This window comes from Thermobia domestica, chromosome 15 (genome assembly GCF_964235325.1).
Source record: "Thermobia domestica chromosome 15, izTheDome1.hap1.1, whole genome shotgun sequence".
NCBI lineage: Eukaryota > Metazoa > Arthropoda > Insecta > Zygentoma > Lepismatidae > Thermobia > Thermobia domestica.
The window spans coordinates 175,962,619-176,539,334 of record NC_137468.1 but is presented as its reverse complement, the minus strand read 5'-3'; the positions used below and the strand labels follow the sequence as shown (position 1 = coordinate 176,539,334).

The window sequence follows — 576,716 nt, the reverse complement described above, 5'->3', positions numbered from 1 at the left end:
AAACGACGGAATAAGCTCAGAATTTCTATACCTTTTTGTGTTATTCAAATAAACGAAGGAATAAATTTGTTTGACCTATTCACTTTTATACCAACCATGAAGGTCCATTATAACAAGCTCGGTATTTTTATACCATTTTGTATTACTCTATTTCATTTTTGTAACAATCAGAAGAAAACAGCTCAGAATTTTATACCTTTGTGATGCTACATTTTGTATTATTCTTGTGTCATCCAGAGAACAATTTAAATTGCTTCTCCCTGACAATTCAGTTGCCAGAGTTCAATGTTAGTTATCTATTAAATTCTTAATATTACAGTACTACAAATTAATCCAGTTCAAGTTCAAGTTCTTCTATTCTTACACAATCAAATGCATATGCTACAGTGGGCTCAGTGGTCATTTACAGAATTAAATAATTGTTTATCTTTCTCTAAAGACATTTCTACTATTTGGTTGATATAATAATCACACTGTGTAATGTATTCATATACCAGATTAAATTTTTTCTCCAAAGTATAAGTGTTCTTAATATTACAACCTTTAAAATGCTTCTTTATATAAAGTTTATAGATTTTCTCTCTCATTTCACTTTTAATTAAGATCGTCCACACCTTTTGCAATAATTCGTAATCATACTGCAGCAAATAGATGTGATCTTTTTCATCTTCATTATGTTTAGAACATGCTTCACATAATACTGAATTTGGTGTATACTCATTAAATAATTGTATAACACATGTATGACTAATACTTTCACTAGTACACTCGCACTCATTAGCTTCCAGTTCAAAACAGTTAATATTTGAAACACTGTCATCATCACTTTCCGGGAGTATTTCATCATTATATCTATTATAGCGTCTATAATAATACACTTCTTCTATTTCTTGTGTTGAATATATGATTCTCACTTTATCACGTAATTCATCTGACAAATCGGGGTCAGACGGCTGGATTAACAGTATAGGTTTCTCGTTTTCACGCTGAATTTCTTTTTCTCTAGGTGAAACATAAACATTCTCCTTGCTAGTCATTTTTCTACTCTTCAGCAAAAACAAATCAAATAAATAATTTTATATATCTACAATAAAAACATTCTATGCATTCTCCGTGTTTAATAATATGTTTCAAAACTATACAACATCATGATCTATGTTCTATTATTTCCAAATATACTCCATAAACGTATATTCCATTATAATAAAATACATAAATGCAAAAATATATATTTGTCTTTTTGGACTTAGACGAGGAAAGAAAATTTAAAAAAATAATTGAATCGTTGAGCAATAGGCAATACACCTGTTAGGTAACGCATTCGTAACCTTGTTTAAATATCTGCAGCAACATGGAACTTTGAAAATTTCTCTTACTTTGATATAATCTCTTCTTCTGCTGTGATTCAAACTGGCAAAATATGCTGTTACGCAAATTGCTATGTAGTCTGTTCTACACAATTATGACGCAATTCTGGTTTGTTAAATCTTACGTTGAAATATTTTATAAGCCTTACTTAGTAACGGGAGAGGCAATTTAAATTGTTCTCTTGATCACACAAGAATAATACAAAATGTAGCATCACAAAGGTATAAAATTCTGAGCTGTTTTCTTCTGATTGTTACAAAAATGAAATAGAGTAATACTAAATGGTATAAAAATACCGAGCTGGTTATAATGGACCTTCATGGTTGGTACAAAAGTGAATAGGTCACACAAATTTATTCCTTCGTTTATTTGAATAACACAAAAAGGTATAGAAATTCTGAGCTTATTCCGTCGTTTGTTTCAGTAGCAGAATATGGTATTTCTTTGTTTATTTGAGTAGTACAAAATGTACATAAAATTTACCTTCTCCGTTTTTTTTAATTGCAAACAAAATTTTTTCTACTTGGTATAAAATTGAATAGTTCACTAAGTTTTAATAGCACAAAAGGTACAAATTGACCTTCTTTGCTTAAGCCACTCAAAATTTATTCTCTCGTTTCTTTGAGTTAGTTGATATGGTTATTTAAATTAGTACAAAATGTTTTGTTTTCAAAACTGAATAGGTCACAAAAATTTATTTCTTCGTTTATTTGATTAGTACAAAATGGTATAAAATTCTGAGTTAGCTAAATTGGACCTCCTTCGCTTTCTTCGTTTATTTAAAATGGTATTTCTTATTGATATCAAGTTGAATAGGTCACTCAAATTTATTCATTTGTTGATTTGTGTATCACAAAACTACTCAGCTAGTTATAATGGCCCTTCTTTGCTTTTCTTCTGATTGGTATAAAATTGAATAGATCACTCAAATTTATTCCTTCGTTTATTTAAATCCTTCTTCGCCTCTCCTTTTTCTGCTCGGCACAAAAAATAATACTCCATCCAAATTTAGTTTTTTCATTTGTTTGAATGGCACAAAAGTACAGAAATTCTGAGCTAGTTAAAATGATCCTTCGTTTTTTTAATTATTTGAATACTACTGAGCTGGTTAAAATGGCATTTCACGCTGGTACAAAAAGTAGGACACCTAAACAAAAAGTATATAAATTCTGAGCTAGTTAAATTGGTCTTTTTTCGCTTTTTCTTTAGTTTATTTGAGTAGTACAAAATGGTTCTTCCTTGTTTGGTATAAAAAAGTAGAGCACCCAAATTTGCTCTTTCGTTCATTGAGCTAGTACAAACGAACCTTCTTCGATTTTTCTGGTTAGTACAAAAAACAGGTCACTCAAATTTATCCCATCGTTTGTTTAACAGAAATTCTCAGTTAGTTAAAATGGGCCTTCTTCGGTTTTTTCTGATTAGTACAATTTTGTTCTTTCGTGAAAATCCTTTGGTTGCTACAAAATTAAATAGCTCACTCATATTTATGCCTTCGTTTATTAGATTAGTTTAAAATGATATAATATAATCCTTTTCTTGCTTATTCCTTTGTTTGTTGAAATAATTCAAAATGGTATAAATACTCAACTTCGGTTTTTCAAATTAAATAGCTCACTCAAATGCATTACTTCGTTTAATTGATTTTAGAGTTGACACAAATTATAAGTTCTTTGTTTATTTGAATACTCCAAAATGGTGCAAAACTAAATACTCCATTGTTTATTTGAGTAGTAAAATTATATAAAATAGTCCTTCTTCGCCTTTTGCTGAGCCATTTCTCATTGGTACAAAATTGAATAGGTCACTTAAATTTGTTCTTTCGTATATTTAAATATTCAGCTAGTTTATTTTTTTCTCGTTGGTATAAAAAGTAGAACATCGAAATTATTCTTACATAAATTCTGAGCTAGTTAAATAGTCAATTTTCGTTTCTTTAAATAGTACATAATGAGCTAGTTAAAGTAGCTCTTCTTCTCTTTCCCAGTTCGTACAAGAGAAAATAGTCCACCTAAATTTTATTCATACTTCACTTCTTTTTTTCTAGTTGGTATTCCTTCGTTTATTTGAATAATGGCCCTTCACTTTTTCCAGGTGGTACCTAAGGAAATAATCCAATCAAATTTTTCTGGTTCGTACAAAACTAAACACTTCATCCAAATTTGAGTATTACAAAAATTAAATTAAATTCTGAGTTAGTTTAAAAAAATGGTCCTTCTTGCTACAAAATTGGAAAGCTCACTCAAGAGTACAAAATACTGTTGAACTTCTGAGCCGATTAAATTTATCCGATTGTTTGTTTAAAATACACAATTATTTCTCGTTGGTGCAAAATTGAATAGGTCACTCAAATTCACCCCTTCGTTTGTTTAAATATTAGAACATGGTCTAGAAAAAATGACATTTCTCATTGGTACAATATTCCTTCGTTTATTTAATTAGTACAAGAAGACATATAATTCTCAGCTAGTTAAAATGGCGAGTTATTTGGTTTTAAGTATGTTGACCTTTGACCTCGATGGACATTATTTTGGAACTTGTGGTACCTGATGACCAATTACTAAATGTGGAAACAGCACCTCAATACGTTGCTTCTTTTTCGAGTTATTAGGTTTTAAGTATGTTGACCTTTGACCTCGATGATGATTATTTTGGAACTTGTAGTAGTTGATGACCAGTTACTAGATTTGGAAACAGCACCTCAATATGTGGATCCATTTAAGAGTTATTTGGTTTTAAGTATGTTGACCTTTGACCTCGATGGTCATTATTTTGGAACTTGTGGTATCTGATGACCTATTACTCAATGTGGAAACAGCATCTGAGTATCTGGCTCCGTTTTCGAGATATTAGGTTTTAAGTATTTTGACCTTTGACCTCGATGGTGACTAATTTTGGAACTTGTAGTAGTTGATGACCAATTACTAAATGTGGAAACAGCACCTCAATATGTGGCGCAGTTTACGAGTTATCTGGTTTTAAGTATTTTGACCTTTGACCTCGATGACCACTAATTTTGGAACTTGTAGTACCTGATGACCTATTGCTAAATGTGGAAACACCACTTCGATGTTTGGCTCCGTTTTCGAGTTATTAGGTTTTAAGTGTCATACAAAGGGCGTATCCCACATAAACTATATGACCCAATTAAAAATAGATATGATCTTCGTAACCAGCATGTCCGAAAACCCTCATATACCGAGTTTCATCCAAATCGGTTAAAATTGTCACACAAAGGGCGTATACCACATAAAGTATAAGACCCAGATAAAAATAAGTATGATATTTGCAATCAGCATGTCCGAAAACCCCCATATACCGAGTTTCACCCAAATTGGTTAAAATTGTCATAGAAAGGGCGTATGCCACATAAACTATAGGACCCAGGTAAAAATAAGTATGATATTCGTACTCAGCATGCTCGAAAACCCCCATATACCGAGTTCCATCCAAATCGGTTCAAAGAGCGTATCCAATCGCTATGTTACATAGGTATTCATTGTCTTAAAATAGGGGTTGAAAAAAAATCTTATGTAATTTCTGCTATGTTAAAATAGGGGTTGAAAAATATGCTCATAAAAGAGAACGAATACACCCCTTAAACTGGAGGTTTTTGTGTGTTACGTACTCTCAGTGTAATTTCTGCTATGTTCAATTAGGGGTGGAGAAAATGAATACACCCCCTGTGCTATGTCCGCCATGTTTCGTAGTCTCTGTCATGTTGAAATAGGGGTTGGAAAATATGCTCATAAAAGGGAATGAATACATCCCTAAAATGGAGGTGGTTGTGTTTATTATCTGCTCTGCTATGTGTTCGTAACTGCTATGTTGCATAGTCTTATGCTAAGGGGTTGAAAACGAATAGACCTCTGCTATGTGTTCGTAGGGGTTGAAAAACAAGTCCACTCCTAAAATGGAGGTTGTTGTGTGTTACGTAGTCTTATGCTCTGCTATGTGTTCATAGTCTCAGTGTAATTTCTACTATGTTAAAATAAGGGTTGGAAAATAAGCCGTGCTCTTTTATTAGCTGTGCTATGTATTATCTGTTCTGCTGTGTGTTCATAGTCTCAGTGTAATTTCTGCTATGTTAAAATAGGGGTTGAAAAAGGGAACGAGTTCACCTCTTAAAATGTGCTCATAAAAGAGAATGAGTTCACCCCTGAAAGAGTGTTCATAAATGGGAACGAATCTGTTCTGTTGTATGTTCATATTCTGCTATGTTCGAATAGGGGTTGGAAAATATGCTCATAAAAGGGAACGAGTACACCCCCTAAAAAGTGCTCATAAAAGGGAACAAATTCACCCCTAAAATGGAGGTCGTAAAAGACCGTGGGTTGACGGTTCACGATGCTCGATTTCTCGTATCCTCCCTGTGTCTTCCGGCATAGTGTGTCAGGCGGCACTGGGAAACTCGTTGTCTGCTTCAGGCGGGACCTGGAAAGTGGGTAGAAGGTCAGTGGCCCAGAAGCCTTATTTTTACACTACTATCATAACAATACAGAATAACGCCCTTTCTTTGGGTATAATACTTTTGATTATGTATGCGTTATATTGATATTTTAACAAAATATACATACAAAGACAAAAAACAATAGTTTCTATTTACCAATTTCGGTTGAACGTCTATATGGAACATGTTGGAAAATGGCGAACGAGAACAGTGTTATTATTTCTAGTAAGAGTGGAAGAACTTAGAAACAATTCCACAATGAAACAATAACGTTTCAGACACACTTAGGATTCATACTAGGAATTAAGGATGACTTTTTTGTAGTCATGAGCTGTTTCCGAAACACGCTAAGTTTTCAGACAGTACGTATGGAGATTGTAGACTGTGACGTCATGTTGTTAGTATTTCCCTTGTGAAGGAAGTCGGTTCAACTTTAACATGTAAAGAGGAGAGAAATTATCTATTTTTCATGTTATTATTCATCAGAAATATAAACATTGTAAATGATACAATTTTTCTTTATTTCGTCAGAGGGAATTAACCGCGGACCCCTAAATAACGAAAGAATGCGCAAAGCAATACCCCAAGACTGCTCTTTTAAGTAAGGGTCAACAAACACTCGTGTATGTAGCAAATTGCACATGTTTAATATTCCAAAATTTTACTAACGATGAAAAACAGAATCCCGTCCCGTCATGATTATATAGTATCGTCTAGAGAATTTAAATTTAAATTTTAAAACAAAAAGTCACACAGATACGCAAGAACATGCAGGAGAAAATCGTCTTAAGAGTAGTTCGAACCCTTAACTGGAACATGGTGCGGCAGACCACTTTTTTCTGATTCGCCGAAAGTGTCTCCGTAACTTGTTTCTCTTACACTCAGTTATTCTCGTTTTATACTTATTTCCACTAACATTGAAAGACAAGGACATGAAAACAGATATATCGAGGAAATTTAATATTTCAAAGGCTCTCCCACCGGGAATCGAAACCGACACCCGGCCTACTGAACTATCTGATGAGTGGGGTTCTTAGTTTGTTCCCAACGCCAGTAAGCTTGAGTTGGACAACACCGCGCTAGTTGGTTTTCTCGGAACACTCCCGTAAATGTGTCCATCCCATAATTTTGGAGCTATGGACCTTTCGAAGTTAATTTTTTCATGTTTTCGGCAGCCTTTAACTCCGAAAGGAAGCATTTGTGCACACAGGTTGGACTATACTTTTTGTCTCACATTGATGTAACGAATCACCTCCCAAATGTTGTCGGTGTTGTTTTGAAACACCCCATATCTATCTATCTATCTATCTGTCTGTCTATATATATATATATATATATATATATATATATATATATATATATATATATATATATATATATATATACAGTGTGGCCCATTTTAATCTCTCCACGTTAATATCTCAAAATTCTTTCAATATAAATGAATCAAACAAAAATAAATAGGAAATGTCATGTGGCACATCTAAATGTGATATCGTGGTGCTCCCGAAAGAGCCACCTTTCATGAGGGTCCAGGGCCCAACTTCAAAATTTTAAATGGAAACATGGGGCGAGTGATAAGTCGTTCGATAAATCTTTAAAAACTACAAAGCGTTGGACAAAAATGTTCATACCGTATTCAAAATGGCGGATAAGATATGGTGTCTATATAAAATAAAACGTCCAGTAGCATTAGTAAGAAACGGTTGAAGATAAATGAACAGAATAAAAAGCGAAACAGGAAAATGATATTTTGTACGTGGAATGATGATGTTGTGGTGACCGCTGGGCCGCCTTTCATGAGGACACAGGGCCCAAATTTTAAATTTAAGTGGAAACATGGAACGAGTGATATTTCTTTAAACACTAAACAGCGTTGTGGCAATACATTTTTCATATGGATCTCCGTTTTAAAATTGGCCGCCAAAACATGGTCAATGTATCAAATAAAATGTCCAGTACCACTAATATGAAAACGATTGGAGATAAATGAACACAATATTACTCTATAGCAAGTTACATAGGGTATTTACGAGGGCTATCCAGAAAGTAGATTACGTTTTGGAATAAAAATCAACAAAGTATAGGAAACAAATTTTATTATATACAGATAAAAGCCACACACAAATACTACTTTTCGACATAGTCACCATTCAAATTAAGGCATTTATCGTAGCGATGTACGAGCTTGGAAATTCCTTCGTCGAAAAATTCGGCCGCCTGCGACTTCAACCACTTCGTTACCTCTTCTTGCAGCTGTTCGTCGTCATCAAAACGCTGCATAGCCAGCCACTTCTTCATTGCTGGGAATAGGTGGAAGTCGCTCGGTGCCAGGTCGGGACTGTACGGCGGATGAGGAAACAACTCCCACTGAAAAGATTCAAGAACTTCACGCGTGACATTTGCCGTGTGGGGCCGGGCGTTGTCGTGAATCAACAAGATCTTAGAGCTCAACATTCCTCTGCGCTTGTTTTGAATTGCTCTTCTGAGGTTTTGCAGAGTTTGGCAATACCTTTGAGCGTTTATTGTAGTGCCTCTTTCCAGGAAGTCCACCAAAATCACACCTTTTCTGTCCCAAAAAACAGTCGCCATCATCTTCCTTGCCGACATTGTTTGCATGCATTTCTTGGGTTTTTGGGGAGAACCTGTGTGCCCCCACTGCATTGATTGCAATTTCGTTTCACAGTTCACGTGTTTCACCCATGTTTCGTCACCAGTAACGATGCGATCGAGTAAAGAGTCACCATCCTTATTGTAGGCGTCCAAAAAGTGCAACGCTGCAGCCATTCGCTGATTTTTGTGGTCCTCTGTCAAGATTTTTGGAATCCATCTTGCACAAAACTTGTGGTAACCAAGCTTTTCGCTGATGATTTCGTGCAACAAACTTCGCGAAATTTGTGGAAAACTCAAAGAAAGTTCCGTTATTGTGAACTTTCGATTTTCACGGACTTTAACATCGACTTTTTCGACAAGTTCGGCAGTCACTTTGCTGGGTCTCCCACTTCGATCTTCGTCGTGAACATTGGTTCGGCCATTTTTAAATCTTATGACCCACTGTCGCACTCCACCTTCAGTGATAATGTTGTCCCCATACACTTCACACAGCTGCCGATAGATTTCTATCGGTTTACAGTTTTTTGCTGTCAGAAACCTTATTACTGCACGCACCTCGCAGCTCGCGGGATTTTCAATTAACGCAGACATTTCAAACCGTCACAGTATCTTAACGGAGCACAGCACGAACCTCTCACTAGCACGGCTAGATGCCGACTGAGCTGCGCAACGCTCTGACAACAAGATTGCCGCGCTAGCCCCGCCCCTAGCGGACACAGACGAAAACGTAATCTACTTTCTGGATAGCCCTCGTATTATTCCACGGCTCGAGAACGATGCAGCAGGAAAAGGATTATTAAACTAAAAGTGACTTAATGCAAAGGAGGAAATCTAATTACTAGAAAATTATCGCTGACACCTCCCTCCCTCCTTTTAAGTGGGAAAGAATTGTGAAATTGCTAATGACAACCTTAGTTTTCTAAAATTGAATCTACGCAGCAAAATTATCTAAAATGTTTTTCTTATAAGAGATAGATGTCTCTGTAATGAGAAAATGTAGGTAAAATTCGTCTGAAATGGTACCTTCCATTTTTATTGCATGCAATGATTTCATGCAAAAATCAATCAACTGAAATGCAAAAAAAAAAAAAATCGAACATTGTAGTTTTTGCAAAGCGAGCGAGGTATCACTCGACCAATGTTTCCATCTAAAATTGTGAATTTGGCTCTGGGCCCCCTTTTGGGTAGTGCTATAATTCCATTCGATGTGTCCTATGAACTTTCCAATTTGAGTTTTTGTTTGGTTCATTTATCATATTAATAGTACTGGACGTTTTATCTGATAGAGGAATCATGTCCTGGCGGCCATTTTGAATACTCTGACCGATGTGAAAACTCTTTTACCGCAGAGCTTTCTAGTTTTTAAAGATATATCGAACGAGGTATTATTCGACCCATGTTTCCATTTAAAATTTTAATATTGAGCCTTGGGCTCCCATGAATGACGGCCTTAGAGGACACTGCGACAATACCATTCGTTGTGCTATATGGTCTTCCCTATTTCAGTTTGTTTTTGGTTCATTTATGTTCAACCGTTTCGATGCTATACTGGACGTTTTAACTCATACAGATGCCATGTCTTGACGATAATTTTGAATACGGTGACCGATTTGGCACTACTTCTTTAGTTTTTAAAGATCCATTGAACAAGGTATTACTGGTCCCATGTTTCCATTTAAAATTTTAAAGTTGGACCCTGGTCCCCCTCTGAAGTGCGGCCCTGGGAGACACCGCGACAACACCATTCGATGTGCCCTATAGTATTTCTTTTTTTAGTTTTTGTTTGGTTCATTTATGTTGAATCGTTTTCGAGATATTTCCGTGGAAAAATTAAGATTAAAATGGGTCACCCTATATATAGTGGGGTGAGGGGACTCTGAACGACGAGCGACTCTGAATATATTAACGTTTGTCATTTGTTTCCAAAAGCCGCCACCTTAAGTTTGGTAGAAAGTGGTGGAATTGGAAGACGTTTGTGTGGTGAGCTAAATATTCGTGCGACGTGAGGAACTCACGTTTATTTTGGAGAGGAAATCGAAAGAGACAAACACAAATGTGAGGATCAAGTAATAAAATAGCCATACTGTAGTTTGAGATCTTGTGTATATAGTGCGTAATTTCTATGAGAGACAGCACAGAACCACGTTGTTGATGCACGGAAGTTTGGCGGGGATTTAGTCATGCCTGACTGCTACATGCTGACTGGTGCTGCCATCTGTGAAAAATTACGAACACTTAACCGACAACCTGCGTTGTGGGGCTACTTTGAACAGATTTGAAGGGGTGACACTGAACACAGCTTTGTATTGCTGTTATGATGTTTTTACTGTACAATTTGTATACAGTGCCTTAGCAGGGTTTCATGTTTCATTACAGCTGCCCAGAGACTATAAGAGAGTAAAGAATGGCACAAAATACGAATGATGGAATTAGCAAACAATGAAGCAAGCCTTCGAGGAAATTAAAAAAACTATCCCTCTGCCAGGCTGCCGAGAAATACGAGATACCCAAAGGCACGTTACACTTGCAGTTGAAATCTGTCAGTAGGAGGTCACAAGGAGGTCAGCCCGTGTTTGAGAAAGAAGAGGAACACGAAATGGCAAACTTGTTGATCAAGGTGGCACGAAAAGCTTTCCCTATAACACTGCAAAATATAAGAAAAGCCGCATTTGACTACGCTGAAAAGAAAGCACTGAAACATCATTTCAACAGGGAGACGCGATAGGCGCGAAAAGATTGGCTTCGATTGTTTCTCAAACGAAACCCTGAATTATTATTACGAACCCTGAAACAGCTATCTGTTACAAGAGCAAAAGGTTTCAACAAAGAAGTTGTCACAGAATATTTTGATCTCCTGCATCAAACCGTAGAAGGCACTGGCTTGATCAACTCTCCGAAACACATCTACAATGTGGAAGAGACTGACCTTTCTTTCAACAATAAACCAAAGCGTGTTGTGGCAGACAAAGGTTGTTGAAATGCAGTGTTCGTGACATGAACCGAGAAAGGAGAAAATGTTTCGTTAATTACGTGATGTAATGCTGCAAGTGCTTTCATTTCTCTGTCCTGGGTTATTTGCAATAGGTAGCTGGATCCAATGTTCAAGATGCAGCCGTTGGTACCGCATAGTCTGTTGGTACCGCATAGTGACAGTGTACTTTTCATCTGTGGACGTTGCAGAACCAGTACGTGAGTACATGTCAGCATTGCTTACTTCTACGGGGTCTATGTTTCCCAAGGAGTTTTAATACACAGTAGATATATTATTAATTTTGTTTTGACTTTAGTAAATCTCTTCCTTTGTTCTTATTGGAAAGATCATAGATGCAGATTATTCTTCCCTAAAATGTATAAGTTTAGTATTTCTGCATATGTTCAGCGTCACCCCTTCCTTGTTCAGCTTCACCTCTCGATCGTGGGTGACTCTGAACAGAACACACGTGTTCATTTCCACGCACGTAGCATCCATTTTATACCAGATATTGCGCAGTGCTGGAACCGAGTGTTGAACAACATATTGGGGTTTCGATTCCATGTAAAGTTTCTTCCATTCGTTGCGAACCGTTTGCTTATAAGGTAAATTACCATGAAATTGTTCAGTGTCCCTTCACACCACTATATATATATATATATATATATATATATATATATATATATATATATATATATATATATATATATATATATATATGGGCGGAAAGAGCTGAATATAGGGGTTTTATCTCTAAATTTGAACTATATAATGGCAGTTGATTTCACGAGACACTGATAACATCAACCACAATCTAGGTACTAGCTCTTCAGGGATCGCGTCAGGGTCTTAAAGACCGTGCTGAAGAATTATCTTTGATAGGTTACAAGTCACAGCGGCTAGCTACCTTTCCCTCTCTTTACCTTCATGTGAACTCGTTCCCTACATTCATAAATTTATTGCTTTCAATTGCTTGTAGTAAATTCTTTGTAACAAAGCTTTTGTTCAGCAACTTGTCTTTTCGACCGTGCGCGAACGCGCATTACGTAAAATAATACTGTTTTGTAACAATCTTTTGTAACTTTATACGTTATTTTAGTGTGTTTCTGCCTTCTGTTTGAATTGAGTGGTATTTCTGAATGGTGAATGAACATAATACATGGGTGGCCAAGAAAGAAAGAGAACAGAAGAAAGCTAGATAGCTTTGACCAATAAATTTCATGCAGTAATTATGCGGCTTGAAGTGAATAAAATTCTGATTTCTCTGTAAGTTATAGAAAAGTGGGGATTATTTCAAGGATATTATTATTATTCAGAAATTAACACTGCTCCACCACCCAGGAACGGCGGAAATGCTCCAGGAAAGTGGTACCGTCGTGACAGCAAGAAGAACGAGAAATCAAAGACAAATCGTCATCAGAGTAAGAACTATATCTGTAGATTGCGAACAACTTCCACGTGCAATTGTAATTTCAAAATATTTACTCAGGTAGTAACTTTGCATAAACTAGGGGGTGAAAGTAGCATTACAAAAATACTGAAAACCCACTGTCAATCCGATCGTAAACATGTCTCGGGTACATTTCGCTGCTCCTCGAGATTTATATCTGACGTGTCAACGCCTGAAGTAACCATTGTCAACGTGTATAAGTTCTAAAAATCTTGATTCTAAAGTTGAAACTGACCACTAGTAAAATAAAACCAAACTCAAGATGTTAAGTTGTGATCAAAATGTAGTATATATATTCACTACTACTAACTTTTTTTCCTACTTACTATCAGTTTCTATAATTTATTTATTTATATTTCTGACTTTAACATGTTACAATTATGAACCGAGAATTAGGAAGGTGGTAAAGATGAGATAAATGATAATGGTGGAATGATGGAAGTGGGAGGAAACGTGAAAACTCTGAAAAACCGTGCACACGGTAGTTTCCCACCCCTTTCCCACCACAAAGCCCTTTAGCCAGGAGCTGGGATAGTACCAGGGACTCCACTTGACAGAGCTAAATACTATACCACCGAGGCACCGCGACTTGTCATTTCCTTTTCGTTGTTGTTTGGGTATTGAGGTAATAGTAATAAGTAATCATTATAGTATTGATTTTTTTTTTCAAATAACCTAATCAATTTTAAGTGTGTATATTTTGAAATTTATACTAATTAATAAGGATAATATAGGTGATTCCCGTGTTCAGCATGATAACGAAATTTAATACATTACTTGCATACAAACGTTACATAAGTACTGAATTTCATTTCTGTACTCCATACTACAAATCATAGAAAATACGTGTGGCTTTCTTCACATGTTATTGGAACCTGTAATTACTGTGCTTCTTTCTCATATGAAGCAAAATAAAGCTTTTAATATACTTGCTTTTAATGATCATTGCATGCATAGAGGCAAAACTTGGTACCAACCACAGTACGTTTGCTCTTGTGTCGAATGATGTTTATGCTAAGTCTTGCCTTTCTGCATGCAACCTTTCGAGAAAACCTATTTTAAAATGATTGGAAAACTGACAATATGCATGCCTGGGCGTTCACAACAACATACTAGATAACTAGTATGGGTCACAGTCTAATTATGCTCGCCACCACGGTAGACTTCATGCGAAAATCTGGAATGTTCGCGTTGGTTGGCAACAACGTCAAACTGGTGTGCTTGGGATACAGGGGCACTCACAATATGTTTTCCATTCTCCAGTGCTGCTTCTGTCACATTTGTTATATATTCGTTCAATGGCACGCACGCCATTCACAACATTCTGATGTTTAAAATTGGTTGGCAACACTGACAACCTAGACTGCTTCGGAGACGGTCACACTCAACATCTTTCTGCTATAGTATCGTCTGATGTTTCTGCCAAGCTTGGTGTATAAACGTCTTATCGTACGGAACCTGTTTGACAACTTCTCATTTTAAAAATTGGTTGGCAACACTGAGAAACTGGGATCTTTGGGAGAGGAATACGCCCATAGTATAATTTCTTTAGTTACGAATGATGTTTATGCCACGTTTCATGGATATACATCCAGTGGTACAGAAACCATCTGCCACATTGTATTTACAATTCGTTGGTAACGCTGATCAAATGGGTACGTCTAGGTGCAAAGTAATATTATCAAACCCTTGCTTGATTCACCTTTTAGGAATGAGCCAAAAAGAAACGTAATGGGCTCTGGCGTTTATGCGTGATGCATCGTAATATTCATTTTTACTGCTGTCGTGTATGCCATACATAGGGTCACAATCACCAACAAACATGCCCCTTATAGGGTCAGTTTGCGGGTTTGCCCGTGATTTGAGAACGGTTTCGTACTTCTCATGGCAAGGGCTTTTAGATGGTATATAAGTTTTCTCCAGGTACTTGGTCCCGATATGGAATCATCCCTAGTAAGAGTTAGGCCTATATGTTTTACTGATACTGACAAATAAAGAATTGTTTTCTTACCTGTTGTCTGATGTATGGGGTAGAGTATCATTAAAATAAATTGATGAAATCTGTTTATTTGGAATTTTAGTTCTTAGATTTCGAATTTTATATTTTAAGATAGATTGATGCTTATCCATATTTTGTGGCAATGTTTCATATCTTCTATTTAACCTTGTTCGATTATTTCTCCAAGCTCTTGTTTCTCTCATTATCTTACACCTTAGACCTTCAGGAATTTTCCCGCAAGTGGGATGGCGACTGCGCAATGGGTCAACACTTTCAAACGATTCTAACGTTTGGATTTTAATTTAAATGTTACTGTTGTGATATTATAACACGAGAAAATTCCAAATAACAACAAAACGCATCTATGTGAAAGAAAATACTGCAGTAATAATTACTTAATAAATTACTCAGAGTTTACACACGCTCTGTACGCAGTACCTACACGTTGATTAGAGTTGCTACCAAGACGGAGACCGTCTTTTATATATCGAGACGAGACTGAGACGGACTTCAATATACCGAGACGAGACTGAGACGGACTTCTATATACCGAGACGAGACGGAGACGAGACTTATGTCAGTCTCGAAAGTCTCGGTCTCGTCTCAATTCTTGATAATAACAGCTATTGAAATTCCCTTTAATCGTTTCGTTGCTGTGTTACACAACATGGCAACGGTTCACTAATGTATAGTGGCGTATTTAGGGGGTGTTATCGGGCTCAAGCCTCTCTTGAATAAATTTGTAATTTTTTTTATTTTTATTTATTTATTTATTTATTGTATTTTATTTTTTGCATTGCACGTACAACACAAATGTTTCTTGCTCGTACGTCAAGCCTCTCTCGAAACAAAATCCACTGCTGATGTATATAACCTTCTCTCTCTCTGTGTGTGTGTGTGTGTGTGTGCATAGCCGCGGACCCAGAATATGGTCAAGTGAGGAGCTAAACCATAGTTTGCCGCTTTATCCAGTATAAAGAAAACAGGATTGAAGCAAATTTTATCTAGTATATACCTGAGCATGGGGCTATGGGGGGCGACAACTTGTTATGTATTTTCAGCATTTTAATACATATATATTAAAAATGCTAAAGTTTTGTGACAAGTTGTGTGAAATATTGAAGGGGAAAATCTTCTAGATACTCTGCAATACCACTAGATAAACAAGCATTCTTGCTAACGCAACATAAAGTTGTATTTTCTGAAATTGTACTAGGTAATTTATTACATATTTCTAATTTAGATATAGACTTCTAAATGAATTTAGATATAGACTAGAAGACTTAGCCTAAATAATCATAATGCCATTTACAACAACTGTTCTTTCAAACCGTTTCAGAGATACCAAACACATGGGTAGTGATTATTATACTGCTTAAAATGACGTATTTGTGTGTGTGTTTTTTTTTTTTTAATAATGATTGTTGCTTTCCTTTGCTTCTATAACAATACAACTGTAGTTTTTTGGTGGTTTTAATTAGAACAATTCGCAATTACATTTTTTAAATCAGTGTTGCCCACTTAAATAAATTGCTAAATATTATTCTAAATATAGGGCAAATAACCTAGTTAACTGCAAAATATTTTAAAATTACACGTAACTTGTTTTATAATGCAAGATTGTTTTCGAAAGATGACATTTTTCATAGCCATTGGGCTACTTATAATGTTAATATCAAAGTTTTCGTTCCAGCAATACATCTAAATTCAAATTGTAACTGAAATTAAATGTAACTGATAAATTTTGCAGTAACACTAACTGTTCCTCCTAAGCCTTAGGCCTGATGTACACGTTAGATTAAAACCGCGATTAATTAAAAGTTCTAATTACACCATAATTACATTTCACTTGGTTTAGATTGACCACCGACCACCTCAAACTCGATTCATATCATATAGCTATATGCAATTATTCAAGGACTTACAGTTAATAATATATATATTGTGTTCATTTTTTGTTTAGTTTGTTTTAGTTTAACGTCCCATGGTTATGCTAGGGCGGCTAAAGGAAACCTGGAGCTACTGATGATAGTGGAATCCGAACCACTTCGGTTGTTCAAATTTATCCCCACCGGAAATCGACCGCGGGGCCACGCGAACCGAAGTCAAGCGTGCTATCCGCTAGACTAAATGGGGGATCCTCACATTGTGTTGATTTAAATCATTCAGTCAGTGTAGCAAGATCCGAAGATCAAAAAGTAGGGTTTCTGTGCTCCGAAAGCAGCGGATTTGAACTATTTTTAGCCCAAATATATAGAAATGAATTATTTGGCAACTAATGACTGGTACTAATGAAATAACTTTAACTGAGTTGGAAAATGTGCTGAACGTATTGCAAGGAGAAATTATGATCGATGGGCTAAGTCAACTATAAACTAAATACCACGAGACAAAAACAGCCTAGGAAACGTCCGCAAACAAGAAGGTGTGACGAAACCAAGAATCACTGGGGAATAACCTGGAAAAGGATTGCTCAAGATAGATAGTTGTGGAGAAGACTTGGTAAAACCTTCATCCAGCAGTGGATTGATTATGGTTGTTTATGGTGATGATTTTATTATATCTGGAGCACAGAGGTAAACTAAACCAAGTCATTATTTCGTAATTTTATCTGAGAAGCGAAAACCAGTTCCTTAACTAAGACCTATAGTATTGTTTTTCACACAGTAGAAAGAAATACTTAAACGAATACAGTTTTTCGCAAAATTTCAACCTGCAAACCACGTGATGTGTTCTCAACTGTTTTACATAATGTTTCTGAAGAAATATGTCAACAGCGATAAACAACACCGTATTACTGTATCACTTTTACACTGCACTAGAGCTCACCAGTGAACATCGGGATTTTTTTTCAAAAATGGCGGAAAACTAGTACAAACATGATTAAGAGGCAAACATACGTTTACCTTAAGGACATAGGTAAGAGTTTCCTGTCATTGATAAACAAGTTGTTGGTGAAATTTGTTTTGAACCATCAAGAAATACTTCACAATAAGTGTTGGGGAGGACGACAAAAAAGTTTATGATTATCTAAGTGAAGTGTTCTGTAGTTTACTATTCTTATTTTAAAATTAGAATCTTCGGTAATCGTTAGCATGCACATCAAAAGCTTTTCTAACACAGAAAAATGGTCCCATCAACACCGTACACGGAGTTATTTCAACACCGAAATAGGTGTCGTAGTAACACAGAACAGGAGTCAAACTAACACCACAAACGGTGTTAATCTGGTGCTCTGACTTTGAATTTTAATACATTAAGTGTTGAATTAACACCAAAACGGTGTTACTTAAACGGTTTTGACCTTAAATTATGACAGATTGTATGTTGAAACAATAAGAAAATGATGTTAAAATAACACGGGGACTGTGTTATAATAATACTTGCCATGGTGTAATATTAACACACAATATTTAACACATTACACACTATGTTACTTTCTTTGTATTGGTGCAACCCACCACAAGTAACACTCAACACTTTTCCCCACACTACCGACCCTGATATGGTGTCGAATCAATACCCAAAATACTAACACAGGTCCGAATTTAACACCGTTCAGCACCGGTTGTGTGTTAAAAAAGTAACACACCGCCTATGTTAAACGCTATCACCGCGGAGTCTGTGTTGAATTAACACCACATAGCAGTAGTCACGCTGGAACCACTGCTCCGTGTTAAATGTGAGTTAAGTTAACACAACCATTTTTTACTCTGTACGAAAATTAATACAAATAAAATTAGAAAGTTAGCAATCACTTGTTTTGGCTAGAGAGAGAAAATAGATAAAAATAGTTGAAATTACCTATATACTTATATAATATGTATGTCTATGTTTAGCAAGTAATTTTCAATCAATATAAAATTTCAACGTAATCAACACACGATTAGTTTTCTCTAATAAAGATCGCATACACCGCTGAGAGCTCAGGAATAAGCTTAAGCTATGTCACGTCACTTCATATATGCTTAGTTATGCTTTACAACCTCATAAACATATAGGTTATAAGAAACAGAATGTACTTAAAGTGAAACGCCAACTATGAAAACATCGGACTTTGAATCTAACTTGTTTGGTGATCCAACCCGAGATCACACATAGCAAAGATAAGTGTCGTAGCTCCCTCCACATGGTTAAGGAAGTTCGTGTTATACATTTACCCCGCCAATTAAAAACGGATAAGTGAAACGGTAATAAAACATTTGATTAATTTGAAACAAAATATATTGTAGTAATAATTTACCCTTTTTGTTAAGATAATGAAAATTATCTTCTGTTTTAAAAATGGCATTGAAAGTAGCAGTGGCGGATCCAGGATATGATCAAGGGAGGGCCTAAACCATAATTTGCCGTTTTATCCAGTATAAAGCAGAATTTAAGCCCATTTTATCCAGTGTAAACCTGAGCGTCAAGGGGGGGCTATAGCCCCGTAGCCCCCCTTTGGATCCGCCCTTGGAAAGTAGAATGTATTGTTTAATAAATGAGAAATTGTAAAATTTCAATATCGGTACGATTAAATACATTCGTGCTGCTATGCCTTACGTTATCCGTTAGGAGGTATTGAACAATTCTGATTCAAATGAAGGAAATAAACTACTCTATAGTACTGGAGTTAACTTAATCGAGTTTAATTGTATAGGCAGTACTGAGGCTATATGAGACAAAAATCTATTGCTGAAAGTGAAATATGAGTTACTATTAGGGTTTTATCCCACGTATGATGTACCCACAGGAACACACGCATGGAAATAATTATCGCTAGCAAATTAGCTATGAAGAAGAACATCATACCATAATTCTAAGTCAAAAATGAAGGCAAAAAGTAAGAAGCAGAAACGACAGACTGTCTAATAATACTTTCACAATTTTAATTTCACACTATTTTTTCAAGACTTGCGAGACGAGAACGAGACGAGACCGAGACTTGGTCCTCGAGACCGAGACCACTATTTATCAACCGAGACGAGACCGAGACAGTTCAAAGTCTCGTCTCGTCTCGATACCATCCCTAATCGTTGATGGACTACAGTAAAATGGCAACTACAGCCGAAGCCTCCAAAAGTGCGTACAACGACTTATATTAAGTCAGGTTTGAGAACGACGTTAAACTCCTATACAAGTAACAGATCACGATATATGAGTATTCCATGTAAACGTAATATCAAGCTGATATGTAAAATATTTTGTGCTGTGGCTGGCACAGAATTGCATCCAGGATGTTATCAAATACCAAAATTCATATATATATTTTAAATAAAACAGAACGTAAACGTATGTTGCTCAACAATGGATAGATCTTACTCAACGACCTCGCAAGTCAATATTTTTACATAATAGGTAATAAAGCTCGATGGGCACAATTGTTACCATATGTTGTTCCTAATTTAACTCTATTATATTTCCTCGCCAACTAAATCTCGTTCCGCGCAAATATTTATCAATAATTTAAGACGTACTTATTATGCCTCATAAGACATATCAGTTTAATAAAAAAAATGCCAATGCAGTTGTTCGGCAACCGAATAAAAACAACTCAAATGGTGTTACTAAAATTACTCCTCATAATGTCAAATTATTGATTAGACGACCAATACTTTAACAATTTACCCCAAATGCGATGCAGTTGAAGTTGCACCAAGTACAAATCAAAATGTTGATACTACTAGCGTAACACAGAGTCAGTACTGTGTATGTATGCAGGTATGATGAGTCATTAATACTTCCACAGTCTAGAAGATGTAAATACGGCCCCCGAGAACAATTTACTGTCCAAACACTTGTAGTACATGACACTGTTTAGCTATGATAGAACAATTAAAAAAATAAATGAAATGAAATCTTTAAGTTATATGTCACGTGGTTATGCTGGCTAGGCTAAAGGAGACGGTGACGATGAGAAATGAAGTAGCAAATGGTGGAAGGAAGAAACTGGGAGGAAACGGGAGAACCACGAAAAAACCCACGTTCATGATGATTGTCCACCATAAAGTTCGTTTGGTGCGAGCGGGATCGAACCAAGTACCTCATGCATAAGAGTTGAACCAGTTAGCCACCGCGGCCCCTAGAAGAATTGAAGAGTGCATCGACAACTACAATAATATACTATCTTCAAAATTTTTTAATTTTCAACCAGAAGGGAATCTAGAAGGTAAAACCAGAATCCAGATATATCACAGGTTTACTAAACACTTTCTAAAATATGTAAGTAATAGGTTCAACTATTTTTGTCTCTCAAGAAACTGAGTGGCCTAAACCCCCAGGCCATGAGCTAGGTACACCTTTGTTTTCAGCTCTCTTAGACTTCTCACAATGCAATTAGTATGCTCCCAAATACTCCCAGCACCACTAACTAAGTGCTACAACCTTTCGAGTTTTTTGCAGTAGGTAGGTGTGTATATATATTTCCATCAGTCTCTGTGGATGATATTTTCCTTCTACAGAGGTATTTTCTTGAACTCCTATACAATATTGACTCTCATCTTCTGATGTATATTCAGTGTCACTTCAGAAATTATAAAACAAAATCTATGGGCACCTCATTCTTAAAATTATATAAAGGGCATTGTTTACTTTTTACGTGAGAATAGAAGAAATGTCAACTCACAAGTATTTCAGATTTATTTGTTAAACATTATTTATCTCTTAGCTCCAGAGTAGAAGATTGGGAACTGTACTGATTTCGAGAAACAACTAAAATTCAAAATATGACGTAGCATCTTATATGAATAATTTTTTTTTTCTTCGAAACGTATTGCAGAATTATTAGGAAAGAAGTATCTAATATGTCTATGATCTTTAAGCATTAGCTCAAGAATTAACATGCAACAAGTTTAATTTACGAGATATAATTATGTTTCTTATTAACATAGATTTTTCTGTAAATTGTTTCTAAGGAATACTATATAAAGAAATGAAATATGGTTCATAAAATATTAAATCTGAATATATGACATTAGGGCGAACCCTCTGAACATAATTCAGGAGAACAATAATTGGAAAATGCTGTTGAGTGTATATTGATCTTACTTGCAAATGAATGAAAATGTTGTGGGAAGAGAGCAATACTGTTTGCATTCGATTCATAGGGCTTCCAAATTATGCTGTACATAAGTGCGAAAAGTGTTAAAAAAACGAACATATTTGTCCGCCTGTCTGTCAACTTGTCAATGACTCTTCTGAAGTTTCGTTTCTTCAATGTTTATCTATGCTAATATTATAGCTAATGCACTTAGACTATTTTGAGCTACGGCACTCCTTTAAATGCTTCCAGACTCACCACCAATTTCACGACAATTCACTAAACAGAGTCTCCATTAGACTGCAAACGCCTGCTATGCTATCTTGTATACATTAATGCTGTACTCTTAGCGGTATACACGAAATATACAATATATCAAAATAGTTGCAGAGGAACCTCTAATTACGAATGATTTGTCCAAGTACTTTTGCATTGTTGTCTTGTAACCGCTTTGTGGATCCCCCCCCCCCTGCTCTCCCACCAACGAGTACTTTCAGGAGACCTGAACTTACCTGGTTAAGACATTAAAGAACATTTGCAAAAAGGGATTATAGATCTTTTCCCGGATCGCCCTCCGGTCTCAACAATGAGATGAGCATCAAGCACCGACAGGTTCGGATGTCTCGTCTCGAAATCCTCACGGATATCCAGATTATCGCTTAGACCACGACACACAAGAATATCATTCACACATGCAACGAAAACACAAATAAAATAATACTATGCTTATTTATTAAATTCACTAGGTGTCAAAAATATGTAGAAGAGAAGAAATCACAACACTAAACACTGATATGGGTATAGACACTTGACTATTTCCACAAACAAAATTACACTTCACATTTCACGACGTTGATAGCACTTTGTATTACGGATATAGATAAATGGAATACTATATTTGGGGGATCACCACAAATAATTTTCTCACACCATTCACTAATGCACGTTTTGGTTCACACTGTACGGTAACACTAAAGTAAGCCCACGACGTAAGTTCCTAGCTGCTGCGAGAAGAATCTGTATCCAGCAGATAAATGTACGCAATCACACTATGTAGAATTAGGGCATTGGAGGATACGTACTACTTATACGAACAGGGTCTGTGGACCCGGGACTTCACTAAATGGGTCCTAGCCGCGATTCAAGTCTGGACTGGTATTATATGTATGCCCCATTACTGAATTCTGTTGTGTTTTTCCACGAACGTGTTGGTTATCTTCACACGCGGAGTAAACTCCTGGAGTCGAGAGGTTTTAGGTAAAAGCTGGGTTGACCGAATGGTCCATGTTGGCAGCTCATTTTAAAATGTCAACAGGTTAAGCCACCTGTATAGATATGCAAATTAAATGTTAAAGTGATTTGCGTTAATTCACAATTCACTGGCAACGATGTAGATTACGAGCTGGGTAGTTCGAGCGTGAGAACATGGAGATAAAGACGGACTGAGCGATATGGTTCTAGCTGCTGAGGCGTTCGAACATCTGCTCTGCTCTGGCCTGCAGTATTTCCTGCAGTAAATGATTGAATAAAACACTTAATTTAGTTCCAAAGCACTCATATAACGTAGTATTTGCATATCAATGAGTAAGGAAGAAACACTAAGGATCCAAGTAAGAGAAAATACAATTACATTATATGTAGTTAAGATAATGAATGTGGTCACTTCTCAGGACAAAACAACTTTTGATATATATGTGTGTGAGTGAACGATGAGAGACTCTTTTGTTCTATTGCGTGTGAGAGAAATTGAATTGTTCGTAGTTCCCACCCAGTGCAGAAATTATTTGCGTCGCACAAATAAAGTATAAATTGAAGAATGATATCTGTCTTTTCAAAATATACAGAGCGATCACAAAAAATATTCTAGAACCTGGTGATACTTATAGAATTAGGTTTCTGACAGGACCAATCCGCCAAGTGCACACGATGTACAGATGAGAACACTGGGCAGATTGAAGAAATTGGAATAAAGTTAGGTTCTGAGCAAAAATTATGATGAGTTACTTGGCAACTCTGATATGGTGTGAGAATAGATTACATGTACAAAGGTTCAGTGGTTTTTCACCAAATGTCTAGTTAAAAATAATTAGATTAACTCGTTAATCACCTACTGCAACAAAACATGTTTAAATTCTAGCGTGAAAAATATCCAATCCAGTTGTTCCATGGAGTAATAATGTCCTTTCCCAAATTTGCTATGGTTGGATTCCAGTATCTTCCATTTCTTTGTATGAAGAAATCCTTGTTGTCTTCCCATGTGGAACGTCCGTTAGTCTTCAACGTTGAGTTAATATAAGGGAGAGAATTTTTTTACTATACAAAGGTGTGAGAAAGACGAGACATTTTTAAACACCTGTGTGATAACTTTTGTTTTCCAGATTTTCATCACTGACACTGCACAGCAAGCGTTCATAAGACTATTTAAATTCTTACTTATTTTATTTTTAAATGTTTTTCGTAATTCGTAAAATGTTTTTAAATCTTCCGGTTCGATCATTTTATGTCCTGTAATGTGAATTATATATACACGTACAATAACTAGTCATAAAAATATTAACTTCAAGAATTATCATAAAAATTATCAACAAGAATCAGAAAAATATATTTTTAGAATATACTTTTATAGTTATTTAAAACGTTAAAACATAAATGAAAATGCAAAATAAAAAATGTGAATGTATTACGATATCGAAATTGTTGCCATAAATTCAATATTACGGTTATATACTCGAGAAGCGTAGAAATTATTGAAAAAGTAAAATGAATAAACATATAAACACATTATCGGTTGGCAATATATAAACGAAAATAGGTTTCTACCCTTATGTCTCTTTTTATTATTAGCGCTTTGTGTTTCCTAGAAAAAATAATGAAAAATTGTTTTTCCAAAAAGAAAATAAACTTAAATGTTAAAGCTGACATCCATAGTGATTCTAACAAACAAGCATGAAACCCTATACCAAGGAAAGAGATTGTGATTTCGTTGACATTGTCTCAGGAAAATTTGATATGCCATAAGGTGAAGGCAATCTCTGTTTACCATGTGAAAAATCGAGAGTTGACTCAATAATGCTTGGGACAAAAGTGATTTCACTCTGAACCAAAGTTATTGTTATTAGGGTAAGCCTAGAATAAGATCTGTTATTCGCTTCTAGAAACATAAATATTGTAGGGTTGGCAGAATATGTGGATATTATCTGTAAAAGATTCATTAATAAAACATTGAAAACTTTGCAATGTGGATCAAAGGTCTGAATCATGGAAGTTGACTTACTTACACCAGACTTTCCCGAAAATAAACGGTCACTACGTCATGTACTAACCAAACCATAGGTTGTGAAATGTGTAGTCCACATACACATGAAATGCGATCGTCCCAAAACTAGAAACGTGAAAAGACTCCTGCAGCCATAAGCACTTAGAAAAATATTTCTATATATAACTGACTCTTTAATAAACACTTTAATATTCAGTAATATACGCATATGCTCCCTGGAACATACAGTGGCTCAATAAAGAAGTCGGACACATACCTACTTACACATTCTAAGAGATAATAAATATTTCAAGAGTATTCTTCAGAGAAAAATAAATACGTTTTAGTTACTCTATAGTATTTACTTATAGAAAATAGAAACAGCAACAACAAAACTCACTTTCAAGACTAAAAAAAATACAAAAAAGTGAAAATATAGCTAAAATCCATGTCAAAAAAAACCTCGGACAGGTAGCAGCATTATTTTTCTTTCTGGGCTTAATAGAGGAATTTCTAAGAGTTTGTCTACTTGACAGTTTTAGCTGTCCAAGAATCGAGTGGAAGCCGTAGTGTGTGTATGTAGGTGAAACTGTGGGTTTAAAAGTTAAAATGGTAAGGCAACGTGGGCAAACTTCTTTAGAAGTAGGAGAACTTATTTTAAAGTATTATAAAGAGGGAAAATTAGTTCGTGATATTGGGGAAATAGTAAATAGGTCACATTCCACGGTTCATGACATCATTAGACGTTTTAAATCAACAAAAGCTGTGGAAAACAAACCAAAAAGTGGTAGACCTAGTGTGTTTTCAAAATCAGACGAGCGATGGATTGTACTACAGGTTAGTAAAAACCCCAAGATAAGTGCTCCTAAACTTGCCAAAGAGTATCAGTACATCTCAATAAAAGTGTCCATCTCGAAACGATAAGATTGGTTTTAAAAAGAAACAATTTACATGGAAGAGTAGAACGTAAAAAACCCTTCGTGAACAAGTGCAATAGAAAAAAGAGACTCAGTTTTGCAAAAATTTACAAAAATAAAGATTTTTCGTTTTGGAGCACTGTGTTATTCGCGGACGAAAGCAAATTTAATTTGTTCCGCTCAGATGGTCAATGTTATATCTGGCGGAAACCTAATCAAGAACTCCAAGAGCGTAATCTACGGTCCACTGTGAAACACGGAGGTGGCTCGGCAATGGTTTGGGGTTGTATGTCCGCTGCTGGTCCAGGTAAACTTTGTGTAATCGATGGAATTATGGATCACACAAAGTATTTAAACATTCTGAAGCAAAATTTGGTTCAAAGTGCTGAATTATTGGGAATAAAACAGAATTTCCAGTACTACCAGGATAACGATCCAAAGCACAAAGCAATCAATGTGCGTTTGTGGCTCCTGTACAATTGTCCGCATGTGCTCGAAACACCTCCGCAATCTACTGATATTAATGTTATTGAGCACTTATGGGCTCCTTTGGAAAACCAGTTAAAAAGCACACTATTAGGACAAAAGAAGACTTGGAATCACCACTTCAGACTGAATGGGCAAAAATTGATCCTTCTTTCTGCAAAAAACTTGTAAAATCCATGCCCGAAAGATTGAAAGCCATCGTGAAAAATAAGGGATTGCCAACAAAATATTAAATATATGTAATAACTTCCTAAAATTTTGCTACAAATTAAGTGTTCGAGTTCTTTTTTGAAATGGATTTAAGCTATGTTTTTACTTTTTGTATTTTTTTAGTCATGGAATTGAGTTTTGTTATTGCTGTTTCTATCCTCCATAAGTAAATACTATATAATAATTAAAATATATTTATTTTCCTCTGAAGCATACTCTTGAAATGTTTATTCTCTCTTAGAATGTGTAAGTATTTATGTGTCCGACTTCTTTATTAAGCCACTGTAACTACTTACCGACTTCGGTCTTCCACCTAGGAGGAACGCGTGTAAACACACAAGATTCAAATGCTGTCGTAGCATAGTAAAAATATGTTTTTATAAGACAAAATACATAAAAGAAAAACATGAGATGCAAACACATAAGTATATTTAACGACATTACAACTTTCTGGTTGTGCCTGAAACATCAAAATTAAATTGCCTACAAAACAGTTATGATAAACTTTTCTGCATCTTCTATACGAACAATATTCAAAACATTCTTTTTAAGATATTAAAATTCATTATTTAAGATATTAAATAATTAACCATGTTAGAGAATTGGCATAAAGGACTATTCATAAAATGTTATGGCTTCATACTGCTGGAAAGAAACAGAATAAGTTTACTTTTATGTAATTTATTTCAATATTCGAAAAGTTTCTGGAACATACTATAACTAAAAAAAAACTTTTCGCAAAATGTGTATGAAAAAATATTACATGTTTGCGTACAAGTATACACAGTATAATTACGATCCCTAAATACTAAAATATTCACTTTAATATTATTGAACAACGAAATGTACTGAAAATATTTAACATAAAGATACACATGCTTAGTTACGGATTACTCTGAAGGAAGATAAAACTATATTTTACCAATGATGATAAAAAATAGTTAGCTACGGAATATCCAAAGGATTAGCCAAGTCCATTTGTTAATAGAATTGCAATTCCATGAAACATCACCTCCCTGTAAAAAGTATATTCTCACAAAATATCCTACCAAAGAAATTCTCTACGGGCGCCAAGATGTCTGAAGAAGACAAAAAGAAAGTTAATCGGAAATTATAAGAAAATAAAAAATGAATAAATATTTCCACATACACATAAACATGGGAGAAAGACGACCGTTCACCATCACAGTACCTGTTCATATAGTTCCTTCCAAATTAAAGAGATTATTACTTTACTTCAACATTTCTACACATTCTCATATCCAACAAGGGATTGCCTGTTATCACTCGTTAAACCTAAGTCTAACCCATTTCCAAACTTTTTCTCTTCAAGAAAAAAATTATCGTGTCATATACTGGGAATTTAGAAAGTGAGAGAAGGTTCGAAAAAGAATTTTAAAGATTAAAGCACTTAATGAAAGATATATTATAAAAGCAAAATCAAATCGCTATTAGTTTCAAATCACTTTTAAAAATGCGATTCCTTTACACATGTAATGTGGGTTATTATTTACTAAAACTCTTAGAGGCTAACCTCTGAAATTAAAGATTAATGACAGTAAAGTAAGGTAAATTATTAGTACGGTTTGCAACACTAGTACTCAGGTAAATGAGGTACGAAACGGAGAGAAGAAAAGAATCAATCAGTTATATTGTAGGTTCTTCATAGACGTAAACACAGATGGTAGGAAATTCAAGTTGTTGCCTTATCAAAGCAAAAGAAAGAAAAACGTAATACATGTTCTCCACTCCACAGTTAAAAGCTAAAAGCTAAAACAAATATTAAAAGAAACGCGTAGTTCTTTTTTCGTTAGTAGCTGAAAATAAAACGAAATTTACTTATCTATTTTCTTCTTTCATAATAACCTCTTCGCAGATGTAGTCCATCTGTAAGGTTAAGTGTGATCAATGGGACACAAGTACGCTCTCAGTATAGTGAATTAAAGTAATAAGGTAACCAAGGATCTCCTAAATAAAGATACAACATACGGGTGGTGGATAAGTTTTTAAGCTGTAAAGGATTCGAATTATCCTCGTCACACTTGTTGTTTCCTGGTTTAGACAGTTGATTACTCCGCTAGGGGAAAAAGATTGGTACTTGAGTTTCGTTATCCGGTAATAGATTAAAATCATGTAAAAGATCTTCTGCTAGTTGGCGACGTGCCAAGACCAAACAGATTTCTAGCATAGGTTCCCATAGTTTTGTCCTGTCTATGGAATGAAGTGTTAAATATTCACCTCTTGAGGAGTTGACAAGTTCTATAACACGATCATTAATAACTTTGATACATAAAAGGGGTCCTCTGTACAGATCAAAAAACTTTGAAATTTCATCTTCTAAAAGATTACTATTGCTACGCTGTTTTAGAAAAATTAACGTCCTTGTTCTATACGTCATCGCAGTTGTTGAGTGTCGTTCCATCGTCTGTTCCTAATATCAATTATGGCTTTTCGACGGTGAAACGCCATAAGTAGTTTATTTGACCAACTAATCTCATCATCCTTATCGAAATCTTCAGATACCTGTAAACCAAACTGCTTAGAAATGGGGCGAGAAAAATGAATGTTGAGATACAAGCTCGCCGTTGAAACTCCAAGGCTTTCAACGATAGAATATTTATGTAAATAACTGTGTGCATTAGGTTTTCGGTCCGTTGGTTATGCCATTGGTGACATAACAACCTGAGAGTAGATAAAAGAATTTTATTAGAATGTTCTCTGATGTTACTCATGAGATGGTAGGTTTTATGATGAACGTTAATATTGTATTCGTGCATTTTAGGTAGAAACTTTATACTGTGAAACACGACAGCGTTGTCTGTGAGTATCGCTTCCGCAATACCTAAATGTAATATATATATATATATATATATATATATATATATATATATATATATATATATAAGTATTTGATAACTGTAGTAGTGGGGTGAGATGTAAAGTGTTGTGTAAACTCATCAACGGTAACCTGCCTTAGGGGATGTAACCCTCTGGATGTACTTACTAACAGTTCCTACCCTGCCGCTCTCTTGGTCAACCCGACCACCCGATGGCAATCATTAGTTACAAACACACCAGTTGTTTTAGGGACTCCTTATCACGAGGACGGCGAGACACTTGTAATTAACACAGTCCGGAAAATATATGAACCATCCATTAAGGATGTTGAACAGATTGTTAGTCAGAGGTTAACTTAAATCAAACATTTGAATGATAGTCAAAAGTTTAACATTAATAGCCATTTTTCACCGCCTTCGCGACATACTAACCAAAAACGCTTTTTCTTTTAATTGGAGTCCTACAGAGTTTTCGAAAATCCGTACTTTTGAAGCTTCTCTTAATCTCCGAGATAGAAAACCATTTGTTTCACGCCAGTTTTCTATTCCATACCGTCTGCGGCCTCAGGTGAAAAAGAACTCTTGAAACTCATGCAACAAAAAGTTATCGAGCCGTCGGAATCAAGTTACAGGAACAATATTTTAGCGGTTCCCAAACCGCATTCCGAGGTCCCAAGATTGGTATATGATTTGCGCCAGCTCCATTAACACTCTGATCCTATTTCTGAGACAATTCAGCCCTTATTCGACGTTTACAGGCATTAGGAGGTTCCAAATACTACATATCGCTGGAATTGCTCTCGAGCTTCCACCATTTCTCTTTGGTTAAGGAGGATACAGAAGCAACGCCATTTGCCGTTCGGGATTTAGACTTACCAGCCACACAGTTTTAACTAACATCTCTGACCATGGGGTTGATTACTAGCTCAATTTCCTTGCAGAGGGTGCTTGGAGAGATTTTTAAATATATACCATCATCACGTCTCATAACTTACATCGACGATTGCTATATTCACGCTCCTACTTTTGATGAACTGCTTGATACGCTCCAAAATGTGCTTCACACGGCAAAGAAACATGGCCTTTTATTTAATTTTAAGAAATCTCATTTTGGCTTAACTGTAGTCAAATGTCTCGGTTTCATTGTTTATGATGGCACAGTCAGGCTAGATCCCGAAAAAAACTGACGCCATAACTAAATTACCGTGGCCGACTACTTTGCGTGAACTAAAATCATTGCTGAGCAGTGTCAATTTTTACTGCAACTTCTTCCTTAACATTTCTCTCCACTTAGCACCTTTGTATAAAACTCTGGCTGGAAAACCCAAGAAAGCTAATACTGAGCATATCCTGATGATTGATGGCTTCAATCAAGGCGTGGGCGCATCCCTTACAGCGCAAAGGTGGTTCAGACTCTCTCCATCCTGTAGTTTACTTATCCACTAGGCTTCCTAAACGCATTAAACCCATGCCAGTGTACGCAATTGAATTGTTTAGTCTATATTTTAATCTTAAGAAAATGTCCAAGTATTTAATTGGATCACAATTTACAGTTATAACCGATTTTAAGGCATTAGTTTCCATCTCCAGTACCGCTAAGTTTACAGTAAAACTCGCGCGATGGATTTCATATATCAATTCTTTTACATTTACAATTAAGCACATACGGAGCGTCAATAACTGTATAGCTGACCCATTGTCACTCTACCCTCAGCATATTACCCAGGAGACTCTACAAATGTTAGAGGACAACGATTATCAATTTCAGCTCTTAACTTTGGATGCCACCATCGACATTCCGCGGCTGCAACGACAGGACCTTCTTTTTTAGAAATTAACGCTCCAAACACCAGACCCAACCACCCTCGACATCACCTGTAGGAAAAGTATTATATGTTTATTAATGGAGTCTTCTATCTCCCCGTTCATCACCGCGCTATTCCCATCTCACTAAGAAATTCAATGTTTCACGAGTTGCACACACAATACTTGACACATCCAGGCTATACAAAATTATTTTGTTTCATCCGGCAGCGCTATTACATTCCATGGCTATCCAAGTGGTTATTCAATCGTATACAGTGATGTGTTGAATGCGCCATGTTCAAACGCGCATACTCTCGTAATAATGTCCCAGTACAGCGCCATCTTCCGGCTACGCTCTTTTCCCATATTTCTATTGACATGTGGAAAATTGATGCTGTTAAAAGGGGATGAATTTTGTTGGTTTTATGTCGCAACAGACTACTTGAGCAATTACGTCATAGCCCACCCCGTCAAAACTCCCACTTCCGAAGAATGTATATCATTCTTCATGGATCAAGTTGTTCTTCGCCTTGGTACTACTACTAAAGTATTTCTAGACGCCCAACGTTCTCATACACCACAAAAAAATTTGAAGCTTTTTTTACAGAGTCTGGGAATTCAGCTATCTTACGCTTTGCCACAACATTACAAAACTTTAGGCCATGTTGAACCAAAGATTGTGAATTTACAGGCCGCCCTTAAGTTTTTACCACGCGATAATCATAGTGACTGGCCTTGTTTTTTGCAAGAAGCGGTTGCTTCTCTAAATTTCACTCCTCTCTTTCATGGTTTTTCACCGCACCAAATTTTATACTGCGAGTCACCACGGTTACATCTTGATAAGATATTGCGTACCAATAGGGATCACCATGTCATACATACACCGATCGCCGTTGTAATATAAATGCGCCAGCTTGTGGAACTTAAACGACAGGAAGTATTTTTCAATCTCAAACGGAAACAAGAGTCGAAAAATCCTCCCACCTTCTTTCTGCCAGGCGCTGGCGTCAAGGTATCCAATCTGTACGCTAAGTCTGGCCAGTGCTGTCCATTGATGCTAGCCTATAATGGACCACTTAAAGTCATTCGACGACTCGATGACAACACGTACATTGTAGACATCCAAAACAAGCCGAAACCAATAGCACAATCGAGTCTCATGTTATATATACCTGACACTCGGCCTGACGTGATGTTTCGTACCAAATGCAAACGGTACTTACAGAATCACAAACCATAATGTAACTCTGTTCCAAGGAGTAAGGTGGTTCCCCCATTCCCTCTTATTTCTTTGATACCATCACTATTTTCCCCTTCAATTTTCCCCCTTTCCCTTATAGGCTGCCTTACAGACAAAAAAAGCAAGTCTAATTTCCATCCCATTCACATATTGTTTTACATGTTCTTTCGACGTTGTCTTTGGAACATGCTTGCACATTTTATTACATATGTTTATGCTTCAGTTGCAGAAACCTACTACCACAAATAATAATAATAATAATAATAATAATAATAATAATAATAATAATAATAATAATAATAACAGGAAACTTGCTTCTTTCTCTTTTCTGGGCAACTTTCGTATTAAGTTCATATTTTCGAGTGTTCTTTGTGATTTTGTTTTAAAAATTAATTTCGAACAACCACACCATTCGATGACTCGAATTGATTGTTTTGTGTTGTAGATTGTCTGATTGTGAGTCAATATTTTCACTTTAAAATATACAATATATGCGTAGCATGGACCTTTTTCCTTCGGTAACACTTTCTTCATTTTCTTTTACTCCGTTTATTTATTTTTATTTTTCAGCAGGTACACCGTTTCTCTCCTGTTTACAAATATCCCACTTGCTAGTCCTCATGACCCTATGGCCTCTGTGATAACTGTGGGAATCGAATTCCAAGAACTGGATATACAATTCAATACACGGAAATTGCTTTTCTCTCTTATTCCCATGAACTTCCCATGATTGTCTCAACCGACATTGCTCTCGAATGTGACGAACCTAATAATACTATTTTGTATTTACAATTTGAAACCTTAATGCTCGATACTAATAATTTAACATCTGATATTTTTTCTGCATCCATTGTCGCCAAATTAGGTAAACAAAATGCCCCACTTCTATGGCTCGTACTACTAGAGCGCTTTTTGCAACTTTAGGTAGTCTTCTTCGCTACATTTCAGGTGTAGGTACAGAAGATCAAATTAAACATTTAATACTCAACACTGCCTAGTTAAAGGAACATGTACAGTTCCTTGAAAAAGATCAGATTTTAGTCCATACTGCCCATTCAAACATTTCTCGTTCTGTTAATAGATTAGCTTCTGAATCTCGTAGCGCCTTGCAAGACATCCAAACCGCCATGACTTCCATTCTCTCCGAATAAACCTATCTACGAAATTCTCTGTTGTCGTAATCAAAATCCCTTATCCGGTTCATTAACCTGTTACTACATTTGGACAATGTTATAGTCGACGCAGAACATCAGGCCCTTCATTCTTAACTTTTCTCTGACATTTACGATAAGTGTCAATTCAATTTATTATCATAGACTTAAGTTCCATTCGATATGTTAGCTGAAGATCGCATATCGTATGCAACCTGCGCATGCGTCTTGCGAGCAAGAATCTAATTATTTCTCCACAGGTAACTTTACCTTTGTTGTTTTCTCTTCCCCTCACATCATGCCATTTATCTGGCACTCACACCATTCTCCACACTCAAATACCAGTAATCCCTTCTGGAAATAGTTTTTCCTTGCACCGCATTATCCCTTTCCCGTTCCCTTTCCTGCTGAAACTTGCATCATGTCGCTACCAACCACGCTCGTTTTATTCAATTATTCGGCTGCAATTCCACTTCTAGACGAACACCTCTCAAATTGTGCTGTCCACCGAAAACCCTTTTTGTGCAAAGTTCCGTTTTTCTTACCCAATAATATTTCTTCCTGCCTTCAGAAAGCGCATTTTGCTTCGGTCAGCGGGATCTTGCAGAACGCTTGTGATTACACCTGTTCCAGTAGAAACAACTTGGCCATTACGCAGCTATCATCTACCGATTTCGTTCTCACAAATTACCCGCGACCTTTATACCTGGCCAGCAACGGCCGCCGTTCAGTGATACCAACAGATAACACTCTTACCGTCCTTCTGACTATTCCGTGTGAGTTTTCAGTCACCTCAAACACTGGAGTTTTAATTCGCCATCCCACCATCTGCATATCAAACCAGACTATATTTCATCATACATTGTTACACCATGCTGCCCTTCTTACCCACACCCTGCTCGAACTCCTTCACTACCGACGGTTTTCATATCAGTAGAATTTTTCTAACGTACCACTTAATTTTAGCGCACGTATCTCCGACACCCCTGTTCTCGCTACTAATTTTACCACGCTTACCTGGTCTGATTTAATTCCTGATTATTATATGCTCCCAGTGCAGGGCATGTTTTACAGCCTTCAACTTTTTCTGTTCATTGCTAATTCCGTATGCATTTACTATCTTTACAGAAAGTTTAACACTTCGCCATTATCTAACTTTCCCAATTCACCTGAATCTATCCCATTAACTAATCTCCGATCTTAATTTCTCTTTACAGCCCTTGTGCTTTATCACTTTTCTTCCTTTTCTCCCACCAGTTTCAGCCTTAAATCTAACCAGCATATTCAGTATTGCTTTGATACACTTGACAGCTCTCATTTTCATAATTACATTAATTTTCCTTTGTAAACTGTATATTCTACGAAAAACCATTTCTCGCCGGACACACACTACATATCACTCTCCGCAGCTTATTGCACCTTCCATTACTCATACATATGCTTTACCTTCTCCGACCTTACTTCTGCCACTTCTTCTTCAGGTACAATACGCAAACTTGTAGGTCCACCCTTTCCGGTTACAATTTTATGTATATTATGTATATATTCCATATTTTTATATCGGTGGCGGTTATATTTTTTATTTAAAAACCCAACCATGTTTATTGAGTCCACCATTTATGTTATTTTTCTTTTTATCTCACACCTCTAGCGAATTATATATATATACCTTTGAGAGTCACATAAATTGTTGAACGAATTTTTTCATTACTGAAGCGCTGGAGATGCCTAATCGGAGCAAGGCTGAACATCCTCTTGTCTTTCCCAATCCGTCCTATACCTTTTATCAACCTTATTTTTCCGCGGCAGCATGGCACCTCGACGACATCTACAGCACCATTCCCAACGTCACGACGCTCATCATCGCAGTTTCTCGACTCCAGAGAGGATGGTTCCATTAGCAGGTTCCTGGATTCCCGAACTCAGTTCGTCGGGTATGGAAAGAAGATGCCCAGCTCCTTTTCTTAAGACTTCAAACGATTTTCCTGCTTCTAGTGTTTCGGCGAGATAATTTACATTGTATCTTGCAAGGAACCAAGTGAACTCTCTCTTACGCAGCTTCTCAGTTACCAATCCCACGGTTCGTCATGGCAATCAGATAGTATGCTATGTTAATTTTTATAGACCAACCGCACTGTAGGACAACCAATAGTACTTCATGTTCCATTATAGTGGGGTTATGTTTCTATGTTAAATGCAATAGCTCGTTTTCCTTTTCTCCGAACTACAGATTATTTGGAATTAGTCATTCCGCCTTGTTTTGTACCAATCTTGCGATTTTGTGTTGTTTCTATTTAAAAAGCACGATGGAACATACACACACTCAAAGAAAAAAACCTCATGCGCATTTTCTATACAAGTGAATCTACCATTTCTCGTCTCTTTAGATATTTAAGGAGACACGCCGATAAAGAATAAAAGAGACACAAACGAAGGAGGAGAAACCATTTCTCGTCTCTTTGGACACTTAAGGAGACACATTCATACAAACACAGGAGGAGAAACCATTTGGTGTTCTTACACTTAAAAAAAAACTCACACAGACATACAGGTGACAAAACCCTTTATCTCCTTTGACATTTAGAGAGACATGTGTTGTTTTGTTTTTGTTTTATCATACAGGTGAAAAAACATTCTCTCGTCTCATTCAAGAGAGTAAGATGCACGTCTTGTTAAGTTGTATGTCACGTAAAGTTTTAAAGTTCCGCACTGTTTTAAAGTTCCACACGTCTACGGGTAAACACCTGTACACTTGAGAGTACTGTAGTTGGTTCTTTTTTCGCATTTTTCCTCTTGTTTCCTCTTTTACTTTGCTTTGTCACAGGATACTTATACCCACAATGCCTGTTACAATAACGTTCCACTGCGGACATTTTCATTTGCCGCTCAATAATTCCCAGAGGGGGATTGTCATATAATAAATTGGCACATAATAATGCATATGGTTTTTTATATATATAAAACTGAAATGATTGCAATCATATTTTTAGTGCACACATTGTACACAGAAGGTAAGTAATAGTAAATAGAAAGCGACAACATACGGTCAAAGTTGGTTTGTGAATAGGAAAACAAACTTTCCCATCGAAAGCAACAAGAGCCACTTTACCTCTACGTAAGCTTCTCGGCCCGTTGCTTTTACCAAAATAAACACATCTGGTAACGTGATATAGAAAACGAATACATGGGTATCCCAGAAAAAAAAACAGCACTAGCAGATATACTTATTGAAAACATTTTTTTATTTTTCTGCGTGATACGTCAGTAATTTGAATAATATAAAAAGCACGGGCAACAGGAATGCACCATCACAATTCACTATTCGCTTCTCCGTCGAATTATACGTTCTGAGTCAAATCTTCAGTGACTGGCATGGAGTCTGGACGCTTGCTTTGTAAGTATATTTTCTTCTACCCATGATATCTCTTCTCCACTTTGTGGAGGAGTTTCAGTAAAACTCTGCCATCTGGCATCTGTGAATACAAAAGTCATTCATCATTGTGCGTACAACTGTCCTGGTGACCCGTAACCCACTGTACAATGCAGTTTCAAAGATTTTTTCATTTTTGTACAATTCAGTCATAATAAATTGTATTTTAAATCGGGCATCCAGTTCTCATTTCAAGCCCTGATATTTAACCACACTCATAAAGTTAAGGAGCTTTAAATTGCACTCCATAGCCTGACTTTAAAGAATTCAGTCTACCTATATACTTATTACAATGTATTACCTCTACATTTTTTAAATATTTTAATTCCTACTCACAAGATCTAAAGAGCTGAGATAAGGTTTACAGTTTATAGTGCAGGGCCATATGTAAATATAACAAAGTCTGTGCGATTTTGAATGAAGCGTTTATATGAGTGCTGTCGATGGATAGGTAATGAGCTCTGGAATCACGTACTACCGAGTGTTTTGTCTCAAAGTGTGGCTGAGCCAGTGCATGACGTCATACTTCTAAGATGGACGCTAACGCCGACATTGATGTCTTTTTAGCGCTACATAGGCTAAAGTTCTCAACCGATTTTCATGGAAAGTGGCTCATTTTATTCCTCTTGGTTGTTGCATTTGCCTTTACATAGATATTTGCCAAATAAATAGTTTCACTACTTCAAAAATTAAGAAAACTCTCAAAACTGTGGTAAAATTAAATTGCTTTTTCTAACTTCAATGGGCATATCCACTAAACTAGCGAATGAGTTTTAATAAGTGTCTCATTCTTCTCCATGGCTATTATTTATACATATTAAATAAATATTTGACAAATAGATAATTGTATTTATTTACAACGTTAATAAAAAGTCGACAAAATTATATAAAATTGAATCTTTTTCAAAGGTATGCAGTCAAATATCGACAATTAAATTAGTGTGAGGTAAAAATGGCAAAAAATCATTATGCCGATAAATATCTTTAAATTAAAAAAAGTTTTCGATTATAGGGTAATTTATTCTCGTATTATAGTGGACCACTTACTGTTAAAAAAGATACGCATCCAATTAAACAAAAATAACAATTAGTAAACATGCTCGGTTGTAAAAGCAAAACAAATAGTAAAATACTTCAAATACACAAATAAACCCATTTTATTATTACAGAATTGTTTAGAAAGAAACTAATAATAGAAATTCGACTTATGAGTCATTATCTGAATCCGAAATTTGAATTTAGTCGTCATTTTCACAGTCGTCACAATGTTCTTCCTCGGCTCCACATTTGCTCAGTTCTGTACATCTAAATATTTAAACACGGTATTTGTAATTGACACAATTAAAAGCACACCGTCCTTTGAACAATCACAACGCACTAATTTTAAAATAGCTCCTAGAGAGCATGGTACATGACTCATGGTAGGAAAATACTCATTTCACTTCCTTTCCTATCTAAACGTAGATCGTCAGGAAGATCCGGTTGTCGAAGATTAGCCAATCGTCACTCCATCACTTACAAGGAGAAGGCATACTTTGGTAAGTGAACTTCGGGGCTATTTTTTGCGAGGTGGTAGTGCACATTTAAATGATCAATATTACTAACTGGGAGGGCGGAATGGGCAAAAATGACGGAGAAAATTCGTCTTAAAGTTTTCTACTCGACGCGTATATCGTACAACGCGCAAACTTATCAGGTGACGGCGTGGCAGAGTAAGAAGAATCAGTGACAAATTCAAAAGGTCCCGGGTTCGATTCTCGTTCGACACAAACTTTTTTCTTCTTTTTTGCGTTAACCAATAAAGTAGGCATTTGTAACTATAAGTAAAATATTAATTCACCATATCTTTATAATGAATAAAACAATAGAAATTTTCAATCACTTGTAAATTCTTTTGATGTTCCATGTTAACTAGGAACAAAATTTGGTTCCGTAAATATTATTGTTACTGCAGTCGTTGTGTATAAAATGTTCTTGAAGCTTCGTCTCCACATCTGTTGAGAGTGTGAGAATTACAAGGGGCATCAGGGGGAGATCTGCTTTGGCTATATAAATATCCAGTAATAGCAAAGCGGATTTCCCACTCAACTCCTTTGTAAATCACACACTGTCAACAGATGTAGACACGAAGCGTCAAGAACATTTATTACACAACGTCTGTCGTCAAGGGCGCCGATCATGGGGGGCCGGGAAGCCTGTCCCCCCAAGCTCATGTGGCCCCATTTATTTTTATGAATATGTATATTCATATGTACTTTTGATTTTTACATTTATTGTTGTATGTATTTTTTTATGAATGCCCCCCTCCCACATTTACAGAGAAATCGGCGCCGTTGACTGTCGTAACCATAATAAAATTCGAGATATCAGTATATTTACCGAATAGATTAAATTTTCTTGCTAGTTAACATGGAACAATGAAAGTTTTTAGAAGTGATTTTAAAATTTCCATTGTTTTATTCACTAGAAACATATGGTGAATTAATATTTTATTTATAGTTACAAATGGTTACTTTATTAGTTGAAGCAAAATACAAAACAAGGATTGACTCGAACGGAAATCGAACCCGGGACCCTCTGCATATGAGTTGCACTCTTTGCTCACTCTGTCACGCCGTCGCTTTGTAAACTTGGGCGTCGAACAGTATATCTCGCGAGTAGAAAACTTTTGAAGACGTTTCTTCTCCCTTACGTTTGCCCATTGCGCTCTTCCAGTTTGTAATAGTAACTCCTTAAATGTGCACTATTTTCTCGGCAAAATGGTCACGAAGTTCACTTACCTAAGTCTGCCTTCTCCTTGTTAGTAGTGAGTTCTTAAGATGTGTTGGTGTAACACTGGCCTTGTTGACGCCAACATTTCAGATTGGACGTGTTTCTCGGTATACAGCCACCACTGGGGCTTACGAATATCAGAAAATGGTTTGCTTGTAAATATGTGCAACAACTGAACCTTTGCCGTATCAATTTTACATCTTCACATCTAAAACTGTCTGGGCAGTTTAATCTATCAAATGCCTCTAGAACCTTCTGTGAAAGATTCACACACTTTCTAGAAAGATTGTTTTTCCCCATTCTTGAAGCAATCTGCTGTGTCACACCCAGATAGAGAATGAAGTCCTATTAATGCTTTAACTTGTTTGGGATTTAGGCAAGCGTAAATACGATAAGTTCTATTAAACTCCAATTCCGGTCACAAACACACTACCTAGTGGAAGCAACTGTAACTACCACAAAAACAGAATAAACACATCTGTATTTGTTAGATATGAAGAGTAGAAGCACGGGCGGACACATGCAAACAGTGTAAAATAATTTTTGTATCAGCTCCCTCCTGACTACTTGCAAGTTCGTAACATCATCTCTAACCGAATACTTTCCCTCGTTCCTTCAACTAGAAAATAAAGTTCGGTTTTAAACAAAACCAAATTCCATTTTGTTCTATATGAGCAGATGAAGCTCTCGAACAAGCAACAAGACCAATGAAATATTTGGATGTGTGGTAAACGAAAACCGACTCTAACGCGTTTTTTGTTACCTTCTCCTCACCTTTCTAGGATATAAACAGAAACTATGAAAACAGGTCAAAACACGATAATTTTATAGCATGCAAAGCGTCTCGTCAACAGAAAGATGCCCAAAAGATGTATTACTCTCTTTTGACAATGACAAAGCCCGTAAAGTTTGAGAGAAAATAACTAATTAATATCTCAACAAAGCTGCTTTTTCAAGAATTTATCCAGAACAACATAATAAGAATGTCTAAAAAAGTTATTCAGCTGTATAACGTTTCCTAACAAGAAAGGATTGAATCAGATAAATGTACTATGTGGGCATCAATGAAAAAGATATCTTGAATTATGTAGTAAAGCCCACAGAGTAGTATTGACGAAATTGTCGGATACTGTATTGCAGTTAAAGATAGATCGTTCTCCGTGTACTACCATACTAATTATTTGGAGGAGTCGACACTACATCGATCTGTAACAATGTCTCAGTGATTATGAGTTCTCAACTGTTCCCTGATTAATGTTTAATTTAGACGGATCAATGATTTTACCTTTCAACAAGAGCAATTTGATGAAAATTCTTGAACGCCTTATATCACCAATTTCTGACAATACAAATCAAAAAACTTCACCTACATACAATGGACCAGCAACTCACTCAAAACAAACCACTCCCATATAACACTCTGTGGCAGTTATGTGTGGCATGGCAGAGGTACGATAAATGCAAAAAGATTCAAGTGTAAAGACGTGTTGAGACCTTTCAATTGAGTTTATCAAGGAGATGAATAGGTATCTAACGAAATATGATGAACACTCTTAGTTTTCTTTTCACTTAAATCGAACATTCACTGAAGAACTCAATGAGAAAGATAAGGTCTATTCAAACAAGATCTGTTCAACATAAAATCACAGACTCCACAGAAACAAGAAAACTAACGTTGAGGTCATTACTGTCTCATCAGCTTACCTGGCTCATAAAATATTATTGCATGCACAGATTATAAAGCAAACTATCAAATATAGCAGTTAGTTGGAGGAACGATTCAAAGACTTCAGTTAGACATGATGTTACGAACTAGCAAGTAGTCAGGAGGGAGCTGATACAAAAATTATTTTACACTGTTTACATGTATCAGCCTGTGCTTCTACTCTTCATATCTATTCAACAGATACAGATGTGTTTATTCTGTTTTTGTGGTGGTTACAGTTGCTTCTACCAGGCAGTGTGTTTGTGACCAGAATTGAAGCTAATAGGAGGTTAATATAACTTATCGCATTTACTCTTAACTAAATCCCAAGCAAGTTAAGGCATTATTAAGACTGCATTCTCTATATGGATGTGACACATCAGATTGCTTCAAGTACAGCGGAAAACAATATTTCTTGATAGTTTTTGAATCTTCCACAGAAAAATCTCTAGAAGCCTTTGATAGATTAAACTGCCTAGAAAGTTTTACAATGTGAAGATGAAAAATTGATAGAAAGGCATATTTGTCACGCATATTTACAAGGTAAACATTTTCAGATATTGGTAAGGTCCGGTGGTGGTTGTATACCGAAAAACGTGCCCAACGTGAAATTTTGGCGTCAACAAAGCCAGTTTTACGCCAACACATCTTAAAATCTCTACTAAGTGATGGAGTGACGATGGGCTAATTTCGACTGCCGGATCTCCTGACCATCTACGTTTAAATAGGAAAGGAGAGGAAATGAGTATTTTCCTACCATGAGTCATGTACCATGCTCTCCAGAAGGTAAAATACGATAATAAACCTTGGAAACGTTTCTTTAATTTGTAATTATTTATCGGCATAATGACTTGTTAACATTTTATACCTCACATCATTTTTAAAGTCGATATTTGACTGCATATCTTTCAAAAAGACTCAATTTTGCATAATTTTGCCGACTTTTTTATTAACTTTGTAAATAAATACAATTATCTATTTGTCAAATATTTATTCAATATGTATAAATAATAGCCATGGAGAAGAATGAGACACTTATTAAAACACATTCGCTAGTTTAGTGGATATGCCCATTGAAGTTAGAAAAAGCAATTTAATTTTACCACAGTTTTGAGAGTTTTCTTAATTTTTGAAGCAGTGAAACTATTTATTTGGCAAACATCTATGCAAAAGGCAAATGCAACAACCAGAAGTAATAAAATGAGCCACTTCCCATGAAAATCGGTTGAGAACGTTAGCCTATGTAGCGCTAAAAAGACACCGATGTCTTCGTTAGCTGTCATCATAGAAGTATGACGTCATGTACCGACTCGGCCATACTTTGAGACAAAAAACCCAGTAGTACATGATTCCACAGCTCATTACCTATCCATCGCCACCACTTATATTTTGCTTCATTCAAAATCCCACGGAATTACGTATGCCCCTTATCTATTACTTTTCATAACAAATCTTGTATACCCTCGGACTTAGTTTGACTAACTTCCACATACCTGTTCGGTTAACGTAAATCGATACAAACCTTGGTTTAGCATTTTTTCCTTTGAAACCACAAGAATAGGATTGCTGTGAACAGAATTTGAATGACAAATTAATCCTAATTCTAATAACTTAGGTATCTCATTCCTTACATCTTTGAAATATTTTTGAGGAATTGCATATTGCTTACGTGCCAGGGGTTAGTCTGCTTTCAACTCCATCTCGTAAACAAAGTCTTTACAAAGAGCTGGGAATTTGTGAAAATATCCTTATTTTGAGACAAAAAAGGGTATAATTTCTTTGTCTGATGGTTCTTTAAATTACGAGGTTCACTACGAAAGTTTTGAACATTGTACACACTTTTGCATCCTCGAAAAATCACTTTTGGAAGCAGTGTTGCCAGTCCTTTTCTTCAAGTGTTGAAAGTTCATTCTCGTAAGCCACTATAGCTTCTTCAGGGCTGCAAAATCTCTTCCCACGCATGCAATCTTTGATCCTGGGGAACAAAAAGTCACACGGGGCAAGGTAAGGGCTATACGGCGGATGAGTCATATGTTTGACCTCCGTAGATTTTAAACACTGAATTGTGATGTTGGCCGTGTGTGCGGACGCGTTGTCATGATAAAGCAGGATCCCACGCAATCCAGTTCTTGGACGCCGTTCCCGAAGCTTCTGGGACACTTTTGTTAGGCAAACACTGGTGTACCACTGAGCAGTAAAAGTCCTTTTTTCTTCAAGTGGAACAGTTGCAACATGGCCAGATTTGGAGAAGAAAGTTGGAACCATTTTCTTCCCCACGAGGTCGCTTCACTTTTGTGGGTGGATTTTCGGCTCGAAAGATCCAAACTGTTGACTGGCGTTTATTTTCAGAGTCAAATTGATTGATCCAAGTCTCATCACCAGTAACAATGTCAGAGACTCGTCGAGAATTGCCTCCATCAAATCTTGCAAGCATTTCTTCACACCATTCCACACTCATGCGCTTCTGCTGTTCAGTCAAAGTGTGAGAACCCAACGAGATGAAACCTTCCTGAGCTGAAGATGATCATGAAGAATTTTTGTTACTGCTGGCGATCCAATGTTACTGAAGATTCAATGTCCTTGAAAGTTGCTCTAGGATTTTCTCGAAACATTTTTTCCACAGCGGCAATTTTTTCATCTGAGACAGCTGTTGCCGGACGTCCAGCTCTCTCTTCATCTTTAAGCGATGTCCGGCCTCTTCTGAATTCACCAAACCACCAAAAAATTGTAGCAGGGGAAAGAGCAAGATCACCAAATGCCCCCTGCAAACCGTCAAGGCTTTGTGTCTCGTTCAAACCACTTTTCAAATTGTAAAGAATGATTGCCCGAAAATGTTGCATATGGAGCTCCATTCTAGACAGCCGAATACTGCTCACATCAACAAACAAGTGAAGCCGATAAGCCCACGCGGATAAGCGAGGCGAGTTGAAACTTGCTTCGCTTCTTCGTTTTGGATACCACTACCGAACGCAATTGTTAGAATTCAAATACTGTGCCACAACAGTGCATATCTCAAAACTTTCGTAGTGACCCTCGTATAAGTGCGGTTGACAGCATCTCTAATATGTTCGTCTGTAGCACTTTTTTTCACAAAAGTGGCAGCTGAAGCAGATTTTTTTATCCATTCTGTCGCTTTTTTCGTCTTCGGAGATTTCCTGAAAATCAAAATTTTCTGGTAAGATCAATAATGATGTTCAAATTATTATATTCCACGGAAATCGTACCGTCCGAAAGATTAATTTGGCTTCTCAAGGCTGTGAGCGCATCAAGTCATAGAATGAGATCTTGATTAAGAGATTGTGCAACATAAACTTTTACACACAGAGAAATATTGTCAATTTGTGTAGCGACTAATGTGTAACCTCTTACTTTTCTTCTGGTTGACCCATTAAAATCCACTAGAAGTACGTCGCCAGTTGGTTTGAGTTTGGGTGACTCACGTCCTTACTAATGCGTTTCCAAAGTACTAAAGACATGAGGCAGGTATCAAAAGCGGTGTCCGCCAATCATTCTACTTCGGTATTACAAACTAAGACTTTAAGTTTAGCAGAGATAGGATTGGATTGCACATCAATATAATGGCCAAGGCAATCGGTATCCGACTCACAGTCACATTTAGCCGAATCGGGAATATTTACGCTGCTTATATGAGTATTAGATACAAAAAAATATTTAGTTGGACCCACTGTAGAGTAGTATGTGTTGGCTGATACCTGGTCCACACTACCGCCTGTTAATTGTTTTCCAGGGGGCGGAATTACGTATTACGTCGATTTGACCGGTTTGAATTATTTCTGTTACAGTGGTTTGCCCTGTTAATTTTATTTCTATTGTTTGTATTTTGTTTTTCTTATTACCACTATTATTTTGTCGATTCCTAGAATTATTATTCATTCGTTCAGATCTAGTGTTAAAATTGTCACGTGAGTTGCAATTACTGTTCCGTTCTTCATTGTTGCTATGATCGCGTGGTCACTACAATCCGTTAATATTGCAAGGATCCCCACATCACAACAGACGCACGCGCCAGCTCAACACGTGCTAATGATTACAAACAACCTAGCAGACAACAGGCCAACACGGAAGACACCGAAAGCAGACGGACCTCACGGAAGGACCCGAAGAGGATAAATGAAAGGAGGACCACCGAGGGACCCAGCATCAGTCGACCAACTGATCGCCTAACCTTTACCTTCCTACGTCGCTGTGGACTAGGAGCACCTCTTCCTTACCCTATGTCGCATTGGGCTAGGGATCCATCTTAAACTTATAGTCCAAGTCTAACCTACAACCTGCCAAAGTGTTCTGGAAACTGCCATGAGTAGAAGGGGCACCCGGCAAAACATTTAGTATTCCTTCACTATGTCATTGAGGAAGAGACATTGATTTCACTTGTATTTATTATTATATTATATTTTGTATTAAAACTTGGTGAAGGGGAAAAAGACACCCGGTTTACTCTACCAAATATTACAATATTATTTCCACTGTTATCTTGTCGCGTATGACCTTGGTTCTAATTCCTGTTACTCCTCATGTTGTTTATATGCTGATCTTGGTATCTTTGATTATTACCCTTATTATAGGAAAAGTTTCGTTGGTTACTTTACTCTGCTTGTATATTTCCTCCCTACGATTTTGTTGAACATATAAAGTTTCCAGCGTTCGAATTGCGGCCAAAACTTCGGTAATATTGTTACATGAATGAAGGAAAAGTTCAGTTTTGAATTTGTTGGGTAAAGTTTGTATCACGTCTGTGAGTACGAGAAAGTTAGGTAATTGCGCTGTCAGTTCACGAAGGTAATTCAATTGATCTAGCGCGAAATCATGTACAGAACTATGTACCTTGGTATCGAACCTAGTGCTCTTAGACGTTGATAGCCCTTTTTGTACTGGCTTTTCCAGCGAAAACTTCAGTGAGTGCTTGCTGTATTTGATCATAATTAGTAAATTCATCTTTCCGGATATTATACAGGCTTAATGAGACTCCTTGCAACACATGTGGAATGAGCTTAAACAAAGCTTTATCGGAAAAGAGAGTTAATTGATCTGTAAGCTCTAGCCTTTATAAATGATTATATATTGAATCGCAGGAAGGATTACCCTGAAGCTTAGGAAAACGCTGAATTTACTTAAGATGATGTCATCTTTTAGTTGCGTAGTTTTTCTCTGACGATTTGTGGTAGTAACATTTTTAGTACGCTTACGACTTCTGTTGTATACAACCTTGACTTCTGAGTCGTCACTACTACCACTACTACTACTGGTGTCCTTACATTCCGAATAAGCGGAATCGCTATATCGTCGATTTTTGAATTGTCTAGGAATATCTGTCCCTACTTGGGATTCAGATTCCTGCTCTCCATTTTCGGCACTTCGAATTCTCTGAGCAAGTTGCTAATTTCTTTCATTATTGCACATATGTCATATTTCATACTGCACGACATTCTGCATTAGATTGGGTTTTACATTCATATTATAATCAATGAGTTTCGCTTCTTTGTATACCATCTTCATAATTTTCTTTACTTTTCTATACGTTCAGAAATTTCTTCGATACGGCCGTGCATATCATGTAATTTATCGACTGTATCTATATGTAAATTAACACAGCGCTCTTTATTACCCTGACATACACTACATCTCGGGCTGATTCCAACTGACCTTGGAGGGATTGTGTGCGTTCATGTAAAACCTCCTGGCGGATTCTGAGTTTTGAAAACTTTTGTCTCTACATAATCTATACATTGACTTCTTTTTTCAATCTGATGGTTAACTTTAACGATGGCCAGTGTGGCGAGATCGATTGCCTGTTTAGTATCGATACTTTGACTGATGTTATCAATTTTGTTATCATAAATCTTAAGTTTTCTGCCATCGTATTTTTGTTCGAGCATTTCATTCCTACGTTTACTTTCAGCTTGTACAGTCCTAATACTTTGTTCTAACATTTGGTTGTTTTCAAGACATTCCATTTGTACGGCATTTAACTTGTGACCTAATTCAGTCTTTATCTCGACAAAATTATCTTTATTTTCGTCTACTTTTTGCTCTAACCTAGCAAAATTAACTTCATTTTTGTTCCCAAATTCTGCCAACTGAGTACGGGAATCTTTATTTTGCTTTTCTACTCTAGCAAAATTATCTTCAAAATGAGCACGGTTCTGCTGAAAAAGGAAATCTATCTTAGTAATCAAATCTGCATCCTGATGTGGTATCTTCAACAAAATAACTTATCGCTAAAGCATACGACTAAATTCACCTTAAAGAGAAAACCTTTTTTCTGATTCTAAGATGTAAAAGGAAAGGTGTATTAGTATTCATACTCTCAGGATTCGAGCATCAACGGTCTCGATTCATATCGCTGCTTTCAGGTGTAATTATCATGTAACCTTATTCTATTTCTGTTCGAACACCAAGGGCGCCATTTATTCTGTAACCACTTTCTGGATCTGCCCCCCCCCTGCCTCCCACCAACGAGTCCTTCCAGAAGACCTGAACTTAAATGGTTAAGACATTAAAGAACATTTGCAAAAAGGGATTATAGATCTTTTCCCAGATCGCCCTCCGGTCTCAGCAAATAATGATATGGGAATATACACTTGATTATTTCCACAAACAAAATTACACTTCACATTTGACGACGTTGATAGCACTTTGTATTACGTATATAGATGAATGGAATATTTTTAATTTGGACTTTCACCACAAAATATTTTCCTCACACCATTCACTAATGCACGTATTGGTTCACACTGTAGGGTAACACTAGAATAATCCAACGACGTTAGTTCCTAGCTGCTGCAAGAACAATTCATATCCAACACGATAAACGTAGGCAATCACACTATGTAGAATTAGGGCATTGGAGGATCTGGACCCGGGACTTCACTAAATAAGGGCTAACCGTCATTCAAGTCCTTGCCCGGCTATAATACGTGTGCCCCTTCACTGAATTCTGTAGCGAATTCCACGCACCTGTTGGTTATCTTCATACGCGGAGTAGACTCTTGAAGTCGAGAGATTTTAGATAAAAGCTGGGTTGACCGACTGGTCCATGTTGGCAGTTCATTTTAAAATGTCATCACCTTAAGCCACCTGTACAGATATGCAAATTAAATGTTAAAGTGATTTGCGTTGATTCACAGTTCATTGGCAGCGATTTAGATTACTAGCTGGGTAGTTGGAGCGTGAGAATATGGAGATAAAAACGTACTGAGCGATATGGTTCTAGCTGCTGAGGCGTTAGAACATCTGGTCTGCTCTGGCCTGCAGTATTTCCATAAATGATAGAAGAAAATACTTAATTTAGTTCCAACCGCTCATATAACGTAGTCTTTACATATCTTCTCACGACAATACAACGTTTGACATCATTACTTGTATTTATATGCAAAATGTACTTTTAAAATTTGCAAAAGCTGTACAAAACGGAAAAGGAAGAAGAAGAATATGAAGAGAGAAATAGTAGTAATTTATTTTCTATTATTACGCGATGATATTTTGTCATGATAGTGATTTGACGATATGAGTTTAGTTGTCATAGCAACAAAAATTAAATAATATTTATATGTATAACAAAACATCCATCTTGTGAAAACTAGATGTACAACATTTAAAGTATATGAATGTTTAACTTGTTACGCACTACAATAAAAGGTAATATCGTGATGCAATGTTTAAATGGATTTTGATAAGTCAGTAACCTTATGCATATAAATACACGGATTGTGGGCTATAACGACATATGAAATATTCGAAACAAGCGTTGAGCTTCTTATAAACTGGTGTATCCAGCATGATTACACATTTCGTACTCGTTATAGAGACATACAGCATATTGAAGCACCCCAAAATCTGATGCAATCAATTAAAAGTGAGCGAATGTAGCTGCTTTTTCTACATGATTATTATGAGTCTCAATAGAAATGACTATCCGACCGAATCTTGATAGAATATTTGACGTACTTTCCATAGGCGCGTGCCCAGAATGTTTTTTGTTTGATTCCTAAATTTGGGAGTGGGTTCCAATCAAGGATGTTATAAATAGAGGATCTGCCCATATGTATCTTCATCTTATTAAATCGGTGAAGCCAAAAAGCAACCGAGCATCGGCACGTCTGATTGGCTACTCTCGTTTCTACCATCGTCTGATTGGCTACTTTCGTTTCCGCCATGATTGTTGGCTCAAAATATTGCGATCCTATTGGGCGGATTGGGCAGAATATTGGTGGTGAAACTGTGACGAATAGCTTCAAGATTTTGTTGTAAGGGCAGATCCTCCGTTTTATAAGATCCTTGGGTCCAATACTATAACACACTACATCTATGTACAATTGATCCGATGTAATTCTACAGCCGAGAAACGATATCTAATTATTAAGTTCCGCCATCTATATTCTAAAAAACTATAGGATTAGATTTTTTTAAAGAAAAGAAACATTACAGATTAGGTGTAATATCAGATCTTTAGGATACATCACTCATTCCTCTATTAAACAATTATAGTTTTATTATGAAAGTGTATAAACGTATGTACAGTTAAGAAGTTTTGAGGGGAGATTTGAACCAGTTAGATTTCTCCGTGAAGGTGCGCCCCTGGTGCTCACACTAGTTAAATTCAGGATAGTTTTAATATGTTTATTCCAGTTCTCCTACTTCTTTACTTTTCCAATCAGATGTCCCAAATATATTACACAGTTCAGGTCTACTTCTAAGTCCCTTCTTAAAAGACGCGAGAAAAACTAAACAACGATATTTTCATTTCATAATCTATCAGCCATTTATTGTTTTAAATTAACTTTGAAATTTCGACAGAGTTTAGTTTTCACCTCTACATGATAGTTAACTTTGGTTGATTACGTTCCAAGTTCATTCTAACCTTTCACAATCCGTCAGTGCACTAAAAGATATACAGTTGTTTGCAATCACTCAACAGAATCCTCTAGAAAATAGGGTAATGATAAGATTTTTCTCTTACAAGACATCTTCCGAAAAATGCTTCCATATCAAGCAGGCCTTAGATTCACTAGTATTGAGAAAGTATTTTAGAGAAACCTAACACTACAAACCTATCGAGAAGGGTATACGAGAGTATACGCAATATATCCATCTAATTTACTTTATAATTCAGCATAGATGTATTTAATTGGGAGATGGAATTGAGGAATAAGGATAGATAGAAGCTGTATTTTTGAAATCGGTGAATCGCATACCTACCAAAAATTCTAGCAGTACATAGTTGATGGAAACTATGGGAAAGAAACAGTAAATACTAGCTAATATATTTATAAATCAAACAGTATACAGCTGAACACATTACTGAAAATACCTTCTCTATTTTGCATCTGTTCAAGATGAATGTTGAAATAGAAAAATCAGTTCCAAAATTTCCTTCGGTTTCCCACAATACAGAAGTTGAATTTTTAGAATTGTAGCAACGTTACCAAGTACAGTACGTTTTGATAAACTATTTAATTTTATTACAAACGTTTAGTTTATTTATTCAAGAGAACCATAGCCCAAAGAAAAATCAGAGAATATACGTATTTAAAAATAAGTCTTGAAAATCAATTAAAATTTAATTTGTCCTGCGATAACATAAGAATCTCTCGGGAAGAGTTCTGAACCTCTCATTACCCTGTGTACGGCCTTAGAAATCCGTAATATTGATCATTACATTAGTTTACTTTCATTACAAGAAATTCAGATAAAAAGAAAGATAGATAACTGATTGAAAGAATAAGTTATAAGTACTATATTCTTCTATTTTAAACTGCAGAAGGTCATTCTTTAATTCTGTTTAAAGTGCCACATTACTGGAAATTAGTCAACAATAGCTGTCAACGCTGCCCGTGTAAATCTTGATTTGAACGTCAGGAGACCGCAGTTCCTCCCCTCAGCTACCCGCGCTTCCCATCCGCACTACACACAGAACAGTCTACCACTCTCGCTGCTCTGTTGTGAACTTGGTTGATATTGGAATGCATATACGCAAGGGGTAAAGCAAGCTGAGAGTTGAAACTACACTACAATATAATAATAGTCTATTCTAAATATTATTAAATATCTGAAGAAGCAACAAACAGTGCACTATAATTGATGGTTCACTTGCTCTTGCGAACTGCACAAGGCGACGCCATTGCATTCAGCATTTTTTTAATATGCATTCAGCGTTCCAGAAATACCTATAGATTCGATCTGCGGTACTTCTTTTTCTCGATAGTGAAAATCATATATAGAAATAAATTTCTTTTTGTACGTTTTTCTGGTATAGAAATCCATACTTCATACTGTGTGTTGGTATACTTCTAAATAACTGTATTGGAGAGATAAAGTCCGAAGAGATTGTAGTCTACTTATATTTGTTGTGGGTATTCCAATGGGGAAGAAGAAGGATTTAAAGGGATACAAGTTGTTTATAAAATGTCCCAAAAATAGGGCATCTCACTATATCCTCAAGTTACAAAGACGAAACTCGGTATATGACCTGAATTTTAATACGTGTAAGAAGCTGGCATATACATATGGTTTACAATCCGGAAAACAATACTGTGTGTATAAAAGTTCCTTATGGGATGAGAACAGGTGTCATGTAAAAGAAAAAAAAAAGATTGAAAACTACAAATGTTAGTTTTGGAGGCTCTGACATGAATTATAAGACTCATAATACTATTTAAGAGCACGTTCATCCTCCATTGGCATTGAAAATTAAGAAGAGTTGAACACTAAAATGTCCAAAATTGGCAGAGATCAGTGTCCAATCCATAGTTTTCGGGCTGTGCCATTCTGATTAGTGACAATCCAAATGAAATTTAAGCCCAAATGTAGTCAAGAACGTGCATGCCGGCTGATTCGGGAATTGGCTGAGTCAGCGTTGTTTGTCGTTATATATTCTATGGTGCATGAACATTATTCTTCCCGTATAATGCCGAGCACTTCTTCTAGTTCTGCATAAAATGCGGTATCAAATTAATTTTCATAGAGTAGAAACAGCCAAAAAAGTGGTTTCCTGATTTGAATTCAGTATCGCTAAAATACCATCTTTATACTTATCCAGTGGCTTAGGGAAGGGGGGGCCCAGAGGGGCCGGTCCCCCCAAAGAGGTCCGACAATGTACTTTGGTACTTTGACGTTTGTAATTTTTTATATATTTTTATGTTTATATATTTCTTTGTTTGTAATATTTCTATATGTACTACCTATAACAACACTTCCCCCCCCCCAAACACACATCCTGGCTACGCTACTGCACTTATCCCTCTGCTCAAACCAGAAATCGTATAAATTGAGTGCAACATCCTGCTTAATTATTGATCTAAATACCACAGAAACGATAAGAGATATCGAGGAGCAATATTTTCGTATGGACTCAGCGAATTGGTAGATACACTGCTACCAGTTTCAATACGTATTAAACCCCATACCGTACTCTTGAAGTTTGGAATCCAGTAACGTCGTTTCGGATTTAGCCAGGAGTGAACGGACAAGATGCTCTACCGGCATAAGAGTTTCGTTTTTTTTTATTACTATATTAGTATACGTACAATCGATTAAAAAATATGGATTTTTCAAACTCACTGTTGACAGTTCCTCATGCCCTTCCCAAACGACCACACTTGCAATTACAGATTTACAATGTAAATTACAAATATTATTTATTTTCAATTTAAAGTAGAGATGACAGCCCACGGGATTTTATAATAGCTCTTATTCCTGACATTAGGGAGAAGAATCAGAATTCACACAATCTCGCATTTTTGCAAAAAATGCTTCAAACTTAAAAAAAACATTATAATTAACTGACAGATTTTTAAATTTATTAGAATTTCACGAAAGATGGACAAGATTGCAATACAATTTTTGTTATTCCTATATTTATTTATATCTGAAGTTCATTCTACATTTCACAAGAAATAAAAAACTCGAGTATGTCGAACTCACTCTTCTACAGTTACTAAGTTGACGATACAGAATACATTGTTGGTTCATTTTTTGCTCAGATGATAGCCTGGACACGGAGTGGTGTAGATTTTCGTAGTAGTCGGGGTCTCTGAGTTGAATAGTGACACTTCAGATTTTGTTTAAATCCAAATTCAGCCCCTCAACTTAACGGAGTTATAGGGAGGAAATACATAAGAATGATCAAAAATGACCTATATCAGTGTCGAATCCATAGTTTTCTGGGTCGCTGAGATAAACACTGACACTCCCAATGTCATGCCCCGGACCATATGGGAGGAGAAGGGAGATATATAAAATGATCGAAAATGATCGATATTAGTACGCCGAATCCATAGTTTTCGGTGACGCAGAGACGACCAGAGAACTTCTGACGCAATTTTCTCATTTTAACTGAGAGAAGCCTGTAATTGACACTAGTTATACCTAAATAACTATTTTCTCAGAACCAGTGACAACACCATTATTAATTCATCGGAGGGAAGGAGCAAGCAGAGAGTCAGGGGAATTTTTGGGGTTAGGTATTTTTATATACCGAAACTATTCTTTGTTTTTATATAGGTCTACTGTACTTTTCCTGCATTATAACACATCATATCTGGGAAAAGGCAGTCTCGGAGCGCCTCCCCCTTGTTCTTCCTCTAGCGTCGTTACTGTTAAGAACTTAATATATTTGAACAGACACCAGCATTTATTTTTTAAAGATATAGTACAAAGACTATATAGTAAAAACTATAGTACAATACTAAAGAGTATTTTATTGGGCAAATTTCAACACTGTATGCTAACTCAGTAAACCTTAACTTGAAAAGAATTTCGAAGAGCCTTATCTTTGTGGAGATCTTTACTTTAATAACCTCAACGTATCCGGAAAAGTATCATTAATTTGAGTTGCTTTTATTTATTTATTTATTTATTTTTGGGACGAGATGTGGAAGGAGGAAATTCTAGTTTTTACAATCATCTCGAAAATTATCAATGTCTCAAGAAAAAAAGTTGTATAGTTTATAAAATTCTACACAAAGTGTCCTTAGATCTTTTCGTCGAATGAATCCTCTCAAAAATATAGATCAAACTGTATTTCAACGGAAATATGGCACCACTATAAACGTATATATAAAATGTTCATTTTTTGGCCGTTATATAAATTCAAGGTGGTTGGTTGGCATATAGTTGAGGTGCTACGTGTATAAAAACTGCAAATTGTGATAAGAACATCCCCTTTGGTACAAATAATGTTTAAGGTTATACAATGAAATTAAGTCGGGGAGGCATCGTCTAAACGCAAAGAAATTCAAGATGGCGGCCATATTTCAAAATAGCTACGCGGTTACAGTTTTTCTGTTATACGTCGCAGGAATTGAGTGTTTGGTATCGATTTATTTGTTTTTGAGGTCAAGGATTGCATTTTTTGTGTTAAAAGCGTGTTAGGAATTATATATATATATATATATATATATATATATATATATATATATATATATATATATATATATATATATTGCTTTGCGCTAAGGAAATGTTCTGATCATAAGCACAGGATTTTATATTTCTGGTTCCTTTATAAAACAGTAAACTCGTTGGAAGAAATGCAATAGCCAACTAATCCCTGTTTTTATTTTATTTTATTTTTTTAAAATTATTTTTTTCAGATTTGAGTACGTGAAGGTGGCAATCGAAAATGGCAAAACGTCTCCGATTAGTTCCTGCATGTGAACTGGAAGATAAATAAAAGAACTAAAAGTCTTGATTGGACAAAGTGTATACTGTGTCAAAAGATAACTGATGAACATTTGGTATGTTCTGCAAGTAACCTAAATGCATGCCTAAGCTAAATGGCACAAAAAAGTGTATTAAATTATAACTCTACAATGTTTGAAAGAACAAAGAAACGGAAGCTTAATGAAGGTGACAAAGAGTCTACATCATTATCACATGATCGTAAACATCGATCATCTACTTCTAAAGAGATGTGCTTCTTTTGTAATAGTTCTGCAACCAGCAAGGATCAATTGTTTAATGTAACCACGTTACAAGTAGAACAAAAGGTGAGGAAGTGTGCCATTGAACAAGGAAATAGTGATCTACTAGCAAAACTTAGTGGTGGTGATATGATTGCTGTAGATGCAAAATACCATGCAAAGTGCCTATCAGGATTGTATAACAAGTCTCGAAGTAGTCAATTGACATCAACTTGCAATGTTCATGTATTTGAAGGGGTAGTTTTTGCAGAGTTAGTTAATTTCATGGAGGAAAGTATGAAGGGTTCAGATGAAACGCAACCAGTTTTCAAGATGAGTGTCTCTAATGTAGTTGACTAAAATGTAGAAGATGAGTCTAATGCAACTACTAGGAACGGATGAGAAAATGCCACACCTTAAGATTACGACAGAGGATTCTTGCACATTTCCCGTATATGACGGCACAAATGTCTGGCAGAGAGTATATATTAGCATATGATAAAACTGTTGGTGATACCATGTCGGAATCTTGTAAAAACGACCAAGATGAAGACGCCCTTGCTTTGTTGCGTGTTGCTAAAATAGTAAAGAAAAAGTGCTATAACAAAAGAACGCATTCAATGGTAATTTACATGCTAAAACCCAGCGTAAATCTGTTCCTCGCTCCCTACTTGCCAATGTGAATATGCTCTTGAAGACAATGAAGTTGTTACACAGAATTTTTAACAAAATCGCAATTGCTTTGTTTTAATATACAATCCCGAAAACCAACTGGAAACATATTGAGGCATTAAACTGATAGAGAACCCCCGCTGCCAGTTTACATGGGTCTTTTAATATTTGAAAAAGCACACACACAAAAGCTACATTCACTTGGTCTTTCTATCTCCTACACTCGCGTGCTGGAACTCTGAACAGCGATGTGTGAACTTGTAAATGTCAGGTGCCAAGAAGAAAAGGTATTGTGTCCATTAAAACTGCGTAAAGGTATATTCACAATTGGGGCGTACGATAACGTAGACCACAATCTTAATAGTTCAACTTCGGACAGTTCCTTTCATGGGACAAGTATATCAATATTTCAAAATCCGACACCTGAATGTTTAGGAACAGTAAGGCCTACACAAGATATACAGTATGTCATAAGTAACTTCGAAAAGCGAAGTGTGCCTAGTCTTCCGGACGAGTTTGCTTTGGTAGAGCCAGCAATCCTTAAGTCAAAAGAACCCACTATTCCAACTTGTTCTGATGTTACATTGAAACTCATGCTGACACCCACTGCTACGAATCAGAAGAAAGAAGAAATTGCAAGGCTAAAACGTGTCATTAGCGAGGATATCGACATTGGACTTGATATATCGTGGGCTGCCTACCATGCTCATAGACAAATTTGCTTCAACTGATTTTGTTCCAGGAATATAATCACTTTTACCATTATTCTATATAGATTCGTCATCAATAGCTATGATGAAGCATGCGATGAACGTAATAAAACGAGTTACACAATTTCTTAAGGGAAATCAAATTCCTGTCATGGTAGTGGATCAACCACTATTTGCGTTATCAAAAGTGATTCAGTGGAACTATCCAGACATGTATCGTGAGAAAAAGTTCATGGTGATGTTTGCTGCAGAAAGCTATCTCAAAGTAACCCACGTAAAGGAAGCCAGAAGAATTCATCAAGTGACTGCAGCAGCACTATACCATTTGTTGCAAGATGCTTACTACCAGTCTGGTTCCAAGCTTGAATTTGACATTTAATGTGAAGAGCGAGCTGCAGACAGTATCATGTACAAATATTGGCTGACTTCTCTTGATATGGAAATCCTATCGCTTCTCTTCGATCAATTAGAGAAGACAACTACTTTTTGTACCGTGACTGCTTAAGAGACATGGTTCCTTGGTTTTTTGTTCTGGATCATAATAACTATGCCCGTTGGTTACCGGTCCATCTGAAAGACCTTTTTGATACAGAGTCTCAGCTACCAGACATACATCGCTTATTTTCTTCTGGACAGTTTGTGATTTAAAAAAAAAAAAACAGAATCTTTTCAGCAATCAGCATAGACCAAGCATAGCATTATATCATATATTTTTAGATAAAAATAGTGTATAATGATTTCGCCTATGTTTCGATTTAAAAACTATATGGAATAGAAAAACACCTATAGTAATTCCTAATTTATTTTTAACATACAAATTGGAATCCTTGACCTCAAAAACCTATAAATCGATACCAAACACTCAATTCCTGCGACGAGTAACAGAAAAACTGTAACCGCGTAGCTATTTTGAAATATGGCCGCCATCTTGGATTTCTTTGATTTTAGACGATGCCTCCCCGACTTAATTTCATTGTATACCCTTAAACATTATTTATACCAACGGGAATGTTCTTATCACAATTTGCAGTTTTTCGTTGATTTCTGCGATGTAGCACCTCAACTAATAGTCCAAAGTAACATTAACGAAGGGACTATACTGTGGAAGAGACAGTAAGCTATTTAATTTAATTTTTTATATGTACGCTAATGTGTGAGGAGAGACGGACTTAAAGAGGAAGTAGTGGTTAATATTATACCTATAAAAATGTTTCTTTGCTTGTTTGCTTATTTGTTGGATATACAAACCCACGCCATTTGCTTGGTGTACTTCAAAGTAACTATGTCGAAGAGACCAATGTTTAAAAGAGACTGTGCGTAGGTTAATTAGATTTTTCTTATCCATATCCCAAGGCAGGAGAAGGAGGTTCAGAGAGGAAGAGGAGGTTTCAGATTTATTCCAAAAGTAGAGTTTCTCATTAGGTCCTCGTATTAGCAAGATTAACCTCGGTAGTAAACTCACTTTTAAAATCATGTGGGCATGTACATATGATATGACTTACTATTTCAAAAAATTAAATACTGTGTAAGAAGATAACGCGCTGAGGTAAGTCGAAGAGTATTACGTTAGACAACAACGCTTCCGGTGCCGTTTAAGTCCAACTTCAGGCCCAACTGCGTGGAGGATGAGAGAAGATTAGAAACGGATGGTCTAAAATGACCATTGTTATTAGTACCTAATCCATAGTTTTCGAAATCACTAAGCTCACTAGTAAAGTCCCAGTAACGTAGCTAGGGGGATAAACGGGGTTTGTGCTCCAGGCGTCGAATTGGGTTGGCGTAAAATTGGGCAAATATTTCGGGGTGCGTTTTGACTTGGTTGATCTGGGGGCGCTAAGGCGAGTTCTTGTGGCTGGCGAGAATTAGCTTAGTTGCGTCTCTGTAAAGTCCCAATATTTTTATAGTAAAATACGTGAATTTCAGCTGTTTCGGGAGTTCACAATGAATGCTTTGTCGTTATTTATAGTACTCAGTTATTTATAACAAGGGACAGGAGATTTTTGTTCGAAGGAGAACTGTTGACAACGGATTTCTTTTCGAAAATTTTGCTTTCTTTGTAAATTTCTTCAGCGAGGAGATTCCGAAGTAAAGGGACCTCAATAAGGCTAACTTTTACTGATTACATCGTCATCAATGACAAATCGATAAAAATGTTAAGAATAAAATTTCTTTATTTTTTCTTGTAGAATCCGAATCTGCAATAAAGAAAAATAAGCTTCTCCATTTTATTTTAGAAAGTTGACCGCATCCTACTTCCAGGGGTAAGATAGAAACAGGCTAACACAGATGACTTTCCTCTTCCAATCGTCTTCACGTGCTGCGCAAAATAGCAACACATATTAGACGTCTTTCTGTGTACAACGTGTATTGCAAAAGTTTGATTATAGCTAGTTAGTTAATTTTCCCTCTTTTCCTTCTCAAGACCGAAATAGGTACTTTTCATACTATGTTAAGGACATCAAAGTAAAGTTCTTCATAAAGGTTCAGCTTCCTCGGAACTTTTTCGAAGATTTGCAATTTGGTTATCTAATTTTCACGGACTTTTGTGTTATAAACTAGATAGTGTCACGAAATATATAAAAAGCGTGGTAACGAAGATTGTGCACAAGATGGGACGCTGGCATAGTAGCAAATATTTATTTAAAATTTTAGAGACAAAACTTAAAGTTAAAGCAACTGTAGAGGAAGTGCCTTAAATTAAAATTTAGGATGTGCATATTTAATTAAATCAGAAACTTTTTAAGAAAACTAAATTTAGTTATGACGATCCTTTGAAAACAGAAATATAATCTGAGAAATGAACTTTTATCTTTGTAACTAAGAATTGCACATTCATTCATGTAGTAATACTATCTTGCCAATTACGTCTTATCGCGTTACAAAATATGAAAATGACATGCATTAAGCTAATAAGTATTGTGTGTTTCTTATATATCATGCTTTCTGTAGTATTACTTCCGTGCTTACAACGGAAAATATTTTTATTTTATTGTTTTTACTTTTTTATTTTATTAGACGAATGTTCTTATCCAAGAGGTATACCAGGACAGGAGCGGATCAACACAAATCAAAGAGAATTGGTACAGATTTTGAAAGGGCGCACAGCTTGATGGAGGAGAAACATCGTGAAAATTTACTTGCATTTTTAGGATAATGCAGGGTAACTATTGCTGTTTGTACATTTTATGTCCTTCGGTCTGTCTGTTACTTCATACGACAAATCTAGAAACAAAAGTGAATATTTAAGCTATGTTCTTGCAACAGATTGCAAGAGCAATTATCTTGGTCGAGTTAGTTCAAGGGGACAATCCATAAACTTCTTCACGGATATTACTGAATACCCATATAGATATAAAATCTTCCCTTAAATTCCTCACCGCTGATAGTGTCAATCCGTATCGGTATAAAATCGTCCCTTAAATTCTTCAAGTGTGATGGTGCCTATCCATATCGGCATAAAATCTTCCCTAACTTCTTCACGAGTAATAATGCCTATCGATATTGGTATAAAATCTTACCTTACCTTCCTCAAGGGAGATAGTGCCTATCAATATCGGCATAAAATCTTCCCTTAACCTTTTCACGGGTGGTAGTGTCTATCCATACTGTTATAAAACCTTCCCTTAACTTCTTCACGTGTAATCGTGCCTATCCATATCTTTATAAAATATTCCCTTAACTTCTTCACGGGTAATACTGCCTATCAACTTCGGTATAAAATCGTCCCCTAATTTCTTCACCGCTAATAGTGCCTACCCATATTCGGTATAAAATCTTCCCTTTACTTCTTCACAGGTGATAGTGCATACCCATGTCGGTATAAAATTATCCCTTAATTTCTTAACGGTTGGTAGTCCCTATCCATATCATTATAAATTCTTCCCTTAATTTCTTCACGGGTAATAGTGTCTATCTATATCGGTATAAAATCTTCATTGAAATTCTTCACGGGTAATAGTGCTTACCAATATCGGTTTACAATCTAACCATAAATTCTTCACGCATAATAGTGCTTATCCATATAGGTATGAAATCTTCCCTTAACTTCTTCACGGGTAATATTGCCTATCAATATCGGTATAAAATCTTCCGGTAACATCTTCACGGGTTGTAGTGCCTATCAATATCGGTATAAGACATTCTCTTAACTTCTTCATTTGTAATAATACCTATCCATATCGGATTAAAATTTACCGTTAAGTTTAACATGGGTAATAGTGCCTACTTATGTCGATATAAAATCATCCCTTAATTTCCTAATGGGTGGTAGTGCCTATCCATATCATTATAAAATCTTCCCTTAGTTTCTTCACGGGTATTAGTGCCTACCCATATCGGTATGAAATCTACCCTTAACTTCTGGGGTAATAGTACCTCTCAATATCGGTATAAAAGCTTCAATTAACTTTCTCACGGGTGATAGTGCCTATCCATATCGGTATAAAATCGTCCCTTAACTTCTTCACGGATAATAGTGCCTATCCATATCGGTGTAAGATCTGCTCTTAACTTCTTCACGGGTAATAGTGCCTATCAATATCGTTATAAAATCTTCCTTTGACTTGTTCACGTGTAATAGTTCCTTTCTATATCGGTATAAAATCTTCCCTTAACTCCTTCACGGGTAATAGTGCCTATCAATATCGGTATAAAATTTTACGTTAAATTATTCACGGGTTATAATGCCTATCTAAGTCTGTATAAAATCTTCCCTTAACTTCTTCACTTGTAATAGTGCCTATACATATCGGTATAATTTTTTCCGTTAACTTTTTCACGGGTAATAGTGCCTACCCATATCGGTATAAAATTTCCCCTTAAATTCCTCACTGGTGATAGTACCTATCTATATAGGTATAAAAACTTCCCATAACTTCTTCACGGGCAATAGTCCCTAAATACACCGGTATAAAATCTTCCCTTAACGTATTCACGGGTAATAGGCCTATCGATATCGGTATAAAACCTTTCCTTAACTTCTTCACAGGTGATAGTGCATGTCCATATCAGTATATATTCTTCCCTTAACTTCTTCACGGGTAATGGTTCCAATCTATATCGGTGTAAATTCTTCTCTTAACTTCTTCACAGGAAATAGTGATTATCCATATCGGTATAAAATGTTACGTTGACTTCTCATATACAGTATAATAGTGTCTATCCATATCGGTATAAAATCTTCCCTTAACTTCTTCACGGGTAATGGTTCCAATCTATATCGGTGTAAATTCTTCTCTTAACTTCTTCACAGGAAATAGTGATTATCCATATCGGTATAAAATGTTACTTGACTTCTCATATACAGTATAATAGTGTCTATCCATATCGGTATAAAATATTCCCTTAACTTCTTCACGGGTAATGGTTCCAATCTATATCGGTGTAAATTCTTCTCTTAACTTCTTCACAGGAAATAGTGATTATCCATATCGGTATAAAATGTTACGTTGACTTCTCATATACTGTATAATAGTGTCTATCCATATCGGTATAAAATGTTACGTTGACTTCTCATATACAGTATAATAGTGTCTATCCGTATCGGTATAAAATCTTCCCTTAACTTCTTCATGGGTAATGGTTCCAATCTATATCGGTGTAAATTCTTCTCTTAACTTCTTCACAGGAAATAGTGATTATCCATATCGGTATAAAATGTTACGTTGACTTCTCATATACAGTATAATAGTGTCTATCCATATCGGTATAAAATCTTCCCTTAACTTCTTCACGGGTAATGGTTCCAATCTATATCGGTGTAAATTCTTCTCTTAACTTCTTCACAGGAAATAGTGATTATCCATATCGGTATAAAATGTTACGTTGACTTCTCATATACAGTATAATAGTGTCTATCCATATCGGTATAAAATCTTCCCTTAACTTCTTCACGGGTAATGGTTCCAATCTATATCGGTGTAAATTCTTCTCTTAACATCTTCACAGGAAATAGTGATTATCCATATCGGTATAAAATGTTACGTTGACTTCTCATATACAGTATAATAGTGTCTATCCATATCGGTATAAAATCTTCCCTTAACTTCTTCACGGGTAATGGTTCCAATCTATATCGGTGTAAATTCTTCTCTTAACATCTTCACAGGAAATAGTGATTATCCATATCGGTATAAAATGTTACGTTGACTTCTCATATACAGTATAATAGTGTCTATCCATATCGGTATAAAATCTTCCCTTAACTTCTTCACGGGTAATGGTTCCAATCTATATCGGTGTAAATTCTTCTCTTAACTTCTTCACAGGAAATAGTGATTATCCATATCGGTATAAAATGTTACGTTGACTTCTCATATACAGTATAATAGTGTCTATCCATATCGGTATAAAATCTTCCCTTAACTTCTTCACGGGTAATGGTTCCAATCTATATCGGTGTAAATTCTTCTCTTAACTTCTTCACAGAAAATAGTGATTATCCATATCGGTATAAAATGTTACGTTGACTTCTCATATACAGTATAATAGTGTCTATCCATATCGGTATAAAATCTTCCCTTAACTTCTTCACGGGTAATGGTTCCAATCTATATCGGTGTAAATTCTTCTCTTAACTTCTTCACAGGAAATAGTGATTATCCATATCGGTATAAAATGTTACGTTGACTTCTCATATACAGTATAATAGTGTCTATCCATATCGGTATAAAATCTTCCCTTAACTTCTTCACGGGTAATGGTTCCAATCTATATCGGTGTAAATTCTTCTCTTAACTTCTTCACAGGAAATAGTGATTATCCATATCGGTATAAAATGTTACGTTGACTTCTCATATACTGTATAATAGTGTCTATCCATATCGGTATAAAATCTTCCCTTAACTTATTCATGGGTAATGGTTCCAATCTATATCGGTGTAAATTCTTCTCTTAACTTCTTCACAGGAAATAGTGATTATCCATATCGGTATAAAATGTTACGTTGACTTCTCATATACAGTATAATAGTGTCTATATATATCGGTATAAAATCTTCCCTTAACTTCTTCACGGGTAATGGTTCCAATCTATATCGGTGTAAATTCTTCTCTTAACTTCTTCACAGGAAATAGTGATTATCCATATCGGTATAAAATGTTACGTTGACTTCTCATATACAGTATAATAGTGTCTATCCATTTCGGTATAAAATCTTCCCTTAACTTATTCATGGGTAATGGTTCCAATCTATATCGGTGTAAATTCTTCTCTTAACTTCTTCACAGGAAATAGTGATTATCCATATCGGTATAAAATGTTACGTTGACTTTTCATATACAGTATAATAGTGCCTATCCTTATCGGTATAAAATCTTCCCTTAACTTCTTCACGGGTGATAATGCCTATGTGTATCTGTATAAAATCTAAGACAATGCCTACCGACTAAGCAATCTGAAGTGTAGCCAAAAAGTGTTAATTCCTTTAATAGAAGAACATGTTTTCGCGTGATTCCTTTTACGATTTTTAGCGTAATTTATTTATTTATGTTTCTGGTTGGAGATAACAAAGTCATTCCTTCACATTTGACTGATTTCAACCTCAGGAAGTATGAATTGCTTGCCATATTGTATCAAAATCGGATAATGTTTACGTACAATATCAGCGATGTTTTTTTTTTTTTAGAATATACTTGAGGAATATATCCGGTTCCATTGAAGTTGGCCTATATAATTTACTATTTTGGTTTAAGGGGATCAGGAAGTTTTAAAGAAAATGCACTATATTGTATTTTCATGAAACAATTTTTGCTGAAGAGAGTGTAGCAAGCTTCTACCGGCATTTCGGTCTGTCTTCTGTTCAATGATAACTCAAGTTGTACTAACCGAATTTTAATGAAATTTGGCACATATATCTTCTTCAATATTTCAAAATAAACTTTTGTTTCTGGTTGCAGTCCATGAAAAATACAGGGGTAAAAGATGCCAAAACCACCTAATGTTGCAAATTTGCTGCAAAATCCCATACAAGACTATGTTGCAGTATAAAATATTGGTTTCCAACCTGCAAGGGTTCTTTAGCAGTAAATTAAGGGGCGGAAGCTACTGATAGAAATAAAATATAAATATTGCGAATGTAATCAAGGGCGGCGCTAAACTGAATACTATAGAAACATACAGTAAGTATTGGGTAAGAACAGGTATTTCATTAAAATAACGATTTTAAATTTAATATGTTACTGCAAGGTAACGCAGAAATGTTGCGGGATGTAGAAATTGGAGAGTAGATTATTATTATTATTATTATTATTATTATTATTATTATTATTATTATTATTATTATTATTATTATTATTATTATTATTATTATTATTATTATTATACGCAGACTTACGACTAACATGCCATTTAAACATGATTGAGAGCCATTCCTTTAAGCTATGTAAAAACTACTTTAAAAAACGTGGAGTTTACTTTAAACGTTTCCACAGTTTTGGGTTAACGTTGGCCATTTTTATTAAATTTAAGCTGCATTTAGTAATAGCACATGTTACACGATAACTTTTCTAAAAGGAAACACAGAGCCGGCTAATTCAAATAGACGAACTTAGCAGCTGCCTAAGGCGTCAAATTTAAGGCGCAGAGCGGCGGGCGATTTTTTCTTCTTTTCTTTGAGGAGGATGAAGAAAGTACTACAAGCATGTAAAAGCATTAAAGCAAGCTATCATATATTGTAGCATACTTCACCGTGTACCTGATTGATATCGAAATTACATTAACTCATACCAAGGTCAGGAGATTAATTAGAGGTATTTTTGTTTAGAAAAAAGAGGGCTAGAGGGAGACAGGAGGCGCTGATATATTTCTCGCCTAGAGTGTCAAAATACCAAATTTTCTGGACTGTGTAATCAAGGGCGCTCATGTTGTGGGTTCCAGGGGGGGGGCAAGTATAAGCGACGTTTCAAATATAGTTTCAAATTTTGCTGTAACTAATGTAAAAATTCAATTGGGTTTTCAATATTCCCAACTACAATTTCCTCTTACAGGGGCAAACGCCCCACCTGCCCCATGTGTGTAATGTCTGTAAACAACTTGATAATGTTTGTGAAAAGTCCATAAGAATGATTTTTTGTTTCCTGCACGTGGGGACCGAGGACACACAGATGTCCGTGTATTTGCGGCTGTGCAGATTAGTCCTAGCTAAGCAACCAACCAGTATGCAGCCTAACAGAAAATCCTGTGTGTGGTACAGAAGTCTGCTAATTTTCGAACTGCTGGATTTTCTATACTACAAAAAAGTTTCTTTTGTCTCAGTATAGTTTCGTACTTCTGAATTCCTTTACTTTTAATTCATAACAACCTTAAAGAAAAGAATATTTTTCTTGTCTGATTACAGTACAAACCCTCAAATCCGAACTATTTGGGGCTGAAGCCTGTTCGGATTTCGGGGGATTCGGATTACCCGGGAAATAATATTACGTTCTTATTTTCTAATCTTCGACAGTTAAAGATAACTGAATTCAAGTGAAAAATCAGTGATTGTTTAATCTTGTGTTGTAAATTTTCGTGTGAATCGTAATCCAGTTAACCTAAAATGGTTTCACTGTTTTGGATTTTTTGAAATACGTAAGTAGACGTAAATTATTTCCTATTTTATCTAAACTTAACTGTATTTTATAACGTTTTGAATAAGCATTAAGTCTAAAAATTTTAAAACATTAAAAAAAAAACTAACTTTGTGTAATTAAATCTATTTTTTCATTTTCCAGCTGTAGTTTTTTTTTCCTGAGAACGTATTCAGATTTGCCGGATTTTCCGATTTCCGGGGTTCGGATTTGAGGGGTTGTACTGTAGTACAAATTTTAAGCATTTTTTTATCACTATACTTTAAGTTACCTTTTTTAATGATTTCGTTTTACACCTCTGACTCTTATAGCGGAATCCTACCTGAATGTTAATAAAATGGTTATTAATATTAACAAAAAATTAAGAAAATTTCAGGAAAGGTTACAAAGAACATGGCATGGTGATAAATAATAAAAAGGGCAAAAGTAATGGTAAATGAAACAAAATGAATTATGATAGTGGTAATAGTTAAAGGTAGGAAGCTAAAACAGTTAATGGGAAATTAACGGGAAATAAAAACAATTAAATGGACGTTGAAATTAGCTTTTATTAAAAGGAAAACAGTATTTTCTTGGCGCTGAATAAAGTGTTCGAAGAAAGATCGTCCAACATTTCGTGTAGAATATTGTACTAAACGGATCAGAAATTTCCAGATATAGGGCGCAAAAGAAAGTCTTTTATCTTCGATCAGAGGCCACAACATTTTTGAACGGCCCCTAAATCGAGATTTTGTATTTTCTACTGAATAAGCACATCGTACTGAGTTAAGTGACAGTTTGGATTTGGCTACACTTTATGTAGTTCTCCAGATATGAGGCGTACAAGAGAATGTTTGATTAAAATATATTGGATCTTTTGATCCAACTGTTTTCGCTATTTATTACCGGTTTTGTTCTGTGGTGGTGAACGCTGAAACTGAAAATACTTGTTTGTAAAGTCCGCAGCAAAAAAAAAAAAAGCAACATGAGCATGTAAGTTTATTGTGATACTACCGTACCTCTAACAGCCCAGGGAATCAACATAACGTCGAAGTGGCATGAATCACGACAGGACAAACCTCGGCGTCCCCTCCTGCACATTTATTTTGGAGCAAAAGACTTCGTCGTTTCACAATAAATTTACATGCTCATGTTGCAGGTTTTTTGCCGCGGACTGTAAAACTTTCAGTTTGAATGAAACTTTAATATACAAGATCTAACTCTTCTTCACATGAGCATCGATTCATTATAGATATTAAAAAAGATTTTCGTTATTTCTTAATATTTTGTTCTGCTACCTGTCGTATGTTTATCAAAAGGAGCATGGTAGCGCTTACCTTTGCTGTGTGGGGTCTTTGGTTCGATCCCTGTCCAAGTTAGTTTGTGGTGTACAATATCGCGTCCGTGGATTATCTCGACGGACATTTCCTTCCACATTTTCATTCTACCAGTTCTTCCACAATAATTAACTTGCCTAGATCATCTATCTCCCTTAGCTTAAGGAGTACAATCATAGGACGTTAAACTTAAAGATTTCATTTCATTTTCCATTTTATATCAAAATTTTAGAAGTCTGGAGTACAAAACGAAAAGAAAATGGAATTGAAGTGATTCCTAGCTTCTTTTAGTTTAATTTCTAATTAATTTTTATTTAAAAAGAGAATGACAATGTAGCTTCTGAATATCACAAATCTCTCTTTTGAATTTTGCTTCAAGCAGAACAGTAAAGCTCCGACATCAAAATTTAAGATTCCATCCACAGTTCTCAATGAAGCATTTATTTCTCTTATATCTTCCACTTCCTTATTGTGGTAGCGGAAACGAGATAAAGAAGAAGAAGAAAGAAAGAAAGAAAGAAAGAAAGTCCTCGTATTGTGCATTGGAAGGACTTCCTTGCCGCTTTAGAACTTCTCTTTACTGCCAACGCAGTCCACAGAATTTATAACGAATACAGGGATTTTTAGTCGAATACAGAAGTAACTTAAAATAACTTACTGGTAACTAATTTCTAATATATTTTTGTACGTTATCTTATGTTACTTTCATTTTCTTACTTTCGACTGACGATAGGAGAGAAGATATAACAGGCGTACCCAAGGTGGACACTGCATTGTATCCAGTGTCCACAAAACTTCGTAATTTTTTGTAATACTTGTATTTTGTCTTCACCAGGGGAGCATTCACGGGAGTCTACACGTTCAATCTTAGCAATTCGACACACTTAAGTATATCCTCATAATAAATCTATATACTTCCTGTACCAGTGAAATTAATGATTTTGCTTAAAGATTTCATCTTATATTACAATACTTTGTACTTTCTTAAAAAACAATTTATTTCTATTTCTTTCTCAGAATAGAGTTAGCAGTACTTAAAAATTACTTATCGTCTACTCGAGTGTAAAATAACACGATTTCAATACTACAAAGCAGTATTGGTCTTTCCAGAGACTTACTCACGTGGAGAGCCACCGGATCGGAACTCTCGCCCTAAATTTCGCAAGTAGACATATACAGGGTGTTTCAAAACAAAACCGATGGTATTTGGAAGGTGATTCCTGACACCAAGATAAGACGAAATGTATAGACCAACCTGGATGCAGAAATGCTTCCTTTCGGAGTTATAGGCTGCCGAAAACACGAACAAATGTACTTTAGCTACAAAACTATGAGACCTTCCGTAGACACGTCAAGATTTCACTTAGGAACTAGTATATGCCCTATCCAAATATCCAAGATTCAGAGTCCTGCGGTACTTCCGCAAAAGTTTTTATAGAGATAGTTGGCGAGCACTTCCAATTAAATGCCCGCAGCCAAACTCCCTCTATGAAAATTGTTGCGTGAATACTTTAGGATTCTGAAACATTTATTTTTGGATAGGGTACACGTTAGTTCCTAAGTGAAGTTTTGACCGGACTACGGTAGGTCTCATAGTTTTGGAGCTATGGACCTTTTAAAGTTCATGTTTTCGGCAACCTATAACTTCGAAAGGAAGCGTTAGTGCACCCAAGTTGGAATCTAGTTTTTGTCTTAAGTTGGTGTCAGGAAACACCTCCCGAACGTTGTCGGTGTTGTTTTGAAACACCCTGTATATATATACACTTTCTTAATAAAACATATACTTTCTTAGCATAAAAATTAATATATCAACAACCATTTGATGTTATAGTCCATTTGTACTCTTTTCTCCCTACAAAAACGAACTAGTTTCATTTTTTTTCTGAGAACTTAACAATTTGTTATCGTCTGTCCGAGTGTAGAGTAAGACCGGTCCAAATAAATGTAGTGTCTTGTACTATTGACCCCCCTGACAATTGTAGTGTTGGACCCCTTAAGATAAAAAAAACTCTGGGTGCACGCCTGGGTCTTCCCCTCCCCCCACCTTTGAACACATTCTAACAATTTCTAACTGGGCACGCGAAGTATGCTAATGGTCATTGTAAAAAAAAAATATATCGAGATTACAACATATTAACACGTTTCTTACGCTTTTCATGGCGAAAAAATGACCGCTTCAATATCTGTTCGTCCTTTTGATTGTACACTCGCCTAGAGGCCATACTGTCCAATGGAACTGAACCAAATTTTAATTTTACGTTTTTCATAATATCCCTCATCTTTTTTGTTCATAAACTAAAAATAAGGATAGCTAAATAGAAAATGGAAATAAAAAGGCATGAAATTCTCAGAAAGAAATCTAACGATTTTACATATATTGCATTAACCAATATTACTAAAATATTCTATGACATGTTCTAGAAAAAAAGAAGAGAAACAATAGTTTGCTTTTTGTTAGTTAGCTCTTTCCGAACAACTTTCTCAAAAATGGTTTGGCCGATTTTGTTCATGCATCGCAAATAAATATTTCATTAGCAATCTTACTATTATGGCATGAATGATTTCTCCTTTAAAATTCATAGAGAGTTGCTTACTGTTGAAGTGGAAACATTTTCTCAGAAGTGATTTAGCGGGTTTGTTCGAGTCTCATAAGAAAATGTTCCAGTAATAACAGCAGGATGGCAAGAAAAAGGAGAAAAAAACTTCAGCGGGGTGACTCGTATATTTTTTTTTTAATTAAAATTAAAACTTCGCTAACTCGTAAGAAAGTTCTATATAGAATGATTGAAACATTGAGGGAATCCATATAAGTTTATTTACGTTGTGTTTGTTGCCATTACTCAACTTATATGCATCTGCCCGGTTGGCCATATTGATTGCAATACGAGTAATGTGCTCACTGTTAATAGGTCAAAGTAGTGGTTCCCAACCGGTATATCAAACGACTTTTATAATTTAAACGTATTGAAGCATTTGAAAATTATTTAAAATTAATTTTGAGAAATATCTTAGTGATCAACGTTTCTACAGACAGCAACAATGTTCAATGTTACATAACCACTACTTTAAAGAAGGTTTACATTATTACAACATAAATTAATGCTAATAAAATAAATCGAAGAGGTATTCTGCAATCGGTAGAAGTTCAGAAAAGTATGTCATTAGGAATAACAGCTTAGAAACCAATGGCTTAAAAAAATTCTTCATCATATATAGAGTTACTAAACTAACCATTAGAGGTACAATTGCGTTGCAAACGAGTTTTCATTTCACCCACACTATTTGTGTGGCATTGTATTTTAATTGAATTAATTTGATTTCCAGTTTAGCTTCCCTTTTAGCAGTGAGGCTATATGACATGTAGACCTGCAGATCAACGTGAGACTCAAATCACACGAGTTCTCTCCGGGAATCGAATTCTGGTGTCTCACGACAAAAGAGCATGCGCTAATCGCTTAGCCATGAGAGAGCACGCATTGTGTGCTGTAAAGAACATTTGTTTGCAGAGAAAAAATTTCTTTTGCAGATTAACGCAGTACAGAGAGATTTAAAAGACAAAATGATACATAGTTTCACGCTTAAGTTATACATATATCTTTAAATGTCGAAAAATTATTTATCTGAAAAAAATACTTTAATATATAAAAGTAAGGCTATTGTCATGAACCATTTCCTGGTTCCTTCACTGCAGTAACTTTACTCAATTACCTCAAAAGCAAAAGTTCGTATTATTTTAATTATATATGAAGGGAGGTTTATAATTCTCATGAAAATTTCAAAGTAGACCTAATTCATCTACAAAATACTAGTGGCAGTAGCCAGATTAAGCTCAGATATTACAACAAGTGTAGGAAAGGACATAAGTTGAATGTATGGCTGCAGAAGGGAATAAATATGTTTAATCATATTTTCTACTTCACTCTAATTGATCTAGATGAAACGAAAAATTACACAATATTTTATATGAATAAAACATAACTATCCATTAATCATGTTGCATAAAATAATGTGCACTAATAAATATCCATTAAACTTCTTCTTTGATAAATGTATTTTCAATTTATTGAGTAATTTATTAGACTTCATTTTCTTCTGCTCGGATACTACATGAGATGGGCTCAGTTGCTGCAGTGAAATCCGCTACTCGGGTTTCTACTGTAGGCGAGCACTGATCATGAATCAACCAAACGCAGAGCTCCCTTGTGGCTATATGGTTAGCAGACGTGTTACTGGAGGCCTAACGTAAACTTGCCACCCCCACTTTAAGCACTAACGGAAACATTAGTGTCATTCGTTAGTACATCGTTAGTGCTTCTAGAATATACTAATAGTTTCGTTAGTGCTTCACTAATAGTGTAGTTATGGCCAATTACATGTCATGAAACTCTCATAAAAAATACATGGGAACTTGTTCGTTGCCTCTAATTCCCGCCAAATTCAATAGCACTAATTATATCTTCTAGCGCAATCGTTAGTGCATCATTAGTTCTTCTTAGTGCATTAATCCCTAACGTTAGTGCTTCATTAGTGTAGGTATTAGAAGTAGAAAACGTTTGGCCTAGCGTGAACTTGCCCTCCCCCCATTTCAAGCGTTAAGAAAAAATAGTGGAATTTGTTAGTGCACCTTTAGAGCTTCTAGAAAACACGGACAGTTTCGTTAGTACTTCACTATTAGTGTAGTTATGGCCAATTACCGGTACATGTCACGAAACTCCTTTAAAAAATACGTGGGAACTTGATTTTTGCGTCTAATTCCCGCAAAGCTCGAAAGCACTAATGATCTCTTCTAGTGCAATCGTTAGTACATCGTTAGTGCTCATTAGTGCACCTCTACCTAATTAGTACTTCATTAATGTAGGTGCTACAAGTACAAACGTTTGGGATCCAACGTGAACATGGCCCCTACTTTAATCACTAACGAAAAAATTAGTGCCAATCGTTAATGCATTCTTAGTGTTTCTTAGTACATCGACCCCTAACGTTAATGCTTCATGAGTGTATGCTCTAGAGCCAAGAGAATGATGCACGCTGGTCCCTCACTTTAAGCACTCACGAAAGAATTAGCGCTTGTAGAAAACTCTAATAGTTCATTAGTGCTTCACTATTAGTGTAGTTATGGCAAATTATATCACAAAACTACTGTAAGAAACATATGGGGAATTTTTAATTGCGTCAAATTTCTGCCAAATTCAAAAACACTAATGAACTCTTCTAGTGCAATTGTTAGTGCTTCTTATAGCACTAACTCCCAACATTAGTGTTTCTATAGGTTGAACAATAAAAGCAAAAATCTTAGCCTCCCAAGAAACGCTTACGATAAATCGTTAGTGCATCATTAGTGCTTCTAGAAAATACTAATAGTTAAGTTAGTGCTTCAATATTAGTTTAGATAAACCCAATTATATGTCACGAAAGTCCTATAAGAAAAACATGGGGAATTTTTCATTTGGTGAAATTCTCACGAAATTCAAAAGCAGTAGCGATCTCCTCTAGTGCTATCCTTAATGTTTCGTTATTGCTTGCTAGTGCATCAAGACCATAGACTAGTGCTTCTCATCCTGAATGCTTTTGTGTGGAGGGGCTAGGGTATAAATAGCTTCCTTTAAGTTTCATTTCCTACGGTCCATACAGTTGAAGTACTAATGTTATGAGTTCTGCAATATGATCTACTAACACTATACTATACTATAACCATTACACTGTATGTAGTTATTAGTTGTTTTTTTTAAATTTGGGGAATTTTACAAAATGAAACATGCTTTGTGTCTCAATTTAGCCCCGCACGCTTCTCAAGTGCTACTAAAACTTTTTACATGTTTAGTGCTTTGTTATTGCCCATTAGTGCACTAAACACTAACGTTAGTACTATCATACTTTAGAAGTTATTAATGAATAACTCGGGCGGGGCTAACTTTAAATGTTTCAACTTTTACACAATTTTATAGTAATTGGGCCACAAAAGTGGGATTAACACCAGTTTTTAGTGCATTAATAGAGCTCTATAAAATACTGAGCCCTAAGGTGAGTGCTGTGAATAACTATAAGTTATAAGTGAATGTGAGTTGTAAGTGAATAATACACTCGGGGCTAAATTTAAGTTAATCGAAGTTTACAATAATTGTCTCACAAAGGCGAAATAAACGTCAAAGGTTAGTACGGCATCAATACTCCAAAAAGCTTTAACGTTAATGCTACCTTAGCTCTAACGTTAGTTAAATCGTAATTTGGGAATTATTAATGAATAACTCGGACGAGACTGAATTTAAAATTATCGAATTTACATTAATTTTCTCACAAACGTAGGAGAAACGCTATAGGTTAGTGCATCCTTTACGCTCCAAAAAATAATAAGTACTAACGTTAGTACTATCATATTTTAGGAGTTATTAATGAATAGCTCAAGCCGGACTAACTTTAGATTTTTCAACTTAAATAATTTCACACGAATTGTCCCACAAATGTAGGATAACCACCAAAGATTAGTGCACTGTTAGTACTCCATTAAACACTAACCACTTAACGTCAGTGCCATCACAGTTTAGGGCTTTTAATAAATAACTCTAGCGGGGCTAGCTTCAGGCTTTTCAACTTTTACACAATTAGTGTAAAATTCAATAAATTTTGAGTTCCGCCCAAGTTATTCACTAATAATTCCTAAACTAAGATAGCACTATCTTCAGTGCTTAGCTTTTTTTAGGACTAATAAAGCACCAACCTTTTATCTTACCTTTTGATGGACAATTATTGTAAAATTCGATAAATTTAAATTTAGCCTCGTGCGTGTTATTCATTAATAACAATAATATTAAGTGCATAGTCAGCGGAGCACTAACCGCTTTTTTTCTAATATCTGTCACACAATTAGTGTAAAATTGTATTAAAATTTATAAGATTTAAAGTTGGTCCTGCCCGAGTTATTCATTTTTAACTTCTAAACTACGATAGCAGTAACGTTAATGCTTATATCTGAGCATTAACAATGCACTAATCTTTGACGTTTATTCCACCTTTGTGGGACAGTTATTGCAAAATTCGCTAAAATTAAATTTAGCACCGAGTGAGTTATTCACTTATAACTCTTAAACTATAATAGCACTACCATTAATGTTTGGTGTTTCAAGAAGTAATAACGAGGTACTAACTTACGACGTCTATCTCACATTTGTAGGACAATAGTTGTAGAATTCGAAAACAAATCAATTTAGTCCCGCAATGATATTCACTAATAATTCCTAAACTATCATAGCACTAACGTTAGAATTTAGTGTATTAATATGCACTAACGAAGCACTAACCATGTGAAACGTTTTGGTAGTATTTGAGATGCGTGCGTTGCTAAATTTAGACACGTAGCATTTTCCAATTTGTAAAATTCTTCTTCCAAATTTAAGAGCACTAATAACAATATATTAGTGTAATGGTTACTATTACTTTAGTGGGTCTTATTGGCGAACTCTCAACGTTAGTGCTTCAATTGTATAGACGCTAGAAGATGAAAAATAGGGGAAGCTACTTACATGCTAGTCCTTCCCAACAAAAGCGTTCACGGCAAGAAGCACTAATGATCCACTAATGATTGCACTAAAAGAGATTATTACTGCTTTTGAAATTGGTATTAATATTGACGATGGGGCGATGAAAAATTCCCCATGTATTTCTTATGGGAGTTTCGTGACACGTAATTGGCTATATATTTACTAATAGTGAAGCACTAACGAAATTATCAGTTTTCTAGAAACACTAACGATGCACTATAGAGTGGTACTAATTTTTCGTTAGTTCTTATAGTGGGAGGGGGGCAATTCACGCGATAGCGGCAAAAGGTTTTTCTTACTTGTAGTATCTACACTAATGAAGCACTAACGTTAACTAATGATGCACTAACGATTGCACTAAAAGAGTTCATTAGTGCTTTTAAATTTGGAGGAAATTTGACGCAATGAAAAATTCCCAATGGATTTCTTATGGGAGTTCCGTGACATGTAATTGGCTATATCTACACTAATACTGAAGCACTAACGAAACTATTAGTATTTTCTAGAAGCAGTAACGATGCATTGACAAATGGCACTATTTTTATCGTTATTGCTTGAAGTGGGGGGCAGTGTTTACCTTTGTTTTGGTTCTATAGCCTACACTAATGAAGCACTAACGTTAGGGCTTGGTGCACTAGGTAGCACTAACGATGCACTAACGAATGGCACTAGCTATTTCGTTAGTGCTTGAAGTAGGGGTAGCGTGAACTTGGCCCCACGAAGGTTTTTTACTTGTAGCTCCTACACTAATGAAGCACTAACGTTAGTGGTTGGTGCACTAAGAAGCACTAACGATGCACTAACGATTGACAGCAATTTTATAGTTAGTGCGTCAAGTGGGTTCCAAGTTCACATACGTTAGCGACTCTTCAACGGAATGCATTTTGTATTTTACAGTTTGCAAGTTGTAAATCAATTATTACAGTTCAACACGCATTTCCTAGGTAGTTTAATGGTGATCCCTCAATTGCCAACAATGTTCGTTGATGTCATAACCAGTTTGAAACTGCCAATTGTTTGTATAAAGAAAATATAGGGAACGACCAAGAGTATCTGATGAAAATGTTGAGTGTGTTATAGAGTCTTTCTTACTAAGTTCAAAAAATATCTGTTAGAAGGCAAACCGAGAATTTGCAATGCCTGTGGTAGCAGTGTGGAAGGTGTTAAGAAAATGCTTATATTTGAGCACCTACAACTTATAAACCTTAAAGGCTTTAAATCCTACTGACTATGCTATGCGCTCCAACTTCACAATTAAAACGTTGCACCAGGGAACATTGACTTTCTTGATCACAATCTGTCTAGTGATGAATACCTTATTTTATCTTAAATCCACAATGTCAGAACCTGGAGATATGAGAACTCTTACAATGCAGATGTGACTCCTCAAAAGTTAATGAATTCTGTACTGTTTCTGGATGAAAAGTTTAGAACCGTCTGCTTTTTTGCTGAAGATACCGTAACTGGAATTACGTATTTGGATATACTCCGATAGTGACTTTTTTCCCAACTGCAAGATGAACCAAATAACTTCAGTTCGCAACAAGATAGTGGATCTGCACATATTCATCTATTTTCTGTACTTTTACGTTAGCATTCTAAGTTCAAATATTGAAACCATTATGGACCGTTTCGGCATGAAACCTAATTAGTTTTTTTTTTTTTTTTTTTGTAATTTCAGACTCTTCCCTCAATCTTGCTTCTATAACTCTCTTCCAGAGCTTTATTGCATGACTCGTAAGTTTCATTCCACTGTAGTTGCCGCATTGTTTTACATTGCCGTTGTTTTTTCAGCCTGACACAAGGTAGCTTCTTCTCCATTGTTTTGGCATATTTCTTGTTCCCATTAATTTTCTTTAAAGTGGAATAAACCTCTATAGGTGCTTCCTTTCCCATATTTCTTCTTGTCCGATGTTTTGATAGGAATATTTTCCCTTTCAGAGGCTTTACCACTTTTCATTTTTCATTGCAATTTTCACCTCTACCATAATCATGGGTCGAACAAATCCCTTATTTATGAGCAGATTTTCGCAAAATTCCCTCCAATTTTCTTCTTTGAAAATTTCTAAAAATTCTTTTCTCACTGCTTTTTCTATCTTCACCTCACTCATCACAACCTCGTTATTTTCATATTCGATGCAGTGTAAATGTGAGGTTTTCTTTACCTCCCTCATACCTTTGCTAGCGTATAAATTATCGTTTCACATTCTGTTGTTTCGAGGGTGTTTTAAAACTTATCAAAAGGCTTGGCTTTTGTTACACTAACTGCCTCCTTGAAGTTCTTTTTCATTTTGTCGTGATCCTTTAGGTCTTATTAATTGCGAAAACACTGTCATTCCGTATGCTTCCTTTTACTACTTCACAGCTATATCAACTTATTTATTATCCACCATGTTTCTTTATCAATGAGACTGTACAGTTCCCGTCGTCACCAAGGAACCGACCAACAGAATCTCAAACGTACGCCTGGAAATAGATAGAGTGATTTCAATATCGCTATCTTACTTACATTAGTTTCGGCACAGCAATACTCTTCTCAACAGAAGGTAACATTAGACAACTGAGTCGATCAGAGAGAGGGTTATCAACATCAACAGAATAAAACACATGCAGTTAGCAATATGTCAGAGATCTGGGTTGACAACGTCAGGGGCTGATGGCATTTGATGTTGTGTGAGAGTAAATTTCATACTACGTGAAATGAACTGAATAGATGATGATAGCATAGAACGTGTGATCACTCCGATTACCAAGTGGACAAACTCCATTCGATTATGTGGTGCGAGCGTCATGAAAGTGGTAAGTATGTTGGTTGTGTCGCAAGAGTCAATGTTCAAAGTTATGACAGTCTATGAAACCAACGTTAGGCCGCAGTGTTTCAATGATAAACTCTCATCTTTGGCGCATGGATCTTTGGTTTGATACCAGTTCTCCTCAAATGTTTGTTGTGGTAGATAAATACTGTCAGTGTGTGTTTCCTAGGGGTTTCTCCCAGTTTCGTAATTCCAAAATTGCCATCCATCTTATCATTACCGTTTACCCTAACATCGGTATCTGATCGTTGGAAGTTAACATACAAAAACTCACGTCAAAACTAGATGGACAAAATGCAAAGGCTGTAGAAAGAAATATTTCAGTGAACGTTTTGCTCAAAATTAAAGCATATTGTCACTCACACTCAGAAGTATTGTGAGAGTGCAGTGCAAGTGACGGAGGAACTCAACAAACATATCCCACAGCCTGTCTCAAATGTCACAGTCCACCGTGACTTATATGATTTTCGGATTGCATGGATGAAACCATTGATAATGGACCATCATACTTTTGCGTGTCACCCATGATTCTACAAATATGTAACATGGATCATTGAGGACTGGAAACATTTGATGTGATCGAACGAGTCATTGGTAGCATTATTTCAAAATTGGGGTAGTTGTTGCCTATAGCGTTTGTTTCCCGATATTTCCGCCCAACTGTTTAACGTTGCTGCAGTTCTCTGGTGCTGTGTCGCAATACCCTGCTTAATAGTAAGTTTGCACTGACGCTTACCTGTCAAGTCACTGCCAGTAATTATACCTCGATTCTGGGAAGCATGTGTATGCTATGCTTCCGATGTTGTTCCAGGGAAATTACACCATATTCCAAGATGGTAATGTACCCGTTGACACAAATGTCTCCGTTCTGGAAAGCATGCTATCCAATGTTTCAGATGTTCTACGAAAATAATACCATATTCCAAGGTGATAATGTGTCCATTCACACAGCTGTAGCTGTTACGGCATGGTTTGAAGAACATAAGGATGGAGTTGAACACCTCACCTAGCCCTAGATTTTAATTGAAACTGTGTGGTCCATTTTTTGACACAAATCTGGTACAAATTTCAGTCTCCATCCTTAATCTCTTTAAAACAGTAAATTAGATTACACTAAAGAAATCGAGAAATAAATAACCACTTTGAAGGCGATAATACGGAACCCCCCGATTGGTACGCTGGCAAAGGATTATTTTGGATGAACTATGCCACGAAATCTTTTTAGTATTACTGTGTCAAGCAAATGACACGAAGAACACATAATGCTTAGCTAAAAAGAATATACCAGTGTCTTCATAACACTTCAAAATATGCCTGAAGCACAAGCAATTTCAAAGACATCAAAGTGAAGATTGAACCGTTGAAACTAAAAATGTTTTTGCTATGTTACTAATATCGGAGGTTCTGTCACTTTCAACTCAGCTGCCAAGCAAAGCCAAGGCGCGTAAAAAGTCCAGATTCACACTGTACTTATTAATGGCCAATGAAAACAAGGGACATACTAGATTATTGTATCAAGTGCAAGGAGGATCACTCAATCAATCATCAAAGATACCCGATTACAGAAAGAAGTCTAGATCAAAGGCCACAGGCTACATATTACTCAAGACAAGTTACTTACATTCCAGCTAGTAATCAACGAACTTATATAATAACAACGAAATCATCTTACGCTGAGAAACTCACTCCAGAATGTAACAAACTATTAAACAAACACACATAGGGACAACAGAAAAATACGGACACTAGCACCACTCTTACGGAAATTATGTGAATTTGAAAGAACTTCATTTTGACTTAAGTTTTTTAAAGAAAATGAATAATTATCTCCATAAGTTTAAAGAAGCCAAAAACACATTTTCCATATTAATCATTTTATTCACAGTTGTCACTGAAATCATGGAAAATTAATTACAATAGTCATTTACTTGGAAGCCAATCAATTCCTCCTTGGAGGGTTACATTATTCTGATCCACTTCTTTCACAATATAGGACATCGTTTTACTGAAGTCATATTTTGTATTCGCGCAACCAATACACTGTTAGTTATCCCGAATAATTAAAGGCAGATAAGAATGCAGTCCTACAAGTATTTGGGAAACAGTAACGAATGATAAGAGAAAAGCAATGGAGTTCTTTGACGACTCCTGTATGATTGGGATAAACAGATAATGTTTATATAATAAAATTTACCAATGTATATTCCATACAATAACCTGAAAATAAATTGATTAAACAATTGTATTATCGCCATATTAACGAGAAGAATAACAATAACATTTACTCTGAGACATCAGGTAACAATTTTCTTTCATTTCTTCTACATGCGGCTTGAATTCATTAACTTAGGCAATTTCAACCAACACCAAAACATTAAAACTAACTTAACGTAAAACAAACAAAATCATAAAACAATAAAAAAGGTTTCATTACTAACAAAATAAACTCTACTATTCTCTATTTGAGGAATTTGACATAAATAAAAAAAATCATCTCTCTCTAAATCTGTTGTTACTAGTGCGCTCCTGAGTGCGTAATGGCACACTGCCAAGACCAAGCCGATTCTTGAAAGGTTTCGCTGTGGGAGTTCCAAGTCGGTTCCGAGGAGTTCTAGCGAATCCTGCTGTTTCCAAAGTGCTTTCTTGATATTCTGAAACTTTCATCGATAGGAGTGAGTTGAAAACTGCAACTGAACTGTACCGTATATGACGATTTTCCTGTTGATGAGTTCCGGGCTCCTCGATAAGCACCCGTCTCACATGTGTAGTCGTTGGTATGTGAATAGATGGCATATGTTATTGGTGAGTGAGACACGACTATCGCAGCCTCTTTATAGAAGGCGAAATAATCAGTCCATTATACAGTATTTGAAGGTTGTAAGTATTCTGCGGAGAAACGCCGTTGTCCACTGAAGCGAGGATGGTTGAACTTGACTGCTGCTCTAAGTTATTAACGAGAATTGTCCACGTGGCCCTAAAGAGGGTATTGTCCTGAATGTAGTAGTCAAAGTAGTTCGTGCTGGTCTGAGATTATTTCTTTTAGAGTTTTACACAAGATGGATAATTTGGTAAAACTGTCAGATTCTTTAAGACTAGGAAGTCAGTCTAACTACTTGAAGAAGTTTCGTGAGTTGCAAATAGCGATAGATGTTGAGAAGTTCTCGTAAACTTCCGCTGGTGGCTTCAGAACTCTATTAAAAGCGGTTTACTGTAGCTGGTCTAGTAAAAGGATTTTCAGCATAAGAATCTTGAATATGTGACTGAGTCAACATGTCGAAGGTTCGTGGAATTTGTAATAGCAATTTCTTCCCAGAGATGGCGCATTACTTCATAACGAGAGCCACGTCTCGACATTCTCACGATGACAAGCTGATATTGGTAAACCACAAATTAGGATACTAATAATATAAAAAAATGAGCTGCTCAAAACCTACTAAAATTTTCAGTGTTCATTCTGCAAACTACAACTGAAGACATGCATATCTCTCCCGCAGAATCTCACTTTGCATTTCTGGTTCTTCTAAGGTGCTTACTACTTCACCAAGAGTTGCCTGCTATTACAAATTGTATATGTTTCACCACCAAAAAGTCACAAATCTTCGCAGGCATGAAATACAAAATGCATTAATAACCGTCTCTTCCTATTGTGGAGGAAACCTATATTCATCACCACTGCCTGCCTCAGTTCAGCAGCCGCAACCATCAAGCCTAAATGTTCTGGCCTACACAGAAGAAGATAGATCAGAGATACCCTCAGGTAGCAATGACAGTGGTGTTTCCAAATGAACCACAGGTAACTATCACTTCATATGCTTCTGTCTTCAAAAGCGAGGCAAGGGTTTCCAAGCGAAACATGGAAATCATATAATCAAAACTGACAAATAGTAGTTCGGTTCAGTTTCGGAACCTGAGTGACACACTGCAAAAGGAATGGAGTAATATTCTACTTGTTCTGCTGCCATTTACGAATTCTGTCTACATTCCACTTCGCATCAGAGTTGTTTTGAGGTCGAAAAGTTGTGCAAGACAGTATTAACATGATAAGTTGAATATGTTGTTATGTGTTTCTATATGCCCATCAAGTAAGTTGCCACCCTGTGTACATTCGAAACGACTGCTAATATGAAAAAACGCAAAAAACACGTCAGTCATTATTGTGAGAGGCTTGAATTTTGAGCTATAAAAGGTCCATCCCGGACACCCCCATATAGGTGTATGAAGGATTTCAAAGGGCAAAAGGGGTCGAGTAAGATATGGTTTTAAAGCTCTTGAGAAGAAAAATATTTTGTGAAATGTTTTAAGTCGTTATGATAACGCTATATAAAATGGCGGGGGTTCACATTTCGTTTCCAAAAAGTCCGTTGCCACCTCGCGAATCTCCAAATGACTGTGAATATAAGAAAACGCAAGAACACGTCCCTTATTTTTTTAAGTGGTTGCAATTGTGTGTTGTAAAAGTTCGACCCTCAACTAAATAGGGGTACGGGGGTAAACTTGAACACTTCAAATGGCAAAGGGAGTCGAGTAATAGGTTCGACAAAACAGGTTCGACAAAAGATCTTTTGCTATGTCTAAATGTGCTAGATTGCGGCCATCTAAATTGGCAGTGAAATCAGATTTCGGAGTGGACCTTTGATGACTTAGATATCTATGGCTTGGGAATGTGGTTAAGATTTTGTGATTTGTAGGCAGGGTGTACGTATCGTAAATACGTTCGTAAAACGAGAAAATTATAAGTTTTTGGTTGAAGACTGTTTCTGTGCATGTTGCCCATAGTTTGAGAAGCGGGAGCCCATTTTGCCATGAGAGTAAGATTTCACGAAACGGTTATGTTAAAGGTGGGAATAAAGAGTTGCGTAAATATCAACATTAGAAAAAGGGATCAGTACTACCGGAATATAGATAAGTTTATGCTTATACCCCTATTTCGGAGGGCTGGGATCAGACTTTTGTAGCACACAATTGCAACCCCTTAAAATAATGACGGACGTGTTTCTGCGTTTTCTCATATTGGCAGTTGTTTAGCACAAACACAGGGAGACAACAGGCTTTATGAAAACGAAATTTGAACCCCTCCATTTTGTATGGGGTCAACATAGCCACTTGAAACTTTGGGCAAAATATTTCTCTTTTCGAGACCCTTCGGATGATATATTACTCGACGTACAACTATGTGGGGTGGGGGGTCTAGAATGAACCTTTTATAGTTCAAAATTCAAGCCACTCACGATAATGACGAATGTGTTTTTGCGTGTTTTATTTTCATATTCGCCGTCGTTTCGGAGATACACGAGGTGGCAACAGACTTTAAGGACATCCTGTATATACCGGCATATTTGTCTGTTCCATAAAAATGTCTTAGACAGAGGAGAAAAGAAGCTAGCTGAGTGACTAGAGGATATAATGTTCGAGAATCAAAGATGTAAGAAGCATTGCATTACTCACAATCATAATGTATCTAGGAGCATGTAAAATAACATCAGTGAAACATGTTTATCGACTATACGCTGGCGCAAAGATTATAACGGTTAACTGCCCCTTACGTAAACATAATTAACCAATCTTAAAAATTTTGCCAGATTATTGATTTGGGAAGAACAGTAGAGCAGTGGGCTCCACTAAGTTTAAGAAGCACCTAATTTATAATAAAAAGTATGCTATTATGCTAGTGAACAACAAGTAAATATTATGTCGGGCACACTCTTACACTCTCTTCGCAAAATAAAATAAGAATACTACTGTACTTAGCTACAAATATTAACTCATTACACTCAAATCCAACTTAACTTAATGCTAAGGGCATGATTCGTTCGTAAAGTAGTGGTACTGAATTTGGTGACCAACAAGAGTGTCAAATTGGTGACACTGAATGGGCTTTCTGAGAGCAGACTACTTACGTTGAGAGCTACAATTAATTTGCGAAATATCTCTGCATATCCTTCCCACTTAAAGGAAAAGTACAAATTATACAATAACAGAATGTGTAACAAAACTAAGGGGAAAATTGTAGAGCCATCTCTGAAAGGCCGTTGAAAATGTCAAACAATGTTTCGCGCAGTATCTCAATTTCTGTAACAACGCTTGCAGCGAACTCTTTAATAGAAATGGTGGTGTGGATTGAGACATTTAACGTCATGGCAAAACCTTAAAATAAATTTACAAGTGTAGCAATATTGTTTTTACGTATATAAGTTATAAAGAAAATTTTGGTCCAATAGAATGAAAACTGGATATTATTACATATCCGTGAACATGGCCCTACTGACACTGGCATTAATTTTAAAACATATTTCAAAAGTTAGTGCCCAATTAGCGCTGCTTAGCTATAATACTGGTAAAATTCTGTTATACATGTGTCAAGAAACAAAAGTGATTGTAGATGGAACTTGGCTCAGGTTCACTCTTCAACCGATTGAGATAAAATTGAAAGAAAGATACGTACTCGTAGTACTGACGATACTGTGACAAATGGCTTGCCATGATGTTGTTTGTCACAATTTGTGATATTAGCCACGGTATTTCTATTGCAGATTTATCAAACCTCCTTGCCCTGAAGATTGACACATATCCCGCGCAAAAGCTAACCGTTGCCAGGAATCTCCATGTTTGATTAACTAACTAACTCTATGGCCTACAGAACCCGGAGGTTCAATGCCGCGTTCACAAAAGCTCTCCACTGACTTCTGTCCTTAGCTAACTACATCCAGGTTTTACTTTGTATTCCAATCTCTGCGAGATCCATCTTAATATTGTCTTCCCATTTGTGCCAAGGTCTTCCTAATGGTCGCTTTTCGATTGGTCTTCCAGTCAAGACTTTGAAAGCGTTTCTACTTTCTTCCATTCTAGCTACATGACCCGCCCACCTAAGCCTCCTAGACTTGACGACCGTAACAATGTTGGGTAAACCATATAAATGCTATCGACCATCGAAGCAAGAAAAATTAATGCGCACATTTTATTAAATTCATAATCGACTTTGGGTAATGAACCTAGCAGTTGGCAACTATGATCACATTCTTCCAGTACATGACATCTTTTCGACGCCACAAACTAACTTTCCTTGTGCATGTGTGTGTGTGCAGAGCAACAGTTCTTTGTCTCGAAGACATTGGAACTTCCGGTTGTGTAGCTTCGAGAACATTCCAGAAACTACTATATCATTTCGTACTTCCGACGACTTTCTAAAGTTGGTGATGATTGGACAACTTTTTAATTACTGACCAATCAGAAACTGTGTTACGTCCCAAGTATACTCTACTCACATGCTTTGTGCAATCAAGAAGTGCGCCAAGTAATCGGGATCTGGGACTCGAGGAAGACTACACGCATCCCGAGCCGCGAGACATGTTGTTGGCAAAAGTGTAATTTTAACAGGACATCGATGCCTAGTTGGTGTAGATAAGTACATTTAATATGTGTGAGTGACGCCCGAATGCAACAGTTGCAATATTAATCAAGGAAAATTCAAAAGTAAGAAAGTTTACCGAGTTGAAACTCAGCACACCAGAGAAGACGACGAAAACCAGCATACCCTCTCTAGGAATACCAAACTGTAAGTAACGTAGATTGATGTGGTAGGAGCAATCATCGAGTGATTCGTGCGAGCATTATCCGAAATTTGCCTGACCCAGGAATATATCAACAGTTTAACGTGAGAGTGATCGTGTCTTCCGAATTGTGATTTATGCACTAGCTACATCGCCTTCCGCTAATAGCGAACGCCGGCTCAGAAAAAAAAGAGAAAGAATAACAATAAATGTAGACATACGATTAGTAGGCCACCACAAAGCAAAATCGTATGCGTACAATTACTTCCTGTATATAATTTCATATTCTTAAGCAGTGTTTAGTTAGTTAGGAAATTTCATAAAGAAAAGTTGTCATTTAAAATACGAACTCTAATGTTGTGTGTGTGTTTAATACGAATCATGAGAATGTTGTCTTACGATGTTCATGTTTAATGCTTGTTGTTCATTTCAGCTCATGTGTACATTGATACCAAAATTTCCCATGTAGAGACCAGTGCATGTAAGATTATCAATTTTGCTTTTTGTTAAATATGAACAGTTAATAACTAAGTCCCGGCATTTCAATCTTGTTGCTTCCTCTATATTTTTGTTGTTGTCTTTAGTTTTAAACATTGACGCGAGAATAAGTTGCGGAACGTACCCAGCCTGAATTGTGCTTGTGTAGTGAACTATCCCTCGCGACAAACTTTTCATTCAGGCGAGAAAAGTAAAATCAACATTTTTTTTGCTAATCTTTATTTATTTATTTATTTATTTTGGATAGTTCGGACGCGACCAAACACGTTGTTACCAACCCTTCTACTTGAGTCATTCCCAAGCTCAAGCAGAGGCTGGCAGAGCATGTATATACTTCCAGGTGAGGGGGATGATTGGGAAAACTTCTAATTCAAAATTAATGTGAACAAACGACGTAAATAAGCTTGTGTGACCTCCTTCACCAAAGCGATAGTATATTTAATTGGTGCCGAAACGAACCCGGGACAGATTTACAATACGGTGACCTTGTTTATTTTTATTTTGCACTGGTATTAATAAGTAAAACAAAAAGTAACATCCGCGACAAATTTGTCCATTAGTTAAGTGTGTCTTATCTTTAATAATTGTTGTTGATTGTGTGTTTTGTCATGTTTATGTTCATTTAGAGAAATTATTAGTCAACCATAGAGTCAATTTTTAGCTTGAATTAGAGAAATTATTAGCTTTCTTTAATTATTGACCATTGAATTTTGTACAAAATGTCAGAGTCCGAGGAATTAAAGAATATGCTTACAGCTTTATTCGAAAAACAGTCTGCACAGCTCAATGACACAATCGCGAGTTAAAAGAGAATGTTGAAAGTTTAAAAGAAGAGCAGGTAGAAAGCGTTGCTAGTTTGAAGGAGGATATTGTTAGTTTAAAGCAAGAGCAGGCAGAAAACATTGCTAGTTTGAAGGAAAATTTAGAAAGTAAATTAGAACAAGTTGGTAAGGATGTTTTGCAAACTAATAACGTCATTGTCCAAATCACTACGCGTATTCAGGCCATGGAGGAGAAAATAGAGGAATATAAAAATGAGTGTAGATCAAATTACGAGTCCGTGCAGGTACAGGTTGACAATTGTAGGGCCGAGATAGCACAAGATCGCGTAAGCAACCACGAGAAGTTTCAGGAAGCAAAAGATAGGCAGGTATTATTAGAGCTCAATACAAACCGATATCATGCTCAGGTAGAGGACCGCATTTCCGAATTTCGAGCAACCATTGACACCCACGGTACATTCGTGCGGGAAGTGATGTTTGGTTTAAGAGAACAGCGTGGTGAAATAAACGAAATACGGGATGACATGCTAGAAATTAAGAAAGTAGCTACCGAAAATAAAGAGGAAATTAACGCGTCGCGTAAAATGCTTGAAGAAAAGTTGACAACAAATGCACGTGAAGAAAAACAAGAGAAAGTAGGCAATACAGAGACAGTAATTGATCACGATTCAATGCGAGTATTTGTAGACAAGCAGGTTTTAAATGTAGTTGCAGTGCCGGCGAGAGATGCCGATGATTTGTACGAAACGAATGGTAGCGTAGTGGAAACGCGTACCCACCCTCTCGGAGAAGCCAGGGAAGGCTTGAGAGTCAAGTTGTTATTTTTCTGCGATGTTGAGAATTTAATGTTGTACTTGCGTTGCGAGCGAATTGTTCTGCGTGATCCCACAACTACATATGCGTCTGTAGTACCATATACGTCTTTCAGTGTGAGTTACTTCTTTATATTGCAATTCGATTCTGTCCTTATCGACTTTGAGTTTCGTGGTATAAGTCAACAACTTCAAGTGAAGAGTTTGAAATGTAAGCCCGCAAAGAGAATTGTGTTTTGCGTAGTCAGTGGTTCTTGTGTAATCAATTCGCCAGTACTATTACCCGTAACCAGACAAGAAAATAACATTGTCCATAAAAGTAGATTGAAAAATAAACGTACACTAGCGAAAAGGGTAAAATGTAAGAATACAACACGAAGGGAAGGCAAGGTAGTACGGAGTGGTCAACCAATTTCCCATAGTATGTCAACTCGAAATAAAAGGATGTCTCGACGTATAACCAGTAAGATCAGGGTTCATAGGCGTAAAAGTAGTAACAGACAAGTGGGCCATGAGTGTAGTAAGGTTAATTTCTTCGCGCGTGCAAATTTTAAAATTAGCGTCCCACCACCGCGAACGGACGAAAAGGAAAAACTCGATTGTGCAAGTAGACATAAAGCAAAACAGCTGATCATTTTTGGTAACAATGATAATACTCGTCGGCCTAACCCCAGAATGTGTGCGCAATGTAAGCAAACAAATGTCAAACGTGTGCTAGATGGTAAGTTCAGAACAAATGAAAAACGCGTTAGTAGTCGTAATCCGAAACGAGTTAAACCTAATCGCATACGTACTAGATACCAATCAAACTCGAACTATAAGCGAGTTCCTCCCGAACTAAACATCCAAATTGTAAAAACATTGACTCAGAGGAATTTTAAGAAACTATTCGTGCAAGGTACCATTAGGCATGGCAGATCTAACCGTCGTAAACGTAGGCGTATCCGCGCGTGGAACTTCAGTAAGCTTGTTGTAAGAAGGAAAAAAGGTCCGAGAATTCGAAAGAACAATTGGAGAAGTGTTCGTAAGCGTATAAAAGTACAGACATACAAGTGTAATCGGCATCGATGGAAAATGAAAGGGTTAGTGTGACTAAAGCGTAAATTTGCCCCGAATTTGAATTGAATCCCGAAAGAGACAAGAAACGAAACACCGAATATGACTTTTAAGCCCTTATAGAAAAAGAAAATGAAAATTGTTGTACATTTGTTTGATTATTCCCCATTAAATTTCGAAAGTCAGGAATGTATTTCTCAATCTTAAGTGTGTACTCACCGCCATCGACGCGCTTGAACGAAGGCACCCCACCAATCCGTATGTTTAGGGATTTCTCTTACAGCTTACCAAAGAAGACCATCTATCCATCCAACCACATTTATAACCATTACAACAGGTACGTGAGATAATAAACATGTTTAATTAAATTTTATTTCAGGATTAATTCAAGTTGAGGATGACTAGGAGAAGGAAAGGATCCAGGAAGGATGATTAAGGGAAAAGAAAGGTAAAGATAAATTGAAATTAGTTCGCGAATGTACTTTGATTCAAAATTTTATAACCACAACCCATTTTCAACCATTACTATTTTTGTGTGGACGTTACCACAGCCGCGAAATTTTCATGATTTGTTTGTGTATTTGTGTTTATTTCAGAATAAAGGAGAGGACATCTGAATAAAGTTACGCCTATAGCATTTTGTGTTGTTTTATTATCATAATATTTAAGAAATGTGGATTTTGAAACCTGTTAAGCCTATTTGAAGTTCTTAATAGCAATTTTAGAGATTGGTTAGGCGCCCTTAGAGATTTTGATAGGATTTTTAGAGAACGTACATTATGAGTGTGAATACATGCATACTTAAAATTATCTGCCAATATCTTTGTTTAGTTTGTTGGCGGAAACATGTAAACACAATTATATGTTAGAATGTCTTGAAAGAAAAAAAATATGTGTGTTTCTTGGTTAATATTCTTTTCCATTTAACATCTTTGTCATTGAACATACGTAAGAGCACGGTAAATCCATGAAATTAGATTGGTTATACATTGGAATGTCAAAATTCCAAAATATTATTAAATGTGATTAGAAAAAAAAGTAAGGGAAAAGAAGGTTTAAAATAAAAAATCTGGTTATAAATTTATTCATCCGTATAGGTATTATGTAAAATTAATAAGTATTCATCATCACATTAATAGAGCTTGAAATTTAGTATAATTTAAAAATAATAACGTTACAAGTTAAGAAGAATGAAGAGGTTAAAATGCAATTTAACCCTTAGAGGCGTCACTACTATTCTCTTTCAAAATTAAAGTGACGAAATCGGGACGGCGTCCGATTCGGCCTCAGCTGGTGTGTGATTTGGCAGATATACACACACACTTCAAAATCCCCTTTCGGCTTGTGACGTTTAATATATATATATATATATATATATATATATATATATATATATATATATATATATATATATATATATATATATATATTTAAAAGGGAAAGACATTTAATTGACGCTTAAAAATTCATATTTTTATTAGACATTCATCCTTAATTGACTTAAAAGAGATAATAAATTGCATTTATTTGGGATTTTAGTAAATAATTTTGCTCTCTTCTTTCCTTCACGTAGTCCTGTTTTCGCGAAATAAAATAATAAGAAATGCATGGAGCATCGTTAGAAAATATAATATATTGTAAGCTTTGTTATAATATTTCACGGAAACTGAACTACTAATAACAACTGATACAATTTGGTATCGATATGTAAAGTGTCTGTTTTAATCAGGTAGCAATTACCTAGGATAAAATTGGTTCATAAAATGGGCAACATATATAATACAAATTGGTTGTAAAACATTATGAAAATTGGATAATCAAAATTATCATCAGCCTTGAATTCACTAATGTCGGCGATCTTGAGTAAAAATTTGATAAATATTTGTTTTAAAATAAATTTATTCTCGGAAATGAAAAATTTAAATAATAATTGTTTAAAGTAAAATCAAGTAAACCACGGATATGCCATTCTAATTTTTAAATGATGTTTATCGGATGTAACGATTAATTTAGGATGTGAAAATTTTCCAATTTCAGTTCTTTTCAATCTTTCTTGTATGAGAAGAGTCTGCTGGTTCTTAATTGAACATTGTATAATTTTCAACCCACTGATTATCATGGTCAGACTCGTATTGGACTCATTTCCTTGTTTCGTTGAGGTGATTACCATTTCATTATTCATTCCTTATCACTAAAAAATATGGAAAAACTAAGCATGACACGTTTGTGCTGGAAACCGATTAACGTTCTCTTACGCATTTGTAATTCTATCAGTCTACTGGAAAATTGTCATTTCAGGTTGTGGATAATTGTGGCGTTGGATTGGTGGATGATTTACTCGATAGTGACTTTAATCTCAAATGTGACTGTACTCCCGGATTTGATAAGTGCACTTTGCCAGTAAGGCCGCACACTTCTTCGTATTGGCTGGCGCTCTTTAAGGAAATACTTTGTAAACCTACTAATTTTGTAGGTATGAGCGAGCCGAAAATAATTAATAATTAATAAGCGATTAATAGTATTGAGATGCAGGACTGTAGTATCGAACTTTCCCCCCCCCCAGGGTATCCTTATTGTCCTTTTCATATGTTTATTTTCTCGAAATACCTCCTGTAGGTCTAGATACTGATAGTCTAATTGGGGTTGGAATAATTTATCCGATTATGACATAGCTGTAATGCTTGAAGCATTCAGCTGGGAGGGATTAGGACTTAGTGCAGGAACGAATTATTCAAATCGTCGGGGAATTAAGCGACCCCGCACACTCTAGCTATGTGAAATAGTAAGTCAGCGCTTATTGATCTTCGGGATCAAATCATTAACCTATATTTTTGTTTAATTAATGACTTACGACCTGTTTTGTCAACCAATGACACACAGGGTAGCGCTATGTAAGGCTTAACCGCCGTTTAACTCACACTTGTACATATGCATCTAAATGTTTAGTAGTTTATCAGTTAAGTTACGCAAAGCAAGCGTATGTACGAATAGTTTAATTATCCGATATATAAAGATAATATGTAGGAAGATCAAAACGCCATATACTGCACACGCAGATTACCATGAAGATCAAACTTTATAAATTTTATGGATATATTTGCTTTACATATTTAGTGAATAAATATAAAACTTGAATTTAATCATATATCGTTTCGTGTTTACATGTTAGGTTTTTATGTAATGTTTCATAAATCTCGTAGCTATAATCCAAAAGTCATTGTATTTTGTTGTATTGAAACGCATATGCATACTACAGTAGATTTTGTTTAACTTCAATATAATATACTAGTTTTCCAATATATCAATATAACTTACCTTACGTGTAACTTAGTCGCAATGACACATAAGATAGTTTAATTAATTAGATTAATATTTTTGATAAAACATTCACTCATTAAGTAATGAATTGTTGAGTTATCTAGGGAATTAGTATTGATATACGTTCTTCATATTTTTATTTTAGTTTATGATAATTAAAGCAGAAAACATAAGCGATGTACGCACCATATAGACCATATATATCTTGTTCATTTTAGCGGCTAATAACTTTGTAAAAATATTTTAATAATTTTATAAAACATATTACCGTAGCTTAAGTAATTTGTGTCATATTATGTGTTGATTCATATGTTTTTATATTGTTAGATAAACGTGATGTTTATTAGCGAATATATTGAAGAAATATATGTAAGTAAACCACATGAGGCATAAGGCAAATGCATAACAATGCTTGTAAATGGGTTTCAGGAACGTATATATATATATATATATATATATATATATATATATATATATATATATATATGTGTGTGTGTGTGTGTGTGTACCCCGTTGACGAGGTATGTCCGGGATAGAGGTGTTACAAGGCGTTTAATGAAAATAGGCTATGCTCCGAAAGCAGTAGCAAGGCTATACTCTGATAGTAGTAGCGACGAAATGTTTTTATGAAAATGTTGTTTGCCAAGGTTGACGTTGTGCCCTTGATGTAATTAAACGTGAATGCGATAAGAATATATTAATAGGAGAAGCGTTAGAAATGATATTTCTCAAATACCCATTGGAGAAAATATGAATAGTTAGATAGCCTTAATGTATGCCGTCAGATTGTTACAGAATAATTGAGCATTGTTAAGAACGAATCTTTGTTTTAAAATCCTCTCAAATGTTGAACCACAGGATAGAGAATATGAGAATAAGATGTATTGCGAAAGATAATTTTAGGATTGTTGAGTTTTGTTCAAACGAATTGATAAGTAAATGATTTTTAAGGTTTAATGTTATTAAATTGTAATGATGAAGATCACTACATTGATAATATTTTTCATTTTGCATTGTATTGATTTTTTGGGGAAATGTTTGAAAAAGATATCCATACCTTTTATGAAAAAAAAGAGTTCTTCCAAGATCTGTTCATAGCTAATAAGTACTGAAGTTGCTACATTGTAAAATAATGCACAAATTCGACAATTCCGTCGTTAACTCTACCTTAATTTTTGAATTCCGAGTTCGTCTCCGATACGTTTCCGGTTAAAAAAATCGTTTTGTCACGTATAATGTCATTAGGTCGAAAGAATATTCTTTTTCATATAATCTTAAATCTTTACCCAAGTGGGATTCGTATACTTGTTAAGTGATATTTTTGTAATGTTGTAGTAAATATATTTTGTTGCTAGTGAATAATCATAAAACATGAGCACACGGTGAGAAACCATAGTCAAGAGTACTAAGTGAAAATTAATAAATAACAGAAGATTACATATTTTAATGAAAAGACATTAAAAGACAGAAAATATTTAGTAATTATATAAAAGTGGCCGAAAAAAAAAGGGTTGCCGAACATACAGGTGTAAAGACCTATTACTCAAAGTAATAGCAAGGCGTATAAAATAGTGCAAAGTAGCGTTACTAGTGCTTCGTAAAAATGCTCCACCAATAGTGCTCCCTCAACCGTGCCAAAAAGAAATAGTTTCTCTAAGTTATACTGCTAATGTTTCATACTTATCCCAAGCTGCTCCCGAGCCGCGAGACATGTTGTTGGCAAAAGTGTAATTTTAACAGGACATCGATGCCTAGTTGGTGTAGATAAGTACATTTAATATGTGTGAGTGACGCCCGAATGCAACAGTTGCAATATTAATCAAGGAAAATTCAAAAGTAAGAAAGTTTACCGAGTTGAAACTCAGCACACCAGAGAAGACGACGAAAACCAGCATACCCTCTCTAGGAATACCAAACTGTAAGTAACATAGATTGATGTGGTAGGAGCAATCATCGAGTGATTCGTGCGAGCATTATCCGAAATTTGCCTGACCCACTAATATATCAACAGTTTAACGTGAGAGTGATCGTGTCTTCCGAATTGTGATTTATGCACTAGCTACATCGCCTTCCGCTAATAGCGAACGCCGGCTCAGAAAAAAAAAGAGAAAGAATAACAATAAATGTAGACATGCGATTAGTAGGCCACCACAAAGCAAAATCGCATGCGTACAATTACTTCCTGTATATAATTTCATATTCTTAAGCAGTGTTTAGTTAGTTAGGAAATTTCATAAAGAAAAGTTGTCATTTAAAATACGAACTCTAATGTTGTGTGTGTGTTTAATACGAATCATGAGAATGTTGTCTTACGATGTTCATGTTTAATGCTTGTTGTTCATTTCAGCTCATGTGTACATTGATACCAAAATTTCCCATGTAGAGACCAGTGCATGTAAGATTATCAATTTTGCTTTTTGTTAAATATGAACAGTTAATAACTAAGTCCCGGCATTTCAATCTTGTTGCTTCCCCTATATTTTTCTTGTTGTTGTCTTTAGTTTTTGCAATTACATAAGGCAATCTTTGTTTATTTCTACAACCACGTCCGTCTCTAGACAGAGACAACGCTTACATCACTTGTTTACTGAATTCTACGCGCTAAAATTTTAACATTTGCCGAGAAGCACAGAATAATAAAAACAAAACAAAAGACAAGCCAATTCTGCAATTTCGAAAATTTCGAATCAATTGACGATAGATGCCAGCTAAGTCGCAGGTAGTATAAGTTGTTTAAGTGACAATCTTGATAAAGGTAAACCTATGATTGCGTGTCAGACAAAAAACTATATATACATTAATGTTGCTTTTGAGTATCATCAGTGATACTGATGGCAACGGGGGTGTTAATTTTCTGTTGACTTGATCATATTTGGAGAAGAAACTCATACTTTCCGAGAGCTCTGCTCTGACGCGTCGCTGGTTATACAGTGACGATTTTTGGAAAGCTTCCTTTTCCTTTTCCTGGGCCTCACCTTCTGTCTCTTTCTCACGAACCGTCTGTCAGACTTATCTAGCCAAGAGCAGCCGGATCCACAGATCGAGCCAGGGGAGTTGCCCCATCTGGATAACTATCCAAACGGGATGTCATCCCTTACTGATCTTATTCATATCTCACTTCATACATCACTGCTTCATTGTTTAGGCTCACCGCTCTCCATCATGGCTGATTCTCCTGGTACAACCGGATCCTGGGTGGATGGACGCCATCCTGGCCTCCTTCCTGTGTTTGCCATTCCCTCTGCTTCGACGTGAAGTTGTTCAAGCGGAAGGATTTGGGCAACAGACAGTGTACGCAGTCAGGTAGTTCTTCCGCTTCCACAAATTCTAACTTATCCACGAAATCCAGATCTCCACGCAGTCAACACCTATATGTTGACTCTGTTAAGCAGCCGGCGAAGAAACAACATCGAGAAAATGTTTCAGATACTTCAAACATGCAAGCCCAGTCGACAGACATCAATCATACATCTCCTCTTCCATCTTCTCCGCCAACTCATCCGATACTTCACTCGTTTGTGCTACAAAATTTTGATACTGAGTACTCCAACGATAAATTCGTGACTATTGAACTTCGCAAGTACTTACCTAGTGCTCCTCTGTTCCAAGTCGTCAAATCACATAATGGCATTTACAACGACTCACCAAAGGTAGTCATCAACCTGGTTCGGCTAATAATATAAGTAGATTTCGAGTGGTAGTAATTGTTTACACATTAAAATATCTTCCGTGATTACATTTACTAGTATTCTCACCTTTTATATTGAAATCACAAAACGATGATACGTATTAAACAATTTTATTCGTTGATTTTCTTTGAACGAATATGCACATAGACTGTATTGCAATCGTACATGTTTGTTAGGTATCTATCAACAACTACATAGCAACTAATTATACTATAATGTATGTTTCTTACATATATTAAAAACATTCTTCTTTTGTTATTATTAAATTAACATTATATCTGGTATAGTGCTTATGTAGAAGCACTTTCTGCCCAAAAATACAAGTAATTATCAATTTATACAAAGTATCTCGTTGTATAAAAATGTCGCCCGACGATGGGACTGAATATAAAAGTTACAAGGGAGCTTGGTTTTTATATTTAAGAACCACTGGTCCGTTTATAAGAACAATATTCCATAATTACGTCCTATACATTTTGATCGACCCTCGCATATATATAACATTATTTATTTTCATTCATATAAATATATTTATAATAAATCTTTCATTTTATTATCATTTATCTTTAATTATATTAATATATATTTTATTATTAAAACGTCGTCGCTTATTTATATAATTGATGAAGGGTACGAATTCAAAATAGCAAGAAGCAATTACATTTTAAAACATGAGTCACCATGATCAAGGGCGCATTATATAGTAGTTACTTTAGATGATATTCTACAGTATGCATTGTATCAATTAGGCGTCAGAATATAGAAGAATCTTATTCAAGTAACATATAAGATGATGCATGAAGACAGTCGTCGAATAATTAGCTTAATAGAATGAATCATATACTTAACATAATCTTTGACAATTAAGTTTCAACACAAATCAAATATATTATAAATAACCTTTGCCTTTGATCTATTATAAATCGAATTATAATTCTTCACAATAACAAGGCAGAATTAAAATCATTTGAAAATTATAATTGGTTAATGAGAATTAAAGAAAATTAAATTAAGTAAAAATCAAAAATTAAACGTAACCTACGTTCAGAAGAACAAAAGGAAGAAAATAAATCTATTTTTACACAAACATATTCATAAGAATCAGTAGCTGATGTGGGTTTAACTCTTACTTCATCAACTGCAGTCAGTTTACATTCGTACTTGCATATGATTCTAATAAAGTACATTGTACTGCACTATCATGATTAGGTTCCGCAATATTTTGTACATGTATTGCGTCGTGATTCTGATTTTGATACGAAGTGCCATCTCTTGAACAACGATTATGTCTATACATAGAATTTGTAGCATTTCTAGAATTTCGCCATGTATTTCGATTGTTTTTATGTCTACTTCGGTTGAGTGATCTGACATAATTATTGTCACGATTGGTTAGGTTAGGTTGATTCCCAACATAGCTTTGCCTATTTTGATCGTTCTGATTGCTTGAACTTATTCGGTTTAGGTTGTGTTCCGTATCGTTCACACTACGTATATCTAGATTTCGAACAGGTACAAAATGATCTGAATTGTTTTTAATTTGACCTACTCCCGCTTGATGATTCAGAGCATGGTATTGGGTTTCATAACATTGGACAAGCATTAATAAATGGTTAAAACTCATACACTGGGTAGAAAACAGGATCTGTTGTAACTTAAACGGTAGCAAATTTCGAATTGATGCTATGATTCTAGATTCCGATTGCAATGGATTTACGACTTTTAATTCGTTGTATGTATTTACAACAAACTCGACAACAGATTTGTGCAAACGAGGATTGAAATGTTGGTTTCTAATCGTGGCATCTCTATTTGCAAGCAAGAAGTCATTTTCGTAATTTGCGATCAGTGCTGCCTTGAATTCCTCATACGTACTAACGTGATCTCGTACTGCTTTAAACCATAAAGAACATGGTGGGAGTAATAAATGAGGGATTAGTTTCATATATTGTGATCTATCTATACACATTATATTGCACTCGTCCTGAAATTTTTCTAGGAAAGAAGTAGCATTCTCATTACACTTACCACTGAACTTACTCATAGCACGTATTTCACTCATCTTAACACTTAACTTTACCTTCCTTTTATCATTCCATGTTCTTGTTGAGTGACAATTCCTACCTATGGCGTGATGTGTAGTTGCACCATCTCTTTTCCGCCCATCTGTACTCCTCGGATGAATTTCTTCCAAAATAATGTCCTCATCAGATACGGGTGAAGGCGAAGTCATCTCTTGTGAACAAGGGAATTCTACACGATCATTAACCATGTTGTTGTGGTATGTGTTATCCTTGATCTGTAGTGTCCTGATTTTCTCTTGTAAGGTAGCTATCAACTGAGTATTCACACGTATCTGGTTGGAGTTATCCGTGACCTGAATCTTTTGTTGCTGTACAGAAGATTCTATTACTTCCAAATCTCTTTTTACACCACTGACTTCTTGGATTAGATGGTTTTGATTATCCTGGCAATCCTCAGATATTCTTTTTAACTTTTCATCAAACTGCGAAGTGATGTCATTCATTGCCTGGATAATAAATTGCTTCGTCTCTTCTGACTTCTGCTCCATTCGTCTACTTAATTCCTCATATTGTTTGTTGGATTCCTCGGACTTCTGCTCTATCGTCAGCTTTAATTCCTGCTTCATGGCTTCCATATCGTCTTTTCGGCTTTGTTCTTGCCGCTGTAAGACTAGTAAGATTCGGTCTTCTAATGTCATTCCTGGTGCTGCACTTTGTACACCGTTATCACTATCACTGGTTTCTTTCTCCATTGCCTCACCGTTCATTTTTCTTGTGATTATTCTACCACTTCTAAGTCTTGTCAAGTTCGTAGTCATTAACCTTATTACAGAAGTAAATTCACCCTTACTTTACTTCGGGATATGAATTTACAAGAATCCCGGGTGAGGTAAACCAAAATTTTTACAACGACTCACCAAAGGTAGTCATCAACCTGGTTCGGCTAATAATATAAGTAGATTTCGAGTGGTAGTAATTGTTTACACATTAAAATATCTTCCGTGATTACATTTACTAGTATTCTCACCTTTTATATTGAAATCACAAAACGATGATAGGTATTAAACAATTTTATTCGTTGATTTTCTTTGAACGAATATGCACATAGACTGTATTGCAATCGTACATGTTTGTTAGGTATCTATCAACAACTACATAGCAACTAACTATACAATAAGGTATATTTCTTACATATATTAAAAACATTCTTCTTGTTATTTTTAAATTAACATTATATCTGGTATAGTGCTTATGTAGAAGCACTTTCTGCCCAAAAATACAAGTAATTATCAATTTATACAAAGTATCTCGTTGTACATTATACTAAAATCGTCAGATCCTAATTTCGCCATATTAATTCGGAATAAATCATCATTTGAAATCTTTGGCAATAGGCTACGATTACACTCCTCCAAACGTAAACAATCGAATCCACCGAAAGGACCTCCACTTCTTTCTGTTGTTATCCGTGGAGTCGACCTCTCTTACACCGATGAGGAGGCTCAAAAAGAGCTCCAGTCCGAAGGGCATACTATTCAAAAGGCTGTTCGAATCAGAAACAATGCTGGTCCCACTTATATGGTGCGTATTCTTATATCCTCCAAGGACACAATTGACAATTTACTCATCCATGGAGTATATATTTATAAAAGGAAAATCGCATTGAGACCTCCAGGTTTTCTGCACCTTTGCCTCTACACTGTGAAAAATGTCAGCATTATAATTCACATCACACATCAGCCTGTCCAAATCCGATCGTTTGTGGCTTTGCTCTGGACCTCATCAGACTCGAGTTTGTCCTAACATGACATAGACTCCGAAATGTCCAACTTCCACCCAACAATACCCAGCTTATAGCTATAAATGCAAAGGCAAATCTCCCGCTCAGGAACCCCGCCCTGAACTCGTTGTTCCTCTGATAACTGTCGAATCCTCTACTTCCACTGACAACACCGTTTACTATCACTGACAACACCGTTCACGGTTAACCAACTTCTCGCATTCCTAGCTCTAAATCTACAAACTATTCAAAGTTTGCAATGCCAACACGTCCTTCAACAAATTATAGCAGCTGCGAAATCTTTAATGTATCATTATACTCCACTTATTCAAATAGCTACGTGCACTTTCACACAACTCGACTCGAAACATCTGTATAATCGTATTCATCATGGATATCGTTATTCTGTTTCTCGACATTCGCTCTCTTCTTAAGCGCAAAGTGGTATTCAAAACACTACTTACTAGAAGAACACGTCACAGTTTTCCTTCTTAACGAAACCTTTGTAAAACCCACTTCGTCTTGTTCTATTTCTCGCTACACTTTATTCCGCCATAATAGTCATATACCTGCCTTCAGAGTCAACGGTGGAGATGCAATAGGTTTTCGAGACACAATCCCGTTTCGATCACACAAATGTCTTATCTTGCATTTTCCAGAATATGTAATCAACACATTGTATTTCCGTAATATCGCTCTCAATTTTCCTACCATCTATGTGCGCCCTGGCCTCGCTATACCTTACGCCTTCTTCTCACACATTTAAAATACTTATAAACACTTCATTATTCTGGCCGATGTCAACGTTCATAGTCGTTCAAACAGCGACCAAACCTCCTTTACTGACTTTACCACAGACACTATTCTGAATTTTCCTCGCTATACTCGCCCTATCAGCAATACAACAATTGTTTCAAATACCATCATTAATCGTTGCACTATAGATGTTCTGGACTTAATCGGCAGTGATCATTTACCCATCAAACCCATACATCATTCAGGTCTGGCTCCTGCACAATCCTTACCTTCATCACGTCTATCATTCTGTCTATCATTATGACAAAGCCGACTGGCCTCAATATCGTTCCAATTTGAAAATGCCTTGGTCGATTCCGAACCTCCTACCACACCAGACGAACTTGAACAACAGGTTGCTCTCATAACCACTTCCATTCAACAGACATCTGCACTGTATATCCCAAAATCTGAATCAATCCCTTATCGTCCAAAACTACCACCACAATATCTAGCCTTAGTCTGTCGATCACGTCAATCTTACCTCAAATTTCTTCGCACCAAAAATCCAGAACCTCTAAGGCTTCATCACTAACTTCAACGCATGGTACACAACTATGTTTCTGCTTACAAATTGTGCTAGTGGGTTAAAACTTGTAATCACCTATCATCCCACTTGCTATTAGAAACGGTTCGTTGTCCTTTGTGGCAAACACTCCAAGACTCCATATTCGATTCTTTTACACACTACGCCATTGCATTCCGACACCGACAAAGCCAATGCTTTCGAGGAATATCTCCAAACTATATTCACACCCTCAGAATCAGATACCATAGGCAACAATCATCCAGTAGATCAAATTGATCTTAACTGTCCTTCACTTCAACCTCACGTCTTCTATACACTTCCCAATCATGTTCTTACCACTCCCATCACTTTATCAGAAATCACCTCTGCCATCCAGAACAAAGGCAATACCTCACCAAGCTTCGACTCCATCACCTATCGACATAGTAAAGAAAGCCCCGCCATCCTACTCACTCTTCTGGCACCCATTTATACGTTCATATTACGCACAGCTTTTTTCCCTAGGGGCTGGAAAGTATCCAAGACACTTATGTTTCCCAAACCGGATAAAACAAAGTCCGATGTTTCTTCTTGCCGACCTATTCAGTTAACTTCTACCTTCAGCAAAATTTTCGAGCGCCATCTTGTGAAACTCCTACACCCATATTTCCTAGACTGTCAACTACTACCGACTCATCAACCTGGTTTCCGTCCCTCCTTCTCTGTTTACGATCAGCTACTTTGTATACAACCCTCATAACAAATCATTACAACTTCATTCAACCATAATATTTTGTCCTTTTCAATCTTGAAAAAGCTTTTAACATGGTTTGGCATGTAGCGTTAATTTATAATCTCATTAAATTTCAAATTCCGATGGCATACATTCGCATAATTTATCATTTTCTCGTCTATCGCATCCCTTACATTGCCATAACCTTTACTTTACCGCCGGCCAGCAGGGTGTACGCTTCTCCGTACCGCGGGAAATTTAAATGATTTTTAACAGTTTGTAGTGTATGAAAGAAAAGCTTCTAAAATAACTACTATTGCGTATAGAGACATAAAGTAAAAAGCATTTTGTTGCCAAAGGTCTCTGCTATAATTTTGGGGGTCATTTGAGATACTTGGTACAAACCGAGCAGCGCCACGGGGCGCCAAAGATCAAAAAATCTAGAAAAAATGCTAAATTTGGGGTGAAAACACCCCCAACTCCCTTCGTTTCAATTTTGTTTGTAAAGAATTGTATTGAAAATGTACGTACATCCTTCCGAATGCGAAATCTTTTTGGTTGAGGTCTTAGAATGAAATAGTAATGTTTCTATAAATTATTTTCTGACACCTTGCAAATGCGAAAAAAATGTGTAAAATTTATGTCATTGCAGTGTACCAGAAATCATTTTTTTCTGACGTTACGAAATGCGACTAAGTTATGAAATTACTTTTGTATTCATAAGGAAGGTCCCTGGTATAATGTTTGAGTCCTTTGACATACTTGGTAGAGACTCAGGGGGCGCCACGGGGCGCCAAAGATAAAAAAATCTAGAAAAAATGCTAAATTTGGGGGTGAAAACACCCCCAACCCCCTTCTTTTCAATTTTGTTTGTAACGAATTGCATTGAAAATGTACGTACATCCTTCCGAATGCGAAATCTTTTTGGTTGAGGTCTTAGAATGAAATAGTAATGTTTCTATAAATTATTTTCTGACACCTTGCAAATGCGAAAAAAATGTGTAAAATTTATGTCATTGCAGTGTACCAGAAAACATTTTTTTCTGACGTTACGAAATGCGACTAAGTTATGAAATCACTTTTGTATTCTTAAGGAAGGTCCCTGGTATAATGTTTGAGTCCTTTGACATACTTGGTAGAAACTCAGGGGGCGCCACGGGGCGCCAAAGATAAAAAAATCTAAAAAAAATGCTAAATTTGGGGGTGAAAACACCCCCAACCCCCTTCTTTTCAATTTTGTTTGTAAAGAATTGCATTGAAAATGTACGTACATCCTTCCGAATGCGAAATCTTTTTGGTTGAGGTCTTAGAATGAAATAGTAATGTTTCTATAAATTATTTTCTGACACCTTGCAAATGCGAAAAAAATGTGTAAAATTTATGTCATTGCAGTGTACCAGAAAACATTTTTTTCTGACGTTACGAAATGTGACTAAGTTATGAAATCACTTTTGTATTCTTAAGGAAGGTCCCTGGTATAATGTTTGAGTCCTTTGACATACTTGGTAGAAACTCAGGGGGCGCCACGGGGCGCCAAAGATAAAAAAATCTTAAAAAAATGCTAAATTTGGGGGTGAAAACACCCCCAACCCCCTTCTTTTCAATTTTGTTTGTAAAGAATTGCATTGAAAATGTACGTACATCCTTCCGAATGCGAAATCTTTTTGGTTGAGGTCTTAGAATGAAATAGTAATGTTTCTATAAATTATTTTCTGACACCTTGCAAATGCGAAAAAAATGTGTAAAATTTATGTCATTGCAGTGTACCAGAAAACATTTTTTTCTGACGTTACGAAATGCGACTAAGTTATGAAATCACTTTTGTATTCTTAAGGAAGGTCCCTGGTATAATGTTTGAGTCCTTTGACATACTTGGTAGAAACTCAGGGGGCGCCACGGGGCGCCAAAGATAAAAAAATCTAAAAAAAATGCTAAATTTGGGGGTGAAAACACCCCCAACCCCCTTCTTTTCAATATTGTTTGTAAAGAATTGTATTGAAAATGTACGTACATCCTTCCGAATGCGAAATCTTTTTGGTTTAGGTCTTAAAATCAAATAGTATTTTCACTATAAATATTTCTTCTGAAACATTGCACATATCTCCAGTAACAATCCAATGCCTTTTTTTTATTATAGACATTGACAAAGAAGTAAAATTATGCAATATAAATGAAAGTTAGTACTTGTACTTACCAACAGCCTGGTCACAGCTTGTGTACAATGCACTCAGGTCCCTTAGGGTCACGTGGGTCACTGTCGCGTGTGGTACACCCCGAAGCATGGATCAACGCACAGGTGAACCTTACACTCCGAGCACACATAATTTGATCTCTTCCTTTTTTTACTATTGGAGCACACCACACAGTCCTTGCATTCGTGAACTTTCTTGGGCCAATGTTTAGAATTGGCAGCTTCCAACCTTTGTATTTTTAGAGGTGGAGGTCGACTTATTATGTGCGACGGTCCTGGAACTGGTGGTGTCCCCAGAGCCACCAGTTCGTAAATCAGTTGTAGTCTATAGTCTCGTAAGGCAGGGGAAGGTCGAAAGAAACGTAACAGAATGAAAGAGTTTAAAATAGTTTGGTCAAGAAGGTAGAAGAAAACCTTCTTTGTCCATTTCATTGTCCGTCTTCGCACGTTATACGTGTTCGTCATCTTGTCAGCATTGTCAACGTAACCCATGTGTTTATTGTATTCCAGAACAATGTGCGGCTTGATCGCGTTTTTATGTTCGTCAAGGAAGTTACCGTCGACAGGAAAGTTGTGAAAGTTTGTCAGAAGAAAAACGTCTCGTTTATCTCTCCAACAAACCGCACATAAGTCATCCCTGGTCCGTACATGTATGTCCCCTCGTGTTGTTTTGAAAAAGCGGTCTTTGAAGTCGTCAGGCATCGAACGTCTGTTCTTGTTGACGGTCCCGCAACATTGCGTACGCTTTGTTGCAAGATCGTCAAAAAGATCAGGAGAGGAAAAGAAGTTGTCCATAAAAATTTTATGGCCAACTCCTTGAACTTTCTGTGTCAGTTCAATGACCAATGCGTGTGTTGAAGTCATTTCTGTTGTCTGTCTGGTCTTATCTTTGCCAAGGTAAACGATCTGATCGACAACATACCCCTTAGAATCACAAAGCATGTAGAGTTTCACCCCAAATCGTTTGCGTTTCTTCGGGATATATTGCTTGAAAATCACTTTACCTTTGTACAGAATCATGGCTTCGTCAAGCGATAAGTTTTCTGTCGGTTGGTACAGTTTATCATATTTGTCACGTAGATATTCGAAAACGTCCCTCAGTTTCCAGAAGCGGTCATAGGACTGGTCGTTCACGTTAGGTGGTCTGCTATTGTCAGAGAAGTGAAGAAAGCGTAAAATGTGAAAGAAACGATTTCTGGAAAGATTTTCGCCGTACCAAGGAGAGAACATGATGCCGGACCGATTCCAATAGTCTGAGTACCTGTCTCGTCTGTTGTGTCCCATACTAAGGTGGATAGCAAAAAAACGATACAGTTCCTCCAGCGTAATGGGTGGCTCTATTTTGGATGGCTTGTGTCTTGCAACATGTTGTTGATAATACCTATTCGATTCTGTCAACAACATGTTGAAGAAATCACCATCACAAAATAGACAAAAAGCGTCAATGGGGTTTGAGGATGCAGTCAGTCTGTCGGTCTTTGGTCCAGCTTGCAAAGTGAAAGGGAAAGGTGTAGGGGAAGGTTTAGATCTGTCCCGTCGAATCCACTGCCTGTAGTCTGGACGTGTTTCGTCGTCGCTGTCGGAATCGTCTTCACTCAATGTCTCGGGTTCGATGTCTGGTTCGTCATTGTCACTAACGTCCAAATCATCTACATCTTCTGTGTCGGTCTCCTCCCAGAGGGCTTCTTGAATTTCTTCTTTGGAAAGGCTTGTTGCTGCCATCTCGAAATGTAAGCGAACCTACTACTCTTGATTCTACTCTCTTCTGCGTAAAAGAATTCCATCCACACACACACACCGGAAAATGAACCACATGGATTTGTACACGAGGAACAAACAGCGCAGTTTGAGCTCGTGGGTGTGAGGGGTGGGGGGTTAGAGGGCAAATTGTGTATATAGCCCACTTGTTAAAACGAATTGGAGATAACATAGCTTCCTGCTCGTGGCTCATAAATTATTTCCGTCGAGATATGTTTAGTCTACACAGGGAGGAAAACACGATTTCTCAATTTCACTCTTCCCCCCCGCACTCCTAGCTGTGGTAAAAAAAAAAGAAGAGTTTTCTTCGCCTTCTTCCAATGCGGACTGTACTATACGTTGAATCACCATGACATTCCCTGCGAAACATTTATAAAATCCTGTGAAACGTAGAGTTTTTAAAATTTAAAAGCCATTCTTTTTAAAAATCACAAACCTAAATTTTTATTGCTGTTAAAAGCTAGAAAAAAGTAGGAACAGCACACTTATTTTTTAAAATGATGTGCCTTATTGTATGAAGAGATAGTCCATACTGAAAGAAACCAAAAAGGTTGGTTCTCAACCGGTGTGTCGCTGGTAAAAGTAGACCTTTCGCCTCTGTCAGTACAGTGGCAGCGGGACGAACGGATGTACACTTTTGACAGTGTACTGTCAATGGTAAACTAAAGGTACGAACAGCTATCTCATCCAATTTTCCTCATGTGCGGTGTTCATCAAGGTTTTGCTCTTTCCCCATTATTGCACATCCTTTTTGTTGCCGACCTTCCACATCTTCCTACTGACGTCCACCTGTTTCAATATGCAAATGATACAGCCTTTCTTGCTCTTAGCAAATTTATTCAGGATATCACCCTCTCATTACAAATAGCCATCGATCGTTTCACCCACTGGTGTTCTAAATGAAAACTCAAGATTAACGCGACAAAAAGTCAAGCTATTTTATTCATACCACCCCGTAAACGCACTAAAGTCCACCCGGATCTATCTCTTTTGTCACTATCATGTCCATAATACGCCTATCATTCCCATACGCCATTACATACTTAGGCATAATTTTCGACCATCATTTAACTTGAAAGCCTCTTCTTAATCATGTTAAAGCTAAAGCCTATAACTGCCTAAACCTCCTGAAACGTCCAACCAACACAACCTGGGGACTCAAAGCACCCGTTCTTCTCAACACATACAAGGCTTTTCTTCGACCCATTCTCACATATGGTTTTCCGGCATGGATCTTCGCTCCTTCCTCATACTACCAGAAACTAGCCATTTTAGAAAGACACGCTTACCGCTTTTCTCTCCCAGACCAACCCGTGATTTATATTCCTTTATATTATTTCCCCTACTCAGCTACCATCTCGAAAGTCTCCGCTTAAAATACATCACTAAACGCTACACACATCACCAACCTCTACTATTTGAAACTATACAATATCTTGCACTTCTCTCATCGTCTGCACGCTACCATAATACTCCACTTCATCTTCTCTTTACATTATATTACTACACAGTCCCTCCAGATCATCTCGTTCTGCAGATCTTGGAAGACTATCGTTATCATGTCCATCTTCCCCATATTTTTCCATCCTATGCACAGTGATTCCATTTCACTAACAAAGTTCACGACGTCTCCATTAGCCCAGAGCTACCCCTATTGAGAAAATAACCTCATTCGTCATTCTAACAAACTTATGTTGCGTTGTGGGGTAAGTGCACTTCACCTCATCATTCTTTTTGAACATGCCTTATGATTTCTCTTTCTTTGCTCTTTGCCATCTTGTATTAAATTCATCACCCTTGTTATATTGTTTTCTACTCTTACTGAATGTGGATGTGTTTTCTATCCTGTAAATGTGTATGCGAATGTGAATATATATGAATGTGTTTCTACCCTTATTTCTGTATTATATACTCTGTTGCATTTATGCTCATGTCAGTACCTTGTTTATGTTCCAGCATAACCGCAAATATGTTTATGATCGCAATCATCATAAAGACCATTCCAGCAGAATGATGGTGAGAATAATAAAGTTTAATAAATAAATAATACTGCCCATAGCCCAACAACCAATCCGTCACTATCATAGTGATCCTCTCAACTCCCTTCCCTAAAAGAGGGTGTATCCCTCTTCGAGGTTGCTAGCCCATGGTTAACCTTTTAAAAAAATTAAAAAATAAAGAGAAGAAACTGTATACACTTGCCTATACGGTTTGCTTTGTCAAGGTTATCAATCGAGATCGTTACTCTGATCATCAGGAAGAAATATAATTAGTTTATGTATACCATTACTGCGTAACATTGTGATTACTTTGAGAATATCTCGAAAATTTCCATTAACATTTATAATTTCAATATATCCAAAAAACCATCCAAGATAGATCTTGTGTACAATTACAGCAAAAGCTAATATTTCAAATTATTCTAGTTATGTTTCTTCTGAAAGTGTTCAGGTGGCCCACTACTACTATAATCAATTAATCGAAGAAAAACTTACTTTTCCTTACTTTTCTTACTATATATTTTAAGAAAAAGTCTTAGTAACAGTATTAAAAGATTTCTTCTTGTGTTTAGATCATATAACTCTTATATGATATATAGCCATATAGCTCTATCTATCGGCAATCCTCATTTCAGTATTGAAGAAGTTATCATTTGAGTGTGGAATCCGCCATCTGACATTTACAGGGTTATTATAAATGATGGACTCATTTTTAAAGATGTGTATTTATTAAAGTACAAATCCAAAATGGACAATCTTTATACCAATGGAAAGTAGAAGTTTCAAAGTTGTTTTGCAATACATTATAAATGTTCAATGTGTCCACAGTTTGCTGCACGGCAAACGTCTATGCGGTAGCTGAACTTGTCCCACACACGAGCAAGTGTATCTACTGTCACTGAGTGCACGGCAGCTGTGATACGGTTCCACAGATCGTCCAGAGTTATTGGTAGAGGTGGGACGTAGACAGCTTCCTTAACATAACCCCACAACATTGTAGTGCCCGCTGCACTACAATTTGTGACTCACTTCTTGCGAATTCAAGAACGAAGAAAAACCTTGTGCTCTACGGTACCGATCTAACTCACAACTGAGAGGGAAACGAATGGCTGCGAACTCTACCGGCCTCTTTGGGAACGATCATTGTCTACCGAAACTTTCAACCTTCCTCTTTCGATTGGTATAAAGATTGTTCATTTTGGATTTGTACTTTAATTACTACGAATTTTTAAAAATGGGTCCATCATTTATAATACCCCTGTATTACGGTCTAAAATTTTTCTGCAAACATTCAACAAAATCAATGATTCAAACTTGAAAAAAAATAATCATTCCGATCACTTATGCTATCTCATCATAAGACAACTGACATTGATTTTGCGTATTTTGTAAAGCTATAATTAATTCTGGTAGTTTCTGTGCTATAGGATTAACTGTTTTAACCCGTGCATATTCCCTCTAACTCCAGGAAGGCTATGAAAAATAACACATCAGTATTTTAATAATTTCTGTCTACTTGAATTGTCATGCAACAATAAAAACGTCACTAAATTCTTGTACGGGGATAAGTCAAAAATTATAAGCAGTGTAGCTATAAACAAGGTCGACCATGTAGTTGTTTCCAAGGGGGTGTAAGTATAAGCAACGTTTCAAATATAGGTTCAAATTTTGCTGTAACTAATGTAAAAATTCTATTGGGTTTTCGATATTCCCAAGTACAATTTCCTCTTAGGGTGGGCAAGCGCCCCACCTTGCCCTCCCCCTGATGGGCGCCCTTGGCTATAAATTTTCTTATATTGTTCATACTGACCTCCGTCCCCGTTTATTTTATTGTTATGCTGTTGGTGAGCATGCTATGAAAGTTTGATTTTAATTCCTGCATTTGTCTTCGTTTTATTGCAGATAGATCATGACCGCTTCATTAGAAGTTTGCACCAATGAGAAACAACGAACCGTGAACGTGGCATGGAACTGTTAGAAAATGAAATGAAATCTTTGAGTTTTACGTTCCACGGTTATGCCGGTTAGGCTAAAGGAGACGGTGATGATGAGTAGTGAATGAAATGGTGGAATGAAGAAAGTGGGAGGAAACGAAAGAACCCCGAGGAAACCCATGCGCAAGGTTCACTTGGCAGGGGCTGGGATCGAACCCGGGACCCCAAACACCAGAGATGAACGCTCTACCACTGAGCCATCGCGGCCCCCAGGAACTGTTAGACAGACGAGTGACTATTGATGAATTGGCATAATTGGAAATTAGTAACGTTCTGCATACGAAATCATCCAAAATAAACTTAGGTTTCATAATGTCACTCGTCTGGCTCCTTTTTCGTTCGTAACACTTGCGCGATTTGTATGATTTTTTTCAATCCATTTGCAAACACTCTGTTGCGGCAAGACACTGTTCCCATATTGTGCAGAACGTCTTTGAAGGATTGAGGCAACTGATACACCTTCTGACCACAAAACCGGATCACTACATATTGTTCCTCTCTGATGCAAACTACTAATGGAGCGGCCATGATCTATCTGCAACGAAAGAAAGACAAATCGAGGAATTAAGATACAACTTTCATAGGATGACCACAACAGCATAACAATATAATAGACGGGGTCATAAATAATGTAAGAAAAGTTACATCTACATTTCGGATAAGTTTTGACTTGCCCTTGTATTACGAGATGGACTAAACTTCGTTTTTAATACCAAAGGATGTTTAAAAGATCCATATACGTAAATCTAATTTAGTTTCATTTAATTTCTAAAAAGGTTACGATTTTTTTTTTAAAAAAAAAAGAGAGAATTCTAATCACAGCTCCTTCCGAAAGGTTTGGGTCTCGGATATATGACGAAATGTCTCCTACAGTTTATAGATGTTACTGATGACAAGCTTACATCCAACATTTGCTATACATTCGAGGAAAGACTTCACAAAGTGTTCGTCATATTAATTTGGAAACGCATTTGACAGTATTTTAGGCACACAAATGCTAGTGATTAAATTCAATTCAATAAACTTAACTGTGCCGTTACCTCAGTAATTCGTCAAAGTGATTAGTGTGAGTACGTTGTTTATAAATAAAGTGAATGTAGTTGTTGCAATAGTTATCTGGTAATTTTTAGCTCTGGTCGATTTTGTAGTACTTGGGTCTTTGCAACCACTTTCATCCTAACCACAACTTTTAAACATTATATCTCTCTATCGATATATATATATATATATATATATATATATATATATATATATATATATATATATATATATATATATATACATATCGGGTGTTGCGAAATAAGTGTTACAACACTTGGGAGGTGACTCCTGCCACTGAGACTAGAAAAAAAGTTCTCTTGGACTTTCGCCTATCGGACATAGTTTCGGATCTACAAGGTGCCGAAAGCGTGGAAAAATGACTTTCGGACGCCAATGGTTCGGAAACTATCCAACGTAAAGAGGGCGGGTAAAAAATTTACTGAAGAAGTCATACCTGCTGTATTGAAGTTTGCATGTTTCACAATCCTACAATGCACGCGCAAGGGATTCCCCAAAGGAACGGAGGGAGTCGCGGATAATCTGCCAAATGAAAATTGGTCTAAATGGATATGAATTGATAGGGTTTCTACCAGGTAACAATAATTCGTTTGAATTAAGTCGATATCTGGAACAAATACAAAATGGTGGACACCTTCTTTTCTGTTGTGTGTAGTTGCATAACCGCCAGGTACGGATGCTAGCCAACAGTGACGTTCTGAGTACTAAGTGTAGCGAATTTCTACTCAACTGCTCTAGAAATACATCTGAAGTTTCGGTAGAGCACAAAAGATGAAGCAGGGTGATTCATTTGTGTGGAAACACTTAACGAAAAATGCCTAGAAATGCACTCATACTCAGTAAACATGAGTTCAAAGCGTCGGAAATGTAAGGAATAGCGTCAAGAACATGAAAGCCATTGTCAACTCACCAATAATATTCCATCAATCCGATGCAATATGATCTGCACAGTTGCTTACCAATTAGTATGCAACAACTGAGGCCAAGTTGAAATTGTGCAAGGGGACTCACTAAGAAACTGGGCAAACTAAATGAATGTCACTAGTGGGATCGCATGATCGAAATTGAAATGTGGCCAATTTGTGTGTTGATATCGACATGTAGCTAATGGACAAATGTTAACATGTCCCACTACTGATGGACACGTCCCACGTGCGAAAAATTGGAAGATAACTACTCGGGACTACTCGGGTCTTGAATCTCCTAGTAGAATTGGAAACTGCTACTATGCGAGCAAAAGCGAGCACTCTTGCCCTGTGGCTTCGAGGGAGCCTCACTTTCTCTGTATTCATTTCTTTGAGGGGCACCCACTTTGTTTGGCAAAAGCTCTTGTACAGCCTCCCGACATGCTTTTGTGTTTCATTTTGTTACTTCTACTGCACAGTTGTAAACAACCAGAGCTTTAGGACGTTCCTATTTCTCATATCGTTTTATTTTCCATATGAATGGTGTTCCAGCAGTGGTGCTACATGTGCCAAATTGGTTCATTTTCGTCTTTGTCTTGGCAAGTGCACTGTGTGTAACATAAGATACGAATTTCTGGAGGAATTTTCCTATATTTCGAGAACGTCATATGTCCCAGAAGACGTGGGACATGATACAAGTGTGTTATTTTCACGCTCTATCAGAATTTAAACCATGGATTAAGATATTTCTTTTCATATTTGTCGACTGTGGGACAATATCAATAAACAAAGAGGAACATTGATACAATCGTGTTCTAGTTACGTTCTACCAAAAAGTGCACCAGATGTAATAACAGAATATACAACGTTATTTTCCTAGTTTCCGCACGTGGGACGGTGTCCCAGCAGTAATGGGACATGTTGACATTGTCCATTAGCTACATGTTGATATCAAGACACACATTGGTTATTTCTCAATATCAATCATGCGATCCCACTAGTGACATTCATTTAGTTTGCCCAGTTTCTTAGTGAATCCCCTTGCACAATTTCAACTTGGCCTCAGTTGTTGCATACTTATTGGTATGCAACTGTGCAGATCATATTGCATCGGATTGATAGAATATTATTGGTGAATTAGCAATGGCTTTCATGTTCTCGATGCTATTCCTTACATTTCCGACGCTTTGAACTCATGTTTACTGAGTATGAGTGCATTTCTGGGCATTTCTCGTTACGTGTTTCCACACATGTGAATTACCCTGCTTCATCTGTTGTTCTCTACCAACACTCCAGATGTATTTCTAGAGCAGTTGAGTACAAATTCGCTACACTTAATACTCAGAACGTCACTGTTGGCTAGCATCCGTACCTGGCGATTATGCAACCACACACAACGGGAAAGAAGGTGTCCACCATTTTGTATTTGTACCAGATATCGACTTAATTCAAACGAATTATTGTTACCTGGTAGAAACCCTATCAATTCATATCCATTTAGACCAATTTTCATTTGGCAGATTATCCGGGACTCCCTACGTTCCTTTGGGGAATCCCTTGCGCGTGCATGGTAGGATTGTGAAACATGCAAAATTCAATACAGCAGGTATGACTTCTTCAGTAAATTTTTACCCGCCCACTTTACGTTGGATAGTTTCCGAACCATTGGCGTCCGAAAGTCATTTTCCCACGCTTTCGGCACCTTGTAGATCCGAAATTATGTCCGATAGCCGAAAGTCCAAGAGAACTTTTTTTCTTGACTCAGTGGCAGGAGTCACCTCCCAAGAGTTGTAAACACTTATTTTGGAACACCCGATATATATATATATATATATATATATAGATGGTAAAAACACATTTTACAGTTTCTGTACGGATCATTTGTTGCTCCATAATTTATATGCGTTTTATATATAAGATTACGTAGACAAATTTTAAGCCATCTATGGATGCCAATCGTCTTGAACCAGAATTTTACATAGAAACCCAATTATCTAAAACCACCCTTACGGAAAACATTCAGGAAAAGAACATAATCACATAAAAACATATAGGTACACTATAACAACTGCGTAATTATTTGAAGACGAAATAAAAAAAAGTTTAAATTACAGTATAATAAACTGAGTACTCTGGACCACTTGTACTATTATTAAACGCAAAACAAATGTTGGAACATGCCTTATTGATATAATGTAGCCTTTCGTTAGAGATAAAAATGTACCATTATTGCATTAGGACAAGGTACGTTGTCTAAATCTAAGTTTGCAGATTCGACATATAAATTCATAAGATGTAAAAGAATGCCAAATACACGTTTTTCGTTGTTAAAATTGTAATGCCCATTGGTTTCTCACCATTCCTACACAAAATAAAAGAAACTACATCTTATTACAAACTAAGGAATGAAGAGGGTATTATTAAATTATGTATTTTATGTGGGATATCTACGTGTTATAAAGTCAAGTTTTGTTCTGTATCTCATTTAAAATTTTACGGTAGTTTACAAGATAAGTTATTAGCTAAAATATAAACAACAATTATATTTTAATGTACCACATGTTTCTGTGTACAAATAATGTCATGTGTTCCTGCTTGTAAACATCTTCACATGTATTTACAACGGAGTACAACACACCACGAGGGATTACTACAAGAAGCAGACGACAGACCATTAGTACCTCCTACAAGTCACATGACAACAGAACAGCACCAGCTCCACCGCTGCTTTGGAACGTCTATATATTGGACAGCAACCAGTGGACTGGCACCAGTTTTCTGGTCTCCCTTCTCTTGCTTGCCTGGAGCACTAGGAGTAACCTACCCTCAAAGCCTCTAATCTGCTTCAGAACTCTCGCCTATTCCTTTCTCCCTGGTTTAGCCTACTTCAGGCCTCTGTCGGGATCCCAACCTTAGTTGTTGAGCATGCTGCGGGGCTCTGTGACCTTTATCCCGCCCCTCTCACTTCTTGCTTCGACGTTTTGAGATTTCCTACGTCACTCTGCTTAGCCTGCTTCAGATCTCTGTAGAAATCCTGTCCGCGACCGCATGGCCAAGGACTACCTAAATTATACCTTACAAATTAGTGAAAGTATTTTTAATATTTTCTGTAATTAATGTTGTTATAGTTGATTTTCTAAATTAACCGGTTGTGGGAGTATATTCCGGAATCTGATTTTCTGAAACCTAGCTCTAAGTATAAAGACGTTTTACAATATAATATCACTAATTATTAGTCATCTACTAGATGTTTAATGTAATTGTTTAGTATATAGTTTTTACGGCTTTTATAAGCATAAAACATCTAAATTTTAAATAAAAATTGCATGATAAATACAAGTGAGTATGTTGATCCGGAATCTTCTACTAACACCATGCTCACAATTGGAAATAACGGTTTTTCAGTAGGTTTGGTCATAGTTTAATGCAAGGAAAACATCCACTCCAATGGTGCATACGGCATCCATTCGAAAGGTCTTTTAATTATTTACAACTCTTATGGAAAATATACATAACACTCAGTATATAACACATTACGATTTATTCAAAATTCTTCAATCACTTATTTATTTTTTAAATTGCATGTAAAGTTCTTCTGACCGATTAAAATCGCGTAACAAATTGTATCAGCTTCGGCTTTTACAAAATCTACAACAGTTTCTATATTAGTTCTTTCATTAAAGATGCGCTATTTCTTCTGTTACAATTAATTACTACAACGGTTTATTTTTAATGGATTCAGCAGAATTATAATACATTTGTATTTCTACATGTACTTCTCTTACTGCAAATACAGAACAATCTTCATACACCTTAAAATAACCACTATGGTCTAAATTTGAATTTTCTTTAGGCAACATTTCATTTAGACCCTCTTTCAAATAAATGTTTTCTTTTACATTACAATGATCAAATATACTAGCATTTTTAGTTTGATTTTGACTTCTGTAAGTATGGAAAACAAAAATTACAAAATCAGGGATATTGAATTGTCTTGAGTTAAATTATGCAGTTACATAAAACTCAAAGAATGGACCCCTGTTGCTGCTTGAATACTTTAATATATATTAAATGAACATATAGTTTTCGGTTCATTTAGTTATTCTGAATTTAACTTACTCTAATTAAACTATTGACATTCTTATTTCTATATTGCTTAGTTTTTGTTGTGATGTATAGAGCATCACTTTATGTTTAACTAAAATAAAGTTAGATTATAAAATGTGTACAATATTTTTCTTCTTAGAGTTCTTATTTCGTATTACATTACATTATATACCATTATATAGCAATATTGCGTATTACATTATATAGCAAACATTTATGAAGTATGTACTACTGTGTAGTACGAGGTAGAATATATGAATAACAGCGGATTCTAGTATACAAAAATGTAGTTTTAATGATATAGATGTCGGCAAGTTAATAATTATTACGAAACTCCGGTCTAGCCGTAGTTTTCACTATCCGGCCTCTCCATAACCCATATTAGCACGGAATATCTGTACTCTATTGTACACTCTTAACAATCGGATTATATCCACTGTTATCTGTCACTTTTTAACAGTTGCAAACTTACTCTTTACGCTCATGCTAATTGTAATATGTGGGTTTTATTTCCTATTATGAAGCTATGATGATCTTAGAAAACAATAAGCATCCAATATTCTAGCCAGAAGTGATAGACAGACCCCTCGTGGCTATATAGTTAGCACATGTGCATTTGGTGCGAAAAATCAAGGTTCGATTCCCGGTGGTAGCTTATGTCGGTCGGATTTCTCAGTTACCGTTTCCTGCTCAATTGATCTGAATATTTAAACCGGAAAAGGTTGATATACACTCTGTAAAATTGGAATCGGGAGAAAATGATGTAGTCAAACTAGAAAATTTCAATGAGGATGTTCGTGATTCTAATTCAAGATTTCCTTAATTGCAGGATGTAATATTAAGTGAGATACGACCACGCCAATTGTCATGTTCTTATTTTTGTTAGAAGCGTTCAAACCACAAATGGTACGCAATATTTGGAATGAGCCCCTCACAGACACCTCTTCAAAATATCGCTGTTATGCTATTATTCACTATTATTATTATCATACCAAATAGTTTATATATAGCTTTTTACCATTCACACTACAGTTAAGTTGAATAAACTAAAACGTATACTCCACGTCGTAAACCCCACCTCTTGACACGCAGATTAAAATGCTTAAAGAAAGAACACCGTATAGATGACCAAATAGACATCAAAGTGAAACGGGTTGCATACAAGGTAAGGGATTTTCAATATTGTATCTGTAATTTCTGTGAAGGATATGACTGCTTGAAATTACAATGTCTGTGTTGTCGTCGTCTTCCCCCTAACACAAGCACCACGACCAAACAAAATTTATTCTAACTTGTTCTACGGTGTCAGTATTTCTTCTTTAACCGTCTCAGAAAAAGAAAAGTAACTCTTAGGTAGCTAGAATGATGTCCCAATTGTCCCATCCCTATAACGTTCAAATCTTAAAGCACAAAAGTATATTTGATTTTGTACTTTATTTGTTGTAATTTGTTCTGCTGTTTAGGAGTTTCATCTTTAAGTGTCTCAAGCAAAGACAATTAACTGTGGGGTCTAGGGGACATTGTCCTCTCCAACCTCACAACCTTTAAATCATAAATCTAAGTACTAAAATAACTGAAACCGTTTGTGCTCAATTTGTTCTAATTTGGTCCACAGCAACAGAGTACATTATGTTGTAGTTTCCAAGAAAATTGGCAATTAAATTTCAAGCGCTCGCTATAATAGATGTGAATCAGTAATTTTAGAAGCTATGTAAGTCATGTTTCTTTTAAAACTGAAATTTTCATACGAGTTGGTTCAATGAGACTATTAGCACAATTCTATGTAGATTTTATAGCCCTTTTCTACAGCAATACAAACTCTAACGATACGTGTTAATTTTAGAACGTGTGGCAGTTCAGGTCTATTATTGTTTCTTTTGTGAATGTAGCTGTGTTGCTCTAATCCACTACAGAATTTTACTAACATTAATAGTTGACAGTTAGCCTAACGCAAAGCAAGACAAAGTCATAGTGTTATTGTGTGCAAATAACAAGTGCTCTCTGATGGTGGATGTTGCAAACGAGAAAAATCAGCAGAACTTCGTTAAAAACAAACGTTTGTATTAAAATAAAGTTAAAAACGTATTTTTATGGAAGGAATAGAATGTAAGAACTACAGTGGTGAAGCAATTATTACACGAAAACCTAGTTCTACATGTAACTGTAAAGTCTGCTGCATATTTACCAGAGGAAGACTAGCTAAGCCGAGACAGAGATAGAGAGAGGCAGGAGACAATGCCTAGAGAGAGAAAACTCAGTGCCCTTAATGTATTGACTGAGTCTCCCAGTTACAATATTGGAGATGATTTTGTCTCTAACGTGTTAGAGTGAAAATACAAAAAAGTTTTTTTTTTTTTTAATTCCTTACAATACTAAACCTTGACTTAGCTGTCCTGTGTATTGGTCAATATAAGGCCGCACTAAGGAAAGTTGTTTTAGTGGTATGATAAAGTTGAACAAACACTAATATTGAATAGGCTCAATAGCCTAAAATCGAACCAGATATCTATTTGTAAGGTGCAATAGTCTGGAATAGTCAACTCTGTTCAGGAGACGTTCTAGAAAAGGGAACAAAGTGTGGTAGTGAAGCATAGTGGCAACTTCAAGATTACATTGTAATCCATGAATCAGCAAAGGAAATGTATCAAAAGGATATCAGTCTTCATGGTCTTTAAGGTGATGGAAGAATTCACTGTATAAGGACATCACTACTCTATGGAAAATTTCCAACTGGCCAAAATAATTAAAGTGCTGCGGCAAATGCTAACTAACTTAAGTCTGTTGAGGTAAAGAGTCAGTTCTGCTTATGAAGATTTAGTACTTTTGTGTTGTGAAGTTTTCACCATTCCCCAATCCAGTTCTTCTTGGGTCTGAATATTCGTCCCAGGATCTTGTTCTCAAATACTTTCAGTCTGTGTTCTTCCCTCAGAGTGAGCGACCATGTTTCCTAATCATACAGAACAACAGGCATAATTATCGTTTTTATATATTTTAAGCTTCAAATTCCTCGATAGAATTCGCGACGACAGGAGATATTGAACCGAATAATACCACGAATTCCCTACTTTTAGTCGACACCTAATTTCTTCGTGAATGTAGTTTTTCTCTGTTAATATTGATCCTAGATATTTGAATATATCCACTTTATCAAAAGTATTATTCGATATTTTAACACATTCATAATTTGTCGTATTACAGTCCCGACGAACTTCCATGTATTTAGTTTTCTCTGCATTTACTTCTAAACCAATGTCCCTCCAAGCGTTTAATAAGGCCTCTGCACTTCTTTCTATTACCGTCCTATCATCCCCTATTAAGATTACATAATCCGCATACGGCATAACCTGGTGAATACCATTCAACTCTAGCCCTGGTTGCAGTCTATTGGTTTACTTATAGCGTATTCCAGTACAAAGTTGAATAATAATGGCGACAATGAATCTCCTTGTTTCAGGCCATTCTCGACGTGAAAGCTCGAGGACAATTATGTTCCTATCCAGTTTTCACTTTGGGATTCATTTAAACATGTCTTGATTAATCTAATTAGCTTTTTGATATTCCAAATTCTGTTAGTATGTTGCACAGTTTCTCTCCTAACCGAATCGTAAACATTAACCTAAAATCAGAAAATAGTTGATGTACCGTTTTATAGTATTCCCACTTCTTTTCGAGTGTTTGCCGAATTGTAAGTATTTGGTCGATAATTGGTTGATTTCGTCTAAGTCCACACTGATAATCTCCAATCATTTCATCTGCGTATGGGGTCACTCTTACTAATAGAATGTTTGAAAGGATTTTATATCATGTTGACAGAATCGAAATTCCTCGATAATTATTATTCAGTTTTGTCGTCTTTCTCTTGTGAATTGAAACAATGATTGGTCCTTTCCATTCTTGGGGCAATCCTTCTTTATTACAGATATGGATAATGAGTCTGTGTATCTTGTTCCATAATTTTTCGCCTCCAGCTAAAATTAACTCTGCTGGAATTTTGCCTACACCCGGAGATTTGTGTTTCCTTAATTTCTTTATAGCGATTTCTACTTCTTTTCGGTTAGGTTCTTGAATATACGGTATTGCGATGTGTATTTCCCTTTCTCTACGCATATTAGTTTTTGGCTGCGTGTTAAGCAAATCGTTAAAAATATCCTCCCATGTATTTAAAATGTTATCCGTACCAGTGTAAACTGTTCTATCCGCTTTCTTTAATATATAAGAACGAGGTTGATACCTTTCTTAAATTTCTTGATCCCTTTATACATGTCCCGAATGTTTTCGTTTTCACTCTTACCTTCAAAGTTCCTAATTTTAGCTTTCAAAATTAGCATTTCTGTGTTCTAAAAGTTTTGAAAATTCCCCGCCTGATGTCTTCGAAATTTTATGTAGTTATTTCACCGGGATTTTGTAGCCAACATAATTTTGCCTGTTTTCTCTTCTCTGCAAGTTTAATGCATTTCTGATCGAACCTGGTTTGTTCCTATGTATTTCCGCGTATCCCAATTTTTCTTTTGCTGAAATTTTAATGCTATCTCTAATTTCAATCCAAGTATCCTCAACACTAGTGTACTCCGAATCTTGTAAAACCGAGAATCTATTTGAAAATTCAATTCGGTAATCCTTTCTTACCTGACTCTCTTCTAATTTCTTTAAATTAAATCTCTCCGTTTTCAGACATTATTATTTCCTTTATTCAACGATAATTTCTCTCTTATTATCGCTTCTACCATGTAGTGATCAGTGTCACAATCAGCCCTTGTAAACAACCTAACATCAATTATGCTAAATGTCTTCTTCTATCTACTAAAACGTAATCAATTTGGTTATGTGGTTTCCCATCTGGTAAGGCCCAAGTAGCCTATATTTACAAACGACGTGATGTAAAAAGTTTGTACTCTTTACGATAAGGTTTTTGGTTACTTTCCTTATACAGAATTTCGTTCCTTAGAATTGGTTTGAAGATACACTCTCGTCCTACCTTCGCATTGAAATCCCTATCAGTAAAAGAAAGTCTATCAGTAAAAAATTCAACCCGCTTACTTGCTGATATTATTCGTTTATGAACGAAAAACGCTGTTTCTAATCGGTGATTTTTATTTCCTTCCCCGTAAAAGAACGTAAAATTCCTGGCCTTTACAGTACCATTTCCTTCCCCCTAACTACCTGAACTCCTATTAGGCCCATCCTGTATTTCTCTAACTCATTCGTTACGGATTGTAACTCCCTGCGCTATAAAGATTTAATATTCCATGTTCCAAATCTCATGTCCATTTTCTTTTGGTGATGTCGTACCAAGTTATCAGTGCTGGTCCGGTGTTTCTGTGAATGTTTCTGAACAAGTGCCTTTTTTATCAGGATAAGATTGTTAGCCTCACTCAAACCCCAAGCTGAAGGACCACTCTTTGTTGTGTGTCCACGACAGCTTATTTAGTATATTCGCAGCTAACCTCTATATCTAGAGGCCTTCTCGATCCATAGCCTGGGGACGTGCCATGCGATGTTGACAAGAACCCACATTACACGGTCAATTGAAGGAATACGTGAATTAAACCATATGTGTGAATATATGAAGTTTCATGGAAACATTAAGTATAAGTAACAGTTAGTGAATAAGTTGGGTGATCTCGAAAGGGAATTGAAATATGGAACAACTGTCAACTGCCTCCTACGTTAAAATTCAAAAGAAACAAGAATGCTATTTTCAGGGAGACTATTGAACATTATTCAGTTTATAAATACACATAATATATCATTCGGATGTAATGGATTAACTTTGAACGTCCTTTCTAGCCGTAACCGTTTTTAGCAACTAAATTTTATCAACTAAATTGCTATATAATATGGAACTATTTGCTAAATTAAGAAAAGTAGATTAACGATCAGTATGTCGGAAAAATATCTAAAAATGCATTTGTAAAACACATGAGAAGCAAAAGAGAGAATGATAAAATTGGTTTGAACAAACAGGTACTACTACACTTCATTATTCTTGACTGTACACGATATATTGATTGTACTGAGCAGCTCTTGGTATAGTATACTCTCATCCGTTCTTGTAGATCGATGTTTTAAAATTAAAATCAGTAGTTTGGTTATTTAGAACTGACAAGCCTATCCTGGGATTTTGTAAACGAACATCTTTAGGGCATAGGTGACCTGGGTTGCTTAAAAGAATAAAACCTAATACTTTTGAATAGGAAAACAAATGTGGTGTATAAGTTTGAAAAGAATATAAAAGAGAAAGGTTGAACGTTGGATAGATACAACTCTGTCCAATACTGTTATTCCATTCTCTGAAACTGTCAAAAATTTAGGAGTCATACTAAATCAAAATCTCTCCTGGTCAGATCAAATAAATAGAGTTTGTAAGAGAGCATTTGGTGCCCTACATACGTTAAATCGACCAAGAAATTTCTTACCAATATCTCTGAAGATGAAACTTGTCGAGGTACTGGTGTTTCCACAATCTTGACTATTGCGACTCATTCTATTCTGACCTAACCGAAAACCAATCAAAGCGCTTGCAAAGAGTGCAAAATGCTTGCATTAGATTTATTTTTAATTTAACTTACAGGGAACATCTCATATCATATTATAAAATACTGGCATGGCTGACGTTAGTTGAAAGAAGAAATGTACATAACCATACCCTTTTGTACAAAATACTTACTACTTCAGAACCATCGTACCTAGCGCAGTAGATTTTTATACTTATCAGACTTTCATACTAGAAGCACAAGATCACAATATAATTTTTTGCTCTGAATACCCAGTCACAATTCTGATTCATACTAAAAATCCTTCATAGTATGAACTACACGCCTCTGAAACAGTTTACCTCAATTAATACACAACGGTTCCACAGTTCCCAAATTTAAAAAAAATCTGTAAATTCCCTTCTCTTAAGTAAAGATAACGATACTGGTAGCACATGAGGCATCTTTGTTTTACCAGATTATTAATTATCCACATATGAACACACAACCAATAGGTAACCTATGTTAATTTGTACAGCTTTTATATTCATACTTCTAGCACCGCTGTATGCAATATGTAATTTAGGTTTCTTCATGTTATTTTATGTCAGATTGTATTCTTACTTAGACTTGTTTTTGTTTCCTCTCTTCTATATTATTTTCAATTTTTGTTTTGAAGTGTTTAACTACTGTTTTACTTAAGAAGTATATTCTTTTTTATGTGGTTCAATACTTTTCTTTTGTAATTGTTAACATTTTCTATGTACTGGTGCTTTTTTTAAAAAAAAAAAGAATGTGATGTACACTGTAACCAATAACCATGAAAATAAATGCCTCCTACCATGAAAAATATACGGTTTACCGTGTTTATAAAATAATTGTAGGAGACCGTTTTCCTGTCAGATGCTTGTGTCGGGCATGCGCATTGGAGAGATAAAGCACATGTTCGAAGCGAGGATTGATGGCGCGTAGGTTCGGATGTTTTGTGCTTTGTTTTGTTTTGTTTCTTTCTTTTGTTTGTTTGTGTACTTAGTGTGTGGTTTTCTTGTGTGATATATACAGTAGGCCTACTACTGTTGAAGATAACCTGGAAATTCAACATTAAGCAAGGTAATGTATGGGAAAACACCATGTTAATATTTGAACTTTGTTCGGTGACAAACAAAACTTTAGTTGGCTATCGTGGCAAGCAGATCGCTCCAAACTGCAACGATTCGAAACCAAGAAGCTGCTGAATGTAGAAACTAAAGTCTTATGATAATGTAGCCAACTACGAGTGGTGGTGAAGCTATAATTAGAATCACAATGTTGAAATACTTAAAAGAAAGAAAGAAAAGAAAAGACTTTTAGGAAAAGTGCTTCGTAGTTTACCTATTTAGTACAGCATTACATAAATTGTGATGCATCAACTGGAATTTTTTGTTACAGAAATAAAAGTATACTGTCACTCATGTGTGCTCGAAGGTGGGGCAGGGGGTCGCTCCCTAACAAATGAAAACGTATTAAATTTCTTAATACAAATAAAAAATATCAAATGTAATAAGGTATATAGTAACCAGGGAGATGAGTCCCCTCGAAAATGCTGTCATTATTTTTTCTGGATAAATGAATTGTTAGATTTGAAAAATATTTCTGTAAATGTTTTTATCATTAATTTTGTTCTGAGTACCTATAATCTGTTCTGGTGTCTTGTTAATACATTTGAGCGTTTAATAAATATGCAAAAGTTTGATACTCTGGAAGTTTGGTGACTTTTTTTAGCATTGATACCACTGTTACATAATTATGCAAACACGTATTTATTAATTTGGGATAGCGGATACTGGATACTGTAGGCAGTGTTGTGACAAGTCATATGGTTTTACACTTTTTTAGTCGTACTTCTGGAGATTCTAAGCTATGTTGTCGGATGCCTGCTTGGTTATCTGAAACCGTAATAATGCGACTAATCGAATGAATCGCTGATTAGAATATTTGAGGTCTATTAGTCTACTGGTACTCATAGCGAAAATACATGCAATAAAGCTAGTCTTAACACTGCAACAGAATATCGATTTATGAATATCTTAAAAGGACATGGATGCTTCTTCCAACTACATCTTCAAAGCGTGCGAAAACTCAGCTATAAAATTCAAGTAGTTTTCTTTTGTATGTAATATCGAATCCTCTTCTGGTGTTTTGTTCAATACTTGACAAAATTGGTAATTTTGAAAAGAAAAAACAATGTATGTTCAAGATGATATCAGAACAAGGGTTCGATATTACAAACTAAGAATTAATTTCAACTTTTATTCTTATGGATAGTATGCACGTCGTTTAGTTCACTTTTGTGTTTTCTTTAGTTAAGTAGTCTTTAACACCAGTGGACCAGTGTGCACTCTAGTTGCATCCATCCAGCAAAAATTATTGCTAGTCAGTGTGTCTACTGATACAGTTTCCCGCAATTCGATGAAAATTTCGTCAATATATATTGCCCAGCCAGAAGTATTGCTGGATCTAGCAAGAGGGCACGCTGGACCGGCAAGGACCTCTAGATAGGGAATCGGTGTGATAATTTCCGTAAATCTTGTACGGTAATATCACACCTATGTTTTTTTTAAAAAAAAACGACCCCTAAATATTACGGTAAATTACCGTAAAATATACGGTACCAAATTTGTTTCTAAACACGGTCAATATTGTTTTGCTTCTAAATATAAGGTCTGCCGTTTTTATGAAAAAACGGAGGTCCGTAAAATTTAGGGGAATCGGATGGCATCGAAAGTTGACGGTAATCGGTCAATAAATTTAAGGTGAAATTTTTTACAGTGTACGCCCGTGGTTAAGTGCTCGGAGAAGGCTACAGAGCCTTAACTTCGCCACGCAAAAGAAGTCATAAATAAATAAATAAATAAACTCTTCACAGCACTTGCCTGGAACAGTCGGCGATCCTCAATTGATGATCGTCCTGGTGTATTGTCATGGAGGATCAACTTTTCGAAAATGGAGTTTATACTATGGACAACCAAACAGTTTCGTACATACCTCAGCCTTAAGCCAACGGAACAAGCTCAACTTATAGTGTGAAAAGCTTCAACTTATAGTGAACTCGCTTCCAAACTACAAAATGAACGTTACCGTTTGTAAAAGAATACGGAACTTATATTCGTTAGCCCTATTAACATGGGTAATATCCAGGCGCCGAAAATGAAGTGTCGCGAAGAATTCCGATATACATCATCGCCGCTGCTCAACTATGTCTGACAACGTGTCCCTTGTAGTTTTGTTGCAAGACATCGGTCACTGAATACTTAGCATAATCAATAGGACGTCAGATAAGGTAATCCATAAGATTACGTACAAAGGAACAATCTGTTTTTATTCATTAAAAAATACATAAAAGCAAAGAGTCAAAACAAAATAGAATTTTTTTCATGTCTAGACGTGTAAATAAACTGTAAGTTGTTCTGAAAGAAATGGAAATTTAAAACATTTTTAACTCGATCTGATAAAGAATCCATAATTTCAAATGAATAATATTGGTCGTTTTCATAAAATTTCGGTCGAGTTTATCAAGAATATCACATGTCCTAAACCTATTATTATTATTATTATTATTATTATTATTATTATTATTATTATTATTATTATTATTATTATTATTATTATTATTATTGAAATCATATCATCACTTTATATAGTTCAAAAACACATTTCTTTTCCAAAAAATAAATGTAACTAAATCTTGTAAATTGTAAGAAAAGTATATACTTGTAGTTCAAAAGCGTCGAGCACTGCAGAATACAAACACAAAAAGCAGTCAGTGGTAAATGACGTAAACATTATCTTTTCTATATTGAAAGTAGGTCAGTAAATCTCAAACACAGTGAACTTGCAAAGCAAGAGAAAAACAGCATACATTATCCATACAGGAAATGATTAAAATCAAAATATTGAGTGGATTAACTAATGGTGGTTAAAAGGTATAAGTATCAAGAAATATGCAAACACGACTATTAAATGTAAAAATAAAATCAATATCCTAATGGGACAACAAATACGAGGGGAACAAGAGGGAAATCAAAAAACAAAATTTCAAAAACAATACAATCAAACCACAATCCGCATATATGTAACGAGAATAAAATTTTAATAACCTCTAAATAAAAAAAAACTTAAGAAAATGCTGCTTCTAGGAATCAAGTATAATCTCTACGCGATGGAACAATAATTAATCTATCTACTCATAATGACGAAAGATAGGACAAACAAAAAATAATTACTGATTTCAGGTACTAAGTAAGAAATTGTAAGATATTTGGTCTCATAATGTCCGACGTAATGGAAACGTTAACTTCTCTTCTACTGGAGAGAAAAGACCTTAACAAAGTCAATATGATAGACTACTATTTATATTACCCTAAAGCCATAACTAAAATATACAGGATAATAAATAATTACGTGGCCCCGCATAGCGAAGTCACTAACTCCCTCACCTTCGGTGCGAGCGGTCCGTGTTTGATTACCGGTGGGGGCACTCGGTTGAAAAAGTTTAAAATGTTTTTTTTTTTTTTTTTCAGGCCAGCCATCCTGAATGAAATTTACCTGGGTTTTACTCATTCACACCAGGCAAATGCTGTGGTGGTACCTATCTTATACGTCCCAGGCCACTTTTTTCCTTCCCCAGTCCTTTCTTACTTCCCTTTCCCTGGATAATGTGCTCGCCAAGGAATGTCATACCTCATACATGACTGGCTAAATAGCCATAGGTGCCGAACGCCTACAAATCTAAATCCTAAATCCCTAAATGTAATTTCTTCTTATCTTCAGTTTCTTCATCCTCTGAAGCATCGAGACGTCAATCCACAATATGAAACTGAATCCGTTCTAAAACACAGGGAAATCCATGTCTTGCTATAAACAATCCTCTTCTTATCAAAATTTTCACTCATCCTCAAACTTAAACGCAGAACTTGCTATATACACTGCACGCAATTGAAAAATTCTCCGGGCCGCGGCAGCTCAGTTGTAGAATGTTCACTTCTAGTGCATTAGGGTCCCTGGATCGATCCCAGTTCGCGCCAAGTGCACTTTGTTGTAGATAAGCAGCGTGCGCATGAGTTTCCTCGGGGTTGTCCCATTTCCTTCCACTTTCTTCATTGCACCATTTCATACATTTCTTGCCATCACCGTCTCCTTTAGGCTCACGGCATAACTGGTGAACGCAAAACTCAAATATTTTATTTTAATTTAATTTTTGAAAACTTGGCAGTGATTCTATTATATGTAACTGCAAAAAATATATTTCTTTTTAAAAATATATCACAATGCCACTGTGATTGTGTTAACAATCGTATAAAAGTCTTGTAAAAAATGTGAGAAAACATTCAATAATAACTCCATTCTTCTTCACTGTCATATTTGTTTCGTAAGACACATATTGAAATCCATAAATTGTGAAGGAAATAAATTGCAAATCGCACGTATGTCTTCTCACTTCCTAGTTATCACATATGAATATTTTTGGCATTCACAGTTACTTCCCTCTTTCGTTTTATCAGGTTTTTTTTCGAGTGAGTACCGAAGAATAAAAGTGTCAAAAATGAAATTCATACATGATCGAAAAATAAAATAAGCGAAAGAAACGATGTTTCTTCAAAGTTAACCATCAGTTCTAACCAGTAGAAACAGTTCAGAAGAAAAACATTGAATGATGATAACACGAGCAAATTCATTTTCTTTTTCTTCTTTTCTTGTCAGCGGCAAAGAAAACTTATAAACACTTTGAATGCCTTGTCCCCCTTCTCCAGTAATGATATGACCAGCTCCAGTATGCAATTCTTCTTCAACTGCGTAGATTCTCCTAAGCCATCAATCTTCGTTGAAGAAACGTAATTTATTTGCATTTCATTATATTTAAATTGTTTTCACTTGTTCATCCTGAGGAAAGTAAATGTTAAACAATCGCTAATATATTTTCCAGTTTTACTTATCATAAATAGAAAAAACAATACGTTGGGCGTTGTCTAAATGGTCCACCAAACATTCCCTCGTGTCTACCGTACAATGATGCTGCACTTTCTTGGGGAAAATGAAGAGCAAAATATGCAGCATTATTGTACAGAAATACAGGGAAAAACAACTGATGAAATTTGATTTTTCAACACGAAGTCAAAGCAATTATTATTATTACAGTTCTCCAAACTCTTCTCGTTTCCATCTCTGGAACAACAAGTGAATAGAGTGAAATCTACGGGACGCTAATAACCAAATGAAATTTTGACTTCTACAGGCTTGAAAGAATGTAAATTTTCACAATCATTCCGGAATGCTCATCAGCTGCTTTTTGACTGCTATAGTCTGCACCACCTAACGGAATAGGTAACTTATTCGAGGAATTTACTATGGCACCCGCCTTTATTTTGCAATGTCCTCGCGGAAAATGTCAGTTTTGTCATTTAGGGCAGTATTAACACCAAACGTCGGTCTCAATTTGATTCTTTTAACCTTTGCCCAGGTAGGTAATTTGTCAGGACCAATCTAACGAAACCTCAGATATGAAACTTCGTCGTTTCCTACTCAACTATAGCATGGTTATATTTAATCTCACCATATGTTTCGTCTTTACGTTCTTTGGTTTTCCTATCTTCAGAATACAAATTTATCGACATGCCATTCACTATTACATCTTTACTGTGATTGTATTCTTCTACTTCATAATTTTCCTTCTGCGTCGTGAAGTTCTTCGTCAAACATTAAAGGGCGAGAATCAATTTTGTAACGTGTTACGTGTGATTAATTTATCACACTATATATACATATAAAAAAAGTTAACATGATCATTATTATCCTAGAAGGTTATGCTATCAGTTCCTGAACCTTTGGGTACTTCAGCGCCTCTAGTAGAAGTTTCTGAACCACATACGTTCGAATGAGCTGCTGGTAGCCTGAGCAGCCATTCGAAACGATATGTCGAACTGGGCAAGGTTAATCTCTTCTTGATTTGTGAATTTATAACGGCCTTCGTGAAAGTTGTATAGTTCTAAAAAGATAGCGTTCTATATCGAGAATAATGTGACTTTGATAATAGTTATTAAATTATTTACTTGTTTGTTTGTGTGTGGTATCGAAGTTTCTATATTTGGTGTGAATTTATATACGGCTAATTAGAGGCGTACCGCAACATTCCTTCCAAAGGTAGTCTAAGGATGATCATAATATAATAAATTGGGTGAGTGTAATTTTTTGATTATAATATATTCTCTATAAATATTTATATTTCCTAAGGAACAAATATAGATTTCTAATTGGATTGAATAAATTCAGGAAGTTTACTATATATTGGATCAATTATTGAAAGTTGTTTTAAAGGTGTAGGCTACTTCTTGTTGTTAAGAATCATAGTACCATTCAACCTAGCTTTTAATAGCAAGTTAATTTCTGATAAATATTCTAAATTGCAATATGGCTCTTTGAAAATATATTTCTGTATTTTATATTTATTTTTCTATGAATTTTGTTATAAAATTTCCAAGTTAAGATCAGATATTTCAATTATCCATACTATCTAGTTTTCTCACAATTTTATTTGAAGGATATAGGATTAATACTTTTTTAGAAGTAATTGCGCTAGAAATAGTGAAAATAGTCCATAATTTAGAACGAAACTTGATAAGGATCTCACAGAAATATTTAAATACTAACTTACAATTATATCCATTATTCTTTGAAATTACAAATCCCGTTAACCCTTATTTGTCCTGGTTTTTATAACCAGCGGCCCAGGACGAAGCACTTAGTTACAAACATTGACGGGCAGTCCTGAACTTAAAATACGAATTCAGATTGCCAATGTCTTGTATTATCCCTGTACAAAAATATACCGCTAAACACTTCTAGTAGCATCTTTCTTTGCCGTGCTACCTACAATCCAAGCCTTATCTACTATATTAAAATCTCGGTTCAAATTAAGTTAATCGAAAGATTTGGTGGCTGTCCTATGTATGTCAAACCGTTTCTTGTCCGCTTTATTTCGAAATGTTTGAAGCTGCTGTAACCGTTCAGCGTTATCTTGAAAATATGTATCCAAAATGGCTTCGCGGAGCTTCCTATCTTGGATTTCGTGCTGAAGTTCATAAGGTCCGAAGTCGGACGATAAATTAACGTTGATGTTCTGAACTAACACAACAAATGTGCGCAGTTCAACCCATATTAATTGATCTATATTGCACAGAGAAAATTCAATAGTTGTTCTATATTCTTTATTGCTATTACTGAGCTCTCATTAGTGAGATCACATTTGTTTAAGTATCGCCAATCACTTAAACATAAAAAAATCTCCTGCAGAGACGATGCAGGTTACACGTCTGGTGCAATTCTCTAGTTTATAAATCTTGCATCTAAGATAAAACGGTATGGTCTTGAGCTCTTCTTCACAATAACAATAGGGCATTTTTACGTTGATACACATTTCCTAATTACCTCCTGTTTCAGCAAAGTCTCAATCTATTTTTTGATCTCAACTCTTAAGTTAAACGGAATTGGATACTGCCTTTTGATATGTGCCATTTTAACCTCATATTCGTAGCCTTTCAATACAATAAATTACTTTAGACCATGACAAACAATCTCTAATTATTCTATAACAGAACACGAAAGTTCATTTTGAGTATCGAGAAGCTGTGGGTTAGTGTCAACAAGCTTCTTGTCAACACCAGGAAGAAAATGACCAATTTCCCAATTATTAGCTACACTACCATTTTAACAACTATTTGTATCATATGAACAATCTACACCCAGCCTAAGGTCAATAGAAAAGTCAAGCTAAAAATTTATTTCCAGAAATAACTTTTTGGCAGTAGGATTAACAATTCTAATTGCTGGATTTGCGAGATCAATTTTAGACTTAAAATCAAACTTTTCACATTGCAAAAGTTATTTTCACTCTACACTACTTTGTAACACACACAGCTAATAATTTTAAAATTTACCACATAAAAGCAAATTGTCAGTGAAAATAGTAAGTGATTTGCCTTGATTTTTTAAATAATTTTGCAGAAGGGCGATTCAAGTGTCTAGTTTAACCTTATGCTGTATTATTGATTTCAAGACACGTCATTTCGGAAAGTCAATTTCTCCATCAATATAAGGAATTCCGTTATGCAGATTTTAACGTTAGATACAGTTAATAAGGATAGAAGTGGATAATGTGTTTCCATGTTATACCACTTCGACCCTCTAAGGACGAAATAGGTTTCTGATTATCTACAATTTCTTAAGTATTCTTCCTAGAAAGAATTTTTGTTTTTAGTTTAGAGTGATGATTAAATAGAAAAAAAATATTGATCTTTAAAAAAATGAATTTTGTATTTCAGCAGATTTACACATGCAAAAAGAAAAAAGAAAAGAGAGAAGGGTATGTGTGAAACATAAAAACATACATTTAAATTTTTCACATGTTACTATACGGTAAAAAATCAAGTATTGAGGTAAACATGAAAATTAAAACCCACCTACACTTTTGATTTTTATTTCATGTTTATATAATCAATAATGTTATACTAATGGTGTTATGTGGTACTGAAGATGCTAAAGAGAAATGGATTTTTTGCACATGCTCTCAGAAAGGAATTATTCTTATGCTTTCTGAAATAATGTAATTGATTTTATACTAAAGTAGCTTCAGTAAGAACATGTCTATAAGTGGAGAAAATCGATAAATATTCAGGTCTTGCAGAAAGGGATCCATCTTCTGGGGTGACCGGCCATTTGAGAAGTTCTAAAATAATAAACAGGTAGGTAGTCATGTACGTTGAAGTGACACAGATTATATATAAATAAATAAAGACAAAACATATGAAAAAGTGCTTATCTGGCCACGGAGAATAAATTAAAATAGCTGAAACTCAACAGGAAGTGTTAGAGTCATTACAAGTTCTCGAAATATCGTCATGGACAAGAATTTAAAATAGCTGACATGCAACAAAACGTGTTGGAGATATTACAGATTCTCGAAGTGTGTTCATGGAGATGAATTTAAAATAGCTGGAATCCAACAGGGTGTGTTAGAGACATTAAAAATTCTCGAAATGTGGTCACGAAAAATAACTTAAAATAGCTGAGATTCAACAGAAAGTGTTAGACACTATAGGTTCACGGAATATGGTCATGGAGAAGAATTTAAAATAGCTGGGATCCAACAGGGTGTGTTAGAGACATTAGAAATTCTCGAAATGTGGGCATGAAAAGGAACTTAAAATAACTGGGATCAAACAGGAAGTGTTAGAAACATTACCAATTCTCGAAATGTGGCCAGGAAAAGAACTTAAAATAGCTGAGATTCAACAGAAAGTGTTAGACACTATAGGTTCACGGAATATGGTCATGGAGAAGAATTTAAAATAGCTGGGATCCAACAGGGTGTGTTAGAGACATTAGAAATTCTCGAAATGTGGGCATGAAAAGGAACTTAAAATAGCTGGGATCAAACAGGAAGTGTTAGAAACATTACCAATTCTCAAAATGTGGCCAGGAAAAGAACTTAAAATAGCTGGAACCAACATTAAGTGTTACAGACATTACAGGTTCTCGAAATGTGGTAACGAAAAAGAACTTAAAATAGCTGAGATTCAACAGAAAGTGTTAGACAATATAGGTTCACGGAATATAGTCACGGAGATGAATTTAAAATAGCTGGGATCCAACAGAAAGCGTTAGAGATATTATAGGTTCTCGAAGTGTGGTCATGGATAAGAATTTAAAATAGCTGGGATCCAACAGAAAGTGTTAGAGATATTACAGGTTCTCGAAGTGTGGTTATGGATATGAATTTGAAATAGCTGGAATCAAACAGGGTGTGTTAGAGACATTAGAAATTCTCGAAATGTGGGCATGAAAAGAAACATAAAATAGCTGGGATCAAACTGGACGTGTTAGAAACATTACAAATTCTCGAAATGTGGTCTAGAAAAGAACTTAAAATACTTGGAACCAACACTAAGTGTTTGAGACATTATAGATCCTTGAAATGTGGTCATGGAGAATAATTTAAAATACCTGATATCCAACAGAAAGTGTTATAGATATTACATGTTCTCGAAGTGTGGTCATGGATATGGATTTAAAATAGCTGGAATCCAACAGAAAGTGTTAGAGACATTATAGATCCTCGAAATGATGTCATGGAGAAGAATTTAAAATATCTAAGATCCAATAGGAAGTGTTAATAGATATTACACGTAAAAATCTTTATATTTCGTATGATTAAAGAGTTAATGAACCTGTACGACCATCACATTAAGTGTTCTCCCTCTCATACTAAATTATGTCGTTATTCAGTTACAACATAATCGTTCGTTTATGAAGTATGAACAAAACTATAATAAGCGTTTTAGGAATAAACCTATTTTCCAAGAAATCTTACTCCGACGACTAAAGCACCTCTTGCAGAATACGAACCATCATTCAAAGATAACTCATCTTAAGATTAAACTATTCCTTGTTAGTGTTTCAATGTTTAATGAATTTCATAATATTATAGAGTTCTTAATGAAATATTTATTTCTGAAATTGTGTATTTTTTTTTTCTTAGAAAATCGTCCGAAAGAAACGCAGCCCTAAGAATAAATTAATCTTTGAGGATTTTTTATGGTCAGAGAAACATATTTACTGTGGGGTTGATGAATTGATTTCAAGAAAATCACATTAATTTATTTTCACCGTCTAATAAACTATCCTTTCTTTAGAAGCAGGAACAAAGTTCGAGAAAAGAAACTGAAGAAACTACTTTTTAAAATGCTAGGTTTTTATCTTTGTCTCTGAAGAAAAGTTTATATGTTTGTCTCCAATCCTTTCGACAATGAGATCTCGAAAACCACAAGTGCTAGAATCATGCCGTTTTCGCTAGTCGATTCCAAATTTTGTGTAGATGACCCAGTTCTAATTAAATAGTAAAAAACATCGCCATTATGTCTTTAGTACATTTTTAGAGGTACACTGCAAATGATGAAACTGTTAAAAAAAGTATATCTTACAAGTTATACATCCCAGCATCACGAAGTTTTATACATAGGTTTTATATATTTCAGGCGTTTGTTGACGGATAAATGAAAATAAAGAACGAAGATAACCATTTCTCCGTCTAAGATGAATATCTATTATTTGGAGTATTTTGTCCAAGGAACACCATATATCACTGACGTTATAATAATTTGTGTAATAGGGTACCCCTTGCCGATTTTTACCAAGACATCTTTCATCTGTGTATGTAAAGAAACATGTACAAACGTTACACGAAGATTCATGCTCATATGCGCTGTGAAGAGACCGCAGGCTCAGCTAGTTTTATTTTTTCTAAAAAAAAAAGAAAAGCTTAAGTTTAACCCTTTTCCGGGATGTGGGAAGATATCTTCCCAAAATCATAGTGTCAAAAGTGCATTATTTAGGTTGGTGGGAATAGCATTTCCCACTTGGTTATCCTGCAGTAAGGCAGGTCGACAATGACTATTTTGGAGAACAAATCCCTGCTTCTGATGACGTGGTTAGCACGCACGTTAATGCACACCATCTGGCGTGTAAATAGTAAGCACTTTTTATTGAATTCTGTTTCCATACAATTCGATCCGTAACCATTAGCATCGGGAGGGGAGGGCAGGAGGGGGCATTTGTTCTCCCCTGGAAATTGAAATACCCCTAATGTTATGCAATTTAAGGCACTTTCGAGACAAAATTGCCAATTTTCAGGAATTTTGCCTCCCTGGAAAATGTTGCCCTCCCCTGTAAAAATTCCTGCCGGCGCCCAGGTCCATACCATTCGCTTCCCATGTGCGTTCTTGTTTTCTGAAAAGAAATTTACCTAAAATACCGAAAATAGTTATTTTGGTGATGTATCCAGGGAAGCCAAGGGATTCAGGGGGCAAGAGGCCCCATATCTTTCCTTGTCCTCCCTTGTGTCCCTACAAAGTTTTATTATTTTAATTATTATTGCACATATTGTATTAATATTGACCATTTTTTATATGTTTTGTTTGATTTACCCCCATTCCAAGCTTGTCTTTCCCCAGGGCCATCGCAACTCTGACAACCTAGCGGCGAACCTGTTTGTTTCTGGCAATTCGTGGATGGATAGCATGCAGATTTCATGCAATGCAGCCAGCATTGCAATGCAGCCAGCATGCAATGCAGCCAACATGCAATGCAGCCAGCATGCAATGCAGCCAGCATAGAATATAAAAAATATTCATTTTTCAATTGTGGGAAAAAACCTGCTTTAAATTAGGCTCGTGGGAAGGATACTTCCCACCCCATAAACTATGGGAAATACATAGAATAAATGGAATCCACCAACATAATTATTCATATTCGCCTGGTGGAGATCTTATTTTAATATGCATAACACAGCATCATATCTACAAAAAAAACGGCCCGGAAAAGGGTTAAAACTTTTCCTGGGTACGTTGAACAGATGATCTGTAGTCAAATATATATACATAAATTCAGACGAAGGTGGAACGTCAGATCAGGAGACTGAAAAATATCAAAAAGTAATCTTGTCTGTACGTAATGTCTATTATATTTCTTGAAATCTCGAAATTGATGTTTATTGAGCTCCCTTATGATTATATTATCTTTAGTGTATGTATTCGGTGCCAAAATGCCAAAAGATTGGAAGAATTGTCAAAAGACTGGAAAGGAACAAGGAAGTGAACAAGGAAGAATTGCCAAAAGAGTGGAAAGAATCAATCATTGTTCCAATTCACAAAAAAAGGCGACAAAATTGACCGTAATAATTATCGAGGCATTTCTCTTCTGCCAACATCCTATAAAATCCTTTCAAATATTCTATTAGCAACATTGACCCCATACGCAGATGAAATTATTGGAGATTATCAGTGCGGATTTAGACGAAATCGTTCAGCTATCGACCAAATATTTACCATTCGCCAAATACTCCTTAAAACAAGTGGGAATACAATACCCCGGTACAGCAACTATTTATTGATTTTAGAAAAGCGTACGACTCGGTTAGGAGAGAAACATGATACAACGTTCTTACAGAACTTGGAATACCGAAAAAGCTAATTAGATTAATTGACATAAGTTTAAATGAATTCCAAAATAAAGCCCGGGTAGGCACATTTTTGTCCACGAGCTTTCACGTCGTAAATGCTCTGAAACAAGGAGATGCTTTGTCGCCATTATTATTTAACGCCATTGTTCTGGAATACGCTATAAGGAAAATCAAAGTTAGCAACCAGGGCCTAGAGTTGAACGGTATTCACCAGGTCATGGCATATGCTGATGATGTAAATTTAATAGGGGATGATAGGAGAACAATAGAGATAAATGCAGAGATCTTATTAAACGCTTGCAGGGACATGGGTTTAGAAGTAAATGCAGAGAAAACTAAATACATGGAAGTGCGTCGTGACCGTAATACAGCAAATTATGGGTGCGTTAAAATATTAAATAATACTTTTAATAAAGTGGATAGTTTCAAATATCTAGAATCAGTGATAAGAGATGAAAATCATATTCACAAAGAAATTAAATGTCGACTAAAATCAGAGAATTCGTGTTACTATTCGGTTCAAAATCTCTTGTCGTCGCGAATTCTGTCGAGGGGTTTCAAGCTTAAAACGATAATCATGCCTGTTGTTTTGTATGATTGAGAAACATGGTCACTTACTCTGAGGGAAGAACAGACTGAAAGTATTTGAGAAGCATTGACTGAGACGAATACTCGGACGCAAGAGGAACAGGAATGGGGTATGGCGGAAACTTAATAACGAGGAACTACATAATTTATACGGTTTACCCAACATTGTTAGGGTCGTCAAGTCTAGGAGGTTTAAGTGGGCAGGTCATGTAGCTAGAATGGAAGAAAGTAGAAACGCTCTCAAAGTCTTGGCTGGAACACGAATCGGAAAACGACCATTTGGAAAACCTAGGTGCAGATGGGAGAACAATATTAAGATGGATATCGCAGAGATTGGAATACAAAGTAGAAACTGGATCCAGTTAGATAAGGATAGAAGTCAGTGGAGAGCTCTTGTGAACGCAGCATTCAACCTCCGGGTTCCATAGGCCATAGAGTTATTTAGTTATGTATTCGGCACGGGAGATCCGAATTCCATTTCCAACGGGCTCATATTCATGCCACCCACCATAGCTCAGATTTCACGATAAACTGTGAGTTCCCATCTCATATGACCTCGGAGTTGAAAAGGGCGCTAAATTATAATACAATAAATCCACTATAGACTGTTTTTCTTACAATCAACAAACTTTCATCTCTCCTATCGTCGTTTGGTAGTAAAATAAAATGGTTAGAATAGTGTTCAAGGAGAATATATATTATCCTAACGAATTTAATAGAATTAATGATGGAAGGAAAAAGAAGAGTGTAAGATAATTTGTAACTTATGGACAATTTTTGCCCTTTATGGACAGCTGCGAGATGTAAAAGGAGACGAGATGGGAGTATACATGAAAATAATCTGTTTCAATTCAAGACGATACAAGAAACATGATATTTCTAGTCTCATTTTTGAGATAAGGGAAGTAATGAGACGAAAAATTTATCTAGTCTACAATCTAGAAATTTCTAGTCTCATTTTTGAGATAAGGGAGGTAATGAGACGAAAAATTTATCTAGTCTACAATCTAGAAATTTCTAGTCTCATTTTTGAGATAAGGGAGGTAATGAGACGAAAAATTTATTTAGTCTACAATCTAAAACTTTCTAGTCTCATTTTTGAGATAAGGGAGGTAATGAGACGAAAAATGTATCTAGTCTACAATCTAGAAATTTCTTGTCTCATTTTTGAGATAAGGGAGGTAATGAGACGAAAAATGTATCTAGTCTACAATCTAGAAATTTCTAGTCTCATTTTTGAGATAAGGGAGGTAATGAGACGAAAAATTTATCTAGTCTACAATCTAAAACTTTCTAGTCTCATTTTTGAGATAAGGGAGGTAATGAGACGAAAAATTTATCTAGTCTACAATCTAGAAATTTCTAGTCTCATTTTTGAGATAAGGGAGGTAATGAGACGAAAAATTTATCTAGTCTACAATCTAAAACTTTCTAGTCTCATTTTTGAGATAAGGGAGGTAATGAGACGAAAAATGTATCTACTACAATCTAGAAATTTCTAGTCTCATTTTTGAGATAAGGGAGGTAATGAGACGAAAAATGTATCTAGTCTACAATCTAGAAATTTCTAGTCTCATTTTTGAGATAAGGGAGGTAATGAGACGAAAAATGTATCTAGTCTACAATCTAGAAATTTCTCGTCTCATTTTCTTAGATAAGAGTCGAGATGACATGATAAATTTATCTAGTTTACTGTCTAGTAAACTCTTGTCTCATTTTTTAGATAAGAGTCTAGATTAGACTACAAATTTTCCTAGTATAAAGTCTGGAAATTTCTGGGCAACAGTAGTTCAAAATAATTTTAGATGTCAAACACCCTTATTGTTGCATGATTCATAGTTCAAAAACTATAAACTGACAAAGTGATCGTAAGAACACAATGTAGCATGTAGCACGTATCAATACAACGTAGCGTGTATCAACGTTTCAAGACACGCAAGCCATTATACAATAACTACGCCGATATTAAATATAGTTTTATGCTATTAATCCTTTCGTGGACTTTTAGTAACGTGGATGGATGCTCATCACTTCTAAACGAAATTATGAGAGAAAAGACAAGGACAAATTATATACATTAATTTAGAGAAAGAACGAGATGTGGAAAGATTCGAGACGGGACGAGAACAGTGGCGGATCTAGCCCGGAGACGGTGGGGCCTAGCCCTCCATATCTTGAGTAACCAAAATAATTGCACCAAAATATTCATGTATATCATTGAACGTTTACCGTAAACTCATAACACACTTATCATAGTTTGGATTCTGGTTCCTCTCCTCCCAGATTTTACCTCTAATATTAATCTCTGGACAAGAAGAGAAAATCTTTTCGGGAATCGAACCGAGAAGAGAAACAATTCTTCGACTGCCGAGACGAAACGAGATCTTGTTTCTCTTCTCGTGAGCACCGCTACCTGCCAGTAATTACATAATATTTACCAAGATGTTGCTAATGATATCAAAGGAGTTAGAACTTTATCACAGGCTTTATTCATCACATTGAAATTTTACCTTCTCTTTTATAAAATAAGATATATGTTTTTAGTTTTACGTTCTACGTTTATGCCGTTTAGCCTAAAAAAGACTGGAGTTTCAAGAAAGGAAATCATTATAAGAAAGGATTGGTAGAATGCTAAGATGGGAGGAAGCGCGATAACCTAAAAAAAAATACACAATTTCAATATTGCCTATCATTAACACACATACTCTGAGATAGAATCAAGGTAGAATCAATAGAATCGAATTTTATTCTTAAGATTTACAAACTATTAAACCTTTACCTAACATAAAGTAAATTCATAAATCTTCTGCGGCACAATTCATTAAACTCCCTCGAACCAAGTAAGATCCTATTTTCTCATATTTTCTACATAAGTTTACGAATAATTACATAGGGTATTTGAAACTACATACACTAGAAAATCTATAAGCTTAACTCAAGGAAGAAAACCTTTGTGGATTTAGAAACTTTTCGTTCAATAAAGGAATGCATAAACGCATTTAATATGTTTATTACATTTTTAAAAAATCATATTATTACTAAATAAAGTGAAGGTGATAAGCACAGAATTATAATAATACGCTGTAATATTATAAAAACAGCAAAATATGTAAGTTACTTACCTAATTAGTTACTTAGTTAATTACTATCCTATTAGTTATTTAGTAAGTTACTAATTCATAGTTTACTTAATCAGTTACTTAGCTAACTAGTTAATTTGTTACTTAGTTAATCTATACTTAGTGATTTAATTAGCTATTTAGTTAATTCCTAACTTTGTTAGTTACTTGATTAATTTAATTACTAACTAGTTAATTTCATAGTTTCGTACTAAATGATATACTTAATTATTTATTTAGTTACTTTATTACTTGATTACATAGTTACTTAGCTGTTTATTTGCTAAATTATTTAGCTAGTTGCTTAGTATATATAATCAATTTCAGATCCATAGCTTGTTTTATGTAATCTGTGTCCGTCATGTTGGATCCGCCATTTTGATTTGAAAATATTTAATGTCAGCCTTGTGTTCAGATACCTTTTAAACTTATATATGTATATATATACCGACTCTCAAAACAATTACACCTCAGATTCCTGTATTGTCCACGTTTTCTGGTGTTTCGGAGCGTGGGTTGTTCTAATTTTCATATAGTCACAATGCCCCTTACAGGCAGCATTCAAGCGAGATATTTCACATGTAGATGTGTACTCGGTATGACCTTTCCAACGATATATAAGACATGCCCCGTGTACCAATTGAAGTACTTTCCTAGTTAGGCTCTGACACTTGAATCTACAGCTTAACGTTGGATCCTAGACCGTCGGAAATGCAACTTGGTTCTCTTGTGGCAAAGACTAGTACGCTAACTATGCAGCCGCGAGGGAGTTCACCATGAACAAAAATGAAATACTTGTGTGTTTATTTATTCTATCATCTGGTCGGTAATAACAAGACATCATGAGGGACTTGACACTGGTAAAACTGTCTGGTATTTTCGTTGTATTAATTATTATATACAACAATTAGTACATTTAAAAAATTCTTTTAGTATCAAGCGAAAGTAAAAACTAATTCTTAGAGGTGTAAGCTTCCTCTCTATTTATACGTATTGAGCCTCTATTAATAACACAAACCAAATCAATAGCAGATCAATTGCAATTATGTTTTCAATGATGGGAAGAAAACTATGGCATTTTACGTCAAGTGATATTGAATTAAAATAAATAGACTTGATATGAAATTATTAATTTAAAATGAGGTCGGTAAGCAAATAGGAAGGGAGAAAATAGAACAGATGGCTAGTGCTCAATGCGTAGGTAGTATCATTAGTGCTGATAGAAAGTGTGAACGTAAAATAAAAGCAAGGATAGGAATGGCGGAAGAAGCATCTATTTTGTAGGGCCTTGAATAAAGAATTGAGGAAAATACATAGAGTAACTTGGGTAAAGATGCCCCACTTTTTCATTATTAGCCATTTTCCACTCCTGCAATTAAGGTGAGGTTGTTGAATTTATGGTCAATTAGAATAATGATGTCTTGTTTGTAATATCTCAAAAGACAATTATATTTTAGTAAACTTAAGAACTTAAAATAAACCATTTACAAAATCCTTCAAGTGGTGCATCTTCTGGATGCATATGGGGGAAAGATGCCCCAATTTCACAATTTTTAATAATGTGTTTATAAACATCATCGAAACTGGCAACTATGCTTTTGTACCACAAATAATACTAACTTTAATTGCTACTAATTATATATCTAATAATAATGAAAATTTTCAATAAAATGACAAGAATTCTCCACGTATATTTTCTAAATCCGTTTGAAAACCACGGATAAAAATAAAAGAGAAAAAAGAACCTACATATTATTATCATTTGTTCAGTTTTTCAAACTTGCACTCTTGCGATCACAATTAATGCAGTGACATGCAGTGAACCTACAGTTTAAATCCCAACCACCATAATCGTTCAAATTTTCTACGGTGTTCACACCGATATTCGAACCCGTGCACCAAAGGGTCACGTACTACCAACTAGACCAGAGAGGAAAAAAGGAAATGAAATCTTTGAGTTTTACGTCCGACGGTTATGCCGGTTAGGCTAAAGGAGACGGTGATGATGGGTAATGAATGGATCGGTGGAATGGAGAAAGTGGGAGGAAACGGGAGAACCCCGAGAAAACCCACGCACACGGTGTTTGTCCACCCAAAGTTCACTTGGCGGGGGCTGGGATCGAACCTGCGAACCCAAGTACCAGATAGACCAGAGAGGAGGACGGCTTTCTTTTAATATGTAAAAACCTGCTGCCTGAAAATGTAATGCCTACCCTTATAACAACTTGCTAGCTACAACACTGGTACACCTATGATATCTGATGAATTAGTGCTAATGCTCTTCATTTTGCAATGAAAGGATATTTGATTCACCCAGAAATTTACCTTTTCAAAATAATTCAACCAGATAAAGGAAGTTCTGACAAACCAAGTATGTCGCAGAACCTCTCTCCGAAGGATATTTTTTTTTAGTATTTTGAACACCCCTCATACCTATTCAGCTCTCACAAATGGCTTAAAACGCAATCCATGCACATTCTTTTGATTCAGCTTGCTAGCCATCTAGTGTCATATACATATGAAGTCCATTCAGCCAAATGTTGATCACGAAAGGAGCGAAAAGAAAAAGAGAGTTTATAAATAGAATATTGCATCATTGAAAGCAGCAACCCAGCCAAAAAACGAAGCCACTACTCAAAATGGGAATTTTCCGTTTGCTTTTGAGTGAACAATTAGTTACAGGTTATTACAGAACAATTAGTGTTCCTTACTCAAACCAAACATTGTTTAAAACATAATGAACATACAAATCGGTTGCAACACATCATAAACCGGTTGTCGCGAACAGAAATCTTACGCCTTTAATGTTATAAAGTGGGGCATCTTTGCTTCGATTTCACTGGGGCAACTTTCCCAATTTTCAAGCAAAGACGCCCCAGTCAATCACGTGACATATTCATGGACGCAGAAACACAAAAAAGCACATTAGCATTTGTAAAAGTTCTTAAGCAATTATGTTTTATTTGTATACTTTTATTTAACTACCGTCAAGAGCATTACTACGTTTCACTCTCTAAAATTATGGACAATGAAATAAGAGTAATTTAGCTTTGTGAACAGGCCTGAACAAAAGCAGCTTCTTTCTCCGGTGCAACTTCCACATATATTTACTCGAAACGGTGTACCCTTTCACGCGCATGGCAAGTCCTTGAACCACGAGCAACAGGCCTTGAGCAATTCGAGCAGGGGCGTCTTCACTGAGTTGGGTAGCTTTACCCAAGATACTATATAAAATGCTTCGTGTGGAGTACTGTGCTGTATAGGTCAGAAACATAGACATTACGCCAAAAAGGATGAGAAACGACTGAGTTTTCAAAATGTGGGTGTGAAGGAGAATGAAAAGAATTAGGTAGGTCGAGTGGAAAACGAATGAGAGGGTGCTATAAATGGTGAAGGAAACAAGAACATTGTTAGATATTATTAAGAAGAGGAAGAGAAACTAATTGGGACATTGGTTAAGAATGAACTGTAACATGAGGGACGTGATAAAGGGTATAGCGTCAGAAAAGAGAGGGAGAGGGCAAAGAAGACTACAATTAATAAACGATATCAAAACATAGAAATCATATTTGAAGACGAAAAGGTTAGCTAAAGGTCGTGGAGTATGGTAGCTTCTTAGTTGCAGTAAGTGACCTGCCAATAATGGAAGAATACCTGTGATGGTGATGATGATGATGGGTAAACAAGTTGTTCTTTGTAACTGGTTGTATGTAACAGATTTAATTCCATTCTTGTAATTAGTGTAATTTAATTCAAGCCTTTCCTTTACGCAAATATACATTTGTAATAACGGAACAAATATTGAACTTCATCTATGTGAATATATTTCCCCACAAAGTGCATAGATAATGGTCACTTTTGCTACATGTAACGTTCTCGTTGATTCACACTATGGGTAGCAGAATAAAATCCAGTTGAGAATACTTCAAGAGCATTGCTAGAACGAACTTAAAGCGGGAAGGATAACTGTGATTGTTCCTACATGTAAATCTTTTTTTCCACACAATCTTCTGTTTCTCGAAAAAAATCGCAAAACATCATCTCTCTATGACTTACAGTTCCCGCGATATGGATCCTTAAATCTCCCGAAATTCGAACTTTTTTGGCCAATATCTGGGGAACGGTTGCCAGTTGGCCAGTGGCCACTAATTACTATTTGCTACCAAAATGTTCACCACCCTCTTAGGTATTGATCAACACCAATATGATCTCTCTATGACTTACGTTCCCGAGATATGACTATAAATCTCCTTAAATTGGAACTATTTTGTGAAAAATATCTCAGGAACGGTAAGTCATACAGAAATGGTATTGGTCAATATCTAAGAGATTTTGATATTGATATTAGCTGATGGACACTGGACAAACCAGTGGTCATCGGTAATTTGATAATTAAGTGTTAACCATCCTCTTAGATATTGATCAACATCAATATCAACTCTGTATCACTTATGGTTTTCGAAATATGGCTCCTTAAATCTCCAGAAATCGAACAATTTTTGACCAATATCTCTGGAACGGTAAGAGTGATGCGAAAATTCCATAACTTTCTCACATATTTTTTGCTGCTTCATCGAATGGAAAACTCAACATTGAAAAAATCGCAAATAACAGAGAAGCAGAAAGACAGACATCCATCTCGAGCCGTGTGGACTTTGTGGTGGACAAACACCGTGCTCGTGGGTTTTCTCGGGGTTCTCCCGTTTCCTCCCACTTTCTTCATCCCACCATTTCATTCATTTCTCATCATCACTGTCTCCTTTAGCCTAACCGACATAAACGTGGGATGTAAAACGTACAGATTTCATTTTTTTCATAGAAACATAGAGAATTCAGTAACGAACTTTTTTAAGTTTGTTGATAAAGCTTGAATTTTAATCATGCTTCTTGTCCCATTGTATTGCATTTGATCACAAAGCCAATTAAACATATAAAACCTGCCTTTTTTCTAGATTATATTTATTTTCTAAGAAACAGACCTTTATACAAATTTAATTCTCAATTGCGTCATCCTAAGCTCAGAAAATCCTAAATTAGTATATTCCACGTTTTTACAAGAAAATAACTCAATAGAAAATGACAATTAAAGAAAAGAATGGAATAAAGCATGAACTCGGGAAAGAATAGGAAGAAAAAAAATAAAATAATAATAATAATAATAAAAAGATATGATCATCCCTGAAACAGGTGTCAATTGTAATCGCGCAAAATCCGTTCTCCAGTACTTTGAGAAAAGAACGCGTCTCTTGTGATTGGTTCACGGGATCTGTGACGTCGTTGAAACGATTTCGCGCGGGTGGCTTTCTCTAGCTACTAGCGTAATATAAATCTACGTTTTGCAGTCGAGAAATCCTCAGTCGGCAAAGGCAGACACGAGCGTTCAAACAGCAGACAGCATTCGGGCAGCCCTTCACAACAAGTAACCACACACCGAAAACAGGTAAGCGAAATAAAACTTACGAACAAAATAAAATAAAAAAGGACATTTTTTATCCACGAAATATGATTTATAGGACAATATTTATGTCGGATTTAATGTGTGTTTCATCAATTAAATAATATTTATTTGATACCTTAAATTCTTACGCATAAATTAAAGAAAATTTATTAGTTTTCAAAAGTGAAATTCTGATTTTAAAAAAAGAAAATCGTTCGGTTAATATCTTACGACGCCTTACTACTTTTCTTTTTTCTCTGAAGCGACCTATATTAAATGTTTACAGTCGCGATGCCTTAGTTTATAAGTTTCTACCTAGCAATTCCGTTCCCCAAGTTCGATCCCGGGCGGTTAGAAATTTATTTTGATCTCGTCCTAGTTCGGCAGAGAGATTCATCCAACATCTGCGAAACGAAAACGTGAGATAAACCTGGGAATAATGTGATCAAAGTTGAAAGTGAATGAGAAGGTAAAAAATATAGAGGAAAGATATTTTAAAAATAATCTTTGAATATTGTTTTTCGAACTTACATAAATCTGGATAGAATTGGAGATCCTTCGCGTCAGATGTGATTGTTAACTACCATTGCTCTTACGCGATTTTAGGACTAAATCATTCTGTCACTTGGTTGATAAATTTCCTTGAATGAAAAAGGCCGTTAAAGTACTATAACAGTATTTGCATCGTGCAACTAAGTAAACTATTACTCTTTAATGTATACAAAAAGTACGAAAGAGTAATAGTATTCAATATTCATCTGATAAAACAAGTAATGCTTTGCGAGAAGGTACCGACGAAAAGTATCAAACATACTTTCTCTTTAAGTTTAAAGCGTTATGTTTTTGCCATTTCGGCTCAGGAGACGGACATGATTAATAAAAGAAAATGATTGAGAAATTAATTTATTTATGCTCATCCGCCGGGAATCAAACACAGGACAACGTTTCAAAGGCACTCACACACATACTAGACGCTAGACCAACTCTGAGTTTTATCAAACAGTCTCTTGACATTCATCAGTTCTTCTGATATAAATAACTAAAATGTAAGGATATTTCAACTACATTGGCCAACACAGTATACCTCATAACTACACGATGAATGAACAACGATGGTATTATATCAGATTTGTCTTCAGTTGTTACACATACTTGTGGAAGATTTAAGTGAATTTAATTCGCTAGGTCGAACTCAAAATCTTTTACTTACACAGACAAGGAACAATTTCGTTCATTTACACGAGTACGGAACCTCACTAATAGAGCCCTCACCTCTTGTGCAAGGGATCCCAGGTTCGAATCAAGTTCAAGAGAGTTCGTTCAGGGTTCTCCCGTTTCCTTCCACATTCGCACTCCACCAATTCAGTCACAGTCATTTTCGTTAGTAATCAGTTTCCGTGAGCTAAAATGGCATAATTAAGGAATGTAAGACGAAAGATTTCATTTTCAGTTTTCAAGTCATTAATTTGTATTATTCTCTTGGGCATACAGCCATACATGCTATTTATAATGCTATTAAAGCTTTGCTGTACTTTCCTTTTCGTTAATTTGATTCATGTTCTAATCACTAAAGTAAAATTTATTGATTGATTTTTGAAAATTAGTTGATCAGAGCTTAACTTCCCTTTCAGTTCCCTCAGTTGAATTAAGAGGCATTACATTGGTAACTCCTAATGAAGTCGATATTTTAATCTATCCTCCATTCAAAAATCTTATTTATTGAAGTGGGTTCCGAACTGGCCCTAGAGTTTGTACCCGAGAAATGCTTCTCTTCCGCGAATAGAACCCGACACTTCTTGCTAAAGTTAGTATCTACTTAAAAAAAAAAAAAAAAAAAAAATCAATATCTTCGAAATTTGTAAGTCAATTTATTTAGAGTATGCTGTAGCATCTACAAAACGTAGGTACTCAAATACCTATCTTCAATTTCGAGTGTCTTAAAAAGAGAAAAAATAAGATTAATATTAATTTTGCTTGGATAATGTTTATCTATTCACTCAAGAAAAAGTGAAAAATTTGCCAAAGAAAAGTAAATAAATTTTATCGTGAAGAATTTAAGGACAGGCCCGTATCCACGGGAGGCCGAGATCTTTCTAAATTTTTACTGCCCCCTAAAAGTTTCACAGTCGGCTTGCAAGTGAGCTATAATATGGTGATGAAATATAATATGATTCGATCGGGCCTCCTAACTTCTACCGCCCTCTACATTTTTGGGCTGATTACGGGACTGTGTTAACGATCATGCCACCAGTAAAAATTAACCAATTTTGGATAAATTTCTCATTACATTTCGTATGCTACTTTCAATACCCTGAATACAGCGGAACTAATTTTAAATATATCCGTTTATTAGGTCACCAGAAAAATTTCCTGAGATTTGGGAAACTTAAATTTATTTGTACTCAGGTAGGCACCCAAATAATTTGGTTGAGACAGGGTCCTAGCTTTGGAAGGGAATACTATAGAGCACTACGTCTATGTAGTATTGAAAGGGGTTTTATTCTACACCCGAAAAGACGATAAGTAATTGTAAAATACTTCCACCTATATTTTCAAAACAAAAAAGGTAGAACTAGAATACTTTTAAAAGAGAAAAACTACATATGAAGTGTAAAACCAAAATATCATTCTACATTAATGTTTTTCCTGTGAAACAAGTATAGTTTTATTAAGAAAGTGTACAAACATATGTTAAGAAGTTTTGAGAGGGGGTCCGGACCCGGTGGACCTCCCGTGAGTACGCCTCTGTTTGTATCCCCTATTTGAGACGACTTTTCGAGAAACCCCATGGACATGTTTCTAAAAATAGCAGCATTGGGTTCAACGTCCTCAATCTACTATAAAAATTTAACTTAGAAATGTATCGAAGCGTACTTTTAACATTGGCATAAGCAGTACTTTAAAGATCCTAACTTTGAGCTCGTTTTTCTCGTTATCTCACGGATATGTTTCTTTTAAAAAATCAATGCATTTAGCGTACTCAAATAAGTATAGAACAGCACAATTAGAAATTTGTCCCAGCGTGGGCACATTTTACTATCAATATGGTTGTTAGGGCCTTGCTTGAAATCTGCGGATGTTATTATTTGGTATACCCATAAGTATTATATATCCAAGTCCGTACTTTAAACTATTTTCTGTTCAAAATCATTCTAAATCCATTGAGAATGCTATAAGAGCTTGACAGAACGAACTTAAAAAGAATTAATTTTTCTTACTAACTTCTACAGGCTTTATACCAATTGTTCTATGTGCTTTATTATTATACTCATTAAGCAATTCTTGTAATATATCTCCCCATTTATAATTTCCTTGAGTACTAATTTTTCCTATATGTTTTGTTTGATAGTTCTGTTAAAACTTTCTACGATATGTTGTTTTACGAAGACACATGCTCAAAATCGAGGGTTCGAAATTGAAAAATTCGTAAAATATCATTTTTCTATAAGTTACGGTTCCCAAGGTATGACTCCTTAAGTCTCCCGGAATCCCATCTTTATTGGCCAGTGTCTGGGAAAAGGTGGCAAGTTGACCAGTTGGTCAGTGGTCACCGGTTACTATTTGGCACCAAAATCTTCACCTTCCCCTTTAGGTATAGACCAACACCAATATGATCTCTCTACAAGTTACGGTTGGCGAGATACGGTTCCTTAAATCTCCCGAAATCAGGACTTTTTTAAGGCCAATATCTCGGGAATGGTAAGAGTGACGCGAAAGATTTCATCACTTCTTTTAGGTAGTTTTTGATGCTCTATCGAATGGAAGCCTCAAAGTTGAAAACAACGTAAATAACACACACACACACACACACACACACAAAGAAAATTCAGTAACGACTTGTTTAATTTCGTTGAAAATAGAGGTAAGAATTCTCAGCGCTATTTTACCATACTATTAATTGAAGGAATAAGTATAACTGAATACTTTCTCATTTCCCGCAAATAAGATTTTAACGTCATGATTGAAGTGTGTGTTCTCTGTGCGTGTGATCCTGTGATCGATTCCGAGTTAGAATATTTTGTCAACAATTTGACGAATTAATTGATCAATAATTCCACATAATTATTATCTGAAATAGGTGACGAATTATTACACATTCAACTGCTTTCCTCTCTACGTAATTATTATTTCTTTCTTCATGTCTAAAAAAGTGAGATTTTGAGATACGACCCTTCATCAAATTGTTGACGATTTGTCTTGGATCCAGACTTGAAAAATGGGTTGGGTTCCCCTTTAACCAACAGGTGTCGCCCTATATAGCCTCGGTGTCTAAAATGAACGTTAAACTTTAATAAACATAATAAATACATAAATAAATAAATGGATACTGGAAATTTATTCTTTTCAAAATTTTCAGAGAGCAACCTAAGAAGCTTCATTAGTTTTTTTTATAATAGTTAGATAGCTTTATTTTCTTTGCGGTCATATATTTATTTATTTATTTATTCTCGTTCAGTGAGAACGACATTGAATTTCAATTTAAATATTAAAATGCTAGGTTTATATGTTTGTCTCCAAAGAAAAAGTTTAGATGTGTGTCTCCAATCCTTTTGACAATGAGAACTCCAAAACTACAAGTGCTAGAAACGTGCCGTTCTCACAGGTTGATTCCAAATTTTGTGTTGATTGTCCAGTTTTAATTGAATATTTAGAAAAAAAAACGTGACCGTTATTTCGTTATTACACTTTTAGAGGTACGCTGGAAATGTTGAAATTTTAAAAAAGTAAAGCATCTTATCCTATGAGTTATAGATTCCAACACCATATAGTTGTATATAGGGTTGTATATGTCCCAGGCGTTTGTTTCATGGACAAATGATAATTAAAAACGAAGGATAACCATTTCTCTAATCTAAGATGATTCTTTATTGTTTTGAGTGTTTTGCCCAATAAACAACATATATCACTGGCATTATAATTAATTGTATATATAATGTATTTGGTTTTTACATACTACATACAAGAAGAAAACACTGATCATAAATGAATTAAAACGGGCTCAAATCTTGCAAACAAAGCTCGATATAGAACAATAATTGAAAAATCTTCCCTTTATGATTCCCCTTGCCGATTTTTAGCAAGACCGTCTTTCGCTTGTGTCTGTAAAGGGACATGTACAAATGTTGTGAGGAATGACAAGAAGATTCATGCTCATTAACATCTAAACCCATATCATTGCCGGAGTTTAATAAAGCCTCTGAATTTTTTATATTGCACTCGTAATATGATCTGTCATATTAACATCATCAGCATAAAACACAACTTGGTGAATGGCATTCATCTGCAAAATCTTTCGTATTCTCGATTTCTTTCGATACAAAACAATAATTATCCCTGTTATTCTGTGTGAATACAAAATATAGTCGCTTATTTTGGAAGAAGAACGCAAACAAAGTACTTGCAAATACAACCCTAAGGCGTATATTCAGATCCAAGAGGGACGGGGACAGAGAATGGTGGAAACTTCATAACGAGCAACTGCATAGTTTATACTGTTTACCTAACATTGTTAGGGTTATTAGGTGTAGGAGGCTTAGGTGGGCAGGTCGTGTAGGCAACATGGAAGACAGTAGGATCTCTTTCAAAATGTTTATTGGAAACCCAATAGGAGAAAGACCATTAGGAAGACTACACATAGAGGGAGGTCAATATTAAGACGTATTTCGCAGAAATGGAAGTACAAAGTAGAAACTCCATCCTTTAGCTAAGAAGAAAGGTCAGTGGAAAACGTTTGTGAATGGGTAGTGTAACATTCGGATTCCATGAAGCATAAATTTAGTTATTATTGTACTACTGGTAAGTTACTTGATACTATGTCAAATATTACTACGTATGAGCGACCTTAATTAATATTTTCGTGTTGGTGTGTAGTGGTTGTTCGTATTTAAATATCTATCAATTGTAGTTTTTTCTTCACCTTCATCTTTTATCTTCCACAATAACTGTTATTGATTTTTCTTATAATACAATTTATATTGAAGAAATATTTAATTATTTTCTCTTCATTTTTTTAATTAAGTCCACTATTGTCCTTTCCTCCCCCTTTAGTTTTATAACTGAACAGCTATAGCATAGTTGGTGGACGTTTACCAGTCAACTTGGTGGCCTGGGTTCACACCCAGTCGCGAAGAGAAATCTTTCTTATTTACCCCTGTTACACTGCAGCTCTGATGTTTAATCCTGTTTCTTTAAGCTGGCCACCTGAATCAACCTGGAAGGTTATCTTTATGAGTGCCAAAGCCAAAAACGATAACGAAAAGAGGGACAAATTTCACTTTTACTACCGTACTTTTATATGACTGTCTCGTCAGATCTTGCTAATTTTCTGCTAAAAAGTTAAATAAAACTTATTTCCGCTTTACCTCTTCCGCGGTTATGCCTTATGTTCTAAAGGAAACGGTGATGATGAAAATGAATGTTATGGTGAAATGAAGAAAGTGGGAGCTAACGAAAGAACTCCGTGGAAGCACACACACATACAAGGAGTTTGTCCACTTGGCGAGAGACGGGATCGAACGAAGGACCTCATGCACCAAAGAAGAGCTATCTATCACTGAGCTATTGCGGCCAACAAAGTTAAATAAAAAACATTTGTAATATAGTTTACTTGTAATACTTGTAATATTGGTTAAACAAGTAGATGTCATGTGTATGCCACGTGGAGGAGTTTGGTTTGTGTGTTTCGTATGATGTGTTCTCAACTAATATTAAAACCAAAAGTAGTAATTGATTTCTACCACTTCTAGTTTTAATAAAGAGCTCAGAGTGGGCATGCAATATATACTCGTACTTTGGACGATTAATTGACAGCAGAAAACACTCTTCTCACTAACCGTTTTGCTGTGTAGTGTTTAACGTTAAACCTGGAAATATTTCATTTCTGCTACTCGCTAAGAATGAATCACGAAAAGAATAATCAAGAAAATGGATTCCTAAGTTTTGACCCTTCAATGTCCTGGTCAAAATTTCTTGTGATGCATCAAGTATCTCTTGAGACTTATTTTGTCTCCTGGATGCAGTAAACATATAAAGGAGATTTTCTTATACCATTCTCCTTAAGAACTACTAATATAGCTACTGCAGTGGTGTAGTTAATAATAGCTAAACTTAGAAACCGTAAGAACAAGATTTGCTCCCGTGAGGATGAAGTTTATACCTCATTCTATTCTCGTTCCACTGCCTCGCAGTAGTTTGCAAATACTGTAAAATGGTGCCGTTACCGTCATGGTGTTGAAAGCCGACTAGCTGTGGAGCCTCTACCAACACCGGATGTAGGGTTAACTTATTGGTCTCTCCTGATTTGGGGCTTAACTTCACCTGCGTTTAATAGGTTATTTAACATCTTGTTGGGTTAACGAATCTTACGTTTTTTTTTTTCTGAAATATTATACGTTAAACGCTTTTACTTTTCCCGTAAGACAATTTTTTTTTCTGTTTTTAACACATAAATGGAAAAATAGTTTTGCACACTTTTGAAATGTGTTCACAAGTGAGTACGAACGAAAAATAATTAGTGGGACTAGTTTCTAACCTGTTAACAACGCAATCCACTGATATATCTTAGCAAAAGGAAAAATGCTACTGGTTGTGTTACTACCTCCTATCTAACCAGTACCCAGACTATGTTAAAGAACAATTTGGGTTTAGCATGTTACCCTTCGTCTGTCAGCACTGCCTCGATCATACGGCACTTCCAATCGATCTTGACACACTCTTGTGAGGAACGGATGCTGCTATAAATTAACAAAGGCAGAATTTCAAGTGATTCTTCGGTATGTCCTGCTAGGATTTCTATTTAGAGTTAAAGGCCAAAAAAGATTTGTGTAACATCAGCACCGTAACTTAGATACTTTTCTGAAGGGGGCAAGCATTAATATTTGGGCCCTCTAGAAAAAGTTGTTTTGGGCCCTCCCGTAAAATTCGAAAATAACCTTTTTTCCATATTTTTCTTACTCGTCATGGGCCCCCTGAGCCTGTGGGCCCTCCGTAGAACCTGGGCATGTACAATACATGACAAATTAATTAAGGGGACACTATTCACAAACACCAAAGCCATACGAATAAATACTATCTCTAGGGCCCCTAATAGTAGATATTTTATACTGAAATGGTCCTACGAGCTCATTTTTGCTTTATTTACCTTTTGTGTGCTGTTTTGTTTATGTAATGTAGTGAACCTGTTTGATGCTTCATTTATAATTTCATCCTCGTATTGTATATGGATCAAGAAAATTTTGTCTTAAGTGGACCCCTGGAGAGGTAGTTGCCCTCCCTGTCCCCCACAAGTTACGGCCCTGTGTAACGTACTAGGTTGAATGGATTTGAGCTTAAAACTCCTTTCAGCACAGAGTCATACGTGTAACGTAGCCTGAGTGAAGTTAAGTTTCGCCACAAAGACTAACGCCATTGGACATGTACTGTTTAAGTACATACACATAATTTATTTGAAATATGATGAATAAAACATTTAATTCTGAGTCTCTATACTCCAAATATGAAATAATGTAATTTCAAAATTAGTAATGAAAATCAAGGACTTTTAATTGACTGAACTTTTAATCAAGAATATAACAAAATATTAGGTTTTACATCAAAAACAACTAATTTATGGAATAATCATGAGACTAAGTATTTTTTTGAAGAAAAATTTCAACACTTACCAACATTGTCTGGCTCTAGAAACTATTACTTCCATAGCGAATTTTATTTCTTTTGCAATGCATTTAACGTTATCATTCCAAGAAACTAAACATGGAACACTAGACCCACTTCAAAAACTATTAATTGGGTGTTATACACACTCGTATATGTAAAGGGAGTCGTTCCCATAACGTAGATAAATTAAATATTTGAATAAAGTAGCCAAAATGTTTTTCTTTATAATCTTTGTTCTAATTCGGCAACCAGACACTTGAACTTATCGATCGAAAAACTATTTCTTTCCAAGTTTCAGAATACATTAGTTACAGCTTATAACAATTCACATTGTCACTCTAAACTGCATATATATTTTAAGAACTTTACACTAAGTTCCATTTCTGTACCACTTGAATTTACGAGTATTTGACTGTGTCCAGTTCTCGATCGTTGTCGTAATTATGAGCCTACTCTATGCCCGCGAACAACTTTCAGGTTCTAGTACTCGTTATTCCCGTTATAAATTCAATGGCGCTGTTTACCAATTTTAACCGACTATCATTTTTTTCCTTTTTTTTTATTTAATGAATCTGTTACACACACTCACCAGTATAGCAAAAAAAATTTCATACATTTTTTTTTTCCTAATTATGAATGTATATTTTCAAGTCCAATGTCGAAAACAAAATTTAATAATATAATTATCTATACCCACACACCGACTACAAAATAATAAAATCAAAAATAAAGCCCAATAAATCAACTAAATACCAACTACAAGTCCCACGTCTAAATGTCGAAAATAGTCTACAGTCAAAGTTCCAAGTACTAAATACATTCATAAATAAACATCTAATGGAAATTTAAAAAAAATAATGATTAAATTTATATCGAACATACAAATAATTTAAATATAACATACTAACCAAATATTATAGTAATATAATATACATAGCAAAATAGCAAATTCTAAACACTTACTTCTCTGCTTTACAAAATTCAAATAATCATGGATACAATCGTAATGGAACAATATGAATTACCACTGTAAATGACAATGTGAAAAGAACATCCAATCTTCCAATTCATGCCATTCCTTTCAATCAGATTCATCCACAATAAAAACCATTTGACTTGAGCGATGTCTAACCAGTAGACTTACAATAGCTCTTTCTGGAAGGGATCAACACCCCTTTTACAAAAGTATTTTCCAGGCCTGGAATTATAAAATCGTATTAGAACAACTTAAAACAACAATCATACTATACACTATCATACCATGAGTAACAAAATCAAAAATGAAATATGCAATGATTAATGGAAATTCACTATGCTCCATCTCAAGTGAAAGACAAAACTGTTATACTATAAACTTCTATCCGATCAAAATGCCTTAATTTAACCTTGGCTCCCTAAACTTTTTTGTCATAGAAACGTACACTTTCCTAATATCATTATCATCTTCGACTGCTTTGACCTGAACACAATTTGAATTTAAGAACTTGACTATGACGTACGGTCCCAGCCACCTATAGCATAAGCTTTTTGTAACTTTATCAGCTAGCGAGGACTGAAATTGTGACTTAATAAGAATCTTATCCCCAACGCTATAAGAAGTTCCAACTCTATTCTTATCATAAAGTCTCTTTCTACGCTGCCAAGCTAACTCCATGTTATGTAATGCGTTTTTCCAAATGTCAGGATTCCTCTTTCTAATATCTGTACAATCAATATTCCAACGTATATCTAATGGATCACACACGTTGTAAGTATACACTATGTCCATTGGACTATGTTTAAGTTCCGTATGAATAGCAGAATTTAATGAGAATTCAATCTCATGTATCCCTTTATCCCACAACTGTTGCTTTGTAGCAAAATATGATTTCAAACTGTCTTTCACCGATCTTATATATCTTTCACTTAAATTGCTAGCACTGTGGTAAGGGGAGATTCGAATATCTCTGATCCCGTTACTAAATAGAAAATCCTGAAATCTAGCTGAGACAAAAACACTATGGTTATCATGACTTAAAGCGTGGGGAAATCCGTGTCTGCACATTAATTTATATAATTTATTTATAAGTACCTGGCTAGATAAGGTCCGAAACGGTTCTAGATACATAAATTTAGAAAAAGAATCCACCACTATCAAACAATAGCGTCCAGAACTTGAATTCACCATTGGTCCTATTACATCACAAGCCCAATTACTATTTACAAATGTTTCATACGTTGAACTTAATTGACCCATAACCTTTTCATTATTACTTTTACTTTTCTGACATTGCACGCAAGAGGTTACGTAATCTTTAATTTCGGAAACCATCCCATCCCATGAATAACGGGCTGCAATTTTAGCTATAGTCCGAGAAGCCCCTAAATGCGATCCCGGCAAAATATATGAATGATAGAATTCTATAATATTTTTTGATAGACTCTTAGGGAGACAAATTTTATAAGGATTATGGATTGCTCGAGTCTTCTTACATAAAATCCCTTTTACTATTTTATACCCGGGAATATCTTCTTTATTATTTAATCTTTCAATAATACTCTTTAATTCAGGATCTATTTTCTGATGTTCCGCTATAGATAATTGAGCATAAGGCATATTCCAAATGTTAACTAAAAATAAATTTATCACCTCTTCATCCAAAGAAGGATCTTCAATAAATTCTTCAAAATCATTCGTATTATGCAAACGTGACAGAAAATCAGCAGGAACATTCAAATTTGATGGAACAGATTTTACTGTAAAATTAAATTCAAATAACCTGTACAATAAACTTCCATACCGCTTAATGCGTCTCAAATTACGTAAAGCATATGCTAATCCCAAGTGATCAACTTGTAATTCAAAAGGAGCGTGTAAATAAACACGAAACCGTTCCATGCATTCAACAACTGCTAACAATTCCAAAAGAAAAATCGGCTTATTCATATCATATTTACGCAATTTTCGACTAAAGAACGATATTGGTACTAGGTTGCCTTCCTTATCATACTGTGACAATGTTCCTCCTAGAGAACGCATTGAGGAATCTGAGGTAACTACAAACTTACTATTTAAATCTGGCAATTTAAGCACAATATAACTCTCAAACATTTCTTTTAATTTATTTAAAGACTCTTGTTGTTCGCTACCCCAACAAAAAGGAACCTTTGGAGACCTTAGCCGAGAAATAGGTTCTATTATTTCTTGAAAATTAGGTATATACTTACTGTAGTACTGGGCAAAAGAACATAGAGAAATAACTCCACGTCTACTTTTTGGAGCTGGTAGTTTACGGATAACCTCTAATCTAGATGGATCCATATAAATGTTTCCATCCTCTATGATATGTCCTAAGAACGAGATTTTCTTTTGAAAAAGGAACATTTATTCAAGGACAAAGTCAAACCATTTTCAGCTAATTTCTTTAACACAATTTCTAAAGTTTCTTTATGTGTTTCTATATCAGGAGATTTTATCACAAGATCGTCAAAATACCACGTGACACCCTGTTCTTTCATTGAATAAAATATGTCTGTCAATACCTTACTCAACACAAAAGATCCTGAAGCTAATCCAAATGGAATATATCGAAATTCAAAAAGACCTCTATGAGTTAGAAAGGCTGTATATTTGTAAGAATCTGGATTCAATTTAAGGGTATAATATGCTTTCTTTATATCTAACCTCGACATCACTACACCATCTGAGAGTTCTGCAAGAACATCCTCAATTCTAGGCGTATAGTGAGGATTTAATATTAAATTACGATTGAGATCAATATAATTAATTACAAGCCGTTTGGAACCATCCTTGTTTCCCACCTGGAAACAAGGAGAGGAATAATCACTAGTACTAGGCTGAATTATATTATTTGCTAATAACTCATCTAGAATAACATCAAGTTGTTTTTGAGCAACCCTTGACATAGGATAAGCTTTATGCTTAATAGGAGTAAAATCTTTTAACAAAATAGTATGCTCGAAATTTTTAACTTCACCAACAACATTATTAAATACAACATTATAAGTTTTAACTAAACCATCTACATACCGTTGTAATGAAGGATCCAGTTCTAAAAGTTGAGGATCTATATGGACTGAAGGTTCCCTCGAATCCTTGTTAATGGTCTGGTACAATAAAGATGATGATGACACCTTAGCAGAATGGCTGGCAACACTGCTATTTTCGAAACGCCGTCCCACTTCAGTAACATCACTTCCAACAAACGCTCTTGAATGTAAGTCTCTATGGTCACAATTTGGATTTCCATTAAACGGATTGGCTACGACATCTCGTAGAAACATTTTAGTCGAGTTATACGGTGTATCATTGCTATATGCTAAATTATTAATGTCCTCATTATCCATATTATTGAGGTTCATTTCACTAGAAAAAGGCAATGACGTATTATAACGTAAAGGCACCACACTATGTTCCAAATCCAATTTTAAAATATTATTGTTTAAATCAATAGTGGCTTTAATAGCTTTTAGTTCGTTAACTCCGATAATGAAAACAGGTTGCAAGTTAGAAACCAAATAAAACTTGAGTTTATAAACCTGATTTCGGAAGCGTAATGGAACATAAACAGCACTGTCTAGTTTTATTTTCTTTTGATCCACTCCCACACCACTGAAATAATCAGTTAAGATTCGCACAGGAAATTTCTGTTTCGAGTTCCATTGCAGGAATCGTTCCTTATTTATTAAAGACACTGTACTACAAGAGTCCAAACCACCAATAAGATTTTCTCCCAAAATATACGCAGACACAAAGGTAGCAACCAAATTATTACGATCACTTGAACAAATTTTTACTGATGTCTGATTGTTAATTTTATTTCCCATCATCTTATTATCTTCACCATTCCGAGAACGAACCAAGGTCCTCTGCGCACTATCACCAGAAGGTGAGCCCTGTTCACCCACTGTCATTCCTTTACTCACTGATTGTTTATCATTTTTAACAAAGTTTTTCTGTGCTGACTTTTCCGTAGTATATTGAGTAAATTGCTTACTATGCCGTTGAGATAAAAGTTTCTTATTTAATAACTGTTGTTTACGAATCTCACATTTTGCAACTGGATGAGGGCCACTACACTCATAACACTTTAGAATAGTTTTATAAGGTTTACTCTTTAAACATTTACTAGCAGTCTCACTTTGCACTAATGCCGAATAAATACGTACATTCTTTTGATGGAGTTCAAATTGCTTGACCATGTCTATTAATTCCGCAAGAGAGTTCGGGTAGGAATAACCAAAAACCTTATAAACAACTTCGGGATTTAGTACGGCCATTAAAATGTCTTTTACTGCACTGTCATTTAAATGTCCATAACAAATTGTATAACTATCAACGACCTTGTTGACGAATTCCACTGCATTCTCATATGGCCTTTGCAAGCAATTCACAAATGAATCGAGAATGAATTTACGGCCTATAGGGGTCACTATCTTATTAAATAAGAACGAAGCAATTTTTAACCAATCATGTGAGAAAGTAAAAACATTCAACAATTCGCTATGGAAATTACCTACGGCCTTCCCTATAGCTGCCATAAGAATACTTTCTTTAGGAAAGATGTTTAATTTAGCTATTTTATAAACTGACAACAAAAACTGAAATAATATACTGTCATCCTGACCATCACAAACAGGTATTTGTTTACATAAATTAGTAAAGCTGTCCGCAGCAATGTCTACAGTTACTTTATCAAAATTTGTATTAAAAGGCATAAATGAATGTACTACTCGTGAATCACCAGGCACAATTCTTTCTGTTTTAAAAGCAAAAGAACGAACACTTTCTTTTTCTTCTTCTTTCGCCTTCAAAACAGCTGATTCACACGCGACTCTGAATGGGTTGTTATCAGCAAGGCAATCTAAAGAACTTCCGTGAACAGCCTTGGGGTCTGTTTTCACACACACACTATCAACAAACACCTGCCTCGTATCGCTATCGCTGCTAAGTAAACAACTGGTATCATCACGTTCTGTTTGTAAGAGAGGACTAAACATATCGCCAAAAGACGATAGAGACTGTTCGTCTACCTGAGTATTAGTAGTATCCATATTCCTCTGCACAAAAATTCCATGCGAACCATTAGAAAAACCATTCAATATTAACTGACCTGGATAAGATAATTCTGAATGCTCGGACTCCATTATAAACAACAGTTGCACAAAAGCCAAGCAACTATAAACTCTAAAACCGGTCTACGACGAACGGCTATGGCTTTCGTTAATGTACTATCTCGACTTTCATACGACAACTTAGCCTCATGAATTTTGTGCTTATTAAATAAGAATTTATACAGAAGGTAAGAACGATCGAAATATATTATGATAATATACAGCGTGCACTACTAAAGATCGTAACAACTTGTACGGTGCACACGCCTAATCAATAATTACGACAACGATTTTGTGTAACGTAGCCTGAGTGAAGTTAAGTTTCGCCACAAAGACTAACGCCATTGGACATGTACTGTTTAAGTACATACACATAATTTATTTGAAATATGATGAATAAAACATTTAATTCTGAGTCTCTATACTCCAAATATGAAATAATGTAATTTCAAAATTAGTAATGAAAATCAAGGACTTTTAATTGACTGAACTTTTAATCAAGAATATAACAAAATATTAGGTTTTACATCAAAAACAACTAATTTATGGAATAATCATGAGACTAAGTATTTTTTTGAAGAAAAATTTCAACACTTACCAACATTGTCTGGCTCTAGAAACTATTACTTCCATAGCGAATTTTATTTCTTTTGCAATGCATTTAACGTTATCATTCCAAGAAACTAAACATGGAACACTAGACCCACTTCAAAAACTATTAATTGGGTGTTATACACACTCGTATATGTAAAGGGAGTCGTTCCCATAACGTAGATAAATTAAATATTTGAATAAAGTAGCCAAAATGTTTTTCTTTATAATCTTTGTTCTAATTCGGCAACCAGACACTTGAACTTATCGATCGAAAAACTATTTCTTTCCAAGTTTCAGAATACATTAGTTACAGCTTATAACAATTCACATTGTCACTCTAAACTGCATATATATTTTAAGAACTTTACACTAAGTTCCATTTCTGTACCACTTGAATTTACGAGTATTTGACTGTGTCCAGTTCTCGATCGTTGTCGTAATTATGAGCCTACTCTATGCCCGCGAACAACTTTCAGGTTCTAGTACTCGTTATTCCCGTTATAAATTCAATGGCGCTGTTTACCAATTTTAACCGACTATCATTTTTTTCCTTTTTTTTTTATTTAATGAATCTGTTACATACGAGACGAGAAAGCTTAACGTGGGATCCGAATCCCATGAGATCCCACAGGACTCATACCCATTATAATATACAGGAGTCATTATAGTATACCTCCTTTGGATTTTATATGCTGCAATTATTTTTATTGAAAGTGATTATTCCACGCTACTTGAAACCAATTATTTGTTTGATATATGTAAATTCTGAGTATATCATACATCTTCCTTCGTTTTCTCAAAAATCGTTAAATGTTCCCTTTTTCTCTGAAATATTTGGCAACCAAATCCTTAAAATTACAAAACATCCCGCTATTATATGAAGTATTTTGAAGAAACGAATTAAGTTAGGATGGTTACTCTATATGTTTCCCAACTTCAATCTTTAAACATCATTTTATCTTACTTTAAGACTATACAAATACATTTTTCCCTAATGCTTATCAACTAAATTTATGTCCATATCACAATTATGTCTTATGTGGGCAACGTGATAATCATTTCTGTTATCTTGTATGGTTGTGAAACATGATCGCTTACTCTGAAGGAAGAAAGCAAACTGAAAGTATTTGAGAATAAAATCCTGAGGCGAATATTTGGATCCAAGCAGAAGGGAAATGGGGAATGAATGGCCGAAATTTCTAACGAGCAACTACATAATTTTAAAGTTTACCAAACATTGTTAGGGTCATCAAGTCGAGGAAGCTCAGGTGGGCACGTCATGTAGACAGGATGGGAGAAAGTAGAAACGCTTTCAAAGTCTTACCTGGAAGACCAATCGGAAAACTACCATTAGGAAGACCTAGGCGCAGGTAGGAGGGCAATATTAAGACGGATTTCGCAGAAATAGCAATACAAAGTAAAAACTGGTTCCAGTTGGCTAAGGATAAAAGTCAATAGAGGGCTTTTGTGAACACGGCATTGAACCTACGGGTTTCATAGGATATAGAGTTAGTTAGTGACCAACGTGACCAGCTCAGGTTAGTCAACTTTGTTCTTTTTCTTGAAAATTTGATGGTGACCAACATTTGTGGTAGCAGCTTAAATGAAAATTACAGATCTTTCAATTTTCCTAACGTTAAGTCAAGTGTCCCTAACCTTATAACTTCAAATCAGGACTACATTTTAAATACTATTTTTTTTCTCACATGCCTAGAGCTTGCTTTATCTGTTAGATTTATATCGTGATCAACTAAAATTTCATGTTGTTTATCATTATTTAGACTGCCCAATTAACTTCTGGTTACATAAAATATTAATGCGCATGTCTAAATATGGTTACGTCATATCAGGCGTGCCCCCAGAAATTTTTATTAGGGGTACCAATACTAAAAGCTACTATGTCTATATAGGATTGAAGAAATGTTATTCTGTACCCAATAAGTAATTGTAAAATACTTGCAGCTTTATTTTCAGAAATAGATTGTTTTATAAGAGAAAGATTATGGATGAAGTGTAAGATCAAATTTTCATGTTACACCAATAATTTCCCTGTTAAACAATAAGAAAGTGTAGAAATGTATGTTGAGTTAGGAAGTTTTCCGGGCATCCGGACCCAGTAGAACCCCTGTGGGTGCACCTCTCCCTCATGTAAATGGTAGTATGTTAATTATAGGTTGTCGGTAAAGCTTGCTAAACACACGGTAACAAGTGTCTGTAATTTATGGTATGTATACTACGTTTATATTGCCAGAAACGTGTGCAAGGAATGGCTCCTGGGAATCCGGATCTCCTGTCATATCAAAGATACCTCGTGGCTATGTGATTAGAGTAAGCGTCTTTGGAACAGCAGACCCGAGTTCGATTTCCAATGGAAGTTCACGTGTTTCGGATTCTGCGTTAAGCTGTAGGTTCACGTCTCATATAGCCTTAACACTGAAACAGATGCTAAACTCTATTCCAATCAAGAAAATTCTTATCATATTTGTTCATTGGACTAAAAACGTACAAAGAAATCAATACTATATTTCATTAGATTGATTTAAATTTCGTTATTAAGAGTCTGACTTACAAAAAATAATACGAAATTTACTATTTTTATTTTGCTTCTTTTTCATAAGTGAAAGGAGATAATGAAATGCAGCATACCACAATCAGAGATAATGTTATCCTACGACAGAAAATATGAAACTGAAACATTTTCAGTGTTACCAGAATAAAATGAAATAAAATCTTTGAGTTTTACGTCCCACGGAAATGCCGGATAGGCTAAAGGAGACGGTGATGATGACAAACGAATGAAGTGGTGTGATGAATAAAGTGAAAGGAAACGGAAGAACCAGGGAAAATCCACACACATAGTGTTTGTCCACCACAAAGTGCACTTGGCGCGAGCTGGGGTAGAACTGGGGACCACATACACCAGAGGTGAACGCTCTACCACTGAGCCACCGCGGTCCCATCAGTGTTGTCATAATAACATTTCCCCCAAGATCTAAGTTACGGCAGCTACTAGAGGAACGAACTCAGTTCCATTTGATTATGTATCATATTGTTTTGAAATCCTGTGACCTATTTTTTTAAATAACATTGTTATTTAATTTTAATAACTATATGTTAAAACTATTTTGTTTCTTACAAACAGAATACAACTATTACTTTTTTATATAAAAAAGGTAGCTCACTGAATTCGAAAATAACATGACACGTAATCAAATGCTATTGAGTTCGTTTCTCCAGTCGCTGTCTTAACTTTGATTTTGAAGGAAATGTTATGCTGGCAACATTGTAATTTACATGGATGGCAACACTGAAATTCTTTACGTGCATATTTTCTGTTATAAAATGGCATTATCTATGATTGTGATAAGTTGCATTTCATTATCTTCTTTCACTTCTGAAAAACAAGCAAAAGAAAAATGGTAAATCTTGTATTAGCTTATTTTTAATATATCAGGCTGTTAAGTGTACAAAACGCTATTGATATTTTTTTTTAATTTTTAGTTTAAAAACTGGAAATGAATAAATGGCTCAGGTCCAACGCACTAAACTTTCTCACTCTTACTTCTTAAGTTCAATTATGTTATTCTGCAGTTATTACGGAAATTTTATTTACGAAATATGAACATTTTTTTTAGTAGGCGCTATGGGAAAGCTGTATCGAAGAAAATACCTTCAGCTTCAAAGTATCCTTGGGTAACTTTCTATGAGAAATTATTCATTTTATGTTGTAGGGTTGTTATGAAAAGGCTTTCTTACAAAATATGAATAAAATTGAGTTAGTCGTTCTAATAGTTCGTAAAGAATATCCCCCAAGAGTAAACTACCACTCACAGACTTCTTTATTCGTAATAAATAATAATAAATTAAGTATTTATTAATAGAAACAACACAAAATGAACGGAACAGCTAATTAGTAAACCTTTTGGAAAGTAAATTCATCCCCAACGTAAATTATTTATACCATATTATAGATTTCTTAATGCAACATTTATTTTTTAAATATTAACAAAGTTGCCTGCCTATGGTGTTTGTGAGAAATTATAAAAATAATTACAAAATTTGTTGGTAACTATAAAATTTTTGATACTTAAACAACATATTAACTGAAATACTTGTGTAACCAGCGATGCTCATTTCTGTATAACATTTAAGGGCTTGTTCAGGTATATATCGTGAGGTTGTATGATATCTGAGCAAAGTTATCCAGAATATGTGGGCTAAGGCGAACTTTGAGGTTGCTCGGGTTCTCTTCCCTTTACCTTCGCCTCAGGATCAGCAACATATGTGTTACGTGTGATCAGTAGATACAAGTGAGGTGTAATGATTACCTCAGTTTTATCTGTCTCACGGATAGAGGAAGGTTACCAAAGAGCACGCACTTAATATTCATCTTGAAAAAGCTCCAAAAATAATGAAGCAAAAATTATATAAATTGAATATAATTTTAACTGAAGGTTAAGCTACATTGTAAGAAATGGAAAACTTTACTACTAAATGTAAATATGGAGATATACGTTAAAAAGTGAAAAAACCCAAATGCGTACTCTTAAGAACCACTGTCCCAAAGAGTGCGTTTCGTGGTCCCTAAGAGGGCGTACTCAACACCTATCATACTTGAAACCCAAATCCCCTTCGTAAGACGAATACTGATCATGTCACCATCGTTCACAACTATTACACTGAATTCAGTCCTCATCAATTGGTTCTTCATACAATTCGTGACACATTGGGCTTGAAATTTGGTTGATCTCAGCTGCAGTTTTCTCTGTTGAAGTGGATGGTTCATTGAGATGATGAAAAAGTTTTCTCTTTGACTTAACTTTCCTTTAATTCGTTTGCTCTGAAGGACCTTGTGAAATGGAGCACTAGTAAAAATTTCAGATCGAACTTTGGTACGTGCAGTTTGTCGTATTTCTTTTATTTCGGAAAAGGAATGATGTATCTCGGATGAACAGACGTGTTTGAAGTTGTGGCTTCTGTAAGTGTATGACGTTTCCCTTTCTGTATGCTATTACCATTCCATGAAAGGCAATAGCAAACTACCATGGATTCACCATGCCTGGGGATCTTCGGGCAGAATATATCATCATCATCATTATCATTCTAATTTAATAAATTCTGTAAATTGAAAATAATTCTTATAGAAGTTGGTGCTTGAATCGAAGACAAACAATTGCAAATAATTCTACAATCCATTCAAATATTCTGTTATACTCCGCTTTTTTAAACTAACTAACTACAAAGAATAACCATATAGTCTGTATGACGAATGCCGCTACCTACACACACTCTTAATGGAATTATCTCAAGGAGTACGCGCGCGGTCTTTGGTAACTCACTAACGCGCACTCTTTGGGAAACAACAGTCAATTCGAGTGAAATTCATCCAGATGGCTGCATATGCAAGAACCCCGAAACTAAGACATGGAAAACAATTCTATCTACATTCATGTTTTCTACCATGCAACAAAGGTACTGTAGTTAGCTATTATATCAGAAAAATTTCTTAACTAAGAGTACTAAAATATTACATCAAGAGTTCAAAAAAGTTATTTTAATCTGTATTTTTTATGTTTGGAGCTATACGTTAACCTCTGTTTTCTTCGTATCAACACTCACACAAAGACGCATCAAACAGCGTAGCAATAATAATTCTATGTGTTACCACTTCAGCGTAATTGGCGCTGCGCGCTCTTAGGGCGTGCGTACTCTTTGGTAACCCTCCTCTATGCTCTGTAGGATAAATAAGAATGGTAGTTGATGAATGGGAATGATTATTAAACAATTCATGGAACGAAATTATGGGGCAAAGGGAGGAAAACTACTAAAAGGTTGTCAATCACAATCTCACACGGACTGGGGTCGACCCACTGAGAGAAAAGAAATGCTTAGTTTTAGTCTAGGAAATCCGAACAGGCAAAATTTATCAGTACTTTGTATCACACACAAGATTTCTCTCTACCAGGCTACGTACAGGTTTCTTACTTAACCAGGACCAATCTCTACAGTCGCCAATAGACGACAATCATGTTGAGCCTCCTTCGGCACGTGCAAGATGCACAAAATCATGGCTATGTACTTTGATAAACATTATTAGGTTATGTAGGGACACTACACAGTATAGTAAATCTGCGCCACAACGGAAATTGCAGTTCTTCTGCCGATACAGGGGCAGTGACAGGAGATCTGCCTGGGGTCGGAATCTACGGGTTTTCTCTCTAAATGCGTTTGATTTTTCTCTCCGTATGGAGACTTTTACCATCAGAGGTGAGTACTCTACTGCTTATCTACCGAAGTACAAGGGCGCCGATCCTGGGGACCGGGCCCACCAATGCTCATGTGGGCCCCATGTATTTTTTTGAATATGTATTTTTAGTTTTGTTTGTAGTGTTACATGTATTTCTTATGAGTATACAATATTTGGCATAATTTGAATTCAATTTGTCTTAAAATCCTCATATATGTCTTCTTATACCTTTGTCTGCAACCAAACACTCATCTCAATTGTCCCCTCCAAAGTTGCAGAGAAATCGGCGTGATAGCCGAAGTCCCCTATTAAAGATATGTCCCTACATATTAGCGCAGATTTTTCATCAAGAGCAAAAACTCTTCTCTGATGAAAATAATATTTTTTTTTATGTTATGTTAACTGGAACTTAAATTAATAGAAATATCTTAATTTGCTACATATCTGTGGAGAAAACACTTAAGCCTGCTGGCCTTGTCTGAAGGAACTTAAGTGTTAAGCTGGAAATATCAGTCATGAGTTCGAACCTCGTTTATTCTGCTAGAATATTAAACTATTGAATACAATTCTCATAACTAGTTCATCTTGCGGCCCCGCCTTTCATAATCTTCATGCAAACGGAGAGCACATAAAACATTGTCATTTAAACAAACCAATCCATATGACTTGAGAATAATTTCTGTATTTTTTTTCCATAATTCATTTGGTAACTCGTCTGTCGTTTTCCCCTAATCGTACTCTTACTCTCACTCTTTAGCTTAAAGGATGAATGAAAGCACTTGACTGTCAAGGTTAATAGAGTAGTCGCTGATAATCATTATCACTTAACTGTCGCTCATGCTCATAATCCCGAAAACATGGTTTTAATAATTTGATTCAGAAATTAGCTAAATAGTCCGTTGCACTTCATTACCTTCTGCTTGTAACAAGGAAAATGTGATAATTTATTTTATAACAGAGAAATAAACCGTACTATTTCTGAGCAAAGGGAGACTTAACCAATTTGTTGCTTCTTCTTCTGACACTCAATTTATATCCAATTATAAAAATTAATAATCATTGAATTTAGAACACATAAAACGTACTTCAGAGTAATCTAATGCGCTTTCTTGTTACTTGAAGGTTACATAATCGTTCAGAAATAAATAATAATAATTTATTTTTTTACATTAGGTTAACGACTCATGTTATGTACGGATGTTAAGGGACACTATCATGATGAGATGGATAATAATGATGGAATGACAAAAAGTGGGGAAAAACGGGAAAACCTTGAAGAATTCCAATCACATTTTGTCCAACAGAAACACAGTTGAGAGGAGCTGGGATTGAAGAAGGCAATCTACTCGTCATAGGTTAATCTAATCCTCTTAGCAATTAGATGTGATGACCACTTTCTTTCTTTCTGTGTGACAGGCACATACATATTATTAAAGGATTAAGAATTGTATTTCTGGTCTTTCGGTCTATGTGGGCATGTTAGCCCGTCACACAGGCCCGTAGTCAGCCCAAAAACTAAAGGGGGCCCGGCTGAAGTTAGGGGAGGGCCCGATCCAACCATATGATAGTTCATCACAGTATTATAGTTCTTTTGCAAGGCTACTGTAAAACTTTTAGGGGGTCAGCAAAAATTTAGGAGGGCCCGGCCCCCTAGACCCCCCTGGATACGGGCCTGCCGTCACACATTAGAGATGACGTCCTTCGGCGATCACACTACCCTGGTATTTGCAGGGGAAGGATTGATTGATTGATTTTGAGTTTTACGTCCCGTTCAGCAGCGAGGCTATATGAGACGTGGACCTACTGATTAACGTGGAATCCGAACCACATGAGCTCCCGCCGGGAACGGAACCCGGGACTCCCGCGCCATTGCAGGGGAAGGAACGAAGTATCTTGGGACCATACCTCGCTCATAATGCCTGCCCTGAAAATGCTTTTACACTTTCTTGACCGAGTGTCTCCACCAGCAATCGGCATTATTATTATTATTATTATTATTATTATTATTATTATTATTATTATTATTATTATTATTATTATTATTATGAAAGATGGATTCAGCATACCAAGAGTAGGTTACGTCCCCTCCCTTTTCCTTATATAGGAACCAGAGTTTATAAATACATATTTCATTTGTATTTAGAATATACTAACAGAATGCCCGTTCTTTGCACGGGGAGAATACGTTTCATTTTGGACATAAAGGACTAAATTTGTATTTAAACGGCATCGCAAATACCACTGTTTATCTCAGCGACACCGAAAACTATGAATTCGACACTAATATCGGTCATTTATGATCATTTTTATATATTTATCTCCCTCCCCTAAGCTGCACCGTTAAAGTAAAAGATTAAAAAAAATCCAGGCTCGATCCTCATCCATGTCGCAAATTTGATCGAGTTCGGGCGGGTGGTTCAAGAGTTACAAAATCACAAACATAACGACTTTAATTTTTTTATTTTTTTATTTTATTTATTTATTTTTTTTAAAGATATATTTATAGAATCTGTATAGTCTGGACATCTACGTCCACTTCTAAATAGAAGTGGTTGAAATTAATAATTTCCAGTTTCAACATTGAACGTTCAGAACGAAAATGATAACAGATACTGAGAAGGATATATATATATATATATATATATATATATATATATATATATATATATATATATATATATATATATATATATATATATATATTTGGTCTAGGAATTAATTCGTGCGGTTGGTACGCACACATTGAAGCTGTAGTACAAACACAAAATACATAAATACCTTAAGAAAAATATTGTCCATCGCTAGCCACCACTTTCGCCCATCTGTCAGGCGAAAGAAGTCCTCATCCTTGGAAGCGATCCAGTCAGAAACCCATGTTTCGATATCTTCTGAAGAAGTAAACCGCTGTCCAATCAAATCGTTGTTCATGCAATCGAACAAGTAGTAGTCCGAAGGAGCAACGTCTGGTGAATACGGCGGGTGGGGTGAAACTTCCCATCCGACATTTTCTAAATAGGTTTTGACCGGTTTTGCGACATGTGGGCGAGCGTTATCGTGTTGAATAATAAGTTTATCATGTCTGTTCTCCCATTCTGGTCGTGTTCTGGCCAGAGCTTGCTTCAAACGCATTAATTGTCGTCGATAACGTTCTCCATTCATAGTTTCACTCGGTTGCAGCAGCTCATAGTACACCACACCTTTCATATCCCATCATACGCACAGCATAACCTTTGCACAGTGAATATCTCCTTTTGGTTGTGATGGACCTGGTTCACCTGGTTTCACCCAGGCCTTTTTTCGTTTAGGGTTCTCGTAATGGATCCACTTCTCATCACCCGTAATAATTCGATGCAGAAACCCCTTTCTGCTCTGTCGTTGAAGCAGCAATTCGCAAATGGTTTTTCGTCTTTCAACGTCTCTGTCTTTCAATTCATGTGGAACCCAATGTGACATCTTTTGAATCATTCCCATGGCTTTCAAGCTTTTGGAGACTGTTGTTTGATCAACGCCTAATGCTGCTGCAAGTTGTTCCTGCGTTTGACACGAATCCTGCTCGAGCAATGCTGTCAATTCTTCGTCTTGAAATTTTTTTGGCTGTCCAGCTCGCTCTTGGTCTGCCAGGCCGAAATCACCACTTCTAAACCGTGCAAACCACTTCTGACACGTTCACTCAGCTAGAGCATGGTCACCATACACTTCCACCAAAATACGATGACTTTCAGTCGCACTTTTCTGCATGTTAAAGTAATGCAGCAGGACACCCCGCAAAAACACTTTATCAGGCACAAATTGCGCCATGTTCACTTAACTACAAACTGGTGTTGTTGACGCTTTAATCCACTGCCCTATACTACGAACGATACGCGATGACAGGGGTTTGCAACACATATGTGGATACACGGAACTGTGGGACGCTCCGTTCGTTGCGCCATCTCTTGTCCACCCGCACGAATTAATTCCTAGACCAAATATATTAGATAGATAGATATGTATGTATGTATCAAAAGAAATACGATTTTTATAGCATCTCTACTAAAACTCGAAGTAGTGAAAATACCCTTTTACTTCGGGTTTTAACACTTTCTTCATGTAAACCTGTTATCCAAAGTTAGTTTTGGACGTCTTTTCCAAGTCTCATATCCATTGTGATTCCACACTGCGCCATAGGCCCGTTCTTAATACAATCTTTCCAATTCTTGTTTGATAGGTCTCGCGCTCGTTTTCCATTCAGCTCTGTAGCATCCACTCAGTGGTCTACCTGTTCCAAAGGACTCTTCTTCTTCCATCTCCAAACCATCGAATCTGCTTTCTTGGAGCTTTTCAAGTACAGGTCTCACCTTTACTTTTGCTCGGATTACTTCATTCTTAACTTTCTCCTTCCCTGTCCCTTCACACATCCACCGAAGCATATTCAACTTTGCAACATGCAGCTTCTGTTCCTCTTGCTTCTTCGTCATCCAACATCCCGTTCCGTATAATATGGTAGGTTTCATTGCTATTTTGCAAACTTTCCCTTTAAGAGCCTGACTTACTAAAAATAATGCAAAATTTACAAGTTTTCTTTTGCTTGTATATTCAAAAGTGAAAGGATATAATGATATGCAACTTACCACATAGATAATGTTGTTCTACAACAGAAAATATGAACTTGAAGAATTTTCAGTGTTGCCATCCATAGAAATTATAGTGTTGCCAGAATAACAATTTCCCTAAAATCTAAGTTAAGACAGCGACTAGAGGAACGATCGCAACTGCACTTGGTTACGTATTTTGTTGTTTTGGTTTGCTGTGAACTACTTTTTAAATAGCATTATTATTTAGTTTTAATAATTGTATGTTAAAACTTTTTTTATTACAAACTAAATACAACTATTATTTAAAAAATAGTTAGCAGGAAACCAAAGCAATATGATACGTAATCAAATGCAGTTGAGTTCGTTCCCCTAGTCGCTGCCTTAACTTAGATTTTAGGAAAATTGTTTTTCTGGCAACACTGTAATTTCTATGGATGGCAACACTGAAAATTCTTCAGGTTCATATTTTCTGTTGTAGTACAATATTATCTATGATTGTGGTAAGTTGCATTTTATTATCTCCTTTCACTTATGCAAAATAAGCGAAAGAAAAATTGTAAATTTGGTTTTATTTTTAGTAAGGCAGGCTTGCGTATTGATACCTTATGATCATACAATACTCCTACCGATTCTCTCCATTTTGTCCAATTGCCGCTAATTTTGCTGTTTGCATCTTCTCCAATTCCTGCAGTATTGATGTATTCTTGAATTTTCGATTATATTTTAACTTAAAGTGCACGGTAGATACGTTCTTTTTCGTTTTACTAATTCTAAACCTTTTTGCTCTTTAATCTCCTCTCCATATCTGCCTCAGTCTCAATCCCCAGCACAATGTCACCCCACAAATAGCATATTTCAAAGTGCTAACGCTTGGATATCCTTTGTACATTTCTCCATCACAACCGCAAACAGTTTTGAGCTAAAACTACACTGAAAAAAATATATTGTAATTAAATTGCCAAACATCAATGTAAAATCAATTACTCTTCATTTTGTAAGTTGATATACATTTTCTTAAATTAAATTACAAAATTTGCTGATTGTTTCCACAAATTTACAATAAATTTATAAGAAAATATGATATTTTTATTGATAAAAATGTAATTTTACACCATTTCATATTAGTAATTTTACTTTATAGGTGTAAATTGATTTACATAGAGGCTTGGCAAACATATTGTCATCGTTTTTTTGTAAATTTACCTTTGAAATTTTTTACGGTGTAGACCCTGATGAAGTCCCACTATCATTGTGATCTCTTCTGTTATTCCACACGCCCTTTTCACTCCTGTCCTACATCCATCACACATATCTTAAACTATACAGATATGAGTCTTTTGAACACATATTTTGTTCAGTGTCCACCAAATAAAATCTTGTGGTACTCTATCATACGCCTTCTGTAGGTCCGTTGTCGACTTTTTTGGCATGAAACCGAGTGAATCTACGTTATTTCGAAGTCTTCCCTCAATCTTGGTTTCATCACTTTCACCCAGAGGCTCATTGCGTGGTTAATAAATGTTATTCCGTTGTAGTTACCACATTTTTGCACATCTTTGTTTCTAAATACCGTCACAATGTGGCGGTTTCTCCATTCTTTTGTCACGCTGCCAAATTGTCTTGAGCCGTGGCAAAAATGCGAACTAAAGATCACACCCCGACACACCCACGCGTTGAGCCAATAAGGGTTCAGCAGCTGCTAGGCGAGGGAGAATTAGCGAAAGAGAGTGGAATTCCTTCAGCCGATAGCAGCGCCTGAAACGGAAGACTAGGTGTCAAGTCAATGTGGTATATTTATAGCATCCTATTAAAGTCGAGTAAACTGCTGTATGCCATCTTTACCTAAACTTTTTCGTTATTCGACAGAAGCATTATTTCCTACTGAAGATTTACCATTTTTTTTTCTTTTTTTAATCTTTTTCATTGCATTTTCTATCTCTACCATAGTCACACGTGTAACAAGTCTCTGATTTATGGGTAGAATTTTGCAAGCATTCCATAGAGAAAAACGATAGTGGTAAAAATTACGTTCCTGGAGTCTAGTTAGCTTCTCATCAATAGGTCCGATCTATTTCATTACCATTCTACTCAATAGCATTGATCACCATGCAGCAAAATGGTAATAAACAGGGGAAAGCAGTTTTGTTTGGGTCCGATTAAGTGTTTCAACAATATACCAAATCTCCACCCAATTCTATCTACTAAAACCGGAAATAGAAGAAATTTACTACTATAGTTCCGATTTCAACATTAAATTTCGGAGCAAAGTCGTTCATAAATAGCGACAAGTGATTTTTGGGGGTTTTGTTAATTTTTGGCCAACTTTCACCTTTATTTATACACAATTCTCGTTTACTAGTATAATATTTTTCATTCTAAATCGTAATCTACGTATGTATTTTCAATGGTGAAAAGACGTATTTTTTATAATTATAAACCTTTAATAAAAATGACTAAATATTATTTTATATAACTCCTAGATGACACTCCAGTTATATAAGTAAAAGACATTAAAAAGTTGGAAATCTCACACAAAATAAATCCCAACCGTCTCAAATTGTATTTCCCTTAAAAAGGGTATTTTCCAAATATATGCTAATTTTAGTTGCTCTCATGTTACGCACAGCATGTAGAAAATAACTTAAAATGCTACATTACAAAGTAAAACCCATGAGAACAAATATATGTATACTAAAACGAAAAGTAAATTCATTTTTCTCTGGTCTGATGCAGCGATGCAATAAAAGGAGAATAAATAGAGGAATTAATGATCACAACAGTGTAAGAATACAATAAACGAGGACAGACAGTGACCAAATTCAGCCCTTTTGTCATTCATCGGCCCGTTGGTACCACGATGGTATTTTCAGCCCCTTTTGTGGAAAAGTTGGTACAATTCTACCCAATTCAGCACCATAGATACCATTGGGACTTAAAATTATTAATAATATGTTATGATGTTTTTCAGGGAAAGTTCTAGAACTCTGGACTAGTTTTACTTTTTTTTTACAAATGTCAGTTTACTTACCTTATATTCCTGTTACAGTCTATTATCCTCGTTTGGTCGTGAAATAAGCGATAATAAGGTGCAATAATTTATATTTTAAAATTTTATTATAACGTACTGTTTACCACGAACTCAGAGATGATTGATTTGTACCTCGCTCTACCGGTATATATTTTTTCATATATGGTTATAATACAATTTTGTTTTATTGGTCACTTTGAAATAGAGGCGTGTTTGGTTTCCTTACAATACATACCGAAGATGCTAACTAGTTTCCCTTTTAATTTTCGGCCTGTGTTATACTTCCTATCAGCGAGGAAAGTTTCATCTACTTTCACTGTTGTTCAGGGTCCTCTTATTTCGATGTTTTAATAAAGTAATTTTTAAAAAGAACACTTCCTTGATTTGGACTCTTCGGGGGGGGGGAGTGCTCTAGAACTTTACCATGCATTAATGCATTAACTATACTTGTATAAAATAATGAATTCAGCCCTTTTTGTTTCAATTTGGTACTATTTTTCAGCCCACTCCAGAGCTAGGACTGTGGCAACACTGAGGACAGACGTCAATATGAACAATGTAAAATGAGTTACAGTTATATTGCGGATAATTTCTGACTTACTCTCGTATTTTTACTGTGAATCATGTAAGACTAAAACATTATTTGAGATCAATTACTTGGGTGAAATTATGCTGCACTGATTACCCTAACGAACCATTTCCTATATAACTTATTTAAATTAATTTTTTCCCACAGTGCGACGAAAGTGATTCTGCGACACTACCGGTTGTAACTAACTGCATCGTCTGCATCGTCTGCTACTGGCAGTAGCTAAATGTATCATTGGCTAATTCTATCAGCCTCAGAAACTCTGATTGATTTCATTCGTTCTTGCTTTTAGTAGTTCGTGGTACCCAACTTCCTTGAGTGGTGACGCCACTGCAATGTTGCCACACTTGGTACAATTGTACCAAATTCAGCCCTTTTTGTCATTCTTCGGCCCGTTGGTACCACGCTGGCATTTTCAGCCCCTTTTGTGAAAAAGTTGGTACAATTCTACCCAATTCAGCACCATTTAATAAATAGCTACTTGTCATATTTTCAAAAGTGTCAGTAAGACTTTTCCTACATCTCACGTTACTCATACTGTGTGTTGGATTCTTAAAAAATGCTGTTGAACATTCATTCTGTGACGCTGTACCACATAATACTACGAACTTTGTGTGGAAAATTTGTAATTCGAAGTCTATCGGCAAAACAAGTGAAGCTAGATGGGTGCATGAAGCGGACGAGAAAGAAGCAGTGTAGTGGACATTTTAGCTTGAAAAAAAAAAAAAAACGTTGATTTAAGTGTTCCATATTCTGGATTCTGGTTACTTTGAAATTGAGGCGCGTTTGGTTTCCTTACGAAACATACCGGTACTAAAGATGATGACTGTTTTCCGTTTTAATTTGCGGCCTTTGTTAGAAAATTTTGATCTACTTCCACGATTGTTCAGGGTCCTCCTATAAGACGGTATAAAAAACATGATTGATTGCCATAGGACAGAAGCTATAAAGCGAAAATAGAGGAGCTTTTGGAAAGCGTTGTATGTTGGGGTTGTTGGGCAAATAATTGCGTTTGAAAATTGCACACTGTCTGCAAGATTTGAGTTTACTCGCTAGCCAAGGTTTCAAACGTGGAACGTAATATTTAATAGCTTGTTATCTAATAGAGTTTGTTAAAGCCTATATGAGTACATTTACCGTGATACTCTTGAAATAAAGCAGGTTTTAGTGCGCCCGGAATACAGACAAGCAAACGAGTTTGTGAGTCACGATACATTTTCCTATATAAGATGTTGTTCTTAAGAACGTACTGTTTTGTTAGACGTTGAAAGGCCGGATCTGATTCATTTTTAGTGTTTAAAGTCGTAATAATTTTGCTTAAAAAACGGTCCTGAAGTTGAAGATTTTAGAGGTTAGTGTTGTTATCTATTGTAGTAAAAACAGTAGAAGGGGTGCAGGTAGTATAGTGCTTGGAAGGAGACAAATTCTTAAAAGAATAATATAAAACATGGGTTTATTGCATATACGTACATAATATATGACCGTCACCAATATAATAAGAGAGAAATGAATAACATTTAAAGTACATGAGGATAGGGAGAAGATAATAGATAATAAATAATTACATGGGGTTACATATTCTCGTTCTTATTTCAGACTGCCATATGCATATTTTATTATAATAACGGACAGAGTTCATGGTAGCGTACTTACACTTGGCTGAAGTCCATGATCAAGCACAGTCAATTGACAGCTGAGTTTGCACACCACTAACGCTAAGATTGTAGAACACCACTGTAAACGATGTTGTGCGAAGGCGTTGAGGTTGAGTTGTGATGATTTTTGAAAGATTTTTAGAGTATATATATTTATTTCTTATACTTTTATTTTCTATTTTGGATTTGAGAAAATAGGATTGTTTATTTTCTCCTGTGAAAGTCTTCGTGTTTACAATATTTGCTTTTAACTTTCATTATTTTTACCAGGATTTTTTTCGATACTTTATTTAAAATATTTCACCTTTACTAGTTTATTGTTTGGTTTCCCCGAGAGATTAAGAAAATACTTTAATTTTTAATATCACAAAATAAAAGAATGTCTCACCTATTTGAATGCTTTAAAAAAATATTTAAAAAAAAATTGTACTTTCTTGATTGGAACTCTTGGAAGAGGAGGGGGGACTTTTTAGTATCGTATTTTAGAATTATGTATTACACTGGTATAAAATAATGAATTCAGCCCTTTTTGTTTCAATTTGGTACTATTTTTCAGCCCACTTTAGAGCTAGGACTGTGGCAACACTGCGCCACTGTCTCCACAGTTTCAGCGGGTAGAGCAGATGAAACCTGTTCTGCTGACTACGATATTCAAGAAATTTCTCATTTCGTCTCAAAATTGAGAAGAGAATTACAATCTTTCTCGCCCCGTCTCGAAATTGAAAATGCACTTCTCGTGTTGAATTCGAGACGAAAACGAGAACTTCTTATCTCGTAAGCAATACTATTCATAACAAAGAAATAGTCGAATTACGGAAAATCTAAGAGAGACGAAACATCCGACTCACAATTATTATGCTCGTAATATAAAAGAGTAAGATTCTTTTGAGAGAATGAAACTGCGGTAGACTTCCAAACTTCACGAATCCAATACTAAAACGGGAGGTAATAAAGCTACAACTTCTGTTTTCAACAGAGAAATAGGGGCTAAGAGGAATAGAATCTTACAATTACAACCATACAGGAATCAATATTGAAAACAGAAAAAGAAAGGAATATTTTAACGTTCCATTATTTTGCACCGAGGTTAAAAAATACGGTGTTGATGAGCTTGAATGAAATAATGGAATGAAGAAAGTAGAAGGAAAGGCCCACGAGAAAAGTGACACACACACGATGTCCCAAGTAACATTTTTGTTGTCAAACGGTGCGCCAACCGTTGTCTATTTGTAGGCATCGTTAGCAAAGCCACTATCAAAATGGCAACAGCAAATTCGACAATCCATCAACCACCGATGGCAACAAGCGAACGTAGGTGCATCGTTGTTTCGGCAACGCATTGAAATATGATGTTCTATTTTGTTGTCACAATGTTGGCGTTCCGTAGAATAACGATCGTTGGCCAACTGTTTTTTTTTTTTTCACCTTGATGTTTTGTTGGCATTCCATTTAGGGATGTGCACGAGACAAGATTTGTGGCTGTCTCGTCTCGAAAATGTGCTGTAAAAATGATGTCTCGACTCGAAAAATGTATATTTTTCTATTGGAAGAGCCGTGTCTCGACTCGAATTTTGTCAGGAAAATCCTGTCTCGACTCATCTCGTGCGTCCATTCCATTAGTCCAACCACACCATAGTTGGTAGATTCTAGGGTAACGATCGTTGGCCAACTGTGATCTTCTCGTTGGCATTTTGTTGGAATTTCGTTGGCCCAAATCCTTCATGGTTGGCACACTGTCGTCCATTCGTTGGTTGGCCAACTGTACACAATCTTCTGTTGGAGCAACGTTGCAAATAATTGTTGACATAACGATTTGCAGTACCGCAAAAAAATCACCGTTGGCCAACCAACTATGGTCGATTGGCCCAACTATTTGCCAACCCAAAATGCTATTTAGGGTGTGTCCATTATAATGTTCAGTTGGTGCGAGATCGGAACGAACCAGGGATTTCATGCATCAGAAGTGAGCGCTTAACCATTGAGACACCACCCCCTCCTTAAAACGACAAGTTAGATTAGTTTCTTAAATTTCTGAGTTCAGTGAAAGATTAAGGAATAAGACGAAAATTATCCTCTAAACTCTAGAGTCTATATCAACATTTTTTGTCGCCTCCTATTAATATTACTATTTTCGCTCTATAAGAACCAATATTTAAAGGAATTTGAAGCTTAAAGTATGTACAACGATAATCATGCATGTTGTACCATATGGTTTCGAAAAATGGTCGCTTACTCTGAAGGAAGAACGTAGGCAGAAAGTATTTGAGAACAAGAACCTGAGACGAATATTCAAATCCAAGAGAAACAGGAATGTGATATAGCGGAAACATCACAACAAGGAACTGTATAACTTATACCGTTTACCAAACACTGTCAGAATCACCAAGTCTAGGAAGCTCAGAAAGCGAGGTCGTGTAGACAGAATGGCAGAAGATAGAAACTCTTCCAAAGTTTTAACTGGAAATACAACCAGGAAATGACCACTAGGAAGACCTAACCGCATATGGGAGGACAATATTAAAATGGATGTCGCACAAATAGGAATACAAAGTAGGAACTGGACTCATTTGGCTAAGGGCAGAACATAATGATAGCCCTTGTGAACACGGTATTGAATTTTCTTGTTCCATAGGCTATACAGAGAGAAGAAAAACGTATGTAGTTTACGTAGAAACTAGGTTATATGCGTAAATCCTGTAGTTTTTGGACTTAACGTACGTCAATATGTAACATCCAGCAGAAAACGTGTAACTGCAAACTTATATTTTATAATATAGTAGGAAGTCGAAAATCCGAACTAATTGGGACGACAGGTAGTTCGGATTTTCAAATTGTTCGAGTTTTTGAAAATGACCAATAAAATGCCATTTAGGCTTAATATACTCTACAGCATGTTCTTTTATCGATACAGTGGTTATACAGTACATACAGTAATTATAATACCGTACGTAAGGCTACTTACATTTAATGTTTCTTTAGAACCTGGTCGTACACTAAATTACATGGTTCTTGTAACTCACACTTGAAACTTAACTTTAATAGGCCTAAAGGAAAACAAAAATAAAAAAAGAAAACAAACAACTATATATGAATTAACTGACTTAACACAACGCCGACGGACAACCCTATTATTTGTTTATCGCTAACGCTAAGACAAAATGTAGAAAGCTTCTAGGGACTGCGTTCGGATTTTTGACGTTCGGATCATCGACGTGCTACTGTACTTTCCGTATAAGTGTTCCGTCTATAAACACTTGCCATATAAAAGAAAAAAACTGTATAGGTGGTATGGATCTCACATATAGATAGACGTATATAATACGTGTATATAGGTGACATATGTAACATACATATATGAAAGTAATTTACGGAAGATTGTTAGATGTCAGGCAACCTGCAGTGGCATGATGTAACATTTAAGCGGGAAAAGGATCAGTAGGCTACGTATGTAGCATATAAATAATGTATGCTCTATACAGATTTCCGTAGGAAACATGTTTATTCCGTATATTTGTACAATATACCGCTGTCCGGGTAATTGATTTTTCTCAGTGTAGAGTTAGTTACTTAGTTAGAAATCAGTATTGGAGCAGGAAATGGCCTGGTTGTAATAAAAATAATACCATAGGAGAAGAAAACTATTTTGGCGGTACTTTATCCCCACCAAAACACTGCTTTGCTCTATCAATTACTGTTCGAACTTATGGTCATCAGTATTAATAAGAAAAATTGCAGATCCTGCTACTTTTGATTACAGCAGGGAGGTAAAAGTGTATATGATACTTATTGTTGAGAAGCTGAGTTCATATTAAGACACCATTTTTCGCTATATCTTAAACAATTTTCCTCTATAGATGTTCAATTTTATAACCCAAAGTGGTATTTGATTTTTTAGTACTCCTGGTTTTCAATAGACAAGTATTGTCGGAGTCAGAATCTATTTATGTGCAAAAATTGCCTGTCGCTATCTATTACAGTTTGATACTTTGACGATCAGAGTTGAAATGGAAAATCATAATTTTCGTCTTTTCCGGTTTGAGAAGAAAGATATACAAAAACACAGATTCTTGGGACATGAAATCCATATTTAAAAAGGCGTTTCACGGTATTTCTTATTGTTTTCGCTTTGTAGGAAACGGAAGTGGAAAATAAACCATACATGAAGCCTGTTTAGTTCAACATTGATCCACATCGCGTGACTGTTTATCACATCTATAACCGTTTCTTTACCGTTTTGAAATTAGACATTTTAGCTTTCCATAAATTTTAGTTTGAATACAGGGATAAAAGTTCAGATAAATCATATTACTGGAACCCTGGATCCATATAACATACCGATTACCGGCTATCTAACAATGTTTTTGTCCTTTGAAAATATTATTGCCACTGGGAATGGTAATAGATGTCTTTCACTTCCAGTTGAAATATACGAATAAATTAAGAGATGGAACATGTTTTCGAGGCACTGAATCCACATAAAGGTTGAGACACACTATTAAACTCGGAGATGAAACATGTTTCTGCGGCACTTGATCCTTATAAAGATTGAGATGGACGTATAAAGTCGGAGTTGGAACATCTTTTTGGTGCACTGAGTCTATACAAAGGTTGAGATAGATTAATAAAGTCGGAGTTGGAACATGTTTTCGAGGCACTGAATCCACATAAAGGTAGAGATAGACGAATAAAATCGGAGATGGAACACGTTTCTGCGACACTGAATCCAAATAAAGGTTGAAATATCTTATTAAACTCGGAAATGAAACATATGTTTGCGGCACTGGATCCATATAAAGATTGAGATGGACGTACAAAGTCGGAGTTGGAACATCTTTTTGGTGCACTGAGTCTATACAAAGGTTGAGATAGATTAATAAAGTCGGAGTTGGAACATGTTTTCGAGGCACTGAATCCACATAAAGGTAGAGATAGACGAATAAAATCGGAGATGGAACACGTTTCTGCGACACTGAATCCAAATAAAGGTTGAAATATCTTATTAAACTCGGAAATGAAACATATGTTTGCGGCACTGGATCCATATAAAGATTGAGATGGACGTACAAAGTCGGAGTTGGAACATCTTTTTGGTGCACTGAGTCTATATAAAGGTTGAGATAGTTGAATCAAGTCGGAGTCGGAACATGTTTCCGAAGCACTGAATCCATATAAAGGTTGAGATAGACGAATAAAATCGGAGATGGAACATGATTTTACGGCACTGAATCCATATAAAAATGATATCTGTTACTTTTTTCACTGTTCCGAACAGCGTTGAAATCCATCACTGCTGATTTGTTCAGAGTGATACAGGTGGTAACGAATCTTTACTGTTCACACGTTGAATTTATACGACAGATTCACTAGTCGCTATGTCTTCTCGTTTTTCCCTATACCTAGGTATAGAGATTAACATTAAAATCGAAAGTGGCAGTAGATTTCAACCATTTCTGGTTGTAATACATGAATACATTTAGATATCAAACATATTCTTCCGATACTCAAGCTAAATAAAAAAAAATTAAAAAATAACTCCTCGTTATATAGTACCAGCTTGTTGTATTGTGATTAACCGGAAGTCTTGCAATTCTGCCATTACCGGCTGAAATGTGAAATATACCCGGAATCTACACTGAAAAAAACGTTATTCGGACAGCGATATATTGTACAAATCCACGGTATCTGTATGTTTACTACGAAAATCTTTACGGAGCATACTTTATTCATATACAGATTGGCCCAAAAGTTGGTATAGAGACCTGCATTGATCAAGTGTGACATTTTAATTTATTAAGATAATGAATGTATTTGCTTCGTTCTATTCTGAGTTTAAGGCATAAGTGAAAAGGAAATTAGAGCAAATAATGAAGAAACTAAGTCAATGCCTGTGTGGATCTCAATAAGTTAATGATATAAAATCCCATGAGCTGATCAGTACAGGACTGTATCCCTACTTTTGGGCCACCCTATATTACATACATATTGCCTTTTTCGTGCTTAGATATTACATTATGCTGCTGCAAGATGACTGACATCTAACAGTCTTCCGTATATCATATACGTATGTTACATACGTCACCTATATGTTATATACGTCCATCTGTATGAGAGATTCTTACCTCCTATATATAGGTTCTTTCTTTCATACGAAAAGTACGTATAGATGGAACACTTATACGGAAAGTATTATAAGTTCTTTCTTTCATACGGAAAGTACATATAGATGGAACACTTATACGGAAAGTATTATAAAACATACGTTTACAGTTACCGGTGTACTTTTGGTGCAGGATGTTACGTAGGGTCGTACGTTAAGTAGAAAAACTATAGGATTTGCACATGCAATCTATGTTTATATGTACGCCACATACGTTTGTTAATTTGTGTATTCTTCGCGCAGACTGTATACTTGTTTGACTTTCTTGTTGCATCGAATTTAAATAACTAGTGCTGTTATCCTACAGCATCAATTCTTAGATTTAAAACAAAACCGTGTTTTAATTTTCTCGAAAATTACGCATGACGATTTTATTCTCCTGCATGAAATCCGTAAATTGGCGTATGTTGCTCATATTCGGAGAAAATGATTTTTCCTAAACACTAGGTAAAGTTGTAGAACTTAAGAGTAACAGCATAGAGGAGTGGTTCTCAAAGTGGGGTACGCGGACTCCTGGGGGGCCCCGACGCCTAAAAATTGAAATATGTTATATTAAAATGGAACGCACAGCTGTTATGCAAGAAGTGTTCTTTTTAGTTACTAAAACCAAAGCAATTAAAAATTACACTTACGTTTGTAAATTAAAATTTATCCTGCTTTACTAAATTTCTGTCCTGTCAGTATGAACGTTTGTCTAAAAAGGCATTGCAACGTTTGATGCCTTTCCTTACCAGTTATTTATATGAACAGACCTTTTCTGTTCTTTGCGGCACTAAAGCCTGAAACCGAAATCGTCTTAATGTGGAATTGGACCTGAGATTAATGGTGACAAAACTTATTCCGGATGTTAGTGCAATTATGGAAAAACAGAATTTCATTCCTCATATTAGTGACCGCACATTTGAGAATATTGTTTATCAAGTAAATTCCCTTCTTAAAAAAAGAAGAACAAGAATTACACTGATTTTCAGCCTTGAAACTTACTGTATTTTCAATTGAAATTTCGTTCCCTAGGAAACAATCATGTATCTTTAGATTAAATTACTTATTGCAATATATTTCTTATCGATGGTAATTCTAATCAATATAGTTTTTAATATTATGTGAAATTTCAGATAGCATTGCAAAGGGGTCCGCGTATCATTTTCCTAATGCACAAGGGGTCCGCATTATCGGAAAGTTTGAGAACCACTTGCATAGAGGATTGTCTATGGTAACAAATACATACAGAGAGAAGGTATAACAACCAATCTGACTGAGTGAATGAAACTAAGGGAGAGAATAAATAGGAACTTATCCCATATTGTCTTTAGCAATTGTGATAACAAATTTCAGAGAGTGTTTCAGGTTTGATAAACGGAGAATGCAAACTAGAGATAAAAACATGAGTTCATAAGAGCAAATTCTCTTAGCGTTTCTCAAACTTAGTTTTTGTTATCTGCTTTCGCTGTTTCTTGTACAATTATTCCTTTGCTTAAGAGTAAAAAGGACAAACCTTGTGCTGGAATTACTCAACCTTGATTAGTTGAAATCAGTGGCGTAGGCATAAGTATTTCCTGGGACATTTTGTATTTTAATCTTTTTTTACGAAAACTTGCTTCTTGTTCATAGCTTAAGAATGTCGAAATCTTGATAGGAGTTGTTGTTATCTGAACCTTAAGAAAGCTCTCTCCTTGTAATTGGAATCAGTAGAGTGCGAATCAAGATGGATCCCAGAATGTCAGCACATAGTGCACTGGTAAACAAGTTTGTATCAAAGTGCTTCATGTAGAACACACAATAACGAGTATTTTTTTTTTCCTTACAATTTCAAACTAGACTATCCTGCACAACCAAGTTTCGAAAAATCACTAGCAATGCCTTTAAACAAGAAATGACCTTGGACGCATCATTGGCCTTTGGTTTGTCACATTTCGTTTCTGTGATATAGCATTGCAAACTGAACCCCGTGGGCACTGACCAACACCATGTAGGGGTGAACTCTTCAGAACACTTGAAGAGAACTCTAAGAAATGTGTTCATGCCATTGCTGACAAGTTAGTTAGTTATACATATATAAGTGTAGTTCAGCGAGATCGTGTATGTGATTGGTAAGGTTAAAACGTTACCCCACGCGACTCGCTACCGGACAACATGAATCGGTCAAGAAAGGGGGCGTACCCACGCAATGGGTCCACCAGGTCCGGGTCCACGCAAAACTTCATAACTCGACATACATGAGTACATTTTCTTTATAAATTTATACCTGTTTAGCAGAGAAGTAATTGATGTAGCATAAAGATTCTATTAAATACTTCAACTGTACGCTTTCTTTTCTTATAAAAACAACATAATTCTATCATTTTTTTCTGAAGATGTAGGTGACAGTGCTTAGCAATTACTTATAGTCTTTTCGGGTGCAGAGTAACAAGAGCTCAATAGTACATAAACGTAGTGTCTTGTAGTATTGGACCCTCTGCAAAAGAGTTGGACCTCACCCAACAATTGTAGTGTTGAACCCTTATACAATTTTGGACCCCTACTAACAAAACAATTTTGGGTGCGTACTTAGTATAGAGTAGGGATGGCCACAAAGTTCCGGTTCCGGCGGAACCGGTTCTCGGAGATCCGGTTTTCAGGACCGGTTCTGGAACCGGTTCCAGACCCGGATCCGAAAACCCGGTTCCAGAACCGGATCTTAGGAACCGGTTCCAGATCTGGATCTGAAAACTCGGTTCCACAACCGGATCTTAGAAACCGGTTCCAGATCTGGATCTGAAAACCCGGTTCCAGAACCGGATCTTAGGAACCGGTTCCAGACCTGGATCCGAAAGCCCCCAAAGACCCGTAAAGGAGGCACAAAGTTCACCTTCAAAAGAAATGCAAAGAGAACCATGCGCTTGTGCCTTCCCCGCCCATACCCGCTTGTGTCCCCAGAAAAATTTTTTGGTCCAACAGTGGGTGTTGAGCCAAATGAGACTGCTTGTTTAGGCAATGAGTTTGCCAGTTACCCAGTTTATTTAGCCAAATGAGACAAGCTGCCGCCGCCTGGGCACCTGCCTGTCGCTTCCACTATTTCATCTAGCATACGGTTCACAGCCTGCCAGCAGCTCGGATTTAGAGTAGGGATGGTCACAAAATTTCGGTTCCAGCGGAACCGGTTCTTGGAGATCCGGTTTTCAGAACCGGTTCCGGATCCGGTTTTAGACCTGGATCCGAAGAATCGGTTCTAGACCTGGATCCGAAGAACCGGTTCTAGACCTGGATCCGAAGAACCGGTTCTAGACCTGGATCCGAAGAAACGGTTCCAGACCTGGATCCGATAAACCGGTTCCGGAACCGGATATTCTAGAACCGGATCCGTTCAGACCCGAAAACTGGTTCCACCAGAAACCGGTTCTGGCCATCCCTAGTATAGAGTATGCAGATCACTTAGCATAAGGAATAGGTATAACCGGGAAAGTTGCTGAATCAAATGCACTTCTGGAGGACAGCTTCAACAGTTTGGCTTCCATCACACATTATTTATTTATTTATTTATTTTTACTCATTGTACATGAAGCGGTGAGCAACTGTTTTGTCGTCGGTTTGCTGGCTGCCATTTGCTTCCATGCCTTTTGAGCTGTTGCGTAACTGTTTCGTCGTCGAGCTGTTTCCTTGCTTGGAGACACCTAGGGCACTTTTTAGTCTCTGTCACCGCACTTTGCGCGCTCCTTGAAGACAACACATTTTGCCAGAGCGGCAAAACAGCTGCGCGACAAGATGCTTCCAATATAATTATCAGTGGCGTATTTATGGGGGGCTTCCGGGCTCCCCCCCCCCCGAAATTGTATTTACTGTATTAAAGTAAATGAAATATCTTGCAGGATTTTCACATTTCTAGAAACAAAGTTAAACAACCTTCCACCAAAACAAAATCGTAAATATGCTAGTTTTTCTCCTCTATTATTTATATATGAACCTGATTAACTTGGCGTCTACATTTACATACAGTCTTTCTATTTAGTTTAGTGTAGTTTGTTTGGAATCTTTAAAATGTCAATACATTTGCTACCTGCCCTGTCCCCCTGGTTCACGAAAATGTATACGTAATATAGCAAACCACGTATATTAAATATTAGAAATACCAGACGTATTGCCAGACCATGGATTCTCCATGCCCCTAGAAAATTTTCTTCGGGTGCCCCTGTATACATATATATGATACATAATACAGTATATAATAATAGAAAAAAAAGCAAGACGGGCCAGTGTATCGATCACGTGCCCAATACTTCACATTTCAGCTAATAATTGTCGCTAGCTGCACTCCCTCCAACTTAACACCAGAAGATGTCACTAAGGAGTAGCAAATTTGAAGACAAGATGAAGGTTTGGAAAAAAAAAGCGTGTAAGAAAAATTCATTTTGAAGAAGGGTCAAAAGCTTTCCAGTGAGTTCAAATTCAATTTAAGGATAAATTATATTAAAATTTGTATATTAAGGTATATTAAAGATTAAGATAAGGTATATTAAAATTTGTAAAGTCACTCTTAAAATTAGACTAGATTTACAGAAAAGTCGAGATATCGAGAGGGTTCGGCTCATCAGTATCCATACCCTGCGTACTCCTCTGGGAACAACTATCCGATTTAATAGATTTATTTTCGTTATTTTTTTAAACATTGATGTTAATGAGACTCATATGTAGCCAATTTAATTTATTTGGATCTTTTCCTATTTCTAATTGAAGCAGAATTTCCAACCTCAGAGAACAAAATTATCATTTGTTTCCTTTTAAATTATCGCATATTACAAAAAAAATTATCATTTATTCGTTATGTATGTGATACTTGTAGAAAACGTATAATACAATTAATAATAGCAATAATATAGTAAATAATAAACTTATCTAGTAATCAGGGCCGGATCCAGGATTGTCTGAGGGGGAGTGCACCAATAACTGCCAAAATAATCACTCATACTGAAACTCTTTAAAGTGACATGTGACAATATTCTTTACCCCTGACAACACTGATGCGTAGAACGGATAAAAGTGTTTTAAGAAGGGTCGCAAGTGGAATGCAGGACAAAAATGCATTCTGCCTTCTGTTTTCGTCCCTAGTTGAGAAATGTTATATTATTTTGCTTGGTGAATCCTTCAACCTTCGAAAAATCAACTTAAAGTATTGCTTTTGCAACACGCTGCCTCCTTTTAAGCTTCAAATGGAAATATGATGGGAGAAAGTTTCGGAATGTGTTGCTATTTTCACTGCTAGCTTCTCATTTTTGATAGTGTATATTTGGTCTAGGAATTAATTCGTGCGGTTGGTACGCACACATTGAAGCTGTAGTACAAACACAAAATACATAAATACCTTAAGAAAAATATTGTCCATCGCTAGCCACCACTTTCGCCCATCTGTCAGGCAATGTACGGATTCCGTGGCGAAAGAAGTCCTCATCCTTGGAAGCGATCCAGTCAGAGACCCATGTTTCGATATCTTCTGAAGAAGTAAACCGCTGTCCAATCAAATCGTTGTTCATGCAATCGAACAAGTAGTAGTCCGAAGGAGCAACGTCTGATGAATACGGCGGGTGGGGTAAAACTTCCCATCCGACATTTTCTAAATAGGTTTTGACCGGTTTTGCGACATGTGGGCGAGAATTATCATGTTAAACAATAAGTTTATCATGTCTGTTCTCCCATTCTGGTCGTGTTCTGGCCAGAGCTTGCTTCAAACGCATTAATTATCGTCGATAACGTTCTCCATTCATAGTTTCACCCGGTTGCAGCAGCTCATAGTACACCACACCTTTCATATCCCACCATATGCACAGCATAACCTTTGCACAGTGAATATCTCGTTTTGGTTGTGATGGACCTGGTTCACCTGGTTTCACCCAGGCCTTTTTTCGTTTAGGGTTCTCGTAATGGATCCACTTCTCATCACCCGTAATAATTCGATGCAGAAACCCCTTTCTGCTCTGTCGTTGAAGCAGCAATTCGCAAATGGTTTTTCGTCTTTCAACGTCTCTGTCTTTCAATTCATGTGGAACCCAATGTGACATCTTTTGAATCATTCCCATGGCTTTCAAGCGTTTGGAGACTGTTGTTTGATCAACGCCTAATGCTGCTGCAAGTTGTTCCTGCGTTTGACATGAAACCTGCTCGAGCAATGCTGTCAATTCTTCGTCTTGAATTTTTTTGGCTGTCCAGCTCGCTCTTGGTCTGCCAAGCCGAAATCACCACTTCTAAACCGTGCAAACCACTTCTGACACGTTCGCTCAGCTAGAGCATGGTCACCATACACTTCCACCAAAATACGATGACTTTCAGTCGCACTTTTCTGCATGTTAAAGTAATGCAGCAGGACACCCCGCAAAAACACTTTATCAGGCACAAATTGCGCCATGTTCACTTAACTACAAACTGGTGTTGTTGACGCTTTAATCCACTGCCCTATACTACGAACGATACGCGATGACAGGGGTTTGCAACACATGTGTGGATACACGGAACTGTGGGACGCTCCGTTCGTTGCGCCATCTCTTGTCCACCCGCACGAATTAATTCCTAGACCAAATATTTAGAACGAAGGCGGGGGGTGCACGAGCACCTTTGCACCCCCCCTAAATCCGGCCCTGATAGTAATCTTCAGTTTCGACCTCCAACTGTCCTCACCTATTTAATCATTTATTTGGCACTCTTGCTCCCAAACAACATCGCATTCTATTGCGTTATCCACACGAATTATGCAACGACATCTTGTATTTTCAGTGTAATTTTAAATATCTTTTCGTATATTTCCGGGCAATGTATGATTTTAAAATATGCACTAATCAGTTTGAAGAAGAAAAGGAAAATACGAAAAGGAAAGTTAATCAAAATTGATTCTAATATAATGATTTGTGATGAGTTTTTGTCTTTACGTTGTTATAACAACGTTATAAAATAAACGATATAATTCAGGAACCATCATAAAAAGGGATGTACGCATAATCATAAAGGTGTGTATTTATTTCAATAAGTGTGTGCCATGATAAAAGCCAGGAAAGCTAAACGCAACATAAACTGTTTTAAGTGATTTTAGTAATATAATCTAGCTATAATTATCACTGAGGACCTGTGTATAACGAGTTACGTTATAATTATAACTTCAATTGGCGTTATTGCTCTCATACAATATTCATATACATAATTTGCGGGTCGCTTGTTTAGATATTTCTATTCTTCGTCAAAGGTGATAGATAAACTTGGTATTGTAGAAGCTTTATCTCCTACGTTCCGCTGAAGTTTATTTATTTATTTATTTATTTTTTAATTTGTGGTTTCTTGCTCTGTAGGAAAATATTTCAATGGAACTGATGCTAATTACTGAAAATATTCTTATGATATTTGACCATAATAGGGCAATGCTGCTCAGTAGCAACACAAAAGAGCTATTTTATGGCAATGTCGCTTTGAAATAAATACCCTGTATTTTGTAACAAATTACAAAAATACTTTAAAATTTACGAAATTATGATCAGGAAGACATGCTTCAACCATAAAAGCAAACTAAATATTTTAATGGTAATGCTATCAATGCTTGGCAATTAAAGGGGTTAAAATTGTTATTAACACTACTTTGAACAATAATAATATTTCCACCCTCCTGTAAACGTAATTGAATTTAAAGAATGGACGGAAGGTTGTCATTTACCAATTCTCAAATTGTTATTGCTTTAATAGGAGACGCTGGCTCAGTTATTGCTTTAATAGAAGATGGTGGCTCAGTTATTGCTTTAATAGGAGACGCTGGCTCAGTTATTGCTTTAATAGGAGACGCTGGCTCAGTTATTGCTTTAATAGAAGACTGTGGCTCAGTTATTGCTTTAATAGAAGACTGTGGCTCAGTTATTGCTTTTAATAGAAGATGGTGGCTCAGTTATTGCTTTAATAGGAGACGCTGGCTCAGTTCTTGCTTTAATAAGAGACGGTGGCTCAGTTATTGCTTTAATAAGAGACGGTGGCTCAGTTATTGTTTTAATAGAAGACTGTGGCTCAGTTATTGCTTTAATAGGAGACGCTGGCTCAGTTATTGCTTTAATAGGAGACGCTGGCTCAGTTATTGCTTTAATAGGAGACGCTGGCTTAGTTATTGCTTTAATAGAAGACTGTGGCTCAGTTATTGCTTTTAATAGAAGATGGTGGCTCAGTTATTGCTTTAATAGGAGACGCTGGCTCAGTTCTTGCTTTAATAGAAGACGGTGGCTCAGTTATTGCTTTAATAGGAGACGCTGGCTCAGTTATTGCTTTAATAAGAGACGGTGGCTCAGTTATTGCTTTAATAGAAGACTGTGGCTCAGTTATTGCTTTAATAGGAGACGCTGGCTCAGTTATTGCTTTAATAGGAGACGCTGGCTCAGTTATTGCTTTAATAGGAGACGCTGGCTCAGTTATTGCTTTAATAGGAGACGCTGGCTCAGTTATTGCTTTAATAAGAGACGGTGGCTCAGTTATTGCTTTAATAGAAGACTGTGGCTCAGTTATTGCTTTAATAGGAGACGCTGGCTCAGTTATTGCTTTAATAGAAGACGGTGGCTCAGTTATTGCTTTAATAGGAGACGCTGGCTCAGTTATTGCTTTAATAGGAAACGGTGGCTCAGTTATTGCTTTAATAGAATACGGTGGTTCAGTTATTGCTTTTAATAGGAGACGGTGACTCAGTTATTGCTTTAATAGAAGACGATGGCTCAGTCATTGCTTTAATAGGAGACGGTGGCTCAGTTATTGTTTTAATAGGAGGCGGTGTCTCAGTTATTGCTTTAATAGGAGACGGTGGCTCAGTTATAGAGCGCTTAACTCTGATGCGTGGAGTTCGATTCCCGGTCAAGCAAGTTTGAGGTGGACAACATCGCATTCGTGTTTTTTCTCGTAATACTCCCTTTCCTCCCACTTTCTTCTACCACCAATTCTTCCATCATCATTCACTTGCTTTAATCATCGTCTGCCTTAGCCTAAAGCATATAATTGTGGGACATTAATCTGAAAGATTGTATTTCATTTCTTCGTTATTGATTTATTTTACTGAGAATGTCTGTTAAAAAACACAGTATGTGTGTTTTGTAACTATTTAATGCACATCCATAATGTATATGCATATTCAAAAACTGCACAAAAAATGTACGTTCTAAAGTTGTATATTTATCTATTATCGGAAAGACATAATCATATATAGCGTTATAACGTATAACTTCGTGTTCTGTATTATTTTCGATAATTGGCTAGTGTTTACAGAAAAAATATTATAATCACAGATCGTAGATCATCAAAAAATACAATTTCACTACCAAACTGAAACGATTAAATTTCAGTAACGGAGCGCGTAATCTTAACGCCAAGCTCCTATATTTTATTTAAATTCTCACGGCGATTCATTTCCTTTCATACCTGAAGTAAAACGTCTTAGTGACATTTTACTTCTGCATTTTAGTGATATATAATTTAGAGCCCATCATTTGATGCCATGTGACCAGTTTTTAATTCTTAGGTTATAAAGGTTTTGCGTGTCACCTTTCAATCATAAAATTCTAAGGCTTTGTTACGTTATACATAACGTTGGTATTTGCCTTTAAGTTAAAATTATATAGTTTTAGACCAGACGTCCCGTCAACCGGATTGTCAGTTCTACAATTGTATTTGAAAGTAGTTCGATAGCCCGAGAAAGATGCAAAAAGGTTGCAAAATATCCATTTAAAAAAGTGCCGCATACCTAGTATATTTTTTTACATGTTAAACAGCATAGTTGAGTCTTCGTGCTTTAAAGAAAATGATTTAAAATGACTGTATTATTTTTGAGCTGATACCTCTAACCCAGGGTTTCTCAACTGGGGTTGCGACCCCTAGGGGAGTCGGGAGGTGACTTCATGTGGTAGCGAAGAGTAAATAATATGAATCAACTGAGCAAATTTGGTTTTAATCCATTCGCTTTTAGGAAAGTTACTCTATCCACTATATACAACAAAGGTATTCTACTATTTTAGGTATAGATGAATATCGTGAGATCTCCGCAATAGGTATATTAAAAATCGCAAGCTTATTACAAACCGGAAATTATAAGGGGGTTGCTAGCAAGAGGATGTGATAAAATAGAAGTTTTAATAGGAATTAAGTTGAGAACCACTGTTCTAATCAACGTCTCTGATTCTGGGTTTTGTTAAATTTAAAGTAGTGATGTAATGTCCTGTTTAGTTAGGTATTTTTTTTACATCTGATCACCCTAAACTAATGCTACCGTGCAGTGTAATGAATAAGCGAAATGTTTCACATAATGTTGAGGTTTGTAACTATTTACACTTGAAAGTTTTTCACAAGAGTAATTCTTAAGCCTAGGAAATATTCTATTTTCCTCAACACCAGTCTTACTTTTATTTATTTATTTTTTTAAATATTACCTTGAAACATCCTCATTAACAATTTGCCGCCATCGATGGCGGACTGCCTCCTACTTCAGCGGCTAGGCCGCCAACACAGCTCGTGTCAAGGCGGGATGTTGACGCCCGCATACGCCGTTTTGCAGTTCTTTCCCGCTGACTATAACAGCTGTTCCGCTAAAGTGTCCACAAATGCGGTTTTAGAGCTTTTTCTCATGGCGGCCCGCCAGCGATGATAACAGCTTTGCTGCTAAAGAGCCTGATTTTAGAAATCGTCGACTAGTCGCTCTGCCTGTATGTTCGATTCGCGTTCTTCATTTGTTACATGGTGATGCAGTGTGGATGGACTCCTTCAAACGTTTGCAAAGAGAGTTCACACATGTACAAGTGGAAGAAGACGTTTAGTGTGATAAAAATGTGCATACATTATACCGTAGTGCCTTTTCAAATGAACAATATAGTCTGGCAAGTGTACCAAGTTGCTGGTTAAGCGAAAATGACAAGAATATGATGTGTAAGTAGCCCCTGGTGGGGAAGACGACCAATAAAGTAAATGTTATACTGTGTCCCTTCACTGGTTTCCTCCCAATGACTATAATTAGCGTAACACATGTGTTGTTGTGTGTTAAGGGGCCTCATAAACCAAATTAAAGTACAGTTAATTTCACCCTTTTTCTGTAATCAAACTGAAAACAAATAATCGAAAAATTGCTTTGCAGGAACACTAGTGTGCATGAGATACAGTTATCATGAGTCGGAGAACTGTCTCATGTACACTAATGTTAGTACAAAGCAATTTTTCGATTATTATTTCAATTTAATTACAGAAAAACGGCAATATTTAGAGGTACTTTAATTTGCTTCCTCCGAAACCTGGTCCTTGAGACCTAGGCATTTATTCATCTGGCTGCCCGCGTACGGATTTGTAGTCGTAAAAAGCACAAATCGTTGACCAACCCGCGTGCAACATTTTGGCGGCAGCCGGTCCCTTACCGCTAAGTGGGCCGCTGTCGATACTGGTCCGAGGCCCGCTGTTTGGCCCCTCTAGGCCGCTGCCGGCCCGCTTTCGGCCCACCAGCGGATTGTCAATGGCGATGTTGTTAAAGTTGGTGTGTATTCAACCTTCTCTCCACTGATACCAACGTCAGGTAATCTATTACACACCGAATTCACAAGGAGAGCTCACAACCTTTCTCTTCCTAAATCGTATTTTCTAGAAAATATGAAGTTAATTTTTGAAAAACAGGGTGAAATCCTCCTTTTTCCTATCACATATTTCAACACAAAACAATAGGGTTCAATTTAGTGTTACCAGTGACGTAACTAAAGGGGACAAACAGGACTTTTGCCCTGGGCGCCGGATTGGGGGCCGCAAAACTGGGCAAATATTTATTGCACTATAAGGCAAGGAAAGGAGTTCTAACAAGTAAAGATCATAAAAAGTTACCTCAGAAACTTAACAGGACAATGATGACTCACCAACCTTAGGATCATATCCATAGAGCTAAAGTTAGCTTCAAAGCTATCTTTTGAGGACATTGTAAAAGCCTTTGCAGCCAAATGAGCCCGTAAAACTAAATTTTAGTTCCAAGCTTTTCGTGTTTTCATTTAGCTCGCATCGATTCAAGAGATTCGCAAATTATCTGATTATAATAGTTGAAAAAACAGCTTGACTGTTTGTCATAATTTAATATTGTATTCTAAAGCAAAAGATTGTTCATTAATTCTACACACATGCACATCCCGATGTAATTCCAAACTTTTCACCATTTGTGACGCAATAACTTCTTAAGCAATAAGGGTAGGTAAAAACGAATTGCATCACTATTTCCCTGAAATCGAGCTCGTGTAAAATGATACTGTACATGTTTCCCTTCCCGTTTAAAAATCCAAAGTTGGATCCAAGATGGCGGCTTCCAAGATGGCCGCCATGGCAAGCATGTAATGCAATATGGTCCATTACCCACCCAAACAACATATACTATGAATCAAGTGTGAACGCCAAGCCGTTTGTATGCTACAGGGGTGTTAACCGACTTATGCCTCACCCTATAGGCTCATTTAGGGACACTTCGACACGTTAAGCAACAACTCGACACTACTCTGAAAGTTACGATAATTTTATAATGTAAAAGCGATAATATTTCACAATAATCCTTGCCCTAGCTATAAAACCTAAAATCTTGCCCGTGAATGCAGTATTTGCAAATGCAAAAACACATAAACAGAATGGTGCGGAACAGTAGATTTTGGAAGTCTTGCGGGAGAACTCGACACTTACTTTGGGAAATTTCAATACTATATTAACAATGAAATCCTTCATATCTTTGAAAACAGAGTCCTTTACGACAAACATAAAATGCAGTGAAATACTACATGTAAGGTTTCTACTATCTACATATGAGTTATTTGCAAACTTTGCTGCAATTCATTACAACTAAGTTGAAATACAATAACACTGAAACAATGTACACTCGTTAATAACAAACTCTGTTTTGCAACATATTGTATTTCAATATTTCACTACGCATAATAACCAATAATCGAAACTCACAATTTAACACAATCATTTTCGGAATTCATATGCAAAGAATCTAACAGAGGCTGATATCTTGCAACTGAAACTGACTTTCTCATAGTCTTCTTTCACAACATTTTGCCCGGGGTTCCTACGAACAAAGTTACCTTAAGATAAGATGAAATTGTTTTTCAAACTGAGGAAGAAAGATACATTAAAGATTGACAATTTTGAGTACTGTATAGTGGTAGCACTAGAGGCTTTCTTTAATATATCAGGATCTTTGACATATGTACTGTGCTAATCTGAAAGCAAAGGTACTTTACCATTAGGCTTATTCCGAACTAAATGATCCAGAAACTGAGAAAGCGTGTTTGCTATGTAACATAAACCTCAGAGGTAGTCCTTTTGTCTGATGACTTTCCTTATAACAAAGGAACTATGTGTCAAAATCTTCGTACAATGACGGTCGATTTACTCCCTAAATGCATTGATCAACAAAAGCTGGTACAACTTATTGTAACAAGCAATGTGTGTCATCCTGACACACATGCATACAGAGGGTATACTCTATCATAATACCAATTCTTTGCCTCCCTTCAACATATTTTACCGCTATACCTTATTTTAGACTTACTAAAACATACGACATAGATATGTTTCTTAAATAAAACTTTATGTACCTATTTTAGAGATTTCTGTTTCCTTTGCAACAAACAAAATTAAGTTCTCTGCATATGCAACTTGTCACTGAGAATCGATTCTAACCTTCCACGTACTGAATGTTTGTTCTCGCGTGCGTTTATGATCACTGGCTATACCAGATCTTAAAAAATGTCGAGATCTCCTAAATGACTACATATATATATATTCAATTTGCTATAAATGTGGTTCGGATTACACGTTAATTAGTAGGTCCACGTCTCATATAGCCTCGCTGCTGAACGGGACGTTAAACTCAAAATCATCTCATCAACCTTTAGTACTCTAATGGAACTTTGTAAATACACCACTATTATTCTTTCGATTTTGTTGTTATTGTTGTTGTAGTACTGTGCTTTTTTGCGAAATAAAGGACTGACGAATCACATAATGTATACACATGTTGCACAAACTACCTGATCAGATGATGTTAGTTCTTTAATTAATAGCGAGATATGAAAGGCAGCAGAAACACTTTCCTGTGGTTAACAAAAATTAGTGAATAGTACTCTAATGTGAAAAGTTTGTCAGTATCATTAAATCTTGTAGATTGGAAATTACAACTCTAATATTTTATAAAAGTAACAATGAGTTACTCGTTGCCTAATATGGATATAAGTGCCATCTTAGGGTGTTTTGTATTTAAATTGAGTTATTTCGGAAGCTAGTAAATTGAAATCGCAAATTTTATGTATAATTTAGAAATGATTTTTGTATCTCTAAATGGAAGATTTAATAGTGTGGATTGAGACACATTCTGCCTTTCCGAAACAATCGACCCTTAGTATTTTCAACAATTTTATTCTGTGGTGTGTAAGGGATCCCAGAGGCCCGGTTTAGCCGGGACAGTCCTGGAATTACATCATTTGTCCCGGAGAAAATTGTTCAAAGCTCCAAATATTCGGGTTTTACTTTAAAATGTGATTTCTAATCATTGCTGTGATACTTAAGAAATACCTCATTCATTAGGCATCGACAGTGGCGTATTTACGATTTTGTTTCGGGGGGAGAGGAACTTTACTAACTTTATTCCTGGAAATGTGAAAATTCTGCAAGATATTTCATTTACTTTAATGTAGTAAATAAAATTTCTGGTGGGGGGCTTAAGCCCAGAAACCCTCTTAAATACGCCGCTGGGCAGAACATTCGTCTAAATGTACTCTCTGCCACCCATTTTTGAATTTCAACGAAACAAGAAAGTACATAACTATATGACTATGTTAGTGTCCCGGTTTCTTAATCTGAAAATCTTGAGCCCTAATTCAGGAAATAAGCGTTATGACTATGAGCATTGGCGTAAATAGAAGATTTTGTTAAAGGTGAATGTCACCTACCTTCTGAGAATTGAAAGCACCTTTCAGAATACCTGGTTACAATAACGTTTTTTTCTCGATTTCAGGTACATCCTCAATAGTGTTTTCCTCTTGCGAGATTTAAAAATTTCTTGTCTGGAAGAGGGATTTACGAAAGTACTTACTGTATTGTTTTGAAATATATAACTATTTCTATTGAAAGCAATCTATTTTGCTTTGTATTTTGTTACGAAAAAATGTCACTCATCTCGTCTCCTATTCGACCCTGATTCTAAACACTCACCCCTATTGCCCTTGCACTATTTTCGGGAATTCAGATAAAAGCAGTAATTTTTTCGACTATTTTTAGGTTGCATCTATGGGTTTCAAAGCTACAATATGAGACCCGAAAATTGCTAGTACAATTCAGCAATGACTTCGTGACATGGGCGCCCAAAGGGAGGCCCGCTCCCCTCCTGGCTCACGAAAATGTATACGTAAAATACCAAACCACGTATAATAAATACCAGATACACCGGACGTAATATAACAACCATGGAGATAGTCCCCCTAGAAAATTTTATTCGGGCGCCACTGCTTCATGACATTGAGATTTCTAAGTATGTAGGGGGCAAAATGTGGATGGACAAAATAGTCAGTATTAAATATACATAAATGCAAATGCAATACAAAATCACTTTGCTCAAACTGCCATAAATTTAATATACAGGGTGTTTCAAAACAACATCGACAACGTTTGGGAGGTGATTCCTGACACCGAGACAAGACAAAAACTATAGACCAACCTAGGTGCACAAATCGTTCCTTTCACAGTTATAGATAGCCGAAAACTTGAAAAACTGAACTTTAAAGACTCATAGCTCCAAAACTACGCTACTTACTATAGTCGGGTCGGGATTTCACTTAGGAACTACTATGTGTGCTATCCAAAAATACATGTTTCAGAATCTAAAGTACTCAAGCAACAATTTTTATATAAGTAGTTTGGCTGCTAGTTTTTAATGTGAAGTACTCACCAACTACCTCTATAAAAATCGCTGCAGAAGTGCCGCAGGATTCTGAAACTTGAAAATTTGAATAGGACACATACTAGCTCCTAAGTGAAGTCTTGACCCGACTATAGTAAGTAGCATAGTTTTGGAGCTATGGGTCTTTACAGTTCAATTTTTCATGTTTTCGGCAGCCTATAACTCTGAAAAAAGGGTTTGTACACCAGTGACGCCGCCAGCTGTAAGTTCCTAGGGGGCAAAGGAGGGGCAGATACATTTTCGGGGGGGCGGCTATTTTCCACACCAAAAATGACATTTATTATGTTTGACTTACTTTACATTGTGTATTTCGTTGTTGTTTTTATATTAGGCCTATATGATAAACTTATTTCAAGTAAAATTTGTAACTAACAAATAAGTAACGTCTGCACATGAAATATTTTTCAATGCAACTTTTGAAACCTAAATTGAATTACTTTCGCGTTTGCTACAAGTAACAAATTCGTCTAGTACTATATGCTACGAGGAGCTGCTGAAAATCTCGTAATCCAACCCAGAAGGAGTGTAGGTACTAGGTAGAAAGATGAAACTGTAGTTTTGAAAAACATGTTTTCAACAAATTTTCATATTAATAATGAAAACAAATTTTCATATTAATAATGAAATTCTTATTACTTTCTCAGGCCTCTGAAGTGATTATGTGTGCCCAAACAGCGAATTTCACGAACATCCAGATCACAACTATTATAACATTTTTGTTCCACCAAGGATAGTCACCAAAGTAAATTAATGAGAAAATCAGTGAAAAACTACGGGACTCTCCTCCATTATATACAGTGGTGAAGAAGTGATGGCTTAGTTCAAACGTTGTGGTTTCTCAACAAATTATGCTTTACATCCAGGATGACTTCACATTCAGTGACTGTTCCCGAAATCATGCATGCAATTTGTGACATTATTCTTGAAAATTGCAGCATTTCAGCCAGTGGTAGACATAACTTGGGGCCGGGGTTCCTACGCCACCCTAGTTTTTGACTGACAAAAAGAATTTAAGCTATTATTTATACACTTTTTAAAGTGTATAGTAAACTCACGATATACTTATTATAGTCTGAGGTCTGGCTGCAACCCCCTTCCCCAGTTTATACCGTCTCAGTAAAACTTGTGTCAGAGATTGTGGGCATTTCTTTGGAACGCGTCTCTAGTATAATTCAGAATGGCTTGGGTATGTGCAAGTTCTTGACACAATGGGTTCCCAAAAAATCTGTCAGGAGAATAAAAGAGTGACGGCATTAAGAGAAGTCTTCTTCCAATTTGAATGTAATGCTGATCATTTCGCTCACGAATAGTAACCATGAACGAAATATGGTTGTTCCACTATGATCCTGAAAATAAGCAACAGTCAATGTAGTAGTAGCACTCATTTCTCCCTCGCAAGAAGTTCAAGACACAGAAGTAGGTTGAAAAACTGTTTGCAACATTCTTCTGGGATAAGTATAGAGTCGTACAGGGATGCGCACGAGACAAGATTTATGGCTGTCTCGTCTCGAAAATGTGCTGTAAAAGTGATGTCTCGACTCGAAAAATGTATATTTTTCTATTGGAAGAGCCATGTCTTGACTTGAATTTTGTCAGGAAAATCCCGGCTCGACTCGCCTCGTGCGCATCTCTAGCCGTACTCATAGACTACCTCCGCAACGGCCAGATATTTAATTCAGAATCTCTACATTACTCACAAAACTGAAAGAAAAATTCAAAGTTCAACACCGCGGAAAATGAAAAGAAAGGAATTGTGTTCCTTTAAGAGAATACACCTGTCCATCGAACCCCTGCGAACACAATTAGCATTGCATAATCTAGGATTCCAATGTCTAGATCATCATCCTTATTCCCCAGATTTAGTTCCGTCTAACTATTGCCTTATTTATTTCCTAAACTTAGATATGATTGAACTTTAGATCTGATAAGGGTAGTGTTACGAACAGTGGTGCGAGGAAGTCTCCAGATTTTTTAAACTTCTGCAGAACTGGAGCACTGTACAAGGTAGTATATTGACTCTCGGGGGAAGTGTAGAAGTAAAACTTCACCATTCCACATGCACTGGGTTGGGCTACGAATTTTTCAGCAGCTCTACGTACATTTCTAGTCAATATGATAGACGTCATGTCAGTACTTTGAAACAAAATAAATAAGCGAGCACTAGTGCATACCATTACTAGCTAAAGATCAACAACACTCTGAAAATACGTTTTATTGGAAGCTAAATAAATAATCGATTTAATTCCATACATTTATTATTATTATCATTTGGAGGAAGGGACAACACAACTTTTTTTTTCTTCAAAAAATTAAGCCCTGGTAGTCGCAAATTAAGCTGTTATAAGCCCATCCTCCGAATATTGAAAGCCGAGAATAATGTTCCAGGAAATAGAAGTATAAAACCTTTAAATAAAACAAAATATGAAACTGAAAACTTCAAAACTGGATAAATGCAAACATGTTATGTAATTGGTTTTACCTTTCTTTTGTTTCTAATCGAAGTTGATCCAATGAGAAGAAAAGAAGTCGACCAAATCTACTATTGATCGCTAGGCACAGTAATTAAAATTCATAAGAAAGAACTGTAACTAAAATTTACCGGAAAAGGCGCTAAATTAGAAAACAGAAATATGCGTTCATACCCAGACGCTCTAAAAAGAAAGCTTGAGGACTAATCTGCCACATAGTAAATGCATAGAAAGTAGACTACAATTTGACAATGAGATTGGTTATGATACTGATATAAAATACTATATGTAGAATGATTTATGATTGTAAGAGTCTGGGGGGGCAGTCTAGATGGCAGTCAGGGGGGCAGAAGTAGTCACCAGGGGGGCGCTCGCCCCCCTTGCCCCCCCTCTGGCGTCGTCACTGTTGTACACCCAGGTTGGCCTAAACTTTTTGTCTTACCTTGGTGTCAAGAATCACCTTCCAAACGTTGTCTGTGTTGTTTTGCAACAAGCTGTATATCATTGTCATATAATACAATCTTTTAGATAGTAACGTTGCTTTAGGTGGACTACGACTCCCTCTCGCTCTAGTTATGTCTATGCCTATAAATACAGCGTTGTCTGGGCAAAGTTTGACACAAACATCCTAAAAACCTTTTATCCCTTTTATTGGAATTCGTGTACGATATGAGATTTGTTTCGTGATCCAAAATGGCCGTAGAAACATCAGAAGTGACAACGAGAGAAGGTAGGTGAGTACCTTGGAGTGATTAAGGTGCCAAAACCACTTGGATGAGATCTCTTTAGAGTAAAATTTACTTAAAATAAGCGAGGCGTTCTCCATGCACCTCATATTTTATACCAAAGCGCCACGGAAACGGGTCAATTTTGTCGTTTTCCTTACTAGTTACGTAGTATATAGTAAAAGCATTTATTATATTTCACGCCCTAGGCTCTGACTTTCGGTTTTTTTTCAATGAATTCTCACGCCTTGATGCTTATAAGATAAATCACGTCTCTAATCCTAAGTGTGTGTGTGTGTGTGTGTGTTTGTGTGTTTTTTCAATAGATCCAACAAATTAGTGATGCTCAAACTAGAGGGCTCTCATGAGTGTCATGAAAAACAACCAACGGAGCACAGGCTATTGAAACACAATGGAATGTCATATTATACTTTTAACTACCAGACGTCAAACGTGTTTACCGAACTTTGTTTTACATAAATAAACGGCGATATTTTGTTCTTCCATTTCAAATCTTTAATAGTAGTAACGAAAGGAAAAGTTAGACTGAAACCTCTAAAACATTTTCGAATAATTATATTGAAAACCATAAATCACTCCTTCCTCTTGTAGTCAGGTTCACTATGTAATTTCGCCGGAAATTGTTGGAGAGTATGAAAAGTGTACATTTTCTGAAAGCTTATAGTATAACCAACAAGGAAAACAATGTTTCCATTTCCTACGACTCCTACGTGGGCGCCATCTTGGATTTTACAAAATGGCTGACGTAAAAACATTTTTTGTTAATATCTGAGCTTCTAAACAACATAAAAATATAATTTGGACAGATAAACATGCATTTTCCGGACTAGGGAATCCAATGGTATCGAAATAAATGATCTAGATTAAGCGACAAACTATGTTGATTTATATCAAATGGCTTTTCATAGAAATTTCCTGACACCAACAACATAGGGTTTAATATTTTTAATTTTATAGCAACTACAGAGTCTTTACAATTCATCGTCGTCATTGTCATCATCAGTTTCATACTGTGTTTGTGTGTCCTCATCATTTGTACACTCACTGCCGCACTGGCAAAGATCTATGCATGATAACGTAGGCTTATTTGCTCTGCAAGGACACCTTGCAGAAGAACAGTCTTTTTTGCATTGACAATTAATCATCTCAATTATTGCCTTTGGAGCTGGAAGAATATATGTCATGGTTGGTTTCAGCTGGCCATCCAAATCTTTGTGATAGCCATTCTTCGTGGGATCCAGCTGATGATCTTGCATAGCGATGTTAGCCTGTCCCCAAAGCTTGGCTTGGATGTGGACTCTAAGGACATGCTGTTTGAGAGCTCCTAGTGTGGGAGGTAGCTTGTCACTTTCTGCCATATGCTTGCAAAATAGGTGCCTTCGCAGTTCGATGATATTGTCGATATAGATGCCTTTGGGGCAATAAGCTACACAGACGAGGCTAGCAAGACTTGACAACATGGTATCGGACACTTCTGCTTCTGTTGAAAGCATCTGCAGTGAACTGATCACATCTGGGTTTGCTTTTATGAAAGCTTGCAGCCAGGTTGCTTTACCTATACGAGAGAACCGTCCAGTGTTGTCGGCTCCAATGAATGCAGGGAAAGCTGGCAAAGCCTTTGCTCTTTCCGGCCCTAGGGCTCTCCTTATTTTCTCTATGTCGATTACTCCAGAGACCATTGAAATCGACGTATTCTTCAGCATGAGGTCATAGTTAGCTATAACTAACACCAGGACATCCGTATCTGGGGAAAAGAAAACCATCTTTGCATCCGGCGAGTTTCGTTGTGTTGCCAGGACAGCTTGGTAGATCAACAGTGTGTCTGCTTGTTCATGATTGTTTTCGTCGAAAACTAAATCTTTGTTGCTCCTGGTGCACCCTAAAAAAAGAAGTAATGAGTTTTTGTGAGGAACTATTGTACTCTAGAATCTTAGCAACAAGATAGTTTGTCAGGTCTGCCTTTATCTTTTCATGTGAAAGAAACCTGTTCATTGGGATGTGTTTAATGTTTGTGTCATCTCTGATCTGATACTGAATTGGTGCTTTTCCTTGCCTTCTTCTATCCCTAGTAGCACCTTTGAGAGAATCTTCTCTGTATATATCAAACGAAAGGATGATTTCATCATAATTTCGCACGAGAGACACAAGCCTGCTATAGAAGGAAGCACCGAGATCTTTGACCGTCGCCATCGTTGCTGGTTTTTTGGCCATCTTCTGAAGAAGAACCATCCCATCTACCTTGGCGATCCTACGACTTGGAGCATCTGAAGTTGTGTCCATCCAATCCTCTTAGTGCACATCTTCCTTTAATGTTTCTGCTGTTGCCAAATTGTTGAGGAGACTGATCAGTTTCGACTTGTCAAGGCATGGCTAATTGTACCATCTGGAGCAAAAAGAGCTCTTGACGTCACAGTGAATTCGTAGTTCCCAATTGCCTCTTTCTGATTAATGTCTCTGGTGGACCTTGACAAGACCATCATTCTGCCATATGAGTTCCTGGTCTCCTGTAGATCCACAGTCTTGTCTCGGAGTTGTGCTTTGGTTTTCTTATTTGCCGACATAAACATCTTGTTCTCCTTCTTTACTGGTGCCCATAGACTAACATCCCCATTGATTCGCTCCGACACGTATTCTTCGTACAGCTTTTGTCCATTCTTATCTGCATTCACGATCATTTTTACATACTCATCAGGGATGAAGGTATGAGTGATAATATTGTACAACTTGTCACCTACAGCAGCAAATGTGTTTCCGTGTTTCAAAATTGCTTCCTTTATCTTGTCTATAACATGATGATGCTTCTTGACTGTACTTGGCTCAAGTTCATGATGTTCTCTGGTTTTGTCACCGTCTACATCAAACTGACTCGTAAACTCATTGACAACACGGGAGAGTTCAGATGTAACCATGAAGAATCTCTGTCGAGCATTGGCATTGTTCGAGATGCCGACAATTCCAGGATGAATTTTCATGAGCTTGTTCAGATGCTCGCATGCATGGTCCGCCCCGATGGGTACAAAGGGGATATCATTTTTCGACACTGAAATGTTACCTGCTTTCAGTTCTGCCCATGTTTGAGGGTGATTGCTTCTAAGGTCATGCATGTCCGTGATGTATCTTGGCCAGAGTCGTTTGTATTTGATTCGGTCAAATGCAAAGAAGAGCTTGCTGAGCTGCTCTCCAGCTTCAAGATGAAGCTCAAGATCTGCATTCCGAGTTGCAGCGACTAACATAAAAATTGTTTCTACTCGCATTCATCATTGACTTGAACATTGCATTTTGGATCTCTGTTTCACCCATGTATGGAACTGTGTGCTTAAATCACTAGTAAAGATGGCCTCATGTAATGTGTTGTTTGCTTGTTTCATGGACTCACTTTTTGTGTTCTTTTTCCTCTCAGAACAGGCAGCTTCAACTCTCTCTGTTGCCATCAAACACGCCTGCTTTAGCTTCGGATTATCAATGAAGAATTCATCTAGCAACATTTCATACAGAGCAATATATGTACACGTATGGGCACGAAGAGCACGCTTGTAATGAGTACATTTCAAGATTTGCCTTGTTGTTGCAGACCCATACACATCAGCTTCTATCCACGCATCATCAATACCTGAGCTCTCTATAGAGCTGCCCAGAGCAGGTAGGGCAGCCATAACAGCATGTAGCTCTCCCAGTCGCGGGACAACTGTGCGTTTCAGGTCAGGTCTGGCATCTAGCAGTTGGACCACCTTCTCATACAGAGCCATGTCAAATGAAATGACAGTAGGATGATCTTCACCAACAATCAACTTCCTCAGTTCACTCGCTTGCATGATGACAGTCAGCAGCGTTGACCACTCGTGTGCCAGCTCTGGTAGCAGTGGTAGGGCTCCGACGTGGGAAAGTTGCTTGCTTTCGTTCAACATTGAGTTGTATTCTGCCCACCCGGGAATAATACTGGATGCTTTCTCTTGCTTCAATCTGGACATAGCAGTAGCAACAATCCATCCAAGTTGTGATTATTGGTAGGAACCTGATATATTCTGGCTTATGACAAAGTGTTCTGTTCTCGGGGTGTGACGTGCTTTTGGCTTGTCACAGTGCATTATAGGTACATGGTATGGAATGACAGATAAAGTGTAGGCATCAGTTATCTTCAAGGGTGGTGCAACAGGTTCTCCAAGAACATCTGCTTTCTGATATACAGCAGTTATAGTTTCATGTGTTGTTCCTTTCCCATCAGGAGTGTCCTCTGCAAAATCTGTGTTATCGGCTGCAAAGAACACAAAGGCACCCTTGTTTAAGAATGGTGGTACATACATACCTTCTAACTATCGCGTGTTTTCTACAACAGCATTGGCCAAAGCAGTTTCCAAAAGTAGGATACGGCCATAAGGAACACAGTACCCATGTAAACTGAGAAGATTCATCAACTTCTTATCGCGGGTGTTCTGATAAACTGATAATATAATATAATATAATTTAAAATCTAAAAAAAGCTTATTAAAATAAACAAGATTGATTGAACGGTCGTTTTTAGTTTGCGTGATACAACTAAGTATTGCATGTTTTAGATCGGATTTACAAATGTTAATCTCCACAGGGGACTCTAGACTGGAAAATGCATGTTTATCTGTCAAAATTATATTTTTATATTGTTTAGAAGTTCAGATATTAACAAAAATTGTTTTTACGTCAGCCATTTTGTAAAATCCAAGATGGCGTCCACGTAGGACTCGTAGGAAATGGAAACATTGTTTTTTCTTATTGCTTATACTATAAGCTTTCAAGAACAGTACACTTTTCAGACTCTCCACAAAGTTCCCGCGAAGTTATATATCATGACACAGTGAACCTGACTATTGGTTTAAGCACTTTTTTGTGTTTTTAAAATAACAAAATAATGACATCAACCTTCGGGTCATGTAAAGAAATAATTATTCAAAGTTAGTTTAGCTTATGAATAGAGATTAACTATTTTCATAAAATGTTAGCTCACATTAGATCATCTTCATACCATGAAATTAAAATTTCGAACTTAATTTCAACGTAAAAGTCCAATGGGTGCTGAGCACCCGTTAAATATCTCTAGCTGGCAGTTGCGTGTAGTGAAAGTTTACTTTGAGTAATAATCATATGAACTTTGTTAGTCGGTTTTCTGTAAACTTTACAAATTTTAGTTTAACATTTGAGTTAAAGCGACTTCTACAAAAAAAAATAACCATGACTATGGCTACTGCTGTTACACCATTCGTAATACTACTCTACTACAAGCACGTACACTCATGTCCAAAATGATTGTCGCGTATCTATAACTATCTTCTTGTAAGAATATAATTTGATAATGATTTTGCAGGGTACTTTTAATGCTGATACTATGTGTATAATCGGGAAGTGTATATTTGTGGTAAATTTCATTGAAAATAATTATAAATTCGAATATTTGAATGACTAAAACAAAATGTCGCTAAATGGACAATAAAGATTTATTTTCGTTTTATTGTTCTTATTTACTGCTCTTTGAACATGAAATTTGTCACATACATGTCTTTGCCGATTATACACATAATAACATTGTAAGAAATACCGGGCAAATCATCAAATTATCAAATTATATTCCTACAACAACATATTTATAGACATGCGACAATAATTTTGGACATGAGTGTACGTTAAAAAAAATAAGTTGCTTGAAACTACAACTACTTGAAGTGAGCCTCAATCCTCCTGACTTTATTGGCAAATTCATTGATGACCTGGTCAAAAAATTTTGATTCTTTCTGTGGTTCCGAAATTAGATTCTTTTCAATGCCATCATCATCATCATCATCATTATAGGTATTCTGCCACTATTGCACTTGCCACAACTGAGAAACTTCCACGTTCCACAGTCTTCCGCTAACCTCTTCGTCTTCACGCACGATTTTTCTGTTCTGATATTGTCTATCAACTGTAGCCTTCTTTGCTCCCTCCCTCTCATTCCTGGGACCATATCCTCTAGCAGGTCCCTCATGATACAGTTCCTTCTTAGCCCATGTCCCAACCACTTTTTTTCTTCCTATTCTCAATAACATTTAAAACTGTTCTTCTCTTCCCAACCATTTCTAACACCTCATTCGTTTTCCGCTCGAACTAACTAATTTTCTCCATTCCTCTCAACACTCACATTTTCGAAAGCTTCCAGTTGTTTTCCATCATTTTTGCATAATGTTTTCAGTATATGTTAATATGTCTTGGCCTTGCGGATTGCAAGCATAGTATTTTTTATTAGACTATTTTTAATTCGGAGAAACTTCTTTCCAGTGATAGGCGTGAAGCAGCGTTGCCAACAAGTACGATAATTATCGAATCATACAATAATTTTGACTCCTGTACGATGTAGATAGCTGTTGTACGATAATAGGAAAATATACGATAATTTTACAATTCCTAGTCAAAAGCAAAGATAATTCTGAAGGTATTTGAAATTGGAAAGAAATTCATTTATTGGATAAAAAATACATGAATTTTGGAACATACGAGTATGTTACAAAATTACTTAAAACATTACACAAAGCTGACCAAACCTCGAGAAGGTAAACAACGCAGGCAAATTGAAGTTAATCGGGTAGTAATTGAAAACGTTTATGTTACACTGTGAGCTATATTTCACGTTTATCGTGGTTTAAAATCATAAATTCAATTCACCTTCTTACAAAGTTTTGTTGTTACTAGGTGACTGGTTAATCGGATTACTGCAGTTTAACATAGCCTACATTTTGTACACCAATAGTTGTTAAGAAGGAAGATACTGTAAGATTGGTCCAAACCATTACTAATATTTGTACTGCAGACACGCAATCCCACCTGTAATCAAACCACGGACTACGCCCACGCACACAGGAAACCGATTAAGAAGGGGTAATTACTAGCTACTTAATGTAGGTAAGATTTCACAAGGAAACATAAATTGTAGAAGGACACACAGATTTTTTTTCGATAGAGTGGTAAAGAAAGCTTCAATCTTGTTTCTTATGCAGCTTCTTAAATAAAGTTTTAGCTGTAAACGTTCGTGTTACTTTCGTTTCAATAATAATAATAATATAGCTTGATATTGAGACTGAAAACAAAAGGTACGATAATTTTAGACCAAAAACGATAATTTTAAGTGCTACTTACGATAATATCTTCTGATTTGGTTGGCAACGCTGGCGTGAAGCAGAAATTGATAAAATAATGTTTCATTACCTCTCCGTATGATTCCTACAGAAGATTTGATTTAAGATGTAGTCCACTAACATTTACATATGTCATCAAAAACATATATCGCTATTAACTGCTAAGTCAGACACATTAAAATGTGACTGTTTAAGGGATTCCAGAATGATTTCAAAGAACATTCTTTTCTTTCATCTGAATTAACTGGATTTATGAGTTCTAAGAACTGTAGAAAAAATATAGCAAATTTATTTTTGAGTTGTTGAACGAATGTATCAATAACTTCACAAAAGCTGTGTTTATGAGCTTCAACTTCCACACATTTTGCTTCCTGTACTGTGTTCTCCCGATGGCCTCAAACTGTTCACGTTTTTCTTCAACTTAGCTTTCAGTTCTTTTATTTTACTTATATGATAACCAGTGTCATAGGATTTGTTTTACTAGATGAAAAACAATATAGAATCGAGAAGCGAGATGTGTGACCAATAGTTGGCACCCCTGTGTTCCCATGTCTAGCAGTATCGAAGCGTTCAAGGTCATATGAGTGAATACTTCCTTTGGAAGTGTGTGTGTGGTGGCGTCTGTCCATAGAGAACCGAAAAAAAAAAGTTTTGGCATCAATTGTTAGAACAAAAGTTAATTCCGAAAGAACAGTAGAAGAGAAACGTAATGTTCTGCGGTAACTATTTTTAGCTCAAATTTAACCATATTTTTGTTGTTTATTAAGATAACCATTGTGCAACAATTGATGAAATTCAGTGATGCCTCGTCTTTCTCATTAGCTGCACAGAGTTGAATGTTATGCGAAAGTTTTTGTCTTGTAAACCGGATCTTGAATTGTCTTGTAAACAGGATCATTGATAGAAAGGTCCCATAAAGTGGATCAGTAGAAAGCATTTCTTTCTCTTGTGAAACACAAATATTTTCATTTAAAAATAAAATAATTTGTTTGTTACAATTTTGATCAATTGTATGATCAGAGGGATTTGTAATTAAATACATCAGGGCGTAGTGATATCTTTTAGTACAAAAAACATATTTTTCTTCCTAATAAAACATGGATCAATTTACTACACATAAAAACATTTTCGCACTACATGCTAAATAACAAATGGATAACGTGTTTAATTTTATATTCCCTCCTTCCGCCAATTGCTACCTCTGGGTAGGGCTAGAGAGGTCAGTGGTCAGAAGTTCATTATGCCCGAGAAAGACTGTGTTGATGCCCGAGGAAAAAAGACATTCCTTTGTGGAAAGTGCTTTGCTTTAGAAAACTTGAAAATGGTCCAATGCAGCTTGTGTAACACGTGGTTCCATAAAGACTATATGATGTCAGAGAAAAAATAAAGACATTCCCTTGTGGACATTGCTTTGTTTCAGGAACGCTTGAGAAAAAAAATTGTAGATACTAAAATGTGGTGTTATTATAGATTGCGCTACTTATTACCAAGGGCTCCGATCCAGGGGGCAGAGGGGGCCAGGGTCCCCCAAAGCTGATGTGGGTCCCCTATTGCATTTATGAATATACAATATTTGTCATAATTTGAATGTAATTTGGCTTTAAATTCTCATATGTATACCTTCTGCATCTGAATCCCCCCCCCCCAATTTACAGAGAAATCGGCGCCCTTGCACCTTGCTATCCATTTATTATTCATTTAGATTTTTTCGTGTACTTGTGCTGTTAGAAATGGGTTATGATCAACTTAACAGGACATATGATCCACTTTAGAAGACAAATTGCTTAATGTCTAGTTTTCGTACATGTTCCATATTTTTTTTATTATACATTTATTTTTCATTAAAACAAACAAAGCTTTTATTTTCAACAAATAATGTACACTCATGTCCAAAATTATTGTCACATGTCTATAAATATGTTGTTGTAGGAATATAATTTGATAACGAATTCGCCCAGTATTTCTTATAATGTTAGTATGTGTATAATCGGCAAAGACATGTATGTGGAAAATTCCATGTCAAAAGAGCAGTAAATAAGAATAATAAAATGAAAATAAAACTTTCTTGTCCATTTAGCAACATTTCTTTTTTTACTCATTCCAATTTTCGTATTTATAATTCTTTTCCTGTGAAATTTACCAAAAACACACATTTCCGGATTATAGACATAGTTTCAGTATTAAAAGTATTCTGCAAAGTCATTATCAAATTATATTCTTACAAGAAGACAGTTATAGATATGCGACAATCATTTTGGACATGAGTGTACATGTCTTTCATATGAATATGAAATTGCCTTATTTGTATTGCTTCCTTCCGAGTTGTAGCTTTTTTTCCTTGAAAGTGATCTGGTTTTGAGGACTTGATTATACTATTTAAAAATGCTCAAAAATATCTTCAATATAAAATTAAGCCCGAAGGCTTTCAGTAAAATTAAAAACCCAGAGCAGCAATTAATGCTAAGTAATCCCATTTTTCATCTCTATCTGCCATCTTTTTTCAAATAATGAAATGAAGTCCTCACGATATTCTGATACAGTAAATGAGAATTATAGTTCCAGCATGTAGCAGACACTTTGGGCAGTCGCCTCCTAATTTCAGTATCCAATACATAACTCCTCTTTGAGAACTTAGGGGAAAAGTGCTTCCATTCCAATTCATTTAATCTTAGGAAGAACAATTTGTAGTCTTTGATGATAGAAATTGCTTGAGGCAATAGGAGATTAATTGAGAACGAAAATGACAGCACGACACGATGTTCTAACTTCTGCCTGAAGTCCATTCAAATTACTCAGAAAATCCTCTCCGCCGTCAGAATTTCGTGCTATTAACTTTTGAGCACAATTGTGCCCATCAACCACCAGACAGACAATAATGTGAAGGCCTCCAGCTGACCATTTTCAGAAACGTTAATAAGATTCATAAACACATTTCCTCAGTTGTGGCATCGGACACTGCGTAATGAAATTCACAAACGTGAGCTGAGAAAAAATGCATCGGCTGCTTGATCCAGGATTATCGAAGGATTATCGAAACGAAACGAACTATATATATATATATATATATATATATATATATATATATATATATATATATATATATATATATATATATATATATATATATATATATATATATATATATGGGGAGTTTCAAAACAACACCGACAACGTTTGGGAGGCGATTCCTGACACCGAAATAAGACGAAGAATATATACCAATCTGGGTGCACAAATGGTTCCTTTCGGAGTTATAGGCTGCCGAAAACATGAAAATATGAACTTTAAAGGTCCATAGCTCTAGTACTATGGGACCTACTGTAGTCGTTTCAAGAATATTTAGGAACTAGTATGTGGTCTACTCAAATATTCATGTTTCAGAATCCTGCGGTACTTCTGCAGCAATTTTTAATGTGGTAGTTGGTTAGTACTTCAAATTGTATGCTCTTAGCCAAACTCTCTCTATAAAAATTGTTGCGTGAATACCGTAGGATTCTGAAACATGTATTTTTGGATAGCGCACATATTAGTTCCTCAGTGAAGTCTTGACCCGACTAAGGTAGGTCTCATAATTTTGGAGCTATGAATCATTAAATTTCATTTTTTTCATGTTTTCGGCAGCCTATAACTCCGGAAAGAAGCATTTGTGTACCCAGGTTGGTCTATAGTTTTCGTCTTATCTTGGTGTCAGGAATCACCTCCCAAACATTGTCGGTATTGTTTTGAAACGCCCTGTATATATAAACCACACATGACAAACATATTCTATTAGATCATTTTGAATTACATTGTGATGAGAACCACTAAACACATTAGAATTTTCTAATTGGCTGTTTAATAATGGATCATATTTGCTAATTAGAGTCGGTAGTTCTACGTAATTTCCTCTATTTAAAGAATCTGTACTCTCATTTTGAAAACTGGAAAGCTGTTATTGTCTGACCGAAAAGCAAACATCAACGGAACATATCATAATGCTTCTTTTGTTAGCACTGTCATTGTGTTACTGATCCCTTATTTTGTTTTGTTCATCAAGCATATGGTCAATCCTGGATTTTCCAAAAGTATTCTTTTCATAATTACTGCTTGCAGATTAAAAAATACATGCTTTTTTTCTTTATAACTTTGTATACATATTGGATTTTATTATATCCTCCATTGTTCCAAATATTCTTATTAGTTGAAAAAGCAGACAGGGTCAACAATGTAACTTGTTTGTAGAGCAACTACATCAAAATGAATTGCTGTAATATTAAACTACCGAAAAGACGTTTTCACTTCAATGGAAATATTAAGGTGAGGATTTAGACAACCTTTCTATTCAATTGCCTTTTTATCTTCCTACGCTCACGAAGCAAAATTAGATCGCAGATCATAAATTGTGCAGTCACAGTTACCTCTAGGCGCCACTTCTGACTCTATTTTAAAGGTTTATTGTTTCCACTGCAATAATCAGATGTTGCTAGTGTTTTATCTTCGTCCCATACATTGCACAACATTCAAATAGGCCTATATCCAAGGGCGCCGATGCTGGGGAAGCCGAAGGGCCCCCCCTCCCAAAGCTCACGTGGGTCCCCCTTATTGTATTTAAGAATATACAATACTAGGCATAATTTGAATGCAATTTGTCTTTAAATCCTCATATATTCCTTCTGCATCTGAATGCCCCACCCCCAAATTTACAGAGAAACCGCCGTCCTTGTCTATATCCGTACACTATTAAACAACTAAATACCGCAGTAAAACACACACGTGAAAACAATTTATAAATAATTATTTTCTTGACTAGTTTTAGTGGAATGTTTCTCCAACGATAACACACAAGGATGTCAATTTTCACAGTTTCTCTGTTTTAACATTCGGCGATGGCAATCAACGTTACTTCCGTATCTGCAAGCAATACCAAAGAACAACGCTAAAGGACACGCTTATAGCTAATTCTATTACGTTGCTACTAATGACCAGTGTACGTAGTTTGAGAGAAATTTCCCTAATCTAGGGAAATTTCATAGGTAAATTTAGCAAAAAGGGAAAAGGGGAATTTTCCGATGAAACGTCAAAAATCCAGCGAAATTCTCACGCCTACAGATTAACCAATATGAATGCTTAAATTTTTCTTTGTTCTTCAGAAATAAAGGAAAACAATAGCAATAGTTCGTGTATGTTTCGTGTGTGTGTGTGTGTGTGTGTGTGTGTGTGTGTGTGTTCAGAGTATCATAATTTGCACTAATTATTGGTAGGGTGTATTTGTGTGTATTTTGGGGCAGACTAAGATTATTCCTTGTGATGCAGGGAAAGGCTTTCGAATGAACACACCCAGCTTTGTGGTTGGGGGTTCACCTCTGGTGCATGGTATCCCTGGTTCGATTCTAGCTCGCGCCAAGTGAACTTTGTGGGGGACAAACCACATGTGGGGGGGGGGGTTCTCGCGGTTGTCCCGTTTTCTCCCATTTTCTTCATTCCAGCATTTCGTTCATTTCTCGTCATCACCGTCTTCTTTAGAGTAGCCGGCATAACCCTGGGACGTAAAACTGAAAGATTTCATTTTCTTTTTTGTGTGTATTTTTGTTAAGAAAAAATGATGGAAAAGTATAAAAAAAACAAACAAAAAGCAATAAATAATACATATGTGGTCGGCATTTCCCTTAATATAGCTAAATTAATGTTATCACAATGTAGGTGACGTACTTAAAAAGATAGGTTACATTTGTAAATCCTGTAGATTTTGGACAACGTACAGCAGACGCATAACTGAAAACGCATGTTTTATAATACTTTCTGTATAAGTGTTCCATCTGTACGTATTTTCCGTATGAAACAATATAGGCTGTCAGGATCTCACGTACAAATGGAATAACATACAAATGGAATAAATACAATAACATACAGCTGAGGAATGTAACATCAGTATATACATGTGATATACGGAAAACTGTTAGATGTCAGACATTCTGCAACGGCATGATGTAACACCTAAGGGCAGTGCCTATGTAGCATACGGATAATGTATGCTGCGTACTCATTTCTGTAGTAAGCAAGAGGATTACGTATATTTGTACAATATACCGCTGTCCGGAGAACGGATTTTTCTCAGTGTAATTTCTGCCATAAGAATTGGACACTCAACACACTAGGGAAAATTAGGTACGAAAAGGAAAAATTTTGTGTCAGTCGAGGGAAATTTTCTTAAGAAAACCTACGAATACAGCTGGCAGTATGAGGAACTCGTACCGGTACTCAGTTTCAGTGTCAAGGTAGGAAAGCCAAACAACGATCTTGAAAATCTGTTGCCTTAGAATAAATTAAAGAAATGCTGTAATAATATTACATGAGGGTTTTTCTTTGAGAATTCACTACTTACCTTAACTGCCACTGCTATTTGGTGATTGAGCTTTGGAGTACCCACATACGTAATTGACTCATGTTTCACTCCGTCTTTTAGTACTGATTAAAATTATGCCAAGTCAAAGATAAATATTTCGGAATAGAAGGAAGTAAATTGTATTTCATACAGTACAATTACTTTTGTTAGTGGAATTCATTAACTTACTCGACGTTAACTTTTATAAATTATTTTTTTCTGTTACTTACCTTACAGACATGTCGTACACAGAAATTGCATAATTCAGTGCCTCATTTCGTAATGGTTAGAATCAACGCATTGAATTTTTTGAGTTGTGATTTGCAAATGTTGCAAAGACAGATACGGAATGAATCTCTTGGAACAGGAACAGAACGAGGCCATTTAAAAGTGAAGAAATACTCTCTTTGTGTTCGTACCAGGGGCGGATCCAGAACGGACTTCTGGGGGCGCGGTGGGTTGTAATACTGCTACTTATAGCTACTTCTAAGAGCTCCAATTTCTGGAATGGGTTTTATTTATATATAAAAATAAGAAAGTTTCCTCTTCTGGGCGGGGTGCGATTGCCTCCTGGAGCCGCTCCTGGTTCGTACAATCACTTTATCAATTTTAATAGTTTTCTCTATGAATCATGTATAGGTAGACTATTTTCGGAACAGTTGTGAGCATTCGTTTATGCACCTCTGAGTCGAGTCTCACAGCATGACGTTTTTACAACAGCGAGAAAACAATTGGTCAACAGCTCACACATACTGACTACAGCGCTTTCACTGTGCGCAACTCATCACGAGACAGAACTTCCTCTCTCATGTTCCGGCTCGCTGACTAGCTTCGCGCCAGAAGGTCATAGCTGCTCCGAAAATAATCTACCTATAACAGTATAACGGTGAAATGCAATCTTTGAATTTTACGTCCCACGATTATCCCCGCTAGACTAAATCAGACGGTGAAGATGAGAAACGAATGCAATGCTGGAATGAATAAAGTGGGAGGAAACGTGAGAACTCCCAGAAAAACCATAAACACAGTGTTTCTCCACCACAAAGTCCACTTGAGCTAGCTGGGATCGAACCAACGACTCGATCTCGCCTCGAAAATTGTCATGTTTTGGCCTCGTCTCGAAACGAAAATCGAGGTAAGACGAGAAATTATTTGGTGCCCAACACTGCTCACGAGGGAACAGTGACCATCTAACACGTCTCTTCAAACATATAACTAAACAATACTTTTGCCTTTTTGATTTAAGTCGTTTCACCTGTGAATTTTTTTTTTAATATATCTATTCTCAGCCGTTATTGAGTGTACTTTGCAAAAGAACTCGTCAATTTCCCATAAATACATAAACATCATTTGAATAGCTTTCTGGATATTTCATAACTCGCACACTGCTTAAACATGCGAAGAGGTGTTTCGACAGAAATTAAAATTATTGCGATTAAAGAGAATAATAAAAAGAAATGAATTATAGATGTAGAGAGGGAAATATTTTATTTTGTATTACAGAAAGTGCTGTCAACAACCATTATTATCCTATTTCTACCCCACCCCACCGCACCCACCCCCAAAAAACGTAACGCATAACAACTGTACTCTTCGGTTTCAAATCACTTTCACTTAACATTGCCACGTACTAAAAGCTAGCTTTAACTGATGTGATAGCCTCATGCTCAGAGAGTGTAAATAACCAATGGGAATAACTGAATGTGGCAGTTATAGTACCATGACTACGTTTGACTGAAAGTTAATTTAAGTTCGTTTACCATCGCTCGAAAAGACCTGATACTAGTGTAAAAGTATTGATTACTAATGTTAGATTTTTTTCTTTATTTATATTTGTATCCAGTGGTGGCTTTTGAGGGCAATCACATTGGTACAAATTAAATTTTTATCTTTACAAATTCAAGCACACAATGTTTGGAACATTAAGCAAACATTTCGTTTCTTAGTACGCAGTAATAAAATTTTAATTCTTACCAATATGACTTCATTATAGCACTGATGGGATGGATCACCGAGTAACTTGGGTCAAACCCTTTGTCTGGGTCATCCGGGTATGTCTTCACTTGTCAGACCTGGTCTGACCCTGAGGCACAATTCTCACCGATATGACTTCACTGTAGTATTGATGGGTTAAATCAACAGGTAACTTGAGTCAAGATTTTTGTCCGGGTCATCCGGGTATAAGTCTTCGCTTGTCAGACCTGCTCTGACACTGCAGCACAATTCTCACTGACATGACTTCACTGTAGTAATGATGGGACGAATCAACAGGTAACTTGGGTCAAGTTTTTTGTCCCGGTCATCCAGGTGTAACCGAGTGCCATAGACCTGACAACCAAGAAGCAACTGGAATGTGAAACATCACTACAGCGTTTTATACTGAATTAATCATGTTTACTACTCGAGCTCGGATATTCACTTGTTTTGTTCTCGGTGACCTTTTCTAATTGGACCACCATGTCTTAACTATTTCAAGTACATTTTTTCGTCTCTCAATACCAAAGAGTAATGCAGTGATTTAGAACACAAATACACAAAAGTATCTAACATACACTATATGGTTTCAGTGGTATCTCTTATTTTCTACACAAGTTTTACAGACTTGCTCAATTGAATGAAAAAAAAATCATGTAGTTTCTCATTTGTGTGATTCTCACACTTTTATAGTCTGATGGATCTTGCAGTTTTCCTTCAGTGCAATGTTTTGACGCACAAAAGAGGAACAAATTTATCGATTTAGTGGGAAGAGAGAGAGAGAGAGAGAGACGAGAAAGTCGATAGATCTTCATTTTTAAGTGTGACGTCCGTGTCAACAGCAAGACTATATGAGACGTGGACCTAGAACTTAATCAGTCATTCGAAGCACATGAGCTCCCGCCAGGAATTGAACCCGGATCTCTCATGCCAAGGACAGAATCGTGTTTGTTAGAATTACATTAGTAGTCTCGTATATACTACATTCCGTGCACTTTAAGTTATTTCGTTGGATCCGCGTCACACCAGGTCATGGTGCTGTCGAGGTCAACGGTTGATATCGGATTGGTATGGTGGGTATCGGGTCTGACTACTTCGGTGTAAAGGTCACGCAAGTCATGAACCATTCCATCACCACCCTCTAGAGCCGCCACTGCTTCCAATTATGCTATGCTTCTGTATGTTAAGCCTTATTTTAGGAGGAATATCACTATATGTCCGTCCGTTGGCCCACAGATATCAGAGCAGAAATGGTACAGACAGTGAAAAAGGGTTTCTGACATGGCCGCCAGCCGGGGAGGGGCACTAGTTTCTCCTGGAATTTCGAAGGATGTTTAGTTTTTCGATTTGATTTGATTTGAGTTTAGGATCCCTTTGAGCAGCGAACTTGTATGAAACATAGACGTACAGATTAACGCGGTATCTGAACCACATACACTCCCGTCCAGACTCGAACCCGGGCCTTCCGCGCCAAAGCGCGTCCAGTAATCACTTATCCACAAGGAAGCTTCTTTAGTTCAAAGTAAGAAAAATGAATCTAATATGAACATCCTATAAAGTATGCCGTTTCTTTTATACTAATTCGTGGAGGATCCAGAATTCAGTGAAGCTATATCTAGACAGTTGCGTTCATGGGTCATGACAAAAATGACATGAAAGTTGGGAGTTTTGAAGCGCCGCTTATAACAATAAAATACCGACAATTCAATTCATTTCTCATAGTGCTTTTTATACAAACTTGAGGATCCTTAATCCAATGGAATTCATTTTCAAACATACATGGCAAGACGTGAAAAAATGACCTCAAAATTGAGCTCTTTGTTTATACCACCGTTATGCCAATGGTCAGTGCTCACGCTTGGATACATTGTTCTTTTTAGATTAATTGGAAGACACTGAATGTAGTAAAGCTATTTATAAGTGTATCCGTCTATTGAGAGGCGGGAAAAATGATCTCAAGTTGGAATACTTTCAACTACCACTTATGCCAGTGGTATAAGTGCCCATACCAGAATGCATTTCTAATTGCACTTTTTCTACTAATTTAGGGGTGCTGAATCCAATAGAACCATTTCTAAACATAGGCCTATCCGGACATGAAGTCAAGAACAATTGAAATCACATTTCGCATATAAATATCTTAATTTTGAGGTCCTTTTCTCGTGACCCCATGAACGGATATATTTAAAAATACCTTCATTGTATAAAGCATACCCAAATTAGTATTAAAAATTGGACTCTTTTTTTTTTTGGGCAAATGTGGGCACTTTTTATCTGTGGCGTAACTGTTATTTCTTTACGATGTGACTAATATGAAATATTTTCTAGTATGTAACTATGCTTTAAAAGATATTGTGATTGTATGCTGTACGACAGCCATGTGCAACAACCGGCCCCCGGGCCAGTTCCATCCCACTGAACTCTTTCATCCGGTCCGCCTGATTTCTTATTGAAAATATACTTCTCACTTAATCTTAAAGTGAATTGAAAATATTTCCTGGATGACTGATTTCCTCATTTGGAAAATATCATAGTCGTTGGAACATAAAGTGTAGCATGGAACATTGAGAGATTAGTTCACAAAATGAAGAATCAAATTCCCCACTAAAATGATAAATACATATATTTTTCCTGCTTTTCTTTTGTGAATAAATATTTTAGTTGCCGTTATAACAGTTTTTGTGTTCCTGTGATGTTAGTGAACGATGAACGAGTTTCTTCATTACATATGGCTATTTGATTGTTATGAATATATTTTACATTGTCTCATAGGTCCTCGATGTCAGTAAATCCTCTGTAATTGGCCCACCGCCTGTTGCAACTTGCACACACTTGCTCTGGGATATTTAAATTACAGTGAGAATGTAAGAGCTACTTACGAGTAACATTGTAATATGTCCACACTGTTGCATTGATAGTCATCGTTTCTCTAATTCATGCAATTAAGTGCAATTTAATGTTCTATAGCTCCCAAAGTTCTATAAACTTAAGGAAATGGGATATTAATGAAAGGGAATTGATGAAGTGGGAATTAGATTTGGTTTTAAGTTTAGTGTCGCATTCAGCCGCTAGGCTATATGAGACGTGGACCTACAGTTTAATGTGGGATGCAAACCACGTGAACTCCCACTGGGAATTGAACCCGGGCCTCCCATGCCAATGGCTAATCGCTAATTGCTTAGCCACGAGGATCATTGAAATGAGAATGTGAACGAATAAGGGGGAAACCTAACCAAAATGTACAGACACAATATTATTCATCACATTCTCTCGTGGGAGGGAATCGAATCAGAGACCCTTCGAACAAGAGATGAGCACTGCATAACGGGTTACCTGTGCCCCCTTTTCTTCTCATTTGTGCTAGTGCACAATTCAAACTTAAAAGATGAAAAAAAAATCACAGCTTAAGGAAAATGTGCATCACAATTACACGACGATGACACAGTAATAAATAGATCGGGGCCACATGAACCATTCAAATGTGAAATCAGACAAACAGTTACACTATACTTGTTGGTTAATTATGAAATTATGGCACATTTGCATGGTATATTAAACCAATTGAATTATTCACATAACACAAACAACGTGCTGAAATATTCATAAGCATTTCATTTGATGGAGTAATTAGATTTTTGATATCCTTTATGACTGAAATAATTCGCAAAAAATTCTGATCTAGTTATGTGGTGCAGCTTAATATAAAACCAAAATTTCATCTAGTATATACGTAAATCACATTGTACATAACATTACACACCTTATTTTCTATAATTCATTACTTTTGGCAATATAAAATCAGATTCGCGTGTTTTACACTAAAACTTTAGGATTTCATCGTATTAATATTTTAATACGAGTGATTCATACGATTATAACGTTCTTATTTGTGTGTGTGTGTAGATTTCTCACAAATATAAAAATATAAACCAAAATTAATGGCTCAATCATCTAAATGGTTTATTGGAAAAACTCAACTTGCATATTAGCTAGTGGTATTTCCAAACCAAGGATTTGTATATACAATATATTAAATGATTGCGGTTATTTCATACTCTAATTGATTTCAAAAGCGATTAATACGCTTTTATCCTAAACATTAAAAAAAAAAAAAAAAAACTTTGCTCTCTAAATGCGAACACCTGCATTTATTTATAAAGCTTTGAGTTTACTTTTCTGCTCATATTGAATCATCAATGTTGCCATCGCTAGTGCGATTTCACTGAATCTGGAAATGAAAATAGTTTGTCCCAGTTTCCAGAAAGAAAATACTCATGTTGTGTCATTTGTTATTTTGTTTGGTATGTGTGTGAATTTTGAATTTTCATTACCATATGTATAACTGGTCTGCTTGCGTTGAATCATTTTTCGTTTAGAACTAAAGATATTGGTAAGGAATGTCTATATTTCTTACATATCTTTGGATATAGCGGCGAGAGACAGCAACAAGTTTTGATCTAACACCTACCTGGTAGCGGAAAGAAAACAGAAAGTACATAGAAAACTGCTGCATGTGTGTGTGTGTATGTGCTAACTCGTAACAATTAAAAAAAAAAAAGAATTTGACGATAGGAAACATGCAAGCTATTATGAATGTTTTAATGTGTACTTGAAAATACTCTCGACGAAAATATTGTAAACGTTGATAATGCGTCTATCTGTAACTGAGCACCTCGTGTTCGCTGTATAATAAGGACAGAATTATTTTCTCGTTCAACCCTCATTTCAATGCGGTTCTGAGTTTCAGTCCTGATATCTTTAAAGTATGTATCTGGAGCAATCTGCGGAAGTAAAAACCGGAGCGTGGTATATTACTATATCATCTACGAGAGTTGCGAAGGGCGAATCATGGGGCACACCCACTGGAGGTTCACCGGGTCCTGACTAGTGATGGGTAAATTCCCGGGAAGATTCCCAAAAATGGGAATTTTCCGGGAATTTATGTACAATCAGAAAGAAAATTTCATTCTATTACTATATTATAATTTCAAAGTTAAACTCTTTTCTTATCACAGTATATTATTGCTGTTGTCTCCACAGGATTCTTTACAATGTATATTCGGAACGGTATAATGGTATTTTATTATATTTAGAAAGTACGCATAAATGCATATATACTTACCATATGTTCTATGCAAGTAAATATGTGGAAAAAATGGTATACTAAGTCCACATACTTTTACATTTCTAAACAGTTTAAATTTATATGTAAGTGGATTATCTAAACTTGACTCTACTACTGATATTATAAACGTATTAAATTCTTAAATGTTATAAACAAATTAGGTTGGTTAACTGCCAGAAGAGACATGTCTCACGTCACCATTTTATCAACATTTGCGCATACATATTTATGTTCACAATATTTGCAAGATACAGACTTATCTTCAGAATTTTGCACGTAACATTGCCACACACGATCTTTCTTCCTACTTATTTCTCGAAATTTCATGCGTTAATTAACATGTAAAAGAAGTTCAATAACCTCTTTAGAAATTCGAATCGGAGACAGACCGACGTCTATTACTAACGGTGGTTCGAGGTGTATTAATTCATCTCTATTTCTACATAATTTCCACATTACTTTTCAAACTGGTTTCTTTTCATCTTTTTTAAATTAGTACTTTGCAACTTTTTAATGCAAATGGAAATGAAACTTGTAAAAATCATACTATTAGTTAATGAATTTTAATTTCTTTAACCTCTAAATTATTTAAAACCTAGAGGTAAATCATAGCAAATGAAAATAAAGTAATTACTCATATGGGTCTTATAATTTAGAACATAAAGTAAAGAAATGGAAATAAATTTCTTCCCGGGAATCAATATGCCAGGGGAAAAATGGGAATATTCCCATTTTTTATTTTCCTTCCCACCGGAAATATTCCCACTGCCCATCACTAGTCCTGACACCCTTTACAAAACTTAGTAACTCTTTTTAGATCATATACTTATGTTTTGTCTTCACCAAGGACGCACTCATGGAAGACGCGTTATGTCCGGAACCTCTCCAATCTTTCGAATTTAGACACCTCTCGACAACAACAAATTCTGGGTACGCGCCTGGGGGATTCTCTACCTCCGGAGATAGCCCTAAGACCTTCGTGCCCTGCCCCAAAAGAGAAATGACCTCTGCCTTTTAATTTACAACAACAACAACAACAAAACAAAAAACTAGTTAAGTAACTAAGATATCAAAGACTGTCTTATGAAAATTGAGAACAATAGTATTGTAGTTTACTGTAAAGTAACTTACTTTTTTTTTAAAAAAAAGAAAAAAAGTTATAGTAAGTGTTCTAGAGTAAGGGCGTAACCGTTTACAGCTAGTGATTTGGTAATATATAATAAGTAAAATCAAATTAGGTAATGGCTGAATACGAAAATACTAATCAAGCTCAATGCTCTTTATCTAACTAAAATTAATTTATTACTTTTAATAAAGCAAATTATTATTATTATTATTATTATTATTATTATTATTATTATTATTATTATTATTATTATTATTATTATTATTATTATTATTATTATTATTAATAATAATTCGAAAGATTTTCGTCTCCGTTATGTCTTACGGATCTGAGTGATGCACTGCTTGATGAATAGTGTAAGATTACAGATGTTATTACTCACGACCTATATGAGTTCATTCCACGTCGGAAACTCGGAAGAGAGTTGTTTTGAGGATGAAAGCAGGTATAATTCCATATTAATATAGTAAATTGCACTTTTTTTCAAGAGTTTCTATTAAATTGGTAACTAGTTGTATATATGAAATTACGATATACTACAATATAATTACAGCACTAGATTCAGTGTCTGTTCCTCGCACGGGGGAAATGATCTATGACTGGTTTTGATTTTCGTTTTTGCAACCTCTTCAGCAGAGAGCCTATGTCAGACGTGAACTTACAACTTAATGTGGGATAAAAACTACGTGAGCTCACACCGGAAAATCGAATCCGGGTCTCCCAAGCGAAGGGCGCGTATTAACCCCATTAGCCACAAGTGATCTGAGCAACATTTTTGAAAGTAAAAAAATCACGACTAACAATGCCTGGATTATCGATTCTCGTATCAGCTAGTAAGCATTTTCTTTGCAGAGGAACAATGAGGTTAATACAAAATGAGCAGAATACCTGTATGTTATACAGCCTGGACGACAGAGAAAGTTGATGGGTTGCCTACCTCGCAGGCATTATGCTTCACTGTAAATATAAGTACTTTCAGTATTGACCCTCATCACCCCCATCAAGGCATTAAAAAGAAAAAAAGAACGTTACCTCTCGTGGAGTGGGTTCTCTCCTTCGATCCCCGGCCAAGTGAGTTTATGGTGCACAACAGTGTTTCCGTGTTTTCTCTCAGGTACTCCTGTTTCCTCCCTCATCCTTATTCAACCAATTATTCCATCATTATTCACTTGCCTTAATGATCATCTCCCTTAGCGTAAAGGACATTATTGTGGGACGTTAAACTGAAAGGTTTCCTACTGGAGAGGGCTTTTCTTTATTTATATATTTTACACGTAGAAAAAAAAGATACACAGTTTGATAGATTTTATTTTCAGTTTAGCAACCTTTCCTGCAGCAAGGCTGTATGAGACGTAGACCTACAGCTTAACGTGGGATCCAAACCACATGAACTCCCGCCAGGAATCGAACCTGGGTCTCGCACGCCAAGATACGCTATTAAGTAGAAGATTGTCTATTTCCTTTTCCCTTGTCTTAACCGTACCACATATTATTCCAATCGTGACGCCATATTACTAACCGTAATACACACCGTTTGTAATCAAAACAAACTACTATTGGGTACTTGGAAATTAAAAAAAAAAAAAAAACAGCAAAGGACAGTCACTAAAAATCTGTTATTTAAATTATTTACTTTAGTTGTCGACTGAAAAAGATGACGTTTCATTGTACGTTATTTTTTCTAATAGTGACCCAGTGTTCTATATAATACTCACAACAGATGTCATGTTATATTCAGTTGTCAGAAGCTACGTTTGAAGACAAAACCTCATTCACAGATGTCACTAGCGTCCTCCTGTCTACATTTGCAATGTATATTAGCTCTGGAATAAATGTTCACAAAATTTACAACTTGCACATTGCCTTCCACTTTCCACAGTCCAATTTCCACATTGCATTTTCTTTTTTTGTTCCTCGTTTTGAGGGAATTCGTAAAAAAGCATAAGTCAACTTGTACTGTAGAGCAGAATACTGACAAATGTTTCACAAGTTGGTTGTCGCAATTGTGTTATATTCTTGCAGAATGTACTCATGCAAAATCTTGAGGGAACAATGTAACATAGTACATTCCGAGCATTAGAACAAGCAGAATTCGTTGAGATAATGAACTGAACAGAGAATGCCATGGTTTTAATACAGAGTTGATATATTTCTACCTATTTCTATTTCTGCTGAAAAAGCCATCTTCATACGTATTCTGCTGTTCCTAGCGAATCACTTGCAACAAACTGAGAAACAGCGTTGCTCACAAAAGAGCTTTAGGAGGCCGTTTGATCATTTGAGGAGATTATTTTTTTGTTATTAAAATGGTAGAATGAAAGTTCAGAATGGTAAATTTGGGGGACGAGAGGTAAATTTGGGGAGCGAATAGTAAATTTGGGAAAAGAAAAGTGTATTTCAGGGTAGAATGGTACATTTAAAGGGAGAGAGATAAATTTGGGGGAGAAAAGTACATTTTAGGGGTAAAGATGGTAAATGTTTGGGGAAGAAGCGTAAATCTGAGTGCAGAATACTACATTTATGGAACATAATAGTAAATTTGGAGAGAAAGGTAAATTTGGGGGCCGAATACTAAATTTGGGAACAGAAAAGTGAATTTCGGTCGAAAATGATGCATTTGGGAGAAAGTTGTAAATCTGAGGAGAGAAAAGTGAATTTCGGGATAAAGGTTATAATATAAATTCGGAGGCATAATAGCAAATTAGGGGATAAGGATGTTAAATGTCTGCAAAAAATAGTAAGTTTAGTAGAGAATAATAAATTTGGGAACAGAATAGCAAATTTTGGGGTAAGTATTGTATATTTGGGGAAGATTAATAAATTTGTGACAGAAGTGTAAATTTGGAAGCAGAATGGTAAATTAGGTAACAGAATAATACATTAAAGGGAAGAAAGGTAAATTTGGAGCCCGAATAGTAAATTTGAAACGAAAAGTGAATTTCGGAGGAAAATGATACATTTGGGGGAAGAGTGGTAAATTTGGAGGAGAAAAGTAAGTTTCGGGATAACGATGGTAAATTTGGGGTCAAAATACCAAGTGGGTAAGGATGATACATTTGGGAGGTGAGTAGCAAATTTAGGGATCATAATAGTAAATTTGATGGAAAAAGACAAATATGGGGGCAGAATAGTAAATTTTGAAAATATCATAGTAGATTTGGAAGAGATAGCTAAATTGGGAAGAAAATTGATAAATTTAGGACTAAGGGTGGTAAGTTTGGGGGAAGGATAGTACATTTCGAGGAGAATGATAACTTTGGGTTACAATACTAAATTTAAGGAACAGAATAGTAAATTTGGAGACTGAATGGCAAATTTGAGAAGTATGCAACAAAGAACTCGGGGGATGGACACCCCTACTGAGAAATGTCCATGTTTTCAGAAGATTTTCCCCTAGGGACCTTTAATACACAAGGGTGATAGTAGTACTACTAAAATACGGAAATCTCACGTTGTTTACGAATAGAAATACGCCTGGGAGGAAAGTTCCTCCCGGGGAAACCCCTTGAAATCATCACTGCGCATATGCACCACACTCTCAGTTAACTTGTGAATTTTGACTTAACAATCTTCTGTTTTTCAATTACTCTATCAAATGTAGTTTCCATTACCTTTCTCTATATCTCTTTCGACGGTCCCTTCTGCTACGTCCCTCAAGATAAGGTGTATTTTTAACAATGTGTCATGTGGACCGTTTGGAAGTCAAGTGGCATAACTCCGAAAAGTGGAAAATTATTCTTACTGCTTTGATTCACTTCTATGCAGGCAGGTACAGAGGAATTTATTTCGGGGCGGTCCAAAGCTTTTCGGAATTCCAAATTCAATACCAAGATACAATATATTAAAATTTGATTAAATTTACAGAAAATTTGACGAAATTAAACCAAATTTACAGAAAAGTCGTCTAAAGTTCTGGGGCTGTAGACCCTCAGAGTCCATCCCCTGTGTATATCTCTGCATCTATGGATAGATACTATTATAAAATAAATTTTGTAAATGGTAAATTATAAAACCATAAACTACTTTATATATTGGTTTTGGATACGAACGTAACAAAAATATGAATTTCTCACGAGATATTGATATTCAAGTTTCACTCTTGGAAAATTTCAATTTTGAAGTTAAGCAGTTGGCACCCAAGCAGTCCGTATACTGGTGTGCGAGCAATAGGAAAGATGAGGTGATGTTGAATTTAACGTCCCGTTCAGCAGCGAGGCTATATGAAACGGAGACCTACTGATTAATGTAGAATCAAAACCACATGAGCTCTCGCCGGGAATTGAACCCGGACCTCTCACGCCAAATGGCACGTACGCTGACCGGTTAGTCACAAAGAAGCTCTTTAGGAGCAATAGGGTTGAATCTGATAGGACGTAGTATTATCATGATAACCATCTAGAACTTCGCCAACTTGCAATCAGGTCAGAACTTATGAATAGAAACCGTGCCTTGTAACATGTCGTTTTGGGGAAACTTCTTTCAATTTAAACTCAAAATAAAAAGTGTTATTTCAGAACGATATATTACATTTATGACACCTTTTTCAATTTAAATTTTCGACCTGGCTACAGCAATGGTAGTAATAATTGTGCATAGCAATTACATTGAAGAAAAAAGTACGCTTTGTCTACTAAAAATGTAACCTTAATCAGTTAGGCGTAATAATACTCTTTTAAGACACAGCGGCTCAATAGTAGATCGTTTGCTTCTGTTGCGAAGAATCCTTAGTTCATTCCCAGGCCAAATTACTTTATTGTGGACAACACCGTTTCCGTTGATTTTCTGGGAATCTAGCCGTTTCCTCCCACTTGCTAATTCCACTAATTATTTTATAAACGGTCAATTTCATAAATTACATCTCCTCTTTACCCTATACAACATAACAGTGTAATGTAAGTTTCATTTCTTAATGATACATGTTTCTTCAGCTATTTTTTATTAATTTAATCATCATACTTGATGAATAAACTTACATAGTGGTAGTCACACCGGAGCAAATGGTGGACTGTCCTCTCCCTCCAAATGGAGTTTGTCTATTATGTACTTACAGAAAACAAAGAATGTTTATAATGAAATAAGAAAGAAAAATATATTTAATAAACTGTTTGAAATCATGTCAAAAGACTAAAATAATAAAAATAACTGGAACTAATCACCTAATTTCTTACTCGCTAATTTGCTAATCACTAAATCACCTAATTTGCTTAACTAGAATAACAGAACTGCGAATTCGTTGCTTTACTATTGCATAACAGTGACTGACATGTCAGGTCAGGAAGTAACAAATATGAACGTGTCAAAGTTAAAAGAAATATGATCTGCTCTGCGAGGGTCAGCTTATTGTTTATTGGTTCGATTGAAGTTTTGTGTCCCTTTCAGCACTGAGGCATTATGAGAACCCAGTCCTGTAGTTAGGGAGTAGCCAGTAGTTATGTGAGACCCTCTCTGGTCACATTAAGCCGGAATAAAATTTCCAGTTCTTTGTTAATATGTATATATAAATGAAGATGAATTAGAAGTAATGACTCGCGATACCAAGCAATGACTCGCTCCTATCTAACTGTTCTGGCTACAGGCCGCATGTATTTTAATCACGCTCGACTTTAGTCATAGTTGCTAAATACACGGTTCTGATTGGTTGAAGTTATACGTTTCTTGGCACGTAGCATACATATAGCACAAACAAAAATATAGCACCAAGGAATTCTTATTGTTTTTCATATTTTCATCAGATTTTTGTGATTAAAAAAAGGTAAAATTGATACTCATATGCCCTCGTACGTAATATATATAAATCATAAAAAGTAATTTACTTACGTTACAAAACATAGCTGAGCAAGCGAAGGGTCTAGAAGCCGTGCAGGGCTTGTTTTCTCCCACCTTGACCTCCATAATAATACCACGTGATATTACGTGACACTCGGATGGTGTAACTTCGATGTAAATCTACCCTCACCCGCTTCCTTGTGGCCAACTTAAAATCCTTGGCTAGGATAAGGCATGAAAAAAAAAATGCCTACGGGCCATATGGGCCTACAAATTACGGTAGAGTCCAAACGACTGGAATGCGTTCAAAGATTTCGAGGATCTCCAAGTTGGACTCAAGCCTGGCACACGCTAGCCACTAGACCAGGGGCATCATTTAGGGGGGGGGCAGGGGCAACTGCCCCTCCTGAGTTTGAGATTTATATAGATTTTATCAACAGAATAGTAGTAATTCAGTGAAAAACGCGCATATCAAGGGGTCTTGCCCCACCCCCAAGCCAAATCTGCAATGACACTACTGCACTAGACCAACGGAGAGTGCTACCTTATCGCTCATGTCACGCGATTATGCTATCTATCGCTTTCATAGTTACTATTGCAATAACCACTGATAATAGACAGCTCTAATAAGACATTCATGTACGAATTATGGTTATTATACACTCTTCTCACACTGTTTTGGATCAAAATATTTCTGGTCACGCTAATGAAGGAACATAAGAGTTTCCACTGTTTTGGGAATTCTGTTGATTCTGATTAACTGATGCCGAAGGTGTTTCAAGTGTGTGAGTAGAGTTCTCCACCCGCAACGGCGGGTTTCGGCCTGATCTTCAACACGAGAAGAGATCTTAACAGAAATAATGACCTTCTTGAATTTAGTGCTTGACAATAGCATAAGCAATACGAGCTTGATATTCTTCCGGGAGACCAACCTTGACTCATCACTTAGTTGCGTCCTTGGACACTAGATGGAAATTCGAGATATAGTTATGAGAAACGAGTTGTTAGAGGTTGCAATTTTAGTAATTTAACTTGCAAGGTTAAAGCGTTAATACTATATTATATATTTTCCTAATATATTGTACTCTCTGCGGATCTATCTGGTTTCTTTCAATCTTTAAGGAGAAATAGACCAAATGCTTCAGATTTTTATAAAGTCAAATATTGCTATTTTAAATAATACACTTAAATATAAGGTATGTTTGAAATAAATTCATGCGGAGACCCGCTAATATTTACATGAAAGAAATCAGTGCCGTCATAATCTTAAAATTCCGTCTCGTGAGGGGCAAAAATAGTTTTCTATATAAAATCAATGGGTAAAATATTGAAGATGGCGGCGTTATTTAATGCCCTTATATACGAGGGGGGACCCAAAAGAAACCGGACTTTCGTTCTTAAAAAAATATTACATTTTTTACAAAATTCTTTGTCTCCTTCAAAGTACTCTCCATTAAATGCCATTCATTTCTCCCATCTTTCCCACTGTTTGAAGCACCTCTGGAACTCTGGAACTTTTATATCGTCCAATGCGCTCTGCGAAGTTCCTTTTACAGCCTCTACACCATCAAAACATTTTCCTTTTAGATTTTGTTTAATTCTCGGAAAATGTCAGCATGTTGGTCAAAAAGTTTGGATCATTTTCAATCTGATTTTTCAAGTCCTGGCTCAAATTCAGACGAATGATTTGATCCTGTGTGACAAGCGAGTAACAAACTTAGCGGCAACATGTCTCATTTGCAAAACGTCACGCTGGCACGAGCTCCAACTCACTCCTCCCTGTTTTGAAATACCATCGATCATGAAACGACGATCCTCGCTAATTTTGAGGAAGATTTTTTCGATATTTTCGTCGTTTCGAAATGATGAAGAGCACCCAGAACGAGCACGATCTTCAACACTCATCTCACCACACTTAAAGTGCCCAAACCACTCAAAAAATTGTGTGCGGTTCATAGTATCCTTCTTGAAAGCCTGATGAAGCATTTGGTAGGTTTTCGTTTCCGATTTTCCAAGTAGGAAGCAAACACACCCCTTGTTCCTTTGAATCTGCCATAACGATTTCCTAGGCGGCAGACGAGAACAGTTGAGAAAAACAATAATACGATCAAACGTTAACTTCCTACGCAGATGCCGCTTGACCAACTGATATGGGAAGGTCTCTACTAGACCCACCTAGCAGGGGAACTCTCTACTACGCCCAGGAACGGCAGCAATCTTTCAATCCGATATCTTTTGGGTACCCTCTCGTACATGATTTACCCTGTCACAAATGATACTCAATATGATTTCCATTCTGTTCAACACACCTCCAGAAGCGGCGAGATAGGAATGAATGTATATCATGTAGCATCTCTAAGGTGATTGATGCACACGTACGTTGAATACACGCCTTCATATCATCAACGAATGCGGACATTACAGAATCTTTAATGCAACCTTAGATGGAAATGTCAAGTGCGTTTAGTTCAGAGGTTCGTGGAGGCCAGTGATTTGGATCTGCACGCCCAAACGATGTATCAGGCATTCGTCGGTTCAACAGGACTGTGACCGTATGTGCAGAAACACCGTAATATAGATACCACATAGGCATACGTTCGCCTTCGAGAGGTATGCCTTCTAAAAACTGTGATAACATATCACTAGAAAACGTGGCAAATGCATTACCACTAATACCATGTGGCCAAATAATGTGGCCATCATTGAGAGACCACCGATACTGACCCTAACAGCACAAGATGGCATATTCCATTTAGGTGTCCCAGCTACTTTTAGGTACCCGACACTTGGCAGATATGATATTCATGTGCTAAGTATGTACTTCAGCTACCTACAATTTTAGGTACATGTTACACCTAATTGATGTTTGCAACTATGTAGCACAAATATAGCATTTATATACTTGACTCAGTTTCGCACTCTAAAAGTCATTTCTTTTTATGTCTTCACTTGGGACATATATCTGTCATGTTCTTGGTACGTCCTTTAGGTACATACTGTTTCAGATACCCTAGCAGCACAAGATTGCAGGCATGCGCCATTTAGCTTGTCTAAACTCATCTCCTACATTTGAAGCATTTGTTGCTTCTTTTTGTAAGCGATTGTGTACTAGAAGCAATAAACGCATAACTTTATTAGATGGCAACTGTCGCCGATCATTTGAAAGTGAATATGAAAGAACCATGAAATAAAGTAAATAGACACTCGTCATTTTGTTACAAAATTACATGGCGAGCAGATTTTATCTAATCCCAAAACGGTTATCGTCGAACATACGCGATTAAAGAGGAGCACTCTGATTAGCCAATTTCAAAAGACCTTAACAATTTATCCGTCTATAAGCAATGTTCTCTCCATCGCCTCCGCGGCCAAGTCGGTAGAGCACGCAGCCAGTAATCCTAAGCTTGGTGTTTCGCGCCCACCCTAAAGTAGCCCTACATTTTTTATTTGTTTAAAGTGTTTTTGTGTTCATATCATGGCATAACACAATGTTCTCAAAGTTTGATAAGGGGTTACATGTCCACTAAAAGTGACTCCTTTTTACAATTTAGAGGGAGATTCAAATTAATATTCTGCGCTCTTTCTGACGGTAATCTTGTTGACAAGTGAACCAAGCGACTTTTACTATGTCTGTATAGTATGATAGTAGTTTGTATAGTATGTTTCTATAGTATGATGTATAGTATGTTTGTATAGTATTTTCTTAGTACGGTGCACTCAAGTCTATCTGAAACAGGACCCATCTTTAGCGCCCATTTTAGAAACAGTTCTCCTTATCGACAAATTTCCTACTAGAGTTACTTCCTTTCCCAAGAGGTATCGAACGAGGTATCAGTAGACCCATATTGCCATTTGAAATTTTGAAGTTAGCCTCAGAGAGACTTTAACAGAGTCCCTGTGGTAGTTCATTTTCACAGGCTCTCTGCGCTCATTAATTTTGAACCTTGACGCGTTGCTTTGCATACTTGACAGGAATTTGGCTTCAAACACTCAATTTAATGTCCTTTAAACAAGAAAAGTTTATAGTGCCCATGTTTTAATGTTCGTGTCTTTTATAGAGTGTATTCGAAACGTTGCTCTGCAGTGATAGATACATGCGATCAGATCCACAACTAGCCACAGAGGTTTGGGGGACCCATGAATATATTTGGAGGGCCAAGTCGCCAAAAATTATCTTACAAATATCTAAAGTGTGTTTTTTGAATTAATAATAGATTAATTCTATTAATTTGTATTGAGTCCTGGGGGAGCACGAAAAGTTTAGGGGGCTGGCTCCCCTAACCCCTTCTAGTTGCGGGCTGTTTGCGATTGTGAGAAAAAGATTGAAACATTCACTTTTCTCTCTGTGTATGTGTAAATGTCCGACATAGACAGAAACGTAGCTAGACTTTAACATCCAACTCAATAGATATACAGTATATACAGTGCTGGATTTACGTAAAAGCTAAACAAGCTATAGCTTAGGGCCTCAGTCACTTGGGGACCCCCAAAATTAAAGAAAACACTGGCGGTAATGTAATTTCAAAATAATAATAATAAAAAATGCAAATACGATCGAGCGCATACACAACAACGGTGTTTTGTCTTACGTAGTAGTTTGTAATGAATGGAGTCCCTGTTTCTCCAGTTCGTCTTGTAATTTGAGCCTGTTTCCCAGTCCCGCTTTTGATGGGAGGGGGACCCCGGTAACCCAGCCCCGCATATAATAATCGAGCCGTTTCTCAACCCCGCTTGTAGTGGGGCTCCGTTAAACCGGTCCAGCTTATAATAGGGGCTCCATCTTCACTAGCCTAATCAAACCGATTTAGGCCCGATCAAACCTAAATCCGTCACTGTATAACTGCATAAGGACAGTTCACGTTACATTGCAAGCAATTGTGCTCAAGTGTCAATCAGAGTTCTGTAGAGTATCGGGTATTACTAGTATGTATTACAATGCAGCAACAAATGATCTTTTTTCCTTGGTTGATCACATGTTTCGAGCGGGTGACAGGTACAAAAGCACTAGGAAATATTATTCACTGAGATATTGGGATCTGTGTCACATCTCCGAAGCTATTATAGTACTGAGGAATGCTATCCATATAAGATCATACAATTTATCAACCATCAACCAATCTTTACTTTAAAATGTGTAGGAGGATTGACTTGTGCCTTCAAGGTAAGATACACCTTTTTCTGCTTTTAGTGTAGTAAAATGCTTCTTTGTATCTTTCCCTCGTAAGTTAGTAAACATATGGATGGTTCAATGTTTGATATCATGTTAAATAATTTTACACATTCAACGTAAAATAACTTAAAGTAGTCACCGAATGCTTTCACCTAAATTTAATTACGTTCGATTGAGCCCTTTTGCCTTCTTGAAGAAATCTTATACAACAAAATTCATGTACCTAGGTAAAAGCAGTATCTCTGGCAACTCTATAACATGTCGGACTTACTTGCAAACTACGAAATTCGTTCGCAAATTTGCCGTCTACCCAAATGTATCAAACGCGTAATACAGAATTCCCAAGGAAATGTGGTTACATCTTTCCGTTTGCAGTACCAGTGGCATCATTTGGGAAAGGTAAGGGAAACAAATGCCCAAGTTGTGTTTGGGAAATACGTTTCTTAATGAATTATATACTACTATACTAATAAAGAAATTAGTTTCGTTTCACACTGTGAAACTATTATGACTATACGAGCTAAGTTGATTTTGAGTTTAACCCTTTCAGCAGCGAGACTATATGAGACGGGACCTACTGGTTGACGTGGAATCCGAACCACATGAGCTCCCGCCGGGATTCGAATCCGGGTTTCCCACGCCGAATGCACCTACACTAACAGATTAGCCACGAAGGAGCTCTATGACTATGCGAAGTGGACTAGTAGAACTATAGCTTACAGTTGTAGTAAGAGGTTGAGATCCGAAATGAAACTTACTCTTGGGACGTTGAAGTCATATCAAAAGCTTTTATTTCCTACGTGCAGATTAGTATATAAACCGAAATTATGGAATAATTCTTGAGGTACTGAATTCATTTTAAATATTGCTTGTGTTTATCTGTTACTGTTCTGGAATCAAAAGATCCAATATATTCCAATCAAAATTTTCATATCGGCCTTATATCTGAAGAACTACATATAGTGTAGCCAAACCAAAACTCAGCATGATGTGCTTATTCCATGGAAAATACGAAAACTCGATTTAGAGGCCGTTCAAAAATTTTGTGGCCCCTGATCCAAAAACTAACTATTGGCCAAGATCGCAATATTTTGATCCATTTTTTTTTGTTTTCCTTATATTCTAATTCCTCTATAGCGATCAATATTGAAACAGGAAATGGTTAATTTCTACTATTTCCGGTTTGAATAGAAACTTAAAGAGTTTACAGGACCTACCCTTGAGAGAACGAATCTCCCCCCCTAAAAACAATTGTCGTTAACTCTTACCGTTTTTGCTGTATGAATATTTATTTATTTATTTATTATTTATTTAACAATCACCAGATAGAGCTCAAAGGCCATTGTACACTCGATATTTAACAACAACAATAACAATGGAAATGATTTGGGAAGGTATCGGACAGGGCCTGTTTTGTAGGTACCATCCCGTCATTTGCCTGGTAGGACTGAGTAAAACCCTGGGAAACCTCAGCCAGGATGATCGACAGCGGAAATCGAACCCGAAACCTTCCTAATGCGAAGCCGACGCTCTACCACTTGAGCTACTTCGCTCGGTTTAAACCGGATTGAAACGGGAGGTAATAGTAAACTTAAACTACTTCCGATTTTAATATATCAAATAGGATAATGATATAATATATTGTTATATTACTTAATTGGAAACTCTCTGTCTCTATCTCTTTACCGTTTTAGTTCTGTGGAGATGAACTTTAAAATTGGAAATGGTTCATTTCTACTACTTCTTATTTGAATAGAATAAGCTTAACGGAGTAGATGAAACCTGTTACTGAAACACTGAATCGATTTCAGTAAACTATTTGTTGGTCTCTGTTAGCTGTCTCTGGAAATGTATATTGAAACAGGAAGTAGTAGTAAGTTTATACCACTTCCGGTTTTAGTAGAGAGATAAGGATGAAAAGCCTTTTCATTATATGTTAAATCGATTCCTTAAAACTAGTTGTCACTATCTGTTTCCGTTTTCGTTCTTTGGAACATCGCTGGAAATGGTTTAATTTCAACCTCTTTTGATTCCAATTGAGAATTGATCTACGAGATGGAACCTATTCTTGGATAACTGAATCGACAAAAAAAAAAAAAAAAAAAAAAACTCTTCCCAATATGTTGTGTCTTAAAGTTGTTGCTCTGATATCCGTCGACAGACGGTCAGTGCAGAATCTTCCCCCTTGTCTCCCCCACTGAAACACAGTCTGAAGTAACACTGCTGGAAGACCCCTATGTTCTTCTCTATACAAGAAATTAAACCAAAGGAAGGTATATGCGATCCTGGCGACTATTGAATACCACTTTCCTATGTAGGCTACAGTTGGGAAAATATGACCTTTAAAAGAGAGACGAATAGTTTGTTCCTCTCTCAACGAGACTACATGTAGGGTAGCACACGGATAAAAGGGGATTTTTGTGGCTCCGTATTTTTCAACTTTTTTGGATATAGATAAAGAGTAGATTTCGATGAGTTGTGTCCTATGGCACCACTTTTCATTTCTGGAACCGATCGCTTCAAGGTCATAATAAGGGTCAAAAATAAAAAGCGGGACCACTTGGACAATGCGGATCAGTGACCCACTGGGACGAAATGGGTATCATTCAATTCGCATTCACACGTACATGAATAATTCATATGCCAGTTTCCCGAAAATCCTACTTTGGCACCGAAAATGAACGAAAATTCGAGATCGAAAATTCCAGATTTTCGTTAATTTTCGGGGTCAAAATATAATTTTGAGGAAAATGGAATATCAGTTATTCATGTACTTGTGGATACAAATCGAATGACATCCATTTCGTCCCAGTCGGTCACTGGTCCGCATTACCCAAAATCCCGGATTTTCTTTAATTTTCGGAGTCAAAATGGAATTTTCGGGAAAATGGCATATTAATTATTCATGCACGTGTGAATATGAATCGAATGACACCAATTTTGTCCCGGCAAGGCACTGGTCCGCGTTGTCCAAATGGTCCCACTTTTTATTTTTGACCCCTAGTTTAACCTTAAAGCGATCGGTTCCAGACATGAAAAGTGGTGCCATTGGACACAGCTCATCGAAATCCACACTTTAAAGCCAAAAAAAGAAGTTTTAAAAAATGCGGGTAACTCCCTTTTAACCGTAGCACACATTAGAAGCTCGAAATGTTATTGCCATTTTTTTCTGTATTGAAAACTTGAAAAAGTAAATAAAATAAATATACTAGTATTCCTCTCAATGAACAATGCCACTTGGTTTAAATGTGAAAATGCATATCAAACTGACAGTTTTAAACAAAATCTAAACCTTAATCCTACTGCCGGTAAATTTTCACCCAGCTTGGCTAACCGCTGGCTGTATAGTGTAGTTTCTTTTTTTTTTTTTTTTTTTAATTTCCAAGTAAATTTCCGCCCGTGCGAATGTCAAATACACTCGAGTTTACAAACATGAAAATGTTAGAATTTAGTTTTCAGTTGCTCACCAGATGTTACTTTAACATGAGAAATAAATTAGTGTAAAAATTAATAATAAATAGTTGCAGCTTGTTTAAAATTAAGAACAAACATGAATTGTTTTTATCTAAAAGCAACAGAATGAACGTTTTCTTCTCAAATTTATGTTATATGTGTGAGAAATTAACAAGTACTTATAGGACTGCACTAATATATAGTTTCGGAGCAATATATAACATTATAGTATTGGTGCCAATTGTCACTGATAATCAATATATAAATGACGTTGATTTCAATAACATTTATCGAGAGACCATTATTCTATTTGATGTTACCTTTCAGAAGAAACGAAACTCTCCTGTAACTGTTAAAGTTCAAGCTATCCATCTCAAGAAAACATTGGGGTTACTTTTCACGAAAGTAGCTGCCTTTTACACTGTCAGTTTAAACACTGGATATCTTTTCAGTGCTTAGAAGCGTTATTATGCGATTCTGATACCCAAACCATCCAAACATGCAACTGACTCTGGAAACTATAGACCAATCACTTTTACATCCTACTCTCAAAAACCATGGGAAAAAATTCTGGTTTGACGCCTGCACGATTACTTCGAAACCAGTCATAAATTCAATAACAATCAGGTTGGATTTCGTCCTCACTATAGTACTATATACGAAACTTTATGTACTGTATATAGGAAGATACCTACAAGTTCAAAAGCATCAATAAACTAAGATCCATATTCTTTGATTTGACTAGTACCTTTGACAAAATAGGATTGATGGCCTAGTACACAATTTGACATAGTTGTACCTCCCAACTCTCATCATACGTTGGATTTTTTACTTCCTAAAAAATCTAACTACTTAAGTCAGAATGGACGATTTCCATCAATGTATCTCCATCAATCAACGCCACTTCTTTACATTCTCTACGTTAACGATGCACCAGTACTACATCCAAACACCACTTATTTAGGACTAGTCGCTGATGATATGGCCTATTGGACGTCAACCGACAGGATTCAAACAGTGCTTTAACAGTTGGAACCACAAACTATTACAAAATATTTGTAAAGTTGTGCAAGACTTGTCAATTTACTATTAATGTAGATAAAACACAACTGCTGATGTTATTTTCATGAGGGAAGGTACACGTCGAATACGTTTACTTTCTCTCCAGGTGAGCGAAATACCTTGGGATTATTTTCGACAATCGACATAATTTCAAATAACATATAAAATATCTCAGATGTAAATTACTTAATAGCATAAATGATATTAAAATTTTTATCAAGCATCATAATATATTTCCTTCATTCATCAACAGACTCTGCAAAAGTGTTATCCGACCTAATTTAGAAAAATAAACACACTGCTGAACAAGACCACACTTATTTAATATAAAAAACACATTTACACGAGACGTTTCGATCTTCTAGCCAAGATCCTCATCAGAGTGTACGTCTGATGAGGATCTTGGCTAGAAGATCGAAACGTCTCGTGTAAATGTGTTTTTTATATTAAATAAGTGTGGTCTTGTTCAGCAGTGTGTTTATTTTTCTGATTTGATTTGCAAGACGTAGGGATGCGCACGAGTCGAGTCGAGACAGGGTTTTCCTGACAAAATTCGAGTCGAGACACAGCTCTTCCAATAGTGAAATATACATTTTTCGAGTCGAGACATCACTTTTAAAGCACATTTTCGAGACGAGACAGCCACAAATCATGTCTCGTGCGCATCCCTAGCAAGACGTAGTTTAATATATGGAGCTCCTTTATTCACTCGGAGTAATATTGACTGACTTACCAAAACTGAGAGATTCTGGCTTAGAATTGCAAACACTGAATATCACTATGATCTACCAACACTCTATTACGACTACTCTCTAACTCTATTTCCAGAGTATATCGAACAACTGAATCTTAAATTCTCTACTCGTCTCATTAATTCTTCATTTACCAGAAGCACTTCAGGAATTATGCACTTATCCGATCCCCTGGAATTCACCAAACAATCCTTCAAATATTAAAATAAGCATAAAAATTGTAATAAAAACCAAAAAAAAAAATATAAATAAAATAAAATAAAATAAAAACCAAACAATATATAAACAAAAGATTATAATAATAAATTTAACTAGTTTCTGATAGTAATCTTGAGATTTTGGGCTAGTGTGGGCCCTATGTAGGTTACCGAGTGACCTAGATCTTTTGGACTGAACCACACACTTCGTCTCCGGTCCGTCCTTGTCTGTTTGGACAAAGTATCCTCGGCTTGGCGTCCATACCCCTCCCCCATTCTTCGGGGGCAAAAATTGACTTTCAAGATGGAGAGTGCATACTTCTTATACATGTGTGCTACCCAAAATATATCTTAGGAAGGCTTCTCTAAATATACTTAGGGCCTATAACTCTAATCACGTCAAAGAAACAAAATAACGTGTAAGCGGTTTAATAAATGTTAAAACAAGTTGTTTTTCTTATTTGAATAACAGGAGTAATTTCAACTGTTTATTTTAATAATATGTGTTTTATTTTTACTTTTATTTAAAAAGTGTTTTATTTTTATTTTTTACTAGAATAATATGTGTTTTATTTCTACTTTTAAATCAAAATAACGGGTAACACATGCATCATGTACGTGAATAAAAATGAAGGTGGTATATTTTTAATTGTATTACTGCAAAATGGCTAAACAGTCAAAGCTAGAGTACCTTACGAACCCTCAAGTTAGGAAAATTAAAATAGCAATATAAATTCCTTATTAAATAGTAGCTGTAAATACTAGCTGTAATCGGTTCTAAATTCAAAACTTGGATAAGTAAAAGAAACAAGAATGTTTCGACAATCATGCTATTAACTGGGTGTTTATCCTTTGATATTATGTACGCCCGCAATACCATAACATAGTGTCGGTTGCTTATAAGCCAGTCGCTCTTAGAAAACAGTAAAAAGTTAGATGCATTTTCACACAAACACCGGAGAATCACTCTAACCCAAAAATCGAAAAAAAAAAAAAACTGCTTTATAGAATAATGGATACAGTTATGTGTATACAGAATTGTGTGGATATAGGTAATCCATTTCCATGCGAAAAGCTGACGACAGACAGGCAAACACAAGCACAAACACACACACACACACACACACACACACTATTGTTTCGATTAATAGATTGTTTATTCATTTGAAAGATTGATTATGTGATTTCAGTCTAATTGGTAGTGTAGTGGTTACATGGTTAATGCTAATAGAGGTTAAGAATGTCTATAAACGAAATTCCAATTAATATACATTTATTGGATCATAAAATGATTACTTAACAAAACAATTTAATACAACTGTTGCAGACATATTTAATATAAACATTGATTAAGTAAGTAAGCAAGTAATTAAGTAATTAAGTAAATAAGTAATTAGTTAAGTGCACTTAAAATGTCTGCTGTCTCAGAAGACATTAATAGGAATATTAAAAAAAATAAGCAACTTCATGAAATTACAATTATTTGAATGATCTAATCTTTCGTAGGCCTGTTAGGAGACCTCCATGAGAATATGAGAATATACCTCCATGAGAATATACATTCTCAAAACAAGACAAATTCAATTATAGAAAAAAAGGTTAACTTACATAGAAAATTTCGAGCTGAGTAGATTCTCATTTCTCGAGGGATATTGAAAATCGACTTAAGCCAGTAGTCCTTCCCGTCTTCTTTCATACTGACTGATGATTTTGGGAAGTATTTATATATATTTATACAATACTTTCACTGGCTTGAAATACATAAACAACTCGGACGTCACACATCCTTATGGACTATTTTGAAGTTGCTTATGCATTTGAAAGTTTCTATATTTTAACAATAAATCATGTTTGTAGGTCTTTCAGTTCCTATACACTCATACACAAAAGTTTTTGATACTTAAACGATACAATAAAAAATTTTAATATTTCATAGATATCATACACATACTTTTTAAAGTTAGTCAACACACTATTTTTTTGTTATCAAAGATAAGGGGACATATGTCACATTTTCAAGAATTTTGCTTCTTGAAAGGAGGGAAGGTTATTTGTATATTTTAATTTCCCACTATGTATATTCATAAGATGGGGATATGAGAAACAAACGCTACGTTCCTGAAGGGTCCAAGGTGGCTCAGGTTCCCTAGAATCTGGATATTTTTGCTTTGATATATATGATAATAAAATATGCATATCAAAAAACGTCCTCCTTTGCAAAGGTATAAAGAAAATCGGCGCCATTGATGAGAAAACGGTCGAATCGTTTATAAAGGAATAATAAAACACAAGATTTGAGCTGGCATGTGATTTTATCATTACATTTTAATTGAAATTATTCTCCTAAGAGGGAAATAAGATTTAAATATACAATTAAGATCTTTTCCATAAACTAATTCTTTCCGTGAGATAAACAAACATTTCAGCTACTTATATATTATATATACCGTGAAATAAATATAAATGGTTTCATAAATCGTTTCATCACTATTCAACGATTATCAACTTGTGTCCAGGTAAGTAATGGCTTCACAGTCAAGGTTATCAAATTTTGAAGAACAACATTTCAAAAAATCATTTCATAATACAACTCCTCATATAGCTAGAACTTTCCCAACTTCAAGCAAAATATGAAATGATGCTGTTGTGGAAATAACATTTCACTAATTTGTGTCTTTATTCGGGTTTACAAGTTTCACCAACAGCACTATATGTGAAACTATAAGAAAAGGTAACCCAATAGAAGCGCAAAGGAAAAGATTGGAGTTTAGGGTGCATTTCAGTACTTAGGCTGTACAGGGTGTTTCAAAACAACGTATCGAGAACGTTTGGGAGGTGATTCATGACAACGAGCTAGGACAAAAAGTATAGACCAACCTTGGTGCAGAAATAAGTCATTTCGGAGCTGTAGGCTACGGAAACATGAAAAAATAAACTCTAAAGGTTCATTGCTCTCATACTAGGGGACTTACCGTAGTCGGGTCAAGATTTCACTTAGGAACTACTATGTGCCTTATCCAACTAACCATGTTTCAGAATAATGCGATACTTCCGCAACAATTTTTATAGAGGTAGTTGCTGTGAACTTCAAATTATATGCCCTTAACCAACCTCCATCTATAAAAATTGTTGTCTGAGTACTGCAGGATTCTGAAATATATATTTTTGGGTAGGGATATACTAGTTTCTAAGTGATGTCTTGACCCAACTACGCTAGGTTCCATACTTTTGGAGCTATATACCTTTAAACCTCATTCTTTTATGTTTTCAGCAATCTAAAACTCTATAATTCCGAAATGATGCATTTCTGCACTCAGGTTAGAGTATACTTTTTGTCACATCTTGGTGTCAGGAATCACCTCCCAAAGGTTATCGGTGTTTTTTTGAAACACCCGGTGTAAGACGTAGACTTACAGTTTAGGGTAGAATTCGAACCACTGCAATGCATTCAAATTTCAAGGTTCCCTCACTGAGAATCGAAGCGCGGAGACTTTGTACACCAAGAAGATGCACGCTAGTTATTATGTCAGTGGAAAGGACTATAAAAGTAAAGAGATAACATTTAAAGGAACATGAAGAAGTTCAGAAGAACTTTCAAGTACAAGAAAAAGTTAAGATGATCTATAATTGTGGTCCCAAACTTATAAAGCTTCTGAGCTATCATACCTTTCAAAATCCTACTGTGAGGTACCAATCAAAAGAACTACCAACTTAAAAAAAGTCTTATATTTGTTTACTGGCTATAAACTGACATTTCTAGTAAATATGAAATCAAACTATCCAAGTTAGCAAATGTCTAATATACACACGAAAAACATAACGTTTAGCAAATGTCTAATATACACACGAAAAACATAACGTTTTGCAAATGTCTAATATATACACGAAAAACATAACGTTTAGCAAATGTCTAATATATACACGAAAAACATAACGTTTAGCAAATGTCTAATATATACACGAAAAACATAACGTGCACAACCCCACGCGTATACAATCAACTGTGACACGAGGCTGACAATAGCAATTGCGAGAGAGAAACAATCAGTTTTCGTCAGCGTCCCCTGTCGTTAACGTAAACTCAGTGGAAGAATCAAGGTTAACCAAGCGGAGAGTTGACGCGATCTACCGAAAATGCTCACCAGAGCTACTGGTAGCTCGCGATCAAACGTTTGGCAATCATTGATCTATAAATGAAATGAAATGAAATCCTTCTTTAAGTTTTACGTCCCACGATTATGCCGGCTAGGCTAAAGGAGACGGTGATGATGAGAGATGATTGAAATGGTGGAATGAAAAAAGTTCGATGAAACGGGAGAACCGCGAGAAAATCCATGTACACGGTGTTTCTCAATCACAAATCTCACTTATCATGAGCTGGGATCGAACGAAGGACCTCAATCACCAGAGGTGAACGCTCTACCACTGATCCATGCACGATCCTCTCATTGATCTATAAGAATATAAAATAAAGTTAAGGTTATTTAATTTTAAAAAAATAGTAAAACAGAAGCGTTGAGTCTGTATGCAAAATTTGTTGTATTTAAAACCAACATATATTTTAAAACCTCATTTTCTGCTTCATGAAACATGGTAAACCAACTTACATCCAGAAATTAAGATAAATATCCCAGAACTGTTCCTTCCACTGTATTGAATTGCTTCGACTTTGATGTTTCCTCTTCAGTGACTGAGATAATTAAACGCGGCCACTGATTCTCGCTAGTGTAAGGTCAGCGGACAACCTTTCCTGTTCAAACGGTTCGTTATGTCAATAATATTCTGTGCTACGCTTGATATTTCCCTGTTTGGTTATAATGATTTGTGTTACTTTGATCTGGGAAACTGGACACTTGAATTTATATTATAGTTACAAGTTACAAAACTGAAGAAGCGAAACATCTTGTTTGACAATGTAGGAAATGCCAAATGTAATAGCCAAAGTTGTTTTGACGAAACAGTAGTACTTCGCACATGCACAATGAAAACTGAAGAACGTACAAATTAAGAATACGTGTAAAATTGTTAGAACCTTTAAACTGAAATTGCGTCTGATAATACAGGTTTACGAATCCTTCGATTAGTGAACAATTCGGTTTATAAACCATTTTTATGAAGACTTTTTTCCCCTCGGCTTACGAAAAGTATTTCGGAATACCAACGCACTCATATCTACACCGATTGTGTCGACACGTAGTGGAGTGTTTTGCAGTAAACATTGTCTATCAGAAGTCTATGTTGAAAAATTACTTTTTGTTCTTTTTCGAATATTTTGAGTTTTCTAGCCCTTATACTGTTTTGTATGGAGTATTGTGCTGTATGGGTCAGAAACATGGACACTATCCAAAAGTGATGAAAAACGACTTGAAGCTTTCGAAATGTGAGTGTGAAGAAGAATGGAAAGAGTTAGCTGGGTGGAACTGTATGATGACGTATGCACAGTTCGCAGCAAAAAACCTGCAACATGAGCAGTTAAGTTTATTGTAAAATGATGAAGTCTTTTGCTCCAAAATAAGTGTGCAGGGGAGGAGGCCGAGGTTTCATCCTGGCGTGATTCGTTCCACGTAGATGTTATGTTGATTCCCTGGGCGTAGTTTCACAATAAATTTACATGCTCATGTTGCAGATTTTTTGCTGCGGACTGTACAAGAGAGTATGGTGGGAAGAAAGAGATGGAGAGGGCGAAAGATATTACAATTAATGGACCACATCAAAGCAGAGGAACCGTACATGAAGACAAAGGGGTTAATGGAAGATGGTGGAGCATGGAAGCTTCTTAGTTGCGGCAAGTAGCCTACCAACAATGGCAGAATAACTATGATGATGATGATGATGATGATGATACTGTTTTGTTAATTCAGTGTTATGTATTTGTCTTTGAAACAAATGTTATTGTAATTCTATATATTGTTCATTACAGAAAAACACTTTGTACATCCATGTATTTATCTATAGATACGAGGAGGGACCAAAAATAACCGCAATTTCTGATTTAAAAACACAGATTTTACTCTTTTTATTTAATACGACGTTTTTCACCCTCAATGTATTCTCCACTAGTACTAATGCACTTGTTGGAAGCACTTTGTTAATTCGGCCCCTTTGATATCAGCTAGCGCCGTCGTCATATTTCCTTTCACTTCGTCGAGTCGGCAAAACTTTTGCCTTTAAGTCGTTTTTCATCTGCTGCAACAGGAAGAAGTCTACGGATGCCAAATCTGGCGATTAGGATGCGTGTGTCAAGGTTGACGTCTGCGTTGAGGCCAAAAACCGGTGAACCCTTAGCAGCCAATAATAGTCGCGTTCCCAAATCATCGTGTAAAATGCGCAGAATAGGCTCCAGGACAAACCGAATTAGTTTTCGAGTTGGCAGAATGTTCTCTGTCGATCTTGAGTTTTGAAGTTGTGCTCAGTTCGTGCACTTGAAGGACACCGGAGCGGGACTGATCTTCAATGGTGATCCTCCTTCCCCTTTTAAACCGAGCAAACCGTTCATACACTTTACTGAAAGCATGTTGTTTGTAAATTGTTTACATCATCACAACAGTTTCTGCTGCGTACTTGCCGAATAAGAAACAAAACTTTACAGTCGCATATTGCTCGTGAGTTTCTACCACTTCTTTGTGTCAGGAGTGCACTACAGACACACGCACACAGAACTACCGGAGAAACCACACGAGTAGTTGTCGGTTTTCGACACTTGACATTCCTCCCACAACTCCCTAGCGGCGCAATCTCGTACTACAAGTACACGATGCACATTAGTACGATTCCCTTTAGTTTTGGGTTCCCTCATATATATATAGGGTCCACTTTATAATCCTAATGCCTTCTATTCGTCGCACCAGTATTGTAGTAGTTAGCGAGTGCAACTTTATGGCACGGCAACCAGGTTCGACTTTCAGTAGGAGAGCTTTGAAATTTTAACATCTTAGATGATTTAGACTTCATCTTAAACAGTATATCAAAGTGTCATGTAGGATTGGTGTTAATAAGGGACTAGAAACTTCAACAAACAACAAGAACCTAATACCTTCTGCACAATTTTTTCTTGTTGTTGAGCATGCTCACATACTCCACTTCGTCAAATAAAGTTTAAGCGTGTCACCATTATAATTGGTCAAATCTTAAAATTCTTTAAGTACACGTAATTGTCTCTAAATGCCTTTTATGCTCTTATTTTGCCTGCGCATGTAAGCACGTGCGTGCTACTATATACTTATATTCTGCTTGCTAACTTATATGGCATAAAAGGTATAAATTCAAGCAACACACGTTAGCCTCTATGACTACAAACTAGCTTTGAACCTATTCTGGACAGAGCGAAGCTATAGCGCTCGAGCGGCAGCATGGAGATGCGTCTGCAGTAGCAGACCCGTTAGCTATGATAGTGTGTGTGTATAAAGAAGTGTGAAAAACATCTCCCAACCTGTGCTTAGTGGTCACTACAAGCTAGCACTGAATTACAATTTCGTAGTAGCGAAGCACATTTTTTAACGCTACTTTTATTCTTACAATATCTTTACATATTCTATTCCTAAATAAACAAGTTCCCATTCCTTAAACATTACTTGTGTGTTACGAATTAACAGATTTTTATCTGTAAATTTTCAATAAAGAAAAAATTCTTAATCTGCACTCTAAAGTAAAAACTTAGATTGTAAAGAATATTTCATCTAAAATAACCATACTATTTACCAGTATTTCTTGGTTTCATGATTCAGTTTGTTTTTTGATCTTAACTGATTCTTTATTATCATTATCACTCAGTACTAAAATTATCATCAAGGCATTACCATTTTTCTCCAGAGTTATTACGTCAACAGCTTGACCTCCGTGTATTCTATCCTCTCCGTAAAGTACTCCTGCCTGTTTGTGGTTTTCTCCTTTCCAGGATATTATTCCTTTTCATCTACCACGGAGTTGTAAAGAAAAAAAAAAGCTTTCTCATTTCCACAGAGCCAATTAAAAGCGCCTACATACAAGGAAAGAAAAACATTAAAGCGATATTCATTAGGTGGTGCTCATTCGGTTGTAGCATGGCATTTTGAGGAAGTAGAAGAGGCAAAAAGATGAATCGATAACTAAAGAAAGCAATATTTTGAATCTGCTCTGCACTGTTGCTATTTCTGCTGTACGAAAGCGATCCAATTTTTGAACATATTCACACAAGCAACGTAAGTTAAATCTTGTACGGCAACCGACACATGCTACCAATGTTTGGATGAAGTCACACATCTGTGCCTTACCATATTTTCAAATATAAAAATTTGGAGAATTTTGAATCAATGCTTTTAGTGACATATCCCCCCTCCCATTTTAAGTTTTTTTTTTTTGTCTTATACACAATACTACCATAGTAATCTCTATATGCTATGTATTTCAAGTTACACAAACATACTTATATCAATTTTACAATGTTATTTATTTAAGTTACTTCTCTCGTTTGCCCACTGAACATTTAACCCAACTCTATAAATATCTTTGAACCTGCGTTTACAATTCAGGTAAAGCTTTAAAAATGTTTGAAACAGATTTCTTTATGATCTAAGCGCCAGTTCTGAGAACCAAGTGTCATAATAATACAAATTGAGTTTGACACGTTGACCTAGATGTTTCGGCCTAAATTAGCAAGTTTCCCGACTTGTATTTCCGGTTTCCATGGCGACCTGACTCTAGCGAGTTTTTGAGCCTTACTTATGACCTTAATATTGCAACACAAACCCTGTTACTATACAAGCGACGAAATGTTATTCTAAAGCTACCAAAAACTACTCACGTTGTATCCATTTCATCTAGTAAGCCCGGTACAGTCTGTGTCGAGTTTGAACAAGTTGTGACTTGTTACTTGGCTTCCAGATGCAGAAGACTGAGAATACAGTGTTCGTAGTTTGAAGGGAATTTTCCTAATCTTTGGAAATTTCATAGATAAAGGGTCTTTCCTAGTACCATAGTGAAATCGGCCCTTGATCCAAATTGGGTCGCTATTGACCAAAAAGGTTACTCTTGACCTAAAACTACCTAAACAAATTGTCCATAAATTTCTTTCTTATGGTTTAAATCCTTTCCGAAGTGTGCCTAGGCTGACGATGAAAACGATGTTCTTCGAAAGTACATCCTATTGTGCTGCCAAAATGTCTTGAGCCGTGGCAAAAATGCTAACTAACGCTCACACCCCCTCACACACCCACGCGTTGAGCCAATAAGGGTTCAGCTGTTGCTAAGCGAGAGAAAAGCGAGTGGAATTCCTTCAGCCGATAGCAGCGCTTGCAACGGAAGACTAGGGATCAAGTCAATGTAGCATATCTATAGTGATGTGTTTTTTTTCTTGCGGTGACTATTAGCCTTTTACTTACATTATTTCTAGTTAATATTACAGTTGTACTATCAAAACTCTTGTTTCTATTAATCTTTAAAATTGTAAATCTTTTAGGTTCATTCTGAATAGTATCTATTAAATTGATAGTTGTAATACATAAATACAGTTAAAAATTAAGTAATTTTATAAAAGTTAAACAAATACTTTCATAAAAGCGAAAAACTGCATATTATTGCTATGTTCTCACGTTTTCTGCAGTTAGTCATACTATAAAGTTCAGTAAAGACTTTTGTTATATTCTAAGTAATAGATATTTTTGTTATACAACAATTTATTAATTACAACACCGAGGAAGAGGAATTATATTATGTATTTTTATGATATACTGCAATTCAAATACTTGCTTATATTAAAGGTTTTATCAAAAATACAGACGAGAGGATACTAATATTATGATTTGTAAAAGGCCTAAAAGAATATTTCGACAGATTTACCTAGGTATAAGAAGCAGGAAGGGTAATATAAAAATGTATTTAAAGAAATCTGCAATAACAATTCTGACGTGACACCTGGTAGTTTCAGTGGCACACTATTATTATTTTGAAGGGAGATATCTAACTGTAAGAAAGGTCAAAGAGTCCTAGTACATTTCTAAGATTGAATTAAAAATATACACTTCAGAAAGTGATGAATACCATCACTTTATGCAATACAGTATTGACATGAAAATAAACTGCACATTTTATCCAAATTGCAATTCCTATGAAAAGCTAAACTGTGGGTGAAATTTGCACTTTTATAAAAATTAGCTATTATATTTCGTTGTTTGCAAAATAATGCATTTTAAAAAAAAGGAAAATAGGAAAAAGGAAAAAAAAAAGAAATTATTTATCTAAATCAATAGGATAAAATAAACAGCGATGGGATATAATCAGAGATTTTATTTGTTTCCAGATTCGATACTTTTTTTACCGCTCTTTATCCTTTTCCCATGATAGGTGTTGAAGCTGTTTGACATAAAAAATTAAAAAAGAAATGAATAAAATATTGGACTAAATTAATAATTTGCGCAATCTATTTTTGTTTCCTGTTTCACGCTCATGAAATGCTAGACGCTGAACAATTAATGATTTGTTTTCGTGCAATCCATTCAATTACGTCTAACGTAAGTAATTACCCATTCGTCGTTCCCTGCTGACTGGCTCCAGCTGTCAACGCAGATAGCCGTTTGCGGTCGAATTAATAGACTCTGTGGTCGCTATCAGTGCCTTCAATTCTATGTCGTTCTTTCTACCCGTTTGTAATTTTTATATTTGCAATCTTAAGGGCACTTAAAACGTTTATTTCAATCAAAATAGAGTACTGTTCCACTATTTGGAGTATGCCTAGCGTATCAAATCTCTCTCGTATTGACTCAGTTCTAAATTTCTTTCTTGCCATTGTCAGGAAAAGAATACCTTCTGTAAGCTGTTTAAGTAAACCTGAATTGTTGACTGTTCTTGGCATCCGTACACCTTCATCTCGTCGCATGCTATTTGATATGATGTTTCTTCATAGAATTCTACATGGGAAACTTAGAACTGAAGAACCAATCTCTAAATTTAATATTCGGGTACCTGCAAGAAGAACTGGAAATAGTGAACTACTTCATTGCAACACGCCTCGATTATCAATTATTCAGCGTTCTTTGTTCTAGAGACTGGCTTCTGAATTTAACTCCATTGCTTCCGACGTGGATATTTTTAAGTCTGAGAATGTATTCCGACGGGAAATTATTGCTACACTTATGGAACCTTAGTTTTATTTCAATTTGTTATTGCTATACTTATGGACCTTTATATAGCTTTTTGTTTATACTTGTTATTGTTAATTTTATATTTTATGTTATATGGTTTCAGTGTAAAATGGCTGCCTTGCTGTATCTGGAACTTTGCCAAATAAATAAATAAACGATTTCCAAAGTGATTCAGGCAAAACGAACTAAAATTACTTCTATTTACATTCTTACATTTGTGTCTTAAAATATTTCAAGAATCTCTGTATCCTTTAAACGTTCCACACAATCTTTCGTGCAAATTAAAACTAGCTAATTAGAGTTAGGATTAGAAATTAATTTTCAATGTTTTCAGCACCTATGCTATGATGACGTCCCTCCGCGATTACACTATCCGAGGAAGGGGAAGGAAGAAAGAATTGAGCAACGAATGGAAGCAGTTGCCATTTGCCTGGTATGAATGAGGAAAACCGCATTCAAGATGGCTATCCTGAAAAAGCTTTCTACATTTTTTCCACAGAATGTCTCAACCAGCTGCTCACACCAGTCCCCACCGGCTGCTCAAATCGAACCCAGGACTGCTCACACCAAAGGAAAAAGTGTTAGCGACTACGCTACGCGGGACCACAACATAGCTAATGGAATTATATACAGGGTGGCCCAAAAGTAGTTAAAAACTCCTACATTGACAAAGTATAACATTCTAGTTTATCAATTTATTTGCTTCGGCTGTTCCGAGCTTAAGTTATAAGTCAAAAGACATTAAGAATAAATAATAAAGAAAGTAAGTCTACCTGATGGATAACAACAAAAAATATTATAAAATACTGATCAGTATGGGACTCTGTAGCTACTTTTGGGACATCCTGTATAAGATCTTCTAAATTCTTGCTTACACCCTTAAAGCTAAAGATGTATGGTTCTTAAAATGAATGATCCTGAAATTATTTTGAAATGCGAATTTGTGAGAAAACAGAAGAACGTCGAGAAAAGCCAAGGGCAAGATATTGTCTACCGCAAACTCACATGAATTTTAATTCAAGCAGTGACCATTTGCATTCGTATCAGAGATAAAAGCTTTATTACTTAACTCCCACTTGACGTTCGAAGTAGTTCGCATATCAAAATTATATGTCTGTGATGGTTTGGTCGGAGTATGACTCAGTAGCGCATCCACGGGTAGATTCACCGGGTCTGAACCCCCTCAAAAAACTTCTTAACTCAACATAATTTGTACTTTTTCTCAATAAAACTATTAGTTTAACAGGGAAATGATTGCTGTAGCATGAAAATTTGATCTTACTCTTCACTTGTACCCTTTCTCTTATAAAAGTACATAATCTAGTTATATCATTTCTTTCTGAAAATATAGGACTGCGTGGAAGTATTTTACAATTACTTATCGTATTTTCAGGCATACAATAGTACCCGTACAATACTACATGGACGTAGTGGTTTCTAGTATTGGACCATCCGTTCAAAGTTGAGACCCTTCTCAATAAAACTTTCTGGGTGCGTGTGTGGTGACTAATACCAGTTATGAGTTTCTCCATGTGGTTGTATTACTCGCCATTATTAAAATGTGTGGGGCGTCTGGATTCCAAATGATCTGAGACCGAAATTGAAATATTCCAGGAGAGAAATTTGAAGTTTAATACGCCATGAACAACCAACCCGAGCGGCGCAGCTAAGTTCCGACCGCGCTGCAAGCTAGCTTTACACGAACGACTATAGACTCAAATGTTCATTTTCAAGATGTCATTACTGAATAACTAATAAGGCCAGCTACGCCAAATTACTCAAAGTTACTAGTAATGACATGTGGCACAAAACTACTAAATGTGACGTGTGGTGAACGATCGGGAGTTGAGATATGACTCCCCATAAAACTACGTTCTTTGTGATTTTTAGCCTGACTCACTCACTGACATAAATGTTTGGTAAGTTCCCGACTAGCTAGAAATACGACATTTTGAGCATTGATAGGGGATAACATGTACATCTTTTAGGAAATTCCAATAGTTGGATTAGGGGAAGGGAGCGGCAATCAGCGTCGTCAACTTTCAGATAGACCGAGATGGTCATTTTCAAGATGTCACTGCTGAGTAGCTAATAACGTCAGCGACGCCAAATTACACATAGTTACTAACAATGATATGTTGTACAAAAGTACCAAATCTTACGTGTGAGAGATTATTAGAGTTAATATAAGAAGTGCGTTTTTCTTAGCTGACTAACTCATTCTCTGACGAATTAATTGACATAAATGTTTGATACGTTTCCGGGTAGGTGGAAATACGAAACTTCGCACATTGATAAGGGATAACATGTACATACATTCCCAGAAAATTTCAACATATTGAGACCACAGCTAAGGAAACCATTCATAATTTACTTTGTATAGGCCGAAATGATGGTTTCCAACACGACATGCTGACTAACTAATAATGCCAGCAGCACCAACTTAAGATAGTTACTTAGCAGGCCCGAATTAAGGGCGGAGCGATCATCTCCAAGGCCCCGCAACTAAGAGGACCTAAAGATTTTCAAAAATTACTGAAAGCATATTTTCAAGCCCCGAAGAAAGCTGTGTTATACACTACAAAGCCTACAAGACAGAAGCCAAAATTGAAGGAGGGATCTTACGCACGAGAGATAAGCTCTACCAATGAGACGACTCTATTTCGTGGGAGGTTGAGATATAAATATTTTTTTTCGTGTAAACTGCGGACAAGATCGAAATGGTCATTTACTAGACATCTTACTGATTAATGGGAAAATAGAACAACTGTAGAATATTTTTGATATCTTTTTCCAGATTCTTCACTGAAAAGAATTATCTTCCCAGTTAATTAGAAATATATAATTTTGCACTTGAGAGTGATTAACAGTTACCTATCCAGAAATTTCCAACACTCCGGGTTTCACTAAATGGGAGGAAACAGCATCTTCAATCTCCCAGAGTAACCCATTATTAGAACCGAAATAGAAAAGAAAAAGTGGAATTCGTGCCGACAAAATTGATTTTTTGCTTTAATTTGGAGCGGGTACTTTTCCAACCAACATCTTTAAAAAAAATGCTAATAGTGATAAGAAATATATTTTTCGGTTGACATCTTGAAGAAATGGCGCCAATATTACACCCATTCCAAAAGAAACCGAACGTTTTAAAAAAAACAAAAAAGCAATGTACATTTTGGAACAAATCATTTTTATTAATCAATGTATTCCCCTTCTGCATCGATACACATATTTGCACGCTCCAACAAGTTGTCAAACGACTTCTCCATGTCCTTTATTGGAATGGTCTTTAGGACGGCGGTCGTCGCCTTCTCAATGGCATCAATCGATGCGTGCCACTTTCCTTTCATCGCCAAATGCAGTTTCGGGAACAGATAGAAATCGCACGGAGCGAGATCTGGTGAATAGGGCGGATGATGCAACCGAATTATGTGATTTTTGACCAAAAATTCAGTTACAAGTCGCGAACGATGTGATGGTGCATTATCGTCCAAAAGAGTCCAACTGCCGATTTCGCGATATTCGGGCCGAATACGACGAATTCTTGCCAGCAAACGCTTCATGACGCCTAAGTAAAACTTATAACGATGTAAAATAATATTATCAATCTGTACCTGTTTTATGTAATGATCAGAGGCGCAATAATTGAGCAGAAATATGCATTTTGAAAAAGAAAAGGTTTTGTCGATAGATTTTGTTGATATGGTTGTTATGTAGATGTAGTTGAATTCACTAAGAAGGATATTTGGAATGTATTTGTAATGTAATGGTTTCAAGGAGTCATCTTTTGGAAATAAAAAGAAACGTAAGTTGTTAATATATTATAATATATTATAAAAGGTCTTGCTGTACATAATATTTATTTAATAATAATAATAGTTCTCGTTACAAACTCTCCAGTGACTGTCTGGCCGGGCTGAACAAATTCTTTGTGGATAATTCCTTTCGAATCGTAAAAACAAATCAGCATCACCTTAACTTTTGACTTCACCAAGCGACTTTTTTTGGGTGTTCCTTCATCCGGCGCTCTCCATTCAGCACTTTGCCGCTTTGTTTCGGGCTCATATTCAAAACACCACGTCTCGTCACCAGTTACAATCGATTTCAAGAAGTTTCGATCCTGCCGAGCACTTTCAACGATGTCTTTGCAATGCGCAATTCGATCAACTTTTTGGTCTTCGGTGAGTTTGTGTGGTACAAACAGCGAATTAACCTTCTTAAGGCCCAAAACTTCGGTCAAAATGCAGTATGCGGTTGTTTGAGGAATGCCTCATTCCATTTCAATAACTTTCACCGACGATTTTTTGTTATGTTTGATGAATTCACGCACTTTTTCGATGTTTTCTTCCGATAATCCGGTTCTGGGACGGCCTGATCTTTCGTCATCATCCAGCGTCTCTCTACCCGATTTGAATCGCCTGAACCACTCGTAAACTTGCGTACGGGATAGACACTCATCACCATATGCATTTTGTAGCATTTGGTGCGTTTCACTAAAAGTTTTACCCAGTTTAACACAAAACTCAATTGCAGCTCGTTGTTTGAAACCCATTTTCCGACCGATGTACACAACACACTGACAGTTGAAACGCAATAACTTTGTTGCCGTGCATCCAAATGTCATGATATTTATACCAGTTGTCAATGAGGGACTACGCCATCTACCGGTAAAATATTACAACAGATGGCACTAGTGGTACTATTTGTTTTCAAAAGTTCGGTTTCTTTTTGAATGGAGGGTGTATAATAATAAAACAAAAAATAATTTGCGGTATCAAATAAGAAGGAATGTAATGTTGAACGCGAAAGTATTTTGGTTTCTTGGGATCTTATCTTTTCTTATACTATTTACTACAAAATATGCTCAAGTGGACTATATGAAGTGAAGCAACAAGACAAATTAAAAATACAGAAAAGTTCTGACATCCCAATCCAAAACACTTCGTGTTAAAATCAAGCCAAATTCCGAACGACTACAAGAAAATAAAGTTATCAATACAACCAAGTTCTTCAGCCAGGGTAAGTTATTGATTTTGCCAAGTTCTTAAAATAAATTTCCTCCTTCTGAAAGTATGTTAAGAACTTGGCCGACTGATTTTACAACATATTATAACTTACTTTTGTTGAAGAATCTGGCAGCATTGATAACATAACCGGTTGGCCAAGTTCTTCGAATACTTTCACAAGGAGGAAATTTATTTCAGGAATTTAGGAGAATCGATATCATCCTTACGTTGACTAAAGAATTCGACGGCATTCATATCGTATCCAGTTGGGCATGTTCGTCAAATCTTTTCAGAAGGACACTTATTTACCGGCGTAAAAGGGTAATAATTGGTTGTAAGTAATGCATGTATGAAAATAAATTAACCAATAAAAAACAAAAAGAAAAATTTTCAGGGTATGACAAGCTGGTTACAGATATGGGAAGATGGGGCAAGCTGATGAAGTTGTTTTTTTAACACGTGATGAAAGAACTATTCATTGCAAGTCGCAGCTTTCTATACCGACAGAAAGAATGGTATTCTTAGTAAAAAAGAAAAAAAGTGATATTGATGTTTTTCAGTGGTTGCCAAGGAATATTTCTTTTTAATGACTAGATTTAAAATATCATCTTACCCTACATACCGGGGCAAGATGATGTTAATACCGGGGCAAGTTGATACAATATTAGTGCTTTCCTTACAAATAAATAATATATAATTTTGTAATCTAAAATAAACCTACATGTAACATTTTGAATCTATATTAGTGACAAACACAAATGTTACTCTGAGAGATCTCAACGATGCAGATAAAACAAGCTAGGTCAATATTGCATTTGTAATTTGAAAATAGAAAGCTGAAAAGGATTAGTCTACTTATAGTCTATATACAGATTATTCTTCTGATCTTGTAACTTTAAAATAAAACTTAATATTTTTCGTTGGCTGATAATAATTGTAATGAAAAGCGAATTAACTAATTCAAGTAATATAGAATGTAAATGATAATAATAAAACTAAAATAAAAAATAAATGTGATGCGAAACTTGAAGTGTGGCGAATTCCTATCACTAATCATTCACAACTTACAGATATCATTCATCACTACAGATAAAAAGGACTAACACCTTTATAACTTATACAGTTCTCATGAAACCACTGTTCGCAGTCACAACACTCAATACAGTATGTGAACAGCGGATCAACATAGTTTTCTGAACATATTGAGCAGTAATATTCACGTTTGGGTGCTGATGACTTCTTGATACTTTTCCCCAGAATTCGTTTCCCCTTCTTATCCTTTGACGCAAGTTCTTCCTCTATCATTTTTAATAGCTATTAAATGAATCGCTTACAGGTTTACGTGCCCTCAAGAAAAAAAAAGTATATGTTTCCGAACTTTAGATATTCTCCTGAATAATTTATAAAATGTGGCTCAACGTATTTCTTACCTGTACCCTTCATATAAATAATAATAGGACATGATGATACATGTACCATTTTGCTCCACGTCTTTCTGTATTAGATTGCCTCGAATTACACTTGCAAATATTTTTCGTTATTTTCCAACACTGCTTGCGGTTATGGCACCGTGAGGCCTATATGTCTTTCTTCACATAACTCATCGGTTCTCGTCGTAATGCTTAATATTTTCGCATACACATACTAAATTCATGAATATACAGTCACACTACGTTTTTTTTTTTTTTTTGTACATTATTTAATCACACCTGTTTTTAAAGTAAATTGGTTGGCATTCATGCAGTACCTCCACCTTGATATCTTTTTCTTCCTCAATTTCTATGGTTGCTTACTGCTTACAAATATAGCCACTACAGGGAAAATACCATCTTACCTCCTTTTCGTATATAATTAAAACAGAATAAAATGTGTAGTTACTTAATTTGAAATTGTACTTGAGGAGCCTTGTGTATAAAAATAATACGGTTCTTAAGTTCAAAGCATCTGAAAAATTAGGTAAAGCAGGTAGTTATATAACCAAACAGAAATTTCTTTTGCCTACATCTCAGCTGAAAGATAGAGATTTGATATAAATTGTCAGTAGAGCTAGAGGCGTAACAGAAATAAGACAATGGGGCCGTGGTGGCTCAGTGGTAGAGTGTTCATCTCTGGTGCAAGGGATTTTGGTTCGATCCCAGCTCGCACCAACTGAACTTTGGGGTGGACAAACAGTATGTGCATGGGTTTTCTCGGGGTTCTCCCGTTTCCTCCCATTTTCTTCATTCCACCATTTCATTCATTTCTCATCGTTATTGTCTCTTTTAGCCTAGTTGGCATAACTGTAGGGCGTAAAATTTAGCCTAAAGATTTCATAGCAATTTTAAAGAAATAGGAGAAACCATAAACCTTATTTTGCCTATGTCTAAGATGAAACAGAAACAATGATTTAAATAATAATGATTGCCAGGCAATGGTTGTAGGCAATAAAGAATAACCAAATTGAAATTAATTTTATGTAAGAGCAAGTGAATGTGACAGGAAACGGGATACTCTCAGAAAACTGGAAATGCTGTTGCCCTCAATCAACATTCTTTGAATTGAACCAAGGCTCTGTAAGCTTTCGTCTACTAAATTACTAATGTTCTAAGTTAACAGAAGTAATTGAAACGAAAACTTTCTTGGTCCACATGTTGAGAACCAATGCTATGAGATTTTAAATTTTCTTTGAAGCAAGATATCCTTCAAATTTCCAGCAGGAGAAAAGTAGGAGAATAGCGTGTTTTACATTTTGTATCACACTTCAAGCAAGACAATGCTGTAAGATATTCATTGGCACGTTTCCTATCTGCTCGAATGGTATATTGAACTGCGTTCGGAGATGCATAAGATTGACGTGTTAAATGATCAGGAATTGTGTTTATATATATCTCCCTTGTCTTAAGAGATTGAAAGACTGCAATTATTAACATTCCGTAGCTTGTAACTAAATGATCTCTGAAGCTGAAGTTTTCGTATTTTAGTTGTTGTTTTTATAAAAATAGTTAATAATAATAATAATAATAATAATAATAATAATAATAATAATAATAATAATAATAATAATAATAATAATAATAATAATAATAACAATAACAATAATAATAATATTGGGGCGTAACTCTCCTTTAAAGACCTCATTCCTTTATACACAGGGCGATTTCCGTACCGTCCGAAGGGTTGGGGGCTGTGCAGGGGCGGATCCAGAATGGGCTTCTGGGAGGAGAGCGGTAGGTTATATACTGCTACTTAGAGCTACTTTTAGGAGCTCGAAACTCTGGGATGGGTTTTATTTACATATAAAATAGGAAAATTTCCTCTTCTGGGGGGGGACCACCCCTGGCTCACTGGTGGAGTGATTACCTCGGATGCGTGAGGTCTTGGTAAGATTCCAGGCCAAGTAAGTTTGTGGTGGACAACATTGTTTCCATGGGTTTTCTCGAAGTACTCACGTTTCCCCCTTCCACATTGTCGTTCTACCAATTCATCCATCAACATTCACTTGCCTTGATCATCCATCTCCATTAGTGTACAGATCATAATCGTGGGACGTTCAACTGAAAGATTTCATTCCATTTCAAAAGGTTGGACTGACAGAAGCACATATGAAAAAAAAAAAACTTTTCTTCTACATTGTTAGTGGCTTGGCATAGAACTATACTTACAGTATGTATGTATAAGTAGTAGCTCAGTGGTAGAGCGTTCACCTCTGGTGCTTGGGGTCTCGGGTTCGATCTTAGCCCCTTGCCAAGTGAACTTTGTGGTGGACAAACACCGTGCTCGTGGGTTTTCTCGGGGTTCTCCCGTTTTCTCCCACTTTCTCCATTCCACCATTTCATTCATTACTCATCATCACCGTCTCCTTTAGCCTGACCGGCATAACCGTGGGACGTAAAACTCAAAGATTTCATTTCATTTTCATTTCAACCAAAACTGGAATAAGTAAGATTAATAAATGCTTCAAAAATAACTAAAGTTATTAAATTCGAACTCCGAATCACTCAATTTTATGTGAAGTAACAATTTTAAGATTTTTCACATTTTTGACGAGTGATGATGCTACAATCATAAGAGTATATGTACTCCACGAATGTGTCCGGTATTTCGATTTTCGAAAGTTGGAAGCTCTACATACAGTGCCATCTATCGAAGATATTCTGTATCAGTTTCGCTGTTTAACGGCGTCAGCTCGTTAAAGGCAGTCATTTGAATTGAATCGGTCCGTGTGGGCTTACTGCATGACAATTCTCCAGTTCACACGCCTGTTTTTACCAAGGCTTTAATGAAAGACTGTAGCATCGAGGAGATTCAACATCCACTCCACAACTCAGATTTATTTCTGCAATCTTAGCGGATTAATTCTCACAATTGGTTCTCATTGCGTCTCCTTCCCTCGACCAGATTTTCGGTATTTCTGTTAATTCGATAGCCCCCGAATTAGAGTTTTGCACGGGCTCGGCACGGGCCTACAATGCATCACTTCGAAATTTTTAAATATACAACCATATTTCTCGGGCCTTTTCGCGCCTAACTTTATAAATATATTGTACAACGATAGACCACCGTTGTTTCTAGATCGTTCTTTCTACAGAACTTTTAAAGCACAACTGCAAAATTAAACCGCTAAGTGCTGTAAATAAAAATACAATTTTGCATTAATTATTAAGTTTCTGTAATTCGGGCTTATTTAGGGCTCATTTGATTATCACACGGGCTCAGGTCTAAATGCTAAAATATATTTAGGACTCGGATCGAGCAACATTATAAATTCACGGGCCGGGCCGGCCTCGGGCTAAAAATTCCGGCCCATGCTGGCCTCTACGTTGAATGTTTCTTGACGTTGAGCCAATAGAAAAATGACTGTGTCGTAACCGGAAATCAAATCGGGGCCCATCAACATGAAAGTCATGCTCGTAAATTATCTGCCTCTACTGGAAAATTAGGTAAAATGAAAACTATAGTTTCATACGTGTTGGGACGTTTGTTGTACTGGTCATTTGCGGTACAGCGACAAAACAAGTTTTTCTGGGTCATTTGCGGTATTTTTCAACCCTCTGCCTTACGCATGGGGACAATGCGGTACACTGCGTGTAGGGTGTGACAAAATAAGAACATGCCTTCCATGCACATACACAATAATGTACCTAAATATTGTTGCATATTGGCAATATTAATAAATCAGATATTACACACAAGCAATGTTAATCTTAAAAGAGTGGTGAAGTGAATCTGTTAGAAATGAATCACTGTTAAGGTTTTCTGTATTTCACACACGAAACTATTTATAAAAAAAAAAATAATAAAATGAAATCTTTCAGCTTCACGTCCCACGGATATGCCGGCTAGACTAAAGGAGACGGTGATGATGAGGAATGAATGAAATGGTGGAATGAAGAAAGTTGGAGAAAACGGGAGAACCCCGAGGAAAACCCACGCACACGGTGTTTCTCCACCACAAAGTTCTCTTGGCGGGGGCTGGGATCGAACCCGGGACCCCAAGCACAAGAGGTGAACGCTCTACCACTGAGCCACTGCGGTCCCCAAATTATATGTGTCGAAAATAGGTGTCAATCGTCAACACATGTCACATCCCACACTGGGAAATCCCTGAGTAGGACGGTGGAAGTAACTGCCCCTCCCTAAAGTCTTTTTGTAGTCCTATATATAAAAATGATTGCGTTACTTTATTATGATTTGATCTAAAACTCTGTATTTTAAGTTCTTTCTATTAATCATCCCTGAGGCGACCCCTTTCAAGCGAATCTTCTGTATTTGTTAGAAATGGTCAGAGAGACATTGTTTGAGTTCTGATACTTCTGGAAGTGAGACATATATTACATGTGGAAGGAAAGAAAAACATTTTTAAAAAAATATAAATACACAAATACGAAGGCAGATCAATAAAGAATGTTCATAAAAGAATAAAACATAATCCTGTGCTTATCCTCCAAAATGTAGATAGTCGTTTCTAAAACAGTTCCCATTATATGCAATGTACTTGTCCCAACGTTATTGCGGTCATCAAAGACACACTGGAAGCTATATTTAGACAGATCCTTTAAAATTGCCTCCCCAGCTTTCACCACTGTTCCTGAAGATGCGAAACGCCGTCCTGGGAAGTCTTTCTTCAAAGTTGGAAAAAGAAAGAAATCACAAGGGGCTAAATCAGGGCTATATGAAGGATGGGGTACGTATGGACCGTTGACCTTTGCAAGATAGTCAACAGAATTTTTGTACTGTTCTTCGCGTGTCATTTCCACGTTGCCTTATGCGAAACTGGAACTACGTGTGCTTGAATAGTTTAACATTCCTGACGTCATGGCCTTCAAACTTGCTCCATCCATTCGTCACTTCTCCCACTGCACAGACCTGTTTCGTTTTCTGTACCTTGCCGTTGTATTCACCTCATAAACACTGATGATCAGTCTATATTGATCAGCCTACGTAGTACATTTAGACTATTACCATATGTGAAAATGAGAATCCGTATGTAATAGGGCCTACTATATCTAAATTTCATGGACTATATTTGTTTCAAAACTTGCATTGGTTATCTTTAATGCGGTGGCTCTCAACCTTTTCTGACTGACGACACATATTCCTGAACGCTAATGGCATCATGACACAGTTATTTGACTTTTATAATTAATGATAATATAAACCATAATAATAAAGACTTTAAGATTCTATATAGTAGTTTCTCTCTAAAATACTCAGCATTGTTGCAACTCCTGCGGGTGTGTGGATTGGTACGCAACATACCGGTTGAGAACTACTGCTCTAACGCACAATAAAAGAAAAAGAGATCACTTATCGCCGCACCTGTCTTTATTTGCAGAATTCCCAATAGATGTCTCCAGAAAAATATCTAAACGGCACAAAATCCTGCTAAGAATTCCTAATTAAAAAAAAAAAAAAAAACTAAATTTGTGGATAACATAATTTAAACAATAAAGCAAGCAAAAACTTTCCAAATTTTACTATATATCTGGAACATACTGTACTCAAGGGCGCCGGTCCTGGGGGAGCGTGGGTGCCCGGCCTTCCCCCCGAAAGCTCATGTGCCCCCTCCTCCATTGTATTTATGAATATACAATATTTGGCATAATTTGAGTGCAATTTGTCTTAAAATCCTCATATATATATATACCTTCTGCATCTGAATGGGCCAGGGGCGTCATTTCAGACTTTGCTTGGGGGGGGCAAGAGCACCACCGACGTAAGACTTTCACATTTTGTACTAGTATATTAGTAGGCAATCTATTAAATTATATGTATTCCTCAAACTTTGGGGGGGGGTAATTGCCCCCTCCTGCCCCCCTAAATGACGGCCCTGGAATGGGCCCCCTAAATTTAGAGAATTTTCCTGCCCCCAGAGAAATCGCCCCCTTGACTGTACTGTTCTTCCGGGTATTTTCAAATAAAATACTTCGTACTTAGAATATTCACAATGTACTTTGCATACAACATAGATGAGGTGTTACAGATTCCTTGAATTCCTTCTTTCATCTCCAATTTCTACGATTATGTTTACTTCACATAGATAGCACTACTTATGTAAAGAGCACTAAAAATGAACCACCTATTAAAGAACACACACTCATAACATTTGTTCATTTATTATTTAAGTGTTAAAATTACCTACAGGAAAATGGAATTTTTGAAAATCAATTTGCAGACCCTAGGTTAGTAAATGAGATACGTAATACAAAGTGTGTTACTAAACTAGAAATATTGATTACAATTAGAAAATTTGCGAATTAGTAAATTTGAGCAAGTACTGTCAAAACAAATCTTGCAACTCAGCAGAAATGGCTAGAATTTGGCAACTTACAACTGTTTAAGTCTATAGCTAAAAGTTAATGTATGTTTCTACTGGCCAAATACCTTGCGAAAATGGTTAAACTAGTACTACTATTTATTTTAGCGGGCTGCAAACAGCCTAATATATTCAAACGCTTTGGTGTCAGATAATCTATAACTCTTGCTGCTCTTGCTGTGTTCTACAAGCTAGCGCATTTGTAGTTTTGCATTCAGCGAAGGATTGGATTCTTTCGAGAATCGAAGTCTTTCTTGACTTACTCAGAAATGGTTAATAGTGATAACCAACTAGAGAATAAAAATGAAATGAAAGATTCAATTTAAGGCACCACCAAGGGCGCCCATGTGGTTTCTAAGGGGGACAAATATAAGCGAGGTTTCAAATATAGTTTCAAATTTTGCTATAACTCATGTAAAAATTCTATTGAGCTTTCGATATTCCCAAGTACGATTTCCTCTCAGGGGAAGGGGCGAGCGCCCCACCTTGCGCCCCCTGATGGGCGCCCTTGGGCCCCACCATTAAGCCCTAAATGAGACGATGATTAAGGCATGTGAATTATGTAACAATTGGTGGAATGAGAAAGATGAAGGAAACGGGAGTACCTCCAAGAATACCACGATGTTGTCCACCACAAACTTATTTGGCCTGGATCGAACCAGGGACCCCACACACCAGAGGTAAGCGAAGCGTTGTACCACTGAGCCACCGTGTCCCGCAGCAACTAGGAAATAAAACAAGAATTTTTTAAGTGCAGTTTCATTCCCATCCGAAGATGGGCCGGCCGAAGAAGGTAACGACTTCTCTGGGGTCCATGAGCATTCCATTTATTGACAGTTTCATTGGGAGGTGGGTACCAGGATTTACTTATTTATTAATATATTTAACTTGGGTTGATTTTAGTTTAGCGTCCCGTTAGTTAGCGAGGCTATATGAGACGTGGATCTACTTATTAACGTGGAATCCGAACTACATGAGCTTCCGCAGGGAATCGAACCCGGGTCTCTCACACCAAAGGCGTGTACGCTAACCGCTTAGCCACGAAGGAGCTCTTATTGATATATTTATCTGGTTAAGCACACAGAAGATGACCTGAGTATGGTATATAATATACAGTATATGATGAAATGAAGTGGAGTAACTGAACACAAGGATATTTGATGTTTGTTGCGACGAAGGTGTTCTGGACCTACTCAGAGCGGCGGACTGATCATGTTCCTGGATATCAGGAAGATGATCTAACGGTGAATATGCGTAACGTGGTAGAGCTAAAGTCTGGTCTAAGAGTTCACAGAGAATCGAATGAGGGTATCCCAGTGGCGTATCTAGGGGGGTGGCTTCCGGGCTTAAGCCCCCCCGAAATCTTACTTAGTATAGTAAAGTAAATGAAATACCTTGCAGAATTTTCACATTTCCAGGCAAAGCCCCCCCGAAAGTTATCAAAGGCCCTCCCGAAACAAAATCGTAAATACGCCACTGGGGTATCCTATGTGGCGGTGAATGTAACGAGAGCGAAGAGTGTACAGATATGGTAAGAGTGTCGGTATAGATGTGCGACGGTAGACCTCTTGTGCTGGCGTCCGTGGTGGTAAGAAATAACCAATGATTAAAGCATGGCGTTCCGGGATTTGTGGTTTAAGCTTGTGTGGAGCCGATAACCAGGAGACATGTCCATGTGTGCAAGCAGGACGAAGAAAAACTTTATATGTATAAAGAATAAGTTTGCCCAGATACTGCCTTTCAAACTGCATAAGAAGTTGATCCCACGTCAAATATTAAATTTTAAATTGCGGAGATAGACGTTCCAAGAAGGATGTTTATCAGAAGAGATAGCAAAATACTTCACGCTATTTTGTAATGATAATGGCGAAATTAGTACTGTAAGATGTAAACTGTCTGGATTTCGTGCTAACCAGTACTTGTTTCGTTTAAGTCCAAATAACGTTATTTGAGTTTCCGTTGGATTTCATTTCCATTTTAGACACCAACTGACGACTTTATCAATTGCTGGTTGTAATGCTGCATTTATTCGATCTACTGACGAACATAAACTGAAAGTATTTGAGGGAAGAACATAGACTGAAAGTATTTGAGAACAGGATCCTGAGAAGAATATTCGGACCCAAGAGGAACGAGAATGGGGAATGGCGGAAGCTTCATAACGAGGAACTACATAGTTTATACGATTTACCCAACATTGTTAGGGTCTTCAAGTCTAGGAGGCTTAGGTGGGCAGGTCATGTAGCTAGAATGGAAGAAAGTAGAAACGCTTTCAAAGTCTTGAGACTGGTAGACCCATAGGAAAACGACCATTAGGAAGACCTAGGCGCAGATGGGAGGATAATATTAGGATGGATCTTGCAGAGATAGGAATACAAAGTAGAAACTGGATGCAATTAGCTAAGGATAGAAGTCAGTGGAGAGCTTTTGTGAACGCGGCACTGAACCTCCGGGTTCCATAGGCCATAGAGTTAGTTAGTTACTGACGAACATAAAGCGAGATATTCTGTATCATCACCAAGCTGGAATGCATAAATTGGTGGTTCGGATACTTGCATATCAGCAACATATATGATCTGTAATAGTGGTGAAAAAATTAAACCTTGAGGGACTCTGGCCTATAGGATCAAGTGAGGGGGTTGTGCCTAATTTATTTATATCAAAGCTGAGCGATTATGAAGAAAGTTTATTATAAGTTCAACGTACGATAATGGTGGAATGCGTAGTAATTTGAAGAGACATCCTTGTGTCAGACTGTGTCAAATGCGCACTCAGTATCGAAGGCAATAAGGAAGGGCAAATGACAGCATTTCATTGAAATGGTTAACAAGATACAATTTTAACAGTTGGTCAGTGCAGTGTTCGTAGTTTGAGAGAATTTCCTCAAACAGAGGGAAATTTCATAGGCAAATTTAGTAAAAAGGAGAAAGGGATTTTTTTCGAAATTCTGAGGAATTCTCCCGCGGGACTAGTTGACCAATATAAATATTTAAATTTTTCATTGTTCTTCATACATGAACCAATACAATAACAATAGCGTGTGTGTGTGTGTGTCCAAAGTAGCATAATTTGTACTCATTGTTCGTTGGGTGTATTTACATGTTTCTCTCCGTAACAAAAAACATAGTTCAGGTAAAGTAAAAGAAACACAAGTAAAAAATAAATTAACAAAACAAATGTGGTTGGTACTTCCTTTAATATGGCAAAATTAATCTTATCACAAACTTCTTTCATAGGACACAAACTAGGGAAACTTTGATAAGAAAAGGAAAATTTTGTGTCAGTCTACGGCCATTTTGTTAAGGAAATCTACGAACACGGGTCAGTGGTGCTGAATGACGGTCTAGAGCTTGCTTGTGTTGAAGGTAAAAAATGAAATTTTTAAGTCCCATGGTTATGCCTGGCTGGACTAAAGGAGACGGTGATGATGAGAAATGAATGAAAAGGTGGAATGAAGAAAGTGGGAGGAAACTGGAGATCCCCGAGGGAACCCTGCATACCGTGTTTGTTCACCATAAAATTCACTTGGCGAGAGTTGCTTGGTATCGAAACAAGGATCCCATGTACCAGAGATGAATGCTCTACCACTGAGCCACCGCTGCCCCATGTTGAAGGTAGAGTCGAGTTAAGGAGGTATGAATGGAATCCTTTACCAAAATTCGTTCCAATGTTTTGCAGAATACATTGGTAAGACTGAGTGGCCGATAAGAGCCAGTATTGGGTTGTAAGTAAACGAAGATTTTGGCGTGCTTCCAGAAATTAGGAATTAAGCCAGTAGTAAGTAGATATAAACTGCATATGACATTACAATCTTTACATGAAGATCATCTTGATACGTAACAAGAAAGTAGTGAGATCTTATTTAAATGTATAATCTCACTACTCACCCGGAAGAAGTAAGAAACCCTCTATAAACCTTTAGATTAGGCTCTCAGTCACAGAATTGAACTTAACCCTAGAAATACCAAGGGGGGGTCAATTTTGCCCGCGCGTCTTTTTTTGTTCAATTTGAATACCTTAAAATGCTTTACGGATTCTTATTTTTTTTGTTATTGTTACTTTTGATTAGAAGATCATTTTGGAATTTTTCCACCTATGTTTAAAGCAGTGTGGTTTTATATATAAAAAAAATATACATGTTAAGCGGGCTGATTTGACCCCCCCTTGGTCATAGGTGCTACCCATTCTTTTATTTTTTATGATGATTTCTTAATTTTGTTTTTTATGTCCAAAATTTAATTCTTTTAAACTATATTGAATTTCCCTTTATATAAACACTTAGCCTTACATAGAGCCGGCCCTAAAATACCATGATATCTTTCTGATTGGATAAGATAACCAAATGGTCATGAAAGTAAGAGTCGCTTTTATATAAAGTGATACATTACTTACAATATCACAATGGACCGATACTATACTTCCATTGAGTTAGCTGGCGAATTATACACCAACAACAATCTGACAGTCGTTGGAACTCTCCAACTGAATAGGAAAGGCATACCAAATGAACTGAAGGACACTAGAGATCGTGCAGAACATTCGTCAAAGTTTGCGTTCACTGACCCTTCTACCGGTAAGCCACCTGTTACGCTAGTGTCATATATTGCTTCGAAACATACTTATGCTTTCCACCAGCATAACGACGATCAAGTGAACCCAAGTGAATCCAACAAACCTGATATAATTATTTACTATAATGAAACAAAGGGTGGGGTGGACATCATTGACCAAATGGTTCGACAGTATTCATCGAAGCGGGGAACAAGAAGATGGCCTCTCTCGCTTTTTTACACACTCGTGGATGTTGCTGCTCTAAATAGCTACACACTATTTCTACTAAATTTCCCCGAATGGAATAGCAACAAAATGGAAAGAAGACGACTGTTTCTGCTACAACTTGGGGAATCTCTTTTAAAACCGTACATTGAAAAATGGGTCTTGAACATAGACGGCCTCAAAAAGCCAGTAGTATCAGCAATGGAAAGCGTTCTGGGAAGGAATGTCCGTCCAAAAGTATGAGTGGGACAGCATATAAACGAGAGTAACATACATCTCAATAATTTTAAATTTTTGCCTAACCTTACATAACCTGAACTTTATATTTTAATAAATAAAACAAGCATTTTCGTATAATATATCAGTGATTTCACGCATTTTTGGTATATATACACTACCAGTGCTGGAAATATTCTCGGTTTTGAAATTTGTTCAACAGTTTAACCATGAGTCAATAAATAAGGTCAGCAAATTACTTGAACCGAGCGCGGGCAAATTTGACCCCCCGTTGGTACTTCACGTAGCTGTCGCGAGCATGGTCTTTGTAGGGTTAAAACTTTATTTCAGTGCTATTTTTTTTTTCAAAAGTGCATGAATTCGAGATGTTTTCAGTTCGCTTTCCACTTATTGAAGCAAAACCTTTGTAAATTTGAATTCAATACCCATCTATGAAATTTAATACTTCATTATTACGTAGAAATATTCTCATACCTCGTAATTCCGCAGCAACTCTGGACCACTTGAAAACTATGCGGAGAGGTAACAATTACAGACCGTATAAATCGTGAACGATATATCATTATTAGCTTCTAAAACGAAAATTAACAGTGTTAACTTACAAAATGGAGCGTATTTCATTCTCAGAAATATTGGCACTAAATCCTTACGTGTTCAATATATCTTCTCACAAAACAATTCCATTTCTATCTAAAAACAATTCATTACCAATTTCACACAGTCATGAAACAAACTTTGGCCCAGAAAGAGCCAAACTATTGATTTAAAGGAAACCGATACAATTTCGTGTATTCTGTCCATGCAAACGCCAACGTTGTTCCGGACTTCGATTCGCTTGCAAGGCACTTTTTAAGCTATTAAATAATAGCTCCAATAAAACGATGTTAGTTGGTGGTTTCAATAGAGGAAAAAAATAATAATTAAATTTGTTTGAATGAAATTAGATTCAACTCTCTGAACAGACGCTTTCACAATGACATGAAAGGGGTATTCTTAGTTTAATGTTCCAGATATGTTACTTCATGTTTGTGATAAACGTATTTATAAACTTCGAGAATGTGATATTTTATTACCTTATCAGCACGCTGCAGTACTACATTCTCATACTGTGTTAAAGATATGAGTGTTTTGATTGCATTAATTCCCACATTATCTTCTTGTTCAAGGCTTTAAGATATATAAAAAGTAGTGCTAATGAGGACAAATTTATCCTTCTAAAATACTAGATGCGTAGTTATCTATTTATCCGAACTGTTTAGACTACTTTTATAATATTCTCTAATATTGCGTATTTGTTTCATCACAGAAGAAAAATCATAAGTATGGCGTTTTGTTTAATGATAGAAGCCTCAGCTTTACGTCAAATGTTTTCGGATAGATTCGTAGTTATTCGGCAAATCATACAACGGAAGATTTGCTGACGTATTCTGACGTCCGGAAACATAACTAAAAGTCGTTACCAAGGAACAAAACCATTACATTCTGATCAATGTCGAGTTATTCAATAATACAGTATATGGCGTGTTCAGAGATCAAGGAAGTTAAGTCTAATCAGGCACGCAGCCAAGGGGGGAGGGGTCCGAGTGGTCCGTACCCCCCCCCTTTCGAGACAAGAAATGAAAAAAAAATTAAGGAAGGACGAAACAAAATGAAATGAGGAAAAGAAGGATCAGCGTTAAAAATAATAAAAATCTACAGGAAGCTTTTGGTTACTCTTTCTTATGAGGAGATTTTTATTACTTGCAATACATGGTGGCGAGGCTACCGAGATATCCTGGAAGAGTCAGGGAATTTTTGACATTTCTAGAAAAGTTAGAGAATTCTCAGAATTTCTGCTACTAGTCAGGGAGATTTCAAGCTTCCGAAAACATGTTGCTGTTGAGTAACAGCGTGGACATTTTTTATCATAATTTTTCGTCATCGCATCCTTGCAGAATCAAACATGTTATTTCAAAAACAATTTTCAACTGTTTCTTTAACCTGTCCTTTGGAACCGACTAGTTGACGGAATAATATTCCACAAAAATAAATTTATGTGGAAAAAAGTTGTTTACAGTTGATTCAACAGAGAAAGGAACGCAGATATTGTAAAATATTTTACAAGACCTTATTGAGTATGTACTTTTTATAATAGTTAAGGTCATAATGAAAGGAAAATTGTTATATTTGAATAAAGAGAGGAAGGACGTAAATGTTGTAAAAATCTTTTTCAATACTTTTTTTATTCTTTTATTACTCGATATTTATTCGTAGTTTGTTATTAAAATATTTACCAACATATCCTCATTTTATTGTCGTAACAAACCAATATATGTTGATAGTAAAGTAGTTTACATTGATCAAGCTCCTGAGCCTTCAGAATATCATATCACGCCCCCACCCCACCCCCGTTACGAAATCCTGGCTTGACGAACCAATAGATGTTCCAGTAAAATAGTTTAGAATGATCGAGACCCTGGTGTGATGATCACAGTATTTCATGTCACGGACCCCCCCCCCCCCTTCACGAAATCCTGGCTACGTACCTGAGTCCAATTACCGAAGTTATGAGAAAAGGAGACAAAAACGATGTACGGTACACTCACTTAAGTACATGGATACTTAAAATTTAACCCTGCTTCTTTTCTTTTAACATTATAGAAGTTACAATATTTGGACATGAACGACTTAAGCTCTGAGAGGAATTTCAGATGCAGGGAGATCTTAAAGATGAAATACGTTCAAAATTATCAAAAAGTGAACTTGGTCCCCTTGTGCACTGAACGCATCGTGTAATTGTAATTAAAACTGCCGCATGTTTCTCGGCTTAGGATTAGGAATTAGATATCTGGACTTGCAGCATCTATGGTCATGGTAGCCAATCATGTATGAAGGATCCCTCTTCGATCACACTGTCTAAAGAAAGGGAAGGAAGAAAGGATTGGAGAAAGAAGGAAGCGACGTGGGACCTGTATATTAGATATCATCCCGACATTTTCCTGACATGGATGAGGGAAATCCACGAACACTTCACTCAAGATGGCTGGCCTAAAAAAAGCTTTTACAATTTTTCGACTGGGTGTCCTCTCAGGGAATCAAACCCGATACGCACGTTTCTTAGTTCCACTCAACATGGTATGGAGGAGACGGGTTCTGTTAGTCCGGAACCCCCGCCAACAAATCACGGCGTTTTTGTCAGTTTAGTCTAATTTTAGAGGCGACTTTACAAATTTTTACCTCATATTGAATTTGAACACATCCTAAACGCTTTGGACCCTCCCCGAAATAAACCCCTGCTTACGTGACTCATTCCAGTTACAAGATTATTAGCATAAAGCTAATACAATATACCTACTACCAGCAAATTTTATTGTAATGCGAAAATAGAAATCAATCTTTATTCTATTTATTTTTAAAAACAAATTCGGCTCATTAAACGCTCCTTTTTGGACTGTTTGGGATGAATCACTGGGATATGGATAGTCACCGTTAACGTCACCGTTACACATTAAGATGTTAACGGATTGAATCCATTAACCAACTCGGTTAAGATAATTCCAGAAAGAAAAGTTATATATCCTTTATTATAGCCAACCAATATATTATTTGCTACTGTGCAGGTTCTATAGAAGCTAGGATATGTTATAGATTTTAAGAGGCATATGGAGAATCACCGTTACCCGTCAATATGGTAACAAATTTACTCCATTGGTGAATTCGGTCAAGATAACTGTTCTAGCTACCTATTGTAAAAAAGAATAATTGAAAAAATCTCTTTCGTGTAAGACCTACCGTGTGGAATAACAGAGAAACAGAAGCACTAATACAGTATTACAATCTTAAAAGGCCCGCTTGCGATCTTAATAGCTAGAGCATATAGATTTTTTTTTTACATTTATCTCCAACACTTATGATCCGAAATGTAAACAAAGGATGACTATGATAATGAATGAAATGGCGGAATGAAGGGAAAAAAGGAGAAAATGAGAGGAAGACTCCATGAAAGCAAACGTATACGGTATTGGTCCGCAACAAAATCCACTTGCTGAGAGCTAAGATCAGTTTAGGAACCGGAAAATTCAAATGGTTTTATTTGCATAGTTTTCTAGTAAGAATAAAATTACAGTTTGTAAAATAGGCGACACTTTTTCGATCAGTTTTTATTCTTGTCCACGTCTTTCTGACAAAAAAGCCTGAAACAAACGTTTCAGATGTTAGACAACGCGGTTTAAGATGTTGCCAAATCGTTTCTTTGTCTTTCCAAACAATAGAACTTCATTTTAATTTAACCTAATTTTCACTTCCTTTCACAATTGCCTTGGAAACAGTCACACGTCTTTTGGACCCACGTACACGATTTCATCCTGGAACTATTAAAATACGTATGTGTATCTATGAAAATGTTTTTGAACAAAGAATCAAAAGGCATCAATATTGGTCAAAATTTAAAATTGCTCAAAATATTGAAGAACTGCTTTCTTTACTTTTTCTCGATATGAAAGCAAATTAAAAATAAACTGAAACTTTACAAGATTTGACATCTATACTTAATTTTTGCAAAAGATCTTAAATGAACTGATTCTATAAAGTATATGACCAGAAAAAATCCTAGTTCTATCCTATCTCCCTGCATGTAGGTTTGGTGAAGGACTATTACCAAAGGCATGGTTTATTTGCAGTTTTTCTATTTCCTTCCACTTTGTTCATTCCACTATATGATCCATCTCATCAATGACGTAACTAGGGGCAAAAGGGGTTTGTGCCCGGGCGCCACATTGGAGGGGCGAAAAACTGGGCAAATATTTATTTTCAGTATAAGGCAAGGAAAAGAGTTTTAACAAACTAAAGATCATTTTAAAAAAGGACAACAATGACTCACCATCTTCAGGATTATATCCATAGAGCATAAGTTAGCTTCAAAGCTATCTTTTAAGGACACTATAAACCTTTGAACTCAAGAGAGCCCGCAAAGTTAAATTTTAGTTCCAGCTTTTTGTGTTTTCATTTAACTTACATTAATTTTAGAGATTTGGAAAATGCTCGAGCATAATACTCGACACAACAGTTTGGTTGTTTGTCATAATTAAATTTTCTATTCTACCAGACTGTTGATTCATTCTACACATATGCATATACCGATATAATTCCAAAAACATTGTGATTTGCAGTTATTATGATAGGATTATAAGAATATGTCAAGCATGCTATTTTCAGATTATTTGGCAATCAAATACTACTTAGTTTCGTGTTTTGTCTTGTACTACAATTTTGAAATCAAGTTTTATTACTCGAAGAAAAAAACGAATAGGAAAATTACTGTGTGATACCAGTATCAGATATAGTCGTGGAACTTTGGTTTTCTTTTTTTTTTTTTTTTGGTTGATCAGGGTGGAGAGGAGGAGCTAAGACGAATTCTTGCACCGGGTAACAAACAGAATATTTGTTTCTTTGCATCTCATCACTGTCTCCCTTTATCTCGTATGGTATGGTGCATAGTATGGGGCGTTAAACTTTTTTTAACGTGTCTGTACAGTGTACAAATGATTATCATATACCATTCGATTGACCTCGTTGTGCTTAACATTATACGACTGAGTCCTCTTGAGTCGTTTTCAAGAAAATTGAAACTACAGCTACTGTTTTCTATTACTATTATTATTTTCTTTGTAAACTAAAAAGTATACTGCACAATAATCATATTGAAGTTTAATAGTTATTCAGGTATTCATAATGAGACTAAGTAGATTACAGTAGGCCTATACAATGAGGATATATATCCTAAAATTAAACTTATCCAAAACACTTTAGTATTTATTTGTTAGTAATATTGTGAGAAAATGTATTTAATTGACAGAGTCGAGCAGAAAAACAAGACATGCTGAAGACATTCTGATGTGAATTTTCTGACGTTAAAACGAATGTCGATCTTTGTCATCTGATGCAGTTGATCTTTTTTAATTTTTTATTTTTCTGTAGGCTACAGTATTTGATTATTTATGTACTGTATATGAAAAAATTTTATAATTAGATAGGGTAAGGGGGTACAATTTCGAACAGGCACAATTCTGAATACAGTAAGCTTTTGCACCATTTTTCGAAATACAACAGTTTCCAACACTGAGTGAAGAACATGGCGTTGACAGTGACTCATGTGCTTGTTTGTTTCTAATAGATTTGTGTGTTTAATTGTTTGTTGATGCCGTACAGAAATTATTCTTCAACCAAAGATGTGTATATCAACCATAGAAAATGTACTATAAAATAGCTCATTGTTTGACGTTGTATTGTTGCTTTAAATTGCGAAATGTTGGCTGTTAGTTTACTGTAGTATGTTGCACGGTCCATGATTTAAACAAGCATGGTACACCAGATGCTATCTACGAGCAGCATTTGTAACTGTTTAATTGCAGATAAAGTATAGCGAAAGATACAATTTCGAACACCAATAAGGGACAATTCTGAACACTAGCCAATTGTGCTACCATTCTCAGTGTGCCTTTCGTGTTTTGTCACTACAGATGTCACGACGAAAAACTGAAAAGAAGAAGCGTCTTTTGTGGGATCCTTCTAATATGGCAACAGCAGTGAAGAACGTCTTATTGGGTGATTTATCGTTAAGAGGAGCATCGGCATTGTATCACATTCCACTAGGCACCCTTCATGACCGTGTAGGCAAGGAAAAAGAGAGGCAGATCCTCCATTGATAACAGGCAAAATTGGACATCCCACAGTACTATCGGAAGAAACAGAGAAGGCTTTGGTGAATAGGTTAGTGTATTTCGAGAACAGAGAATTAGGACTTACACCCTTGCAAGTAAAACGTGCTGCTTTTGATGTGATGTGGACTGTGGAGTTCGGCACCCATGGAATCCAGATGTGAAGATAGCTGGTGATGGCTGGTTCAAAGCCTTTATGAAAAGGCACCCAAACATAAGTTTGAGGAAACCAGAAGGACTATCGAGAGTTAGAGCTGCAGGTATGAATGAAGAAGAAGTGAGGAACTACTTTAGAATTCTGAAAGGTGTAATGAATGACTTTAATTTGTTTGATAAACCTCAATGCACATACAACATGGATGAGACAGGGATTCCCTTGAATAATAGACCCATGAAAATAGTGAGTCAAAAAGGAAAGCGTGAGATCGTGTCACTAACCAACGTTGAAAAAGGGAAAAACGTGACAGTCGTTGCTTGTTGCAATGCTTCTGGCTCTTACCGATGATCATTTTCAAAGGTGTCAGAATGTGCCCGGAATTCAATGATGGTTTGCCACCTTGCACAGTTGTGGAGTTGAGCGAGTCTGGTTACATCAACGAAAGGCTTTTCCTTAGGTGGTTGGAACATTTTTGTACATACAAAACTTCTGGTAAAGTTTTGCTTATACTGGACAATCATGGAAGCCACGCCAATTTCAATGCCTTGAAATTCTGCCAGGAGAATGAGATCGAGCTCGTGCGTTTACCACCTCATAGTAGGCACGTTCTTCAAAATTTAGATAGAACTTTGTTCAAGTCTCTGAAGGCACACTACCACAGGAAAGCAACAACCTGGCAACATCGCTACCCCAACGAGGCTCTGTCGAAGCTCAGATTTAATCCTCTCTTTTGCGAGGCTTGGAACGAGGCAGCTTCTGTTGGCTCAGCCATAAAAAGTTTTGCGTGTACTGGAATCATGCTCTTTTCGGGCGACATTGTTCCCAAGTCCAAATTTGCTCCTTCCCTCCTGTTCGTATCGTCCTCGGAAGAAAAAAATCAGTCTAGGAACAACACTGAAACTAATGACATTTGTGCACCAGGAACATCGAAAATTGATGACTCACTTACATCACAAGATCAAGATAGACCCACTATTATCTCACCTACACCAAATATCTCAGGTTCTCCTATGTCACAAGGCGAAGACAAACCTACCATTCTCTTACCTACACCAAAACCCTCCGATTCTCCGAAAAATGCTGTGGTTCGTAACATCCTCAAAACTCCTGAGAAGAAACCCTCTACACGTAAAAGAAAACCCCTAACCTCGCTCCACCTTACAAGCAACGCTCACATTGTTGAAGTACAGGCTATGAAATTATGTGTTTTTAACCGGCTTACTCCAGGAAAGAAGCTTCAAGTTGCAAGACAGCCGCAAAAAAGAAGGGCATTAACTTCAACAAATGAGGATATATATGGCTTTTGCCAGTTGAGCTATTACAGTGAAGAGTCCGTCGTGAAAAGCGACTGGATATGATGCCAGTCTTGCCAAGTGTGGTATCATGAAATGTGTGTAAATGCACAAGGTAAGAAATAATTTATTTGTGGAAAATGTATGTGATCGAAGTTGTACCTACCAGTGTTCGGAATTGTACTTGATGTGGTACAAATCTGAACGTTTCTGTGCTAACAAAAAAATATGTTTATGGACATTGTAACAGAGCTTTTTTCTTAATATTTCTGTAACGCAACACATAGATTACAAACTTTGTGTTTACCAAAAATTGACCTGTTATTACGTATAGTTTGTCCAAAAATAAAGAAAGTTTCTAAAGTATTCGAAATTGTACCCTCTTACCCTAGTAAATTTCCGGTTAGTTGAAGTATTTTGAGTTTAGCTTTACGTCCAGCACCGAGATTATAAGAGGCGCATACCTACAGATTTATATGGGATTCAAACCATGGTTTGTGGAACTTAGGTATACAGCGCCGAAAGCGTAAACGTTAACTATATATCCACGTGTGACTTCAAGAAGATGATCATATTTATTGTTATCCGACCTTTTTTAAAGAGGTCTAATCACTGCGAAATTAAAATACCGCTAATTTGTAGTAGTTATGTGATATCTTCAAATAGGTAAAATATAATCGAAATGTGGAACAAGATCACTCTAGACAATATTACTTTGCATGAAGTACCCTTATCACGAGTGACTTAGTAGCTTTCTGGTTGCAGCCATTTAGAAACGCGACAATAAATGCCAATTTTCAAAATGGTTGGAAATCGAAAGCAGACAAGTGAGTTGTGAAAACGGTATCTCATGTAAAATAATATTGTCTAGATAGGTCTTGTTCCACTTTTCGTTTATCTTTTATCTATTTTAAGATATCACGTAATTACTGTAAAATTAGCGGTATCTTAATTTCGCCGTGATGGGGCCTCTTAACAATCCCACATATATCTCTAACTGGCACATATACTCCTAACGGTGAAATGCGCACTCTTAACACTAACACATTTACTCCCAACTGTAACACACATACTTCTAACAGTGATACAATTACCTGTAGACTAATAGTGCTATGCTATGCATCCCGATAAAAGTGCAGAAACGTTAGTAAATTACAAACTAAAGAACATATAAATAGAAGAGGTAGAAAGTTGTATAAGGAGTCATCCACATATTATGTAACGCGGCAAAATGGGGGAGGGGGTTCGGGCTTGCGTTACTAAGTTTGACAAGCAGAGGGGAGGGGTTTATGTCTTTGTTAGGTGATGTATGTTTTTTGCATTATTTTTTGTTTTTATTCTCAGATTTATATGCAATCATTTAAACAAACAGAAAGAATTTTATTCAATTTTTCTTTTTTATAAATAAACTAGCAGAATACCCGTTCCTCTCCCGTGAAGAATACGTTTCATTTTGAACACAAAAGCACCAAAACTGTAATCAATCAACTTAGGGACTCCAAAAACTATTCATTTAACACCAATTCAGGTCATTTTTAATTATTTTTATATATCTTCCCCTCTCCCAAGTTGATTGAAATATATGGACTAAATAATACAAGATGTAGGGAAGAAAAAGTACGTGGAAATGAAAAGTCTTTTCAAGATAGGGAAGAGTGGAAAACTGCGTCAAACAATAATACGAGATTTAGGGAAGAAAAAGTACGTGAAAATGAAAGCTCGGGCTCAGTATAGGGAAGAGTGGAAAACTGCGTCAAACAATAATACGAGATATAGGGAAGAAAAAGTACGTGAAAATGAAAGCTCGGGCTCAGTATAGGGAAGAGTGGAAAACTGCGTCAAACAATAATACGTGATATAGGGAAGAAAAAGTACGTGAAAATGAAAGCTAGGGCTCAGTATAGGGAAGAGTGGGAAACTGCGCCAAACAATAATACGAGATTTAGGGAAGAAAAAGTGCGTGAAAATGAAAGCTCGGGCTCAGTATAGGGAAGAGTGGAAAGCGGCATCAAACCACTCGAATGAATACTGACCTAAGAAGACTAAACATATCTATCGCAAGGCCGCCGTTGAAATACACACACCAAACTATAGAAGATATAGGGAATAAAAACACAAGGAAATGAAAACTCTGGCCCAGAATAATAAAGATTAGAAAGCTGTCAAATTCATAGGCGGATCTGGGACAGGGGCAAAGAGTTCTGTATCCGCCCCTGACCAAATCAATCAAATATTACTGACCTAAGGAGAAAAAAAGATACTGTTGATTAAACTTCACCAGGATGATCCAAGATCCATCAAGATTCATCTTTGACGTCCCAACTTCTGGTTTAACTTGACAAAGATAAAAACAATGTTCTATATACGGATATCTTAAGCAATACTTCTCCATTCTGAAGAAGCTAGTTTTCCGTACGTACGGTATATTCATTATCTGACTGCGAGAAGGTTTAAGTAATGTTACTCAAATTCACAACGCAGTAATAAATCTAGATATTTTATTCCCCCCACACAAGCGTTCATAGTAAGGACAAAACTTCAATGTGTTGCTATGTATGAACCTCCATGTATGTTATCAACAGCAATCGTTCTGCTGTCTTTGTGTGCTAATGCGTTTAATGATCATGCGGGCCCGTGACAATAGACCTTATCAAATGATTTAATACTGGCTGTAGATTTAAAGTTAGAGGAAGTTTATGTAAACTAACTGAAGTGACTGAAGAAAGCAGCTACCCTAAATTTTACTTAACAAGTTAGTTTACCTATTGTTCAAGGGAGATTGCAATAGCAATAGAAAGAGGTCGTTGTGCTAAGGCAAGTGAAAGTAGATTTTTTTTTGGGAGCTTACAATCATAATTACTTTCATCTCTGAATACAGAATGGTCCAAAATGTCTGCATTAGTTGCTGACAAGCTAACAACATACATAGAAACTGAGCTCCGACATTATCAAATCATAGACATTTTGCAATTAAGTTATGTACTACAGAATGCTGTATATTCTCTTTAAGGAATTTGGTTGATCAAAATTTCTTAATGTTTGCATTGCTTGTCCGCCCGGAAGACAAAAAAAAAAAAAAAAAATCTCTAAGAACTGCTTGGTGATTCATCGACAATATTTGTGAGGATGAATCGGATATGCGGATCAACCGCATGCATCACCTCCAATCAACTAAGTTGATTTCTAAGTTTTGTACCTGTATATCCTGTCCAAAAGTGATGATGGTCTGTCATGTAGTTTTTGAGATTTTTGGCTCCCGTATGAACAGCCAGAGTAAATATAAAAAAGGCGTTTACGATAAGTGAAGGTCTTTAACTATGAACGCTTCCTATATGAGGTCTAGAGAAATGATGAATTTCATTCCATGTATGAAACTTGAAAAATTTCCGGTCTGTTCCGACCTTTAATCATTTCTTCTACAAAAAAAAAAAAAAAAAAAAAAGGCCAATTGAGCTTTGTGGTGGACAAACAACGTATGCGTGGGTTTTCTCGGGATTCTCCCGTTTATTTCATTGCACCATTTCAGTCATTTCTCATCATCACCGTCTCTTTTAGCTTAGCCAGCATAAGCGTGGGACATAAAACTTAAATATTTCATTTTTTTTTTACAACCAACAATAACCTCATGACCAACATTTTCCATTAAGTAAAAAGAAAACCAAGGGCTTTACCAAATTGTGTCCGTGGCTTTCCTCGGAGTATTCTCGTTTTCTCCCACATTATCATTCCACCAAACTGTTCCATTATTATTCATTTGTTTTAATCACTCGTTTCCCTTAGCCTAATAGCCATAATCTTTGGATGTTAAATTGAAAGATTTCGTTTTTTTTAACAAATCATTTGATAAATATCGAGCGCTAGCCTCCACGTTGGAAACATATTCGTTTAGATCAGTGGTGCAGAATGTATAATGCACTAAGGTCCAGAAAAAATAATCATACTTGAGGGTCAGATATAAATAGATAAAGTATAAGGCAAGCATCTGTGTCACGTGTACACCACGAGAAGTAATTTGGTTTGTTTAGCGTGACCCTTAGTAAATATTGAAACCGGAAGTGGTAGTAGATTCCTATCACTTCTGGTTTTAGTAGAGAGTTCAGAGTGGAGATGGGGTATACTGTATATTTGAGACGCTTAATTGATTACCAAAAACGATTTCTCTTTGTCTTTTATAATTTCTACTCTATAACTATCGACCTTAAAACCAGAAGTGGTTATATTTTCCTAGTTAGATTTAACTTGATTTGATTTTCTTTTCAGCAGCCGTGCTATATGAGACGTGAACCTACAGCTTAACGTGAAGTCCGAACCACGTGAGCTCCCACCGGGAATAGAACCCAGGTCTTCCACGCCAAAGGCGCATACGCTAACCGCTTAACCACAAGGAAACCCCCACTTAGATTAGAATAAAGGGTTAATGAAGGAAGTGATACCTATTTATAGAAGGTTAAATCGATTCCAAAAAGAAAAATCTTTTTGCTGTTATCGTTTCTGCATTATGTAATGAATATTGAAACCGGAAGTTGTACTCGATTTGTATTATTTCCGGTTTTATTAGAGAGTTAGGGATACAGATGAATTGTACTTTTGGAATACTTAATCGATCGCATAAAACCGATTCTCGCTGTCTATTACTATTTCTGTTCTATCGTATTCAACGTAAAACCGGAAACGTTTGATATCTACTACTTCCGGTTTCAATGACACTTCCATCAACGAATGAACGTAAAGTCCGAACCACGTGAGCTCCCACCGGGAATAGAACCCAGGTCTTCCACGCCAAAGGCGCATACGCTAACCGCTTAACCACAAGGAAACCCCCACTTAGATTAGAATAAAGGGTTAATGAAGGAAGTGATACCTATTTATAGAAGGTTAAATCGATTCCAAAAAGAAAAATCTTTTTGCTGTTATCGTTTCTGCTCTATGTAATGAATATTGAAACCGGAAGCTATACTCGATTTGTATCACTTCCGGTTTTATTAGAGAGTTAGGGATATAGATGAATAGTATTTTTGGAATAATTAATCGATCGCAGAAAACCGATTCTCGCTGTATATTACTATTTCTGTTCTATCGTATTCAACGTAAAACCGGAAATGGTTGATATCTACTACTTCCGGTTTCAATGACACTTCCATCAACGAACTCCATGTCTAATGTTTGATCCTCTACATCCTGGAAAAAAAAATTATGGCGACCTATCAATCAGTTCTTCAGATTTTTTTGTCTTCCAGACAGACAGATGGACATATGGATAGGCCAAATATATAAAGAGTTTTGGTAAACCAAATTCCTTATAAAATTAACATAGAACGATCTGAATTCAAGGATATATTACTATTAGTCAAATATTGAAATAAGGGTGTTTAATTTACAGAAGAAGAACATGCAATCATATACGGTTTGTGAAACTTATTCAAAGGAGTTAGAAACAGAAACCATACATTTTAAAATTGTATTAGCTGGCCATCATTTGGCCATTACTGGTTGAAATAACTGCCAGGGTCTGGCAGGTAGCGAAGAAGGTGTCAGGGGGGTTCGGACCGCTCCCCTCGAGACCAGATTTTTTTTAAAAATAATAAGGAAGGATGAAATAAAAAGAAACCAGGAATACGAAGAATCAGCAAGTAGCGTATTTAGGGGGGCTTCCGGGCTTAGGCCCCCCGAAATCTTACTTACTATAGTAAAGTAAATGAAATATCTTGCAGAATTTTTACAGTTTCAGGCAAAAGTTCCTCCCCCGAAAGTTAGCAAAGCCCCCGAAACAAAATCGTAAATACGCCACTGATAATATAATATTTCTTTTGTAATATTGAACATGTTACTTCAGAAACAGTTTTTCACTGCTTCTTTAACTTGGTATTTGGAACAGGCAGTAGTTGATTGAATAATAAGAACAAAAACTTATGTGGAAAGAAAGTTCTATTAACATTTGATTCAACAGAGAAAGGAACTTAGATATTATAAAATATTTTACAAGACATTATTGGATATGTATTTTTATCTAATAGTAGATAATAGTTGAGGTCATAATAAAAAGAAGATTGTTATATTTGAATGAACAGAAGAAGGAACGTAGATATTGTAAAAAAAATCAATATATTTTTTTATACTTTTACTCGATGTTTCTTCATAGTTTGTTATTGAAATACTTACTAACATAACATCATTTTATTGTCCTAAGAAACCAATATATGTTGCTAATTGTAAAAGTGTTTAGATCGATCAAGTTCCTGGTGTGATATCCACAATATTTCATGTCACACTCCACCCCCTCCCATTACGAAATCCTGACTAAACAAAGTAATATATGTTACCACTAAAATAGTTCAGAATGATCTAGCCCTGGTATGATAACCAAAGTATTTCATGTCACGGACCCCCCGATTGATTGCCGAATCCTGGCTACGTGCCTGCCAGGGGGACACCCACAGTGGTCCACCGGGTCCAGACCTTCCCAAAAGTTCGTAACTCAATATACATTTGTACACTTTAAAAAAAATAAAACTATACTTGTTTAACACGGAAGTGATTGATGTAGCATGAAAACTTAATCTTAGACTTCAATTGTACTCTTTCTCTTATAAAAACAATCTAGTTCTTTCATTTTTTTTCTGAAAATGTAGGTAGAAGTATTTTCCAATTAATTCTTGTCTTTTCGAGTGTAGAATAATACCCATTCAATACTACATACTCGTACATGTAGTGGCTTCTAGTGTTGGACCTACCCCGAAGCTTGGAACCGTTCCAACAAAAATTTCTGGGTGTGCGAGTGTTGATTGCAATATACTTTGTATCTTGTATGTTTGATCAGATATAATATGTACACAAGCATTAGCTCTTAGAGTTATGTGATTTATTTTAAACAGTTTGTCAGGCCAATTTTTATGTACCAGTATATATACACAAGAACGCTTATTTTTCTTTCCAGGTCTCTTTAAGGTTAGTGTAAAGAGACAGGTTTTGCCGATAGATGTCACTACAGTCTTCGTATATCTCCCATATATATATATATATATATATATATATATATATATATATATATATATATATATATATATATTACCTTTCACGAAAATTTACAATTTGTTTTACAAATTTCAACGTAGAGACTTCAAAGTTTTAGAGAAGGAATTTCATAATCTATTAAAAGGGAACATTCCGTGCCGATTTTTATTTAGAATTTTCTTCATTGTTGAAACAGTTCCATTGTTAAAGGTTTGGATATACAGTTCAACAATCAAGCCTTTTCAACAATGAAGAAGATTCTAAATAAAAAATCGGCACGGATTATTGCCTTCGATATGATTATGAAGTTACTATTCTAAAAATTCTGAAGTCTGTAGGTTGAAATTTGTAACAGAAATCCTGAATTTTCGTAAAAGGTAAAAAATACATGGAGGAGATATGAAGATTGTACTGCCATCTATCGACAAAACTTGTCCCTTTAAACTAACCTTAAATTATTACACTGTTCTTCCTTTTCTCTTGTTCTGACTTGCTCTGCTTGTTTGTTTTCCTCAAATGTCAGCGTGCTAGTGTAATAATAATAATTCTCTCATTAATTCCGCAATTTCAGCTTTGGATTTTCCTTCTGACTGCACAGTGATTAAATTGTCAAGCATCTCTGAAATGTAGACTAAGTGAGATTTTGGTACTAGGGTTCCCTTCCCGGAAATACTCACAGCTGCTTCAATGTCAACAACAATATACTTTAATAAATAACTTAAGAGCTAAGAGCTTCCTCTTCACTAAGCGGTTATCGAACGCGCCTTTGGCTATCGCGTAGGAGACACAGGTTCGATTCCCGGCGGAAGATCATGTGGTTAGGATTCCATGTTAAGCTGTGGCTACACGTCTCATATGACCTCGTTGCTTGAAGGGGTGATAAACTAAAATAAAATCAAATTTAACAGCTACTAAAGTAATTAACAATTAAGTTTCGTTTCCATATTGTGAAAATACAGTAGACTTTCCAACTACGCAATTCCAACACTAAAGCCGGAAGTAGTAGATTTGTAATTTCTGGTTTCAATAGAAGTATAAGGTCAGAAATGGAATCTTTGCTTCGGATATTGAATTTATATCATGAACAGTTTCTCGCTATTTCTTACAATTATTGCTTTGTAATAATCAGTAATGGAAAAGGAAGTTATGTAGTTTTTGCTAGTTTCGGTTCTAATAGGAAAACAAGAGCTGAAATGAACTATATGATATTACATATTCAATAAACATAAATAAAGTTTCGCGACTACTAATATTGTTTCTGCTGTACGAAAGTCAAAATTGGAACCGGAAGTGATATATTTCTGCCACTTCCGAACCGAATTAAGTCAGAGGTGTAACTTATTTTGCTGATAGACTACTTGAATTCATACCAAAACTCTTCCCGTTATGTAATACCTTTTTTTTATTTCATTATGGTGATTAGTGTTAAAACCGAAGCCCATTGGTTTTGATCTCTTCTGGTTTGAAAAGAGGGATAATTATGGAAATAAAACATTTTGTTGAAAAGCTGAATCTACTTCAAAAAGCAATTTCCTGCTACCTCGTATTGTTTTCGGTCTATAATGATCAATATTGAAACCAGAAGAGGTAGCCAATTTCTATCATTTCTGATTTTAGTTAAAGGTTTAGTTACGTAGAGATGGCTCTTATACTCGAAAGGCTAAATCGATCCCCAAAACCACTTCTATTTCTCATCGTTTTACTGCACGATGATCTACATGGAAAGTGGAAAATGGCAGAAGGTTGAGAAAGAAGATAAAATATATCTTTGGGGTGCCAGATTGATTCCGAAGCACTTATTCTCGCTGTTTCTTACTTCTTTTACTTTGATATTTCTCCTTAAATTGACGCTTAGATGGAAGCTCAGACAAAGTGTATCTGTCATCTGCGAGCATTTCCATTTTGAGTCCTCCATTCGATACACAATAACAAAACTATCTGAAATAAGTGGAAATTTCACGTCACTCTTCCCGACATATTGGCCAAAAAGTTCCGATCTCGGGAGATCAGCGTGCATGTCTTTAGCATCTAGCATCCTGCCCAAATCTAGCATAATTTCAGAAAGTTTATCAAAAAGCCGTAAAACCTGGAGATGAGAAAGAAGTTGGTCGTGGGAAGAAAAAGAACGGCAGAAATGTATCCTCTTCCATTGATTCATACAGTCGGTAAACCATACAGCCAGTCTTATTTTCCGAAGTAATTTAGAAACGGCTTTTTTTTTTTTTTTTTTTTTTTGTGGCTCCACTCAGGGTTTTCTAATCCTTTAACTGAGAGGCATGGGCGGAGCTATGGCGGCCATTCTCCCTCCAACTTTTTGACAACTTCACCATCTTTATTCCTGAAATAAAAGGTCCGAAACCGACCAAACATCTCCCCCCCCCCCCCAGCAGACAATTTCCAACTCCGCTTATGCTGCGAGCTAATTTTCTTTCAAAATATGTAAACAAACACTTTGCATTCATTTATACGATATATACGCCATTCAGTCTGGCAACGACTGCACTAGTTTAGTTGAGTTAAACCTTTGGTGCGTGAAGTATTGAGTTCTATCCACGTTGTTGCGCTCTGCGTATTTTAAGTTACGTTATCGCATCTCAACTTCGGTTGTTTTTTTTCTTTCTTTTAAAACTCCTGAATTAGTAATTATGAGGATCTAGCATAATTTGACCGAATCTAGCATAATTTCGATCCGGTTTTGGAATAATTCCGAGCTGTGAGTCTGGCAACGCTGCGGGAGATTTAAGGAGCCATAACTCGGGAACAGTAAGTCATAGAAAGATGATACTTGGCGAATTTTTCAATTTTGAGCCCTCCATTCTCTTAAACAAAACAGAACAGAACTCTTAAAGAAAACATGTGGAAAAAATTACTACCCAGTGAAATTATAAATGGATAGCTATATTACAATAATTATTTCATGAGTATAATAGGCCAATAAAGTACATAGAACAATTGGTATAAAGCCTATTGAAGTTAATAAGAAAAATTGATTCTTTTTACAATGATTCTCAGTGGCGTATTTACAATTTTGTTTCGGGAGGAACTTTGCTAACTTTCGGGGGGGGGAGCTTTGCCTGGAAATGTGAAAATTCTGCAAGATATTTCATTTACTTTACTATACTAAATAAGATTTCGGGGGGCTTAAGCCCGGAAGCCACCCCCCTAAATACGCCACTGATGATTCTTGTGACAATGCTCTTGGAGCATTCTCAACTAGTTTTAAGTGTGAATAATTCTCACAAGTGGTGATGACAAATTTGTGGAGATTTTAAAATAATTTTGATATTCCTAATATTACATGGAAAATTTAGAAAATAGTGTTGTTTACTTAGCTTCTGGTTCAGTTGGGTAATTGGGTAACACTATACTGTAAAAGATTGGACAATGAGAATAAACGTATAGCTGTGGCAGAACATCACGATGTTAAGGGTCTTCACTACAGCAAAATTAAACTACCGCAAATTTTTAGTGTTTTTCTGTAATATCTTGAAAACAAATACAAATATTCGAAAGGCAGAAACGTAGTGAACTAAACAATTTTGCATGTGATACCGTTATCACAACTCGTCTATCTACTTTCGATTTGCAACTGTAGATTGATTTAGCATATTTTTTTTTTTTTTTTTTTTTTTTTTTTTTGCGGATTCTGTAAATAGCGGCATACCAAAACCAGATAGGTGAATTGTGGTAAAGATATCACATGCAAAATCGTATTGTCTAGTTCACTACGTTCAGTGTTTCGATTATTTTTGTTTGTTTTGAAGATATTACAGAAAAACTCTAAAATTAGCGGTAGTTTAATTTCGCTGTAGTGAAGACTCTTAAGTATATTCCATTAGTTAAAGAAACATAAAGTACTGCTTGCTATTTTCTTTACATATAAAATTATCCTCTAAGAAACTTTCATTAGAATCGACGACAGTTCGGCTGTAAACCATTTCGTACATTCTTAAATAGACTTTTCCTTGAAGACATTGGAACTATGAGCGACGGGGGGCAAAGAGTTTCCATTGACATTCAGAAAAATAGAGCAGAAGTATAGCATATAGAGACAGTCGGCGTCCTCACACTGTGACAACTACTGGTGGTTTCTGGGTAAAGAAAGTGACACAGAGACGTGCACCTAGGAAATTTTTGTTTTGAGGAGCACAAGCTTTCGAGGGAGAGTCCAATATTTCAAGACAATACGTCTATGCAGAGGTGGATCCAAGGGGGGGCTATAGGGGCTATATCCCCCCTTTATGCTCAGGTATACACTGGATAAGATGAGCTTCAATCCTGCTTTACACTGGATAAAACGGAAAAATATGGTTTAGCCCCTCCCTTGATCATATCCTGGATCTGCCCCTGCGTCTATGTAATATTGAATGGGTATTATTCTAGACCCGAAAATACGATAAGCAATTATAAATCACTTCCACCTATATTTTCAGAATGATAACATAGAACTAGGTAATTTTTACAAGAGAAAGAGTACGAATGAAGTGAAAGATTAAATTTTCATGCTATATTAATCATTTCCCTGTTAATTTTTTTTTTTTTTTTTTTTTTTTTTTTTTTTTTTTGAGAAAGTGTACAAATGTACGTTGAGTTAGGAAGTATTTTTCGTGGGAGGAATATCCATACCCTGTACTCCTCGGGGATGTGCACCTGATGACACGCATTACCAAAGAAAGAAGTGTAAGTCTTAAAAGACATTAGTCAGTTTTATAATACTTTGTATATTAGCTACAGACAAAAGATTTGTTGATTAGTGATTATTGGATTGGAGCCCTACCGAGCCCGAAAATCTTGGCAGCGACGCAACTAGGTTAGTGGGGCAAATGCTCGCCTTATCGCCCCTACCTCATAACCAACGAAACCAAAACGCTCCCGACTACACCTAATATCGACACCACACAGTAATTCTCCTATTCCATTTTTTCTTCAACTGGCATAGCTTGATTTCAAAATTGCAGTACATAATTTAATATTTAGAAGAAGATAAAACACCAAACTAATTAGTATTTGACTGTCAAATAATGTGAGAGTAGCATGCTTGATATATTCTTATAGTATTATCATAATAATTGCAAATCAGAACGTGTTTTTAATTATATCGGAATATGCATGTGTGTAGAATGAATCAACAGTCTGTTGCTTTAGAATAGAAAATTTAATTATGACAAATAGCCAAGCTGTTGACTCGAGTATTATGCTCGAACATTTTACAAATCTCTTAAATCGATGTTAGTTAAATGAAAACACAAAAAGGTGGAACTAAAATTTACTTTTGTGGGCTCTTTCGGCTGCACAGTTTCTTTTACAATGTGCACAAAAGATAGCTTTGAAGCTAACTTATGCTCCATGAATATGATCCTAAGATAGGTGAGTCGTTGTTGTCCTGTTAAGTTTCTGAGGTACTTTTTATGGTCTTACGTTTGCTAAAACTCATTTCCTTGCTTTATAGTGAAAATAAATATTTGCCCAGTTTTGCGCCCATCCTCCTTAGTTACGTCATCGAACCTTGGTGGCAAGTTTTGACGTCTTTTTCGTTCTACATACAAGGTTTTAACGTCTACCGAAACCCAAATCGAAAAAATTGACATCTTTTGAAACTCCTCATATAGAACAATTTAGAATGCACATATATCTGCTGAAAGAGAGATAGACAGAGAAAATGATGTATTGTCTTATGTAATCTCCATCTCAATAAATCCTTCCAAGCCAATTACTTTGTTTTCAAATCTCAATCCACATTCCTTCCATATTTGAAATGCAAACGAATTTTTTTTATTCTTTCTTATATTACGTAGTTGATATGGCGAACATGTAGAAGAAATAGAAGAATAAAAAAAGCCTTTAGCATATTTCATTTCCGCATACATGCTAGATTTATATCATATAGAACTGGACCCCCTTCTGTATTTCGAGAGAGGTTTCATTCTGCTAAGTGTTGTCAACGGATTCTTTAACCTAATAAAATTCTATTTCAATAAAACTATATAGCGAAGATGAAAAGGTCAGCTGTATGTGGCACGAATACACAATGCGTCGTGGATAGTTTGACACGAAACAAAAAGAATTTCGCAGAACGTTTGATTGTTAAAGATGCTGAAAATGAAAGGAGAAAATATTTTCAGTATTTCTGTTTTACATAGTGTTTATGCATGGAGGCTTGCCAATGAATATGAAGCCTACAAAAACTATATCTACAGACACTATCTCCAATTTGACGTCCTACATCTATCACCTGTATGTTTAAGGATGCAATAAAATAAAAGGAAGTTCGTCCCCCATATCCCTTTTCAAACAGGTTTAATTCATATAATTTTATCCTGATGAAGATATGGAAATGCTACATTGTATGCTGTTTTTAGAAAGTACGTATATCTTGTTCATGATTGTATCAATTTAATATCATATAACATAATCGCAAGGATAACAAATAAGGAACTCGAGGACCTATGAAATCCCGAGGTTCAATGTTGCGTACACAAAAGTTGTCCACTGACTTCTATCCTTAACCAAGTTCGGGATAACCTCATACATTCCTCATAAGGGAAAAAGATATTTTATTTATTTATTTATTTATTTATTTCACAAACACCACATACACCTCAGAGGCCATTTTATACTGGATATCTGGAGACTGGATACAACAATACAATGGAAAGGATTTGGGAAGGTATCGGCCAGGGCCTGTTTAGTAGGTACCATCCCGGCATTCACCTGGTAGGGCTGAAGAAAATCTTGGAAAACTTCAGTCTGGATGGTCGGCAGCGGGAATCGAACCCACGAACTCCCGAATGCGAAGCCAACGCTCTACCACTTGAGCTACATCACTCGGTAAAGACTTTCGTTATGTGATTTCCACGCGCTTTGATTGACTTTGTTATTACCTTTCAGTGTAATATTTCAACATATAAACGCACTCAACAACAGAGGAATAAAATGATAGATATTGTAATAAACTCTGGTAAGGAAAGTAAAGGGAATCACACAAGATGTGCATGTATGATACGCCGTTAAACTCGCTGTTAGCTGTTAATATGTAAACGGATTAATTCCGTTAGTAAATTCTGTCGAGATAATCATTCTAGCAACCCATTGCCAAAAAATCAACATTTCGCTTATATGTAACGGAACATGAGATATAAGATAGCTACCGTTAAAATCACTGTTACACGATAAAATGTTAACGGATTGATTTCGTTCAAGAACTTGGCCGAGATAACGGCTATAGATAACTATCGCAAGAAAACAGAATTTAAAAATTACTTACTTGTATGAGATATGAGATATAGATACCCATCGTTAAAATTGCCGTTACAAGCTAAGATATTAACGTATTGACTCCATGAACAAACTTGGCCAAGGTAATGGATCTAGTTACCTACTCCAAAAGTAGTTAAATAGTCACTTTCGTTCAAGAGTTATAGTGCGGAACGAGTGGACACAAAACAGTCTTAAACGTTCCATTGCTTGGTACTATCAACCCCTTGAGTTTCAGGTATCATTTTCCTATATGCATGCTGTAATACCGGAAGGGCTCGGAAAAATTTGCCCTCGAAACAAATCTAGGTAACCGCTGGAAAACCTAACGGACGCAGAAGTTGCACCAGACACTTAAGGTTAGAGGTTGGTCATGCGTAGTAACCAAAAAATGTTCTGAAAAGAAATGAAATAGCTGTTACCATTCTGAAGAGAAAGTCGATTGGTCTGCCCAAGAGCCAAAGTCAAGTTGAGGAAAGTTCATCTTGGTGCAACCAAAAGATGCTGATTCTTTCAGATAGTATTTGATCCTCTATCGAAAGAAGGGCTTATGATTGAATCACCGAAACGAATATCAGCACTCTTATTTACGATTTTCAAGATATAGTTCCGTAAATTTCCCAAAATCCGAATTTGTTTGGCCAATATCTGGGGAATGGTCGCCAGTTGGCCAGTGGTCAACGGTTACCATTTGGCACCAAAACGTTCACCATAATCGTAGGTATTGAACAACACATAGATCATCTCTTTGTGACTTACTGCTCTTTAAATCTCCCGAAATCGGAACTTTTTTCCCGAACATCTCGGGAACGGTAAGAGTGACGCGAAAAATTCCATCACTTTCTGAGATAGTTTTTGATGCTGTATGGAATGAAGAGCTCAAAATTGAAGAATTCGCAAATAGCAGATAGACACACACACACACACACAGATATAGAGAATTCAGTAACAAACTTTTAAGTTCGTTGAAAAAGCAAGAGTAGAGATGAAGTATAAGATCAAATCTCTATGCTACAAGGTTAAATCAATAATTTCTCTGCTAATATCTCATAACTATAGTTTTATTAAGAAAAGGTACAAATGCATGTCGAGTTGCGAAGTTTTGTTGGGGACTCGGACCCGGTCGATCCTCGCATAGGTGTGCCCCTGGATCTGCTGGATCTCAGGTTTAACTGTTTCCGAGCTATGGGTCACCATTCCTTGACTGCTTGGTGCAGGAGATGATCCATTGGCGAAGACTTGTTTCTGCTGCAATAAAGTTTTGCACTCTTTATGGGTTATGCTTTAGTGTTAGTTATGTGTAAAAAATATATCACTTATAAATACTAAGATTTACAATACTGTTTCTGCAATCAGATACTAGGTTTAATGTGGTATCTGCGAAATAACCATTCTTGTGCAAAGAAAACAAGAAAGAAACCTTGTGTATAATGAAGTAAATGTTTTGATTGCGTGCTGTCCGTAGGAAGTCTTGTGCAGACAGAAGAATTTTTAGAATATATCCTTTGCAGAAAGAGAATACAAAATGAATGTTTATCCCGTTAGGCATTAAACATTGCTACGATTACTCTGGCATATTACGTAACAGAATCCTGAGCCAAATGAAAGAGGAAAAATCGACACAGACGTTGGCAATTTGTAACTCACAATATCACTAATAAATAATTTCTTAAGATCTTGGTGCTAGACTTAGGAGGTTAAGTGAATCTGAACTATAATAAATGGTATCATCAGGGACATCTATAACCATTGTAGACATTTATGTTTTAGGATAATGCTGTCATTCATTAGATTTTTCCAATGTTCCACAAGGCAATACAGGTGCAAGTTATGAATATGGTCTCCAGTTTTTTTAAAGAAAATTTATAGGTAAAGTTATCTTAATTCACAAAAGTGAACGATTTTTAACGAACTTATTTCTTTAGGCAGTCAACCCGTGAATAATACAGTGTATTTTATTTTTTTACAAATGTAGAATAACAATTACAGGTGCTATTCTCCGGTTAAAATAAGTCAGTTCGGGAGAAAACGACTACATTATAGACTAGCATCAATTACCCGCTTCGCTGGGTTAAATTAAGAGAAAATAGAAATATGTTCCGTTAATCAGTCACCTTTTACTATTACTAAAGCGTTCTTTGATATTAATCATTTTCGATGATTTTTATATTTCCTCTACCTCCTCCTTCCCATGTTGCGGGGCACGGCATCGGAAGTGTCATTGTTCATCCCAGCAACCCAGAAAACTATGAATTCGACACTGACATTGTTCATTTCCATCATTTTTATATGTACATATCTCCTCCCCATGCTGCGGGGCTGAATTTGGATTTTAACAATTGTTCTTCTGACAGAAATTTAGCAGTAAAACATTACTCTTCAGTCTTCTCTCTTCTTGAATATTGAATAGTCGTCTATATATTTGAATAGTTCTGAGAAATATGTAAAACCAAACGTTACATCTATATTACTGTTGAATTTCTGGAAACAGAACTTTATAATGTTAGGTTCTTTTCTTACTGCGTTTGAATTCTACAGTTTTATCTGTTCTCCCTTTTCTTTTTCTTCTTCTCCTCTCCTCTTCTCTCTCTCTCTTCCTCATTTCTGAATCTCTGTGTAATAGAGATCCATTGGTTTCATTTTTTCGTTGTGTGTGTTTTAGCTGCTCCCTATATCAACTTATGAATCTTGTTTTGTCTTGGTTTTGTTATTTCATTTTATCGAAACTAATACATGTCCCTTCAAATCAGAATTGCGCTCATGTTGTTAGCTAATTTTAGTATGGGAGAGAAGAAAGAAGGAGAGAGAGGGGCCCTATTCATCTGACACGATTATGGGATAAGAAGGTGTATATTGGGTGGCCTAACTGCACGGCTTTAGCTGTCGCAATTTTTTTGATGTGGAGTGTACAATCACCTTAGAGGACGCCAGTTGAATTCCCTAGCAGAGGTGCAAAATGTACTTGATACCTTCTTCGCTTCACAGCCCACCAAGTTCTACCGCGATGGAATCCATGGCATTTCAGAACGTTGTCAGAAGGTTGTCGATGTTGATGGGGACTGTTTTTGACCTTCCATGTACGTCTTAGGTCACACATTGATGTTCGAAATTGGTGGGTGAAAAAGCGACAGAACTTTCTTGGTTACCTTTATATTTTCAGTAAATGAAAATTATTAGCCAAGATCCCTGAAAATTTCAAGCGATTAATTGTATTACTAATCACGAAATGTGCTTGTTTAATTATAGATTAAATGCGAGTTTGCAACTAATACCAATCCATTCTTCAACCGAGAATAGAATGGCCAATGAAAAAGGCTTAAACAGAAGATAAGCCAATCAAGATGTCTTAGACATTTCACAGATTCTCTTAAAATAGCTATTATAGCATTTTCCTATAACTTTAATTTACCTTCAATCTAATTTTCCTTGTAACATCAAATTTTATTTTTCGATAAGAGATGATGCTACAGAGTGTGCAATGTTTATTTTAGTTAAGTCTTACATATTTATTTTGTTTCACCAACATTGCATTCCTGTTTTATCCATTAAATTATTGTCTTGAATTTCTAAAAGTATGCTTCGTAGAGGTTTCTCACTTGAATAAAGCAGTCGAGTCAAAATCCGGGTTCCATATTAGAGGGTAGACCTTGAAACATATTACTGAAAATATCTACAAAATAGAAACAATTCATATGTTATTCTCTGTGGTGTTTCTACCAAGGTTTTCATAATAAGCTCGAAACTGGTGAAAGGATTCATAACACTCCGTAACAATATACTCGAAATTAACAAACTTGGAGCTACTCAACTTTACGTAGATTAGCACTGATCGACTATTTCTAAAATAAAGATTGCGTGACAATCATTTATGATACTATGAACTGTTCGGGAATTCGGGAAAGTTTCCGTAATATTCTTCCATAAATAAATAAATATAAAATATATAGCTAGTATGGCGAGCCTATTTAAGAGACTACCATAATAATCCCATCATCATTCGAAAACTTATTATTTTCTACTAGAAAAATGTTTCTCTATAAATAAAATTCAATTAAATAGACTAGGCTACATGATCTCCATATTTTGTTTTAAAACATTTCGTTTTCTAAAATTAGATATCTAAAGAAATATTAGAGATTTTATTCTGGAGGAATATCATGCAAAATATTAGCAGGACTTTTATAATATCTTCAGGTGTTTAGGTTATACTTTGTATTGTTTTGTAAAAATACGGTGACTGTGATTGTTTTCTTTATTTGATTACAAAGGAGTGAAAGGAATAAATACTCTATAGGTTAGCACGCAACTCACGATCTTTGCACTATTTGCCTCATTATTATAAAGGACTTAATTAATTAACCAACTTATTCAATTAATCAATATGAGAAGAAACGTACTCATTAATTACAGTGCTGTCTAATGGGGAAAGTTGTCGTAGCGTCAAGATACTTCCCTCAAATGTCATCCCCTCTTTCTCGAAAACTATCAGGGTACAAACAAAACTTTTTTCGGTACAAACGGTACAACACATAAGTTCACATGAATAAATACATAATACTTATTAATGGGCATGGAAAAAGTACACATTACGGGGCCTATCTTGCGTACAAGATAGCCCCCAAACTGTCATCACCTCTCTCTCGAAAACTATCAGGGTACAAACAAAAATTCTTCGGTATAAACGGTACAACCGATTTGCTCTCGAATAGTGTATTTCAATATTTTGTGCTGTGATACGGGGGCCTATCTTGACGCCAAGATAGCTCCCCTAGTTGACCTCTCAAGTAACCCTGTAAGGTTAATGGTACAAACGAAAATATTTTCGGTACAGACGGTACAAACGTAGTACAAACGAATGACCTAGTCATTGTTTCAATTTTCTAAAGTGAGGGGCTATCTTGCCAGACGTTGGAAAGGGCCCAAGGGCGTAACAAGCGGCCCCGCAGACCTTGCCGTGTGCGAAGGCCCACAGGCTCCGAGGGGTCTATAAAGAGTAAGAGAAAGATGGAAAGAGAGTGCCCAAGAATTAGAAAAACAAGTTTTTCTAGGGGGCACAAATACGCGTATTAATGCTTGCACCCCCCCACCCCCCAAATCTAAGTTACGGCTCTGCTATTCGATACGGAATTTGTTCAAATTAACGATTTCTGGTCTTACAAGGGAACATCTTATGTTGATAGTAGCATTGTCCAATCAAACAATGTACAATCGATAGAGGAGTGAAGAAACGGAAGAAATCCAAAGTTTTACGAGCCGACACCCAAAACCACAGGAGATACAGAGAAAAGAAGGATCCAGAATCATGTTAAAATAGCAATGAAAAAGACACAATGTCAGAAAGAACTTGAAAATGATTAGAGTAATCAAAATGGCATTTTCACAACACTATATATAGTAAGCAAACATTGTACCCCCAGACATGCTCAATAGCATCATATGTTGCCAACTGAGCACAAAATGAAGTTTTGTTAAATGGCACGGAACACAAATTATAACATTTAGCAAATCTAATTATGAGTAGAACCATACCTAAAAGTCTTGATGTACAATGTTACCAACGTTTGAGGATAGGCCTATATGAATTCCTATATAGATCTTCGATGTAGAAGAGTACATAGAGTAAAACCAAAATATGAGACCACAAACAAGAATATAATCACTGAAGTAAGAAAACAAGGGACGAAGCACAGTGTCGAAACAGTTTTTCCTAAGTTGAAAATCAGAAAAATATCAAACACAACACACAAAACTGAAATGATGCATGCGCTTGGGGTTGACATTTGATTAGCAAGCTCACTTTTCTAATGTACGTAATATTGCATCACTGTATGTACTCCTCTACAACCAAGAAGGCCTATCTTTAAACGTTGGCAACACTGTACATCACGACTTCACAGATATGGCTCTACTCATAATTAGATTTGGTAGATGTTATTATTGGTGTTCCGTGCCATTTAACAAATCTTCACTTTGTGCTCAGTTGGCAACACTACATTACATATGATGTTATTGAGTATGTCTGTAGGTACAATGTTCGCTTACTATATTGTTGTGTAAATGTCATTTTGATTACTTGAATCATTTTCAAGTTCTTTTTGTGTCACTGTGCCTTTTGCATTGCTAAAGATATACCACATTGACTTGACACCTAGTCTTCCGTTCCAGAACAACAACAATAAGGGAAAGCGAGTAATGGCATTTTGATAAGGATTCAGTGTGCGAGGAACAGGTTCCATCTTCGATCTTATTAATCTATTGCAACCAGTCGTTATAGAAATACTACTTCAAGTTTGAATATAGAATTCCCATAATTTGGGAGTCTACTATAGTTTTACAATATGCAACAAAACCTAATTGTTTAAACAATATCTAACTAACTAACTCTATGGCCTATGGAACCCGGAGGTTCAATGCCGCGTTCACAAAAGCTCTCCACTGACTTCTATCCTTAGCTAATTGGATCCAGTTTCTATTTTGTATTCCTATTTCTGAGAGATTCATCTTAATATTGTCCTCCTATCTATGCCTTAGTCTTCCTAATGATCATTTTCCGATTTGTCTTCCAGTCAAGACTCCGAAAGCGTGTCTACTTTCTTCCATCCTAGCTACATGACCTGCCCACCTAAGCCTCCTAGACTTGACGACTCTAACAATGTTGGGTAAACCGTATAAATTATGTAGTTCCTCGTTATGAAGTTTTCGCCATTCCCCATTCCCGTTCCTCTTGGGTCCGAAAATTCCTCTCAGGATCTTGTTCTCAATAGTTCTCAATTGTTCAATTGTTTTCGATAGTTTAAACAATAGAATAAAATAATGAGTGTTTTGTCTAAACTTATTGTCGCCACGGTAATTAAAATCGTAGAACTCTAACGATACTTACAAAAGAAGAATTCGAAAGTGTCTTTGGTAGTGCAGAAAGTGCAAACAATCAGTAGCAGACACAAGTGAAGAGTTGAGTAGTAGAATCTACGAATTATGTGTCGAAAAAAATGCGACATTCTTATTCCAGACAAAGCACCTGAAACGGTGTTATTTGTCAATGAACTGACACAATTGGTTTACAATGGAAAGAACAAACAATTTGAAATACCTCTGGAAGACAAAACTGTTGAACAAAAATCTGCGAAATCAATGACAGAAGCTCATTTGAAAGGGAAATTACTCAAACTTGAAGTGAAAACCTAACGCAGAGAGTTTGTTAATTTGGAATCCTTGAGATATCTAATTGGATGTTTGACAAAAGAAAAGTTCCAATTAATCCGAACCAATCTATGCCTCGATGGATGAAACCCAACAATGCAATATGATGTAGTTTTTGACAAATTAATTAAAATATCTGAAAGTGGTCCTTAGAAATTAACTAAACTTGTTAAAATTTACTTGACATCAAAATTATGATACTAAAATGATGTTTGGCGCATTATGCATTACGTATTAGTATCACCTTACCCAAGAAGTTACCCGCCTTCACACACATCTGTAATTAGCCTTGGATTTTTATTTAATAAATGGTCAACTGCTATAAACATCAAACGTGTTGCAAGTGCTATATTATTTAAAATTATGCTGTAGACACTATGTTTCTCTAATTTGTATTGTAAACAAATACAACTAAGCTCGGCCATCTAGTTTTGTGCACTGGTATATTACTGTTCGATATTTTATGTTAAATTATAGTATTTCGAGATCTGAAAAGAAGTGATTAAGATACCACGTAAATTTGTGTTAGCAGATTTCAGTTACAGCGCCGAAATTTAGATTTTTTCAGGAGGGAAAGCATTAACCCCTTGCCATATTTTGACGCGCTGGACGCGTTGCTTTTCACTTTCCACATCCGTATTTTCACGCGTGTCACGCGTTCCGATTTTTGAGCGGCTGTTTTCGCTTACTGTCAATAGACGGCAAAAGCTTACAGTTTTCCTGTGTTTTGTGAACATCTGTTAGTTTAAGTAAGCTCAAGAAGATACACAGATGTTTGTTTTTGTTATTTACAAGACAAATTAAACAAGTGAATGTGTCAAGTGGAATTTAAAGATGGCTACAAGCAAGAGACCATACAATAAAGCATACAGCATTGTAAAGAAATTCCGAAAAAAGTCATATGTGAAGGGGACGCATATTTGGGCACCTAGAAAAAATTGTTTTTCTAATTCTTGGGCCCCGTCTTTCAATCTTTCTCTTATTCTTTGTGCCCCCCCCCAGAGCCTGTGGGCCTTCCCGCACGTGAAGGTCTGCGGGGCCGTTAGTTACGCCCCTGGGCCCGTTCCATACATAAAAAATTAATTAAGGGGACAATATTGACAAATCTCAAAGCCATAAGAATAAATATTATTTCTAAGGCCACCAATAGTAGTTACTTTTTACTGAAATGGGCCCAGGACTAATTTTTGTTTTATTTACCTCTTGTGTACTGTTTTGTTTCTGTAATGTAGTGAACCTATTTGATGCTTCATTTATAATTTCATGTTTGTACCGTACATGGAGTAGGAAAATTTTGTTTTAAAATGGCTCCTCCTCGAACGTCGAGTAGCTTCCCTGGAGAGGCAGTTACCCTCGCCCTCCCACCCCCGACAAGTTACGTCCCTGTCAGTTAAATCTACATTTGCTCCTATTTTTCCTTGATAGATTTAACCTTAGAACTTCTCTGTATGTATCGTTTTGCCAAGTGTAAATTTCAAGTCCAAGATAGCTTTTACGCATAAACTTGTGTATGCTTAGACCACATATAAGAACGAAGGCTACGTAAGTATGCTTACGAGTTGAACTTAGTCTTAAAGGTTCTCCCTGTATGTGGCTTTTGCCACATATAAATTTTAATTCATGCTTGACAGATGTATCAATTTAAAGAAATTTTAAGGCTAGCCTAATATTATTTACGAAGGCTGTGCAGAAAGTAGCCTCCGATTGGTTAAAAAAAAAAAGAAACACCAAAGTAAATAAAAGGAATTTATTATATATATCTGAAAACTATTTCTTTGCTGAATTTTTCAGCATAGTTTCCATAAACATTGAAGTACTTATCACATCTCTGCATTAGCATAGACATTCCATCTGCATAAAAAAAAAAATGTGAAGCCTGTGCCTTGAGCCAGCCTGTGAACGCATCTTTCAGCTCCTCACTCATCACGCACAGTACTTCCTGTAGCCTACTCTCTATGTCACCACGTCATATAACACAGTCTTGGAAATTTGTGGAAATTCACCGGAAAGCTCCGAGATCGTGAAATTTCGATTTTCACGAACTTTTCCATCAATTTTCTGAACGAATTCATCAGTAACTAGTGATGGCCTGCGACTCCTCTCTTCGTCATGAATGATCGTTCGTGATGGTAGAAAGTTCCCGATGAATAGCTGGTGTCGAATATTGTTTTACCGTAAAGAAAACCTATTACAGCTGATGTCCGTGAACCTGGCCCCACCCACATCGGCACTAATTTTAAAACATATGCCAAAAATTAGTGCTCAATTAGTGCTGACGACCTGTAATGTTAAAAAAATTTGTGCCGTTACACAGACTTCAAAAAACAAAAAAGATTCTGGGTGGGGCTAGGTTCACGCTAGCCCCACCCACTCAACTGATCGAGATGAAACCTATACCCAAGGTTAGTGTTAAATTAGTGCTGTCGATACCACATAAAAAGAAAATTGGCTATTATCAGAAGGCCAAAATAAATTCGAAAATGTTCAATGGCGGCATCATCAAAGAGAACCAAAGATCCCTCATTTTTATGATAAGATATATAGCACGAATCTTCTTTCTATGCAGTATCGTCAGCACTAATTTAGGACTAATTTTTGGCATAGTATACAAAATTACTGTTCCATTATTAAAAGTGGGTGGGGCTATCTTCACGTGAACCTGGCCCCACCCACAGCGGCACTAATTTTAAAACATATGACAAAAGTTAGGGCCGAATTAGTGCTGACGACCTGTAATGTTAAAAAAATTAGTGCTGTTACACAAACGTCAAAAAACAAAAGCGATTTTGGGTGGGGCTAGGTTCACGCTAGCCCCACCCACTCAACCGAGTGAGATGAAACCTATGCACAATGTTAGTGGTAAATTAGTGCTGTCGATACCGCATAAAAAGAAAATTAGTGCCACTATCAGTAGGCCAAATATATTAAAAAATCTAATATGGCGGCATCATCAAAGAAAACAATCGATCCTCATTTTTATCATACTATACATAGCACTAATTTTCTTTCTATGCGGCAACGTCAGCACTAATATAGCACTAATTTTTGGCATGGTTTTCAAAATTAGTGCTGTTATACAAACGTCAAAAAACTAAAAAGAAATGGGTGGGGCTAGCTCGAACCTGGCCCCACCCAGAATCTTTTTTGTTTCTTGAAGTCTGTGTAACGGCAAAATTTTTTTTTAACATTACAGGTCGTCAGCACTAATTGGGCACTAATTTTTGGCATATGTTTTAAAATTAGTGCCGATGTGGGTGGGGCCAGGTTTACGGACATCTCACCTCGCACTTGGCGAGGTTTTCTATTACAGCACACATTTTGAGACGTTACAAAAGTGGAACTAATGATCAGACAACCTTCACTCTACCGCGGCTGGATGTAGACTGATATACCGCGCACATGTGTGCAAAGATCAAAGATGGTAGCGCACATGTATGCAAATATGATAGCGCTGCTCCCACTACTTTATACACAGTGACCAATCCGAGGTTACTTGCCGACCGCTCGCTCCTCGTATTACTGTCAAGTCTGAAACAAGCTTGCAATTAAGGAGCTAACAAGTTTGCTATAGCCTTGGTTACGTCTGCAGTCATGTAAATGCAAACTTGTGCAAGTCTACAAACCGCCTTGAAAGTTTGAGTAAGGCTATGAAAAGTCTGGAATGGAATTAGGATTATTTTTTTATAAGTTCTTAATAGTAGTTATGGTAGACTTACGTCGCATTTCTGTCCAAAATGTTACAGGAATCAAATTTTGCAATATTATTAACGAGTAAGCCCCCCCCCCCCCAAAAAAGCGCATACCAATTGATAAATGTTAGTAAGCTGAAAATAATATGAATTGATGAAAATCCTTGTACAGAGTTTCTGGGAAAAACGACTAAAGCTATTTTTTTTATCAACCTAAAGCTTGATACTGTACTATGAACAGGGGTAAAAGTGAGGGGGAACGCTAGGAGACATCGTCCTCCACTTTCAAAAATATCTATGGCGTCCTTCCACTTCCTAAATAATTACAATGGGCAAAGATAGGCACTAGTGACGGCGTGACGTCATACGTCCTCCTACCTTTTCAGATCCATTTTTACATCCTGACTATAACCAAACTATTAAGACGGACCTTGTACTGAAGTATATCCTTAACAAGCCTTCTATTATAATAGCAAGAAGACAATGCAGATGGAATAATATAAATAAGATAGGTTATCTGGTGTAAAATTCTGATTAACTCTTAAAGCTTTTATTCTTGTTTAATTAAAATATTGTACGAAGATAGAACGTACATCAATCGATAGAACAATGGAAGGAAAACGAGGAACAGGAGGAATAGGATGAGTGGTTTGATAAAACGGAAGCAAATATCATCAACATTATCATCATCATCGATATTTTGTCAGTTTTGAAAGGTCACTTGATGCAACTGAAAAGTTTTCATACCCCATGGTGTTCCGCTAACTTCTTGGTCTTCACGTATGATTTTTGTGTTTACGAACAAAATACCAATAGAGAAAGAGAGCCTTGTCGCACAAATACAATCGTGATTTACCGCAACAAGAACAAATCACAAATACACAGACACATAAATAAAAAAAAATCATTTGCATTACACTAATGGCTTGAACTTTAATAAATTTAGTATACACGCGAGACAGTGTATTAAAGTACGGAATAAGGCCAACCTCGCCACACCTAAACCTACTCTTAAGAACCAGAGTACGATTGTCTAAATGTCTCTACAATCTTCTCCACGAAGTTAAATTGCCTGCTTCCAACAACCGCATTCTAGAACAGTTGTTGCTTGAAAATAGGATATATAGGGATGATTTATGTCAACTTAAATTGGAAATGCTAAACGTCGGCAGTGTTCGTGACTGTTTCGGTGTTGTTATCAAATTTGTTTCTTATTGCCCTCAAACATTAATAAAAATATAATTAGTACAACCAGGCACGTAGCCAGGATTTCATAATAGGGGGAGGTCCGGGACGAAATACTGTGGTTATCACACCAAGGGTTCGATCATTCTAAACTATTTTACTGACAACTTATATTTGTTCGTTTAGCCAGGATTTCGTAATGGAGGGGGATGAAATTAAATACTGTGGTTACACACCATGAGCTCGATCAATGCAAACCATTTTACAGGCATCATACCGATATTGATTTGTTAGAACAATAAAATGAAGATATGTTATCCAGTATTTTAATAACAAAATATGAAAAATTCTCGAGTAAAATAATATTTTAAAAAGTATTGAAAAAGTCTTCCGAAGTCATTCGAATTCGATTCTCTTTGTCTTCTTTCTTCTTTTTCTTATCTTCGTTTAACGCCGTCAAGGATAGTAAGGAAATCTGTTTTGGCAGTAAAGACATCCTATAAAATGGATTAGTGTTGCCACAAAATTGAAAATTTCTTTAACAAGTGCAGCTGGAATCTATGTTGCCAGGCTCATATTATTGGTGATTGGGGAAATTTCTTAAGTTCTACCTGAGAGTCTATCTGATCGAACCCATTTATCAATCGTCATTTGTAATTTATAGGATTAGCATGGAGCTAGATGGAATTCGGAATGCTCCGTTACAATAATATCCATTTTTAACTTGAACCCCCCCCCCCTGTTTCCTCCACACAAAGCTCCTTATAAGAAAGAGTAACAAAACAATTGGTCTGTTTTGTTTTTATTTTTAACGATGATTATTCTTTTTCTCGTTTCTTTTTGTTTCATCCTTCTTTAATTTGTTTTTATTTCTGGTTTCGAAGGGAAGGGGGGGTCCGGACCCCCCGGACCCCCCGGACCCACCCCTTGGCTACGTGCCTGGTACAACGTAAGAAGTCAAATAATAATCCAATAAAATAGTAAACTTTCAAATATTGTTGTAAATACGGGTGGAAGGTTGCATTATGTTCATCAACATAGGTGTCCGCCAAGTGGTCTAGAAAAACCTGCGCCTCCGGGATATCAGGAAGCATCGCCTTGTATATATAGAAATGCATCAGGAATGTCTTCAAGGGGAACAAATGGAAGTGTATCTGCTCTCGTAACCTATTTCCTCATATCATTACCAGCCGTGTAAAGTGGAGCCAATCCTAATATCTTGTACCTTTCTCCATATAGATTAGGTAAAATGAAACAAATAAATGCGTAATGTCGCCTGCTGGAATGTTTCTCTTGCAGCATTTATTGCCGCTTGTTCAAAGTCAGTCATAAATTCTTGCACACGAAGCTGGAAGCAACAATCTTCAAATCTTTTTCTTGATTTGCAGAAGCATGCGTGCGTGTGAACATTGACTGACTTTTGCTTTGGAATAAGCAGAAGAGGAGTGGAAAAAAATGTCCGAAGTTCTTTTCGTGCAATATATATAACTATGAAATTAGACGTGGACAATTTTTAGATGGACGTGGACAATGTCCACTATCATTTCTTTCCTTTTACTTTACAGAAATTCCCTTTCATTTTACGGTGTGCTAATATACCATCTATCTTGAATTTCTCAATAATTTATGAAATATACTAATTTCTTTGTTACTTACAATTTATATATGTGATTACAATATTACGATGGAATCAATTTCTCAACATATAATACAAATAACGGCGTACTTCTGGCGCAGTACAGGCTTTCCACAAACTTATGTAAATAATAATAATAATAATAATAATAATAATAATAATAAAATTTCTCATTCTGCGAAACAGGAACATACACATTGGATTGGCAACTCTGAGCATGAAAAACCAGTTAGAACCCTTTTCTGAGAAACAGAAACACACGATATCTAGTACTACTACACTATAATTTGAAAACGCATACATTTACATTGGGAAACGTATCGACAACACAGATATTTCACTTAATATTTCCTAATTACTAAATAATTACCTAGAGAAATTTTATTATTGTAATCAAGTCTGTACTCAGTGTCAGATTTCTAAGACGGAGGGCGGAAAAAAATTGTAGGGTGTTAACTTGAGGTCAGCTTACATTCTTGACGGATAATATTATATACATACACTTATATAAATAGTTTCATCAGTGTTAAAGTTGATAGTGGCAAAAGCCTACTCCCATTTATGGCCTTTATTTAATTACTTGTGATTAGCGAGATTGGATAAATTTTAGAGAGTACCAAACTCTCAATTGCCCGTTTCTAATGTGTTTAATATCTTAGAATAATTACTCAAAATACGCGAGAGCTAAAGTACAATTACAGACACTGCCTTGTTTAAGCAATTTCGACAAACGTAATTTCATACCCAAGTAAGAGATTTGCTTTGTAAGTAAAATTTATGAACTGTGTTTACTTCTGAAATAAGAAGTACTACTAAACTTCTAAAATCTATTTTAATAGCCATCTAGTGAGTGAACCGTGAACTATGTGCTAATATGGGGTACACTACGCCTGTAAGACATTTAAATTTGTCCTATGTAAATTTTCACTTGCCCGAAGAGGGAGCTTATGTGCTCTGGGTACCACATTAAGCTATAGGTCCACGTCTCATATGATCTCGCAGGTAAAAGAGGCGCGTAAATCAAATCAAATTAAACCAAGCAAAGAGCAATGGAATGATTTATTTATTTAAGTCGAGGACTGTCTGTATAATTAATAAATGTTAAATAAATTTTAATGTAAACAACTAGTCTCCACGTAATAGCTGAAAACATTATGGATGAACATGAGAGATAGGGTTCGAAACAGAAAGGCTAATCTTTGATATGATACACGATGATTAAAAGTATGAACGAATGCTGCTTTGCTCAACCTAGAAGCCTTTTATATGTGTTTGTTTGAATTTGTTTCACATATCTTTCGTATGTCCTTGTCTGAAAGTTTTCTTGTTGACTGGATAGGTTCTATTGATGCTTAGCGTCCTTTACAACAGTATAACTATGTGAGACGTGGAACTATTACTTTAACATGGGATCCAAATGATATGAGCTACTATCGGAAATCGAACCCGAATCTTAACACGCCAAGGGCGCGTAAGCTAAAGATAAGGGTTCAGCTCTTGGGTCTAGCCTATAATAGAAAGGGTAAAGCGATTGGAACCAAACTTGCAGGATTCATAGCTCCTCAGCTTACGATAAAATTGCGAGAAAAATAAAATTTTCCATTTGCACATACAAAGAGGGAGCAGGAGGCATGACCCTAAAATATTGTCCAGACCAGATTAAATTTACAAATTTTCATCTGTGTAACTTCTTGAAAAGAAAAATAATTTTCTATTTTTTTCTATTTCTATTTGGAGGGAGTATATGGGGCATGTTCCCCCATAAAATTCTATGATTCGGTTCTTGGGTCTAGCCTAGAAAAAGTTGAGCGATTTGAACGAAACTTGCAGGATTCATAGCTCTTCAGCCTACGAACAAAAATATGGCCCCTCTGCTTCCTCCAAATGGGGAAAAATTTCTGTTCTCAGGGCATTACACAGATTAAAATTTGTAAGCTTTATCCCATTTGGATAATTTTTAGAGGCATGCCCCTCGTCTCCCCTTTCTATGTGCTAATGGAAAATATTACTTTTTTGTATTTTTTTTATCATAGCTTGAATCCTGAAAGTTTTGTTGCAATCGCTCAACTCCTTCTAGCCGAGCCCCAAGAGCCGTACCTCTACCAACTTAACTATTTAAGGGGGCAGACTACTAAATATTTTCGAAAAACTAATAATTTTTCTTTTGCTCATTTTTCGTAAGTGGAACGAGGTAATAAAATGTAACTTACCACAATAATACATAATGTTATTCTACATCCGAAAATACGAATCGGAAGAATTTTCAGTGTTGCCATCCATAGATATTACAGTGTGACCAGAATTTGAATTACTCAAAAATCTAGGTTGAGGCAGCGACTAGAAAAATGATCTCAACGGTAATTGATGACTTATCATGCTGTCTATGTTCCTTGTTTACTACTTTTTAAATAATGTTTCTATTTATTTTGTAATAACTTATTTATTTTGTAATAATTTATGTAAATTTTATATATTTTGTAATATTTTGTATATTTTGTAATAGCTTATTTATTTTGTAATAATTTATGTAAATTTTATAAAATAAATAGAAATATTATTTAAAAAGTAGTAAACAAGGAACATAGACAGCATGATAAGTCATCAATCACCGTTGAGTTCATTTTTCTAGTCGCTGCCTTAACCTAAATTTTTGAGTAATTCAAATTCTGGTCACACTGTAATTTCTATGGATGGCCACACTGAAAATTCTTCCGATTCGTATTTTCAGGTGTAGAATAATTATCTATTATTGTGGTAAGTTACATTTTATTACCTCTTTCCACTTACGAAAAACGGGCAAAAGAAAAAATATTAGTTTTTCAAAAATATTTAGTAGTCTGCCGCCATAACCCATGTGGGCGTTCAAGTTTCTAGTGTATGCCTAGTAGAATAAACAAATTCTGGGGCTTGTCTCAATAATCTTGATTTTTTAAATTCAAGTCAGATTTAAACATGTACATAAGATAACGATATAAGAAGTTAACAATTTACGAAAGAAAATTTAAAAATTGAGATAATTTTGGACAGCTACAGCATCATTTTCTGGTTTCTGCAATATTTGCAAAAACATGTGATAAAAACTGAAACAGAAAAAATGAGCATCCTTAAATTGTATAATGATCCGCTCTCAGAGTGAGGAGAACGGGTTTTTTTTAGCTTGTATACGTATCGTATATACTAGCTGAAATGTCCAGTCTTTGCAAGTTGAATAAATTTATGGAAATCATTTGAATCCCCTTCCTTCTTAGAACTCTTATTTCAATAGAAATGTAATGATTAAAATACAGATGATATTCTAATTTGGCATAAATTTTGAAAATATTTTTGTTTGTACATCCCAGGGTTATGTTGTGTGGGGTAAAGGAGGTAGTGATGATAAGAAATGAAAGGAATTATTAAATGAAGGTGGGAGGAAACGGGAGATCCTCGAGAAAATCACGCACACAGTGTTTGTCATACCTCTGCTAAACAAGTATAGTTTGGTTATGGAAGTGGACAAATGTATGTCAAGTTTTCGGGGAAGGGGGCGTCTAGACCCGGTGGACTCTGCGCGTGTGTGCGCCCTGCATCCTATATTCATACTTTGAATCTCCTACATTTATTTTCAGCTAAGAAGGAGTAAAATCTATGTTATATCAGACATTAAGACAACATGCGTTTTGTTTGCTTGCTGTAGATTACTATTTCTTTTGAGCATCGATGACAAATGAGCCGTGAACCTATATTTTAACGTAGAATCCAAACCCCCAGAAATGCGTTCTCCGACCAGAAATCGTTAACGGGACTAAATGCACGCACTTTAGCCACGAGACAGTGGGAAATACAACCAGATGTTTTGTTTCTAAAAATTTTAAGATTACGTTGAAACTACTGTCCCTTTTTTCTTTTCTACATAACACCGTTTTAAAACGGGAGCATCCTTAAGTGAGGTTGACGTTGGTAAATTTGAAACAGAAGGTTTCACATGTGTACGTTGCTAACATGGAAAGTCCTATTCTAATTAAAACAAGGGGGTCTCCCTGCATTTCAGAGGTAATTGCTTTACGAGCCATAAGCAGCCTTTGAAGAGACGTTACGTTTTAGTCTACCACACACACACACACATAAGATTCTCGCGAGAATTACATTCATCTGCAACTTGGTGTGTGGTAGCCTAATAACACTTCATCAAACAAGAGATTATACATTCTCGTAACACATACACGAATACGTGTCTAGCATATGCGACCAATGATCAAGTAAGCATACACACTCGCGAAGCAATTGATACAGGTAGTTGTAAAGTACACGAGGCATATAAATATGCTTGTAAAGACCAGCCTTAAATTAAATCTTACATTAGAAACTCTGATGAAGGAGTTCCAAATTATGAAAATATGTTTTACATATAAACTTGGTGGATCTTACCAGATAAAAATGTTATATATAAACCTTAATGGGTTATGTTTCGTTGTTTGTACACAGTAAAAAAAATGGCTGTTTTAATTCAATACAATGGTTCTATGTCCCCCAAACTGTGTTAAATTTTGACATATGTGTGGTTCTAGTTTAACTCATCCCACTTTGAACTAAAGTGTTAAAATGGTAGTCACAAAATCAACCATCTGACATGATAAGGAGTCGTGTTAGTAACAGGCCATTTGTGTCTTATATGTTATCGAACAACTACTTTTACAAAAAACATTTTCTTTCGCATTAAACAGACATGACTTATGAAGAATAATAAGGTGTGTAAAGGGGAATAATTTAGTTTCCGGGGATTGAGTATAATAAGCAACGAAATATACAAGGTGTGTTCAAAAAGAAACCGAACTTTTGCTATAACATCTTTATTGCTCATTGTACAACATTTTAAACACTTTCTCCCCTCAAAATGGTCTCCTCTACTGTCAATACACCGTTCTCAACGTTTTTTTCCATTTTTGGAAATCCTTTTGGAACGCACTTTCTGGGATGGTGCGCAGGTCTCTCAGTGGTAGAGGAGGTCGCGGTGGCTCAGTGGTAGAGCGTTCACCTCTGGTGCTTGGGATCCCGGGTTCGATCCCAGCCCCCGCCAAGTGAACTTTGTGGTGGACAAACACCGTGTGCGTGGGTTTTCTCGGGGTTCTCCCGTTTTCTCCCACTTTCTTCATTCCACCATTTCATTCATCACTCATCATCATCGTCTCCTTTAGCCTAACCGACATAACCGTGGGACGTAAAACTCAAAGATTTCATTTCATTTTTTTTCATTCAACCTTTAGAAAATTGACTTAAACTATTGCTTTTGCAAAGCTCTACTTTCTTTTAAGCCCCAAACGGAAATATGATGGCAGAAAGTTTCGGAAAGTATTGCTATTTAAACTGCTAGCTTTTCATTTTAGATAGTGTATTTTTACAACGAAGGGGGGGGGGGTGCGCGTGCACCTTTTCATCCCCCTAAATCCGACCCCATATATATATATATATATATATATATATATATAGATAGATAGATAGATAGATAGATAGATAGATAGATAGATAGATAGATATGCCTGTCCGCTTGCCTCCTGTGTCCCAATAAATAAAAGCTGGTGTCGTCACTGTATATCAAGCGAATTCACCATCGTAAGAATATGCATGAAATATATGAAACAGGACTACTCCCATGAAATATATGTTACAGGAGAGTGGCCAAAGGATTTCCTGAAGACGATCATGGTACCGTTGACTAAGAAATCGTACCTAGAGAGATGTAAGGAACTATTACTTCTATATCGCATGCAGTAAAAATTATGATTTGAATTCTAAATAGAAAGAAGATTCTCTAGAAGAACAATAAATAGGTGGTGGAGGAGGAACAGTTTGGGTTTAGGTGAGGCAGGAGCACAAGAGATTCAAAAAGCATATTAGGGTAATCGGTGAAAGATTTATAAGAAAGAAAAAGAGGTGTATGTTGTATTTACTAATCTAAAAGAGACTTTTGACCACGGGAACTAGAAATTGTTGTTAGGAGTTCTACTCGTAAAGAGGGTTTGGTTGGAATGGAAAGATCAAAGACTCATAAGAAACTTATATATTAATCAACAACTAAGTGTTGGAATAGAGGAAAAAAGGCATATGAGAGTGTAACTGGTAGAGAAATTCGACAGGGATATTGTCTCTCGCAGACGTAATTCACTATCTATTTAGAAGAGATAGTGAAAAGAACCTATATAATTAATATATTGCATTTCCTTAAGAGGTAAAATGATAAGATGTATATGGTTTTCAGATGATATTGCGCTTGTAGCGAAATCTGCAAAAATAAATAAATAAATAAATAAAATAAAATAAAAAATAAACAAGTTGTTAGAAAACTTGGGGAAGGGCTGTGAAGAATATGGGATAAAAATAAATGTTAGAAAGACAAAAGTCATGATGACTGGAACCAAGTGGTCGGTATCAAATATAGAAATAGGCATGGAGAAAATAGAACAGATAGTTTTCGATATTTGGGAAGTATTATTAGTGATGGTAGTAAATGCGAACGTGAAATAAAAGCAAGGATAGGAATAACGAAAGAGGCACTGGCGCAAATCCCGGGGGTATGAGAGGGACATGTCCCCTCCAATCTTGGAACTGGGGGGTGACTGTCCCCCACAATAATCCGACTTGAAATCTGTTTTTGGGGAGAAATTTGATGATTTTTTGGCCGATTGGCACAAAGGAACGTGAAATGAAATTGATGTTCCCCAGAATAAGCCTCAAATCTGCCCGCCTCCTCCCAACGTTGGAGACAACTCTGCTTCTCTGATCCTCCATAACATTGTTTTTCAACTTCATAAATATTTTGGACATTGCAGTCCCGGTGATCTATCTTAGTTAAGAAACAACCTCATTTCATTTCTGTAAAGAATAAATAGTCAGCAAACATGTGAAGTATTTTGACAATAATTCCTCAACTACTGAACACCGTCGTAAACGCGCCTGAAGTGAAAAGGCAGAAACGAGGAAAACCAATTGTCAGCTTCATTTAAACTCATTTGGTGTTAATGAGAAAACAAAACAAAAAATCGCTGTTAAAACAGCAGAAGATCTCATTTATCTAATTACAAAATAACCCTCTTAACTAGAATTGGCTTTTAACCGAATCATTTCATTAACGACAAACCCACAAAACTCTGTCAATGTTATTCTATTAGGTTTCTAAATACACCATCAAACTAGATATTTTCTTTGGTTAATTTCGTAATTGCATTTGCACGTTTTCCTAAATTACCTTCAATATCAAATACGTAGAGGACAAAATTATTGTTTAACTGTGTACGTAGTAAGTTACTCTATTACGGTAAAAAAAAAAAAGATGAAGAAGTTCTTCATTAATATTATTAGCAAATCGTTTATACAGGGTGTTTCAAAACAACACCGACAACGTTTGTGAGGTGATTCCTGACACCGAGATAAGACAAAAAGTATAGACCAACCTGGGTGAACAAATGCTTCCTTTCGCAGTTATAGGCTGCCGAAAACATGAAAAAATGAAATTTAAAAGTCCATAGCTCCAAAATTATGGGACCTAACGTAGTCGGGCCAAGATTTGAGTCAGAAGAACTAGTATGTGTCCTATCCAAATACCCATGTTTCAGAATCCTGTGGTACTTTCGCAACAATTTTTATACAGGAAATTGGTGAGTACTTCAAATTATATACCCGTAGCCAAACTCCCTCTATAAACACTGCTTTGTGAGTATCTTAGGATACTGAAACATGTATTTTTGGATAGCTCACATATAAGTTCCTAAGTGAAGTTTTGACCCGAGTACGGTAGGTTCCACAGTATTGGAGCATTGGACCTTTAAAGTTCATTTTTTCATGGATCAAAACTTCCTTTTTGATTAAAATACATTGGATCTTTTGATCGAAAAAGAGCAATTGAGGTGCTCTGGCCGATTTGATTATATAATAAGTCTCTCTTTCGTTTGCAGCAACAAATTTAAACCCTTAAAATCATCGAGTTCTTAGACACAAAATTAAACACGCCTAAAATTTTCCCAATACAAATCAACGTATATACAAGCAGTATACTCTAAGCATTGTATTATGGAAGTGATCGGGTTGTCACTTGGTGAAGAAAAAGTTTAACTTCTGCCATCTATTAAGATATTTCTGTACCAAAGCTGATCAAGCCAACGTTAACACAATTTGTTGATCACAGATAACACTTAAACGTCTGCAATTGCAAGAAGCTAATAATCAAATATTTGAATAATAACGAAAGGAAACATGGATATACTCAGGTAAAAGAAAATTAAGGGAGTGGGAAAATTATTGAGAAAAGATAATTACAATTATCTTAGAGTCATTGAAACTATAAAATTTACAAATAACGATGTTAAATATTGTGAAATTTATAATAAAAAGCTGTGAACTATGCAATAACTTGTTTATGAAACAATAATCAGAGACATTTTGGTCTACTTTTGCTAGTTTATGAATATAATGAGTATTCAATATAAAATCAATCTCTAGATAGAAATTAGGTACTTCAAACGAATAAGTAATATAAGAAAACCAACTTTGAAAGGCGAATTTCCTGTATACTACCTAGATTTAATTCATGCGCCCATAAAAATATTGATCTAATCTTCCTTGTCTAGTGACTAACAAGAACGTGGTTCCGGTGAGTGAGTATTGAATGTGTTACAATGGTTCGAATTCCCCCATAAATTGTGAATTAACGTCTTACATTGATTCAATGTTAAAGAAAACTGAACTTCACAAAGATAATGAATTGTTATTGTCTCCTAAGTGATTTGAGCTGGGAGACATGAAAATATCTCACTTGGCATAGATGAAAATCAAGGACACCATCAGAAGTCATTGTTTAAAATTAGTTATTTTACAATTTGCGTATAAGTACGGCGCCAGGGAGTATAACATAAAAACTATAGTGCTACGAAGACAAACCAAACCTGTGCTAGATGGTCACTAAAAAGCACGAATAATACGTATATACAAGAGTTAGGACAAGGCCATTCTGGGGTTCCGAGAGCTAAGGAGAGGTTGCGTCCAAAAGGAGCAGGTGCGTCAGCGCTAAGTGTACGCGTAAGCAAGCGTAGTGAAAATAAGTGAGTTTTGACAATGATAGGAATTTCAATAGCACTTATCATGGTTTCATACTATAGTAGCGCTCTGTAAACATAAAAAAATGAAATGAAATCTTTAAGTTTTACGTCCCACGTTTATGTCGGTTAGGCTAAAGGAGACGGTGATGAGAAATGAATGAAATGTTGGAATGAAGAAAGTGGAACGAAACGGAAGAACCCGGAGAAAACCCACGCACCTGGCGTTTATCCACCACAAAGCTTACTTGTCATGAGCTAAGGTCGAACCAAGGACCCCATGTACCAGAGGTAAACGCTCCACCAGTGACCCACCGCGGTTCTATAAACATAAAAATAACTTCTGTACATTGGGCAGAAATACACGGCCAGTGGTAAATAGTACCTAATACAGTCATCTCTCACATGCACTCACTTATTTTACCTGTCGTAAAGCACTTGTAATGATTTTACACTAGTACATAATCCGAAATTTGTATACGCAAAATAATTACTTTGTGTTTAATTTTATCACCTGCAGCAATTTGTTCTATATAAACATGTCTTTGGATGAGAAGTATTAAATTTTATCCTGGAAATCTTCCAAATTGTGGTGCATCACAAATAAACCGGCTTAAGTTTAGGGTTGCCCCTCCAGTCTGAAGGTGTCCTTGGACTTTGCAACATACAAAATACAGTGCTTAAAGTATTAAAAATTGTTACATTGCACTTAACTTCAGTACTCCGTGTGCTTCACAAAAATTTAAAAGATTATCTTCATTATTTTTGCGCATCCGCTACACCTGTTCGTCATATTCGCCATATTTTACAACTACCATGCTGCTGAAATCTCGCAATGCTTCCGCATCCGGCAAATAGTACTAACTCCTACATATCTTTTCTCGTATTAAACATAACTCTTCTGTCGAACTTACATTCCTAAACTTCAAATTATCATTTCTTACCTCATTTCTCCTGTAAACTTTCTTGATTTTATGAAAAGCGGAGGGGTAACTCTAAATTTAAGCCAATAAACCAGCACATTAGGGCGTGTCGATTTTTCAATTTTCAAAATCCTGAAATGAGGGGTGCTAAAAAGTTGAGACCTGACATTGCACTTCGAAGCATATATTTACAAATTCGATATAATGTTGTTTTGCTAGGTAAATATCAGTCCAAAGTTTTGTCATTTTCGTTCTTTTTTTTTACAAATTTACTTTTGTTGTTCATAGATGGCGCCAGCGTTGTATTTCATTTATTGAGCAGAAATACATGCTTGTCAAGATTAGTTTTATCTATTTGCACATTGCTGAATTACAGTTTTAATTTTATGTCAAATTTATATTCTACAATCATTAAATTATATGCATTTTCAATTTTAAACGGGTGCTAAAGTTTTCACATTTATTATATAATAACTCCAAGGGTATAAGACTGAGAGCTTCAAATTTGAATGTGTAAACTTTTTCAACTAGACCTTATACTAACATCGCGGTTCCTTGATGTTTGTTTACAATGACTTCTAAGACAAAAACAAAACGTAATACATTTACACATAAGAGTAATTTGATTGGAACCGGCAGAGGATTGTTACCCTCTGAACTTCCGTCATTAAGCTATGTTGTCATGCAGAGCATTTGGTATGGTGTCGGCTTGCGTGCCACAGCTGCCAAATCTACTGCCGCCCGTATGAATGTTGACTTGATAACCGACAAAGACCAAAGGCTTGTGATTGATCACAATAAAGTGAAGAAACACAAGAAAAAAATAATGATATCCGTGGACTAGGAATTTGATGAGTTCTGTCAGCAAGGTATAATAGACTGCATCTTTTTTGACGGCCGTGAAGATATTACGAATGTTATGTTGGTAGCAGAAAATTCAAATCACCAGTTCCCTGGGATTATATAAGAACAACACTATTCTGTTTACAGCGAGCCATGTGGACGCTATCTTTATCATTTCACTCCTCAGAAAGATTGTGACAATAAAAAGCAAGCTGAAATTTTTGCTGATAATCTTGAAGATTTTAGAAGGGCATTGATAAAATCTTACAAGCAATTGGAGGTGATTCTACCAAGGTCAACACTGGTTGGGAAGGTCGTACTATGCATTGGGTAGAAGTCAAACTCGGTCGTAAGCTAAATTGGTTAGTGTGTGCTCTTCACACCAGCGGGTTACCTTTGCGACACTTAATCACAACACTGGATGGCATAATTTTGTCTAGCAATCAGTGGAAAAGTACTATTGGAGATATGCTAGACGCACTTACTGGTCTTGAAATTGATCCTTCATAAAAAAAAATCCCAATTGGAGAGCCTCTTATTGCGCTGAGTGAAAATATCGTAAAAGATTTATCTACAGATCAAGCATACGGATATCAGATTACACAGGCCATTCTCACTGGAAAAACTCCATAGGATCTGGCGCTTCTCGAAATTGGTCCAGTCAGTCATTCAAGATGGTTGACTACAGCAAATAGACTGCGTCGTTTGTGGGTTTTTAAACATTAACTTAACGTCAAATATCTCATAAATCTTAGACGGATACTGAAATACATTATTAGTGTCTATTACCCTGCTGGTTCAACATCAAAGTCAAGCATTGCTGGGAAAAAGGGCCACTCCACCTCTTGTTTCAACTGCAATAACTTAATATGCAGAAGCAGATTGTTGTGGATGCTGTACTTCAAAAGATACTTAACTTGAGAAGTGAGGCAGTACAAGGAAATCTCTCTGTACGTCCGAGGAAAACTCTTGCTATCGACCCCAATGCCTCGTTCCTGCTAGAGATGATCGACTGGTCTAAAGGTGTTTATGAACCTCCCTTGACATGCAAACTTTCAACAGTAGTAGTACAGAAATTTGTAGACGTTCCGATGAAAGTACTACAGAGGCCAAATCACGCTCAATCTATAGAAAGGTGTATGAAACAAGTCACAGAGGCAGCAGCAAAATTCTATATGCATGAGAAACGTGAGAGATACATGATAGTTCAAGAAGCAAGTCCACAGATGATGTCCGAAAATGAATCAAAACAGGATATAATGAAACTTGTTTTGTGAATAACTTGTGCGTTAATGGTATTGCTTACTTGTTGCTTTTCTTGAATGCATTTGTATTAAGTAAAACAAGGACAGCTTTATCACAAAATGTGACACAAATGTAGCATATATATATAGTAATACTATAGTAGTAAGTAAGAAGTGTATGAAGTGTATGATGCAGCAGTTACAAAATAATTCATTATAATTGAAAATTAGTGGTTTGTCAATGTGGTTGAGTAAGGTATTTTTAAAATCAATGAAAAATGGGTTTCTCAAGATTTGTAACAGAAACTACACACTTCAAACATAGAGAATGTTACATGTTTTTACTAAAACAATTATAAAGTATAATACTACGTAATCAAAACAATGCTTTCTGTTTTTAATAACTGCAATGCAATAATATAAAGTCTAAATACAGTATTTCAGTACGTATGTCTGTGTGTGCAGAAATTTTATTGAGTGTTTTCTCAAAGTATTGGTTATATACTCTTTCTTACTGTACCTCTAGCTTTATTAATATGTTTGATGAATAATAAAATGCTTCATACGGAAAATAATTTATTTTATAGCATTGCATGGCATTTTCGAAAGTATTTCAGTATGAAATTCCGAAAACTGCTCTTGTGCTATATTCAAATCTTGATTTACCTAGCTAGAATTTCTTTAATCACAAAACTAAGTACGGATTTGAATTTCTCATACCTAAAAACATACTTTTAAGACCCCTCATCATGAAAAATTGCAAAAAGTATATTTCACCCTCAAAAATGACACGCCCTACCAGCACATACGCTTCTGGAAGTATAAATCTTGTTCGCGGTCGACGCGCCATAGCCGGTCGACGCGCTATTTCAGAAATTCGGTTTCTTTTTGAAGACACTTCGTGTATTGCCGTCTATGGAAGAATTAATGCATCTGTTTCAACTGTCAAGCTTCAGTTCATTAGAGGGATTTTGTGTTGAGCTCGCATGCTTCACGACAATGTTCCCAGTTACACGGCTGTTTTCGACAACTCTGCAGCAAAAGATTGTGGCTTCGAAAAGGTTCAGTTTAGTAGCCACCCGACAGCCCATATTTGCAGCTGCAGTCTTGGCAACTACAGCCGCATGGGCTGGAGTATTGTCATGATATGTGTGATCTCAATTCACAGTGAGGATTCAAATGATTGTTTCCAACAAAACGATGTAGCTAGACAGATGAAACTGACACATTATTTCTTCCATAGATGGCACTCTATTCCATACACAGCTTATTAGCAGTGTTAGATTGAAACTTAAGGAAATACCCTCGTAGTTTGGAAGTCTAAAACCTTTTAAAATTTGCAGTATAGTGTATTTGAGTTAATTTAGGCATAAATCGTAGATTGTTGGATAAGATTTCTTTAGCAAAAGAGTTTCTAAACTTTTTAATTAGTTTCAGTTCAAAAACACACACACATGGCACATAATAAAGGAAGAAAGACTAATTACCTTCACTACAATTACTAGGAAGCTTTAGAAAATATTTTGTCTGATTTGGGAATGAATTACTTCAAACAGATTTTCCTGAGATGTCATAAGGCTTGTTCTTGCATTTTAATGTTCTTTTCAACTTTATTGCATTTTCTGCTTTTAAAGTAAAATTAAAATCTTATATCTACTTCTGTTATATTCTAATGAAGAAAATTATTTAAATACGAAACCTTAGAACAAAGAAATGTTGTTCATTGAATGTAGGACTTCATTGTCGCACTATTAAATTTCCCAGAACACTATTATCTCCGAAACAGTCTTTAAGAATTTTCAGAAGTTAAAGTATTCTATGCTTGAATACCTTCATAGTTTTATAGAATTCTATTGTGGTTAGAATTGTAAACTCTTCTGATTCATGAATTTTAGTTTGCCGTTATCTGAGAAATGACGATAGCTTGGAGACAATGCGACCTTACAATGAAACAGGAAACTGTAAATGAACTTTAATTTCTTTCCGGTAACGAGATTGTATTAGGCACTCTCGCAGGAACTGAGCTCGATATTACTCGCAAGAAACAATTATTCTCGTTGTTTCTTATCAAACAAATGGTGTCAAACACGTACATGGACAATATATATATACAGGCTTTGTCTGTAAAGTATATAATCAGGCTTTGTCCATAAAGTATATATACAGGCTTTGTCCGTAAAGTATATATACAGGCTTTGTCCGTAAAGTATATTTGCAGGCTTTGTCCGTAAAGTATATATACAGGCTTTGTCCGTAAAGTATATATACAGGATTTGTCTGTAAAGTATATAATCAGGCTTTGTCCGTAAAGAATATATACAGGCTTTGTCCGTAAAGTATATATACAGGCTTTGTCCGTAAAGTATATATATAGGCTTTGTCCGTAAAGTATATATACAGGCTTTGTTCGTAAAGTATATATACAGGCTTTGTCCGTAAAGTATATATACAGAATTTGTCTGTAAAGTATATAATCAGGCTTTGTCCGTAAAGTATATATACAGGCTTTGTACGTTAAGTATATATACAGGCTTTGTCTGTGAAGTATTATATAGGCTTTGTCCGTAAATTAATAAGACTGGCCACTGCGCTGCGCTCCAGTCGCCAGGAGCGCGCCTCTTGGCGGGCAAATTTGTGGTGGAGTCTAAGCTAAGCAATGCACCGGGCGCCAGCAGTGATGCCAACCCATGGAAAAAATCCCATTTTCGTTGGATTTTTGGCATTTTAATTTTTACGAAAGGGATAAAGGGAATTTTCGTAGAAATTCGCAACATATATGGATTTTTTTTTCATGTATTCACTTCATCGACGCCAATAAACTTCTCTATGGGCGAGAAGGAAACTAATAAGTCTTCAATAAGCGTAAAAACAGTACTAATTCTGAAATTTTGTTATTGTAAAACGCATTCTAGTATGGAAGTGATTTATACAGTGACATGAGAAACTAAATAATAATAATAATAATAATAATAATAATAATAATAATAATAATAATAATAATAATAATAATAATAATAATAATAATAATAATAATAATAGAAAATAAGCACCATAGAACTTATAATAATAATATAGAATAATAAACTCTGATACTTTAAACAAAACACCAAACGCGAATCGACCATCTTTCAAAATGTTTTACACGAAGTTACTCGAGATGGAGCTTGTCTTATCTAGTTTCAGTATATTCCATCGAGGATTACGATACAAATGTATGATGCAAAATGCTAATTTCTAACAACAAAAGATATTTGTTTACATTTTCAATTCCATCTTTTTAATTACTTATTCATAAGCTGTTTCATTAGGAAGAAGATCTGGATTTACTCATATATTGAAGAAAGTAATTGACATGCGCTAGTTTTACTTTTCATATTTTACAAATCTTGAAAATTGTATAGGCTGTGAGAAATTCAAGAGCAAAATGGCAATTCCAGCCTCTCAGGATGAGATTTTATAAAGTTTAAGGTTGGCGTCACTGGGTGGCAGTCGCGTCCGACCTCTCATGCAGTGACCCAAATCTGTTTTTTGAGTCTTTGTCACACACGCTCACCCTCAAACAATTCTCTCACGCTCAAGCTCAACCGCCCTCACTCACCCTCACTCTCAAGCAACTCGCTCACACTATAGCTCACTCGGCCTCACACTCAAATATTATTGATACCCTCACTCACACTCGCCCTCATTAAACTCGTTTAAACTCACACTTACCCTTACACTCAAAAATTGTTGATGTACTCACAGTAGCCCTCAATCGACTCCCTCATACTCACTCGACCTTACACTCCATCAACTCGCTCACACTAATACTCATTCGGCCTCACACTCACTGACCCTCACACTCAGAAATTGTTGATGGACTCACACTCACCTTCTATCGACACCCTCACACTCACCTCAATCGTCCTCACCCTCATTTACCGGTGAAGGTGAAGGAAAAAAAATTGGTAAGGGTGGTGCTTATCTCTGCTATGAACCATGTTACACTGAAACACTGTTGGGGTCTAAGACTTGGGTGAACTATTGTTGGCCATGAGACTCAAGAGCATTCTCGACACAAGAAGTACATTTTTAACACTTTCGATCCTAGGGGTATTCAAATTGAAAAAAAGTCCTGCGTCCTGGAAAAAATAAAGGTTACTTTTTAAAATCATATCTTCCTAAGTTTGTGCTCTAAACGGCTGAAACTCTGAAATGAAAGAAAAAGCACCAGTCTAATAGAAGATGCCGGTTTCTCTACAAAACGTATGTGAATAATCATTGCAAACAATAACTTTATTTCCCGCAAAGTAATTATGCTAGAGTGTTGTGAATGATAATGATACACCTTGTTTAATTACCTTTCTACAATGACTGAATGACATTTTTGATCAGGTTTGCCAGTAGACAATTCACAAAGCACTCCAAATTTCTTTCTCAAGTAAAAGAGCATACAAAATTCATTTCTGGTTGGTATTTTAAATTTCAAATGGCCGTGTTGTTCCGGAACGACATTCGGATTTAATGTAAGTTTACAGCCTGTCGTTCCGGAACTACAGCAGAGTTGAAAGTGTTAAATTCTGGACGGGAATTGACATATTTCTGTCTCGTGGGTAGTAGTAATTGCACTGGAATTTTATTCATTGGTCTGATGTGGTATCACTCATCTCTTGTTAGAATTCTTGTCAAATAATTAGGTGATAGATCAAAATTTATTACAAACCTTGCAATTACAAAAAGGACAGGATTGTAATGGGACGTAATGAATATGCTTCTGTATATACCCACCTTAAATTTACGAAAGAACTTGCATATTCAGGGTGCGTAAATAAACTGTAGTTTTGAAAACAGTGTAGCGTATACCCACCAAAAATTCTACCATTACATCACTGATAAAGGAGAAAATGAAATAAAATCTTTCAGTTTTACGTCCCACGCTTATGCCGGTTAGGCTAGGTGAGACGGTGATTATGGGAAATGAATGAAATGGTAGAATGAAGAAAGTGGGAGGAAACGGGAGAACCTCGAGAAACCCAACTCACACGGTGTTTGTCAACTACATAGTTCACTTGAGACGCGAGCTGGGATCGAACCAGGGACCTCGTGCACAAGAGGAAAAAGCTCTACCCCTGAGCCACCACGACTCCCTGATAAAGCAGACCATCACTTTTATGCAGTAGGCACTTATGAATTTCTCTTTTAAAATTTCTACATTTTTTTATACGTTTTACTGAGTTAACATTCAAAGAAACGCAATTTTCCAACCTATGTATGTTTTCTTTTCATATTTCGCTTTCAATCGAAATATTTTCACGTATTCATAAAATGTACATAAAGCTCTTACCGTTTATTGACTTTCATTTTTCTATTAGTATTATTATTGTTTACAAAACTGGAAATATTTATTTCTACTGTTTACCTTTATTTCCAGCTTGTCACTCGTGTGCAACAAAGAATTTCGATACTGATTCAAGTTTTGTTTTCTTTCTTTCTTTTTTTCATTTCGTGCGAGAAAAATGTTCATTTATTTTTCTCGTTCTCTCGACGAGTTCTCGAATTCCTTTTCACAGAAGTTACGATCAGTGACCATTATAGAGTTGCTTGGGGGAAATTTCTTCCCCAGCGTACAACATTCCATTTGGGGAATTTCTCCGATTGCTCTCAACCTGTGTTATCAGTATTTTTCAGAATGTTACTTCCACACACAAAGACACACACCACCTGCTTATTAAAATTCCACGCACTGTGGAAATCACCTAAAATCATCAAGAGATATGATATGATTGGATTTTGGACTTGCAGTTTAGCGACCCTTTCAGTAGCTAGACTGTATGGGACGTGGACTTACAGCTTAACGTGGAATCCGATCCACAGGAGCTTCTACCGGGAATGGAACCCTGATCTCCCATTAAATGGAAATGCAGATTCAGTATGATGCAAAATCACATGTCAACAACAAAAATTTGGTATTCTGTGAATGTGAATTTCGTACTTCGATTGAAAGAGCAACATATTCTATACTAAAAGAAATAACTTTGAATCATAAATTACTTCGTATGGTGTATGGTACTGTAAGGGACAGAACTATTATGCAAAAATTACGGAAAACGACTTGAAGCTTTTGTAATGTGGGTGTGGGGAAGAAACGAGAGAGTCAGCTGGGAAGAGCGGAAAACGAATAAGAGGGTGTTAGAAATTGTTTTGGAGAAAAGAACAATTTTAGATATTATTAAGAAAAGTAAGAGAAACTGGTTGAGACATTGGTTAAGGAGGAACTGTATCATGAGGGACATGCTAGAGTTTATGGTGGCAGTAAGAGAATTGACTTAAAAGTTCAGGGTCTGTTCTTCAACGTTATCACTTAACTTGACCTTCTACTTCTAATCCGATGAGAACAATGTTTCTAACCGCCCGCGCAAGGACAACTTCTCAGAAAAACTTCTAATAGATTCCGCCTGAGGGCACCACCTGTTGGAACAAGACCGTGAAATATGACGAAAACTATATTATCGTCATCTTTCACAGCAACTGGTTTCTTTGCTAGTTATTCTTTCCTCTGTGAAACCTTACGTATTTGTTACACCTGGCTATATAGTGTTGGGCAGAAAAAGTTATTTCTCTCAGTAGATTAAGCATCCTAGAATACATTTCATCTCTATGCTTAAATGATAGAAATACATTAAATCTTCCTGTTTCAACATTGATTTACATAGAACAGGAACAATAAGATTCTGATTGATTTGCAGTTTAGCGTTCCTTTCAGTAGCAAGGCTATATGGGACGTGAACCTACAGCTTATGGGATTCGAACCATATGAGCTCCCGCCGGGAACCGAATCCGGTCTCCCACGCCTAAGGCGTACACGCTAAGCGCTTAGCCACTAGGGGGCTTGAGCACAAAAAGAGGTACCGAGAGACTGTTTTTATGGAATTAATTGTGAATTCTAATAGTAAGTACAATATTCTTTCTTAACTCTCTATATAACCCGCAATCGGCCAAAATCAACTACTTCCGGTTTTAGCATTGATCATTAAAAAGTAAAAAAGATAATTGATATTGAGAAGCGATTTTCAGCAATCAATTAAGAGTTCAAAGAATGTATCCCATCTTTACTCTAAGTTATATGCTAAAACTAGAAGTGCTAAGTCTACTGCCATCTCTGGTTTCAGTTTTAATCATAAATTATCACGCCATAGAAAGCCACACTCCTTCTCGTGGTGCACAGATGACAGTGTTCTTCAAATGAAATGAAATTTTTGAGTTTTACGTCCCACGATTATGCCGGTTAGGCTAAAGGAGACAGTGATGATGAGAGATGAATGGAATGGTGGAATGAAGAAAGTTGGAGGAAAGGGGATAACCCCGAGAAAACCCACGCACACGGTGTTTGTCCACCAGAAAGTTTACTTGGCGGGAGCAGGGTTGGAACCCGAGACCCCAAGCACCAGAGGTGAACGCTCTACCACTGAGCCACCGCGGCCCGACAGTGTTCTTGTTTTGTAATTTACTCTTTATACTTAATGCTTAAATAATGCATTTTTCTTTATTGAACAACGCATTTTCTGTGTATATACGATTTTATACAAATATTAGCGGAATACGTGCTAAGTAAGCAATATTCAACTTTGATATTATACACATAGGTTGTGTGTGTATGTGTGAGGGAAAGGAGAGAGAATGAGTGAGCTACTGTTTCAATAGAATAACATCATCGTCACCGGAGACAAAGTAACTCTTAAAAGTTCGAAGTTCATCACCTGTCTTTCATGCTGAAGAAGAAACATCCCATTCCCTTAATTCTCCCGAAAACTTTCAACTTTTCTTAGATAGCAACTTTTAATTGGGAGATTGCTTTCATTTTTCCCGACACAGCAAACTTATAATTATTAAGATCTCTTGGTCCTAATGTCTAGGACAACCAACACGTAGGATACGGTTGTTAGTCTTTCGTATTGATCTTTTTCTATTGTACTTTTTCTTCTTTTGATATTTGTTTTTCTCCCTACTTTATTATTGACTAGCTGTAAGCATCTGTCACTGCCGGGTTTTAATTCAGAAATTGATTTCTATAAAAAAAAAAAAAAGTAAAGGAAAAGAATGTCCTTAAAGGAAAGTCCTCACAATCTTTCCATTGTTCAGTTACTTACCCGCTCTTTTTATGTAAGGTCGAGTCAATATGAATAAGAAAGAGCAACATCTTTATCCTGCCCTGTTATGTAATCCTCAACACCAAAATTGTCGTGTTTGTTGCATATAGACAAGACATTTCGGAAGATGGTAAATCAGTAAATTTTGCACGAGAAGAAACGTGCATAACTTTTGACCTCCCTGATACCGTCCCAAGTCGGAAAAAAAAAAACAGTTTTCTATACAATTAAATGCAATAAAACATCTGTGATCAAAATTTGGTGGTTCTAGACAAGCATTTATTATACGAAAAGCTGATGACGGACAGACATTATATTATTATTATTATTATTATTATTATTATTATTATTATTATTAGTAGTAGTAGTAGTAGTAGTAGTAGTAGTAGTAGTAGTAGTAGTAGTAGTAGTAGTAGTAGTAGTAGTAGTATTTAAGGTGGGTAGGCATCCATTTCAACTCATTACTTTTTGACAAATTTTCCTTCCCCACGATTATAGACTCTAAATGAAAAGAAAATGAAATCTTCCAATTTAACGTTCAACGCTTAGCCTATGCCCGTTAGACTAAGGGAGACAGATGATTAAGGCAAGTAATTGATGATGGAAGAATTTGTGGAATGAAAATGAGAAAGGAAACGGGAATACCCCGAGAAAATCCATGGACATGATGTTCTCCGCCACAAACACTTTGTCGGGGATCGAACCAGGAACATTCACACCAGAGGTAAGCACTCTACCACTGAACTACCGTTTCCCCCTTTAGACTTCTATGTAATGTTATATATGTAACTATGAATCTTGTAGAACGTCTGTGTCCGTCTGTCTGTCCGCTGCCCGTCTGTATGTCGAAAGCCATTACACCAAAAGCGGTAAAAGATAATGACAAACGGTTTTTAATATGAATACAGTGTTCTTAGGATAGGCACCATCTCCTTTCCTAACTCTCTTTTCAAACCGGAAGCGGTAGAATTCAATCATTTCCGGCTTCAACGTTGATCGTGAATTGAACCAAAACGGCAATCAGTCGATAGCAAGAGTTGGTTACTTAGAATCAATTCATCGTACCAAGAATCGAGCTTGTATCAGCGGGATTAAGCATGTATCTCGTATATTAAAGGCGCATGGTGCGCATGCTACTTGATAGAACAGGTAGGAAGGTTCTGTTAAAAAAATACATTCATAATTCAAGGTTAGAATTTTGAAACATTTGTCTTGTAAAATAATTTTTACTAATATGTTGATTTATTACATAATGTATAACTTTTTTGAGTGTGACGCTATTATAAACTGTTAACTTTTGTCCTATTCTAGATTCTCCACTCCCCGACGCTTCAACAGAACCTTCCGAACAGCAATGATGACAACCAAATGTATGTTGATGTTGGCAGTTGCAATGTTGACCTTGAGCTGGGCATTTGGAAAGACATTGGGGCAGCCAGAGAAAGAAAGATTCATTAATGATCTTGATGTGAGTACATTGTTTATGTATATCCCATCCAGTTGTTGGAAAATGTTATTCTTCATAAACTTTTCTTTTTAAGAAACAAATCTTTACTACAAATTGATTTGCAATAATTTCACCAGATGCAACCCCAAATTTGATGGCCTATAGGCTAAGTCGAGAACCAAACTTCTGCGCACCGAAACATTTCACAAAATTATATGGCAGACAAAAGTCTACCACTAGACCAAGCTTGATCTAGATGAGACTCTTTTTTAAAAAATAATAACCAAAAATTTGATTGTCTATAACTTGAGAATCGAAAACCTACGTACCATATTTTACTTTGTATTATATATATATAATGCAAGGTATATATATATATATATATATATATATAGGATTTTTAAAACAACACTAACAAAGTTTGGGAGGTGATTGCTGACACCAAGATAAGAGGAAAAGTATACACCAACCTGGGTGTACAAATGCTTCCTTTCGGAGTTATAGGCTGCTGCCGAAAATATGAAAAAATGAAATAAAGGTCCGTAGCTCCAAAACTGTGGGGCCTACCGTAGTCGGGTCAAGACTTCACTTAGGAACTAATATGTGCGCTATCCAAAAATACATGTTTGAGAGTCCTAAGGTACTAACGCACCAATTTTTATAGAGGATGTTTTTCTACGGCCATATAACTTGAAGTACTCATCAACTGCTTCTATAAAAGTTGTTGCGAAAGTATCGCAGGATTCTGAAACATGTATTTTTGCATAGGGGACATACTAGTTCCTAAGTGAAGTCTTCACCCCACTAAAGTAGGTCCCATAGTTTCAGAACTATAGACCTTTAAAGTTTATTTCTTCATGTTTTCGGCAGTCTATAACTACGAAAGGAAGCATTTGTTCGCCCAGGTTGGTCTCTACTTTTTTTATTTTATCTTAGTGTCAGGAGTCACCTCCCAAACGTTGTCGGTGTTGTTTTGAAACACCCTGTATAACGATAATCATGCCTGTTATTGGATATGATTGCGAAACAGGTTGATTACTCTGAAGAAAGAACGTATACGGAAAGTTTTCGAGAATAAAATCCTTAGATGAATATTCGGATACAAGAGGAACAGGCATAGTGAATGGCTGAAACTTCATAAAGAGAAATTGCATAACTTGTACTGTTTATCAAATATTGTTAGGGTCATCAACAACTCTAGGAGGCTTAGGTAGGCAGGTCATGTAGTCAGAATACAAGAAAGTAAGAACACATTCGAAGTTTTAACTGGAAATCGAACCGGAGAACAATCATTAGAAAGACCTAGGTGCAGATGAGAGGACAATATTAAGATAGATCTCTCAGATATAGGAATACGAAGTAAAAACTGGATCCAGTTGACAGAAGTCAACGGAGAGCTTTTGTGAACACAACATTGAATCTCCGGCTACTATAGGCCACAGAGTTAGTTAGTTAGAAGATCAAGTTACAGGTAGTACCAACATGGGCTACTTTGGGTCTAACTTTGATTCTGATCGGATGATTGCAGTTTGAACTCGTACAATAAAATGGCCTTGGTTTATTTTTTATAAGGAAAAATATCAATGCCAGGCGAAAATGCAACGTAAAGTTAAGCACCTCATACGGGAGCTACGGGATCTGCCAATGAGGGAATAGATTCACATCAGTGGGCCATACTTGTCACGCCTCGTCTAGTTACTTTCGAATAAAATCCAAGCAATTAGTGGTGGTGTTAATTAGTAAGTTTTTCGGGGATGATTAATTCTTTGGCCAATGAGCTTATCATGACTAGATCATCATGCTTCAAGTGCTGGCCCATATCTGTATGTTTGGAAAAGTGTTCTTAAGGGGCGAATAAGGTCAGCTTCAGGACCGCAACTGCAGGGGGGCTAAGGGGTCTGGCCCTTCTAGATCTTAACACAAAATGCTATTAACTTATTAATACAAAAAACACAATTTAGCTATGTATAAGAGAATTTTTAATGACTTGGCCCTCCTAACATATTCATGCCCCCCCCCCCAAACCTCTGTGGCTGGTTGCGGGCCTGGTCAGCTTCATCCATTATGAAAGCTTAGCTCAATATTTAAGACACGTACTCATACTTTATCACTTGAAAATACAGATGCAAAAATATATTTTCTCTTATCATTATATTCCAGTAAGGAATTAAAGAGGATTGTTTTGTAAACCCAATAAAACGAAAGCTAGTTCCCGTACTTTTTCCTTAGCTCTCAAGCTCTCCATTCATGTTTTTATGGAAATAACACTTTATTTGAAGTGACATGTGTGTTGTGCCATACACACATATCTAAAAGAAGAGGAAAAGCTACAATGTTCCATGCTCTATCGTACTGGGACATCGTCTCTCTTCTTGGAAAAATACGTTAAAACTTATTTCACCTTAGTTTATCTATTTTCCATTTCAATTGAATAACAAAATTGCTTCATTCGTTCCTACGTACAGTTTACATTGAGGCAACGTTCATTTTGTTCTGTTGATAGTGGAGCCCATACAATAAATTAACAAGCATTCTTAATTTTGAACTCGCTTTGATAATTAAGGATTTTACATGACATGCTGATTATACGCAATAATCTATTACGTATACTCTATTACACCTTTGAATGTTCACTCATTTTATTTAATTATATCCTTGACAGTATTATCTTACTTAGCTATCTTACTTTACAGCTATACTTAGTTCTTTGTATTATAGCTAATTATGTGACTTGTTCATTTGTCAGGTGTTCAGTCTGAAAGACGGCGACTCAATCGTAGAGCCATCACCGCTTGTACGAGGTATCCTGGCTTGACCACAGCTCATTTGAAATGAAATGAAATGAAATCTTTGAGTTTTACGTCCCACGGTTATGCCGGTTAGGCTAAAGGAGACGGTGATGATGAGTAATGAATGAAATGGTGGAATGAAGAAAGTGGGAGGAAACGGGAGAACCCCGAGAAAACCCACGCACACGGTGTTTGTCCACCACAAAGTTCACTTGGCGGGAGCTGGGCTCGAACCCAGAACCCCAAGCACCAGAGGTGAACGCTCTACCACTGAGCCACCGCGGCCCCCACAGCTCATTTGAGTTGTTGTGTTTACAGTAGTGTCCATCAGTTTTCTCAACATCTCCCTCTCCTTCCACATTTTCACTCCACCAATTATGTTTTTATAACCATTCACTTTTGTCTCTCATCCTCAGTAGCATCATTTCAAAGTTTGGTTGAGAAGGGGGCCATCGACATAAGTACTTTCATGTTTATCATTAATGTCAGGTTACATCATATATATACCTAGGTATTAAATCTTTTCAAAAAATGAAATCTTTAAGTTTTACATTATGCCAGTTAGGTTAAAGGAGACGGTGATAATGATAAATGAATGAAATGGTGGAATGAAGAAAGTGGAAGGAAACGGGAGAACCCGAGGAAACCAACGAGCACAGTGTATGTCCACCACAAAGTTCATACGGCGCGAACTAGGATTGAACCCGGGACCCCAAGCACCGAAGGTGAACGTTTTACCACTGAGTCACTGCGCCCTCGAAGACAGCATTTCAGTAGGAGGTAGAATGATTAGGTATGTACAATTTGCAGATGACATGACGCTTGTTGTACAATCTGAACAGAAAATCAATAAGATGTTAGAAAACTTGAGAAAGGGCTTTGAGAGTATGAGATGATCATAAATGTTAGAAAGACAAAAGTCATGGTGATTAGAACGAAGGGGTTGGTGCCAAATATAGAAATAGGAGAGAAGAAAATTTAGTTTTTGATACCTTGGTAGTATTATTAGTGATTATATGAAGTGTGAACGTGAAATAAAAGCAAAGATAAGAGTAGCGAAAGAAGTCTTTAGGAGAAAGAAAATACTGTTTTGTGGGGTCTTCAATAAAGAGTTGAGAAAAAAAAAACTTATAAAATGCTTCGTGTGGAGTATTGTACTGTATGGATCAGAAACATGGACATTACGCGAAAATAACGAGAAACGAATGGAAGCTTTCGAAGTGTGGGTGTGAAGAAGAATGGAGCGAATTAGCTAGGTCGAGTGGAAAACGAATGAGAAGATATTCAAAATGGTGGGGGAGAAAAGAACAATTTTAGTTATTATTAAGAAGAGAAAGAGAAACTGGTTGGAACATCGGATAAGAAGGAACTGTATTATGAGTGACGTGCTAGAGGGTATGGTGGCAGGAAAAAGAGGAGAGGGCTAAAGACACTACAATTAATGGATATATATACTACAATTAATGCATGGGCCGGATTTAGGGGGGTGTTCAAAGGTGCACGTGCACCCCCCTTCGTTGTAAATAGACCTATACACTACCTAAAGTGAAAAGCTAGCAGTGAAAATAGTAATACTTTCCGAAAATGTCTGCTGTCATGTTTCCGTTTGGGCTTAAAAGAAAGGGAAGTTTTGCAAAATCCATAGTAAAAGTCAATTTTCTAAAAGTTGAAAGAAAAGAATTCACCGAGAACAGACATTTAGCATTTCCAGGGCATTTCCCCATTCACACCACAGGTGCCTAAAGGCATTTAAAAATTTCTATTCAATTCAAATATACTGGTGTACCCCCTCAGAAAATCCTGGATCCGACCCTATATATATAAACTCAAGGAAACAATTCCCTTTGCCCCTCTAAATGACGCGCCTACCCATACGTTTTCTTTAACCTAAAGGGATTATCCCTGAGACGAAAATTTTGTGTTCATTTTTAAAGAAAAGAAAATTAAACCGGGCATACTTAACTGCTTTTCGTAGAAGTATTCGCTAGTTAATTAGAAACAAATGCATTTTAAATCACAAGACGATATATATACCTTTTTTAAAAAGAAAATTATTTTCCAAGCTGTTGCCACAATAACTGCAGCATCATAACAGTTTGTGAAACAATTTCATTACACTAGCTTCAAAATCTGTTTTGAACGTATTTAGCATCATAATTTCAAGGGAATTTACAGCTGCTAATACATCTATAAATAGGGATTAAAGGAAGCAACGAGAAATTTACCCACAAAACACTGCACACAACGAAGAAGAAGTGAAAACGAAAGTTATTGTAAAACGTAGCTACCCGCTCATTAATTTAGCGTCGGTTGCTCTCATTTGAATTCCACCCTGAGAAGAAACCATTCTGAGTTTCTGCTCTCGTCTATTGCAAAGGCTACTAACTAAACTTTTGCTTCAGCAGAAATTTTTAATTAAAATTCAAGTCTACTATTTCTGGAAAAGATTTTATGTTTTAACGTTAACAAGTTTATACATTTATTTGCGGGAAAATATGAAGCAAGGAATTTTACTGAATCATAACACGTTCTCACTTTTAGATAATGAGCGAGATAGTATTTCTACTTTCTTTATTATTATTATTATTATTATTATTATTATTATTATTATTATTATTATTATTATTATTATTATTATTATTATTATTTCTGTGCTGTCGGCATCTAAGGCCATTTAGCCCGTCACGTAGCTATATAATTGATGACGTCCCTCGGCGAGCACACTATCCAGGGAAAGGGAAGGAAGGAAACGGCCTGGGGCCATCATGTTTAGTACCATCCCGGCATTTGCCTGGTCTGAATGAGAGAAATCCAGAAAAAACATCACACAAGATGGCTGGCCTGAAAGAGCTGTTACACTTTTTCGATCGAATTTCCCCACCAGGAATCGAATCCGGGACTGTCACTCTTATTATTATTATTATTATTATTATTATTATTATTATTATTATTATTATTATTATTATTATTATTATTATTATTACAAAAACATATGGTCACAGCTAACAGTATTGTGTGTCAACGTTGGGAGAACACAAAAAGTAATATATATATACAATCTGTTAGTTACCAGCAGGAGCAAATGCACTGGGGGTCCACCAGGTGCAGATGCCCCCAAAATCTCGATTAGCATTTGTAGACTTTCATAACAGAACTATACTTGTTTAACATACAAATGATTTATGTAGGTTAAAGGTATTGTTTTATGCCTCAGCTGAACAGTTTCTTTTTTTATAAAAATAATCTGTTCTATCATTTTTTTTTTCTAAAAATATAGGTGATAATAATTAATAATTACTTATCTTCTTCTCGGGTGCACAATAAGACAGGTTCATTAACCTCCCCCTGAAGAATATTTTGGAATCCTTCTAGCAAATATTCCTGGTTGGTCTGCTAGTTACCAGTATATATATAAATGTGCCGAGGCGAGTGTGGCAAATCAGTTGTTAACGAGTATGCGTTTTTTGTACGTGGTCCTGAGTTCGATTCGCAGTTGGAGAGTCTTCAGAATTTTAACTGTCCTCGATCTCTCTGCGTTCGTGTCTCTGTCGTATCCGGTAGACCTGAACAGTTCGAAAAAAAACTCAGAAAATATATTTCTTTAAAATAGTGATAGAGCTCTCACGTCTGGTGCGTGAGGTTCCTGGTTCGACTCCAGCTTGCATTAACTGTGTTTTCTGGTGACTGTTTGTGTAGGTTTTCTCCGAGTTATTCCGTTTCCATTTACTTTCTTTATTCTGCCATTTAGCTCAGTATCAGTATTACTGTTTTTCTCTTACCAATCGTTGAATGCTAAACTTTAAAAAAATAAAAGAAAAACTGTAAATTATTATTGGGAACAGGTGACATATTTTTAAACGGAATAATTGTTTTTCTCTGTATCTTCTATTAACAAATTCAAAAAGAAAAGCACGAGTGACAATTTACTTTCTGCCTTGTCATTTGTTTCAACTCAGTACCATGGGTCTTGGAATAACCAGTGGCGTATTTAAGGCGAGCTTCCGGGATTAAGTCCTTCCTCCTCGAAATTTTATTTACTATTTTATAAAGTAAATGAAACATCTTGCAGAATTGTCACGTTCCCAGGAAAAAAAAATTAGCAAAGCCCCCTCCCCGAAACAAAATTGTAAATACACCACTAGGAATAACCAATACTCGTGTCTCTAAATTTTACGATTTTGAGTAACCGTCGATAGAAAGATCGAAATTTACGAATAGCTAATTTAACTGCATATTGTATACAGTGAGTCACCCACAACAATTCAATTTTATATTACATATCATACTTGCAGTAAGTATAACTTGGGAATTTCAGAGGCAAAATGGGATTTTTTTGCCCCTTGAGATGGGATTTTATAATATTGTAGGTTGGCATCACTGCATCAAACTCGGTATCTCATGAATGAAGTCTTCGTCGCTTAGGATTCTGACAGCGATTCGTACATCTTGTAAAATCAGGTAAGGCACTGGCAATCTCGCACTCAGAAATTTTTAGGGGCAGTCTGATAAGACACAACATCTACAAAGAATTGAACCCAGGGGCTGCTAAATATGCGATTCGAACTGGCATTGGTCGCTGGAAGTGTGACGTCACGCGGAAGAGAGGAAATCGCGTCCTCTGCTTTTAGCATATACTTTTTGTATTTTCCGAGCATATTCTAACTTCATTTGATTGTTGAAACTACATAGAGACAAAAGTATTACTAATTTTAACACTACAAATACGCAGGGTAAATTGCTATATTATAATAAATTTATATTAATGTTATCATCCACTCATTGTTATTGTTTTATGGATATTGATAGGAAATGTTAGTGATAATTCTAATTGCAGCCCTCAGAAGTCACAGAACCCGGAACGTTAATTGTTTTTCCTTGCACTGTGTTTCTTCACTGTTTGGGCTTTATTTTTTTAGGTTGAGATTGCTCAAATAAATGTTCTTGTTTTTACATGTGTTTCTACTATATTTTGGGTTAGTTCACGGAAAATGTGCCCGAATAAGATTCGTAAGCGCGAGTGCCAGGAGGCTAATAACTGTAAGTCTCATTAAAGGATCTGAGCCAGAACCTGACTAAGCTCGAGCCTGAATGAAGGATGTGAGCTGAAGCAAAAATGAGTGCAAGCCCTACCAACGCCAGTGAGCTCGAGTCCCACTGAGTGTTGAAGTCTGAGCCCAAGTAAGCGCTTGCCCGAAAGAGATAAGAGAGCACGAGCTCCAAGGAATCTAGTTAGTGCAAGCCTCATTGAAAGATATGAGCCCGGGGCCAAATAAGCACGAGGTTCAACGAGAATAATAAGCATGATCACACCAAATGTAATGAACCACATTAGTGAAAACCGCGCTGGTATCAGTGAGCTCGAGTTATATTGATGGTAGTGAGAAAGAGCCCAGCTGGCGGAAGTGAGCCAACACAAGTGAGCACGAGTCCAATCCAGATTAATGTGCCCGAATCCAAGCAAGTGCGTGACCAAAGGAGACTAGACAGCGCGAGTTCCAAGGAGCCTAGTGTGAGTCCTAGACCAAGAAAGCGCAAGCCTCAATAGCGCGAACCCCACTGAAAATATGGAACCCGAGCCCACATTAATACACACTGGTGTCAGTGAGTTTGAGCCCCATTGATGAGTGAGCTCGAGCCCAGTTGACGGGAGACAGCACGCGCGAGTGAGCAAGAGTCTAATTAAGATCAGTAACCCCGAACCTAACTAATCGCGTGCTTGCTCGAAATAGATTAGGGTGCGCGATCTCCAAGGAGCTTAGTGAGAGTGAGCCTCACTGAAGGATGTGAGACCGAGACCGAGTAAACGCGAGCCTCATTGAAGGATATGAGCCTGAGCTTGAGTAAGAGCAAGCCTTAACGAGAATAGTGACCACTGAAAGTAATAAATTCATTGCAAGCCCCACTGACGTTATTGAACACGAGGTCATTAATGGTAGTGACCCTCTCTCTGCTTGTTTTGGAGCATTCAGGATTCCTAATCTATTCCACCTAACTTGCTTCGGAGCTCTCTGGAAATCCTGCTGTGGGCTGCTTCGGGCTTGCGCACCACCTTCCATCTCTCTTTATATTAGAAAAGATACGTTATTATAATATTCCTATAAATTGTTTATAAAGGATTTTATAATAAAAAGTAGTAGTTAGAAAAGTTTCCAAACTTAAATTTTCTCTACCTATGCTCTAGCTACTCCTACACAAGCAAAAGTTAACAATGTGTACACAATATGTACACTGAGAAAAATCTGTTCTTCGAACAGCGGTATATTGTACAAATATATGAAATCCTCTTGCTTATTACAGAAATCAGTACTAAGCATACGTTATCCGTGTGATACATAGGCACTACTTTTAGATGTTACATCATGCCGTTGCAGGATGTCTGATATCTAATAGTCTTCCTTATAAATATACTGTATATGTATGTATATGTATGCTACTTTCGTCAGTTATATGTTATACTGTATACGTCCATTTGTATGTGAGATCCTGACCGCCTATATTGTTTCATACGGAAAATACGTATAGATGGAACACGTACACAGAAAGTATTACAAAACATGAATTTTCAGTTATACCTCTACTGTACGTTAAGTCCAAAAAACTACAGGATTTACAAATGTAACATACAATTTTACGTACGAAACATACGATTTTTTTCTCAGTGTGTGCCGTATATGGTATGCGTATACGGACTGTATGGTTGCTCCGGTGCTCAAGCAGCGGAGGTATATAGCTGTTGAGCACCCGCTGAATTTTTGCGTAGCAATTAATTTCAAAATTGCCCTTTCATGCGCTGAATAATAAAAAGAAAGTACAGTGCATGTAATCCCAGGTTAAATTTTAGATGGGGATGTATACAGACGGGGGCTAGGGGGACTGGCCCCTTCTAAACTTTTCGTGGCCCCTCCGGACCAGAAATCCTTTAAAAGTCACAGGGCTCCGAAGCAAGCTAAGCAGACTAAGGTTAGGAATCCCGACAGAGTTTTGAAGCAACCTAACCGAGAAGAAGGAAAGCTTACAATTTTGAAGCCAACTAGAGGCCTTAGGGTAGGTATCCCCTAAAGCTCCAGAGCAAGCTAGAGGAGACTTTGACCAGTTGTGACTAATAGTTGTCATTAAAATCCTCTCGGCGGTGGCGGCGCTGCTCTCCGTTGTCGTCATTGGTGTCGCTATTGTAAGATTGCCAACTGACTGGTTTTTCACCGGCATGGCTGGAAGTATACCTGTTATTTTGACTAAAGCCGGTGACTGTACAACCTTCTTATCAGCCCCTTTATGACCAGTTTTTCAACTTTGTATCTAGTTCGAAGCAATTTCATCTGATTCAAAGCATAGGTTTGAAAGTTAACTTTCATTATGTAAATACAAAACTGTCACCGTTCACTATCTATGAACGATTAATATATTTTGTTCATCTGTTTAGATAATTTTAAAGAAATGACAGGGATTGCATCAAGGAAAATTTAAAATTTACTTGCAAAGAATCTTATACATTCATTCGGAGTGAAAAAGTACTTCTTAAAGCAATTTCCTGAGGTTGAAGTATACGTTTGAAGAATAAATTTCATTTTCCAAATCCAAAATTGTCACGTAGATATTAATATATTTTTGTTCTTCTGTATCGATAATTTTAAAGAAGTGGCAGTTACTGGTAAATATACAATAAAATGATCAACACAGATTTCCGTTTCTCAATTTATAGCACAATGGATCGATTAAGCTTATTACTGAATGTACTAAGGATATGCAGAATACAGGTGCTAATGCACTTTTGTGCACGATAGTACATTTCCTTCCCATGGATGAATCCAAACAGAGATACTTCACACTTAGACCTATATCATAGGGAATTTTGAGGGGGTGCCGGTTTTCTTATTTTCCAGAGTTGGCAACCCTACTCTGTTGCCTCCATAGTCTACAACTGTAGGCTACGTGGTTTTGGTTTATAAATAGGAGCACAAGCACGTGAGACATTATAATATGAAGAATGTATATACACAAGGCGGATCCAACATTGGGTATCTTCCTTGCTGATCTAGTGACAAGCGTGTGTGTATTTAATGTACGGAGTCCTGGTTCAATTCCCGGTGAAGGAACATAAAACTCATTAAAATAGTACGGATCCATCTTAAACTTTAGGTCCACGTCTCGTATGACCTCAGTGGTGAAAAGAAATAAACATAATCAGACAGTGGCGTATTTACGATTTTGTTTCGGGGGAGCTTTGCTAACTTTTGGAGGGGCTTTGCCTGAAAATATGAAAATTCTGCAAGATACTTCATATACTTTACTATAGTAATTAAGATTTCGGGGAGGGCTCAAGCCCGGAAGCCCCCCCCTAAGTACGCCACTATAAATAAGACCAAGATTCTATTAGGGGTCTATATACGTAATATTGCTCACGACACGAGGCACGTGAATATCTTTTTATATTCGAGATGAAACGAGGAATTTCATGAATCTCATCGTCAACACTAGTTCACATAAGTGATCTGTTTTAGTGTTGCATGATTCATAATTTCAAACACTATTTTTAGTGTTACAAGTTTCATAGTCTGAAACCTATAAATTAGGAAAGCGTTTGTACGAACCCAAGAGCAGTTATTAACCCTTAAGGATCCGGGGTTTTGGGGGTATTTTTTAGACTTTCAGTCAAGCAGCTACTGCATCGTTACTATTTATCCTAGGATCACGGTTCATATCTCATTCTCTTCAAAATAGAGCTGGCTTTCAAATGGTACCACTTGCATGTTCATACCATATACCAGGAGAGGGAGAAAGGATGTCAAAGGAAAAAATTCGGGGCGAAATTTTTTTCACAATTTGGGCCCCTCTGGAACAGCCCTCTGTGAATGTAGAGATCTCAAAAAAATACGATAAATAGTACTTGGTAGACTGAACGTGTGTGCCAAATTTCAAGTTTCTATCTTGAATACCAAGGGCGGGAGAAATTTTATCAAGAATCCGCACAATGCCCCAAATTACCGCAAAACACCATGATCTCAGGTAAAAAAATTTCCTGAGACATCTCTATTTACCCTAGGACTATAATCCGCCAATCATTCTCTTCAGAATAGAACTGCGTTTGAGGCGGTACCATCCATATGTCTCCATCATGTATCTAAGGCAGGAAAATCCCGAAGAAAGGGATATTTTGGTAAAAATATCCCTTTTTCAACTTTTTGCCCCTGCGAATCCCCCCTGTTTTAACGCAGAAATCTGAAAAACAAATATGCTAAATACTACTCGGTGGACTAAATGTTTGTGCAAAATTTCAATCTTCTACTTGTAAAAATAAGCCCGCCAAAAAATAATGAACATGGGCTTAATAAAAGAAAATATATATTTTAGAATTATGACGTCATCACCTCCTATGTATCGACGCAGGAAGGTGTGAAACCATACGTAACGTCTTTTACAATGTATCTGGACTTGAAAAACAAAAAAAGCCGGGACGAAAAAGCTCAAATACGAGAGTTATAACGCAAGTCACTAAACAATATACTCCAATAATAAATATGCTTTAAATGTTGTTATATTACACCCTTCGGGGACCTCTCGTGACACAAAAAAGATTCTGATAATTTCTAGATGAAACTAGGAAAGAATTCAATGCTAAAATATTGTATATAAATTTACAATATAGAGACGAGAAAGTTTTCTTGAGAATCAAGACAAAAACTTTACAAAACTTACAAGACGAGACGTAGAAAACCCTACTTCTCGTATCGTCTCGCTTCATGAGCACTTACTACAATCATAGATAATGTTATTCTACAGAAAATATGAATCTGAAGAATTTTCAGTGTTGTCATTCATAGAAATTACAGTGTTGCCAGAATAACATTTGCTCCGAATTCTAAGTTGAAGCAGCGACTAGAGGAACGAACTCAACTGCATTTGATTATGTATCATGTCGTTTTGATATCGTAAGAACTTCTTTTTAAATAACACTATTTAATTCTAATAACTGTATGATAAACTATTTTTTATTACAAACTAGATACAACTATTATTTACAAACTTATATTTTGGGGGAAATGTTATTCTGGCAACACTATAATTTCTAAGAATGGCAACACTGAAAATTCTTGAGATTCATATCTTCTGTTGTAGAATAACATTATCTATGATTGTGGTAAGTTACCTTTCATTATCTCCTTTCACTTGTTAGAAACAAGCAAAAGAAAAATGGTAAATTTTGTATTATTTTTAGTATGTCAGGCTCTTAAGTCCTCATTTAATTAATGTTTTAAGTGCATAGTTTCTCTTGAACACAAATAATCAAAGAGTATTTCACTCTTAAGGGTAAGGTTTCTTCAGGCAAAGGTTTTCAATTATGATTTTGTTCATACTTCTTATATATATATATGCTTAATTCAAGAAATTAGGGTGAAAAAGTGTATTATGTGACCTTGTACACATTATTCGTATTTATGTTTGTGGTATATTGGAAATATCATATTGATATTTGACATTAATGATACGGCTGCCTTGTGAGGGGCGGCCAGATTCAAAATTCTGAGTAAATATTTCGGAAATTCCCAAATACGTAGTTCCTTTTTTTACTTCATGGTTTTTTCAGACTAGTGAAACTACACGAAAATTTGATCCATTCATTTGAAAAAATAAAATGAAATCTTTGAGTTTGACGTCACAGAATTATCTCCTTTAGGCTAAGGGAGACGATGATTAATGATTAATGCAAGTGAATGATAATGGATAAATTGCTGGAATGAGAAACTGGTAGGAAACGAGAGTTTCCCGCGAAAATTCACAGGCACGATGTTGTCCTCCACAAATTTACTTGGTGCGTGGGGATCGAACCAGGAACCCCACGTAGCAGAGGCAAACACTCTACCGCTGGGCCACCGTTCCCCTGTCCATTCTTTGAAGACGGTCGACGGATGCTTTGGACATTAGCGACCCTTTCAGCACCGAGGCTGTATGAGAGGTAGACCTACAGCTCAACGTTAGATCTGTGCTTCCTTCGAGAATCGAACCCGTGTCTCCAGTCCAGTGTCGAAAGTCAGTATATGAACCAAATAGTTGCAGGGGAGCTCTTTTCTTTTAAAAGAGATGATGATATGGCAAATTACGGTGAGTTTCACAAGTATTATTTTTATGATTTAACACCACTACAGCCTTTCTCAGGGTTAGGCAGGCAACGACGAAGAAACTTATTTCAATCCAAATATTTTTTGGAAGAGAGGGGGATCCAAGATCAATATAAGAATAATAGCTTTTAAAATGTGTGAAATCATCCATAAAATTGTACTAAATTTACAGACAAGCTGGAATTTCTGGAAATGATTCGGATTCCCAGCCCATGAATGTGTACGTCCTTGGACTTAGCGACTGTAATCTGACCCTAAGGGGTGTTTCAGGAAATATAGACTTGTAAAGCATCTTTATATATTTTGTTGCCTTGCAAATAATAGCATATTAGCTGCAGATAGACAGCTGGATGGTAAAATAGGGAGAAGAGTCCCAAAAAACCTAAATTTAAAAGTCATCTTGCTTTAGTGAAAGGTTTATTTGTGTCTTGCAGCAAGCAAGTAAGGCGACAAAATGAACTATTCTATACAGTAAAAAAAAAAAAAAAAATAGAGATAGTCCATTTGAAATAGATTATAGACGATATTGCAAGCAAACGTATGGTGGGTGTTCTCGCAAGAAATACTGCTTCTACCTATCTCCTTCATTCACACAAGACGAAGAGAAGCTGTTTTTGTTCCTGGCAGACGAATCCTTGATACAGCTTATCGTGATTTAGTTTATGTTCCGAAGAGCTTCATCTGTTCCCTTTCCCCAAGGAAATTACATTTTACACAGCGCGCGTCAGGATTCTGCTTCTTCCAAAAGCGAGTTTCCGCCATTTTCTAAAAATGTTCTACTTCCAGACCTCCTTCGCAAATAAGAGATAAAGAAAAAAAAAACAGCCAGCAATAGAGAAATCGGTTTCAAACACTCAAACAATTTCTAAGTGCAAGAGAAAAAGATGACTCTTTTACTTTGAATAACACGAGAGTCATTTTTGAATGCAAAGTTGACTATAGTTCAATTTTACCGCTGGCTTCTTGAACAGTTCAAAACTTTTTTTTATGTATTGGTGAATCAATTTGCAAGCTTTGAAACCTAGATTTTGGTGAGTGTCTTTGAGTAAATGCAAGTATACACCTACTTGTAAATTTTGAATTTCTTGCTAATTTTATCACTTAAAATAAATTAACGAAATCTTTGAAGTGGTTCATTCCATCCTTAACGCTTTTAAGCTAAAAGAGATGGTTGATTAATCAAAGTACGTTATTATGAAAAGTTTTGATGGAATGAAAATGTTGGAGAAACGGTACTACCTTGATAAAAAAAAGAACACGTGCGATATTACATACCACAACCTCGCATACCCTTGGGCAGAAGTATTTATAGTTCATTTTAGGCACATGAAACTCTGCTGGGCGGAAGGACATTTTTTAATTGAAAATGGCACCATCGAACTTAAGTTGTACCAAAATGACACTTTTATAAAAGGGAAACAGTTCTGAAATAGATTAATATTTTAGGGTGCAAAGCAAACTATCTTGGTTTAGTCACATCCAACTCCAGTTTTCTTTCGAGACATTTTTACTGGAGCTAGAGGGAGGGATACTGGTGAGTTTGGAAACAGAACATTGAAAATGCTGACGGAGCTCTGTATTCACTTGTGCTGCAATTGGACCGATCGTTTTAGCTATCTGCCATTCTTGTTTTTTTTTTCTAGTCTTTTCTAGTCTTGTATTTTTTGTGACAGTCACTTCAATGATTAACTTTATCTCTAGCTTTGTTTTTCGTCTATTTTTCCTCTTCTCTGATAATATATCGTCATAAGGTTTACATAGTCACTACCTTAGACTGTGTTCTTTTCCATGCCACGAACACACCAACAGTAATGGATATACGTACGTACACCACCTAACCGCGCCCCAACGATTTGCCTTCTATTAAAACCGGAAAATTCTTCAAGTTTACACCACTTACGTAGAGGATAGCCCACAATTATGTATATGATATTTGACTGACTGTAGTATTTGTAATTCTGAACAAAAAGTTTCGATATGTCAACACTATATAGCCTGAGATTGGGGGTCACTGGATTCAGAACCGTTAGTGTATGCTAAGCAGGATGGAGAAACGGTTGTTTCAAGAACAGAGTATGCGTTGTGTGCGTTTGTATTCTGCAACAAACAATTACGCAGAGGGGAGACGGTGGATCGATTTGCCAACACCTGATTTATTTTTTTCTTAATAGGGTGCTGCTTTAAAGGACAAAATGTATCAATATCACATAAGCAATTTGGCAGAACTGCGGAAAGCTATCACAGAAGAGTTTAACAGGATACCAGTACCGGTTTGTCAAGTTGCTTGTGACAATATTACTTATCGTCTCCAGGCATGCATCGATTTCGTTGGTGAATTGGTTGGTGAATTGGTGGACAATGCCATGGAGAAGAGAGATTAAAATTATTGTAAGGAAATGTATGAGGGTAACGTGTTTAGGTTCAATTTTATGTTGGAGGAAGAAATGGGTAGGGAAGGAGGTGGCCTGGACTATTATGTTAGGAACCATCCCGACATTTCCCTGGTGTGATTTAGGAAAACCCAGGATGCCTGGTCTGAAAAAGTTTTTATACCTTTATTTTGACATTAAGACTATAGTTAGATTTTATTTTGACATTAAGAGGTCCCATCACGGCTAAATTAAAACACCGCTAATTTTACAGTAATTATGTGATATCTTCAAATAGATAAAAGATAATCGAAAAGTGGAACAAGAGCTCGCTAGACAATTTTACATGAGGTACCGTTATCACGACCCACTTATCTGCTTTCTATTTCCAGCCATTTAGAAAATCGGCATTTATTTTCGCGTTTCTAAATAGCTGCATATGGAAAGCTCCTAGGTGGCTCGTGATAACGGTGGCTCATTCAAAATATTGTCTAGTGCACTCTTGTTCTACCTTTCGATAATTTTTTATCTATTTGAAGATATCACATAATTACTGTAAAAAAATAGCGGTATTTTAATTTCGCAGTGATTAGGCTCAGCTGATAAATGGTAGAAAATTGAAAATATTATTGTTTATTCCAGAATAAAATAAGATAAATTATAATACATATACTTCTGGACACAAATGCCATTTTTTGCAGAAGTCCATTTAATTCTAAACAGCACATAGTTTACTCACACTACTAGCTGTGTTTCACCTTCTGATAAAAACTAGGGCAATGCATAATTTCGATAGAAAGTGAGAGGAGAATATTAGTTGGCATTTTCAGAAGCAACTGCTTCTTAAAAACTTGATGAGAAATTTGGATAATCATATTAGCCTAGAAACTTGATACAGTGTACTCTTCACCCACAGACACACACACTTCTATTTTAAAAGTTCAAAGCGCCATGGAAGCTGAAAAGATAAGCAGGCTTTTTAAGGGAGAAAGAGGATATGAAAATTATTCCATACTTTTTCAATATATTTTGCCTCAATTAGTGATAATGTCAAGATATTACATTGATGCATGATAGGATTTCAACATTTGATTAAGTTTTGGTTGTTTAAACGTTTTTGGATTTTTACCTTGTTGTACTAGGGAGGCAATTTAGAATGGAGAGAAACTGTGGTTGAGAAGCCTTGAAATTCAAATCATTTTCTCACTTTCCCTCTTTTACCTTCCATCCTAGTTTATTTGTCTTTTTTGTCTTGCAATTTATTTCGTATAATCCATAGTTTTTTTTTCTTAATTTAAGGAATAATTCGAGGAATGACAACACATTCTTTGCTACAAAGCCGATTATTAACTCAAGTGCACAATAACTTTGACATAAATTTACGCGTATATTTTCTTTTAAGGAATTCTTCATTCCGTGCTTGGGTGAGAAAGTAAAAAAGGTAAACTCACTCTAACTTGGAAATTGTTTTGTAGGTTTTTTTGTTTTTAAAACTAAAAGAATAATGTTCCACAAAATCTTTTTCTAACTATTATGCAATTTTGATGAAACTTCGCTTTTACTTGTATTTGAGGCTACCAAATTATTCTAGAAAATCGAGAAAGAATTGATAGGATTAATATTTTAACTTAAAACTATGTTTCACGAAAACTTCTCTGACAAATTTTTCGATTAGGCCTTTCTTAGCAGCCACCAAATTAACCCCATTAATTGGATTTGAAAGCCATTAAAAAAAAGGGGGGGTGAATTTACCTCCAATCTTCAGCAGCAAGTATAATCTATTATCATTTTGTCATTTATGAACAAGAGGCTAAATTAACCTTAAATTTAGAGGTGGGAAGTTTGTTTCACTATACTTTTCTAATAAATAAATAAATAAATAAATAAACGTTTATGAAACATGACAAGCGATTCCATTTCTGGAAAGATTTCACTCTTTTCTTCTGGTCCTTTGATACATACAATCTCTTCTTAAGACACGTTTCTCTCTTGCAAGCAAAGCTGATGTTTGATACAAATCATTTATGGCAGTTCAATAGAGACGGATCTTTTTTAAGGAAATGATTTTATCGCAAAGTTACACAGAAACATATGTTTCATAAAGGTGCTTAACACACGAGAAAGGAAAAAGCAAAAATGTTTTATGGAAGTCGTAATATGTAGAAGACGACAAGTTCTGCAATAAATGATCAAAAACTGTTTGAAAGTTCTTCGACGGTAAAAATTAACGAGATGAAATGGTCGGAGAAGACTTTAGAGACAAACATATATTGGTAGACAGTAAAAAGGATTTACAAACTAGAATATTCAATTTCGTTCGGTAGATGCTAACTACCCGAGGACGTTTGCTGGCACCTAACGACGAGATATGTAACTTTTCAATACATTTGGTAAATAAAATTTTAAAAAATCACTTTCGTTCAAAAGCTCTCGTGTGAAGTAACGGAGGGGCGTATGTCACCGTTACCTGTTCAGATGTTAACGAATAGATTCCATTAACGAACTCAGCCGAGATAATCACTCTAGCTACCTATACAAAAAAAAAAGGATTCAAGAATTCTTTTTCATTGAAGAGTTATCGTGTGAAGTAACGGAGGGATATATGTCATCGTTACCCGTTCGGATGTTAACGGATTGACTCCGTTAATGAGTTCAGCCGAGAAAATCGTTCTACCTCTCTATTGCCAAAAACGAATTGAACAATTCACTTCCATTCAAGACTTTTCGTGAGGAGTAAAAGACGTAATTAGATTAAAATATTAGGCCCTGTAGGTTTCATTTGCATGATTTTAATAATGGAATAACGGGAAAATGATGATTTGCAACTAAATCATCTGTATTGTACATGTATATACTGTATAGTTTTCAACATATATATTCTTACTTCCTGGAATGATATCGCAAGTCGCAATCGGTAACACATTCCCGATATCTAACCATCTACATACTATTTATTGTGGGAAAGAGTAACGAAGTCGTTTAGAACAGAATTGCGACGCCTAGTATCGCTCAGACCCGTATCCAGGGGGGTCTAGGGGGCCGGGCCCCCTTAAATTTTTGCTGACCCCCTAAAGAGTATTTCTTATATTTCATACGCATACCTACGTTACAGACGTCAGCTTTATAATGTTTTATACATTCATTTGTATGGGAGATCCTGACAACTGCCTATATATAGTTCTTTCTTTCGTACGGAAGTACGTTTATCCAGAACACTTATACGGGAAATATGTATAAAACATACTTTTTTAGTTACACGTTTTCTGCAGGATGTTACACAGTGTTGTGCGTTAAGAGTCTCCATCCCGGCGAATTTAAAATACGGCAAATTTTACAGTAATTATGTGATATCTTCAAATAGATAAAAGATAATCGAAATGTGGAACAAGACCGCCCTACACAATATTATTTTACATAAGAAACCGTTATCACGACTCACTTATCTGCTTTCGATTTCGAGTCATTTTGAAAATCGGCATTTATTTTCGCGTTTCTAAACAGCTGAAAACGGAAAGCCACTAGGTGACTTGTGATAACGGTACCTCACGCAAAATAATATTGTCTAGGGCGCTCTTGTTCCATATTTCAATTATCTTTTATCTATTTGAAGATACCGTATCTCATAATTACTGTAAAATTAGCGGTATTTTAATTTCGCCGGGATGAACACTCTTAAGTCCAAAAACTACGGGATTTTCATATGTAGACTACGTTTTAACGTACACCACATACGTTTTCTTCTTTTCTCAGTGTACTAGTGAGTAAATATGACGAAATAAACTGATGAATTTGTACAACAAAATTTGCTGCAGCTTGTGGCTTCCAAAATTCGGGTTTAAATCATTACACATGTATATGACATTTCTCTGAAGAAATCTTAGTTAACCATTATTTCTTAAAGTGGATCACTAGGTATTCTCAGTGCTATGCTAAACGCTGCTTGAGAAATGTGGCGTTGCCAGATAGTGTCGAGTGTTTACTGATGCCAGATAAAAAAGGAAGTAATCATGGAATTCTGCTTGGATACTTACTTGAGAAATTAGTTTTCGATCCTTACCACAATTCCGCTTCTCAAACAGCAACGCTAGAATCCAGAAATTTTCTTATTGTCACAACTACAGTAAACGTATAAATTTGGCAACAACGCATTATGGCGTTCTGCGCAAGTTTAGTCTCAAAATCTATTTCCTTAAATGTAAGTTAATATTTAAATAAAATATGAAACAGAACACGAAAAACGGTCAAACAATACATCTATTTCGTGATAAGATTCTTACCTTAAAATAATTTACACATACAAATAAACATTTCATAAAACGGAGCACTTCTAGTAAGATGTGCCAGCAAGTGCCATCTTGTGTGATCATTGTAAAACGAATCTAATATTTTCTTTTATTTGTTACATTTTTCGATATCAGGAGACACAACCAAGTGAATCAGTGTCTTATGCTGCAGCTGAAATATTACTCTATCTTAGAGTACAATATTTATAATATGTAACGTCTCATTGCGCAGTAGTTAAGGCAATGAGCTAAAATATGTACTGAATTCCGGGTGGTGATCCACCTTAAAGATTGAGCATTAAGCCAACAGTCCAAATTTAACATAATTTTACATCATGCTGTACGACGCAATGTGTATTTGTTAACCTCAAAACATACAATTACAAAATACTTACATTGACAGAAATCATCTCAGACAAACTTCGATCATTAACGACATTCACAGACTGCTTTTATGGAACTGAATACCAAAACAAAAACAAACTTTGATAATCTTCCAAAACTGAGAATTAAAGTACACAATGTGTCAAAATATTATTATTTTCACATAAAAATGATATTAAATTATTAAGACTTCTTGATACAATACTTGAAACGAATATTTGGATATTTCAATAACATCAAAAAATTATTCAAATTATTTTAACAAAACTACCCAGATGAAATGGGAATCATCCACCTAGGGCAGTCACTTATACCCATGTCACAACCACTAGCGGGTCCAGAAGAGTTGTTTGGGGAGGGGGTTGATCGTCTCCTTCACGATGAACATAGAGTCGAAATATTGAGGTTCGTATCAAAGCAGAATAAAGTAGTGCAACTATAATATAAATTTTCAACAGAAAATATGACAAACGATAAACATAGTTAATTTGTTGTATTTAGTTGGTAACTTTTATATATGTGTAGAATAGTAAAGTGGTAATAACTTTGTCACATAACAATGTGAACAAATGTTAAATAAAGAGAAGAATTTAGTTAGTTGTTATTAGTTTGTTGATTTCGACGTTGTTTTAGTAAGATTTGGAAAATAATATATAATGGTTGAGAAATGGCTATGAATTGTAGAATTCAGCAAATAAACTCTGAGTGTGTCAGTCAAGGTAATTGTTCATTGTAGTATATAGGCTATATCCGGCAGTGTATTAACATCAATGATTGTAAGCCACATTAGAATAAGTATATGTTCTAAAGATATAAATACGACCATACTTTGCCGGTGCTGTGCCATCAGTTGTAGCTCAGAAGTATCTCTAAAATACTCATTAATGAATGCAACAAATTGGGAATGAAACTGATGCACAACATGGTACTTAACTGCAAAGATATGATTGAATTTAAATAAAATTCAAATGTTTTAATTTTGAAAATGACTAGTTGGGGAAATAGGTGAGAGAGAGAGAGAGAGGGAGAGAGAGAGAGAGGTTGTGATTAAAAGATAAAGGAAGAGCACTAGCCTGACAGATCCGATTAAACTGGTGTCGTCCTGGTCACCTGGATAATGAATGGTTTTCCCTGGAGGAGCCTGGTTACACTGGAGTCAGCCAACAAGTAGAACTCAATCCTGCTGGACTGCCAGGGGCGTCGAGTTCTCTCGTCTTGATGCGTTTCCAATGATGATGTCCTACACCTTCATGCCACTAGTCAGATATTGGACTCTACTGAATCTGCGGCGATGAACCGACACAATGGCACTCCCAAGACATGGAGTTCGTAGTTCTCCAATGGAGCGACGTGCCTCTCACGACGATCCTGCACCTTTCTAAGCCTTGTGTCGAATGCTCTCAGTCGATGTATCCCCCATGGTTTTGCTGGATCGACAAATGATGAGTTTGACGTTCACTGAATCAGGATGTGTCAAGCTAGGCGGAAAAGAACGCGGAAAGGCAAGAAGGAAACTAGTCGAGTTTATTGACAATTTCAAAAGTGGCAATTAACAAATATGTGCTTATTCAAGCTATCTGGCAACGTACAATCTTAATAAAAAGTTTTGTTCCACTGGATTTAAATGTTCATATTTCTGTCGTTGATAAATGTAATTTAATAAAGTAATTGAATTTAGCCAATTAAGTAAAGAGTTTACACAGTCATCTCACAATCACATCACTGTTAATACACAGATACTTCACAATACTATAATAACTGTAATATGATTATAAATAACTATGCTTCTAAAAAAAGGTCTCTTGAAGAGACAGTTTCCCCCACTGCCCTCCTCTTGGATGCGCCACTAGTCACAATTAGGAGAATCGGATGTGCACATTGAGCGAAAGACGCAAGCCTATCTTCCTTTTATAATTACTGGTAAAAGGGACTCCTTTAAACGTAAAAGTTGGTTACTTTGATCGGAAAGTGTCTCCTTACTGTGTCGAAACGTTTCCATTGCACTGAATGCTATACATTTTTGATACACTAACATGAGGGGTGGACAGAGGGTGTATTGTGGAATTATATTAATTAATGAGAATTTGCGTCTGGTGAAGGGGAATATTAAAAGTTCGAAAAGTTTTCAATAATATTTAGAACAATGAGGAATGTCTTAGTCGAATCGACGTGTTTCAGTAAACTACACAAATGTTTAGAAGGAAATTGAGAATTATTATTTCTAAATATACAGTAATCTATTCTACAGTTGCTAAACGAATAAGATATAACACAAGCACTTATTTATTTAAAAATTAGTTGTTTTTGTTTGGAAGGTAAAGTATTTTTTATCTTAAAAAAGAACTCCCATGAGCAAATCTAATGTAATAGATGTAATATTGTAGCATGCTGCATTAATATCGTCACCGTCAGAAGAAATTCTGGGCTTGAAAGATCAGGAAGTAAAACAGGAGAGTGGATTTGTTGTCTCCTTTCATATTAATAAAGTATAACAATATAATACAATTCATAACCGTTTTATTTATTTGGTTATATTGTAGTTTAGATCAAGTGTTAATTCGTTTCTTATATATTAAAATTTAATTATTCTAGGTATGATTTGTAACTTTTAAATAACTTGTGAAGTCACACTTCGAAATTAAAATTTCGCTTGCTTGTACTTTCGGTTGCCTTTCCTTCTTTTTGCTGACCCTTTCGTTAAGATTATGTTCGACCACTAGATTCTACAAGAGCAGCAGATGTGCTGAGCATCCATTTCCCGAAAGCGATGCTCGAATTAGGTTGTGTATATGTGCAGGGGGATAAAATAATTCCCAACAGGAGATAGTTGGTTGCTTTCTGAGGTATTAATGTTTCAGTTTGTTCCTTTTGGGAGGGATTAAAGTAAATTAGAAGGAAATCCCGCCCCGGAATTCGCATGCTGTCCTAATGACATGACTGGCACAAGCAGAGTGAGATGGCCCTGGTCCCGTGAGATATGGTACTCCACAGAATTTACATTTTTTGGCTTTTTTAAATTTATTTGTACGAGAAATCTAACATATTTAGTGTATACTGCAATTTGAGAAAATTTATTAATTTGAATTACTGCTTTCGCAGAATCATGAATTTAACTTTTATTTTCTTCTTTTTTCTTTTTAAAATTCTGTCTCATTTAACTTTGTTAGAACATTCTATGGGAATCGCATATTCCGATACTATGAAAAAGAAACAAAAAAGTTCGCCTACATTTTGAATATCACTTCCTGGTCCAAATCTTTCTAATTTTTCTTCTTTCTTCATATTCGTTTCCTTAATAGCATAATGTTTATAGTACCTGCACTTAAAAGCATGGCATTAGATAGATCCATCCTGTTTCAAACAACTTGAGTAAACTGGAAAATGACTGTGTGTAATGCGCCGCTATTATCTAGCTGTCCCGAAGCGCATTACATACAAATTCATTTGGTGATGGGGTGTCTGGTCCACATCTTGTGATATTAAGATTAAAATTTAAAATAACTTTTTCGAATCGAATTTAAAAAGTTTCTTAGAAATTCAATTTTATAAATAGTTTTCACAGTATGGATTTGTGTTTTGTAACTACCAATTCAGTTTAAAATATGAAGCTGTAATAAGTAAAAACCTCGGATCGTACGTCAAAAGCTAATCCATCTGTAAAATTATGTATGTATTTATATTTAATGCCTAGAAATATCAAATCAGTTCGAGCTGTTGCAAATATATAGTTATTTGTTCACAGATGATGTGCAGCTTTATAGAAAACAGAATGACGATAATTAATAATATTGATTATGTTTATAAATATAGTGAGAATATTAATTCTAATTTTGAATACAGCCGCTATAAACTTGAAAAGGAGATAAAAATGAGTTTAATGAAATGATGAACTATAAGAATTATATATGTTTACAAGGAAGATGATGATATAATATATAATGAATATAAGTATAATATGTAATTTGGAAAACGAGCTGTTGAAAAGTTTAAAATTGACTCCTATTAAAATATAATCTAATATTCGTATGTTCTTCAATGCTGCATAGTGTAGTTGACATTTAAATGATGTTTCCTGCGCAGCTAGAGTTTTAATGGGCACTTTTGCGCATGGCTAATGGAAAGAGATCTTACGTTCTTCAATGTGGGAGTTCCTTCATTTGCGCGCCGAACCTCCAAATTTTATATAATGGAACATCTACCTGTGTGTGTGATAAGGAGCATTTCATGTGTAGTATACTCGAACAACAACGCCCGGGCAACAGAAAGAGCAAAAAGTGACTGCTTCTTTTTTCTTTTTCTTTTACGAGCCTATTTTTACGCTAGTTGTATGAGCCAGAATACGGACGGAAATTTACGACATCATGTTACGGACCGAAATTGCGGACCGAAAAATACGCTAGTGTATGGATTCCTTAACGAATGAATCTTCTAGCGAATCCAGCGTCGAGATCGGAGAGTTAAACCAAGCTTACACCCACCTTTTGACACCCATAGGAACCTCAAGGTGCTGAATCCTCACAATATGGCTAAAAACTCAACGGAAGTCAACGAATTCCTAGGAAATCCCGGAAATTCAAGAGGGATGTAGTCTGATCCCAGTCCTACCTACCCCAATATATCTTCACACTACAGGGCTGACCGTAATGACACGAATTAGTCGCACGTTTGGAAGATGGGATAAGTCTCCAGGCCCGTATCCACGGGGAGAAGCTAGGGTGGGCCGGGCCCCCCATAATTTTTACTGCCCCCCTAAAAGTTTGTAAGGGCCTGGTTCGTATATTTAAGTTAATCTTCAAAATAATTCAACGCGTTTAACACTTTTTTTAACTGGTTTTTAATATTTGACCATGCGAAGTGTACATAATTAACTTTTCTGCATATCCAACAAAATATCTAGACCTTTATACACACACTTATTTACTCATCAAGATGTCTGCGTACATGTACAGTTATTTACGTTGTTGCTATAGTAACAACAACTCTTATTTTAGTTACCGATTACACAAATAATATCTCGAAATCTCTATATGTCTTTCTTTTTCTTTATACATTATACTGCTCACATAATTCGCCTCTGATCCCTTTCTGTAAATAGGCACAGATTGCTAATATAACATACAACGTTATCGTTGTAAGTTTCACGGTAGGCTTGCAAATTACCTATAATATGGTGATGAACTATAGTATGGTTGGGTCGAGCCCCCCTAACTTCTACCGGCCCCCTACATTTTTGGGCTGGCTACCGGCCTGTGTCTCTCCTCTCCGGTAGAGCTCTTTCCTATCTTCCCATTGATTTTCACCATTTGATATCCGACAATACAATTATAATTTTAATATTAGAAATATTTCCACTTAGCAGAGCTTCCCTGATTTAAAAAAAAAAAAAAAAACTCCTGGGGAAAAATGATAGAGAATTTTGAAGAAAAACACAAAAAGCTTCGCAAAAACGAACAAATAAAGGCTTGGTGGTGATAAATAAAATTGAATTCTTGTTATTTTTATGAGAGGGAGAATGTGCTGTTACGAGGGTATGTCAATAAATAGGTGCACTCTTATACTAATCTTCTTTAGGCTGGTTGTACGACTTTCTTCGCTTGCCAGCCGATAGATGACACCATTGTCTTCGCTTGTGACAAGGTTCAGCGTTATAATTTCAGTTCGCTTTGCACTGATGCGAAGTAAACATGGCTGTCCGTTTGCACCGCAGAACAACATTTTGTAATCCGTTTTTTGTGATTTGAAGGTTACAAGAAACTGAAACCCGTAGTAGACTGTCAGCACAATACGAGGACAATAGTTTATTACGGCTTTTTCAGGCCAACAATCCTGGATAAGTTTTACCTGGGTTTTCCCCATTCACAAAGAACAAATGCCAAGATGGTAGGTAATATATTGGTCCCAGGTCGCTTCCTACTTTCTCATTCCATTCTTCCTCTCCAAACCCCTGGCTAGTGTGATCACCGAGGGCCCTCATACGGGACGGATTAATATGAGCATAGCTAACGAAAGCTCAGTAATCTAATTCGTAATCCTAACTTATTTATTTATTTATTTGAACTTTGTTAATTGTGGTTCTAGCATCTCCTAAAATATAAAACAGGGAGTCTAATATGCTAATATGACCAAAATTTCCTTACTCACTCTTTTCGAAGATTGTGTGCTCAACCGGGGTTTGAACCCGTAGTGCATTGACTGGACTTATTTGTTAACCACTATACTTTACAGAAGAGAAATTGCATACTTAAACAAAGATATAACACGTTTTATAGTACACTGAGAAAAATCCGTTATCCGGACAGCGGTATATCTTTATTGTACAAATATACAGAATCCTTAAGTTTACTACAGAAATCAGTACGGATCCTACGTTATTCATATGCTACATACTTTTCCCGCTTAAATGTTACACCATGCCGTTGCAGGATGTCTGACATCTAACAGTCTTCCGTATATTACATACATATACGTGTGTTACATACGGCAGCTGTATGTTACATACGTCCATCTGTATGCAGGGACGTAGCTAAGGGGGGGCCCAGGGGGGCATCGGCCTCCCCAAATCTTGGCTTGGCCCCCCCAAATATTTATTTAAAATTATATCTTACAAATTGTTTTTATCCGACAATAAATGAAAAAAATATCCATAGTAAACTGAAATTATTCATATTTCTAAGAATTTTTTAAAAATCCATTTATAGGTATTTCTTAAACATTAAAAGTGAACGGTAATAACTTTTACACCGTCACCTTCGTTAACATTGCGAGGTTCTTCCAGCCCTTAGAGTGATTCCAGCCTTATAGTCGCCTTGAAGTACTAAGGCTAAAAAGCTATACGAATGCACTTTGTATAACCGACTAAGAAAAAAAATGAAAAGATGATTCGACTCAAAGGCTAGGAGAATACTTCTCCCACATTGCTGGGTTTTGCAACATAGTATCTTATAGTATCTTTTAATTGTTTTACGAGAAGGTACTGAGTGTAGGTTTACTCTGGCGCTGGCAACTGTGGCTGAGCGGGAAAGAGTCTATTTTCTTACTGAACGTGGAATCCACACTGTTAAGTTTGCTATGCATGTGTTCTTGAAATTAAGTTAAATATGGAGAGATTTATAAAATCTGGATATTTTATTTCACACGAAAAAAGTGATAAGCAATTGGTGAGTACCTTCAGTGAAACTGATAAGGTGCGTGTTGTTGCTTAGGAAAATATTCATTCGGACGGTGTTGATAAGGAAGGTGCTAGCATCTCACAGCAAAACATGCATGTGAATGACTGCTTTCAGAGGTCCAAAGAAACTGGAGATGTCCTGAATCTGCAAAGCGATACATCTGGAAAAGAAATAAGAACCCGTCGAAAGTGCTTAAAGCATATAGAAAAAGTAGTGGTGATTGTGATCCATTTGGGTCGATAGGGATTGGCTTTCCGATGCAACGATGAAGATGACAGCAGTTTAAATAAAGGGAATTTCTTGCAAACATTTGAAAAAATTTAATCTTTGAGTTTTACGTCCCACGGTTATGCCGGTTAGACTAAAGGAGACGGTGATGATGAGTAATGAATGAAATGGTGGAATGAAGAAAGTGGGATGAAACGGGAGAACCCCGAGAAAACCCACGCACACGGTGTTTGTCCACCACAAAGTTCACTTGGCGGAGGCTTGCAAACATTTGAGTTACGACGTTTTGATTCTTTTTTTTATAGAATTATACAGCGCCAGGGAATATCACTTATGTATCCCCAGAAATTCCAAATGAAGTTATCTTGTGCTGCGGTGAGGAAATCATCAACGTCATTGTAAGTGCCGCTAGAAAATTCAGCGTTATGGCTATGAAACGCGAGATGTTAATGTTTCTGAACAACTTAGTGTTTATGTGAAATATGTGAAAAATTCTAAACCGATAGAGCACTTTTTGAAATTTGTCAAACTTCGTGAGGTAAATGCTGAATACATATCGAAAACAATTATCGAAACTTTGGCTTCTGTACCGGTAGGTGTTAATAAGGACTCAAAATGCATTGGGCAAGCTTACGATGGGGCGAGCGTTATGAGAGGCCACATAGGTGGTGTGCAAAAGTAACTTCGAAAGTCTTATCCCCTCGCACTGAATATCCATTGCAATGCACATCAATTAAATTTATTGTAGAAGTGTGTTCGTTCGAACAAGTAAATACATTTTTTGATTTATTGCAGACTTTGCATAATTATTTCTACGTCGTAAAAGCTCATAGACGAATACAGCAGGCTCAGTGTTAGGTTTGGAGCAGTCCAGTATATCTGATTTTAGACATTCGTTGCGCTTCACATGTTCATTCATTGAATGCTATAAAAAAGAATGATGTAGCTATAATCTTTGCATTAGAGGGAAAGGATGCTAAGAAGACTACTGAAGCTGAGGGTATTGCGAACAAACTGAAATCATTTACCACTGTTTCATGCTTGATTATTTTTAGTAAGATCTTGGGAATTACTAGTGGCCTGAATAATTTTCTACAAGGAGAAGATATTACCCTAGCAAACGCCCAGCTACTTATTTGTTCGGTTGTTGAAGCCATAAAAGAACTTAGAACAAAGGAACATTCATTGCGTCTCTACACTGAAGCATAGGAGTTTGTCAAACAAAATGGTATAGAAAGTTTTAATCAACCAAAGAGCAGAGAAAAGCGAAATGATAGTAGTATAAAAGATTTTCTGGTTCCGGGTAGTATTCCGAAGAAAAGAACACAGGTTTATACTGAAGCGAATTTTCGTACAGAACTCCTATATCCAGTGGTTGAAAACATTGCAAACGAGTTTGACAGACGACTCTGTAAGGAAAATATATCTGTAATTCGTGGCATTCAAGCGTGTCATCCTAAATCAAAACTGTTCTTGATGAAGGAGGCAACTGCTACGCCCGAAATAGATTTTCCTGAACATGAATTCATTGTTATAAAAAAATATGTAGAATCTCTTATGAAGGAAAAAGAAATTACAAATATCTCGGACCTGTATGCTGCTCTGTCCAAGTCAATTTTCCTCCAACTACGAATTTGGTGAAAATAGCCTTGACGTTACCTGTCATCAGCTTCTTGTGAGTGTTCTTTGAGCGTGCATGAAAGGTTCAAATCATATCTTAGTTGTAAGTCTCGTTAGGGTAGAACATCAGCGTTAGTCGCACTTGAAATAGAACAAGAGATAGCCTCTAAGCATGAAGAAGATAAAATTATTGATATATTCGCAAAGTCTTTGCATAGGCGTAACAGTTTGTGTTCAGCAAGTACTTTGTAAATACAATGTGGCAAACCGTTCTCAGATGATGCAAGAACAGCATTAAAGAAAATAGTGTTGTAATATTAGGCCAATATTTTACCAATTATTACTTTATTATATATGTACTTCGCTGATTTTTTTATTTTTATGTTCACGGAAGTTCAAATCATTGTAGTAACCTCTTGGATTGATTTATGTTTGAGACGCACGGAAGACAACGATTTTGTAAACAATAAAATGTACTACACTGTAAACAATTACGGTCACATTTATTAAAAGATTACCATCAATTCTGGCTGCCAACAGAGTACCCTAAAATTTACGGTAATAGTATTTAAGTTATGGTAATAGGGCATACATACGACCTTTTTGTGGCCTAACTTATAACCAGGGCCGAAACTAGGGGGGCAGAGGGGACACGTGCCCCGGGCGCGTGCTTGGAGGGGGCGCCAGAAAGAAGATAGTATATCAATTGTTTTAAAAACCGCACCCTTTCCCTTGAGGAACTTATTCTAGAGGTTAAAAGAAATCAAAAGTTTACTTGGCCTTTTCCATGGAACCTCTTTTAGAGAGAGAGAGAGAGAGAGAGAGAGTCTCATCTAAATAGGTGTAATGTCATACATTAAAAACCTAATATTGCATGCATTTGTTCCCTTGGGCGACCACAGAGAATACGCCCTCCTTTCCTTTTCTTACCACAAGAGGCTGTGTATCTGTATAATTCCATTGAATTGAGTTGATTTTGAGTTTAACGTCCCTTTCAGCAGCAAGGTTATATGAGACGTGGACCTACTGATTAACGTGAAATCCGAACCACATGAGCTCCCGCCAGGAATCGAACCCGGGTCTCCCGCGTACGCTAACCGCTTAGCCACGAAGAAGCTCTATAATACCATTGAGAACAGCTCTGAAGTTTAAAACGCTGTTATCAATAGGGGCGGGGGCGAAAAGTTCCCGATTTTTGTTGCTTGCTGGTGGTTGAAGAGTTTAGCTCAGACGCGCCCCCTCTAATGTTACGCAATTGCTGTAATGTTTTTAAACTAGAGGGCAGTTTTGTGGCGGAAAAGATAAGTTACACGCCTCGGTGTATTTAACTGTTTCTTGTACGCCCACCAAGGGATTTTGCGAGTGAAGGCTGTATGAAGTTTTATCTATTAGTTTTGTTTGAGAGCTTTTCGAGGCATTTTGAATTGTTATCTATCTATCCAACTTATGCTTTATTATGCTTTATTGTTAATTTCAATCATTGTTTTACATTAATCGTGTATAATGTATAATATTTACTATACATTAAATAAACTAAATATCTTGATCTATTTATTAATATTTTATGAAGCGATTTCTTTCATATTTAATGAACTTTCTAGTTAATGCACTGTAAAGAGATATGCTTTGCTCGAATCAATTTTATCTATCACTTGTGTGCACCTTAGAGGTGCATATATACAGAAAGAGAAAGTATACAGAAAGGTGCACAAAAAGTACAGAAAGTGCTCAAGTTCGAGAGGTACACATAACAATATAGTGCGGAGTTCTCGTGTGCTTCATTGTTGATGGAAAGTTTTCTTCTTTTCTCCACATCAAAGGATTACACCGAAAAATTTACAGAAATAAAAATAAGCTTTTCATTGTTGCATTGTTATGTTCTCAATGATTTTGCATTGTAAATATTTTTTTAAAAAAATATTAATATAGTATACGTTAAACTTGCAGTTAAATAGAATTTCCAAGAATTATGCTATATATTTTAAATTATACTTTATTTTCTAAAATTATGCTTTATTATTCTTTAAAATTAGTTTCTTCTGGACCCTTAGACAACCACACCCATGTTCAAGGTACCAACCATATGTCTAAATTGCTATTATGCTTTTTATGCTTTTGGGTTGCTCTATTTATAATATACCAGATATTTTCAAGTTTATTTTCTATTGTTTTTATATTTTTAAATGTAAGCTTATGTACAAAATTATTTTTGGGTTTATTAGAACTAAATGTTATTTCAATTATAACTTTATGATGTACTAGATATATTCTAGTTTATTTTGTATTAGTTTCTTATTTTAATATGAAAGCGTATGTTCATAATTATTATTCGGGTTATTAAAACTAAATGTGTTATTTCAATTAAGAACTGTATAATGTGGCAGATATTTTCTAGTTCATTTTGTTTTGATTTCTTCAAACAACATTAAAACAAAATGTATGTACAAAATTATTCTTAAAACTTGTGAGCACATAACGAATGTAATATATTTTTGTGGTTAAAGTAAGTTTGATTAAAGTACTTAAAAATCGATATAACTGGTTTCATTAAGAATGTTATTTACAGTTGCAATCAGTAAGTAAGTGATACTTTTCGACTAAACCTGGGGGGGGAGGCGCCGAATTGTGTGTTTGCCCCGGGTGACAGAAACCCTAGTTGCGGGCCTGCTTATAACCATAAATTTTACGGTAATACTGTAAATTTTAGGGTAACCGGTAGGCAGCCAGAATTGTCGGTAATCGGTCAGTAAATGTGACCGTAATTGTTTACAGTATAATATATGAAGGAAGTCAAGATCTTTGAAAAGTAACAGTAAAATATGTCTCGATAGCCTGTGTGTTCAGTTTAGGTAGCCTCATAGAACTCATCGCATTTTTTGGGTAGTGAACGTCTGTTACTATATTATTTCTATTTTCTCAAGCTACAAAGCAAAAAGGTATGAATGAATGTACCAAAAAGTATTTGTATGAAGTATTGCGTTTTATAATGTCCTTGCATAAGTAAACATTAGGGTCTATTAATACATAATTTTTAAATTATTGTTTCATTATCGCATTTCGGAAGAGAGGTTCACATTTCTAACCTCCGAAAGAGTAGTTAAAGTTTAATTTAGGGCAATCTATTGGTGAGTATTCCAAACGATATTTTCCGCGAATTATCCTGAGTGTATATATATATATATATATATATATATATATATATATATATATATATATATATATATATATATATATATATATATATATATATATATATATATATATATATATATGGGTTATTCCATTTGTAAATATGGCCCCCCCAAACTCAGAACTCTGGCTACGTCCCTGTCTGTATGTGATCCTGAACGCCTAAATGAAGTTCTTTTGTTCGTGCGGAAAGTACGTTTATTCGGAACACTTATGCGGAAAGTAGGTATACAATATACTTTTTCAGTTATACGTTTGCTATACGATAAGTCCAAAAACTACAGAATTTACACATCGTCGCATTAGAACCAGAGGAACGTAACTCCATTTTAGTAGATTTATTACAGGCGAGAGGACAAAATTGTTATTTTCTTTGAAAGATGTGATTTAATAAGATGGTAATTGAGCTACATTACAAAGATGATCGACAAGAAGAGTAGATGGCGTTATGTTCCATTTATACCAAGTGGCAATCTATTATATATTTTAACATACAAGATTGATTCGAAAATAAATTTCTTTGAACTGATTTAAACTACATGCTGAGCAAGTAGAAAAAGATATATTGTATTCATTTGTGTGTGTCAGTACTTCTTTTTCACAATACAATACTCATCGGGATTTTACTTTTTATTTTTAAACGATTAAACAGTTATTTTAATCTTGTATAGAGTAGCAGTTAGTTTATCACGTTCCTCGATAGTTTGTCATCGGCAAATAGTGTTTGAAAAGATCGCAAGATTTGAATTAAAACAACTATTAAACTTATATTGACCAGTAGGCCTAATTGTTTGCTAGTTTGTCTATTTGAAATAAAATAATAACTGAATGAATAATATTATAACTTAGGGTTTGAAATTCCATGATTTTGAAACTTTTCAAGCAATGAAGAGAAACGTTGCTCATTATGTTGTAATTTTTTCTCGTCAGAAATTGAGTGATTTAAAATATATAGGGCAGCGTTTCCCAACCGGTGTGCCGTGAATGTAGCGCTGGTGTGCCGCGAGGAAATCGACACAAAATTATTAATTCTATAGCAATCAAATTGCAAGACACAAGGAAAAATGTATATTTGTATTTCACATTACTATGAACCTCTACTATGAATCTACAATTTTGTTTCGTACCGTGTTACTTTTCTGTACCTGTTTAATGTTGAGAAAAGTATTTATCATTGTTGTGACCATTATTGCTCCTTTATTGTTACAGACTATTTAGTAACTTGAAATTTTAAAATATCATTCAATCATTTCGACAAAGCAATGTATGCATACAAATTACCTACATTTGTGTTTTAAAAGTAAAAGAGATTTGTTTGTTCGTTTGTTATTTAGTGGTCTTCCTTCTTAGTGAAAGGTTGCATGCAGTTTTCAAAAAAGAAAACTACTTTTTAAAAACCTGAGTCCAATATTTCATTGCAATTGTTTTGTATTTTTAAATTAGAATGAAAAATAAGCATAATGATTTACCACGGGGGAAAACCAGTAATCGAGCTTTCTTCTCTGCGAGCGAGTAATCACAGAAAAAATACCACAGTATTTTATATTTAAAAATGATAAAATCTATGAGTGTGCCGCGAGAATTCAAGTTACACCCGTAGTGTGCCACAAGTTGAAAAAGGTTAGGAAACGCTGATATAGGGTGTTACAATATTTTCACATCAAAATAAAAAAAAAAAAGTTCGTATGGACCTGCGCTGAAAAGTGGATAGTTTCGGAGATATATGGTACCGAAAACGTGAAACAATTAAATTTTAAACGTTTACCGGTATATTTCGACTACTATGAGACCTATCGTAGTCGAGTCAAGACATCACTGAGAAACTGGTATGTGAACTATCCAAAAATTTATGTTTAAGAATCACTACTCGCATGCCAATTTTTAGAGGTAGGTGGAGGGTGATCAAGTAATCCCAAATAAACTCTAAAAATGATTGAGCAAGTACCGGAGGTTCTGAAAGATGGATTTTTCGACAGTTCACATACTAGTTACTCAGTAATGTCTTGACCCGACTACGATCGGTCCTATAGTAGTGGAACTATGGATCTTTAAAGTTCATTTTTTCACGTTTGCGGCACCTTATAACTAAGAAACTATACATTTCCGACCACAGGTCCATATGAACCTTTTTTTCTTATTTTGATGTTAGGAATCTATTTCAAAAATATTGTGCCTAATTTTTGTAACACCCTGTATAATGGGGAACACGATGGCTTAGTGGTAGAGGATTTACCTTTGATGTGTGGGATCCCCGGTTCGATGCCCGGTCAAGTAAATTTGTGGTCCCACATTCTCATTCCACTAGTGTTTTCATCATCATTCACTTCCTTAACTGACATAATCGTGGGACATTAAGCTGATAAATTTCATTTCATTTTTAAAATATATTATTCTTTGCATTTTTTTTTTTACCAATTTCTGCATAAAAAGTTCATTTTCTTTAAAGAAACTGTGATATATTTAAGTGCATTTTTAGTATTTGATCTTTATTTGGATCATAATATCCAATATACTTCAACCAAAAATTTTCTTGCAGGTCTTATATCTGACTGTTATAGTGCAGCCAAACCCAAACTATCACCTCGATTTAGTGGTCGTTTAAAAAATTTGTGGCCCCTGATCCAAAAATTAATTATTGGCCCAGATCGCAATCTTTTGACCCATCATTCCTAAAATTATTTTTTTTCTAACTGCATATCATCTAAAAGTTCACGGATTTGTTTTCAAAAATTGAAACGAGATACAATATTTTACTTCACCTAAAGAAAATAACACACTTAGCATTTCCCTCTTTGAATTCTGTTTTTAAGAGTTGCAATTCTGTTCTTCCATTCGCATTCCACTAAAAATATTTTAGGTAATTTATATTCTAGATTTAACGGCGAAAGACAGGCTGTTTTTTTTTCTTTTTTGTGATACGGCGCTTGTAATTGAAGAAAAACTAACTATGCAGCAGCATATGCAGAGAATAACCTGAACTTTAACTATCCGTCAAAAAAAACTACAAAAGATCCATGGTTAATGTGGTAAACCAAATCATTCTGTTTTTCTTGAATTTGTGTGAGATATTTACAGTATATGAGATGAAATTTCTTTGAGTAAACTGGGCAATATGAAATTGCTTAAATTTTTACAAGAGACACTTCTAATTCACCCCCCCCCCCCAATTCAGAGTAGTAATACAAAGTGTACGTACCGTCTTAACACTATATAGCCTGTCTTTTTTATGTTTCTGAAAATCAAAACATAGTATTATGAAGAATATAAATATTTTTCTACACTTTTAATTACACTTTCTAGAATATATTTGAACATATTTTAGGGCAATCAAAAGAAACATTTTAGTTAGGGGTAAAAGTGGATCTGAAAATGTGGGGGGACGGTAGGTAACAGCATGACGTCACGCCGGTCCCCCTGCCTATCTTTGCAAATTGTAATTTTTTACGAACTGGGAGTGCGCCATACATATTTTTTCGAGGTGGGTGACGGCGACCCCCGCGTTCCCTCGCACTTTTACCCCTTATTTTAGTGCAATTTAGTTATCAAATCGATTGGTAATTCTATTAAGTATTCCTCAATTCAAAATCATTTTTGCACAAACCTAAATATAACTTCTGTTAACAATGAGTGTCTCATTTTGTAAACTTTCACACATTATTGTATATACAGGTGATTTCTAAACTTAGTTTATGTTCTGCATAACATTTCCTTTAAACTTAATGTATATTTCATTGTATATTTATGCTTACGTATGTAGAAACGTTTTATGTTAAAACTTGAGGAGGCCGCGGTGGCTCAGTGGTAGAGCGTTCATCTCTGGTTCTTGGGGTCCCGGTTTCAAACCCTGTTCAAGCCAAGTGAACTTGGTGGTGGACAAACACCCTGTGCGTGGGTTTTCTCGGGGTTCTCCCGTTTCCTCCCACTTTCTTCATTCCACCATTTTCATTCATTTCTCATAATCATCGTCTCCTTTAGCCTAACCGGCATAACCGTGGGACGTAAAACTCAAAGATTTTATTTCATTTCATTAACACTTGTAAACACTTAAAATTACATGTAATATTTTCATTACTATAAATTTTTTGTTTTAAAGAAAATCGAAATGGATGACGAAAATGGAGACCATATTGAAGTAACACTCGGAAGCAGGGATCACACTTCTTGTATATACGTACCTTCTGGTGCGTACCCAAACATTTTCGCGGGGGAAGGAAGTCCACCTACTACAAGCCACTACGTTTATGTAGTATTGAACGGGTATTATTCTGCACAAGAGAAGGCAATAAGTAATTGTAAAATACTTCCATCTATATATTCATTTGAAAATAATAAAACTAGACTGTTTTTATAAGAGAAAGAATTTTCATGTTATATCAATCATTTCTCTGTTACTCAATTATAGTTTTATTGAGAATGCCTACTTGCGTTAGGAAGTCTACGTGGGTCCAGACTCTGGCCCACGACCCACTGACCCACCACCCACCGTGACCCACTCTGACCCACCATCCACCATGACCCACTGTGACCCACCATGACCCACCACCCACGGTGACCCACTCTGACCCACCATCCGTGACCCACTCTGACCCACCACCCACCATGAACCACTCTCATCCACTGTGACCTATTCTGACTAACCAAAATCCATCGTCATCAACTCTGAACATGATCCACGGCTTCTTCTGTACTGACTAAAGAGTTTACACTTGTAATAAAACAAGACTGTGAAATTGTCACTAATCGGAGTTTGAATTTCTAGTCAATAGCTCAAGCACCCCTCTGTTACAATAACGGTGGATCTGACCTTTATGATATAAAATGGTAAAGTGTTTGTCAGTGAGGAAATTGAAACAGTTCGAGGTGGGGGGAAATTAGTGTGTGAATAAAATATACTTGTACTAAGACAGTATTCTTGCAAGTGTTAATTTCTCAACGCATTCCAAAAGAAACTTCTATTCGCAGGAAAATATCCCTGTACAATATGGAAAAGGTTATGGTTTCTCAGTTCACAGTATTTTTCTCACAAAAAACTTGAAAAATCAGTTTTTCATAGTTTAGAAAAGTGCTCGGGTACCCTATGTGAGAGCATCTCCATAAAGTACGCTCATAATTGTAATTTGTGTAATCACTAAAACACCACGTTAAATTTGTTACAAATATGCATAATTGCAATTATTATGAATATTTATTCAAAGTAGTTTACCTAAAAAGCATAGAAGAGACTTACTAAAAAATAGATACAAAGTTCAATAACACAAATAAGCCATTACTAATACAAGTATACATTTTCTATAACTCGTAATTTTCCACCTTAAAGCAAACCTGAAATCGGGTTTATTTCCTGTTGGTAACTTTTTCGTGGTAAATCATCCGCAGCGAAATGATGTCCATCCTTCAGCCAAGAAATAACTAGCTCGTCTACTTTGAGCTTGTCTAGCGGTGGCCATTCACATTGATGAACAACAAGTTAGACAATGTTTGAGCACTTAGTCTATTTCTAATATCAGTCATCTGTAAATTCATAAGGGGAAATCCCCGTTCGCACTCTGTCGTGGAAATTGATAATACTTCTACCCGATTTCTGCAACTCCTCATCGGCAATCTGCTTGTTAGACTTAAGTCTGATAACGATTTTTCTTGGTCAGTTTTGAAATACTCAGCAAGAAGTATAATCTCTCTATCACCATACAACATCTTTTCCATATCGACCATGTCAGTTGGCAATGTCGACTCATGGAGAACAGAAACTTCATCTACCACACCATCGATAGGGAATTTTGTGAATATTAATTAAGGCCTGATAAACTGATGATTTCTTATTTGTTTATAAAATAATTTTTTGTAATTACATATGAGGGTTTGATGCCATTACCAAGTTCCCTATTCCGTATAGAAAGCGAAAGGAAACGAGGTTCCTGGAGTGTTCAGAGGTGAATGGGAATTTCCATCCTTTTCCTCCTTCAATTACCACTGCTGTTTGCCATATGCCAAATTACGATGAATTTTAATTAAATTATTATAGTATAATTATTTCCTTGTTGAATTATCGATACTTTTCAGTGAAAAAAAGGATCAAATTTGAAAGTTTCAAATCAAGGTAAGTAGACTAACATAAAGGAGGAAAAAGAGTAAATTTTTCGATATTATTATGCGTACAATTCAAACTTAAAATTTCCGTGTAATTAAGCTTACAATACAAATTTTATGCCTATTTTTCTCACAACTTTATGGGTTGATTGCCCTGTACTGTAAGCGCTCCATATAGTAAACATAAGCTTTAGCAATTATTATAGTTGATAGCAATGGATATATGAAGCAATGGATATTTTTTGTTTCTGAATTTTTTTTCTTAACTAATATCGATCGTTTTTGTTCATTTTTATAAACCAACTCACTACCAATTTTCCATATATAGAAAGTCCTCCCCCCCCATAAAGGAGAATTTAAAAAAATGCTAGGACACTTTCTGTTTATTTTCAATATTTTCTAAAGAGTTAATACACTGAATTTCAGCTCCGTAAGTTTAACGGCTTGCGAGATACTCTTTTTTTTTTCGCAAAAATTCGTATCCTCTCTATCTCCTTGGGATATTATGCATTATAATAAAAGCAATATAACATCCCAGTTTGGATTAAGACTTAACTATTTACCAAAAGTAATTTCATTTGACTTTGCAATTTGACCGTGATGATCAGGCACATATAATTACATTCAATTTTTTATATAATAATTTATATATTACAGTAATTCAAAAACATATGTTTTTAGTAGTTAGTTTTTCTAAAAACTCACAGGTCTCGAAAGCCAAGTAGTAGTATAAGCCCTATTGCTATTATTACAATTACAAATATCAATATCCAAAAGTGCCTGAAGTCCTCTTTTCATTTGGTTAGGTATCAGACAGTCCTCAGGTAAGTAGACAGAAACAAATAGAAAAGGAAGGGAAATGAAGGTCTTGAAAGTAAAACGAAGACAAATTTATCAGTCTTCAGAAGATACTGTCTACAATGCAGTGAGCAGAGAGGGTCGGTAGATCATACTGAGTCGGTGGGTCGCAGTGGATCATGGTGGGTGGTGGGTCACGGTCGGTCGCAGTGGGTGGTGGGTCACAGTGGGTCACGGTCGGTTACGGTGGGTCACGGTCACGGTGGAATAAACTATTATCCGCAAACGTTTATAGTCCCCAATTATTATCTTTTCATCAGGTCCTTCAATTCATGCAATAGTTGGTAGGAAACTCAAAATATTAATAAAATGTTTTTTTCTTAGCCTTAATACAAACATAAAGGTATTCATAGTAAAAAAAGTGTAATGTTATACTTACAATTACGTCACTCTCATACGTATAATTTTCATTTTGAAAGCGAAATAGAACAATTGAAAATGTGTGTCATCTCGTAACCCCTAAGGGAATTAACCAGTGTTTTCTTGTTCGTGGAAAGTAAGCCAGTCTTGAAGGAAAAATACAGAATACATAATATGAATACCACTTATTTAAAAAAAAAGCACACTATGACAAGAAAATTACTTATTTTCCCTTGCTTCAAGTTTCTTATTTACTATGTAAAACCTCTTATTTAGGCCCTATGTAATATTGTTTCGTGTAAATTAAACAGTTTGCAAGTTCCTGGAATGTCGGTCAACATTTCTCATACGGACTCGAGTCAAGTGAGTAGACGCTGATTGTTTTGTCGTTTCGCCGTTTACCCTGCGGAGTGCCACACAAAATTGAAACTTGTAAGAGCGTGGGAAACTGTACAAACAGACAAATACAAGTAAATAGAAACGAGAAAATTATTCCATGAAAGGTTTATGATGTCTTTTGGAACATTTTTAGAAATAAAAATAAGGCAAATATTTCTTAACAGAAGCATTGTTAGGTTGTAAACCTAATGTGGTTTCCATTTTTAATTTGAATTTTGAGAGACAAAAAAAAATGTATACGTTGTTTCCCTCTTTTAAAAGTATCATACAATTTCTTCCCGACTTGGGGTTATTCGTTCTGGCTATTGTTTTTCTAATAAACTTTGAAGGTTCGTACGCGAAAGACAAGTACATTTAATTAGAGTAAAAACTATGTGTATTTATTCATTCTTCAAGATCATACGAAATTTTTAAGAATTAGTTTTCTCTTAAATAGAAGTTCATGCTTATTAGCGAAAAGTTGTTCGTTTAAAATAGATTAGAGGGAGTTTGATTGCTTGGTTAAAGTGACGCATACAGAATTTCACCAAGGGAAGGAATTTTAAGCATTTAAAAATGGAGTGTAATGAAATCTTTGATCAGTGGTAGAACGTTCACCTCTGGTGTGTGGGGTCCTTGGCTCGATTCTAGCTTTCACCAAGTGAGCTTTGTGGTGGACAAACACCGTGTGCGTGGGTTTTCTCAGGGTTCTCCCGTTTCCTCCCAGTTTATTCATTCCACCATTCTCATCATCACCGTCTCTTTTAGGCTAGCAAGCATAACAGCTCAAAGATTTCATTTCGTTTCCTCTTTCCTTTCTTTCTGTCTTTTCTTTTTTCTTTTTTTTTCAAATCTTTGACTTTAATGTTGAATGTTTAAGGGAGACGATGATTAAAGCAATGAATGATGATAGAAGAATTGGTGGAATGAGAAAGCTGGAGTATCCAGAGAAAACCCACTAGCATGAAGTTGTCAACCACAAATTTACTTGGCCGGGAATAGAACCAGGGTCCCCACGCACCAGAGGTTAGCCCACGCACCCGAGGGGTTCTTGGTTCCATACACTGTTAAAAATGCTTTCTTAAATCTGAGAAACCGTTTCTTATCTGTGCACCGAGAATATCTTTTCTTAGAAACAAGAGTTTGAAACACTCATTAATGAGAAATGAAGAAAAGTAAATGAGGTTGTATAAAGCGAAACGAGAAAATATATTGATACTTTCTTTATGAATGAGAATTGCCAAATCTCATTTCTAAGAAAATATTGTCTCGGTGCACAGATAAGAAACGGTTTCTCAAATTTAAGAAATTATTTTTTACAGTGTAGCAAGCCAAGTGAATTTCTGATGAGCAACGTATTATCCATGAGTTTTCTCGAGGTCTCGAATGTTCTCCTACATTCCCATTCCACTTTCATTACTCAGCCATCATTTTTACCCTAAATGGAGTAAATAAGGACGTGAATATATAATTTTTTTTTAGTTGGTTGATTGTTAAATTGGAATTGTACTTTAGCGTCCTTTTCAGACATGAACATAGCTACATCTTAACGTGAAATCCGAAACATATGATTTCCTACTGGGAATCGAACCCGGGTCTCCTGCACCAAACATGCGTACGCTAACCATATAACCATAAAGAAGCTCAGAAATTTCATATTATTTGAATAATAATAATAATAATAATAATAATAATAATAATAATAATAATAATAATAATAATAATAAGAAGAAGAAGAAGAAGAAGAAGAAGAAGAAGAAGAAGAGGGACACACTGAGAAAAATCCGTTCTCTGGACAGCGGTATATTGTACAAATATACGGAATCCTATTGCTTACTACAGAAATCAGTACGGAGCATACATTATCCGTATGCTACATAGGCACTGCCCTTAGATGTTACATCATACCGTTGCAGGATGTCTTATATCTAACAGTCGTCCTTACATTACATACATATATGTATGTTACTTTCGTCACCTATAAGTTATATACGTCCATTTGTATGTGAGATCCTGACCGCCTATATTGTTTCATACGGAAAGTACGTACAGATGGGACACTTATACAGAAAGTATTATAAAATATCCGTTTTGAGTTATACGTTTACTGTACGTTAAGTTCAAAAACTACAGGATTTACAAATGTAACGTACGATTTTACGTACGCTACATACAATTTTTTTTCTCAGTGTATAAGTACTAAAACTTTATGCTTTATTCCACAGGTAATCACTTATACATAATGGTGCAAGAGATCTCAGTTTGATTCCCGATAAGACACTATCGAGTTCACACAGTGGTTGAGATTCCATTCTAAAATGTAGGCAGGGAATGGTTGTAAGGAGGTCCATGGCTTTTTCTAGGAGGCGGGCATTTTATATACTAAAAGTAAAAAATAAATCAATAAATCCAGTCAATCAATCAATAAATCAATAAATTAGTTCTAGACTGAAATAATTTAATAACTCACCATACAGACATACAAACATTCGTACATATACTATAATTATAATATTTCCAATATGTTACCTTTCTGAAACAGGGTCTTGATAGTGCGTGAAGTTGTTGGACACAGATTGAAGGAAATTCACAAAGAAGCAATTCTTAGGAAAACTAACACTATTCTAAACACTGTCTTTTTTTTTTTTACCGTATATGTGTTTAAATTCTTAACAGAAAAAATAACATAAAACTCAGCCACTGTTATGTTTAGTAATATATTCGCAACTATGTGGATTCAATAGTGCAAATATGACTATAAAATGGATAATTAATTTTAGTTGTTTTAATTATTTTAAGTGCTGACGTGTTTATTTTTTTAATGTAAGAGTGATTTATAAGTCTTACAAAATTTTATTACTCAACATACTTGCATTTATTACAGTACAATGAACGTAAGTTAGTATTCAAGGTATAGCCTCTCGTGTTGCACTGTCTGTAGCCACCTTCCTGCCAGTTCATCCACTCTACGTCGATACCTGTCTTGTCCTTAGATGCAAAGAAAACAGTCACTTTTGATTCAACTTCCTGTTGGTTGCTGAAGCAATCATGATTTCAAAAAGAGCGCCACGGACTGAAACAAGTAGTAATCCGAAGGATCAATATCAGGACTATATGCTGGATGTGGCATCAATTTGATGTCATCAAGTTCCTGCATTTTTCGAGCCGATTGTGGTTTTGCGTTATCTTGTTGTAGAAGAGTTCGCCAATGCATCATATTTTTTTGACGTAGTGCTTCATAAATCCGCTCTAACTGTTTGGAATAAAAGTCAGGATTGGTGGTATAACCGTTAAGAGCGAACTTGAAGTGAAATACCCCCTTATAGTGTCAGCATTCACTCTATGCTCGAAACAACTCTGTTTGATGACTAGTTCTGAAAGTTGATCTTTGCTCAACTATTGCTTTTTCAAATTCGGACTTCGAAGAAAAAAGCTCTTTTCGTCGCATGTAACAATCCATTTTAGGACACGTATATTACGCACACTTAGAAGCAGTCTTAAGCACATATTCAATCTCTTCTTGGTCTGAGCTGGGATAAACAAACTATTGTGGTTCAATGCGGCTGCTCCTGATCGCTTTCTCGAGATTCTGAAGATGGCACACCACAGTGGACTGTGATATTCTGCGTTGGTTTGAAAGTCATTGTCTGATGGTGAATGGATTTTCCTTAAGGTGGATCACTAGGTATTCTCGGTGCTATGCTAAACGCTGCTTGAATAATGTGGCGTTGCCAGATAGTGTCGAGTGTTTACTGATGCCAGATAATAAAGGACGTATCCATGGAATTCTGCTTGGATACTTACTTGAGAAATTAGTTTCCGATCCTTACCACAATTCCGCTTCTCGAACAGCAACGCTAGAATCCAGAAATTTTCTTATTGTGGCTACTACAGTAAACGTATAAATTTGGCAACAACGCATTATGGCGTTCTGCGCAAAGTTTAGTCTCAAAATCTATTTCCTTAAATGTAAATTAATATTTAAATAAAATATGAAACATAACACGAAAAACGGTCAAACAATACATCTATTTCGTGATAAGATTCTTACCTTAAAATAATTTACACATACAAATAAACATTTCATAAAACGGAGCACTTCTAGTAAGATGTGCCAGCAAGTGCCATCTTGTGTGCTCATTGTAAAACGAATCAAATATTTTCTTTTATTTGTTACATTTTTCGATATCAGGAGACACAACCAAGTGAATCAGTGTCTTATGCTGGAGCTGAAATATTACTCTATCTTATAGTATAATATGTATAATATGCAACGTCTCATTGCGCAGTAGTTAAGGCAATGAGCTAAAATATGTACTGACTTCCGGGTGGTGATCCACCTTAATGGTGTTTCGTGTGAGTTCAGAATCTATTACTCTGGGGTATCCGGACCATGGATGATCTTCAACATCTTCACAACCTGCGCGAGATTTCTAGAAAATAACTGGTCACCGTGCTGAGGTTCACTATACCTTTCCCCTTTTACATGACAACTGTTTTGAAGTTGCTGTTTTAGAGTTATGCTTGAGTCAGAACTCAGAGAATAACCGCCCAGCCTATCAAATGTTGTCCTGAATGAAAATATACACCATATTGTACCAAAATTCGAATGATTTTGGTGAAAATTATCTGTTATAATTATTTTCATATTACCGGTATACGATTTAAATAAGGAAACTTTGAAGCTTGAGGAACTTATCGTCCCCCTTTTACCTGCATATCCGTGACAGATTACATTGATACTCAATGTAAACGATGAGCTCTTTCGTGGCTAAGCGGTTAGCCTATGACGTGGGAGACCCGGATTCGATTTCCGGCGGGAGCTCATGTGGTTCGGATTCCACTTTAATCAGTAGGTCCACGTCTCATATAGCCTCGCTGCTGAACGGGACGTTAAACTCAAAATCAACTCAACTCAATGAAATCGATCAAAATAACTTAAGCAAGATATGCATTGTGTTTTACGAAAATCGAATATTTTTTTTTACTTAACTAGCTCATTCTGCTCTACACAGAGCAACATTCACATATGAGCATGAATCTCCTTGTCATTTCTCACAAAATCTGTACGTCTCTTTACAGACAGGTCTTGATAAAAATCGGCAAGGGGTAATACAAAGGAGATATTTTTTCGATTATTTTTTTTTCAATATCTCCCACCGTTTGCAAGATTTGAGCCTACTTCCCATTGGAGTTTCTAATTCGTGTATGATTAGTGTTTCCTTTTTTCTTGCATGCAGTATGTAATAAGCAAGTACAGAACATTAAACACACAATTAATTATTATGTAAGTAATAAATGGTGTTCATTGGGCAAAACACTCCAAACGGTAAACCAAAATTTCATTTTATATTGGGGAAATGGTTTTCCTTCATTTTTCATTACCATTTGACCTTGAAACAAACGCCGGAGAGATATACTAACCCCGTATACAAAAGTGTGTTGTCGGAGTGTATAACTCGTAGGATATGATGCTTGACTTTTTTTTAAAAAAAAATTCAAAACTTCCAGTCTAACCTTAAAAATGTAATAAAGAAATAACGGGTATTTTTTAAAATACTTAATTAAAACTGAACAATCTATACAAAATTTGCTAACGGCATCTTTCTAGAACGTATGGTTCCCGAGAACTACTGGGTCGAAAGAATTTGCAACAAACATATAAACTTTTCTTGACTAAAACTTAGCATTTTAATATATAGATTGATTGATACAGGATTTTTTGTATGTGCTAACTAGCAACAGGAGGAGATTTCCCCTCCCCTTTTCTCGATATATTGCAACTTCTAACGATAGAATTGTATCGTTTGATGTTGGATGAAGCCTCATACGTAATGAAAATAACTAGGAGAGTTATCGTGAAATAGAAAGACGAACAGACGAACGCAGAGACGAACAGACGAACGCAGATATGTCGATTAATTCGAATGGTAGAAGGTTCCCTAACGCTCGCTTCAATTATTGACACAATAAGTTATTTGGTTGAAGAGATATGGAATATATCTATATGTGTTTTCTTTCTCCGTTTCTATTGAGTGAAAATATATAGTCCACAGCTAATAATAGTACAAATGCTTCATTGTCGTCAAAGAAATTGTCGAATTTCATTTCCAGCCGTATTACATTTCGTTTCCTCTTCATTTCTTGATATTTTGTTAAAAGGAACTCTTCGTTTCAAATTCTTTCTCTCCCCTGAAAAAGAGAAGTTCTCGTATTTTCCTATCAACTTCTTGCTGCCTCATCGAAAATAGGATTCTTTAACCTCAATTTCGACTGAGGTGACCTCGGAAGATACATCAATGCTCAGGGAGATTATGGATTCTTCCATATCGTTCTCGGCATGGCGTCTTGCGTTTCATTTCTGGCCATTTCTTCAGAAAAAAAGACAGAAAAGAAGGAAGCATCAATTGTATCTTTTTCACATACAATTTTATTTTTATTTATTTCCGTCATCATTTTGCTCTGTTCGCGTTGTTATCTCTGACGACACCATCGAAGTTTCGAAATAAAAATACTTCTTATGTGGTAATGGTAGACAGAAGGACAAAAGATTATACTGTCTCGTCTTCAATACGTACTGTGGTTCCTTTTCCGTCCTTAAAAAATGTTCATTTCTTAACAAGAATAGGTGAGTTTCGTTTTTACGTTGTGGAACGACGGTAAACTCCCATACTTTCAGAATTATGAGATCTGTAACTTCCGGTTACAATCGTTGATGCCAAACCGTGATAAAAATCCCATATTTTGAGATTTTTTGACAATGATTTTTCGAAATGGAATACAGGGAGTTCGTAAATAATTGACAGGATTTATTTTTTTCATATATGTATTAAATTATTATTATTATTAAGTATTCTACCCTTTTACAGGTGCTGGGACTAATAAGACTTTTTTCCTTCTTAATTTTCAGTTTGGACCTGGAAATGCACTTCCATGTTTCTCGATTTCCAGCTTCCTCATTTAACTGCCAATATGTTCTTCTGTTTTTCAAATCATCGATCACTTGTATTCTTCTTCTTCTTCCTATTCCTCGCTTTCCTTCCATCTTTCCTTCCATGGTATGAACAAGACAATTTCTTAGCAAGATGTGTCCAATCCAATTCGTCATTTTCCAAAAGATTGTGGCTAGAAGCGTCCTCTTCTCTCCTATTCGTTTTAAAACATCTTCGTTTGTTACTCTCTCTGTCCATTTTATCGTCTCCATTTTCCTCCAACATCGCATCTCGAAACTCTCTAAATATTTCTTATCTAATTTTCTTAGTGTCCAAGTCTTTGGACCATAAAATCCAATACTTATATATATAGCACTTGACCAATTTCCTCCTTCGTCCAATATTAAGGATGCTAGTTAAGAGTGATCTTTTCTTGTTGAATATTTATTTCGCTATGGTAATTATTGACCTGATCTCTTTGGTGCAGTAAGCGTCTTTTGTCAAAATTTAAGACAACAAAATTGTATATAGGCGAATAGGCAAATGAGTCTTCAAAAGAAAAACTGAAATTAATGCTAATTATCAAATTTTGTTACTATAAAATACATGTTAGTGTTAAAGTAAATTATGCAGTGACTGGTGAATCTCAAAGAACGCTAATTGTCAGTGGCGTATTTAGGGGGGTGGCTTCCGGGCTTAAGCCCCCCCCCGAAATCTTACTTAGTATAGTAAAGTAAATGAAATATCCTGCAGAATTTTCATATTTCCAGGCAAAGCCCTCCCCCGAAAGTTAGCAAAGCCCCTCCCGAAACAAAATCGTAAATACGCCACTGCTAATTGTACTATGACATTCTAAAGAAAAGAAAAATGAAAGAAAGGACAGAATTAACGGAAAAAGGTGAAACGAGAAACGTCCAACCTCCAAAACGTTCCATACGAAATGATTGAAGAATGAAGTTTATCTGGTTCTATTACGTTTAGTGAAAGGGGACAAAAGCATAATAGAAATACTGAACTCGTTTCCATAGGTATTTTCAATTGTCTGTTTAAATTAAGAAAAAATTCATGTTCATAAGTTATTTGATAAACGTAGAGGATTCGAATTTTTCGATACTTCACTGATATATTGAAAAGAAATAACTGATTTCTGTAGACTAATCTTACTGTTTATGTTTTCTAAGTTTTGATAATTTTATTATTAGTGTATCGTGGGAAATTCAAGAGGAATTTCTGCCACTGGAAATAGAATTTAATAACGTTTCATGTTAGCGTCACAGGTTGCAATCATACGAACAGGCACAGTGAATACAGATGCATCCACATTTACTAAAATCTTCATTTTTCCTACAGCATTTAATTCAGTTTTGAATATCTGTTCTTTACTGTGTTTGACTCATGTTCCATCAGCTATGTTTGGTATCCTAAATTCTAATCAAAAACCTTTGTCACCTCCTATTACTGTTTTCGCTATGCGAATCAATATCATAACCGGAAGTGGTAGTAAGTTTATACCACTTCCGGTTGCAACAGAGTATAGTATGTTGCAAGAGAGTACTTCCGGTTGCAACTCGAAAGTCTAATCTTACAGTACAGTACTGAACTTTAAAAGTCCATAGCTCTAAAACTATGGGATCTACCGTAGTCGGGTCTGGACTTCAAATAGAAACTAATATATGCTCTGTCCAAAAATACATGTTTCAGAATCTTGCAGTACTTCTGCAACAATTTTTATAGAGGAAGTTAGTGAGTACTTCAGATTATATGCCCGTAACTAAACTGCCTGTACAAAAATTGTTACGTGGGTATCTCAGGGTTCTGAAACATGCATTTTTGAATAGAGCGCATATTAATTCCTGAGTGAAGTCTTGATTCGACCACGTTACGTGCCATAGCTTTGGAGCTATGGACCTTTAAAGTTCAATTTTTCATGTTTTCGACAGCCTATAACTCCGAAAGGAAGCATTTGTGCACCCAGATTGGTCTATACTTTTCGTCTTATTTCGGTGTCAGGAATCACCTCCCAAACGTTGTCGGTATTGTTTTGAAACACCCTATATATATAGGGCAAGTTTTTAATAGTACTAAAATGCCGAAAATAAGTAAATGATTCCTAATATGGGATGTGGGTTAGTGGCTTTTTGGGGAGTCTAGTAAAATGTTGTTGCTTATTTGCATCCCGGTATTACTGTCTTTTAAGTACGGAAATCAATGGTGAAGCCTGAGATCGAATATTTTCACCACTTCTGGTGTCGATAGGACGATAAAGATCCGATATTTTTCTTTCTTCATACTATATGAATCCAAGACGTGTCTCGTTGTCTACTAACAGTTTTTGCTCTAAGAATACCACCAAAATTGACACACAAAGTGATAATAGAATCCTGCCACTACGGTTTTAATAGGAAAATAAGGATGTAAATGAAATATAATCTTGGGACTGGGATGACCAAATCCGGAATCTTTACTTTCCGGAATTCGAAAATAAAATCTTAAAAATTCCTGAACTCATAAAAATTCCAGATTTCCGAAAAATTGGAACTTTGAAAAATCCGGATTTCGGAAAAATTCGGAATTTTCTAAATTCCAGAATTTTTCTGAATTTCGAATTTTTTTCCGAAAGCTGGAAAGTGAAATTTCCGACTCCAGAAAATAAAATTTCTAGAATCCAGATCTCGGAAAATTTTGGCCAATCCTGGACTGAATCGAATCCATGAAGCCGTTCGTCGCAATCTCTTTAGCATTTTTGCTCTGTTTTTCGCCAGCAGTGGTGTATTTAAGGGGGGGAGGGCTTCCTGGCTTAAGCCCTCCCCCCGAAATTTTATCAAATAACTTACAGATTTTTCATATTTCCAGGATAAAGTTAGCAAAGCACCCCCTCCCCCTCTCGAAACAAAATTGTAAATACGCCACTAGTCGACAGAGAAACACAATTGTCCTGTAAGGTTTCCCATACTGATGCTTAGCATTGTTGAGAAGTCTAAAATTACTGATGAAAGGACAACGGCTTAAGAGTCAAAAATGAAAATGTAATGGAATCTTTTAGTTTAACGTCCTAAATTTCTGCCCTTTAGGCTAAGGGAGATAGATGATCGATTTTTGATTTATTTGATTTATTGACATATAACACAACAGGCACAGCCCTAATTACAGTGTTACATAGTATATACGTTATACAGATTATATAGGTTAATAAAACTACTGGTAATAATTACATTCGGCTTACAGAATTAATAGACTTCTTCAAACTACTTACATCCATTGCCAGTACATCCAGGTTGAAATTTTCTTTAACTAACCTGTTGTAGGTTGCACTAATTCTCCTCGCTGTCATACAAAAAAAAAAAAAAAAAAAAAAATGTATTTTTCGAAGCAGTGCGCAATTTAGTGGAGGGTACTTGGATACATATTTGTTCACTAAGATCAGGACAGTCTATTTTGCCATGAAAGAGTTTGTGTGAAAATAATAATTCAATATTTCTTCTCCTGAGTTCTAATGTTTCAAATTTAACATTTTCAACAAGGTTAGTGTAGCTTTCAAATTTTGGGTAGAATTTTGTTTTCTTAAGTGTAAGAAGCCTTAAAAAACTTATTTTGAGTACGCTCAATCAAGAATGAGTATTTCTGTATATTAGGGTTCCATATATTACTACAATATTCTAATTTCGACCTGACGTATGCAGAATAGAGCACAGTTAAAGTTTGGTCATTTTGGAAACCTTTATTGACTCGATAAATAATATCCAAGTTTTTTTGTAGGCTTCTTTGCAAATAGTTTCAATATGTTGAATAAAGGATAATTTTGAATAAAAAATAACTCTCAAATCCCTTATAAAATCAAGCTTCTTCAGTTTTTCCCCTAATATTGAATATATTTTTCTTTTCTAGTGAATGTTAAATAACTGCATTTACGAACATTTAACTTAAATTTATTGTTTTTACACCAAATTTCAAGATTGTGTAAGTCACTCTGAAGTTCTAAACAGTCCTGAATTGTTTTAGTTCTGTTGAATATTTTAAGGTCATCAGCAAAGAGTAGATTTTTAGAAAATTGAAAGCACTCAGGAAGATCATTTACCGCCAAAATGAAAAGTAGAGGTCCCAGATTCGAGCCTTGAGGGAATCCAGATGTTGCATGAAAGATTTGGGATTTATGATTACGATACAGTACAGTTTGTTTACGATTTTGAAGGTAGGAAGCAAAGTATATTGCAGAGTTGATTTCGAAAAGTTAAAGGATGCCAGTTTGTTTAAGAGAATGTCATGGTCAATGACGTCAAATGTCCTTGCTTATCAAGTTCCTTCGAAATGTAGTCTGCTATTAGTGCTAGATTTGATACGGTAGATCTGCTCTTCAGAAATACTTGTTGACTGACAGATAATGCAGGTTTAACATGATCCATTATTCGCTTATGCAGTATATATTCATACACCTTGGCAAACGCAGATAAGATAGAAATTGGTCGGAACTGTTCAATGTTACTAGCTGAGTTCATTTTGGATATTGGACACACAACTGACTCGTTCCATTTTTCAGGAAAGGTACATGTTTTTATAGATAAATTAAATATAATATTCAGAGGTTGTAAGAATATATCTGAACAGCCTTTCACAATGTACGTTGGGATCCTATCTGGGCCACTTGCTGTTTTCGATTTCAACTTCCTTATTGCTTCTTTTATTTCTTTTTCGGATAAATGGTCATGGTCAAGGCAAGTAAATGATCATGGCAAGTAAATAGTCATGGAAGACTTACTGGAATGAGATTGTGGGCGAAAACTGGAGTACCCTGAGAAAACCCACGGACAAGACAATGGCGGTTCTAGCCTGGGACCGGGGGGACTAGACATCCCCAATTTTCTGAGTGACGAACATAATTAAAGTATTATTTATACACTTTTCAAAGTTTATAGTAAGAGTTCCCGTTCGTTCCTTATAAATTTTTTAAGCATGAGATACAGCGAGGTAACTTAGATTTTTTTCTGGGGGGGGGCCAAGCATTAATATTGGGCCCCTACACAAACTTGTTTGGGATCCCCGCAAAATTCGAAAATAGGCCCCTTCTTTCCATCTTTCTTTTACTCTTTGTGGGCTCCTCGGAGCCTGTGGGCCCTCTCACACGGTAAGGTCTGCGGGGCCGTTAGTTACTCCCCTGGCCCGTTCCAAACATGACAAATTAATTAAGGGCGCAATATTGACTAAAGCCATACCAATAAACATTTATTCTAGAACCCCTAATAGTGGACATTTTTTTACTGAAATGGTCCCAAGACTCATTTTGTTTATGTAATGTAGTGAACTTGTTTGATGCTTCATTTATAATTTCATGTTCATATTGTATATGGAGAAAGGAAATTTTGTCTTAAAGCGGGCCCTCTCGAACGGCGGGGAGATTCCCTGAGGGACAGTTGTCCCTCCAGCCCCCCACAAGTTACGGCCTAACAAGATATTCCTAGTTCCTCTTAAAGTCCGTAAATGGATTTCATATTAAAATCATTTACGTAAACTCATGATATACAGTACCTATAATAGTCTGACTTGTTGTTGGCTCCCTTCCCTGTTTTTTTTTTTTTTTTTTTTTTTTTTTTTTTTTTACTTTCTAGATCCGCCACTGGTACATGTATAATATTAACCGATTTAAGCCTCCTAAATCGAAAATGACCCGATTATGCCTTTTGCTATTGCTAAAGCTTAAATATATTTGCCTCCCCGTGCAATTTCGACACAATATCATAATCAGCCAATGGGAGACCAGCAACAAGAAATGACACTAAACTCACCAAGAATAGGTCGAAAACTATATATTTTCCAAAATAAATCAAAATACAAAACAAAAAAAAAGATAAAGGCATATATGGGTTAAAAACAAATGCTTATAATAATAGAAACGTAACGTACAAACGCCGACCCTTACAAGTGCTGAAAGATCTATGAACATGCAAAATCTGTACCTAAATTAACACAATAAATCCAATAATCCACCTTATATAGAAACATTTAAAATATATATTGTATCAGTTGTAGAAGTAGAACTTTCTTTTTATAATTCTCGTGATGTCTATATAGAAATGGAAACAGTAGGAAGAAAAAAAAAAGCCTTTTCCTTGTCCTAAGATTTTTACGTCATTGCAAGACTTAATTTCCAGTGTTTCTAATTTCAGGAAAAAATTGTATTTGACAGCTTCGTTTTCCTTATTTTTTTCTTTACCACATTTTTTTCCTGTGTGAGAAAGAATCTGAAGCAATGACGACAGCGTCCATTAAATTCCCTTCCACTTACGTAAGAGAAATACGTACAAAACAGGTAATATTCAAATTTTCATTTTAATATGTGGGTCAGCGTGTTAATCTACACAGTTGCCAACGCTTGGAAACTGGTTGCACATTGATCCCAAGCATAAAAGTTCATTTGATAAAATGTCAGAAGCACTTCGGCTCAGTGTTAGAGTGCTTACCTCTGGTGCATGGGGGGTCCCTGGTTCGAGACCCGGCCAAGTAAGTTTGTGATAGACAACATTATGCCTGTGAGTTCTTCCGGGATACTTCGTTTCCTCCAACCTTTTCATTTCACCATTTCTTCTATATTAATCATTCGCTTGTTTTAATCATAGTAGTGAAAAGTAAGAAAAAGTGCACAGTCCTTTGCCAGAGGGAATATGATGCATTCACTTTTCTGCAATGTAAAGAATATGTTACTTATTTTATCTATCACGTGTGTCTTCAGTAACTGGCTACTATTATGTTGAACAAAATAATAATAATAATAATAATAATAATAATAATAATAATAATAATAATAATAATAATAATAATAATAATAATAATAATAAGAAGAAGAAGAAGAAGAAGAAGAAGAAGAAAAATTCCATAAAATCAAAAAGTCCTGGAAAATAGTAATATTATTTGCATTGTCAATACAATGCAATAACTCACACAGCATATGTAGTGCAGGTTATAAGCAGGCCAGCAAGGTTCCAAATACTGAAACCAGTGGCGTACTTACGATTTTGTTTCGGGGGGCTTTGCTAACTTTCGGGAGGAGGGGGATTCGCCTGAAAATATGAAAATTCTGCAAGATATTTCATATACTTTACTATAGTAAGTAAGATTTCGGGGTGAGCTTAAGCCCGGAAGCCCCGCTAAATAAGCCACTGACTGGAACCTATCATATTCGTGACACGACTCAATATGACGACCATATATGTGTTTCTAAAATTGAAATAACACGTTCAACCGGCATAACCGTAGGACGTAAAACTCAAATATTTCATTTCTTGAAAACATCATGCTCTTCCTGATCTGATAATTATCGGTGCAGAAGAGAACATTCTTCTCTACAGATATCCTACGTGTTAAAGAAAAGGTGGTAAAAGTGTCTTGAACTCGAAGGCGAGTATGCGGAAATTAAAGAAAAGGTGGTAAAAGTGTCTTGAACTCGAAGGCGAGTATGCGGAAATTAGATGAAAAATATTTCTTTACGCATTTGCAAGTTGATAGTGAAACAATCTTTTCAGTTTCCTCCTATTCAGCATTTTAATAAATAATTGCATTATTACGTACGTTTAAGAAACAAAGATGGCAACATAAATACTTACCAATGTCAATTTCCTTTTGCTGTATGTGTGAAGAAACCAAGTAATAGATAATGAAAAACCATTTATAAAATAATTCCTTGAATTAAAGTAGGAAATATTTGTTTCAACTTTCATTTAATCGTTTTTCTGAGTGTCTACTGAATTCAGTAATCGCAAGATACCAAATGAACTTATTACTTTAATTCGAAATTAAATAACAGTGCAGTAAGTATTTTGCAATTACTAATTTTAATGTTAACTTCAAGCACTGAACTTGGGAAGAACGAAGAAATACCGGATGTGAAAACTACCTTAGCGTAATCAAAACTTGGATATAGGCCTACATATACGATTGTCCTCCTACGCGGGCTATAAAGTACAACTATTAATATGAAGATTGCAACAAACAAGTCACGCCTCTATTCATGAAAGGATACACAAAAATTAAATGCGAGCTTCAGGAAGATCACGAAGTCGTCCAGAATATTTGTTCTACAACAAACTACAATACATCACCGAAATCAAAAAGAAAACTGAGACCCTACAGCAGTTATCCGACACCTTCTAATTAATACTAGCATTGAAGACACATAACAGCACTCATGCAGAAGAAGGATTACCCAATATTCTCCGTTTCAAAAATGCGAACTCCTACGCATATAGTGGTTGCACACCACAATGTCCACCTGGCGCAAGTTCGAATCGAAAAAGCGAAAATGAAATGAAATATTTCAGTTTTATGTCTTACGTTTATGTCGTGCAGGCTAAGAAAAAAGACAGTAATGATGAGAAATGAATTAAATGGTGAATGAAGAAAGGGGAGGAAACGGGAGAAGTTCGAGAAAACCCTGCACACGGTGTTTGTTCACCACAAAGTCCAATTGGGACGAACTAAGGACGCCACATACCATAGCCCAGTGGCGGCGATTGGACGTTAAAAGTGGGGGGGGCAAGACATGATCTGAATATTTGTATATCAATGTTAATATACAAATTTCCCTTGTTGAAACTATATACATTAATAGGCCATTTCAGAAAAGTGGGGGGGCAACTGCCCCCCTTTGGCCCCCTAATCGCCGCCCATGCCATAGCCACCGCGGCCCAGTTCTTATCGAACCAGGGACTTCATGCACCAGAGGTGGGCACTTTACCACTGAGCCACCGTGGCCCCTACAAATTAGTTAATCATTTTTTTCTCAAGAGCTGTTTATTTTTTTTATTTCTTTTACAAAATACATTTTTCTGTTACTATTGAAGAGCTCAATTCCAAAAGAGCCTAAGTCAAAAAGAAAGTCAGTTTTTGAGAAGACGATTTTTTGTTTGCGTTTCCATCATTCTATTTCTGTGAAAGAGAAGTAAGCTACATAAATGAAAGTTGTGTTTTCCTTTTTTATATATATAAGATAACGGTGAAATTATCATCTATAGCAAGAGTTTCATAAGTGTTTTTTTAGGCATGAGTCAGAAAATAGCTTCAGAGATTACTGTTGACTAAGGACATTTTGGAAAATAATGCTATTTTCTTTTGCCTACAATTAATTTGATTTATGGGGTTTTGGCATGAAATCCAGTTCCAAATACGGAGATGCTGAAATGGAACTTAATAGAAGCAATATATCAAAATTGACAAAAATTGACTTCGGCTCTTTTGGAATTCCACCCCTTCAAATTCTTAGATTACTTTCATTTGATGGCTATAAATTAAATTAAATTAAATTAAATTAAATTAAATTAAACCTTTCAGTTTAACATCCCACGATTATGTCGGTTTTTAGGTTAACGGAAATAACGGTTAACAATAATGAAAGCAAGTGAAAAACGATAGAGGAATTGGTGGAATGAGAAAATAGGAGGAAACGGAAATGCCGAGAGAAAATCCGTGAACATAATGTTCTGCGGGGTAAGGGGGCACGGTGACACAGTGGTAGAGCCATTTCTTCTGGTGCATGGGGTCCCTGGTTCGATAGTCAGTCATGTAAGTTTGTGGTGGACTACATGGTGCTAGTGGATTTTCTCGGTGTACTCCCGTTTCCTCCCGCTTTTCATTCCATCATTCTCTTGATTTAATCATCGTCTCCCTTAGCATAACAGACACAATCGTAGGACGTTAAGCTTAAAGATTACTACTATGATGTTCTCCATTTCAAAATTACTTGTCGGGCATTGAAGCAAGGACCCCACACACCAGAGGTAAGTGCTGTACCACTAAGCCACCGTGCATTCCTTTGCTAGCTCTACTTTATTGCTTCATAACCTCCTTTATGAATATATTTATTTCAATTCAAGTAAAAATGTAGTAGCTTTTTACGTACATCACTTAATTTTTTCTTACATTAGACCTACTAAATATATGGAGTTCACTGACATTCTTTTTATATTCTAGAGAGAAAAAAAAAAAGTATTTTTTTTACGTAAGAGAGAGAAAGAGTATTTTTTCTGTGATAACATTACGAATATTCGATTCCGTATGCTCGGCTTTGCCCCTGTTTACCCTTAGTTCACATTTTCCTAACATGGCAACAGTATCGACGAAAAGTAATCCGATTTAGAATACGACCGAAAGATGGAGAAGAAAGAAAAAATAGCGTAAAAAAAGCAAGAAAGAAAAAAAGGCGAACAGATGGAAGTTTGCAGAAAAGAATTCTAACTTTTCTTCAGCTCTCGACAGAAAAAAGTCTGCATATCTAACAGTTACACCTTCTCATTTTTTTTACACAATACAAAGGAAACCATATATTTACCTAACATGGAAAGCTTTGATAGCTCTGCCATTTAGAATTATATACGTTTGTATTCAGGTTCACTGAACAGAATAGTGATACAATTCTATGTAAGTACAATTTACTTATTTCTGTGTTTGCGATTTTCAGACCCTTAAAGGAAACGGGAAGGGGAAGGAATGAGTCTTTTGAAGTAAAGTTGACTTTAGCAGTTTGCTCAGATATGACACGTGCCCTTAAAGTAGATGGTTTAATTTGTTTGAGGACGATTTTTCTTTCAAGAATTCTTTCTGTTCTTAGTTAAACGTTGTTTGAGAACAATTTTGCTTTTAAGGATTCTTTCTGTTATTAGTTAAACGTTGTTTGAGAACAATTTTTCTTTCAAGAATTCTTTCTGTTCTTAGTTAAACGTTGTTTGAGAACGATTTTTCTTTCAAGAATTCTTTTTTTTTATTAGTTACATGTTGTTTGAGAACAATTTTTATCAAGAATTCTTTGTGTTATTAGTTAAACGTTGTTTGAGAATAATTTTTCTTTCAAGAATTCTTCCTGTTCTTAGTTAAACGTTGTTTGAGAACGATTTTTCTTTCAAGAATTCTTTTTTTTATTAGTTACATGTTTGAGAACAATTTTTCTGTGAAGAATTCTTTCTGTTCTTAGTTAAACGTTGTTTGAGAACGATTTTTCTTTCAAGAATTCTTTTTGTTATTAGTTAAATGTTGTTTGAGAACAATTTTTCTTTTCAAGAATTCTTTCTGTTTTTAGTTAAACGTTGTTTGAGAACGGTTTTTCTTTCAAGAATTCTTTTTGATATTAGTTAAATGTTGTTTGAGAACAATTTTTCTTTCAAGAATTCTTTCTGTTCTTAGTTAAACGTTGTTTGAGAACGATTTTTCTTCCAAGAATTCTCTTTGTTATTAGTTATATGTTGTTTGAGAACGATTTTTCTATCAAGAATTCTTTTTGTTATTAGTTAAATGTTGTTTGAGAACGATTTTTCTTTCAAAAATTCTTTTTGTTATTAGTTAAATGTTGTTTGAGAACGATTTTTCTTTCAAGAATTCTTTCTGTTATTAGTTACATGTCACCTTCTCCTCTAACTGAGAAATTTCCATGTATTACCAGTCCCGTAATCTCTTCGTATTGCATCGTTTTACCTAGCCAATTATCTCATTCAGAGCCCGGGGCAAAAACTCACCTTAGCGCCCTCTCTCCTGACCAACCAGACCAAAACGCTCTTCGACTACACCTGATATTGACATCACGCAGTAATTCTCCTACACCATTCTTTTCTGCAAGTGGTAAAACTTGATTTCGAAGTTGCAATACATAATTTTATTTTTAGTACAAGATAAAATACCAAACTAATTAGTGTTTGGTGGTTTCGCCTGCCGTAGTCGTAATAAATAATATTTGTGTATGTCATATTAGGCAAAATAATGATTCTTCTTTCGCCTAAAATGATGTACAATAAGAAATCGCAAAAATAAAACTCGAAGAAAAGTACGAAAGGAAATTATATACTATATTACCCAGTAAACAAGCACGTCTACAATAAGCCTGTTTGCCCTTAAGTTCCCTTGATAGGCTCAGCCTTAAAGATTCTGAGTCTACAGTCCAATACGCTAACCGCATGGCCAAGCCTTAAAGATTATTTCTGTATATGGATTTGGCAATTGTAAATTTTAAGTCATGTTTCACGCGTGTCTCAATTTAAAGGAATTATATTATAGAAGCAAGTTTGCAATCGAGGTATTAGCAAGTTTGCTATAGCCTTGGTTAGGCCTGTAGGCATGTAAATCCAAGCATGTGCAAGGCTATAGACCAGTGGTCGAAGTGGGGCGGCATGCGGTGGTATGCCATACCGTCTCTGGCTTTTCAGTAATGAGGACATACCGTCCCTGGTTTTTCAGTGATCAAGACAATATTTAAATATCCGGTATGTTGAGTCAAAACCATAATAAAGCCTTTGATTTTTTCCCACTTCGAACACTGCTACAGACTTAGCCTTGAAGGTTTCTGTAAGGTTGTATACAATCTGGAATGCTATTCGAGAAATAACAGACATTTCTATATACATGAGCGGCTTGAAGTGAACATAATCGTAAGCACCCTTGCTATACCAATTATCACAAACTAAAGCGCAGATATTACATTGCTTTGACACAAATCGTTAGGCAAAGACCCCTTTGAGCATTATTTTAAAGCCCCGCGTAGCGTAGTCTTTTGGTCCCGGGTTCAATTCCCGGTGGGAATGCTAGGTCAAAAAGATGTAACATTTTTTTTCAGGGCAGCCATGCTGAGTAAGATTTTTACTTGAGTTTTCCTCATTCACATCAAGTAAATGCCAAGATGGTACCTAACATTCAGGACTCAGGTCACTTCATTCCTTCCTTCCCCTCTTAACCGGATAATGTCCTCACCGACAGACGCCATTCTTCATACGTGATCAAGACACTAATAATGCTTAGAAATATAAATATTTCAACACGAGTGTCGTTGCATTCCTAGGATATAATAAATATGTAGTAAATAACAGTAAGAATTTGTATTGGTTATTATATTTTTGCTATGTGCAAAGCTTTACGCGGTACATTTGTTATTTATACCATTCACGAACAACGTATAATAACAAATTTCGTGTAATCCTTCACTACGTTCCTAGTGTACATAAAACAACAGATGATAGGACATCTACCAGAGATGGCGTGAGTCAATGAAAACTTGACACATGACCCACTCACCTAGCACCTATCGTGACCTACGACCCACCTGCCCCACGATCCACCATGACTCATCACCCACCGTGACTCACTCTGACCCATTCTGATCGACTCAATACCCACCAAATCTATCGTCATCAACTCTGATCTATGATTCACGTCCTCCTCTTCACTGACTAAAGAGTACACTTGTAATAAAACAAGGCTGTGAAGTTATCACTAATACGAGTTTAAATTTGTGTGGTCAATCGCTCAAGGACAGCTCTGTTACAATTCCGGTGGATCTGATCTTTACGATATAAAATGGTAAAGTGTTTGTCATGCGCCAAATTACGATGAACTTCAATTTAAATATCGTATACAATTATTTCCTTGTTGAATTACAGATACATTTCAGATGAAATTTGAAAGTCTCAAATCGGTAAAGTAGACCAACGTAAAGGAAAAAAAAAACTAAAATTCATTGTCTCGAAAGCCAAGAACAATTTATGTGTTAATAGCAAGGAAAGAAAAGTTTATTTGGATGGCTTTTAGGGAAAGTCAGAAAATTACAAAATTTATCACTTAAACATTGGGCTTTAATATTTTATCATTATTTGTATATTATATGCTATTACTATGTTGATGTGTATCAAGTTCAGAATAAACAAGAATAGCACACGATTTCAATAATTCAAAAAACATGTTTTCATTAACTTTTTATGTTTTAACTACAAAAGCCATTCAATTTAAAGAGTTGACATAATACAACTTCTTTCATTTTACATTCCATATTTAAATCTAGGAGTGAAGAATAAACTTTGGTTGTTTTTCATAACACACTGGGGGAGCGCTTGGAATTCTCGCCCCGGGCGCTTACAACCCACGCGACGGCCCTGACTCATACCATCTCTGACTTAAACTCATATAAATTCATACTCTCACAAGATTGCTTTCGTCAAAGTCTCACTCTCAGTTTAACGGCTTTGCAGGCCCATAGCCAGTCCAAAAATGTAGGGGGGGCCGGTAAAAGTTAGGGGGGGCGCCCCAACCATATTATAGTTAATCAACATATTATAGTTCATTTGGAAGCCTACCGTGAAAATTTGGGTGGCCTGGCCCACCCTAGCCCCCGTGGATACGGGCCTGCGGCTTTGCTTTTGAAATAACACACTAACACTTTGGTAAACACTAACATATTGATTTGTTATAATGTCATCGATATTATTAAACTTTTTCAGTGGATCTTTGGGATAACCAAACTTATATTAAGGTGGATCACCATCCGGAAGTCAGTACATATTTTAGCTCATTCCCTTAATTACTGCGCAATGAAACGTTACAATTTATAAATACTGTACTATAAAATAGAGTAGAGTTATGATTCTGCTACAACACAAGACACTGATTCATTAGGATGTGTCTTCTGATATCGAAAAAGGTAACAAATAAAAGAAAATATTTGATTCGTTTTACAGTGAGCACATAAGATGGCAGTTACTGTTAGATCTTACTAGAAGTGCTCGATTTTATGAAATGTTTATTTGAATGTTTAAAAGTACTTTAAGGTAACAATCTTAGTACAAAATAGATTTCTTGTTTGACCGTTTTTCGTGTTATGTTTCACATATTATTTAAATATTAATTTACATTTAAGGAAATAGATTTTGCGAAGAAACTTGCACAGAACGCCATAATGCGTTGTTGCCAAATTTGTACGTTTAATTCCTGGATTCTAGCGTTGCGGTTCGAGAAGCGGAACTTAGCTGTGAATTGCGGTAAGGGTCGAAAACTAATTTCTCCAGTAAGTATTCAAGCAGAATTCCATGATTACTTCCTTTATTATCTGGCACCAGTAAACACTTGACACTACCTGGCAACGCCGCACTATTCAAGCAGCGTTTAGCATAGCACCGGGAACACCTAGTGATCCACCTTAAAATTATACACAAAATTAAAGCAAAATTTTCAATCTGTATCTTACAACATTTTATTTAAAAAAAAACACCTAAATTAATTTAATTCATCCTTTGAAGACGAAACAAAATTAATTTAATAACATTTCTTTTCGTCTGCGCTATCTAAAATTAGTTTAAGCATCTATCTCACCAAGCCTTCTAATATAATAATAAACAATATATATTTTAAAATCCAAGAAGAAAAAGTCAAGGTTGTTAGTCTTCCAGTAACCAGGAAGGAGTTGATTAAGTACAGTGGCTCCATCTGACGAGAGACATTTATCCCTTGAGAGGGCTTCAAGGAAAGTCTCCCCATCCCGTCCGGAAAAACCATGGCCAGACAAACTGCTCCCCGGAGAACACTTAAAACGCCGTTTGCTTTCCCGCTGCAAAGCATCCTGGGTAACATAATCCATTCTCGTCTATATGTGTTTTCCAATGAGTGTGTTTGTTTCCAAATTCATTTTATTCATTTATATAAAGTGACTGGGAATTAAAGCTGTAAATGATTTATTTCGTAATGCATTTGTTTGCTATGTATATCGATATAACGTTTTTTACTATTTGTTCTTGGTTTCAAAAGGAAACCAAAAATATAACTTATGTAAAAATATGAATAATATTTTTAACTAGGAAAGTATAACAATCACACTAAACTATTTTTTAAAAAATACAATGGAATGCAAATAGAGTTGAAAATGGAAATACTGGAAGCCCTTCTGGAGTACGTATAGGTACTCTGAAGATTGTTATATCATCGCTCGTCAAAAATGTCAACAACCTGAATGTGATTATCACTAAAAATTGAGCGATTCGGAGTTTGTATTTAATAACTTTAGTTACTTTCGAAGCAATTATGAAACGCATATTGCAGTTTAGTTTGTGTCAGCACATGTATTTTTTGTAGTCTAGCATCAATAACGACATTGTATCTAAAACAGGAAAGCAAATATAATTATAGAATTCACAAAAATATACTTGAAATATAAGTCTTACCAGCTTTGCCTGGGCTCGTAATGTCTCATTATGTCTACATACTTGTACTGGATCAGATGCAATATTTAATTGGGAGATGTAGCTGAGGGGTGATGCAGTGCTAGCATCGCTCTTGAAAATGTTCCTTTGTTGATCTTTAGAAGTTTTGCAAAGTTCAGTAAATTTTCCTGCCTTCAACTCTCCAGAAAATTCCACACACGACAGGCCGATATCAAACCATATTATAAGCTTTGCTTTAACCATGTTCATCGACAAACGAACCCTTTCGTCACTCCAAAATAATCTCAATAGAACAGAGAATAAAACTAGTAAGAGGAATAATTACCGGACATTTAACGTCCAGTTTTGAGGTCGTATCGGACACAGGAAAGGAGATCAAAAAGAGAATAGTTGGATAAAACACCGAATTATCCTCTTCGTCGATAATTTCATAAAATTAAAATGGAATTAAGAAATAAGAAGAAAATATAAGAATGAGGTAAAATGAAATTAATATATATGTATTGTAATTGATGTACGAGGGCTATTCGAAAAGTAATGTAATCTTATATGTAAAATTATGTAACGGTCCAGGATTCTTACTTAAATTGTAACGAATTTAATAAGTCCTCGTCAGGAGCCATTTATACAACGATATTGTATATCTATTTTGTAATTTCTTCTATTTTTATATCTTGATTTTGGGCAACGGTGCATAAAAGTACACAATCTGTCCTGTAGAATAAGAAGAAAAAATACATATGTTGTTGATTCTAAATAGAAAGAAATAAGATTTAATCTCAATAGTAAAAGTATATGTTGGTTTTATAGGTGTAATCTGCATTTATAGTTATCATAACAGCAGATAGTTACTTGTTTAAAACGTTGCTATGACAACCGAGAAAAGAAATGTATAATTAATGGAGTTTGGAGAATAAAGGAAATAGTGATATAATTTGTCGTGGCTGGTTTAATGTGATTTGATCGTTTTTATATATTTTAAGAATTACACGGACCGTGGGCTGAAATGTAACGTAAAAATATATGTATAATATAAATTGATCGTTATATTTTAAATGGTCGTTCCTATATACGTTACAATTTCAATCATGTAAATAAAATGCAGTTTACTCTGATTATTATTACATGATTGCAGCATATACATACAATATTATTTTCTTTCATTTCTCGTTTAAATCACAAACATTAAAATAAACAGAAGTAAAAAAATCCAACGAGATCCCACTTTCAAACAATAGCTTGTCCGTACCTTTAAACAATAATTAGCTGCCATCGCCGGCAGCATTTTTTATCTACGATTTTCTCCGGCGGTACATAAATGTAATTTTAAGCTTGCATTACAAACTCCCGTTTCATTTGAAACGAAATGAGTAAAAGTATTCTATAAAAGATAATAAGGTGAATACTTGTCGCAATAATTTATCTAAAATTCAAAATCAGCGACTTGGGAAACCCCTTAATGCCGATTTTTTTTTTTTTTTTTTTTTTTTTTTGCTTGAAATCCAATTATTTCTATTTTAGGACTCTCATATCGCGTCCACTATTTTATGCTTTTAGATAGTGATGTGATATTCGAAATCAGCGACCTCCAAAAGGCATCTATTGGAATTTTTGTTGAAATTAAATTATTTTTCATTCCATTATATTGCAACCTCCATTCGGTTTCTGTTTTTATATATGTTCAAGAATTATATCAAAGTCAACATTACCAATCTTAAAAAAACCCTTATGCACTGAGTTTTAGAAAGACTATGTTACATTTTCGACTCTTAGTCACGTTTTTGGAAATTGAAACTCCTGTGTGTTCCACATACATTTCGGTATACCAACACTAACGTTTCTTGTACCTGTAAAGTACGTTTGGGTATTGTGTGGGGAACGTACCAGGACAATGATGACGTTAGAAGCCAGCGAGTGCGCCCTCCGTACTTAGACCTACCCTTGCCCATAAAAGACATATTGCATTGTAATGTAGGTCAGGTTACCATATGTGATTTAGTAAAGATTATGGAGGAGGAGAGCACGCGTACTCTGTCAGACATATGAAATGTAAACTATTGGAGTTATTTGGGGAAAGAATCAATATAACTGAAACAAAATAAAGTTCTTACTCTCAAAGAGACATCTACTAGAATCCTTCAAGACTTTTATAAGGAGAACATCAGGAAAAGTACTGTGGAGAATCAGTTGAGATTAGTGAAAATTGCAGAAAAATTAATAAAAAGTGCAATAAAGTCCATGGAAGCTTCAAAAGAGTACTACCCTTTCGCTGACGGGTACAATTTTAAAAGTGCTATGGCATTTTTGCCTGAGGTGTTAGGAGTATTTCTGAAAGAGATCGCTACAGGTATATACACTGAAATCAAAATCTCTTCCTTAGGTCAGTGTATAATCCAGTTAGTTCTACCAAAAATGATGCAAGCTCCACCATAGGTTGATTTGAGCATGCAGATGCACCACCATTTTGGTTCCCCCTTTCTATTGGACACCCTGTGCCGTCACGGGTATTCCATTTCATATTTTAAGGTGCAATATCTTGTCTGATGTTCTCCTCATAAAAGTCTTGAAGGATACTAGCAGATGTCTTTTTGAAAGTAACAATATCCACTTTACCATTTGTTTCAGTTATAGTGATTCTTTCTCCAAATAACTCCAATAGTTTAGCTTTCATATGTCTGAAAGAGTACGCTTGCTCTTCTGAATAACACAGCTCATGCTCCATAATATTTACTAAATCACATATGGTAACCTGCTCATCATCGTTCATCTCCAAATACTCAACTACTCGCAAGAAAGCATCCTCTCTTTCAGTCTGCCTGAGCCTGTCTTCTTCTTCGGTTCGTATTCACCTAATAACATCCATTTCCTCATCTTTCCTGGAATTTTCTTTCCTTTTCTAAAATTTACACAAGAAGTAGTGTGATATACTGCATCTTTTGCAAACAAATCTCTGGCATATTCAATACGACTTTTTACAGTCATGTCCCAATCACTATTACGTTCTTCACATAATTTCAATATTGTTTCTTGAAAAGTATTAGGTTTTAATCCAATTACACAGTGATCCTTTCATTTACCGTCATATCTATTAGGTTCACCACAAAACAAACGGTTAAGAGCAAAATGAATTGCAAGCGAATTTGAACGCAGAATACTTGGAATTGGACGGTATTCTTGATTGTGTATCCTTCTTAATTTGGCTATGATTCGCATACTTTCTTCAGCATTCTTGATGTACTTCTTCTCCAGGTTTGGCTGTCTGTGCGGCTGCACATAATTCACTCGGTTTCAGAATTCCTTGGCATCCCTTCTGAGATAAACATGTGGCTCTTTCATCTTCTGTGAACACCTTCTTACATATAACGAAACTCTCCATGATGAGTGAGCAGTATCCCATTCAATGTTTTGCACTACCTGAGAGACACAACAACAAGAGAACAAACATTAGAAACTTGCATTGTAAAAAATTAAAATCATCAGTTACAGTTCAGTATTCAACAATTCAGTCATTTGAAAACAATAATCACAAACATAGTTACATTTACACTTACAAGAAGCATAAAGGGCCTACTATGTATAGATATTGAATAAAGTATATTAGAGGCATATTCAATGTCTCATTCGAAAGGACACATAATGGTGAACAACTTTTAGAAGAGGTGGAGCCTGTAATTTTGTTACAAGTTACATAATTACTCAGTTGATTTATTTATTTATTTAATAATCATCAGATACAGCTCAGAGGCCGTTTTATACTGGATATCCAACAACAGTAATGACAATGGAAATGATTTGGGAAAGTATTGGCCAGGGCCTGTTAGTAGGTACCTTCCCGGAGTTTGCCTGGTAGGACTGAGGGGAAGCCTGGGAAATCTGTCAGGATGATTGGCAGCGGGATTCGAACCCAGGATCTTCCGAGTGCGAAGCCAATGCTCTACCACTTAAGCTACTTCGATCGATGTCTGTATTATGTCTGCCGCAAATAACTACCAAAAGCGGCCATATTGGATTTAACGACCTTCCAGACTGAATATTCTTGATAACTTTTTCAAGTTTGCTTAAAATGTGTTCAGCATCATTTTGGCTCACGTTTCATTTCTATTGAAATTTGTTAAAGGTAAAGTTCCTTTTTTCGTACGTTAACTGGACTATACAGTAGAGATGAGCACTTTAGCACTGAGCGACAAAGGCTGGGTTTATTAGTTCGCATTGATGCTCGTTTAAGATATGCGCACAGCACATTGGAAACCATTAACCTACATTACTTTTTTTAAAAAAAAATCTGAAATTCAATTAAGTAACCGGAAGAAATAGAAAACATTTTGATTATAAAAGTAATAAATGAAGTTACTTCCCTCCTACGGATGGAGGATAAGAAATTAAGTGGGACCAAGTCTTTCTGAGACCACCGAAAGTTCGAGTGATGTAATTACAATCCGTTCTTTCTACTTCTTCACCGACTAATTAGTTTCTAGAGAAGTGGTAGGAAGTTCGTTAGTTCTCTAAGTAAAAGAGAAGAAAAGTACTAAAGATTTAGCAGCATTATTCCTTTTAAACGTAGAAGAAAGAAAACACTAAAGCTTAAATGTGCTTTATAAAGGGTTTCGAAACATTACGATTTATAAAATCCTACTTGTGTCTTACTGTAAGCTTCTTGTCTACGTACAGTATAAGGAAACGTTGAGTGTATTAACGGAAATGATTTGAAGGAATCAGCTGGTGCATTTAAATAAGCTTTGATATTTTTAACTTATTAGATTTTCCCAAAGGAAGATTCTCATTAGTATTAAAGTATTAACTGTACAAGTAATTGCACAAAGATGCTGAAGTGTAAAAGCATGGTGCAGATTAAAGATATAGGAGTCTTTTTTAAAATTTACAGGTAAAATGAGTGACTGTATTAGATATTTTCCGCCGGCGGAGCGTTTCTGTACAGTGTAGAAAGCTGTTTTTTGAGTTCAGATGATTTTGAGTTTAAAGTCCCGTTCAGCAGCGAGGCTATATAAACGTGGTCCTAACCATATTATTAACGTGGAATCCGAACCACATGAGCTCCCGACGGGAATCAAAATCGGATCTCCCACGCCAAAGGCGCGTATGCTAACCATTTAGCCATGAAGGAGCTCACCTGTGATTTATGTTCATGCGTATCAGTACTAGTGATAAACCATTATGAGTGATGTAGGAACTCGTATCACTGCAGGGGCCGCGGTGGCTCAGTGGTAGAGCGTTCACCTCTGGTGCTTGGGGTCCCGGGTTCGATCCCAGCTCCCGCCAAGTGAACCTTGTGGTGGACAAACACCGTGTGCGTGGGTTTTCCCGTTTTCTCCCACTTTATTCTTTCCACCATTTCATTCATCACTCATCATCACCGTCTCCTTTAGCCTAACCGGCATACCCGTGAGACGTAAAACTCAACGATTTCATTTCATTTCATTTTCGTATCACTGCGTGCTCGGGGTACCGGGTTCGATCCCAGCCCCCGCCAAGTGAACTTTGTAGTGGACAAACACCGTGTGCGTGGGTTTTCTCGGGATTCTCCCGTTTCCTCCCACTTTCTTCATTCCAACATTTCATTCATTACTCATCATCACCGTCTCCTTTAGCCTAACCGGCATAACCATGGGACGTAAAACTCAAAGATTTCATTTCATTTTTTCGTATCACTGCGAAAGCCAGATTAACGTACTTGTACATGCAAGCACTAACGTAACCTAACCTAATCTAACTTTCCTACTAGTCTAACCTAACCTACTTCTACTTCACTAACATACCCTATCCTACCATACTCTACTTTACTCTACACTATTGTGCCCTCTTCTACTATAACGCAGCAAACGATGGTGCGTATTTTCTTTTTATGTATAAATAATTGTTCTCATGTCACATCAGTTTGCACGCATATTATGAATCTGTACATAATTATTTGTGCATGTATCAAGAAAATAACACTCTAGAACGTATTAGAATATTATTTGAAGTAAGAAACATTGCATAAAATAATATTATAAAGTAGTGCATAAAGTGACCGTATTCTTAATCTGCGCGTAAAGAACCAAAGAGGCGTATTCACTAAGTCATGTAGCCATCAAACTGGCATTTCTACTTCGATACTTGGTAGAGGCGGAATTTATATCTTCTAATGTGGCTCAGAGGCTGACCGACCTTCTGTAAGGCGATCGGAGAGTACACTCCTCCTGTACGATGCAGAAGTCGAGCAATTCACACCATTCGTGAGCCTTATTATTGAGTTCTCTCGTGGATATATGGTTAGCGTACCTCGGGGTTCGGTTCTCGATAGGAGTTCATGTGGTCCAGATCCCATATTAACCTCTACGTCCACGACTAATATAGCAACGGTGCTGAAAGAGCGGCAATAAGCTTCAATCCAACCTAACAACCGTGAGCCATACTGGCCTCGAGCGCGAATTGGAAATGAGCAAATTAGTCGGGAGGCAGAACACGTGGTTATTAGGTTCCGTTCAACCCGAAAGAGTAAAAGCAACCGGTGGTCCTAAATCATCAAGTCCACTATCCTCATCATTTCTAGACCGCCGGTCGCTTGATGTGAGCGGAAACTTCCCCCGTACACCCCCTTCCCCGCTACTGAAGCTAAAAAATGAGCGTTTCTAAGAAAAGGCTATATCTCCAAAACTAATCAAGATATTAACGAATTTCTTTTTCCAGTTTTATCTGTAAGGTGTGCTTTACGATTTTGTATATTCATGCTTTGGATAGACCCAACGGTTTTTAGGAAAATTTAACATAAACATTAAAAAGTGGCATATTCTGTCCTTATTATTTTCTTGCTTGCTCCCAATGAGTTGAGATATAGAAGGAACATATCTAATTAAATTTGTAGAGCATTAAATTATCTTTCGAACGTACCAATATTGTAAGGTTTACTTCCAGAAGTAGCCGTACACCGAGGTAAGTTTGATGGCAAGTGCGCTTTGATGCGAATGCTGATGCTCCGAATGGCACCACTGAATTTCAGCTCACGTCAGCCAATAAAGGTTTTGTTTCCGAGATAAAAGCTGATTTTTTTTCCCCCAATATTTGAAGAACAGTTCTCATCCTTCTCCCTTGACCTCTCCTAGAATGTCATGATCGTTTCTAGATCTCCGGCTACTTGATACAACAGTGCATTAAGAATCACAAAATTTTGAGATAAGTAGAGATGTGTTTTATAGTGTTAAAATCCATTTACAGTTGATATTCAGGATTATTCAGACTTTACAACTCTATTTGTGTGCGGTATTTCCACCGGTTGTTGAAAATAATTCCTTATTCCTTTAACAAAAATGTTTATCATGTCATAATGAGAAAGCAGAAAACATAAATAATGGAAGAACATATGTAAAGATGTCTTACGTAAGGGCAAACACCATTTACAGGTGATATACAGGGTGACTGTACACCTGAAGGATATTTCTAAAATCTAGAATTGGTCTGTATTTTCTCAGTGGTCACTTTAAAAAATGTTTTTGCAGAAACCTCAATAACTATATTGTATAAGAAACTATGAGAATATTACATCAAACTTCATTAAATACATATTAATTATTGGAAACGAGCAAAACTATAGTAATATTCTACATTGAGAGCATAAATTTTGTACATACTGTAAATTTTGTACATACTGTAAATTTTGTACATTCTGTAAATTTTGTACATTCTGTAAATTTACGAAATGAGACTAAAAGTATTCAAGACTCGACAAGAACAGTTTCTCAAGAACCGAGACGAGACGGGAAAACTACATTCCTCGTCTTGTGGTTAACGCTAATCGGGAATCAAACTCAGACCGTCCAATTGGTGGGTACATGACTTATTGACTATGCCACTACCGATCTTGACAAGCAGTTGTACAACCATTTTACACTGGAAACCAGTAACAACGCGACTTGGGCATGAAATTTGGAAAGAAGGTCGGATAAGATCTACATTGCAAGATACTATCCTAGTCTTCGCCCGGAAGGACTGAAGTAAACATGTATAAATCTTTCCTCATGGCAAGCATTTGTAGGATAGTACCCGAGACCTCCGGTTAAGAAGTGGAAGTGTTCAACGCTTATTATTCTCGATCGATAGGTGAAATAAAGCATGTAATACTACAAAAAAAAAAAAAAAAACAGTGTTTATTTATTTTTGTTTGAACTTTCCAAATAAACAGTCACCGTATGCAAATTACACTAGTTAACAAATTTAAACTTTTTGTTTGTTACATGAGAAAAATCACCTGATCTTAAAGGAACTTTTTGCGCTGAATTCGAATATGCACTCGGTTTCTCTCCATCACGTACAGTTTTCCCGTAACAGAGGGATTTTCGGGAAATTCCCTCAAAAATTTCCCTTTTTCAGATATTTTATTCCCCTAGCTCCTGTCCCCTTACATATAGTAACATAGAAATTATACCTAAGTATACCTTGATTTATATTTAATAAACCCTAAAAGTTTCGTAAAAATCGCTCTGTTCTTTCTAGAGAAATAAATATATTTGTATGTATACTGTGTGCACTGTTTATTGCACCTGATAGTAATGCTTTCAGATCTCCTGAGTTGGGGTAAAAACAATTTGCTTTATTACTACAAACACATAAAAATGAATATTTACAATAGTCAACAACACACTTGTATTGCTCTCTGTAAATTACAAACGTGTATAAAAATAGAATGTACTTCCAACGTATATTTTTTTAAACGTACAGTATATGTATATCTTAATACATATATATACAATTCTCCAAGTTTTTTTCGTTTTGTTCATGAAATGGTTATCAATATTTGTTATCAAATGTAACAGAATGCAAAAGAAAGAAAGAATGGAATACAGACTCATTATTGACAACAATGAACTAATGCAGTCTGAATTTTCCACTACGGTATCGTTTGCCCCCCTCCCCCCGCGCATTTCTTTCTTTCTTGTGTTCTTGACACCTGGTGAGGGAGTTTTGTACATTTTTATATTGACGTGTGGTTTAACACTACTTCACTTTCAAAGTTGTCTTTGCTGCTAAGAGTGCTTTCATGTTTGATCTTAACGGCATTATACCCAACTAAGACCAGAAGTTTAGTTTGTGATCAGTACAATGGCGTCAAGAGGACGGCGTTCGTGTGTTAACTCACCAAATAGTTTTTGTTATGTGTGTGGCCAGTTTGTAGTTAAAGGACAGTGTAGATCCATTACGCCATCGGTGAAACTAGTATATTATATATGTTTCGGATGTCGTGTGGGAGATCAGGACAAAACTTGGGCACCCAACATAATTTGTGCGTCGTGCTACGTCACTTTACTTGCATGGGCCAAAGGGAAACGGAGGTTCATGAAATTTGCTGTACCAATGGTGTGGAGAGAACCCACCAACCATCTGGATGATTGTTATTTTTGTCTCACAGTAGTTAAGGGACATTCTAAAAAAAGCAAATACACAATAAGTTATCCCAACGTTAAATCCGCAATTAGACCTATTCCGCAAGGGGATGAACTTCCACTTCCCGAGCCCCCTACCAACTGGGAAGAGATATGGCCAAAAGACTCTGATGATGATCATGACCTTGATGAACCATCGACATCAACATGTACATCCAAGGATCCAACGTTCATCATTGACTGTGTTCGCGAGCCACATTTCATCCGGCAATGTGAACTTAATGACCTAGTCCGTGATTTGCACCTGACAAAACAAGAGGCGGAACTTCTGGGATCAAGGTTCCAGCAGTGGAACTTATTGGATGCAGAAACGAACATATCAGTGTACAGGAAAAGGCATGTTCAATTTTCAAGCTATTTCTCAATGCAAGATAATGTGTGCGTATGTACGGATATAAATGGGTTGATGGCGGAGCTAGGAATTCCTTACGTTCCAGAAGAATGGAGGTTATTTATCGACGCGTCAAAGGTCAGCCTTAAAGCTGTCCTTTTACATAATGGAAATAAAAAACCTTCTATACCACTTGCGCACTCAGTGAAGATTAAGGAATCCTATGACACCATGTCAACTTTGCTAAATCTTATAAATTACAAGGACCATTGTTGGCAAATATGTTGTGATCTCAAGGTAGTTGGTATTTTATTAGGACTGCAGTGCGGTTACACGAAGTACCAATGTTTTTTATGTTTATGGGATAGCCGAGCTGATGACAAACATTATGAAGTGAAGGAATGGGAACCTAGAGTGAATTACGTACCTGGAGAATGCAACGTCAAATACGCTCCTTTGGTGATCCTAATAAGATATTACTACCGCCACTTCATATCAAGTTAGGACTTGAGCTCCTCCCTGGCTAAGCGGTTAGCATACGCGCCTTTGGCGCGGGAGACCCGGGTTCGATTCCCGGCGGGGGCTCATGTGGTTCGGATTCCACGTTAATCAGTAGGTCCACGTCTCACATAGCCTCGCTGCTGAAAGGGACGCTAAACTGAAATTCAACTCAAGTTAGGACTTATGAAAAACTTTGTCAAAGCCATGGACACATCTGGTGAAGGTTTCAAGTATTTGCGAGATAAGTTCCCTAACCTGAGTGATGCTAAGATTTCAGCGGGAGTGTTTATTGGTCCCCAAATTAGGAAATTAATGCTTGATGATAGCTTTGACAGCAAGTTAAACAGTGCTGAGCTAGTTGCCTGGACAGCATTTAAGTGTGTTGTAAGCAACTTTCTGGGCAATAACAAAGCTGAGAGTTACACAGAAATCGTACAGGACATGATACAGAAATACAAAGAGTTGGGTTGTAGGATGTCTCTAAAAGTCCACTTTTTGCACTCCCACCTCAGCTTCTTTCCTGCTAACCTAGGTGCTCTCAGCGACGAACAGGGGGAAAGATTCCACCAAGATATAATGGTAATGGAGAAAAGGTACCAGGGACGATGGGATCCTTCAATGATGGGGGACTATTGTTGAGGTCTTGTTAGAGAATGCAACATTTCTTACAAAAGAAGGAAGTAGTGTACGTTTTTGTAACCCAATGGAAGTTTCATATATTGTGATAGTTTTGATTGTCTTTTCATGACCTTTTGGTACATTTGTATTATTGTTTATTGTAAATTGTTACACTTGTAAATTATATTGTATTATATTTTATATATGTGTTTGTGGTAATAAAGCAAAACGTTTTACCTCAACTTAAGAGATCTGAAAGCATTACTATAAGGTGCAATAAACAGTACACACAGTATACATACAAACATATTTATTTCTCTAGAAAGAATAAAGCGATTATTACGAAACTTGGAGGGTTTGTTAAATATGAATCAAAGTATACTTAGGTATAATTTCTATGTTAGTATATGCAAGGGGACAAGATCTTGGGGTGTAAAATAAACGAAAAGGGAAATTTTTGAGGGATTTTCCCGAAAATCCCTCTGTTACGGGAAAATCTACGTGATGGAGAAAAACCGAGTGCCTATTCGAATTCAGCGCAAAAAGTTCCTTTAAGAACAGGTATTTCCTTTTATGTAACAAAACCTTTGTTAACTAGTGTTATTATTAGTCTTTTGAACAAATCCCATACTAATAAATTATTTCCACACTAATGTTGAAAATCAAGATTATTTTCGTAGTAGTAAGTGTTCTCCCAAATTTTTTTGTTGGCAAAGGTCCAAGCGTTGGGGAGGAAAAAATAAAATAAAATCTTTGAGTTTTACGTCCCCCCACTTATGTTGGCTATGCTAAAGGAGACGTTAATGATAAGAAATGAATGAAATAGTGGAATGAAAAAAGTGAGAGGAAACGGGAGAATCCCGAGGAAACCCAAGCATACGGGGTTTTTTCAGCACAAAGTTCCCTTGGCTCGAGCTGGAATCGAACCTTGGATCCCATGCAGCAGAGGCTTTGGGGAAGGGTCCCATCCTACAACACACTACATTTATATAGTATTGAACGGGTATTGTTCTGCACCCGAAAAGTCGATAAGTAATTGTAAAGTACCTCAACCTATATTTTCAGAAAAATAAAATGATGGAACTAGATTGTTTTTAATAAGAGAAAGGGTACAGATGAAGTGTAAGATCAAATTTTCATGTTAGGTAAATCATTTCCCTGTTAAACAAGTAATAGTTTTATTGAGAAAGTGTAAAAATGTGTGTTGAATTAGGGAGTTTTTTTTTTTAAAGGGGGATCCGGACCCAGTAGAACCCCTTCATGTGTGCGTCTCTGCATACTAGCGGACCATTCTTTTCTTCAAAATATTTCTTGCAACAACAGACAGAAGTCATATTTCCGGATGAAATGTGATTTCAATACTAAATTTAATAGAATTGAATGTAGGGAGAAATCGTTATTTATTAATTAGATTTTGAATAAAATGGTGCGTTAAAAATGAAATATACTGGAATGATTTCATAGTTATCAAAACTGCTACACCCACCAGAAAAGCTGTTGCATCGAAGCGAAATGTATGGGTTGGAAGAGTATACCGAATATTCTTTTCTATGTCACCAACAGATCGTATATGTATACAGCTGTTAACAGTAGGAAGCAATCAAAAAATAGGTACGAAACGAACAAATTCACTGCTTGGTCAGTGAACACAAGAGTTCAAATGTGCAGTGAGAAGTACAAATGGTACATAACAAACAGCTAATACCCTTCAAAAAGCCCTCCAGGGTCCAGGGGGTACACACACTTCATCACCAAGCGACGAAAAGACGTCAAATATCGTCGGCTACATGTGATAAGATCACCATGTACCTATCACCTGATAACATGTTTCTCAACGTTATCAAACCTCACAAACGGCTATTTTAGGCGTTATTTCTATTTGCTACTTGCATACTCTACTTTTTATTGTGGGTTTATATTTCTGCGTAACGAGCGACAAGGGGTATAGAGCTCAAAAATGTCATTTATTCTTTATTTGTGAAATCACTAGTTAGCGCAGTGCGACAGGAATTACATCATATAATGCAGTTGTCCTTGCTTTGTTTGACAGCAGACATTGTTCTTCAGAGGAGGTTTTTTTTTTTTAATTTTTATTATTATTTAGATCTATTTGTATTGAAGACCTGTAGCCCATAATACAATTCTACACGTTTATGACAAACTTCTAATGTGAATATACCCAACAAATTAGAGATGCAAAAAAAGCCGGCTTTTTTGAATCGATGTTTTTTTTGCACATAAAAAGCCGGTTTTTTTTGGAAAAAAACGAGAATTTTGTAAATTTTGGCTTTTTTTTTTCATTTTCATGATTTTTCTGTTTAAATAGCTTTCTTATAGTGTATTCTAAAGTTAAGTAAGATTCCATGACCTAAATGCCATATTTCGCTCTGGAATTCGCCATCATGATGGATGGAGCACATGGTTTATGAATTAAAGTAAACATAAAGTACGTAGTATTTGAGAGCAATTTTAGAAGCTATTTAACTTTATTTTAACTTCTGAATTATCGACATTTTTTTCTTCTCTATATCATTTCTTTTTAGTCATCCGTGTTTCACTTCTTAGAGTTTAGTACTCTAGCTTCTAGCACATAATTAAACTTATGTTTTTCAATATATCCATCAAAGCGTACGTTTTTCAATATATCTTTCAGAGCGTCCTTCCACATTTGAGTTATACTGTAGCTATGCAATGATTTAACAATAATCTTCGGACACAACCTTGAATACCATTTGATAGAGATAATCAGTATCGAATTTAGAAACATATTTGGAAGGGTTTTTTTCTGAATAATGTTTTTTTTTTTTAAAAAAAAAAATTCATAACTTTTATTTAAGAGGAGCTTAAGTTTATGAGTACAGGCATAAAAAATATTTCGTTTCGTTTGTATATTCAGCTATAATCTTCCAGATACAACCTTGAAGACCATTTTATACTGATAATCAGTGGCGGATTTAGAAAAGTATTTTGGGAGCGGCTTTTCTTATTAATGCTTAGTTTTTCTAAAAATTCCTAATTTTTGATTTGAGGACAGCTTGAAGTTTATGAGTAAAGGCAAAACTAATATTTAGTTTGTTTTAGAAATTCTGTAATTTCGGGATAGAGGCTTCAATCCGAAAGACATCCCCACCCTAACCCTCTTCGCAAATCCATCACTGCTGGTAATTAGTAATAACAAAGATTTAAAACGATTAGAAAGGAAGTCGGCCAGGACTCACAGTACACGCACTATCTCTACATTCACAGATGGAATTAAGAAAAACTTTTGTCAAAATGGTCGAATGCGGGAACGCCCATCCGCCATCCCGGACTTCACGATAGAAGCGCGAAAGCTAACCACTCACTCATGTTTGTTGTGCAGTTGTGCTTAACTTAAATGTATTCTCTCTCTCTCTCTCTATGGCCACAAAAGCTCTCCATTGACTTCTGTCCTTATCCAGTTCAATCCAGTTTCTATTCTGTATTCCTATTTCTGCTAGATCCATCTTAATATTGTCCTCCCATCTGGGCCTAGGTTTTCCTAATGGATGTTTCCCGATTGGGTTTCCAGTTAAAACTTTGAAAGCGTTCCTACTTTCTTCCATTCTGGCTACATGACCTGCCCACCTGAGCCTCCTAGACTTGATGACTCTAACCATGTTTGGTAAACCGTATAAATTATGTAGTTCTTTCTTATGAAGTTTCCGCCATTCCCCATTCCCGTTCCTCTTGGGTCCAAATATTCGTCTCAGAATTTTATTCTCAAATAATTTCAGTCTGCGTTCTTCCCTCAGCGTAAGCGGCCATGTTTCACAACCATAAAGCATAACAGGCATGATCATCATTTTATATATTTTAAGCTTTGAATTCCTTGACAGAATTCATGACGACAAAATATTTTTTAACTGAATAATAACAAGAATTTCCTGATTTCAGTCGACATTTAATTTCTTTGTGGGTATGATTTTGGTCTGGTAATACTGATCCAAGATATTTGAAAGTATCCACTGTGTCGAAAGTATTAATTGAAATTTTAACGTATTCATAATTTGCCGTATTACGGTGTCGTCCCACTTGCGACAGTCCTATTAGCGACAGAAACTGTTAACTGTCCTATGAGCGACCGATTCGTTCATACTAAGATAATGGAAGAAGATAAGGTTCTCTCTTCTTTAAGTTGTTTCATGCTAATGTGACCTAACAAAATGTATTATGAAAAATTTCGCTCTACCTGAATTTGATACGTGAGAGAATGCTCTCATTACATTAACAATCTTATATACGTTTTTCCTAATATTATATTTTTGATTTAGTTTCTATGAATTTTCATAAGAAAATTTTCTAAAGAGGGGCATCTCCATGGTTGCTATATCACGTCTGGTATATCTGGTATATCTGGTATTTAATATACGTGGTTTGCTATATTACGTATACATTTTCGTGAGCCAGGGGGGCGATTCCTGCCTTCCCATCGGGCGCCCATGGAAAGAAGGTGTTGACCACGTGAGGATATCAAAGAAATCTAAAAACACGGTGTATTCGAAGAAATTATTACACAAGTTACAAATCTCTCGCAGGACTTGAAAGCTCGTCTAGTTATAAGGGATTATTTCAGATTGCTATACGACGAGCTTTTATGTATAAGTCAAAACAAGGAAGGAAGGCAAATTAAGCAATTAGTTTACGTTTTAGTAGCTTACAATAGGGGGAAGGTAGTTTAAAGAGTTTGTTTACCTTTTAGATTGTTTAGAGTGAACTGCATTGTAATTGGTGGGATTGGTTGAGAATAGCCAATCAGATGTAAGGGATCTCAAAAGCTGTCTTTTATCATTGACTTCTTTTTTCATTTTATTCACAGTGTCTTCGGAAGTCTAAAAAGTAGATAGTTGGAGAAACTGTTACACGTTAAAGTTTTCCGAAATAAAATATATTACTGTACTTAGTGAGTAATTAGATTTGAATCAAATTAAGTACAGAAAGCAGAGCTTTTGAAGAAAGGGGATATTAAAATTGGATTTTCAATAATTACATAGGAATATACTTTTCATGGAAATATCCCTGTTGTCTCGTTAAGTTGTTTGATATGTTTCATGTCAAATCTAACTCAAAATTAAAATAAGGTTTATTTACACTCAAGTAGAGGAAAAATATATTTGACGAACAGTATCACTTGCACGTACATATTTCATGCCAAGGTTGTTCAGGCTCTAATAATGCCAGAGGCAAACATATTTTACGAGAGGGAATCATATCATCTTTCATCATCTCAATTTAAATAAATCGGTCGCTCATAGGACAGATAACAGTTCCTGTCGCTAATAGAACTGTCGCTTCTGGGACTAATTCCCGTATTACGATCCTTGTGAATTTCCTTGTATTTAGATTTCTCTGCATTTACTCATGTCCCTGCAAGCGTTTAATAAGGCCTCTCCGTTTCTTTCGATTGTTCTCCTATCAGATTTACAACATCAGCATACACCATAACCTGGTGAATACCATTCAACTCTAGGTCCTGGTTTCTATCTTTGATTTTTCTTATAGCGTACTCCGGAACAAAGCTGAATAATAACGGGGATAACGCATATCCTTGTTTCAGGCCAATCTCGATGTGGAAGCTCGCATTTTTCTACTCGGACTTTACTCTGGGATTTATTTAAACACTTAATAAATCTAGCTTTTTCGGTATTCCAAATTCTGCAAGAATGTTGTACAATGTTTCCCTCCTAAACGAGTTGTAAGCCTTTCTAAAATCAATAAACAGTTGATATACTGGGTAATATATTCCCATTTCTTATCGAGTATTTGTCGAATGGTAAATATCTGGTCGATTTCGACTAAATCCACACTGATAATCTCCAATAATTTTATCTGCATATGGGGTCAATCTTATTAATAGACTGTTAAGAGAAATGCCTCGATAATTATTACAATCAATTTTGTCTTTCTTGTGAATTGGAACAATTCTTTCACTCTTTTTAAATGTATTTTTTATTTTTTGTAAAAAAAAAAAGTTTCGTAACCATATGTTGAGTTTTTTAGTTAAAAATTTAGAAACCTTCAGGACTGGGTAACCCGTGATGGTGGTTGTATATTCTACAGCCTAGGAATCCATACGCTCAGATGAACCGTCTATTACGTATATGATCCATGAACAGAAAATTCGATACTTTCCCGATTCTGAACAAGCTTAAGGAACAGTCAGTGCATTACAGAATTTGGAACTTTACCGATTTTGCAGATCTGAAGCACCTGATAGGTGGTAACAGATTATTACGTATATGATCAATCAGTGAAAAAATTGTTCGAAATATTCATACAATATATAAAAGTTAAAACTTAACTGAAAAATTTCAAGAAATTTCAGAACCACCCGAAACGAATCTCTTGATGTGCAAATTTATCTTATGTTTTTCTTTATTTTGCTTCAAAAAGAGGGTATGAGATATTTTGAAGTAAAAATACTACATACAATTTTGCTAATTATTTGTGTATCATTTTTAAAGTAGTTATTATATAAGAGGTTAAAATATTATTACATATATTGGTTAATCATTTGGAATTCATAATGTAAATATGTTAAGAATTTTAAAAAATCTTTTTGAAATTCATGGTTTAGTTTCGAGGTTTCATATTATTATCTGCATCAACCACTAATTAAATGAGTTTTTCTGTTGTAGAGAAGCAAAACAAAGTCTGCTTTATCAGTTTAAAGCAAAATTTTCAAAAAAGCCCAAAATTTCCCAAGCAAAAAAGCGAAGCAGAAAAAACCGAGTTTTTTTTTTCCAAAAAAGCCGGTTTTTTTCCGAGCCCTTGCATCTCTACAACAAATACAATTGAATAGGTAGGGAACCGGTCAAAACCCCCACAGCCAAAACACCCACACTCAAGAAATGTCAAAACGCCCACACAAACGGTCTCAACCCCCACACAAATGGACAAATCTCCCAAATACACGAACGGTCATAATCCCCACAGCCAAAACCCCCACACTGAAGAAATGTCAAAACGCCCACACGATCGGTCATAACCCCCACACAAATGGACAAATCTCCCAAATACACGAAGGTCATAACCCCCACAGCCAAAACCCCCACACTGGTAATCGGTCATAACCTCCAACGGTCATAACTCCCACACAAATGGACAAAAAAGCCACGCATAGCAACGGTCATAATCCCCACATAAATGGACAAAACCCCCACACAAATGGACAAAACTCCCACATGCAGAAATTGTCACAACTGCCACACAAATGGACAAAACCCCACACAATCGGACAAATCTCCCACACTCTGAAATGATCCTGGTTGCATGTGTTGCCCTTGTACTTTTTAATAACATTTTTTATTCCACTTAAACTGATGTTGCAACTATTCTTCTTGCACTGTTTTCTAATGACAGAAACACTAAAGTGGGCGTCATAAAGAGCCGCAACAAAGACGTGCAATCACGATCATTTCAGAGTGTGGGGGTTTTGTCCATTTGTGTGGCAGTTGTGACAATTTCTGCATGTGGGAGGTTTGACCATTTGTGTGGGGGTTTTGTCCATTTATGTGGGGATTATGACCGTTGCTATGTGTGGCTGTTTTGTCCATTTGTGTGGGAGTTTTGACCGATTTTGTGGGCGTTTTGACATTTCTTGAGTGTGGGGGTTTTGGCTGTGGGGGTTTTGACCGTTCGTGCGTTTGGGAGATTTGTCCATTTGTGTGGGAGTTATGACCGATCATGTGGGCGTTTTGACATTTCTTGAGTGTGGGGGGTTTTGGCTGTGGGGGTTATGACCGTTCGCGTATTTGGGAGATTTGTCCATTTGTGTGGGGGTTATGACCGTTTATGTGGGCGTTTTGACATTTCTTGAGTGTGGTGGTTTTGGCTGTGGGGGTTTTGACCTAGACCCAATAGGTACACTAAAAGATAAACTAAAAAATGTTTCTTTTCCTATGATGGAGTAGAGGGTGCATTATTGTCCTCAACCACTTTCAAAGCTTATTTCTGTAAACGATAGAGTGACTGCAAAAATTTCGCCAGAGTTGATAGCTTCTCTTTATCAGTTGTATTTAGAATTTGTTTAATTCTAAGTTTTTGTCAAGGATCCTATCCCCTATCCTTCCCCTATTGCGTTCTTCCTCTACCACCTTACATTCGAATAAAATATGTATTTCATTTTCTATTTCTCCACATAAACTACATAAACAATTTCCGTTTTCATCTTTCGGACTTTTCCTTCTGTACGCCCCCATCCGAAATATTGCTATGGCGCGTCTTTGCTCCCTCCCTAGCTCAAGATATTTTTCTGCCCCCTCATTTGTTTTAATATTTACATATGTTGTCAAAGATCGCTTAGTCTCACAATCAGCTTTCAAATTTTCAGTTACAGCTGCAAGTACTTTTTCTCTAATTGCTTTACACATTTCTTTTGATTTCTTGTTTCTTTTTTCTAGCAAGGCGGACATATTTATCTCTTGCAATAGTTTTACTACTCCCATTATCCAAGAGTTATTACTTCTCTGTTTCATTTGGTAATCAAAGCATTGCTTCTGAATTTCATTCCCGTTTTCTGATTCAGACAGGCCTAGCCAATATTTTTGTTCCCTTATTTTTATGATTGAGATCACATGAGTTGACATGCGCTTGTAAAAACAACAGAAAACATCTTTAAGTTTCATTCAAGGTACGTAATTTTCTTGCTCTTAAACTTTCAAATTTTAATACAATGGTGTCGTAGCATGTTGTGTATTATGATTAGATAGTGATAAACATATAATTATACATATAAGACTTTGTTTTTTTTTTATTATTATTATTTAGTGGCAATCTATTGACAGGCTGACCGCAGTGTTGCCAGTAACAAAGGAAAGAAAAATTGTGTTGGTCTCGAGGCAAAGAGTGACAATTAATACATTCCCATCAATTTTGGCCAGACTATGGAGAGTCAAAAGTAAGGAACCCAGTTTTGTTAGAGGAGGTGATCCATGAAGTAGGTTGGTAGAAAACAACCATTTCCGGTTCTTTATGTTGATGACCATGGAGCTAAAACTGTAACAGATAGCGAGAACCGGTTTCCTGCAGTCAATTTTGCGCCGCAAGAATATACAGTATTTCTCCACCATCCGTAATTCGGGGTACTTTGGTTATGTCCATCTTGCTGGTCTAGTACTAGCATGTTTTCCTTAGATGTACATTCATGCCCAAACTGATTGTCCCATATCTATAACTGACTTCTTATATGAATATAATTTGATAATGATTTTGCAGGGTACTTTTAATACTGATACTATGTGTATAATAGGGAAATGTATATTTGTGGTAAATTTCATAGGAAAAGAATTATATGTAAATACGAAAATTAGAATGAGTAAAACAAAATGTTGCTAAATGGACAAGAAAGTTTTATTTTCGTTTTAGTGTTCTTATTTATTGCTCTTTTGACATGAAATTTACCACATAAATATCTCTGCCGATTTTACACATACTAACATTATAAGAAATACCGGGAGAATTCGTTATCAAATTATATTCCTACAACAACATATTTATAGACATGCGATAATAATTTTGGACATGAGTGTACATGGTCTCGGGTTCGATTTCCAGTGGGGGAGCGTTTGGTATTTGAACTGTCATGGATAATGTTTGTGTTCGTGTTCCTGTCCATTTTTGAAAGGTTTGCAACACCCTGTACAAGGAAAATTCGGGTGCTCAGGAATTAGGTATGATTGGTTGGTCTTAAAATTTTTATTTAAAAAAATGGCTCAGTGGTAGAGCGCTTACGTCTGGTGCTTGTAGGCCTTGGATCCATCCCCGACCAAGTAACTTTGTGTGGACAGCATCGTGTCCGTGGGTTTACTCGGCGTACTCCCGTTTCTTCCCTCATTTTCATTCCACCAATTTTTCAACCATTATTCATTTGCCTTAATCATCCGTCTCCCTTAGCCTAAAAGTGCATAATCATAAGAAGTTAAACTGAAAAATTCCATTCAATTTTTTTTTTCCATCCGTAAAACCTTGGCAGGACCAAGATGGGCTACATAGCACCATTCTTTTGAGATTAAGGCTTTTGATCGTGCATATGTATGGTTCCGCACTCTATCTCTTTAGTTTGTGCCAACAAATTTTTAAAATATCTATATGAGGGGACGAATTTTTGTCCTCTTCTTTCTTTGTGAATAATAAGAGTCCAGCAACGGTGCTTCCGAACGTGCTGAGACTTGGTCCTGTCCTGCAAGGATTTTCTACTAAGCTCAGGAGTGATACAAATCCGGTATAACTTCCAGGTTTAACACTGATCTACATAGAGCAAGGAAAATAGCGAGAAGCTGTATTTGAAATCTCTGTAGCGTTCTAAGAATAGGTGTTATCTTCTCTCTTAACTGTTTATTTAAACCAGAAATGGAAGAAATCAACCATTTCCGGTTTTAACGTTGATCTATATAGAGTGAAAACGGTAGTAGCTAAACAGAAGCGGGTTTTGGTAGTCCATTACGAGTCCCTAGAATCAAATTTACCGATCCTAGGGGCGGGGGCCAGGCCCCTAATGATCACGTGAGCCTCCCATGTAATTTTATGAATATGTATTTTTACATGTATTTTTATAGATATGCAATAGTTGGCATAATTTGAATTCAATTTGTCTTAAAATCCTCATATATGCCTTCTTAGACCCTTGTCTGCAACCAAACACACACCTGAATGCCGCACCTCCCCCTGCCCCAAAGTTACAGAAACATCGGCGCCCGTGCCAAGAATATACTCAATCTTCACTCTCGGGTTTCGATATTAGCTAATTGAGAAAATATCACGTAATACAAATCAAATTCATTCACGTGGTGTACACATGAACTATTCTTAAAGTATTGAAATAGTGAATTTGTTGAACAGTATTGGCCAGTAATTTATTACAATGAACAAGTTTACGGTTGTGGTAATATATTATCAAAGAAAGGCGAATTCTTGATCGATTTGGTCTCTTCGCAAACTTTCATGTGTTTTTACAAAGGAACACTGGTTTAATTTTACCGAAGCGCACAGGAACGTCGTTCCGGAAAATATTTCTCAGTCAATGTTGAAACTTAATATAAGTCCATATGGTGAGTGTTAAATTGGTAAGATGGTGCTCTGGTAAATTTTTATTCTCAACTAAATCACTGCAAGGGATATAAAAGAAGTTAGTTCAAAATTGGTGAACAGTTGCCTCAATGATATTGAAGCGACGAGACTCTGCAGTTCTTGGATGTTCTGAATTTGTTCCTTTTGAGTAGAACTCTCACATGCTATTATCCGTGGTCAACGACCAAATTGAGGTACGTAAAAGTGTCTGTCTATTTGAGTAATTCCACTTAACTTACTTGAATGCTTGATGTCAAAAATAGAGTTCAGCCGAGAGTCTCTAGTCAAGTAGGGAGAGAGTGTGTGAACGTTAAGTGATTTGTAAACCTTTAGCTAGATAAATTCCAATTGACGCTTTCAGCACACAAATGAATTAAATCCAGTTTTTGGTCATTTTGCACCTATTTCATCTTTAAGATCTCTATCTGAAACTGCTTTTACAGCTTAAAAGATTCATGTCAGATGTAAATAACTGTTATAATGTAAAATACAGTGTTAAAAATTATTTATGCACTTAAGCGTTCCAATGTTGGAATAACTCCTATAATATAAAATACAGTGTTAATAACTTTTCCATATACTTAAGTGTTTTGTACATATCCAGATGTAAATAAGTTTTATAAGTTAAAATACAGTGTTAATAACTTTTCCATGTAATTAAGCGTTCCATACATGTCCAGATGTTGTTAACAACCCTTATAATGTAAAATACAGTGTTAATAACTTTTCCACGTACTTAAGCGTTCCGTACATGTCCAGATGTTGTGAAAACCGCGGCGCGACACCACAGACGACATGCTGCTTTAGATCTCTAACTGCATGTAGGAGGTGCACGTAGATATAGGTTGGTGCATCACTCAAGGGGGCGAGCTTTCTTGCTAAGGGGCCCTCTTTATCTCTAATTTATTTCCGCTATTTCCAGATGTTGTAAATATCTCGTATAATGTTAACTACAGTGTTAATAACTTTTCCATGTACTTAAGAATTCCGTATATGTCCAGATGTTGAAAATAACTCTTATAAGGTAAAGAAAAACTGTTGATTTTTCGTTCACTTGACAAACCTCCTCTCTTTTTCTCATAACTTTGATAACTGGATTTGATTTGCTTGTGCTGTGAATAATTAAATCAATAATCTTACTATATTCTTTTAGAAAACAATAATATTTCATACGTGAGAGCTCATGTTGTTCGGATTCCACGTTAATCAGTTAGTACACACCTCATATAGCCTCGCTGCTGAAAGGAATGTTAAACTCAAAATCACCTTACCTCAATCTCTCACATATCTCCTATTTGTATATTATCTAGCACTTTTTCTTTTTTTACTTTCGAGCATCCATAGGAGAGGAGAATAATATGGAGATCGTGAATTGCATGTTTCATAACCCCTGCATATCAACAAAGTTATTTTTGCATATATGTCCGTCTGTTCCTCACTGTACACTTTCCTTGAGACCAGGGGCCGCGGTGGCTCAGTGGTAGAGCATTCACCTCTGGTGCAAGGGGTCTCGAGTTCAAACCCTGCTCCCGCCAAGTGAACTTTGTGGTGAGCAAACACCGTGTGCGTGGGTTTTCTCGGGGTTCTCCCGTTTCCTCCCACTTTCTTCATTCCACCATTTCATTCATTACTCATTATCACCGTCTCCTTTAGCCTAACCGGCATAACCGTGGGACGAAAAATTCAAAATTTCATTTTCCTTGAGACTATTATGTTGAACGTATTCGAACAAAATTTGGAACTTAAGGTTTGGATAATGTTCCCAAGAATTATTATTATTATTTTTAAGTCTTCCTAATGCATAAAATAAGGATAGTTTAGTGTCGAGTGATTTTTTTTTAAATGTCATTTTCTCAGAAACAGCTCAATGATTTTGTTTTGTTTTCAAATGAGTATTTCATTAGTAACTTTATAGTATGTTATGATTATTCACTAGCTGAACCTGAATTCTCTACACAGCGCACCATTCTCATATGAGTATGAATCTCTTTATTCCACATATCTCTACATGTCCCTTTACAGATACAAGTGAAAGACGTCTTAATAAAAATCGGCAAGGGGTACCATAAAGGGGAGATTTTTAGATTATTTTTTCAATATCTCGCACTGTTTAGAGGATTTGAGCCTACTTCCATTTGGAGTTTCTAATTCATGTATAATGAGTGGTTTCTTTCTTCTTGCATGCAGTATGTAATAAGCAAATACCTTACACATACAATTAGTTATAATGTCAGTGATATATGGCGTTCATTGGGCAAAATACTTCAAACAGTAAAGATTCGTATTAGCCTGGACAAATAGTTATCCTTCGTTTTCCGTTATTAATTGGCCATGAAACAAACGTGTGATAAATATGCAACCCCTGTATACAACTATGTGGTGTTGGAATGTATAACTCATAGGATATTATGCTTTTTTACAATTTCAACACTTCCAGTATACCCCTTAATATAGAAATAACGGCCAAGTTTTTTAAATACTCAGTTAGAACTGGGCAAACTGCACAAAATTTGGAATCGATCAGGGAAAACGGCACGTTTCTAGCACTTTTGTTTTTGGAGATCTCATTGCCGAAAGGATTGAAGACAAACATATACACTTTTTTGGGGGGGGGGACAAACATAAACTTATCATTTTAATTATTTTATTCTTCTTTATTTATTTTACTGTATCATTGCATGTGTTTCAAAGCCTTAACTGAGCTAAATTTCGCAATTAATTATTTCAACGCTCTTAAAAGATCGCGACCCGATAGTTGAGAAACTCTTCCCGTAGAAAAAGAACAGAAAAAAGAAAAGGTTAAAGGAATGGAATCAAAAATAGCGTCTCCGTTAGTTGCCAACCTTTTGACACTGCAGTTGAGACCTTGCTCAACCAGAGACATTTTACGAGGACGGATGGCCTTCTAGCATCTATAAATCTCAAATTCTTGTAGACAAGAGACAAAGTGAGGTGACGGAGACACTACGACCTCTCTGACAATCACCCTTCCCTTTCAGTCGCTTCATATATATAACATAGTATTTCATGTCAAGATACAAAAAGAATTTGTTCGGTCAAGCTGCTCTAGTGATTAAATTACATTTTTCACCCTTCCCTAATACAATTTTGCTTTTGCGTGGGAAACAAAATTGTATACATCAAGAAATGTCTTCGCTCTTTTCATTTCTAAAAAAAAAAAAAAAAAAAAAAAAAAAAAAAAAACTATAAGAGAAAACATAATGTGGAAGGAAAGAATTGTGTCATATTCAATTACCAAACGCTTGGAATAGGGGCAGGTGGGGTAGAATGCTCACTTGGGATAAAAAGAAAGCTTTCATTTCGGTATCATTTTGCTACAGGATTGCTCTTGTGAACAAAATACCGTAATTATAAATCAAATATTTCAGTTTGATGTCCAAGAATTATGCTAAGGAAGACGGATGATTAATGGAGCTGAATAATTGTCACAGAATTGGTGGAATGAAAATGTTCGAGAAAATGGGAATATCCACGAACACGATTTTGTTACCCTTACATTATCTTGGATCGAACCAAGGAGCCCTCGTACTTTGAGGTGAACACTTTAACACTTAGAAAAAGAAGTTTATCATGCTTTAATGTTCTCCTTAAACTTTTTAGTACTTCTAGGCTTTACGGGGACATGAAGTTAGAAACATTGAGAATAATTAATAAGTATCACGCTCCTCAGAGGCCTCTAAAGACGACTCATGTCAGTTTAACGTCTCAGATTGGTTGTCTGTCTAACACTTCGCCAACGTTCCTCCTCAAATATAATTAATATAATGTTTTCAACGAAAAGAAAAGTTGTACGATTTCGTCTAGTTAGTTGGTAACAGTGGCATGCTCAAAGGAGATGGGATTAGCATGTTTGAAGCTAACTTTTACAAGATATTATAACCTTGCGTTGCTAGTATAACCTTGCGTTACCATACGGTCACATTGCGCGCGATGACTTGCAAATGGTTTTCCTCTGCTTAGTTTCACAAAGACTCACATATAGAGCTTTCAACTCTCAGCTAATGATGTGTTTGACACGATTTCAGTATCAATCTTGAGATTTTCTTGTTTACTGTGGAGTCACGTGCATCTGAAAATCTTGCTGCTTCTAGAGTTGCAACGATGGCACATAGTAAAAGATGAGAATTCATTTGATCTTTACATCGTTGTTACCATATTTCCAGTTATTGTGTGTTTTGATTCAGAAAGAAGTCAGGCGTTGAGGTAAACAATGTATTGTGTTAAGAAACATGCATGAACGTTGTGCAGAGCCATGTACCGTTCATGTTACCACATGGTCACGCTAGGCTTTCGTAGTAGCAATACGGCTTGGCAAATCATAATTATTCCGTCCTAAGAAAAACTGTTCATTCGCATTTCCAGGTATTTAACAGTACATAAAGTATTGGAAGAACTTCAGAAACGGGATGAAATAGGCCATGGAGAAATAGAGTGTATATTTATTGAGCTTCCAGAATCAAATATTTTATCTGAGGAGGATTCGGTAGATGAAGATGTTGGCGGTTTGATAGACACCCTAAGTGGGAGACAACTCAATGCTTTGGCAGAAGTAGTATTCTCCAATGACATGCGTTTCGGAGGGACTGAGGGAGAGAAGGAGGGAGAGAATCTGGAACAAGGGAGTGAAAACATATTGAAAAAGGAAAGTGATTTTTCAAAGAAACGGAAGCGGAATCAATGTGATAAGAGGGGAAAGTGGACACAAAAGGATATCAGCAATTCGCTGCCTGTATTCCCCGAGGGAGATTATTCAAAATGTAGGTACTTCAAACCTGTTGAACTTTTTGAACTTTTCTTTGATGAAGATATATTCGATTTAGCTATATGTGGAATCCAGAAATATGCTGTTTAAAAACATGGCAGATCCGAATGTCTCTAAAGAAGATTTGAAATTATTTTTGGGTTTTTCTTTGTGTCAGGGTATAACACACTTCCGGGCAAGATAGACTATTGGGATTCTGGGACAGATATAAGAAATGTAATGGTACACAATGCAATTAGAAGGGATAGATTTATTCAAATAATGAGGCTTTTGCATTTTGAGGACAACAACAAGGTGAGAGAATCAGATAAACTTTGGACACTACGCTCACTAATGAATAAATTGAAAAGTAATTGCATCAAACATTTTATTCCAGCTCAGGCAATAAATTTTGACGAAGCAATGATAGCATGCTATGGCAGACATGGTTGTAAAAGGTTTATAAAAGGAAAAGGAAACCCTGTGCGTTTCGGGAACAAGATTTGGTGCCTGAATAGCACAAAGGGATACCTAATCAACTTTGATGTCTACCAAGGCAAAAAAATCTGCAATGCATTGCAGAATGTGAACAAAAATTTGGAAAAGCAGCCGCTTTTCTGTTATATATATTAGATGAATTTCCAAGTGACGTTAAAAAATTACCATTCAGTTTCTATTTCGACAATCTTTTCACAAGCATACCACTTCTGTTACACCTAAACTCTAATTGATATTCAAGAAGCAGAAAAGAGGTTACTACGAACATAGAGGCCGTGAAGATGGTGTAGTCATTTTAAGATGGCATGACAATTCAGTAGTCACAGTCGCATCCACTGTTCATGTTTTTTCCCACTAGGAAATGCAAAAAGATATTCCAGGTCAGCCAAGAAAGAGATCACAATAACTTGTCCACGTTTGATCGGAGACTACAATACGTTTATGGGAAGGGGGGGGGGGGGGCACAGATCGAATGCATAGGAACATAAAAGACTACAGAATTGGTATCAGGGGAAAGAAATGGTGGTGGTCAATCTTCACTTGGCTATTGGATGTATCATTTCACAATGCATGGCAGATGCTGCTTCAACTTTTAGTCAACTAGAATTTAGAAGAGAAATTGCTCAATACTATTTACTTGCATTTGGTTCGTGTTCAAAAGGTGCTTAATATCCTGTTGTATCCAGACTGAGTTTCTCTGGAAACAGAATATCCGATTCAGTAAGATTTGATGGCCATTTAGTTATTCTTCTTCCTGGCAACAAAAGAAGATGTGCTGGAGAAAAATGTTCATCAGTGGGGCGTACAGCACGTTTGAAATGTGATGTTGGCCTTTGTGTTCCTTGTTTTTTCAATTTCCATACTAAGAAGTATTAAACACACTATTGTTGTCACTTTCCCAAGACAATGGGAATAAGTTTGTATGAAAGAATGGTAAGGAAAATATAGTTCTTGAACCCTACTGTAGCGTTATTTATTGCATTTATATATCACGAAGGCCTAGCGTGACCATATGGACACCAAAAATTATTTTCTCAGATGCAATGGTATTTTTGTCATGTATGAAGCCCAATTAGCATATTCAAGTACAAATTAACAAAAAACTGCACACAAAAAAATTCAGGCTCTATCAGGTTAAATACGAAGGTGTATCCAAACTTTCCGATTCTGATACTTAAATATCACCAACTGTTATTAAGCCGTTAATGTTTTATAGTGCCGTCTATAGATAATGTTGATCACGTCTGAGGTAGTCTTCATATCGTGTGTTTTCTCATTCTTCCCAAGCTCATTGTTTGGAGTGGAAGCTTTTTCTGTGTCATTTATGCCTTTTGAAAGGACCTCATAGGTATTTGATGTTGGTATAATCACAGGCACCTGTCATGATCTCAGTTTTCTTCTGGATTTCGGTGGTATATTGTACTTGCTTGTAAGAACAAATATCTTGCACGACTTTGCTATCTTTCTGAAGCTTCACTCTTCTTGTCATACAAGGTAATAAATTTATGGATAAGTTCAACGCATGTATGCATATTTTATTATTGTTGCTACATAATTTGTAGTAGGTTCTTATATTACTGAATTTAGTTCAATGCAGGGAGAATGTAGTAATACCGCTGTATCACATTTTGTGTATCCATGTCAAAGGCAGTATTTCACAGTAATACCAAAGATTTTCGTCTGTTTACATACGTCACTTTCTTTGGCTCATTGGTGAATGAGTTAATTGTACCATCTTTATTTTCTTAGCCAATTCATTTCTATGGGGGAATTACCTTTTGTTTTTTTCCACGACAACATCGTGCTTTGTGGGTTTCCTTGGCGTACTTCCGTTTCCTCCCACTTTCTCATTCCACCCATTCATCCATCATCATTCCCTTGCTTTAATCATCGTCTTCCTTAGCCTAAGTTGCATATCCGTGGGACGTTAAAATCAAAGATTTCAAAGATAGTCTACTTTTGTTTTCAGCACAACACGTCTCGAACGCATCCGATTTCTTTCTTTCTAATTTTCGAAATGTCCACGTTTCTTATCTATTAAGAGTACACTTGCCGGATCTTACATTTTTCCTATAACTGTAGCGTTTGACAGATTTTACGTTATAAATATTCGTTATTCGATTTCTGTGAGTGAATCACGTAGCCGTGAAATGAAATTCACCGGCAACTGGTAGAGGTTTACGGAGCGATTGTATTGTATCATCAGCATGTCGAAGAATGCTGTATCCAGGGATGCCACTTTTAGTGATTTCGTACTAGATTTAGTGATTTTATCATTGAACTAGTGATCTAGTACGTACTTCGCGCAAATCTGCACAACCTAGTGATTTTTGGCGTTTCATTTCTCATGCAGATAAATGACAAGGAAATGATTTTTGAAACAACAAGGAAAAATGTGTTTCGGTTCAGAATCTTTTGTTCCACTCTGAGAGCAAACCCTGCCGTGAAATAACCAGGGGTAAACAGAGAGTATCTTTGGCCCTATGCCTCTTTATAGTTCGCCGATATGGGATGAGATTGTGAGTTACTTATCGTGAGCAGTTAGTTTTCTGAAGCAAGTAGAGAAATAATAATTCTCTGCTTCTACGCTTTGTCACGTACGGAGGCGCTGGTAGTATCATTCACTTTGCTTGTTCCCAATGAATTTAAAGGAAGAGGAAACCATACTAATATACGTATTAATAAAATGTACCAGCAAATAAGCGCAGTACCGATGAAAGTTTCATCTGTGACACACGTGTTGAGTATAGTTGATAGTTCGTTGGCAACCCTGAGTGTACGCATACAGCACAGAGGGCCACCACGCTGTTGAAGAAGATTCGCCGCGACATTACCGACCACCCTCCCTGCAGCCCGGACCTTGCTCCAAGCGCCTTTCACCTGTTCTCGCACTTGAAAGAGCATCTAGGAGGCCGTTGCTTCGCTTCAAACGAGGAGGTGAAACACAACATGGCTGAACACGAAACAACAGGAAGTTTACCAGGAGCAAATTTTCAAATTCATCTCACTATGCAAGAAGTACCTTAACCGATACGGAAGCTATGTCAAAAATAACCTAGTTGTTGGCTGTATGTATTATTTATTAGCACCCCAATTTTATCTTTTTAATAATTATTTGGTTCTATCCCCTTAGCTTTCATTTATCAACATCGTTTTGACTACGTCGCAATTTTGCTCAATCATGATATACTGATGTTAGGAACAGAAGTTACTGTGAACTAATAAAGCAATCTCTAAGTGCTTCTGAATTTCGGTATGTCCTGCAAAGATTCCTTTCGAGCTTATAAAGATGCATGCGGGACTGTTAACAGATGCAGTCTTCAATAAAAGACAGCAAGATCTAAGACATAAAATTGAAAGTGACTATGCTTGTGACTTCTTATCTCTTGAACCACCCAACCGATCTCGATCAAATTTTCAATATAGATCATGTTCGGGCCTAGGTTTTATTTTATCATTTCACTTTGACAGTGCAACGTAGAGCAACGGAGGGTTAAGGGGATATATGTAAAATTAAATAAGAGTTAATAACTCTTGAACCACGAAGATCTCGATCAAGTCCCATAGATGAGGTTCGGGCCTATCATTTAACTTTGATGGTGCAACTTAGGGGAGGGAGTAGATATTTAAAAATGATCCAAAATGGCCGATATTAGTGCCGAATCCATAATTTCCGGGGTCGCTCAGATGAACAGTGATACTTCCAATGCCGTTTAAATCCAAATTCACCCCTTTACGTCTATTCACAAATGTATGAAATAATTGTCTTCCATCTATTATTAAATAGTCTGACGTGGTGACGCACTTCAATTTCGTTTTCTTCAGTGTTTCATTTAGGGCGGTTCTTTCTTGCATCGTGGCGAACAGTAATTTTATTCGAATCAGTGTAGAATGGTTTTGTATTCGCTTTTGGTTATTCATTTTTAGTTAGTAATCTGAAAAGCGAAGAAGACATACGCAACATTTTCACTAAAAGAAGTAAGGAAGCCCCTCAAGAAGTAACGGCTCCCCAACATAAGGCAGTGCGACAATGCTTATGGCGTGAGTACCATTTGAACAGAAACCACTGCATCAACGACGTGCTCTTCCTTTCCGCCTTGATGTGACCCAAATTATATTGGAAACTTTATTTGTGTAAAATTGAGTAATTTTAGAAAATGTTAAATTGATAAAAAAAAATCAATGGAAACCAGACAATTTCAAATTTTCTCTGTGATGAACCATAAGACGTACAAGCGTTTTCTCCAGAGGAGGTGGCTTGAAGATTTTAGTTGGTTGGTCTTCTCTCATAGGGAAAGAGATGTGTTCTGTTCATTTGTCTCTTTTTTTCTTTTTTTTTCTTTACGGAAAAGAAAGAGGCAGACCATCAAACTCCAAGTGCATTTGTGACGAAACCTTTTTACTTTCGAGCGATGGAGAAAGGAGAGAGGAAAGTACGGTGGTCATGAAAAACAATGTATTTCGAAATTTCAACAGATTTATACGTTTCATAGCCCATAGATTCTAAAAAGTTATTTTTTGACATCTGTTCGTCAGTCTGTTCGCCCGTTCATATTCGTCCGTTCCTCCTGATGTACGGGGACGTCCAATCAGTTATCTATCTAGACAGGAAAATGGAGATATGCTCACCTAGTCATCACAATTTCTCGATGTAGTCTCCATAGAGTCTATGCACCATCTCTACTTTGTGAGCAGCGAAGAAATTACACAGAAAAAATAGTCTTTGTCATGTCCTGCAAACCACTGGGAAGTAGTCTGTTGGACCTCGTAGGTGAACCTGGATAGACTCCTGCTTGCTGTCAGGAACCCAATGATGGATCCAGGTTCAGGCCGGTAGCCAGCCCAAAAATGTAGGGGGGGGCGGCTGAAGTTAGGGGGGGCCCGATCCAACCATTTATAGTTTATCACCATATTATAGTGCATTTACAAGCCTACGGTGAAAATTTTAGGGGGAGCCAGCGAAAATTTAGGGGGGCGGCCCCCTAGACCCCCTGGATACGGGCCTGTCCAGGTTTCGTCCCGTGTCACCAGTTGAGCCAGGAATTTGTCCTGGTCCTTCTCAAAGAAGTCCAACAAGTCTTGGGACAGCTACATCCGGCAAACATTCGCTATGCAGTGTAACACAATCACTCTGCTCACAGCCACTGTGTAGCTTCGATAGACTTCAAATTGCGCAGCGGTGTTCCCCACAGTGGCCTTGGCGTGCGTGTCACGTGTCTTTATGTTCCGCCCTTCCCTTCGTGTCTAGGTAGATAAATTATTGGACACCCCTCATACACTTACGTGGAGGACATACTGTTCAACGTATCTCAACTAAATTTTAAATTTAAGGCATTTATGTAATTCTCCAAGTGGTAGATTCGAATTTTCTTCCTACTCATAAATATACGGGTGGGAAGAGTGAAAATGAAAAATTGAGAATTTCTCAGAAACGATTCTAAAGATTTTGTTTATTTACCTGTATTTCATAGTGTCTAAATCAATTTTCGAAAACAAAAACCGAGAGTTCATTGGGAAAAATCGAGAAGTACTAGTTTATTCTTATTGTGACTATATGAAATTTTTCAAAAAATGATTCAGCTGATTATGTTTATGCATCATATTATTATTATTATTATTATTATTATTATTATTATTATTATTATTATTATTATTATTAGTAGTAGTAGTAGTAGTAGTAGTAGTAGTAGTAGTAGTAGTATTATGAACTTTTTCAGTTTACTATTATCGTTATATATCGTACTGTACATTACAAACCTTTATACAGCAATAATTAAGGAAGATAACATAACTATTATACGTACATGTTGATATTGTTCACATTTTCAATAATAAAGATTTTAAAAGGCGTACGTCATTAATATATTTTTCACTAATAACATGACAATAAGAACTAGCTCATTTGTGTTGAGAAAAATGCCCCATTAGTAGTTTACTTTTGGGGGACCGCTTACGAGCACTTTATTCCTGAAGGAGCGTCTTTTTTCAAACGATTTTCTCTGAAACGACTCATCTTATTTTGTTCATATTTCATAAATGAATATTTCATTAATAACATGACAATTGTTCCGAAAAATGTACGAGCGGTGTTTAGCGTACCCTAGAGCTCTGGAGGGGTGATATGCAAAAATTGTTGAAAATGACTGATATTAGTGTCGATTTTCATAGCTTTCGAGATCTCTGAGATTAATAATAACACTCCCAATACCATATAAGTTTTAAATTTTTCTCTTATCAGCATGAAGAGTGAGGAATAAGGTAGAAAGTGGTTGACATGTAAAAGTAATCGAAAATGACTAATATTAATTTCCGTTCGGGGTCGCTGAGATGAGTAGTGACACACCCGATGCCGCTTAGGTTCAAGTTCAGCCCCATCAGCATGGAGGTCAAACAGAATGGGAGATGGAGGTATGATTTCACGGATTTTGATCATTATTCTTTCAATGAAATTCATACTCTGAAGGGGGGGGGGGGAGAGTTCAAATACTTCGCAAAAAATGTTGGGAGAGTGTGTTATTTAGCCCCGAGTGGCGTAGTCGCTCGCCTTTGGTGCCAGAGACCCCGGATTCGATTCCCGGTAGGGACACTCGGTCTTAAAAGTGTAACAGCTTTTTCAGGCTAGCCATCTTGAGTGTTTTTTTTTTTTTTTTGTTGGATTCCCTCATTCACACCAGACAAATGCCGGGATGGAACCTAATTTAATGGTCCCAGGCCGCTTCCTTCTTTCTCCAATCCCTCCTTTCTTCCCTTTCATTGGATAGCTTTCTCTCCGAGGGACGTCATTCCTCATGTACGTGACGTGCTAAATCATCTTAGATGCCGACAGCCGAGAAATCTAATTCCTACTCTTCCCAAGCTTCTAGTAGTGTGTTTATTCCAGACTGTCTGCATAATTTTTATACGAAAATTATCCGCTACCAGGAGGTACGCTGTGGAATCTCCCGCAGGATTGCAGTCTGTTTAAAAAATCTTTTCCCTTTGTAATGTTGCTTTTTTTTTTTTTTTTTTTTTTTTTTTTAAGGCGAGTCTTGTTAAAATTTTGCAGCAAAATTCTTTGAATGTTTGTCATTGATTTCTCTTTGTGAGGTCGGTTAGGAGCTCCGGTGCTCTATACAGTCCATTCCTTCAAAGTATGCGGTTACTTATTGGCCATGGATCCCACCATCTGTAGAAAGAATAAAGTATCTAAACACAAGCACTGCTATGAAACAATAGTTAGATCATTATCTGCAAAGAAGCACCTACAGGAAGATCACATATCTCACATGCGTATTGGTAATGGGACTTTTCAGTTACCCTGTATATAAAAGCGAAAATTCACTGAATTTCTAATCAGCTTATCTCTCAGACCGTTGAGTCTAGTACGGCCCGTATCCAGGGGGTATAGAGGGGTCCGCCCCCGCTCAAATTTTCAAAGTAAGCTTGCAAATTAACTATAATATGGTGATGAATTATATATAGCTGGATCGGCCCCCTAATTTCTACCGGGCCCCCCTACATTTTTGGCCTGGCTACTGGCCTGGTCTAGTACCTTCTAACATTGTGCATTGTTCTTCCTTGTAGATGTAACGGTGTTTCTGCGCTGGAAGAGAGAAGTTGGCTTGGAATCAGTTTAGAATCGAATAAATGTGGTTTACGTTTTAGAAACTTTAATTTTGGATTTATAATTAAAAGATGACATTACCTGACGAGGAACGAATGACGGATGCAAAGTGGACATGCAGCTTGTATAGGATTCAAACCACATTAGCTCCCGCCAGGAATTGAACTCAAGTCTCCCACATCAGATGCGCGTATGGTATCCACACATCCACGAAGGAGCTTTTTATTATTTTCTATGTCCTGTGTCTGTCCTAAATGTATACCATTTCATCTCCTAGCAATCCCTTCGACTTGTCTGGTTTGCTCAGTCAGAATTTCTCCATTATATCTTTCCCTGTTGCTGAAACCACCCACTGGCATCTTGATGACAAGTCACAAACAGTAACAGAACTGTCCCTTAGTACATAATAACATTGCACTTCACTGAAAGGATCTATTCTTAGAGGAAAAAGCAAACAGCTAGGTCGAAAATGTTGGTGAAACATATGTTATTTCTTCATTGAAGATTTTCAGTATAATATTCTTCTCTATTATTATTATCATGTACAGGCCGTTTCAAAACAACATCGACAACGTTTGGGAGGTGATTCCTGACACCAAGATAAAACAAAAAATATAGACCAACCTTGGTGCACAAATGCTTTCTTTCGGGGTTATAGGCTGCCGAAAACATGAAACAATGAACTTTAACGTTCCATAACTTCAAAACAATGGGATCTATCGTAGTCGGTTCAAGACCTCAATTAGAAACTAGGATAAGTTCGATATCCTGCTGTACTTCCGCAACAGTTTTTATAGAGGTAGTTGGTGATTACTTCAAATCATATGCCAGTAACCAAACTGTCTCTATAAAAATTGTTGCGTGAATAACTTACGATTCTGAAACATGGATTTTTGGAAAGGACACAAATTAGTTCCTAAGTGAAATCGTGACCCGGCTATGGTAGTTCCCATAGTTTTGGAGTTATGAACATTTAAAGTTAATTTTTTCATGTTTCCGACAGCCTATAACTCCGAAAGAAAGCATTTGTGCATCCAGGTTGGTCAATACTTTTTTTCTTATCTTGGTGTCAGGAATCACCTTCCAAACAGTGTCGATGTTGTTTTGAAACACCCTGTATAAAAGATTTCCTTTCTAACATCTTTCTTATACACTTTAGCCTATATTCAGCTACTCTGCAATTGGGGAGATTAAAAAAAAAAAAAAAAAAAAAAAAAAAAAAAAAAAAAAAAAGAATTGCCACATTTACAACTAAGACTCACCTCTCACTGTTGTTAAATTTACAAATATAACGTCCATTTGCGAGCCCAGGCTAATGAGACGTGAGCCAACAGCTTAACGAGAGATCCGAACAACATGACCTTTCCCCTGGATTGCATCTGTGTGTTTGCGAACCGAAGGTCAATTCGTTATTTACATAGTTACGAGGGAACTCGTGTTTTCGTACTTAGATTGGACGTTAAGGTTAATGATAGAGAGTGAATGTCATAAGTTTCTCTTTATACTACTCTGGGGCACGGTAGCTCAGTGGTAAAGCATCTACCTCCGGTGCGTAGGGTCCCTAGTTCGATCCCCAACTAAGTATATTTGTGGTGGACAACATCATCTTCATCGGTTTTCTAGGGGTACTCCCACATTCTCATTCCACCAATTTTTCGATAATCATTCACTAGCCTTAATCATCGTTTCTCATATACTAAAGGGAATAAACGTGGGACGTTAAACTGAAAGATTTCATTTCATTTCTTTATACTGCTTCTGACATCTCTATTAAATCAAAGGACCATTCATTCTCTTCATATGGAAGGTATTTTGTTCTCAAATAATTTATATAACATACATTATCTGGTGTCCCGACAAAACGTACCAGCGACAAAACGTACCACTTAAATTTTCGCGACAAAACGTACCACTTTTGACGAGCTGTCATAAATGACAACCTATCATGGATTAATTAAAGCATTTCTGATATTTATTCCACGACAAAACGTACCACTTATATAAATTACAACCTGTCATGGACTAATTAAAACATTTCGGATATTTAATCCGCGACAAAACGTACTACTTCATGTTAAGAAACTATTTCCTCATGAGCAGGTAAAACAACGGCAGTATAAGGTTGAGAAGAACAGACAGGTAATGTATCGAGTTGTCAAAGTGCAGAAACTCATTGGTAAAAGAGGGCTCATTTACAGAGGAAATGTAGCAGCCTATAAGCTGAAAGACACAGCTATAGATCATGCAAACTTTTTGGATAGTATTCCTTTCTTAAGCAAATTTGATCTTCCGCTTAAAAGTAATTTACATAAGGTCACCGAGAAGAGTCATATACGAGGAAGTAAGCAGGATAGTGATCGCATAACTTTTATTAAACACGGTGAATTATGTTTTGAATGCTATCAGCACACTTATCAGAGAAGATATTTCGAAAGAAGTCTCTCAAGCTTCAATATTTTCTGTTCTATTAGACACTACTCAAGATAAAGTAGTTTCAGGCCAGTGCTCTGTTGTTTTACGGCATGTTGTTAAAATGGTTGTTAAACAAAGTATTGTTGTCATTGTAAAATGCATATCTACCACAGGCCAGTGTCTTTGAGGTTTACTGCTGGAAATTCTGCAGAAGTTGATATTAAGAAGTGTATTTGGAATTCAACCGATGGCTCAAGTAACATGCAAGGACAATATTCGGATTTTTTCAATTCACCTATGATCAGTTACACGTGTGATTCAGTTGATTTTGAGTTTAACTGCCCTTTTAGCAGCGAGGCTATATGAGACGGGACATAGTGATTTACGGAAAATCCGAAGCACATGAGCTCCCGCCGGGAATCGAATCCAGGTCTCCCACGACAAAGGCGCATACGCTAACCGCTTAACTACTAAGAAACTCAGTTACACGTGTGGTGTTACGCTCATATACTCAATCATGTCATATGTGATCTGACAAAAAATTGCATTGATTCTGTGTGATTGTTCTGCTGAATGACTGTGCGATATTTATGCGTGAGTCTTATCAGCGAATGTACACTTGGAAGATCAAATGTTAACAAAGGCGTCTTACAGTTATTGCGGAAAAAAGATGGTAGAAAACACACTGTTTTTCAGAAAAAGTTTGGTCATTTTTCGAACCCAGAAAGTGCTTTGTATATAGAGTTGACAATAACAATTAAGAAAATTGCTTCTACAGAAAATATCAAACCAAAAGCTGGGTGTAAAGCGAAAGGATATATAAAAAAATCTTCTTAAGTTCAAAACAATTCAGACAGCAGAAATGTTCCTTAAGATATTTCAAGTGACGACCTCTCTGTCAAACTATCTCAAAATAGAGGGTGCTGCTAGTGTAGTCCTATCGGATGATGCAGACTACTCTGTTCGAACTGAAAGAGTAGAGAGATGACTTTGAATCCGTTAAGAATGCAGCATTAAGCTTTGCAGAATGGGCCAATAAATTTGAAGACTTAGAACGTGATTTCTATTTTTCTATTGACCTAGCGACAATTCGCCTTCAGAGATGGTCAAAGATTTTTCCTGTGAATATGAAGATGAAGCTGCTTCTATCCAATGACCAGGTACTGCATCGAAGCATTCAACACAATATTGGACATGGTAGTTTCGGGTATTTCTTCAAGATTCAAGAAGCAATGTACTTTATGGATTATTTGGACCCTAGCCACTTCAACCAAGTAACAGAACTTCCAGACGTGCCTTTCGATAAACTTACGTATTTTCTGAAAAACTTCAGTTAAGAAGTTTCCAAGGATACTATAAATGACTTTTGAAGGACGTGGATATCCTTGAAAGTCAGTCTTAATGACGAGCACAACCGAGGAAAAATGACTGTGCTGATGGTGCAAGTGATTCAGAATTAGGAGAAAATACATTTGTTTACAAGGAAAGCGAATGCAAAACGTGTTGCAAAATTGTCCAATGTGCTGCTTTTTAATTTTGCAGAATTGTAATTTGTGCAGTAATACTTATCCAGGTTTCCAGCATACAAATTTTTATTGACTTTGCCCGTAACTCAGGTAACATGTGAAAGAAATTTTTCAAAATTGAAATAAACTGAAATACATTCAAAATAGGCTAACGAGTACCATGTCTCAGGAACATTTGAAAACATTTTGTTGATGTCTATTGAAAAAGATTTATTAAAAACATATTTCGAATGCAAAAGTGATAGATACAGTAGCATCAAAAACTAGTACACTAAAACATCTGGTAATTTTGTAATATAGTAATATAGTCCTTGAACTTCATATAATATTTTGAACAATTCAGAATAATATACTGATGAAAGAATATCAGGTTATAATTGTCAATTGTTAATACTATTGACTTACTGTAGAAAGAAAACTGTGCAATTGATTTGTGACATTGAGATGCTGGTGGCCCTTGTGGGAGAACGCGCCCGCGCCCCTCTAATAATGTCTATCCGTCTCTGGTCCAAAGCCTGGATAAAGTGTGATGGAAATCAGCAAATTATCAAATATTGCATATGCAAGATTCTTGCTGGTCTTGATCTGGCGAGAATCTTGCAGGTATTATCTTGGTGTTGCGGGAATCTTGCAGGCATGGTCTTAGTCTTAGCCTTAGTCTTGGTCTTGCATCGGTACTTTTCTCACCACCAATCTGTTCAACTTTTAACCTTATTTTGGCCGATATATATATACTTATATACCGTCCTATCAAGTGGTACGTTTTGTCGCCTGACATTATTTGATGGCTGATTGGAAAACTCTTCGCAAGTATTCCTCCAGGCAAGTGGTACGTTTTGTTGCTTGTCATTATTTAAAGTGTTTTTAGAAAACCCTTCACAAGCAGCCCTCGGAGTAAGTGGTACGTTTTGTCGGTGGTACGTTTTGTCGCTAGTACGTTTTGTCGCGTATTCACATTATCTATCTTTAAACTTTAATGCTATTGCAGAAATTATAATTGATGGTTTATCTCCAAGTTCTCTTTCGACATTTAGCAGCAATGTTAACGCAATTCCTCTTATCTGCAATGTTGTACTTCATTTGTTTATTTAACAAAATTACATAGTTCAGTCTTGTTTCATAAACCCATAATTTATGTGACGTATGTGTGAAATACTTGTAGTGCGACATGTGAAACGGAAATCATGTACTTTCTTTTAAAATAAGCGTGACATGCGGAAGTTTCATGTTTCCATTAACCACAATTCTAACCAAGAATCTGAACACAGTATATTTTGTGTAGAATTAATTTTGTCTAGTTGTTGTAGCGAGAGTTGAAACACCATCATAAATAACGCTAAAAAGAAAAGCGAATACAAACTGGAGATTACAGCGCATCAGATCGAATCCAGACTTTGTTCTCGTTCTAGTACAAATTTAGGTTACTTCAATCAAAAGTGAGTGACGTTTCATTCTAGAATTCTCGCAGGCAAACTAGGAAACACAGTGATTCAGTTGTAGGGAGTGAACCTTCTGTGTAAGAGATCCATTGTTCGATTCCAGGGTATGCAAGTTTGTGGTGAACATCTTATTCATGTTTTGTTCTTCTGTTTCTTTCTCATGGCATAACTTCCTTGCAATGGCATTCACTTTTTACTAAACATTTATCTTCGTAGAATGTAAAAATTGATAATTTCATTTCATTCTTCGAAGCCAAATCTCCAAAGCCATAGTCTTCGAAGCCATATTCTTCATAGAAACAAAATTCAACACGTAATTACGGGGAACGATCAGAAAGTAACATTACAAAGCCTGCAGTGAAACGTATATATATTACGAGGGCAATCCCCCCCCAAAAAAAGTCTCCAATATTTTTAGATATACAAAGAACCGTTTATTTTCAATAATTGCTACATCACTTTAAAGGTTGAAGAAAGCTTTATTTTTCTACATAATCGCAATTTCGGTCGATGCATTTTTGTAGACGCTGTGGCAGTTTTACAATGCCCATGTCATACCAGCTTGCCGCCATGCCCTTGCACACACACACACCTACCTTCCGATATTGCAATTTTTCCGTTAAAATCCCGTGGATGGTGCTTCTGGAAACCTCAGGAACCAAAATGTAGAGAGCATCCAGAGTGATCCTCCGATCTTTACGCATGAGTTCCTCAACTTTCGAGATTGTCTCGTCGGCAATTGATGGCCTCCCGCCCCCTCTACACCACTTGCGAACGTTTTTGACATCCATGCACGACTGGCCATACCTTTCCGTCAATTGGCGATGAATTTCAACCGGTTTAACACCTTTTGCGTTCAAAAATCGAATAACTGCGCGAACTTCGCACTTGGCAATAACGTTCACGGGAGCTCCATTTCGAATGGCTGCCAAGCCAAGACTGAGCATCCGAGCGAAGCACCTGCGTCCTTATTGTGGTAGCGGAGAAGGCACCACCCACAACAGTGTTGCCAACAACCGTATTAAAAGTTTCTCTACGTCCCCAAAAAATAGGAGACCTTTTTTTTCGGGATTGACCTCGTATTTCATATAGCCAATATGGCCAACATATAGTACATATATTAGGTTATTTTTCGACATAGTCTTCATGTCGGTTGAGGCTTTGTCGCATCGTGGGATGAGTTTGAATATTCCCTCCTGATTTAAAAAAAAAAAAAACTTGCGTGTTCAGCCACGTTCTCATGAAGTGTTTCACCTCCTCGTCTGAAGCGAAGAAGGATATCATCCGTAATGTGTTGAACGCTTCCGAACAACATTCCCCATTTTGCCATCAGACGCCGTAACTTGATCCTCCTGCTGTTATGAATCAGCTTTACCTTGCGAGCTGTATTCAAATCTGTTGATGCCGTGCTCTGACGACCACTGCGTTCTTCGTCGGTGACTTTACTCTACCATTTATCAACTTTCGACCAGTGTTTCTTCCAGACCTTTTTTTGGGGGGCACTGCCCTCCGGAGCTCTGGGAGTGCCCCCCGGAGCAGGCCAAAATAATACATTTATAATACTATAATAATAAATAAAATAGTATCGGCAGTGCCCCCCTGAATACTAAGTATGCACCCTCGGAACATTATTTCTGAAAGAACTACTGCTTTCGACAGGATTCTGCGACATGCTGACGAGACATTTAAAGTCTCCCCGTAAACCTCTATCAGCTGCCGGTAAATTTCAGCCGCAGTTACATGTTTCACCCATAGAAATCCAATAACTTAGTGGACTTCGTAGTAAGACAAGTTTTCCAAACGAGTCGCCATTTGGGAGCCATAGGCGGCGATAGCTGAAACTCTGCACAGTTGCCAACTCCATGTATTAAAATTACCTCACACTCCTTATTCCTCTCTAACAGACAAAACTCCAGAAATATCGGTCTCGTAACGTTAATTTCTGATTTTCCCTCGTACGTCGATGGGAAATCCACCCACGCCAAAAGCTTCGATCAGTCACTATTCCAGAAGGGTTATTTCCAGTGCGGAGAGGGGCAGATCACCTGGACTATGAACGCAGTCTTAAGATATGGAGTATAAATTTCTACATTGAAACAGAATTATATTCATTGTCAATACACTGCTGGTTGAAGATATCACCGACATTAGGCATATTTTTTTCACATTGATTTGCTTCTTGATTCGTCATACCTGGTTGCACAAATTTGTTTTCTGTCTCTTCATATTAAGCCCCCGCCAAGTGAACTTTGTGGTGGACAAACACCGTGTGCGTGGGTTTTCTCGGGGTTCTCCCGTTTCCTCCCACTTTCTTCATTCCACCATTTCATTCATTACTCATCATCACCGTCTCCTTTAGCCTAAAGATTTCATTTCATTTTTTTTTCTTCATATTAAGTCAAGAATTGCTTTCATAATTGCTAGCGTAAACCTTTCCATTCTCAGTTTCGTGGCTTGCAGATTGTATTTGGGTCGACGTGATAACCAAAGAAACTTGCTATGATTGAAAACTTTTCACTGTTTATACATTGGTGTTTAATTTTTAATATGTAGCTGTACTTTTCGAGTGCGCGCATCTTAATATCTGTTAATTTTTTCTTTAATATCTTCTGTTAAAATACGAAATGGACTTGAATAGTCACTTAGTCTAATTCATATTTTAAACTACAATTTTGGATTTGCTTGAGAAGTTGTTCCGCTGAACACCACTTTCGTGTTTTCCCTATACACGTCTAACCTGACATCTTTACTCCTCAAATTAAATTCCTCTATAATATCTTATAGATGCCTGTTTGTGGAGAGAAAGTTATCATTAGTGAAAATGAAGTTGGCTCAAATGTTTTTCCATGTATTCCATTTTCTTTGAAGTGAAAGATCGAAGCACATAGTGCACAGTGGCGAATTTCGTGGGCTACCGGGCCTACCGGTGGTACCCCAAGAATATTACAAAGTAAAATTATTATAATTAAAACTATTTTATGTTGATAATTTTATACTTTAATATTTTCTCTCAATAATGTAAGTTTCGGAAAACTTTCTGTATTTAGAAACATCCACTAGCTTCTTTGCACTCGGTCTTTCTCGTTTCTTAAGAGATCTTTGATTTGGCAAAAACCTGCTTCTCCAGTTACTTATTTCAGCAAGAATCATATAGTTGTAAGCGCATTCTCGTTCGCTCCATCTACAACCACATCTTACGAACAGATTGCCAGATAGCACTAGTTGCCTATAGAGTAATCGGTTTCTTGGCAGTGTGCGAAGGATAAAGAGAAGTTATACGAGTAATGACAGCGCATTTTGGGTGTCGTTGGAAATTGTCTCGGATATTTTGAGCCTCTTTCCGTAGCGGTCTGCGCCAACGCAAAACAGTTTTCTTACAGGATTTTGCGGCTGTGCGCATAGCTGTTATAATTACATGTTGTATTATTTGCGTTACGTTGGGAAGGCCCTTACAAACTGAGATTCCTTCGTTGGCTAATCGCCTATTTTAGCGTTCTTTATTACTCGCAAAACTCCCATTTATTCTGATTAGAGTTACCACCTATCCAAAGTAAAATGTAGAGACACTTTAGGCAGCACATGAAGATAGAAATGTAAAATCCTTTTTCCAAAACTAATAAGATTAAAAAAAAAAAAGTATTTCTAATGAAGGGCAAATCATATTTATTTACTTGATAAAAGAAGAGTATTCTATGGTTTTCTGTCATTTTGAAAACTGTATAATTACTTGGAAACTAAACTCCAATAATAATAATAATAATAATAATAATAATAATAATAATAATAATAATAATAATAATAATAATAATAATAATAATAATAATAGACCCTAATAATAATAATGTACGAATGTTATAAAGGCTAGTAGTAACCCAAGCCATCAAACCAATATACGCCACTGATACTGAAGTATGTTTGTAAAAGAAAAACTTGGAAGAAATAGTATCACCCTGAGGCACCCCTTCTCTATTCTTATGGTTTTCGTACAAACAAACAGGTGGATATGTCCAGGGGCGGATCCAAGACCGACTTCTGCGGTGACGGTGGGTTGTCATAATGTTACTTTTTAGGGCTGCAAACTTTGGGATGGGTTTTATTTATATATAAAAAATAAGAAATTTCCTCTTCTGGGGGGCGATTGCCCCCCCTGAATCCGCTCCTGATATGTACACTGGATTATAGTTAATGTCCATTAACATTATAAGCTTGGTTGACATAGCATGATTTAAGAGCCAATCTAACCGCCAATGACTTCACTGAATCGAAAGATTTTCATACTCAATGAACACGGCACGGCATAGTTATCTATGCTCGTTTGACTTTTCTACCAGTTCCCTCATCATATGAATATAGTCTACTGTGAAGTAACCTCTTCTAAATGCACTATTTGTTGTCTTCGTTGGACGAAATTTAACTTTATCTAATAGGAGCATCAATGCTTTCATAAACACTTTGTAAATCTCAGGTAGAAGATTTCTAAGCCTAGGAATCATTGACGTAATTTATGTCTTTACTTCTGCATCAGCATGATCACGGCTTTTCTCCACTTCTAGAGAAATCAACCACTTCTTGTAACTTTGTATCCGTAGAATTTTTGCATCAGTAGGATATTTGCTGTATTAGTACATTTACTATGCTAGATATTTTTCCGATTCTTTGACAAAAAATCTTTCAGTTTAACATCCCACGATTTTGCTCCTTAGGCAGGGGCGGATCCAGGGGGGTGATCGAGGCCATCGCCCCCCCAGAAGGGTAAACTTTCTCATTTTATATATATAAATATAAACCTATCCCAGAGTTTGGAGCTCTTAAAAGCAGCTCTAAGTAGCAGTATTACAACCCACCACACCCCCAGAAGTTCATCCTGGATCCGTCCCTGCCCTTAGGCTAATGGAGACGGATGATTAAAGAAAGAGAATGATTATGAAAAAATGATGAAATAATAATGTGTGAGAAAACGGGAGTACTCCAAGAAAATTCACGAACACAAACTTAAATGGCCCCGGATCGAACCACGGACCTCAATTACCAGAGGTAAGCGCTCTACTACTGAACCAACGTGCTCCCCGATTCTTTGCCAATGTATCATGTTTAATGTAACTTCATCCCCTGGTACCTTTCCTTGCTTCACGTTCCTTATACCATATACAACCTCAACCTCAACTGTATTTAACACTGCATGGCATAGCTCTAATTCCATAGCCGAAAGCAAAGTTGCTGGGAGTCATTCGCAACTTCTTGCAGAGTACATTGGAACAACAACTACAAAAGCAATCCAATACTTCCAAGTCCTTCTCCCTGATCTCCTCAGTTTTCAATTTATATAAAAGGCCGACAGCCACATTTATCAAATACGCATTCTCCTTCACCTTGTGTATGCCCATCCCCGTACTTTAAGGCCACAGAAGCAACCATTGGGCATTCAATCGACACAAAATCCAGCAAATACACGAAGATCTCAACATTGCACTCCACAAAGACCGTCAACGACAATACACTGTGCTATTCAGAAGTATCATCAGAAACTCCACAAAAATCCAGCCACAGTAACTGTTGGAACAGAAGAAGCACAAAAGAAATGACATCTCCCAAGGCCGTAATTACTAGCTACAACGAAATGGACCTGCGACAATAGCGGTCTGACACTGAAATACTTGTACATCCCACTCTCAATTTGAAATTTCAATGGAAGGCACGGGCCCGATCCAAAACTTCTTTACACGGAACTACCGTGATCCTGTTTGTCTTCTCTCAGGACTGGAGTATCTATGTTTCTTCATCTTCACTTTCTTTGACTTCCGGTTCATCGCTTGAATATAATTTGTTGTTGAATGATTATGTCTCTTTCCATCATTTCTTTTGAACCTTAAAACAAGAAACAAGCCGGACAAGACATAATCCACGAAGAAAAATAATCTTAATTACTAAGAAGATTATACAGAGTTCAGCAAAAGACCTCCCGTATTTGGGGCAGGCGCTGTGAGTATTGTGGTGAATAACGGCAGCTGAGGGGGCATCTATCGATAGCGATATGCGTGTCATTTTCAGTAGTCGCAATGGTGTATCGTACTGAGCATTGTGCCCTTGTTATGTTGGTAGTTCTGAGATTGCTACTCAGCGGGTATTTCGGATTCGGTTCAGACTGCCAACACGATTATGTTCCGCCTACCCGACCTTGGGCCGTAACAACGCCAGAAAATCCGGCGCGCGTGAAAGAATCTATCCAGGAGTCTCAAAAGCGTTCAACACCAGTCAGGCGTTCCTTTTTTGCCAGTGCAGAACCTGTTGCTTTAAAGTTTGATGGCCTAACTTGAATAGTTTTTCTATCCGGAACAGAATCATGTCGGCCAAGTCTGAACCGAATGCAAAATGCCCGCCGAGTAGTAATTACAGAACACCATTACGAAAGTACTCTTCCATAACAAAGGCACAATGCTCACCGCGCCACGGCATTGCGACTACTGAAAATAGTACGTATACCGCCAGTGGCAGATCCATGGGGGGCGATCGGGGCAATCTCTCCGCAGAAGAGGAAACTTTCTTATTATCTATCTATCTATCTATCTATCTATCTATCTATCTATCTATATATATATATATATATATATATATATATATATATATATATATATATATATATAACCCATCCCAGTGTTTGGAGCCCTTAAAAGTAGCTCTAAGTAGCAGTATTACAAACTACCGCTCTCCCTCAAGTCCGTCCTGAATCCACCCCTGTATACCGCTATTGATCGATACTCCCTCCGTCCCGTATTCTCACCATAACTCACACAGCGCACTCTCAAATAACAGGAAGTGTTTTTGCCGGACCATGTATTAGTAGTCGTGTTACAGCCTCATTAAGTTGGTTTGAAATGAATATAAATAGGCCTAATAGACATAAAAAAGCTGCTCTACTTCTGGTTGAGAGTTAATAAAATCAACCAACATTAAATTACAAAATATTTGGACCATATGAATTGTTTTGTTCCCAATTCCACCATAGCTAAATGATATTAAGTTTTCTGGAATAATTTAATTACTATAACAAAAGCTAGTTTCGCAGACATGAATTTCCCTCCCCTTCTATCCTCTCTTTCTTTGTTCTCTTCTCTAATAGAATTTAACGTTAACTCTGAATTTGGGATTGTCTGGAATAGTTTCACGAGCAACAATTATTATTCTCACACAGAGCTGTGTGTTAAACTCCGAGATATTTCTTGAGACATTATCTCTCATACCAGTTTGGCACCGCAACGACGCATTAAAAAAAAAAAAAAAAAAAAAAAAAAAAAAATACAAAATTGTCAGAAACAGACACTTCCGACTAGTTGCACTTTTCATATTTTGTTTATCACATCCTTCCTACTTCTAAACTATGGTATTATACTTTGTTTCGTTAAAGATAATGAAAATCCAGACTTACTTTAAATGTATTTAGTTTTAAAATTATAAACTTAAGCAGGAATAAAAGTCGATCTGAAGAAGTAGAGGGACGCATGATGTCACGCCGTTTCCCATGCCTATCTTTGCAAATTATAACTTTCAGGAAGTGGTAGGACGCCACAGATAATTTTTTGAAGTGGAGTGATGACGTCCCACCGCGTTCCCCTTCAGGTTTACCCCCTGAACTTAAGTAGTTAAGAAATATAGTTTTATCCATTCTCTGAGCAGAAGGTTACGTAAGCAAATATTCTGTGTCTAGTTTCGTTAACATTGTCACATAAAATTACAAATAGGTCCCGGATTGGATTCCCGGTGGGGACACTATGTCGAAAATGTGTAAAAGTTTTTTTCAGGCCAGCCGTCCTGAATGAGCTTTTCCTGAGTTCTCCTTATTCACACCAGGCAACTATCAGGATGGTACCTGATATGCAGGTTCCAGGCAACTTCCTTCATACCCCAATTTTCTCTTCCTTCCCTTTCCTTGGATAGTGTGATCGCCGACTGACGTCATTCCTCATATGTGACGGAATAACATGGTCATAGATGTCAAAAGCCTAGAAATCTAAAACTTAATCCTAATCCTATAAAGATAACCAAGAAAGTTCTGTCGCTTTTTGTGGAGGTTTGTGTTCAATTGGCAATCACATTGTGAGTTGAATGCGAATGAAGATAAGGCGAAGGTCAGTTCTTAGTGTGGATATATCCAACATACTACCTGGTTGAAGCAGTTCAGTTACACTGTGACTTGTGTAAGGACGGAGTGAACATGGGACCTCCACAGAGCATCATAAGAGCGTGTATGCTGTACGAGTTCAAACTGGGATCAAACCCCACTGCAGCGGGGCGGAAAATATGCCACGTTTTCGGTGAGGGTGTCGTGACTACGCGGACAGTGCAGCGATGATTTAACAAGTTTAAGTACGGTGACGAAAGACTCGAAGACGTACCATATGCCGAAAGACCAACACATGTACAAATGAAGATCTTAAGGCAGCAATTGAGGCGAATAGTGGTCAGACATGTGAGACAATTCAGTGCGACTGGAGAAACCATTCGGCAGCATCTCCATCAACTTGGGAAGCACTACAAGTTGGGTCGATGGGTCCCACATGTTTTGACTCCAGACCAGAAAGCAACACGAAGAGACACCTGCGTTTCTTTGCTGTCTCGTTTGAGGAAGTAGCCATTTCTGGGCAGGGTATTAACATGCGATGAGAATTGGGTCCTGTACGAAGCTCCACGGCACCGTCATCATTGGTTAGCATCCCGTGAACCGGTTCCAAAACAACCAAAACCAGCACTGGACCGGAAGATCCTCCTGTGTGTTTGGTGGACTGCTCGCGACATTGTGCATCGGGAACTGCTACCAGCTGGTCAAAGTATCAACGGAAATGTGTACTGTCAACAGTTGAGCCATGTTCAAGAAAAACTTAAAACTGTGAAGCCACCACTTCTGAATCGCAAAGGGGTCCTCCTGTTACAGGACAAGGCTAAGCCCCACGTGGTAAGCATGACCTGGGGCACCAATCTACGCCTTGGATTGGAAACACTATTGAATCCGCCATACTGCCTGTACATTGCACTGCACGATTATCATTTGTTCGATGACTTGTACAATCACCTTAGAGGACGCTAGTTTAAATCCGTAGTAGAGGTGCAAAATGCACTTGATACCTTCTTCGCTTCACTGCCCACTAAGTTCTACCGCGATGTAATCCATTGTCTTCCAGAACGTTGGCAGAAGGTTACCGATGCTGATGGGGACTATTTTTGATCTTCCATTTACGTCTTAGGTGACATGTCGATATTCGAAGGTTTATGGTGAAAAAGAGATAGAATTTTCTTGGTTACCTTTATAAAATTATAAATATTAACTTATGTTTTTAAAAATGAGACCTTTGTGTTTAACGTTCCACGAGTTTGTCTGTTAGGCTAAGGGAGACAATGATTAAAGCAAATAACTGATAATGGAACAATTGGTGGAATAAGAAAGAGGGAGGAAACGGGACTATCTCAAGAAAACCCTCGAGCACAATGTTGTCCATCACAAACTTGTTTGAGCGCGGTTCGAACCAGGGACCCCATGCACCAGAGGTAAGCGCTCTACCAATGAGTCACATTGTTCGCCTAACTTATGTTTGGTTCCTGTTTAAGCGGACATATATCACAAAGTGTTTGAGATCTCATTTCATTTCTAAATATTCCTATCTCTCAACAATGAGGCAAGAGTGAATATATACATTTTTTTTAGAAGGTCAAAGAAAATAGAAAAAAGTTTAGGTGTGTCAGTATAACGTATTGAAAGCAGCAACGATTATTTTACAAAATTCTTTCAATTCTAAGCCCTATTAATAATAATTAAAGTTTCTCATAGTCTTGTCATAACTAGAATGTATTGATTCTTAAAAGTAAAGTTGGATGCTTATCTGTCATAGACTGTTTCTAATATATCTTTTGTGAAGTAAACTTCGTCTTCTTTTCATTAGTCAGATTAGGAATCCTGTCGCGAGGCGGGTAGAGTCGTTCAGGGAGCCATATATGGCCTGCGAGTCGTAGTTTGCACATCACTGGTGTTAAGTGTTTTCCTTTGGAAATTTAACAAAGGATATTTATGTGTTTGAGGTGTGCTCTTTTTAGATTTTCTTAACAAAAGAACTCAGATGATCTTGATCATTTCTCATAAGTATATATTTCATTAGTAACCATATACAATTAAGAGCACCTTCATGACTAAGTGATTAGCATATCGTCGTTGCGTCTCGAAGAACCGCTATGTGTTAAAGCCACAATTTTTCAGAAGAAGCAAAATACATTTCAAACTTTGAAAAAGTATACAGTGAAACACGTGAAAAATATAATAAAATTGATTTTGCGTACACTATGCACTGGAGATTGTTCTAGCTTGCTTCAGCAATATTATATTACTATTTTTGTGTTTACCTAGCACCTTTCGCGCTTTTATAAGCACATAGAGGATTTGTATATATTAATCAATACCTACGTGATGAGACCTTTAATTTCAATCTATAATTTTTCATTGTTGCGGCAAAACAATTGAATGTCAACTTATTACATTATAAGGGGCGCTGCCTGAAAGATTTTAGGTTTATTTGCACGGCATGACTCATTTTCGACAAAAATGTTACATAGCGGTTCTTCGAGGCCCAGCGACAATATGCGCTTTTGGTGTGGGAGACCCATGTTCGATTCTGGTCACCTTTGATATAGTCCAAAATTATATTAACACTCTTAAAGTTCAATTTTTCTTTAACTATAAAATTGTCTATGGATGATTTACCTATTTCTACAAGATGTGTATCGTTGTAAAATTCAAGGTCTCTTTAGTTCAGCGCTTTTTTATTCTTACAATTATATTTTTGGAGGTACGGTCACATAAGAGTCTTCATCCCGGCGAAATTAAAATACCGCTAATTTGACAGTAATTATGTGATATCTTCAAATAGATAAAAGATAATCGAAATGTGAAACAAGAGCGTCCTAGACAATATTATTTTACATGAGAAACCGTTATCATGACTCACTCATCTGCTTCAGATTTCGAGCCATTTTGAAAATCGGCATTTATTTTCGCGTTTCTAAACAACTGAAAACGGAAAGCCACTAGGTGACTTGTGATAACGGTACCTCACGTAAAATAATATTTCCTAAGCCGCTCTTGTTCCATATTTCAATTATCTTTTATCTATTTGAAGATATTACACAATTACTGTAAAATTAGCAGTATTTTAATTTCGCCGGGATGAAGACTCTTAAACAATGGAATGTTACAAAAATGACGACTTGAACAATGCTTCATAATCTTAAAAAGAGTCTCTATGAAAGTGCCTAAAGTGATAAAGGTCTAAAAATAGACACGTTTTCACAATACGAATAGCTACCATCAAATGACATATACTATATGAGAACCGTCACAATTGAGTGTTTTTTTTTTTTATTCAATTGTTGTCAATTGACATTGAAATGGAGAGAATCTGCAAAATAGAATAAAAAAATATTTGCAGATGAATAGGAAAAAAAAGAATGTGAGCGTAATGTTTTGAAGTTACAGCACAGAGAATCTGAATATGTGTATTTATTATTATTATTATTATTATTATTATTATTATTATTATTATTATTATTATTATTATTATTATTATTATTATTATTATTATTTGCTTTTTATATTTTTAAAATCTGTTCATATGTGAATATTTTCCTTTTCTTTTCTTTTTCTTTTTACTCTATACAGAATAAAGCCAATACAGCAACAACTTTCTAGGGACGAAATATCAAATTGGGGAAAATTGGATTTCAACTAAGACTTACAGAACTCTAATTTTAGTACTTAAAAAAATGCTTGAAGGGAATGTTACATAAGAACTCAATTAGTCCAAGTTGTTTATATGTTTCACTGTTCTACAGCTCACATTAAAAGCCATACTGAAAATACAAAAATGCCAGCAGCCATTGCTTACTCTCAAATCTAATATATAAAATTGAAAGTCACTATGCTTGTGACTTCGTACACCTTGAACCACACTACCGATCTCGATAAAATTTTCAACATAGATGGGGTTCGGGCCTGGGATGTTTTTTTATCATTTCACTTTGACGGTGAAACTTAGAGGTGGAGAAGGCAATTACATATTTAAAAATAATCGAAAATTACCGATATTAGTGACGATTACATAGTTTTAGGGATCGCTGAGCAGGCCTGTATCCAGGGGGGTCTAGGGGGCCCGCCCCCCTAAATTTTTATTGGCATCTCCAAAACATTTTCACGGTAGGCTTACAAATGAACTATAATATGGTGATAAACTATAATGTGGTTGGATGGGCAATCCCAAACTTCGAGCGCCCCCCCCCCCGTCCAAAAAAAATGATGCTGGCTACGGGCCTGTCGCTGAGTAACACTTTCGATGTCGTTTACATCAAAACTCAGTCTCCACCGCCCTTTATGTCGAAAATGGAACGTATTCTCCCAGTGTGAAAAATGGATATTTTGCTAGTGTTAATATAACATTCCAATATCGTGGATAAGTAAATAAACTAATTTGTGGTTACTAACTTAAATATAAAGAAGAAGAAAATAATCCAGAACTATTTATTTGCCTAAATTTTTTTTTTTTTTTCATTCGTCAGATTAAAAATCATGTCACGGGCCCGATAGAATCTTTCAGAGTATCATGTCTGACCTGCGGCCTGTAGTTTGCCCATCACTACCTTAGTGAATGAATTTTTCATAACTATTTTTATAATTGTTAAGGGTTAGCTCGGGAAACATCAAATTCCTAAAATCATAATGGAAATACGTAGATTAGATATCAAAAATAGTGTGCTTAAAACAACATGTTTGATTTTCTTTACACGAAAAGTTATTGGCATGATTATTCAGGTAAAAACAAAAGTTTTAGTGAAAAAATATTTCTCAAGAAAAAGTGTTCAAAAGAAATTGGTTTTGGTTCGCAGCGTCTGTTAAAACAAAACAAAAAAAAAAAAAAAATGTTACAACACGTTATATAAATACAACTACCGCGAGTCGTATATCACAAACTGTGTAATATTTCACACAGCAACTGAGGCGTTAGTTTCTTAATTAAAATTTACCTTCGTTTTTCTTCAATCGATTTCTTTCTTTCGTTCTATACATTTCGCTACTTCCGTTTTTCCCTTTCGCAATCAAGAGAAATGAACAAACTAAGAGAGCTCTTATTTTTTCCTTATTTCTGATTGCTTTTGGAATGAAAGACGAAAAAGAAAAGGAGATACCGTTAAATGATGCTATCATACTTGTCTGCTGCAATGTCCACACTTTAGAATGAAAAAAGTAAAAATAATAAAAAAGTTATGGAATTTCCAGCAGGGTTGACATCTATTGTTAAGTTTTAAAAGCAAAATTTCTGAAGTCAGTTCTTCAAGTTTCTGTCAACTGCTATCGACAGATAAGAAAAAAAAGTTTCGTTCTATCGGAACACTGGACGACATATATATATATATATATATATATATATATATATATATATATATATATATATATATATATATATATATATATATATATATATATATATATACAGTATATATAGATATATAGATATGATATGATAGTAATTGTTTCCAAGACAGGGCTGGCCTTAGGCAATTTGCCGCCCCCTTTCTCCACAAACAACAAATCTTAAAAGGCACTATTTTAAGTATGCTACCTCACCTTGAAGAACGAAGGGAAGGGAAAATGCACTCGCACTCAGAAAGACCGAAACACTACAGATACTATATCGTTGTATCTATTTTTTCTTCTTTAAATAATAATCTATTATGTTAGTAAAAGATAAAGCAAACAGAGGAAAGATGGTAATACTTTTTATAGAATTCAATATCGAGCTTCAATCTCAATATATCAGTTTGCAATTCCAGTGCAACTTGCTCTTTTATCTTTATTTCTTGATTTTCCTTCTTCATCTGTTAATTAAAAAGAACTTGTTTTCACCTTAAATAATAAGGAACTTCTTTGTGATAAAGACAAGACTAGTTTTCATATCAAAACTATGATAACTAACTAAAATGGAACAGATGTTCACTACTGTTCGAGAATTGAGTTCTTATATTTGACAAATATCACGCAATTCATGCTGTGATTTGATTGACTATTTGCTTTAGTACTGTCCATGTGACCTTAAAGTAATGCGACCTAAATATGATTTATAAATGTAGTGTTCAAGTAGGTCAACTTAATAAATTTAACTGCCACCAACATGAAGCTTGTTTCCAACAAGAACTATTTATTTTAAATAATATGATTATGACAGATTTTTACGCCCCTTGAAACTTACCGCCCCGTGCAAATGCTCGTGTTTCACATATGGTAGAGCCGGCCCTTCTCCAGAAGCACGTAAAATACAAGGATCCGCGTGGCTCAGTGTTGGAGTATCAACCTCTGGTATGTAAGAGGCTGGTTAGATTTCATCTCACGCTAAATGGACTTTGAGGAGGATGAACAGCGTGTGGATGAATTTTCTCGGAGTTCTTCCGGTTCCTCCCACTTTCTTCATTCCACCATTTCCATTCCAAAACAACTTAAGAGCCTGACTTACTAAAAATAATACAAAATTTACCATTTTTCTTATGCTTGTTTTTCATAAACGAAGGGAGATAATGAAATACAACTTACAAAAATTATAAATAATGTTATTCTACAACAGAAAATATGAAACTGAAGAATGTTCAGTGTTGCCATCCATAGAAATTGCAGTATTTGCCAGAATAACAATTCCCCCAAAATGTAATTTAAAACATCGACTACAGGAACGAACTAAACTGAATTTGATTACGTATTACGTTATTTTGGTATCCTGTGAACTACTTTTTCAATAACACTATTATTTAATTTTAATAACTGTGTGTTAAAACTTTTGTTTATGATAAACTAAATACAACTATTATTTAAAAAGTTGTTCACAGGATTCCAAGACATGATACGTAATCAAATGTAGTTGAGTTCGTTCCTTTATTCGCTGCCTTAACTTAAGTTTTGGGCGAATTGTTATTCTGGCAACACTGTAATTTCTATGGATGGCAACACTAAAAATTCTTCAGGTTCATGTTTTCTATCGTAGAACAACATTATCTATGATTATGGTAAATTGATTTCATTATCTCCTTTCACTTATGAAAAATAAGCAAAAGAAAAATTGTAAACTTGTATTATTTTTAGTAAATCAAGCTCTTAAGATAGAAATTTGAAACATAGCATTTGTAAGGTAAGGTACCAATAATGAAGGATGTTTGAAAATTCGACGAGAAAGGAAGGAAATGGGCGTTACAATTACTATAATAAAATGTCCATATATCCGAATCTATGAAGGGTAGAGCATTAAAATTTCGTATATGAATTTCCTCTTTAATATAATTAAGCGTGTATTTTACAGTTTTTTAAAAAATATTTCCCCTAGAAAGGAAGGAAAACAAGAGAAAAATGTGGAGTTGCAATTGTTAAAATAAGATGGCTACATCTTGGAATCCATTACGGTTAGACACATTAAATTTGATGTTTGCACGTTTTATTGAAAATAATGACATACTTGTTTGAGCGTTTTTTGAATAAAAGAAAAGAGGCAGGAAGAGAAAAGGGAGCGGCTTGCAATTGTTAAAATAAGAATGCCAAATCTCGAACTCACCTAAGTTCAGAGATATGAAATTCGATATTTTGACTTTTCATTTAAATATATATTAAAGACTTGTTTGAGTTGTCCCTAATAGGGACAAAAATGGTGGGAGTTATAATTGTTGTAATATTATGTCCATTTATCGAAATTCCTTAAGATTAAAGGCATGTAAATTGCTTTGCCTAACCCGTAAAATGTCGGGTAGCCCTTTTCCGACATTTGACGTCTAAATCTTGAAACAACAAAAGGCATTATACTACTTTGAATTTCTTGAATTATTGGTAGTTGGACTACGAACTTTTTTACCACTAAACGGCCATGCTGTTTGGGTCTCAGATGTGGACTTCCTTCAATTTACACATTAAGTGGACAACCGACATTTTACGTCTCAGACAGAGATTGGTAGGCCTATTTATGCTTTCATTAATGACGTAATTCACCGCTTGTGGTGTTTTCTTTTTTTCTTAGGAGGAAGGATAAAAGAGTTGGGGTTGCCATTGTTATAAAAACATGGCCATGGATCGAAATCCCTTAATTTTAGAGCTATTTAGGGACATTAAACTTGAAAATATAAACTCCTTATTCAATACGAGTAGGAATATGCCAAAGCGTTTTCGGAAATTCTGCTATTAACGAGAACAGAGGAGGGGGGGGGGATTTCTATATTTGTTTTCAATATATAAAAATGACTTGGAGATTATAAAGGTCACCATCAGGGGAAAACTAGTGAACAATTTGAAATGATTTTTTGAACACGGTTAGCTGAATCGACATGGATTTTTATCACTTCACTTTAATTGAAATGCATATTCTAAGCGGAAAAGGGTTTAAAATTTTCGGAAAGAATAAAGCTATAAACGTATTTTTGCCGTGCGAAAAACGGACGCAACGTCTGAAATATGAGCTCTGATAATATAAGGCGATCAAATACTTGAGTTTTGGGGCCAAAGTCGTCAGCTAACTAAAGGTTAGTTATATTATATTAGTGAAATAGGAGAATAATAAGAAATCCACTAGAAAACATGTTAAGAATGTTCGAAGGGCATTGTCAGAACGAACTTAAATAGAACTAATTTTAACTAATTTCTGCGAGCTTTGTACCAATTATTCTATGTACTCTTATTATTATATTTATTAAACAGTTCTTGTAATTTATCTCTCTGATTATAATTTCCTTGAGTACTAATTTTTTCCCCTCATGTTTTGTTTAAGAGTTCTGATACAACGTTCTACAATATGTTGTTTTACGAAGACACACGCTGAAAATGGACAGCTCAAAATTGAAAAATTCGCAAAATATCGTCTATGATTTACGGTTCCCGACATATGACTCCTTAAATCTCCCGAAATCCGAAATTTTTTGGCCAATATGTGGGGAACGGTGGTCAGTTGGCCAGTGGCCAACGTACCAAATTGTTCACCATCCTTTTAGGTATTGATCAACACCTACGCCGTCTCTGTATGAGTTACGATTCCCGAGATATGACTGCTTAAATCTCCCAAAATCGGAACTGATTTTAGTCAATATCTCAGGAACAGTAAGTCATAGAGAGATGATATTAGTGTTGATCAATACCTAAGAGAATGATAAACATTTTGGTCGGTTACTATTTTGTACGAAAATGTTCACAATCCTCTTAGGTATTAATCGACACTAATATCATTTGTCTTTGACTTACGTTTCGCGAGATATGGTTCCTTGTCTGCAGAAATTGGAACTTTTTTGGCCAATATCTCGGGAACGGTAAGAGGGACGCATAACATTCCATCACTTTCTCTGATAGTTTTTGATGTTCTATCGAATGGAGGACTCAAAATTGAAAAATTCGCAAATAACAGACATATATATACGACATTGATAAATGCTCGTATATGAGTATTTTGAAACGAGTTGTAGCAACACTGCTTTCGGTTGCACGAATTTTTTCTTCACAAGTGGCAAAGAAAAAAAAAGTATTTAAATATTATCTTAACGTTGCTTAAGATGTTTTCTTGTCTGTTCAGGAAAGGAAGCTACGAGCAATCTACACTCCCAATATTTTCTTTCCCTTCTCATTCATGTTTTTTTTTTTTTTTTTTTTTTTTTTTTTGTCTTACTGTAATTAGTTAAATATGCCAATCTAATTTACGTAGTTAGTTAATCATGTGAAAGCACTAGCTACTTTATTTACTTTGTTTTAAAAAGCAATCTTATTGTAAGAACGTAGAGGGTGGTTGAATTCCGTTGTCTTGTCTTGTAAAGCAGCTTTGAAACTTATCTAAACTTTAATCCGTTAAAGCTAATTTTATATTACGTTTTTGTGACTGAAATGTTTTGTGACTGTCTTATATAACAGGTTAAAAGGTAACAAAAGTCGATAGCTATAGACTCGTTGGAACAATAGATTCGATACAACATGGACCATTAACAATTTCCATGACATAATTCAGTTCTATGAAGGTTCTTTTTTTTTTTTTTTTTTTTTTTTTTTTAAAATGCAATAGATTAATGTAAGAAACAAATTTATTAATGCAGCGTCAGTGGTAGAAGCATGTTAAAATTGTAAACTATCTATGAACACTCATGTCCAAAATGATTGTCGCATATCTATAACTGTCTTCTTGTAAGAATATAATTTGATAATGATTTTGCAGGATACTTTTAATACTGACACCATGTGTATAATCGGGAAATGTATATTTGTGGTAAATTTCATAGGGAAAACATTATAAATACGAAAATTAGAATTAATAAAACAAAATGTTGCTAAATGAATGAGAAAATTTTATTTATGTTTTAATGTTCTTATTTACTGCTCTTCTGACATGAAATTTGCCACATACATGTCTTTGCCGATTATACACTACTAACATTATAAGAAATGCCGGGCGAATTCGTTATCAAATTATGTTCCTACAATAACATATTTATAGACATGCGACAACAATTTTGGACATGAATGTACCTTCTATGTAAATAAAAATGAAAGTCACTACGTTTGTGACTGAGGTCTACTGGTAATAACTCTTGAACCACCTGACCGAACACAATCGAATCCATAGTATTCGTGATTGCTGAAATGAACATTGACACTTCCGATGGCGATTAAAATCAAATCCAGCCCCCAATTAGTACTTCTAAGGGGGGATGGTGACATGTAAAAATAATTGAGAATGACCGATATTAGTGTCGAATTCATAGGTTTTAGGGTGCCTAAGTTGATTGTTGCCCTTTAAAACTGAAAAGAAAATGAAATCTTTGAGTTTTACGTCCCACAGTTATGCCGGCTAGGCTAAAGGAGATGGTGAGAAAGAGAAATGAATGAAAAAATGAAATCTTTGAGTTTTACGTCCCACGATTATGCAGGCTAGGCTAAAGGAGACGGTGAGTATGAGAAATGAATGAAATGATGGAATGAAGAAAGTGGGAGGAAACGGGATAACCCCGAGAAAATGCTACGAGCATGGCTTTTGTCCACCAGAGAGTCCACACGGTGCGAGCTGGGATCAAACCAGGGACCCCAAGCACAGGAGATGAACGCTCTACCACTGAGCTACCGCGTCCCCATAGAAATGAATGTAATGATGGAATGAAGAAAGTGGGAGGAAACAGACAAAAGCGAGGAAATCCACGCACACGGTGTTTGCACACGACAATGTTCACTTGGCGCGAGCTGGGACCGAACCAGGGACAACATGCACCAGAGGTGAACGCTCTACCACTGATCAGGCCCGTATCCACGGGGGGCAAGAGGGGGCCGGGCCCCCCTAAATTTTTCTTGGCCCCCCTAAAATTTTCATGGAAGGCTTGCAAAAAATCTCGATTAATTCTATGTGTAAACATTAAGAATAAAATGCAATATAAAAGAGATTATTCCAAGGATTTTTTCATTATAACTATTTGACGAACACTTCTAAACATATTTTAAAGGAGTTAAAGTAAAGTTTATCAGTCTTCTCGAATCTCGATATGAAATTACACAATACATATCGAAGCAAGTTTTACAAAAAAAAAAAAAAAAAAAAGGAATATGTTCATAATACTTCATGCCACAGTTGTAACAGCGATCTGGGAGGTAGGAGACGAAGTGTGAAGTGCTTGCTGCCAAATCATAAAAACAGGAGCAGGAACAAAACGTTTATCTTTTGTCGATTGCAGTAACGGCGGTAAATTATTGTTATTCTATTGTATAGTTGTAGTCAAGGGTGCCGGTCCTGGGGGCCGGGGGTCCCGGATCCCCCCAAAACTGATGTGGGCCGCTATTGTATTTATGAATATATAATATTTGGCATACTTTGAATGCATTTTGTCTTAAAATCTTCACCTTCTGCATCTGAATGCCTCCCCGCAAATTTACGGAGAAATCGGCGCCCTTGGTTGTAGAACATACATACATTGCAAAACCCTCAACAGCAAACCTTAGATTAACTGTGGAACAATTAGTTGTGAATTGTAAAACAAGAACTGTGGTGGAACATTCACCGAAAAAGTAATGGTTGCAAAGACTTTCATATGTTTGTTCTTGTAGAAGAATAAAGTTAAGCTAAATTACCTTAATTAGATGAGTAACTGAGCAAGTGAACATATTTAACGTTTAAGGATTAAATCCCGAGTTGTGGAGCCCGGACTAGTAAAAATTTGCGAGATTTAGAGGAGAAATTAAGTAGCAAAATGTTTTGTATTGTACTTGGGGTGGGGGATCCCGTGGAAGTAGCTGGTTTTCATATAAAAACGTAGTAAATTAGAACTATTTCTTAGTCGCGTACGCGTAATAATGTTGTAATTCAACATAAAAGAAGCAGTGATGCTTTTACTCGATACTAGATGGGTGTAGCGTTTTACTTACATTGAGAAAAATCCGTTCTCCGGACAATGGTATATTGTACAAATATACGGAATCCTCTTGCTTACTATAAAAATCAGAAGGGAACATACGTTATCCGTATGCTACATAGGCATTGCCCTTAGGTGTTACATCATGCAGTTGCAGGTTGTCTTGATATCTAACAATCTTCCTTATATTACATACATATATGTATGTTACCTTCGTCAGCTATATGTTATATACGTCCATTTGTATGTGAGATCCTGACCGCCTACATTGTTTCATACGGAAAGTATGTATAGATGGAACACTTACCAGAAATTATTATAAAATATGCGTTTTCAGTTATATATTTGCTGTATGTTAAGTCCAAAAACTACAGGATTTACAAATGTAACATATATTATGTATGCCGCATACATTTTTTTCTCAGTGTAGCTTTGAATAACATTATAGTATTTTTGTAGCTGTTTTGGTGGGATACGGACAAAATCTCACGGCCAAAACATCGCCGCCCAAAATCTCGCCGGCCGAAACCTCGCGTGGCCAAAACCTCGCCGCCCAAAATCTCGCGGGGCCAAAACCTCGCCGCCCAAAACCTCGCGGGACAAAATCTCGCCGGGCCAAAACCTCGCCGCCCAAAACCTTGCATGGCCAAAACCTCGCGGGACAAAATCTCGCCGGGCCAAAACCTCGCCACCAAAAACATCGCGTGGCCAAAACCTCGTGGGCCAAAATCTCGCTTGCAGCTTAATAAAAATTTAGTGTAGTATAACAATATCTGTTGTTTTTCTTATAAGTAAAAAGAAAAAAAAGGAAGGAAGAGCTTATCCCACTCCCCTCTCTTTTGTTGTGACGACAAAGTGAAATTATAAAAAACATCCTAGGCTCGAACCTCATCTATGTTGAAAATTTGATTGAGATCGGTAGGATGGCTCAAGAGGTATAATGTAACAAACCTAGTCATTTAATTTTTATATATATAGATTTCCAAAGCATGCATTAGAATTTTTCTTGTCATTATTTTAATGTAATTATGTGTTATTACTAAATATATACATATAGTAATATATAGAACATTCTACATTGAAGAGATCGTCGTGAAGAGGTTTTATCCTGACGACATTTTCTTCCCAGGCGACACTACGTCTCGCTTAATTTAGACCAGGCGAGATTCTGTGTCGCGAGATCATTACAACGAGGTTTTGGTCAGGCGAGATTTTGGGTATGGCGATATTTTGGGGCGCGAGGTTTTGGCCCCGCGAGATTTTGGCCCGCGAAGTTTTGGATGGCGAGGTTTTGGCCAGGCGAGGTTTTGGCCCCGCGAGATTTTGAGCCGCGAAGTTTTGGGAGGCGAGGTTTTGGTCCGCGAGGTTGTCGCCGCGAGGTTCTGGCCACGAGGTTTAGTACCCAAACCGTTTTGGTATGTATCTTCTTGGTATAATGTGCAGGTGGTTCATTTATATAAAACGAGTTTAATTTAAGATTTTAAACAAGAACTTAGTATAAATATTTTTTTTAAACATGCAACTGTAGTTGTAAACAAGGGAATTACTTCAAAGTTACCTAATTGCCTACAAAAACCATAATAAAATCTACAATCATGAATTTCTACTTAAACTTTACTCATTTTTTGTTGTGTTACGTTACCTCGAGGGTGTGAGTATGAGGAAGGAACCACAATTTCATATGCAAATCCATTATTAACCTAAAGTCCAGAGTGGCGGCCGCGCGGCGCACAGTTGTGGGTAGTTAATGTGAAATGCGGATTTGAGAAGGAAGAACGAGCGAAGCGAGAAGCCGAAGTAAGGTTGGATAACGCACTACTAGGTTACTTAGGTTAGGTTATGTCTACTTCGCACTTACCTTAGTACGTACTTAGGTTTGTAGAGCTCTTCTATCTCAAGCAGAAATTCGTGAACGATTGTTGGTAGTCTTTGTTCTTTCATTCATTAAACTATGAATATTCAAAAGATTAGCCTCACTATCAACATCATGTTTTACAAATGTTAGTACTGTCATTTCACATCCAGCGCAAAGACCCTGTACACTTGCAGGCATGTTTACTCGAATATTATCCACAATCCAACCGTCCTGGACCTAGAGACAAGTATTTCCCTGTACTTGCGAATTAGTCCCGTCTTTATAACTGCTTATCAAAAGATATTACACATAAATTACGCTTCACTTACATGTTATCAAGCACACAAGTAATCAAATTATCAATTTCTTCTAGGTAAATTTTCAAAATTTTGATAAAAACGGAAAGGCAACTTCGCAAGTTAACTTTAAACAAGAGCATAAATAAAGTTGAATTTCCTTATTTCACAGTAGATCATCTCTCGTTCTTGATCTTTATGTTAGTATTACATGTGGGACTATTAAAACATTTTTATATTTTAATTCTAATTCGTGCAGTTAGTAATACCCATTTAATAAAATTCACTTTTTTAAATGTAGATTACAGAATGTTAACTTGTGTCTGTGTAGAGGGGGATAATAGAATTAAGTAAAAGCAAAATACTTAAACATTCAAGAGCAGATATGATGAATTGCTGATGTTACTATTAGATTAACTATAATATGGTTGGCTCTGCCCCCCCCCCTAACTTCTACCGGGCCCCCTCTACATTTTTGGGCTGGCTACGGGCCTGCCACTGATCCACCGCGGCTCCACTGGTGCCTTTTAAATCCAAAATGAAACGTATTCTCCCCGTGGGATTCTGCTAGTTTATTATATTATAATAATCGATTTTCTTACGAAGTGTTCGATAACACACCTCTACAAATAAAAAAATCCTATTTCTTAATTACGGGGTAGCAAGATCCAAAACAACGTACAGGAAGGGGACTTACTGACTACGTATCGCCTAACTAAAATAATCGTCTAAGTTGACAATGCAGTGTGAGTGTTCTAGCACAGATATTACTGTGTATTCACATGAAAATATGTAAATATGGCGTCTGGCGTAAAGCGAAAGTATTCAATTCGAAGAATTTCAGTGTACTACAGTGAAACCTCTTATTAACGAACACTAGGAAGACATGACAATTTGTCCACAAATGAGAGGTGTCTGTTAAAGAGAGAGGTTACCCAAATTTAGTTTACTCACTGCTCACGTGGTAGCTCTATGCAACATTCGGAAAATACTAACTAACTCTATGGCCTATGGTATAACAACACTCCTGATCCTTAAGATATTATTGAGCCAATATGAATAAACCAAAATAATTAACTCACTATCGCATATATGTCGTTTATTCCAAATATTTCAAATATTTAACGTGGAACAACTTAAAACATTATAACTTACGTTTTTATAATAAACAAGCAATCCGTCGTCATGGTCACCAAAACATTCCATTACATACATTAAAAGGTAAGGTAACTATGACAACATTCAAAAACGCAAAATCATAATTTAATGTCTTCTTCTTTTTCTATCAAGATAGCTGGCTAGGGCATATAAAAATCAAGTATCGCCCAAAAATTTACAAGCTTATTACAAGAAAATGATACAACATTTCAAGCTTAATACAAGAAAATGGTAATGATACAGCATATCGTTGTAATGGAATCCGCGTTCACACAAGCTCTCAATTGACTTCTGTCCTTAGCCAACTGAATCCAGTTCCTACTTTATATTCCTACTTCTGCGAGACCCACCTCAATATTAGTGTTGCCACGAGACGAGACGTGACGAGACTTCAGGCTGTCTCGTCTCGTCTCGTGCAAAGCATGTCTCGTCTCGAAAAAATGTGCTCGTCCCGTCTCGTGTCTCGTCTCGAGAGGTTCTGTCCCGTCTCGTCTCGTCCCGTCTCGTTTGTCCCGTTTTGTCTCGTCTTGTCTCGTAAAAAATATAGCAGCATACCATGGGAACGAAAGTTAAATGTAGCAGGCTGCACCATGCTAATCAAGATACAACTAAGTTACAAGTATTAACCAGAACACAAAGACAAGAAATGTCACGGTAACTACACCGTGAAGCCTTCATCTCTGGTGTATGTGGTAGTCGGTTCGATCTCGGTTAGTGCCATGTGAGCTTTGTGGTGGACAAACATCGAATGTGTGTGGGGGCCGCGGTAGCTCAGTGGTAGAGCGTTCATCTCTGGTGCTTGGGGTCTCGGGTTCGATCTCAGCCCCTGCCAAGTGAACTTTGTGGTGGACAAACACCGTGTGCGTGGGTTTTCTCGGGGTTCTCCCGTTTCCTCCCACTTTCTTCATTCCACCATTTCATTCATTACTCATCATCACCGTCTCCTTTAGCCTAACCGGCATAACCGTGGGACCTAAAACTCAAAGATTTCATTTCATTTCATTTCATTTTTCGAATGTGTGTGTTTTCTCGAAGTTGTCTAGTATCCTACCACTTTCTTCATTCCACTAATTTTCCCATCATCATCCATTCGGGGTGGGCCAAAGTTGCCTAAAGGTCTTAAAAATAAATTCAAATAAGCTCACAAGGCAAGGACAAATAGTTTACAAGATAATATATCTCTGCTGTTAGTTGTCTGAGGCTTCTCGATCTTGCTTTTTTTTATATATATATATTCTGAAACTGAAATTTGTTTCACCAGTTTCAATACACGAATATACAGTAAATTGCTCATAGGTACGTCGAAGATGAAGACACTAATGTCAAATAATGATTACACGACAAGCAAAGTTCGATGTAAAGGTGTCACCATCCACGACACTATCGTATACTATCAGCCCACTTGCTTTATAGTGTCTGTATATATATATATATATATATATATATATATATATATATATATATATATATATAGAGAGAGAGAGAGAGAGAGAGAGAGAGAGAGAGAGGGAGAGAGAGAGAGAGATGGAAAGATATATAGATAAATAGAGAGATAGATATGTGTGTACACTTTGATTTCATATATTCCATAATTTCCAGCCTTTAGGTTTCCATACCAATCTAAAAACTACTTTCCATTTTAGCATGTTTAGATTTGTTGCAATTATTATTTTTTTTAAAATAAAAGCTCGGAACCAAATAATTTTATTGAGTAATGGAAAGTATTTGATTGAAATTTTATATGTTACTGCACAGTAAGCTCTACTTAAAGTGCCATAGTAATGGGAGCTGAACGACACATCGGACCAAAGAATGCTTGGGGCCAGTCTTCACCTCCATGGTACAAATCTGTTCCCATAACCGCGGGGTGTGTGCCACTATATGGTGGTTGCCCCGTTTGTAACAAACTCATGACAGTAAACCCAGATTAGCTAGTGGTCTAAAAAAAAGTTGATTTTTGGGTGGCCATTTTGGATTAAAGTTTCTTATATTGTCGTGATCTATTCGCAATCATACAACGTACATCTTCATACCAAGCTGAGCGGTCTGCGGCGATAGACCATCGGCTCCGGGTTCCGGGTTGAGTCCCGGAAGGGTCATGTGTATGGATTTTAACAGCATTTGTTTTTTCGTCTTGTGTCAGGGGGCGAAATCGTACGGGATAAAAGGAATTCAGTCTGAAAAAATTGGAGAGAATATCCTCCCCAGGATACTTTCATGGGAGTAAGGAATTAGTAAAAATATAGGATATACATTTTATAGCAGGTTTAAAATTATGGTTTGGGTATCCTATTTCTTTTCTGTTAATTATGTTCTTCAATGTTCGAATTTTGATCATTCTCATGATATTTTCTGCTTTCTATGGAGTTCCATGAATATTATACCAAATGTTCTTTACTCTGTAAGAAGCCATTTCTGAAGATAATTTAGGTCCTAATGAATATTATTCACTAGGAAAGGGAAGTATTCCCCTCCTCTCAACATGCAAGCAGAGCAAGGTCCGTCGACCGTACTGTTCCACGCTTTTACAGGTCCCTTCATAACTCGCTGTTTCTGCGTAGCCACTTTCTCCAGCTGTAGTGTAACGACACCGTGGTGAAGCAGGGACAAATATCGTGTGGTAAGCCTGGGACAAATATCGTGTGGTAAGCCTATGTTCCGCCTTAGCGATTTGCAAAGGAAAACAAATTTTTAAATGCAATAAAAGTAAAGACTACATACAGATACAATATGTACTCACTATAGCATTGAGTATCACTTGAAGAACAGCTTTGCATCCACTGTCTTAAAGAACATTCCTCCTGCGCAGTTCCTGTGTTTTTCTACTCAAAAACCGAATTCTGAAGTATGTCTTAGCCTTGTCGAATAGTTTCAAGATCGAAGTGTCTTTCTTAGGACATAAAACGGTCAGCCAATCACATTCTTTTTCTTTTCTTCGGTTTACAGTTTTTTGTGAAATATTCGAAATATAACTTCATACTATTTTATTGCTTCCATCCACCTAGAAGAAGGTGAAACGAGACCACCACATAGCCTCATATTGCCACCATTGAACTTCGAAAGAATCGCAACTATCTTGAATCCTGAGACTTCAACTTTCGATATGATTTCAAAGAGTAATTTTTACTTTTCATAGTCTTATCGAAATCATAATACACTGGCTGTTTCCACACATCTATTAAGCCTCGAATCATTGGCACCTGTACATTTCTGTGTGGTCCTAAAAATAAATAAACGTTTTGGTCATAGCATACACGCCTATTAACATTCAATTCATCAAATATAAGCACTGAAAATTTTTCCACACTCTTTAAGTAGCGTCCTTGCTAAGTCAAAATTTTCAAAACTGGGGTAGGAATACCGGGAAAAAACGGTAATTTTTGCATAGAACGTCGAAATGTCGACACATTGGGTACGGGGATTCGAACTTGTAACCACAAATGATTGTATAATTTATCAATGAGGCATGTTGTGTTAATGCACGAATGATATCTTAATCAATCCATCTTAGTTTTTTCTTGCCATTCATTAGCATATTTACTTGGTCTTGTATAAAACTTTTTCGTAATATATCCACGACCGGTTATTAACCACTTTATTGAAACGATCACAATATTATATTTTAGAACTGGCCTTTGAAATTAATTCTTTATTATATTTGCTTTCCAATTCTTTTAACTTCGTTTGTAAACATATTATTTTGGCTTTGTACATACTGTTAGACTTCAGTTTTTCGTTCTCTTTACGCAAAAAGGAGAGCTCTTCCTTTGGTTTATGCCCCTCACTCTCCACAAAACAAACGAAAAATAACATAAACAAAGAGATATTTTTTATTTCAGTCACAATAGTTATTTCATCTGGCTGCACCCCAATGTCTGATTTGTTTTTTCTTTAAACACCTAGCTTCCGTACATTTAATTCTTTCAGTATTTACATCAACACGGTTCCGTATAGTAAAGGTAAGTTTAGTGAAGGCACGTCTTGTTTAAACTTTTTCTTGGGTAGAATATTTAAAAGCTCACATTTTAAATTATGTCCATAAGCTTCGGGAATAAAATGATTGGAATAGACGCTGGCGTTTTCAACTTTAAAGATGTCTTTCCGACAGCATTTCTTTTGCCAAACTTTCCGCAAAGGAACCGAGGGAAATACATGATAAATAACTTTGGAACCCGTAGTATTTCTACTATAATTGCGACAAGTACTTAGTGTAGAATTCGACATGCTTATAGGCTAACACGACCACTACAGTAATTAATGTTTTCCTAATACAGGAAAGCAAGAATCACTCACTTTCCTGCAAAAATCAAAGAAACAAACAAGGGTGAATGACAAGGACCTTAGGTGAAAGCTGTTTCTGCTCCCGCCGTGACGTCACAATTTTACTGCATCTTCGGTTTTCAAAGAAGGGTAGTTATGACGCGACCTTAAAAGAGGAAAGGAACAGTAGGGTCAACGAACCTTGAAAGCAGAGGGCAATTTCGCACACTGGTCAGATCAAACATTTCTGCGTAACAAAAGGAAGGTCCCCCTGTAAAACCTCTTCATTTAAAGTGTTATTGTTAGTATCATAAATTTGCTGAAAGCAAACAATTTGAAGGGTTCGTCGATAATATCTGCTTTTTTTGTCCTGCGCCCGCCTCCCAAACGAAGAGGTGAATTTTACAAATGACTGCTGTATAATAAGCGAGCGATTGGTAAAATGGTAAAAGTGTGTTTTTATGTGTATGTGTGTGTGTGTGAGAGAGAGAGAGAGAACGAGAGAGAAGACAAATTTTAGTTGCAAGATGAAATACTTCAATTGCCGTTTTCGGTTAATTTCGGTTCATATAGCAAAAAGAATACCGCCATCAGAGAATCCGCCATCTCAACCAGAACTTTCAACTACAGCCTGTAATGAGTGTAGACCTTATCCAGTTTTCAAATTGAATAGATGGGGTGGTGGTTCGGTTTCTTGACCTTGTAAAAATCTTCCCTATCTTTGATTTTGTTTGTCATCATTCCAGCCAGAAATGAAAAAAAATGAGAATTCCTCAGTTTACAGCACGGGGAATTGGGGACAAGACATTAAGGATGATATTCCTGGAAGCTCATGTATCACGATTGATTCATTCAATAGACAGAGGACACTTTTCTATGAAGGCTTTTCAACATGTTTTCTCACAAAGGGGATTTTCCTTTTGCAATCTATATGAGCACTGGCAATTTCAATCTTGGCCATTCCCGCCAGCGTTTTCATTTTCGAGACACGAGACGAGACGAGACATTTCACGATACGTCCCGTCTCGTCTCGTGTCTCGTCTCGTTTTCGAGACGGGACAAGTAGTCTGTCTCGTCTCGTGTCTCGTCTAAAAGGGTTCCGTCTCGTCTCGTGTCTCGTCTCGTTTACGAGACGAGACGAGACGGGACACGAGAAATGTTTCGTCTCGTGGCAACACTACTCAATATTGTCCTCTCATCTACGCATAGGTCTTCCTAATAGTCGTTTTACGATGGAATTTACAGTTAAAACTTAGAAAGCGTTAATAGTTTCTTCCATTCTGTCTACATGATCTGGCCATGTGAGCCTCCTAGATTTGATGTCCCTAACAATGTTTGGTAAACGGTATAAATTATGCAGTTCATCCTTATGAAGTTTCCGCTATTCCCTATTCCCGTTCCTTTTGGTCCGAAAATTCGGGAACTATATTAATTACACAGGTAAATATATAAGCTTATATCCGAATGATGAACACAGGTAATGAGGGAGAAATTTCCCTCTAGAAAAAAAAGTATTTTTGGGGGATTTGTTTATATGAGCCTGGACCGGATAATATAATGCTTCTGAAATAATGTTCTTCTCAAGTGAAAGTTACATCTCGAAAAGCCTCTTAATTTGCTTTATTGACTGTATTGTAAATAATAATAATAATAATAATAATAATAATAATAATAATAATAATAATAATAATAATAATAATAATAATAATAATAATATTATTATTATTATTATTATTATTATTATTATTATTATTATTATTATAACAAAAAGATTCTGCATCTGGTTATTAAACAGTGAAAAATGAAGACAAAGCAAATCAACCAGGAGAACCAGTGGCGTATTTACGATCTTGTTTCAGGAGGGCTTTGCTAACTTTCGGGGGAGGGGAGGGCTTTGCCTGAAAATTTGAAAATTCTGCAAGATATTTCATTTACTTTACTATAGTAAGTAAGATTTTGGGGGGAGCTTAAGCCCGGAAGCCCCCTCCTAAATACGCCACTGAGGGGAACGGTTTTTTGAATTTCTTGGGGCGGGGGGGAATCTGCCATGTAATATTCTGCGGACACTAGTTTTTGACTTGTAACTTGCTTGTAACTCATAGATTAGTTAACGAATAAGTTGAGTATTTATTTGCAAAATTTCACAAAATATTTTCTGTGCTAAATTACATATGAGCTTGGAATAGTTTGTGCCCGTTATATGAAGAGGTAACTAAAACGTTTGGAGTCAAAGAAGACTGTGCATGCCTATATCTAAAAATGTCCGTAAAATTGAGGAAAACTGAAATAAACTGTTTGACTTTAATATACCATTATGCCCTTTAGGCTAAGAGAAACGAAACTTGATTAAAGCAAGTGAATGTTGATGGAAGAATTGGTGGAATGAGAAAGTAGAAGGACACGGGAGTACCCAAGAAAGCCCACTAACACGATGTTGTTACTAGGCTTGGGATCGAACCAGGGACCTAATGCACCAGATGTAAGCAGTCTACCACCTATCCACCGTGTCCCCGTAAAAGGAAAGAAAAATATGTAATTAAATCCTTCAGTTTTACGTCCCTCGATATGCCGCCTAGACTAAATGAGACGGTGATGATGAGAAATGAAAGCAATGGTGGAATGAATAAAGTGGCAGGAAATGGGAGAACCCCGAGGAAACGCAGTCGGTGTTTGTCCACCACTAAGTCCACTTGCCACAAGCTGGGATCGAACCAGGTACTCCACGCACGAGAGAAGAAGGCTCTACCACTGAGCCGTCGTTCACCCATAAAAAAGAGGGTTCTATCTGATAATAATACATATCCTTTTGCTCGGGGAAGAAGAGAGTTTGTCCGTTAAAGGAGTCTGCTCCGCATTACAATTTTCCAAAATATGATGATGGAATGTCAAGGCTTCTTTTTTATTCGATGGTCGTCTCCATTTGACAATTCTATTGCGGTTTACATAATACCAAGGAAATTGAGGGAAGCGACGGAAGGATGATGCCTAGGACTTAGTGGTCTCAGAAATGGTCCTCTTTAGTTGCATAGATGTACGTTTATATCCTGAAATCGAACATGTCAACGGAAAAGAAGTGTCTCACACCACAACCTAGCACCAAACCAAGAAGTTTGTAAGATGAGATCAATATCCGTTTTTTTTCTTTTGTTTTCTTTTCTTTTCTTTTCTTTCTTTCTTTTTTTCTTTTTTTGAGTTATTAGAATGGTTCACAAGTAAGGGACAAGCATAAAGGGTTATTTGCTTACGTAAATTCTCAAAAACTGATTGAATTTATTTATAACACTAGCTGAAATGCCCATTTTTCGTACGCTGATAATAAGTGTATGGAGAATATTTAAATCTTTTCCCCCTATTAACCTTCTCTTTAGAATTTGTTTCCCTCTTTTACCTTCTATTTTCATCTTTCCCATTCCCTTGCTGACATAATCATCATTTCTTCTCATAACATGACCAAACCATTACAATTTTCTCTCTCGTACTTTCTTCGCCATCTCAGTTATTTTAACGCTGTCTATTATTCTCTTGTCTTATCTTAACCAAAGTGATAATCCACAATATCCATCTGAGCATTTTCATTTCGGGCACGTCTATTTCTTCTCTTGCACATTCTTGATTCACCAAGCTTTTGCTCTATATAGCATTGCGGATCTCGCTACTGTCTTATGGGCTTATCTTTTCACCTTAACACTTATGTTTTCTTTTTTTTTTCATAATTATTATCACAAAACATATCTGATCTTCTTCCAGTTCATCCACTCTATCTTAATTCTGTGCACTAGACCCTATATCCGCCTCTGAACTTCCATCATTATCCACAATATAGTCTAAAAAATGAAATCAAATTAAATCTGTGAGTTTTACGTCCCACGATTATGCCGGTTAGGCTAAAGGAGACGGTGATTATGAGAAATGAATGAAATGGTGAAATGAAGAAAGTGGGAGGAAACGGAAGAACCCCGACAAAACCCACGCACACGATGTTTGTCCACCACAAAGTTCACTTGGCGGGATCAGGGTTTGAACCCGGGACCCCATGCACCAGAAATGAACACTCTACCACTGAGCCACCGCGGCCCCTATAATATAGTCTACTAGAGTAACAAAAGTGTAACTTAACATCTACTATATTGTAAGGTTCACATGTGCTTCCAATACCACGAGTTGCCTGTAAACACATTTCAGACGACAGCAGCAGAGAAGAGGTCGTCAACTATCGCCAACGATAGGCAAGTGACGTAGATTCGAGCAGTCAGCAACATTTCTGGATAAAAGGAGCCGGGACGCCGCAGAAGCATCAATCATCATCCATTACTCTCTAGGATGCCTTGTCTTTGAGAGTTTCTTATCCTCCACTCTCTGAGACGCCTGGTCTCTGAGAGCTTCTATATCCTTACTAGTCTCTAGGATGCCTGATCTCTGAGAACTTCTTATCATCCACTCTCTAGGACTACTGATTTCGAGAGCTCCTTATCCTCCACTCTCTAGGACTACTGATCTCTGAGAGCTCCTTATCCTCCACGTTCTAGGACACCTGGTTTCAGAGAGCTCCTTTATCCTTACCACTATCTAGGACGCCTGCTCTCTGAGAATTCAACTGCTTGGATTCCTGGTCTCTGCAAACACGACACGAGCCTCTAGCACGCCTGATCTCTGGGTTTATCATCCGCTCTGTGATACCTGGTCTCTGAGAGGCACCTACCTACACATTAGCCGCAAGAGACTTGGTTCCTCTCAACCTCAGATGCTTGGTCATTGGGCTCGTACAAATTCACAGCAAACCACCAAGATGTCTAGAGAAACTTATGTTTTACCTTTAATAATTATTACTATTGTATATAAGAAGAAACGTTTATAATAAATGGTGATGGGAAAGTCCAAACTCTCGTATACCATCTGTTTCTTTTAGTTTTACCCTAAAAGGCAGAATTTTTCAATATATTTTGGTATTTCTGTAATACTTTATGAAATAGTACAGCTGGAAAAGCCGGATATAGTTGGCACCATATTATCGATACAATTTTTAAAGTATTGTAATATAGTGATAACAGAAATACATATTTGAGAACAAGATCCTTGAGAAGAATATTCGGATCCAAGAGGAACGGAAATAGGGAATGGCGGAAACTTCATAACGAGGAACGACATAATTTAAACGGTTTACCCAACATTGTTAGGGTCGTCAAATCTAGGAGGTTTAGGTGGGCAGGTCATGTAGCTAGAATGGAAGAAAGTAGAAATGCTTTCAAAGTCTTGACTGGAAGACCCATCGGGAAACGATCATTAGGAAGACCTAGGCGCAGATGGGAGGATAATATTAAGATGGATCTCGCAGAGATTGGAATACAAAGTAGAAACTGGATCCAATTGGCTAAGGATAGAAGTCAGTGGAGAGCTTTTGTGAACGCGGCATTGAACCTCCGGGTTTCATAGGCCATAGAGTTAGTTAGTTAGTTAGATAACAGAAATACGATACAAAATCCTGGCATATTAGAACAATACCAAAACATATTGCAAAAATGAGGTAAAATTTGTTATATATTTTTGTAATACAATAGGACTTTATGTTGTATGACAACCATGTTGGTATTTTTTTTCATATATTAACATACCCTAAAACAGTGTTGTTAATATAGCGCCAACAATATGAGGTCATCAGCCATACTTAATCCTGAGATATAAGAAAAACTACTTCTATAAAACATGATAGAAAAATACACAATTTTGTTGTTTGTACACCGGTACATTGCGGCAATAGCTGTGATAACTATGTTGTCATCTTTGTAACACATTTTAAAAGTAATTTCGGTAATATAGCACCGACAATGTCAGTTTGTCCCAGGCATTAAATTCTGAGTTATAAGACACACTAAAGTTACCGGTATGTAAATTTTATCACACAATTTTATTATTTTTGTAATACTTTTTGACAATTTTCTTTTCAATAACACAGGATTTTGCAGAGTTTAATGGAACGAAGTGGTCTGCATCAAATATAGAAACAGAAGGAGAAAATGTGGAATAGGTGTCTAATTTTTAATGCCTGATTAATATTCTTCGGACTACATAAAGTGTGCACGTGCAAAAAAAAAAGTGCAAGAATAGGAATGGCGAAAGAATCATTGACGAAGAAGAAAATTCTATTTTTTGTGGATTCTTGAATAAAGAGATAAGAAAAGGGACAGTAAAATGTTTGTTATGGAGTGGAGTACCCTATTGATCAGAGGCATTTGGAGGCTTCCTTGCAAACGAGGTTGTGGAAAAGAATGGAGAAAATTAGCTTGGTCGCACGGAAAACGAATCAGGAAGTAATAGGAATATTATGGAACAAAAAAACAATTTTAAATGTGATTGTAAAGATAATAAAAAAAACTGGTAGTTACATTGGCTGAGAAGGAACTGTATCGTGAGGGAATGGTAGAAGGTATGGTAGCAGGAGAAAGAGGGAGGCCAAGAAAGTGACTACAAATAAAGGGAATTTGAAACAGAAAATTCTTATGAAAAGAAAAAAAGTTAAACTAACTACTGTGGTGCATGGAATCTTCTGAATTTACGACAAGGGAGTAATGGCAGGGTACCTATGAAGATGATGATAATGAAACAGGATTTTGTATAGTTGTGATAATCATATGCGTATTATTGGTATTCTATAATCTATAAAGGGAGCAATATCACTATTTGAAGACAACAACTTAGGAAATTTACTTCTCGTTCACTGTAATAGATGTATCTCGTCTGAATTACTAAATCTGAGTTAGATTTGTTGGTTGAGCTAGAAATAAAAATGAAGTCTTTCAGCTTAACGTCCCTCGGTTTTAACCTTTTAGGCTAAGGGAGACGATAATTAAGGTAGATGAATGATGATGGAGTAATTGGTGGAATGAGCAAGTGGAAGGAAACGGGAGTACCCTGAAAAATCCCACGGATACGATGTTGTCCACCACAACTTACTTGCTCGGGGATCGAACCATGGACCCCATGTAGCAGAGGTAAGGGCTTTACCACTGAGCCACCGTTCACCCATTTTTTGGTTGAATTAGAGTGTGACTTCTCAGCAGCGAGGCTATATGAGACGTAGATCTATAACTTCACGTGGGATCCGAACCAGATGAGTTCTCACCAGGAATCGAGCCCGTGTCTGCCGTGTCAAAGATGCCACTACATAGTCACATGGAAAATCCAACAACGAGTTGAGGTTATTAAAATTGGAACGTGTGCATGACAGACATTTTTCGTTCTGATTCTAATATAAAATACCTAATGGGGGAAAAATGAGACAGAAAAAAGGGATGTGTCAAGAATTAGATTAATGAAAATTCTCAGTACATATAGCTTCTTCAATACAGATTCTCATTTCCACATGTCAATTAATGTTCTTCCGATATAAGATATTCTGACTTCGTACAGCGTCAAGGAACCACGTTTCTGACACAGATGAAATTCAAAGAAAAGTTCAGAAAATTAAATAGAAAATGGAAAACAAGTGAAATCAGTTTCAAATGTGTTTCCGAATTACAGAAATCTGATATTAAAACCAGAAATGAAAGACGCACTACGTCCAGGTTTAACAGAGGAATAAAAGTAGAGATTCAACATACTTTTGATACGGTAAATCTTTCTTAAATGTCACTTCTTGTTCAAAATAGAAGTAACACATAGTCTCTTCGCAAACCACAACGTTTTTTATTAAAATATCGATGTGTAACAATTTCAGCTAACTATATCTTTGACGCCATCAGACACATTATCATATACTTTAATAACAACGTCGTGCTTTGCTCAGGGACAGTGAATTATTCTTATTTTCAATTACTAAAGGAAAGCTAACATGTACTAGATAGCCATTTCTTGTAATATCTTTATCGTTCTTATTCTGCAAGGTTCAAGTGACCAAAACTGGTATTTCCGGCTTTAATACAGCATGTCCAGTGGCGTATTTAGGATTTTGTTCCGGCGGGGCTATACACAACACAGGGAAGTAGGTGGGGGCAATTGCATACCTGAGTTTTGAGACTGAAATATGGTTTAATTTATTTATAAATTGAAGTATTAATAGCAAGAATTGCAGACTGGTAAATCTAACCTTTTATTCTGTTCATAGAAGAAAAAGGAATCATCCTCATGACCTACCTAATTTCCCAGACTTCTTATTCCCCCATCTTGATTTTCTTTAATTCAAACATTTACCTTTCTTTATACCTGAATGATGTAAAGATTCCTTTGCCATAATAACGAAAGTCTCCTCATGTTAATATCCGTGCAAGTCGGTGTGGAACACCAGTTTCGCTTATCACCTCCTCTTAGTTTTGGTGTTACTGACGACAACCGAGTTCAATCACAACTAACAACGGTCGAAAGTATAATAGGAGAAACAACATAAAGTAACAACTCAGGAAAAAGAAACAGAAGAGTAGAATGGACGAAAGAAAGAGAAAAAGAACGCAGTTCTTACATGGAATGAAATTTGACAAATACAGTATTATTTCTGAACTAAGAACATAAGAAAATGAGAGTCAATGAAATTTTTAAAAATGGTAAGAAGACTTCTTGTTGTACGTGGAACTCGAAAAATTAACAAATTTATTTCGAAAGGAGGGGGGCTTGAGCCCGATAGATACACCCAGGCTCGTAGCCAGCCCAAAAATGTAGGAGGGGCCAGTGGAATTTAGGGGGGCCGGTCCCAAAATATTACAGTTCATCACCATATTATAGTACATTTGCAAGCCTAGTGCCAGTAAAAATTTAGGGGGGAGTGGCCCCTCTAGATCCCCTGGATACGGGCCTGGATCCCCCTAATTACGCCATTGGATATATCTATCGGATATTTCACATAAAACAAGTGCTTATAAATCACAAATGATTGGAGATAAAACAATAAAACAGAGAGTAAAATGTCAGAAGGCAAATTGAAATGAGCGTTCTGCTTCCTCTACAGGGCCATCTGTGATGGGGTTCTGGATGTAACTTCAAACTTTAAAATAACAAGGTATATAAAAGTTTATATCGAAAAAAAAAAAAAACAACTTGTACACGAAAAAAATTTTCCTATAAAATTTGTTTGTTTCTGGTATTTTTAATTAATATAACGTATTAATAAAAATGTTTTTTTTATATATATATATAAAATTTTCGGGTGACCTACCAGAAATCCATATGTGACAAGCAGCAAAACGCTCCAATTGATACATTTTGATATTTCCCTAGTTCACTTTTGTTTTATCCTTTCATTTCCAATACTTTGTGATTTATAAACACGGAATGTTTTATCTGAAACTCCTTGAATATATATATATATATATATATATATATATATATATATATATATATATATATATATATATAGGTGGATCCAAGGGGGCTATAGGGGCTACAGCCCCCTCCCCCTTGACGCTCAGGTATACACAATAAAATAGGCTTCAATTCTGTTTTGCACTGGATAAAACAGCAAAATATGGTTTAGCCCTTCCCTTTATCATATCCTCGATCCGCCCATATATATATATATATATATATATATATATATATATACATTTCTTGTTGTCTTTCACAGTTTTTGTTCTATGTAGATGAAGCACGCAGTCAGAAATTTTTGTTCAATACTAGAAGCCACTACGTCTATGTATAGTATTGAACGGGTATTATTCTGCATCCGAAAAGACGATAAGTAATTTTAAAATATGTCCTCCTATATTTTCAGAAAAAAATTATAGAACTATTATATTTTTATAAGAGATTATGAAGTGAAAGATCAAATTTTAATACTACATCAATCATTTTCCAGTTACACAAATATAGTTTTATTGAGAAAGTGTACTACCTCAGTTACGCATTTAACATGATACCAGTTTCTTGGTATCTGTTCTGCACCTGGAATTATTTTAACATCTTTCCCCCACCTGCTCTGTTTTAATTTAGTTTGTTCCGAAATGTGAATTGCTTCAATGTGTCTTTTAGAGGAAGCGTATTTATCGAATCCTTTCCTCCGTTCTCATGATAATTTTCAATTGTAATATCCTGTCACAGTAAAATAATGATCCAGTAGGCCGTTCCTTAAAAACTCCTTCCAAAGATAGCGAAATGCTTCGTTCCTTAAAACAAAATATTCTATCAAGGTTCTGTGTGATATCCTACCACTGACTTTGGAAACAACATTCTTCTTAATCACTTTTTTTTTTTTTTTTTTTTTTTTTTTTTTTGAGGTCCTCACGTAGATTGGGCTGAGCAGGTATATGGTCCCCAGGATCCATCGATTGGGCAAAGCAACTCGAGGTTGTAGCTTTTGCACTATTAACAACTTAGTCGGAATATTATCAACTGACTCTTTAATGCCATGTATTTCATTGTGAGTGTTTGTCACTTGCGGATCATTGGTTTGAGCCTGAAGTCACACTATTTTCTCATTACAAAGGAAAGCAATAAAATTACAAAGGAAAGTATTAACACAGTTTTCTTTTTAGATCCGCAATATAAACACCGATTTACAATAATAAATCTTGAGAATTTGAAAGAATTATTCCTTAGATAACATTACTTTGTTCCAAATCAAAAGCTTTCTACGTTGATTCACTAGCCTCTTGTGAGTGATATTTCTTAAACTCAAAAATAGGATTTTTTAAAAAGTTTTATAACACTGTACATTTGAATTGAAAGTCCAAATTATTTATGCCATCTAAGATCCTCTAATGAAACTATTTAACAGGAGCTATTTGTAATGTAAAGTTTATCATACTTCCATTACGCAGGAACAAATGTGGAATATCAATTTAAATTAAAAAAAAAAAAAAAAATCAGTCTAGTATGAAATGAAGTAGATTATATTCTTTTTAAGACTGGTTGTAGACACGCCGGGCTTTGTTCCATTACTATGTTTTACATATTCGGGATAATCTGGTGAGATTCAAAAGGTCAGCGGAACAATACACACACACACAGACACACAGACACACACACACACACACACACACACACACACACACACACACACACACACACATACATACATACATACATACAGGGTGTTTCAAAACAACACCGACAACGTTAGGGAAATGATTCCTGACACCAAAATAAGACAAAAAGTATAGACCAATCTGGGTGCACAAATGCTTCCTTTCGGAGTTATAGGCTGTCGAAAACATGAAGAAAACGAACTTTAAAGGCCCGTAGCTCCAAAACTATGGAACCTACCGTAGTCGGGTCAAGACTTTACTTAGGAACTAATATGTGCTCTACCCAAAAATACATGTTTCAGAATCCTAAGGTACTCACGCAACAATTTTTACAGAAGTAGTTAGTGAGTACTTTAGGTTATATGCCCGTAGCCAAACTGCCTGTACAAAAATTGTTGCGTGAGTACCTTAGGATTCTGAAACATATTTTTGGATAGAGCACATATTAGTTCCTAAGTAAAGTATTGACCCGACTACAGTAGGTCCCATAGTTTTGGAGCTATGTACATCTTCACCAGTTCCTTTTGCCTGGCCTCCAAAACGTCCCGATCTGACAACATCAGACAATGTTCTTCGGAGTTTCATAAAGCAACAAGTAAGAAACACTCGATATCACCCAACGCAGGAATTACGAGCAGCTGTAGAACACGCCTTCACCCTCGTGACTTCGGAGTATCTACGCAAAACATCTGCGAAAACTTGGCGCAAAATTCAGTTGTGTTACGACATGGATGGTGATCATACCGATGTTTATGACTCTTAAGACTCTAAAGACTTCAAGGTAACTGTGTACAGACATTCTACCAAAACTAACACTATACTGTTGAAACTAAAGGGGGGTACGCTCACTTCCAGACCATCCTGTAGATGGGATTGAATAACGCTTTAAATATCAACCAATAAAACTTACAGGTCGTGACTATATCTTGTAAACAAAACTTCCTTTTTTCCTTCTAAACCTTTGTGTTAAGCTCCGCTTCCGTCAATATGTTGGATCTCTGATAATTAGTGTGTATTGATTTAAATAGAAAATCTATTGAACTGATTTTTTAGTGCCTCTATTGATATTCGAATACGGCTCTCCTTTGTGTGAAAATTGAAATTAATGAATTGTATGTTTGGCATTTATTTATTTATAATTAAAAGAACTATATATAGCCTGCTAAAATGATCATACACGATATAAGTATTCTGCTATTAATGGCAGATCACTGGCCGCTTCCAACAAGCTCTTAGTCTTCAGATACGATTTTTCTCTTTTGATTCCGTCCATCAATCGTAGCTTCCTTTGACCCCTCCCTCTCTCCCTGCCACTATACCATCTAGTACGTTCCTCATGATAGGTTTCCTTCTTAATCAATGTCCCAACCAGTTTCTTTTCCTCTAATATACAGGGTGTTTCAAAACAACACCGACAACGTTTGGGAGGTGATTCCTGACACCAAGGTAAGACAAAAAGTATAGACCAACTTGGGAGCACAAATGCTTCCTTTTGGAGTTATAGGCTGTCGAAAATATGAGAAAATGAAATTTAAAGATCCATAGCTTCAAAACTATGGGACCTACCACAGTCAGGTCAAGACTTAACTTAGGAACTAATATTTGCGGTACACAGGAATACAAGTTTGAGAATAAAAAGATATTCATGCAACAATTTTTACAGAGGAAGTTTGGCTATGGACATTTAATTTGAAGTACTCACCACTACAAAAATTATTGTGGAAGTACCGTAGGATTGTGAAATTTAGACATTTGGATAGGACACATACTAGTTCCTAAGTGAAGAGTTGATCCACTAAGGTAGGTCTTATAGTTTTAGAGCTATGTTTTGTTGTTGTTGTTTTCGGCAGCCTATGTCTCACAAAAAAAAAAATTGTGCACCCAGGTTGATCTATACTTTTTGTCTTAACCTGGTGTCAGGAATCACTTCCCAAACTTTGTCGGTGTTGTTTTGAAACACCCTGTATAAATTTCTTCTTTTCTTTCCCACCATTTCTAATACCCTCTCATTCGTTTCCCGCTCGGTCCATATAATTCTTTCGAAATGTACACACCGACATTTCGAAAGCTTGCAGTAGTTTTTGTAATGTCCTTGTTTCTGCTTCAAACAGTATAATACTCCACATGAAGCATTTTATGAATCTTTCCTCTGAACTTTTTATTCAAAGTCCCAAGAAACAAACTTTTCTTCCTCCTAAAGATTTGTTTCACCATTGGTTTCCTTTATTTCATTTCACGTTCGCACTTCATATCACCACTAATAATACTACCCAGGTACCGAAAAATAGTCACCTGCTCTATTTTTTCCCCTCCTATTTCTATATTTGACAGCCATTGCTTGGTTCCAATCATCATGGTTTTCGTCTTTCCAACATTATATAGGTAGATAGATAGAAAGATAGATAGATATAGATATACAGGGTATGCTCAAGAAGTAATTATACTAGCCGCCGCGCAACGCTCCAGTCGCCACCAGAGCGCTCTCAATGGGTAGTATCGGTGGTGGGGGCCTTACCTAAGCATAGCACCGCGCAGAAGTCGCTTCTAAGCAGTGAGAGAATGAGGATCGGTCATTGAGCAAAGTGTGTTTTATTTTATTTTATTTTATTTTATTTATTTATTTAGTCTTATTTTACATGGCGAAGTTAAAGCTAATCATGCCTTGTCTCCCACTTGACCATGCAATGATCGTGATTAGTTATACAATAATAATAATAATAATAAATATGTATAAAATATATAAAACATTCCCAATCATACACACACCCACACATCACATTTTGATCATGGAATAAAAAGCGAAAATGGGTCAGACGATAAATAAGCGATACGCCATCAAGTTCTGCGTTCGCTTGAGCAAAATTGCTTCAGAGACTCTTGCCTTGATTGAGCAGACCTACGGAGACAATGCCATCTTGAGAGCCCAGGTTTCTCGCTGGCATACGGACTTCAAAGACGGGCGGGAGACAGTTGAGGACAAAAATCGATCTGGATATCCTTCGACGAGTTCTTCGGATGAAGACGTGTCAAAGGTGAAAGAACTCTTGAACTCCGACCATCGGTTGAGTCTGCGATTAATAGCGGAAGAACTTAACATGTGCAACTCAATGGTACACAACATTGTAACTAAGAATAATTATGAACACGAGAAAAGTTCGTGCAAAAATTAGTACCAAAAGTGTTGAATGCTGAACTAAAACAACGACGAGTTGACGTGTGCCGTGAAATGATGGAGGTTGTGGAAGGTAAAGCACACTTTTTCCTGTTCTCCAAAGTGAAAACCGCCCTGAAAGGTCGTCATCTACAAGGCTGTAACCAAAAGGCATTTCGGAAGTTGAATTTCAGGGAGCGTATTAATCATGGAAATCGCGCTGGAAGCGGTGCATCGACGCCCAGGGAGACTATTTTGAAGAAGTTTGAGGAGTCGTTAAAATTAGATGAATAAATCCCTGTTTACAGACCAAATCTCATTACTTCTTAGACAAACCATTGAGTTAATTTTGAGTTTAACGTCCCGTTCAGCAGCGAGGCTATATGAGACGTGGACCTACTGATTAACGTAGAATCCGAACCACATGAGCTCCCGCCGGGAATCGAACTCGGGTCTCCCGCACCAACGGTGCGTACGCGAACCGCTTAGCCACGAAGGAGCTCATCCCCGGGGTTGAGTTGGACTGTACCGAGTTGCGGTCAAACCGTGGGAATCGGTAGCTAGTGCCTAGCAAAATGCAAAACTGCTGATTTAATAAGGTTCTTAAGCCAAAGAAAATAAAATATTTATACATCGCTCAAAGAAATAACATTATGTGCTAGTTATTACACAATGAACTTATATTCTCAATCTGCATGGACATTAGAAAATACTTCAGAGCTCAATAGAAAATGAAATAGACAATCTTAATCATAAATAATAAATTACATTTCCTAATACTTATAATTCTTGCGGATAATGGTGCTACTGTAAAGAAGATGTTATTACTAACGATTATTCCAATTTTGTTATTCAAAAGAAACGTTATTTATTTAGGAGTTTTGTTCAAAAGTAACGAAATGTTCTCTATTATAACTCAGAGTCAAGTATTATCACGTATTAACAATATCACTTTCCAGAACTACCAAAAATCACAAGATATTTTGCTATAGCCTCATAATTATTTCCAATGCTTGTGATGTTGAAAATACTCCTGTTTATTTCGAAATATATGCACATTAACACGTTCCAAAGTAAAATTACGAATCTCTTTCACTTCCCTTTTACAAAAAAAAAAAAAAAAAAAACTCAATTTCTAACCTTATTACTATATTTTATCTCTTTTACAATTACGAAAACTTTTGTTTTATTGGCAAAATTTCAATTGTCATATCAGAATGATTATGCATTATCTACATAAATTAAAAGTCTGTTTGTTTACATAATCTACGCATTGTTTATCAGAATGATTATGCATTGTCTACATATATTACAAAGTCTTTGTTTACATAGTCTACGCATTATTTACCAGAATGATTGGCATTGTCAACATAGATTACAAAGTCCGTTGTTTACATTATTTACGCATTGTTTATCGGAATGATCATGTGTAGATTACAAAGTCTGTTTGTTTACATTGTCTATGCATTGTTTATCAGAATGATTATACATTGTCTTCATAGATTACAAAATCTGTTTACAATGTCTATGCATTGTTTATCAGAGTGATTATGCATTGGCTAGATAGATTACAAAGTTTGTTTACATTGTCTACGCGTCGTTTATCTGAATGATTATGCTTTGTCTACGTAGATTACAAAGTCTGTTTGCTTACATTGTTCCACATTCTTTACATGTAAATGTAGACTGTCAATTTTTACACCAGGACATCTAGACATCATCATTGTTATATTGATATTTGAAACATTTGTTTGCATATCTTTAACTATATTATTAGATAAACAATTGTTCGTTTTTCTTTCTAGCAGCTTGTCGATGACGACGGCAGCGTGGAAACGGCTCTGATCAACTACCTTTTCGCCAAGCAGATTGTCAACCGATTACGAAGCCAGCTGGATGTCAGTGACCTCCAGAGGAAAAGGAGTTACTGGAAGCAGTGTGCTTTCAACGCAGTCTCCTGTTTTGGCAAATAAATTCATTCCGTCGCTCGAACCAAACGTCATGATTACGTTCATTTGTTTGTTCATTTGCCAGTTTCTTTCATTAAGTACTTACCCCTTCCAAAACAAAAGAACACTTGTTATTCTTCAAACCAAATTGGTCAGCGCAGCACAGCTTCAATCCTTTATTCCTTTTTGTGACGTCATAAACATGGCTGATTACTTTTTAAAAAAATATTTTGTGGTCTCCGTAGATAACTGAGAAGTTTTAAATAATTTTCTAAAAAACAAAGCGAAAACCAGTTTAGAAAATGTTGAACCTTAAATTCCAAATTTAAATAACTTTCACACTTATAAAGTAATCGCAATAATTAGTTTTGGGGCCCTGTATTAGTATTTTTTTTCTTGTGACCGGTGGCGGCTTTTGAGGTTGTCATATTGACTTTAAAAAAATATCGCTACACGCTAAAGGAAGAAAAGTTACAAAATTCCCTAATTGTTGTTTACGGAAACAAGGATATTTGGTAACTTTTCTTTCCTTAGCCTGTACTCATTAAATTTAATATTTTCCAATGTGAATTCCTTCAAGAGCCGCCATTAATTCTGTCTAAACTTAATAGTAGTATTGTGTGAGTTTAATTATATGGTAAGATATTTATTAACTTAACAATATTGTGATTTAAAAGGAAAACTTGAAGAGATTTTAGGCCTAAAGATATTTTTTCAATATATGTACGTTAATAAATATGCTCTATCTTTTATGTTACTCTGTGTATATATATTTAAAAAACACTCTACGTACGCTTCTAAAGCTTGTCATATTAATGTAAATATATTCTACTATTTTGATTTCCTGTCAGTTTTCAATTTATTAAAATCAAATAATAAACTACCTTGTTTTAACCTAGTGTCTCCATAGCACATTCCTTATAATAATACCTTCCTTTCGTGGGTTAATTTAATGCATTATATTTATAGTATATTTTCCAAACATGAAAATTTGAATTTATTCTTCACTATTTGTTGAATGTTATTAGTTATTAGAGATTCAGTCAATAAATTTTTATTTTACAAAAATATTTTGCTGTATTTATTTCCATTGTTGTGTTCCGAAACTCATTCAGATATTTTTAAATTTGAAAAGATTGAGTTTGTAAGGGATATTTCCAAACTGAAAAATGATTGAACAAATCTGAAAAGTAGATTTGCCAGAAACCTTAATGATTGAACAAATCTGAGGAATGGTTTTACTAGAAACCTTAATGATTCAACAAATACGAGGAGTGGAATAACTAGAATCCTTAAAGGAGCAGTTCGACTTAGAAATGCATTTTTTACAATTCATTTCCATTTGTAGAGTAGAAAATTCTAAAAGGAATGGTGTTTGTTTGATCGCGATACGTTCAGTCGTTAGCGAGTAACAGAGGAAGAAAGATTTTGTGATGACGTCATAGGTGGGCAAAGAGCGAGAGCAGGCTTACATACTACACAGTGCCAAGCATTTCGTTTGTGGGAGGTGCGGTTTCCTTTTCCAGAACTGATTGCAAAGACTTACAAATATCATCTGCATATAGAAAATGATATCTGATGGTGGGCTGTACAAACGTTTTTATATTATAAAACGTATCCTATAAAGCATGAGTTCAGCGTTTCAAAAAAAAAAAAAAAAAAAAAAAATCGAAACCAATATGTAAATAGATGGCGGACGAGATTGCTGCAACACCTAAGTACCTTTTCTTTAATCATTCTTCCGATTCCCAAACATAAGTATGTTCATTTTCACGTTTTGTTGCAATTTTTAACGCTGACCTTATAATTTTGTGCTTCAAGGTATGTACAGAAGCGTAACATATGAGGCAAAAATGAAATAACATCTGTAAAGTTTGCCAGAATACGAAAAACACTTCACCGGTTAAATTTCTTTTATTCTCGAAGCTGTCCGCGGAACAACTCTCATCACCCGTTTCATCATCATTGTCACACGATACAGAGAAATTAAACGATGGATCAATGTCTTGAGGAACAGTCATCGTCACTGATTCCTTCTACAAGCCGGTATATTTCACTCCCTAATTCATATTATATAGCTTATTTCTAAAGCAATATCTTGAGAATCATGAGTGACATCGTCTCTATTACTCTCTAATGCTTCGTCTTGACTACAACCATCAATTGCGTCTTGTACGATATTTGTATGTTGGTAACTGGACATAGATCGGTGCTTGTTCAATGGCTCGGATTTTAAACCTTTCAATAATATAGTTGGAACAGCATTCTTCATCAGTTTGCGTGTAAATAATTATCCTGGCATTAGCCAGAAGTGGTTCTAGACGGTAAAAACTCAGGGGGGGGGAGTCAGAACCCAGACTATGATATGTATATCATGTTTACTAAAAACTTTCAAAAATATCTAAATAATAGCTTAAATCAATTTTGTCACTCAAAAACTGGGGGGCCTAGGCCCCCGGCTCCAGCCTAGATCCGCCACTGGCATTAACTTTTCTTTCAGTAAACTTGACTTCTCGAAGACAAGCTCTTCAAGATGTTTGGAACACGAGTGATTTTATTTGGTTTCTTTTTTTTTTCTTTCTTTTTTTTCATTGATTTTCTTGGGCCATAATTTATATCGATCTGGTGATTTCTCACAACTTAGAAACGTAAGAAAAGATACTTTACGTCCTCATCTTTAATTGCACAAGAATTACAACCGAAAACACAGCAGGTGTTAGGCATTTCTACTTCACTTCACAGATACAGCACGCGCTGTACTAACATGTGTTTTCTACTTCACACTAGTGTTTCTTTCAGGAAAAAAAATTCCGGAAGGGGGGACACTTGGTATTCGGAGAGGCACATTATTTTTACACAGTACTATTATATTTATTACATTATAGACGTATTATTTTGGTCTCCTCCGGAGGAATCTCTCAGAGCTCCGGGAGACAGTGCCACCCTAAAAACATGTCTGGAAGAAACACTGTTTCGCACAACAAACGTAATTACTGCTCTCTCTCTCTCTACTCTTTTTTATACTAATGCTATAGGAAAAACAACTAACAGAAACTTCCCTCAAGAAATCAACACAGAGCAAGACTGCTAACAAATCCAAAACACAATCTATTAAATCCAATGCACTATTAAAGGTTTATCAGCTGCGTACAAGGGAGTGGTTGCTGACTCACATTGAGTTTCTCGCGTCCCACCAATGACGTCACCATTTACGATTCATCAAAAACAAATGCCTGTAGAAGCTGAACGAGACGGCCTATCAAGATATAAAAAAATACGGGTCTCTTATTTTTTGTTTCTCTTTCTATTGCACCAAACTTGTTTTTAACTCGAACTGCTCCTTTAATGATTCAACAAATCTGAGAAGTGAACTTACTAGAAATCTTACTGATTGAACAAATTTGAGAAATGGATTTATTAGAAACCTTAATGATTGAACAAATCTGAGAAGTGAATTTATTAGAAACCTTAATGATTAAACAAATCTGAGGAATGAATTTATTAGAAACCTTAATGATTAAACAAATCTGAGGAATGGATTTATTAGAAACCTTTATGATTAAACAAATCTGAGGAATGAATTTATTAGAAACCTTAATGATTAAACAAATCTGAGGAGTGAATTTATTAGAAACCTTAATGATTGAACAAATCTGAGAAATGGGTTTATTAGAAACATTAATGATATTATTATTATTATTATAAACAAAATTGTAGCAGCATTTGACCATAAGTAAGTTATGACACAATACAATTTTAAGATCGTCTGTGCAAATCCTTTTACGGACACAAATAAAAGACAGGAAGACTCTTAAAGGGAGTGAATTACTATAGAGAAACATTTAAATGTAGTATTTTAATACATTGCTTGTTGGGGTAAGTTTGTGGCGAACTTAAATAAGTGATGGATGATTCAAAATGCAAATATTTTTTCTAATAATTCTATATCCGAGTATATCTCATTGAGGGTCCACAAACCTTCGAAGTTGTCAGTTTCCAATAGGTTTTGTCATCCACATTAAAGCAAAGAACCTGAAATGTCTATCAATCTTCTATGCGTAGCTCCTCTACTGGTTGCCTTTCACAAGGGTATCAACATTAACGTCCTAGTGGCAATATGAAACTAACAGGGTCAAAACGACGCCTAAAATTTGGAGTAGAAAAATAAAGACATGTTTCTTGAAAATTTGAATGAGAACCGGCAAATCTACACAAAATTTGGATTCACAGATTCAAGTGAAAGAGGTCTTGATTAAAATCGGCAAGGGGTACCATAAAATGGAGATTTTTTCGATTATTTTTGTCAATATCTCCCACCGTTTGCAAGACTTGAGCCTACTTCCGGTTGGAGTTTCTAATTCATTTATGATCAGTGTTTTCTTTATTCTTGCATGCAGTATGTAATAAGCAAATACATTACACACATAATTAATTATAGTGTCAATGATATACGGGGGTCAAAACACTGTAAACAATAAAGATTCACCTTAGACTGAAGAAATGGTTATAATTCGTTTTTCATTATCATTTGGCAATGAAACAAAGGCCTGAGAGATATACTGCTCCCATATACAATTATGTGGTGTTGGAATGTATAACTCATAGGATATGTTGTTTTTACTCTAAAACTTCAACACTTCTGTGTACCCCTAGAAATGTAATAAAGAAATACGATCCATGTTTTTTTTTCTTTTTAATATTCAATTAGAACTGGACAATCTACACAAAATTTGGAATTGATCAGCGAAAACGAAACATTTCTAGTAGTTGTGGTTTTCGAGATCTCATTGTCGAACGGATTGAAGACAAACATATAAGCTTTTCTTGACCACAAATATATAAACCTAGCATTTTAATATATAGATACTGCAAAGGCTATTCACAAGCTTCACCACCAATATGATATATACGAACATACATTGTTGTCAACTCGAGCGTATTTTACTTATTTTCGAAATCCACTTCAGGAAAAGTATAAGAAATATAACCGTGGTTTACTACATGAACCCAATTGTTGTCTCTTGGAAAGTACTTGTAAGCTCTCAGAAGGAAGATAATTCCAACACCGGACGAGAACAAATGATAACTGGAGCGAAGTGTCTGAAGAGCTTTGCAATAGAGTATGTGCATAGAAGGGCTTTAAAAACTCCGATCTGTTCATTCACTTGGCAACAATAAATATAAAAATAACAAACAATACTACCGTCCTGCTTTTTTTTTTTTTTTTTTTTAGCTTTCTTTCCTTTCTTCATTTGGTTCATCGACTCTCCTCCGAACATACAATAGTAAAGTAACGAAAGTCACATAGGCATCCAACATACGGCACGTGCAGTTCACAAAGGAATCAAATCCTCTTTCTGGTCATTTTGGACATATTTCGTTCGTCTTTAAGATGTCATGTGAAGCTCCTTTCAGAACCTAAAAGATTCATATCCAGATGTTATACAAGTAAATAACGTTATATCTTATTTATTTATTTATTTTTTATTACAACTTTGCTAACTGGATTTTATTTCAGCATGCTCTGAAAGCCCTTCGACAAAGATAAATGGTAAAATGAGGTCAAAATAACCAGTTGTCTAACCAAGAGAGGTCGTGAAATTAACATATTTTCCTGTACTAGGTATAAATACCTACAAGAGGGGATTTGTTTTGTGACCTACCGGGATTTGCAAGAGCCAATGCCAATTTGACTGGTTACCAAACAGTTTACTGGTATCACTTCCCGGTGTTCTCCCCAGTATGGCGCTGTTACCAGCTTATTTTTTTTTTATGTTAGACTTGAATGCCTTAGAGCTATAGATTATACAGTTAAAATAAATGAATAAATAAACTTTTTTTTTGCTTGCATGACATAATCAATAGTAGGCTAAAAACCAGGTGAAAGTAGTTTCTTTTCTGTATTTTTTGTTGAAACTCGTCATAGAAATTAGAAACTCTAAGAACATATTGTTACCCCATGGTGTACTGTACCATGATCGTAAAAATTTTGTTTTAACTAACAGAGTGTATTGCAACAAAGGGTTTTTAAATACTCTCTGCGCCGGAAATATTAAGTATAAAACAGACCAAATAAAAGAATCAATTAAGAAAGTTACATTAAGAGTGTTGGTTATCTGTTATACATCTTTGTTATATAGGCTGCTGGTTTATATGAGAAGGTACAGTACTCATTTTGGAGCATCAGAACCTTTGAATCATAAGTGCTAATGAAATGAAATTGCTACCTAGGGAAGGCCTGTCTTCATAGATATTTTTTGATTTATAAACCAAGGACACTAGATTCCACGTTCGCCTTTACGAATGTCACCAGAAACATAAGTCGATGATAAGAATTTCTGTTTAGAAACGGAAAAATTCGCGAATCGGAAACAGATGTGACACCATTTGTGGAAAAATGGGAATGTTAATGGGTATAATAGGTGGAATGGAAACTTTCCGAAACAATAATGACATATTGTCACTAAGTGCTGATATTCCACTGCCAAATTGGACGATTTCACTGCAACTTTTGGGGAGGGACCATTCAGACTCAGAATATATATATATATATATATATATATATATATATATATATATATATATATATATATATATATATATATATATATATATATATGAGGATTTTAAAGCCAAATTGCATTCAAATCATACCAAATATTGTATATTCATAAATACAATTGGGGATCGACATGAGCTTTGGTTCCCCGGGCCCCCTCGGCTTCCCTGGGTTCGGCGTCCTTGCACACGGCCGTGTTAAAAAAAAAAAAAAAACTTTACCGTTCTGGCAACACTGACAATACCAGAGGTGTCAACACATGTGGCTACGGATTAACTGTTACAAACTATTGTAAACTTACAAACCATTAAATAAGTCAGTGTAAGAAGAAGATACATTATTACTTTCACTCAATGATTTGCAAGTTCCTTTTTTTTTTTTTTTTTTTTGTAATAATCTATCCGTAGCCCCATGTGTTGACACTGTCTAATACCATCGATATTGCCATATTGCGCCATAATCTCAGAAAATAAGTGCTTTTACGACTCACTACTATCGCGACCGTAGGATCCTCACTTGGTACCAATGTATCGTTCTTGTTTCAGAACGAGGTTCTTCGTGGCTAAGCGGTTAGCGTACGCGACTTTGGCGCGGGAGACTCGGATTCCGTTCCCGACAGGAGCTCATGAGGTTCGGATTCCACGTTAATCAGTAGGTAGACGTCTCATATAGCCTTGTTGCTGATAAGAACGTTATACTCAAAATCAACTCAATTCTTGTTTCAGAACGATGCATTCCCATCAAACCTACCCATTAACATTGACATTTGTCAACAAACGATTCCACATCTGTCTTTAATTCGTGGGTTCCACGTTTCGTCAGAAATATCACAATCTTTGCTTGTTTCTAGCATTCGTGAGAACGAATTTCGAACCCAATTTCCCTGGTTTATATCACAAAAGTATCTACACATTCACGTTTTCCTCAGATAGGATCATTTACATCTATAATTCAAACGTTTTGATGCTCCGAATCTCGGGTTGCGCGATTTTCCGAACACTCTGTATTTCAATGTCCTTTGCTTTGTGAAAATTTAGTTATCTGATATTTAATTTAAATATTTGTTCAAAGTTTTTTTCCCTAAGAAAATAATAAATCCTATTGATAATACAAATACCTGAGTTTCGTTTCGCAGATGTCAAACCACGGCACACTTCCAAATTACGTCAATTCAATGTTGAATAGATTTCCTATTTTGGCAAAGTGATATGGTGGACATGGCATGTTCTCTTGTGAGGCAAAACATATCCCCTTTATGTCGCTATATATTATCGTACTTTTTCTATCAGCGTTGAAACCGGAAATAATTATTTTCTCTCACTTCCGGTTTGAGTAGAGAGATAACGGAGAAGATGTAACCTACAAGGTGCCTCCCCATGTTTTTTTCCCGCGCTCCAGTAGGTCATAGCACGTTCAGGCGTGTTGAGTTAGGTGGGCGGGATCCTCAGCTTTGCAGTGCACTCAAGGCCAGTCTGCTTCGAGCATCGATAGTGTCAGGATCCCTGATTAAGTGCATCCCTGTTTTGAAACCACGCCATTTGGGACACACCCAGTATTCTTGTGATGCAGAATTGATGGCAAGAAACCGCTTCTTGATATCTCTTACCGTTTTTCCTTTGATACCTGTCGACAGAAAGACGGACGGACATATCTCAACTTTTTTTTATTAAAAAGATATTAATTTAATGAAGGATGGTAAAATGTAACAGTTACGAGAAATAAAATATAGAGACGAACACAAAGTTGGTAAACATAGAGTCAATAGATGGCTGCATTTCTAATCATGTAACTGTAGTCAGAACATCCACACGCTCACAAAATTATTCTCGTCAAAAAGTGTAGGAAATATAACATTTTTACATTGTCGTTACCTGTTATAAATATTAAGAGGGTAATAACAAATAAGTAAAAATTAATGCAAATTCTCAATTTGAGTTACTAGGTATATTACTTTGGTTGGCGATATGAAAGATACAAAAATAATATAACTGTATCTATCTACCTGATATACGAGGTTTCCAGGATATACTATATATTTTGCTTACATCCGAGTCATTGTTCTTAGCAACTTGAAATATATCGTTGGTCATTAACTAATAACAGTTACTATTATTGTAATGGCTTCCGCTCATCATCCTAGCTTTTCATGGATATTAGTAACAACTAGGTGTTATATGCATAGAAAGTATAGCCTTCGGCCAGCTGGGGACTTAACCCCAGACCCTGTTTGCGTGACCCATAGCCTCACACTGAGCATATCCCTAAGATGTATCTACTATTAACAAACCCTTTTTTCAAGCCTCTTTCTAATGCATACACTCGAAAGCGCTCAAAAAAAAAAAAAAAAAAAGTAATTATTTGAAATTAAAAGCATAAACACCCACTCAAGATATGGCAATCTTATTTTAAGATTTGCGCATCGGAAAATGGTGAAATACAATATCTAATTAGTTTAAACGAGAAACGCACATACCGAATTTCTTCCCTCTAACCTTAAGAATTTTTCAGAAGAGAACATCTTATTATACGTAATAGTGGTAATATCTACCTCATGTTGCTTCTCATCCTCTTTTGTTTCCCCCGTACTTTAAATGGGCCTAGGTGGCTCAGTGGTAGTGCGTTTACCTCTGGTGCATAAAGTCCTTGGTTCGATTCCAGCTCTCACTAAGTAAAATGTGCAGTGGACAATCACTAAGTGCGTGGTCTTTTCAGGGTTCTCCCGTTTCCTCCCACTTTCTTCATTCCGCCACCACTGTCTCCTTTTGCCTAGCCGTCATAAGGATGGGGCCTAAAAGTTAAAAGATTTGTACATCAAATATCAAAAAACGCTTCGAAACGTGTCTAATTATATTAAATGTGACGTCCATATTCCCAATTTCTGGGGATTGACTTTTACACCATCGCTTGATACAGGAAATAAGGTCTTTCTCACTATTAAATGTTTCACCTCGCAGGTGGGCCTTCAGACGACCGAAGAGGAAAAAATCAGACGGAGCCAAGTCCGGACTGTAGGGAAGATGAGGAACAATTTTCCAACCCATTTTCGTGATTTTCTCCTGCGTCACAAGGGTTGTATGGGATTTGGCATTGTCATGGTGTAGACTGAGAAGCTTACAATGAAGCTGTGTTCTGTAGGCCTTGATGCACGTCACAGCTTGTCCAATGACAAACCAGTCATTTCAGCAAGCCGTCGTGTCGTCACACATCTGTCATTTTGAATGATTTGATTAATGGTCTCCTTATTTACACCACTCACTACCGACGATGGTCTACCGCATCGCGGATTGTCCAATAGAGAGAAATCACCTTCTTTAAGCCTCTGCAACCACCGCTGGTTACTGCTGCGATCCAATGTGTCCTCCCCATAAACAGGGAGCAACTTCATATGAATCGATGTGGTAGAGTCATCACCGGTCTTGAAGAGGAACTCCATCACCGACCGTTGTCACAACCTGACATCTACTTCGTGGTCCATTATGGCTCACCTGTAAATAAAAGAAAATACTTTTATATACCAACTTATAGCTAAATGTTCCAAGTATGTTCACAAAAAATTTCATTCTTCTCCTGCAACAAATAAAAGAATTAGAGACAACTGTGCAAAACTTTCTGAACACCCTTTGTACTAAATTTCATATCCTTAACCTTAATGAATTTCAAGAAATGGCCATCTAGTTCTAACAATTGTAAATCCACCCGTTTTCTTCCCACTTTTTTATTCTCTTTTAGGGCAAATATCAAGAAAATGTGGAACAGCTGTCTAATTATTTTAAATGAGAAGTCCAGATACCGAAGTTCGTGCCTCTAATCTTAAAAAATTCTGAGATATGGGCATCTTATTATAATAATTGTAATTGTCGTCCATTTTCCTTTCTCACGTTCTTTTCTTCCCTTCTAGATCAAATATCATAAAACATCGAAACAATTGTGTAATTATTTTAAATGGAAAGTTCAGATACGGAATTTCATGTCTTTAATCTTCAGAGATTCCCAAATATGGCAAATTTAATTTAATAATTGCAATCCCCCTTTCGCCCTCTTCCCCGTCGAATTTACAAAATTCATTCCTTAGTGGGCTTTATATTATAAGTTCAATGCTCTGTCTAAATTTCAAGACTCTAGCTTAAGCGGTTTGATTTGAGCGTTGATCAATCTGTCAGTCAGGAGTCGTTATTTTATATATAGAGATCAATATTGTGCTGTTTCGACTTCAGTGTACTTTCGTTCAGTTAGCTAGTTCTATAGCATTACCGAGATGTTATTTGCAACACCACTCAACACCGTCTTTGCTAATCGTGTTGGACCCTCGGTGCTGAAATAACGAGCTAACGTAGTTGTCATGCTGAGACCAGTAGTCTGTGCTATAATTGTTTTAAAACTTCATGTTGAGACCAGTAGTCTGTATTATAATTGTTTTATCACTATTTTTTTTTATCTATGTAGACTTGAAGACAAATCAGAACAATGAGATCATATTAAAATCCCTGTTCATTTCAAAGTTGAAAACCCCTCTACTGAGAAACAAAGATGGTACTCGTACTCAACACTCTTAACGGAGAACTTTATAGCAGGTACAGCCATAAAAAAAGAAAGGAAACCGGTCATTCATCTATCTGAATTTCTATCCGAAAGATAAAGGTTGTCCCCTGGAGTGCCAGAAGAAAATTTTCTAGGGGACATCTCCATGGTTGCTATTTTATGTCTGGTATTTAATATACATTGTTTGCTATTATGTATACATTTTCATGAGCCAGGAGTCCTATCCTCTTTGGGCACCCATAGTTGTCCCCTTTATTCTGGAGGGACTATATGACCCTGTCGGACGTGAGGATCCATATTTTCTTGCTACGCCGAACACTCATAATTCTTGGAATATTTCCACAACGCAAATAGCAGGCGTATGTAAACGCCGTGATCGACCGTAAGTACAGGTCAAACTGGTCCAATGTATAATGTGGAAAGCGGAATATTTAAGACGGAAGCAGCCACTTCGTCAACATCTTCAATCAGTTTTTAGTACCAATGAAGATGAGTACTCAAAAACAGTCAATAAGTGCACCGTTACTGTATGTACTCGACCATGGGCATAACGATACGGCAACAACTAAAAAAAAAATTGTCATGCGAAAGGGGACGATGCAGTGAACACCATTACAGCAACTCGTTGTTTACAGAATTTTGTGTTGAAGATCAATCAAGGTCCAACAGCCCCAAAGTAACAGATTCTGAGGTCATATAACACGCCATTTAGGAAAATCAATCTACCAAGAACGACAATTATCAAACCAACGTGCAGGGGTGTAATTTCAGACTTGGCTTTAAGGGGAAAAGAACACCACCGACAAAACACCTCCAGGTTTTGTATATTTCTAAACAATCGATTAAAGTATATGTATTCCTCAAACTCTTGGGGGCGGCAATTGCCTCCTCCTGCCCCCTAAATGACAACCCTGTTAATGTGGCATGTCCCAGTCAACTGTAGTGTGTTACTCTTACGAACCAAGGAAATCTTTAGGAGCAACCGACCACATTGTGTCAGCCGAGTTCAGCCTCAGAGGAGTGTGGTTGTGTACCGACAACTGCTGAAAAATTCGTGTGATGTATTCTGAAATGGATTGTCACATGGGATGAAAAATGGGTGTTTTTTTCTGAAATCCGAATATGCAAAAAACAGTGATAGAAAAAACTTCCAGAACCAATCGTCACAAAGTGCCATTTCGAACATAAAGTCATTCTCTGTGTAATGAAACTACGAGGGACAATAGACTTTGAGTTCATTTCTAATGATCGTACCATCAACATCAATGCTGACCTTTTTTCCGAACAGTTGGAGCCGATATATGCTTCACGACGCCAAAATTATCGTGTATTGGTGAACGAAAGCTCGCCCTGCTACAACAATATAACACAAATTTACACATGAGTCGAAAATCACAACAAAAAAATAAGAAATTTAATAGCATCAAATTAAATCCGGCATGGTGTCCTGTCCTCGCTCCTTGGGACTTTTACCTGTTTCGGTCCATGGCGTACTACCTGAAATTACGATGCTTCCCCAACCAGCAGGAGGTGGGAATACTAGTGACTGACTTCTTTGCTGTCTTAGAACAAGACATGAAATCGATGAACTGGCTGCGAGAAGGCTGTAGCCAGTCGAACACGAGTGTTTATAATTTGAATCTCAATCTAGTTCCATTGTATTGTAATAAATACAGGTATGTTTCGTACAAGAACATTGCAAAACTTATAACTCACCACTTGCATTATTATCAATCACTTTATTGTGATATGAATTATTAATATCAACTACACGAGTCTCAACGAGGAACAACCCCGAAATAGCTAAAGTCCTAAAGAGAAATTATGAAATGAGAGTAACAACGCTTTGGAGAGTGGTGAATGGACTCCCTCACACGCGCCACATTTTCCTGTGCTGTTACGGTCCGATGTCGGCCATGCGATTTTTGTTCTCAGTACAGAACCTGTTGCTCTAAAGTTAGATAGTCAAACTTGAATAGTTCTTCTATCTAGAACAGAATCATGTGGGCCTAGTCTAAACCGAATGCGAAATGCCTGCGGTGAGTAATAATCACAGAACCATCATTACGAATACACTACTCCATTAAAAAAAAAAAAAAAAAAAAAAAAAGCATGATGCTCACCGCGCCACGCCGTTGAGAAAACAGTATTGAAAATGGTATGTATACACCACCACTATCGATCGATACTCCCTCTGTCGCCGTATCCCCACCACAACCCTCACAGCGCCCTTTCCAAACACAGGAGGTCTTTTTGCCGGACCCTGTAGAGTATCTTGTGGGTTTTATCATCAGACTAAGGAGAAAACTAGTTTCAAATATTTCCGATAAACCTATTTTCCCGCGGGAAGAGTAGACGTTTCAGTTAGTATGGAATAAGCCCGAAAATATGTTGAACTGTATATGTGTGTGGCATATTTACAAAACATCTTATAGGTATACCGTATTTACATATCTTCATTAATACAATTTCTACAACATTATGTACATTCAATGCTTTTGTATTTATTTTAGCAGCGCATGGACTAAATGAGAAGCTCGATTACTACTTACAGACCGACTTCAGGAGGTCTCAGTGTGAACATATGGCATGAAAACTACAGTACATAAAACACGAGCCAACTTGTGCTAGATGGCCACTAAAAGCACGAACGCTATCTAACCGAATCAGTGCAGGAGCGCAGCAGGGGTTTCGATCGACAGCGAGGGGGTGCGTCCGTACGTAGCAGGCACGTCAGTGATAGGGGGTATACGTATAAAAGAAGATAGTGGAAAAGCACACTACTTTCACTGTCACTCAAAATTAATTTCAATAGGCTCTACATTGAGAGTAATTACTTATATTCACATTCTCATTCCTTCACGAAAAATGTTTCACATCGGTATTTTATCTATAAATTTTCTATTTGGTATAACCGTCTGCTCCAGTGAATCCCATTCAATACTGAAACATAAATAAAAATGCATCATTTATTAATCTAAGAACGGAAAAACTTAATTCCAATTTCGAAAAATTAAGAAAAATTAAGATGGCACTTTAAATTTTAGATAACAAATAAAACACGTTAACAATATATAGACTTTAATATGTAACAATAAAAGCATATTACAATAACTATTATTATAGCGTCAACTAAACCACTCTTTAAAATAATAAATTGTTATTTATTAATTATACATATTAAACAAAATATTATATCATATAAACAGCTGAACTGAAATCATTACTTAATTGTCAATAATTCTAATAAGTATTTGTAATTTAGTAAGTTTATTGCACCCAAATACTAATCTATGTTTTGTAGTACTGAAATTCTAGATTCTGTTTATTTCAATTCAGTGTTAAGTTCTACGCGATATTTGTAACATTTAAGGATGTAGAAATATGGTGCAGTTTCTATGCCATATTATAAATTCAACTGCCTGAAATAGTAAGTGTATGTGCAATATTTCGACATTACTGTTGTATCGTCGAACCACACTCACACACACACACACACACACACAAATTTAGTTTCTCCCCCAATATTCTAGGTTGTGACCTTGGCTTGCTTGGTATTGACTATTGTTCGAAATCCAGTGTGGATGCATGGTATAAAAGCTAGTGCTTAAAACACGAATCAACTTGTGTTACATGACCACTAAAAGGGACGAATGCTATCTAACCGAGTAAGGGTAGGAGCGCAGCAGGGAAATCTGAGCAGGAGTGTGGGGTGCGTACGTAGGAAACACTTCGTCAGCGACGGTAGTTATACACACAAACGAAAATAGTGGGAAAACACTTTATATGTCATAAAATGAATGGCTTATATGTTGCATAGCTTTGAGGGAAATACTAAATGTCATCCAAAAAAAAAAAAGTGCCAAAATGTACTAAATTAGGTTAGATTCGATTAGGTTTCGTTAGATGTTCCTCTTCTTCTATGTAGTTTCAATTCCTTTTCACACTTACGATAAACTGTTCGCCTGTCTAGTAGATCATGCCTTTCACATATTTCAACAAGTGCCATTCCTTATTTCTGTATAACTCGATAAAACACAAAAACGATTTGTCACGATCTTGTCATTTAGACACCATTCCCACACTGCCTTTCCCATAAATCATAACAAGTGTACTTCTCTGCCAAATTGTCCCTTCCGCCTCCTTATATAGTGCCGCTTAGAACATCAAAAACAAATAACAAGTATTTTCATAATTTCAATTATTCCCCTCATATTATTTTCACTCACTCTTCCTTACAACTAAAATAAATTTTCCAATTCATCTGGTAAATTTTCTAAAATGGTCCGGTTTATAACAAAATACTTTGGATAGATTAATAATTACCTGTACCTTGGGCAGAAAGTGCTAATACATGTGCACTATACTTAATAGAATGTTAATTTGATAATAACAAAAGAAGAATGTTTTTGAGATATGTAAATTATTATTATGGGATAGTTGTTGCTATGTAAATGTTTTATGGATACCTAGTCAGCAAGTTTGTGTGCTTGACAGTTTGAAGGAAAATATATTATAAAGTATATCAGCTAATAAATCATTTTAGCAACGTTCATCGACGTTATCATTCTAATAGAAAAGGTGAGAATAATGCTATATAATTATTAAAGATAATATTTACGTGCAAATTAATACTACCACTCAATATTTGTATATCTTACTTAGACGGACCAGGTTGACGACCACCCTTGGTGAGTCGTTATAAAAATTTTGGTTTACCTCGCCCGGGACTTTTCATAAATTCTATACCCCGAAGTAAAGTAAGGGTGAATTTACTTTTACAATTAATTTAATGAATACAAATTTGACCATATTGAGAAGTGGTAGAATAATCATAAGGAAAATGGACACTGAAATAATGGAGAATGAATCCACTAATAGTGACAACGGTGAACCTAGTGTAACATCAAGAATGACATCGGAAGACCGAATCTTGCTAGTTTTACAGCGGCAATTGAGTCAGATGTCTACCGAATTAAAGCAGACGATGAAGCATAACTCTGAAGAATTAAGTAGACGAATAGAACAGTAGTCTGATGAATCTAACAAGCAATACGAAGAATTAAGCAGACGAATAGAACAGAAGTCTGATGAATCTAACAAGCAATACGAAGAATTGAAGCAGTCGATAGAACAGAAGATGGAACAGAAGTCGGATGAAACGAAACAATTAATTATCCAGACGATGAGCGATATTACCTCGCAATTCGAGGAAAAGTTAAAAGGAATATCGGAGGAATGCCAGGGTAATCACAACCACCTGAGCCAAGAAATCAGTGATATAAAAAGGATTTAGAAGTAACCGAATCTTCTGTTCAACAACAAAAGATCCAGGTCATCAATAATGCTAACAACATACGAGCAAATACGCAGTCGATAGCTACGTTACAGGAAGAAATTAGAATGCTACAGGTTAAGGACAACACATACTGTAATAACATGTGTAGTGATCGCTTGGAGTTTCCCCACTCACCAGAGATGAACTCGCCTTCGCCGGTGTCTGATGATGATATTATATTGGAAGAAATACATCCAAAGAGTACAGATGGGCGAAACATAGATGGTGTAACGACACATCATGTTATGGATAAGAACTATCACCCAATAAGTACACGGAATGATAAAAGGAAGGTAAAATTAAGTGTTAAGATGAGTGAAATTCGAGCTATGAGCAAATTCAGTGGTAAGTGTAACGAGAATGCTACTTCTTTCTTAGAGAAATTCCAGGACGAATGCAATATTATGTGTATAGATAGATCACAATATATGAAATTAATTCCTCATGTATTACTCCCACCTTGTTCATTATGGTTTAAAGCTGTACGTGATCACATCAATACATATGATGAATTCAAAGCGGCACTAATCGCAAATTATGAAAATGACTTTTTGCTTGCGAATAGAGATGCTACCATTAGAAATCAACACTTCAATCCTCGATTGCATAAATCTATTGTAGAGTTTGCTGTAAATACATACAACGAATTAAAGGTCGTTAATCCATTGCAATCGGAATCGAGAATAATAGCATCGATTCGAAATTGGCTTCCATTTAAATTGCAACAGATCTTATTTTCCACACAGTGTATGAGTTTCAACTATTTGTTAATGCTTGTCCAATGCTATGAAACTCAATACCATGCCATGAATCAACAAGCAGGAATGGGTAAAAATAAGAATAATTCAGATCATTTGGTGCCTGTTCGGAATTTAAATATCCGAAGTGTGAATAATACGGAACATAACCTAAGCCGAGTATACTCTAGCAATCAAAATGAGCAAAATAGACAAAGTTATGTAGGGAATCCGCCTAACCCAATTAATCGTAGTAATCCATATGTTAGACCATATAATCAAAATAGGTTTAAAAATAGACGTAATGGGAGGACAAGAGATGGCACTTCGCATCCGGATCCAGGTATCACAGTAATTCCTGTACCGAATAATAATACGGGACATAATAATGATTGTGCAGTACAATGTACTTTATTAAATTCATATGCAAGTACGAACGTAACCTGATTACCGTTAATGAAATTAGGTTAAACATATATCAGATATAGATTCTTGTGAACTTTTATTTTCAATTTTATGAGTTAATGTTGATAATGAAAACGACTCTTATGAATACTTGAAGTGCTTAAATAGAGTTTTAGGTAGACTGAAAAGCTAATTTTCAAATGATTTTTTATTCTCTCTTGTTAATGTGAAGAATTATAATTCGATTTATAAATGATTAAAAGCGAAGGTTATTTATATTAGATTGATTTTATGTTGAAAACTTAACTGTCAAAGATTATGTTAAGAAGAAGATCTATTCTATAAAACTAATTATTCGACGACTGTTTTTATGAGCTATCCTATATATTATCCGAACAAGATTCTTCTTTATTATGACCTCTTAGTGCCACGATGTATACATTAGAATGCAACATCTAACTTATTTGTTATTTAAAGCGCCCTGAAAGATTAAACATTATTTATAACATCACTGTTTTAATAATGATCAAAACTATTAATCATAGTAATTTGTGTTTCACCCTCGTTAATTATATTAATAAGCGACGATGTTTTTGATAATAATGAAGTAAATATAATTAATGTAATAAAAGATAAGTATTATTGAAGTGTACGATTTGTTATAAATATATCTATATATATATGAAATGTAATAAAGATATATACGAGGTGTGATCAAAATATGAAGAACATATATAATGTAAGAGCACTATTGTAAACGGACCAGTGGTTCTTGAAGATAAAAGCCAAGCTCACTCATGACTTTTATATTCAGTCCAATTGTCGGGCGACATTTTATATAACAAAATACTTTGGATAGATTAATAATTACCTGTACCTTGGGCAGAAAGTGCTAATACATGTGCACTATACTTAATAGAATGTTAATTTGATAATAACAAAAGAAGAATGTTTTTGAGATATGTAAATTATTATTATGGGATAGTTGTTGCTATGTAAATGTTTTATGGATACCTAGTCAGCAAGTTTGTGTGCTTGACAGTTTGAAGGAAAATATATTATAAAGTATATCAGCTAATAAATCATTTTAGCAACGTTCATCGACGTTATCATTCTAATAGAAAAGGTGAGAATAATGCTATATAATTATTAAAGATAATATTTACGTGCAAATTAATACTACCACTCAATATTTGTATATCTTACTTAGACGGACCAGGTTGACGACCACCCTTGGTGAGTCGTTATAGGTTATACAGCAGTTAATGCAATATTTCAATCCCTTTCCCCCTTACAATACAAATTTCAACGAATCTGTAATGATAATAGTCCAAAAGATACGCTACTTTTGGCATAAAATTTGAAACATCCTGCGCTCATACCAGCTTTAATCGAAGTAACATGATAAAAAAAATCACTTTAGTGTAGATCTAACTATGTCCCAAAGGTTATTTCAAACGAGTCAGTCGTCCTGATACCGAACAATATGTGTTTGATACTATTCTCGGTCATTTTGGATATTTTGATTCGTTCTTTCTCACTTACCATGCCGATAGCAGCTGGACATGGACTTAACAGCGTCGATGGTGTCAGTATTAATCTTAGCGATTTCGAAAACTATGGATTCGGACATCCATATGGTCGTCCATATGGGCGACACTAATATGGTCGTTTTCGACTACATTATCGATTTATGTCAATCATATCTACCCCATTTCTAGTACAGATAGGAATGTCGTACTGCACAGCATTGTTTCCGCAAATTATAAATCATATGGGTACCAAGCTTGTTTGAAATAACTTCATGCCTATTAGAGTTACGATACACATATACATCTTTATATACGATACAGATTTTGCTCTGTCAGAAAATAAAGAACTGAGTAAAATAAATAACGAAAAGTCCTGTCACGACATACGGAACTAAGTAGAATAAATAACGAAGAACCCTGTCACAAAATAAGGAACTGAGATCAATAAATAACAAAGTGTCCTGTCACGAAATACGGAACTGAGTAGAATAAATAACAAAGAGCCTTGTCATGAAATACGGAACTGAGTAGAATAAATAACAAAGAGCCTTGTCATGAAATACAGAACTGAGTAGAATAAATAACGAAGGTGCCGAGCTAGCTGACATGTCAATTCTTGTCTAAGCTTAGGTTTAAATGTCATAGAAATTGGCACCCTACAACTTAATCGGCATCTGAAGTGTCACTATTTATCTCAGCAATCCCGAAAACTATGGACTCGACTCTAATATTGGTTGTTTTTGATCATTTTTATTTCTTCTCCTCCCACTGCTACTAGAAGTCATTCGGGGGGAGTGTTTACTCCCACTGAGGTTGAATGTGGACTTAAAAGACATTGGGACTGCCACCAGTTAAATTAGAAACCCCGACAACTATTGATTCAATATTAATATAGCGATAGTAGACAATGTGAAACAGTTCTTCAATATTAATAAATCAAGAATAACATCAAGATAATACAAGGTAACGCAGAGCAGACTTCCATATTCAAAGGAAATGTTGTTCAGACGCGAAAGCTTGGAGTGTTTTATTGATTGAGCACTGGAAGACGACAGAATGTCTTTTCATAAGAACACTATAACAGTTACCTTAGTCACTGTTCAAGAGTTGAACAACGTGCATAAGAACACTATAACAGTTACCTTAGTCACTGTTCAAGAGTTGAACAACGTGCATAAGAACACCATAATAGTTACCTTAGTCACTGATTAAGAGTTGAACAACGTGCATAAGAACGCCATAACAGTTACCTTAGTCACTGATAAAGAGTTGAACAACGTGCATAAGAACACCATAAGTTATCTTGGTCACTGATTAAGCGCTAAACAACGTGTTTTTCTAAACTTTTAGTCTTCAAGAAGGGAAGTCTGTTATTAAAGCAAAGTTACTGAACCTATCCTCGTGAAGTGCAGCAGACTGAATTTGAAAGATAAGTTTTAGGCGGCCGCGATAGCTTATAGTGATTTGTAGGTGGGAAATAGGAAGTAGATAACCTACCATTTCATAAAAAATTTGTAACAGTTACAATGGACCTTTGAAGCAATGTCAGATAACAATGAAATACTTGAGAATCGTTAGACTTTATTAACAGATTTCATTTCGTAATAAGTAGGAGTACAGAAAATGCATTGTTCAACGCCTCAACTATAATCTGTTTCACGTAACCTGATAGGAAAAAGTAGAAGTTTCTTCCCCCACCACGCTCAAGTACAGGTGAATGTTGGTGTTCCATCTTCCACCATCAGCCTCCGCACACGGAGGTATAGAGTGTATCGAAATATGTCTAAATAATAAATTACAACTTTCATAATAACACTACGTATTTTAAAACACTTCATTACTTTGGCTGTATTAGTGAGGTAAGTAAGGTGTTATTCTAATGGAAATTTTATTGACCAGTTGTATTGTTTCCTTCTTTTCGGCGGTCGAGCTTGTGACTAGTGCTCTCAACGGGTCGGGTCGGGTTGAAGACCGACCCGACCCGACCTGTGACCCGAATTGACTGACCCGACCCGACCCGACTGACCCGAACCGTGATCCGACCTGATTGACCTGACCCGACAACCCGACCCGAGATCACCCGAGCTGACCCGACCCGACAACCCGACCCGAGCTGGCGCGACTAACCCGACCCGATCCGATCTGTTTGAGAGCACTATGGTCACGACTCCGGGTGAACGTCAAAATGCCAAAATGCACTCCATTGGGAATTAAACCCGGACCACGTGTACCGAAGTCTTACACGTTCAGGGGCGCCGGAACCAGGGGAGCAAGGGGGCAGTTGCCCCTCCTGAAATTTTCAAACGGGGCAAGATACCCTTTTGGTCCCCTTACTTTCAGACTGTAAAACATCAAACAACACTGATTATATGAACTAAATTTTTCATTTTATAGTAATGTGAAAAAAAATCTCTATTCCAGATTCATCTTTCTCTTTGAGACAAGAGACCGGGCGCTTTTTCTGCCCCCATGTTAGACAGAAAGAGTTAGGAAGAAGAATTGAAAATTCTCTTTATTTCCATTGGTGTACATTCTCAAAACACTGTAAATTCTTTTAAAATTTTTGTTTAAGTAACCGTAAGTTTGGATATGAAACAAGTTGTCGAGCGAGATTTTAAAGTTTGAAAAATATCAGTTTAAATGAGTAACAGGACATTTAGGAACTAAATACATTTTCCATAAAGTTAAATTAATGTTCTTACAAACAATATGCAGAGTGCAGTAAGATTTATAGTGAGGAGGAAAAATGTATAAGGTAGGATTAATAATTCAGAGCATATGAAAAATGCGAACTCTATTATCGTTCCGTTCGTTTAATCCTTTCACTACCATTTTCTTTTGGAGTGAAAAACATTAATATATAGCTTTTTTAAGTTGTTTTCAAACGTATAAATATATATAAAAAACATTTTCCACCGTTTCGTTTTTCGTTGTGGGAAGGGCGGGACATTATGTATCCCTCTGATATTTTTACGAGGGACCTTTATGTCCCAGTGGTATTGACATGAATGATCATCTTGTATTTTCAATTATGAAATGTATATTGTCAGAAAAACAATTGGGTCGTATTTATGATTACAAATATTTTACATTTCGGAATCCTTTTCCAAATTACAGTACATGCAAGCACTGCTTTATCACTAGTACATTGTTCCTCACTTTCATCTGTTACATTATCACTTTCATTGTTCATGTTCACTTCCACTACTGTCTATTTGATAATGTTAATAAGAACCATTAGAGGGCTTCTCTTTACCAGTGGATCATCGATTCATAGCAATAAAATGTGGTAAATTACAGGGGTTCTCTGAGAATGTATCGTGGGACACATATATCCCAGTGGTAGTGAAAGAGTTCAGATATGAGTGCAGAAACAGAACCTCTATTTCAGCTCTCCTTTCAGATCAAGTTTGTAAACAAGAATAAGAAAGACAGTCACTGCTTATAATAACTAGTAATGTTAGATATTTAGCTCGCAGTGGTCAAGCAATCAGTGGACATTTGCATAGTACGGGTAATTTGATGTCGCTCCTGGATGAAAGAAAAATGGATATGCCTGTTCTCAACCAATGGATTAATCGACAGGATAACTGGCTTAGTGCTGATTGAAAGAATTTTAAAGATTATGGGACATGCAATTAGAGAGATTTGGTAGCAGAAGTTAAAGAGTCTCCATTTTATGCAATTATAGCCGACTCCACAACTGATATTTCAAAGAAAGAACAGTTGTATCTGTGTGCGCTGTATTGACTCTGATTCATGAAACTCAACAAAATATTTATGGAAGTGATCACCTCACATGGCACAAAATCGGAAACAGAATTCACGATCCAAGATATTCTAACGAAACCTAACCTGAATGCAGAAAATATACGCGAACTGTGTCATGATGGTGCAGCTATATGTCAAGACGAGTGAATGGTGTGCAGAAGATAACTTCGACTCAACATCCGAAAGCTGTATATATTCATTGCAGTAATCATGCATTAGATCTTCCATTGCAAGAAGTAGCAAGAAAATGCGAACCTTTGTGTGACGTGCGGGCATAGTGAAAGACGTTTGAAACATCAACCTGGATTCTGCAAAACGATGGACAATATAAGCACGCCGACATTGTTCTTGAACCCTGTAAAACTATCAACAAAAGTAATCCTAAACATTTATTGCCTGTTTGTCCTACTCGCTGGTGTGTTAGGCGAAAATCTCTAATCAGATTTCAATCAACTACAAACGAATTCAAATCACGTTCGGAAAGAATCATCAGTAATACAAGTGGTCCAAACGATGATCAAAAAGTAATTCTAAAAGGACATTTGAAAAGAATGAACAAATTCGGAATGAAATTTTTTCTGATAGTCAGTATACGTGCTTTTGTACCTTGCGGACAACTGGCGAAAGTGCTTCAAAATTCTGAAGCTACTGCTTCTGGAGCTAAAAGAGCAGCAACACTCTGAGAAACCTACGAACGGACAGTGCATTTGAAAACATCTATAAGGAAGCAGACATACTACACTTAAAATTGCCCACTTCATCAAGATCAAAGAGAACACCAATTAGGTTGGAGGAGACTGATAATCCTTCTATAGCAGCTACCCTAGAACCTGTATCAGATCTTCAAAAAATGTACTTCGATATCATTGACTCTTTGTTGAATGAAGTGTAATGTCGTTTCAATCAGCCATGCCTCAAACAACTCAAAAAACTCTAGAAGATACTTTCTGGAGGAGCTATATGTGCTGGTGGGCCTCTCTCAAGAGAATATTTGAAGCAGGAATTGGGGTTCACTTGTCGGATTTTAACCTGGATGGACTATGAGCTCAGCTCAGGCTGCTTCCACCCACTTTGATAACGACTGAGTCGCTGACGACCATCAGAATATTAAAAACTATTAGTGCTGAAAAACCAACTGTTCGCAGTCTTCTCGAACAAGTTATTCGTCTAGGGACTTTCGTTCTCACTATGCCAGCTTCTTGAGCATTTGCGAAAGATCATTCAGCTATTTGTGTACAGAGGCGTCATTTAGGGGAGGCAGGGAGGGGCATTTGCCCTCCTGAGTGAGATTTATATAGATTTTATCAATAGAATAGTAGTAAGTCAGTAAAAAACGCGAAATTTTACATATATCAAGGGGTCTTGCCCCCCCTAAGCCAAATCTGAAATGATGTTACTGTTTGCGTAGTCTAAAGACATATTTGAGGACGTCCATGACGCAGGAAAGATTGGCTCATCTGCTGTTGTTGCATATGTGTAGCGACCAGATTTAAACACCATTGCAAGAGAATTCATATCAAAGACAAGCGAAAGAAAAGATACTATTGATCAATTTTGAAAAGAAATAAATGTAGAATTACATAAGTGAAAATATTATGCGTATTATAACCAATTATTTAAATTACAAAATAGCACTTAAAATTCAATATAAACTTGAATTACTTCTTATTAATTGTGACGTACTTTATTAGTGTGAAGTGAAGTGAATATAATGAGATTAGGAAGAGAGGTGAATGTAATAACAAACTGGATATACTGAAGTAAGTGTAGTAAAAAATACAAATAACTGGATAATTAGTGTAATTGAATTTTCTATATAAATTTTATGAAGTCTTTAGAGAAAATTCCATTTTTCCATTTCTGGTACGAAGTCAAGTAGGTAGAAATTTTTTTTTTTTTACTTAATTATGTAGCCTGTTTTATAATGTACAGGTTACTTTCTACTACAAGGTGCTACAAAGTTTGTAGTTCTAAATAGCAATTTCTAATATTACAGTGTACTGCAAAACCAGAACTGGATTTTTAAAAATATAATTTTAATTTCCTCATTTCCAAGTGATTTAAGTAGCTTTAAGATTCTTTAATAGTGTCCGTGTGACCATGTCCAATGCAGTTAAAAATACGTACCAGTATATAAAATAGTAAAATTTGTACTTACAAACAGTCATTGTGAGCAGTACAAATTTTACAAATTTATATGTTTTTAATTTTGATTTCAGTGGTTGAAAATTTCTGCACCAGACCAAAATCCAGCACAAAACTGACACGGGATTAATTAATCTAAAGATGTAAACTAAGATGCCTCTAATAGATGGAAATTTCACTCTCACGAAACTGTTTACAGCTTCATTATATTATTATTATTATTATTATTATTATTATTATTATTATTATTATTATTAACCAATCAATTCAAATTATTGTTACATTACAAACATATATTATTATCTTACCTATGTTACATTCCCGTGTCTATTTTCTAGACAGCAATTTGCCCCCCCAGCTGAAAAATACTCCGACACCACTGTACACGTTAACCACTAGCTAGATCAAGCGGGGGATTTGTATATGCATCTTAATGAATATTTGGTACTTTTGAGGTTTGGTTATTTCTTTTTATAACTGATACCAATGTCCGACGTGGGAGAATTGTTTTTTCTTGCTTTAGTTCTATGTGACAAAATTTTTCTTCAAGGTCAGTGTTTTCACTTGCTCGGACGGCAGGGGGTCTTCTCGGAAGGCAGTAGTAAGAGTCTCTTGGCGGAGACAAAAGGAAATCGTTTAACTACAATGATAAGGGTTGAGGAAACAGGAGAACACCTGTGATTTTTTCCAACCCTTCAACTTTCATTCCAAAATAGGTTCTTATGATTCCGGGACCCGTGCCACTTTGATTTTTCTTTCTCGGTAATTAAAACGTATTTTACAGTATATATAGTTGCACGTAAGAAGATACATAATATGAATTTTGTAATTTAAAATTTAAAAATACAGTATGCTATTTAATTGTAAAGTACTAATTTTATTTCATCACTTCAGCACAACAAATGAAATTCAAACAATTCGCTCCCTGGGTCTTGGTCTTCAGTACTGTGTCTTATCTTTTGTCTTGCAGTCAAGTCTTGGTCCTGCATTTTGTAGTTTTGGTTATCTTTCATGCTATACAAGAGTCAAGAATGCTCGCCTCATCGGTACAAATGAAGACCAAGTGTGATTTTGATGATGGTCTTTCATACTATACGGAAAGCAAGAAAATACGCTCATCGCTACTTGGTGATCACCGAAACAAGGCCAAGAGCAATATTACTATGCACTTCGTCTTGCATATCCAATCTTTATGTTGTTCTTGTATCGATGTCCTTGGGCTTGGTGAAATAAAATGAAATATTCAGTTTAAGGTCCCTCGAGGCTAAGGGATATGGTGACCACGAGAAATGAATGAAAAGGAGGAATGAAGAAAGTGAGAGGAAACAGGAGAACCCCGAGAAAATCCACTACACGGCGTTTGTCCACCACAAAGCCCACTTAGCACAAGCTGGGATCGAACCATGGACACCATGCATCAGAGATGAATTCTCTACCACTGAGCCACCGCAGCCCTGCTTGGGCTTGGTCGTCCATATCCGATCTTTCTTTTGGCCTTGCTTAAACAATTTCTAGTTTTGTTCTAAATCCAGACTCCATATTGGCGTAGATATTAATATTACAGTCGATTGGTAAAATCAATCTTCCACATTTAAAAATTAAAGTACACACAAGTACAAAAATGAGCATTTACCATAAAAACACTAGCTGCAAGTGTTCAGAATAGATTTATGGTTTCTATAAAATCAATTGAAAATTGCTATTTTTAATTAGGTAGCTAGTGAAAAACAGAAGCTTTCGACTCCAGCCGAGTTTAAGCTCAACCTAAACTCAGTTGACCAAAGTGAACTGACCCGACTGACCCGACCCAACAACCCGACCCGAGCTGATCCGACTGACCCGACCCGACAACCCGATCTGAATTACCCGACCCGAGCTGACCCAACTGACCCGACCCGAAAACGTGACCCGAATGACCCGACCCGAACTGACCCAATTGACCCGACCCGACAATCCGACCCGAGCTGACCCGACTGACCCGACCCGACAACCCGACCCGAGTTGACCCGACTGACCCGACAACCCGACCCGTTTGAGAGCACTACTTGTGACACAATGTTGGAATGGCAAAGGATGTCAGGGTTGGTAATTGAATGGGTATTTACTTATTGATAGAATAATTTCATAATTTAAAATCGAAAACCGAAAATAAAATCTTTATAAGTTTTACGTCCCACAATTATGCCGGAAAGGAGACAGTGGAGATGAGAAATGAATGAAATGGTGGAATGAAGGAAGATGGAGGAAACAGGAGAACTCCGAGAAAACCCACTCACGCGGTGTAAAATCGAAAAACCAAGTACAATATGTATGAGTAAATTATCAGGAAAAACAAAGTACAATATATATAGTGATAACAATAGAACCGGAAATGCTTAAAAAAACATTTCTCGTTTCCTCTCTTATTAGCACATTATCTTACGTTAAAAAGAACAATAAAGTAAACTCTCTCTCTCTCTCTCTCTCTCTCTCTCTCTCTCTATATATATATATATATATATATATATATATATATATATATACTTATAATAGTGTTCCAATAATAATTTTGTTTGCTGAGCCTCTCTTAAAGAAGAGGGGAAAATGACTTTATATGAAACATTGTCGGTCTCCATTAATAGGAATAATCATTTGGAATAATTAACTTGCAAGAGAGAGACGGTTATGGCGTGCAGAATATAAAATGAAATGAAATCTTTGAGTTTTACGTCCCATGCTTATTCCGGTTAGGCTAAAGGAGACAGACGATGATGAGAAATGAAATAAATGGTGGAAAGATGAAAGGGGAAGGAAACGGGAGATCCCCAAGGAAGCTTACGCATGCGGTATTTGTCCGACCTGGGATAGATCAGGGACTCCATTCACACAGGTGGAGGCTGTACCACTGAGCCACCGCGGTCCCAGGCGTGCACGATAGTCTAATGTAACAAGAGTTGATTATTGTATAAGAAAGAAAGAGTAACGATAAATACGAGTTCGTTCAATTATACAAAAATAACGAACGCTTTGGCTTAAAGAACTCAAAGGCTTATCGTAGCAGAAACAAACATTTCCATTAGGTTTTAACCTGTGAAAAGTCAATGTACCATGTTTGTTATCAACCATCCTTCAAAGATCCTGCTTTACATTGTTCGGAAGCCTTCTCTTTCGCCCAGCTAATAGTCTCGTTCTCCTAGGCTTTTTGGATAGGACTTGGTGACTTGGTTCGTATTTCCCATACACGCAACGTGTCATGTATATACGTATTTTTAATATTTCTATGATACTCGGTGACTTGTAGTTGTTGTGAAATAAAAGCTTGTATAGCATTTTAATTCACCTCTTTTGCTCCAAACATTTTTACCAACATTTAATTTTCGAAACCCCGCAGTTCCCCTTCTTGTATTCGTGTTAGGGATCAACTTCCACATTAAGCTCTTATTGATTTTAATGTTTTTGACTTTTGTTAAGACAATAAAATGTTTTACAGTAGGGTATAATTTAGTACATAAATAATGTGTAATACCATACTTTTCTACAAGACAAAAATTAAAAACAGTAATTGTTACTCAGGGTTGATAGCTACAAGGAATAGCATTGCTTTCTCAGCATCAGGTGCGAGTAAATTGACGTATGAATTTAGAGTTTACACGATTCTGTTTATTAGAAAGCTTCCCTCCCTGTGAAGGTCAACGACTTGCTTTACACTTCTGCAGTGGTAAATGGTGGGAGGTAGGGAAGTTTCCTATCAGGTTGCCTGAAACAGACTTTAGTCCCTGGTGACTGGACGGCACTGCGCCACTCTGTATATAACACGATAATATTACAACAGTACGTTGTATATTTTTACTACTTGTAAATCCTTATTTTATTGTAATTTTGGGGCGTAAAATGTTTCAAAATATGTACTAGGCTGATTATGTAATTCGAAGAAGAAAAAGAAAAAGAAATAGTTATATTATCGACATGGGCGTCTCTGGCGGGGGGGACGGGGGGACGCGTCCCCCCCAATATTTTGAAGTGACATGATCTAAAATTCCGCTGAGATACTAGCAGTTAGATCATTTCCTTTGATGTCCCCCCCAAATTTTACATGCCAGAGACGCCAATGATTATCGATATAAAAAGATATTTATATGTTTTAAATAATAGAATGTTGGGATGTTGGTTGTCAGGACAACAGAGATAAATAAATGAAATTATTCAACGGAGTTTGCGTTTTAATGGCTCAATAATTAATTATTATAAAAAGAACCGTTATAATATAAGCGAGAGAGATTGAATTCTGAACCTTAAATAATGTGCTCATAACAGAAACGAACAAGAATAATTTCACGTACACTTATCTTTTACAGTACCACAATCTACTGTCTATTTGAACATTTTATGTTAATGTAATGTGTATGATGTCTGTAGATATTTGCTATGAGCTTATACAATATAATAATGACAAGAGTTACTTGGATCAAAAGTTTTGTCTTGTATCTTCTCAGACTCGGTCTTACCCAGACAGACCCGGTTGACCCGTAAGCTCCTGAAATACCTGCTTTAACAGCATTAATGCTGAATTTTATAGCGGGTTAATGATGCCTACTACTTGGCCTTCATTATTCACGTGTTCGACTTCCAGTTTGACATTTCTTAATCAAGGCACCATGTTTTCAAATATAAGTTCATACTTATTGATCTTTAGGTAGCATATAGATTTCTTTGTGGGCGATTTTGAACATAGGCTATACAAAAGGATTTGATGAAGATCTGTTTGGGTTCAGCGGCGTATCTTATACTGTAGTTGACAAACTCACTCGATTAAACTTTCACATGCCTCATAAGGAAAGAAAAGATCCAGCTTTCACCTTCTATGCTTCTCTTTCGGTTACACTTTGATAAACCTTGCAGTTAATTTTAAGTGAAATGTTTTGAAACATACAGACACACAAATCATAGATTTGGTGAGAAGATAAAATCGTGTTTGTTGGAATACTCAACATGTGTCTGACGATGTTTTGTTGTCTTCGGGTCACAGGTCATGAACTTTGTCACCTATTCCGTCACTGACAGTAAACTTCATTTCTTTATTGTTTCCCATTCAAATCAAATTTAAATTTAGAATCTGCTGTTTGAAACTTTTGTGATACGCGTCTTGTGTTTTTGTCCGTAAGTTTTGCACGTGGTGGAGGTATGAGAGGGACTTCGATCCGGGGCAACGACATTAGAAGATGTAGATAGATGTTAACGAAGCAACAGCGGGTAACAAAATTATATTATATTGACTTGTCAGAAGAGAAGACTCACTTACTTCCTTTCATTTCTTGCGACGAGAATTCTTATATCTTTATAAATATCCTTTTTACAAACACATTCACTTCCTTCTTTTCTAAAACATATTTTTTTTTAAAGTAACAAACTGTGTACAAAATTTCAAATGAGACTTCAAAGCCTAGCGATCGCCAAGAATTCTAAGGGACAAAGAATAATTTCTTATCTTTTGTTAAATTAAATTATGTACTTAAGAGCTAAGTAAACTTCTGGATGTTTGTCTTCCTAGATGTAGAAGACGAAAAGCAGACGACTTTCTTCATTTTAGAAATGCTTAGTAGAAAGAAAAAGCTGCAATAAGTCAACAAGAAACTAGAAAACAAACAGAACAGAAAATTAAAGATATCTCTTCCTATAGAAATAAAAAATACTACAATACTTTTACGGTTTAACGTACGTAAATCAGACGTATGAGACTGATACTGAAAAATACCCTTTAACCTCTTCATTATGAGACTCACACTGAAGCAAACCTTCAGTAAGTTCTACACTATGAGACTGATACTGAAGTATACATTTATTAAGGTCTACACTATGAGACTGATACTGAAGTATACATTTATTAAGGTCTACACTATGAAACTGATACTGAAGTATACCTTCAGTAAGGTCTACATTATGAGACTGATACTGAAGTATACCTTCATTAAGGTCTACATTATAGGACTGATATGAAGTATACCTTCATTAAGGTCTACATTATGAGATTGGTACTGAAGTATACCTTCATTAAGGTCTTCATTATGAGATTGGTACTGCAGTATACCTTCATTAAGGTCTTCATTATGAGATTGGTACTGCAGTATACCTTCATTAAGGTCTTCATTATGAGGCTGATACTAAAGTATACCTTCATTAAGGTCTACATTATGAGACTGATACTGAAGTATACCTTCATTAAGGTGTACATTATGAGGCTGATACTGAAATATACCTTCATTAAGGTCTACATTATGAGACTGATACTGAAATATACCTTCATTAAGGTCTACATTATGAGACTGATACTGAAATATACCTTCATTAAGGTCTACATCATGAGACTGATACTGAAGTATATCCTTGTTAAGCTCTTCATCATGTGATTGATAGGCATTCTGATAAGTCGTTTCCGAGGAAATTGATAAAAACCAACAATCTAGACGCTAATAAGTAATTCTTCCGTTGTCGATAATAACTGGCATTCTGCTGAAACAAATTATTTATAGATATATTTATGTGCTGTATACGTGTAAAAAAAAATAATATGTTTGGTACCAGCTACCTTCTAATAACAGTGACACACACATACTCCTAAGAGTTACAAACATATTCTACTCTAATATCTTGCCTCATATAGTTATAGTAATTCAATTTTCACCAATCTTCGTGTATCTTCCGAAACTAGAAACCAAAAACTACAGATAAAAATTTACAAAGTAATCAGAATTTCGTAAATATAGATGTAGTTGGAAAAAATGAAAGTGAAATGAAATTTTTCAGTTTAAGGTCCCCGATTATCTCCTCCAGGCTGACAGAGACGAATGATTAAGAGTCTTCATCCCGGCGAAATTAAAATACCGCTAATTTTACAGTAATTATGTGATATCTTCAAATAGATAAAAGATAATTGAAATATGGAACAAGAGCGCCCTAGACAATATTATTTTGCGTGAGGTACCGTTATCACAAGTCACCCAGTGGCTTTCCGTTTTCAGCTGTTTAGAAACGCGAAATTAAATGCCGATTTTTAAAATGGCTCGAAATCGAAAGCAGATAAGTGAGTCGTGATAAAGGTTTCTCATGTAAAATAATATTGTCTAGGGCGCTCTTGTTCCACATTTCGATTATCTTTTATCTATTTGAAGATATCACATAATTACTGTAAAATTAACGGTATTTTAATTTCGCCAGGATGAAGACTCTTAAGGCAAGGGAATGATGATTAAATAATTTGTGGAATGAGAATGTGGGAGAAAAGGAGTGTACCCCGAGAAAACTCACGAACATGATGTTGTCCATCACAAATTTACTTGGCCGTTTATCAAAACAGGGATCTCACGCTTCAGATGTAGGATCTGTACTACTGACCCACCACTCGATCTTTTTAAAAACTACGAAAGATGATACAATTTTGTTCAGCCCAATGAATCTTATTCACGTACATTTCTCACTTTTATTTTTATATATATATATGTATATATATACGGCCATAATGTTGTAGAATTTATCATGGAGTTATTTTCGGAAAAAGGAAAGAGTAAAATAATGGGTTAAAATTCAAAATAATGGATCTATATTTGTTATACTAGATGTTGCAAAATAACTGTTAAAACTCGGGAGATCATTCCTGCCGCTGATACAAGAAAAAAAAATCCTTTTGAACTTTCAGAAATCGGACATAGTTTTGGACCTACAAGGTGTCGAAATCGTGGGCAAATGGATTTCAGACGCCAATATTGCGAAAACTATCCAAAGTACAGAGCATAGGTAAAAGGTGAACATAGGAAGGCATACTTGTTCTATTGAAATATGTATGTGGCAGAACCCTACAATGCACACGCAAGGAATTTCCCAAAGAAAAGTAGGGATTCCCGGATAATGTGTCACATTGGAAAGGAAAGTGAAACGTTAGTGGATAGAAATCATTGCCGTTGTGACATAGGTCACAATCCTATCCAGGTTACAGTCATTGATGTCTTACAATTGCTTTGTTTAATTTGTTGTTCTGTCCTGTGTCCACTTCCTCAATCCGTTTAAACGATTTCCGTAGCCTGATGTTTGCAATTTGCAATGATGACCCGGTCGTTTTGGTATTAGAGAAACGACCAACAAGTGATTTTAACAAACTAAAGAAAAAACCATGCGTTTTTTTTCGTTTGTTCCATTCTATATGTCTTGCTTGCAATCAAATGGCAAGTCATATACCCTCCCGGTGGTACGCAAGTGGTTTGAGTTCCACGTGAAAGTGGGGGACGTCATTAGCATTACATGAAAGGGAATGGCAAACCACCATAACTGCGTTTTACCCAGGAACCTTCTAAACAACCTGATTTCGTGCAGAACACTCTATCAGCATCAGCATCACCATTGGTTGTGATTGCCACGAGAGGTCATCCCACAGACAAATGAAGGGACAAAAGCCACCTATTTTGGGGCACATACGACTCAATGGTAACATGGTACAATTGCTACCATGAAAGGACCGACCCTAAGAAGCGAAAACACATCATCAGAGTGGTACAGAACTACATCTGAAAATGACGTTATGCAATTAGAGTACGTTCAGAACGCTTGCAGCAATGTGATACACAAAAGGCCACTAGAAGCACGGGAAGTGTATGAAAATTTGATACGAAAAGGGAAAATTTTGAGTCAGTAGAGGAAAATTTTTGCGGTACATTCCGGCACAAACGTAGCACAAACGATTTGCATAGGTTTTGTTTCGAAATTTCAAGGTGGGGGGGCTGGCGTTTCCCCAGCTCCCCCCACTTTAAAACTCTTATAACTTTGTATCGGAAGTGGTACAAACGAAAATTTTTGCGGTACATTCCGGCACAAACGATTGGCATAGGTTTTGTTTCGAAACTCCAAGGTGTGTGTGTGGGGGGGGGGGGATGGCGAAATGCACATGCGACGGCAAATCTCTTGTGTTGACGTCCGTGGTGGAAAGGAATAAGCTATGCGTAAGACATAGCGTCCCACGACTTGTGGTTTATTAACAACCTCTGCGAAACCGGTAACCGGGCGACATGGAGCACGTACTCAACCTGCAACACACACAATTCAGACTACAGTCAAAATAACTAAGAAGTAATTTAAAAGATAACTACTCGGAACAATCATTTACATGAGAAATATAAACATCCATATAAAGTAGTAAACCTTAAGAATATGAAAGTATTGTTGTTTAGATGACCTTAATTTGTTCCAAATAAAGAATTTCCTACGTTGATTCACTAGTTTATTGTGAGTAATATTTCTTGTGTCAAAAATGTGAATTTTTAAAAGTTCTATAACACCTGTTTGTTTGAATCCAAAGTTTAATATAATTGTTCCATCTAAGATTCTCTAATAAAACTAACAGGAGCTATTTAACCTTTATGCAGGAACAAATATGGAATATCGATTTAAAAACGAAAGAAGAAAGTCGCTAGTCTAAGCATGAATCCAGGTCTGGTTAAAGAGTGGTTGTGAAGCACTGTATTTTCTTTATGAAATGCTCTTACAAAAAGATATGTTTTACATGTTCACTGTAAACTGGTGAGATACGGAAGAACAACTGAACAAAATATTTCTTTAATTCAGAATATGTATTGCTTTGATATAATACATCTTAGATTAGGTTAATACATGCTGAGATTAGGTTAAAAGTCATCCTTATTTAGGCTTTAAAATACTTTCGTGCATCCCACTCCCCTGTTCAGGGGCGGATTAAGGCTTTTCGGGCCTTGGAGCCGACTATTTTTCAAGGGGGACCTATCTTACAAATAATTCCAGCGCACAAATTTTCTCAAACAACTCATTTTCCAAAATAAGTATCGTGAAGACGCTAGTGAAAAAAAGACTTAACTCTAGCGATACCGCGAGCGTAGCGAGCGGAAAAAATGCATGGGTCTGAAGCCTATAATGTAATATGTTGATTGCTGTATTCTAGTAACTAAGAGAGGGACTTTTGGGGGTCCCTGAGCCTGGGCTCCATTGACTCCACCCTTAATCAGCTCCTGCTCCTGTTACTTCAACCTTTGTCCTATTTTAGCCCCGAAATGACGAAAACTGGCCTCGATCGATGAACGATATTTGTAAACTAATAAATCTATTCACTTGCAGAGCGAGAATAAATTTTGGGGGCCTACCCCTGTATGCTCCCCCTTAGATATGGGTCTGACTCATACATATTGTATTGTAATATAAGTTAAGTAATATAAAAGATTTTTTTTTGGTATACAAAAAAATAGCTGTCTCCATAAAAATGTATCTGCTTCTTCGCTGTCCCCCTCCCTCCGAGAAATTAAAGCTGGCGTTTACAGCCTTTATTTCCACTTCTATAATTTTTTCTTCATCCATACATTTTCAACCAAATATCTCATACTAAATACAGCTAAATACTCTTCCGAAATCTTTCCACCTCTGTTCCTTTCGTTCAGCCCACTGTTCTCACTGTTCTCGTAATTCTAGCAAATCTTAGTGTGAGAATCATCAGATCATAACTTGGTGCCAACAATTGATTGGTTCTTTGAATTTCTGATGTCTCTTCTAGGTAACCAACTTTGTTACAAATTTGTGTTCGAAACACAAGGGATGTTTAGGTTACAACGGTACTAATAAATTTGTTTCCGATAAAATGTGTCCAAGTAAGGGGCTTCTCTCTCTCTCTCTCTCGGATCCATTATTTTCTGATTGGGAATGCACCAATAACTACCATAATAACCAACCACACTGAAACTTTTCAAAGTGACATGTGACAATATTCTTTGGCCCTTAAAAAAAAAAAAATCATGCATAGAATGAAGGAGAGTTATTTTAAAGAGGGTCGCAAGTGATATGCAGGAAAAAATGTTCTCTCCTCTGACTTCTGATTTCTTTCCTACTTGACAAACGTTATATTATTTTGGTTTGTGAATCCTTTTCCTTCAACCTTCAGAAAATCGACTTAAAACTATTGCTTCTGCAAAGGTCCGCTTTCTTTAAAGCTTAAAAAAAAAAAAAAAAAAAAAAAAAATCATGACAGGAAGTTTCGGGAAGTGTTGCTATTTTCACTGCTAGCTACTCATTTTAGATAATGTATATATACAATGCACCGGTGTATATTTCAATTAGAATGTACATGTGTCATATGTAATTTCATTAAAATACTGTGTTTGTGTTTGTGTATTACTATTATTATTATTCTCAAAATTTTAATTCTTAAAAAGTATAGCACAGGTAGACGACTTGATACTAAAGTCATGTCAAAATATTTTCTGCTATTTTATGTAGAAAGTTATAAATGAAGGTGTCCAAGTTCAATATTATTATGGAATCAAGTCGTACTAACTACACCAAAATACAAAATGAAATCTGATCATGTCTATCCGAACTCTTAAGTTCAGATGGTGCTGAAGCTGATGCAATTGTGTGTAATCCCCTCCAATAAAATAGCGTACTTCCTTGTTTCGGTACAAACCCGCCTGAATCATCTTTAAGACCCGACAAAGAGGATATATCCAGGGTTAAGAGGACTTCTGGTATCCCTAGTTAGGAACCTATATCTCTCACACCAGGAATAGTTCACTAATGTTTACCTACCGAAGAGCTGCTTATCGAGTGTTGTACGTGAACTGACCCGACCGAGGTGCAATTCGTATTAAATAGTTTCCTATAGTTTGCAAAAGCGAAACGAATGTCATGTGTACATCACGTAAAGAAGTTTGGTTTGTATGGGATATTTTCTCAATTAATATCGAATCCGGAAGTGGTAGTAGATTTATATCATTTCTGGTTTAGGAAAAAAAAGATTAAAGATTGAATTTATTCTTAGACACTTATAGCAGAAAATCGCATTTCGCTATCTATTACAGTTTTTGGACTGTAGCTATAAGCATTAAACCCGGAAGCGATTGATTTATGCTATTTCCGGTTTGAACAGACTGCTAAGAGAAACGGTGGTATCTATTTTTAGAATGCTAAATTGAATTTAAAAAATTGTAGACGAACACCGTGTGCATGGGTTTTCTCGGGGTTCTCCGTTTCCTCCTACTTTCTTTATTTGACCATTTCATTTGTTTCTCATTATCGCCGTCTCCTTTAGCCTAGCCGGCATAATCGTGGGACGCTAAACTTGAAGATTTCATTTGATTTTTATTCCAGAAAACCGCTTCTCGCTACCTCTGATTCATTTTTGCTCTCTGTAGATCAATATTGAAACCAGAAGTTGTAGTGGACTTCTGTTACTTCGTGTCTTAGTAGAAAGTTAAGGAGGATACGAAATGTTTTCTTGGGAAACTTAATCGATTGCATGAAATTACTTCTTGCTATATATTATCGTTTTTACTCTATAGTGATCAACAGAGATAAAAGTGGATCTTGAAAGGTAGGGGGATGCATGACGTCACGGTGACCTCCTTGCCTATCTTTGCTCATTGTAATTTTATTAAAAAGTGGCGGGACGCTATAGATATGTTCTGGAAGTGGAGGGACGACATCGTTCCGCATTTCTCTGCACTTTTACCTCTGGTGATCAACGTAAAAGCAGGATAACAATGATTTCTACCACTTTTGGCTTGAATTAGAGATGGCCATTTCCCTAAAAGTAGTTTTCCAGTTTGAGGATATCACATTTTCCGTTTTCCACTTTTCCGGAAAATTTTCCGTTTTCCATTTTCCCTAAAATTTTCCATCTTCCGTTTCCAACTTTCCGGTTAACAGAAAAAAATATTTTCCGTTTTTCCGGAAAATGTCACCATCCCCAGTTTGAATATAATCTCCATCAACGAAACTCTTTACATCCTGACCAAAATTAAGGGTGATCAGTCAAGTAGTTCTTGTGATCTTTTTAGGGGCTGCTGTGGCTCAGTGGTAGAGCGTTCTCTTCTGGTGCATGGGGTTCTTGATTCTATCTCTGGTAGCACCAAGTGAGCTTTCTAGTGGACAAACAACGTGTGCGTGGGTTTTCTTGGGGTTCTCCCGTTTCCTCTCTCTTTCCTCATTTCATTCATTTCTCATCATCACTGTTTCTTTAGCCTAGCCGGCATAACCGTAGGATGTAAAACTTATTGATTTCAGTTTTTTTCTTGAGATGTTTTGTCTCCCGCACGGACAGATGAGTACACGAACAAAGTAAATACGTATATAGTAGAGCTTAGGTAAACCAAATTCCTTATTGAACTACAATTTACAGTAGTTGTTAGTCTTTTTTAGTTATGTTCACGGTAATACTGGAGACCAGTGCTTTTTCGCCGAAGGTACGCGTACCCCTGTGAGTACGCGAAGATGTTAGGGTAATTAGTCCTAAAATAAACATATTTCCAACATTTATTGAATTATCATAGTTGGAGAATTATTTTTTCTTTCTACTGGACGATTTTGGAGAGACGTCATGTGTGTCTAATATTTCGAAGTAATCGGTTAATATTTATTGCATACAAGATCATTAAATGACAGCGCTATTTCACAATTTCTTCCATTTCCAAGAGTTTCTCTGCATTAACATAAATAAAATCGAAGCACAGAAATTGCTAGAATCCAGAATCAGCTCTGATTCTCGCCCTCTTGAAGATTCGATCAAGAATCGAGGAATTGGCGTGCCGCTGTCCAGTTCTTAATCATCTCATGAACAGGTAGGTCTAAAGTTACTTTTAGATTTTGAATTTTTGACATTGTTCTCAGTGTGCGAATTATCTGGGAGGATGAAGGGAAAATCCCCCTCAGTAACACTGGATGTACCCCTTAATCTTTTGATTAGAACAATGATTGTCCTTTGTTGGGTCTCTATTTGTCCCCCTTTTTAATCAACAGAACATGTGTATCAAATTTAATAAGTTCATTTAATTTCTTTAATTTCTTTTAAATAGTCTCAGGGGAACACAATTTGATGGCGAACTATATCTAGGGGTACGCGAGAAAAAAGGTTGAATAGCACTGCTGCAGACAACTTATTTGTAATGTTCAATCACCAGACAGCGCAGTCCCACGAAAAAAAAAAAAAAAAAAAAAAAAAAAAAAAAAAAAAAACAGGCGGAGTACGGGATCGGTCGTTTTATGTGGGATTCTGGTTCTAATAACGAAGAACTGAATTGTTAACACGTAAATGTTTTGCTGTATGGATGACCATATTATTCAGTATACCACAACATCTCTTGTAAGTTTCTCATAAGAACGTGTTTAATGTATAAACTCCACATTCGTATTTAGTTTTAATTGAAATAAAATTTACTGTTTCACATCCTGCGGTTATACCCTTAGGGCTAAAGAAGACAAGTTATTAATGAAAGATAATGATTATGGGCAGTGGTTGGACGAAAACGGAACAGAACGCCGTTCCTGAATATATTTGTCTTATTAGACATTCTGTAGTTCAGTAAAATGTTTTCTTGTGAGCCGTGTACATTATAGCTTTCCGGTAATATTTTCAGCAAAATCAGTGGGTATTAGGAACTACAATTGCACGAAAAGTGTGTGGCTATTACTTGCTTCATCCAGTGATCTTCTAAGCCAAAAACACAATTTTGTTTGTTGATCTATACACTCTTAGTTTGTGCCTTTATTATAATCACGTTCTTTAAATCAATCGTATTCTATTAACTAACATTAACATTCATCACAATCTTAAATCTTACTACATACATTTGTAATCTTCTTTATAATCTTGTCTGATTCATCTATTTGTATGTCAGCAAATGCTATAAACACTCTCAAACTACCGTAAGAGTATATGGCACTTTTGAAAGCACTTTGTGCTACATTCACATGTCCAAAATGATGGAAGAGAAAATGGGAGGAAACAGAAGAAATTCTAAAAAGCTCACTGATTTCCGCTACAAAACATACATTGAACTGGTGAACTAACTCGTGGCAATATGGTTAACGTGGGATACGGACAAAATCTCTCGGCCGAAACGTCGCCGCCCAAACCCTCGCGTGGCCAAAACCTCGCCTTCCAAAATCTCGCGTGGCCAAAACATCGCCGCCCAAAACCTCGCGGGACAAAATCTCGCAAGGCCAAAACCTCGCCGTCCGAAACCTCGCGGGCTAAAGTCTCGCCGGGCCAAAATCTCTCCGCTCAAAACCTTGCGTGGCCTAAACCTCGCCGTCCAAAATCTCGCGTGGCCAAAACCTCGCCGCCCAAAATCCCGTGAGCCAAAATCTCGCCTTGTCAAAACTTCGCGGACCAAAATCTCGCTTGGCGAAAAATTTGCGGAATGAAACCTACATTTAAAATTTCCAATGAGTTTCTTAATATGCAATTCTATATTACAAATAATAATAATAATAATAATAATAATAATAATAATAATAATAATAATAATAATAATAATAATAATATACAAAACATCGTGTGTGTGAGAGTTGATGTGGTTGGGATCCACGTTAAGCTATACGACCACATCACTGCTGCCGAAAACTACGCTAAACCACAAATTATCCAACGTATACATTACTTGGGATCGAACATGGGATTTCGTACACCAAATGCGAGTGCTCCATCACTGAGACACTGTGCCCAATTTATTTAGATTTGTTTGTTTAAGTCGTAGAAGTTTAGCTAACCTTTTAGCGCCTAGGCTATATGAGAGCTGGATCTACAATTTTAATTGAGAATTACAACCATCCTAATGCATTCAATACTCCCAGATCAGGCACGTAGCCAGGATTTCGTAATAGGGGGGTCCGGGACGAAATACTGTGGTTCGCACACCGGGGGCTTGATCGTTCTAAACTATTTTACTGGCAACATACATTGCTCATTTAGCCAGGATTTCGTAATGCGGGGGGGGGGGGGGCTCGTGACATGAAATATTGTGGTTACACACCAGGGGCTCTATCAGTGTAAACTATTTTACTGGCAACATACCCATATTGGTTTGTTAGAACTATAAAATGAAGATATGTTAGTAAGTATTTTAATAACGAACTATAAAGAAATCTCGGATAAAAGAATATTTAAAACAATATTGAAAAAGACATAGGCATAGTCTTCCGAGGTCATTCGAACTCGGTTCTTCTTTTCTTTTTCTTATCTTCGTTTAAGGCCGTCAAGGATAGCAACGAGATCTCTTTCGGCAGTAAAGACATCCTGTAAAATGGATTAGTGCTGCCGCGAAATAGAAAATTTCTTTAACAAGTGTAACTGGAATCTATGTTGCTAGGCTCATATTATTGATGATTGCGGGTATTTCTTAAGTTCTACCTGAGAATCAGCCTGATCGAACTAGTTTATCGATTGCCATTTATAGTCCTTAGGATTAGCATAGAGATAGATGGAATTCGAAGTACTCCGTTCCAATAATATCCATTTTCAACTTGAAACCATTCTGTTTCCTCCACACAAAGCTCCTCATAGGAAAGAGTAACCAAACATTTGGTTTAGTTCTATATCTTTAACGCTGATTCTTCTTTTTTTTCTCGTTTCTTTTTGTTTCATCCTCCCTTATCTTTTTGATTTATGGTTTCGAAGGGGAAGGGGTCCGGACCCCGCGGACCCACCCCTTGGTTACGTGCCTGCTCAGATCAAAGATTAACTCGGTTAAACCGTATTTTCTGTTTGATTACAAATAGAATTAATATCGTTTGTAGATTTATACAAACTATACTATCGTTTTTACCAGCATTCGGAAAGGCAGGGGAGATTTCTTGTCGAAACTGTCATCGCTTCTGCTCTGCCATTGTCATATCAATTTTGACTTGATAATTGGTTTTGTCTCTATTCTGCATGTTTAGTCATTCAGACAGATGCACAAGTTAACGCATGTCTATTTGTGCGCGACACGACTTTGACAGTAGAAAAATAACTTGTTATAGCTATTCAGAACAATATTGTGCATTGCGTGAAATGAAACACTGCTTGTAATCAGTAATCTCATATTTGATGGTACTTAGAGAGTCTGAAGCCTATACAAAAGGATTCTTGTATCTGAGAGAACATAAGATAAGTCTATACACAAGAGTGTTCATACAATATGGTTCTCAAGAGAGTCTAACCATCATCATAAGCATATGGCGTATCCAGGATATGATCAAGGGAGGGGCTTAACCATAGTTTGCCGTTTTATCCAGTGTAAAACAGGATTAAAGTCTATTTTATCCAGTGTATACCTGACCGTCAAAGGGGGCCTATAGCCCCTATAGCCCCCCTTGGATCCGCCTCTGAAGTATTCTTCCATTATTGGTAGGTCACTTGCCGCAACTAAGATGCTTCCATGATCGATGGTTTTCCGCTAACCTTTTCGTCTTCAAGTACGATTTTTCTGTTTCAATAACATCCATTAATTGTAGTCTGCTTCGCTCCTCCCTGTCTTTCTTTCCACCATACCCTCTAGCACGTCCCTCATGATACAGTTCCTTCGTAACCCTTTATTGGGCACTGTTGCTCACAAGCAACACAGCATTCTATTGCGTTATCCGCACAAATTATAAATCCAGTGATCATTTAATTGCCATTATTGCTTTCATACAATATTCGTATACATGATTTGAGGGTCACTTCTAATCTTCGTCAACAGAGGACAGTCAAATGTAGTATTGTAGAAGCTTTATCTCCTACCAGTGACGACGCCAGAGGGGCCAAGGGGGGCGAGCGCCCCACTGGTAGCTACTTCTCCAACCCCAGACTCCTACAATCTTAAAATTTTCTGCATATGGCATTTTATACCTCAGTATCATGACCAATCTCATTGTCAAATTGTACTATCCATGCATTTACTGTATGGCGGATTAGTGCTCAGGCATTCTTCTTTGAGCATCTGACTATACACATATATATTTCTGTTTTCTAATTTATCGCTTTTTCCTGTAAATTTTAGGTGTAGTTCTTTCTTGTGATTTTTAATTTCTAACAGTGAGAACAGGCAACATTGTGTATCCGATTTAACAGAAAACAAAACTTTGTGCCTAGAAAAGAACAATAGTAGAGCTGGTCGACTTGTTTTCTTCGCATTGGATCAATTCGGTACCGTAAGAAACAAGAAAGTTCTGCAAGTTTGAAAATATCCTAGCGATAAAATTCCTTTCCAGCTGCCAGTACACATTGACGAATTGCTTGCCGAATATCCTCCAGTGTCTCGTAGCGATGGCCTCGCATTTGTTCCTTCACAAAACAAAAAGGATGGTAGTCAGAAGGTGCCATGTCGGGGCTGTAGGGTGAATGTGGCAGTGTTTCCCACCTAAATCCTCTGATCTATTCCATAATGATACGTGCAGTATGCGAAGCTGCATTATCCTGTTGAAGAATTATCTTCTTTCCAGGGCTTTTATCACCAATGCAGGACGGAGCTTCAAAAGTGTCTAGATGTAGCGGGCAGAATTTATCGTTTGTCCAGGCTGAAGAAAGTGAACCAGGATGCAACCCTGTGCATCCCTGTCCACCATAACTTTTCCTACCAATTGCACTGTCTTCGCTTTCTTCTTCCGTGGCGAACTCAAGTGGCGCCATTCCATACTTTCTCGTTTTGTTTCAGATTCATAATGATGGAAACAGCTTTCATCTCCAGTCACAATAATCGTCAAAAAGTCATGACCTTCATGTCGAAATCTCTGAAGAAGGGTTTCGACAATGGTTACCCACCCAACACAAGTACATACTGATCATGTGTAAAGAATGTTCCTCGAGGTACATTGGAATGTACATGATAGGTACGTGAATAGAGCAATCATGTGAAATACACATGTAAGGAATAAGGTTACTTCCGCCCAAAAGTACGTGCATGACACATACCGAGGAATGTATCTATTATGTGTATATCACGTACCGTGTATGTACTTAACACATTTACTTGGCATTGGCATGTGCCAGGAATGTACTAGGCATGTCAGTAATGTTCCTTAGGGCAGTGCTATGCAACTGGGGGTGCGAGTACTTAAATATTAAAACCTTAACGCTTCATTTTTACGTTCGAATTTAGAAGCTTGTACTTTTAAAAAAAGCCAAGCAACTAACTCTGAAAATATATGCCCTCCTCCGGCATCTGTGTGGCAATTTAATTATCTAGTAAAATACTACAGTAACATTTACGAGCGACCGAGCTCTAACCTATAATCTTAGCATTCAAACCTTTGATTTACGGTTATTTGTGATTTCACGTTTATAACAAAGACAAATATTTTTAAAAGAGTGTAGTTTAAATAAATTACTGAAATAAATATTTGTCACAAAGTTTATCCTTTTAAATTATTGTTCAAAGGCCTTTGCCTTTAGTAAGCCTTCTCCGAAATACATGCAAATGAATTGTGCTGCCATCTTTGGAGCTCTTTTAAAATACACATATATGTTTCTCGACAATGAGATCTCAGAAACTACAGGCTCTAGAAAGATGACGTTTTCACTGATCGATTGCAAATTTCATGTAGATTGTCCAGTTCTAATTGAATATTTAAAAAACATGGGCACTATTTCTTTAGTACATTTTTACGGGTACATTGGAAGTGTTGAACTTTCAAAAAAATAAAATAAAACATCACATCCTAATCATTACACATTCCAACACCACACTGTTGTATATAGCGGTTGTATATGTCTCCGGCATTTGTTTCATAGCCAAATAATAATGGAAAAGGAAGGATAACCATTTCCTGAAGGATGTCTATATTATCAGGCTGAATTTCTTTAAGGAGTTAGTTTATACTTACACTTACGTCTTCCCGAAAATTTTATTTAACGTCTAGTTTTAACGTACAGGTTTTGAACTAATTCTCTGCTGTGTAACGTCACAATATAACCATCAATGCTAATTTTATGAGGACAATTCTGCCAGTGGGGTTTAGAATGTTACAACCTAGAGAACGCATCAAACGTCAGAAAATTGCAAAATGACACACACAATATATTACAATGTGGCTAAACTCAGAAAGTGGCTATAGAAGTGAAAAGCATATGGCTAAAAAGCCACTATTGGCTCTTTGGAAATTATGTGACTAACGACGTTCTCAAAATGGCCAGATCTCGTCACAAAGTGGCTAAATTGGCAACCCTAGTCGCAATACGAAACTTACGCACAACCATGCCATGGTACATGGGGTATGTGCCATTCACATTCCTCACATTCCAGTGAAGCATGTAAAAGTACCTTTCAAGTGTCAGAAATTCCTCGAAAGGCACGTACCTAGCGACACGTGCTATGCATATGAAATGTACATTTTTCAAGTACCAGGTACGTAAACGGTACATATGGAACTTAAATGGCACGTTCCTAGAATTTACCTGGTTGGGTGGGTAGTCTCTGACATTTGTCGTCCTCGGTTAAAAAACGTTGACCCAACGGGCACAAACATTCCGATAACCTAAGCTGTGACTCATTTCTTGCACGCACTATGCCCAACATCAAGTTTTGCAGCGATTTCATTCACAGTAATATGCCTATCTCCCCTAATCAGCTCATTAACCCTTACCTTGTTCCGTTCCGTGGAGGCAGTTCGAGGGTGCCCGCTGCGAGGCTAATCTTCAATACTCGTGTTTCCATCCTTAAAATGTTTCGCCCACCTCCTAACACTGCTAGTACCCATGCACACATCTCTATAGGCACGCTGCTGTTTGCGGTGAATTTCAGAAGCAGGCTGGTTCTCTTTAACAAAGAATTCAATCACAGTACGCTGTGGGGCTGCGGTGGCTCAGTGGTAGAGTGTTCACCTTTGGTGCTTGGGGCCAAGCCTCCGCCCCCGCCATGTGAACTTTGTGGTGGACAAACACCGTGTGTGAGGGTTTCCTCGGGGTTCTCCCGTTTCCTCCCGCTTTCTTCATTCATTCCACTATTGCATTACTCATCATCACCGTCTCCTTCTACCAACCGGCATAGCCGTGGGACGTAAAACTTAAAGATTTCATTTTCATTTCACAGTACGCTGTGAAACGAAACATCACTGTCCGCCATTTTGAAAATCTTGTCTGTGGTCATGTGCTAGCAACAAACAGCGTCAACGTGTGGAAAGAAAGAAAGAAAGGTCTGTAGATCAAAATGATATACTTGGTTTCACTTACAACTAAAGATTACGGTTGTGAAAATATGTTGCTCACGATTTTCAGTATGCCCTTCATATTATACCTAGGTATACATTAAATAACACGTGTGTATTTATTCACGTTTAAAGCTTTCAGTTACACATTTTGTTTTACGATATTTAAAAGTTCTAATTTTTTTTTTCTGAAACATTATTCTTGACATTCAATATTTTTAGGATGGGCTTATAGCTGCTACATTTGCGAGTACCAAAGCTTCATTTTTGGAGGACATGAAAAGAGTTGTCCTTTCCCTTACTGCAATTGATAGTAATAATAATACTCCCAATAAAATGTTTACATCCTGTCTATTACTTTGGTTTTGTCTTCTCCTGTGATTAAATCCAAGTCCTGTAAAGCAGTACTATAGCTGCAGCAGCTCTATGTGGTATTCCGGAGCGAACACAAATGGACGCTACATATCCCAATTTCATGCGCATTTGAGTGCTAATCTTTTTTCTCTTCTTTCAGTTTTAAAGGGCCTGGTAGTTCTTCAAAAATCAAATCTTTTTGCTTTTCTATTTGCTCTTCAGTGCTGTCGATGTCGTTAATAACCGTTTCTGTTACACTAGTATTTTGTGTCCGTTCTTGATTAAACTTAACTGTTCTCTGTCGTTCTTTGCTTTTTCTCGCTTCTTTCTTCTTCAAAGTGCTTGTGGTAGCTCTATCAACATTACTCATAACCATTATCCTGGTAGAACGTTGATCTTTTAGAAAGTCTTGTTCTAAAACGGGTACTTTTCTTTCCTTTTTACAACTACAAGTATCAAAGTTTTGACATTTGCAGGCAGCAATATCAAAGAGACGTTTAGCTTCTTCTCTAAATTTTGCGAGGTTCAAGTCAAACTTATCTGACCCTTTTCTGCTTTTAGACCTTAATAAATTCCTATATTTAGCATGATAAACTTTTACCATTTATGAAATTCTAAGGTTAGAAACAGTGCGAATAGAAGCTCTTGACAATACTTGTTCTTTTTTTTTTTAGGAAATAACGTCTCACTTATTTCACTTACACTGGGATCCTTCCCTGACGCAACTATCAGGTTATGCTAACAAAACAGTAGCACTTCATTACATCTTCGTAAGTAGGCAGTACAACTTCATAAAAAAACACTAAATCTTCAAAAAATAGGACTTTCCGACAATCTTATATTCACTTATTTAGACAGCCATTTTAACTCATAGTCATAACAATAAAGTAGCACACAAACTACGTTGCTCTGTTACACAGTAGATGCCGACTCAACTGAACTCGGCAAAGCAACTGACACCGGATTTGAGCTTGTCACCACACGAAAACACTGTTGCCAACTTTTATTGGCAAAATGTCGCTAAATTTAGCTCCTAAAGTGTGCTTTTACAAAATTTTATCGCTCTTGCGGCATCTCAAGACTTAGTACAAAAAGATAAAATATATATATACCACATTTTAGCAAGTCTTTTTGACATAAAATTGCTTATTTGACAGTATTTGAAATTAAAAAAATATTTGACAACTTCTTTTTAAAAGCTTTAAAATGTACGTCCTTGTGGCACCTCAAGACGTGCTCCAAAATTTTTCATATTTTATTTTTATCTTATCTACACGAAAAGACAACTTTTCCGTGCTATTACAAATTAAAAATCAAAACTTGTTTTCTTTTTTTTTTCCTTCCACACCCTACTCGTTGTTGATTAATATGTTGTGAGACGTTGGACAGCGCCATCTCTATTTCACCAGACAGAAGAAAAGGAAGATAATAGAACAATATGGAAATATGATTTCGTTAAGAATTACAAAAAGCATGCGCGTGACTGTTAGGAGAAATAGAAACAATAGATAAAATCTGCTACTAAGTGGATCATACTTGTCTCTATACTGTACATAATTTAATAATTAAAAAAAAAAACTATATTAGAAGAACTATCAAGTGCACCAGATGGACAGAGAACAACATACTTTCCAACGCCATAAAATTTAGTTTCTCTCGAACTTTCTCGAAAACTACTCACGACAATTCACATTCAAGCACCTTAGTTTGTTGATCTTGATCACTAGCCAATCTATGGGTAGAGTTGATGGTGCCCCTTCAACTATTGCGCCACTTTATTCTGATTTGATGTGAAACTCCGTATTTCAAGTCGACATTAAGTGTCCAGGATGCTATCTGCCCTCATCCAAACAAATTTTCTGGATCTTCTAGTGATCTTGACGAGACCTTTCGGTAGATGTATGTACACAGTATTTGCACAATATCATAGTAAAAGAAAAAAAAAGTACAAGAGCTGATTATACAACGGCTGTCCAGAAAGTCACAATCGTTCTGAAATGATAATAATAATAATAATAATAATAATAATAATAGGGTAAAGGCACCGAATATGGAATACTTTTTGTTTCTTCTTTATTTCTGAGAAATGCGTATTCCCGAATAAAAATATTATACATCATACTACTTGTGGTACCTTTGCAAAACAAAATACAAGTATGAAAGTTTGTTCCTCATTAATGATTTTTTACAATATTACAAAATTGAAAGAAACTCAATTTCCCATATTAGGCACACCCCGCTCCTAATATGGAATGCCACCTGTTCTTAAAATGGAATACTAGAACAAAAAATGCTCATTTGTTTATAATACAATATTTGGATAATTCGAGGATGGACACGATCTCTGCCCAGATCCCTATCCTGGCGCCGGCCTTTGGTGAGGTTTTCCCTGCTTTTCCTCAGTATCATTAGGCGTATGCCGGGATAATACTTTCCTTAGGCCAGGGCCGAGTCCTTTCCCATTCGTAGACTTAACTTAAAGACCGATGTGATCTCGGAGTTGAAGGCCCGAACACTTCTTTGTTCCTTTCCGTAAGATGATAAATTTATTTATTTGTTTATGAGTAGTTGTAGTAGTAGTAGTAGTAGTTATTACAATTAGGAATATTCCATATTAGGATCCTGCTAATATTCCATATTGGGAAAATCGCCATTTTGGATAGTTCTCTTCCTACACACGCATACGTGATTCTCTATGTATTGAATCTTTATGCCTTTATGGTACACTATATATGTAATCTAAATATCACAAACTCAACAATAATACATAACTCTTTGCCTACATTCAGCAGTCTGGAAAGAAACGTTCGAAAAACTCAAGTTCTTCAGAAAAATATTCTGCAACAAAAGAAAATGGCTTGTTACCGTTCAGCAGCAAACCACTCATGCGCACATTGAGGGCGCCACGGTGTACAAGTTTACGTACAGCCCACTCAGTGGCAGAACATAGCAGACAAAATAATCTGGTATTTCATATTAGGAACGTATTCCATATATGGCGCACCCACCCTAATAATAATAATAATAATAATAATAAGTAACAGAATGAACAAACATTTATTTATTATATACATTTGAAAGGTACACTCTTACGCTATTTTTCCATATAATCGCCATGCAAATTAAGGCACTTATCATACTGTGACACAAGTTTTTGAATACCTTATCCTGTTTAAAAAAAAGGACACTTTTCAGAAACATTCACAGAAGCCTCGGACCAGGACTGATAACTTGGCTCGACCTCAGCGAAAGAAAATGGACACGAGATTTGGAACATAGAATATTAGAAGTCTTTATAGGGCAGGCACGTTAAAATCCGTAACGAGTGAGTTAGAGAAATACAGGATGGACCTAGTAGGAGTTCAGGTTGGTTGCTATGATGGGGTATGCGGTGCAAACACGTAAGAACATCAGAGAAATTTCTCACCGATTCTTTGAATCTCGGCATGGACAAAATGAGGGAGATTCAGTCCACAGTGCTATAAGCACATCTATACAACACTGTGGCAGTATTTTTGTACCCTCGCAACTTGAACCGATTGTTAAACTGGCAAGGAAAAAGAACCCATATACCGTTCATTGTGTTGACAGAAGCGATGTATGAGACTAGATCTCTGTCCCAATGTCTTTGTATTCTGTCAGTTAGGCGTGACGAAAATGGAGATCCAATCAATTGGACGGAAATGCGCGAAGTGAAAGTGAACAAAGACTATTTAAACTGCATTCAGTTTAAGACAAGTCATTTTGAGGACACTTACACAACTATTTCCCTGAGAAGAACGCAGATTGAACCCACCAGATAGAAGTTCCTACTTTGCAGACTTGTAAAAAATTATCTCCAGAGAAGTACGAGGACTCGTTATCATTGTGTCCGGACCCAACTCCAATCATTCGAAACCCTGAACATGTTCAATTGTACAGAAACTTACCACATTAGCCATCCTTGTCAAGTGCAATATCAAAGCATGCAATTTGCAAATTACTTTGAAGATTTTATATTCTGGCAATGACAACTTGATAGCATTATTTTATGTTATGGTTAGCTTTTAATGCTATGGTTCTTGTGTATTCTCAGAAATTTCGTTTTACCCCCTAGAATCTCAGGAAGAGATTGTTAAATTATTTTGTGTAATAAACACGAAGTTTTTCAATAAAAGTGCAATATATTCGGATTGTTCATCTATTAATGTAGTTCTCAGTATAAAAAATATGCGTCGTATTTTTCATACAAGAGAGGGTTACCATCGTCACAAACTGTCGTGTCTTTTTTCCGCCAAATTTTCCATAAGGTTTTATAGGCAAATTCCATAAAACTTTCTACACTGATTTCTTATGATTTAAGCTATACCTTGGTAAATTTTCACTTCTTTCGGTAAAATAGATTTTGAGTTATGGCTGTTCGAAATTGTGTGAAAACCTAAAAATCGCTATCCTGAAAAGTTTAGAAAACTGAGATACGACGATATCTGGCGCCTCCCGTGGAGAAAAACAGATTATAAAGCATCTAATTTCTTAATTTTACACAAAACGGTACTATTTTTTTGATCGATTATCATAATAAAGAAAATCTGAATATTCTATATGTAACGGTCTGTTTCGCCCCTTATTCCTTTTGTAGGCCAGACTCATTACTTATCTGTCAATACGTTAGTGCATGAGTCCCGTCCTGATTTTACGTAGCGATTTTTCTTTTTATACTAGAAAAGTTTTGCTGGCTTATGCTATGCGTCGCAAATACCAAACCTATGGGACCAAAATTTGACATCTATACCATAAAGAAGAAGCCACGCTTCTTTCATCTCACCCGAGTTTCTTCGCAAAAAAAGAAAACGTTGTTTTGTTTTCCTAGGCTTTATATTTTATCGGTATGATTCTTTTGGCTTTCAGCAGTTGCCTAAATTGAAAATAATGCTGAAAATCATGACAAGACAAACACGTGGACCGCGACTTTTAACAATAGTCGATTCCAAATTACCCTTCCAACCAGAGGTAAAAGTGGATCTGAAAAGGTGGGGGGACGGTAGGTAGCGGTATGATGCCATACATTTCCCCGTGCCTATCTTTGGCCATTGTAATTTTTTAGGAACTGGGGGGACGAAATAAATATTTTTTCGAGGTGGAGGGATCGCGTTCCCCCTCACTTTTACCCCTGCTTCCAACAATACCTCGAACAACGGTGGACAGTAAGAGAAACGTTTGTAGTTCTAAAGACACTGTTTGGATGAACATAAACGCTTTGGGCTTTCAGAGAAGATTCTATAGAAAGAACAAATACATTCTTTCCAGAACCAAAGAACGTTAGAGCTGGAATATCTATGGAACGTTCTATTTTTTCCTATTCCACGTCTAGTGAGCCGCCCATGCCGAGGTAACGAGATTTTCTACGGAATTCTTGTGGGACATTTCTTAGCTAGTATGCCCACGAGAGGAAAAGCAAAGTTTCCACGTCTCGTATAGTAAGTTATGCAGAAATCTGCCGTTTCAACTTGATTTTAGAAAAAAATTCTCGTCTCATATTGTAAATTCATGTGCAAAATTCATGCTCTGACTATTTTCTTTTAATTAGGAATCTAACTGAGTAACCTAAAATTTACCAGAATCCTTCTGCGTCACGAGAGATCCACGGATATATCAGCAGTTAAACCTTATTCATTGTTGGAGCATATTGTTTAGTGACTTATATATCTTTAAACGTTAATTAATCATCTTCCTTACGTTCGAGGACTATGCTCAGGAGAGTAATGCTCCCGGAAGTAGCAACGAAAAGCACAGTTCTGATTGGTTGGCGTTATCCACTTCTTGCCACGTTACATTCAAATAGCAGAAATCAAACGATTTTAGTTGGCGGTCTTCGTAGCCGAGTGGGTGCCCTCCCTGCTGGTCTAGTGGTCAGCGCGTGCGCCTGTGGTGTACGGGGTCCCGGATTCGATTCCCGGTGGGATTTTAACTGTCCTCGATATTTCTATGTTTGTGTCTCTGTCGTTCTAGATAATTGGAAAAAAGTCAAGTAAACGAGTAAAATTAAGTAGTAAGTAGTTCAAGTAAGTTTTAAAAACAGTGGGCTAGCGCTATATGCTAGTAACAAAAATCTCTCTTGGCGTGAGTTCAAACCCGGCCCGAGGAAAGTTTTTTTTACATTTTTTTTACATTTTTATAACACTTATTAAATCAAAATAATATGAAAATAATACTCAAAAAAGTGATTTACTTACTTCTGTGCAGATAAGTAGTAGTAGTAGTAGTAAGAACGGGTTAAAAGCCCCGCCGGGCTCGTTTTGTTCCCCTTGTACTCCATGATATAGGGCTCGTTTTGTTCCCCTTGTACTCCATGATATAAATTTTGTGACCAACTTAAAACAAGTGGATAGGATAGCGCGTAAAGCAGCTGGCTAGAGTAGCGTGCGAAAAAAAGTAGTTCCGGGAACATTACTCTCCCGAGCGGGTCGTTACGTTAGTAGAATCCTTTTGTCAATTTATATTTTTTTTATAGTTATACCATGAATCATGTAACTAAGACAGTGTTTGGGATCTAAGGCCTGTGTGAACTAGTGTTTCCCATGAGCCTCTTGAATTTTCTCGTCTCGTCTCTATTCTCGCCCATTCTTAGAATTGTATTTTTGTGTTTCTAGTCTCGGGTTTACCCAACATTGTTAGGGTCGTCAAGTCTAGGAGGCTTAGGTGGGCAGATCATGTAGCTAGAATGGAAGAAAGTAGAAACGCTTTCAAAGTCTTGACTGGAAGACCGATCGGAAAACGACCATTAGGAAGACCTAGGCTCAGATGAGAGGACAATATTAAGATAGATCTCGCAGAGATTGGAATACAAAGTAGAAACTGGATGCAGTTAAGATAGAAGTAGTAAGTGTAGATGCAGTAAGGATAGAAGTCAGTGGAGAACTTTTGTGAACGCGGCATTGAATCTCCGGGTTCCATAGGCCATAGAGTTAGTTAGTCTCGAGTGGAATTGCAAAACGTACTTCCCGTCTCATTTTAGAGACAAGAAGAAATATTTATCATCTTGTGTGCAACTATATTCTTGGCTATTTGTTTTATCATCGCATTACTTCATTTGAAAGTTCAAATAATGTCTCCCAAAGGTACAGTATTCTAAAGATCCAAGATAGTCTTCTGGATATCTCATTGCTCTTAAAGTGACTAGCGCGACCGTCAATATCCCGGGACCAATGAAACTTCCTGTGGAAAAGTTCTGCTACGTGGAGTAGTAGAATTTTTCCCAACTCAACATTGTTTACAGGCACGCACTCAAAAATTTTTGCTGGGAGATGTGCAACCTTTGGGAGAGTCCAAAACTACAATTCACTACGTGTATATAGTATTGAACGGGTATTATTCCGCACCTGAAAAGACGACAAGTACTTGTAAAATGCTTCCATCTATATTTCAGAAAAAATGATAGAACTAGATTGTTTTCAAGAGAAAGAGTACAGATGAAGTGTAAGGTACAATTTTCATTGTACATCAATCAAAAATCTTTGTTTTACGTCCCAAGATTATGCCGGTTAGGCTAAAAGAGAAGGTGACGATGAGTAATGAATGAAATGGTAGAATGAAGAAAGTGGGAGGAAACGGGAGAACCCACGCACACGGTGTCTGTCCACCACAAAGTTCACTTGGCGGAGGCTGTGATCGAACCCGGGACCCGAAGCACCAGAGGTAAACGCTCTACCACTGAGCCACCGCGGCCCTTCTCTACATCAATCATGTCCCTATTAATCAAGTATAGTTATACTGAGAACGTATACAAATGTATGTTGAGTTAGGATGTTTTGGGGATTCCGAACTCCGTGGACCCCCCTTGAGTGCACCTCTGATTGTATACTTTATGAATTAACAGGATGCAGTAAAGATATGGAAACATTAATTTGGGTTAAAAGGATGGTAAGAATGCTCTTACAGCACCTGTAAAGGAATGTTGAAATCCCAACATGGGTTCATTTGACACAGAAAAGAAAATAAGAATAAAAAATATATTTTAAAGCAGTAATTACGTAGGCGCTAACTGTTATGCAGGAAGTGAAGCGTTGCTCTGTTTTAACGGAAAATCAATTTTCTCCATTCGCCCACTGGTTTGTTGTTAATAGTTGTAAAAATGAAATATTTGAACACGTGTTTCTTGTTAAAATAATAATAATAATAATAATAATAATAATAATAATAATAATAATAATAATAATAATAATAATAATAATAATAATAATAATAATAATAATAATAATAAGAAGAAGAAGAAGAAGAAGAAGAAGAAGAAGAAGAAGAAAAAGAAGAAGAAGAATTCAATGATTACATCTGTGTTCTAACACAAACACATTTTGAAAAAAAAATGTGACCTTGTCTGTTCCAAGAATGGCATGTTAATTTATAGTTATTAATACCTATATCACCAATTTCTCAAATATGGTAAAGTTTTGGGAGATCGGAATGTATAAAAATAAGTAAAATAAATCAGGATGTGACATGTGGGAAGGAGCAAAAATGGTAAAACACATTGTTCAAAGTAGATTGAAATCAAATAAAATTTCCAAAGTTCAGTGGTCAAAAGACATAAAGTGTACGGAACACGTAAGTAGATGAAATAGTTAACACTGTATTTTACATTATAAGAGTTATTTACAACATCTGGACATGTATGGAACGCTTAAGTACATAGCAAAGTTATTAGCACTGTATTTAACATTATACGAGATATTTACAACATCTGAGCATCCACAGAACGCTTAAGTACATTGTAAAGTTATTAACACTGTATTTTACATTATAAGAGTTATTTATAACATCTGGATATGTATGGAACGCTTAAGTATATATAAGAGGTATCAATACTGGATTTTGCATTATAAGAGGCATTTACAACATTTGGACGTGTACGGAACACTTAAGTACATGGAAAAGTTATTAACTATTTTTACATTCCAAGAGTTAGTATTTACAATACCTGGGCATGATTGTTTTAAGCTCGGAAAGAAGCTTCAGATAGAAATCTTAAAAATGGATTATGTCCAAAATGACCGAAAGTGTACTAGATTCCCTTCTTTACTCTACATGCCAAATGAGAACCTTGGACGCCATATTAGATTCGGGTGAAAATTTGTAGGTATGGATTAAAGAATTCGATTCAATTTTTACGGCTCTTGCTAATTTATATTAATCAAAATGAATTTAATATTTTATTTTATTGCATCATGGCGAACATCTGAACCGATTACATGTATATTAAAGGAATTTGGTGTACTAACCAAACTTCCTTTATATATTTACTCTGTTTGTTCATGTGTCCGTCAAAACTCCTTTATATATTTACCTTGTCTATCAATGTGTCCGTCCAAACTCCTTTTTATCTATGTATATTTACCTTGTCTATCAATGTGTCCGTCCAAACTCCTTTATATATTTACCTTGTCTATCAATGTGCCCGTCCAAACTCCTTTTTATCTATGTATATTTACCTTGTCTATCAATGTGTTCGTCCAAACTGCTTTATATATTTACCTTGTCTATCAATGTGTCCGTCCAAACTCCTTTATATATTTACCTTGTCTATCAATGTGCCCGTCCAAACTCCTTTTTATCTATGTATATTTACCTTGTCTATCAATGTGTTCGTCCAAACTGCTTTATATATTTACCTTGTCTATCAATGTGTCCGTCCAAACTCCTTTATATCTATGTATATTTACCTTGTCTATCAATGTGTTCGTCCAAACTCCTTTATTTATATATTTACCCTGTATGTACCCTATATTCGTCTTTCTGGAAGACTAAATTCTCAAGAACTACTTTGGTTAGTAACCACCAGTTTTCCAGAGTGTAGAGGGTTAAAAAGTTAGGGAATCAATTTCGTTTATGAAGATTAGCGATCCAAACTGAAAGTGGTAGAAATCAACCATTTCCGCTTTTTCACGTTGTTCACTATAGTGCAAAATGGTAATAGATAGCTAGAAGGAAATGCAATGTCTTATGAAACGGTTGGGTCATGGGTTTAGAACTAAATGAAGAGAAATCTAAATACATGGAAGTTCGCCGAGATGGTATTACAGCAAATTTTGGATACACCAAAATATCTAATAATACTTTCGACAAAGTGGATACGTTTAAATATCTAGAATCGATATTATTAGAGAAAACCATATTCACGAAGAAATCAAATGTCGACTAAAAGAAGGGAATTCGTGCTATTTTTCAGTTCAAAATCTTTTATCATGAATTGTGACGAGTAGTTTGCAGCTTAAAATACATAAAACGATAATCATGCCTGTTGTTCTGTATGGTTGCAAAAAGTGGTCGCTTGCTCTGAAAAGGAACGAAGACTGAAAGTATTTTAGAACAAGTTTCTGAGACGAATATTCGGATCGAAGAGGAACGGGAATGGTGAATTGCGGAAACTTCATAACGAGAAGCTACATAATTTATACGATTTACCCAACATTGTTAGGGTCATCAAGTCTAGGAGGCTTAAGTTGGCGGGTCATGTAGCTAGAATGGAAGAAAGTGGAAACACTTTCAAAGTCTTGACAGGAAGACCAATCGGAAAACGACCATTAGGAAGACCTAGGTGCACATGGGAGGACAATATTAAGATAGATCTCGCAGCAATACGAATACAAATTAGAAACTGGATCCAGTTGGCTAAGGATAGAAGTCAATGGAGAGCTTTTGTGAACGCGGCATTGAACCTCCGGGTTCTATAGGCCATAGAGTTAGTGAAAAGTGGTTTCCTGCAGTCGATTAAGCGTCCCAAGAATACTATTCATCTATATATTTAATTATCTATTAAATCCGATAGTGATAAAAATTTAGTACCACTGTCGGTTTCAGTATTGACAAACATAGAGAAAAAAAAATCGAAAAACGGATTTTTGTGATCTGTGAATAGATGCAATCTTCCATTCAAACTGGCAAGTGACAGAAATCAATTACCTCCAGTTTAAACGTTGATCGCTACTCAAGAAGCGATTTCAGCACTCAAATAAATGCTCCGAGAACCCATTTGAACTCTAATCTCTCTACTAAAACCGAAAGTGGTTTAAGTCTAACGTTTGGTTTCAATATTGAGAAAATATTACGTCATACAAAAACAAACTCCTGTAAGTAGTGCTGAACTGTTTTTTTTTTTTTCATACAAATTTTATTAAAATATCTCTAGTGACAGGATATTTTCACTCCTTAACAATGGATTCAGTAATTATTAAATTTAAATATCCGTATTTCTTTGTTCACTAACGAACTAACTCTATGGCCTATGGAATCCGGAGGTTCAATGCCGCGTTCACAAAAGCTCTCCATTGACATCTGTCCTTAGGCAACTTAATCTGGTTTCAACTTTGAATTTCTATTTCTTTAAAATCCATGTTAATATTGCCCTCCCATCTGGGTCTAGGTCATCGTTATCACTATTTGCCGCTTTAATGTCCCGTTCAAACTTTGAAAGCGTTTCTACCTTCTATTCTGACTACACGACCTGCCCACCTGAGATTTCTAGGCCCTAATAACGTTTGATAAACCGTATTTCATTGTTACATATCATAAAATAGTTTCCATTGTTCTTTACGTAGACTTTCAATATAAACCACATAATGCCAATTGAAGAAACGAACAAATTTAGGAAAGGAAATTAGGCATGCTATGTCTGACGATAGACTGAGAACAGCAGAGGAAGAGGAGGTCATGGGGAATTGAGAATTTAGCAGTTGGGACAAATTAAGTTTTTAACACCCCATTTCGCTTCAAATACGCATTGTCAGAAGGAAAAGGGTGCAAATGGACTGTTCCAACATTTCTCATAAATCTGTTTCCCTCGTGCGAAGAACGGGCATCAGATAGTTGTAATATAGTAAAATACAGAATGGTAAATAATACTACCTAAGATAAGTCATAACTGTCTGCAATATACAGTAAAACCTCTTAATAACTGACATCGATCAGCCATGATTATTAATACATAAACTAAAGGTCTCTACTACCAAGAGATTACACAAATTTAGATTACTCCCAGATCATATGTCAACTGTAACAAGAAGTACATTAGTTACAAGTGTCAATATAGGCTATCAAATCATTGTACACAGAGTTCGAATTACTGCGTCAGTAAGGAGGAAATGTAAATAAACAAAACTTCAACAATCTGACTGAGTCGTATATCTTTTTTTTTTTTAAAAAAAAAACTCACTCTTTTAGACATAAAGAGCGAAAAAATAATTTCGTAGAGGATATGATTTGAATTTTTAGTTTAGCATCCCTTTCAGGAGCTAGGCTATATGAAAGGTGGACCCACAACTTAATGTGGTTACCACATGAGTACCCAACGGAAATCCAACACCCGTCCCGGACGTCGAAGTTGCGTCCCCTAATAGCTTAGCCACGAGGGAGCTCAATTCCGTACAAACGAAAGCAGTTAAATATGTACTAACTCTTCACTTGTTCCAGATAATTATTATCTTAAATAGGTAAGGTGTTATTACATATTCAACAGCTTTCCTTCTACGGAAATACTGTATATTTCTTTCTTTATGTGTGAAAAAATGAGATTTTTGAGATAGTACATGTTGTCAAATCGTTGATAAAAACGATAACTGGAGGATGTATAGCAAAATATAATTGTGTGATAATTTTCTCCAATACAAGACAAACTATAAAAGTCCCTTACTCTGCCTACTAATTGTCTTGAAATTAAAGTAACCCAAGAAGAATATGTAGTATTATTATTAAGTACTTAAAATGTAGATAGATTCAACGATTTACGAATTTCTTGGTAAAATGTCTCCTATAAATATCTGAGGAGTAGTCCTGGAGACCAGGGCCGTGCCTTGGGGAGGGACAAGCGGAGCCACGGCCCCGGGCGCCGAAGTAATGGGACGCAAAATTCGGGAGAAAAAAGGAAAAAAAGATAAGAAAAATTGCTTGGAGTATATGTATGGGGGCGCCGTCATATACTCTCGCCCCTAGCGCTGATTTTCCACGGCACGGCCCTGCTGGGGACACTAGTTTCTAATCGAAACATAGTTGTAAGTGCAGAGGAATGAGAAGTGTGTCCGGCAGATGGTAAAAGTTATAATGTCTCGTCATCATGTCGCAGAAAGGTATCGAAAGTTTGCGGGTGGCAGAGAAAACTTCACCGATGTGGAGCGCACTGGCTGACCCAGCACTGCATTAGAACATTTCAACACAGCTCGCGTTGAGGAATAGGAGGATCACGTTACGGCATCTGATGGTAGAATTAGGGAATGCCGTTCGTCACATTGTGCACAATATTCTGAAGTACCGAAAAATGAGAATGTGACTGAACACACAAGAAAAGGGTTTTTACCGGGAGGGAATCTTTACACTTACCCCCACGATACGACAATCGATAAGGAAACTATGTCGAAAAATAGCCTAATGTATGTACTACATTAGTTTATTTTTCTACATGGTCTCCATATCGGTTGAAGCACTTGTTCCATTGTGGGATGAGTTTGAAGATTCCCACTAGGTAAAAATCCTGTTCTTGCGTGTTCAACCATATTGTTACGAAATGTTTCACCTCCTGGTCTGAAGCAAAACGACGGCCTCCTAGGTGCTCCTTCAAGTGTGGAAGTTGGTGAAAGTCACTTGCAGCGAAGTCAGGGCTATATAGGAAAAGTGGTCGATGATGTCCCTCTGTTCAAATTTGTTGATGTCGTGTTGGGTCAGTCACTGCCCTCCTCATCGGTGACGTTTACTCTACCAGCCGCAAATTTTCGACACCATTATGGGACATGTTGACGATACATTATAACTTTTACCATCTCCGGGACAATTTCAGCCGCAGTTACATGTTTCGCCTACAGAAGTCGTTTAAATGAGCGGACAACTTCGCGCAAGACCATGTATCCAAACGAGTCGCCATTTGTGTTTAGTTACAACTAGAGCTGTAAGTGGCGGCTGGCTGAAACTTTACACAGTTGCAAGCTCTATGTATCAAAATTACCACACACTTCTCATTTATCTATAACAGACAGAACTCCAGAAATATATTCCTTGTAACTTTAATTTCTGGTTCTTTCTCGTATGTTTTCCTAAACAAGAATGAAAGACAAAAAATATCCGTATTAAGTTCCATTGAGTTCAACGTCCTGAAATTTGTATAAAAAGCACAATTAGAAACTTGGGCAAGCGTAAACACTTCTTCTTACCATTGGCATGAATGGTAGTTCTTTGTGAAATTACAAATTAACATTGCCATTATTATTAATGTATTCCTTCTTGTAGCAAGACAGAAAACTACTTTTTATCTACTGGTTCTCTTGGAACATATTCCTGCTCTCGATTTTCGAGTTATTGTTTAACTTGGCTGAGGAAGAAGTAAAAAAGGAAAAAAAGAAAAGAAAGAAAGAAAAAACTACTTAATCGAACATGATGTGCAGAAGATGTGTTCATTTTCAGTTTTCCTTTTTTGCTCTTCTTGTATTCTGAGAAAGACGGGAATCAAACGAAGACATTTCTCTGTTTATATCCCTGCATCTGCATTTTGAACACGGGTTGTGATTTGTGCGTCGAACACAGTGAGGATGTGGAATTCATATTTTATTCATTCAAAACCACTCATCACGAAGAGCGAAGAGAGGAAAAAACTGAGTAGTGTTATACATATAAAAGAAAGGAAAGATGGATTTTATTTACGTATGTATTTATTTTGCTAGCAGCGTTCAAACTGTGGGCGGTTTTGATTAACATAATAAAGTTAAATTATAATTCTTAAGTAACTTAAATTGTTCGTTTGTAGACAGAAAGAAACAAGGAAAATAACAGCTGTTGGAAGTTATGTAAACACAGTTTGAACGGAGAATCAAAATATTAAGATCACTGCCCACAGGCCAGTAAAACCGAGGTGTGATTGCGTTCTTTACATGCTAAATGAATTTTGTACCAAGAGAAAAATTAAATTTTCCAGTTTAACGTACTACGATTACGTAATGTACCATTACACTTAATGGCATTTTTGTTTGGAGGGATCCAATAATTTTTTAACCCACTGTACTATGTGATTTTCTAAATATAACTTCGGTCCGTGTAGTATATTCATTTGTCCCTTATTCAAACCAAATTCAGGTAGTAGCTTTGAATAATTTAGTAGAAATTAAATTTTGTGAAATAATATCTTTATTTATACATTATTTTATTATGAGTCTCCTATATGGACATTTCAGATGGATGAGTATTGAAATTATCATCTTAATGCTATACGAAAACATAGGTCCGCAATTGGACAGAAATTCTTGAAATTATCCACCAAATTGATTTTCGGCAGAATAACTTAGACCCCCTTCGTCCCTCTGAGATACCGATATCCTACCAAGATCCGGTTTTATCCAGTTTCTGCTATTTTTCATTCGCTTTATAACTTTCTGCCGCCAAATCTCTCTGTTCTGATTGAACTATTTTCTGACGCTCTCATATCAAGGCGCGATAATCCTCATTCTCTACCTTGAAACTCATCAAGAACCACCGCGTTAGTTTTGCCCCAAGAACATTTGGAATTTCTTCGCTAGTAAGCACCAGAAACCAGGTAAAATTAGTTTTAGTTAATAAGTAAATTTGCTCTCAACAGAAGGGATCCGTGAATAGTAAATTCAGCAGTGAAAAACAGTCAAAAACAGTGAAATTTTGAATCCAATCCAGAAGACGCCATGTTTGCTTATATTAATAGTGATGGACAGAATGTATGATAGTGTGTGATTTTCATTCTTTCTTAAAACAGTGCGAAGATTGGTGTTTTCCTAATAACTCCCGTTTTCCTAATAACTCCAAATTCATTTAGGGCTGCGGTAGCCTGTCCTAACATAGTTTTGTCTGTGTACTTAATATATGTGATTTTGTTCTCCAGTGGTAGGAAAAAAATGAAATGAAATCTTTAAGTTTTACGTCCCACGGTTATGCCGGTTAGGCTAAAGGAGACGGTGATGATGAGTAATGAATGAAATGGTGGAATGAAGAAAGTGGGAGGAAACGGGAGAACCCCGAGAAAACCCACGCACACGGTGTTTGTCCTCCAGTGGTAGGAGTATAGTAATGTGTAGTTGAATTCATTATCATAATGTCAGTGTAAGTAAGAACAGGGAATCTCACTTATTCCTAAATTGACCAAAGCTTTCAACAGAAATGGGTTGAACGATTTTTCGTTAGGGTTCTTTTCCTCTTAGGAAAGATACCCTTACCATTAGTAGTTTTAATATGTCATTTCTGTGGCATTAATAGTACTTGAAAAACATGACCTGTAGAAGGGCTCCTTGGCTCTGATTATTTCGTTCCCCCTTTTCAGTGTGTAAAGCCGGTTTAGGATGGTAAAGCTTAGTAATTTGTTTGATTTACGTATAGTTGGACTGTGTGATAAGATGATTTAACATGGGTAATGATATGTATTAGTATTTGTTATTTGGTATATGTGTGTAAGTTTAAACTATTTTGACCGTAGTGATGTGTGAGTGAAAATGTGATTTATTCCTTTTTGGACAGTGTATTGCTTAAGCGGTCATCTCCTTTGGCCCCTTGTAGTAAGCACATTGATTCATAATTAAAATTTATAGTTAATTCTGTACCGTATACTACTAATAGCTATAACGACAACAGAGTGCAAAGAATATTTGATCGTGCACAGGTTGTTTTCGTACTACTAACGCCATATCATGCCAAATTAAGAACTAGTCGCAGCTAGTTTTTTGTTACTCCGAAACGTAATGATTTAGTCAACTAGAAAATGACCCTTTTCTCGTAATTATTTAGAAATATGTTTCAGCTTCGGCCCAGATGAGTAGACGAACCCATCAAATACATTACTAATTGGTTATACTGAAAAGTACACAATGTTATGTAGCCCAATAGCTAAATAATTAACAATAAAGAACTTTACGTTCGTTCTTAAGCAGAAGTTAGTCCATAAGATGTTATTTCAGTTTCCAGATTGCAATGTCAATTTCTTTCCCTTTCGTTGCGTTCAATGATTAACCTAATTGTTCTTATCGGAATATAAACACAATCAGTTAAACCTATTGCCAATAATATTGCATTTCTTTGCGTATATACAATTTTTAAGCTGTGAAGTGGAATATAGTATGGCTTGTGTTGCAAGAGGGTCTTGGTTCATGCGACTTCTCGTGTACCGGTCAGTGCGCGATGATTTCTGTAGTGACCTATAGGTTGCAAATTATATGATGCGACTGCCTTTACCAGTCTTAGGTATAATTAAAGTATAGAATGTCCGAAATTGAATCTACTTATAGAATGTAAATGAATATAAACGAATAATATATATATATATATATATATATATATATATATATATATAATAAAATGAGAGTGAGTAAATGATAGGAAAGCGCTAGATATATGTGACCAGTGCATTCGTTGCCAAGTGCTAAGGTATTGAGTGTTTATATTTAATAATGAAAGTTTCGAGTACTGACCCCTACACCAGAATTTCATATGATGATGTGTGCTATGTGTAATCGACGGACTATATTCACACTTTGTAGCTTGGCATTCAATCATAATATTGCATACTCACTGAACATCCAGTTTGACAATGTGATTACTGTCATATGGTAAACGATTCTGGATATTTTCCAAGTAATCACATAACAGAATAACCGTTTGCAGAATTGATAAAATTTAAATATAAGCGTTTAGTTCATGTTTACGATACTTCTCTGCAACTCTCAAATTTTTTCTACGTCACCCGATCAAACGAAGTTCATTATTGTTGGTAGAGGTGACGAAGTTGATAGGATCAAATAATCTAATAAATCTATTACAGTAGACTCTTGTATTGCCGTACCCAGGTGTTGATCCTCCCTCCCCTTCAAATATTCTTATTTTTCCTTAGTTCTAAACTAGGTAACTATTGAAATTAAACGACACCTCAAGGTTGGCACCCTTGCGGATGTTGAAGCCACCAGTAAGATTAGGAAGATAACTTACTAGTACAAAATTTATTTTATTTAAAGTTTTTAATGTGGCAAATCCCTGATAGGAGTTCTAGTATCTTGTCGACTTTAGTCTAGTTTTCCATATTTTCCTCGGAACTCTTCTCAGTTTCTGAGGGGAAGGATATTTTTTAGAAATCCTAAATTAAGAAATCACAATGAATTCCCGGTAGTGCCGGAGTCTCCAAGGTCTCAGCCGGGTTACAGTGAGGAGGGGAATTCCCCTAAAGCTTTTTTGTCTCTATGAAAATTTCCTTGAGGGCACAGACTTGCTGTGGGTTTTGAGATATTTATTTTAGGCTACGCATTTTAGTAAGCCAACCATTTTCGGCATATAAAAGTATATTTTGCTGTGGATTGTAGTATTTTGAAATTCGACCACTTATCTTTGTAGGTTTAGTATCCTAGATTATTTCTTTGGCGCCGCTTTTTCTCTCTCTTCTCTATCTATTCCTCTATTCTCTTCTTCAAGATTTTTAAAAATTTTTATCCTCCCCCCGAGTTTTGAACCTGACATATATCAATCATTCGAAATGTCTCATTTGAACCTGAATTACCAACTGAGATTTTGCTAGACACGATTCGTGAAGGTATTCATTGATGTGGAATACTAAGTAAACATTTTTCCACCATATTGACAAACCGCAGTAGCGAGTGACGGTCCGGTCTACGATTCATTTTTCTTTTCTTTCATCATTATCCGTTTAAAATATTCCGTCGATTTATTAGCTATTATTACATTTGTTTCCATTGGTAGCCCTGAATGTAAATGTTGTCGTAGTTGTTTGGACCCAAAAATACTAGTAACATGTAGGCATATACATACATACATATATATATATATATATATATATATATATATATATATATATATATATATATATATATATATATATATATATATATATATATATAATGTGTTTACGTGCTGCCCTGCACATCGAATGTCCGCTATTTTAAATAGAATGCTTGGTAATATGAATTTTATCGTTATGCGCGGGTAATTAGTTTAATTAGTAAATGTAGGCCTATGATAGTCGAATCTTTGATGTAAAGTTTTGTAACCTTACACTCAATTTGTTGGGGTTAATAATTTCAGAGATTGAATAATTATTGAGACATGAATATGTTGAGATATGAATATGTGTGAAATATAAATATGATATAAAAGTGAAATGTATAATATTGAATTGAGTAAATAAATATATGTGTGAAGCATGAACCTCATCTAGAACCTATGTTGAAAATTTGATTGAGATCGGTCGAGTGATTGAATCGGTGCCAAATCACAAACAGTCACTTTCAATATTTAAAGAAATAGTCGTTCTCCCTAGTTTAATAGTTAGAATTGGCAGGAAGTAGGTTAATATTTTCAAGAAAAAAATCTTTTATTCAACAATACAATTAAAGTTTGCGTTCGAAGAAGAAAGCACATGGTAATTTACTCGCTACGACTTTAAGTAAATTACAAGTAATTTATTAGTAACTTAGGTCACGTATTACGCAGATGTAAAAAAAAAACTATTTTACTTTTCTAAGAAGAAAACCAACTAGAACCATTTAAAAGGAGGAGAAAGTCAAAACCATAATACAATATATACAGTATGGCGCTAAATTCGTTGTACAAAAGCAGAGGAGTGATTCCTGAGAGTAAAACAAAGAAAAAAGTTCCAATAAACATAGGGCGAAAACCCAATCATTTACGTGTTATAGGCTGCCGAAAACATAAAAAAAATTAATTCTAATTGTCCATAGCTCCAAAAGTATGGGATCTACTGTAGTCGGGTGAAGACTTCACTTAAAAACTAGTATGTGCTGTATCCAAAAATACATGTTTTAGAATCCTAAGGTACTAACGCAGCAATTTTTATGAAGATAGTTGAAGAGTACTTTATATCATATGCCCGTAGTCAAACTCCCTCAAACATTTTTGGATAGGGCACATACTAGTTCCTAAGTGAAGTCTTGACCTGACTACCGTAGGTCCCATAGTTTTGGGGCTATGAACCTTTAAAATTCTTTTCTTTTTTTTTTCATGATTTTGGTAGCCTACAACACGTAAACGATGAGGTTTTCGTCCTATGTTTATTGGAGCTTCTTTTTGTTTGTTTTACTCTCAGGAATCACTCCTCTGCTTTTGTACAACGAATTCAGTACTATATATATATATATATATATATATTTCAAATTTGCTAGTTGCCTCAACTCAAGTGAAGGCCGAATTGTCAGGGTTTATGTTAATAATTGAAACTGTGAGTAGCATAGAGCATGTATTTCTTATTCTTTTGTTGGGGGCGCGGTGGCTCAGTGGTAGAGCGTTCACCTCTGGTGCTTGGGGTCCCGGGTTCGATCCCAGGCCCCGCCAAGTGAACTTTGTGGTGGACAAACACCGTGCTCGTGGGTTTTCTCGGGGTTCTCCCGTTTCCTCCCACTTTCTTCATTCCACCATTTCACCCATCTCTCATTATCACCGTCTCCTTTAGCCTAACCGGCATAACCGTGGGACGTAAAACTTACAGATTTCATTTTTTTTTTATTCTTTTGTCCTCGTTTGAGACTGGACAAAACATTTAAAAATTGAAACCTCTACAGCTGCATGTGTGAAGTACGGTGGGTTTTCGTGAGTGCACAAAGCAGTCAGACGCGGCAACCTTGAAAAGGCATGGATAAAAAAAAAGAAAAAAGCATTGATGTTGCGTTGTACAATTGTTCTCCATTTTACCATAGCTTCTCTGTCTTAAAACTTTTCAATCACAGAAGATCAGTGTTGCCAAAGTCCTAGCTCTGGTGTGGGCTGACAAATTGTACGAAATTGAAACAAAAAGGGCCGAATTCACTATTTTATACCTAGTAATACATGGCTTTGTAACACGAAAACTAAAAGAGGTAAAACTCTAGAGCACTCCCCGTCCCCCTCTTTCAAGAATCCAAATCAAATAAGTCTTCTTTTCTAAAACATCCAATACATCAGAACAACCGTGGAAGTAGATGAAACTTTTCTCGCACGTAGGAAATATAACAGAGGCCGCAAATTAAAAGGAAAAACAATTATCTTCTTCGGTATGTATTGTAAAGAAACCAAACGCGCCTCTATTTCAAAGTGGCCAATAAACGAAAACGGTATCATGGCCATATATGAAAAATTTACACAACGAGGAACAAATCAATCACCTCCGAGTTCGTGAGTAAACAGTACGTTATAACAACATATTAAAATATAAGTCATTGCACCTCACTCTCCCTTATTTCACGACCGAAGGAGGATAATAGACTGTAAGAAGAAAATAAGGTAAGTAAACTAACGTTTGTAAAAAATGTAAAGCCAGTCCAAGGTCCTGGAATCTTCCCTGAAAAGTCATCTCAACATATTATTAATAATTTTAAGTCACAATGGTATCTAATTAGTGCAGCACACATACAGTTTTGAAAATGTACAAATATTTGTTAAATGGTGCTGAAATTGGGTAGAATTTTGCCAAGGGGCTGAAAATGCCAGCATGGTACCAAGGGGCCGATGAATGACAAAAAGGGCTGAAGTTGGCAACACTGCAGAAGATTTAAAACATAAAACATGAAGAGAAGCATTTTCAAGATATTCATGAATATAAATCGTAATAGATATTTGTTACTTACGAAGTCAATATGGCAGTATATAAAATTGTAAAATACAAATTTGAAAGGACCCTATTAAAGCATTTTTCTGTGTGTTAAATCAAACATTAACTAGCGCGAAAAACATTTCATCTTAATAAGTAGACTTGTGTTTAGTTTTTTCACGACCTTTTACACATCACATAGAATTTTCTGAACCCGTAAATACCTTATCAGAGTTGGAACTATCTTAGGTGACATATGTTGAGCAAAAATAATGCGTTTAGTGATAACATGTCAGGTTAATTTAATACTGATAGCACAGTTCACAGGTCATAGGTGTACCTCAGCCAACTGGGTAATTTTATCTCCCACTACTAATTACTTTTACGAAGCGAGCGACACTAGCCGTGTGATTATTTAGAATACGGACCTGGTCAAAAGTAACAATTAAAAAATATTTTTTCGCCACTTCCTTTTTGAACGCTGGGGAGCATATGTATCTCACTGTTTCTTCTGCGTGGGATTTACATATTCCAATGACAATGAAATGAGTTATAATACTGTAGTTACATTTTGTGATATATATATCTATATATATAAAAGAGAACGTACAATTCTTTGTCCGCTCATCACGCTAATACGGCTGAACCAATTTCTTTCATTTTTGGGGGGTTATTAGGATTTGGACCCTAGATGGTTTTTATCATATCACTTTAATTTTTAATTACCAGTGTCTTGAGATAATTGACCATTCAAGTGTCCATAACGTACAAATCCTTTGTTATTAGTTCATCATAGGTAAAAATAAACGTATTTATATGCAACCCGCATGACCGTGTCACTCGGCGGGTTAACATAAATGACAGGCGATATACAGCGGAAAATAGCTTGAATCTTCTGTTTAAAATTTTTTAATTGATTTGCTTATTTTTACAGACACTTTTACAATATGCCAGCACCGGGATGACCGCAGCGAAGCGGGGCGGGTTAACATAAATGACAGGCGATATAATGTTAAGATTTACTGCAATCTTCTATGGTTTTTATCATATCACTTGAAAGCGAAAAAGTAAAAATTATCTAAGTAACAAAGTTTATTGCGTTCCGGGGTGACCGCAGCGAAGCGGGGTGAACGCTGCTAGTATATATATATATATATATATATATATATATATATATATATATATATATATATATATATATATATATATTGGTACAAAAGCACTCACGATGTGAAAATGATTGCAAAAATTTGAACGAGTATGTATTTTAACCCAGTGGTTCCCAATAGGTATGTCGCAACACACTGATTTAACACGCAATCCCATAGGATGTGTCGCGAAATTTTACAATTCAAAAATCATTAAGCATTTCATCAATTTTGAAACAAAACGTACAAGTCAACGACTCCAGCTGAAGCAACAATCCTCAATACTACATAGGCTTATTCCTTTATAAAAACTTGCAGTCTTACACCATTAAAATTCATATTTTAACTATATATAAAACTACATGAGCTGATATAAATTATTGAGCACTTCCTATAGGGCTACAATGATTACATTTGGCATGATTGTAGCTTTCCGGAACTAACCGACAGGAAAATTGCCAAAAGTGAATATTTTTAATTTTTAGGGGTGTCTAAAGAGGGGATGAAGAATTTCCCTATGTCATTTAAATGGGCCTTTTTAGGACCTATAATCTCATTTAGGACCTATATTTTAGGTAGGGTCTACTTAGAATTGGTATAAAAACTTGAAATTCGGTATGCGTGTACGTTTTCGTTAGCATTACCTAAGTAAACCAGTAAAAATAAAAAAAATCAACTTTGGAGTGGTTTTATGGGGAACTGAAGTCTTTCCCATGTTATTTATATGGAACACCTTTTATACCGAAAAATTGTTGGACACTTCCTGTAGGGTTACAATGATTAAATTTGACATGACTTGTAGCTTTTCGGACTAACCGACAGAAAAATTGCCGAAAGTTAATATTTTTAGATTTTAGGGGGTCTAAAGAAGAGATGAAAAAAATCAGAATGTTATTTAAATGGGTCTCTTTTTGAAACTATAATCTCATATTTTAGGTATGGAATTGTAATACAAACTTGAAATTCGGTATGTACGTTTTCGTTAGCATTAACTAGGTAAGCCAGTGAAAATAAAAATTTCCAACTTTAGAGTGGTTTTATGTGGAACTGAAAAATCTTTCCTATGTTATTTATATGGAATGTGTTCTACAACCCTAAATGTTTAGGCACTTCTGGCAGGATTAGAATAATGAAATTTGGCATGGTTGTAGCCTTCGGGGACTAACCGACAGGAAAATTGTCAGAAGTGAATATTTTTAATTTTTAAGGGGTCTGAAGAGGTATGAAGTAATTCCCATGTTATTAAAATGGGCGTTTCCTTGGGAAACAAAATCTTACCTTTAGATAGCTGAAATAGGAAAAGAAACTTGAAATTCAGTACAGTTGTGAGTTTAAGAGGTGCGAGGCCGTATGCTGAGCAAGGGCCGGGGATCTGGGGGTGGAGTTCCCAGCTAGCCAAAGGCTAGTTTTGTATATAAAGGTTTCTTGAGATTTTTCAATTCCTCGTTATTAAACTACTATAACTTCATCTCTTGGCACATTTACTCGTTTCAATGCTCTTTATGTCAAATTCAACTTCCTGCTGAAGCATTCAAGTACCACTGTTCCTTTCCCCGTGTGTGTTACTTTCCGCCGTCATCGGTCGACTGTTGCCTTTTGGCGGATAGCCCCCAAAGTGAAGGAGAAATGATTATCGGCATCATTTCGCTTTCGGTTCCAAGCGGAAAGCTACCGAAGAGGAAGCGAAGTGTCTGCCGTCGTCGTAAAGTTAGATGGCAGTAGTCGTTTGTCCGCCAGGCGATGTTATAGAGATTTTTCGACGCATTACCGCTGAATGAATGTGAGAACTCGTATACGTTCGCTGCTAGGATATAAGAACAACAGGTGGCAGCACTGTTACTCATATAACTGTTGTCAGAGAGTTCTAAGGCTTACAAAACTATTTCCATGAACGATTACAGCGGAATTACGTTATTCGTTACTTGGCAAAAATGTCTAGTATACTGCACAAAGCTTTGCTTGTTGCAAACAATAAAATCCAATTGAAATTCATACTGACTATTACTAGTTACTTTTGATATGCTCGGAACGCCATATCTTTGGTGTTAAATTAACATACAAGTAACACGCTAAAGTGGTAGTTATTTTGTGTTTTAGCCATGCATTGGTATAGAACTTTCAGGGTATAAATACCAATGCAACATGTTGTTGACAAAACGGAGAGTAGAGGATTAAAGTGGCACTGGTAGTTTCAAGCTGGCACTGGCGGTTACATAGAGACTACATGCCTGTTTAAGGGCGGTACCAGCAGTTCAGGCGAGGAGAAACGGCGGTTGGCGCCATATTACCGCCATGGTGGTAAAATTGCGGCATTCGTGTAATTTCGTAACGGTACCGCCGCGTTAGCCGCCATCGGGGCGCCAAATTTTCGACGGCAGGCCGCCGCGGTTTGTGGTCGATCCAACTACGTCTTGCACATTTGTTATGTTCCCTTACTTTCACTTCCTGTTCATCACTTGAATATTATTTGTTGTTGATAATTAATTCTTCAGTATTTCTTCACGGTTTTTTAGTGCGATCTTCTATATTCAGCACTCGATCTACTTCATTACGTTGCTTAGGCTCTTCATTGCCTTCTTTAAGACCCATGATGTATCAATTGTACTCAGGAGATTCTAGTTAACTTTTCTATAAGTTCTGTAATGCTACATATCACAATGTCACTATTGACCTGGTTTTCTTCATCAGATGTCAAGATTCCACTTCCATTTCCATTCTTCTTTCTCTTAATATTTCCTATCTTCGTAAACGTATCCATTAGAATGTGTATGGTCTCCTTGTTAGCTTCTGAAATGTTCACGTCCTATTCGAGTGTAGCAGAAGTTTCTCAGTCCCAGTTCAAACATGTTACGCTGCTCGTGAGGAATCGTTCTTTCTACATACGTTCCTGTCGCTCTAGGAGTTTTCTGATTTTCAGATGTGAAGTTTACACTAAACTATTCGATTATTTATTTCTGTGTTGAAACTGTTGGGAATGTTTCAGTCTTCAACCATATTTTCTGTTTGACATGATGAGGTCTGTTTCGATTTTTTTTTATCGCCACGTACATTGTGTATGGGAGGGGCCACGGTGGCTCAGTGGTAGAGCGTTCACCTCTGGTGCTAGGGGTCCCGGGTTCGATTCCAGCCCCGGCCAAGTGAACTTTGTGGTGGACAAACACCGTGTGTGTGGATTTTCTCGGGGTTCTCCCGTTTCCTCCCACTTTCTTCATTCCACCATTTCATTCATTACTAATCATCACCGTCTCCTTTAGCCTAACCGGTATAACCATGGGACGTAAAACTCAAAGATTTCATTTTTCATTTCATTTCGTTGTTTATGGGATTCTTCCTAGAGGAAATTCATAACGTACGCCTTTTCAGCGTCTACGAATTCTACTAAGAGGTTTCTACGTTTGTCTCGTTCGCCATATCCAAAAATTCTTTGTTGATTATTCATTTGTTTCCTATTCTGGCATTGATGTCTTCAATTATAACATTCAGGTAACTTAGTTACTTTAAAACTTTCTAATTTCTTAGATTTTAATTTCTGACACTTCTCCTTAATAGCGTGTTGTGAGAGCATATAAAAGGCGTCTGATATCTGACGGGAAGGAGACGCTAAGAATCAGTTGAAGATATGTGAAATTGGCCTTATCTATCACCAAATTTCTTAACTGTACTTCACACTTGTGCAGACTGGAATTTTCCATTGTACTTTGAAATGTACAAGTTTAACTAATGATAGAAACAGTGATGTACGCAGCGAGTTGGCCCTGTGGGTTTTGACCACCCTCCCCGAAATTCCAACTTTTCTGTAAATTAGTCTAATACTAGGGGTAATTTTACAAAATTTAATATAATATATCCTCGTATTGAATTTGAACCTAGCCCAGAAAAACTTTGGACCCTGTGAAATAAATCCCTGTGCAAGAGTTCAAGATATGTTTACTCGCAGTTCGAAAAAAATCAACAAGCCGTCAACTCGTGAAATTGAATAATCAAGACATGCAATACTTACGGTTTCTCATAGAGAACTCAATACTCGACTATGGAAACCCTTATTATGTACAATAGTTGAAATAAATTAGAGTACTGTCACCGAATGATGGAATTCAGTGAATTAATGTTGGCTTAGCACGAAAATTGCCCACATCTCTTTAAAAACATCTTGTGAACGACGAGTGCTTGTTCCATGTTATAAATTTTGTCAATCACCATAACTGGCAATGCTGGACCTCAAGTGGTAATGATTCCAGAGTGACTTCTGTTGAGGAGATGCTAACTTGTCCCAAAGTGACCGTATGGTGTGGAATGACTGCTACAAAACTCATTGCTCCATATCTTTAGTGTAATACCATGGGTTCCAACCAATACCTTCAGATGATTCAAAATTATATGTGGCCTACAGTATCGGGAAAACAATTTCTTGCAAGATGGTTCATCACCTCATTTTACAGTAATCGTTTGCAAGTGTGGTTGGACTAGAAAATTCCTGGACTTTGATTTAGACGCGTAAACCTCATGAATGGCCAGCAACAAGTCCAGACCTTACACCGTATGTTTGTTTTGGGCCAATGTTCACGAAGAGGTCTAGAATCTAAATCTTGCACAGTGATGAAATGGAGGCTAAGTTCAAGACATTGTTGCCAACATCCAAGGGCGCTCATGTTGTGGATTCCAGGGGGCAAGGAAAAGATATATTTCAAATATAGTTTCAAATTTTGCTGTAACTATACTAAAAATTCTATTGGGTTTTCGATATTCCGAAGTTCCTCTCCTCTAGGGGGCGATCGCCCCACCTTGCCCCCCTGATGGGCGCCCTTGCCAACATCCCAACTCATTTCCTTTAGAAAAGGTGTCAGTTGCATCCCTAGCTGTTTAAGGAAGCTGGTTAACAACATAGGTACCTTTGTTGAATTTTAAGATTTTCTTTTGTTTTCTTCTGTAGCAAAGGAATCTAAATGTGTTCTTTTTCTAATAAACAAGAATCAATATTATCGAATGTCTTTTGTTTTTTTACGTAATGAAGAGCATCTAAATGTTTTTTTTCTAATAAACAAGAATACATATTATCGAATTTCTTTTGTTTTCTTATGTAACGAAGGACATCTAAATGTTTTTTTTTCTAATAAACAAGTACCAATATTACAGAATTTCTTTTGTTTTCTTATGTAACGAAGGACATCTAAATGATTTTTTTCTAATAAACAAGTACCAATATTACAGAATTTCTTTTGTTTTCTTATGTAACGAAGGACATCTAAATGTTTTTTTTTCTAATAAACAAGTACTAATATTACAGAATTTCTCTTGTTTTCTTATGTAACGAAGGACATCTAAATGTTTTTTTTTTTTTAAATAAACAAGTACCAATATTACAGAATTTCTTTTGTTTTCTTATGTAACGAAGGACATCTAAATGTTTTCTTTTCTAATAAACAAGAATCAATAATACAGAATTTATGAGTTATCTAATACCTAGCAATTTTTCACCCATCGTGTATATCTTCTAAAGTTGTAATGATACAACATTCCTAAAAACACGAGAAAGCTTAATGTAGATCCGAATACATTTCTGTTGTTCTTGTATATACGTATTTTTTAACTTGTCTTTTGTTGTGGTTAGTTGCCAGTTTCACAGAGAAGAAAGCGTACAACTTTCTAAATCTCTCAGCAAAAACAGTTGAACCTTGAAATAGAACTGCAATCTGGGTCTGATATCTTCCTGTAATGGAATCGTACATCAGAATTTTCTTTTCTACCTTTTTTTTTCTTTTCAACTGAAAATAGAACGAACGGATAAAATAAGATTTGATAAAAAAGGAATGAACGTTTCTTTTCCAGAATGCTTTAGTTAAATTCGTTCGACAACTAAATTCCCTCTGTTGGTGAAGCATGTTAAACAAATCTATGTTAATGGACTAAAGTATTTTCGTGTATTTATTTCGTGATTAGCTTAACTTTTCTGAATTCAATGAGTGTGTCGATGTTTATTTGTTATCAAACATTATAACGGTTTACTGTCTAATTAGCTTACAATGTTCTACGTATAATCTGTATGATAATAATATTGTTAATATGGCATTTAACTGTGATTATCCACTTTTCTGTTCTAAAATGAAGCTAGATGGATTTTCACCTTTTATATATTTTTTCACTCCCCCCCCATATATATATATATATATATATATATATATATATATATATATATATACAGGAGCGGATCCAGGATATGATCAAGGGAGGGGCTAAACCATATTTTGCCGTTTTATCCAGTGTAAAACAGGATTGAAGCCCATTTTATCCAGTGTATACCGTAGTGTCAAGGGGGGCTATAGCCCCCCTTAGATCCGCCACTGTATATATATACAGAGTGAATCAAAAGTCTGGACACGGTGGAATAAATCGAGAACTTAACTTCGGATCGAAAAATCAAAAAACACGTGTTTAGTAATATTAAAAAATCTATCTGATGAAACCAAACTTGACCCTATAGACCCACCCCCTGGGGGTTGGAGTGGGGTCAATTTTGAAATTTCTAATGGAAACCCCAATTTTTGATTGCAGATTTGGATTCTACGGCCCAAAATATGAAAAGTTTCATCAACACTTTTCCGTCGATGCATAACATGGCGCAGTAATCGGGGAAAATAAATGGCCCCTAAATACTCTCATTTCGTTCATGAGCTTGGTAGTATTTCCAACTCCTGTTCTCGTTCAGTGTCACTGGTTCATTTCTCTGTTCCTTCTCGTCACTGGATAGAAGCACACTACACACAGACAGAAGACACAGAGAAAGGCACACCTTCTTCATTCGGGCTTCGGGCAGTATCAGTGTTGCAGACCAGAAAATTCAAAAGCGGCGAGTAGAGGACAAAAAATAAAACAATTAAAAGTAAAAGGAAAATTGAAGAAAAGTATAGCTATTGAAGTATCTGCTTATTGCACTATGGTGTTTTTTGACTTCTGTGTCTAAGATGAAAATGTATTGATATAACTGTTTTCTAATCGCTAAAATATGACATTCATTAGGGTCGATTGTACCATTCTCTGATAAAGATAAATTATCGGAATGATCCAACCTTGTCGCGGTAGTAGATCTCATCTTACACAAAATAACACATGACCACTGCGACCAGTGTTATCTTATCTGACGATTAAAAGATATCAGGATAGTGTAGAATTGGCCCTATAACGTGCAAATGTTCGAATGGTGTGAAATTATCAAAAATAGCCTGTAACTGTCAAGCTAATTTATGTTTGAAATAACGGGTGAACCAAAAATTTGGCCACGGTAGAGTAACTGGAGAAATACACTTCTGATCATAAAAGCGCAAAAAGCGTATTTAATATGTTTTAAGAAGCTATCCGATGATATCAAACTCAACACTCCGCCCCCACCTTCTGAAAAGGAGTGGGGGGGCATTGATTTTTCAAATGGAAACTCCAATGTTTTATTGAAGATTCGGAGACTGCATCCCAAATAATGTAAGGTATAATCAAAACCTTTTTGTCGATGTGTGATATCATGCTGTAATCGGGGAAATTAGATGCTCCCCTCTTCGTTTATGAGCTTGATATTAGCTCCGACATTCTGTACAAGGTGCAGTATTTTGAGAAATACGCGTCGGATCAACAAAGTTATTCAATGGTACCAAACACGATACCGCACCCTACCGCTAGGTGGGGTTAGCTGAAAGATTTGAAATGGAAGCTTTTATTTCTTATTGCAGAGTCGGATTCTGCGCACAAACCTGTATAAGATTTAGTCGAAACATCGTTGTCGCTGTTTGACGTGGCGCTATAATGGCGAAATCAGGAGAACTTCCTATATGAACTTTAATTAGCTTCAATGCTGTAGACGTGATGAAAGAAGTATACATGTGATCAAAAAACAAAAGAAAATGTGTGACTATTGGGTTTGTTAGGGTGTTTATCGTTCCTTTTTCGCAGTGGGACGAGAGAGACGGGACCTACAGTTGAAAGTGAGATCCGAACCTCTATTAGGTTTTGGAACCGAGACGTTCCCCATGAACAATTGCCGACGAAGTTTGTCCGACCGTCGTCGATTATTGGGTGACAGCAGCGAAAAGGGTGTGCTAGTGCTGCTTCAAAGGCGGCTGCCTATTTGTCGGCTTGGCAGCGAACACCGCGACGGCCATCATTTCGCCTGATTTGTGCGAATAGTCGAACTGCGACTCACGAGACTGGTCGCAGTCTCGCATAGTTTTAGATGGGTGAAATTATTATTGAATTCTTTCTTTACTTCTTCCTCTCCTTATTATTATTATTATTATTATTATTATTATTATTATTATTATTATTATTATTGTTATTATTATTATTATCTGCTAGTAGTTGTAGTAGTAGTAGTAGTAGTAGCAATAGTAGTAATAGGAATTGTAGCATTAGTTGTAGTAGTAGTAATTGTAGCATTAGTAGTAGTAGTTGTTGTAGTAGTTGTAGTAGTAGTAGTCTGTAGTGATAGTAGTAGTCTGTAGTAGTATGTTTTATTTTTATTTTTAAGCCTTTCATCCTTCAATTTTTAAATGTCTATAATGTGCAGTGGCGTATTTAGGGGGGTGGCTTCCGGGCTTAAGCCCCCCCCCCCCGAAATCTTACTTAGTATAGTAAAGTAAATGAAATATCTTGCAGAATTTTCACATTTCCAGGCAAAGTACCCCCGAAAGTTAGCAAAGCCCCTCCCGAAACAAAATCGTAAATACGACATTATTAATGTGTCATCAATAAATTGATCACATCGGACCCTAGACAAGATTAGATTCTGTTGTTCCAATATAATTTCAAAACTAAAGGAGTTACCACTAAAGAGCATTGTGTGAACAGAGTGCACATTTCAATACATATGTACGGTACCACCTTAATTTCGTGGCATGGATGGGGCCACGGTGGCTCAGTGGTAGATCGTTCACCTCTGGTGCTTGTGGTCCTTTGTTCAAAACCTGCTCCCGCCAAATGAACTTTGTGGTGGACAAACACCGTGTGCGTGGGTTTTCTCGGGGATCTCCCGTTTCCTCCCACTTTCTTAATTCCACCATTTTATTCATCTCTCTCATAATCACCGTCTCCTTTAGCCTAACCGGCAAAATCGTGGGACCTAAAACTCAAAAATGTCATTTCATTTTCGTGGCATGGAGTCCTCTTAAGTACGTTGATCGAACTTTCGTTCGAGATAGACATGAGGAAAGTTATAGGCGTAACCTGTAATTTGGGCATTATAGTGGAGCATTTGTACAAGAAGTGATGCCTGTGTGTGAGTGTGTGTGTGTGTTATTCGTTTCATTATTGTTTTCTCTTCTCACATGCAACGTATGGATGTGTGAATTATAACACGTTTAGTGGCACGTGACATGGGATTGCAACATTGGGATGGCATTGCTCAATCGTTCATTCACATGTTAAAGCGACGTTCACCTGAGCGATTCGTTTATAAGTGGCAGGTCGTTAACGGTGACGGATCTGTTGGTAACGATTCTCGGTCTAACAGCAAAATATCTTTCTTTTTCACCCCAAACAGTTAATTTACTTTCGCCGATTATGGCGCCATATAATCCATCGACGGAAAAGTGTTGATGAAACCTTACATAGTTTGGGCTGTAGAATCCAAATCTGCAATCAAAAATTGGGGTTTCCATTAGAAATTTCAAAATTGACCCCACCCCAGCCCCCAGGGGTGGGTCTAGAGGGTCGAGTTTGGTTTCATCAGATAGTTTTTTAAATATTACTAAACACGTGTTTTTTGGTTTTTCGATTCCAAGTTAAGTTCTCGATTTATTCCTCCGTGTCCAGACTTTTGATTCACTCTGTATATGGTGGACAATTTATCTGGATCATCCATGATAACGGAGAAAAGCGAAATTTTGCATGAGGCAACTATAAGGAGGGGACATCGGTTTACGTATCAAACAATACTACCCTGTGAACAGTGCTGCCATTCCAGTATGAACTTATATCTTTTTCAAATGGCACTAAGTCAGATTATTATATATTTCAAATCAACATGTTAAACGGAAACTTGAAATACCACATTTATTATTCAGTGTTGGAAACTAAGAATAAATTATTATCACAAACATCCAAAGTTTGGAAGACTCTATCACCACATACAGCACAACGGAGATGGACAAGACAATGCACATCGGAAGCACCTTAGCGTTGGATACTATGGTCATGGTATGACTTGTTTGAATGAATAGCAACGAAGTTGCAAGGGCTTGAAAATTAGATTTTTTCGAATGGCTTTTTTTTTTCGAAAAAATTGTTTAGATAAGTATCACATGTAGTTACTTGTGTGGTTTGCAATGGATGTGTAAATTATTTTGCCGTTTATAGCACTTCGATATCTCAAACCGTTCTGGAGATATGATAAACATTGCTGAAGTTTGCAACACTGCTGGAAATAGCTTACTTCTGAACAATATTTAAATTGATTATTGTTTTCCTTCTCTTTTATAGCACTGCAGGAATAACTATCAGCAGGTGTAATTACAGGTCCTCGCAATTACATGATTTAATCCTTATCATACCAAGCGGGATCCTCTAGGGACCCTACAGAGTGATATTTAGTAATAATGCTGCATCAATAAGAACTAATTTATTCTTAATTTTTATGTGGCCTGCGTCTGTTTAAGATATATATTACATAATTCTATCTATGATGTGTTCGTTACAAAAAAATAAAAAAGCAACACTTGGGGTCCCTGCAGGATCCCGCTTGGCATACTACGTTACTTATTTTGATGGTTTTATTTTTTTTCAGAATGTGAACGCTGTAAATTTTCAAACATTGCCCCCAACCAAATCTCAGATGATAGCGATGTTCGGATGCTAGATGAATGGATCTCAGTGATCCGGCAGATATCTTGAGCGAATCTGATGAAGAATGTATACTAGAACGAGATGCATCAGAATAGGAAGATAACCTTGAAGTGAAATCAGAAGAAAGTGACATTTTCAGCGAATATTTTGATGGGAATTCCGATGAACAAGATGAGTTCGTTGCAAAGTTAGGACGAAAATAGACAAATTGGGTGCCTGCGTTCAGGGGTGCCCATCCCCCCCAAAGCTGATGGCGCACTCCCCCCCAAAACTAATAATCTCTTCCCTCCTCAAAACTCAAGCCTCTAAAAACAATTGCCCAGTGTAGCAGTAGTTTTTATAGTACTAGTAATTGTTATTTTTGTTGTTTTTATTTCCTGTAGTAGTATTATAGAATGCTTGTAGTAGTAATAGGTGCAGTAGTAATTATAAAAATGGCATTACTTTTATTAGTAGTCTTGGTAGTGTACAATACTAAATATGTTCTATAAGGATATTGAAGGCTATAAAAACTTCTACACACTGTGTATGGCACAGGTATTCTTTTTTTTACAATTAGTAGTACTATTTTTTTCTTTACAAAATATTGATATAATTCCCTTGTACATGAAAAGTAAGACGCAAGTTACAAGTTATTGAGTTTGATACCAAAAGAAAATGTTATCCTCGAAATTAGCCTACAAAAAGAAGTAATATCCAACAAAATACATTCCTGTAAAAGAGCCAAGTACGAGTGGCCTTAAAAAGAATTGAAATCACAAAAATAGGCGCCAAGTTCTGGTGGACAACAGTTACAAACACTCACTGGCTCAGTTCAAATTTAGATTTGAAACTTGGCTGTTGTCTGTATGGTTACCACTAGCTCACGATTATGTCAAACTACTTTATAATTTTCAACAGACAACATAGGCAAGTTTCAAATCTAAATTTGAAAGTGATTCCTTGAGTGTTTGTAACTGTTGTTCACCAGAACTTGGCGCCATCCTTTCATATAGCAACTTGCGCGGTACTTCATTCATCAAGTATCGAAGCAGGGGGTACAGGGTTCACCCCGGAAAAATTTTGAAAATTAGCTTCTCAAAATCGTGTATTAATGCTATTCCGACAGTAAAATTGCTAGTTCGAAAGTAGAGTGAAATTCCCCCCCAAATTTTTCTCAATGGCGCAGCTTGCGCCATACATCCCCCCTGTGGGCGGCCCTGCCTGCGTTGACTCGCCGTTGTTGATATGACATGGCTGCGAGATATAATATTATGAATCCCTGATCAGAAAACAGTTTTAAAACATGTCCCGCATACCTACCTGTTAATTTTAAAAACTAAATTGATATTCAAAATGGCGGACTTTAAGATGGCGGTCGTGGTGGTCACGTGTGTTTTGTTGCTTCCCCACCACCACTCATCATCTATGGCTAATGTGGACTTCTAGGCTAACAAACGTTCCTGTGACAAGATTGTCATCTGACTTTCGGCCCCCTCATATATTATTTCATTTCAGAAATGCTTATTTAACTTAAATATACTTTAAGACGCTCAAAGAACCTAATTCTGTAACCTTCTACAACACTATCTTGAGAATTTTTTTTTAAAAAAAGAAAATCATGAAGTCCTCAGAAGGCCCCAGCTTGGTATACAACGTTGACGACTTAGGCTTGGTATGTTCAGGGTTGAGCAGGCACATCATATCGGCAGAATAGGCCTGAAAGTTGATAATTTGAAAATCATGTGTCATTGACCAGTGGCTTTTTTTATTCAGACATAGTTTTTTGGGCATAGCCCCTCGAACTCTGGGTACCCTCCCCGGAGGAGACCAAAATAATACGTTTATAATATAATAATAAATAGAATAGCACCGTATGAAAATAATAAATGCCCTTCCGAATGCTAAGTATGCCCCCCGAGGACATTTTTTCTAAACGAAACACTGGTGGTAGAATACATGATACAATGCTGAGCTAAATAAATACATAGAGAGATTATATTTTTGTCGTACGCCACTACCTATCAAAATAGGAGTTGTCAGATGTTAATTTATTTACGTACTAGATGTGGCTGAAGAATAAATTGCACTACGAGATCAATAAAGGAAACCAGAAACTTTTCAGGTTTTAATACATTTTAAAAATATTAATGTGTTAAAAGGTCAAAAGCGTTTTAAGAATTCACCAATAAGAATTCACCAATAGTGTCTAAATTTAATATATTCAGTAATATCCCTCACCTTACTAAATGTAGAAGGCACATTTCAAAGCTGTATTTATTGGTGTCTGAAAATCACTAAGTAACTTTGTTACTAAGTGATGTGCTAAGAGTTTAGAGAAGCTCCTATGATCATTACTGACTAGGGATGATTCCATACCGGGACCAAGTATATCCATGTAACGTGGTATAAACGTCATTCGTTATTAGAGAAAATATACTGTGGACGTATTCCGCTCTCAAGGAAACCAGTTTGTCAGTGTTGCCAACCAATTATAAAAATGAGAAGATGTAAAAGATCTTCGAACGATGAGACTTTTATACATCAAGCTTGGCAGAAACATTACACGACCCTATAGCAAAAAGACGTTGAGTGCGACCATCTCTCAACCATATCACACATGCTGTAGATTCGTTCAATAGCACGCACACCATTTGCAACATTATGATGTTTACACTTGGTTGGCAACACTGACAACCTAAAATAGTTGGTAGATGGTCGCACTCAACGTCTTTTTGCTATAGTGTATTGTAATGTTTCAGCCAAGCTTGGTGTATAAACGTCTTATCGTAAGAACTTGTTTTACACCTTATCATTTTTATAATTGGTTAGCAACACTGACAAACTGGGGTTCTTGAGAGAGGAATACGTACATAGTATATTTTCTCTAGTAACGAATGACGTTTATGCCCACGTTACATGGATATACATCCAGTAGAGAAACTATCTGCCACATTGTAGGCCAATTTACAATTCGTTGGCAACACTGACCAAATGGGTATGTTTGCGCACAAACAGATTTTATCAAACCCTTACCCTAGCCACGTTCTAAAAATGAGCCAAAGAGGAACATGATGGGCTAAGGTGCTTACGCGTGATGCATCGTAATATTCATTTTTAATTGTGTCGAATATACCATACATATGGTCAGAAATACTAACAAACTGGTCCCTTATAGGGTCAAGCTGCGGGTTTGCCCGTGATTTGAAAACGGTTTCGTACTTTTAATGGCAAGAGCTTTCAGACGATATATAGGTTTTATCCAGGTACTTGGTCCCGGTATGGAATCATCCCTAGTGAGTAACGTAGTACTACGGAAGTTCTGTTTAGTTAACGGAGGGTCAAATTAGATGTTAATACAGTGTCACCTTGATTTTCAATGAAACAGTGATGCTGTAAGAGCTCATTATAAATATGACTCAAATCTAAGTTCATAATATTGCAATTGGAAACATTCAATTCATAAATATAAATATCAGAGTTTCTAGCAGTAATTGCTTATTCCTTTGAAGAGAAGATTAGAGTAACAGATCAGTTACATAACCCTTTAGTGTGGTACATTACACGTTCAGCACTATATAATGAACGAAAATAGCCATAAATATTAGAGTTAGTGTCATTTAGGTATGTAACATAAACAACACCATCCACAGTGAAACATTTAATGAAGTTCTGTCAATGACACTGATGTAAGTGAATATAATTATGAAATGAGATACATCCAGACCCGCAACATATCCCACTCAAAAAAACGCATCCAGTATTTACTAAGCAAGCTAAGTTGGAAACATGTAATTTGAGCTTTGGCCCGATGAATGTGACAGAGATTTTTCGGGCTGCTAGGTTGCGACCAGAGATCATTTAACACAGTATAATACGAGGAAGGATCGGAAACTAACCTTACAAGGCTGATATTTCTGGAGTTTCGTCTGTTGTAGAAAAATGAGGAATGTGCGGTAACTGTATACATGGAGTTGCCAACAGAGTTTCAGCTACCCGCCACCTATAGCGCTAGTTGTAGGTAAATACAAATGGCGACTCGTTTGGAAAACTGGTCTCGCGAAAAAGTCCTCTCAGTTATTCGATTTATGTGGGCGAAACATGTAACCGCAGCTGAAATTCTCCTGCATTTAGTAGAGGTTACGAAGAGACTGTAATGTCCCATCAGCATGTCTAAGAATGATGTCTAAAGTTTGCGGCTGGTAGAGAAAATATCACTCCGACGCAGGGCCGTCCCGTGGGGGAGGAGGGCGAGCGGAGCAACTGCCCCGGGCGCCGAAATAAGGGGGCGAAAAATTCGGGGTGAAAAAAGGAAAAAAGGTAGGAAAAATTGCTTGGAATATATGTATGGAGGCGCCGTCGTATACTCTCGCCCCGGGCGCTGATTTTCCACGGCCGGGCTCTGCTCCGAGGAGAGACCCAGCACGATATCAACAGATTTGAACACAGCTCTCGTGGAAAAGCTGATCCAGGACAACAGGCAGATCACGTTACGGCATCCGATGACAGAATTGGGAATGTTGTTTCACTTACGAGTCCGTTGCTTCGCTTCAGACGAGGAGGTGAAACACTTCGTGACAACGTGACTGAACACGGAAGGACAAGATTTTTTACCAGGAGGGAGTCTTCAAACTCATGCAGCGATGCGACAAGAGCCTTAACCCATGTGGAGACTATGTCAACAAAATAACTTAATGTATGTACTAGCTGTTGGTTGTATTGGTTGTATGAAATAATAAATACACGTTTCACTGCAGTTTTTGTAACCTTACTTTTTGATAACCTCTTAGTATTCTAAAGTTTGATGAGTCCCGCGCTGAGTTCCTTTCTGTTCCATTGGAAAGAAGGTTGAATATGGGGTTGAGCATATTAAGTCCAACATTAATTTTTAGTCCAAAAATGACGTTGACATAGGCCTGGTCAGATCAGCCAATGTTGAAGAGAAGTATTCTTAATTGATGCTTGAAAAGTTGAGAGCATTTAGCTCCCAGTAACCTCTACCATTGTGTATGAGAAACACCTCTTGGAATTTTGAGAACGCAATAGGCTGCTTCATGAACTTAAAATGATACGGGAATAATGTCAGTTTCAAACATGTTTGCACAATGAGTAATCGTATTAATTTATTTATTTATTTTCATTTTTATTTACGAACATACAGACCCGTATTCAGGGGAGTCTAGGGGGGCGTCCCCCCTAAGTTCTTATTGCTCCTCAAACTTTTTCACGGTAGGCTTGCAAATGAATTATAATATGGTGATGAACTATAAGATGGTTGGATGGCCCTCCCCCTAAATTTTACCGGGCCCCCCTTACATTTTTGGACTGGGTACCAGTCTGCGAACATATAGACTATTATCAAATCTGTATATCATATGTTTATCTTTAAAGCTAAATTTCGGAATGTTCCATTGAGCCCACTACACATCATACACTTATAGCCAAGGACGCCGATCGTAGGGCAGGGCCGTAGCCAGCCCAAAAATTTAGGGGGGGGGGGCGGCTGAAGCTAGGGAGGGCCCGATCCAGCCATATGATAGTTCATCACCATATTATAGTTCATTTGCAAGCCTACCGTGAACATTTTAGGGGTACCAGCAAAAATTTTGGGGGACCCGGCCCCCCTAGACCCCTCTGGATACAGTCCTATCGTGGGGAATCCCGATGTGGGGCCAAGGTATTTTTATGAATACTTATGTATTTCTTATTGTTTTATGTATTTTTATGAATATACAATATTTGGTATAATTTGAACTCAATTTTTCTTAAAATCCTCATATATGCCTTCTTAGACCCTTGTCTGCAAACCAAATACAAATTTGAATGGCAGTCCGCTTAAAGTTACAGAGAAATCGGCGACCTTGCTTATAGCTGTGGCAGCGTTGTTTCAGATGTTTCTGGATGGGAGAGAGTAAAACCCTAGATGTCAGTAGATTTTAAGGATTTTAATTGGTATATTATTATGAACTAAAATGCATACAAATTTCAAACTCAGATGGGAAGCAATTGCTAATTTGGAGCCCCAAATGACGCCCGTGTGTATAAGGCGGGTAAAAGGGACATAGGATGAAAAATAGTAGTTGTATCGTCACAACATTCAAGAAGATTAAAATCACAAGCTCTAATGAAAGGATTACAAAGTAATGAAATGATTACAATATACTTGACCACAAGCGTGTTTGCGTTATTTAAAGTGTTTTATGTTAACTCTGCATTTTCTATCATTTGTGATGTGTAGAAAGTCAAAGCAAGATTGCGTTTTGTATTCTGCCTTGTCCCATTCAATATCAATTTACAATCTCTTCAGTTTATAAACTTTTCATTTTCTTAACAATATCAGTTCACAGTCTTTTCAGACCTTTTCAAAGTATTCTTCCCTGCTTCGATGCACCCTTGAAAACGCTTCACCTAATCATTGAAGGGATCATATTGATAAATTCACGTCTCGTCCCCTGTGATCACTTTGTTCAAAAATTCTGGATCTGTTTCGTAGCGTTCATGCAATTCCTGCCACTTCAACAAACGCTGCTTTTTCATCTCACTCGTCAGGACTTTTAGCAGCATTTTCGCACAGACTTTCTTCATTTGAAGATTCCCCGTTAAAATGCAATGAAAGGTTGTTTTGGGTATTCCACACTCCTCTGCAATCATCCGAATACTTAATCGACGGTCATTGTCCAAAACTTGACGCACTTTTTTGCAGCGAATTGTCCGTTTGTGATGTTGATGGGTGTCCCGAGAGGTCGTCATCGTTGCCGGACTCCCGACCTTCCCCAAACTGCTTGTATCACATGAAAGTTTTCCTTTTTTTTTAACCCCGTCACCATAGGCTTCCCGAAGCATTTTGAGCGTCTCCGCCCCATTTTTACCCAATTGCACACAAAATTTGATTGCATAACGATGCTCCAAAAATTGGTCCATTTTTTGCTTGACGAGAGTGCAGTAGCTACTATTTATTTTGTAAAATAAGAATTCTAAAATTCATTAGCTTCGCTGGATATTGAATTCCAGTAATATTAACCCCCTGAGTTCCAGTGACATCCATGTGGATGGCATAAATTACTCCGTTGCAAAATACCAGTGACATCCATGTGGATGTCATAAAATACTCCGTTGCAAAATACCAGTGACATCCATGTGGATGTCATAAAATACTTCGTTACAAAATACCAGTGACATCCATGTGGATGTCATAAAATACTACGTTACAAAATACCAGTTACATCCATGTGGATGTCATAAAATACTCCGTTGCAAAATACCAGTGACATCCATGTGGATGTCATAAAATATTTTGTTGCAAAATACCAGTGACATCCATGTGGATCTCATAAAATACTCCGTTGCAAAATACCAGTGACATCCTTGTGGATGGCATAAATTACTCCGATGCAAAATACCAGTGACATCCATGTGGATGTCATAAAATACTCCGTTGCAAAATACCAGTGACATCCATGTGGATGTCATAAAATACTACGTTACAAAATACCAGTTACATCCATGTGGATGTCATAAAATACTCCGTTGCAAAATACCAGTGACATCCATGTGGATGTCATAAAATATTTTGTTGCAAAATACCATTGACATCCATGTGGATCTCATAAAATACTCCGTTGCAAAATACCAGTGACATCCTTGTGGATGGCATAAATTACTCCGATGCAAAATACCAGTGACATCCATGTGGATGTCATAAAATACTCCGTTGCAAAATACCAGTGACATCCATGTGGATGTCATAAAATACTCCGTTACAAAATACCAGTGACATCCATGTGGATGTCATAAAATACTACGTTACAAAATACCAGTTACATCCATGTGGATGTCATAAAATACTCCGTTGCAAAATACCAGTGACATCCATGTGGATGTCATAAAATATTTTGTTGCAAAATACCAGTGACATCCATGTGGATGTCATAAAATACTCCGTTGCAAAATACCAGTGACATCCTTGTGGATGGCATAAATTACTCCGATGCAAAATACCAGTGACATTCATGTGGATGTCATAAAATACTCCGTTGCAAAATACCAGTGACATCCATGTGGATGTCATAAAATACTCCGTTGCAAAATACCAGTGACATCCATGTGGATGTCATAAAATACTCCGTTGCAAAATACCAGTGACATCCATGTGGATGTCATAAAATACTCCGTTGCAAAATACCAGTGACATCCATGTGGATGTCATACAATATTTCGTTGCAAAATACCAGTGACATCCATGTGGATGTCATAAAATACTCCGTTGCAAAATACCAGTGACATCCTTGTAGATGGCATAAATTACTCCATTGCAAAATACTAGTGACATCCATGTGGATGGCATAAATTACTCCGTTGCAAAATACCAGTGACATCCATGTGGATGTCATAAAATGCTCCGTTGCAAAATACCAGTGACATCCATGTGGATGTCATAAAATACTCCGTTGCAAAATACCAGTGACATCCGTGTGGTCCATCCATCCTACCCAAAGCAGCATAAAATTCCTTCAGAACTTCAAAAGTTCCCTTTTTCAGTCCAAATGTTCCACAATGCAAATAATTCTTTTTAATCAGTAATGTGAAATCTCTTCTTGTGCGTACACAATAACTATGCACTATATACCGGTCTAGGCAGTCTTTTATCAGTAAATGGAAACCTGGTATTACAGCATGCACATAGGAAAATGACACTTGGAACGCAAGAAGTTAATTGTAAACATGTGGCGTAGGTTGAGTCTATTATTAGACTGATGTCCCGTCATTGAAGCAGTCAGAAAGAATAGAAATAAAACAGAATAAATAAATAATCTCCAAAATCATATAAATGGTGATATAATTCCGAACACGAAGAGAGTAGAAATGTTATATGTATAAAGTACCTTCAAGTTTGTAAAAAAAAGTAAAATAGAAAAAGAAAGTATTAAGCAAATATCACGTGAAAAGCACCCTAAATGAATAATGTGAAAGAAAATATAGACCATAAGAAAACTAATTCAAGTGAAGCGAAAAGACTACAGTCTACAAGTGAAAATGGAAAGAAAATGTTAACGTCCCACGCTTATCCCCTTTAGACTAAGAGAGATAATGATAAAGGCAAGTGAATAATAATGGAAGATTTGGTGCAATGAAAAGTGGGAATACTCCTGATACGATGTTGTCCACCACAAGCTTACTTGGCCCGGGGATCGAACCAGAGGCCCCACGTACCAGAGGTAAGCGCTCTACCACTGACAAGGAACATCTTATATTGATAGTAGCATTGCCCAATCAAACAATGCGCAATTGATAGAGGAGTGAAGAAAAGTGATTAAACCAAAGTTTTACGGGACGACATCCAGAAACACAGAAGGTACAGAGGAAAGAAGAATCTAAAATCATGTAAAGATAGCAATGCAAAAGATACACTGACACAGAAAGAACTTCAAAGTGATTAAAGCAATCAAAATAGCATTTACACAAAAGTATAGTAAGCAAACATTGTACTCACATACATGCTCAATAACATCATATGTAATGCAGTGTTGCCAACTGACCATAAAATGAATTTTTGTTAAATGGCACGGAACGCAAATTATAACATGTAGAAAATCGTAATTTTTAATAGAACCATACCTGTGAAGTTATGGTGTACAGTGTTGCCAACGTTTGAAGAATGGGCTATATGAATTCCTATATGAATCTCGGATGTAGAAGAGTGCATGCAGTACACGATTCGTCTGTTATTTTTGTACTTCAGTGATTATATTCTTGTTTGTGGTCTTATACTTTGGTTTCAACTAGTTCGAATCATCAGGACAACAGGACAGGCGCCGTGATGCGAAATCAACATTTCAAGCTGAACCTTTGCTGAGTAAATGGACACAATTTAACACTGTAATGATGTGCTCTGTGTACGAGTATCAGGACTTGTTTAGAGAAACGGAGCCTGTTTCAAAATACCTGAAGCCTCACTAATTGGACTATCTTATGGCCTTGAAACTTGTAGACCGTCTGCAGCAGCAGTTTCGAAAGAAAATGGAGGTAAAAGAAAATGTCCATTTAATGCTTTACCGAAAATGCAAAATTATTTTGTGAGAAGATAAATCAACAGCTTGCGCTATCGGGTGTAGAGATAGAAATGGAAGAAGACTTTCCGCCTAGATGAATCTCAAAAATGAAGAGAATGCCAGGAGAACTTGCCGCAAATGAACTGGGAAAGAACTTATGAATATGATTTATTCAGAATAAAGAAAAACTTTAATGAAATTATCAATACAGCTGCTACATGTGTCAGTGATAGATTTCAGCAGCCGAAAGACTTACTGTCTGAACATCAAATGTTAGGTCCCAAGCACTTTTTGGAAATCAAGGAGAATGGTGTGCCTAGAGCAGCTTTCAGAGTTCTTATGAAAAAACTAAATAAAAAACAGAGAGAACTCTAGCACTTCTATATCGTGTATTACACTTTGTCACAAAACGTTCTGCTTTTTGATGATCCTGAAGAGAATGATTTCCCTGAACCCGTAGAAGTAGATAATGATGGTTATACATCTGAGCCTCCTATGCGAGATGGAATATCTTTGGACGGGATTCACGGCAAGAGTGATAATGATGCTGCAAACACCTGTACAAATTTGTTATCATGTGCAGGGATAATTTTGTACCAATTTCAATGGTGGGTGAGAAAAGAACACTTTTAGACATTATTAGGAAGAGGAAGGGAAACTGGTTGGGACATTGCCTAAGAAGAGATTGTATCATGAGAGACGTCCTAGAGGGTATGGTGGCGGGAAACAGAGGGAGGGGGCGAAGGAGACTACAATTAATGGATGATATAAAAACAGAAAGATCATACGCGAAGACGAAGAAGTTAGCGGAGGACCGTGGAGCATGGAAGCTTCTCAGCTGCGGTAAGTGACCTGCTAATAAAGGCAGAATACCTATGATGATGATGATCTATGCCAGTCTAGTTGTTTTAATAATTTATACATTGTGTACAAATATGCGTTGTCTTTACCATGAACAAAAGTGACATGGGAAAGGTGCTTCTCAAAGTTAAAGTTGGTGAAAGCAAATCTCAGCTAGTTTGTCTGAAGACATTTTGAACACATTTTCACTAATGAATATGGAAAGAGATATGTTAAATTTAGTGTCCGTTGACGAAGTTGTTCAGAAAATCTGCATTTCATTCTATGTACTGAAAAGAATCTTAACTCTAAAATTATTAGTTCTTTAGTGTTTTGGCAGTGTTTTTCATTTTCAGTAAAACTGTCGTATTCATTCCACAATACAAAGTTGTTATTAGTTTTTTAGTGTTTCAATTTTCAGTAAGCTGTCCTGTTCATTCCACAGTAAAAGTTATTGGCTATCAATTCTTTAGTGTTTCAGCTACTATATGAAGGGTAAGGGAAAAAAAGACAAGGAATGTCCATCTATGTGCTTTTTCGGGTGCATGGTCCTATCTGTTGGTGACTCTTGGTACTATTTGACTGTATATGCCATGCATACGTAGATGTAGAAATGTCCATGTAAAAGGGGACAAAAGATTTAACTAACCCTATTTTTTTACGCGGTTTTCAATATTAAAACGCAGTTTTCTCGAAAATGTAGTTTTGTGACATTCCTTGTTTTTTCCCCTACCCTTCATATGGCAATACAATAATAATTATAAAATATTCTATCGAGAGTTTGTTTCTGGAAATCCTGTGCTTTCCTGTTTAATTAAAACTTGATGTGACATCAAATTTCCAATGACGAATGATAAAGCATAGCTTGCAAAAACTACGAAGTAACAACGAATTTACAACTGCACAAGCGATGGCTCATCGCAAGTGTTCATTGTACGCTATTTTAGAAATTGGTGTTATAGTCTGAGGGCCCTCCTTGGTAACCGCGGCCTAGGCCCTAATATACCCAGCCCGCCTCAGGTTATTCATGATATTAATTCTCTGTTGAACGTATTATACATCAACGAACAACACAAGACAGACCTACTCACGCAAGAACACACACAAAAACAATGAAAACAGAGGATATGCCAGCACTGATCATGCGATGTGACCTGAACACATTATGAAAACCCACGATGAGCTGTTAGATCAACACTGAAGACTAAAGATACTTATACAAACACCTGAATATATATGAACTGGGAAACTAGAACTTCTTTTGACGAACTTTTCTATACACAACTGTTCTCACTTAAATGTCTCACATGCATTGAGCGATTCGGTGATGATCAGGCAAATTAATCTATATATTACATGCTGGAAAAGTTTATACGTTTGTGGACATTTTATATCTTTGTGGCCAATCCTTTCCTCAGTGAGTTCTCAGTAACCATAGGCTCTAGATAAATACCATTTTCATTGATCGATTGCAAATTTTGTGTAGATTGTTTTAATTCTAATTAAATATTTACAAAACATGGCCGTTATTTCTTTATTACATTTTTAGTGGTACACTGGAAGTGTTGTTTTTTTTTTTTTTTAAGGTATAACGACCACTAAATGTGTATTACTATGGAAAACACCAGCTTGTAATGAGCTTAATGATTGTTCTGCATATTTTATATGTCGTTATAGCCCATAATCCGTATATTTATATAATCTAGGTTACTGTTTTATCAAAATTCATTAAATACTTCATTTCGATATTACCTTTTTCATTGTAGTACGTAATAAGTTAAACATTTACACATTTTTAAATATTGTACATGTAGTTTATACAAGATGGATTTTCTATATATTATATGTTTTCCGTTGCTATGACGACTTACAAAACATGTCATATCACTATCACAACAGAACATCAATCATAATAGCAGAAAATAAATTACATCTATTTCTCTTTATATTTTCTTCTTCCTCCTTTTAAATAGCTTGTGCATATTTTAAAAGCACATTTTGCCCGTAAATACAAGTTATTATATAAAAATTACACAATACCGTTACAAAAGAAAGCATCACATCCTACTAGTTATACATTCCAACACCACATATTTGTATACAGGGATTCTACGCCATATCTGTCAGGCGTTTGTTCCATGGCCAACGAAGAATAACCATTTCTCCAGTCTTAGATGAATCTTTATTGTTTGGAGTGTTTTGCCCAAGGAACACCATATATCACTGACATTATAATTAATTGTGTATGTGATGTATTTCCTTCTTACTTATGCATGTAAGGTGAAAGAAAACACTGATCATAAATGAATGGACATTTCCACTGATCTTTTTATTGCTCTAAAAAAAACTTCAGGGCTAGCTGATTACGGAGAACACTTCCTTTCGCTCACGCGACGATTCTAACTAGTCGAAATTTGCGATTGAATTCCGGTCTGCTGCTCGTGCACTCAAAAAACGATCGCCCTGTTTGTACGTCACAGCTCGGTAGAGGGGAAAAGGTCTGCGCCGCTCACCAGGGAACTGGCTTAGCGAAAGATACGATGCATATTTTTCAAAAATGTGTACGACGTTGCTAATAACACAAAGAATAAGAAAAGTAACACAATTTAAAGTTTATTTAAAAACCAACCTATTTATTTATTTATTACCAATTATTTGAATATACGTGAATATCTTAGGACAAATTTGAAGTTTACTAATTTGCTATATTATTGACATTGTTTGCAGCCTGAGGTAAGAAACTAAAGTTTATTCCAGGAACGTACAGTACCTCATGTAAACAAATACACGTGATGATTGTTTCATTTTATTGGTTAAAGAGCCTTGGAACATCCATGCGGCAGAAGGAAATAGTCCATTGGTAAATAAGCTGCTTTTCAATGTTTCTGTTGCTTATAAGGATCATTACCAGAAATACAATTTCCTTACAATTAAATAACAGAAACAACACTGTATCTAAGAAGTAAATTGAATTAATGCAATAAAAGAGAATACGCATGAGCGGAAAGTGGCTTTGATAAACATACAGATAAAGAATAAGAAAGAAAATTTACGAAGTATTGATTTTGTGTAGATTACTGTTGTAGTAAGATAGATACAAACAACGTGATCTCGATACGATATAAAGATTTCCGATTAAGTGAAGTAACCTAACAATTTTGGCGCAGTCGGTAGAATAAGACTCAAACTCTAGGATATCAGGATTGATCCAAGAAGAATTAAAGATAACAGAATGGATTGAAGAATAGTAAGATAGAAATCTAAGTTGCGTCATGTCTGCATTGCCTAGTTTTCCACCTTTTAACTATGAAACCGATCGCCTGCAGGCCTATTTAGAACATTTTGAGCATTTGTGTATTGCCTTGCAAATTCCGAAGGACAGAAAGGTCTCAACCTTGTTTGCTGTTATTGGTTCAGAAGCGTATGAGCAAATTTGTAATATGTGTTGGTCAGCTTCATCATCGGAAAAATCATATGAAGAAATCAAGACAGCTATGAAAACATATTATGCAGCAAAAGTGAACGTTATTTCGGAGAGATTTCAATTCCACAGCATGAAGCAGAAGCTTTATCAATTGATTACAAGCTTTGTATTAGATCTTAAAAAGCAATCTTCTTACTGTGGCTACACTTGTTGTTTGGATGAGAATATTCAAGGCCAGTTTGTGTTTGGAGTTACTGATGAGACGATTCGGCGCAAGCTGCTAAACACCAAAGATTTGACTTTTCAGCAAACTGTAGACATTGCTTTAACTATGGAAAGCACCGAACAACAGTTGAGGTTATATAAGCCTAAACCAGAGTCTAGTATAAATCAGTGTTGAGCAAATTTCAATTGAATTAACAACTAACAATTAATCTGTAAAGTTAATTGTTAATTGCAATTAAGAATTGAAGTAAGTAATGGTTAATTGTTAATTGCAGTTGGCGATTAATAATGGAGAATCAATTGCAATTAATCAATCGATTGAAAGTAATTGCACTGGAAAGTAATTGCAATTGAATTCAGTGATTCAATTGCAATCAAAATTAATTGGCAATTAATTCAATTGCAGTTGATTTCCACAGCAATTACTTTCAATTGATTGATTTTCACTGATTAATTTTCAACACTGTAGTTCAGAGTGAGCGTGGGGCAATGAAAATTTAGCCACGACCAATTGACTCACCACCCATCGTAATCCAAGACCCACCGCGACCCACTCTGACCCACCACCCACCATGAACCACTCTCACCCACTGTGACCCACAGACCCACCAAAACCCATTGTCATCAACTCTGACCCATGATTCACGCTCTCTTCTCTACTGACTAAAGAGTTTAAACCTATAATAAAACAAGCCTATGAAATTATCACTCATCGGAGTTTGAAATTCTACGATCAATCGCTCAAGCACCGATCTACTACAATAACGGTGGATCTGACCTTTCTAATATAAATAAAATAAAGAGTTTGTTTGTGTCTGTCTGTTTACTTTTGTGGGGGCTGTGGACCAGACGAGTGGACCGAAAGTTTTCAAAACTTGGTCACGGGTAGCATGGTCTTTAGACCCCAAATCAAGACGAAGAGTTCTTTTTCAAATTTCGAATGAGGGGGGTCTCATTGGGACGTTTACCGGGACCGACCTGGGGACCAGACAAGTTGACCGAGAGCTACCAAATTTTAGTCACGGATACCTTGGTCCAGGTCCCACACCAAGGCGAAGCGTTTTTGACCAAATTCGAACCAGGGGATCTCAGGGGTTCGTTTACCGGGACATGTAAAAGTAGTAGGAAATGACCGATTTCATAGTTTTCGCGGTCGCTGGGATCAATGGTGAAACTCCGATCGCATTAACTTCCAAATTCATCCTATTTGGCTACGGGCCGGGGTTCAACGGGGGAGGGGGATACCGAAACGTAAAAGTAATCCAAAATGACCGATTTTAGTGTCAAATCCATAGTTTTCTCGGACGCTGAGATCAATGGTGACACTACCATTAGCGATGACTTTGAAATTCATCCACCGTTGTATGTGGGCCTTGGGTCAACAGAGGAAGGAATTCCGAGACATGTAAAAATAATCGAAAATGACCGATATTAATGTCAAATCCATAGTTTTCTTGGTCGCTGAGTTCAATGGTGAAACTCAAGACCGCGTTTACTTTCGCATTTAGCTCCCATCAGCTACAGGGGATACGGACAAAATCTCGCGGCCGAAACATCGCCGCCCAAAACCTCGCGGGACAAAATCTCGCCAGGCCGAAACCTCACCGGCTAAAATCTCGCCAGGACAAAACCTCGCCGCCCAAAATCTCTTCTGACCAAAACCCTGCCGCCCAAAATCGCGTGAGCCAAAATCTCACCTGGTCAAAATCTCGCTTGGCCAAAAATTTGCCGAATGAAACCTTTCCTTAAAATTTATCCAATGAGTTTCATAATATGCAATTCCACATTTCTAATAATAATAATAATAATAATAATAATAATAATAATAATAATAATAATAATAATAATAATAATAATAATAATAATAATAACACTAATAATAATAATAATAATAATAATAATAATAATAATAATAATAATAATAATAACACTAATAATAATAATAATAATAATAATAATAATAATAATAATAATAATAATTATTATTATTATTATTATTATTATTATTATTATTATTATTATTATTATATACAAAACATCGTGTGTGTGGCCTTTCTTGATGTATTTCCGTTTTTTCCCACTTTCTTCATTTCATCATTTCATTCATCCTGATCATCTACGTCTCCTTTAACCTAAGGACATAATCGAGGGACGTAAAAACTCATATATTATTTCATATTTTCATAAATATTATTCGATTTTGTTAGAATTTCCTAAGGTCACCGTCAAAGTGAAATAAAAACCATCCCAGGCTCAAACTCCATCTATTCAGCGCTGTCGAAATGGCGGCCCGCCAAACCATTTTCTGCGGCCGACAAAGCTTTCACGATTCACGATATTTATTACTGATGATATTTTCATTTATATTTATTCATTCGTTTAATGTTTCCACTCTTCTTTCGAAATAACGCATCCATTTAACGCTTCTGTGCAACAAAAAGGCGCGGATATCCACGGCAGAGATGGAGTGGGTCAAGTTTTCTGGGTGGGTCAGTGAGTCGTGGTTCAACAGCATGTGACCCACTGTGACCCACCATGACCCACTGCGACCCACCACACACCGTGATCCATTGTAACCCACTACCCACCATGGCACACTGCGACCCACCGACTGTCTGACCTACCGACTCACTCTGCTTACTGCATTGTAGACAGTATCTTCTGAAGACTGGTAAATTTGTCTGCGTTTCACTTTAAAGACCTTCATTTCCCTTTCTTTTCCATTTGTTTCCGTCTACTTACCTGAGGTGAGTAGGCTATATCTAAGTGAAAAAAGAACTTCAGGCTTTTTTGGATTTGATATTTGTAATTGTAATTATAGCAATAGGACTTATACTACTACTTGGCTTTCGAGGCCTGTCAATTTTTAGAGAAGCTAACTACTGGAAAAAATACATTTTTGAAACACTGTAATATATAATTATACAAAAAATTGAATGTAACTATGTGTGCCTGATCATCACGGTTAAATTACAAAGTCAATTGAAATGACTTTTGGTATATAGTTAGGCCATAATCCAAACTGGGATATTATATTGCTTTTATTATAATGCATAATATTCTAAGGAGATAGAAAGGGTCCGAATTTTTGTGATAAAAAATTAGTATCTCGCAAACCTGTTAAACTTACGGAGCTGAAATTCAGTGTATTAACTCTTTATTGAAAATAAACAGAATATGTCCTAGCATTGTTTTTTAAATTCTCCTTTATGTGGGGAAGCACTTTCTATATTTGGAAAATTGGAAGCGAGTTGGTTTGTAAAAATACTCAAAAACGATCGATATTAGTTAAGAAAAAATTCAGAAACAAAAAAATACAGTGCTTCGCTTCATATATCCATTGTTTTCTACTATAATAGTTGCTGAAGCTTATGTTTATTATATGGACCACTTACAGCACAGGGCAATCAACCCATAAAGTTGTGAGAAAAATAGACATAAAATTTGCACTGTAAGCTTAAGTACACGGAAATTTTAATTTGGATTATATGCATAATTATATGGAAAATTTTACTTTTTTTTTCTTTACGTTGGTCTACTTACCTTGATTTGGGACTTTCAAATTTCATCCCTTTTTCCACTGAAAAGTATCTATAATTCAACAACGAAATAATTATACTATGATAATTTAATTGAAATTCATCGTAATTTGGCCCATAACAAACATCAGTGTGGTAATTGAAGGGGAAGAAGGGGGAAATTCCCAGACACCTCGGAACGCTTCTCTGAAACCTCGTTCCCTTTTGCCTTCTAGGGGAGAGGCAACTTGGTAATGACACCAAACTTTTATGTGTAATTACAAAAACTAAATTTATAAACGAATAAGTAATCATCAGTTTATCAGGTTTTAATTGATAATTTATGCACAAGATTTCCTATCGAAGATTTGGTAGATGAAGTTTGTGTTCTCCATGAGTCGACATTGCCAACTGACATGGTCGATATGAAAAAGATGTTGTATAATGATAGAGAGGTGATACTTCTTGCGGAGTATTTCAAAACTGACCGAGAAAAATCGTTATCAGATTTACCTAAGTCTAACAAGCAGATTGTCTAGTATTACCAATTTCCACGACTGAGTGGGAACGGGGATTTTCCCTTATGAATTTACAGATGACTGACATTAGAAATAGACTAAGTGCTCAAACATTGTCTAACTTGTTGTCCGTCAATGTTCATGGCCCACCGCTAGACAAGTTCAAAGTAGACGAGCTAGTTATTTCCTGGCTGAAGGATGGACATCATTCCGCTGCGGATGATTTACCACGAAAAACTCCTGAAGGCCAACAGGAAATAAAACCGATTTCAGATTTGTTTTAAGGTGGCAAATTACGAGTTATGGAAAATGTACACTTGTATTACTAATGGCTTATTTGTGTTTTTTAGGGATGGTCACGAGTCGAGCTAAAACTCGACTCAACACGAAACTCGACACGAATTCGAGTAGAGTTACGAGTCGAGTCACTGTTTTGAGGTCGAGTTTCGAGTCGAGTCGAGTTTTAGCGAGTTGATGCATGGCTCGCTCGTTCAGCTCGTTTTAGCTCGTTTTGAAATCATGACCTGACTAGACTGGAAAGCGAAAGCCATGAGAAATATAAATAGTAAAGTGGATTACTTTTAATGTTGCTCACGAGAGGGGACATTGTTCGCATCTCGTCTCGTCTCGATATGAGACAATAGATTTTTATAACGAGACAGTCTCAAATGTTGTGAGCACCAATAAAGTATGTATATTGTGTAGATCTTACTATCAAGGCTGAGACTTGTACGGTCGAATTTTTGAGCCCAAGCAAAAGCCCAACCCAGACAGTGATCTCAACAGGCTGAGCTCGGTTCAACTGAGAGAACAGGTCGATCCGGCTCGGTTGGGATGATCCATCGGCACGGCTCAATTGAACCGATAGCTTAAGCCGGTTTGGTAGGGATGAGCCATCGACTCGGCTCAATTGAAAGAAGGCTCGAGCCGACTTGTTTGGGATGAGCCACCAACCTGGCTCAAGTGAGCCGATGGCTCGAGCCGGCTTGGTTGGGATGAGGCATCAGCTCGGTTTGTTTCGGCTCTGGTGAGACATGAGTTCGAGCCGGCTCGCTTGAGGTGAGCCATCGGCTCAGTTGACATGACATGCAAACGATTTTTCTGAGATCGGCTCTGTAGTGAACGAGTCGTGAGCCGACCCATTTAAACCAATTGCACCATTAGAGTCGGCACAGATGATTCAACATTATCAAATGGATCGAGTTTGTTTGTTCACTAGAAGTCAGATGTCGCTGTCGCTTTTATTGAAGTGACTGTATATCTGGATCAATGGATCTTGTATCTGAGCCCCAGTTTAAAGAAATTCTTGGTTCGGATATGGGGAAGACTATTACAAAACTAAGTTCTTATACAATCAGGTGTAAATTTCCAACTCGATAAATTTCTTGTGAGAAAAAATGTAGGAAGCGTACTTAAAAAGGTAGGTTACATGCGTAATTCCTATAGTCTTTGAACTTAACTTACACCAGACTTATAACTTAAAACTGATGTTTTATAATACTTTCCGTATAAGTGTTCCATCTATACGTACCGGTACTTTTCGTATGAAACAATTTAGGTGGTCAGGATCTCACATAGAAATGGACGTATATCTGAGGAATGTAACATAAATATATGCATGTGATATACGGAAAACTGTTAGATGTCAAACATCCGGCAACGGCATGATGTAACATCTAAGGGCAGTGCGTATGTGGCATATGGATAACGTATGATCTATTATGATTTCTGTAGTAAGCAAGAGGATTCCGTGTATTTGTACAATATACCGCTGTCCGGATAACGGATTTTTCTTAGTGTATCATGAAGAATTAATGGATAGAAGCAGGGATTAGTAGTTTTCGTTGGTTCAAGTTAGTGAGGCCATGGCAGAGGCGGATCTAGGAAGTAAAAACTGGAGGGCGCAGTCGGAACCAAGATTATAAGTATACCTTGTTTATTATAAACTTTCAAAGATATATAAATAATAGTTTAAGTTATTTTGGTCACTCAAACAACTGGGGGCCTAGGCGCCCCTGACCCCTGCCGAGATCCACTACTGGCCATGGGTCTCTAGCCCTTCCTTTTTGTATGATTCTGTACTTTAAATCGTCTCCTTAACTTTTTGCTCATACAGAATATCAACCGGAAAAGAATAATAAACTTGCTTCTACCGCCTGTTCAAACCGAAGCAAACAAACGTGTCGAGAATAGAGCCGGGACCGCACACAGAAGGCAAGCATATTCGCCATTTTGCAGGAAAGAGGTAGCAAAAATGACCACCGTTCCCAGTTAAGGTTTCCTTAACGTAACAATTAATTTTCACTTTAGACCTATATACAATACTCAATTGTAGATACAAACGCATACATAGGTAGCAAATGCATTCATCAAGAAATTACATGAATACAATAATAATAGAAAAACCTATAGGAGAGACTCGATAGATCTTAGGTTTAACCGTTTATCACTCATCTACTAACAACAATGCTTCGTGCAGCAATGTGATAGTATTAGAATAGCGGCAAGTTCGACAGTTGACATCTACATAAGGCGAAACAAAGGTCGAGTTTGTTTGTCCTATGGTCATTATTTTCTATTTATGACAGACCTCTTGTAGGAAAGGGGAAACCTAAAAGGCAAGGGAAAAGAGGAAGGTGAAGACAGCGAAACATTCTTTTGACAAGTATCAGTCCTCGCATTTTCTCCCTAGTAAGATACATTCAAGGAGTAAAATATAGGCCTTGTAAAGTTCATTGACCTCACTGAAAAAAACTGTGCCACACAATATTTTTGAGTATATTCTCCTACACTACAGAAAATCTACAGACCACACTTTTAAAAAATCTGGCTTTCTGTATTGCGACGAAAAATCCCTAGATTTAAAAATAAATATGTAGATCTGACAACCTGTTATATGCGCATCTGCAAATAGCGGTTATATTTTATCTGTGTTCCTGAGTCTTTTACATTTGGGATGGAAAAAATAAACTTTTTCTCTGGAGACCGACTGGTTATGATTTACAACATGCTGTTTGGAACAATGTAATTACTCATATGTTTCGTTTCTTGTTTATCTACCGTCGGCAAATCGGACAAAATGTTCTTTGTTTTTTGTGTCCTGTACGTTTGTTTGAAACGGTAAAACCTCCAAACTTCTAGATACTGAGAGGGATGGGCCACAAAAAATCAACAGAAAGATGCGGAAAGAATACTTATAAGCTTGTCTAAGTAGCGGCCTTGCTGATTTGAAAGAAGATGAAATTAAATATTTAAGTTTTACGTTCCTCGATTATGCCAACTTGACTAAAGAAGACGGTTTTGATGAGGAATGAAAGAAATCGTGGAATGAAGAAAGTGGGAGGAAAGGGGAGAACACTGAGAAAACTCATGCACACAGTGTTTG

The 576,716-nt window shown here is 36.2% G+C and overlaps 3 protein-coding genes across 4 annotated transcripts; 2 read left to right on the top strand and 1 right to left on the bottom strand.

Annotated features, from left to right (window-relative positions):
• The first annotated feature begins 145,323 nt into the window (after positions 1-145,323).
• On the top strand, positions 145,324-476,017 carry LOC145671965 (allatostatin C-like). Of its 2 annotated transcripts, none has more exons than XM_081741159.1 (3): positions 145,324-145,430; positions 326,873-327,029; positions 474,820-476,017. In XM_081741159.1, the coding sequence occupies exons 2-3, from the start codon at positions 326,916-326,918 to the stop codon at positions 474,982-474,984; spliced, it is 279 nt and encodes a 92-aa protein (XP_081597285.1). In that variant the 5' UTR covers positions 145,324-145,430; positions 326,873-326,915; the 3' UTR covers positions 474,985-476,017. The 2 variants fall into 2 exon arrangements, with proteins under 2 accessions (XP_081597285.1, XP_081597284.1); XM_081741158.1 differs by having other exon boundaries at positions 474,817-476,017.
• On the bottom strand, positions 153,815-159,323 carry LOC145671964 (uncharacterized). Its single transcript, XM_081741157.1, has 2 exons — positions 158,113-159,323; positions 153,815-155,280 (listed from the first exon to the last, which is right to left on the bottom strand). The coding sequence occupies exons 1-2, from the start codon at positions 159,282-159,284 to the stop codon at positions 155,223-155,225; spliced, it is 1,230 nt and encodes a 409-aa protein (XP_081597283.1). The 5' UTR covers positions 159,285-159,323; the 3' UTR covers positions 153,815-155,222.
• A 92,901-nt stretch (positions 476,018-568,918) lies between the features above and the next one.
• LOC145671730 (uncharacterized) lies at positions 568,919-569,470 on the top strand. The gene has a single exon (XM_081740933.1). The coding sequence runs from the start codon at positions 568,919-568,921 to the stop codon at positions 569,468-569,470; it is 552 nt and encodes a 183-aa protein (XP_081597059.1).
• The last annotated feature ends 7,246 nt before the right edge of the window (positions 569,471-576,716 follow it).

Bases quoted from the DNA above. Each gene is read 5' to 3' on its own strand.
- LOC145671965 (XM_081741158.1), top strand. From the start codon at position 326,916: ATGATGACAACCAAATGTATGTTGATGTTGGCAGTTGCAATGTTGACC. The intron at 327,030-474,816 runs GTGAGTACATTG...TTTTCTTTCTAG, and splicing joins GATTCATTAATGATCTTGAT to CAGCTTGTCGATGACGACGG.
- LOC145671964 (XM_081741157.1), bottom strand. From the start codon at position 159,284: ATGGTCAAGCAATTTGAACTCCATCAAAAGAATGTACGTATTTATTCG. The intron at 155,281-158,112 runs GTATGTAGATGG...TTATAATTCCAG, and splicing joins CTGGATCCTTCATTACAACG to GCCTGGAAAATACTTTTGTA.
- LOC145671730 (XM_081740933.1), top strand. From the start codon at position 568,919: ATGTCTGCATTGCCTAGTTTTCCACCTTTTAACTATGAAACCGATCGC.